At 43.1% G+C, this 521,351-nt stretch overlaps 2 protein-coding genes and 1 non-coding gene across 7 annotated transcripts; 2 read left to right on the forward strand and 1 right to left on the reverse strand.

The window, feature by feature from the left end:
- Window positions 1-11,844: 11,844 nt before the first annotated feature.
- JAZF1 (JAZF zinc finger 1) lies at window positions 11,845-359,405 on the forward strand. Of its 4 annotated transcripts, none has more exons than XM_058724745.1 (5): window positions 11,859-12,209; window positions 207,468-207,540; window positions 309,022-309,218; window positions 348,679-348,848; window positions 357,022-359,405. In XM_058724745.1, exons 1-5 carry the CDS (start codon window positions 12,095-12,097, stop codon window positions 357,196-357,198), a joined length of 732 nt encoding a protein of 243 aa, XP_058580728.1. In that variant the 5' UTR covers window positions 11,859-12,094; the 3' UTR covers window positions 357,199-359,405. The 4 variants fall into 4 exon arrangements, with proteins under 4 accessions (XP_058580731.1, XP_058580728.1, XP_058580729.1 ...); XM_058724746.1 differs by lacking the exon at window positions 11,859-12,209 and adding an exon at window positions 196,734-196,821; XM_058724747.1 differs by lacking the exon at window positions 11,859-12,209 and adding an exon at window positions 207,293-207,362.
- Window positions 359,406-359,836: 431 nt separating this feature from the next.
- On the reverse strand, window positions 359,837-449,887 carry TAX1BP1 (Tax1 binding protein 1). 2 transcript variants are annotated; one of them, XM_058724744.1, is made up of 18 exons: window positions 449,732-449,887; window positions 442,262-442,430; window positions 426,398-426,500; window positions 421,806-421,993; window positions 418,339-418,497; window positions 408,347-408,495; window positions 408,162-408,252; window positions 403,685-403,870; window positions 399,228-399,452; window positions 398,548-398,694; window positions 397,056-397,173; window positions 395,740-395,843; window positions 392,754-392,879; window positions 388,767-388,838; window positions 372,283-372,436; window positions 371,549-371,697; window positions 361,571-361,653; window positions 359,837-360,957 (listed from the first exon to the last, which is right to left on the reverse strand). In XM_058724744.1, the coding sequence occupies exons 2-18, from the start codon at window positions 442,421-442,423 to the stop codon at window positions 360,756-360,758; spliced, it is 2,418 nt and encodes an 805-aa protein (XP_058580727.1). In that variant the 5' UTR covers window positions 442,424-442,430; window positions 449,732-449,887; the 3' UTR covers window positions 359,837-360,755. The 2 variants fall into 2 exon arrangements, with proteins under 2 accessions (XP_058580727.1, XP_058580726.1); XM_058724743.1 differs by having other exon boundaries at window positions 372,253-372,436.
- Window positions 384,460-384,567, forward strand: LOC131511261 (small nucleolar RNA U13). The gene has a single exon (XR_009261454.1). It is a non-coding gene; the product is annotated as a small nucleolar RNA U13 (small nucleolar RNA).
- Window positions 449,888-521,351: the final 71,464 nt, after the last annotated feature.

A 521,351-nucleotide genomic window follows, 5' to 3' on the forward strand; every position in this document is an offset into this window, starting at 1 on the left:
GGCAAGCAGAGGAGGGGCAGAGAGAGGGGGAGAGAGAGAATCCCAAGCAGGCTCCACAGCTGTCAGTGCAGAGCCCAATGTGGGGCTCAAACCCACGAACCAGGAGATCCTGACCGGAATGAAGTCAGGAGTCGGACACTCAACCGACTGAGCCACCCAGGTGTCTCTGTAATGGAATTTTTTTTTTTTTAATTTATTTTTGGGACAGAGAGAGACAGAGCATGAACGGGGGAGGGGCAGAGAGAGAGGGAGACACAGAATCGGAAGCAGGCTCCAGGCTCCGAGCCATCAGCCCAGAGCCCGACGCGGGGCTCGAACTCACAGACCGTGAGATCGTGACCTGGCTGAAGTCGGACGCTTAACCGACTGCGCCACCCAGGCGCCCCTGTAATGGAATATTTTTAACTGTCCGCTACTTGTGTAGAAAACCACCATTCTTGCCATTTCCCCTCCCTTCACCACACACACACACACACACACACACACACATACACACGCACCACACACTCCTTCCCCGAGCCCACTATATACATTATGAAGGGAAATTCTGATGGAGGGCGGAGGTCCTCCCGTTCACAGAGAACTGTTAGAATCAGCAATTCCTTAGGCACTTGGGTTACACTTGCACTGTTTATGACTTAATTAAGATAATTGAAATGTATTTACCTTTAAATCATCACCCCAAATTGCTCTGCTACTTGAATTATTATGCTTTTGTGTGTTTCTCTCTCTCTGTGTGTGTGTGTGTGTGTGTGTGTGTGTACCTTTTTTAGTATGTCTCATTCTGGCAGCAACCTTTATATTTGCTGTTTGGAAACCGCTGTGCTCTGGTAAAATCAGAATACCTCGTTTATTAGCCTGTGGGCAGAATCAAAGTAAAAAGCTCTGAGAACTTGCACACATTGACACTGAATATGCAAACTGGTAAATCTGCTTCGGAAAATGGTGTGGCGGCATCTACTAAAAACGGAACGTGGGCATGATCACGGACCATAGTTATTCATGTCCGTCAACCTAGTGATAGCTTTATCCATATCCATATGCTAGGGCCACTCCAGCCTGCCTTCCCTTATAACAATTCAGGCCTTGTGGTTGACACCCACCCCCTCCAGCAATGTCCCTGCCATCAGCTGTTTTAGGCAGCATGCCTCAGCCCACCAGAGGCACTCTCAAAACCGGGAACCTCAGTGGGAAAGATTAGGAGACTTGGCAGCTTCTTTTCAGCAAGCTCACTGAACGCTATGTAACGGGTTTGCACTTTCTCTAGAAACCTTCAACCTCTGTGCCATTTAGGATGACTTTGCCCTCAGCATCTAGTACCATAAAGCCCCAAATAACCTGGCTTAGACAACAAGGGTGCCTCACTGGCTCATGTAATTCTTACGACTAACGTGGGCTTCAGGCACAGTTCTATCAGAGCTCCAGTTCAGTTTCTCTAAAATCTCTCAACTCTGCCTTCCTCTCTGTTGGTTTCATCCTCAGGCAGAGTCCCTCATGGGATGGAGGATGTCTGCTAGCATCACCTGGGCCACATGCTTCCTTGTTCAAATGAGAAGAGAGCTGGCCTCCATCCAGATAACCACTGAATAAAAAACCCAGAGCTTAATTCTGATGGAAACTTCTGGGCACATTGCCCTCCTCCTGAACCATTCACTTTGGCAACAAGACCCCATCCGCCTGCGGAGTTGAAGCCCCAAGCTCTAGTCAAACAAACAAAACAAACAAAAACAACTGTTGCGCTTCTCCCTGAATAATGGATGCTTACTCTTACTGTGCTTATACAAATAAAAGGATTCACTCAAATGGATCATTCCAGAACAGAGTAGGTCCGCTCCAAAGTGATTTCACGTCCTCATGATATCTTAGAAGTAGCAATATATGGCCATTTCAAATGCCAACTCCCCTCCTAAAACATAAAGTTCTGCCTCACTGCTGTACCAGACTGTAACACCCACCCCCTTCTCCAAGAAATCTAAGGACGTTTGGCGAAAAGATGACCGCGCACCATAGCATCTGCAGCACTGGATTCAGAGATAATAATGATAATGCCTCATCTTTGATTAGCATATTACAGTTTCCAGGGTGTTTTCACAGGCGGCATCTCATCCCATCTCCAGGAGCTGCGTAGGATCTGTGCTGTTACATCCAGTTTGTAGATAAAGAAATCTCAGACAGATTGAAGTAACTGTCATCGCCAAGGTCATTGGCTTGTAAGTGACAGAGCTACCGTTGGGATCTAGGTCTTTTTGATGCCGAATTTTCCTCCGATTGGTCCTTTGGACCAGAGAACTGAGTAAGAAAGACAAGAAAGATGCAAATTTGATTGCAGATCAGAGGGCTGGGAGACTGAGTGGGGGTTGCCTGAAGGGAGCATTTCTCTGCTGCAGGACTTTGAGCGAACCTGAAAGACAAAACACAGAAAGCTGTTCTCGAAGTTTGCTTCTGCCCTTTTTTTGGTTTTCTGTCCCAATTTCCTTCTTCCTGTGTTTCTTTCTTAAATTCTCTTCTCTGGTGCAACTTTCTCAAACGCCATACCAAACGACCGGGGGGTGTGGGTCATGAGGGAAGCAGGTGGAGAAAGATGGGTGTTGTGTAGGACTGGGGAGGGGGTATACGTAGGGCTGGTGGGAGAAAGAGGGAAGAGAAAGAAATTGGAGTCAGGAGTTAGCTCTGACACCAAAGATTAACTGTAGTCTAAAATGTTTGATTAAAAAAAAAAAAAAAAAACAAAAACAAAAAAATAAATAAATAAAATGTTTGATTACGCAATGTTAAAGAGAACTAACAGCTTCAAGGCAAAATGCCTTTGAACTGCAGACCCAGTTGAGGGCATTCATGGATTGGAAAGACCAAACCTACCCACTGAAAGGTTTTGTTACTTACTTTTATTTATTGTTACTACTATTATTTTTTTAAGTAAACTCTATGTCCAATGTAGGGCTCGAACTCACAACCTGGAGATCAAGGGTTGCATGCTCTACTGATTGAGCCAGTCAGATACCCCGTTCTTTATTTTTAAAGTATAGCTGGAGACTGGTCAGGCACTACAAACTATTGTCTTATCTATCTATCTATTTAAAGTAGGCTTCATACCCATGGCGGCAGGCAACACGGGGCTTGAACTCAGGGCGCTGAGATTAAGATCTGAGCTGAGGTCATGATCTGAGCTGAGATCAAGAGTCAGACGCTCAACCAGCTGAGCCACCCAGGTGCTCCTAAGTATTATCTTTATATATACAGGCCTCAATTTAGATACATTGGGACGACTCACATACTCGGCTTGTTGAAAATTAATTCTCTTAAGACTCTGATCTGCGCTGGGAAACATGAGAGGACAACGGAGAACCGAGAAGTATTCTAGCCTGGAGAAAAGCCCTTAGCAAATATTCTTCCCTTTGATACGATGACCATTACCTGGGCAGCTCTGACATCAGCTTGGAGATCTGTTTAAGGTGCAAAGGGTCCTTTTTGAAGTATTTGCACCAAGAGTTAGATTGCGTCTAATCTCATGGTGGTGAGAAATTTAGAAATAATTAATGTCAATACTCTTGGGCTAGTGGGACAATAAAAGTAATCTAAGTTTTGCACTGTGGCATGGAAGGAAAAATGGAGATTGCCAGCTAGTGGCTCAGATGTGGCCTGCAGATGGGACTTTGCCTGCCAGTGTTTTAGGAGAACAGTGCTCTCCAGGCTCCCCTTGTCCCCACCGTTCACACGATGCGTACAAGTGCACTCACACACTGCTGTCTTCTCTCATCATTTCCCCTGCCTGGCTCTTAAGGCTTCGGAGTTTGAGACTTCCAAGATCAATAAAAAGCTGAGAAATATTTGAGGTGCTATAGAGAAGGATCCTTTATGTCAGCAAAAGCATAATGAGATGAAAATTATAGAAAGGTAAATTTAATTACACAACCAAGGCAAACGGCCTTCCTGGAGGTACTCCTGGAATCTGGGTCTGTTTTCTCAAAGGCAGAAGGGGTCTCCACATGGGTCCAGCCCTAGAAAAGAAGGGCCTGAGATGCAGAGGCCTCTGAGATGACGGTCGGCAGGGCTGTTGGCTCTGCGGCTCCGGGAACTAAAACTGCAACAGGAAATATGATGATGCCAAACAATTGGCTGAAAAGCAACGTGGTTAGAGTCATGACACAGACAGGGGACGAAGACAAAGAGGATGACCAAAGCAAACAGAGTCACCTTTGCACGGGATGGGTCGTGCCTACCTTCTCCACTCCACCTCAAGATCAACGGTGGGAAGGTACACCATAAAGGGTAAGTCAGGAACCAGCCAAAGAGCAAAACAAGGGTATCTTCTCGAAGTCTTTCTTCTCTATTAAGTTCAATTTTAAAAGAAGACATCGGGGAACAGGAATGAAAGGGCATTCCAGAGGAGAAGGCAAGGGAAAAGACAAGCCAAGAGTGTCGATACCTGGTGGAGACACCAAGGCCTCTCCACCATCAATACCCCATCCTGACCCTCAGTGCCCTCTACTAAGTGCCTTTGGCAAACTGGGCCACTTTTGCCCCTCAATCTGAAACGTCTGTGATGGATGTGAGCATGGTCCTTCCTGTGGTCAAGAGGCCAGCTTCTTCGGATTCAAGGGGAGAGAAGGAAAATTACCTATAACACCCCAATTCGGGTACAGATATTATGTTAACAGCAAAGACTCTGGAGTCAGACAGACCTGGGTGCAAATTTTAGTTCTAGAACTCATTAGCTTTATGGGTCTTAGGAAGTTGCTTTAGTTTCCTGGGTCTTGTTCTTTCTTACCCATAATTGGAGCATAACATAGGGTTTAAAAACTGATCTATGTTCAAGATATCTCCTCTAATGCCTGACACAACAGTAGGCACTCAATGAATGGTGGTAATTGTTATCTAAAACAATCGTTATCATGAACTTGAACATCTGTGAAAGGAAAGGTGTCCTAGTCAGTCAAATAAAAGGAGAGCAAGTGTCAGATCTCCCGTCATGGCTCAATGCCTCCCCGCTTATCTCTGTCCAGTTGAATGGCTTTGTCTGCATCAGCAGAGACTAGGAAACCAGTGTCATCAAAACCAATGAGACAAGCATTTCATAAATGCCTGTTAGGGGTACAGTGCAGTGACACTGTGCTAGACCTAAAAAAAAAAAGTCTCGCCGAAGGTTAGGCCATGATCGTGGCAAGGTATAACAGTTGTAATCTCTCCAAGCTGAGAGATGATGGAAGACTATCTTTTCCTGATGCTACATAAGAGAAGAAGGGTAGCAAATTGTTAGAAACTGCTTCAGCACTGAAAACTGAAATCTTCATGCGTTGCCTTATCGCATGCTGAGTTATACCCCCGTACAACTTGTACCGAACACTATGTGCGGGCAGGATGAAAGATAGTCTCCTTTCTCAAGGAGACTAGGACTAGTGGCCTCCAAAGCAGAATGCATTCATCCTGGGAGGGGGACCCGACAATATACCGGGGTGTGGGATGGAGATAGTAGACTTTCCAGTTCTGTTTTTTTAAAAAGGGGCACCTACGTGGCTCAGTCAATTGAGAGTCTGACTCTTGATTTCAGCTCAGGTCATGATCCTGGGGTCATGGGATTGACCCCACATCCAACTCCACGCTGAGTGTAGAGCTTGCTTAAGATTCTCTCTCTCTCTCTCTCTCTCTCTCTCTCTCTCTCTCTCCCTCTCTCTCGCTCTTTCCCTCAGCTACTCTTCCTCACCTGAACATGTGCTCTTTCTCTAAAAAAAAAAAAAGTTACCTTCTTTTCTTAAAAAAAATGTTTATTTATTTACTTTTGAGACAGAACACAAGTGGGGGAGGGGCAGAGAGAGAGGATAATCTGAAGCAGGCTCTCGGCTCCGAGCTGTCAGCACAGAGCCCGATGTGGCCCCCAACTCAGGAACTGAGATCGTGACCTGCACCAAAAAGTTGGATGCTCAACCGACTGAACCACCTGGACACCCCCCCAAAAGTTATCTTCTTAAACTGTCTGACTTGTTTTATAATGTACATACTATATTTGAATAGGAGTGCCTTTCTGTAATTTATAAATAAGAATGTAAATATTTATGGGATCAAGGTGTCCATTTTTTGTTGTTGTTGATGGAGTTCTTGATTAAAAAGGTTTGGGAACCACCGGTCTAGAGAAGAAAGACCAGTAAGCCAACAGCTGAAAAAAAAAAAAAAAAAATCAAACGCAGGGAGAGCTTGGCTGGAGCACAGATAATAAGCATGTAGCTTAGCCAGGAAGAAAGAGGAGGCAGGATGTAGGAAAGTCTTCTTGCAGGAGGTGACCGGCTGATCTGCTGATGCGTCTTTGGTGGGGGGACAGAACACGTGCAAAGGCGAAGTGGCCTGTGCCTGTACAGTGAGTGCATTTGGAAAACTGGTTGGGACCATACTGAACTGCCGGTACATGTGAGGGAACTGCTGGAGGAAAGTTTGGAAGGCTTCTGCAGAGATCGGATTATGGACAGCATTGAGCAGAAAGCTTATTCTGATGGGGAGGCTTAATGCTAAGGGACTCTAGCAGGGGACGTGAGATCACGGAGCTGTGTTCCCAACTCGAGCCTCTGGCCCAGTCTTCTCTGACACTTGTTTGAGTTCTAGAGCAAAAGAATTGTAAAGTGGGAGCTGAGGAAACCTCAAAAAGCTAGGACAAAAAAGGTGCCGGCAGTCTTTGAAGGGATGGAAAATCTTTAACACCGAGCATTGCTGGGTAAGGATCAATAATACCTAAAGGCACATGTCAGGGCAAAAAGGCTGCGCAGTGTTTTTCAAGCAGTGGTGCCTTAGTGACTTGATTATAGTCAATGGCAACAAGAGTGATCCCCTGAGCGAGCCCAAGGTGGAAAGGAGGGAAAGGGAAAAGGAGGAAAGGGTGGCCAAGGCAACAGGCTGGTATCTTGCACAGTGGATCAGGCTACACAGAAGTACAAATCCTGGGGTCACTGTCCATGCAGGTGCCTATGTAAATAATGCCTTCTGGAGTCGTGCAGCAAAAGCCTCACATAGCTGTTCCATCAAACTATGTTAAAGGAACGAATGAAGTCATGAGCAGCTGGCGGCTCTTACGGCCATATTTAAAGCTCAGGCTGGGTGGCCAAACCCCATCAGATTTGGATTTGGAGCTACTGTCTGGAAGGCAGTGTAGCAGACTGCAGTAGGAGAGCGAACCTGGGATGCTCAATTAGAACTCCAGTCATGGGTTGAGTGTCTCATTGATTTAGTTCTGAAGAAAGCCTGCAAGGGGCTGGAAATGGAAATGCCAGAACCATGTATATAGTTAATGAGGCAGAAGCAGCCAGGTAGAGAGCTAAGGGGTAACACCTGTGAGGATTGGTCACTGGTGGCATCCAACTGGAGAACCCCCATTACTCATTCTAAGGCCAACACTTAAATCTAGGCAAAATGGGAGTTAATCACCAAAGAGCAGATAAAGCTGGCTCGTTTCTGAGCTGGAGTCAAATCGGTACAAAAAACTCGAAGACTTGTTGCATAAATGTTAAAAAAGAAAATTTGGGGGGGCGCCTGGGTGGCTCAGTCAGTTAAGCGGCTGACTTCGGCTCAGGTCATGATCTCACGGTCCGTGAGTTCGAGCCCCGCGTCGGGCTCTGTGCTGACAGCTCAGAGCCTGGAGCCTGTTTTGGATTCTGTGTCTCCCTCTCTCTCTGACCCTCCCCTGCTCATGCTCTGTCTCTCTCTGTCTCAAAAATAAATAAACGTTAAAAAAAAAAATTTAAAAAAAGAAAATTTGGAATGGACGTCCTCTTCCATGGAAGAAGGTGAAGCCTGAAGAAAACATCCTGTCAAGGCAAAGGTTGCTGTTGACAGAAGTGACAGCCTGAGTCTTCTTCAAGGGCTGCCACGCTTTTCTTTTTTTTTTTTTTAAGATTTTATTTTTAAGTAATCTCTAACCCCATGTGGGGGTTCGAACTCACAACCCTGATATCAAGAGTTGCATGCTTCACTGACTAGGCCAGCCAAGTGCCCCAAGAGCTGCCAATCTTTTTTTTAAAAAATTTTTTAATGTTCATTTATTTTTGTGTGCGTGTGCGAGAGAGAGAGAGAGAGAGAGAGGGAGAAACAGAGTGTGAGCAGAAGAAGGGCAGAGCAAGGAAGACACAGAATCCAAAGCAGGTTCCAGGCTCTGAACTGTCAGCACAGGGCCCGACGTAGGGCTTGAACTCACGAATGGCGAGATCAGACCTGAGCCGAAATCGAGAGTTGGACGCTTAACCAACAGAGCCACCGAGGCGCCCCTGCCATTTTTAGTGATCATAGACTGGCATGAGTTGAAGAAGACCTGAGCTCATGATCTGTTTAGTCTATGTAGTGGTGGCAGTAAAAGGAATGCCTCAATCCACTTATGAGCTTGTTTACATCCAGTGGACCTGAAAAGCAACTTAAAAGGGACCTGGGGAATGACCCAGAAAACCCGAGGAAGCTAGAATCGAAGGCAGTATGGAGAGTTCGATTTAAAACACAACCCAATGTTCATAGGCATCCTCTTGTCATGCTAACAGATGTCCACTCAGGGCACGGGAAGTATACGGTTTTGATCAGAATATCCCCAAATTAACTGATTCGCATATGTGGAGGCCAATTATTTGAAGCACAATTCGCTGGTGGCTTCACTTGGCTCCGTTAGACCAATGGATTGACACTTTGCTGGCAGCTGTATCAGCCCGTGGACCATGGCCGTGCTGGATTGAGGGAGTCTGCTACTGGATCCCATATCATTTGTAATACCAAGCTACGTGGCCACTAAATTCATACTTTGGGCCTATGCATTGGGGGGCACAGTGCCCTGGGGAAAAGCAAAGGGTGTGCAAGAAGAAGGACTTAAAAACCCAGGGAAGTCTTCTGGCCATAGCCACTATCCCATCCAACTCCTCAGTTCTCTCACTCTCCCTCTCCTTTGAAATATTTTTGCCACTCAAATCAGGCAGACAAATATTTTTTTGTAAATGTAGAGGTTTATCAGCCATCGCTTTGTCTTGGATATAACTAAGGTTGAAATGTTTATTCTCTATATTTTTATAGCCTAGTGTTGACTTTATCTGAGGGGACACCCTTAAAACAAACACATTTATTTTTCAAGTTAAAAAAAAAATTTTTTTTTAAAGTAAGCTCTAGGCCCAGCATGGGGCTTGAACTCGTGACCCCCCCCACCCCCAGATCAAGAGTCATATGCTTTACTGACTAAGCCAGCCAGGCACCCCCAAAATAAACACTTTTACTTATTTACTTATTTTTTTTTTTATTTAAAAAGTTTATTTATTTTGAGATATTGAAAACCAGAGAGGAAGGGGCAGAGAGAGAGGGGGACAGAGGATCTGAAGCAGTCTCAGCACTGACAGCAGAGAACCCAATGCCGGGCTCGAACTCACGAACTGTGAGATTATGACCTGGGCCAAAGTTGGATGCTTAACTAACTAAGTCACCCAGGCACCCCTAAAATAAACATTTTTAAATGTAAGTACATAATGTAAGCAAGCTACTGTAATTTTTTTAAAGTTTGCCTGTGGTCACTATATCTTTGTTCTTTTATTGTCTGTTGATGCCTTACTGAATGCACTTTGAATACAGAGAGGAAACTGTGTGAGCCTGGGGAGAACTCACTCCATGTCCTTGACCTCAATATACCATATCTATAGTATCAGTGGGTCTGAGAGACAGAGTATGTTCCCAGCTCTAATAGCTCATGATCATGTATCTAATATAAAGGCCAGAAATACCTAGAGTGCGCCGATTTAAAACAAAATTATGAGCAGAATGTCACATAAGCAGAGCTTCAGTGCATATAAAAAGAATGAATAGAGTGGACTATAAATAATATGAATAATGGCCTAAGGTAAAAAAAAAATTAAATCTTAAAAAGTAAAAATTTGATTTATGTTATTTTGGCTCATTTCATTAAAAAAAAAAAAAAAAAACCTCTATTTGTTAAGTGTGGCCTATCACTTGGTGCACTCGTGAAATGCAGCCTCCTTACTTCCTTGTCTTTTACCTGCACATTTCAGGCACTTTCCACCTCTGAACTCTCTCGCCCGGAGTTAATAATTCCACACGGAGTGTTTTTCTCCAGAGGACAGAGTCGCTACTTCTCCGAAGCTCTTGATAATTCCTAGATCCTGCATGGTGGTGGTGCCTAACACTTATCTCTAGAGGGAAGCTGGCAGCAGTTTGGGTGCCAACTTTGCATTGCGTTGCCCTCCCTGTCCTGTTACTTGATGTGGTGTGTGCCTGCCAGATATTCTGCCTGCTCTCAGCCCGAGGCCTTCCCAGACTGGGCCGCTGAATGCAAGCCACAGCCGCCAAAATTCTAATTCAAGATCTAGAATTCTAACTCCTGCTCTTTAGACCCTTGTCTGGCCCTGGCTCCGGTCTCCAGCCAACCGGGTCGCTGGCTCATTATCAGGCCCACCCAGGCCTTGCCCCCACCCGCCAATGGGCCCAGCAAACCATTCTTGGCACCAGACTGAACTTCAATGACACGACTGCCCCAGCCTCATGCAACCCAACTCTCATCTCAGCACAAGTCTGTCACCTTGTGAGCTGGACAAGAAGGAATGGGCGAGAAGAGGAGATGCCACGGATGAGGGAACCGATCGTCCCCAACTGCCATGACTGTTCGATTGTAAAACTTTTGTGGTGCCTTTACTCTAAAAACTCAATTGAAAAGTGTTAACAATCTTACTGTTAGTGATAACACTGGAGATGAATACAGTTTAGGGAGAGGGGAATACTATTTCTGTGTGTGTCTGCACCAGAGATAAGTGAAATTTTCCTAAGAAAGAAAAAGTGCTAAATTCAGTATACCTGTATTAATTTAAAAATGCACTGTTGGGTCATAGACTGCCGCTAATGTGTAATGTTCTTTAGGCACCTGGACAAATGCCATCGGAAATCACACGCTTTGCAGGTAAAAATATGAGTGCAATGGGGTGGGGTGGGGTAGGGACGAGAAAGGAACCAATTCTTAGCAAAATGCAGGTTTTCAGGGAAGCTGCCATATTCAACTTAAGTGCTTCACTGGTCAACATTATGGTTTAAATGCTCACAGGACGGTGTAATCAAGATTGATTGCAGGAGTCTTTTCTCTTTCAGATGAAGAGTAAATATGTCCCTTGACCCTGACTTTACTCCTAGCCTTAACCACCGTGCTGTTCTTTCTGCTGAAGAGTCTTGCTTCCAGGGTGACAGATGGGTCAATTCCCAGAACTGAGCTGGGACAGTGGGGTGCTGTAATTTGGGAAAATGAAATCATTTTAGTTTTTGTCTTCCCAAAAGGAGCAGGGAGTGTAACAAACGTGGTACATATGTAAAACACGGGCGATGTACTTGACAATCAAGAAATCTATTTTGAAATTTAAATAAAGCTAAGGTTTTCTTTTGGCCTAGAGGGAAATTTCATTAAAATCAATTAGTTAGTTCGTACAAACCTCCAGAGAAAATGACTTACAAAAAAAAAAAAAGGTTTAAGGAGTAAGGTGCACACAATTACCTTTCCTGGGTCCCCTGTGAATGTCAGTGTCACACCTAGACAGGTGGCCAAGTGCAAACAAATGTCCCCGAGTGGGGCCTGGGTAGCTCCCTGAGTTCTCATCGCGGGGATGCGTGTGTAATTAATAGATGTGTATATATCACGAATGTAATATACATAACCAAGGAAGCTCCAAACGGATTGCACGTATTACCAACTGCGAAGGGCAGGCCGAGAGAGATAAAGTTGGTGGCAGGAGCTCGCAGGTGAGGCCTCAGTCCAGGAACCGAGGTTGGGGCCGCACAGCTGTTGCCGCGCGCCCTGGTCCCTCCTCCCAGCTGCAGCGGCCTCACCCCCCACCCCCACCCTCCCCCCGCCGCTCCCGACGCCGCCGCCGCCGCCACCGCCTCCCCTCTGCCTCCCGGTCTCTCTACGCTCTCCTTCCATCGCCTTAGCCCCCTCTCCCTCCGTCCCGTTCTCTCCGCTCCCCTCACCCCGCCTCTCTCCCCCTCCCCCAGCCCCTCCTCTCCTCACCCCACCCTGCCTCCCTCCCTCCCTCCCTCCCTCCGCCCGCCGGCCCGGCGCTCGCAGAGCCGACACCAGGGGGGCTCTCGATGTAGCACCATGACAGGCATCGCCGCCGCCTCCTTCTTCTCCAATACCTGCCGATTCGGGGGCTGCGGACTCCACTTCCCCACCCTGGCCGACCTCATCGAGCACATCGAGGACAACCACATCGGTAAATGGCCCGGGGGTGGGCGGGGGTGCCCGGCGCGCGGAAACTCCTGCCCAGGCGAGAACCCCAGAATGGCCAGAGGTGGCCAGGAGGGAGGCAGGCGGCGGCGGGGCGGGAGGGTGTGTGCAAGCCCGGGGCGTGGGGGTGACGGGATGCGGAGGCGCGAGGTGCCTGGGTCGGGGGGGGGGAGCGAGGAGCGGGCTCGGGTGGGGGAGGGGGGCGGGCGCCCCGAGGTGCCGGGGCCGGCGGGCGGCCGGGCTGGGGGATTCCGAGGGGCGTGCGCGCCGGCGGTGAAGTGGTGGGAGTGGGGGTGCGCCGCGGCGGGGGCTGCGGGAGGAGGGACCGGGCGGCGGGGAGATGCGGCGGCGGGGCCGGGCGCCGGGGGAGGGGGCGCGGGGCGGAGGGCGCGGCGGGGCCGGGAGGCAGGCGCTGGGCTGGGGCGCGGAGTTAGTTGGCCCGGTGGTCCGGGCGGCCCGAGGCGCCGGGGGCGGCGGGGGGCGGGCGCTGCACGCCGCCCGCCGCTTCCGCCCCGGCTCGAGCTGTCAGGGCTCGGCGGCGGCTGCAGCCGCTGGGAGGTGGGAGCGGGGGGGCGGGGGTGGCTCCACCGCGGCAGCCATTCCGCTTCCTCCTCCCGCCGCCGCCGCCACTGCGTCCTGTCAGCGCGGGTTGCTAGGTGTGGTGCGTCGGGAGGGGGCGGGAGCCGGCGGCCGCGGGCGGAGGACGGCGCTCAAGCCCTCTCTCCCGGCGCCGCGGGGCTCGCTCGGCCCCGCCGGGGACGCGGGCCTGGGGGCCCTGGGCACCCGCCCCTGCCCTGGCCTGGCGCGGACGCCGGGGCGCTGCGGGCTGAGGTCCCGGGGGCGCCGGCGGGCCGCGCCCAACGCCCCAGGCCGGGCGGCCCCGGAGGCCCCTGCGGCTGTGTGTGCTGGAGAGCAATCCCCCGGGGCCGCGGCAGGGCATTTAAATGTGCCCCGGCTCTGAGATTTGCCTTTCAAATGGTGCTAGGCCCGAGGTGCGCCGGCTACGCCCGGGATCCGCGGCGGCGGCGGCCTGCGCAGCGCCCGGGGCGTGGGGGACTCGGTGGCCGCGGGGGAGGGGGCCCCCCCCCGCGGGCAGGCCGCTTCCCTTCCTGCCCAGGACCCCGGGGCCCTTCAACAAGTCCTTGAATTCGCAGAAGTCCTTGCACGCATTTCCGTACTCCTATCCGGAGTCCCTGCGAGGGGAGATGGGTCGGGCTCATCTGGCTCCGGCGGTCCAGCCACCTGCAGAAGGTGTGGCTGGCGCCCACGAATTGTCCCGTGTGGGCTGGAAGATGAGGGGACCGCGTGATGCCCCATCGGGGCTGTCTGATCCGGAGAACCTGTAAATTAACCCCAGAAAGCCCTTTCCAAATGAATGCTGTGGATTCAGCCATGTGGATGCAACTCACGTTCCTACAAAGTTGTGAGAATAAATCACGACTGCTGTGTTTATGCACGAATAAAATGAGGCCGAGCCTTATGCTCTTTTGCTTGGTATAGTGCTTTCTCTTTGCACACAGTGGTGCTTAATAAGGGTTGAATGCTAGTTTAGCATAGGAAAAGAGGGGCAGGGGCTTCCGGAATGGGGAATAATCATTGAAAATGTCTACCGAATGTCTTTAAAGAGATAATCCTGATGAGTAATTGTCCAGGTTTTGAAACTTACAAAGTTTTAAAACATCCACATGATAGTTAACGCCATTTCCTCCGATGGAGGTGTGAGATTAGGCAAGTTTTGGTAGTCTTAAAAGCAGGAGTTTAACAAATTTGCTGATTCATAGCGTGATTAAATAGTCATAACCGCAGGTACTTTAAGGATAAATCAGATTTTTCATGATGAGCAGTTCAAAATAATAGTAACACTTAAGTAATGCAAAGTTCCAATAGTAATTTTGTCAGTTAATTTACTTCCCTTGCTTTAATAATACATAGAAAACAATATACATAAGAAATATACATTATATAAATATATAAATAAATAATATTGCCCCACTTAGGGCTGTCATTGCATATCCCATTCACTTTCGCTAAGAGTTATTTCAGGATAAACTGTAATTAAGGTGAGTAATTAAATTTTTCCCACATTGCCTGCCTGCTTGGACTAGCTGGTTAAAAGAAAATATAAGTTTAAAATGTATTAAAGGCGGTTTTCCTTCTTGAGGATTTAGCTTGTAATCAATTAGAAGATGGTTTTAAATGGTTGGTAGATCAAAAAAGCTTTTTAAGTTTGCAGAAATTGTTGTTAGTATTGGGTAAACGTTTTCCCAGAGGGCTAAAAGTTCTGTAAAGTTTTCTGAAACTCAGCTTTTAAGGGCCCTCCCCAAAGGGCTAGTTCTTTTCTCTTAATGAAAATATTGAAGAATTAAATTTATAACAATAGTTATGACTTAGGCACACTGTGTGGCAAGACTACCCATGACTGTACTTTGGAATTAGTTTAAAACCAGCCAACTTTATGGAAAGTAAATGCTAAAATGAACAAACACTTGAAATTCCCTGAATGAAGAGATGAACTTCAACTGTTGGGTGCCTCTATTGAGGAGAGGCCCCTCAGGGGGCTTTCAAAAACAGCCCTATATGCGCAAGTAAGAACTGACCTCAGGAAGAATAAAAACAACCTGATTAGTAGGCAGTGTCACATAAATACACTTGATGAAGGGTCTTGAGTGCAGATATAGCAGACCAAGCATTTAGTGAAAGCTCTGTGTGTATTGTTAAGTGGTATTTATTGTTCGCGGTTTGGGCTATAAGTTTTTGGAGGCAGATGTTTATTTTTCCTGATTGACTTAGTGATTTCTCGGCCTTGTTACTGAGTGGCCACATTAAAAAGATGCTTGAAAGGACTATTAAAAGATCTATGTTAATATTATCCTTCATTTTTGCACGGAGCTTGTAGTTAGCGATCATGAGAGTACTAGAAATATGTTCAGGTAGTAGTTCCATTTTGGGGACCTTTCTGAGTTATTACTATCTAAGCACTAGTCAAAATTCTTAAGCAATAATGCAATGAAGACTCATGGGACCGTGGCGTGTTTCTCGCTTGACAGATTTTTCAAGGCCTTCAGTGCCCGAGGCCCATAGTTTTCATTAAAATTGTATTTTTTAATTCAGATTAATTAAGTGCATTAAGTTTAGAATAGCTGTCTCTGTTCTGTTACATATGTACACATAGCTCTTGTTTTTAACCATTTTCCTGTACCCATAGGAAAAAGGATTTGGGGCTATGTAGAGCCACGGGAAGTGTGATTTTTCACCGTCCTCTGTCTTAGCTCTCTTCTTCCTGGAGGAGTGCAGCACCTGTGTTCCAGAGTTTGTCCTTGCCTTTTTTTTTTTTTTTTTTAATTTTTTCAATGTTTTTATTTATTTTTGAAGGAGAGAGAGAGAGCATGAGTGGGGGAGGAGCAGAGAGAGTGGGAGACACAGAATTGGAAGCAGGCTCCAGGCTCTGAGCTGTCAGCACAGAGTCCGATGCGGGGCTCGAACCCACAAACTGTGAGATCATGACCTGAGCCGAAGCTGGATGCTCAACCGACTGAGCCACCCAGGCACCCCTGTCCTTGCCTTTCATCGCTAGGTTGGTCCTGGAGCACCTGTCTCTGTGTACAACCCCCATATCCCAGCTGAAGCCCTCCCCTCAACTTAAATTGCCTGGAAATCCCATAGCCCTGCAATTGTGAAGTGTTTCTCTATCAGCTTGCTCTCAATTCATTCATAGCCCAGCTCTGTTTCCTGGAGACGGGAAAAGCTGATCAAGATTTGTTTGCTTCTTACTGTGAGTAGGTACTTGAGTTTGTAGGAACACTCTTGACGTGCACATCCTGGATAGGTGAAGCTGAACTGGTAGCTAGGAATCTCAGAAACACCAAGGGCACTATTAGCACTGAAGGTCAATGTCACAGACTCATGAAATGCCTGCTCTGTCCATGCATCCCAGTGCAGAGAAATCTTTTGGCTTTTGGTTTCACAAAGGCAAGTATTTAATCATCCTTACTAGATTAAAAAAAAAATGTTTATTTATTTTGAGAGAGAGAGAGAGAGAGAGTGCATGCCAAGTGGGGAGAGGGGGGGCGGAAGGGCATAGAGAGAGGAGACACAGAATCCCAGCAGCACAGAGCCCTATGTGGGACTCGATGTCGCAAACTGTGAGATCATGACCTGATCCGAAATCAAGAGTTGGACGATTAACCAACTGAGCCAACTAGACGTCCCCATTCTTACTAAATTTGATTATTTGGTATATTTGTAAACGTTCCTCTGCATTTTGAATTTATTTATGTCATAATATTTAGCATCTGTTTTGTACCAGGCACAGTTCTAGGCTCTTGGTATTTTTTGGTGGCAAAGATCCTTTGGGGAGTTTATTTTCTAGTGGTGGGAGATAGTAAGCAATCAGCAGAAGAATAAGTTAAGTAGGATGTTGGAAGGTGGTTAGTAGGATGGAAAAGAGAAAGAGCAGGCTAAGGTGGATTGAGGGGAGGAATTGTTAGCATTTTTAATTGGCTGGTCAGGACAGGCTTCACTGAGAACGAGAAGCTAAGAGGTAAGCCAAAACCTTGCCAGAAGGGAGGAAGTTAGCCATGAGGACACAAGGGGAACATCAAGGTCTAGGCGGAGGGAACAGACAGTGTAAAGGCCCCGAGGCAGACCACACCTCTTAAACTGTAACAGAGAGATCTGAACCAATTCAGTTATACTTGTGATGGTACTAAACTAGCGGCTCATTTAGAACTTTCCTCAGGTGTTAGGAGCCTCAGCTTTGCTGTTGTTGACTCAGATTTTTCTGTAGAGGCCCCATTAGGAGATGAAATATTGTTGACCTAGTGACTCACTGTAGCTGTGACTTGGTGGTTCTTGACCCTGAAATGTCAGCAGGTTTCTTGTGAGTTTCTACTTGTTAGTTTCCTCATTTCCAAAACCAAGGTAAAAAAAATCCATGCTGCTTCATGTCAGATAGTAGATTTGTAAACCATCTAATTAGTAGAGATCAAAGTCCTTAGAAAGAAAAATAAGGTAGTTACTGTACTACCCGTAGTGTAGAATGGGGCTCCAATAATAGTAAGTATTTGCATTATCTTCTTAAAACAGCACCCCAGTATACTAAATAAATGGGTATGTAATCGGTTAGTAAGCCCTTATTATCCCCACTAAAGTAGCTCTGAACTCTTGAAGGGAGGATCATCTGAGGGGTAGCATAGTGAACCTGCTTGCCTGGGTTTGAATATACACCTCTGACACTTGTCAGCCATTTGACCGTGGACAAATGGCTCAGTGACACTGTGCCTCAGTTTCTGCCTCTGTTTAATGAAGACAATAACAGCACCTACCCCATGCAGTGGCTGATGAAGATTAAGTGAACTAGCCTGTGTAAAGTACTCATTTACAGCACAGTCAGCCAATTTCTTTGCATTTTGTGTATTTACTAAATGAGTATGTTTGCAATCCTACTGTGAAAGGCTACATTCGAGGTGAACAGAAGGTGGGTTGTGTCTACCTACAACCATGTGAAATCGTCAGGCCTTTCCCAGGAAAGGTTGAAAATGGGAAATGGGAAAACATCCAGTCGTCGAGATTGGGGTCGAAGGCTCTGGCCACTTTCTGTTCTTCGTGGCCAGAGGTACTTTAGATGCTGGCAAAGGCCTTTGCCACTGTGGACTGGAAAGTGGTGTCAAGGCCAGTGGCTTCCAACATGGCCTTTCCTTGTGGCCTGTTTTTATTTGGAAAAAGCCAGGACTAGAAAGAGGCACTGTGCTTGGAGCTTGTGGGCACATTCCCATGAGGACATTTCCTGTGGGGAGGAGGAATGACTGAATGACTAAATGAATGAATGCAAGGCTTGTCACTGCCTGCCCTGCTCTTTGCCTACACCTTGTGGCTTGGCGGTGTGATGCCCTGTTACTCCCTCCCATGGTTCACAAGAAGGTCCCAGGTACACAGCCAGGCAAGGTTTCAAGTGCATGCGTGTGCATGCGTGTGCATACGTATCACACGCTGTGTGGAGGAACCCTAAATCCAAAACTTCACAGAATTCTCCAAAATCGTTTTTCCATTTAGCCGGTTCTCACCTCTAAATAGTCAAATCACCCTTTATGGGACGTTGCTAGTGAACATTCTGTCTCCTAAGTTTCACAAGCTTCTGATTGTTTTCTTGTTGTAGTGTCCATGTTTTCTGATGTGTGACTGAGATGCATAGACAGAAAAACTGCCTGCAACTGATTGACTGGGTTGACAAAAGCCTCCGTATGTGGAAAATAGCTTCCTTTAGAATGTGTCTATTTTGGAGACCTCTCCCACTGTGACAATACTAGATATGTAAACTGATGGCGATGCTTCCCACTGATGACAGTGAAGAAGCCTCAAGGCTACAGCAGGCTGGTGACTCTTGATGCAGGGGGCTTTCCTCGAACTGTCTGGAAGCCAAAGGTCTTGTGTTTAAGACTGAGATCTGAGAGACAGGACAGTTACCAGACCCCTTAAAAATCTTCCCTAATTTGTAGGGGCCCCTGGGTGGCTCAGTCAGTTGAGCATCTGATTTCGGCTCGGGTCATGATCTTGCAGTCTGGGAGTTTGAGCCCCGCGTCGGGATCTGTGCTGACAGCTCAGAGCCTGGAGCCTGCTTCGGATTCTGTGTCTCCCCTTCTCTCTGCCTCTCCCCCGATTGTGCTCTCTCACTCTCTCTCTCTCAAAATAAATAAAATGTAAAAAAGTAAAAAAATAAATAAAAAATCCTCCCTTTTTTCCAGCTTTTGCTGTCAGGACAAGAACCATACCCCATAATTCTTTATATTGCCTCTCTCCCACCCCCTCCTTATCCCTGCCCTCAGACCTTGACAGTGCTGATAGGGCCTGCGTACTACTGAAGTTGCTGGATTTCAGATAATACATTTTGTTTCATGATGAGGCAATAGATTTGTTCCACGTTGACCTCGCTCAAGTGTTGAATGGCACATGTTGTTTATTTAGAATCTGAAAATCAGAAACTGCAAATGTCAGAAATTTGTTGGAAAAAAACAAGCCTTTCATTTAATGTGCTAAATCAGTTTAAAGGAAAATATATTTTCCCCTTGCACTAAGCACTGGAGTGTTGCAGTCATTTTCACCTATTATTTATTTTTTTTAAAAGGCCAGCTGCAAGCAGGGACCACATTAATGGATATTCTCTTTAAGGATGAAGGCTTCCCAGTAGCTCTCTCTCTACTTTGGCAGGAGTCAAAGTGACTCTTCTTGGGTCACTGACTACAGACTCTCTGTCCAGCATTGATAGTCTCCAAATGGCCAGAGTGGCCCTTGTCTGGTTCACCCACTGGCCTCCTAAAGGAAGCCCTGTTCATTGTCTGCCAGGCTATAATGGTGACTTTCTTCTGAGATAGATCTCTTGAAGGGACAAGATCTGGACGCCATGTCGTTAACATGGAACGACTCACTGTCTCTTTGATATTATATAGAGAATTGACGTATAGACATACTATATAGATAAATGACACATATAACATGTAAAATATATATACGTGTATAATACATATCTGAATATATTTATATGTGTGTGTGAATATCTCCACACCCACATGTGTGTACATATATATGTGTGTGCGTATATTTATATGTATGTACATAATACATATATACATTTACATTATACATATACTTGTTCTCTTTCTGACTCCGTCAAAATCACTATGTATAGTGAGGACTACCGCACACGTTTTTGAGTATTTACTATATGTTAGTACTTGAGACAGTACTTCCTGTCACCAAGGAGTTGAAATTTATTTGGAGAGACTAGATATGTACGGACTGAGATAAATAATGAGTAATAGTAAGGACCACAGAGGCAGATTTATTATGAAGCCAATGAAGGTCAAGCCCCAGGGCCCCGCGCTTGGACAACACGTGTTTTATCACGTCTGAATACATTACTAGGATCCACACAGTCCTTTCCAAGATCCTGGAGGAGCCCTAGCAGTGTGCGATCGTGGGATCATAGCTCGTAAAATTTCAACAAGTAAGATTAGCAGCAGTTGGTTAAAGTTTTTCTTTTCCACTCTGACATCCCTCCTGTCACCTATCTCCTTGGGCCCAGTGACATCGGGGTGGAGAGTCTTTTTGAGATACAGCTAGGGGGAAGTCGAATTGGGGACACACTTAGCTTGGGCGTAATGGTACATATTTTTGTGATTCATGGTCATCTCTGTGTCTAGTTAAGTTATTCCTAGCCACCTGCATATGGGAGTCACTTCCCAGGAACACTGCCCACTGTGCCAGCCCGCCTGGGGCCCTCCCCCAAAGGGGCAGGGCCGGCCGGAGGAAGTATTGCAGTATGAATGTGTACTCTGACATCTACCAGTAGGAATTAGTTTGAAATGTATGGAGCCAGAAGCTAGTCTGGAAAATTCTTGTGTTTGTTATATGTGTAAAGTTCTAAGCAGGGAGTTCGTTTCTTATCTAAGTGTGGTTAGGTGGGAAGTTCCTTTTGTTAGGAATATACTCCATGATGCAATATAATATATATGTATAATATTTATAGTATACATATATATATTGTATGTTTGTATATACTTATATATATTTATATATCATAAAATTATATATAATTATATATAATGCAATGTGAGGTATAAGTGTACATTTATAAATGCACTATGTTTTTTATGGAAATTCTGTGTTTAAGGTTTCTTGCTTTTTTTGACACAAGTGCATCTGTATCGACAACAAAGAATATTGACAACAAACTGGCTAATGAGTGTCATCAACACAGAGAATATTTGAAGTCAGTCACTGCACAACAAAACTTGAAATGCCCTGAATTCTTACGGCTCATACGAAAGGAAATAAAAGTGTTCACAAATTTGACAACGATCCAAAAAATTTCTATGGCATTACTAATAAGGAGCTGTGAGGCAGAAAGTAACTTTTCTGAATTACCAATAATTAAAAATAAGTATGGATCACCCATACTTGAGGAAAGAGTGATTTATAGAAAATACTAATGTCCTCGTAGGGAATGATATTAACATAAATCATTGTTATATGAGAAGTAATCGAAGAACATGAAGCCCAAAAGAAATATATACAGCAGCGTGTCAGGTGGTTAATTCATTACTGGTTTCTTGTTCCGGATTTTGTGATGTTTTGGTAATGGTAGCTTTAAAAATTTTGCATTGTGTTGTGATTTCTTAATCTAAATAAATGATAACTTTTGTAATAATTTTGTATTTGTAACTTTTTTTTTTTTTTCCCATAAAGAGGGTCTAAATCTACAGGCCTCACAAAGCATGGATCTATTTCTTGAACCCAATTAGGGAGTCACTACCCTGTGCCAAAGACTGTATTAACCAATTTTCGTACAATATTTATTTATTTTAATGTTTATTTATTTATTTTGAGAGAGAGAGAGAGAGAGAGAGGGCGCACACGGGAGGGGCAGAGAGAGAGAGAGAGGGAGAGAGAGAATCCCAAGCAGGCTCCACACTGTCAGTGCAGAGCCCTACGCAGGGCTTGAACTTCTGAACCTTGAGATCATGACCTGAACCAAAATCAAGAGTTGGATGCTTAACCAACTGAGCCACCCAGGCACCCCAGTTTTCATACAATATTTAATTTACCCTCACTGTAAGCCTATGAAATAAATATTACCCCATCCTAGGAGTACTTCCAATTTGGAGTTAAATATGCTACTGTATTAGTTAAATACCTTATCTAGTGAGATACGAACCAGAATGTGTATTTTGGTAAGATTATAAAACAGAAATATTTTCCTGCAGAACAGAAAGCCTCTCCCACCTCAGATAGGTGCATCGTTATAGTTGGCTCTTCCCCCTTTGTCCCGTAGTGCCTTGCCCGCCATACTCCATGGTAACCTCTTGTAACCTTTGCCTCCTGCCAAAACACAGCCCCTTCCTGGTGGATGGGCCTGCTCATCTTCCTAGGCTCTTCCTCAAGATGTGTTTTCAGAAATGAAATGCGAACAAAAATTGAGAAGTGCTTTGGACTGTGAGAAGAATAAGTTGCAGGGGTAACCTGGGGTGGTGAAAAACATCTTGGAAGCATTCATATATGAGGAATGATATATTTACGTGTTTGTAGGTATATATTTATGGGAGCCATGCAAATACCAGTTAGTCCAAGGCAGTTTATATTAAGGAAATTTGAAGAAGACTTTCTTTTTTTTTTTTTTTAATTTTTTTTTTTCAACGTTTTTTATTTATTTTTGGGACAGAGAGAGACAGAGCATGAACGGGGGAGGGGCAGAGAGAGAGGGAGACACAGAATCGGAAACAGGCTCCAGGCTCCGAGCCATCAGCCCAGAGCCTGACGCGGGGCTCGAACTCACGGACCGCGAGATCGTGACCTGGCTGAAGTCGGACGCTTAACCGACTGGGCCACCCAGGCGCCCCAACTTTCTTTTTTTTTAAGGAGATTTGGAAACAAAATCCATGTCTTTATTTTCACACTTGGGAAGTGAACTTGGTTAGGCCTGTTCCACGTTGAGACTATTAAGAAGCTTCGTTGAATTATTTCTTGCCTTACCTACAATATTTGGTTGCCTAGAACATTCTAGGGCTTCAACAATGCTAGGACAAAAGTGTACCCTGCTTCCTCTCACCTCTCTGCTAGGGCAGTTTGGTATATAAAGGGGAGGGGGGGTGGGGGGGGTGGGGAGTCGCTTGGCTTGTGAAGCTGGACAGAACTGGATTTTGAATCTTGAGTCCATCTACCTTTTAGCTTTTCCAACCGGGACAATTCTGACAGTCTTCTTTAGTAACAATATCTACTGTTTAGGAAGCACCTACTAGCGAGGCACAGGCTAATTGCTTTTAATGTGTTGCTTCAGAATGCCGCATGAGTCCCATTTGACACTAGATACAGACCGAGACATAGAGCAAATAACATAGCATGAAGCACATAGCCAGTCAAAGGCTCAGGGGAGTGTGGGGTAGGCTTTGCTCTCAGGTGTCCTCCTATTCCTTAGTACCTGCTCTATACAGCCTAAGCTGTGCTCTTGTACAAGATATTTACATTCTAGGGGAGCCCGGATGGCTCAGTCAGTTAAGTGTCCAACTCTTGGTTTTGGCTCAGGTCACGATCTCATGGTTCGTGGGGTCGAGCCCTGTGTCGGGCTCTGCACTGACAGTGCGGAGTCTACTCGGGATCCTGTCTCTCTCCCTCTCTCTCTTCGCCCCTCCCTCACTTGCACTCTCACTCTGTGTCAAAAATAAATAAATTAAAAGATACTTACATTTTGATAGAAGGCCCTTGTATACCTGAGTGCTTGATGACGTACAGAAGAAAGGTTGGATTTCCAAAGAGAGCAGTTTGGGGAGATGCTTGGATGCCTGCCTTCTGGTAGAACTAGAAATGTTTCCAGACTCCTGGAGTTTACAGTGGTTGGAAGGGTCCACGAGCATCCCATCGAGCATCCCATCGTCGCAATCATGACGGAAATAATAAGTCAGCAGTTTTAAAGTGGTTGCAATTACCGTATTGTCTGAAGGTGCTAACTGGTTTCCCCTCCCTCACGGATCCTTATTTACCTGGGGTAGGGGACTCCCGAGAAACATAATACCTAACACTGCACGCACAAACTTCTGACTCCAGATCTCCAAATCAAAGCATTGGCATTATGGTCACGTGTGTTAAAGTTGTGTTTGGACCAGTTATCACACAACGGGACCCGGTTGTAAACACTGTGAACTTAGAGCCAAAGCCCTAGTCGTCCTGGGTGTGTTTAAGAGCCCTTTCTCCCGGACACTTCCCTGGTGTCCTTTCCCGAGAGAGCGCGTTTTAGGTCATATTACTCCATCACCAGGCCTTGAACAGCTGGCACAGCAGCACATCTGGACTTACAATTGACGCACCAGTTTTTTCTTACCTAAATCATCCCGTGAAAGCCTCTCGAATGCTAATTTAGCTGCCTGATTGTCAGTACCTGGTGTAATTATCTAAGTAATGGCAGAAGCAGGGAAATCTGTAAAGACATATTTGTACAGCTTACTGTTAAGTAAACTGAACACCATGGTAATAAGCATAAATAAGCCTATATTATGCCCGTGCTTCTTCAGGTATCAAACATCAAATGAAGGAAACGGGGTTTTGGAGTTTCTTTGTAAGCTCGGTATGTGTTACAGAAAGCCTTCACCTCAGAAATTCTAGATTAACTTTCCAGGCCCCTCCTTTCCTCTGCTGTTCTCACTTCATTGAGATAATGGACAGGCTGGTGGACTGTGGACTAAAATACCTCTTCAGGAGTCAGCAGATATCACACGGGCACTTCATCGGCCCCAAGCACTCTATAGATAGTTTCAATTTCAGATCTTTACCGAGGAGATCTTTTGATAGGATATTTTTAACACTAGACATCTGGAGTCTGGCACCAACTCTTTGTTTGACAGTGTGTGCTTTAATATGTCTCAATGTTCTGCCTGAGCTGGAAACTCCCTTTTGTACGTTGGCCTCACTTCAGCACTTCCAGGGGCCCACACCAAAATATTTGTTGTTTAAAATGTGTGAACACCAGACAGGAAATTTGGCTAAGAGCTACTAAGTTATGTGCACATTTCACATTAGATGTTGGAAGAAAGAAATAACATTTTGTCAAAACCCAGAAAGTGAAGGGCATCTTACATGTCGACGTAACCTGTGTTGCAAAGTAACGAGAGTTCTTCTTATCTGTGGCTTGTGGCAATCAGTCTTATTAATTTATGAGTCCCTGTATGACAACGTGAGTTGTCCTCAGAATCACATGGGTGAACCCGGACAAAATAAGGACAGCTGGCTCCACCCCCAGAGCTTATGATGTGATTGACCTGGGGTGAGCTGGGTCTGAGCCCTTGTCAAAGTAGATTCTAATTTGTTGTCAAAGTTGGGAACCCGTTGGTTCTCACTGATGGGGTAACTAGCATTGCGAAGATTGTGGATTTTTAAAAAAAGGAATAACACTTTTAAAAAGGTGTGACCTTTTGGGGTTTCCATTCTATAGCTGCAGTTTTGAGTTTGACTGGAGGCAAGCGTTTAACGTAGAGCAGGTTTAAAAAAAAAAACAACTTTTTTTGGTGCGCCTGGGTGGCTCAGTCCGTTAAGCGGCCAACTTCGGCTCAGGTCATGATCTCGCGGTCCATGAGTTCGAGCCCCGCGTCGGGTTCTGTGCTGACAGCTCAGAGCCTGGAGCCTGTTTCAGATTCTGTGTCTCCCTCTCTCTGACCCTCCCCCGTTCATGCTCTGTCTCTCTCTGTCTCAAAAATAAATAAACGTTAAAAAAAATTAAAAAAAAAACAAACTTTTTTTTATGTTATGTTTATTTATTTTGGAGCGAGAGAGAGACAGCATGAGCAGGGGAGGGGCAGAGAGGGAGACCCAGAATCTGAAGCAGGCTCCAGACTCTAGGTTCTGACCTGTCAGCACAGAGCCCGATGTGGGGCTTGAACCCACAAACATGAGATCATGACATGAGCCGAAGTCGGATGCTTAACCGACTGAGCCACCCAGGCACCCCGAGCAGTTTTGAATATGGGATACCATCTCAGATGTGTAGTTAGAGCAGAAATGCCTAAGCTGCAAAACCTGTGTCCTCAACTTCTCGAACTTCATGCCCTCAGGACACAGTGTGTGTAAAGTGACGAAGTTCAACCTACTTGGGAGTGGTGGGGACTCTGGCCAACTAAAGAGAGCCCTTGCTTTGCTTACAAAGAGGACTACTACTCACCTCCAGCCCCGTGCTGTCACGTTGAAGTGCGGGCCATTGTTGACAGATCCTTGTTGTCCTTATTAGAGGCTAAGAACTATGATTTTTTTATACGAAATATATCTTATACTGGTTTGCAACCAGTACAGATGGTTTTAAAACACTGTGCAAGAAAACTCTTCCACCGCCGCTGATCACCGTCTTTAATAAGATACTGATGATAGGCCATGTGTTTTAATGGAATACGTATAAATGCTGAGATGCACAGTAAACTTTGAAGACCATTGTTTCCAGCAAAGAAGCTATACAGACTACCGCAGGTGTAATGGAATTGTAGCTTATGATTTTGTTTTGTTTTTTAATTGCCATTTCTTTTCAGGAAATGGTTAGCTATTTTTTTTTTAATGAAAACTTTGTGATGTCAAGTTTTCTTTGATACCAAATTCTAAAAAAAATGAGCCTTAATCCTGAAAGTATATTAGGATCCTGATTTGGGTGCATTTCCCTCCCCCGGGGGAAAAAAAGCAGGATCACTCAAATACTCTATCCTGGGTGTTTTCATCGTGGCAAAAGGATGATTTCAAGCAGATGAATTGAGCACCATGTCCCTGAGAAGCCAGAAGGAAACTTAGAGGTCGTCTAGTCCAACTAGCTAATTCCACAGATGAAGAAGCCCGGGAGGTTAAAGTCATGAGTGGGCGAGAGTGCTTGGCCAAGAGGAGTAGAGAGAATAGCAGTAGAACAGTGGTCCAGCCTGTGGTTGCTGGAAGCTACTTACCTCACTTGGGATCCTGACTTTTCCTTCAGTCAAGTACGTAACCTCTCTGTGCCTCCTTGTTTTTCCTCTCTAAAATGGGGTGCCTGGGTGGCTCGGTCGGTTAAGCAGCCAACTCTTGATTTCGGCTCGGGTCATGGTCTTAGGATTCGTGAGTTTGCGCCCCGCACCGGGCTCTGCGCTAACAGCACGCGGAACCTGCTTGGGATTCTCTCTCTCCCTTTCTCTCTGCCCCTCCCATGTGCTGGCTGTCTCTTGCTCGCTCTCAAAATCAGTAAATAAACTTAAAAAAAAAAAAAGTAAAATGGAAATAATAGTACGTATCTCAAGCTTTTGTGAGGTACCACTTCTGTTTGGTATGTTAGCTGTTGGAACTCTGGTGAATTCTGAAGAGAAGAAAGCTCTCTAGGTAGCTCCCTTCATTGCCTTCTGGAGGAAGCCATGCTGGAGGCTTTACTGGGGAGTGGGTAGGCAGGACTGCCCTGAACCCTACCAGCTATGTGACCTTGGCCAAGGATATTTAACTTGTCTGGACCTCAGCTTCTGTCCGATAAAGATAGTATTTATCTCAGAGTGCGGCTATGAGGATTAAATTAAAACATGCATACCAAGGGCAGCTAAGGAAGCATCCCGTAAATATTAACACCGATATTATCGGACCATCTTCTCGCATCCGTGATGCCTGCTGCTGGTGCCACATTCCTCAGATTCTTCTGTCCTCTTTATGTTTCCATAATATGATGGAGGAAGAATCAAAATAATGTTACACATTCCTGTTTTTTGTTAAGCGTTTTTACTTTAAGAACTTTGATTTCCCTGGTCGAGTTTTGGTTGGTATTTGTAGAAGTCATACTGAGTGGTCGTAGGAATCCACGAGCTGTTAAAACATTCCACACACAAATTCTTGCTGTTTCAAAATATACCAGCCTTAATTTAGTATTGTTTATCCAGATTTAAGTTTTTGAGACGTTAGATCACGTGATTAGAAAAATGCTTCCATATTTGATAAATACAATTTTGCAGTTAGGAGAAAAGGCATTTTAAGAGTCTAGAGAGGTTTATTAAGCTATATAAACAGAAAACATAATTTTTTCATGTTGTACCAACTAAGCAGTGGAAAAATAGGGCATGATTTTGTATGCATTGTTTGTAAAGGTTTATGTGAATCATTCGGAAGGATTTGTAGGGCTTTTATGAAGCAATCCAAGAACACGACTATAGGAATCTAACCAAATGCTGTGCTCTCCTGGTCGAGTGGCTGTGCACCTCTTGAAGAACAGTCCTTGAAATGTCACATACTCAAATGCTGGAAGCTTCTCAGGGAAGTTCTGAGATAGGCCTTGTTTTAGAAGGTCGAGGGGCAATAGTTGAGTTGTGTACTGATTGCAGAGAATATTTAACTTCTTTGTTTCTAAGTGGTACTTGACAATGATTGAAATATTTTTCAGTCCTATAGAACAGACTTACAATGGTTTTCCCCCTTAAAGAGTATACTGGGATCTGATACACTTAAGCAGCTGGTCCAGGCTTATGTGACTTCTCAGTAGTTGGATAAGAAAATGGCTTGGGGACGTCTGGGGGGCTCAGTCGATTAGGCATGGGACTCTTGATTTCAGATTGGTTGTGATCTCACAGTTCGCAGGCGTGAGCCCCACCTTCGGCTCCACGCTGAGAGTGTAGAGCCTGTTTGGGATTTCTCTCTCTCTCTCCTCTCTCTGCTCTTCCCCTGCCTGTGCATGTGTGCACGTCTCTCTCTTTCTCTCTCAAAATAAATAAACTTAAGAAAATATGGTTTCCAACTCTATTACTGAAGGTCCTTTTAGTTATTTTCCTTCTCCATCCCCATGGATTCTATGTATTGAAAGATTTTTGTCTAACAAACTGATTTAATAAGTAATTAAATGTTTTCTTTTTTTTTTTCATGCAACTTCTAAAACTCCCAGTTTATGTATTTAGTAAATATTTCTTGCGTGTGAACCCTACGGGCACTCTCCAGGAGCTGGGGCATGGTAGTGAACTACACACAGTCCACGCTCATGGGAGAAGCAAGAAAAAATACAAACACATAAGAACTTCAAAGTCATAATGCCGTGAGGAGAAAATAGAGTGAGTCGAAGAGAGAGGGTGAGAGGCCTGTTTGAGATAAGGTAGCTTGGGCTGGCCTCCGAGGGGGAGGCGTCTCCAAAGGGACCTGAATGAAGTAGGGGCATGAAGGAGCCATTTGGGTCTGTGGGGGAAGAATGTTCCAGGCAGCAGAAGGACCAGCAAAGACAAAGGGCCAGAGCAGGAGTGTCTGTATGTTTGAGCAGCAGCAAGGAGGCTGATGTGGTGGGAGGAGACGGAGAAAGGAAGACCGTGGTGGGCAATAGGGTTGGAACGATGGGCATCCACCTGTAGACCTATGTATCAGCCAGTGTCACCAAATGGAATTAAAATAATTCCAGTCACGGGGCGCCTGGCTGGCTCAATCTGTGGAGCATGCGACTCTTGATCTTGGGGTCATGAGTTCGAGCCCCACGTTAGGGAGTAAATTGTACTGAAAATTTAAAAATCTTTAAAAAAATTAATTCCGGCTCCAAATGACATCGAATGTTGTGCAGCTTCATTATGGTTATCGTTTCCGCTATGCTTTCTGTAACTTTCAAGTCACTCAAGGACCCCGTTGTTGCCTGCAAAGTGCCCTATAGAGATCTGGGAAACTGGCCTCTAGATCTCTTCACATCTCATTTGCTTGCACATCTCATTGGAATTTTTGTTCAGTCCCCAAAGTCTCATTCGTATCTCAAAACCTATATTGAAATAAAAATTTTGGGCTAATTCATTTGGCTGATGTAATTCATGTAGTGTGTGCTATTTTATCTTGAAGTGGGAGTGAAAACCAGGCTTATCAGTAATCATGATGCATGAAAAAGTCATGTTTGGTGCAGTTCCTAAACTGTGGGGACCTACAGATTTCTTTAAAAAATGTTTTTCAGGAGCTTTGTGAAATCTTGCATAGATTTTAGTGATAGGAGTGTTACCAGAATCAGGGGGTGGGGTGGGGAGGCTGTGGGGAGGAGAGACGAGACAATGGTTTTGACAATAGTAACTTAAAACATACTGACAGAAGGACAGAAGCATTACTGAGGAAGATTAGAGAGACCATGAGCCTGAAGATACTATTTTACCATCAGTACCCTTTTTATTCTGAAATTGTAGTATTTTACGTATGTCTTCTGTGAAAAATAGCTTCTGGTTTCCTACATCTGCATCGTATGGGAAGATGTTAGCATAAACATTTCACAGTCAAAATGAGCTTTTGTTTTTATTGAGGGCCTGTGAACCCATCTACGACACTCTAACCTGCCAGGATCTTCGTTCCAGTAATCGAGAAATGGCGTGTCTTGGGTGACAGGATGCCTGTGCGGTCCAAGAGAAAAATCAAAGAGCATGCGTTGCCCGGAAATCCGTAGATGTGTACCTGTAATTTAGCCTTGCCAGTTGATATAAAATGGTGATGCCATCGGTCAGCTGCGGGCACGATAATGCAGCATCACAAATGATCCCCAAACTCAGTGGCTCTCACGGTAGGCAGTTGTTCCCACGCTGTCTAGTCTGCAGAGGGATTCAGCTGAGTGGTTCTGCTTCAGGCTGCCAGTCAACTGGTCCGCTGCAGGTTGGGCACAGGTTAGCTGACGTGTTCATTTTAGAGACCAGGCTGAAGGGGCAGCAGCTCCTCGTTTCACGCTTTCCTCATGGTGGACCACAAGAGCACACGTGCCACACCAGTCATGGAAGCTTATTTAAAGACCTCTATCAAGAGAACTGGGAGGTATTAGGCTGGGTGAAATAAGTCAGTCAGAGAAGGACAGATGTCATGTGTTTTCACGCAAGTGTGGGTCTTGAGAAACTAACAGAAGACCATGGGGGAAGGGAAGGGGAAAAAAATAGTTACAAACAGAGAGGAAGGGAGGCAAACCATAAGAGACTCTTGAATACAGAGAGCAAACTGAGGGTGGATGGGGGGGGTGGGGGACAGGGGAAAATAGGTGATGGGGGCACGGAGGAGGGCACTTGATGGGATGAGCACTGGGTGTTGTATGTAAGTGATGAACCACAGGAAACTACCCCCAAATCCAAGAGCACAGTGTGCACACTGTATGTTAGCCAATTGGGCAATAAATTATATTTAAAAAAAATAAAATAAAATTATGCCATCAGAAAAAAATAAAAAAATCAAGACCTCTACCATGTTACGTCCATCGTGTTCCTTTAGCCAAATCAAGTCATGTGACCACGCACAGACTTGATAGAGCAAGGGAGGGGTAGGGATGTGAGTAAACAGTAATCCATTACCACAGAGGTCATTTATTGGAAATAGAAAAAGTCCACGGGCGCCTGGGCGGCTCCGTCAGTTAAGTGTCCAGCTCTTGTTTTCAGCTCAGGTCGTGATCTCAGGGTTCCTGAGGTTGAGCCCTGCATCAGGCTGTGCGCTCATGTAGTGCAGAGCCTGCTTGGGATTCTCGCTCTCTGCCCCTCCCCCATTTGCATGCACATTCTCTCCCTCTCTCTCTCTCTCTCTCTCTCTCTCAAGTAAGCATTTTAGAATATGCAATAAAAAAAAAAATAGGAAAAGTCCAGAAGGATTTGAAATTTACAGAGATAGAAATTTGCCCTACAGTGATTCTAATCCTATATAAACATGAGATTGCTGTCCCTACACTTTCCAGAGAATGTGAGAGCCATACATTGGGACTAATGAATAAGCATTGGGGCGCCTGAGTGGCTCGGTCGATTAGGCATCGGACTTTGGCCCAGGTCATGATCTCACCGTCCATGGGGGTCAAGCCGTGCGTTGGGCTCTCTGCTGGCAGTGCAGAGCCTGCTTCAGATCCTCTGTCTCCCTCTCTGCCCCTCCTCCACTTGCATGTGCACGTGCGAGCACGCGCTCTCTCTCTCTCAAAAATAAACATTTTTTAAAAAGAAGGCATGGATAAACATTGCACACAGGGAAATTAAGTCTTAAAGTAAAAATAGGGGTGCCTGGCTCAGTTGATAGAGCGTGTGACTCTAAATGATTTCTCCTTAGTCACAAAAAATAGAGGAATCTCCTTCTCTGGTTAGGGAGGAATCTTTTCCATTCTGAGATTACGCAAGAATCCCAAGACTTTAATTTGGGTGGCCCCATGTGCCCGTCTTGTAAGTTCCTGAGCTGTGCGGCAAGGCTGGGAAGGTTGGGGACCCTACCTATGAGGCCCTTTCCCAGCACAGAGGGCTTCAGAGAAGCTTTGGGACTACCTTCTGGCTGGATCGTGTGACCTTTCTCTCCCCCCCAGTTCTGAGCCAGTGTCCCAGGGGATGGAAAACGGCTGACCTGCCAGTTGGAAACCTCCTTTCCCTCCACTGTACATCACACCTCCTGGGGGCTCAGGGAGTGGTTCCTGGTACCAGACACCCCCCCCCCCCAGGTTCTGGTTGAGCCGCTCTGTGACTTTGGGCAACGTTTGAAAGTACAATTTTCTCATTTGCGAAATGAGAAGTGTGGCTGATGATGTAACGCTCCCTTATTATCTGGTGCGACAGGTACTACAGACAGCATTCTGGCATTGTTATTTCAGCATTTCTGTTTCTCCTCACTAGATTGTGAGCCCCCGAAAGGCATGATTCATGGCTCTGTGTTTCATCTCTGTGTCCCCATTCCGCAATAGCACTAAGTTTACGATGTAGGAACGTAAACTGATACCCCCCGAATTGTATCCAGGCAAGTTATCCTCTGCCATAAACCTTCAGCTCCAAGGACCAGATTAGATTGTTCCTAAAAACAGAATTAGTCATTCTTTTTTTTTTTTTTTTTTCACTTTCACATTTTGCCTGGAAATAAAGACTTTTGAAGCCATCGGAGTTTAAAGGTTTTGAGTTAGTTCCACGCTTTGCCTTTCATCAGACACTTTCTATACACTCAGCAAAGCGGGAGCATCTCTGTTACATCAGAGAAGTTGAAGACAATATGCAGGCTGATCTTCACGATGAGTCTACCAGACGTAAAGAACATTTTGTTCTAATATTCTAATGCCTGCCCTAACCCCTGAGTTGGCTCTCAGATTGTGGCTGTGATTTTATCATCAGCTTGCACAAAAGTATTACAAGTTTTCAGCGAAGTCATTTCTCCCAAGGAGCGGTCGCACTAGAATTACACACTCCGCTATTATGACAAACAGGCCCAACGTAACATACATCACGTGGAGTAAAGGTCCGAGAAGTTGGTTTCTCTTTCACAGAAGGATCCGGGGCGGATAGGCAGGCTCCTCAGCCGCATGCAGTCATTCAGGGCTTCAGGTTCATTCCATGTTGTTTCTCTGCTCTCTCAAAGTCTACTCCGCTTCTGTATCCTAAAGGCTGAGTTCCCTAGGGTCCTTCCCTGGGGATGAATCTTTGTATTCACCTTGGGGCGAAGGAATAGAGTGTGAAAGACTCCACATACAATGTGTTGTGGCCAAGGCTTTCAAGGGTGACCGGACATTCCACTCCTGTGGCATTGGTGAGAACCTAATTGCGTGGCCATCTGTAGCTGCAGAGGCTCCCAGGAAGGCCTAATAGTAATTTTTTTACTGTGGAGTATGGGAGGGCCTAGTTTGGGTAGATAGCTAGCAGGTCGCCCCGCCCCCACCCTGGACCAACAAGTAAGTTTGCCTGTGAGAGTTTTGTTTTTATTGAATAGCTGATATATACTCTAGTAGTTGAATGGGGAAAATGTGGGTGGCTGTTATAAATCCTATTAATAAGAATTAATAGGATTTAATAGTAATTAATAGGATTTGTAGGATTTATTTATACACTGAAGGATTTATAATTAATGATAATTATAGGATTTATAATAATTAATAGGATCCTATTAATAATAATTAAATATTAATAATAATTAATAGGATCTTATTAATAATAATTAATAGGATTTAGCTCCAACTGTAGGACTGTTGAATCCAACTATGGACTATTAAACACAATTGAATGTATTCTCTCCTTTGACTCAGGAAGGCCAAGAGAGGGGTTCTATTATTATCTATCTCTAGGTCGAGACCTTGAACCTTAAGGAGGGTAAGTAACCGTCAAGATTACATAGCCAGGCCTACTTAACTCCAAGGCCTTCACCATACCGCCCTGGGAATGGTGGAGTCCTCAGGAGTAAAAGATAGTTACATACTGCTTGTAATTCTGGCTGTTGTAGCTGGTCACTAGCAGAGGCTATCGGGAAAAGCAGTGGGTTCTCTGGAAATATTCAAGCCAGAGGCTGCATTACCTTCTGTTAGGGATTCCGTCCGGCACTTTCTGCTTTGCACTGTGGGCCATGGTGAACTTCCATGATTGTCTGTGAAGGTCAGTTGTACTGCCTTCCGCACTCTGGTCTCTGCATATCACTCGTGACCCCTCATTCCACTGACAGTGGGGAAGCCCCATTAGCACACACATTCTGCACCTGTTTGATAACAAGGAGGCACTTGGTAACATGGCACTAGAGGGGTCAATAGTTGAGACTGGAGTTCTAGCGGGACTCTGACCAGTCACGTCAACCCTGAATCTCCATTTCTTGGAGAGTAAAATATTTGTATTGACCTTTCATCGCTGGTTTTCCAAGAGTGCTTCTTGGGGCTCTAGGATTTCCATAGAACTGCATCGTAGTGTGAATCCCCTCTATCCAGGGATTTAGGGTCAACTTTTCCTTTTTTAAGTTTAAAAAAAAACTTTAAGGAATTTTTAAAATTTAATCTCTACACCCAACGGGCGGCTCGAACTCATGACCCCAAGATCAGAATCACACGCTCTTCTGACTGAGCCAGCCAGGCACCCCCAGGGTCCACTTTTCTTAGAGGAAAAGATTTTTCAAGTTGAAAAAATGTGAAGACCAAAATGCTGCTTATAGTGATACTGGCTAATATTTGTCGGGTGCCTACTGTGTACTAGGGCATTACTATGGTTCTGAGTGCTTTCCACGAGTTAATGTACCTGTAGGGTGTGCCTAGTATTATTCCCAGTTTGCAGATGAGAGAGATGAGCTTTCAAGTGGGTACATAACTTGCCTTCTGTCAGTCACTAAAAATAACCAGAGTTCAAACTTGGACTTGGAGATCCAGAGCGGCACTCCACAGCAGAAATGCATGCTTTCTGAGGGCTCCCTCAGGTCTAAAGATGCTGTGGTCCCCTGCCTGTTGCTGTACACAGACAAGCCAGGAACTTTTCTAAGAAGGACTCCTACTGACTTCAGTTCAATACCTCCCCCTCTCCACTTGATCTTAGCCAAAAGGCCGAGCAGCCATAGCACGTCCTCTCGACGGTTAGAAGCTGGGCGTGAGTCAGAAAGGTCTGTATCTTGCTGATTGTTTCAGAAATCCCGTAGGCTTGTTCATCACCCCCTGATGCAGCATGAGCTTCTGTTACACTGAAGTTTCTGATGGTGGAGCTGCTTTGATAAATACACCGAAGGCTTCCTAAAACACAGCTGGTCCTTGGGGGTGCGGATCATAAATAAGGCCACCTTCTCATGAGATGCTTTTGGTATGCAAGGAATGGCCTCCTGGGAGGGATCAGAAATGACGCTTTGTGGCTAACAATGCTATTGAGGGTGTCTTAGAATCACAGAACTTTACAGCAGGAGGAGCCTTTGAGGACACGTAAGCCAGCAGCCTACTTTTCACACAGCCAGTGTGCCTGCACTGCTCCAAGGGCTAAGGATGCAGCGGTGAACAAAGACTTGACTCTTTCCTCTCTCTCGCGAGGAGCCTACGTTCTAGACGGGGGACCCAGATAAGCAGCAGCAACAAAACGTGTCATGTTAGGTAGTGGTAAGTGCTGGAAGAAGTAAAGCAGGATGAGGGGAGAGAGAATGGTAGTGGGGATTCAGTCCCTATTATGTTTCAGATGAGGTGTTTATGTAAATCAGTGTTTCTCAGCCCTTTTTTTCATTAAGCCCCCTCCTCAGGAAGTATCTTGGGCATCGTTTCCTATTCCGCCCCCCCATCCGTGAAATTTTAATACTACAGATGTACTATACATATTTGGACTGTAGGCATCCTTGTGCTTTACTGATAAAGAGTGAGATAGATTCCACGGCCCCGCCCCAGAACCAGTTTTCACCACCTTGGGGGCAGTATCAGCCCGTCTCTGTTAAGATCTTTTTGCTATTGTATACAAAACTAAAGTAGCTGCTTTTTCTTTTTGAAGATTTTTTTAATGTTTGTTTATTTTTGAGAGAGAGAGAGAGACAGAGAATGAACCAGAGCATGAGTGGGAGAGGGGCTGAGAGGGAGACAGAGGCACAGAATCCAAAGCAGGCTCCAGGCTGTGGGCTGTCAGCACAGAGCCTGACGCGGGGCTCGAATCCACAAGCTGTGAGATCATGACCTGAGCTGAAGTCGGACGCTTAACCGACCAAGCCACCCAGGTGCCCCTTGAAGTAGCTGCTTTTAAAAAATCACAGTCTAAGCTTAAAAAACTTTAAAATTTTAAAATATTTATTTATTTTTGAGAGAGAGACAGAGAGAGAGAGAGAGAGACAGAGCATGAGCAGGGGAGGGGCAGAGAGACAGACAGACAGACAGACACAGACTCCAAGGCAGGTTCCAGGCTCTAAGCTGTCAGCACAGAGCCTGACGTGGAGCTTGAACTCACGGACCACGAGATCATGACCTGAGCTGAAGTCGGACACTCGACCGACCGAGCCACCCAGTTGCCCTAAAAGAACTTTTAAATCCCTAATTTATTATGTTTTTATGACTGCGGAATAGCAGGGCTAAAAATTGGGTAAAAATTTTTTTAAATTGCCTAGGCGTTAGGAGTGACGTTAGGAGTGACCCCGGTCTGCATGCAATATCCAGGGTAACGCCAGGAAGGGTGCCATGCAGTGAGCGGAACTGGTCTTTGGGGTTGATGAGGAGCCCGATGACTGAGACCCTCCTGCAGTGAGTGCCGCAGCCTCCTCACTGGTCTCCCTGCCTCCAGGTCACGTCCTTTTTTGTTCACCAGCCTCCCCATTCCAGCAAGAGAAAAATCCAAACACCTCGCGGTGGCGCACAAGGCTCACCACCCCCACCCCTGCCCACCACCCTTGCCTTGCTCCTTACCATTCAGGTAGCATCTGCTCAGAGGCTTCCTCTCTGCCTCAGCCAACTGAGCAGTCCGCCCTCCTTGACGCCTCTTTGAATGTGCGAGGTCACTAGGCCCAGTCCGAGGCCACGTCCTATGAATGCTCAGCTGCGGTCAGTGACAGGGCTTTCTCCACAGAGCACCAGCCGGGAGGTATAAATAGGGTCAGGGTAAACCAGGGGTGACTGCGCCCTCATGCAAAACTGGCTTCCCCAGACTCCCCTTGCAAGACATCATCTCGATCCCGTGACTGATGCTTCCTTAAGCTGAGACTCTTCTCTCTGAGTTGTGCACTGTACTGATGCAGGTATTATCTTTATTTAGTTGTGCAAATGGGATCCAGTTTGGGACCACCTGACCCAAAGTAGCTCAGGTAAAAGAATTCTGGATTTAGCTTGTTGCTCTTCGTCACTGACCCAAGGATGTTCATGCCAGCCGAGATCCCTACCCTTCTCTTCCTCCTTACGTCATGGTTCCAGAGCTCTTAGTTAAGGCTCCTGATTTCCAGGCTTAGACGAAGGACAACAGGGCTTTCTGGGAAGCCCCAGGCACCAGCTTTGCTTCCAGTACATTGGCCAACAATGGGAGGTAGCCTATTGACCTGAATGGGAAGGGAGAGGCCTGTTTACCTCCTCTTGGTCCCTCATGAGCTATGGTTTTGGGGAGGGGCCTGGACACTGTTAGGAAGTGTGTGTGTGTGTGTGTGTGTGTGTGTGTGTGTGTGTGTGTATGCACTCATATGTTCAGTGTGGCCTTCTTTCTCTTAGGTCCAGGGTCCCCACTCCCAACTAAGCTTGGGGAGGCTAAGAAGTGTAATTCTTCTGCCGGATACATTGTCCAGGGTTCTGTTCTGAAGTAATAAGGAGAGAGTAGGCATCAGGCGATCTCTGCTGCAATAACCAAGATAGATATTTATTCCTGTCAGTTTTGCTGTCTTAGAAGGTTATCAAGAAACATGGAGTTGAAGCTTACATCAGGGATTTTAAGAAAAGGACTCTTCTTCCATTTCTTTAACTTTTTGTTCATCTTGAACGGTCCTAATATCTCAGACTTATCTCCCACAAAAATGTGATTTTATATATGTAGCTGCCTGGTCTGTAGTTACACGCTAAGCTTTCTTAGCGGGCACCCTGAAACGCAATTGCTCAAAGAAGATAGAAGCTTCCTTCTGTGTTGTTAACAGAAGTAGATAGTGGTTTGGGTGGGCAGTACCTCTGTCCCATGAGGCCCTTTAAGGACAACTTCTTTCTCTACTGTTCCTCCATCATCCTCTAGGGCATGGCTGGCAAATTATGGCCCATGGGCCAAATTTGGCCTGTACTCTGTTTTTGTGTGGCTCACATACTAAGAATGGTTTTTACATTTTTAAAGGGTTGGAAAAAAGTTTTTTAACATGTGAAAATTACATGCAACTCAAATTTTATGTCCATAAATAAAGCTTTATTGGAACACAGCCATACCCATTTATTTTCATCTTGTTTGTGGTGGTTGCTTTTGTGCTACAATGGCAGGGTTGAATGGTTGCGACAGAGACCAGATGGCCCACAGAGCCAAAAAATGTGGCGTCTGGCCCTTTACAGAAGTTTGCCAACCTCTGCTTCAGAGTGTTGTCCTAGACTCTAAAGTTGAAGCTGGCTTCCTCTCGCCTTGCCTACTCTTCAGCCTAGGGCAAGAGGGACTTGTCATCATTGGGCACATATGGCTTCAGGGAGGTAGAGAAATGTAGTTTGCAAACAGGCAACCATTTGCCCAGTGAAAACTCTGGGGCTTCTCTCGTTAAAAGGAAGGAGGAGGGTATAGATGTTGGGGTACATGTAGCGAATCATCACAGTGTGTGTGTGTGTGTGTGTGTGTGTGTGTGTGTGTGCGCGCTACAGTCTTTTTTCTGTTTTTACATTTATCTATTTTTGAGAAACAGAGTGAGACAAAGCGTGAGCGGGGGAGGGGCAGAGAGAGAAGGAGACACAGAATCCGAAGCAGGCTCCAGGCTCTGAGTAGGCGGTCAGCACGGAGCCTGACGCGGGGCTCAAACCCACGAATTGTGAGATCATGACCTGAGCCGAAGTCGGAGGCTCAACCGACTGAGCCACCCAGGCGCCCCATCTGTTTTCTGTTTTTAAAATTCACTGTGGTTGGTTGAAGGATGCTGACGGCCATCTTGATTTATATATAGTGTTCAGTAGCATGGATACGAACAAAATGTGGGGAACGTGTTGACGGAAGAGGACTTACTCATGGACCTGTTTCACTCATACGTTCACTCAACAGTTACCTGACGAGAATAACTCCTTCTTTGCTTGGTAGTGTGCTCCGTCCTAGGATCTGAACTTAACTTCCGTGCGACTGGGGAGCTATTCCTACCGATGATGCAGCGGTTCTCAAAGTGTGGTCCCCACAGCAGCAGCATCGGTATCTACTGGGACTGTATTAGAAATGCAGATTCTCGGGGCGCCTGGGTGGCTTGGTCAGTTAAGCGTCCGACTTCGGCTCAGGTCATGATCTCACAGTCCGTGAGTTCGAGCCCCGCGTCGGGCTCTGTGCTGACAGCTCAGAGCCTGGAGCCTGTTTCAGATTCTGTGTCTCCCTCTCTCTCTGCCCCTCCCCTGTTCATGCTCTGTCTCTCTCTGTCTCACAGATAAATAAACGTTAAAAAAAAATTAAAAAAAAAAAAAAAAAAAGAAATGCAGATTCTCCACACTGTGTCTGCCCTCTTGCCCCAGACCTCCTAACGTAGAAACTAGGGGGGCAGGGCCCAGAAATTGGTGTTTTAGCACCTGGAAACTAAAGATACAGCCTTAATCCCGAATTATAATGAGCGAACTGCCTACCTCCCTTCCGTGAATGAGCATTTTGTGCTTTCAGGGGAATCGGCAAGCAGTTTTTCCTCTTTCTTAGATTTCTTATCAATAGTCTCTTGTACTCAGAAAATGTACACAAGTCCAAATAGACAAATCATATTTTGGCTCCAGATTTATTCCAGCAGACAGTGGCAGACTCTGCCAAAGCCACGAAGTGACTCCCCGTGAAATTGGCCAGGCGACCACCGTACCGCCGCCACACAGAGTGTTCTCAGTCTGTGATTGCCCTGTGTGAAAAGAGGCCTTGATGGCCTTGACCCAGTGACTTTCAGATTCTGAGGAAAACAGACACTTGATGCCTGGGAGAGGAAACAAGGCCAAGAGAACCTTTCACAACAAGACTCGGTTAAGGAGTGATGGCTGCGGCTGAACAATCTAGGTGATTTGGTATTCAAGCACACGGCGGCCTAGCCCTTGGCGGCCACAGAGTGCCAGTGTGCTAGCGTGATTGACGGTTTGGGTTGAATCAACCCTGTGTCTGGCCAGGGTCTATCTGTACGTGCTGGGTACTATACTTGGGACATTACCTGTATTAGCCTGTGTAACCTCCCGGCCACCTTAGGAGTTAGGTACCCGTATGGTCACTTTGCAGGGCAAAAAGCGGAGGCATTGTGAAGTTACCTTGGACAAAGTCTTCAGCCCAGGAGGTGGCGGGGTGAGAATTCGAATGCAGCTAGCTGGGTTCCAGGGATCCTATTCTTTTTTTTTTTTTTTTTTAATTGTTTTAATGTTTATTTTTGACAGAGAGAGACAGAGCATGAGCAGGGGAGGGACAGAGAGAGAGGGAGACACAGAATCCGAAACAGGCTCCAGGCTCCACCCGACGTGGGGCTCGAACTCACAGACCGGGAGACCATGACCTGAGACAAAGTCGGACGCTCAACCGACTGAGCCACCCAGGCGCCCCCAGGGACCCTATTCTTCACTGCCACATAGCACAGTCTCTAAAAGTGGTGCGTGTGTTTGTACTTCTGTGGTTACACACACGGGCACACGTGGCACACAACCCCGCATCCTAGACTGTCACACCTTGGGTGCGGTTGTTTCCTTGGTCTCCTTTGCCTGGGTCATTGCTTCGTGCGATAATTCAGAATTTGGGTGGGGCTTCTGTTTGCCACATGGCCATGAGTGGCCAGGCCCTGCTTTCTGTGTTCAGAACTTTTGCTGATTGACTCTGAAAGAGGAAGAAAGGGTTACTTAACTGCGGGCCAGAGGGCTGTAAGAGGTTCCCAAATTGCTCATTTCCCATCTGAGTTTCTCCTCTTGCCTCCAAACTAAAAGACACTTTATAGGGGACGCACGAAGACTGTGGCAGCTTATTTTGGTAATTAATGGACTTGCACCTCTCTCCGAAAAGTGATGCATTATTCCAGAGCCCTACGAGATGAGTTAAACCCAGAATGAATTACTTGGTTTGACTGATGTGTACAGTAACCGAAGACAGTTCATTGCTGGGGCGGGGTTTAATCTTCTCTCAAAATGAGTTCTCCTGGTGTGCTGCCCAACTGCGGGGTCCCTTTAATGGGCCTGAAATTGAGTAAAACGAGAAGGTGCTAAAATAGTTGAGACACGAAGTGATTCTGTTTCATCATCCATTCCAGAAAATACACAGTATATTTTTACTATAGCCTCTCTTCCGTCCCCCTCCCAGTCATTTTTATTAGTGATTGATGTGATTGCAGAGTGGTTTGGTGGGAAAAGCACTTGCAACCAAATTTAGTAAACCACAGGCCAATTTTATTTTTAGTTTTCATGAACGAGGGCAGACAGCAGTTGCAAATAGATTACTGTATCTGCTTCTAAGCTCTTTCTTTTTTGAATGTTTTGGCTCTTGCTCTCCCCAGTGTGTTTTGTCTGTTTTGAATATCATTTTCTTTGGGGAGAATAGGCCATTCTTTTCTATCACGGGAGCACCATTTTTTAATTTCAGTATGTAGGGTTCACCTTAGTGAGAAAAATGAATGTATTTGTAGTCATTGGTGTTACAGAGGTTTGGAAATCGGTAAATTCTTGAGTACCATAATTAATAAATGATAGGTAGGAATGGCAGGTCATAAATAATGGTTTAATGTTATCATCAGCACCCTAAAGTTGCTCAGTGGTAAACTAATAAGGTACAAGCAGGATAATAAAGGATGCATTTGGATAGGGGTAGTGAATGGGATTTATTTTCACCTGTATAAGAAACAACAGGCATCTGGGAGATACTCAGTAAATGTGGTTTGGGTGGTTGGTTGATTGTTGAGTGGATGTTTGAGTCCTGCACTCACTCGGGGGCACCAGAGTGTTGGAAATGAGGCTAGTTTGCACAGGGATCTTGAAGAGGCTGTGTAATTATCAAATTTTATGTACTGGAATGGTCACGAGAGCGCTCAGACTTGTCCAGCAACCCCATACACGATTTCTTCTGTAAGAATGCTGACAAATAGGCCACTGCTGTGCTTAAATATTGTGATCATCAGGGGCTCCTGGGTGGCTCAGTCGGCTGAGTGTCCGACTTCGGCTCAGGTCATGATCTCACGGTTCGTGAGTTTGAGCCCTGCATCGGGCTCTGTGCTGTCAGTTCAGAGCCTGGAACCTGCTTCGGATTCTGTGTCTCCCTCTCTCTCTGCCCCTCCCCCATTCGTGCTCTGTCTCTCTCTGTCTCAAAAATAAACAAACATTAAAAAAAAATTTAAATACTGTGATCATCGAGGGCGCATTAATTCTTTTCAGGTCCATTCTGGTCATTCTGTTGTTGGACAGCTCTGATTGTGGGATTGTAGCAAAAACTCATCTGTGCTTTGCAGATTCTCCCTTATCCAAGCTAGATATCCTCATGGGTGGAAGGAAGTCAAGCAGGGTGACAATGTCCCAAACCTTAGAAGCCTGTGGTAGGGGCTGTCATTCATATCCTTCCCTCGTCCCATTATGAAAGGACCGGATGCTCAGAATTCTCAGCATTTCCCAACCTTCTCCCTGGATTTTTCATAGTAAAATTTTGATGGGAACTTGTTTTAGATTTTCATGTTGATTGTTCCAGGGGGAATATGGGAGGGAGACAAGTGGGGGAGGGGGTGGCAAGAGAGGATCTATGCTGTGCAAAAAAAGTTCTAGGCTTTCAGTTCCTCAGAAACTCAGCCTGAGCCCACATTGTTGCAGGCCTCCAAAAGCCGACTTAATAGAGGTATTACATCCTGGCTTTGGTGAGTGGTCACCCCACCGTGGTCATTGCTAGACCACATTAATTCCAGTTGTCCCGTTTAGTGAAATAGGCCTCTAGAGAAGGGTGGTCAGGAAATGAAGGCTCTGGAAACCTTGAGTGAGGAAGAGTCATGTCGTCAAAACGCTTAGCTTGGTGAAGAGAACACAGCTCCACATAGGAGGAGGGAATAGATTTGTTCAGTATGGCTGCAGATGGTGAAGAGAGGGTCAGAATGGAGATTATGGTGGGCCAGGTTTGCCTTAGCTAGAGTTTGCTGGTATTTTCATCTGTAATTAACCAGTCTTTCTCCCCCCCCCCCATTTATTACAATTGAAAAAAAAAAAAGCTATAATCTGGATTATTAACAATGAAGATTTCCCCAACAGAAAAATTAAAGTCACTTCTTTCTTTTTTAGGTCATAACCTGAATGCAGAATTTAGGAAAAGAAACTTTTAAGAAAACATGGTTACTTTCTTTTTTCTTTCCTTTTCTTTTCTTTTCTTTTCTTTTCTTTCTTTCTTTCTTTTTTTTTTTTTTACAGCATAAGAGGGATGCTTTCAGTCTAGGCTCAATTCATTTACAGAAGAGACCAATGCTTCCATTGAATGATTTTTTTTCAGCACACACTTTCCGAGAGGCCACTCCCTGGCCAATACTGTGTTGGGAACTGTGCTCAAAGATGAGCATACCAAGATCTCTTTGGGAGTTATTGGTGGCCCCATACCGCTCACAGGGCTACGGTGGAGATGAGTGGGAGGGGCCGGGGCATGGGTGAGGGGTAGTCACTGGAAGAAGGCCAAACGTAAGGGTGACCTTTGACCAGGGTCTAGTAGGGTGGATGTTTCCACACCAACGACTGTGTGTGCATAGGAAAGGGGTGTGGGAAAACCAGGCTGCATTTAGCTTCCAGAGACTAGTGCTGTGTAGGAGTCGGTGAACATGGGAGAGGGAAGTGGAGAAGGGGAGCTAAGGTTGGCTCAGTAGGTTGGTTTTCCTTCTCTTTTGTTACACTGGGGCGGGTGGGGGTGGGACTGCTGGCCTGGCAACCCCAGGCTGTGTCCTTCAGTTGGAGACAATCCCAGGCTGTTCTCTGCCCAAGCATTTTTCGCTGTCTTTGCTTCTGAATCAAAGGGAAAATTGTCATAAACTGGAAATTGGCCTCTGGAAGTTGGAAATTAGCCATAGCTCAACACTTGTGTGATGTATAAAGGTTAAAAATTCTGCTTCGATCTACCTGTACGGCTCTGTTCCTGCAGTTGTGAAAATGCAACATGGATTTGTGCAGATTTACAAAACGTCGTCATACTCGTTCTGAAAAACTTTTTATCCCAGTCATCTTTGTATACCCATATTTGTCTGTGTATCTTTACTGTGCTTCCTCAGTGTCATTTTTCTCACGGTCTCCCCTTTTCACACCTTTGACCTTCCAAATCCTTTTCTTGTGTCGATAACCCCTTCTCCGGTCACTGCTTCCCCAACTATTGTTGTTCTTCATTAACTCGCCACAGGTACTCTTGTCATTCTTCTATTTCCTGAGTAGAATTTATCTTTATCCTCCTCTGTTGTAAAGGAAGACTTTATCAAGATTTATTTTACTTAGGTGGCCTTTGATTTTTCCCCCTCTCCCTGAGTCAGTGGGAGGTAGAGGGAACTAATACAATGTCATTCATAGAGCATTTTATAAGAATTAGCAGTGAAGCTTTGGAGAGAAAAAGATGTGCTAATAGGTAGGTAGTGGAGTGGGGTAACTGGTGGATGGCTTACCTGTGGGTCAGAGGATTAAGTTATTCTAGGGACTAGACTCAAGATTTTATGAGTAACAAAGCAAGCCATTTTGGAAGCTCATAATTTGGGGACCTTATACGAAGTATAGAACTTCTACGCATTTGGGTGAATCTTAGTAAAATTGTTGGAGAGATGTGGTCAAACGTGGGAAAATCCCACATAGAAAAGTTTTGGCAACCTTGTCATGAGTTCATCAAAGCTAATTCATATCCTTTTAAGTCCACTGATCATTAGCTGACCTGTAGCCTTTTTGTGCGTAAGGGAACATCCGATTAATCAACGGATCTGGCTAGATTTCACCTCTGTGATAAAATAATTAAGTCAAATTGAAACTCCCATTTCAGGTCAGAATGAAACTTCATACAGATGTGAACCTGCTGATTTGTTTTGGGAAATCTGTGAGTAAAATGCTAATGTGATAGATACTCTAAAATAGAAAGAAAAAGAACTAGTAAGTGTATGTCAACATGAGCCACAATTTTGTGGGTTTTTTTTTTTTTTGTTGTTTGTTTGTTTTTTTTTTACTGGTAACGAATATTGTTCCCAAACCTTTACTGAACTGTGGCAAATTTATAACAATTTCAAAGTGCAGGGTTCTTAAAAAATTAAGTTTTGACCCTCAAACTTAGACAAGTAAAAATATTTTATCCTCTGGCTTAAAAAATATTGTAGAAAATGAAGAAAATACAGAAAAATATGAACATGAATGATAGAAAATTTAGAAGACATAGAAGAAGTGCATTCATAATGTCCCCTCCCAGGGCTATTGCTGTTAACATTCGGAAGTATTTCCTTTCAGTCTTTATCTGTTTTCACGATCCGTTAAATTCTTCTGTATAAATCACAGCATGGTTTTTTTTCCATTAGCCTTACTACTTAAATTTAAACAGTTTTACTTCTAGTACAAATTCTTTGTACGTGAAATGTGTAACGGCCCCTTATATTGAATCTATGTACTGTAGTTTAAAATTGTTTGTGAGTGTGCTTCACGCACTGGCCCACTGATGGCCTGTGGTAAGAGAAGCATGTGCCCTTATGGCCATACAAGCCTCCTTGCCGACCCTACTTGGGTCCCCCCAGATCTCTCTCCACTCTGAACCTGGAGACCGCTTCCTTGCCTGATCGGAGAGGAAAAGCCCATCCTGAGCTCTGTAGTGATCTCACCCCCACGTGCAGACCTGTGCCAGCTCACGACACCCATTTCTACTGGTCTGCAGCAAAATGCGAAAAAAAGGCAGTGACCCCTTTCTCTTCAGGTTAAGTGTGCCGTTCACGTTCTTTATTCCGAGAGAGTCTTTTCTTTGGCGAGAGTCTTGTTTCTTTGATGAAAGGAAGACGATGATAGTAGATCGTGTTCTCTCTGGACGCTGCTTTGGCACGGCCCTTGCCCTTAAAGTCCGGCTTTGTGAAATGCAAGCCTGGGAGCAACTCTTTCAAGCCAACTGTGCCAAACTGTTGGCAGCTCCACAGCTGTGCCTGCCTATCTTTGCTCACCTCGCTCACTTTTCCTGGGGTGCTCACCCACCCTTTGACAGGATGGAAGTCCTGTCAGGGTCCCCGCAAACGTCACCCTCTAACGTTTGCAGACCTGCCACCTTGCCAGGTGGGGTGATCGTCTCCCCTTGGTGTGACGCTCACTCTGCTTACTCGATTCTTTGCTTTCCGGAAGAGTCCAGATGTTCCTTGAGGAAGCTGCAGACCTTTCCTGAAGGATCCAGGGGATATTCGTGGCGGGGCTCCTGGCAAAGGCACAGAGAAGGCACAGTGCTCTGACACATGGCCCTTGTGACCACGTGGGCAGTCGCTTTGCTCTGCTGTTACTGTTGAGGGTGCTACCAGAAGGTGCTTTTCCAATCAACGTTCACCTTTTACAAACAGTGTGTTTATTGCATCAGAGGAGGAACATGTGGGGAAGAGAATGAAATAAGATAATTGACCGTGGGAAGAAAACAAGATGACTACAAAGAATGACTGAATTATGTAGTTATCACTTAGCTCCTTGCCATATCAGATGCTGTAGCAAATACATTTGTTGAGGCACATTCCAGGTTTAAAGATAAGTGAACTTTTTCTTCTCTTCTCTTCTCTTCTCTTCTCTTCTCTTCTCTTCTCTTCTCTTCTCTTCTCTTCTCTTTTCTTTTCCTTTAAAAAAATATCTTATTTTAGGGATGCCTGATGGCTCAGTTGGTCCAACTCTTGATTTTGGCTCAGGTCATGATCCCAGGGTCATGGGATTGAGCCCTACACTGGGCTCCGCACTGAGTGTGGAGCCTGCTTAAGAGTCTCTCTCCCCCCCCTCTGCCCTCCTATTCTTCTCATGATCCTCTCTCTCTCTCTCTTTCTCTCTCTCTCTCTAAACAAACAAACAAATGGTTTTATTTTATTTTATTTTTTATAGGTAATCTTTACACCCAACATATGGCTTTGAACTCATGACCCCAGGAGTAAGAGTCGTGCACTCTACTGACTGAGCCAGCCAGATGCCCCTGAATTTTTTTCATTCCCGCTGACTCAAATGGAAGAAAAATGTGTTGCTTGTGTGGAAATGTATTTAAACCCGCAGGTTCAGGCTTTCCCATTACTTCTTTATTTCCACTCTTACCAATTAGCAACTTGATTCTTCTCCCTATTTCTTTCTTTTTTTAAAAAAGTATTTATTTATTTATTTAAGTAATCTCTGTACCCAGTGTGGGGCTCGAACTCATGACCCTGAGATCAAGAGTCACATGCTCCTCCAACTGAGCCAGCCAAGTGCCCCTTCTCCCTATATCTTTTTTTTTCTCTCCCTATTTCTTACACGGAAAAATTCACCAACGAGGGGGGCACGCAGTAGACCACAAGGACAGGGCCCCATATGTCCGAGGGACTTGGGTGGAGTGGGGACCTTTGAGCCTGCCCGTTCACAGATGACCTTCAGAGAAAAGAAGTAGATGAGTTAGCGAGAAGTCTTTCCCTTTCTTCTTCATGGACGTCTTTCATGACCCTGGTGACATACCTCTTTGGCACTATTTCCAGTCCGATGAGGCATTAAGGGAAAAAAAAAAAAAAAAAAAAGATTTTTCATGTATTTGTTGACAGAGCAAGAAAGGGAGTATGGTTGTCTGGTTCAGGTGGCCAAAATAGGAGAGCTTGTGCCGGGGAGGGGAGCCTGCTCAGAGGCAACACAGCCCAGCTCGTGTGTGAATGCACCCTGATATCACAAGAAGGGTCTTGAGTCCTTCGCCGCAAATGGCAGGGACGGCGATTAATGCCAGGAGAGGACGAGTTCTCATTTTTTGCTATGCATGACTTTGGATTGGGAGAAAAGATTCGGATATCACCTTTTCGTTAATGTCAGAACGAAGCCGGTGTAAGTAGGTGGGACGAGCGCACCTGTCCTTCAGGCCCGTCACCTGCCCATCTCTGACTGCGTTAGCCTAGAATTTTCCTCCCACAGACTCGGAAGCTGTATCGTCAGTACAGTGCAGCTGGACAGCAAATCCGTGACCTGCGCTTTGTTCCTTTGTTGCTCTCTGATTGTTCGAGTGCAGTGAGTTTGTCCCCACAGCCGGCTTGTGAACTTGGGGAGGGCGGGGACCACGTCTCGCTCTTTGTAACGAATACTAGAAACAACGATCTCTAACACCAAGTGGAAACTTAGTATGTTTTTCTTTTTTTTAAAAAAGAATGAATAGGTGAATGGGTGAGTTAATGAGTGAGACAGTTTCTTAGACTTCACTCTGGTGATACGAGAGTCGCTCGCAAGCCACTCAGATATGCTTTCTGAGATGAAAAGTCTGGAAGTTAGGGGGGGCACCTGGGTGGCTCAGTCAGTTAAGTGTCCAACTTTGGCTCAGGTCACGATCTCACAGCTTGTGAGTTCGAGCCCCGCGTTGGGCTCTGTGCTGACAGCTCGGAGCCTGGAGCCTGGTTCAGATTCTGTGTCTTCTTTGCTCCCTGCCCCTCCCCCACTCATTCTCTCTCCCTCCCTCTCTCTCTCTCTCTCTCTCTCTCAAAAATAAATAAAACATTAAAAGAAAAAAATTTTTTTAAGTCAGGAAGTTAGACTTTAATGCATAAAATGTTCTCTGAAGTCCATGCATGGTAGCAGGGAATTGGAAATATCCTAAATGAGTAACGAGATAGGATTGGCTCTATAGCTGGTACACTCACTTGTTCTACAATGCAGCCTGTAAAAAGTGGTGGTTACAAATTAAAGAAATACATTTGATAAGCTGTGATTATACAAGTGGCATTCCAAGTTACATAGGTCCTTCCAAATAGTTGGGGAAAACGAGTTACACAGGAAGAAAGAAAAGAAGAAAATTCACCAGATTGTGAAGGCTGTTTAAGATAGTAGATGGTGAATGATTTCTCTTCTCTATTTTTCAAATGCCTTGGAAGGTAGCCAAACTTTTTATGATATATATATATATATATATATATATACACATACATATGATATATATGTATATATACATCAAATATGATGTATATATACATATATATGTATATATACATCATATATGATGTATATATATCATATATATGTATATATACATCATATATGATGTATATATGATATATAATATATCATATATACATTATATACGATATATATATCATATACATATACATATATATATATACATATATATGTATATATATATATATTACTAGTAGAGGAAGGTAGCCAAACTTTTTATGATATATATATATACACATACATATTATATATGTATATATACATAAATATGATGTATATATACATATATATGATATATATATACATCATATACATATACACATATATATGTATATATACATCGTATACGATGTATATATACATATATATGTATATATATATATATATATATTACTAGTAGAGGAAAAATGATCTGAAAGACATGTATCAATTGTGAACAGTTCCTAAGTTGCAGGGTATTTGGATACTTACACTCTAAACCTCTGAATCATGCAAATGTGTTATGATTAATTTTCAAGGGAAAATAAGAGTAGGTTAGCAGCAAGAACATAGTATCAAGAGTGCCCAGTAATATTATTGGAAAAAGATGGGAACTTCTTTTTTTTTTTTTAATGTTTATTTGTTTTTGAGAGAAAGAGAGAGAGAGAGAGAGAGACAGAGCATGAGTGGGGGAGGGCACGGAGATAGAGACACACACAGAATCCAAAGGAAACTCCAGGCTCTGAGCTGTCTGCATAGAGCCTGAAGTGGGGCTGGAACTCATGAACCATGAGATCATGACCTGAGCCAAAGTTGGACGCTTATCCGGCTGAGCCACCCAGGTGCCCTGGCAACTTCTTTTTAAAAATGACAACTGTCAGGGTGCCTGGGTGGCTCCCGAGTTGGTTAAGTGTCTGACTCTTGGTTTTGGCTCCATGGTCTCATGGTTTGTGAGTTCGAGCCCCACGTCGGGCTCTGTGCTGACACTGTGAACCGGCTTGGGATTCTCTCTCTCTCCTCCCCTCTCTCTGCCCCTTCCATGTCTCTCTCTAAATAAATAAATGAATACACTTAAAAAAAAAAAAAAAAAAAGACAGTGGTCTTGCAGTCATTTCAAATAGGAAGACACAAGTCTGCCGAACTTGGTAACCCTTGAGAACATCTCTGTTTAAGAGCTCAGCACAGCAGTCAGACTGTATGTAATGATGATTTTGCATCATCAAGTAAACGTTTAATTATGTTCGGTAGGCTCTGTTTAATAAGGCATGGAATTAGTGCCTTTTTAGTATTTAATTAGTACTTAATGGCACTTAATAAGATAAATTTCAGTTATCTGAAAATTCACTCATGCAAAACACCTGAATATCCTGCGTCAAGTACCCTGGGGATAGCTTGGGTACCCTCACAGCGGACAGGTGGCCGTCCGTCAGGGGAGTCAGTATTCCCTACAATGGAGAAATACTGATCAATCGATAAGTAGGAGAATGGCCTTCTCTAACTTAGTGTTGGTCTAATCTTTAAGAGATAAGAGATTTCGTCAGAATGTTGACTTCTCATCTTCTGGCTACTTTTCCTCGGCTTATGTAGTCAATTCCAGCTCTTTGCTTAAATTCTTGTTGACTTGCCCACATGGCCCTCTGGAGAGGAGTCAAGTGACCGACCAAAGCCATCTTGACATTTCTTTGGAGGACAAAATCAAGGAAAGTGAAGAAATAGCTTTTGGAGTGTTAGCACAGGGTTTCTCTTGGGGCTTCTAGGAAGAATGTACGAGTGACAGGAAGAAACAGAATACTCCTCAGCAATAAAAAGGAACAGACTCCTGATCCACACTGCAGCATGCCTGCATCTCAAAACCATCAGGCCGCGTGAAAAAAGCCAGACCAGACCCGGGCTTATACTGTGTGATTCTATGTATAAAACGTTCTAGAAAAGGCAAAACTCCAGGGGCAGAAGACAGATCAGTGATTGCCTGGGGCCTGGGAGGCAGGGAGGGGGCAGGGCTTGACTACAAAATAGGCACCAGGGAGCTTTTTTGGGGCCATGCAAATGTTCTCTTTCTTTATTGTAGTCGTTGCAGAACTGTATATATTTGCCTCAAATCATCAAAGTGTATACTTAAAAATGGATGATTTTTATTTTGTACAAATTCTTTAAAAAAAAATTTTTTTTTTATGTTTATTTGAGAGAGAGAGAGAGAGAGGGAGTGTGAGCCAGGAGGGGCAGAGAGAGAGAGAGGGAGACACAGAATCCGAAGCAGGCTCCAGGCTCTGAGCTGTCAGCATGGAGCCTGACGCGGGGCTCGAACCCACGAAATGTGAGATCGTGACCTGAGCCGAAGTCAGACGCTCAACAGACTGAGCCACCCAGGTGCCCCTATTTTGTACAAATTCTCCCTCGATAAAGCTGTTTTAAAAGGTTAATATGGAGAGAGCTTCAGTTCACTTTTTGTGCTCCTCTGAAGATGAATTATTACCAAACCTTTTTCGGTATGTTTATTGGGTGTCTACAAGAACCCGCTGTGCTAAAATGGTTAAAATGCTTCATCTGACATTACTGAAGGATGAGTTTAAGTGAGTGATTAAGCTGCAGGGTCGGGATATGATTTATCCTCAGCTTTGGGTTTTCCTTGTCTCCTTCTCAACATGTGTTCCAGTGTGTGCTTTCAGTATTTTGGGAAGCGTGACCTCGTAGTGTCAGACCTTCAGCATCTGGAGAAGCAAAGACTGTGCACTTGAAGCTTGCCTCCAAGACTTTACAGTGCCATCAACATTGTCGTTACCTTTTCCTTGGTCTTTCTACTTGCTGGAAATGTGGACAAGGCTTAAAGAAGATTAACAATGGGGGCTCTCTTGTTTTGTAATGCTCTTGGTTCCTTCATTCCCCACTCAGCAGCGCAGACTCACGATGGCCGCTGTCCTTGCAGGATTGAGTGTGTTTGTGTGTTACAGTGGAAAATAATTTTTAAATCAGAAGACAGGAGGTTAGGGGCGCCTGGGTGGCTCAGTCGGTTAAGCATCCGATTTCGGCTCAGATCATGATCTCACTGCTCGTGAGTTCGAGCCCCGCGTCGGGCTCTGGGCGAGAGCTCGGAGCCTGGAGCCTGTTTCAGATACTGTGTCTCCCCCTCTCTCTGCCCCTCCCCTGCTCGTTCTCTGTCTCTCTCTGTCTCTCAATAATAAATAAATGTTTAAAAAAAACAAAAAGAAGAAGAAGACAGGAGGTTGGTCTCATTTCCCAAGCTAAATAAAAAGGAAACTGAAAAAGACCAACCAAAATTAATTTGTAGGTTTTATCAGAATTTATATTTTACTCTCCCTTCTTGGAATTGAGTAATAGCGCTGGGAAAGCAAGTGTAATTTTTTAGTAAATTTGATTTCGATTTAAAAAAAAAAACAAACCTGAAATAGATTAGAACTCTATCCATCTGTCCATTTTCCTTTATTGGGGGTGGGGGTATAGTTTAGAGTCTCATTTGTAATATAAATGAGCATATTCGCTGCTAGATGATTATACTGTGATTCAACTGTGATTATATATATTTATTTTTGATGTTATCCAACTGTTTGATTTAACGCTTTTCTTCTTTTTCTCTTTTTCTCTCTCTTTCTTTCTTCCTTTCTTTCTTTCTTTCTTTCTTTCTTTCTTTCTTTCTTTCTTTCTTTCTTTCTTTCTTTCCTTCCTTCCTTCCTTCCTTCCTTCCTTCCTTCCTTCCTTCCTTCCTTCCTTCCTTCCTTCCTTCCTTCCTTTTGAAGTAGGTGTTTTATTCTCCTCTCTCCTTCCTGTCCATCCTCTGTAAAGAGCTTGTGCAGGCCCTGGTGAGAGCGAGCCCCAGACACCCGGTGACAGAGTGGTGTCACTGCTGATTGGCAGCCTGGGCCTGAGACTCGGGAGCAAAACTGCAGCTCCCATTGTTTCCTGCAAATGTCTGCCTCTCAGGGCCGTGGAAATTGATGACTGAATAATGCAGTGCACACACACTGAGAACTTACGATTCCAGACAGAACAGTCTGTTTTTCTTTTGATGCAGTGTGCTGAGAATATGTGCAAATCGCTCTTGGTCCCATGCCTTCAGCTGTTTTATTTCCTCTAATATTTCAGCCTTTTACAAATCAGCAGTATCTTTAATCTTGTTCTTATTACCAGCTAGGGGCTAAGCATGGAACTTGAAGCTGATTTGCCGTGTGACCTTGGGTTTGGATTCCCTTATCTTAAAATTGGGAGGAGAGGACTGCCTGCATCCGAGGGGATGTGGTTTAGAAAAGCTAATTAGTGATTATAAAGCAATTTGTAAACATGCTTAGCAGTGCAGAATCTGTTCCAAGTTCTTTCCCTTCTCCTAGTCCTCCCACCCAGCAAGTTTTTCTTCAGAGGTTTATTTGTTCATGTATTTATTCATTCCTTCATTCAATAATTTTCTTTTACAGAGCACCTTCTCCAGGTACTTTTTTTTAGGTCCCAGGGGGATTCGGCAGTGAATGAAATTGACTCTGCCCTTCTGGAGCGTACATTTTAGTAGGAAAGGCAGATAATAAAATAATACGACCTGGCTTATGTTTTTAAAGGGCCACTCTGGCTTCATTGATGAGAATATACCATAGTCGTTTCCTTTTATGGACAGTATCATTTTTCTCCTTGTACTTCAAGGATCTGTCTGCAGTTCCCAAGACTGGACATAAGTCATGTTTCTCCTCCTTGATGCAGAGAGCTACTTTAGTGATTGTTAGAGGGTAGAAGAAAGAGTTCATCCGTTTATTAGTTCCTTCAATAAGTAACTAAGCATATTATACACCTAGTACTGTGTGGTCAGTGGAATATCATCACCAAAGGATGTGGTCTCTACCTGTAAAGGGGAGACAGAACACGCTGGCCAAAACTTAGAATTCAGTGAGACATTTGCTCTAAGGAAGGTGTGTGTGTTCAAGGTGGAACAGGAAGAAGCCGTACCTGAGGGAGTCAGGGAAGGCTGAGCCAGGGAGATAGACAGCCCTTGAACTGGAACTTGAAGGATATGGATGAGTTAGCAACATACACAAGTACTGGGAGGGACTTTCCAAGCAAGGAACAGCAAAGCCTGGTCTGTGTCTAATTATAATGAAGCCTCCAGTTCTTAAGGCACGCTTTGTTGAGAAAGTCTAGTTTGATCTTGGGACTGCAGATAGTATAACAACATAAAAGTTAAACAGAGTCTTGTTGGAATTAACTTGACATTACTCTAAATACAGCCTTTTTACTTAGGAAACTGGCCTGCTTTGAGTCGTGTTGGCCTCTTACCAATACCTTACAGGAATTTTCTGGCATTCCATCCCTGTGTACCTAAAGAACATAGGGTAAGTTCTTTGACTCCACCTCGGCAGCTCAGAAAGCTGAGCCTTTAAAAAATTCTTTTCTTGGGGCGCCTGGGTGGTGCAGTCGGTTAAGCGGCCGACTTCAGCCAGGTCACGATCTCGCGGTCCGTGAGTTCGAGCCCCGCGTCGGGCTCTGTGCTGACTGCTCGGAGCCTGGAGCCTGTTTCCGATTCTGTGTCTCCCTCTCTCTCTGCCCCTCCCCCGTTCATGCTCTATCTCTCTCTGTCCCAAAAATAAATAAAAAACGTTGAAAAAAAAATTAAAAAAAAAAAAAATTCTTAAAGCTTCTTTTCTGGTTGTCAGCCTATGTGGGAGCTGCTTGTTCATCTTGTGTGTTAACTTAAACTTTCTCGAAGTCACGTGTCTCCGAGTTGTGTCTGGATCAACTTTCTATTTAACATTTGGCTTGGGATTTCAGTGGAACGGGATACAGGCTGTGGCTGCATCTTCTAAGCCTGTGAATTTTTGTTCCACCTCAAATTAGAAGCTGGGATAATGTAACCTAACTGAGAGCTTCCTAAAACTACGTGCTGGGAATGGGTTTCACATGTGCTACCGCATATTCGTGGCTATAAAGTTCTTACTGTGGTAAAACATTTAATATTTCCTACAACCATTCAGAAAGTTGTAACAGTTCAAATTATATTTGAACCTCACTTGTATGGCTCCCTTTGTAAACCTCTTGAATTCAGCAGTTTCAAAAGATTGTATTTTGGAATATTTATAAAAATCCATTGTTTAATATCTTCCCTAGCATTTTATCATAATAATGTAATGTAGTAATCATAATACTGTAGGGTCTCTTATATAATCTTAAAATATAAGAATTATTCTTATCATAATAATGTAATATAAAGAAAGCAAAGGAATTTTTTCTTCCCAACATCTGGTGTTGCCAGATCACCTCTGTGTTAATTTGGCGTGTTGTAGAACTGTTATTGTTTGTGTGTACTTCCAAAAATATTGGAAGAACCAACAGAATCCATTGGGGGTTGGGTAGTGAAATCACCTGTAGAACTTTTTAAAGGCATGCATGGTCTCTCCTCCCGTCAGAGCCACACGTCAGACTCTCGCTGGCGTTTGGGGTGAGGGGAGACAGGCCTGGGTTTCCTAGGCTGCAGTAAAAATGCTGTAATAACTATTTTTATCTCTGTTAGAGTTCGTCTGTTTTGACACCTCAGCACATTGCTCTCTGTGTTTCCTGGGCGACTGGGGTTTATAGTGACCTCGTTTGGTCTTTATGGGAGCCCTTCAACTTTTCCTGGTCTTGCTACCCACCTCCTTCCCTTTCCTGGAAGAACTGTGGCCTCTGTCTCCCTCCACCACGGCCAGCACGCTCTCTCTGCCCCTCCGCGGCCACACTGAGCTCCCTGAGGGCAGGGTGCTGTCTTCATCCTTATGGCAGGGGCCTAGTCACATAGTAGGCCCTCAGCAAAGACACTGGATGAATGAATAACTGAGTGTGGGGCAACAGGAAGAGTGATCCCTAAATATTCTCTGGTCCTCTAGCAAGTGCTGGGGAAGGAGTGAGCCCTTGCTCAGAACTTCCTTTGGTCTTTTCTTTGAAAGGTTTGGCCACTTCAGGGACAGGCCGATGGCCCTTCATGTCCTCAGATGCTGACAGGGACAAGCAAAAGCGGCGTTTTGTGGCAGAAACATGAACCAGGTTGAGGTGTTGCTCTAGGTGGTCGGGAATTGGCCTCTGATAGTGAAGCAGGAGTACGAGGACCAGAGGTCCTCAGAGCTGGGCCATGGAATAGTAACTCAGCCCTTTCACTTTAGGTTTGCTGAGACCTAATTGATCAGTCATTTCACTAATGAACTAGTCAATGAACTAGCCAACTAATTAGTTATCGATTAATTGATTCACACTCGTATAGTCTTTGAGCCTCCTGCCGACTCTGGGAGGCAGTATAGGTGCCTCTCTTTTATAGATGGACAGATGGAGGGCAGAGTCACAGAGCCCCTAAGGAGTGAGCCCAGGTCTTTGGACTGCTAATTCAGTGCCCCTGTCCCTGTTCCCGACGTCCACAGTTCCCTCAGGGCCTGACGGTCTTGGCCAGTGTACCTTTGGCACAGCAGGGAGACCCAGGACCCTTTGGAGAGAACTGGAGACAAATACCCTTCGGAGGCCAAGTTCGGATCAGAGGCCTACTAGGATTTACAAATCAGATTTCCTTGTTCCCTTTGAAAAGTGTCTTTTAGTCTAATCTGAAAGCTTGTCATGCCTGTCAAAAGAAGCTGGCGACAGGTGAATGGGAAAGCATTCTGAGAATGAGAATAAAGGGGTTTTTATTAGGGAGGGAAGGCATAGCAACTTAATAATTACTGTTGAAATAGTCACAGCAATGCTGAAGCTTCTCCATAATTTAATCTAACTTAATACTAACTGCCTCCTCCCTAGTGGCAATACATAAATTAATTAATAGTAGGTTGGATTTGAAGCTCTGCTTTTATATTTAGGCCATTATGAGCTTGTTCTCTGTGCTTTTCTGAGTTGGCTGTGTCTGTTCACAGAGCTGTAGAAAAGAGAGTAGCTTCTGGCTCTGTTTCCATTGGGACTTCTTATCAGCATCGGGACTTTGAAAATGGATGCTGTTCTGTGTTTCACTCTCTCCTGTTAGTAAACACGTAAGCCCTACAGAGAGGCCACGTCTGCTTGCTCTGTGATATGAACTAGGTATGGTTCTGGAATATGGATCTCCTCTCTTTCGTTTTCCTCTTGAGAGGTGGTTGGTAGAGGATAGTTGTTAAGTCTCTGGGCTCTGCGTGAGATCACCTAGAATGGCGTCTTGGTTCCACCATTTATTTACCGTGGTGGCCTTGGGCAAGGTGTGTAACCTGCCTGTGCCTCCGTCTCCCTATCAAGAGAATGGGTGATAATTGAATCTACCCTATAGGGTTGTCATGACGATTAAATGAGTTGATACATGTAAAGTTCTTGGAAGAGTGCTCAATATGTTGTTAAGTCCCAGTAAACGTATCCTCCGGGTACTCAGTTTCTCTTCATTTCCAGAGTACCGACACAGTATTCACTTGCTTGTCACCAAGTCCCTCCCACTTGCCAGATGGTCTAAAAGGGATCCAAGGTGGCCATCCTGAGCTCCTGGCTCCACTGTAGATACCACTCATGCGATGGCTGTTGGGAAAGCGCAACGGCGGAGATGGGGAGGACACCATCCAGAAAGCATTGCCTTCTGCATCCTGGGGACACCCCAAGACGAGTTCTGCATAATTCATCTAGAGCTTACCAAGTTCAAGGGAAGAAGAAGACGTGCAAAGAAAGATTCCCGTTGCTTGTGATAAATGCTATCGAGGACCTCACAGTAGTGGGGAAAGGGATTTCTGGTTTGCTGCAGATCAGTTTCCCCAAGTAGATTTCACCGTCTTCTTTTGCAGCGCCACAGGTTTGTGGCGGGCAACTGGCAGCAGGACAGAGGAGATGCCAGTGAGGTGGAGGCGTTTGGCTGCGCAGAACGTGCTGCATCTTGGTGTCGATCGGCCTTGTGCCTCTGGCCTGCCCCTTCTCCCCTACTTTTCGTATAGCTGGGAGAGTGGTTTTCCGTCGCATCATTTCCCGGTGAGGCCCTGCAGCACAGGGTCCCGCTGTGGACTTTGGGATGGGACGTCCTGAGTTTCAGTCCCAGCCCCACTGCTTTGCTGAGCTGCTTAGTGCCAGTCACTGCCCTTTTCTGTGCCTCGGCTGCCACACTGGTAAGGTGGCATCAGGATGCTAGCTTATTAGGGCTGTCGGACAGCAAAGTGCTTTTGCACAGGGTAAGCCTGCGGCATTGGCCATTGTTATTTTCTGGCTTCTGGCCTCATCTCCTGCAGACTTGTGGGGACAGCCCGTCCAACCCTGTGGCCCTCCCGCTCTCCTGCTTCATTCTGTCAGCTCCCTCCTGGCTTATCTCATGATTTAATGCCTCAGGTGAGGCCTTCCTGGCAGTCCCTCTGACCTCCTCACCCAGAAGACCCCTGGTCCTGTACAATTCATGCATATGATCATGCTGATCATATGGTATTTTAACATTTTATTTTATTTTTTGAGAGACAGAGAGAGAGCATAAGTGAGGGAGGGGCAGAGAGAGAAGGAGACACAGAATCCCAAGCAGCCTCGTGGCCCTGAGCTGTCAGCACAGAGCCCGACGCGGGGCTCGAACCTGTGAACCGCAAGGTCGTGACCTGAGCCGAAGTCGGATGCTTAACCGACTGAGCCACCCAGGCCTCAAATTCTGACATGGGTTGACACGGCATAAGCACTGGTGGATTTCAGCTGCTCAGTCATACCACAGGTCGACTGCCTGCTTAGGGTACACAGCCTACCCTCCCTCAACCGAGGGTGTTGTCTTGATTCTGTCTTGATTCTAAACACACTACTGTTTCCAGACTCCTCCTTGCTGGAGAACACAGGTCAGATCCTTGTCTGTATCCAGATGATGTCTTTTCTTTTGGTTTTCCTTCTCAAGGGAGGCCGACTTCCCATTTAAGAGATCACAAGAACAGGAAAAAGTGTGGAATGGTGGATAAGGGCTTGGGTTTAGAGTTCGGAAAACTGGGTTTGAATCCCAGTTCCGCCATGTATTGTTAGTGGTATTACCTCAAAGTAAATCACTTAAATTTGCTGTGCCCCAGTTTCTTCACCTGTAAAGTCAGAAGATACACCTTCTTCACGGAGCTGGAAGGGTTAGGCGAGGTAATAAACGCAGGAGGCCCAGCGCGGTACCTGCCCGTAGGGAGCTTCCAACACTCGGTCCCTGACACGGTTGCGATCACTGTTGGTGTTAGGCTTTTGGATTCCATAGCAGCATTATAGGTTGGCAGTGCTACCCCAGCCATTTTGGAAAAGTGACTATTTTTCCCGAGGTGAAACCGGGAGAATGGAAAATAGGTATTTGGACAGGTGCCAATCTCAGCAGCTTGGAGAAACTTCACTGCATGGTGTTGCTTCAAATAAGAGAGGCAGTACAGGAGCGCCTGGGTGGCTCAGTTGGTTAAGCGTCCGACTTCAGCTCAGGTCACGATCTTGCAGTCCATGAGTTCGAGCCCCACGTCGGGCTCTGGGCTGACGGCTCAGAGCCTGGAGCCTGCTTCCGATTCTGTGTCTCCCTCTCTCTCTGCCCCTCCCCCGTTCATGCTCTGTCTCTCTCTGTCTCAAAAATAAATAAACGTTAAAAAAAATTTTTTTTTTTAAAAAAGAGAGGCAGTACAATAGCATAAGACGTTCATACAGGAAGAGGACTGGAGATGAATCTGTTGATAACCGACTTCTACCTAGATACGTAGATACAAACAGAGTTTTATGCCCGTGCCACCTACCTAGCCAGAATACCACCAGCTTGTTTATAATAAGTGTTTTGTTCCTGGTGTTGCTGTACACGTCACCTCGCCTCACCCCTGCCGTGAGTTTTGAAGAGGGATTTTACAGTTCCCGCTCTTCACTATTGAGCAGACTTAAAAAGCAGTTGCTTCTTTTGAAGCTCGCTTTTGCCCTCCAAAACACCTCCTCCCTGTTCTTTGGGAGCAGTGCCTCAGAATGCCGTCCCCAGATGTCCACGTGCGGGGGGCGTTTATCAGATAAGATTTTGGCAGAAAGGCCTGAGTAAAGTTATTTTGCTATAAATCCAAACCAGCCCTTATGAAAATAGCCAAAGCACATGTAGTTATGAGCACATGGCAGGGTGCTGTTTGCTCTTAGAGGCAATTAATTGACATAAGAACAATTGTAAAACTCCTAACGTGTATAGCAGCCCCTATGTCTTAAACAGTATATTTCATGCCGCACGATGCAAGCTCTGTCTCACATCTGCCTTTTAGTTAATGTTTGTGGTAGCAACCCAGTTCTGTTGTCAGGTACATAGCCTGGCGAGGAGAAAGGGCTCTCCAGTTTGAGGGAGCCCAAGCACTGGGACTAGAACTTTCCTGTTCAGTTTTCACTCGCACCTGTGTCTCTGTGTGCGTGCCATATCACATGCAGGTTTGTGTTTCAGATAGTCGGCATCTCTCAGAAGCAATCGATGATGTTACTGGATAAGGAACACATTAGTCTCCCTCTCGCCAACTTACCTGGTTTTCGCTTAGGAAAGCTGTCGCTTGCCGACAGGATAGCTCATAGTTCGCTTGCTTCATTTTCCGTAGCGGTGGGAGTATCATCCACACGTTTGTGTGATGTTTACCCAGTGCCTGTAATACAGAAGGTGCAATGCTAGGTTGAATTCTGGGTCCTGAAAGCAAGTTGCTGCTGGTAAGCAAAAAGGGGGAAATTTTTTTTCCTATTTCTTTCTTGGGTCCTCCTGGTGGATTTGAAAAAGGAAACACAATTTGCACATTGTCATCTTCTCTCTTTATCTGTATCCCTTTATCTGGGCAGCAGGTGTTTTTATGGTTCTTTAATTTTATTTCCCCACTGTGGCGCCCTTTCCCTGCTATATCCCTATAGCACTTCATTTACCAAACTTAATTTTACCTTTCTTCCCCTTTTAACCATTCCCATTCAAAACTCCCGTCTCTTCAAGGTGGCCAGTTACAGCTGGTCGTAGGAGAACAACTCTGCCTCGTGGTGCGAATAACTGATATGGTCTGGCCTGCTTATAACATCATTTGCATTTCTCAAAGGGCAAAGCCCAACGAATTTCCCATTTTACTAACTAAATGGTAAACTAAAGGTGGGTGAACCCTATGAGAGGTTTGGAGTATGGTGTTTTTTGGGCAGAGGAGACCCAGCCTTCCTTGCTTGGGAGTTGGCCTCTGTGGTTAAAGTGGGGTCTGCTTTTTATGGATTCTCCCTTTCCTCCGCTTGCAGATTCTCTCGAGGGTTCCATGTACATCTGTGAAGATTCTTGTGCAGCAGCAGCAGAAAGTTCCATATTTGGGTGTAGTGTGAAGGACCAGAGATGGGTTGGGGTTGAGGGTGGGAGAGAGTAGCGGCTCTCTGGACTTACTGTTTGTAAATTGAGTCTAAATTGAGAGCTAACTGTCTTCGGGTATTTTATTTGGAAAATTGCACCTGCAGTTGGAGGATTAAAAAAAGTGATCATGGTTGACCTTTCTTCCCCATCTATGTTTCATTTCCACACTATGTTTATGCATATGGAGGCAGGGTAATTCTGAATAATGGTAATGATGAAGGGCCATCGTTACACAGAAGATCATTCTGTGCTCCTAATTAAAATTATGGCTGGAAATTGCTTCCTTATGTGTAGCTCAAATTGCGTTTGCGATAATTTCACTTTATGACTTCTAGTTAATCCTCTGCTTACCACCCTTAAGAATCTTTCCTCGTCCTTGCAGTTGACTTCTTTGAAAGCCTTACGGACAGTCTTGGTTTCCCATAATCTAGGAGTATCCTGATCTTTGTTCCTGTAAGTGTTCCAGCTTGTAAGCAAAATGGTCTCTGCTCTCTACTCTCCCATTGCACTGTTAATGAGTTCTGGTCTGGAACACAACTGGATTTCATGTTGCGGTGAATATTATAAATTAGCTGAACCTTGCTGATTCTCTGTCTCCCTGATGAATTCGTTGCTGTCTTTCAGGCCAAGACTGCCACATACTATTTACCCTAATTAGTATTCTCTAATGGTAATCAAGTGACCAATAACTCACATGTTTTCAAAATGAGCACTTATTACATTCCATTTCATCAGTTATAGTAGGAAAATTACATATAATGATATTCTCCTTGGGATTTCCACTAAGAAATGTTTTAGCCAAGAAACGTCTGATCATGGGGCCAGTATGATCAAAGAGCTTTTTGTTTTAATCAATATTTTATGTGGTCAGTCTCTGACCCGTATGTTCCAGGTGAGACTTTTATACACGTAATTGGAAGGCTTGTGTGTTGATCTTTTTTTTTTTTTTAATCCCATTGGATTTCGAGCATCATGCAGAACAGTAGTAAACTGAGAGAGCTGTGCGTTTGCTTTTCCCACAGAAGAGGAAAAACTCTGGAGAAAGAATGCCCGTGGCAAGGCGACAGCCCAGTTTTCCAAGCCAGAGGTTAGAAAAATCAGGCAATATTTGACTCCCTAAAGGTACGGTAGTAGAACTCTAGGCAGATTGCAGGAGAGCGCTCTGGGGTAAGCTCTGCAGGTCTGTGGTTGGTGCGGAGAAAGGCTTATTTTGGTCATTTGTTGAATGAATAAAAGAATGCTGTGTCCAGAGCTTTATCAGCATGTGCAAAGAGCAGGCTGTAGGGGCCAAGTATCTGCCCCTTTTGCTTGTTAATAGGAAAAGAGATGATAATTATGATTTTGAGGATATTTAAACATTTTCTAATCTTCTAGTGTATGTTGTGAGATTATTTATGTAAGGAGAGGAGGTTGTGGTAAAATAAAAAAAATGTTTTAGAAGGAGATTGGCAATCTTTTGCTGTTTCCCTAACCTCGGGTACCAAGGGGGAAAGTTAGTTCATTGTGGACCCTCAGGTAGTCATTTAGAAATTAAAAACCAGAACAAAAAAGTTTATTTATTTACTTTTTGAGAGAGGGACAAAGAGAGCACAAGCAGGGGAGGAGCAGAGAGAGAGAGAGAGAGAGAGAGAGAGAGAGAGAGAGAATGAGTTCCAAGCAGACTCTGCACTGTCAGCATAGAACCCGACAGGGGGCTCAATCCCACGACCATGAGATCATGACCTAAGTGGAAATCAAGAGTCAGACGCTTAACTGACTGAGCCACCCAGGCGCCCCTTCAGGTAGTCATTTAGCTTGATTGGTTTTTGTTGCAGTGATGGAGTACAGTTTTGAGGGCCTTCTATCCTTGTGACCACACGAGTCACCAACATGCAGCTCAGTCATTTTGTACTTAGAGTTCCCAGGTTTATGAAAACTAATGAACGCTTTTTAATGTTAAGAATAATTGGCTTAGAAACCACTGTGATAGGTCAGGGCATCTCAGACCTTCATGTGTGGTTATATTAAAAACTCAGCCAGAATCTCTGATGAGAGGTCTGGGAGTCTTTGTTTCTAGAAAGCTCTCCGAGCAGTGGTGATGATATACCTCAGGCGGGACCATGCCCATCACTCTCAGAGAACAGTTATTCATGAAGAACATATCACTTGGATTTTTCATGATCATAGATAGTAAGGGATTGGATCTCTTCAGTTGTAAAGCAGTTCTCAGGCCAGATGGTAAGAGGTTAAATTATTCCCTGTTCTTTGGCTTAACACACGTAGATTTTGCATTCTGTCTGATCTCTTGTGTTCAAGAGATTGAGGGGTATGTTCGTAGGCTAAGAAATGGGGAGCAAGCACTGTTTCAGAGAGCTAGATCCCAACTAGACTCTGGGTAACATTGGCATACTACCTTAGAACTTCATGTGTGTTATCCCAGAAACACGCAAGAATTTACCTTTCACGATATGATGAGTGTATTCTGTGACATGCCATTTATGTTTCGACCACTTCCAGGTTGAATCAAATTAAAGTTTATGACTCTGCGGGCAAGTTAAAAATTTTTTATTTATTTATTTTTTGGATCTCAGTTTTGTTCCAGTAGAGCCTTTTTGGCTCCCTTTGAATTTAATTAGAAAAACCTTGGTCTAATAAGTTTCATTAAAGTGAATACTTCTTGTGTTAATATATTGCATATATATGTCTAGAGGCCTTTAAGTAAGCAATGTGTACACATTCATTAAAATGAGCTAAGGAGCTAATAAAAATTACTAATAAACTCTATTAATGCTAACTCACATAAATAAAAACAATAATGAGATTTTTAGCATACTTGTACAAATGACACAAATATTTGTATTTATTGTGTTCATTGTGGATATTTATGTACTGGTCACATAGATTTTTAATATCTTGATTTTTTTAAAAACTCTTAACCAATAGAGAATATTTATAGATCCTGTCATTTTATATCTAAGAGAATCAAGGAGTGGTAGAAAGATGTTGACAATGTTGTTACATGTAAAAAACATAATACAATAACTACATAAACTCTGATTTCACTGTTTTTTATTTATTTATTTTTATTTTTTTTAACGTTTATTTATTTTTCAGACAGAGGGAGATCATGAACGGGGGAGGGTCAGAGAGAGAGGGAGACACAGAATCTGAAACAGGCTCCAGGTTCTGAGCTGTCAGCACAGAGTCCGACGCGGGGCTCGAACTCACAGACCACGAGATCATGACCTGAGCTGAAGTCAGATGCTTAACCAACTGAGCCACCCAGGTGCTCCTGATTTCACTATTTTTTAAAAAAGAGAGAGAGAGAGAGACACACACACACACACAGACACACACACAGACACACACAAGAAGTGTGTGTGTGTCTGTCTGTGTGTGTGTGTAGAAAGAACCAGCAAGTTATCTGGAAGAATATAATATACCAAGGTATCTCAGAGGTGGGGTTGTGGGTATTTTTGCTTTCTCCCTTTTGCTTTTTTTATTTTATTTTTTTTACAAAGAACATGTGTAACTTTTGTAATCAGAAAAAAAAGTTGCTTATTAAAAGGTTACATTAATGGAAGATTCGTACAAACTTTTTCTCAACTACGGTTTTCTGGCATTAGCACACACACACAGAGAAAAGGAACTTGTAGTCCTTTTGTTGTAGGACTGCTTTATTTTCCTAAAAAAAAATCCCCTTCCCATTCCCCTTATTAATACCCCTTGAAAATTGGGGACGTTACCATGTGAGTAATTTAAATACAGATCCCTGCATCAAAATCACCTGGGCATGCTTAGTCAACAGGCAGAACCCTGGGCCCCAACTCACATAAATCAAGGTGTTTGGTAGTGGGTCCCAGAAGCCTCCGATTTTATCGGGCATCACAAGTGATTCTGTTGCACAATGAAATTCGAGATGCACCCTTCTGATTGTAGGTTTCCTCGTGTATATTTATCTTATATTTAAAATATCTTCTAGATTGTCTTTTCATCTGCATTATGTTTTTGATAAACGTTTGCTGCGTGACATCCCTTTTATTGCCAGGAACGCTACAAGGTTTAATATTCTCTCTAAGACGTAAAGATGAGAGGGAGTCCTCCATTCAGCAAGGACTTTTGTAGTGTTCGCAGTGAATCAGAGACCCTCCGTCCCCCCAGGGAGCTCCTGTTAGGGTGGGGAGGCCTGACTGTGAGGGAGCGGGTCCGGGAAGGGAGACAAGCATCCGATCCGAGAACTCTGTGATCCTCAAAGCTTCTCTCCAAAGGCTACACCAAACTTGACTTTCCTAAATAATAACCCTCTTTTTTTTTTTTTTTTTCCCATTCCTCTCTCAGCCGGAAAAAATTGGTTATCTTAAGAAATCAGTAAATCAGCATCTTGTGCTCCGAGTGGTGCATTCTTTGGAAAAAGTCACTGTGTCAGGAATTCACACAATTAGTGTGTTTATTTTGACTGCATGCCACGTGCCGAAGGTGCAGGGCAGCTATCCTTGGTTTCCTGTTGGTTGAAATAATTTATAGCAAGATGGTGCTATAAGTATAAAACTCAGAGACATACCTTCTTGCTGAAATGGGCTCGGAAACTGCCTTTCACATTTTGCAGGCATAGAATCACCTGGAGGGCTTGTTAGAACAGATTTCCGGGCTCACGGCCGGATTGCTAATTCAGTAAGTACGGGGCTAGGCCTGTGACTCTGCATTTCTGGCAAGTGCCCAGCCAACTGCGGAGGCTGCTTCGGGAACCAGCGGCCTAAAAGGAACATCTCAGTGGCCAGGACGACAGTCACCCGTACAATGTGTTTGATCTGTAACTCAGACCTTACTGTGCTTCCTTGAGCTGTGAGGTGATGATGCTGCATATCGAGGGCTGTCCTTCGTCTAACTGAGTGGCCGGCTCCACGTTTCTCTTTGACATTTAGTTCCACTTTGATGACACTAACCTGCTTAGCGCTGTTGTTTTCTTTTTAGACTCCGGGCCGAACGCAGTACTAGTGATGTTTCTCGTTAAGGTTTGACATGCATCGAGGCAAGACTGGTGCAGTGTGGGGTCGCGCAGACCAGCGTGTGGCCCCTCTGCAAGCCAGGCTGTCGTCACTATTCCCAAAGCAGGTCCGTGCTCCGCCAGACAGACAGATTAAGCCCCACCCCACTTCCACACATTTACCTGGGCGTCTGTGTGCCCCAAACTCAGCCCCCCCCCCCCCCCCCCCGCCCACTCCCAGGTAGACTACATCTAAGTTTCCCTTAAGGTCATTTGCATTTAATACTAACTCTTAAAGCCTTCACAGAGTCAGGCCAAAGGGTGATGTGTTCGAAGAAGAATCTGTCCAGCCCTAGGCCCCACACTCATAAGGTTGGTCTGGGGATCCTACACTTAGTATGGAACTGTCTGTGTGATCTTTGTCAACTCTCCATCTAAGCAAGCATCAGGACTTTTTGGAATATACGTCCCGAGCTTCTGACTGTTGTCTGGCATATCCTGGAGTCTTGGTTTATGGTCTGGAGTAAACTGTTTGCCTAGTCCCCAACCTTCAGAGGCTTGCACGTAGAGGGCTTCGGCCAGAAGAAATCCACCTCACTTCCTCTAAGGGAGAACCGTTCAAGATTGTACTTCCCAATTGGCGCCTCGATTTCTCAGAGGTCTGGAGAGGACTGAGACTTGACCTAGAGAGGAAAGTACCTTTAGAGTTCGGGGGAACAGGGGGAACAGGGGCACCCGGGTGGTGGCTCAGTCAGTTAAGCATCTGACTTCGGCTCAGGTCACGGTCTCCTGGGTCTTGGGTTTGAGCCCCGCATGGGGCTCTGTGCTGACAGTGGGGGGGGCCTACCTGGGGTTCTTTCTCTCTGCCATGCCCCCGCTTGCGCTCTCTTTCTGTCTCTCAAAATAAATAAATGAAATGAAAAATGGTTGGAATAGACTCCCTCCTCTTTCCTCCTGCCTATGCTTATGCTCTTTTAGTCCTGAAGTACAGCCCTCAGGTGGCATCCGTGAAATACTGTAGGGCTGGGGCTTAGGGATGCAGTCTTGTGGGAAGGTGGTCTAGGAACTCAGAGCTGTACTTTTCACATCACACACACACACACACACCTCCACTCTTCCTGCTCCTTGTCAGTAACCACGCTGACCTTCAGGGTGTTCCAGGCTCATTTCTGCCCCAGGGTGCAGGCTTGTTTTCCCCTCCTGGACCTGGGTTCTTCCTTTTCTTCTAAATCTATGCAGAAGTCATCCTTCGAGAGGCCTTCTGTGCTGTGGTCTACCCCACCCTACCCTTCCCCTTCTCCTCCTTGGGCTACTTTTTTTCCTCCTGTTTTGTTTGTTTGTTTAATCACTACCCGAAATTTTATTGTTTACACGTTTCTTGGTTTACTTGTCTCTCCCCTACGCTAAGACACGTGAAGATAGGGATTTTTTTCTTACTCACTGCTGCCTCTCCAGCACGTAGATCATCGCCTGACAAATTGTAATTATGCAGTAAATATTTGTTGCATGAATAAGCGTTAAGTGTGGCAAGCACATTGCTTTAGCTTGGAGTAGTAGTGATGTGTTATTAAGGTGGCTTTGGAGCCCGATGGGGACTATGACTGGGCTAAACACTTTCTACCCCTAAAAGCACCCTACGTATTGCCAGTGGAACCTGGCTGTTCCCAAGCAGCTCTGGAACAGCAGGACAAGGCCCGAGTATAGTTGAAGAGTGTCTCATTTGGCAGTTTTGAAGGGAATTTGACTACCTGAGCCCTGATGGAGTCCCCTCAAGGTCTGGCTTTATGTGCAAACCAAACTTGAGACCAAGCTTGATCTTGGGTGGGCAAGCCCCTTGCATCACGCAATTGAGCTGTAAGCCAAAAACATCGTGCATCCGTCATTTAGCTTTATGAAAACTCACTGCAGCGCCAGTCAGCAAGGCCCTGCCCCTTTTCGTTTTTCTTTGTCCTCTCTGATGCCGCTGCTGGTGTGAGGGCAGCGGTGAGGTACAGGTGCGGGAAGATGGTGTCCCAAGCCAGCCCCGCAGCCCTAACGAAGGGAAGATCCTCAACTCTCCTGAGCACCCAGAATGGTGTTAATCAGTATTTTTTTGGGTATCAGCATTGTCAACATTTACATTCACTTTACACATTGGATTTGCATCTGAAAAGACCAACTATAATCAACATTTAAGGGATAACGCTCATATTTGCATATGATTGAGCAGACATGTTAAGTAATTTTAGCCTGGCCGTTGCTAGGAGACCAATTAATAATGCTCTACATTTCATTAAAAACTGGGTTCTATCTTGGCTTTCATTTAACTTCACAATTTGGCTGCTTGTGCGGCATTTTTTTTTCCTTTCTCAGTAAATTGTGACAGATAAATTATCGTTTTACCAAATTTATTTCTGTGATTACAGTTGTTAGTCATATCTGTCAATACAACTTCAAAGACTTTTTTTTAGACGCTGGGTGGGGGGGAAACTGAATGTTAACTGTTAATCGTCTTTTCCTTTATAAGACGATAGGGACTTAAATCATATTTTCCTGAAGGCCTCACAAATTGTGGGTTAACAACAACAAAAAAAAATTAGAGCAATCGTCCCTGTTTTCTAATTGCACCTTCGCGGTATGGTGACTAATAATTAGAATATTAGTCACTATTCAGAAAGTGACAGACAGCTGATTAAGCATTCAGCTGCATTTTGTTTCTTTCAGTTTTCCCTTGGTTTGTGGGCTACACCAGGTTCTGTCCTTGATGCAGGGAAATTAAAATTTTCATGACTTTATTTTACATAATAGACTCCCGCTCTTAGGAAGAGAAAATACATTCTTAGCTACTGTAAGTGCCTCTTTGAACCAATCAGCTGGGCAGGTGTATTTAAATTGTAATGACATTTTGCTGTTTAGCATTTTGTAGTATTGATCTGTTCAAAATGCTCGTTGAAAAGCAAAATTAGTTCCTATTCACATCTGTTTCACAGTATTTGAATCGCTTTATTTGGGTGATGCATACAGATGCATCTGGCTCTCCAACTTAGCTGAAATGGTGATCTTGCCCGTTTTCTAAGGGCTAAACGAAGCAAATGAGAATCTGCTTTCCGATTTACTACTCCACTTTGGTCTTTTGGATCTGAAGGTCTAGTGCAAACCAGGATGTGGAGTTTGGAAGCAGATAGCCCTGGAGTCAGACTATGGCTCGGTGGCCTCTGTGACTCTGCCTCAGTGTCCTCGTTTGTCAAATAAAGAAGGAGGTACAGCAGCAGCAGGGACCTTGCACCTTGGATTGCAAAGGGCGGGGCCGGCAGTGTGTACTTGGCAAACATTCCTTTCCTTTCTGTCAAGAACTCTGCTGGAGCACTGGGCTGGGTACTCTGGCCGCCATAACAAAGTGCCACAGACTGGGTGGCTTCAACAGCAGTCAGTTATTTCCTCACGGTCCTGCAGGCCGGAGGTACCAGAGCGGGGTGTCGCAGGGCTGGTTTCCTCGGAGGCCTCTCGCCTGGGCCTGCAGCGGGCCGCCTCCCTTCTGGGTCTTCATGCGCTCTGCCCTTGTGTGTATCTGTGTCCCTGTTGCCTCTTCTGAGATAAGGACTCCAGCCACATGGGATTACAGCCCACCCTAAGGGCCTCAGTTAACACGATCACCTCTTTAAAGGCCCTGTCTCTGAATACAGTCACTCTTCTGAGGTACTGGGGGGCCAGGACTTCAGCATACAAATTTGTGGGGAGATGGGACACAATTTAGCCCTTAACCGAGAAGCTACACATGATACATTGCTGTCTCCAGCTGCCCTGTTTGTGTCCTACTCAGTGGTCAATACAGCCGGGACATCAACTGAATATGTGTGTGTGTGTGTGTGTGTGTGTGTGTGTGTGTGTGTGTATGTGTGTATATATATATATACACACACACATATATATACGTATATATATATATATACACACATATATACGTGTATATATACATATACATATACATATATATATAAGCTGAATATATATATGTATACATATATAAACTGAATATATGTATGTATACATATATAAACAATATATAAACTGAATATATATACATATATATAAACTGAATTTATATAGTATATATATATACACACACATATATATACGTATATATATATACACATATATATATACACATATATATACGTGTATATATACATATACATATACATATATATAAGCTGAATATATATACGTATACATATATAAACTGAATATATGTATGTATACATATATAAACAATATATAAACTGAATATATATACATATATATAAACTGAATTTATATATATGTGTGTGTGTGTATGTGTATATATATGTGTGTATATATATACACACACACATATATATACGTATATATATATACACATATATATACACATATATATACGTGTATATATACATATACATATACATATATATATAAGCTGAATATATATATACGTATACATATATAAACTGAATATATGTATGTATACATATATAAACAATATATAAACTGAATATATATACATATATATAAACTGAATTTATATATATATGTGTGTGTGTGTGTGTGTATATATATATATATTCCAGTGTAAGCTCTACACCCAACATGGGGCTTGAACTCACAACCCTGAGTTCAAGAGTTGCCTGCTCTACCGACTGAGCCAGCCAGGCACCCTCTTTTTGTATATGTTCTTTTTTAAAAAAACTTTTTTTTAATTTATTTATTTTGAGGGAGAGAGAGAGTGCAAGCAGGGGAGGGGGAGAGAGAATCCTAAGCAGGCTCCACACTAACAGCACAGAGCCCGATGTGGGGCTCAAACTCATGAACCATGAGATGATGACTTGAGCCAAAGTCGGACACTTAACCAGCTGAGCCACCCAGGTGCTCCCGGCTATATTCTAAGGCCCGTTTTTCATGACCTTAGTATACACGAGGATCATCAACCTTGGGGTCTGAAGATCCTGGTTTTTAGCCCCCATTGTTCCTAGATGTGGACATACAAGGTGTAGGTGATAGGGATAAATGTTCATTTCCCTGGATAAATGTCCATTTAAAGACATTGTAGAAAAGGATTTGGATCTGGGGTGGCTGACAGTGGCCAGGTTGGGACTAATACACAAACGGGGCAGTTGGAATTCAGGGACACAAGTACTACAGAGAAGGTCACTTGTTCATTCAGCTAATACTTACTATGCCTACTGTGTGCCACTGTGCTAGTCACTGGTCACAATGCTAAATGAAAATAGTCATGGTCCCTACTCATATGGAGCTTATAGTCTACTGAGGAAATAGACTTTAATCAAGTAATATCGCAGTTCTAACAGTACAGTTCCAATAAACCAAGGAAGGAAAGGCATGTGAGACCATGAGCGTGAATGGTGGGGCTCAGGGATGGCTTTCCTGGTTCAACTGAGATATGAGGGGTGGGGAGCCGTAGGGGCTGTGGTGCTGGGGTCAGTCATGAGTTGGAATATGAGCAGGAACATTTTGACACAGTAGACTGCATATGCAAAGGCCCTGAGGCAGAAAGGAACTTCACATGGAAGGCAGGAGGTGAGAAAAGGGCAGTGTAGTTTGAGGAGAGAGTAAAGGAAGGTGTGGTGGGAGATGTAGTTGGAAAGCCCTCTAAGAAGACTGGAGGAGTTGGAAAAGGCTTCCTAGGGAAATGACATCTGTATCTTTTCAGTATAAATATAGTTGAGTTCTTCTGGTAGAGAAAAGGGAGAGGTAATTTTAGATAGAGAATATCAGTAACTTGGTATGTTCAGTGTGGCTTGAATGTCACTTATATGAAGGAACCCCATCGTTCCAGTTAATGGAAGTTCCTACTTCAGTGGGTTCGTGGTAACTAGAATTTTACTAGATTTGCAATTTTGAGATGTATCTGCCTACATTTATACAGGGACTCGTTAAATAGAGAAGGAAGGAAGGAATGAACACACGAATGCTGTGTTATTGAGTGGGTGAGGGGGTGGTGGGTGGTGCGCCAGGGTTGACATGACCTTGGATACGTTAGCGTTTCGTCTGCTCAGGTCTGTGGCTAATAGAAGGCCAGCTTCCCTGACATGTCAGGCCCCCAGGCTCTGTCCCCTCCTCCTCTGCAAGACCTGGGAAGCCTCCTGAAATACTGATCGCTGGCCTAGCATCACCCCGGTTGCCTGAATCAGTCCCCGCTCAAGGCAGGGAAGACCGGGAAGAGTTCCAGTCCGCGGTCTGGGTCAGGAGTTATTGTTAGTTCGACCTGGGTCATGGTGGCCTGGTTTGGGTAAGCGAGGTTCAGATTATCACATAAGCTGAGTGGCAGAGCTTGCTCCAGACACCGGTGGGCAGTCCAAACTGGATGGAAGATGTCCTGTCTGCAAGGGAGGAGTGGGAGGGAAAGCTGCAGGGGTGGAGAAGGGAGGGGGCACGTTAGAGACCGCCCCTGGGGCAGCCAGCTGTGTCTCTGGCAGGGTGATGTCATTCGGTCTGGACTCGGGAATAAATCTTTGTTTCTTTCCCCAAAGAAGCTACAATCGGAAAATTTTGGAGCTTATGATATGTTTTTTTTTCCTGCTTTTAACAATTCATTTACTTAGATAGAAACAAACAAGGCTATTTGCTAGCTGGTGTTAGGTAGGAAGTCTGTATATTTCAAAGGTTTTCATAAATGTAAGGAATATTCTTTCATCTTGAAAACCAAGATTTTCTTCCCACCAAACTATTCTTGCAGGTTGGGATGGCCTGAGAGAGAACTATTGATGGCTTCCGAGGTTGTGGGATTCAGCTATGCCAAAAGACCATGACATCGAGGGATTATTATAAATTGAGGGCACAGATTTGCTTGTGAATAACGGAACAGCTGCCTAAAACAACATCTGAAGGGCAATTACCTCCAGTCTAATTTGATGAACGTGGGCTTCACAATCTGTGGCCAATTAAGTATTATCAGCTCTTCTTGGCCCCCCAGAGAAACATACAAACGTGAGCCACTCTTATCTACAGTGACCACATGTGCATGACTGTACTTTTGTTAAATCTGACTTTTTTCAGCTCAAGCAAAGGATAAACTGGCCCTTCACTTTTAGGAGATTTAGGACACATTACTGAGCACCCATTGCCATTTTAGTAGGTACGTGGAGTGGGATGAGAAGACCACATGTGCCTCTTTGAATTTCTTGTGACTAGTAGGGAGGAAATCACATGGAGATAGGGAAACAGAAATGGAGCTCATATTAAAAATCTTCGGGGCGCCTGGGTGGCTCAGTCGGTTAAGCGTCCGACTTCAGCTCAGGTCACGATCTCGCGGTCCGTGGGTTCGTGCCCCGCGTCGGGCTCTGGGCTGATGGCTTGGAGCCTGGAGCCTGCTTCCGATTCTGTGTGTCTCCCTCTCTCTCTGCCCCTCCTCCGTTCATGCTCTGTCTCCAAAATAAAAAAAATAAAAAAATAAAATTAAGCAATCACCTTATTTGAATGGGAGAGTTGATATAGACAGAGATACAGGCTAACGTTTGTAATGTGCTTTTAAAAAAAAAAAAAATCTTGGCATTTCTAGGAGCACCTGGGTGGCTCAGTCAGTTAAGCATCCGACTTCAGCTCAGGTCATGATCTTGCGATTCGTGGGTTCGAGCCCCGTGTCGGGCTCTGTGCTGACAGCTTAGAGCCTGGAGCTTGCTTTGGATTCTCTCTCTCTCTCTCTCTCTCTCTCTCTCTCTCTCTCTCTCTCTCTCTTCTCTCTCTGCCCCTCCCCTGCTCATGCTCTCTCTGCCTCAAAAATAAACATTAAAAACATTAAAAAAAAAAAAACACCTTGTCATTTGTATATCATGCCACACCTCCTTGCTTTGTAGATGACATCTGGTCTCTACTGGCCTGTTCCAAATTATACTTCTCACAGGGCTATTCTGATTTTGCACTTGTAGGTACTTTTAATTATGTCTCCATTAACCCCTACCTGCGTGCTCCTGTCCTTGGCAGCTGCCTCCCTCAGAAAGCTTTCTGGCTCCCAGCAGGGGCAGCTCTCTGGCCAGCATGGAAGGTAAAACACTGATATGGCAGGATAAAGGAAGCCCTGGATTTCTTGAGGGTGGAGAGGGGAGAGCAATGCAGAATCTGGACAATCTGTGGGCTTCAGTCTTCATTATTTAGCATCATTGAGATCTCCAGCAACCTGCAGGCAGTAGAAAGTTAGAGGGGCGCCTGGGTGGCTCAGTCGGTTGAGCGTCCGACTTCGGCTCGGGTCATGATCTTGAGGTCCGTGAGTTCGAGCCCCGCATTGGGCTCTGTGCTGACAGCTCAGAGCCTGGAGCCTGTTTCAGTTTCTGTGTCTCCCTCTCTCTCTGCCCCTCCCCTGCTCATGCTCTGTCTCTCTCTCTCTGTATCAGAAATAAATAAACATTAAAAAAAAATTTTAAAGAAAGTTAGAAAGAGGGCAACCGTGTAGCACCAGGCAAACCCACCAGGTTTTTCCAGGTTAGTTAGGCCTCAGCCGGGCAGTAGCTCTCAGCAAATTGTCAGACAGCTTGGCAGCATGTGCATGGATTCCAAGAAGGAAGAACTTCATACATCCGGGAATTCAGACATCTCCCTCCACCTCCAGGGACAAAGAAAAGGATGCCTGACTGCCGGCAATTAATATTTATTCTTTTTTTTTTTTTTAAGCACTTGTTACTGCACTTAGCCTCCCTATGCCTCAGCTTTCTCAAGTAGCAAGTTGGGTTTGATGAACCGGTGTCAGATATTTCCTCTGGCAGTAATGTTCTGTGATTATGGAATTCTAGAAAGTACACAGGAGAGAACAAGTATCTGGTCTTCAGAGATCTCTGTTCTAATTAGGGAGTTTCATGAAACCATGAAAAGAAAACACACACACACACACACACACACACACACACACACACACACTCCAGATGTACTTTACGAGATAAGGGATGTGACAAGAAGGACTGATGGCCCCTGCTGGGGGCATAGGTGCCCAGGAAAATCTTTAGGGAAGCTGGAGGGTTTGCACTGAGCATTTCAGGGTGGGCAGGGTTTAGAGGGTGAGGAAAGGAGAAGGCATTTTCAGAGTGGAAAGCTGAGAGGAGGCCAGAGTGGGACATGCAGAAAAGACTGCATCTGTCTTGCTCACTCCTGGTTTTTTAAGATATCATTGGATATATACTCATACTAGAATATTCTAGTATAGATTTATTTATAGGTAATATTTATGATTATCCAGGAGACAGGTAGAGTGAAGGGCTGGAAAAAAAATAAGATTAAGTAGGAGTTTTGTTGTTCAACCATGTTCCCAAATGCCTAAAACAGTGCCTGGCCAACAGGGGGGCTCAGCAAATCTTTGTTGAATGAATGAACTGATCACTGACGTGATTTCAGGCTGTCGCGTAAGTAACGGGGAACACTGGAAGTTTGGGTACCATTTAGGAAAGGTATCTGGCAACTGTTTGTAGAATCGTTTGTGAAGCGGGGAGGAAAGAAGGAAATGAGTTAACAGAACACAGAAGTAGGGGCACCTGGGTGGCTCAGTTGGTTAAGCGTCCGACTTTGGCTCAGGTCACCATCTCCCGGTTGGTGAGTTCGAGACCTTCGAGCCCCGTGTTGGGCTCTGTGCTGACAGCTCAGAGCCTGGAGCCGGCTTCGGATTCTGCGTCTCCCTCTCTCTCTGCCCCTCCCCCACTCATGCTCTGTCTCTCTCTCTCAAAAATGAATAAACATTCAAAAAATATTTTTTACAATGGAGAAACAAGATACAGCTTTGTCTGTTGGAGGGGAGGGGCCGCGGGCATAGTGGTAAGTTTTTGATACTTAGAATTGCCTTCATTAGGCATTTGCAAATTTAGAGGTCGAGACTCATCTCAGGGCCAGAGATGGGGCGTCTGCATGCTGATGTGGGAGGCAGCAGCTTGAGGGGAGGGGGGTGTGGGAGACAGGGAGGCCACCCCAGAAGTAGCGTGCGTGCAGCCTCAGCATCTGTGTTCGCAGGGCTCTGGGCTTCCACCCCAGCTGTTTGTTTTAGAAACATCACAGACGTCTTAGAAGCTATGCTTCGTTCCTGCCTGGGAGAGATCTTACTCCATAGGATTCTCCTGAGCCACTTCCCCGGCATCTCCTTTATTTCCTATATAGGATCCTTTGGCTGTGTTATCTTTCTGGTACTCTTATCCCGTGTAAAGCTTTCTGATTCGTATCTAATACATGAGCATCCAGCATCCCCTGTTAGAACTGATCCCCTTGCTAGTTTTGAAGGATACGCTGCTTATAACTCTGTGTGTGTGCGCGCGCATGTGTGTAAATCTCTTCGAAACTGAACTGTAATAACTAATCTTACAACCTCAAGTCATAGGGAAATATGTGCAGTATGCACTGATTGGATATTACAAGGTGCTGATACGCACGATATGAATCAATGTTGGAGTAGAAGGACATTTACCATAGAATACTATACCTTTCTCGTTTTTACCTTAAAAATTCCAGTTTACTGGCAGCGTTTGACTAGAAATAATTGGGAATGTTAAGCCCTTGTCAAAGAATATTATTTCTCCTGTTCGTTTTGGCAACACACAAACTAAAATTGGAACATTACAGAGGTGACGATGTGGCCCTGTGTAAAGATGACAAGCCAGTTCACGGAACATTCCATATTTGTACGTACCTTTTTGAAAACTGAAAAAAATATCACTTTTCACTTTTCTACCTGAGGTGGACCAGGTATTTTCTGAACGGCCTGTCTCTTCTCTCCTTTCCTTTTCATAAATCTTTTGAATGGCACACTGGTGATCATATAAGATGAATTTGACCAGAATTCTGTGATTGATAAGAGTTTTGCCAACCTTTTTTTTTTTTTAAGATTTTTTTAAAGTAAGCTCTATGCGCGTTGTAGGCGTCAAACTTAATTTTTTTTTAACGTTTATCTTTGAGAGAGAGACAGAGTGCAAGAGGGGGAAGGGCAGAGAGAGAAGGAGACACAGAATCCGAAGCAGGCTCCAGGCTCTGAGCTGTCAGCACAGAGTCTGACATGGGGCTTGAACCCACGAACTGTGAGATCATGACCTGAGCTGAAGTTGGTTGCCTAACTGACTGAGCCACCCAGGCACCCCTATAGGGATCAAACTTAAAACTCTGAGATCAAGATTCTCATGCTCTGCCAACTGAGCCAGCCAGGCGCCCCCAAAATCTGATGATTTCCTTTCTTTTCCTTTCTTTCCTTTCCTTTTCTTTTCTTTTCTTTTCTTTTCTTTTCTTTTCTTTTCTTTTCTTTTCTTTTCCTTTCCTTTCCTTTATTTTATTTTTTTACTAAGCTTTACACCCAACGTGGGGCTTGAACTCACAACCCTAAGATCAAGAGGCACAGAATTTTGCTAAACTTTCATTGTGGTATACTGCTTGCCTTTTAAACAAATTATTTGTGAAAAATAACTTCACAACTTTAAATGGTAAACTTCTCAATGGCAGTTTGCATCTGTATATCTCTTCAAGTCAAGCATCTGCTGAAAAGATATTGATGACTATGTGGGAGGAAGGACGGTGCTGTATGAATACAGTTTCATGACACTTGGCAGTTCCCATAAATGAACTGAATAGCATAAATTGTCTTTACCTCTGTAGTGTCTAGACTAAAGAATTAGAACCATGAGTTTATAAAAGTCCAGGTTGCTGTCTACACAAATAGAAAAGTGTTTAAAAATTATGCTTCCAATGGGATAATGATGAAATATTTAGTATGGCATTGGGCCAAGTGGGTAGGTGTCTGGAGAAAGATAAGGTTGGTTCTATATCTCATGTCATTCAAATAAACTCTACCTTGGTTAGTTCATTTTGTATGATGATCACTGATATTCAGAAGAATTATGACAAAGAAAGGAGGGAGAAATCAGGGAGGCAGTTCTAAAATGTCGGGCCTACCTCCATTGGAACAAGTGAAAAATGACTTGTAACAAACATTTCAAAACGTGATGTCGGGTCTACCTCCATTGGAACAAGTGAAAAATGATTTGTAACAAACATTTCAAAACATGAGTATATATTCATATCTGCTTAAAATCTTAAAAGGACTGGAAAAAAAACATGGGTAAATTCCTTTATAACAAAGAAGGCCTTTTTAACTGTGACTTAAAATTCAGAAACCATAAATGAAAAAGGCTGGTAAATTTGGATAAAAAATTTTACCTGGTAAAAGCCACAAAAAGTAAATTCAAAAGACAAATGACAATCAGGGGAAAAAGTATTTGTAATGGGCAAAGGGTTAATCTCTACATAAAGAGCTCCTACAAATGAATAAGAAAATGACTGGCAGACCAGTAGAAAAATGGGCAAAGGACATGTTCACAGAACATGAAATCCAGATTATCTTTATAACTCTAACGTAATAAGAGAAATGCACATTTATTTAAAAAAATTTTTTTTAACGTTTATTTATTTTTGAGACAGAGAGAGACAGAGCATGAACGGGGGAGGAGCAGAGAGAGAGGGAGACACAGAATCGGAAGCAGGCTCCAGGCTCTGAGCCATCAGCCCAGAGCCCGACGCGGGGCTCGAACTCACGCACCGTGAGATCGTGACCTGAGCTGAAGTCGGACGCTTAACCGACTGAGCCACCCAGGCGCCCCGAGAAATGCACATTTAAATCATGCTGGAGTATTACTTTTCACTTCATCAGACTGGCAAAAATTCTAAAGTGTGATGATTCTATACCGTTGACCAGATGTGGAAAAATTGTCACTGTAGTTCTTGTGAGATTACAAAATAGCACAACCCTTATGAAGGCCGGTTTGGCAATATCTATCAAGATTACAAATGCAATTACCCTTTGACCCAGCAATTTGGCTCTGGTAATTTTTCCCCGAAGGTACATCTGAATACATATAAAGTGACGTATGTAGGAGGTTTTCATTAGACCATTGTTTGTAATAGAGGAGAATGGAAACAATTCAAATATCATTCATGAGTAGAGTCTGGTGAAATAAACTGTGACCCATCCATACAATTGAATATTGTGTATTTTAAAACACATATTGTGTTTTTAAAGAAAACATGGACTCTCTATGCAGTAATATGGAAAGATCTCCAAGATATGTCATTAAATGAAAAAAGGTATAGAGCAGAATGCGTAGTATGCTACCTTTGGTGCAAAAAGAAAAGGGACAACATACGAGTCTGCATTCATATCGGCTTGTATCTACATGAAGAAATATTGAAAGGATAATAAATAAAAGAAACTCAGTAGAAAGTTAATGGGGGGTAGGGGTGGGGTGGGGAGGGGTGGGTGGACAGAAAAAGGTTGGGAGCCGTGCTGTTTGTTCGACACACGGCGATACTGTTTTTATTTGTGAAGCATGTGAATTACGGCCGATTCAAAACAAAAAGGAAGCTACAGATTTGCAAAATGGCACTCCAGTGGCAGCTTAGCATATGTCCAGGGACTGAAATATCTGCCCAGACCTTTATCATCCCTCGTCTGGACTCTCGGTTGCAGCCTCCTAAGTGGGTCTTGTATTTGGTTTATCTAGAGCTGTGCTGTCCATTATAGTCACCTCGGGCTACATCTGGCTTCTGAGCACTTGAAGTGTGGCTTCTCCAAATTCAGATATGCGGCCGAGTGTGCCAGATTTAGAAGACAAGAAAAAAAAAAAAAAAGAACGTAACTATCTCATTAATAATTAAAAAAAAATATAGTGACTGCATGTTGAATGATAATAGTTGGGATTGGGTGGTTAAAATATATCATTGAATTAGTTTCACTTGTTTTTTTCTTACCTTAGATGTGGCTACTAAAAAATTTAAAATTATATATGTGGCTTGGCTCTGTGGCATATATATATATATATAGCACAGCACTAGTGTAAACCCCTGTCTACACTGGCATTTCTGCCAGAATTACTTTCTTAAAAAACAAAACCACAACTGAATATGCCTTAAAACCCTCACTGACTCCAAGATGCCTATAGAGACCCTTTGTAATAGTGTCTGAGATGCTTCCTTTACCAGCTCCCCGCCTCCCCTCCCGTACAAACACTGCTTCTCTTCACTCCTCGGGCTGCAGGCTCCTTCATAAATGTGAGTCTTTGAACACGCTGTCCTCTCGGCTTGCAGTGTTCCTGAACCTCCATTTCGTTGCCCTGAAAATTCCCTGCTCATTTTGAAAAGCTAGTTCGTGTGGCCCTTCTTTGATGAAGTCCCCCTAGTCCCTCTGTCCCGTTTGCTTATAGCACTTGGTGTCCTCTGTGTTCTCCACTTATCACCTGATAACTGCCGTTAATCTTTTCAAGGTATTGTCTCCCTCACCAGACTGTGAGCTCCTCAAGGACGGAGCTCTCATCATCTTTGTATTCCCAGAACCTGAAACTGCCAGGAAATAAACTTCAAAACGTCTCTAGGAAAGTGAGGTTGGTCGTGTTTTGTCGAGAGCACACCATGCCCCATCTGCCTGCCTGGTGCTTCTCGTCTGGTCTGTGTATTAACAAAAGTAGGTTCAGGGGCGCCAGGGTGGCTCAGTAGGTTAGCGTCCGGCTTTGGCTCAGGTCATGATCTCGCGGTTCGTGAGTTCGAGCCCTGCGTTGGGCCCTGTGCTGACAGGTAGGAGCCTGGAGCCTGCTTCAGATTCTGTGCATCCCTCTCTGTCTCTGCCCCTCCCCTACTTACACTCTGTCTCTCTCAAAAATAAATCAACATTAAACAAAATTTGGCTCAGTTGACTTTAGCTCAGGTCATGATCTTGCTGTTGGTAAGTTCCAGCCCCGCCTTGGGCTCTGTGCTGACAGCTTAGAGCCTGTAGCCTGCTTTGGATTCTGTGTCTTCTTCTCTCTCTCTCTGCCCCCCACTGCTCCATTCATGCTTTGTCTCTCTCTCAAAAATAAATAAATGTTAAAAGAAATTTTTTTAAGTAAAAAAAGACCTTCTCTAAAAAAGAAAAAAAAAAAAAAAAGAATAGGCCTCTTTGGAATCTTCTAGCTTTAATTAAACAGGCCAGCCTCCCTATAGGCAGAAGATTACACATTGCAGAGACATCAGCAGCACCAAACCCATAGTGAGGCTGGTCTTCAGGGTTGTGTTCAGACTGGAAGCTGAGAGGTGTTCGTGTTCAGTCAGAAAGCAGAGATCTCTAGCATGGCCGCGTGCCCATGTTTCCAGAAGGTAAAGGTGGCAGGTGGTTGCCAGAAGGTGAAAGCACGTGTGGAGCCCGGCCAGCCACGAGAATGAAGTCCTTCATGGCCTTGTCCATGGGCTCTTGACTTTGGCGACTGTTTCTGTGCAAAGTCATTGCTGCTGGTTAAGATTTTCGTTGTCCTTCTGTTCTGCTTGTGGGGACTTGAGCTTTTGCTTGAAAGAGAAGAGAAGAGTGATAAATGAAATAGCTAGGGATCTGTGAAGCAAAGAGTTTTTAAAAGGAAAGAGTAGAATTTTGCAAGAAACTTCTCTCCTTAGCTAAGTAACTGAAAAGGCTCATGCTTACATCCCAATTTTAAAAGTTTACTTATCATTGTTCAGAATCTGTTACTTTATTTTTGTGTGTGTGTGTAATGTTTTTGAAGTTTGTTTTTTTTTGAGAGAGACAGAGTGCGAACTGGATAAGGGCAGAGAGAGATGAGAGAGAGAGAGAGAGAGAGAGAGAGAATTCCAAGCAGGCTCCACATGGTCAGTGCAGAGCCCTATACGGGGCTTGAACACACGAAACTGAGATCATGACCTGAGCTGAAATCAAGAGTCGGATACTTAACTGACTGAGCCATGAATGAGCCACCCCGGGCGCCCCAAAGCTGTCTCCTTCATGCATAATGATTCTTGTGCAGCTCTCATAAATCAGTTGAATGAGGAGTTCTTTCTTGTGCCAAACGTTGAGGGCTGGTCGGATAGTAGAAAGCACAGTGCCTTCAAGGGGCTAGAAGAACATGTCTGATCCCAGGATTGTCACTTACCTAGCGGTGTGAGTGTCCGCAAATTATGTCACCTGCTTTGGCTGCCTTTTCAGTAAAATGAGTTTATCAACACTTCCTGGGTTGTGAGCCTTACAAGAGGCAAATGAACGCTGGTGCTCAACGTGGGGTCTGGCCCAGAGTGGGTTTTGATAAATAGGGTTTGTAACTCCAGTATGAATATAGATTTTCTTTTGCACCTGTCTGGTGTTGAATCACCAGATGAGCACGCTCCAGGCAGAAGAGGAGCGTGTCTGTCCATCACCGTGCCGGAATGCAGTGATCCCTCCACAATAGAGGTCCTTAGTGACTGCTCCTTAGGGCCTCCTCGTCATCTCGGGGATTGAGCAGGTGCGTAGGGAGTCCCACAAAGGAGGCGTGGGTTGGAGAATGGACTTGGCCGTTAGTTGGTCCCACATGAGTTCGCTCTATGTCCTTGGGCCTGAGTCTGCTTGTTTGTGAAATGAAGGTGTTGATCTTCTCCATGTCTAACGTGTTCCAGCTCGGTCTCCGCAAGCGGGCTGCTGGTGGTCAGGCTGCATTGTTCTTACGGTAGCATTTCACTGGATTGTACTCTGGGTACTGGATTGAACCCAGAAACTACAGCAAGCTCTGTCACCTCTGAACAGCCCCACACAGGAGAGTTGTTCCCTTTTGCTTTTGGGATTACAGCCCAAGGCCAGAGTCTTCTTTCTGGGCTCCGCTCCCCACAGTCTGCTCTCACCTTCTCCCTGGATTCACCGGGCTACGGATGCTCACTTGTTTCCTGGAGATGAAATCTGTTCCACATCATTCTTCGGACAGGAGAAAGAATAATCTTGAAGAGGAAGATCATTGTCAGACTTCTTCTAAAAAGTAACTTGCACTTAGAAGACATTTTTTTAAACGTTTATTATTGAGAAACAGAGAGAGAGAGCATGAGCAGGGGAGGGGCAGAGAGAAGGGGAGACACAGAATCCGAACCAGGCTTCAGGCTCTGAGCCGTCAGCCCAGAGCCCGACGCGGGGCTCGAACTCGCGGACCGTGAGATTGTGACCTGAACCGAAGTCGGACACTTAACCGACTGAGCCACCCAGGCGCCCCAGTAAACATTTCTATGAACATTCTGCTCTTTGTTTGCCACTCGAGGTGATTGGCCTTCTCTCCTCCCTTCCCCGCTTCCCTATCTTATCTGGCTGCTCAACTCGAGGGGCCCATCCTTCGTTCTTGTTTGAGTTAGATGAACGCAGTACTTTGTATGCCTTATGACCAGATTAATTCGAGCTGGCAGTAATCAAGATTTGGGGCTGATTATCATTAAAGGGTAATTTCATTGCTGTGCATAACTGGTCTTGCTTCAACCCACGATTGCATTTCTTTTGTCACATGATTACAAAAGAAAAAAAATGCTCTTGGCAATAAACTTTTGAAAACAGGTTTTCTACATTCAGTTCTTTTTCAGACCAACTTTACAAATTTCAAGTGCGCCTTTATTGTAATGATCTGCCTGCTTTCTATTACATATTCAAAATAAAATTGAAACCGTTCATCATTGAAATGAATATTACAAAAACAGCATCTGGTTTGAATAATGAGCTTTTTGGTCCAAGTTTTGCTTCATTGGATGAAACTCATAAAACCGCCCTCGATTGTTGGGTCATTGACTTCTCTGTCACTAGCTCTTGGTTCCTTTCAGTTGTCCACTTGGAGGCCCCTAAGGTTTCTTGCAGAAAGGTCTTTCCTAGTGGTACTTGTTTTAAATCCTCTTGGTCAGGGGCGCCTGGGTGGCGCAGTCGGTTAAGCGTCCGACTTCAGCCAGGTCACGATCTCGCGGTCCGTGAGTTCGAGCCCCGTGTCAGGCTCTGGGCTGATGGCTCGGAGCCTGGAGCCTGTTTCCGATTCTGTGTCTCCCTCTCTCTCTGCCCCTCCCCCGTTCATGCTCTGTCTCTCTCTGTCCCAAAAATAAAAAAAAATAAAAAAAAAAAATAAATAAATCCTCTTGGTCAGACACTTTTCTGCCACCAGCTGGGTGGAGGGATGATACCTCATGATCACAGAACTGTAAGTGCGGGACATTTTAAGTATCTTGTCCACCAATCAAGCCTTTGGAACAAGAGCAAAGTGAAAAAAAGTGCTCTGGGATTGGAATGATTGAGAATTAGATGTTCTAGCACCATAATTTCCATATGATTCAGGGTCAGATAGGCGGTGCTACCCAACTTGTTTCTACCTTGAATTTGTTTTTAATGTTGGTTTATTTAAGAAAATTTTTCATGTTTTTTATTTTTGAGAGAGAGAGAGACAAAGTGCGAACAGGGAAGGGGAGGAGAGAGAGGAGACACAGAATCCGAAGCAGGCTCCAGGCTCCGAGCTGTCAGCAGCACAGAACCCGACGCGGGGCTCGAACCCACGAACTGGGAGATCATGACTTGAGCTGAAGTCGGACGCTCAACTGACCGAGCCACCCAGGCGCCCCTAATGTTGGTTTATTTTTGAGAGAGAGAGAGAGAAAGCACAAGCAGGGGAGGGGCAGAGAGTTTTGGGGGGGACAGAGGATCCGAAGGGGGCTTACAAGGACAGCAGAGAGCCCAATGCGCGGCCGGCTCGAACTCACAAACTGCAAGATCATGACGTTAGCTGAAGTCGGATGCCTAACTGACCGAGCCGCCCAGGCGCTCCTCAACCTTGACTTTGGATGCTTGCAGAGATACAGTGGTACTTGGTAATGATAATAGTGGAGGGCACAAAGCCACTACCAGGACCCTTGCCGATAACACACGTGCACATGCTCATAACATGCACAGATACAGTCTGTGCTCTGGAAGTCTCTGGAGGGTAAATCAATTTTTTGCTCTTAGGTTTTCTGATCCACAGGTGTCCAGGCTGAAAATATTTAGAAAGCACTTTCAGATTCATCGTTTGACTTGGCTTTCAGAAAAGCACTTTAAGACGGGTAGGGTAGATTCTCTTATCCCTCTTTTACTAATAAGGAACCTCCTCAAAGAAGTGCTGAGACTTAGTCAAAGACATATCTATAGCTGTCATATAGAAGGACAAATGATATTTTATAGAGTCCTAGTTTTACATTTAATCGCAAAGCCTGTGTTCCATCTAAGGATAATCCTGTACTACGTTCCACGTCAGTAAAAAGCTGAATGAATGAATGAATGAATGAATGAATGAATGAACAAATGAATAAATGAAAGAAAAAAAAACAAACAAAATCCTGACAAAACAAAACACTGAAAGGAAATACCTCCAGTAGTCAGAGGCTGAACACATGGAAGCAAATGAGTATTTTCTGTGTGTTAACTTCTTTGCCTGGAATCGGAGTTGGCAAGGGTGCAGGCAGGCTTATAGCAGTGGATTTGAAAGAAATTATTACTGAATTTCATTGAATTAGCAGTACTTAGCTAAATAGAGGAGTAAGAGAATATTCCTTTATCTGTGACTGTTTGGATTCCTGGATCGTTACCAAACATGAAACAGGCCGAGAGAGTGACCATTGGTCCCCTCCTTTCCTCCGCCAGGTGTAGTCGCAAATGGATGTTTGCCTTTTTCCTAATTAAGGTGTGTGGTGAGCAAGTGTTCTTTAAGAAGGACCTGCTCTGCTTTGTGATTTAGTTTCATCGGAGGCTCTTGCTTGACGACATCTTGTTGGATCCTACTCGTAAATTCACTTAGGCTATTTCAGATCCCAGGCCTCAAATCCCTGTCTCTTTTGGCTTCGCCCATTCTTCCTTCTTTCTGGCCCAGTTTGGCCCTCCGCAGATGGGGCAAGGGAAGTACTGTCCATCCTGCCTGTTTCACATGGCTGCTTCCTGAGCAGGGTTTGGCAGACTGAATAATGAATGGAAAAGGTTCTGATGTAGCAGCCGATCGACAGGGTTTGGGTCCCACGTCAGCTGCTTGCTTGCTGTATTCTCTAGGACACGTTGGTTAATTTGTGCACACCTTGGTTTCCTTGTGTGTGAAGTGAGTTAGGTAATCGCTGTTTCAACAGTGTTGTTGAGGGTTGATTGACATGACGTAGTTGGAAGCGCTTTATAAAGTGTCCCTTGCAGACACTCTTTCATGGAGAGCAATTGATACACCTAGAGAAGGTGCTTAGTTTATTACCAGATGGATCATGTAGGAAAGGCAGGATTTCCAGATTTGCCTGGAAAAGGAAAGGGATAAGGCATTCCCGATCAAGGCATCTCATGGGATGATCAGACCAATGAGATACTGAGTAGGCGAATGGTAGAGGGACAGAGAGGACTGGCAGGAACGAGGGAAGGCAAGGAACGTGAGCTGGTTTGATTATCTAGAGAGAGATGAGCTCAGAAACCAAGGGTGTGGGCTCCCTTGCCACCAAAATGTAAAAAAGGAGCATCATGGGGGAGGCTCCTAGTTTGAAAGTAGGATGCTGGTGACCTTGGAAACTGAATGTGTTTGGCATCGCTGGAAAGGTAAACATGAAGAGAGGTTGGAAAGTTAATCCAACCAAGAAATGAACTGGGCCCGGTACGACTGTGTCCACTAGAAAAAAGCAGTGCTGAGAACACAGTGCCTGGCACAGGGTAACTGCTGAGTAAATATTTGTTGAATTAGTGAACGGGCACGATTAAGATGGTGCAGAGAACCAGTTGCAGAATTGAGATGTAGTCTCGGGTTAACTATCCTTCTGGCTTCGGAAAAAGCCTGTCCCCTGAAGAAAGGAGTCCTTGCATCCCACCCAAGTGAAGCCCTGCAGCCCCGGGGAGGGCATTGTCTAACCCCTATAGAGGAGGTGTTTTCCTAGCTCAGTGAAGTGAGATGTGCTCGCGGAAGATGTGGCATAAAAGCCTTTGATCGTACGTCTCCCCGTTTTAATTTGCAGGCCGCTGCTCATTCAATAAATCATCCCTATGATATTGTTTCAGTTCTGCTTGGATCTGGAGAGTGGAGCTTTGTATGCACCGTCTGCCAGCAAACTGAGAGATGTGTGTCCTGGGCTGGGAATGGCGACTTTGTATTCTTTTCTTGGAACCACTGAAGAGTGGCCTTCTGCTCCCATGATGCTGTAACCCCTGAGGGCATTCGTTGTCCGTTATTCCTCCTCCTTGGGTTGCCCGTGTTTTACTTAATCTTCTGTCTCATCTTGTTTCTGCTGGTCTGCCCTGGTGTAGGAATCGACTCCTACCCTGTAATTTTTGGCTTGAGAAGCTAGTCGAGCTTTGGATCCCTGGAATCCTGGCTGCTTCATGCCATACGCCACGAAACACCTCCCCAGTTGAGGTTCCTCATCGATCTGGAGTGAGAAGCACCGTGACTCCGGGTGGCAAGAACACCCTCAGCCCACCACAGCCCTCTTCTTTCACCCCGGGTCACCTGGCACAAAGATGAACGCTCTTCTTGCTCGCATTCCCCGCGGGTGACGCGGCTCAGCCCCGCTACGGTTTAACCTTGGCGTAGTATGCAGGTGCCTTTTCAGATACACAGAAGCGCTTCGAGAGACTGGTTGCAGAACTCGGCACATGAGGAGAAATGCCTCAAGAGACTTCCCTCAGTAGGAGCTGGAAACTTACTCTCCTGGGAGGGAGGTTTGTGGTTTGGCCCGTGTTTGAGGGACAAATGAAAAAGCACGCCTGTAAGACGGGGAGATTCAGGTGACTGATTCAGGTGATGTTTGTTGCTCGAGTCACGGGGAACTGCCGAAGTCTAGATGCTTCTGCCGCAGCCATCCAGTTGTAGTCGCCTTTTCCTGAGACAAAGCAACTGGGGTGTAACTTAAATAGCTTTGCTCACCCGGAAACCCGCTAGAACCCTCAGATTTCTCCAGCCCCCGTCTGTGCTAGCCCAGTGGGCCTGTGTGGACCGTGGAAACACAAGCCTGTGAACCTGTGTGTCCTAAGCGAGGGATAACTTCGTGTCTCCGGCTCACATAGAGTACGGTATTTCATCATGGTATGTGCGATGTTCTGAGCTGAAAGGAGTATTTATATCGAGCCTCTCAGAGGTATGCCTGGTATGAAAACCATAAGCGATTTCGCCTCACCGGCTTGTTTCAAATTCTCCGGCATAATGCTGTACCGAGATGGTCTTTATTCACTGATTCTCCTTGACCGTGGCGGGGAAATGACCAGGTGGGACATGAAATAAATGCACCGGGGAACATTAGGTCCAGATTTCCTGACTTGGGTGTGAGGAAAATAGCAAACCCAGTGTGGAGTCAAAAGCAAGTGGAAACAAACAAACATAAATCACTGCTCTTTGGAAGAGAAACGGGTCATGCCAGCAACATGAGAGCATTTCTGTGTTTGTCGTCCTGTGGCCTGATGCACATTGATTCATTTTCTCTAGTTTCACCGTAATAAATGAAGAATTTCAAACCCTGAGGGAAACTCCAAGACCCCCTCCACAGGGAAGATTATTCTTGATATCTGCTGAAAACCTCCTCGTGTGCTTTGATTGGGTCCCAGCAGAACGGATGACGGGCTTGCCCGTGGGTCCTGGAGACAGTGTCCCATTATATCTGGTTCTTCTTGGGAAATGCATTGTTGGGCCTGGAAGAGAGCTCAGATGCAAAATAATTTGGTTTTTTTGCTCTGTGCTTAATGAAGGCAAAAAAAGCAAAAGCCGGGGTTGATGAGGATGAGAGGCTATATCCTCAATAATTAGTCACTTACATAAAGTGAGGGATGAAACCTTTTTCTGTGGAAGCTCCTTTAGTTCTTCTTGGTTGACTCTTTTCCTCCTTGTTGGGTAATGCAGTCCCAGTGTAATGATAGGAGAGGAGCAAGTCAGGCTTGACATGTTGCTGACAAGCAAAATCTTAGAGTTAATGCTGATTAAGTCTTAAATCGGTCCGTTTTTTCCAACTTTGATGGTAGGGTTTTTAATAGCATATAATTTTACAAGGCACTTCTTCCTTTTTTTTCAATTTTTTCTTTTTAATGTTTATTGCTGAGAGACAGAGAGAGACAGAGCGTGAGCATGGGAGGGGCAGAGAGAGGAGGAGAGACAGAATCAGAAGCAGGCTCCAGGCTCTGTCAGCGCAGTGCCCGACGCGGGGCTCAAACCCACAAACCGTGAGATCGTGACCTGAGCCGAAGTCGGAAGCTTAACCGACTGAGCCACCCAGGCACCCCACAGGGTGCTTCTTTCTAAAAGGGGCCTCAGGGAAGATGATGGAAGTCCTCTTCTAAAACTCAAAGGTGGAGCATGATGGGGACTGCCTCACTTCACCTCTGCCCTAACCCTAGCAGGCATATTGCTGGGCTCAGGTGTCCCAGGATGCACTTTTACCCCCTTGGGAACCCTTACGCGTTCAGCCCAATTAGATTAATTGCCTTCCTCGCCAGGATTTACAATGCTTTGCAGTTTAGCTGCAGTACCTAAATGTTAGTTTTGCAAGTAGAAGATACTATTATTGGCCTCTAAAGGGCTATGGTTTTTTCAGAACCCATGGAGAGGAGTTTTAAACAATCATTCTAGCCAAGATGGACGATAGGTTAGAAAATTTGTCTTCAAGCTGAGTTTTCTACTGGCCGTGAAACGTTTATGTTTAGAAGAGAGTTCTAACTCTGTATCATTTCTGTTTGGTGCCTCCAAGGGTAATTATGGGTAGGTTATAATGAAACATGCTATTTTCCGGTATCTCCTAGAGTTCATAGAGTATTTTGTATACTCTTGCTTTCCAGATGGAGACCATTAAGCTGAACCCAAGCTTTCGTCCATTGAGAATTTCCATAGAAACCCACCCTGGATGAGACTTGATTGTATCATCAGGGTCAAACCAAAGTCAAGGACAGGGTCCTGTTCCCCTGAGCTGCGTGGAGGTTCAGCAGTATTTCTGACACAATGAAGGGAGATTGGGCACTCTTCATACTCTTAAGTGATCATACTTAATCTTTTAATCCCCCTTTCCCTATCCTCTTAGTCTTCTCCAAGGGAAGACAAAAATCCCAATTTGTGATTAAGATCATCATTGGCAGTGTTAGACATTGAATGGGTCTCTGAACCTAATCCTTTCCCAAGTCTTAGTATTGTGGGAATTCTCAGTTACTAAGCTCTACTTGAAATAGATAAGCAAAAGGGAGGTGGGGAACCATAGTTCAAGCATGACTAATGCAGGCCATTTCTGACAGGATTGGGGCACGTCTTCAATACAAGAATGATGACAGTAATAGCACTCACATAGTTAATCGAAGTGTCACATTATTTAGTAGTCCCTTTCGCATTCCTTATTTTATGTGTTTCTTATATAACCCTGACAGAGGTAAGGACAGAATCCATTTAATCCTATGTATTTATTTAACAAGTATTTATTCAGTGCCTACTATGTGCCAGGCCCTGGGTTAGGTGCTGGGGATACAGTTAGGAGCAAAACAATTGAAAAAATTCCCACTTTTTTGGAACTTTTGCATTAGCTGTGGGGAGACCGACCATGCATAGATGACGTGGGTGAAATGTAAGTTCTGTGGGGCAGCGGAGGAAAGCAAGACAGGGAAGGGGGATCGGGAGCATGTGGGGGCAGAGGGAACTACTGAGATAGCACGGTTGGGGAATCAGCTCGGTGAGAAAACACTTGAGTAATGGCCTGAAGGAAATAAGAAGGTAGGGAGGGAGAGCTGTAGGGAGGCCAGTGGGGCCGGCGTGAGTGAAGAGGGGGAAGGGAGACGAGGTAGGGATGTCCACATGTAGGCCGGCTCGAGGATTCTGGCATTTTTTTCCCACAGGACACGGAGAGCCATTTGCCGGTTTGAGCGGAAGAATGACACGATGAATGGACACTTTTATAGCATCACTCCAACCACCGTGTTCGGAACAGACTGGAGGGGGCAAGGGTGGATGCAGAAGACTGACTGGTTAGGGGGCTACTGCAAGAACCCAGAACAGAGGTGATGGTTCTGGCCCGGGGTGGTAGCAAGGTTCTAGGTGTATTTTAGAGGTAGGGTCGACAGGTTTGGGTTTAGGGCATGAGGCAAAGAAAGAGGTCAAGGGTGATTCCAAAGTTTTTGACCTGAGCAACTAGAAGGATTTGGTTGGTGTTAACCGTGATGAGGGCGACCGGGAGGGAGGAACAGGTCTAGGGCCGGAGGCCCTAGATGACGTTGGTTTGGGCCACGCCAAGTTAGCGATGCCTACGAGATCTCTAAATGCCCACCTCCACTGGGCAGTTCTTACTACTCCAGTCTGGATTTCAGGGAGAAGGTCGGAACTAAAGGTAGACATTTAGGAGTAGTTGGGGGTATCGGTGCAACTGAAGTCAGGGAGTGAATGAGATCTCCTTGGAGGTGAGAATACATAGAAGCGAGAAGAGGTCAGGGGTTAGGAGTCCCAGGTACTGGGACGATAAGAAGCTAAGAGACTGGCTGAACCAGTAAAGGAGACAAGAGAAGGAGCTGCCAGGGAGGTGGGAAGAAAGCTAGGAGGGGACCAGCTGGACACCAAGCTACGGTGTTACAAGGAGAAGGGATGATCATCCCTGTGAGTGTTCCTGTGGGTCAGATCCGATCCCATCAATCGGTCAGTCATAAACAGAGCCCACAATAAATGACTCACCAAGGGCCATGGTGGGGAGACAGCTGGGCTAGGGCTCAAAGTCAAGTCTGCTTTCTTTTGCCAGGAGAGGCCTCTGGCCGCACCTGACCTTTGTGTGCTGATTTAGGTCATCACACGCTTCTTGCATCGTATTGTTAACTCTGGGCTCGTTTCAGCGCCCTGACCCAGGCTCTTACGAACACTTTGTTCTCCCCTATCTTTTATAGAAATACATAGTGTATGTTCATTGTGGAAAGGTTAGAAAAACAGATAAGCCAAAGGAAAAAAAGTTAAAATCAACCGTTGCACCACGCAGGGTCCAGTTTGTGACTGTGCTCATTTTTCCAGCCATAGGTGTGAGGTATGGACGTGTATATTCTTTTCAAAGGGCTGATTCAGTGCTAACTATGTTACCTTTTTTAGAACATTTGTTTGAAAGAACCTTTTTGAAACCAATAATATATCGCGAGTATCCATCATGATAAGCATATTGTGCGATTGGTTCATATTTTTTTTTTTTAATCCGTGCCTGGATATCTGTTACTTAGTTTGCCAAAGTCATGGTGTTAAGAGATGATCTAGAGACCGCCTGTGGGAATTATTCAAGCCAGAAGGAGGAAAACGGTGATAATGGGAACATTTATATTCACCGAGCCCTACCACGGGCTAGGCACTGCTATCAACCATTTTATTTGCAATGTGATATGTATTTCTCTCACTACAGTCCTACAAGGAAGATACCCTTATCTCCGTGGTTGTAGTTGAGAGCCCAAGAGAGAGAGCCTTGCTCGTGGATGGGGTGCAGCGAGGATTGGAGCTGGGATGGATTTGGGCCCCGTCTGCACAGCTCCCAGGCCTCCGGCGTCCCCCCACTGTCCCATCTCTTAGCTCTCCCTGCCTTTTCATAACTGACCCCATACTAAGCTGTGCCCTTGGCTGCCTGCCTCCCGATGATCTTCTCGGGGGAGCTGCACAGGCAAGAGGGTGGGAGGAGGCACCTGCCGGGAGGGGAGGGTGTTGGCCCCCTGCTTCCCACCCACAGCGGCACCACTGCCCACCCCAGTCACTGAGACATATTTGATGAGGTGCCAATTATCCATCTGTGGTTCATAAGACAACATGTAGAAAATTAGGATTTTATCCCTTGAGGCCTGCTGTGTTCAAAAAAAAAAGTTCTACATCTTAAAGGATCCCTGGCCTATTAATGCCCTTCAAGCTTAAAAAAAAAAAAAAAAAAAAAGGTGATATTGCAGCTCATTAGTCAGATATGCGTTTGGTTTTTTGCAGATTGCCAAATATACCAGGCACGCACTTTAAGTGGGCTTAAACTTTAAATATGTCAGTATCTTCTGTGATTTCTTTTTCACAACATCTTGTGCATCTCAGTTTTGTTAGATATTCTTATGGTGGAATAAACATATAACATGTAATATATGTGGCCACCTGGGGGGGGCTCAGTCGGTTGAGCATCCGACTTCAGCTCGGATCATGGTCTCGCAGTTCGTGAGTTCGAACCCCGTGTCGGGCTCTGTGCTAACAAACAGCTCAGAGCCTGGAACCTGCTTCAGGTTCTGTCTGTCTGTCTGTCTGTCTCTCCGCCCCCCCCCCCCCCCAATTCATGCTCTGCCTCTCTCTGTCTCTCAAAAATAAATAAATGTTAAAATTTAATGTAAGATATATAAATAAATACTGTATAAAATATGGCATATAACCCTGTGTCTGTGATACAGATGTGTTTCATATAGCATAGTTAAAATGTTGACAAGCTGCTGTGGTAGGCATAGCAGATCAGTTGTGTTTGAAATCACAGTTGTGGTATTATTTGCAAAATTTGGCATGGTGAGAAGAGAAGAGAAGGGGAACTCCTATGTTTCCAATACCCCTGTCTTTACCTGTGAAATTGGGGAAATTGACTGGTTAGTTCATTATGTCATTAAACATCGCACTTCAAAGCAATACTGAAAATGCAGAATTCCATACAAATCACTTCAGTGTTATTCTCTTTTTAAGTGCTGAGATTACATAATCTCTAAGTAACTACTACACCAGCTCTATGTTAGATTAAGTAAGAGCTTTATCTTTATCCAGAAAGTAGATATGTGCTGGTTAAGGGTTCGCTTCATTCGTTCTGTTTTTTTTTTTTTTAATAAATTTGGTTTAATATTTATTCGTTTTTGAGAGAGAGGCAGACAGAGTAAGAGGGAGGGAGGGGCAGAGAGAGAGGGAGACACAGAATCCGCAGCAGGCTCCAGGCTCCGAGCTGCCAGCGCAGAGCCCGACGCGGGGCTCGAACTCACGAACCTCGAGATCATGAGCCGAAGTTGGACGCTTAACCACCTGCACCCCATTCATTCTGGTTTTTAACCCAACACAGATCACAGTGCTTCCACACGGACGCCCCACACCCGCTTCGTGGTGGAGCCAGGATCACTTCCCACAAACTTGGTCTAGTTAGTCTCATGATTCTTCGTTTCCAGGCAGACCTCTGCTCTTCAGAATATTGGCAGGAGATTTGAGAAGCAGTGCATGTTGGTGATGATCTTGTGATCCTGTTTTCTTTTCCATTCTCCTACTCCTTTGGGTTTGTGACCAGAGAGGTCAGAGAATAAAGACACCTCTGTGGCAAGCGAAGCTAAATTGAGCTCTTTCCTAGGAAACTCGTCATGCTGCTTCTAGGACCTAACATGCTGTCTCTAAAATATAGGACAGTAAGTGAAAGTAAGCTTGTGGAGTCATCCTTCACGTGTGGGTGCTGAGACCTAACTGCCATGCCTCTGAACGTACCCGTTCCTGTCCGTAAGCTGGGAACTTCCTCATTCAGTAAGAAATATACCTTGTTAGTTACATGTACCTAAGTTCTACCTGAACAATTGGTAGTTTGAGAAAGAGAACGTGTTTCGTGTGGATTTACAGGGTTTACAGAAGTTTGGGGCAAGCCCAAAGATGCTAATCTGAAACCCACAGTTCACGCAGCGATGGTGGTTTATGGAAATGCTCTCATGTGTTGTTTTAGGAGTCCTGGCTCATGGTTTATTTTGAACTTGATTTATGAACAGAAGAATTACTCTCATTTACTAACGCTGATGGATTTCTCTCCTCATCTTCTCTTTAGAACTTGCCTTTTCTCCCTTTTAGTAAATGGGGAATATGGAACACACTGTCCATTTCTCTTCCTTCCAACATCGGATTTCAGACTAATTAACAGAAGAAAGCAAACATCTCTCAAAAATTTGACTTTAAGTATTTGGATATATGTCATCAGAACTATTAAAAAGAACGGGATGTTTAGTGTTCTTCTCCGCCTTTAGTGAGCACAGAAACTTCTCTTGGCTGCTCCCAATATTGAGGCCGGCCAAGTCGAGGTCTAAGCACCAAAATCTTGGAGACTAAGAAGCCAAACTCTTTGTAGGAAAGCGAAGACCCCTTTCTCGTTCATCAGTTCTGTTTTTGTTGCGGGGTAGCTTTTGCAAATATGTTAAAAAGCTGTTCCATCGTGCACAAATACTCCCTCTTTCTTCCTAAGCTTTGGTGAGTTTCCAAAGCTTAGAAAATTTAACCTTTCTAAACTGGAATTTATTAACTGTAAAAAAAAAATGCTTTTTAGTCTTGCTGGAAGTTGTGAATCGACAGAGAAAATTACATACAATTTTTTTTCAGCCAGTCTGAATGTAAGTTTTTTGTTTTGTTTCATTTTTTTAAGTCCCAAACCTTTTAACATTGAAATTTTAGGTGGAGGTGTGTTGGCTGACTATAGGGTAAGAGACCATATATTGGACGTTTGGACAAAGTATACTATACTCTTTGAATAGAAGTGGAGGGTTTCAGTTCCATTAATGCAAATAATCCCCACATTATTCTAAAGTCATATTGGCCAACATGTCAGCAAGAACCAAGTCAGGGGAAAGTGGGGCTGGCGGCCCTCAGTTCTGGTCCGTACTTTGCCCTGTTGCTTATTGGGCAAAGTTAGAGTAGGTCCTGGCTGCTTACCATGGTCCAGAGAGAGAGAGAGAGAGAGAGAGGGCACATTTAGTGAAGAACATTTAGCTCTGTTTGGTGAACAGTTTCAGAAGAGCAATCTGGGCACCATTAAGGGACTTTCCTTTGTGGACCTTCCAGATGCACTGGGAGTAGGAAGTACTGTCCTCAGAGTTTCCTGACGATTAGATGTAGTACCGTGTGGTATGCTTAGCATGGCGCCCGATGCGTCGTAAATGTGTAGTAAGCGTTAGGGGTTGCCATCATCATCATCATCATCATTTTTCAACATCGGTTACCATCAAATGCTGAATTGTGAATCCTAGCATTCCCTTATCCCCAGTGGGACACATTGCAAAGCATTCCCAAGTTCAAAGGAACTAGAATCTAGGTAGAATCGTGATATGCTTTCATTAAAAGGGATCCTGTGACTGAGTACAGCTTTATTACAAAAGGAATTTACATTCTATTAGAGAGGTTATGGTTAGTAGGATTTACTTATTCATGTCAGTTGGTAATTCCTGAGCACCTGTCGCAAGCCAGGCAGGCAGCTAGGTGCTGAGTATAGAAAAATGAAGAAGAGCGGACTCTTCCGGCACAGGGACAGGCTGAGCATTGACCTGTGGCGGAGTGAGTATAGCACCCTGGAGGCTTTAAAGGACCTCTTAAGGCTGGAGTATAAGGTCACGGGCAGGGGAGTGGGAGTGGAGGGAGGGCAGGAGCCTGGGAGCCTTGCTAAGGAGAAAGGAAGGGAGACAGCTGTGAGTGGCGTAGGGCCACAGTTAGGGGTGCATTTCAGAAAGATGGCTTTGGCCACCCTGTGGAGGCTGGGTTGGCAGGAGGCAAACTGGAGGCAGAGAGGCCAGTCAGAAGGGGATTTGAGTGTCTACGTGCCAGGTTGATGAGAGCCTGAGTCAGGGTGGTGATGAACGCTGACCACAACAACCTCCAGGATATCACCGGCCCTACATCACACATACTGTGCAGCCACCGCTCTGGGTGCCTCGTGTATAGTCATTCAGTTAATCCTACAAATTATCTTTGGAGGTGTGTGCTATGACTATATAAGCTATTTTGTCCCATTGGACAAGTGAGGAAACTGAGGACCAGAAACCAGCCCAGTCACATAATCGTAAATGGCAGGGAGAGGGTTTGAACCCAGGCAGACTGTTCTTGACCATCGGGCATAAGTGACTGGATTTAAGACACAGTGGGAGGAGGAATGGATGGGGCTTGATGGTCCTGACCCGAAGGGTTGGGGGCGAGCCAGAGTGATGCCTGCTCTCCAGCCTGGGCATCCAGGTGGGTGGTGGTGGCCTTGACTGAAATGGGGGATACTTGTGATTGAATGTGATGAGAGATCACGTGGATGAGTGACGTTCCGGTAGAATCCAAATGTGGATTCTGGCAACAGCATCGCGTCGGCGGGGACGTGGAAGTGTAGGTGCCGGTCAGCTCGCCCCAAGGCGGGACTCTGCACACTCAGGAGAGTAAAACCAACAGTGGGAAACCCGGGAGAAGAGGGCTCAAGGGAGACCGAGGAGGATGGCAGAGGTGAGAGGTGAAGCAGGAGAGCACGTGCACAGAAGCTGAGGGAAAATGGGGTTTCCAGAAGGGTCGACGGGCTCTCTGTGTGTTGCACTCCGCTCAGATGAGGTCGTTGGGTATCTTCCGCTACAGCCAGTTGGTGGACTTGGCACCTGAGGTTGAAAACGCGGGGGTGGTGGGGGGGGTGTGTGTGGGGAAAACCGGGTGGCATCGGTGTCCACCAGGCTCTCCAGAATCGGGGCTGGGAAGAGGAGAGATTGGGAAGGCTTTCCTCTGCCTATTTAAAGATGCGCAAGTATGGGGCGCCTGGGGGCTCCGTCGGTGGGGCGGCTGACTTCGGCTCAGGTCATGATCTCGCAGCTCGTGAGTTCGAGCCCCGCGTCGGGCTCCGTGCTGACCGCTCAGAGCCCGGAGCCTGCTTCGGATTCTGGGTCTCCCTCTCTCTCGGCCCCTCCCCCGCTCATGCTCTGTCTCTCTCTGACTCTCAAAAACAAATAAACGTTAAAAAATGTTTTCAAGACGAGCAAGTAGGCGGGTTTAAGTGCCGATGGGAAAAGATGCTGATGGGGTGAGTGAGGCCTCCGAGGAGGTGGGAGGGGATGAGCGCCTGAAGGACGGCAGGGAAGGAGACGGGCAGGGTGTAGACGCCAGAACATTGCGAGTGTAAGGCAAAGAGCCGAGGAAGTTGCCATCTAGTGGCTCCCTGTTCATCATCTGTAGGAGGCAAGGTTGTCTGCTAAAAATGAGACGAGGGGTAGCGAGGTCAAATTCTGGGGAGTGAGAGAGACTGCTAATACCTGCCTAGCATGGGAAGGAGAGGCAACCGGGAAGACGTCGAGGGATGGGGGCGGTAATATTAGCAGGAAGATTACATGGTGGTGCTGGTTTAAGGTGGAATTGATTCAAAACCCCAAGCTTCTCAGCAGCAGATAAGATGTTGTTGAACTTTACTTTCTTTTTCTTAAGTTTATTTATTTATTTTGAGAGAGAGAGAGAGAGAGAGAATCCCAAGCAGGCTTTGCTCTGTCAGTGCAGAGCCTGACATGGGGCTTGATCTCATGGCCATGAGATCATGACCTGAGCCGAAATCAAGAGTCAGATGCTTAAGCGACTGAGCTGCCCAAGCACCCCTTTCTTTGGTGTCTATTATTAAAAGCATAACACACAGGGGCGCCTGGGTGGCTCAGTCAGCTGAGCTTCCGACTCCGGCTCAGGTCATGATCTCACAGTCCGTGAGTTCGAGCCCCGCGTCAGGCTCTATGCTGACAGCTCAGAGCCTGGAGCCTGCTTCGGATTCTGGGTCTCTCTCTCTCTCTCTCTGACCCTCCCCCGTTCATGCTCTGTCTCTCTCTGTCTCAAAAATAAACATTAAAAAAATTTTTTTAAAAAAGCATAACAAACAGAAAAATACAGATTTATTAAAGACTTTTTTTTTTTTTTTTTTTTTTTTTTAACTACCAGCCCTTCCCTGGAGATCCTTAAATACTTCCATAAGAAACTTGCCTGCCATCCTCTGTTTGGTATCTATCCAAATGGTGGAGTATCACACAGTAAAAAGAAAATATTTTAGGCAGGGAACCTGGTATCCACCTGGAGAAGGAGTATATACGGAAGGAAAACTGTCTGTAGGTGTGCCCCTGAATTTTGCCCCTGTAGGGAAATTTCTTGTTTGCGTAGGTCCCCAACTCTTCACAGCTGATAACATGTCATGATTAAAAAGACCAAAAAAAAAAAAAAAAAAAAAAAAAAAAAGCTGCAGGGTGGGTTGTAACTCACTGACTTGCCTTGACCTTGGTCTTCACTCGAAAGCACTATGCCCAGACCCATTCCAGGTGGTATCCCATTTAACCACTGGCTTCCGTCTCTGCAGGATGGAATTCTAAGCTCAGAATCCCAAAGCTCTGTTCATCAGACCCCTCCCGCTCTCTCCATTCCTGGAGAATTCCACCCCCCCACCCACCCACCCCACCCCCGCCAGCTCTCTCAGTCCCTGGAGAATGTCCCTAAGGAGAGAAGTCAGAGTGGGCAACAGCCAGGTTACTTTTCATAGGTAGTGAGATTTAACTGAATCCTTTCCTAACTTGTTTGCTCATAAAACCAGTGTTTTACTTAAATGGCAGTAAAACATACTCGTTCGTGGCCTATGAATCTTGGGCAAAGGCTGTAACAAGAAAAATTAGCCTGTATTTGGCAAATAAAAATAGAGCCTAAGTAAATATGTATTCCGTCTTATTCAAAAGGGGGAAAAAAAGTACTGATTGTGACCTGCTAACGTGATTGATCCAGGATTTGAAAAACATTGCCTTACCCTCGGTTTTTAAGTGATTGGTTAAGTGACACAGTAGGAAATGTGTGTTTTCAGATTTGAAATAGAAGAAATAGGATTAGTGACCCTTCCTGTGCATGTGCAAAATCTAGGTTTGTCACCACTTTTGAAGACAGGCGTGTCGTTCATTTATTAACGTTTAGGGCCACCATGCAAGGCTTGTGCTTGTTTTTACTCAGGAATAGTTGTGTAACAGTGGAAAGAGCACAGAGCTGGTAATCAGGGGAGCTGGGTGCAAGTTCCCTCTTGATTCTGAATGAGCTGCATAGACTTGAACAAGTCAACACCCATCTGTCTGTGTTCCACATTCTTCTCTAAGATGTGCCCGGACTAGATTTTTGGTTTATATTTTTCTAGTTCTTTTTTTAAAAAAAATTTTTAAATGATTATTTATTTTTGAGAGAGTGAGACAGAGGATGAGCAGGGGAGGGGCAGAGAGAAGTTGGGGGGGGGCATAGAACCCAAAACAGGCTCCAGGCTCCAAGCTGTCAGCACAGAGCCCGACGCGGGGCTTGAACTCACGAACTGTGAGATCATGACCTGAGCCGAAGTGAGATGCTCAACTGACTGAGCCACCCAGGTGCCCCAATACATTTTGCTAGTTCTAAGATTCTTTAATTTATAAGATAGCTCAGGGATCTAAAGAAAAGTCTAGAAACCGAGCTCTGCTCAAATACAAAAATTTTTTTTCAAAATCTGAACCTCTCGGTGTTTTTTCTTTTCCAGTATTTGTTTTAAAACTTCAAATTTCAGGGGCGCCTGAGTGGCTCAGTCGGTTAAGCGTCCGGCTTCAGCTCAGGTCATGACCTCGCGGTCCGTGAGTTCGAGCCCCGTGTCAGGCTCTGTGCTGACAGCTCAGAGCCTGGAGCCTGTTTCAGATTCTGTGTCTCCCTCTCTCTCTGACCCTCCCCCATTCATGCTCTGTCTCTCCCTGTCTCAAAAATAAATAAACGTTAAAAAAAAAAAATTCAAATTTCGTATTCAACTTTCAGAAGTGAGCACATTTATTTTCCTGTGACAATATGATTTTATTTCATATTCCAGTGCCCAGTGTATTTTGTGAATTGACCACCGTGTCGTAAAAGTTTGATTTTCAGGCAGCATGCTGTTGCATTTTGCCGGTCAGTCGTCAATGAAAAATCTACAAGGTTGGGGTTTCGTCCCAACTCAGATATTAATTCAGTGTTTTATAATGTGGAGCTGGTGGGACAAGTTCATGGGACCAGGCTTCACGTCGGTTTCTTTATTTGCCCAGCCATAGGATACAATTTCTGAACAGTGTTCGCTCTAGAAAATGTTCTCTGCTCTAGGCTACCAGCCAGCCTCTCTCTCCCTGCTCAGATGTTTGTCTTTGGCTCTGGGTTTCCATCATAAAATCCATATAAAGACTTACTTCCTTCAAACTGCATATGACTTTTTGATTGCTAATCTTTTCCCACGTGTGCATTATCTGTATTCGGTTAGTATCCTTGTACCTTTGTTTGCCATTATTATCAAGTGCTTGCACACTGCGTGTATGTGGGCTTTCCCAGCAAGACCGGGTAGTGCTACTTGGTAACTGCTTTTGGAATGGATCAGGGAAGGCGTGAATGAACCCGCGGTACTGGATTGGATGCCTGCCTCCATGCAAATCCATTACTGCATGTAGGACAATGCCTTGACATATGTCAGTGGGCCAGTGATGTCATCTTTGTTTACCAAAAGCGTGACATTACTGTCATAGTCGTCCCTTGTTTTGTGGCAGTCTTTTACGATGGTTTGCTCAATGTTTCCATTTCTATCTCCTCCTGGGCACATAGTAAGAGCACACTTCCCAGCCCCTTGGCTGGGCTTGTGGCACATGATTGGTTGAATCAAGGTGGCTGGGTCCATACGATTGGTTCCAGCCAGTGAGTTTTGAGTAGGAAGTGATGTGTGGTGCATCTGGGCAAGAGAAATATAATTGCCTGTGTGAGGGTCTCTGGGGTCCCCTTGTCCCACTTGTGTGGTGACTGACAGCCCTCAGTGGTCATGTAATGTGAGCAAGAAATACGCCTTGTGGACTTGGGGATTGTTTCCTCGGCAAAACTCCTTCTATCCTGACTATACAGTATTCTTGTTTCCACTTGGAGATTAAAACATGCACTGTGTTACATGACACAGCATAGCAGTTAAGAGCCCAAACTCATAGAATGCCTGAGTTTTTGATTCCTGGCTCTGCTACTTACTAATTGCGTGAATTTGGGTAAAGCGTTAGCTTCTGTGTGCCTCAGTTTCCTCATATGTAAAATAGGGAATTTAATAATAGTGCCTGTATTATGGAATTGGCTATGGGAATTTAGTGTGTTAATATTTTGTAAAGAGGCTTGGGCTATGGTGAGATATTTCTTAAGTAAAATAAATAAATGTACCATAGAATTGTGGGAGAAATTAGGGCATTGCCTGTCTGCATGAAGGGAAGGTTTAAGCTCTCAGAGTTGGCATGTAGGGGTACCTGTCTGGCTCAGTTGGTAGAGCATGGGACTCTTGATGTCAGGGTCGTAAGTTCAAGCGTCACATTGGGCATAGAGCTTACTTATATGTGTGTGTGTGTGTGTGTATATATATGTGTGTGTGTATATATGTAAGTGTGTGTGTGTGTGTGTGTGTATATATATATATATACATATATACATGTATATATATACACATACACACACACTTACATATATACACACATACATGTATATACATGTATATACATGTATACATACACACACACATATATACACACACTTACATATATACACACACATACGTATATATATGTATGTATACATATATGTGTATATGTATGTATATGCACATGTACTCATGTATATACTTATATATATGTGTGCATATATATGCATGTATACATGCATATATGTATATATACATATATACATGCCCTATGTATATACATGCATACATATACATACACATATATGAAATATACATATATGTATACATATACACATATATGTATATATACATATGCATACATACATATATATGTATTTATACATATATATGTATACATATATATGTATATGTATATATTATTAGAGAGAGAGAGAGAGAGAGAAGGAGGGAGAAAGAAAGAGAGAGAGAGAGAGAGAGATGGCCTGTAAAGTACGTCACTAAGGCAAACTAGTGACTTGGGGTTGCCTTTGCACCTGCCTCTGGAACTCTTTGGATGCTTCTGAGGCCACGGCAGACTGGGAGCCTAGAGTCCATCATGCCTGTGCAGAAGCATATGGTACCCTGGACTTAGTTGAGGAAAGCTGCTATGTGGCCACAGGGTGTCATGCAATTTCTAAGATTTACTTCCTTCATGTCCTTGTCCTACTTCTCTGTGCTGGAGACCTCTCAGACTTGTCCCCGTGTCCCCGAGCCTTCTTCCCTTTTCATTGAGGTCCCCGGAATCCCACCTCCTTCCAGAGGCATTTCTGTGCAATTTTAAATAACTGCTTTCCTCTCGCCCGCTCGTGATGACCATCCAGCTCCAGAACTCTCCCATTTGGGTACCTCAGGACAAAATGTAGGTACACTCACTGAAGTTCGTGTACCTGTGCTATTTGTACCATTGTGTCCATCTGCATTAGCTCGTCTATTTTAGGCAGCAAACTCTGAGGCAAGGATTTGGCTTAACTCATTTCTACAGGGCTTAGTAAAATGTTCTGTGGATTAGAGACACCTAATAAATGCTTTAGACTCTTGAATGATGCTGTAATCATTTTAATGGAGGCTGATGTGTGTGTGTTTAAACAAATGGCATGTTTTCCAGCAACATTCTGGCAAATTAGCAGCTTCTAAATGAAAAAAAAAAGTCTATACTTAGAAAATGAATTTTGTAAACTGCAGTAACATGCAGTTATTTATTGCTGGGCTGACAAGCAGAGGCTGAAACGCAGCGGTGAAGCCAACATTTAATTTTTGTTTTACTCACTTTGTTTTCTGAAAAGTTGGTTGGCATGACAGGGGTAGGTAGGAAAGTGGGGCAATTTAAAGGCGTTATTGTGACTTTAATGCATATTTTAAAGAGTTGGGTTTAAAAAAAAAAAGCTTTATATTAGGTTAGCAGATGTGATTTGGCAACACCTCTTCCCGCACATGTGCCCTTTTCATTAGGAATGTGTGCCTGATGTGGTGCAGATTTAAGCCACTTAGTAATATTTTCCACAACCTGTTTTTAGTAATTAGCCTTGAATCTGCTGGTTCAAAATACTGGACTGCCTTTTGGCAACTTTGTCAACTAAGGAACTTGAAATGTGGTCAGTGTACCAGCAGAGGGCAGTGTAAGTCAGTGTTTTAGTCCCACTTCTCGGCGTTCGTGGGCGGTTCCACACTGGAGAGCTAGAATGTTCTGAGTCTGCTTGAGAGACATGATTTTAGATTTTTAAAAACAGGGGCGCCTGGGTGGCGCAGTCGGTTAAGCGTCCGACTTCAGCCAGGTCACGGTCTCGCGGTCCGTGAGTTCGAGCCCCGCGTCAGGCTCTGGGCTGATGGCTCGGAGCCTGGAGCCTGTTTCCGATTCTGTGTCTCCCTCTCTCTCTGCCCCTCCCCCGTTCATGCTCTGTCTCTCTCTGTCCCAAAAATAAATAAAAAACGTTGAAAAAAAAATTTTTAAAAACAAAGTAATTGATAATGACAGAGTTTTAAAAAGCTTTTGTTGACTGCCCACTAGTAAGACAAGAAGTTGTCCAGAGCAGATTTGAGCCGTGATTTCTTTAATTTTGTGAATTTAATACTTTCCTGATACCTCCATCATCCGGTGCAGTATGTGGGACTAGGTGGGAGGTATAGTCCTTCTAGAAATCATTTCATTAATGCGCTTGAAAAACATACTGGATTCGATGAGAGTTTTTCTTCAGCTCAGTTAGTGGAGACTGATGTTCTGCATTATTATGTCTGTGAGGGTTTCCACTGTTTGCATGACAAGGGAGTAAAGTAAAGGCCCTTTCTGGGTTTTGTGTTCCAGTCAAGTGCCCGTGGCCTTCAGAGACTAACACCAAGGACTGCCTTTTGTTATATCCTGTTGTGCTTCATAACAACACTAATTGCCTGTTTTGCATAATTTTTTTCCTCACCATAAAACCTCTCTGCAAACCCTATGCTATGGCTCTCTTATTCCCCTGATTTGGGCTTTCCCCAGTCCCAAAAGCGGACGCAGTCCCCGCCTTGTCCTCTTTCTCTTTACCGTGGACTCTGTGTATGTTCGGCTCAAACCTCTCTCTCTTTTAAAAGGTGTCTTACAAGCTCATACTCTCCCCAGCAACCAAACTGGCTGGCACGTCGATCCGGGATGTAAAGCCTCCAGAACTGTGAGAAAAATGGATTGGGGTTGCTTACACCCACCCAGCCTGCAGTATTTTGTTTTGGCGGCCTAGGGTAGCATCTCAAGGGGGATCCAAGGTTCAGAGAAGGGAACCCTCAGTGCACATTGGAAGGTGGCGGAGGCCCTGCTGGAAGGACAGGCAGCTTGAGGATCAGCAGAAAGGGAGGGGACACCTTGGGATGGGGGTCTGGCCTGGGAGGTCTGGACAGATGAGTGACTGCGTATAATGATTGGTGTGGTTGATGGTGAAGAGACGGGTGTGGATGAAAATGAAGAATCCTGGGCATGGATGTGTAGATTGGGTGAAGCCTTGAAAACCAGCCTGAGAAGTTTGGCCTTGAGTTTCTCAAGGGAGTTTCTCAACTGGGAGATGCCAAACTCTTGGGAACACAGGAGGATGTCAGGGGTATGCCAAACCACAGTCTAAGGACTGTGTGCCTCTTTGGGGTGCTAGTTTTCCTACATCGGCTTCTTTCTTGCTGGGACTTCAGATATATTTCTAGATATTCATTCTCTTCTGCCTTCCTAAGGCAATAGGAGTGGAGGGCTTTGTTAAAAGACTGTGAGCAGAAACATGAAGAAAGTGAGGGTGGATTTGGTGTCCCCGTGTGGAAGGAGAGGCTTTGGATCTGCTTGCTCCTGTTTCCTTCTTCCAGAAATTTCCATGTGCTCTGTACCGAATGATTTGTTCTTCCTACGTGACCGTTAGGTGGCCGCTTTTTAGCAGATGGTAGTCTAGAAAGAGTTTATTAACACGTGTAGGGTCACAAACAAGTTAGTTTATGCTTCTAGAACAGAAACCCAGGCCAGTCCCAGCCTCTTCGGGCCTTTCAGGCCGCACAGTGCTATCTTCATAGACAACAGGCTAAGAGACCGGGCCTGGAAAGAGCATGACCGCTGGTGTTCGGGCAGGCTGGTCCTTCACTTTCCACCCTGCCACTTAACAATTGTGGAACCCAGAGACCGACAAGTGTTGCCTTCATTCTGGGTGAATGTTAGGGATCCGTGTTAATGGAGAAAGGGAGGGATGGATAGTGAGTAGGCAGACAGCTATCTGCTGTTGGATTCCTTCTTGATAAAAAAAGAAAACTATGAACATCGATTGCGACCATAGATACAGATGAAACTTTGATTTCTCCTTCAAATGATTACATTACTGACTTTTGTATACTGTCGTATTTCCTAGTCTTACCGTATTTCGGATATTTACAGTTAGTTAAAATATAGAGTTTGAGTGAACTTTGCTGTCATATTACGTGCTCCGAAAGTGTTCTTTAAAAATTATAAGGGGGCGGGGCAGTGTTTAAAATACTTCATAGAACTGTTTTTATAAATTTCTATCTGGAAACTTCCATTTGTACAAATGTAGGAAACTTCCACTTTCACACCTCTGCAACGCGAGGACATTTATCGCTGTCTGACGTGATCTTATGTGCTTATGTGGTTATCATCTGTCTCCTGCTTCCATTGCACAAGAATGACAGTTCCATCAGGGGGCAGACCTCGGTTGGCTTCGCAGGTGTCTCCACGTTTGTGATGTGCTAGTTGTGCTGGGTACATATTCGCGAATGAATGTATGGGGATAGTGAAGGGGAAGGAGCAAGTTTTACTGTGCACTGAATTCAAGCTTTCCCCCCGATTCTGCTCCCCACCCCCTACTCTGTGGTCAGTGGCCATTCTAAAAGGTATCTGTGTTATTGGCTCATTTGTAGACATTGCCCTGGTGGGATGTGGGGGAGGGGGAGAGCTACAACATCTGAAAAGAAGGGAAGCGGCACCTGTCATTGGGGTTGTGCTCTGGGCTCAGAGAGAAGGGGAATATGTCACAGAGCTCCTTCACTTCCTTCACTTCCTTCACTTCCCTGCATGCACTGGGTCCTGCTTAGCTTAGCAGCTCACCAGCAAAACAACCCGGTGAGCTTACACCACCTGCTAGACCTGAATGGATCTTATCCTTGCGAAATGGTTATATGCCAGGAGAAATTTTTAGCAAATCGGAAAGAAGGTATCTAAGTGACGGCAGGCGAAGAATCAGGGTTTTCAAAGAATTGGGTTTGAAGTGACGTAATCAGTCCGGTTTTTGTTTGCAATGCCACCATCACTGACTCCTGACTAATGGTGGGTTGGGGTGGTAAGTCAGATAGTGAAACATCACATTGAAGAATGTTTTTGGAGAAGACGTGCCCGTCTATGTTCTTCTCCAAATACACGCGGTAACTAGAACATCCTGTAGAAATCCTTCAAGGGGGCGCCTGAGTGGCTCAGTCGGGTAAGCATCCAACTCTTGATTTCAGTTCAGGTCATGATCTCACAGTTTGTGAGTTTGAGCCCCTGCTGGGGATTCTCCCTCTCTCTCCCTCTCTCTCTACCCCCCCCCCCCCCCCACTCATGTGCGCTCGGGTGCTCGCTCTCTCTGAAAATAAATAAACGTTCAAATGAAATCCTTCAAGGGACCTGTTTTAATGAAGGGATTAAAATGATATGAATAAATATTGATTATTTGCCTACAAATGGAAGTTTCCAGATAGAAATTTATAAAAACAGTTCTATGAAGTATTTTAAACACTGCCCCGCCCCCTTATAATTTTTAAAGAACACTTTCGGAGCACGTAATATGACAGCAAAGTTCACTCAAACTCTATATTTTAACTAACTGAAAGCTAAAATCAGGAGATATCATTCTTTATACTTTAAAAACAAATACTCATTTTTGAGACAGAGTGTGAGCAGGAGAGGGTCAGAGAGAGAGGGAGGCACAGAATCTGAAGCAGGCCCCAGGCTCTGAGTGTCAGTGCAGATCCTGACATGGTACTCAGACTCACGGACCATGAGATCATAACCTGAGCCGAAGTCGGACGCTTAACTGCCTGAGGTACCCAGGCACCCTTGGGCAGTATCATTTTTGAAAAATGAGATCTTTTTATTTCCTTTTTTTTCTCCTATGGCAATAATTGGTAGACTCCACTTTCTTTTCCATAAAACGGGATACTAGAATTTAGAATATTGTTGCCAGATTTAAAAAAATAATAATAATTTGAAGCTAAAGTTGATAATTTAAATATTAACTCCTATCCACTGGGTGTCCTTTGTATATATGTAACTCAGTGTTCACTTATATACACATAGGGCCATATTTAATACTCTAAATATGCCCCCGATGACAGGACAAAATCTTACCAAAATCTTAACTTCTAACTGGAGGGTTGCGTGTTGCTATGTACTTGTATAATGAAGCCATTCTAGCAAAAAAATTTTTTCTTGGAGTAGTAACAACACTTGAACTTCATGAAATGTTATTGCTAAGCTGATTTTACAAGGTTTTTGCCTCCTGGCATGCTAGGGTAAAAGCTGGGTTTCATAAGTTCCATCAACTGGGAGTCGAGAACCCTCATAATGTAAAACAAGAGAATATTTCCCTGGTTGGGCCACACACACATAGGCAGCGATGTGGATGTTGTGGTGTATTTCTGAATTTTAAAACCCACAAGCAATAAGTAAATTTTACATTAAACGGATTTCCCTTTGATCTTATTATACATGTAGTAAATTTACAGTGAGATCTTCATTCAGGATTCATTTTTTTCAGGCTAGTATTAAGTTGATTTTAAGAGCACGCAAGAAATTAAAACTTTATTCCCTTGTCTCTAAGAGTGGACTTACTAATAAATAAAATAAATTAAAAAAATCTAAACTATTTTAAGAATGTTGCTAGTGGTAAACTTGTTATGGTAGCATATTTGGGGCAAGGGAAAAATGCCTCATGAATACCTAGTTTAACAACTGCGGTTTTTAATAATCGTGAAAAATAACATGGCTGTTAGAGGGAAACATTAAATATTCATGAAAACATGGACTTGTATTTAAGACATAATGACAACTTGAAGTTTAGGCTGATAGAATATAAAGTACAATTCTCAAAAGTCTGTAATAATTGTAATAATGTTTATTTCACCTGATAGAAAAATAGTTCGAATTATTTTTTAAAATAAAAAGCTAAAACATGCACACAAAAATCCATGGAATAAGATAAAAACAGTGACTTGAATAGGAAAAGAGGAGGACAAACGGGATGAGGAAGTAGGGTTAAAAGTTGGGTAACTTGGGGGCGCCTGGGTGGCTCAGTTGGTTGAGTGTCCGACTTCCACTCAGGTCATGACCTCGCTGTCTGTGAGTTCGAGCCCCGTGTTGGGCTCTGTGCTGACAGCTCAGAGCCTGGAGCCTGCTTCGGATTATGTGTCTCCCTCTCTCTCTGCCCCTCCCCCACTCATGCTCTGTCTCTGTCTCTGTCTCTGTCTCTCAAAAATAAATAAGCATTAAAAAAAAAAAGTTGGGAAACTTGGCTTTGGTCGGGTTCCATTACTGACTAGCCTTGTGACCGTAGGTAGGTCAAAGAGTAGGTCTTTCCCCCCTCTGTGGTAGGGGAGTAATAATACTTGTTTCAGAGGGTGTTGTGATGCTCAGACAGGGTGATTCACATTAGTTAGCTATTACCCTTCATCTACATAGAATAGAAAATGTTAAATGTTCCAGATGCATTGCAACCCTGAAATAACCTTCCTTTTGGCAAGTAAATTGGCTTCGACTTTATGTTAAGTCAACTGTAGATTCTTATGCCTTGATTTGGTAATGTTTAAAGTTTTGAACAGGAAGGGAAAGTATGGGCAAGTAAAGTACCTGCAGAAGAAATTGGGAGAAACCCCAGTATTCACATCGCATTCTGACTAGACATAGACATCTTTGGTAAGTAGGGCTCTTCGTTGTTCATCAGGAGGAAGGTGATGGGGACAGTGAAGGTTCGTTGAGCTAATAAGGTCACCACATATAGGCAGTGCCTTATTGAGTCCTCACTGCAGCCTGATGAAGGAGGTTCAATCATTGAGAGGTTGGCTTACTTGCCCACTATCCACAATGGATGTTGGAGTCAAAGCCCTGGTAGGCTGACTCTGGAGCTCTGACTCTTGATTGGCGTTGGAACCACGATGGATTTGGGGCTCCCTGTGGTTACATTCTGGGGGACCCAAATCTAAAATGGGCTTTTTGGTCTGAATAGTGTAATTCCAACATTGAGTTTTTTTGTTTCTCTTACTCTTCCTCCTCCCCCACCTCCCCCTCCTCCTCCTCTTCTTGTCCTCCCCTTCCCCCTCCTCCTCGTCTTCCTCCTCCTCCTTCCCCTCCTCCTCCTCCCCCTCCTTTTTTTCTTCTTCTTTTACAGAAGCATAGTTTTGACAAACTGGTTAGTGTGCGTGTAAGTGAGAGGCCGTAGCTGGTTAAATTTATTTTAAGCTTCCCTAAATATCAATACTATTATTGCTTTCGTCTCTGTATTATTTTCGTCTCCACTGTTGCTCGCTGGAATGTATCCAAATGGAATCTGGGTTTTGGATAGCATTTTCATTCTTGTTGAAAAAGTTTTCATTCTTGGTGGTGGTGGTTGACAACATGATGAATATATACAGTGCTAATAAATTGACCAGTTTTCTAGATCAGCGATGGTAAATGAAAATGACCTAGGAGACAGGGATTGACATGGGAATCAAGTCCCTGGATAGTTTGAGATTGTATTAACGCATATAAACGACCATCCCTGTTAACAAAAGAAACACATGCGGCAAAAGAATGCAAATAGTGATTTCGTGCAGTAATGGTGGTGTGGCAGGTGCAAATAACAGTGTTCCCGCAGAGGAGGGTCAGAAAGAAGACCGTTCCCCAGAAACGGAGACAGGCCCCCTTCCCTTTGGGGGATGGGAGGGGAGGGTTTGGAAGTAGAGGGAAGAGGAGACAGTCCTTAAACCAATCTGGCTAGACTTCATCACGCTCACCTCCAGCTTTGATCTCTGCAGCAGGCAGCACTCCTATTAAAACTGGAACCTACTGAGGTTTCCTCGTGTAATTAGGGAACAGAGAATCACGTTCCACGATGGAGCCTCCAGGTCTAATTACCTGCAACCTCGCTGTACCTTGCTGGCGAGGAGGGAGCCACCAATAGCAATTACTAACGAATTGCTGAATTTCCTTATGAGACCTAGGGAACCTGATGGGAAACTGATTCCTAACGGAGAAGTATCTCAGAATCGGCCACAACGACAACAGCAAGAAGGTTTAGCAACATGGAAGAGAGATTGGTAGAAAAATAAAGCAACTGGGCTTTAAAAGGTGATGAAACGTTGGGAACGCCAATCCGCTGAAGCTGCTCTTGGCTACGACGTGCACGATTGCCCCCCTTTCACAGCAAATGGCAGCCTCTTTTGCGCCAGACTGCACCGGATGTGTCCCGTCAGCTCTGTTAATGGGCATGTTTTGAGACACCCTTCCTGATTTTGTTTTTTTTTTAATTTTTTTTTTTTTTACATTTATTTATTTTTGAGAGACAAGGCACAAGTGGGGGAAGGGCAGAGAGAGGGAGACACGGACTCCGAAGCAGGCTCCAGGCTCTGAGCTGTCAGCACAGAGCCTGATGCGGGGCTTGAAACCATGAACTGTGAGATCATGACCTGAGCTGAAGTCGGACGCCCCACTGACGAGAGCCACCCAGGTGCCCCGACGCCCTTCCTGGTTTTCAAGGCTCTATCTGTTATCCTAGGGCATCTAACCTGTAGGAGGGGCTCTGGATGTAATTCAGTCGGTGGCAGGGCCATAGCCCCTGGGAAGCAGGCTTGCCTGGGTAACTGCTTGAGTGAAATCAAGACTCCTGTCAAAGCCATCTCTTTATCTCCCGCATTACCACCAAGGAAAACTTCAGGGAGGAGAGGGGCGCCTGGGTGGCTCAGTCGGTTGAGCATCCGACTGCCGCTCAGGTCATGATCTCGCGGTTTGTGAGTTCGAGCCCCGCGTGGGGCTCCGTGTTGACAGCTCAGAGCCTGGAGCCTGCTTCGGATTCTGTGTCTCCTTCTCTCTCTGCCCCTCCCCCACTCATGCTCTGTCTCTCAAAAATAAATTAACATTAAAACAAATTTTTAAAAAAGATTTCAAAAAAAAAATCGGGGAGGAGAAAAAGAATATACAAGAATACTGATGACTTTTAGAAGCTCTTTCATGAGAGAGTAGTAGTTGATCAAGGAAAAGGAAAGAAAGATGACAAAGACATACTTCTCATTTCTTACAAACAATTGGCCTTCCCCCTGCTGGTAAGTTTGAAAATCATATGTAAAATGATTACATTCTGCAGTGTAATATCCTAAGTAACCAAGTCCTCAGTAAAATTTTCTCTGTTAAAAAGCAAGATGGGGCGCCTGGGTGGCTCAGTCGGTTAAGCGTCCAACTTCGGCTCAGGTCACGATCTCGCGGTCCGTGAGTTCGAGCCCCGCATTGGGCTCTGTGCTGACAGCTCAGAGCCTGGAGCCTGTTTCAGATTCTGTGTCTCCCTCTCTCTCTGACCCTCCCCCATTCATGCTCTGTTTCTCTCTGTCTCAAAAATAAATAAACGTTAAATTAAAAAAAAAAAGAAACAAAAACGCAAGAGATGATTAAGTGTGTGCACAGGGTCTCAGTGTATGTGGCTTTTCCCCCAGAAAATGGGGAAACTGGTTGTTAATGCAAACTAACAATGCAATGCTGAACCCTGTTATTTTCTGAAATAGTGCCACACCACTTTTTTTTTTTAAACCTGTTCTGGTAAATATGGATTTTTCAAAAACATAAAAGCAAACGAAAAGGAAAACCCCCAAAAAGCCAAGAAAGAAAATCAGGGATCACTTTTAAAGACCGTCCTTGTTCAGATGTGATCATATCCATTTTGCCTTCTGAAATTAGATGGAACGTGATTTTTTTATTTTTAAAAGGAGGCCTTTGGACCAAGCCATCCCTCCAAGTTTGCTTCTTAGGATGGTTCTGGCTAGGCTGTTCTTGAAAATCAAAATGACACCCCGTCTCATTGTCAGTAACAGGATTTATGCAGCTTTTCGGGATCACGTTGGTCCTTGGATTAGCACAGCCGGTCACATGGTTACTTTGTCTATCTGATCGTTAACATATAGAAGTTCCATATAACTTGTTGCGAAACAAAACAAAAAACAAAACGTTGGTAAATTAGAGATTTGGTATTAGAAACTGATGTTTATTACATTCAAGTATTTTTTTAAAAAAATGAATTAATTCCAAATGACTCGTGTGAATTAGTAAAGAGAAGAAAAACATAAAAGGTTAAATGAAGGAATCCATATTTTCTGCATGCCATCCTGGCGGGCCCATTTCCCAGAGCACATCACCCCCATGCTAGTACTGTGGGTAAGTCGTTAACTCTTTAAAATTCTGCTTCTAAGGATATTTGTCATCAGCAGAGGTAACCTTTTCTTTTGCTTCAGATGTGTTAAGTCTTTACACTTATTAATTCTTTTAATGTAGTGTTTGTAGTTTGTAGAAGGAAATTGATTTTCTTGTAATGGGAAAATCATCGCTCCTATTATGACATAAAACTTTAATTTGATGTCTCCTTCACTGACCCAAGCTAATTACAACAAAAACATGTTAACAAAGTGAGTAAAGTTCTTTCTTTCATGCATCAATTTTACTACCTCGGGCTGCCCCAGAAAGTCTTAAAGGAAGGTGCTGTTCTGTTATTCTGAGACTGCCTGTGTGCGTGTGTGCGTGCGTGTGTGTATGTGTGTGTGTGTGAGTGACAGGCCGTGAAATATTGATGCTCTGGGTGGAACCTGAACTCCTCAGATCATCGGCTTCTAAGAAGCGAAGAAATATTAAAGGGAGTTATCGGTAATGGTCAGAACACAACAGCTGAAAGCATGGCCCTAGCTTCCTCTTTAATTTGGGCAGATTGGAATGCACTCCCCCAAAATCAAGCGGAAATAGTAAAATTTAAAAACTTTTATGAGTACCCAGCTCTGCTGCACCTGGCTTCCCTAATTGCCTTCAACTGAGTCATTACTGGGGAGGCAAGATGTTTAGCCACTAACAGCCCTTATTAATGTATAATAGGAATTTACTTGTAAAACAGAATTATTGGGATGGCATGATGTCATAAAGACAGAGTGCTGACATTTTAGATCGTTTTATATAGGAATGTTGAACTATAATTTAGGAGTGGACTATTCCTTTGGCAATTGATCACAATTTGGTGTGGCCTCGATGCAGGTTAGGCACATCGCTGCATGGAAATCATGATTGTGGTGGCCCTGCATTATAGGCCATGTTTGTGCAGACCCACGCCAGTCTCATGAATTATCTGTGGGAAAGAGAACTTGTCTCCGCTAGTTGGCAGATGTGCGAAAACTGACCACAGCAGGTGAAGATACAACGAAGTATCTCAGCAAGGCTGCTTCCCTGGTTTTTGTAAAAATGTCAAGGCCTTTACGATTACAAAAATGCCCGCCAATTTGCTTCTTGGTCTTGATGATGCAAGAAATGGGTCACATTAATTTTGCTGGACCTCAAGCTTAGAATCTGTCAATATGGTTCTGTGATTAATGGCTACAGACTTTTACCTGCCTCATAAATATAAAATGCCTTGATTACTGGGCTCTGTTTGCAGAGCAATAGTTAACATGATGTCAACACTTTCATTGTAAACCTGTTTTTGGAGGGGTTTATAACATGGTCATAAAAAATCACTCGGGATGACACTTTGAATATGAGGTCCTAGTCCTGAGGGACGAAGATATATAAAGGAATAGGTTTTAAGTGTTCCATTTACCTATCTGTAGGCTTATGAAGACCTAAGCTGCATGAAAAACCTCAAGTTTTATACTCTTTAAAGAGAAAGCATTTAAATAAGAAAGACGATTTCTTACTGCGCATTTTGTCCAGCTCCTTTCCTAAGGAAATAACTCTGTACTTAGGTGTTGGACCATCTATTTAAAACCAGGAGGGAATGTTATAAACATGGTTATGATACGTATCAGAAGACATTTAAAAATTATTCAGTATTAATGTCTTGCGGAGTTTATGCCAGTCAGCCACATGAAGTCCTATTTTAGGTCAAAATCAGTAAGAATTCTAGGACAAAACTTGAACTATGTGATGTGTGAGCCTTCCTTGGAAGGTACAAAATGAAGTGGGTCCCCTTGGGTAAGACGACAGACATCCCTTCTGAATCAGAACATACGTTTTCTCTTGTTTTGAACTGAGAGGAAGTTGCCGGGACTTGCTCGAAGGCCAGCCCTTTTTTGCCTCCCTGAGACATGGTGATTGCATGGTGACGCTTACCCGATATCCTGGGGAGCATGGGGAGTTGGGTCACCCTCAGGAGTTCAGGATTTCTTCTTCTTTTTTTTTTTAATATTTATTTATTTTTGAGAGAAAGAGCATGTGCGCAAGTCAGGGAGGGGCTGAGAGAGAGAGAGGGAGACACAGAACCCGAAGCAGGCTCCGGCCTCCGAGCTGTCAGCACAGAGCCCGACGCGGGGCTCGAACTCAGGAACGGTGAGACCATGACCTGAGCCAACGCCAGACGCTTAACGACTGAGCCACCCAGGCGCCCCAGGAGTTCAGGATTTCTCATGTCACATCAGGGAAGGACTGAAGGAGCCCTTATGGTTTTTAGCGTGTGGTACTTCTCTTCAAGTTGTGAGCGTAGGCCAGGAAGCCGGGATTAATTCTGTTGGAATTCGAGGGGGGTTGGACTGGAGGCTGTGGTCAGAATCCAAACTTTTGAAGTGGGCGCTCGGCTGCCACAATGTACACGACTTGTTGGATAGCTTAAGAGTTTTAATTTAAAAAGTCATCTTACACAACTTTGTGATTGGTTCCAAAGCCACTAGTTGGCCAGAGCGAAAAGGGTTTCATATGTTAATTTGTTTTGTCTTTCGAGGGGATAGAAAGGCTTGGTTGTGCCATAAAATCAGTAAAACAAGATTCTGTAAAATTCACAAGGATGGGCAAGGTTTAGGTTTCCTTCCTTCCTTCCTTCCTTCCTTCCTTCCTTCCTTCCTTCCTTCCTTCCTTCCTCTCTCTTCTTCCCTCCTTTCCTTTCTCCTTCCCTCTCTCCCTCCTTCCCTCCCTTTGGAAAACAGGATATACCCTTGAAGGCATCACTAATAAACCATTACAAGGACAAGAATGTCTTGCAGCCCCTAGCAGCAAGGGGGCTTTTCCAGAACCTTGAGCAGGCAGCAGAGAGGGTTGCAGTGTGGTGGTTACAAGACCGGAATGTATTTCAGTACTCCTTGTAGCACCCAATATACTTATCAGAATATACTCCATTGTTTTCTGCTCTCGTTCAGTCATCCTGGGGAGGAGCAAACTATTGTCCTTACATTAGATTTGCTACCGTAACATGCAAGACGCAGAAGCGACACCTACAATCCTTAGGCTGCCAGGCACGAGACTTAGCAATTTACTTGAGTGATAACGCCAGGCCCTGAGTGAATGGGCCAGGCCAACGGGCAAGCCTCATTTCTCGGAATAACCGCTCACATAAAGAAGTTCGGGGGGCGCCTGGGTGGCTCAGTCGGTTAGGCGTCCGACTTCGGCTCAGGTCACGATCTCGAGGTCCGTGAGTTCGAGCCCCGCGTCGGGCTCTGGGCTGATGGCTCAGAGCCTGGAGCCTGCTTCTGATTCTGTGTCTCCCTCTCTCTCTGCCCCTCCCCCGTTCATGCTCTGTCTCTCTCTGTCTCAAAAATAATAAAATAAACATTAAAAAAAAAAAAAAAAAGAAGTTCGGAAAGGTCCCTGATGGCCTGAAGGTGAAGGCAGCAATCGTGTTAATTGATACAGTGATAAACAAGTTTGTAGCACTGAGTTTTGGGGGGAGAAAATAATGCACTGCCCTTGGTGATTTACGTGATGTGCATTTAAATCCTCACAACAGCCCTATGGAGTGAATGGTTTGCTCTGCCCTTCCAGGTTTGGCTACTGGGCCTTAGAGGGCTTCCTTACGCTTTCTGAGATCAACTTTCTGCGACTCGAGAACTGTGGCGCTAAGACAGGAACCCAGGCCTGTCCGATTCTAAAGCCCGCGGCCTTCCCGTTTTGCACGAGGAACTCAGAGGCCAAGTACTCATGAGTAAAAATAGTAACAATTACTCGTTAATTCCTCAGGAAACATTGGTTGTGCGCCTTTCATGTGATAAACAAACCTTGTGCTGTGCTCCAGGGGCACGATGTGAAGGCAACAGGCTTAAAGAATTTAGAGCCTTGCAAGAGTTTATAAACAAGTGAGGTGGGAGTGCTAAGAAGTCAGTAGGAGATTACAGACCAGGCATAGGGCTGTGCCGAGGGAGGTGAAGAGACCCGAAGGAGGCATCTGGACTGTAGAGTTAGGGCTTCAGGCAAAACTTCCCTGCAACTAAAAAGATGCAGGAGGGGTGGGCATTGGCCAGGTGGAGGGGTTTGTTGCCAGGTCGGAGGGCAGAGGGATGGATAAGGGAAAGCATTTTAATCTGGAAATGCAGCGAATGCAAAGTGGATAAGAAAAAGTACTTAATTTGGGAGAGTGGCTGGAGCCCTCAGCGATAGTCAGCACCGGAAGGGCCTCTGAACAGAATTTAAGGAATTTCCACTTTCTTTAAGGGCTGTAGGAAGGCCTTGAGTCAGGATGAGGTGATCAGATTATCATCTGGGAAGCTGGCCCTGGCCGTCTTGTGGAGCATGGAGTAGATTTGGGAGCACTGGAGCCAGAGACCCAGTCATGGTTGTCGCGACTGGGATCTGGAATGGACACCAGTGATCCTCGGTGATCGGGGGGCTGTGAGGGGTCAGGCCCCAGGGAGGAGCCCCGAGGGGCAGCTGGGTGGATCACAGCCACCAGCCAGGTGCAGGGGAACACATGATGCCTCCAATTTTGAACCTACTGAAGCCTGGGGAGTCACCAGGTACACATATCTGAGAGGCAGTTGACGCTAGAGAAAGAGATCTGAGAGCCGTTATTGTACAGAGATTAACTAAAACCACAGGGGAGGAAAGAACGTGTGGAATGAGAGGCGCACGCAGGAAGATCCTCTAGGACAAGAATACTCGAAAGTTCCACAGAGAGGGGAGACCGCCAGAACAAAATGAATGGCCAGAGGTGGGAGAACAATGGTGTCATAGTCTGAATACTTACATCCTCCTACCCAATTCAGATGTTGAAATCCTACCCTCCAAGGTGATGGTCTTAGCAGGTAGGACCTTTGGGAGGTGATTAGGTCGTGAGGGTGGAGTTCTCTAAATGCGATTAGTAGATTAGGGCCCTTATAAAGATGCCCACAGGGCTCCCTAAACTCCCCTTTTGCCCTGCGAGGTGCTGGTTATGAACCAGGAAGCGGGCTCTCACCAGACACCAAATCTGTCGGCCCCTTGATCTTGGACTTCCCAGCCTCCAGAACTGTGAGGAGTAAATTTCTGTTGTTCGTACGTCACCCAGTATGGCATTTCGTTAGAGCAACCCCAATGGATGAGGACATATGGGAAGCCCAGAAGGGAAGACTTCAATGAGGAATGCCCAGCAGGGCAGTTGAATGGTGCAGAGAAGTCAAATGTACAAGGGCGGCCAAGGTGAGGGACGCTCGCCGCCCTCCCACACACATCCACAGGCGCCTTGTCTCAAAGGAGGCGATCCTTTGGCGTGCTTTTTCTGGAAAAATTCTGCCAAATCTCACTTTGTTTTGTCAGAGACCTAAAGAATGCTTTAGCGGTCCCTAAAGTTTTAAGTCTCCATATACTTTCCCATAATTCTCAAACATACTCTATTCTAAAATAGCATAGGGGCTTGTAAATAATAAACATACCTGCTCTCTCAAAACATACCATTTTTAGGCTGAAGGTAAGTTTTGAAGTCAACTTGTCTAGCCCCTTAATATTACCTTCAGTCATTAGTTTATTCAGTAAACATTTATTAAGGTCCATTGGCAGCCAGGTATATGTATTAATAGGAGCTTAACTGTATTAATCTTATTAAGAAAGCATAAGAGTGCAGAGTTTTGTCATTAAAAGAATGTTATATGTAAACACATAGAAATACATAGAAATAGAAAAAGCTCAATCTGCGTTAAACTTTTTTTTTTTTTACTTGGGAATAAGGAAAGAAAAAATATAGACGCATATCGAATCTTTCTCTGCGAGTACTTCACGCTCCTTGACCTTGACATTTTACTAAGTCCCTGAGTGTCACTCTTGCATCAGGTTGTCTGGCATCCCTCTCCAGACAGGGTCAGGCTCCTGACCAAGGCCATGACAGCGCTCCAGCCCCACCCCCACCCCCCAGCTTACCCCAGAGCATGGGCCCTGCGCTCTCTAAACCTCGGTCCCTTTCTTAGTCCCGAAAACCAACCGCCCTAAGCCAGTGGATATGACAGTTACTTGCCTTATCGGTGCTGGTTATGACCACACCTCGCAAGCTTCTGCTACCCCTTGATTCCCTTGAATTCTTCCCCTCATGCTCATCCTCTGCGGGTGTAGACCACTCCCCAACTCCTTCCCCAGCCTTCCTTCAAGTTGGAGCTAGACAAGGTTGCCCTGTCTTCCAGTTGTGATTACTTATCTGCATGCATTTTCCCTCATCATACAGCCATTCTCCTTGTGGGGAGCACTCTGTTCTCAGCTTACGGAGGAGTGGGGACACTCAGCTGAGTCTGAGCGAGTTTCACACTCCAGCTGTTCTCGGCAGCCTGGAGGTCAGAGGAATGCAAATCCTCCTCCAGCGCCTTGCAACGACTTCTCCCTGTGTTGTTCTCTTGGCTTTCCCCCCAATTCCCAACATACAATTTCTTCTTGATATCGTCCCCTCATTAATAGGTCATTTCTCTGATCTGTGGTGCTCACTGTGGTTTGTAAACCGATGCTGCAGTTAATAAAGGTTGTTAACAGCACACTGGGTGCCATGATGAGATTATAAGGAGCAAAGCATTTAAAACGGGGCCTGCTGCATAGTGATAACCATTCAATACTTCCTAATGAAACATTTGAGTGCTTACTCAATCCATCCACGAGCATTTATTGATTTGCTTGAGAGCTGACTGCCGTCGCTGGTGTAATTTTAGTATTTGCTAACCCACAGATGAACTCTCCAGCAATTTTTCTGGGTGTGGATTTACCGTTCACAAATTGAGGATTCTTTCCTTAAACTCTCTCCGTTCCATGTCACTGAAATTCAGGCTCTGCCATGGCATCAAGGTGAAAACAAATAAACCCAAGTAGAGTAGATCCTTTCCATTTTATATTCCATGTCAAGTGCCCCTTTCTCCACTCAACGATCAAGAGTTAGTTACATAAAAATAATCTGGCGGTAATAGAATCTTGGGTTCACGAAGTAATTTTGCTTTTTGAGTAGCACTGCAGCTCTCTCACCACAAGAGGGCAGTGCAGATGATTGAATGAAGGAAATGGCTTCTGCACGCATAATGACATTTGTATACTAGTTTCCATTTTACAAAGCGTTCTCATACGTGTGTGTGATCGTCTCGGCAGTTCTCTGTGATAGATAAAGCAGGCATGATTGTTCCCATTTTATAGATGGAGAAACAAAAGCTAGAAAGGCTTGGAGCATCCGGTTGTATAGCTAATCAATGTCATCTAGAGCAGCCACGTCTTCTTAACCTGAATCTAGGTCTCTTTCCACCACACCACTGTGCCCATAAATGGTGCATTGTCATCATTCCGGTGACCTCCCAAAGTAGAGCTGAGAGGCTGTACGAAAGCTAGAAGACCATCTGTTCTGTGGCAGCGGTTCTCAAACTTTTTCAGCTGACACAGCATCGCGTAGAGGCTTTCCAGACCCCTGTGTGTCCTCCGGTCCCAGAAAGACGGGAAAGACTGGGAATGTGTGCCTCACCAGTACCGCCTTGAACAGCCCTGAGACTGCAAGTCTCAGCTGTTTTGATCTGTGTTATAAGTGGGTCTTAGACGGATCGTAGATGGAGAGGATAACGAGAAAGGTCAAAGTGCAGGAGAAACCGGGACCCGGATGTGCGCGATCCAAATGCCGGCTCTGGTTTCCATGGTGCGCTTGGAAATTCCCTGTGGTCTCCCAGAGCTCCACCCCTTTAAGTAGTTTCAAAAGAGACAGCAGAACACAGTAAAGGCACGGGGAAGGTTAGGTCAGCACCGAACAAAACTCCCTGTTACCGAACACCCGGATGAAGATTCTTCTAAACTCCCAAATTCCAAAACCTAACACTGGAGAACCTGCAGGCAGTTACAAAAGTGGTCACTTTGCTGGGCGGCCTACATACAGAATTCATCCTAAAGGAATTTCGCCACTTTTTTTTTTTTTGTAGTGTTTTTTTTTTGTTGTTGTTTTTGTTTTTTTTTTTTTGTGGTACCTGATTCTATCAGGTAATTAATTTCAAGTGCATATATTCGTTTGTTGGAAAAAGTAAATTAAAAGGCTCAAATAGCAGCGTGTGGTTATTCTAGTGGCCTGATGCATTCAGATCTAAAACCCAGAGTAGGTATAATCAATATGTGAAAAATAGGTGCTGCCTAATTGCCTTTTTAAATCAGTCAAATAATTAAAGCCTTTAGAGTCTGGCCAATTAATGTTTGCTCATCTGTATGGTCGGTGTAATGAGGAAAATGCTTGAGAAGGATAAAACTGCAATACCAAAAGCATCTAATAGCTGAAAAACATTTCCAAGTGTAGTTGATTAATTATCCTTCTCTTTTTCTCTTAAGAGACTAAACATTTAGTAAATCCGTGTAGTTCCGGTTAAGTCAGCATTCCCATTGTAAAGTGCCAGTGCTATAATTTTTCATTCATCATTTTCTTAGGTTCCAGTATGAGTGTCATTGTTGTGTTTAGTGAGAGAGCACAAATATTTATTTCAAACATTTCTTTGAACGGATTCTTAGTGGAGGGTAGAGCTCACTAATGCTGTGCAGCTGGGTTTCGGGGCTTTAAAATTGGTTGTCGTCTGCATACCAAGTCCTCTGCAAATACTCAGCCGCGGAGAGCAAAATCCCGCTTGACAAGAAGTCTCTAGATAGGGATTTATGTAATAGGATGCAGTGTTTACTTTGGACCTGCCATGATCTACCTGGGAAATCTTTCTTATTAGACATTTATTATACATTTATTAAAAAGTTCTAAATGCATATTTGCACAGTGTTTTCTTATGGAAACATCTGTGTAAAGAATCTTTAACTTATTCATTTCCAAAAGGGAATTTTTTAAGTGGAGAAACACAGCAGTTGTGTAAGCAAATCAGAGAAAAGATACGGACATAATATATTTAGAACTAACACTTCTGGCTGAATTTCCTTTCTTTCTCACGTCGGTGCAGATAGACAATGTAATTGTTATCCTAACCAGGATTCAGAATTCCAGATTTCATTCTGAAGTCCTTAAGTTAAACCTACGATCAGCCTTGTTAGCGAAGCCTGTCGTGGGAGGAGTTGGCTATTGGCCGTTTTTTCCCTTCTTTTTCTTTCTGTTTAGCCTGCATTGAACCCTTGGCCTTACCCCAAGTGTATGGGTGGTATATGATTTAAAATTGATATATTAATGTTGAATTTTTATTGTCACAGTTTCTGTTCGTGCTCCTTTCAAACCTTTCATTTATTTGTTTCTGAACCTTGGATATCTCATAAAAATGTCACCATTGTGGTTGAACATTAAGCACCTTCCCATTTTGCCCTGGGCCGTTGAAATAAATTTGGACCAGGTGCTCCGCTCATAATGGAGCCTCTTGAAGTGCTCTGATAATGAGCCGGGAGCGGAAGCTGTCAGCCTTCAGCTGGCTTGAAGAATGCAATTAGAGCAGTTTTAATACTGCGGAGGGACCCCATCCAATCAAGGCCATTTGAGTGAAACCAAGTCTAGAATCCTAAACATGTACGCTTAAGCATGTGACCTTTGTCTCTGCACTGAGAGTGGGGAGAAGGCATGCATTCCTCCACGGTGCATCCATTTTGACTCAGAGAGAGAAAAAAAAAAACCGCCCAGAAGGCCCGCAGAAGTTCTCGATCTCTCATTCCTCCCGTTCTGTTACGTGGCCTTATTTATGGTGTGATGTCACCGCGTTCCGGATAGCTCGTGTCAGATTAAGTTTCAAATCAGTCAAGTACTTCGTGAGACCACTTAGCTCAACTTTTGTTTAATAGCAGGAAAATTGGATTCACCGAGATATCCCTGAATGTGGGGAGTGCTTTCATAAAGTATACGCACTATAGGAAGCCGTTAAAGAGGTCGATATTGTCTCTCTATATTATTGAGTAAAACCATTCATTTGTAGAACAATATGTACAGCATAATCCTGTTTTGGAGGAAAAAACCCAATCAACTGTAATACAAATTTATAGGTGCATAGAGAAGATCTAGAAGAACACATTCCAAATCAATAAGGGTAAAAATATGTGTATTTTTAAATTATTTTCTCATTCATTTAACCAATCACTTATATTCTTGGGGTAGATCAGTTCACTGTCCAGCCAATGGCTTGTTTTAAGTGAATAAATGAGCTTCTGTGGAGCAGAAGTTTCTTTTTTTTTTTATTTTTTTTAACGTTTATTTATTTTTTTTTTTTTAATTTTTTTTTCAACATTTTTAATTTATTTTTGGGACAGAGAGAGACAGAGCATGAACGGGGGAGGGGCAGAGAGAGAGGGAGACACAGAATCGGAAACAGGCTCCAGGCTCCGAGCCATCAGCCCAGAGCCTGACGCGGGGCTCGAACTCACGGACCGCGAGATCGTGACCTGGCTGAAGTCGGACGCTTAACTGACTGCGCCACCCAGGCGCCCCGAACGTTTATTTATTTTTGAGACAGAGAGAGACAGAGCATGAACAGGGGAGGATCAGAGAGAGAGGGAGACACAGAATCTGAAACAGGCTTCAGGCTCTGAGCGGTCAGCACAGAGCCCGACGCGGGGCTCGAACTCACGGACCGTGAGATCATGACCTGAGCCGAAGTCGGACGCCCAACCGACTGAGCCACCCAGGTGCCCCGGAGCAGAAGTTTCTATGAAGGAAAAGTCTCTCCTTCTGCTACCACCTGAGATGCTGGGTTATAGTAATGAGAGAAGTTATTTACCAAATGAGAGCTTGACATTTGCTCTCATTTGCTTCAGATAATCATCCCTACTCACTTGACACCTGAGGACACAGATTTGGAGAGATTCTGGGACTTGCCAGACCAAAAGTTTGAAGTGAGGTGATGGGATTTGAACCCAGATCAGCCCGGCTCCAAAGGCTATGTGCTCTAAACCATCCCTCTGACTCCCTGCCACCCCCCCCCCCCCCATCCATGCCAGCCCTGCTTGGTTTCTGAGAAGAGTTAGTTCTTTAAAAGCAGATTTTATTTCCAGAGTCACATTGTCCCTTCAAAGCCAATGTCTTTTTAGAAAATGAGGACATAATTCAGGGGTAGATGTTATTGTATGGTAATATTGTTGTTACTGGTTGACATTTCTATAGAGATTTGAACCAGTCATTAAAAAGTCATTCTGGGCCCGCGGGATTCTCAGCGGATACTCCAGTGGGTGGAAGCCTTTGTCCTAAAACGATGCCCTGTATAATAACGTGAATTCAACTGCAGCTGAAAAGTAAATAATTCCACACAGTGGGCAAGGTAGAAATAGCATGCATAATGTAAAGATTGTAGTAATTATCTAAGTATTCTTGTATATAATGTAAATTATATTGTAGTAATTAAGTATTCTTGTATAAGCTCCTGGTTGCTGGACAGTAGCTTAGTCATTTCTTCTAACATATTTATTACTTAATAAGCCATGAATCTTGTATTCCACAAATACCTGAAGCGTGTTCCATAGGATAGAAATCTCTCTTTCTTTGCATGTGTGTGTGTAGGTATATACATACATGTATTTCTATTTCTGTTTTTTTTTTTTTTTTTAAGCCCTACACATTTTTAACCCCTGCCAATTTTGGAATTATTCCTTTGAAAGAAGTAATTACTCCGAGACGGAAAGTTAGAATGATGGTTGCCAGGGGCTGGGGGAATAGGGAGTTATTGTTTAATGGGTTTAGAGTTTCAGTTTACAAGAAGAAAAGAGTCCTGGAGGTGGATGGTGGTGATGTTTGCACAACATTATGAATGTATTTCGTATCACTAAACCGTATGCTTAAAAATGGTTAAGATGATGAATTTTATGTTTTGTGTATTTTACCACAAAAAAAAAAAATGGGAAAAAAATTACTAAATTTAGCCACAAGTGAGCGTCGCCCAGTGAACTAACATTTAATGGCCCTTCTTTTGACATCATGACACGGACTTGTTAACTTATCTGGGGCAAAGTAATGTATTTAGGCCAAATAATTTAAACATCCTCTCCCAGAACCTGAAAAAACAGCCCTGCCTGGGTAAACATGAGGCACTTTGAAATTTTGCAGTGACTCCTGTATAATACCGTTACTTAACTATACTTTTTATAAGGCATAGAAAGTGATAGACTACGTGGGAGGGGATTCACCTCTGATTTTTTTAACCGAAGGAAACTATTCTTTTCGCGCATCTTTCCCAACATAAGTGATTGGGTTTATTTGGCATCTGAGTTCTTTTTTCATGAGCAATTTCTTTCCAGTTGGGATTATTTCATTCTGTTTTGCTCCTTATCAATCCCTGTGACCATGCAATCATGAGATTGCTCTTGAACCTTCTCTCCCTTGGCAGCACAGAGGAATTTGCACGTCCAGGGCCTTCTGCGCGAGCGCGCGGAAGGTCAGTTACTTTGAAACCGGCCACGGCAGAGCGGTCATCCCTCCGGGGGTCGCCAGGCAAGGAGAATGATGCAGACAGGAAGTCAGGGACATACCGCATTCAATGTGAGGAGGTGTGAGGATTCAGGGGTCCTCAAAAGGGATCAGACTTTGGTGGTTTTCAGTGCACCTTGTAAAAGTGTCCGCTGTGGAGGGGAGAACGCTTTAGGCAAAACCATTAAGAGACCAAGCCCAGCTAACCTGCTTTGATTGAAAATGAAAAGAAAGCAAAATGCAAAGATTCAGGCTCAAAGAGTCCGGTGGGGAGAATGTTCATGACTCTGATTTGCTAACCTTGGGCCTTCTGGTGTTGCTGGGTGGGCAAGGGGCAGCTGAAAGTCACTGCACCGTCTGAGGACTCACCTTCCTTCTTAGAAATGAAACAGTGTATAGGAAAGAGCCCCGCCAGCAACAGCCCCCACTGGACCCGGTGGAGTCCTGACACTGGGTCTCCAGCCAGGCTCTGGCATTACTAGCTCTGTGTACGTAATTTTTGTAGACACTGGTTGCTCGTTTAGAAACTTAGGGGACCCAGCCGATCCTCTCTAACCCCCAGAAGTGAAATCTAGAAAACAGTAGGGTTGTATTTTGGGTGAAAGAAAGATAGGGGTCACACATTCCCCTCCCCCCCCTACAGATAATGCTAATTATGAAGTTCCTATATCTTCATGGTGGGGCCACAGCTAGAGTTTTCCCTGAGGTTGGGAATGAATGGGGAACTAGGGGAGAAAGGTTGTCTTTCTGTTTTTCCTAAATGTAATTTTTTTTTTCGGTCATTCACGCAGTGTAATTGCCATTTTAGCTTTTTAAAAGTATGTCCCCAGAGAAAAGTCTGGAAGGTATGTACATCTGCCTGTAAAGTAGTTTCAAAAAATTAAAATCGCAATACATGCGTGTGATTAAAAAAAAAAAAACTTAGATAGTACAAAGAAAGGTAAGTTCATCCTTCCCTTATCCCGTAATCCAACCTTAACTTTGTGAAACAGCTGCTGTTAAGTGTTTATATCTTTACTTCCAAAACATTACCCGTAGGTTTTCTGTGGGGTGGAAGGGAATGAAGGGTGATTTATATGTTCTTTGTTTTGTTTTTCTTTATTTTCTCATTTCTCCAATTGCGTCTAGGCTTTTTTAAAAAAGTATATGCAAAAATTTGCGTGTCTGGGGCTATTTATCTCAAAGGTGAAGCACTGACAGTTTATACTGAAGACTAGATTTTAGGAGTTGTTTTATGCTGTTTAATCATGGAGCCTCATAGAGTCGTAGCCATAAGGAAATATGGTAACAATTATTTTCAATGAACTTTATTCTTCAGCTTGAACAGATTAAATTCTATAGTGGGCTCATGCCATTTCTTTAATTGCATTAATTATTTATTACACACTACCATGCATACAGTTCAGTTGGTCTGGGGGAAGTTGATTATAGCAGTTTGTTTTAAGTCAGTTTTACACCCTGGTTGACAACATTATCACACCTTCTCCCTGAAATGAACGAGCTGGGCTAGCGCTCCAGGGCGGGTCTAACAGATGCGGGGTTGAGGTACAAACTGTGTTTGAAGCGTGTCCCCCATATCTGTAGTGGGACTCAGTCTGTGCAAGCAATATGTGTTTCCTACGTGCATCTTCTCAGAAATTCTTCATTTTGGCAGATTTTAGAGCAGAAGACGTGTGTAATGCAGGTCCTGTGCGCTCTCATGTTTTCGGATTGTTCTGCCAAGGTTATAGGATCACTAATTTCTTCTTTAGCACGTTCTGTCTCTTGACGAGAAAAAAAAAGTTACCATCAGCTCCTTTTTCTTGTTGGTAGTTTTGTTCCGTATTTTTGGAATAAGAGCTACTAAGAACCTACCAAGTGTAGAATCCCTCCGGACGCCGTGCCATGTGACCATCTGGAACAGCCACCCTCTCCTTCAGAAAGCAGCAGTCAGAATGCAAATCGAAAGCAGCTTCCTCTGCAAATTTGTGCTTTTTCTGATCACAGATGTGCCCTTCCCTGCTGCCTGTTTTTGTAAACCACGCATATTTTTGTCATCACCTCCAAACCCTTTAATCAGCTGGAAGTGCTGTCACTGGATGGAAGGTCCATCTGGGGGTCTGTACGTGGGTGGCAAATTGTAAGTGAAAGGTTTGGCAGAAATCTTGGCAGGTTGGGAGCTGGGTTAAAAATACATTTATGGAAAGTATTAACATTTGTGTATTAATACATTTATTGAAAAACCAAAACCTTTCCAAATGGTCCTATTTGGAAGAAAAGAAATGAAAGTGTAATTGTAAAAGTGGGTTTGGGAGGAGGATTAAAGATATTTTATTTTCAGGACAGTCGAGGCAGGATTTTCGGGAGAATTTGAATTTAGCAGTGAAATCGTAGACTCTCCCTCCCTGTTGTGGTTGACAGAGGTATGTCGACCAAAGCTATCGTATCTTTGTCCTGGTCGTGAAAGCTGAAAAGGAGCACGCTGTGATCTGTACTCTTCTGGAAACATTTGCAGGCCCTTCCGGCCCTTGACACATGCTCCCAGTCTCTTTTGGGGTCTGGGCTTTCCTGTGGTCTCAACTCTCGGTTTTGCAGGCAGCTTGGAACCCGTTGTGTCACACTGCATTGCTTGCTGACATCGAGGACATATCACTGCATACGGGGAGACTGGGTCTTCATACGGTGGGGAAACCAACCAATTCCATCTCAGACATTTACCAGCATAGGCATTTACCAGCATGGGAATTCTCTGTTCATCTTGCTTTTTACCTGGTTGCCGATTCTAGTTAAGGTGCCTGCGGGTCATGGCCCTGTGCTCACAAAGGGTATTCGTAGCTTTAATTCTGGTCAGTCAAATTTATTGAGTGTCTGCTCTGTGCGTGCAGTAGGCTAATGCTAGATGCACGAAGATGAATAGAAACATAGGTCTGTGCCCTCGAGGACCTCATGCTTTTATGGGGGGGGGGGGGTTGGGATGACCTTAGGGCTTCAGGACACAGTGAGAAGTAAGTGTTGCACTTGTGAAATTTTAGGCTTTGTTGGTGAATGTCATGGAGAGAATCTGGCATCTTCCTTCCCCTCCACACCCCGCTCTGGCCCACCACGCTGTTAAATGCCAGAGTGTCCTTTCGGCAGGTAGGAGGAACAATGGGCTTGGAGAAAAAAGGGGCTTGTTCAAAACTGTAAGAAAGCCTAGGTGATTTGAGGCACCGTCTCCAGACCCACTGCCACTGATAGCCTGTCCGGGGGGATGGACGAGGGGCAGAATCACGCAGAGGCCTGCAGCGACGGGACGGTGGAAAATTTTGCAAAAACATCTGTTCCGTTTTGGATGGTCCAAATATTTTCAAAAACACTTGCTTAGCCAAAGCTCATATTTCATAAAACCTTTGCAAACATCTACAGTTTTTCTTCTTTTCCATGTGGACATGGAAGCAAAGGAGAGGAAAAATGTGGCCACATGGACGTTTTCAACTTCTCATTTCCAAGCATTTGGCTTTTTCAGGCACGAAAACCAGTCGGGTCATTTTCCTGAGGGGTGTGCGGTGCCTCGAGACTTTTCTCTTTCGGAGCGATAACGTGCGGTCTTCAGGAGAAAGCCCCCCCCAGATGCAGTGTAGACAGATGACCACAAGGATGCCAAGCTGTAGTTTTAATCGCTTAAAAATAAATGAAGAAAAAGGTTCACAGCTGTTGGAGGATCAATCAAGGACAGAGCAACAGAAAAGCTCTCCTTTCCTGGGATGACTGCCAGGGCTCAGCTCTCCACATCTGAGGGGACTGTTTTCAAAGTACGCTTTGCAGGGAGCAGGGAAGGAAATGCATTCAGAGAAGGTGGTGCAGGGGTGTCCGTGGGTGAGAAGCCGGAGTGCTGGCTTCACTCCAGGCCTGCGGGCCTCAAGATTAGGTGTGCAGAAACCCACAGGCCAGACAGACCGGGCCAGCAGGGACTTCTTTGGGGACTAGTGTGAGTTTGTTAACATTTGGGGTGGATGTGGTTTTCAGCAAACGGCTCCTCTCGTAGCCCCGTGAGTGCTGTGAGCCCGGCGTCGAGCCGCTGCCCAGAGAAAACAGTGCCCAAATCTAAATACTAAGGGCCTCCACACATGGTTATCAGTGAACCAGCTGGGTTGAAAATAAGTTCGTTTCCCTCTGTTTGTGGAGTTATGTACAGAAAGACAAAAGCAATGCCCAGGAAAAGACCCCAGTGACTTAAATTGGAAAATAATTGTTAGAGCATGTAGCTTTGGTTCCCCTGATTGGTTTGCGTTTAGACGTGATCCAGACGCCCAGGACTTTGGCTCCCTCGGTGGCGGCATCATCAAAGGTGGTTGGGTCATCTGCAAGGTGGGTGGAACTGTGAAGTTTACAGTCTGCATAAGCCCTGCGTCTGATGGGAGACAACGAGGCACAGTTTTATTTCCTCTGTGATTCCAGTTCGGGCATGGAGAGAAGCTTTTCAGGTATTTCAGATGTGATCCAGACACAGAAAAACAGGCCTCTCCTACAGACCGTCTCACCTTAGGGGCATGGCTCAGCCTTGGTCAACAGATCAGCTACACTGTTCCTTGGTCTTGTAACTCCAGCTGGCGGGCGGAGAGCTAGAGGGCTGGGGAGGCTGAGACGCTGGTCCTCAGGGCCATCTTTGGTGAAGTGGAAAGTGGGACGCGCCATGTTTCATGTTCCGTTAAGACAAGAAAAACTCCATGTGACACAAATATCTAATGTATGTGCGGTACTCGGGTCTCCAGATTAAAAAAGAGGGTAATCATAAAGCATGAGTCTCCTTGTGAACACATCTGAGTGGTGAGCAATTTCAGTTTTCTCTAAACCTGGAAAGATTCGGCAGGGAGAGGAGAGGAAAGGCGTTGAGCCTCAGAGCCCAGAGAGCCGGTTCTGTTCCGGGTTCCGCCATCCAGTGCGCTGTTGGTTCAGTCGCTGGGACACTGTCCCCCACGTCTGCCTTGTACGGTAGGCAGGTTGGGTGGTGTGGAAGTTCCCCCTGCTGTGAGCATCTGTGAACCGAGGACCTGATTTGCAGAGCCCCGGAAACATCTTAGAAATGGAGTAAATCCCGTGGGACTTCCCCAGTGCAGGCCTCGGTCACATTTTGTGGGACATTCATTCATGTGCGGTTGCCATGATATCAGGCAGCATTTTGGAACCATATACAGGGATGACTCAGTTAATGGCCTGGGCCATCTGTCTTTGCTATCAGAGCCAGCTTCCCTGCAATTCCAAGGGAAAATATGGGCAATTGTTAATACTCTAAAACGCTTTGTATGGTTTTAAAATTGTCAACAGATTGTTTATTGATGACTCATGTTTTCTCTCCTCTTTTTTTTTTTTTTTTTTTGGTTTAAAGTGACATTTCCTAGGCCTGTTACTTCTCTATTCTATGTTGCAGGTAGGGATAGGTATCTTGAAACCCGAAGGTTTCATCTCTACATTTTCTGTACTTATCCCGCTCGTGAGAACTGCATGTGGCCCTGGTTATAGTAGAGTTAAAGCTCATTAGTGGCATTGTAGCAATCAGACACTGGGATCTTCGGCCAGGTCTGTGGGGAAGCGTGCCTTTATGCAATTTAGGAAGGATTTTATTCGGTAGGTAAATTGTATAATTCATATGACACGGGCAATGTTTAACTTAAAGGAACCAGTTCATTTTGCGTACATTAGACAAGTTATAGGTGTTGACTGATCAATTACATGTTGGTTAGAGAGCCTTCTTTCATCTTAATGGAAAAACAGTTCCTATTGTTTACCTCCTAGCCCAGTTTCTAGCACACTTGAGAGTAATGCGGACAGTTTGTCTTAAAACTAAGAAACTCCGGAGAAACAGTGACACAGGGGAGGGGCCGCTAGACCAGGAGTCTGTGGCCACAGCAGACCGGCGGGTGAAAGTCTCTTATCCCATCTGTAAAGTTGACAGATCGGATAGAGCACCTGTAAGCCCCTTGTGGCGTTTTTCTACACTGAGATTTTTCACTACTTGAAACTGATTTCCCTACTTGATTCCAATTCATTAGGTTTTTCAAAGTACCAAAACCCAATTTCCTGTTTTGCTTTTTTTTTTTTTTTTTAATTTTGTTAAGCTAGGCAGAAAACAAGAGAAGGTGTGTCTGACCCATTCTCCATCGCCTGTCCTCTGGAGTTCCCCATGGGCGGTAATCAGATCACCTCATGCCTGGCATGGTCCATGGTATGGGCAGCCCCTGATGAGACGCTGGCCGGAGTCTCAGTGTTGAGGATTGTGGCGAGGCCGAGGTGACTCCAGAGAAAGGGCAGGAGCAGTGAAAGGATTCTTTTGGGGATGCGGGCACAGCACATCTGCTAACTGAGGGGGCGACAGACCACAAGTTCAACAACCAGTTACAGTGGCATTTGGTCCTGCTCATGCCCAGGTCACCATCCCCGGGAAGCTTCCCTCCAGACAACACTGAAGTGGCAGGGAAACATTTTTAGTGAGGACTGTCCCCATTCAATTTTGTTTGAACCCGGCCTTTTCTCCCTCTTTCTGCTGTGGGCCTAGTAAATGATAAGCTCTGCTTCGTTCACTGAAGGGGAGATTCCAGCATCGTCTCCTTTGATTTCATCGGGGTGGTTTCACAGCTGAGGATGGCTGGCAGCAGCTTGTGAGAGGCCCTCAGGGTCAAGGGTGAGGCGGGCACAAAGGAGTTAACTGGCAGAACTATCCGTCTGGAAGGCCGTCTGGAACCCTGCCAGGGTTCTGTAGGTACCCGCCGGTTCTCTTGGCTCTGGATGAGTGGAGGCATCATTTGGATGGATTCTGTAGGGGGGGTTGGTGGAGGAAAGCCTTTCTTAAAAAGGCCATTCATCTCTTCAGGTCATAAAACGGAATCACAAACTGGTTTTCCCCATTAGAGTCTTAAAACAACGAGAACAAAATCAGCAAGAGCAGCCATCCCCCGGAGAGTGTTGTGTGTGTGCTTAGATGGTAACAACTGAAGAGCACAGCGATCTTGCGGTTCTTTAGGGGAGCGATGGTCGTATGGTGTGCGGGTCGGATGGTTCCCGTCCTTTGTTGTTGATGCTTTCCTACTCCCGGCCCAGACCCAGCCTGTGTCAGAGCCTTTTCCGTGTTCTTTTGTATCCAGCAACTTTGGAAATCACCCCCGGTGAAACTCTGTAGCCTCTGAGATTTGTTTCTGTAACTGTTTGTGTTAGAATTCCACTGCATCGAAGGTGTTAACACTTAGGTAATGTGCTAAGCAAAAGACTGACTCTGCCTAGGGGTAATTTCCTCAGCATTGCTAAGCCCTTGGTTCTTGGCAGAATAAAAACAAAAACAGAGATAGAAGAACTAGCATGTTCCATGCTTATGCTAGCGGTCCTCCTGCGAACATTTAACCGTGCTCTTGGCAAGCGTGCGGTCCATCTGGTCCAGTATTTTGGTCACAAGTAAAAATTTGCTTGATGGAGCTCGACTGTTTTTTGCTTTCTGTCTTTTGTGTCAGATCTAAAAGGTACATTGTTTGGAAAGAAAGAGACAGAAAAAATAGCCCCAGGCTGTATAGCGAACGCAAAAATAAAACACGTCATTTTGTTTACTTTGCATTTCCCGAGTTACCACAGGAGGACCTATCAGAATTTCCTAGGGGAAAAAAGTCGTGAGATGTTCTGATGATTCTTCTTTTACTGTCAACCGTCACATTAAACTGTTGCAATTTTACTAACCTAGTTAACAAGATTTTAAGAATTAAAACATCTTTGGTAATCTTCTTGACATAGTTGCCACATTTTTAAGTCATCTTGCACTGACTTAACCGCATATGTTGGGACAGGATAGTGACATTTATGGTCCGCTCACTAGCGGGAGAGGGTCTGGGAAACATTGTGCAATCAACAGAGCGTGTTTCTTCCATTCCCTCATCTCGCCTTCCAGAATGCTCTCTTGAGGCACTTTCCCAGCCTCCCTCATCCATCCACACCTCTACCTGGAGCTTTCTCCACTCTGTTTACATTTGAAAGAATTCCAAATGATGTTTCTTGGTTCCATTCTGGCCCTTCCTACTAGTTAAGACCTGACCTCTCCAGAGTCTTACTCCCAGAGGATTCTGTATCAGGGAGAAAGTCATTGACTGGTTCTTTGGGCATTTTCACAAACACGACAATCGATTTGTGCATTATTACTGTCTGCCAGGCTCTGAGGTTATGGAGGTCAAGGAGATCCAGTCATTTCTCTAAAAGAAAACCTAAACGTAATTCAGATATGCTCCTTGACTCATTTCAGACCAATGATCTGTAAATGCCCGCTCAACTTCCAGATTCTTAGATATGATGCATAATGCAGTAGAACGAATCTCTGATGGGACCATTTCAGATATCCTGTTAGGCTGGTCAAGAAATTGTCAAGGCATGGTCATCTCCTGGTGCCTCTCAAGTGGCACCCTATTTCTTCCACTTGATCATAAGGTCACTAACAGCAGTTTTTAGGGAAAAAAATTTTGTTTTGTTTGGTCTTTGATTTCATAATCTGTCAAAGGAAACTGAATTAGCCGATAAGATCTCTTCCTGTTTTATCCCACATTTATGATATTTTGTTTGGCAAGCGTGAGGTATGGGGAAGTTCTGTTTAACTAGAGTGTTGCCGACAGTTTGTTTTCTCAACTGTCATTAGGTTCGTTTGAAAATTTACGGAATTTCTTTTGCAACCACTTTTTGGAATGCGTTGCTTTATTTTTTTCCACTTTAAAAAACTAGTTCTTTACTAAGTGGGTGATGAGTAGGACTGTATCTCTCTTCATCCTTTTTCTAGTTCATAATCACTTCCCAGAAATGTTGCTTTCTGCTCACGTGGTGGGATAAGAATTGAAAAAGCATTTGCTTATATAATAGGGGTTTTTTTACATAGTTTCCTTCTTAAAATTTTTTTTTCCTTCTTTTAAATTTTATGTTGGTTTCCTGCTGGCTGGTTAAGGTAGACAATGCTGCTGGTTGAAATATATTTATATTTTTGTGGGAAAGTAACCAACTAAAAATTAAAAGGTGAAAATAAGACTATATGGCCAGATTTGTCTGGTCGTCGAGGGATATTATTAGTTCTATATCTTTGGTTTTTCTTGATGCATGTAAATTTTGCTTGCCTCAGTTATTTCTATTGTTAAAAAATTATAATTTGTAATATTGTCTCTTTTAAAAAAATTGTTGGCAGTTACTTATCACTATTAGACTGGTGTGACCTTTTAAAATTATTTTGGGGGAGAAAGAATAGAACATTTCTTGCAGTCCTGTTGAAGCCCTTTATGTAGACACGGGATGCAGTTCATTACATTTGAAATTCCATTGTGATGACTTTCAGACGGTGGCATTTCTTGAGGCCTCCCTCACATGTCAAAGAGAGGCATATAGATTGGAAACTATTTACTGAGGGAATCTCAAATGTTACTGAAAATACAGTTGGAAAATGTCAAGTTATTTGCATGCTGGGCGAATTGGATGTCTTAAAAAATTTTTGTTATCCTAGATGTCTGCTTGTTTTCCTTACCAAGGAATATGGGGAAATATTGCAAATGAAACACAGAATATTCTTTTTCTTTCTATTTGTGTAAAGTAGTTTTGTTTTATTTTTTAATTTAATTCAGCTCCTTCATTTAAGACCCTGATCCCAAATGGATGTGGTATGAAACTTTTAAATTTTTACTCTTGAAGATATTTGATCCTTCCCCCCCGCCCCCAAATGTATTGGGCATTCAGTAATACTTAAGAGGTATTTAGTACTGTGTAACAGTGATTACAAGGGTGATTCTTTGGGGAAACTTTTTTTCCCTTAAGTTTATTTATTTATTTTGGCGGGAGGAGCAGGAGAGGCAGAGAGAGAGAGAGAATCTCAAGCAAGCTCTATACTATCAGCACAGAGCCCAATGCGGGGCTCAAACTCACAAACCATGTGATCATGACCTGAGCGGAAATCAAGCTGGGCACTCAACTGACTGAGCTACCCAGGTACCCCTCTCTGAGGAAACTTTTTCATTTTTTGCTGCTAAGTCTCCCTTATTTTTTGTTCTTTTTTTCACCTATGTTCTTACTTTTTAAGATTAAAAAAATTTTTTTTAAGTTTCTTTGAGAGACACCGTGTGGGGGAGGGGCAGAGAGAGGAGGAGACTCTCAAGCAGGCTCTGCACTGTCAGTGCAGGGCCCAACCCAGGGCTCGACCCCCCCAAGTGTGAGGTTATGACCTAACCCGAAATCAAGAGTTGGTCCCTTACTGACTGAGCCACCCAGGTGCCCCTACGTGTTTTATTTGTAAGTAATCCCTACACCCAATGTGGGGCTCAAACCTACAACCCTGAGATCAAGAGTCACCATCTGAGCCAGCCAGGTGCACCTTTTCACCCATGTTCTAGTTCTAGTCCACTGAGCATTCATCTTTTTATGCCATCGTACCTGGTCTAGGATCTGACTGATAATGGACCCTCAAAGAGCATTAAATAAATGGGCAAATAACCTGTTATTTTTAAATGACTTAGTATATTAGTTGCAAGCTGTTACCCAGGGAGTGATTAGGATCTGCCAATTCCTGTCAAAATAAATTGCTTTAGCATAAAGCATGGTGTGTGATCTTCTGTTTGTGATTTTGGAATGATAAACAAAAGACCATCCCTTCTTTGTGAAAGGAAGAGAGACTAGGGTTTCTGAAGAGGATAAAATCATTAATTTGACTTGATATCCTTGGGTAGGTAAGGCGCTAAGCTTGGAATTCTTTCATAGGATATAAGAAATTCCCTGTCATCATTCAAGAATTTTCAGAACATGTGAGGAGTATGGTTGGCCAACATTTTAGCTGTGACGTACATGGAATGACCATTTTTTGCATCGAAAGAGAGAGTGGTATATGATGACAAAATAATATGAATTCTATATGAATTCCGAAATGTAGAGTCAGGTACTGTATCAGTCTGGGTCAAGCCAGGAGACAGAAACCACACTATCATTCAAATAGGGAATGAGTAAAATAAAAAATTATTGGGGTGACTGGCTGGCTCCAGTTGGTGGAGCATGTGACTCTTGATCTCAGGGTCGTGAGTTTGAGCCCCACATTGGGCAAAGAGATTACGTTTAAAAAATCTAAAATCAAGAATTACTAAGCTAAGATAGGAGAGTAACCATAGGGTGTAAAGAGAACACAAAAGGCTCCTCTGGGGCTGAAGAAGAGTACCTAAGGAGGGGCAAGCTTAGGGGGCCCCTCCCCACGACTGGGGTTCAGACCTCACCGGAAAGGGTATGGACACAGCCCACTGGGATGGCAAGAGGCTTGCAGGCTATCTGGGCCACTGCCGTCCCACAGTTGCTGGACCAGCTGGAAACAACACTTGGGGCATAGACAAGCTGAGGCTGACGGGCCAACAGTGCAAAGGGAATTGGGGTACAGTGGGTGCCAGAACTGCAGTGTGCAGGTGTAACAGGGCCGTGGGGAGGTGGTTGCTGGACCCAGAACAGCCCTGCATGGTCACTGAGGGGCTGCGTGCTCTGGATTTCTGGCTGGAACACAGAGGATCACCAGATGTTCTCTTATATGTGCAGCGCTAAGGGACCAAGATGCAAAAACCGAATGCCAGAGCCACTGCAGTGTCCTTGCAGCGCCCTCTACTGGCAAAGCCTAATATTGAACTCACTGTAAAGAAGAGATGCTTCGAGTCTAGTAGCTGATTATCACAGAGCAGGTGTTAAAGGGTGAACTTGGAGGTGAGCCATGATGAACTAATAACTGGCAGGTTCCAGTTTAGCCCAAATTCCAGTTCAGCCAACGATGGTCTGTTTTGTGGTCGTTAAGAATAATGATAAATCAAAAGGAGCTGATTTCCCTTTGAGGACTCCTTCTGTGCTTTGTAACTGAAGAACCCATCAGTGCTGGCAGTGTAAATGGAGTACTCAATTAAAAATTGAGTCCATGGCAAATTGATTTGGACGCTTTATTTTTAAAATGAGCGCATACTAAAATTGAGAAATACTTGCCTTACAGAATCATCTCTCTGACTATTAGAAGATTAAAGACTGAACAGTATATGCCTTTTTACATAATTTGTACTATGTTGGCTTGTTACATCTAAACACAGCCACTCTGGGCCTGAAAACTCTTAGGCCTCTTATTTGTGTATCTCCGTCTCCTAAAACTTAGGAAGAGCCGGGGCTAATCCTATCGAACAAGCCCCAGTCCACACTCATATGAACATACTGCATAGTTGCTTACCCTTACGCCATCCATTAGACACCGTGAAATTGCTCACTGGGTTTTTTAAATGTATGCCTTTTAATTGCATTGTGCTCTCTCTTTGTCTTAAATTTCAAGAGTGGATAAGTAGAAATGTTCAGTGATGTCACTCATGATTGTATATATATCTATGTGTATTGTGTGTTTTCTTAGAAGTTTCATAAAAATGAATGCATTGGCAAAAACGTGAATGTGAAGTTACATTTTACAGACATTGATTTTATAAAATGGTAGTATAAAGGAATAATATTGCAGAGCAGAAAGTCAGATTCTGCACTGTAAGGTGTCAGTATGGCACCAGCATCTAACTTGTAATGAAAATGATAGCACCTTTTTTTTTTTTTTTTTTTGAGTGCTGGCTATGGCCGGGCATGTTCTAAGTGCTTTATATGTATTAACTCATTTAATCCTCACAAAAACCCTCATATGAGGGGCGCCTGGGTGGCTCAGTCGGTTGAGCATCTGGCTTCGGCTCAGGTCATGATCTCACGGTCCGTGAGTTTGAGCCCTGCGTCGGGCTCTGTGCTGACCGCTCAGAGCCTGGAGCCTGCTTCAGTTTCTGTGTCACCGCCTCTCTCTGCCCCTCCCCTGCTCACACTCTGTCTCTCTTTCTCTCTCTCTCTCAAAAATAAACAAACATTTAAAAAAAATTTAAAAAAAAACCCTCCTATGAGGCAAGTACTTACTACCATTTTACAGGTGGGGATACGGAGACAGAATTGAAAACACTCCCTAAGACTACCTAGTTAATAAGTACCGTGCAGGAATTTGAACCTAGGCAGTTTGATGTCAAAGCTCTCATTCTGAACCCCTATATACCATACTGTGCACAGGATTGATGGAACGGATTGTTTTTCACTACACTGCTGACCTGACAAGACAGGAAGAAACACTGAGATGTTAAAAATACCAAGTGAAATTTGGAAACCCAGAGAGTTAAGTTGAGCATAGCAGACTGATTTACCTTAAACTTGCTCTTAGGTTTTCATAACCTCCAGGGCCACAGAAGGCAAAACCCTGAACCTACCCAAGCTGACTGAAGTAATTAGCGAAAGATCCTCCCTTTATGGAGCTAGGGCCATGAAAGCTCCATTCTCTTGGTAATGGTGACCCAGGGTAACAAAAACCCAGGTTCTTCCAAGGAAACTTTTCTATCTTGAACCTGAGGACTATGTGGCAGAGCAAACATAAAATTCAGAAAATTTGTAACCTCAAGACAGTTCATGGATTTTAGCTAGAATTCATGCTAGCTGGATAGGCAGAAAAATATTACACTGATAATTAAAACGGTACTGGGTTGGTAGGCGCTCCCAGCACCTAGCAGAAGCAAAGGCAAATTCTTTGCAGAGAAACTTGCCTTAATTTGACCGTAAAGAACCCTCACAGAGTTGCTAAAATATATTAGCTCCCATTAAAAAAATCACAAAACACGAGAAAACACATCATCATGGAGTCAGCAGAATCAACCTGCAAGGACTTTAGATATTGAATTTATCAGACACAACATCTAAAATAAGTATGTTTTCGGTGTTTAAAAGTAGAAGAAGAGATTGAAAGTGTGTCCAAGGAGCAAGACTATTACCATGACAAAGAAAATTTGAGAAAGAGGCAAATATAATTTCTCTCTCTCTCTCTCTCTCTCTCTCTCTCTCTCTCTCTCTATATATATATATATATATATATATATATATATATATAACTGAAATTGAAAGCCCAAAAGGCAGTTTAATGACAGATTAGACAGAATTGAAGAGAGAATTAATAAACTGGAAAAGATGGGGCGCCTGGGTGACTCAGTCAGTTAAGCATCTGACTTCGGCTCAGGTCATGATCTTGCAGTTCGTGAGTTTGAGCCCCATATCAGGCTCTGTGCTGACAGCTCAGAGCCTGGAGCCTGCTTCAGATTCTGTGTCCCCTCTCTCTCTGACCCTCCCCTCCTCATGCTGTGTCTCTCTCTTTCTCTCAAAAAATGAATAAACATTAGAAAAATGTTTTAAACTGGAAAAGAAGATTGAATTAATGTTCAGAATAAAAACAGAGAGACGATACAAAAGAGGGGCTAAGGAGAAGAGTGAATTTTCCAGAAATGAAAGAAGATCAGTCCACAGATTCAGGACTTCCAGCGAATTCCAAGCAAAATTAAAATTTTTAAAAGAGGTTCATACCTAGATATGACATAGTAAAACTGCACAAGGCCAAGACAGTGATCTTAAGTGGTCAGAGGGCAATGATAGCTTTCAAAGGAACAGGTCAGCAATTTAACATACAGCAATGACAGAAGCGGTAAGTAGTGAAACAGTGTCTCTTCAGTATGCTCAGAGAAAATCACAGTCAGTCTGTGATTCTGTGCCCACCTCAGTTTATTTCTCAAAACAGAGGGTGAAACAAAGCAATATTTAGATCAGCGAGAAAGGATTTGTCATCATCAGATTGTCTCACAAAAGGAGCTTCTAAAGTATGAACTTTGCAAAGAAGGAAAGAACTCTCAAAAATCTCAGAATTTTAAAAAGGAACAAACAACAAAGAAAGTGGTAAATGTATGGGTAAATTGGAACCAGCATTAACTGTCTTAGGAACTTAAAAAACAAACAAAATATATGCCAACGTAGCATATCAGTCATGAAGCGATTAAACTTAACTTGTTACTTTGGAGGAAGGTAAAGAAATTGATAAGACTTGGGTTTTAAAATTTTAAGTTCTGTTTAAAATTTAGATTCGGGGCACCTGGGTGGCTCGTCGGTTGAGCGTCCGACTTCGGTTCAGGTCATGATCTCACGGTCCGTGAGTTCGAGCCCCGCGTCGGGCTCTGTGCTGACAGCTCGGAGCCTGGAGCCTGTTTCCGATTCTGTGTCTCCCTCTCTCTCTGCTCCTCCCCTGTTCGTGCTCTTTCTCTCTCTGTCTCAAAAATAAATAAACGTTAAAAAAAAATTTTTTTTTAAATTTAGATTCATTATGTAGATTTCACTATTTCTAGAATAATTGCTAAATGATTAGAAGTAAAGTGTTTAGCTTCTAAAGCAGTGGAGGAGGCAAAAAAGAAATAAAATAGTTGATCAATCCAAAGATTTTAAAAAACAGGAATAGGTAAGAGAAATAGCACAAAATAAGATGATAGAAGCAGATTCAAATATAATAGTAATTATATTAAATGTAAATGGAAAAATTATCCTAGCTAATAGATAAAGATTATTGAACTGGATTTTTAGAAATTCTAGCAATATGCTGTTTACAAGAATCAGAACTACATACGTATTAAAAGTATGTAAAATTATATGCCAGACAGAGCCCTATTAAAAGAAAGTTGTGGTATATTAATAATAGTATTTAAGGCAAAAGTATTATTAGTGATAAGAAGGTCACAACCAGTACAATTTACCAGAAACATAAAATAATTCTAAGCTTATACACTTAATACTAAGACTTCAAAATATGGAAAGTAAAAATTATTGAAATCACAAGGAAGAATAAGACCGTCTTTTATCATAGGGAGAGATTTTAACATTCTCTCTCTCTCTCTCTCTCTGTCATTCATTGGTAGATCAAGAAGCAAAAATTGAGGAATACAATGAACACAGTATTTAGCTTGATGATGCAAAAGACATATAAAGAGCCCCGTATCCAACATCTGAAGAATACATACTTTTAAAGGATACATAAAATATTTTAAGAAAATTGAACCATAAAGCAACTTGCAACAAATTTAAAGGACTGGCATCATACAAACCAAATAGTCTGCAATCAAATTAGAACTCAGTAATAGGGGTTGAGGGTGGGGGGATGGGCTAAATGGTCAAAGGGCATTAAAGGAAGATACTTGGGATGAGCACTGGGTGTTATATATAGGGGATGAATCACTGGATTCTGCTCCTGAAATCATTACTGCACTATATGCTAACTAACTTGGATGTGAATTTAAAAAAATAAATTAAAAAAAAAAAAAAAAAAAAGCAATTGTAACAGCTGATCAAAGAGAGAAAAAAGGAACAGAGTTGAACACCAGGAAGTAAAGAAAACTATCCAGGGTAAAGTCTTCAAAAATGGCCATGTCACTAATACAGATTTTCTTTTTTTTTTTCACAAGATATGGACTAAAATTTTACAACAGGGCGTTTGCATATTGTTCAGATAGCAAGGAGGATTTAAAATCAGCAATGTTTTTGCTCTTTTGGAGAAAAATTATTGTAAATTCATTTTTTAAAATTCAAAGTATTTTAAACTGTAATCATTTGTTCAATAACATTGTTGTATTCTACACTAAAAACAATAGCAACAACAACAAAAAAAAAACTCAGTAACAAAAGCTAACTGGAGAAAACCTCATGTTTGGAAACTATGAAGCATGCATCCAAACACATCACAAGACAAAGCAGCCGGTACAGAAATTATAAAACATTTAGAAATAAATAATAATGAAAACATTACATGTCAAAACTTGTGGGATGCAGCCGAATGGTACTTAGAAGTGTGTTCCCTTACATGCTTACTTAGAATTGCAAAAAGGCTGGGGCGCCTGGGTGGCGCAGTCGGTTAAACGTCCGACTTCAGCCAGGTCACGATCTCACGGTCCGTGAGTTCGAGCCCCGCGTCAGGCTCTGGGCTGATGGCTCAGAGCCTGGAGCCTGTTTCCGATTCTGTGTCTCCCTCTCTCTCTGCCCCTCCCCCGTTCATGCTCTGTCTCTCTCTGTCCCAAAAATAAATAAAAAATGTTGAAAAAAAAAAATAAAAAAAAAAAAGAATTGCAAAAAGGCTGGAAATTAATGAGATGAAAGCGTCTGTTTTATTTTGGTCTGTTGTCCCGTTGGTAAAACTGGGAACTACATTTCCCTGAATCTCCTTCCTTAGGTAGTTCCAGGTTAGTTGGCCCAAGGAAGAACTTGTACGAGACTGGGACACGGAGTGAGAGAAGCAGGGGCCTTTATTCTCCAAGGGACTTCCGCGGAGACACAGCAGTGGCCAGAGCAGGAGAGACGATGGCAGGTTCTAACTTGTCCCCCTTCTCTTCCTGTGTGCACTCACCTCTTCTAACCCTTGGCCGGCCACCCCCAGATTCTTCACTGTAGATTCACAGGGAATCCAGAGGCCTCGCCACGTATTTTTCCCACCATGTATTTCCCCACATGTGCACCTGCCACGTGTGCAGAGTGAGCCTGGCCTCTGAGTTCCCTGCCCACAGACTCGGACTGGTCCTCCTACTGTGGGGCTTTGGAAAGAGCGACCACCGTCCTCCCTTCCCTAGCACCTTTCATACTAGTAAGGTCTAATTCCTGTAATGGATTCCTTCTTAGTGGTTCTGCTTCCCTGACTGAAGCATCCAACCTAAGTTAGGAAAAGAACTACATGCTAAACTCACAGAAAATACAAGGAAGGAGATAGTGAAATAAATGCCAGGATTAAGAGGAAATTGTTAAAAAATGTACACTAGACAGGGTCAAGAAAGCCAACAGTTGGTTCTTTGAAGAGATTAATAGAGCTGACCATCCTCTCCCCAGATTGATCAAGGAAAACCAAAGGAGAAAAGCTACAAATAAACACAGTAAAGGAAAAACTGCCTTCGGGGAGTGAGGCCAGCGATTTAAATCTAATAAAAGAATATTTTGAGCAGTTTAAAAAAAAAATTTTTTTTTTTAACGTTTATTTATTTTTGAGACAGAGAGACAGAGCATGAACGGGGGAGGGTCAGAGAGAGGGAGACACAGAATCTGAAACAGGCTTCAGGCTCTGAGCTGTCAGCACAGAGCCTGACACGGGGCTCGAACTCACGGACCGCAAGATCATGACCTGAGCCGAAGTCGGACGCTCAACCGACTGAGCCACCCAGGCGCCCCTTGAGCAGTTTTTTAAATAGGCTCTCATCTTTTTTTTTTCTTAACATTTATTCATTTTTGAGAGGAAGAGAGGGACGAGCACAAGCAGGGGTGAGGCAGAGAGAGAGGGCGAAGTAGGCTCTAGGCTCTGAGCTGTCAGCACAGAGCCCGATGCGGGGCTCCAACACACGACCGCGAGATCATGACCTGAACTGAAGTCGGACGCTTCACCGACTGAGCCACCCAGGCGCCCCGAACAAATTTAAATCCAGTAAGTACATTTTATTTTATTTATTTTATTTTATTTTATTTTATTATTTTATTTTATTTTAATTTAATTTTATCTTATTTTATTCAGTCGGTACATTTGAACTCTTAAGTGAAATAGACAAATCTCTAACTTACTAAAACTGACTCTGGAAGCTACAAAAAACCTGAATAGGCTGCAGTGATTAAAAGTAGGAGTCCCAATCTTTTCATAGCAAACACACTAGGCCCAGATGTTTTTACACCTAGGATGGTTAAGGAGTAAGTGAGATAATACATATCAAATGCTTTGATAATACTTGGCACAATAGTAAATGCTTATTCGTAAATTTTAGCTGTTGTCATGGTTACTGCTTACGCTCATTCACGGGGTCCCTCTTCAGCCTCTACTGAGGTCTAAAGGTAAAGTGTAAAATCTCTAAAAACCTCATAGAGGCAGGACATAGAGGTTAAAATCATGAAAACATTTTTCTCTGATGTACTTACGTGACTCAAATCTTCTTATACTACCAATTCATTTGTTTTTACCAAGTCCTGGGTCACCAGTGAAATTCAACCTGTCCCCACCCGTGGCAAACCCCTCTCTGGTATACGGTAACCACTGGACTGTAAAGTTAACCTCAGGGCGCCTGGGTGGCTCAGTCGGTTGAGCGTTGAACTTCGGCTCAGGTCATGATCTCACTGTCCGTGGGTTCGAGTCCCGCATTGGGCTCTGTGCTGGCAGCTCAGAGCCTGGAGCCTGCTTCGGATTCTGTGCCTCCCTCTCTCTCTGATCCTCCCCCACTCGTGCTCTGTCTCCATCAGTCAAAAATGAACAAACGTTAAAAAAAAAAAATTAAAGTTAACCTCAGTGATGAGGATCACAGTGTGACGATTCATTAGGCGCTAGCTTTAATCTTACGTTCTGTTGTTGAGAAATGGAGAAAAATGGCTAAATTAGTATGATTTTTCAAGTGCTCCAGAAATGAACTTACTGACTTAACATTTTAGCATGTTCTAGAATAGCCGCTCAAACCTTTTGTCCCTTAAAGGCACAAAATATTTTGTATTTTGTATTTTTACAAATATTTCACAAAATATTTTGTATTTATTAATAGAGGGTAGGTAGCCCCCAAGTTAGAGATGGGTGTGCCCCGAAATGTCCTTTTAGGTGGGTTCCTGAGTTATGGAGGCAAGGGGTCACAGACGTGAGAAGGGGTTTCAGGAGCCGGGAGGCGAGAATGCACACGAGGACCCGTTTGGACAAGAAAGACAGAGGGGCAGTCTGCGGCCATGCTGGTGACTGCCAGATAGTAACCTGAGCTTCATCTGAGGATAAAGCAGGGGAACTTGCTGGATTTCATGAGCTGCACTGGTTTTTAGTTTAATCCACTAGTTTAGCCCTTGTGATACGGTGAACGTGGTTGTTACGGAGTAAAACGTTTGGAATGATTTCTTCTTTTGTGAAATTTCATGCCTACCTTCAGATAATACTTTCAGCCCAGCCTCAATAGTTTGTTTGTTTGGTTTTTTTTTTTCCAAAATAGTACGAGAAAATAAGCTGCCTTCAATATGCTGTTGAGGCTTGCAGTTCATTTTTATACGATATAGGCTTGCATTCCCAGGAACCCCATCTAGCACGGAGCTGTTCTCTACTGCCCTGTACACGTGGTGTGAACCACCTCCTTTGTCTAATTAACTTGCCTCCTTGTACTAATTCGTGCTCTTTTACGTATTTTGCGTGCTCCAGCTTTAAAAAAAATTTTTTTTTTTTTGAGAAGCCTCTCTAAATCAGCCTCTCTCCACCCCCTTTATCATCTGCCCTTGTGTGACTCACTAGATATTTATGGAGTCCCCAGCTTCATTGTGGAGTCCTGGGCTGGGTGCGTCCGAGGATCCTGTAAATACTGGTAAATATTCTGTCTGCTCATAAAGAATGGGAACTAGCAGGAGAGGACAGGCTGTTACCTAACTGCCATCTCAGGGAGACGTGTACCACAGTGGGAGTACCTCGTTTCCTGAGAATTTGAAGGATGAGGATATTGAATCCAGACTGCTCTGAGCTGGGAGGCCTTGGGCAAGTTCATTAACACCTCTGAACTGGAGTTTCCCCATCTAGATCGTGGGGCTTGTATCATACGTATTGCGAGGGTGTTTTCAAGAATAGAAATGATACTTGTAAAGCAGAGTGTTTGGGAAACGGGTGCTTACTCGTGAAAGTTATTATTATTAAATCAGTCAACAGTTGCTGGGCACCTACTCTGTGCCAGCCACTGTTCCAAGCCCATGGGATACACCAGTGGATAAAACGAGTCCTGACTTTGTGGAGCTTATATTCTATGTGATAAAAAGTATTAAAGCATTATTAACTAACAAACGTAAACCAACATTTGTCGCTGTTCCTGTTATCCATTTGGAGGAATCTGGAAAGAAATGGATAGGATTTTAACAGCGTGACGTGGAAATCTGGACAGGGATGGAAGCAGAGAAGGAATAACGCACTGAAGTGTGGGGTGGAGAATTGGCCGCGGATGGGCTCGGGGACAACCGTCGTGGAGTCTGTTGAGCCAGTGCGCGTGGCTGGCCCGGGGTGAGGGGTGGGCATAGGTGCCGGGCTGGGGAGTTTATAGACAGTGAGCAACTGACATCAAGACAAAACAGGGATTTTTTTTTTTTTTTTTCTTTAACCTGGAGTGTGATTTGACCAGGTCTGGACTTTAGGAAGTCTTGACATGTTAGCGCCTTATAAAGGTTATTGGAAGGGAGAGAGACTGGAATTTGGAGAGGGCAGGTCATTGAAAAAGCTTAGTGAAGAAAAAAACCCCAAAGGGAATGAATTGGTGCCACCCCTTGTTATGTATTAAGTCTATATTGGGAACTCTTGAGATGTAATTTTCAAAGCCTTGTTGACATAAAATACAGAAATCCTAAGTGGACCCCACTAATTTTTACCAACACGTATTACATGCGTACTCATGTGAATACCGTCTAGATTGAGATGTAGAACATTGTCAGCACCGATGGCAGGGACTTGCGACTCCAAATGCAGCGTGGGCACCTTTCGCTACCCGTCGCCTGTTTCAGGGAAGGACGGTGGGCAAGTCTGGGGGTAAATCCCACCTCGCGCCAGCCAGCCGTCTTTTCAGCCCTCCCGTCCATCTCCCTCCCCTTCCTTCCTGAGCAGCCAGTTGCTACATTAACCAGACAGCAGGAAGAAAGGCAGACTGTGTCTCCCAGAGTCTATACCTCTTCCTGAGTTAACTTTTTAAGTGGGATACACGAAGCACATTTACCCTAATGGCCCCAAGCATGAGAGAATCACATTTTATACCAAGCCTTGGGTTTCCCTAAAGGGAAACAGTAGAAATATTTACAAGTAGTTTTAGTGTGGCCAGAACATACTCAAACAAACCACAAATAGAGATCCTGTCAGCTAGTGCACTAGGGGGAGGGGTCCCCAGGTCTCCGGTGTGACCAGGGGGCAGGGGGCCCGCACCTCAGTACGGTTTACCATTCTGTCTCTCAAAGTGACTGTGCAGTGTTCTCTTTACACACAGGAAGGGGCCCATTTCTGTTCCATTGCTGATTACGGCATTGCTATCTTACTAGTTAAAAAGCTTTGTATCACTTATTATATAGGACCGTGGCGTTCGGTTAAATTTTCAAGGGCAGATTCTTTTAAGTTGCATTTCTTCAGCTCCTGTAACCATTGTGTGGTCAGTTTTATGCCAAGGCACATAGGGAAGGCGTTCTAGATAAATAGTATTGATTATCAAAGTAGTATTTTGTATATTTAAGTATATTTAGGAATATATACCCTGGGGCAGACAGTTTTTTGCAGCTTTTGTTTTCCCGTACGAATTGATTTATGGCACATTTACTTTCCAAAATGGACTTGGGAAGGGGCGCCTGGCTGGCTCCGTTGGTAGCACATGTGACTTTTGATCTCCGGATTTTGAGTTCGAGCTCCACATTGGGTGGAGAGATTACTTAAAAGTAAAATCTTTAAAAAAAAAAAAAAAAAATCTGAAAATGGATTTGGGAAGGCATATATGAAAAGTCAGAGAACAGATGAAGAATTATGTTGGTTCCTCCCTTAATTGAAGAAATGGAATTTTAATCCTGGGAGGAGCTCAAACAGTGATTTTCCTTTGTCCTTTTTTATTTTTGCTTGATTCAACAGGTTAAAAACAAATGAGGGAGGGTTGGGTGGGAAAGATGGGGATGGGAGGGTCCCACAAAGCCCTCAAGAGTCTTTCTAGGTGTGGATAGATCCAGCCCGTGTCTTCTCAGCCTACTCCAGTTTTTTCCACTCTGCTCTGCTCCTTTGCTTACAACTCGGTTGGTAGTGTAGTGAAAGGTAAAAAAGTGGTTCCCTTCCAAACTCTTACCTGTAGAAATCTGTCATTTAGGATTACAGCCCATTTTGGATCTTTGGGATACTTTTGCCGTTGATAGGAGATATGAAAGTACTGGGTTTTTTTTTGTTTTGTTTGTTTTTCTAATGTTTTATTTTTATGTTTGTTTGTTTTGAGAGAGACAGCGTGAGTAGGGGAGGGGCAGAGAGGGAGGGAAAGAGAATCGGAAGCAGGCCCCAGGCTCTGAGCTGTCAGCACAGAGCCCGACACGGGGCTCGAACCCACGAACCATGAGATCATGACCCGAGCCGAAGTCTGACGCTCAACCGACTGAGCCACCCAGGCGCCCCTTGAAAGTACTGTTTTATGTACTGTTCTAGTTTGCTAGCTAGCAGAATAAACTTCTTTGATTATTTCTTGACTGTACCCCCGAAAAAGCATATTTTTCCTAACTGTAATTGTCATAGTCTTAACCACATCAGTCCACTTAATTTAGAAACCTGGAGTTGAAAGCATAATGAGGATAAGATATAGTGAACTGATTCTGTCAGCAATGTGTTCTGATATCAGACAACATAATGTTTTGTAGTTTCTGGTCTACCTTTAAAAATAACTCATGTGGATTGAAGAAATAAAACCCCTAAAAGAAAACAAAGGGAAAAGCTTTAGTGCATTGGGTTTGGCAATGATGTCTTGGATATGACACCAAAGGTACAGACAACAAAAGCAAAAATAGACAAGCGGGACTCCATTAAACTTAAAAACTTCTGTACATCAAAGGAAACAATCAACAGAGTGGGATGAGAGAACGTATTTGCAAATTATGTATCTAATAAGGGGCTAACATCAAGAATATAAGGAGCTTCTACAACTGAACAACAAAAAACCAAATAACCTGTTTAAGTAATGGATAAAGGATCTGCATAGCCAGTTGTGTGTGTGTGTATATATATATATATATATATATATATATATATATATATATATATGCTCAACATCACTAATCATGAAAGAAACGGAAATCAGAACCACAATGAGACGTCACCTAACGTGCATTAGCATGGCAACTATCAGAAAAAGAAAAGAGAAAGAAAGAAAGAAACAAGCATTTGGTGAGGACGTGGAAAATTGGAACCCTTGTGCACTGTTGTTGGGAATGTAAAATGGGGCAGCCATTATGGAAAATAGTATGGAGTTTCCTCAAAAACCTGAAAGAATTACCACGTGATCCATCAATTCCATTCCTGGGTGTATACCCAAAAGAATTGAAAGCTGTTGTGGTTTTTTGTTTGTTTGTTTGTTTGTTTTTATGTTTGAGAGAGAGAGAGACAGAGTGCAAGTGGGGGAGGGGCAGAGAGAGAGAGAGAGATACAGAATTTGAAGCAGGCTCCAGGCTGCTGTCAACACAGAGCGCAATGGGAGGCTCGAACCCACGAAATGTAAGATCATGACCTCAGCCAAAGTCGGACACTTAACGGACTGAGCCACCCAGGTGCCCCTAGAGCTGGGTTTTGAAGAGGTGTTTGAACACCGCAACCCAAATGTTCGTTGACAGATGAATGGCTAAAGAAGATGTGGTTTATACATACAACAGAATCTTATTAAGCCTTTCAAAATAAGGAAGTTCTGAGACCTGCTATGACATGGATGAACCTCGAAGACATTATTACGCTGAACAAAATAAGCCAGTCACAAATGCACAGATACCGTATCGTTCAGATGAGTGTCTGAAATATTTAAAGTAACCAAAATAGTACCATCTCTTGTGCAACAATGTGAATATGCTTCACACAACTGAACAGTACGCTTGAAAATGGTTCAGATGATAAATTTAATGCTATGTATTTTTTACTACAATAAAAGCAAAATAGTCTCCACACTTCCTCTACGTTTGGGTAAAAAGGATTCCTCCTCTTTGTGAGTGTCCTTTATTCTAAGACTGGGAGTCTTAGCATGATTTTTGCAGGCTTGATTTTAACATCCTGACCGATCGGCATTTCAAGTAATCTCAAATAACACAAAGCTGCAGGTTGCTTTGCTCTCCTTGTGAAACTGGAGAGATGACCGGGTTTTTTTTTTTTTCCTTCGTTGTTTTCTTTGTTAAAATACGTCCGTAGTTCTTGCTGTGCCAAATGGTTTTATCATCTTCGAAAAAGGCTGGAGAAACGGCTTGGAGAGTAGATTACAAATCCGTGCAACACTCCCCTCTCCTCTGCACTGATATAAAGCGACAGGGTCGGTAGGGACCGCTTTCTTCCAAAAGTTTTTTATGGTAGCTCTTTATGCCTGTATTGAAATGATCAAATTATCAAATCGATTCCAGAAACTCCAGTAAAATGAAAGTGATGTAGAGACAAAACAAAAAGGTACGTGGCTTCCTTGGTGCCATTCAGCTTAGGAGAGGGAGCACCCAATTTTTAATACGAGCAGTTTACAACCACTCATGGTTAAATGGTTTATAGGATTCTCTGTAACAAAAGGTGGTCTAATTACAAGGAGGAGCGAATAATATAGCCAGGTTATTTACAATGTGTGACTTACTTAAATTATGATCCTGTTAACTACACAAAAATGACAGAAAGCAGAAACATCAGAGCAAATGAAACATTCTGGCTTTTCATTAATGATCTTGAATATAGGAGGTGTGCACAAGGTTAATTTTTTTTCCCCTTTAAACATCACATGAGGCCTGCCCTCGGAATGAACCTACAGTTTCCAGGATTCAGGGCATCAGCTCCTAAACAGGAAAAAAAAAAAAAAAAAATGACAGTTTTTCTTTTCCATTAGGCCACACCAGAGTGTTTAGTTTCTGTCACTAAATCACATGGTAGGGATTCTAAATGCCCAATTTTAGGTGTGATTTCTTTCCTTGTGATTTTTGTTTTAGTCTGAGTTACTTGTTGATTTTAATTGTCCTTATTTGTGATCTTTATTGATTGCCTGTGCCACCTATGACCCTCTTTTGTGGCACCGAACTTGGCAGGGAGTTTGCACATGAATCTCTGGACGTTTTTTTTTTTCAACAGTAGGGTGGGAGATGTGTTCCTTGTAAGTGAAACTGACGGAGAATATACAAAAGGAGCTGGGAAAAGTTGCATTCAGAAGCCAGTTTGCAGAGAAAATGGAGAACTGTACTAGATTCGTGACATTATTTATCCAAAGTGCATTATGTTTATTTAAAATATTACAGTAAGGGACGCCTGGGTGGCTCAGTCAGTTGAGTGTCCAACCTCCGCTTAGGTCATGATCTCGCGGTTTGTGAGTTCGAGGCCCGCACTGGGCTGTCTGCTGTCAGCCAAGAGCCTGCTTCAGATCCCCTATCCCTCCCACCCCGCCCCTCCCCTCCTCACTCACTCTCTCTCTCTCAAAAGTAAATAAACTTTTTTTTTTTTTAATATGACAGTAAGAATCTTAATTAAAGAGAACACGCGGATGGTTACCACAGGGGAAGTGGGTGGGGGATGGGTTAAATCGATGGTGGGGATTAAGGGCGGGCATTTGTGATGAGCGCCAGGTGATGTCTGGAAGTGTTGAATCACTATATTGTACACCTGAAACTAATACGACATTGTATGTCAATAGGAATTTAAATAGAAGCTTAATAAAATAATATATTACAGTACTTGTGAAAAAACACAGTCATAATGTCTCTCTCAGAAGTTGTCCGGAGACCCCATAACAAAAGAAAGCGTATAGAAAATGTTAGTAACTCCATTAGCTAACTTGAATAGCCAGCACAAGGAGGGCACGTCTTCTTTTCAGGCACTCCTGTGTCACAAAGATCGATTATGGACCAGGCCCCAGAGAAAATCTGTGCATGTTACAAGTTAGGTGCCATACGTAGTCCAGGTTCTTCAAATAAGATCCAGTAATACCAGATGTCAGCGATAAGGACAGTCTTAACCAGGTCTAGCAACTTTTTTAAAGTTTTAAAATGCTCCTCTTCCCCGGGGCGCCTGGGTGGCTCAGTCGGTTAAGCGTCCGACTTGGGCTCAGGTCATGATCTCACGGTCGGGGAGTTCAAGCCCCACGTCGGGCTCTGTGCTGACATGTCAGAGCCTGCTTCCGATTCTGTGTCTCTCTGTCTCCCTCTGCCCCTCCCCCACTCATTCTCTCTCCCTCTCTCTCAAAACTAAACAAACATAAAAAGATACAACTCATACCCCCTAAAATTCACCCTTTGGAAGTGTACAGTTCAGTGTTTTTTTTAGTATTTTCGCAGAATTATGCGACCATAAACACTATGTGATTTCAGGACATTTTTATCACCTCCAACAGAGTCCTGAACACACTAGTCTTCCCTTCCCACTCACTGCTGTCCCCAGCCCTTGGCAGCCATGTCCCGCCTTCTATAATATTTGCCTACTGTAGACAGTTCACATAATTGGAAGCATGGAATATGTGTCCTTTTGTATCTGGCTTCTTTCACGTAGCTTGTTTTCAGGGTTCATATATGTTGTAACACGAATCAGAATTTAATTTCTTTTCATGGCTCAGTAACATTCCATTATGTGAGTATAGTAGACTTTTTAAAGTTGATTTTGAGAAAAAGACAAAACGTTAGCAGGGAAGGGGCAGAGGGAGAGAGGGAGAGAAACCCAAGCGGGTTCCACGCTGTCAGCACAGAGCCCGACGCAGGGTTCGAAGTCATGAACCGTGACATCATGACCTGAGCCGAAATCAAGAGTCGCACACTTTTAACTACCTGAGCCACCCAGGTGCCCCTCCTTTGTGTGACTGTAACATTCATCCATTGATGTACATTTGGGTTATTTCCACCTTTTGGTTATTATGAGTAATGAAGCTGTGAATATTCATGTACGCTTTTTTGTATGAACATTTTTAAAACTCTGAGTTAAAGAATAAAATCATAATTAGAACAAAAGTCTATTTAGAAGTTACAGGGAATGAGGGGCGCCTGGGTGGCTCAGTCGGTTGAGTGTCCGACTTCGGCTCAGGTCATGATCTCATGGTTCGTGGGTTTGAGCCCCGCATCAGGCTCTGTGCTGACCTCTTGCTCAGAGCCTGGAGCCTGCTTCGGCTTCTGTGTCTCCTTCTCTCTCTGCCCCTCCCCCACTCGTGCTTTGTCTCACTCTATTTCTCAAAAATAAATAAATGTAAAATAAATAATTAAAAAAAAAAGTTACAGGGAATGAGAATACTTTATATAGAAACCCATAAGCTGTGGCCAAAGCGGCTATCCAAGTACAAACTACAGTCCAAAAATATTTGTAAGAAACTTAGAATTACTGAAAATAAAGCATTCACATCAGTATTTGACGGAAAAGAACAGATTTACCCCAAACGTCTAACAATGTAATAACTCTAAATTCAGAAATTCTAGAAAACAGGTTTAAAGCAACAAAAGCCTCACCGGTTTGATAGATAAAATTGAAAACACTTTTCTTTGAAAACATTGATAAAATAGAGACACCTTTGGGCTCTGGCAAGCTTAATGGGAGAGAGGAGGAAGATACAACCGAAGGTTCACAAGCATTTTCTATGCATCTTTCTTTTTAATAGTGAATTTGAAAATTCACGGTTATTATTAAACTATCAGAAGTGACTCGAAAGAATATATGAATAGAAAATAACCATAGGAGAAACTTACTCTTCTGTCCATCCGTCTATCCACCCTTCCTTCCATTTCTGTCCTAACCAACCATCTGAGTCCTTTATGAAAAGTAGCCAATCTCCTTCCTAAATACCAGATATAGATTTTGGTATTGGCACCTTGTTTGCCTCCAAAGCTTAGAGGGAGACAGTAAGCATCCGGGTTGACTCTCCAGATCAGCTTAAGTTCTGTTAACTAAACCAGACGAGAATATGACCAAGAAAATGTGGAGCTAGCTCACTCATCAGCAGAATACACATCATTAGCAGAATAATACACCATGATATTATACAGCTTAGAGTAGGAAGGTAAGCATAGTCCAATATTAGGAAGCTAGTGTAATTCAGTAAGTTAATAGGATAAAATGCTGAAACCTATATAATTATCTCCATGTGCGATAAATGTCAGATGCAGTCGGTTAAAAGAGAGAAATCTTCAGCTGATTTGTTTCATCATTAGAATATGAATCAACAAGGGGCGCCTGGGTAGCTCAGTCAGTTAAGCATCTGACTTCAGCTCAGGTCATGATCTCATGGTTTGTGAGTTGTAGCCCCGCGTCGGGCTCTGTGCTGACAGCTCAGAGCCTGGAGCCTGCTTAGGATTCTGTGTCTCCCTCTCTGATCCTCCCCTGCTTGTACTCTGTCTGTCTGTCTGTCTGTCTCTCTCTCTCTCTCTCTCTCTCAAAAATAAATAAACATTAAAAAAATTAAAAAGAAAGAATATGAATCAAGAAAAATAAATATTTTTCCTATATGATAGCATTCACCACATATACAGTATTATGGGAAAAAATGATACCTCTCACAACTGCATCACAATCTGTAAAACTAAGAAAGTACAGTTGACAAAAAATGTGTAGGAGACAAACTAAAACTTTACTGAAGTGTAGGCAGAGGTGTTAATAAAAGGAGATACATTCCACTTCTGGCTAGGAACTCAGTATTATAAAGCAAGTTTTCTCCAAATTAATGTAACACTTCTATGCAATTCCAATAAAGTCCCCCTAGAATTTCTTTTTAAAGCTTGACAAGTTGCTTCTAAAGTTCATATAAAAGAATAAGCAAAAATGGCACAGAAATGTATTTAAAAAGAAAGAATTGGGGGGGCATTTGCCCTACTAGATTTTATGATATGCTGCAGAGAACCTATAAATAGATCTATGTGTGCATGAGAATTTAGTATGAAGATAAAACTTTCAGATCAGTAGGAGAGGATGAACTGTTTAATATCTATAGCTGACCCTCGAGCAACAGGGGAGTTACAGTTGCCAACCTCCCATGCAGTAAAAAATCTACATGTAACTCTTGATTCCCCCTAAAACTTAGGGAGGACCACGAGAGATCAGTTTTTTACTGTGATATGCACTTTGCCAGAGAGATGAACTGCTCATGAGGAGATGATTAGTGTCACACATGTTGTTTGTGAGTTTTTTTCAAATTGTTGCAAATCCCCAAAGAATTTTCCAGGGTATTTATTAAAAAAAAAAATCTGTGTATAAGTGCATCCTGCAGTTCAAACCCCTGTTGTTCAAGGCTCAACCATAGTGTTAAGTCAACTGGCAATCTCTTTGGGAAAATATATATTTAGATCTCCGGTTCATGCCACACACTGCATTTCAAATCTATAAAATTCTAGAAGGAAATATAAAGCAATATATTTTTTATAGTTGTGGGGAAGGTCTTTAGAAGCATGACAAGGAACCCTGGAGTCTTAAACGTTTAACAAATTCAGTTTTGTGAAATTATGGCAAAAGAAACTATAAATGAAATTAAAGTATATGAAACATGTATAGTGTTGTGTTCAGAATTTATAGAGAGCTCCCACAAATCAGTAAGGAAAGACAATGGAACAGAAAAGTGTGGGCAGGATATGAACAGTCACGTAAGAAATACAGATGGCTAATAAGCATCAAAATACCTTTGCTTACGATCAAGGAAAATGACTATTGGATTCAATTTTCATCTATCAATCGCCAAAAATTAAAATGACCTGTGATGTCTGATGCTTGGGAAGGTGTGGCAAAAAGAGCCTTCTCCTACACTCTTACTGGAAGTTTAGGTTTATGTCGGCTGTTTAGGAGGGTCGTATCTATCCAAACTTAAAACATAGCTACTTTTGGGGTGCCCGGGTGGCTCAGTCAGTTGGGCGACCAACTTTGGCTCAGGCCATGATCTCACGGTTCATGGGTTCGAGCCCCGCGTCGGGCTCTGTGCTGACAGCTCAGAGCCTGGAGCCTGCTTCGGATTCTGTGTCTCCCTCTCTCTCTGCCCCACACCCCCACTCGTACTCTGTCTCTCAAAAATAAACGTTAAAAAAAAAAAAGGCATAGCGACTTTTAACATAGCAAGTCTATCTACTGCTGTGCTACAGAAATTCACCAGAGCAGAATTTATGTAGAGAAAACCTGGGGGCGGCCTAAATGCCCCTCAGTAAGAGAACAGGTTAAATAAAATTTGGAGTATTCTTTATATGTAATACCATGCAGCCATTAAAAACAAGCTAGTTTTGTATCATTTGACATAAGGTAGATGCCGTGTGTCGGCATAACGGTTAAGATCCCAGGTCTGGCGTAGGCTTGATATCTCTAAGGCTGAGTGACTTTGAGCAGTCACTTAACTTCTCTAGCATTAGTTTGCCTGTCTATAAAAATGGGGCTCGCTATAGCACTCACGTCCTTAGGGTTTTGTGCAAAGCAAACGGGTTGGATGGTCCATGCACACCAGTAAGCACTCACTCAGAAGTGGGTACAAAACGTGGCACAAGGAGCTGCGTATTTGCTTGTGTGTTGAAAAAGCTGGAGAAGGACACCTGTCACAGTGCTTGTAAGTAATTAACCAGGCCGGAGGGGAGGGGTAGCGAGTTTAATAACATGGTAAAAAAAAAAAAAAACCCAAAACCAAACCAAAAGCCCCCACGCACCTGTTATGAAGTGTTCCCGACATGAACCCCAGCACTGGCTCTCATTCTGCTTAACAATTCAAGTCTACACTGTAGTCACTACACTTACGGGTATCTCTCATTCTGGATATAATCACTTCCTGCACCCCGAGTTTGGGGTAATCCAAAATACAGGAGGAGTTTTAGAGAAATAGCTTAATCCCAGTTCAGCAGAGCTTTTCTTCACGTGTCCCTTAGAAGGTTGTTCCTTTCCTGGAGGCGCCCCTGCATCTGGCATTCAGTTTGGTTGACTTGCTGAGGAAGAAAAAGGAAGCAGCCTCTTTCTTCCTCAGTGTCAGAAGAAAACATTCTGGATTCTAGGAAGACGGCTCCGAGGCACTTAGCCATTCAGAGGCATTTCCATAGACACACTCCCGCCTCCTCCATCCCCACCCCCACCTTCTTTGAAGAAGAAAAGTCAGTTTCTTTTATGCCTCCCGAAATTTCACCTTCCTCCTTCGCCCAGCCTTTCTCCTTCCTTCCTTCCTTCCCACCCACCCCTTGGGAGAGGCACTGGTCTCCTCTCATTCACAGTTTAAGAGGCTGGTGACCCCTAGTGTCAAAATTCCATCTCCTTTGGGCGGAACGAACCCTTTCCCCCTGGCTTTTCCGGTTGTTGGGAAGAATTAAAGGAAAAGCTGAGACTGAATTCCCGAGAATCCCCAAATGGGTTTCAGATGAGGTTGGGTCAGTCCTTGGCTCAAGTGTGATTATAATGTCTCTCAATCTGTATCTCCCCCCACCCCCCCGACCTCGCCCCAACAGTTAGATGGTGTGCAGAGACCTACGAATTCTATGATGATTGTAACCTTTTTCATCGTACTGCCACACTGTTAGTATCACCAGTAAATGACATCGTTTTTCATTACTATAGCTGCCTCCAGCCATAGATTCAGAAAGGTCAATTTTAATTAAAAACCAAGGAAAAATACATTTTGTGGGTTGTTTTGTTTTGTTTTGTTTTTTTACCTTAGAAGAATAGGTTATTAGCTTCCTTTCTAACTACTGCTACCTTGTAGAACTTTCAGAGGACACGGACAGACTCTTAAAAATCTTCAGCAGATCACCTCACCGGCTAGAACAGTTGCAGACACTTTGGAGGAAGGGGGGCTCTCATGCCCTGTGCCCGCTCTCTGCTGGAGGTGTCCCCTGCATAAGCCCTACGTCATCCCAGTAAGTTGTCCTTCAGTCATTAGAGCCGAAAAATTTATAAGACGATCAGGTTTGTGCACATCCCATTTTGCAGAAGACAGTGAGGACTGCGGGGTTTGCTTGACTTTGTCCAAGGTCTCTCGCAAGCTGGGAATAAAGAAAAGGAGGCGGAGGGGGGTGTCAGAGGGTAGGAAGGAGGGAAGGACAGATGGTCATGCTCCCAGGCTAAGAAGGTTCACTTATGTGGGTCTTGAATGATTAGATTTACAAAGATGTAATGATTTTTGAAGTAAAAGTCACCATTGTCACTACTTTAAAGGGTACCCTTCATTCAGGGTAATGGGTATTAAGGAGGGCACTTGTTGTGATAAGCACTAGGTGTTGTATGTAAGTGATGAATCACTGAATTCTACTCCTGAAACTAATATTGCACTGTATGTTAACTAAAATTTCAATTAAAAAAAACAACTTCTAAAATGAAAATAAAAAATAAAGTGTACAATTCAGTGGTGTTTAGTGCCTTCACAATGTTGTACAGCTATCGGGACTTTTTTTTCCTTCCCAACTCTTTTTTTTTTTTTTTTTAAGTTTATTTTTGAGAGAGAGAGACAGAGAGAGAGAGAGCAGGAGAGGGGCAGAGAGAGAGGAAGACACAGAATCCAAAGCAGGCTCCAGGCTCCGAGCTGTCAGCACAGAGCCCGACGCGGGGCTCGAACCCACGAACCCATGAGCTCATGACCTGAGCTGAAGTCGGACGCTTAACCGACTGAGCCACCCAGGCGCCCCTAGGACTTTCTAGAATGCTTTGTCACTCCAGAAGGAGACCCCATTCCCTGTTCTTCCCTCTTCCAGCCCCTGGAAACCACCAATGTGCTTTTCTGTCTCCATCGGACTGCTTATTCTAGATATCTCATATCTGCGTGGAATCATACCGTATCTGGCCTTTTGTGACTGGTTTCTTTTACATACAATATTTTCAAGGTTCATTCATGGTGTAGCATGCATCAGTACTTCTGTTTTACATACGTTAATTTGTTAGTTTATCTTAACCAGTTCTTGGCACGCTGCAAGCCCCGAGCCTTACCCCGATCCATGCTCCAGATGCTGCCAGTGCTGTATCTAAAATGCACCTTTGATCGTGTCCACACCCCCAACTCAGAATTCGTGTGTCATCATTTCCGTCAGGGTAACGGTCACGTTCTGGCAGGACCTCGAGGGCCCTCCTTTATGGCACTGGCAACAGTGTCGTCTCTAGGCTCACTCCTGTCCTCTCCCCTCCCCTCCCCCCCCCCCCCCCGTAATCCAAGGAGGCACCTTATTCGGCCATCACCTGTCACACAGTCAACGCCGCCTTTGAAATGTCATCTCCATCTCCCAACCCTCTTAACCCAACGAACTCCTCCTAGTTCTTCAACACCCATCCTACGTGCCTTCAACCTATCCTTCCTCTTGGCTGTAACTACTTCTCTGCTCCCCCGCGAAGGCTGTCTCTTTCACGCACCCGGAACTTCATTTTCATGAGGTGACCCCGTCACCTTTGGACTACTGAGCGTGTTTGAAGGCAGCACGTCATAGGATGGTCTGGATTTTTTGAACCCGGATTGGAGAGGCTTCGTCTCCTAGAGCAACGAGAAGGGAGCCCTTCCTTGCAAGTCCAATAGTTGTTAAAATTTCTCCTTAGCAGTTTGTCAGAGAACACAGCCATCAGTAGCATTGGTCGGTATATGGGAAATAGCATTTCTGAGATGCTTATGATGGGTTTTTAGGCAGTCTCCCTTGACAGACAGCTATGTTACGGGGGAGTTCTCCCCTCTGAGGATTTGTTAATAGAGAGCAAGGCGGCCTTTTCCCAACTGTTGGCAAGGACACTCGGAATAAAAACTTTTGGCCCCTGTGTGCGTGATAGTCATAATCCTCTAAATTCAAATAATCTGAAGTATGTAGATCTTGCCCTCAGGCTGATGATTCTCAGACACAAGAATGTCTTGGACGGTAAAGAGGAACAATGCAGTGAGATTGTACTGGCTCTGGAGAGCCGAGGCTTGGGAAGTAGATGTGCTCATGGAATTCCGTGCTGCCTCATAATTTTCTACTTTAGTAAGATGTCTAGTTTCATTTTTCCCACGTCTGTGTCACCTGTTTTTTTTTTTTTTTTCTAACAGTTTACACCAAATCCACCTACATTCAAACTCGTAGAATCCCAAGTCAGGAAGTGTCATCATTTGGGACAGTCTGACTTGGAAAGGAGGTGAATTCTCCTTCCTTCCACTGTCAGCCAACAGCTCTCATCCTTGCAAACACACACACGGACGTGCTGTCACACTGACATGACCAGCCAGACGCTAGTTCTTGGCATGCGGAGCACGACTAAGTCTTTTGCCTCTAATTTCTATTACACGACTTCTGCTGCACACATTTTAATGTAAAACTTAACCCCAGGTCACTTGTCGATTTGCATTCTGGGAACGAATTTGTGTCTGTAAGAGCACACTATAGCTGTAAAATAGAAATAATCTTTGTGGTTTCTAAAAGGACTCTTTGGCATTAAATGATAGGTTTTAATGCTTATTTATTTTTGAGAGAGCGAGAGAGCGAGAGCGCAGGCAGGGGAGGCTCAGAGAGAGAGAGGGATCCGAAGCAGTCTCTGTGCTGACAGCAGTGAGCCTGATGTGGGCCTTGAACTCACGAACTGGGAGATCGTGACCTGAGCCAAAGTCTGACATAGCCAACTAAGCCACCCAGGCGCCCCTGAAAGGATTTTCTTAATGGATATTTTTTTTATGACTTACTATATTGAATTTGGGACATATTAAATTAAATATTGCTTAATTAAAATGAGTATCTAAAGCGACTCACAGAATGGAACACAGCTTATTAGAGAACCACAGTCTTCTACCCATTGTGGCCATACAAAGTGGCATCCGTTCCAAATTCTCCCTTGATCATGTAATTGCTATAAATGATTGTTTTTATTAGAACCATTCTTTTAAGTGGGCATTTAAAACTTTACATGTCCAGAATAGAACTCTTGATCCCCACTCCCCTACACATACTCTTTCTCTCTCTCTCTCTCTCTCTCTCTCTCACACACACACACACACACACACACACACTCATAAACTCATGATCTCACCCCCCTTCACACACACACACCCCTGTTCTTCCCCCAGGCTTCCCTCTCAGTAGGGGACGCTTTCCCCTGCCTGGTGGCTCAGCCACTGTGACCTTCCTACTCCTCAAGCGTGCCCAGCTCGGTCTCACCTTCCCACAGGGGCAGTAGTCATCTCTGTGTCTGAGACGTTTACCCCTAGATCCTTGTGTGGCCAACTTCTGATTTTTAAGACTTGACGTAGTGCTGCCTCTTCAAAGCGGGCTTCCTGGTCACTCTTGATCATATCACCCTTTTACTTTTTTTTTTTTTTTTTTAATGTTTATTTATTTTTAAGAGAGAGAGAGCACGAGTGAGGGAGGGGCAGACAGACAGAGGGAGACACAGAATCCGAAGCAGGCTCCAGGCTCTGGTCTGTCAGCAGAGAGCCCGACGTGGGGCCCGAACCCATGAACCGTGAGATCATGACCTGAGCCGAAGACGGACGCTTACCTAAATGAACCACCCAGGCGCCCCGTCACCCTTTTACTTTTATATTGTTCTCAGCACTCTTACATACTGTCTTGTTTATTACTTATTTGTAATTTTCCCACCTAGACAGTAAGCAGCACAAAAACAGAACCTTGCTTGTTCCACTCAGAACAACGGTACCTGCCTGGTGTGTACTTGGCCCTCAATAGACCCTTGAAGGAAGGAAGGAGGGAGGGACGGAAACTGGCATTAGATTTTTCTTCGGAGGAGTTGGAGGGGCACAGGTAGTATACAGAATGGAAACCTTCCTAAAAGTTGAATTCATTTCTCATGAAATTAAGGTTTTTCTATGATGTGTAAAGAATACCCTTTAATAATACTTTGGATTTGCATTATCTGGACTCTCAGCATTTTTTAATGTGTTCGAGGCTTCAGTTCGAGCACTCTCCGAAAGGCTAACTTTAATAACATCAGACCTGCCATTTCTACAGGGCTTAGAATAGATTCCAAAATGCCAGAGAAAATTAAATGCAAAAAAGCTCCAGTTAATTAATGCTTCAGAATAAATTAATGTTTTAGGTCTGACTTTAACTGACAAGATTGGTGAATTTCAAAGTTAAAACTGCCACCTTTATCCCGTGTCTGTATTTTGTGCGGCACTTAGTCATTCCTGTTATTTATCTCCTTGGGGAATAAAGGGAGGTGTATACTTATTGAATTTTAAGTTAAAATAAAAAACACAATCGTACTCGTTATTCTTAGGAGAAAGGGTTTTAGCATTCCTCGTAACTCTCTTTAGTTGTGCGATTATTCCTGAATGTGCAAAGTTGGGAGCAGATCCTAAATATGTTTGTTGCTGTGGTGCTGTAACATCCTGAGAGGAGGCTCGCATTTATGTGCGTGGTTTGTGCTCCAGGGGCTGGCTTGGCTTCCTACATATTTCTCAGTAAATTAATTATGGAATGCTGGTGTGTGCGTTGGCCACGGAGAAGGAGGCGCATTTTCATCTTGTCTGATTTCTTTCTTGTTTATCCTTGGCTCTTAGACCATAGGAAAAAATCGGCAAAAACCGGGGACGTTTTTTTCTGATTTTTTTTTTCTGCTTCCTCATATTCTCTTCTTCATTTTCTGAGCCTCTCTCTCTCTCCCTGTTTGCAAGATTAATTTGTCTGTCTCATAAGAATATTGTGAGGTAATGAGATGAGTGTGTGTGTGTGTGTGTGTGTGTCCAATATAGTTCTGACCCCAAACTATTTTTTAAAATATTGGGGGGCGCCTGGGTGGCGCAGTCGGTTAAGCGGCCGACTTCAGCCAGGTCACGATCTCGCGTCTGTGAGTTCGAGCCCCGCATCGGGCTCTGTGCTGACAGCTCGGAGCCTGGAGCCTGTTTCCGATTCTGTGTCTCCCTCTCTCTCTGCCCCTCCCCTGTTCATGCTCTGTGTCTCTCTGTCCCAAAAATAAATAAAAAACATTGAAAAAAAAAAAAATTTTAAAATATTGGAATGTTCGGGGACCCTGGGTGGTGCCCTCAGCTGAACGTCCAACTTCAGCTCAGGTCATGATCTCACGGTTCGTGGGTTCGAGCCCCACTCTGTGCTGACAGCTCAGCGCCTGGAGCCTGCTTCAGATTCTGTGTCTCCCTTCCTCTCTGCCCCTCCCCTGCTCACGCTCTGTCTTTCTCTGTCTCTCAAAAATAAATAAACGTAAAAAAATTTTTTTTAATATTGGAATGTTCTTGGAGGATCTCTACACTAAGGAGGGTTAGATGTAGCTCTAAGGTCTCTTTAAACCTTAAGACTCTACAGTCTTACATCCCATATACTGTACAGTCATGAGTCTTTTAAAATTGAATATATAGACCGCCTCCCACTTGACCACTGTGTATTACTTTTGTTAACACAAACATTTCACTATGAAAGTGTAATCAGTGTGCTAAGCAGTAGGGTTTTAGATATGAAAGAAGATTTATATTTTACTTTGTTTCACAAAAGGCCTTGAGGCAGAGGTAAATGTTCATCATGAACATTTGCTGTTCTTGTGTCAGACTTTAAGTGTTCCAAGTACAGACGGTTAGGCTGGATGTAAACTGACCTGTAGAATGCTCAACAAGTCTTTTGTTTTAATAGATAACATATATTTTGTAACTTCCTACTTTTTTAATGTTTATTTTATTTTTTTTAATATGAAATTTATTGTCAAATTGGTGTCCATACAACACCCAGTGTTCATCCCAACAGGTGCCCTCCTCAATGCCCAGCACCCACTTTCCCCTCCCTCCCACCCCCCATCCACCCTCAGTTTATTCTCAGTTTTTAAGAGTCTCTTGTGATTTGCCTCCTTCCCTCTCTGTCTTTTTTTTCCCCCTTCCCCTCCCCCATGGTCTTCTGTTAAGTTTCTCAGGATCCACATAAGAGTGAAAACATATGGTATCTGTCTTTCTCTGTAGGACTTATTTCACGTAGCATAACACTCTCCAGTTGCATCCACGTTGCTACAAAAGGCCAGATTTCATTCTTTCTCACTGCCAAGTAGTATTCCGTTGTGCATATAAACCACAATTTCTTTATCCATTCATCAGTTGATGGGCATTCAGGCTCTTTCCATAATTTGGCTATTGTTGAGAGTGCTGCTATAAACATTGGGGTACAAGTGCCCCTATGCATCAGTACTCCTGTATCCCTTGGGTAAATTCCTAGCAGTGCTATTGCTGGGTCATAGGGTAGGTCTATTTTTAATTTTTTGAGGAACCTCCACACTGTTTTCCAGAGTGGCCGCACCAGTTTGCATTCCCACCAACAGTGCAAGAGGGTTCCCGTCTCTCCACATCCTCTCCAGCATCTATAGTCTCCTGATTTGTTCATTTCGGCCATTCTGACTGGCGTGAGGTGGTATCTCAGTGTGGTTTTGCTTTGTATTTCCCTGATGAGGAGCGACGTTGAGCATCTTTTCACGTGCCCGTTGGCCATCTGGATGTCTTCTTTTGAGAAGTGTCAATTCATGTTTTCTGCCCATTTCTTCACTGGATTATTTGTTTTTCGGGTGTGGAGTTTGGTGAGTTCTTTAACTTCCTACTTTTTAAAATAAAATCCAGTGGCAGGACAAGCTGCAGGTAATTTGGAATTCTGTGTGGTTGGACTAAGGCTTTCAGTTATTCAAGAATTTACTGGACTTATGAGGTGTGCACATGTTTCTTTTTTGGGAATTTTAGTTGATATTTGCAAGTAATGCTTGGGAACAAGAATTTCAAACAGAGTTTCACAAGAAATAACAATATTATAAAAAGCAGATGTTAAACAGTTTTGTTTAAAAAAGGAGAGATTATCTACATTATTTATAAACGTTTGAAAGAAAATAACAAATTCAATAGTACAGTTTTTATCTTTTCCTCTTTTCCTTCCTTTGAGTCCAGTTATGCAAATAAAATTATATGAATCATTTGCTTCACAAGTTCAAATCTGCATAGATTCCTAGTGTTGGAACTATAAATCCCTGAAAAATGAGTGTTTATCTGTGAGTTACGTTAATTAATTCAAGCACATCTTGTTATCTGCTAGGCCGTGTGGAGCCAGCGTTCTTCCTTACATTGGGTCTGTTGATCTGGTGTTTAAAAGAACAGCTGCAAAGCTCCTTGGTTGAGCCTGTTTGGGGCCAGCGAAATGAAACATGGACACTGACAATATTAGAATAAGTCCGTGGAAAGAAAATCCACAACACATAAACTCGGGGGTTGGGAATGATTATGGTCTTGAATTATCTATGTGGACGGTCCCACTGCATGGAAAATTCCCATTCTCCCCACTCTGTGTGTGATGCTGACCTGGGGGATCATTGCTAGTTGGATTTTTTTCCCTCCGTTGCTTAATACAATTTGTAAGACTTAGCTGAGCTTCAGGACTTTTTCCACTGGAAGAAAAGAGTCTTTTTGTTCCCCCCATTTAAGATTGTAACATTGTGGCGTCGGAAGGTAAAATTCCCAAATCTCTCTGTTCCTAATCAAGCACTGTCAACACAGATGTGACTTGAGGAGACGAGAGGAAGGAACGGGCAGAAGTTGCAGGGAGGGATATTGTCAGAAGACATTGGTGACAATTTCGCTCTCCACAAATGGAGTGAACCAGCTGGTAAAAAAGTTGCGTGTTGCTGGAGGCATCCTGGAGATTTGAGGGTTCATTCAGAAGACTTGAATGGAGGTCACCTCTCCATCCCAGCTAACTCTGCACACTTATGATCCTCGGTAGAAGAATTTAGAAAGAGGGCTCGTTTTGACCGAGTGTGGTGAGCTGGGCTTGGTTTCTTGATGGAATCAAGGTAAAAAGAATAGACACAGACAAATAAAAAATGGAAAATTCCTTCCCTTTCTTTCAGATGAAGAAACTGAGACTCCGAGAAGTGAAGTGACCTGTGCAAAGCCACACAACCACTTACTGAATTTGGGAATGAGACTCTGATCTCCTTCTCCACTTTTATCTCAGTCTCCCCTTCTTTTCCTGAGTCATTGTCAGAATATTTTGTACGAATCCTAAAACGAGTCTGAGGTCCAAACGTGTTGAAGCCCTTGCAATCCTGCACAGGTCAGTCACTGAAGACTGCTTGAGAGTTAAATTAAAATTGGCTTCCTTCGTCCTGCCCGGAGAACTGAAAAATAAAAGTCACGGATTCCTTCTCACTAAGCGGATCCCTTAGATAGTTTCTTGAAATTCCTCAGCTTCTGTATCTTATTGTAGAGTTCACTTGCAAGAAAGCATAATATTTGTTGTATCTGAGACCATCTAGTCTGGCTGCTTTGTCTTACAGTCATAATTGTGTTTTATTTATTTATTTTTTTTTTTTTCAACGTTTTTTTTTTTTTTTTTTTTAATTTATTTTTGGGACAGAAAGAGACAGAGCATGAATGGGGGAGGGGCAGAGAGAGAGGGAGACACAGAATCGGAAACAGGCTCCAGGCTCCGAGCTATCAGCCCAGAGCCTGACGCGGGGCTCGAACTCACGGACCGCGAGATCGTGACCTGGCTGAAGTCGGACGCTTAACCGACTGCGCCACCCAGGCGCCCCCATAATTGTGTTTTAGACAGAGGGTATGCAAGGTCTGCACGTCCCCCAGTGAATCTCTCAGCAGACTGATGTTCTCTGTATACCCTACTGAGGATTTGCTCAGCTGTGTGCTCTTGTCCCACAGGTCTAGAATCTTCCCAAAGTCACTTGGGCCGCTGAACGGTGCACAGAGGCGAGTGGAAAGGAAGCTATTTGTGCCTGTTGGCTCCTGCTGTACCTAGAGAGAGTTTGTTCTGTTATGGGAGTTGCTAGGCTGTTCTCTGTCTTCCATATAGCTATGTATATTCTTTCCAGACGCTTCTCTGTATTCCTGACTATACTGCCCGTCCGTCTCCAGGAACACATCCTCACCCCCAACAGGCCACTCCCCAGAGTGCCAGAACAGAGTTAGACATCTCTAAGTGTCTAATAAAGGAGGATGGGAGCCACGGGCCTGCATTGTGAGGCAGTTTTCCTCCCCCTGTTGGGCAGGCTCTAGAATAACTTGTCGACCACATGGAAGCCAGAAGGCCCTCCAGAAATGATCCTGCTGTCTGTAAACTACAGAGCCTTTATCGAGGTGTCTTCTGAGTCCACAGCTGCCTGCAGGGGGGTAGGGGCGGGGGGGGAGGGGAGGGGAGGCATTAATTTACCACTTATATTTGCATCCTGGTTGTTCCCCAAAAATGAACCAGGACTATGATACCAGATAGGAGTGAGTAGGAAGGAGAACTTTCTGTTACTGCTATCCTTGAATACTATGAATGTCCCTGTTAACAGCATGACCCACAAGAAGATGTTTCACTTCAGAAGGTTAGATAGGTTTCCGTTTGTTACCATGTCCGTGGCCTGCTCATAAATATTTATCAAGTGGACTCCAATCTGGAGTTCATTCCGGGCTGGGCTGCTCTCCCAGCGGACTTTAGTCCATAATAGAATCGTAATTGTTGGCAGAGAGCAACATGATCAAATAACTGGTTTGGGGAAGGTTTGTTTTACTTTTATTTCCCCCCCCCCCCAGTTTTTATACACAAATGCACGGAGACAAAGAAACGTTGGAAATTCCCCGAGTGGAGTTGCAGGGGTCCTTAGCGATCATCTCACATACGTGCACTTACAAGGAGGCTGGAGGGATTCAGTCTGACTCTGTGAGCTGCATGGTTAGACGAAAAGATGATCTGCTTGCTGACTTGTTATAAATACACCTCCATCTGGTTAGAGATGCTTGGTGTGGCAGCCACATTTAATTTTCCCTTTTTTCTTTATTTTCATGTGTTTACTCTTGCGCATGCCTGTGGTCGGTTCTCAGAGTTTCAGCTGCTGTCACTTTAGAAACTGATATCGAGAATTACTCGGGACAACACTTGAATGCTTCGGTGGGGGATGAGACCCAGAAGGAGCCGTAGCATCAGGTTATATATTTTTTGACTTACCTGTTGCCGTTCTGTGTACTCTCTAATGAGCACGTGCTAACAATTTCTAAGCAGCAGGTCATAATTTCTGTCTATACTTTACCTTCCAGTTTATTCTTCCTGTTCCCTCCTTCCCAAAGAGGAAACAAGAAACAAAATCAACAATTAGGGAGAGGAACTCTAGGCCTGAATGGAGTGGCTCATTCGCTTTTAAGAGTTTAATTTCTCGGGGCGCCTGGGTGGCGCAGTCGGTTAAGCGTCCGACTTCAGCCAGGTCACGATCTCGCGGTCCGTGAGTTCGAGCCCCGCGTCAGGCTCTGGGCTGATGGCTCGGAGCCTGGAGCCTGTTTCCGGTTCTGTGTCTCCCTCTCTCTCTGCCCCTCCCCCGTTCATGCTCTGTCTCTCTCTGTCCCAAAAATAAATAAAAAATGTTGAAAAAAAAAAATTAAAAAAAAAAAAAAAGAGTTTAATTTCTCAGGAAATGCTAAGAAAGTTAGATTTGATGACGCCCTTTTTAATCTCTTAAATTTCTTTTATTTTTCCTAATTTTTTACTTTACTTGAGAGTAATGCCACCCTGATCTTTTTCAACTGCTTAACAGATAAATTGGGTCGACATGTCTATAATATGGCAATTTGAGGACAGTAATTGTTCAGCCCTCATGTTCTCTGCTTCTTGTTGCAAGTTTCCCTGTCTCACCCGCCGTGATGATGTTTCATTAATACCCAGGCTAGTGAAGAAAAAAAAAAAAAAAATCATGCTTTCTTTTTAGGAAGCCATCGCATGTTTACCTTTTATTCAGTAACAAATTCCTTTCTGAGTGAGTAGGGCAAGGATGATTTCTCTTTTGATATTTCATACAGTTCCGTGTTTCCCTTAAGGGGGGGCGATGGTGTCATTTGTGTATTGTTCTAGAAAGATCCTGGCATTTGCATTCAGAAGACCTGGGTCCAACTTGACCACACACCTGGGTGTGTGAGCATTGGCCGATCACTTTCAAGGTTTGGCCCCTGTTCTTTTCCTCTGTGAATGAAGGGAAAGAAGTTTGTCTGTTTTGTAAATCCTTTTTGGAATGGGGCAGGGTTAGGCATAATGAGAATATCTTCCCTACAAGGATGTCGTGAATATTACATGCTACATTACATAAATCACAAATCGCTGTATATATGTTAGTTACCTTCCTTCAAATTCAGTTTTCAGGGGTAACTGACCACCCTCGAAGACTGCCTACTAATATTCACAGTGACAAGCAGTGAGATATACTTATTTGGTCACGAAAGAAACTGAAAGTATTTCTTTGGGCTTCAGAACATTCCTCCCCCTGCTGTTTGTTTTAAAGGCAATGGGACGCCGTGTGTAAAGGTCTTGGCTATAGAGAGCAAAATCCCCCCCTGAACCCAGAGAACTCATCAGCATTGCTCTGGGGGGTGGACTTGGCTTTAGACGCTTTTCAGTGCAAACAGAATTACAGTTTCTCAGTTCATTGAATCAGTCACTTCACCAAGATCTATATCAACTTTGTCTGCGTGTGTGGTTTGTGTTTTGCCTTGAAGCCGTGGAGCACAAACCAATTTGAAATTTATCTTGTCATGTTTTATTTCAGACAGTCAAGTGAAAGAGAATCCTTTTATAGTGGGAGAGATATTGGTATTCTTATGCGTCAGGACGAGCTGATTTTAAAACGAATTAAAAGTCCCTGTAGAGTGCCATCATTATAAATTTAGAAATCAGGGCTATTTCAAAATCAGGAAGGAAAGAGGTAAATCATTGCAGTATGGCATTGGAAAGAATTCATTCCGTCAAGCCCTCGGGACAGCATTAACCATGTAGCTGGTGTATTCTTGACTTTGTTGGCTGGGTGGGGGGGGGGGGCTGTTCTGTGGTCACACGACAGTAATTCCCCTAATCTCAGTGTTCCAAGCCCTCGCTGCTCATTAGTAGAACATCCTCCCTTTTTGAGGGCTTCTGCCCCCTGCCAGATAACTTTGCGACTGTCTGGCAAGGCTTCTGTGTGCAGCCCAGTGTCCCCCAGGCCAAGTTCTGGGTCCCTGGCGTCTCATAAATAATCAGAACCACCGGCTGCCCCTCCTCTGCCCCAGCATCTGCTGCCGTCACCAGCCCTCTTCCCACCATCCCCTGCCACTTTGCCAGTCTCAAGTTTATATTCCACACCACACAGCAGGCTCCACATCCAGAGTCTTCAACTCTTGGGAAATGTTTTCACTCCTGTGAACTTTTGATCCCATAGCAGAAGTGCAGTCAACGTCTGAGCAGTCTCCTGATTTTCACTTCTAGTCACCTTTTTATCAACTAAGTGGCAAGTACTTTCCTATGTTGTGGGGGTAAAGATGGAAAAGGAGAGCTAGAAGCTTATCATCTAGTGTGCTTAAGTGACTGTAACATAACCCACACTTAGGTAGGTCCTGGGCTACATTCAGCGTGAAAGGTGTTGCAGTGACATCTTAAGAAAATAAAGATGGAGGGGCATCTGGGTGGCTCAGTCGGTTAATCGTCCGGCTTCGGCTCAGGTCATGATTTCACGGTTTGTGGGTTCGAGCCCCGCGTCGGGCTCTGTGCTGACTGCTCAGAGCCTGGAGCCTGCTTCGGATTCTCTCTCTCTCTCTCTCTCTCTCTCTCTCTCTCTCTCTCTCTGTCTCTCTCTCTGCCCCTCCCCTGTTCATGCTCTGTCTCTGTCTCAAAAATAAACATTAAAAATTTTTTAAAAAAGAAAAGAAAGATGGATGAGTCGAGGACCAAAAGAAATGCTGAGCCCACACCTGGTCTTAGGATGCTTAGACCGGTGGGGAGCTGATGAGAGGTGCCAGGCATGGCATAGAGACGTAGTAAGAACGTATGTTTGGGTTGCAGATAATCCAAGAATGGGTCCTTGGTGATCACGCCGCCTTCTAACCTGCTCATGACACTAGCCAGGTCATGGAGTCTCGCTATGCTCAGAATTATCCAAACTCCAGTATTTAAAGCTTCAGTCTCCTTGTGTTGGCTGTGAGACCTCACCTGCAATGCATGAAGCACAGAGGCAGTTCTGTTGCTTCGAGGGCAGCTTTACCTCATATTCTAAACATATCAGACGGATTCTCGTTAAAGTGCAGGTCGGGTTTCACTTATCACAAACACAAGAGGAAACCCGATCGGTGAATGAGGTCTTGGGCCAGGCTCTCTCAGGCTGTCGTCCACACTAGCAAAGGAAGATGTGCTGTTTACAAACACACCAAAGCAGAGAATGCTTTGAGCAGAGCACAGCCGGGCTTCATTTCTTCTTTCTCTTTCATCAGGTCCCAAACTTATACGATGTATTTATTTTCTGTGGTTCTTACAAAGAATGCCCAATAACCTTCTTTTTAAATTTTTCAAATGGCCCGTCTGTGTATTTAGTTCTCATCTAGTTCTCTCCAGGAGTACGTGTTTTCTTTCTTCGGTTTCTATCCAAAATGTGGCGACTCTTTATGGATCCTTACAGAGAACTCAGTGCCCGTGTGCAGGTTGAAGAAGAGGGAAAGGAGAAGGTGAATGAGTGTGTAAGCACACGGAGGGGCCCATGCTGTGAATAGTGTATTTCACAGGTTTTATTTTTACAAATCCAGGATGAACTTTTACATGGGCCGTACCCAGGGGCGCCTGGGTGGCTCAGTCGGTTAAGCATCCGACTTCAGCTCAGGTCACAATCTCACACTCCGTGAGTTCGAGCCCCGCGTCGGGCTCTGGGCCTGGAGCCTGCTTCCGATTCTGTGTCTCCCTCTCTCTCTGCCCCTCCCCCGTTCATGCTCTGTCTCTCTCTGTCTCAAAAATAAATAAGTGTTAAAAAAAATTTAAAAAAAAAAATTACATGGGCCGTACCCAGCGCGTACTCTTAGATATGTTGCAAAGATTAGAGAACCAGCCCCCGGTCTTCACTTCCAGGTATGGGAGGCACTCCCAAGTGTTCTTGGAGAAGCGGAGCCTCCCACGTGTGGGAAGAGCATGCGCATTCTCCTACTGCAAGTCCCCGCCGTGTGACAAAGCCGAGATGCCTGCCTCTCCCCGGAGGATCTTTGTCGGGGAAAAGAAGCAGTCTCTAAGTGGAAAAAGTCCTGCCTACACACACATACGCATACAAGTGGCCGACTCTACAGTCAGCGCTTGTGACGACAATGAGGTCTCACGGGGTCACTATTTGCCCTGCTTTCTGCTTCCCATCCTGAGAAGCTGTCGGGGGCTGAGGGGTGCGGTAGTTGGAGGGGGGTGTCTTCCCACAAAATGCCTTCTTATTGTTCTGCCCATCACCCACTCACCATCCATCCTCCCTCTCTCTGTGTTTTTTTTAAGTTTATTTATTTATTTTGAGAGAGAGAGAGAGAGAGAGACTGTGTGTGTGTGTGTGTGTGTGTGTGTGTGTGCGCGTGCGCACACGCACACGTGCAAGTGGGGAAGGGGCAGGGAGAGAGATTGAGAGAGAGAGAGAGAGAGAGAGAGAATCCCAAGTGCTTGATGAAGGTTCATATCCTCATCATGGGAACAGTTTAGGTCAGACTTGACAATCGTCTTAGTAAATGTTTACGAAATACCATTGGTCAGGACCAAAACAGAAATCAAAACTTTTCTTCTCTTCTCCCCCTACACCAAAAGAGAGGGAGACATTATTTAAAGTGTAAGTTTTAAACCAACACAAAGATCAACGAAAACTATTTTGAAGTCAAGATGGTGACTGACGACCTGTACTTTGCATTGTAAATAGCAGAAAGGTTTGTAATAACTCATGCCCTTTTTTTTTAGCACTGGAAGTCTCCAACTGACAAATTGATAATGTGAAATTTACAAGACCTTCCTCGCTTCCTTCCAAAAAAGAAGGAAAGCCAAAACTGGGACGTATTAACAGCCCTGATTTAGGCAGCGTCGTCTGTAACAAACCCACTCACCTTGGAGTTCTACCTGCACGAGGCATCGTTGCTTTTCTGAGGAAGGCACCGCTCTGTCTTGGGTGGTGTGGTAAAACCCCACAACTGCGAGAGCCAGACTGAAATTTTCCAAGTCTCTCCTTTTGGCAGTGAACCTAGCTGCAGAAACATCTTAGTTGTACGCGACATTTAAAACTGTTTATCTCTCACTCCTGTCCACATTGATTTGTTTGTACTCCATGCCTGCCTTCCACAAGCCTGTAAAATTTCGGCCACACGACGCTCGGGGCTGAGGCTGCCTTCTATATATGTATATTTAAACTGAACGCTCCTCTTCAGTTCTTTTAAAAACATTCTCTACCCTGTGCCAACCGCTCGGAGGGCTCTTTGCCTTCTTGGTTTGCTGAGATTTAAATCTAGAGATGCAAAACCCACAGCGTCCTTGTCCGTGTTCTCTGCATCTCATGCTTTTGCATCCTGTTGTAAGGCAGTCAGGCTGCATTATTGTCTTGCTGTCTTATGTGTTCGATCTTGAAAGTAAAAGTGCTTTCAACGGGAAATAACCTGAGGTCGGCGCTTCCACCAGGGAGGGCTCTGTCCCACCGCCTTTGTGGGACTTTCAAGGAATATGTGCTTTACTTAGAATCAGTCCTCCAGCTCACCCTTGTGATCTTCCCTCCACTTCGAAACGAACACCAGTCAGTGCTTAGGTAAACATACAATTCACCGCCTTTGGCAGCAAACTTGGTTCTGATTACTTCAAGTGAAACTAACAAGTGACATCACTTTGTTTCCTTTTTGCTTTTTTACAATTAAGTTGGAAAATGTTAGGAAAAAATCTGAACACAGGTTGAAAACTATGTCTCAGTTGCCTCACATTTTTAAAAAACGGTCCTCATTTCATACAGTGACTTATTTCCATGGAATTTCATAGATTTCCCCACTGTAGTCTCCCACTCTCTGCCTAGGTGTTTCCATGCTCTGCAGCCCTTTTTATCCACCAGGCGCCTGCTTAGGGTACTGAAAGTCAGCAGCTGCCTTTGTAGTAACTTCCCAGATGAGCCCAATGTGCTCTGTTGCACGTACGTGATAGGTGATTATTTAAGAGGGGATTTTTAGAGGACTTGTCTTTTCATCTGTTAGCAATTCCTAACAACAAAGAGAAGCGTCGTGAATCAGACACTCAGTCCTGATCGCACTGCCTCATCATCACCCTTTGGCCTTCGTTCTTAGAATATTTCATAAGTTTCTGCCAAAGTTTTCTGAATAAGACATGGCCATGTTATTTAACAGTCCAGCATAAAAATGAATGGTTGGTTTTATAGGAGGTAACTTTGACTTGGCAGGACCTTGCAAGTGAGAGAGTCTTATGCTGGGAAAGGGTTTTCCTCCCTGGGGCCATCCTCTAAAAGGATTCAGCAAAGTCCCTCGAATTACTCCAACCCCCACAAGTGAAAAAACGCAAGGAGGGTATTTCAGGAAAATGGATATTAACAGATGATGTTTGCATGATTTTGCTTTGAGTTATGTATATTGTTTTAAATACTTTGCAAAATAATTTTTTCTCTTAATATGTAGAAATAAAGGGGCACCTGGGTGGCTCAGTTGGTTAAGCATCTGACTTTGGCTCAGTCATGATCTCACAGTTCTTGAGTTCGAGCCCTGAGTCGGGCTCTGTGCTGACAGCTCGGAGGCTGGAGCCTGCTTCAGATTTTGTGTGTGTCTCTCTCTCTCTCTCTCTCTCTCTCTCTCTCTCTCTCTCCTCCTCCTCCTCCTCCTCCTCCTCCCCTGCTCATGCTCACGCGCTCTCTCTCTCTCAAAAAGAAAATAAACATTAAATTAAAAAAAAAAAATAAAGAAGCTTGGGGCACCTGGGTGGCTCAGTCAGTTAAGCGTCCGACTTCGGCTCAGGTCATGATCTCAGAGTTCATGGGTTCGAGCCCCGCGTCAGGCTCTGTGCTGACAGCTCAGAGCCTGGAGCCTGTTTCAGATTCTGTGACTCCCTCTCTGCCCCCTCCCCTGCTCACGCTCTGTCTCTGTCTCAAAAATAAATAAACATTAAAAATAAATTAAAAAAAAAAAAAAAAAAAGAAGCTTGACGGCCGCCTGGCTGGCTCAGTCAAAAGGGCACATTGACTCTTCATCTCAGAGTTACAAGTTTGAGCCCTGTGTTGGATGTAGAGGTTATTTAATAAATAAGCTGAATTTTTTTTTTCAATTGAGCAACTCGTGGGTGTCTGTGTACCCAGAAAACTGTCGGAAATGAAAGCTCTTGTTTTAGATGAAAATTTTCCATTTTATTTTCAAGCAGTACAGTTTTCACTGTTTGTTATCCGTCTCTTCCCAACTGGAATGAAAGGTCCATGATGGCATGGGTTTTTGTCTGTATTTTTAGTTCGCTTCTGCTTCCCCATCACCCTGAGCGATGGCTGGCATTTAATAGACACACTCTACATGTTTGTTGTATGAATGAGTGCTTGCCTAGCATTATTCACCAACACTTGATGGAGTCGTTAAGGCAAAGGAGCCATTTTCCAATTGAGATGGCAAATCCTGTCGTTATTTGTGATAATTACATGCACTGATACTATTACTCTAATATCAAATACTGTATGGACCTTAAGAATACAGCCATAATGTAATTTGTACCATTTTGGAAAGTAGCAATAACACGGTTAACGTAGATCCCCAGATAATACTCGAGTGAACTCTTTGGTCCTCGGATTTTTCAAAATCCTTCCACTTAAACTATAATAGTTCTAAGGAACAATCATTTGAGCCTACCCTAGCCTTTTTTTTCGAGAAGGCAACAAGCAATAAAATACCCAAAGGTTAGGAAAAAAAAGGGATGATGATGATTGGGGTAATTTAGATTTGGCTGAATAATGTTACTTTGCAGAGACACATCTGATACTAGGTTGTTGGTTCGTATCGAACTTGGGCCTGTTTTGATGAAGGTCATTTCCAGGGCCTTTGCAGTTCCAGAGACCAGATTTTCCAATAAACCGGCAGATACGGAGGGTAGACAAAATTCCACTGTAATGTCTTTGCGATCATCTGGATTTTATAATGCAATATGCTCAGAAATAGGCTCCCCCCCCCCACTACTCAAAGATTAATTTGCAAGCTGTATTGTGCTTGTGCAATCAAGGGCTCACACCCCTTTCTTTCACCTTCACACCCCATACTGTAGGGAAAGAAAACAGGCATTGGGACTGAATCCCAGCCTCCCACTACTTACATGGCATTACCTTGGATGAGTCTTTTGCATTGATGCCCCCTACTTAAGTCCTTCACCGTAAGAAGAAAACGCAGTATCTGCTTTGCAGAGTAGTTACCAGGATTAACTGAGATAACGTAAGTACAGAGCCTGTTGTAGAGTAGGTCCTTGAAGACATCTTTGCTGCTTCCCCTTTACAGTGTATGGTTTATGTCGCCCTGGATTGAAGTTCTGAGGGAAAAATGTTCTCCCCACCCCCTCCACCTCCATTACCATTTCCCTGTTCTTTTTTCGTTTTTAGATTTATTTATTTAACCAATCTCTACACCTAACGTAGGGCTCAAACTCCCAACCCCGAGATCAAGAGCTGTATGCCCTACCGACCGAGCCAGCCAGGCATCCTGCCATTTTCCTGTTCTTCAGGAGCCCTGGCATGGAGTCAAAGGCAGCGTTTCCTACACTTTTGCATTTCACGGGCCAGTAAAATTTTTATCAAAAAAACTTTATCAACATAGTCATGCTAACTTTCCTTGTGTCAGTAAAAGACTTTAAAAAATGATACCATCTGCTGTCACAAATCGTTTCACAAAAGATAGGATATTTTTATAACCAAACCGGAGTATGACCTGCAAATAAAGAACTGTCCTTGGGGCGCCTGGGTGGCTCGGTCGGTTAAGCGTCCGACTTCGGCTCAGGTCATGATCTCGCGGTCCGTGCGTCTGATTTCGGCTCAGGTCATGATCTCGCGGTCCGTGGGTTCGAGCCCCGCGTCGGGCTCTGTGCTGACAGCTCAGAGCCTGGAGCCTGTTTCGGATTCTGTGTCTCCCTCTCTCTCTGACCCTCCCCCGTTCATGCTCTGTCTCTCTCTGTCTCAAAAATAAATAAACGTTTAAAAAAAAAAATTAAAAAAAAAAAAAAAAAAGAACTGTCCTTGACATGTCTTGTCTCTTACTAGAGATCAGAAACAAGATAGGGACGGGCATTTAGGAACCACTTTTTTGTGGCATCCCACACAAAGAAAGAGGATTTTCTTCTTTCCCATGGAAGCAATACTACTCTCTAAGTGCGCCTTTTGTGGAACAGCCACGGAGACTGGCTTGAGGATGGGGTCCGTAGTCCTGTCCATCCATCCAGGGACAGGAGACAGTCCCCACCACACACACACACACACACACACACACACACACACACATACACGAGCCCACTCAGCTGTTACTACTTAAGGGCCTGAGTCTGTGCTGAGCCCGGGGCTTGGAGACTTTCACCAGCCCTAAATGCTCATAAATTAAAGAGTCTGTTTTGAAACATGGGTAATGGAAAAAGACACACTGGCAAATATGGGGGAAGGTGTGAAACCCATCTGGGGCAGCAAATCAAATCAGTTTCTAACCTGATGCAGTGGAAAACCGAGGTAAAGGGTGGATAGTAAGTCTTGGGGCTTCAGCCACTCTGTAGACATCTCTTTCTAACCAGTCGGCATTAAGGAGCCACTTGTCCCCCTTTCCAATGTCGGTCATTCGGGAAAAAATACTTTATTTGGTTCTGTTCAGTTGAGGGAACATTTGGTAAGTGACTACTAGGTATAGCGTTCTATGTTAAGGGCGGGATACTGGGTCTTTCAAAGCTGGCCCGTCGCCTTGAGAATTATTCTTTTGACAGACGCACAAATGGTACAGGCCACTTGTGTTTGTTTAGGCTTGGAAAAAAAAAAAAAAGCATTTGCGTGGTGCTGGCCATCATAACACTAATGATATTGACGCTGTGGGTCCGGTTCCCCTACAATGAGAGACGTTTTTCAACCTGCATCTCGTGCACGTGTTGGAGGCATTGCAGTCTCTTGAAGGGACCCGGGGCTCCAGCGGAGAAGGAGCCCACAGGGGGGCTCCAAATCAGGACTCTTGTTGGGCCACAAGTGCCACAGACTGTCAGTTTGGTGCCCTGCAGGTGAGAGGTTTTTGTGTCGGTGCCACATTCCCCTTATTTTCGTATCCCTCTCTGGCCCTGGTCCGGGACCGAGTCAGAAAACCAGGCTGCCTCTAAGGCTTAGAGCAGGTGGTTGAGGCTAGCTCCGGGCTCCAGAGAAGAATGCTTTTTGTACTGACTTCGTCCTCCCTCGGAGCCCTCTTCCTTAGCTTCCTCTTTAGAAGTACCTTGTTGCTACTGGCAACCGGATGAGATTGTTAAGCTTGGGACCAGACCCAACGAAGCCTCCTGACTGGCTGTCATCTAGACCTTAAAGCTAGAGGGTAGAAGAAATCCTCATGACCAGGGCGACAGTGAGTTCTGCTTTGTCCTGGCCCGACCCGCTGTACACATTTGGCCTGGCGTGGTTATTAATCGTGTCCCCTTTCGCTCTGAGAGGGTGTCCCGGTGGTCTGGACAACAAAGGATCTGATCACTGTACTGGTGAGTCACTGACATATAACCACCCTGCCTTCCTCGTGCCAAAGCTCGGAAGAGTCACCATGTGTATTTGGCTACAGTAACCCCCGCCCCACCCTGCCTCTCATGAACCTGTAGCCGCTGTGGAAGGCTGGTCTAGAATTGAGGGTTTCAGCAACTTGGCCGGAAAACTTCCCATTTCACACAAGTCCAACATCTGGTGGTGTGAGGGCCATCCAAGACTAAATATACCACCAAACCAGAAATGATGGTCGAGGAGCTGAGGGTATGGTTTCAAAGTAGAATCCTAAACCCCAGATTGGGCTCTCGGCCAATCTGCTCTAACAGACAGTATCCCCCAGCTTGCCAGAGCTAGTGTATTTTCAAATGACCTGTTTTTCTTTTTGAGACATTAAATGGTACAGTAGAATGAGTCGGAGTGCGGACACGCACTCAGATTAGAGCTTGAATATCCTTTTGGTTTTTGTGTTTTGTTTGTAATGTTTACGGGTTCATTTTTGAGCGAGGGAGAGACGCTCTTACTCACCTCTCTGCTCCAGGAGGGTGGGAACACCGTCCGTCTGGTTCCCTTCACCATTACCTCCGGCATCTAGCCCCCTTCCGGACTTATTAACAGTCACCCCGAAATTCTTATGAGTGTTTTCTGAGTGAATGAGTAGTTGAAGGCAGGCTAATCATTAAATTCTCTCCCCAGGGGTTAAGTTAGATCGATAAAGTGGTTCCAAACTTGAAAGTCGTACGTGTAATAGGATTGTGTCTACCCAACAAATTTTATTCTCGCTAACGTGGTGCACGTGATCTCTTGCATCGAGTATTATTTAGATACCAGGAATCCGGACCTTCGGGATTCACTTCTCATTCTTCAGGTAACTTCTTGATGTCCACTCGAAGCTCCAAGTTTCCATCATGAATAAAAACCAAATTTAAAAAGTGCTTTGAGGGGCGCCTGGGTGGCTCAGTCGTTAAGCGTCCGACTTCGGCTCAGGTCATGATCTCACAGTTCGTGGGTCCGAGCCCCGCGTCGGGCTCCGTGCTGACAGCTCAGAGCCTGGAGCCTGTTTCAGATTCTGTGTTCTCCCTCTCTCTCTGCCCCTCCCCCACTTGCACTGTCTCTCTCTGTCTCAAAAATAAATAAACATTAAAAAAAATTTTTTTTTTAATAAATAAAAAGTGCTTTGAAATTATGGCATTTTCAGAAATAGCTTTTGCAGGAGCTCGGTTGTGTCCGTGATAGCCAAGGCGTGGCAATGGGAATGATTTCAGTGAAACTATCATTCTGTATATTGGGAGAAGGAGGGGACACTAGTAGACTTATTAGCAATGCCAAGTTATCTGTAAAATCGTAGTGCTTCATGGTCGGACTCAGCTCTTCCTTCATGAAACCCTCTCAAGACCATGGTCCTCTTATCTCCCTTTTGAGCCCCTTACAGACATTTTTGTTTCTACTACTCCTTTTCGCAAGCATTAGCGTAGACCGTTATCTATTTCTCCTGTGTGTTGTCACGTATCCTCAGCTAAAGCACAGGCTTTGGGAGAACATGGGCTTCATCTCACGTGTCTTATGATACCTCTTAGTGTCGAGCTCAGCTTTGTGTACTAAATGGGTGCTCGGTAATTTTTTTTTTATGAAGAGTGAAATATTAAACAAGATCTTTCAGTTATACTACGTGGAAAGATAAAACTGACCCCATATTAAAGAATATAGCAGGGGCGCCTGGGTGGCTCGGTCGGTTAAGCGTCCGACTTCAGCTCAGGTCACAATCTCGCGGTCCGTGAGTTCGAGCCCCGCGTCGGGCTCTGGGCTGACGGCTCAGAGCCTGGAGCCTGTTTCAGGTTCTGTGTCTCCCTCTCTCTCTGACCCTCCCCTGTTCATGCTCTGTCTCTCTCTGTCTCAAAAATAAATAAACGTTAAAAAAAAATTAAAAAAAAAAAGAATATAGCAAAGTGCACAAACTTAGCTGTGCTTTGGATAGTTATGGGTTAACTTTTATTTTCTGTAATCTTCTACATTTCCCCTTTTTTCTACGGTCAAACCATCTTTTTATGATGCACGAAAAGACATGTTATTTTTTTTTTTTTAAAGAAGGTACTTTGGGGCCCTTTCTATCATTAGAGCCTTGTTAGGAAAAGATCTGGGGGCTAGATGATCTTATTGTAACATCATTTACCCATGTGTTAGGATGGTTGGGACGAGGTGGTGCTGACTTCATTATTTTGGTGGAAATTTGCAAAGGTTTAGTCTGGAAAAGCAGTTAAGGGCTGGGCCACTGCAGTGTGTTTCTGGAGCTGTGCTTTAGAACTGAGAAGTTACATAATGTGGAGAATAGGACGATAACCTAATTTTCTTAACAAATCCCTTACAACATATTTGTGTGGAGATATTGTGCAATCCTCTCTGCCTTGTCCCAGGCATTTCTTCAGGTCTTTGCGCCTGGATTTCATAGGAAGCGACAGCGAGCAGGTGGGGTTTGATAGCGATCGTCCTTCATTGAGTCTGTCTTGTGTCTCTCCACTTATTATCTCATTTAATCATCGCAGCAGCCAAAGCAGGCAGGTACTGTTCTTTACTCACATTTTACTGATGGGGAACCTGAGACCAGAAGAGCTTGATTCATTTGCCCAAAGTGACCCGTCATAGTGAGGCACCGGCATCCGCTGTGCACAGCCCTCTCTGCTGCATGCGTTGTGACGTGTGGCCCGTGCCCTCAGGTAGCCAAAATAACCTCTGGGGAGAGAGGGTACAGAGATGAAAAATCTAGGTGGTGTTGAGTCAGGCAACACCTGGGGAGCACAGAAAAGGCACGAGCTGGTCAGGTGCCTCAGCCCAGTGCTCAGTAACCTCCGTTTCCCCAGCCTAGCCCCGCCCCCCAACTCCTGTCCTTGACCATCATGCGCCCACCGTGCTGGCACACACTCCTGCTTTTGCGGCCATCTCCCTGCACCTGCTGCTCCCTCCAGCTGCTAACAACGATCATTATCATCTGTGTGTCCTTAGTGTGTGCGGAGCCATCACTTGGCACGTTACTGTGTTCTCCCCTCAGAACTATAGTATGAAAGGAGTTAGTGTCCCTGCTCTTCAGATGCGGAAAATGAGGTTTTTGAGCGCTTGGGTAACATGCTCAGATGTGTAGTTAGGAAGTAACGGGCCTAGGAATTGAGTCCTGTTGTTTCTGAATCCCCAGGCCCGTGACTTTAACCACTCTGCTGTAAATGCCTTTATGCCCGTCTTTATTTGCACCAAGCTCTCATCCGAAAACACAGACACTGCACAGAAGCCTTTCCTGGCGTCTCCCACGCCAGAACTCTCCCGGCCCATGCTGCCTTTCTCCACGTCTCCTTTGCTTTTTTGGTACCGGGACCCACATCTGCCTCCTCTTGGGCCGTGTGCTCTCTGAGAACCCCCAAGTGCTTTGAAGGCAGCTAGACACTCAATACAACGTGGGATTCTGCAGGACGGAGGGATCTGGGCATGCATCCGTGCCCGGGTTGCTCCTTGGGTATGGTTGCAAAGAGAAATTTAATTTTGAAATTCCGAAGAACCAGGTTATTTTTCTATTTCCTTCCTTCCTCTCTTAGATCTCATTGGGGAAGGGGGAGGGAGGGGGTTGGTATTTGAAAGCTCCAGCTGCCATTTTCATTTCACTTTTAAAACAACCGCTAAGTTTTAGGAACTCTCCTACCCGAAATCTCAGGTGCCAGATAAGAAGAACGGCTCAGCCAAGAGTTGCACGTGCTTGAAAACAGTGACATTTATGAGAAATACCAGCACTGACCCAGTCGGAGCCCAAATGCCAATGTCTCCAGCATACGTGTTCCTTGATACTTGAGCAGCTACCTTTCCTCACTTCTGTTTCCATGGTGTGAAAACAGCGAGCCTGTGGTTGAAACAACATTTGAAGTTTTTTAAATGCTGCAAAATTGACAGATCGTAGTAATATTAATATGCAGGTCCGTTTTGCTTTGGGGCCACCTAAGTGTCATGATATTTGCAGCCACAAGATGTCAGTATGGTATCAGTCCTGAGTGTCAGAATGCCTACTGGGCTTCCCTCAGTTTATAAATCATAACAGGAAGACACAGTCAAGGCCCTGGGATTGCCTCACCCCTTTCTTTCTGCTGCAGTATTAGCCCACATACTGCCTTTCCTATTAATTTTCCCTGTGCAATTTTCCATTGGCTCACACCTCATCAGGAGGCTTTTCTTAGCCCTCTCTCTAAATTTAAATACTTTCCTAACTCCTACTTAGGTCACAAATAAGCTCAGGAATCCCCCGCGCGCCCCCCCCCCCCCATTTCTGGTGTTCTCAGCGCTTGAAAAAATGTGCAGAGGGATGTAGGTGACAGCGTAGTTTTGTCTCTCATCCGAGGGGGGGTTTTAAGTAGTTCAGGATGGGGGAAAAAATACTGTCGCTAGCGATAGTACCGTTGGGGGTGGGTTTCTCTCTTCTCCCCTCCTTCTCTTTCCGCAAAAGCTTAACCTAGAGAGAAAAACCTTAGGAGCTTGTGTAAACGAAACAAGGGAAGCTGATGCTCAGGGAAGAACACACATGCTGAGGCCCTGGTGTGCTTCTATTAGTCTTCACCGCGAGGTAGGAGGTCTGTTCGCCCCTTTTTTTTCTGATGAGGAAAGATGGACTTCTCTTTCCCGTAGCCCGTTACCTAGTAACTCGTAAACCGGTGGCACCACCTGGATTTGGACCTGGGTCTGGTTGTCCCCAGAGCCTGTGCCCACCGACAGGCTGATAACATTACCCTTGCTCAATGGTGTGTATCCTTTAAAAAAAAAAAAAAAATCGAGGAGGAGCCTTAAGAATCCCCTGCATGCCCTGGACCGCAAATATGTGAAGTCCTGGCCACACGGAAGACACAATGTTGTGAAGAATACAAAGACCCCATTAAATCTGTTTTCTGCTCTCGAGAAGCAAATTAGGTCAAGGAAGGAGACAGGAAAGGGCATGTATACACAGGTCGATAGAAAACAATCAGAGGGGGGCGCCTGGGTGGCGCAGTCGGTTAAGCGGCCGACTTCAGCCAGGTCACGATCTCGCGGTCCGTGAGTTCGAGCCCCGCGTCGGGCTCCGGGCTGATGGCTCGGAGCCTGGAGCCTGCTTCCGCTTCTGTGTCTCCCTCTCTCTCTGCCCCTCCCCCGTTCATGCTCTGTCTCTCTCTGTCCCAAAAATAAATAAAAAACGTTGAAAAAAAAATTAAAAAAAAAATACACACACACACATACACAACATATCTTAAAAAAATTAAAAAAAAAAAAAAGAAAACAATCAGAGGGCAGTGACATTTCCTTGTCATAGTGGAGGGATGGGAAGGCAGAAGGTGAGCTCCAGTGCAGGGCGAGCTCCGGTCCAGGGCGAGCTCCAGCCCTTCCGCGGGCTCTTTATTAGCTCAGCCTTAAATAAATCTGCTAAATGAAACGAGCGTTGCTAAGGTGGCCTCTACCCTGACATTCTGTGGTTCTAAAATGGAATAGGAGAAGGGGGACATAATCCAAGCCGGTAGAGGTTGTCACCCATGCATGGCTTTGTAAACCAGACACGGTAAGATTATGCTTAATCCTCTCTTTAGGTGGTCTGGTGCAGGGAGGACAGGTGAGAGCAAGACAGGAGGGCCGGCATGGTATGGCCAGACGGGCTCCAGTTTCCCAGTCCACGGCTTAGATGTGCAGGAGAGCAGATCTGAAGCTTCTGGAAAGATTTGGTAGGGGAAATAGCAGAGCGCTTCTGGAATATAACTTTAGAAGTACTGTGTCAGTGTGAAGAGCTTGGCGAGGATAAACAGAGGAGCCACAAGGATGACTGAACATTTGAAAAATAAGACCTGAGAGGAGAGGTTAGAGAAACAGGGGTTATGTAACCTGGAGCTCCTCAGAGGTGACTTTGGCAGGCTTCTTCGAGAACAGGACTCTCAGTATCTCAGTGCAGGGAGCCGTCACTGACCCTGTTTGTCCATATCGAGTGAGGACAGACTCCGGCCAAGCCACGAAAATTTTAGATTTGATCCGCGGAAAAGTCTTCCCTGCGTGGCAGCTGGGAAACATGGACGACATCGTGGAGAGAAGTTTATAGAATTTTCTTTTCTTCCTTTCTTTAAAAAAAAAAAAAAAAAACAGAATACAGTAGGCCCTTTTTCTAATTATCTGGCTGGAGGATAGGCATAGCCTGTCTCTATAGAATATTTTGTATCTCCTACTGTGAATGTTTGGCCTAAAGGGGACTTGATTGGCCCAGAGAATATGAGGTTTCATACAGTACTGAATCGCGGGGCGCCTGGGTGGCTCAGTGGTTAAGCATCTGACTTCAGCTCAGGTCATTATCTCACAGTTGGTGAGTCTGAGCCCCGCTTCGGGTAAAACACGAGACCTGGGTGAGCCCTTCTCTCAGCCCCATGTGGTATCGATTCCCGCCCCCCTCTCTCCACCCCTTGCTCACCTGCGCCCTCTCTCTCTCAACAAAAAAATACAGATATAGATATAGATATACTGTGTATAATAATGGTTTCTGGAGAGGATGGCCATATAAATTTTTCTGATCTGCAAACACTTTGGGCAATGAAAGGGGATGCTATTAATAAAATGACATTGTCCCCAGCAAACAGTAACACATGGTCACCCCGATTCTGAGGATATCTTGTTAGAGTAATTTTCTTAACATACAAATCTCATGTTGTCTCCTGCTTCTGTGGCTTCCCATGGCACTTACGGTAAAACCCACACTGTGTTCAGTGTGCCACAAGGGCCTGTGCGAGCTGGCTCCCGCCCCTCTCTGGGCCCTGGCCCTGTGCTCAGTTCCTTGAGCACGCTTAGCACATGCCCACCTCCAGGCCTTTGCCCGTGCTGTGCCCTCCACTGGGAGCCTCGCTCTCCCTGTCCCTTTGCCTGGCCGGCTCCTTGTCATCCGTCCCCTTTCTCCAGACAACCTTTCCGACCTCTTTGCTGTCGCTCTCCTCATCCCCCAACCTGCTCCCTTCAAAGAAATGGCCACACGTTGACATTCTTCCCTATTGGTTATCTTTGGCTGTCTTCCACCAAAACGTACACACCATGAGGGCAGGAATCACATCTGGCCAATTCACTGGTGACACGTCAGTGCCGCACTCAGGCGCCCAGGCACCCAGGAAGGGGGGAGGAGTGTGCTCCATCCGTGTGGCCCCCATGACTCACCACGCGTGACCCCACCAGGACTGATTAATCTCCCGACTTTCCTTTGCAGCCAGAAGTGCTAAGGTTCGAAAATAGGTATCGGCTGCTTTATAGAAATTCTCTCATTCAGCCGAATTGGCCGCACATTTAGAGTACACAGCCCTGGGCTCACAGACGCCCCAAACAGCCCTTGTCCTTCTTGAACGTGGGGTACCTAGCTGGGGCGGCAACACAGAACCGTTAACCAGCTTAAGTAATGGTATATTTGAAGTGCCAGTTAAGAGATCAGAACCGTCCTTCCAGCTTCCCAACCTCCGTTCTAGGTTTCTTCCTGACGTTGTACACGTAGTTGTGTGTACTCCCTTATTCCCTCATTGGCGTTTTCCCTTCCCGGAATGTGGGCTCCACCCCGAAGGGATTTTCAGGACCCGGCACATAGTAGGTGTTCAATAAATATTTTGTAGCGAAAGAATGAATGGGGTGAAAGAAAGCAGAGAAACCCTGGCTGCATTTAGGACTTTAATGTGGGCCCTTTCGGGCTAGGTTGGATCTGACTCCACTGTGGGGTAGAGGGAGAACAGCTCAGAGTGGGATAATGGCACAGGTGAGGGGAAAGAGGAGCCAGTAGGTACAAGAGGCCGACTTGTGGGGTAGAGAACAAACCGGTAAGTTTTCAGTTTTATTTATTGAACTCCCAAATGATGTTCCTTGCCCTCCCCACCGCCCCCGCCCCCCCCCCCCCCATCCTCACTCAGTTGGTCTGGGCGAGGCCCAAGGCAGAGGTGTCGGGGGAAGGCTGGCCGCCACACACACATTCCTTGGTTTTGGCGCTGGAACAGCCGAGCGAAAATAGCCAGCCTCGGGAACATGTGGGCAGCCGGGAACGTCCGAGATTCCAGGGATTAGAATGCAGTGTACGGGCTCTGCCCAGGCCTCTCGGCCCCCTTTCCCCTGCATTCCCATCCTGGCGGGTTCACCACCTGTTTCTAACTCCTTCGGAGGTTGGAAAACATGAGAACCAGGAGGTTACTTAATTTCTGCAACATCAGGAGTTCTGGCCTGGCATGGAATCATTCCTCAGTTAGAGAGGCCCCTGGGGCAAGGGAAATGGGTTTTACCCCTGACCAGATGCAGTCCGGTGTGAAGCAAAGAAGCTTGGTCTGAAGGCACAGGTGGCCCTCTGCCATCACAGTGCCTTGAAATTCCACCACTCAGTCCACTCCCGTGGGCTCAGGGCTCTCCCCTGCCCTCGCTAAACTGCCACTGCTGTTGGAGGAGTAGCATCCTAAGGCAGCCCTCAGCTAATAGTTGAAGGCATCTAGCTGGACATCGGGTCCAAGAGAATGTGAGTATGACAGAATTTGGAAGAAGGGCGGTCGGTGGGAGAGGCCAGGCAGAGACTGGAGCGGGGGCAGCACCCGGGACCAAGTTCACATCCTCCACGGTTTTCCTCCAGGGATAATCCTGAGGTGTGTGGCGGGTGGTGTCCCCTCCGTGGTGACAGAGCCAGCGGTCCGCAGGGACTCAGACTGAAAGGATCCGAGGCGGCTGTCGGTGAGAGCGTGTGTTTCAGGCTTCCCGCACAGCGGTTTGTCTAAACAAACAGCAGTCCTTTTCTGGGGGAGAAGGGAGCGTGTGCACATGTAATTTGTACGGTGGCCAGTTGCAAAATATTTTAAGTTATGGAGTATTTCAAAAATATTTTAAACAAATAGAAAATAATGCAGACACCCACCTGTGTATCTTGCAAATGTCTCGCTCAGGACAGCAGCCCCTAATTTGTTTAAACAGCAACTTTTATTTTAGAATCGTTGTGGATTTTTTCTTTCTTTCTTCTTTTTTTTTTTTTTTTAAGATACAGCACACAAGAGCAGGGGAGGGGCAGAGAGAAAGAGAGAATCCAAGCACGTTCCATGCTTAGCTCAGAGCCCAACGCGGGGCTTGATCCCACAACCCTGGGATCGTGAGCTGAGCCGAAATCAAGAGTCAGACACTCAACCGACCGAGCCACCCAGGCGCCCCAGAATCGTTTTAGATTTACAGACAAATTACAGACGGTATAGAATTCTATATTCCCGCACCCAGTATTCCCATATTACTAATATGCTATGTAGTATATTGTGTCACAATGATGAGCCAAATTGATAACTAACTGAAGTGCATACTTTCTTCATTTTTGTCCCTTTTCTGTGCCAGCGTCCCACATTACGGTTGGTCACTATGTCACTTCATAGAGCCACGATGTTGCTGTGGCCGTATATACATGTAATGTTTTATAGTCATCGCGTGGGTGAGCCCTCCCTCTTTATGCTTCCTTTTGACAGAGGTCATGTTCAGAAGCCAGAGTTTCCTGTTTACTCGTGCTCTAGAACTCCTCACAGATTAACTCTTTCACAACCCACACATACTGGGTTTTCTGACCCCCAGATCCATGACCACTAGCTAGGATCCATATCTGATAACTAGATATGGAGGGAGAAGCCCTGGCGGGCTAGGGTCACAATTCCCTTTGTGTCTCTGTTCTGTGGCTCATGTGACTGGAGAGCAGTGGTAAGGGCTGGCGATAATACCTCCTTCCCATTTCTGGGAACCAGTAACCAGTGCGGTTGTGGGAAAACCTAATGCACTGGGCATTTTCTTTATTCCTTACCTTTGTCTCTTAAGAAAGAAATTTCTGAACTGAGAGTAGTTGGAGAGAGAGAGAGAGAGAGAGTGTTTTAAGTAATTCTAGTACAGCATCTATTTGGGTGGCTATTAGAAGCTTTGGATTTTAAACCACTGTATTTTTACAGCTGTAGAATCTAGTGCTTGAGTTGATTTAACAAGCAGCCGTGGGTTTGTCTCCTGGCCTAAGCCTGCCACTGGTGCTCTGGGAAAACTTGATCTTGGGCCTATTTCTAGGAAAGTGTTCTGTAATTTTTTATTTAAATGCTGATGGCTTTATATTGTTCTTACTGGCTACGCCTTGATTCTGAATGGCAGTGAGCACGTGACAGATGATTCAGATGCTTACGCCTTGAAAATTAGAGCTTGGCCGTTGAATTGGAAGTCCAGAGGGGCGGTTTCCTGGGCCCTGGCCTGTGGCTAGCCATCGGATAGGCTTACAGACCTGCGCCGTCCCTCCACTGTCCTTGGCCACACAATCAGATGCCTGCAACCCGGGTTGTCACGTGTTCCTGTGGGTCCCCGGAGGTTACTAGGCTGCTTTGGTGGTTTTCAGTGCAGTGGTTCTAGAGGTGGGATCCTGAGACCGGCAGCATCTATGCCACCTGGGAGCCCTTAGAAATGCCGATTCTCAGGCCCCAGCCCAAAGCTCCAGGATCAGAAAAGCCCTGGGAGTGGGGCCCAGCAGTCTGAGTTGTCCCAGGGCCCTCCCCTTGATCCCGACGCAGACTAAAGTGTGCGAAGTTCCGTTACTGGAGAACCCCGTGCTAAATGCCCCTCCTGTCTTGACCCCCACTTTTCTTTTCCAGTCATTGGGCAACCACCTTTTTTTTATCTAATTAATGTGCAGTGAGCAGGCTCTTCGCTGGGTGCCTGGGGTGGAGGAATCAAGGGTGAACGAGCCACAGTGCCTGTCCCTGCGGAGCTGGACCACAGGCGTGGTTCGCAGCCCTGGCTGCATATTAGAATCACCTGAGGAGCTTTTAAAAAGCCAGGTGCCTTCACTTAGTGGGTCTTTCATCCCGGATCAATTAAATCGGAAGCTCTGGGCAATAGCCAGGTGTAGACTACATTATAAAACTCCCCCAGTGAGAAACGCCGGCCCTGTGGGAGAGAAAGCCAGTCAGGCGGTTTCACGCAAGATGGTGAGTATGAGTGTGAGGGTGGTGGGCACCAGAGGGTGAAGTGGGAGCAAATGGAGGGGTCACTTTCCCCGAGGACTGAGCTGGGGGGGTGATGAGTCTGTGCAAAGCGTTTCTGAAAGTCTTCTTTAAAGGAAAGCTGAAAGAAAGGCAAAACCGTGGTTTCACTATGGATCCACGAGTGATTTCAAAACGAGTTGGTGGAGGAGAGCCTCAGGAGACAGGCTTCCTTCTACAATGTTCATCCCCCTGTATACGTCTCAGTTCTCAGTGACAGTGGACTCCAAGGGGCCTGCGAGGCCACGCCCGAGGTGGATGGCATGGCCTTTCACCCCTCATTCCTTCAGTGGAAATGCCTCTTCAGACTTGGTTTGAAGACCACCTGGACCCCTAGAGCCCACACTTGTGTTTTTAAGAGGAAGCAGCTCAGGGATACAACCCACGTCCTTCATTGGTCTTCAGTGGGCATCCTATCAACAACTCAGTTCTTCCCAAGAATTCTGGCCTTTCTTTCCGCGCTTTTGCTTGAGAGACTTTTTTTTTTTTTTTTTTTTTTAGCGAAGTAAAGGGGATGTTTGTATAATAATTCCTTATTCATGAGTCCCTCCTTTTTTGATTCAGAAGGTCAGGTGGGGAGATTTAATGTGAAATATTAGCTGTCTTTACCAATTGCTGTACCCTGTTACCATGCTGTATGCCAGAAATAGAAGCGACCTGTTTTCAATGACAGATCAAAATTTAGTGCTCTGTTGATGGTCCAGAATGAAGATTTTTTGACACAGCGAATGAAATACATACCAGCGCATTTCTGGTTGTGATTTAGCTGACCAAGTAGTTCAGTTATAATTATATTATTTTTACTCCTGGAGATCATTACTCTGAATGAAAAATGCTTCAGTGTCCAGACTATTAAGACGTGGACGGTGAACATTATTTAAAACAAAATTATTATTTTTTCTTTCTGGACTGTTAAACAGCTTTATGAGCATGTGAAGGCTGGAATATGGTTGTTAGCATTTAAAATTAAAGGAAAACCTGGAAATGTTGTTTTGGTTTCAAAATTAAACTTGATTGTCAGTTACTGTATGCTGCTTTCCAGGTCCTATCTCTTCTCATCTCTTAAGCCCCTGATAATGTAATGGGGAGACACGTCTAGTAAATATACAGTCGACATAAATCTGAGGACATGAATATTATAAAAGGGCATTGAGGAGAAGGGTTGTGGGGAACAGGCTGGAAGGCGTTTGTGTATCATTTTTTATGAGGGACAATGCTCCTTGGGATTGAAATATCTTTTAATAGTAAGTGTAGGTTTGATCTGATCTCTGGATCACTGTGTTGTTGTTTGTTGCAAATATTTCCCTGGGCTGTGATTACCAAGGTGTTAGAAGAGCTTAAAATGTCCTCTAGCCCTCAGGTTTAAAAGGCTCATTGTTTATAAGGGACAAAGATGATGTAAACACCCAACAAACTGAATAGTGTTCTCATTATGATCCTTGCCTGCCTGCCTGTCACATAAGAACACAGAGGCTGACGTTTGTTGTGTTTAGAAATCCTCGAATGAATAAACATTTTAAAGAGACCAAGTAGACGAACGCTACCTCCTCTTTAATCACACCTTTTCATGCAATAAAGTGATTAAATTATTCTGTTGGGCAGTGCATTTTAGAACCCAAAAGTTAAAACCTAGACTTCATTAGGACTCGTTGAACTAAATCTGAAATGTAAACTTTCGGGAGGCTCTAATTGAATAGATTTAACCTATATTTATGGAAAGGAGAAATCTCTGGGTGATTCTTTTTTTTTTTTTTCTCTTCAAGGACCTTTCTTAAACTCTGCAGGTCTCTTGTCTGTTGACTTGATTAATGAATATTTTGCTCACTAAAATTGGCCATTAATTATTTCCTTGGGTTGCAGCAATAATTACATCTTTCAAGTAAAATCTAATTAGCATAATAAGCAGAAACCACCCTGCCAGGTGATGGGGGATTGTGGGAGCTAGTTCGTCCCCGCTAGAGATAGCCGGTTCACCACACGGTAAGCAGTGGTCATGAGCCAGCTCCCAGAAGTTACATTTAGCAGAAATAGACTAGCGCACCCCAGAATGGGAATTTAGATGAAGTAACTCTGTAGACACCATTGTTAGAAAATACTACCTTGTGATATACAAGCGTGATGCTATTAAATAATTAATCCTGTTACCTTTCGTTCATTTGTTGATCTTTTCAGTAATCGGTTCTTGCCAGCCTCCTGGCTAAGTGCTGGGCACAAAGAGAAACAGGATGCAGGCTCTGAAGACGATCAGTCTGTGGGGAGCGTAAACATTTGAAAGTGTAATTCATCCTTTGACTAGACGTGTGTGCTGAGGCGAACTCTACCAGGTGGTTTCCCAGAATGCTTTGGAGGGAAAGTACCTTTGTGGTAGGCTTTGGGGGATGAGTCTAAGGATGACAGCAGAAGTGGGGAGGAGGTGTTTGAAGTAGAGGAGTAAGTAGGCCTGTGTTACAAAGTCTTACCAGCAGGCTCCTTCTCTCTCCTTTCACCCTCTCATCTCTTACTGGGGCTTCCCACTGGCGACCCCGACCAGAGGGCAGAGTCTGGGGGGACCAGCTCAGGGCACAGAACGGGGCAGAGAAGGGCAGGCAGTGGATCTGGAGAGGTAAACAGGGTAACCTGAACAGCAGGGGTGGGGCGTGAACAAGGTGCCTAAAGAGACTGGGCAGGAGTTGGGAGTTGCTAGAGGGTAGGGAGCATAAACTAAGGAAGAGCAGTTTGGAGCCAAATTGTGAACGATCCTCTATCTATTTTAACTAAGTCTTTTATCCCACAAGCAATACAGAGCCACGTGGAGGGGTGGGCTTAAGGCATGATATTGATTCATAATTTAGCAAGATTCACATTTTTGTAATTACCATTTGGGGCCCATCAGTGGATCCTAAAAGCAATTTAATGGATTGTCCCAACATTTTAAAAGAAGTATTATCCGTGCATTACATGTTGCGTGCAAATGCAGCGTAGTAAAGTTGCGTGATGTTTTGTGAAACTTTTGTATATTTCTGTGCGGGAGGTGTACTGATTATAATTTAAAATCTATGTCCTACTGTATGTTGCAGTGCAGCTATTGAGAAAACCCTGAGCTAGACTGTCGGCTAGAGTGTAGAGGTGGATGAAGGGGAGGAGAGAAGGAGGAACAGGCAGCGTGGCTGTAGATTTCAGCAACTAACATAGTTTAAAAAAAAAAAAAAAAAAAACCACTAGATGTTATCTTGGCATTCCTACTTAAAGCCATGCCTTTTTAAATATCTTTATGATATTGAACCCATATCCAGAGTATTAAACGTCATCTCAGATAAGCCGAGAAAATCCATCAGAGTCTTTCCCTTCCATTTTTTTTTTCTGGAGCCCAGCTGATAGTAATGTTTACCAAATCCCCAAAGTCCCCTGAGCCTCTCTGAGGAATCCGATGTCTTGCAAGTTCTTTGATAACGTCTATTTTACTTAAGTATTACAGAGTCTTGTATTTGGCTTGATGTGCGATAAAATCATTTAAATGTGTCTTGGTTTATAAACTGAAGGGCCTTTTTATCTGCAGAGCAAGTTAATTGATCACACTGTTTCTAGTTAGTCCCAATGGCTTTTAATACGCTCAGCTTGAAAGCTAGCCAGTAAGTTCTCAGTCTCTTCTGAAAAAGACCTGTGGCTCTTTGGAAAAGCAATTGGAGAATTTCCTGACTCTTCCAGGAGAAATTAACACAGGTGCCTATGCACACTCTCTGGAAGCTCCAGGGATGGCAAAGAAAGGAAAATGAAATCTAAGTTCTTTATGCAAATGACCATGGTCACTATTTTAACATATAGGTCAAGCCTTCTCTTCTCCATACAGTATTTGCCAGAGAGACCAGTAAATATGTGGCCGCACTAGGTTATTCCTGCTGGAGAAGAACTCCAGGGCCACTTTGGGTTGGCAGCTAGAGGCTGGGCCTTGGAGTTTGCGGTAATAGTTCAATTAAAATGCAGGATTCTCACCCCAAGATTGTGAGGGTGTGGTGCACTATCATTCTCTCCACTTCACAGCAAACTAAACGCTGTGGGTTAGAAATAATTCGAACTAGGACTAGAATCTGTGTCTTCTGGTTCTAAGACTGTGTTCTTTAAGGTCAGGCACCCAGAGGAGGAACTGAATAGGAGATGCGGGTGTACTAACCGCATTGACGCCTACAGGTTCCAGTTTCCATCAAAATTTGTCCCTGTGTTTCATTGCTTCCAAAGCTTGCCACTGCTTTTATGCAGAGCTTCTCGTTTCTTCTCGTTTCTTCTCGTTTCTTCTCGTTTCTTCTCGTTTCTTCTCGTTTCTTCTCGTTTCTTCTCGTTTCTTCTCGTTTCTTCTCGTTTCTTCTCGTTTCTTCTCGTTTCTTCTCGTTTCTTCTCGTTTCTTCTCGTTTCTTCTCGTTTCTTCTCGTTTCTTCTCGTTTCTTCTCGTTTCTTCTCGTTTCCTAGAGCTGCAGGCACGGTTTGCTGTGGGGTGGGGCGGCGGCGATGAGAGGGAAAGCCGCGTAGCAATTTAATTTGAGAGGACCAGGTGGTGGTCAGGGTCAATGGCATGCACTTGGAAGTCAGGCCTGAATCTGAGGCTTCATCACCTAGTTGTGGGACCGGGATCTTTTCTGAGCCTTGAATTTTCCTTTGGGAAAGGGATGGGGGAGAGATTTCCCTTGCAAAGATCTTACGAGGACTGCCCATTCCATATTGGTTCATAGTAGGTATGTGCTAACGGTTATGATACCTTTTATTATCAGTTGTTATCACTACTTAAAAACAGTCGTTCACAAATGTAGTCCACGATGTACACAGTAAATGCTTTCAGACCTGACTGCCCGAAATAATAGTAACAGCTATGATTTATTAAGTACTTAGCATGTACCAGCCACTGTGCTCTGTGCTGTGTATGACTTATCTCTTGTAATCCTTATAATAACCTCATAATGCGTAGAAACTATGAGTCCCTGTCTTCCATATCAGACAACTTAAACTTGGGCTGAGAAGCTTGCTCAGACGGCACAGTAAGCAGCAAAACTGTGCCCGTAGCTACCACATGATGGTGCCTGTCTAATGCAAGTAAATCTTAAAAAACCAACCAAACAAAAAACAGGAAGTCCACAGTTGCTTCCCAAAAGTCCCTCCACAAAAGCCAAGGAAGCCAGGAGCCATCGGCCAGGTGCCAGGGCCATGCCAGGGGCCCAGATTCACACCATCACAAGATGGATGGGAGTTACACCCCAGCACACATCCCCCATAATTATCAAGTAGAATGAAGGGGCCAAGCCTGCATAGAATGGGGAAAAATGAATCCCTGACGACTTCATCACCTTGGTGGCCCATGAGCCTGTGTGCTGCGCTCCTGGCTGCAATCTGGGCACAGAGGCTGCGGTGTGTGGGATCCCATTGCCAGCCAGCCAGCCAGGCAGAGCTCCGCCAATCAGACCAGGTCACTAGGTCCAGATCATCAGCTTTGTCTCCATGCATGCGTGTTTGTTTATTTGTTTAAGGACTGATTTAGCTTCCCTGGAGGATGAGAAGTAAAGAGGGTGATTCCTTTTGGCAAATCCTTGCCTTAACTGGCTTCCAAAATGCAAAGCTAATATGCTTGGTTGTGACCTGGGTTTGTATCTGAGGTGAATAATGACAGTGCAGGAAAACCACACTGGTCGGGCCAATCAGAATTAGGGGAAAATCTGAGCTGCAAAATACTTCAAGTGATGCAGTCTTATTAATTTTAGGACCACACTGTGAAGAAAATCAATGACCGCCCCCCCCCCCTTCCAAAAAAGGTCCTGGTCAGAAGTCTTACCACAATGCTCTTATGAATGGATGAAAATCACTCACGATTCAAGGATTATTGCTATTTGGTTGGTTGTGATTTGGTTTTAAAAATACTTGAAGATATTAACCTGTCAACAAAGTTATTAAGGCTTAACACTTTCTGTATAGAAAGTAAAAGAGGGGAGACCAGAGTCCAAGGAAGTCTGAATTTAAAAGGTTTTACTGGATGTTGGGCTTATTTATAAAACCTTTGAGTCACTTTCAATAATTCATTGCCAGTTTCACAGTTGCCTTTTGAGTTTGGGGGAAAATGCAAACTGTTTGCTTTAATGGCTTTCCCAACCAGTTCTCTATCCCTTTCCTGATTTCTAAGCCATCTCAGAGTCTATGTTAGTGATTTTCAACCCCAGTGACCTATTAGAATCTTTGGAGATGGGTCCTGGGCATCCAAATTTTTTTAAGCTACCCAGGTGATACTAACATGCAGTTCTGGCTGAGAACCATTGGTCTCTAGGTACTTGGTGATATAGAAATGAAACCAAATGATACCAACTTTTTATAGATCCATAGGCATCAGGTTTCACAACTGTGGCATGGGGGTTTCTTCTCAGCTTAGACCTTTTCAACGTTTTTTATTTATTTATTTATTTATTTATTTATTTATTTATTTATTTATTTATTTATGGGACAGAGAGAGACAGAGCATGAACTGGGGAGGGGCAGAGAGAGAGGGAGACACAGAATCGGAAACAGGCTCCAGGCTCCGAGCCATCAGCCCAGAGCCTGACGCGGGGCTCGAACTCACGGACCGCGAGATCGTGACCTGGCTGAAGTCGGACGCTTAACCGACTGCACCACCCAGGCGCCCCGAGCTTAGACCTTTTCCAACTGGCTCACCGCCGTATTCATCCCTGTCATTTCTTTAGAGCCCTTCTCCATATTTAAATCATAGAACCTACAGAAGTAGTGAGAGATTCCTACACTTAGCAGAAAAGCAAATACTTTTTATACGAGATCATTTTTATTACTGATCAAGAGAAGTGAAATCCTCACGGGTCTTGAGAACTGGGGCCCTTTTTGGGGGGGGTGGGGGGAGAGACCTTCAGTGCCCAACACCCAATACTTGCCATATATTTGGCTTCCCGTAAATACCAGCTATTTTAATCTTGATTTCCTAATTGGGACTCACTTCCTTATCAACTTTTTCTCCTGTAGAATCCAAGCTTGTCCTAAATTTACGTTTTGGTCAAGGGAGAGGGAAGGAAATTTCTTCAGGTGCAAACGGGAGAGATGTCCCCGTTGATGTAGGTTTCAGGTGAATGCAATTCATGGCGTGAGAGCTGCCCTTTAAAGAAAAAAAATTTCGGCAGGTGGCGGTGGGATGGGTTGTGGGGGGGAGGGGTGAAGAGGAACAAATGGGAACAGATCTGCATTAATAAATATTCAGACTGAGTCCCACTCTTGTGTCAGTGTTTGTAGGTGGTGTTATTACATGTGGTATTGGGTGATGGGAGTTGTGCCTACTCTCATTTTTCACTTTAATTGCTTGCCTGAAAAGATCCTGACAGCTTCAAAGGTTACTGCTGGTTGCATTGTTCATAACTCAGAAGTAATACGCATGTGCAATTTGCTTCATTATTGCCCACTAATAACCAATTCTGGAGGAAGTCCTAAAGCCACCAACGAAACTATAATTTGACATGACGGTTTCCTCCTCCTCGTTCTCCCATTCTTTATCCCAGTTAGAGAGCCACAGGTGCTGCGTTGATGCAGGTACGATTTTACTCTGATTTTCCTTCCATGAATTTAGTATGAGAAATTCTTAAAGATTTTTTTTTTTAATCCAAAAAAAAAAAAGGGGCGAGGGCAGAACAAAAAATATTTAAAGTTTCAGATTAGAACTTCGGGTCCAACGAAACAAACTAGCATTCCTGTTATTTTGTGCTCTGGTTGATTTGGGTTGGCTGCACATAGCTCACGAAAACGTTCCAACATAAATGGCTTAAGTGGAAGAGTTTACTTCTCTCACTTTCAAGAAACGTAGAGGTGGTCGGTCCAGGAGTGGTGTGGGGTTCATGGGATCAGGGCTCCAGACTCCTGCTGTGTTCCTCCGCCAGGTTCCCAGGATTCTCTCGAATCCAAAGTAGGTGCAGCAGGAGCTCCAGTTATTCTTCCAGCCAGCGGGAGGGGGAAATTACCCCCCAGAGAAGGGTGCCTGCTTTTAAGGAGGCTTCCCAGACACCTTACGTCCTCTTGGCCAGGACTCAGTCAACATGGCTGCTCCCGGAATGCTGGGATATGTGGGCCTCCACCAGGCAGCGGTGTTCCTGACCACTGTGGAGGAACCACAGAAAATGACTTGGATGGCAGCCAGCAGTTTCTGCCACAGTGTGTGTAAATGAGGAGTTCTTAGGTTTCCGAGGCATCAATCTGCCCCTGACTGTAAAATGGAGTTAATCCACAACCGTGCCGAGTTTAATTGCAAAACACTTCGTGGGCTGAAAAATTGAGTAGTCGTTACACCTAACACTGCTTATTTAATTCCCCCATTTGCGCCATAGGGCAAAAGTACTATCTTTATCAGGCTTTTACAGATGGAAGAATACTAAGAAGTGAAAGAGGTTTATACAGCTAGTATTGAACTGAGGCGGTTTGACTTGTGTGGGCTCGCGTTAGAATCCTGAGCAACACCAAGAAGGGAGAGCAGGGGTGACTGCAACGGCGAGCCTTAGAGACTCCGGTACCAGATCATGTAAAATACTGGGACTCTGGGCCCTCTGTGACTCAGCACCCCCAACTCCTGCTGTACTTCCTGTGAAAGGTACCAGTTACTTGGTTTCTGGTGCAGTACAACCTCTGGCTTTTCTTTAAACTGGAGAGGATTTCTTTATCCCTGGTAGGTCCTCCATCAAGGCTTACTGATTAGCTGGCTGAGTTCTGTGATAACCAAGTGTTTAGTCAGAGCTGGGTCTTTACTGTGTATCGTGGTTTCGAGGGACCTGCTCTGGTTCAAGTGCCTGCTGGAATGTGTGGCCGTGTGATGGGATCTTTAGCACTCCGTTTCTGTCTGGCCAGGCTTCTTGGTCCTGCAAAATGTCTCCCCACACATCAGAAGCAGACCTCCCTTTTTTTGTGTCAAACCCTTTTCACTTTCGAATTACTTCCTTGCTTTTGATAATGAGGCGCTCCGATCTATACCATAAGAAAAATTATGTCTTTCCTTTTCTACTGTCACCAGATCTTATATTTCTGTATTCTGCTTTCTCCTCCATTCTCCACCCCCTCACCCCCCACCCCCCACCGGTTATTCTTCTAAAACACAGACCGTATCGGTTTACACCTTCAGCTGCTCTCACGTTGTCCACACAATGAAGGCTGAACCCTCCGAGCATTTCAGACCTTGCAGGGTGGGGGCCACATGTGAACTGCAAGAGAGTTCCAGCCACACTGGATGTCTGGCCAGGCTCTGCTCGTGTTCATCTGCTCCAAGTGTGTTCTATTGACTCACCATTTTTGTGCCTTTTCTGCCTGGAGATTTAGTTCAAAGCTTGCGTAAAATTTTCTTTCAAGAACTTTCTCTGATTCTCAGAGAATCCTGTTTTGTTTCCGCAACAGTTGGTAGGATTCTCTACACTGGCATACGTCACAGTTTGTCTTAGGTTGTTATCAACTGTGAATTATGTCATTTTTCTTGCTCAGTTGTGAATCGACTGACTTAGGATGTCCTTTGAGCGGCTAGCATAGGGCAGGAGTTCAGCATGTATTTCTTGAAATGAATTCCATTTCTTTGTTTCCATAAAGAGCTCTTCTCCAAGTTCAAATAATCTTTGGCATCCTTCTTTTGCACCTTCTTAATAGCCTTCTGGCCTCCTGATTCAGACAACAGAAATTAACAGAAATTGTCATCCACAGGGAACAGAGGGGCCACCATTCCATTTCTTATAATATCCGTGTGGTTCTCGGCATTGACACTACTGACATTTTAGGCCAGATGATTCTTCGTTGGGGGGAGGGAGAAAAGGGGGGTGTTGTCCTATGGTGCGCATCGTGGGATGTTTGAGCAGCATCCTTGGCTTCCACCCACTAGATACCAGTAGCACCCCCCACCCCGACCCCCTTGTCTCCAGGGGAGACGTTACCAAACATCCCTGTGGTGGACAGAGCCCCTGTTCCAGAATCTCTCCGTAAATGTCCTATAACTAGTGAATAAGGCTCTTCAGCCCCGCTGCCTTTCCATAGTACCCATAGACTTCTTGCCTGTGCCTTCTGCTTCGAACTCCATGCCAATTTTATAGATCCCCTAACCTTACCCACGAATGACTCCCTCCCCTCAAAACCCAAGGCCATTCATAAGTGAGGCCTTCCCACATCAGCCCTATCGGCACTGTTCTGACTTGGCATCCCTTTGGAGCCCTCTGCATCTTGTAGGTACCGGTTTCACATTATCTGTACATACTGGCACAGGCATTTGTGTGTGTGGCTCCGTGCTCCTCTCCCGTCTGACTCTACTGGTCGAATTGTCTGAGCTGGGTGCTTCTCTTTGGGTCTTTTGTCTTCTGCGTGTCCAAGGCATGCGTTTATGTGCTCAGCGTACATCATAATGAACAGTGATTGTTTACAGAGCAGTGGGCTTAATGATGTGTGGCCTCTGAGGTCCGGTCCCCTAAGGGGAGCGTCCATTTTGATGGGAAGTTAAGCAGATTTACACGTACGTACAGTGCACCCAATGGTAGAGGTAGCATATAGGCTGACGCCTTGGAGGGTGGGTAGGGTCTCCTTGGGCAAATTTTTAAACAAAGGGAATGGAGGGGTCTGTCCATAGACAGAGTTCCCTCCCAGCCCTGAAGACAGGACTTCAGAGCCGCATTCTCCCTGCTTTTTCTTCTGTCACCTAGCCTTACCCAGCAGCAGCTGTCTTCTCTTGCAGATACCTGCTTATCAAAGGCTCCTCCATTGTCCAGGAGTGACACGGATGCTCCTTGATGGTCTTTTGTGTAGCACACTACTTGGATCCAACATGAGGCTCATTTCTGGGGAAAGTAGGCCCGTGTCTTGACGTGTGCACGCACACACGCACGGTACTCAGTTTTGGCCTTACCCCCGCTTGAAAGAATTTTATTGCGTAATCCCAGCACCTCAGTCTCCGGGGCTACTGGGTACAGAAGTATAGGTTGTGTACTCCACAGGCCTACGCGACAGCCATGATGGTCTCCGGCAGGCCCTCTTGTCACAGGTAACAAGGTGAAAGCTTGGGTAGATAGATAACCCTCTGTCACCGTCGAAGAGTACGGAATGATAGTGTCATAGATATAAGGCCTACGTGTCTCATACTTAGGGAAAACTAGCTCTGACTCTCAAGCAGTCTTCAATGACATTAGGAGTTTGATGGGTTGATAAAGAGTTAGAAAGCATCCCAGTCAGGACTGTTTCTGATAACGTGAACCCTCTGGCCATGCCAGGAGCTGGGAGGGCTGCAACATGCCATGTTTGTTTATGAATCAGCCTTCTAGAGCATTGTCTCGGTGGTTCTTGGATGAGTCATGTTTACCCACTCACTTGGAGAGGAAAACTCCAGCTACAAACGTGTACATGAATGCTTTTTTTTAATAGGTGGTATTACTGTGCTGCACAGCGGCCCTGACTTTCAGATATTTAACTCATAAAGTTTACAGCAACACTTAACTGCATCTGGATTTCACATTGAATTTAGGAAGGCAAGAATCTCACTGTAATTTCCACTGACTGCCCTGTAATGGAAATTATGGCTTAGGAAAAGTTTCAAATGACGTGTCTATAAACTGAGGAAAAGTTGATCCATTCAAAGGCAGGTTATGTGCATTGTAGGGTTGTGTGTGTGTGTGTGTGTGTGTGTGTGTGTGTGTGTGTGTGTGTTTGGGTTTTTTGAAAGGACCATTTCCAACCAGAAAGAAATATTTATTTCAGCAGCTGAAGTAAACGAGCCGTGAATTAAAAGTTGGTCTTTGTAAATTGTTGGTTCATCAAAATCGGTGCTGAAAGTGGCGCGAACGTTAAAATCGAACTGTGCTGGGCTTTTGAGAAAGCTAGAAAGATGATGGTCTGCCTGGAGTCCAGTGTTACAACTGGATAGTAGCAATGCGTTGACTTCCGAGGACGAGTGGCATTTTTGATGGTCAGAATACCCGCCTAATGGGACTCAGCACGTAGGTCTTCTGGTCCTTGCCCTGCCATTAACTGGGTCTGTGCGAGTAGGTATGTCACCTGACCTCCCAAGTCTTGCCCTTGCTCCTGTCTCCATATCTCCCCACCCCCGCTACTGTTTGGTTTGGTATCTCCCATTCATCTTCATGACTTTCCCCCAAATGTCCAATGGCCATTCCTTGACTATTCTTGGCTCCTATCTAAGACCGAGGCCATAAAAAGCTGATAAGAGGCTCTGGATGGAGACATGGATGAGGCTCACTGAGCATGGGCTTAACTGCAGGGGGGGTCATTTAATTCGGGAATTGCCGGATGTCAGCATCTGGTGGTCTCTTCTCTGAGCCCACTTAATCAGAGGACTCCACCAGCCAGCTGCTGGGGTGGTTTGGGAGCAACAGGGTAGGCCTGTTTCTACTCGCATCCCCTTTTCAGCCCTGGCCTCCCCCGTTCCCCTCTACCTCTGCTGTGCTTGATTTCCTGGTTCAGTGCCTCTGGACAATTAACCATTGAAACAAACTTCCCATTTTCTGCTCTGAACTGTCCCTTCCTTGCCTTGTGAGTCTCCAGGTGCCTCCAGGCCAGGCCCAACTCAGGGCTTCCATAGCGGGTCCACCTCCTGGCACCTGGGTCTCTCCCATGGCAGGCACTTGAGAGTGTAAGCTGCTTCTCCTCTCTGGGTCACTTTCTACTCCTGCAGGGGTTTCCCACCTTCCAGAATCCTGGCTGAAATCACTGGTCTGCTGACCTCTCCCCTTTCTTTCTTCTCTCCCTCCGGAGATTTTTTCCTATTCCTGTAGTTCTACTTTAGTGGGACCTCGGGTGATGAAAGAAACAAATGCCCGTGATCCGTCTGCCACGTTTGACCAAAATTTCTACTTTCTGGTCCTAAAACTAGTGTATCCCTCCAATAATTGTGCGTTCTCAGACTTGCCAGCCTCGGAGCTGAGCGCTGGAGAGAGAAGAGAAGAGGAGACAGGTTTTCACCTCTGAGAAGTGTGGAAGGGGGGCAGGATGTACGCGGATGACGCCTCTGTGGGTCCTGGCGAGGGAGTGGGGCACAGAAGGGATGTGGCGAATGCAGCCAGGGGTGTTGGGGAAGGCCACACTGAATAAACTAACACTCTGTGGTCTTTTAGGAGTTCAGCTGTTAGGGGAAGAGGGAGCACAGGCTACGCCCATTAATTATGACTGAGGGAGCCCAGAGAAAAGTGGTGGATCCAGCCCAGATCTTCTGAATCCTGTGTCTGACTGCGTGGGCCTATGCGTCTCCAGGGTCTTAAGCGCTGCTAGTCCCTCACTGCTTCCACACCCACGTCCTCTCAGCCTCCCACTCTTACTATAGACTCTTGGACAAGATCCTGGTTTGGGGAGAACGCCAAATGTGAAGGGGGCCCTCTCAGGGGGGCATGATACTGCCTCTTCGGCTCACTGGTGCCCCTCTCAGCCTGGAAACAGCTCATTGCTGATCGAGGCCTCGTCAGTCTTGGGGAGAGGTAGGACCGCTGGTTCCTCCCTTTCTCGAATTTGCAAGTAATTCAGGCCTATAAAAATCCTAACAGAGTATGCTAGCTAAGGCATAGCCAAGGCCCGTGAGCTTATTAATTAAGCCTCCGTTAACCCAACAAACAACCTTGATGGCTTTATTTTGGCTTGAAGATAGTGCTATAAAAGTCCCCACATAGGCCGCAAATCCACTCGGTTGCCACTGGTCCCCCACTCCAGAGACAGCGGGGCCGATGAGCATGAGCCGTACTGATTGACCACCACGGCCTTTCCTTCGTCGTGTTTTTTTTAAATTTTTTTTTTTAAATGTTTTATTTATTTTTGAGACAGGGAGAGACAGAGCATGAACAGGGGAGGGTCAGAGAGAGGGGGAGACACAGAATCTGAAACGGGCTCCAGGCTCTGAGCTGTCAGCACAGAGCCCGACGCGGGGCTCGAACTCACAGACTGCGAGATCATGACGTGAGGCGAAGTCGGCCGCTTAACCGACTGAGCCACCCAGGCGCCCCTCCTTCATCGTGTTCTAATTCCGCTTTCTATTGAGAAGGGTCTGAAAACTGTCCTTTTCCTTATTTCTGCCATCTGCCTCGCCATTTTCCTCGCCACTTGAGACGTAATGGGAGCTAGTGCCGTGACCTTGAGCCCTTCCGCCATTGAATTGAATCTATAAAGCCAGGAGTCACTATGACCCTAACGAGCTACAGAAATCTTCCACTTTGTGCGTAGTCCTTCCCTTACCCCTGAGCGTTCAAACTACTAGCCCGAGGTAGGAACCCTAGAAGAGGCACATTGCCGTCTATTTTAGAAGATGCCACGTTTCATGAAGCTGAAGGAGGCGGATAGGTTTTTATCACTTGGGTGTTTATAAACCTTTACGTTCGATTTCTCTTAGCCATCAGTCAGTGGGCATCAGGGGGTGGTATGAGGCAGAAAAGCAGAATGCCTCCGTGCTTTTTCTTGGCTCCCCTGCTGCCCTGCTGAAAACATTTGGGTTTCTCTTCTTGTCACTGCTTAGCGCCAGAAAAGTGGTAGAGTGTTGTCGTCTGTGGCCGTAGACAGCCACATTATAGAAAACGCTTGCCTTCCTGCCAGTTGCTGGCTTGTGGACCATCCTGCGGCTGTGGGGGGGGGGGGGGGGGGGGGAAGGAAAAGAAAAAATCAAGTGCCTCGATCCCACAGCCCGTTTACCGAGGTGGATTATATCTCTGGGCCGTGGTAGCCGATGTTCCAGTTTCAGGTTTTTATTGGCGCCATAAACAAACAAGCCAGCGCACTATCTGGGCGACTGTGGGCTACAGCCATTGCCATTCATATCCCATTTCTTCCTGCAGCAGCTTATGTGCAAAAAAGTTCTCCGTGGCGTGGCACATGGAATAGGGAAGTTCTTTTTATTGCCTTCAGTCCTATCCAGTGGATAGCATTGCTCTCTCCAGCCCCTTCTGACAATGGACGGTCCATGTCCCCGAGGAGCGCGTCGCCATCCCGTGTGACAATCCTCGTCTCTTTTTGCTCTAATCCTTTCCTGTAGAGAGTTTCCAGCAGCAGGCGGTTACGTTTCTGCCAGGGAGAGAGAAATAATAAAGGCAGCTATTCTACTTTTACTGAATGTGAAGGGCTCAACGGCGTAATTAAATCCATAAAACGGTGAGTCACGATCATGGCGCACCAGCCAGCCAGGAAGCGAGGGACGGAGCTGAGGTTGATTTGCGACCAGCAGCTGATCCTGTTCCTCCAGTAGCACTCGTGTAGGCCTCTTCCTGATTTCTGGGCACCAAGCGCCTCATTTCATTTTTAAGAACGCGAAGCTTTAATGAATGTTCCAAAGCTTGCCCAAGGAAACATCTAATCTGAAAAAGATGTGGTTAAGCCTGGTAGATGTCTGTCCGGAAGGTCTGCTTTCTTGTCAATTAACCAGAGTCTGCATCCGAGAAAAAGGGAATCCTGCCTGAGGTGCTTCCAGATGCCCTTTTTGTCATGGAGACGGTGGCGTTCGGAAGCTTCTGGAAGTCCATTTCGCCACTAGGTAATTTGAGGGTATGTGAGCATTAAGCCTAGCATAGGTTGTGGAAGGTAGTGAAACACCGTAAGAAAACGGTATTTCAAAACCTTGCTTTGCAACTGGCATGCAAACATTCTTGATTCTCTGTGAAAGATTATAAGGTGAAATTTGTGTTGTCAGTGGCCAACACCATTCATTTGAGCATCAGGGAACTGAAGGATTTTATATAAGGTGTTTCTTCGCCTTCTCCAAAGAGGCATCAGCATGTGACAAGGAAAAGAAGGCTATAACTGTATCTTTGTGTGTATACTTGGTCACACACTAGTAGAAGAAAAGTGAAAGCCAAGGTGTCTTAGAGAGGAGCCATGTTTAAAACAGTTTAGAACTTTTATAACTTGGAAACAAAGGAAAGCTCCGGAGGATGGTTTGTGAGAAAACAGACCAAATGTCCGATAACAAGAATGAAGGCAACAGTGGAAGATACAAAAATGTTCATTGGCCTCCTAACTCTTTTCCCCTTTCAACACACATTTTAGGGCACCTGGGTGCCTCAGTCGGTGAGCGTCTGACTTCAGCTCAGGTCATGATCTCATGGTTTCTGGGTTCGAGCCCTGCGTCGGGCTCTGTGCTGACAGCTTGGAGCCTGCTTCAGATTCTGTGTCTCCCTCTCTCTCTGCCCCTCCCCTGCTTGTGTGTGTGCGCGCTCGCGCTCTCTCTCAAAAATAAGCAAACAATTAAAAACAAAACAAAACAAAACACATATTTTAGAATGGCACTCTTCTCTTTCAAAACGATACACCTTATGAAATCCAGCACCAGATGACTCTGAAGGAATGGGTTTTAGTGAATCAAGTTCTGGCCCGCGTCTCAAAATCTCAGCACCTCTGTCATCAGGCGCTCCACGTGAGGTCAAACCGTTTTTTGCGAGCGTTTGGGAGATTTTCCACCCAGACATTTGCAATCATTGCCTTGTTCTTTCTTATCTTCCTCTTGATTTTCATGGTTTTTGTTTCCAATCTCTTGCTTCTTAACCTCGTTAAGCACCTGCAGAGACCTTGCAGGATTGGTCTGTCACTCACCATTTGCACACATAGCCTGCCCAGCATTCCAATGGACTGTTCTGGGGGATAAAACACCCTGGTGAGCATTGTTCTACTGTTCCTCTCTAGTGAACACAGGTGAGGTGCCCAGAGCATTTCTCAGAAACACAGCTATGCTTTAGGGGTCACAGCCAACTTGGATGAGTGTGAGGAGAGGTTGTATTTGAACACTAAGCTTCCCTTGAAGAGTGGTTGCCGGTATTTAGAGATCCGTGGGTCGTATCTGCGGGCTCAGTGATCTGCAACCAGCCTCAGTTGCATATGTAACCATTGTGGGAGGGAGAGGAAATGCCGAGTTATTGATCTGTTCTCACTCATGCTGCCAAAACCCGGAGACCCGACTTGATGGAGCCATTCAGAGAAGCTTTGTCTCTTGTTTCAGAATTGGGCTTCGAGGACCTGCAGTGGCAAAGACCCAGGAAGCGGGAGTTCAGAGTAGTATGTGTCTGAAATTCTTGGCGTAGGAAAAACAATGAAGTGAACATGCGATTCTTCACTTTGGCACCAAGAATAAAATTGCCACCACTTCCCCGTGCGAGCCTGGGAGTCAAAAAGCGTTGGAAGTGGATTGTTATGCTATCATTTTTGCCACCCGTGCTCTCTGCCACCACGTCTGCACCCCCACCCCCGTCACCTGTTAATGTGCTTTGGGGTTTAGTGCGTGTATCTTACATCTACCACGTGCAATAAACACTTCCTGTACGAAGGTGCTTGAAACAACATCTGTCATTACATCAAAGAAGGTGTTATTGCCCAAGTGCAGCTGGACGAGTTCTAATAACGAGATGGCTTTAAATGAGGTTATAATGAAAAAGAAATCTGTGTGAAATGCCTGGACCTTTTTCTCGTGGAAAATAAGCCGTGTTCAGTTTCCCCCCTTTTATAGTCCCCCCATACAAACGTCGCCTTTGCCTGTGTTGAGCGCAGTCTTTGTTCGACGTGAGAAGCTGGAGAATACGCTTCTGGTTGTGAAAAGTGCACTTTTTGTGCGTGCCATGTTGGAGAAGCACCATTAAAGAAGGTTGCTATGGTGTTGAATTCTCTCTTCGGCGGGGGGGGGGGGGGATGAATGTGGTATTTGTGGATTCTGAGCCAGCATGAGCATTCCTGATTGAGAGTCTAGAAAAGCTTATAATAAACTCATTATATAATTAAAAAGGACAAGAGCTACCCTCCAGAATGTGAATCCAAACCCAGAAAAGTGTTCAGTGAACAAGAACAATACTCAGTAGATTTTCAAATTGATGGAGCTTTCCAATGGCAACTAATTTGTTCCAGCATTCAAGTGAGCATAATTAACAGAGACTTTCTTTCTTAGGCCGATTACCCTCCCCAAACCATGCCAACATTGTAACTGTAAGCAGTGAAAACCAATATTTATGAGGGGGATTGTGCAAGAGTTTGTGTGACAGATGGACATTTTATCACTGTTGATGTTTGGAATTCCCTTGAAAAGTAATGTAATATCTTGTTATTTATGAATGAAAGAACAAATGATTGTGCGTTGCTGTCTGGGTTTTCTTTAAAACGAGGTATGTTAAATCTTTCTCTCTGTTGAACCTCGATTACTTTACGTTAGGTACCCTCGTATATTCTGATGCAAAAGCTGAAAAATCATAAATGTGTTTTTGTTACAGATACAGATCCACGTGTTTTAGAAAAACAAGAATTACAGCAGCCAACCTATGTTGCCCTCAGTTACATTAATAGGTAAGCCGTTTTCAGAATTTATAGCAACCTCGTATCTCCCACATGTTTATTTTTTAAATGCATCTTTTTAGCGGTAGAAAAAATTGCTTTCTCCCAGTCTTAACATATTTACTGGAGATTATTTCACATCAACCTCTATACAGCATTTTCTTGCTTCTCTGTTGCAAAGATGTAGGATTGTAGTTCTCTGTGCATATGCCTGAAAACATGACTGATTTATAAGCTCATTCTGGAAGTATTTTGTATGCAGACTTAGACTATGCTCTTTTGACTTCATAGGGCAGTTTGGGAGATTAATGGATTTATGTTTGAGTGAACCTTTTAAACCCTCCGGTGAAGGGGTACTTTATGAATTCAGAACATTGTTGGAATATCAGAATATATCTGCAGATAACAAACTGAATAATTTAATATCAGAAAGTTATTTAGTAGCAGCTCCTTTGTAGTAAAAACATTCTCAACAAGCGACCCCCATCTGTGTGGAGTAACAGGAGTTTTTCCTGAAACGGACCGTGTGAGCATGACTTTAGAGAACACTTAGAACTTGATACGAGTCTGACGGAGGACCTGGTGTTTTCAGACAACGTAAGTGATTAAGGAGACCGCGATTTCTGGAGACAACCTAAAATCGACTCATGTTAAGAAAACACACATCCCCAAAGAGAAAAAGGCAACATAAAAGCAAAACTGGTTTTTAATGAGAATGAGATACTCTGCTCGTAATTCAGTGCATGCATTTCTGTCAACTGCCCCCCCCTTTTATATATATATATATATATATATATATATATATATATATATATATATATATATATATATATATATGAGGCGAAGAGTGGTTTCAGTCTCTAGGTTCCAGAGCCGAGGTTCAGGGTCTGGAGTAGAAAATGGGGAATGAGGGCGCCTGGGTGGCGCAGTCGGTTAAGCGTCCGACTTCAGCCAGGTCACGATCTCGCGGTCCGTGAGTTCGAGCCCCGCGTCAGGCTCTGGGCTGATGGCTCGGAGCCTGGAGCCTGTTTCCGATTCTGTGTCTCCCTCTCTCTCTGCCCCTCCCCCGTTCATGCTCTGTCTCTCTCTGTCCCAAATAAATAAATAAATAAAAAATGTTGAAAAAAAAAATTAAAAAAAAAAAAAAAAAAAAAAAAAAAAAGAAAATGGGGAATGAATGATCTGTGTTGTTTCACTTCGACGCATTTTGGGGGGAAAACTTACTTAAAACTTCAGAGAGCTTTGAGTTAGAGTTGCGTGTACTCAGTTCCACTTTCTTTTGCAAAGCAGGTTTTTAAAAGGGTTCATTAACATAAACATCTATTTGCATATTGCCTTTGGATTTCTCGCTTATCAGCCTCGCCTGGAAGTGAGATAAAGTATCTACAGTTTCTTAGTGCCCATAATTTTTGAAATGTTTTAAGTAGAATACCTTCAAAATCACACCAGATACAAATACAGGTGTATATGCTTGTCTGAATTTCTCAGAAAACTGGTTTCCCAGGATTAACATGGGTCTTAAAGGCTTTAATTATACTTTAGAATTATGTGTATGTAACAGGTTAATTAGCCTACTAGTATTGGGCAGTAGGATCTATAGACTTATGGCCTGTGACATTGAATAGGATTAGTGTGGCTACTGTTTTAGGTAAAATAAGTTACCTACATTTATTCAGGTATAAATACCAAACTTTAATCCAATAAGAATGTGTGAGATTTAAAAAAAGGTTTTTTTAAAATGTTTATTAATTTTTGAGAGCGAGAGAGCGTGGGTGGGGAAGGAGCAAAGGGGGGGGGGGGGGCGGGGAGACACAGAATCTGAAGCATTGTGCTCCAGGCTCCAAGCTGTCAGCACAGGGCCCGACATGGGGCTCGAACTCACGAACCATGAGATCATGACCTGAGCCAAAGTCAGACGCTTAACAAACTGAGCCACCCAGGCGCCCCTGGAATGTATGAATTTTTTGTATTCAGTCATTCATCATGTTGTCAGACATGTAGGCTGCAGCGATGTACTCATTACAGAGGCATCATACTCACCAAAGAAATACTCTGCCAGGTGTGACCTAGGACTACAAAAAAAGACAATAGGGACAAGGGCCACACCCAAAAACCACCAGAGAATTTGAGTCAAGTATGATAGTTTAGCATAAACTGGACAGTAGGATAAGCCTGAATCCCAAAGTCTTGGCATAGGAAAAACAATGATGTGAACGTGAGATGCTTAACTCCAAATTCACCATATCCTGCCCTAGAGGACACAGAGTAGACGTACAAGGGGATTGATAGGTTTGCTGGTGATCTCTAGGTTAAGAGAAGGACTGTGCATGGACGGTTGCCCAGGTTACTAACAACCTTTCTCCCTTGAGATCCCTTTGTGCCACATTTGTAACATGGTACTTAACACCTGATAGACACTCTGGGTATTTGTAGGTGATAGATAAACACCTAGTAAATGAGAGGGCTGAGCAATGAATGAATAGCTGCAAGGAGGAAGCCAAGTCTGGCCCCAGGGAAAGATATGCTAAAAGACGCCTTAGGGCCCTTAGACATAGAAAGGAAACCTTGAAATTCACAGGAAGCCAGTACAAGAGTCAAGAAGAGAGCAACAAGGGTTAGGTAATTGGAAAGAAAGCTTGACGGCAATATCCTGAAAACAGCAGAAAAGAGCACTATTGAAAAAAAAAATAAAGTTGAACAGATAAAGATTTTTTTTTTTCCCCTCAAACCTCAGGGGAAAATAAAGTCTAATTTTGCTGAGCAGCGAAGACAAAAAAATCTCTCTGCTCATATACCTGTTTATACAACTCTAATGTACGTTTGAACATCTCAAAATTGAGATGAAACTTTCTTGGGCAAGAACATTGCTAAAGACTGAAATCTACAGAGTTTGGGGTCCTTAAAAATGGAGCTAGCTTTTTGGATTATAAAAAGAAAAGAGCTGAGTGGAAACTGGAGCCTTTATTTATACTTATTTTATTTAAAAAAAAATTTTTTTAGGGGCGCCTGGGTGGCTCAGTCAGTTAGGCGTCCGACTTCAGCTCAGGTCATGATCTCACGGTTCGCGGGTTCGAGCCCAGCGTCATGCTCTGTGCTGACAGCTCAGAGCCTGGAGCCTGCTTCGGATTCTTTGTCTCCCTCTCTCTCTCTCTCTCTGCTCCTCCCCCACCCATGCTCTGTTTCTGTCTCAAAAACAAATAAACATTAAAAAAGAATTTAAGATTTTTTTAATTGTAGGTAACTACACCTATTTCAAATATCTTTACTCTTGAACATAACCTGTCGAACAAATTTTGAATTCCTTGAAAGGCGGGTCTGTTATAACACCTGAGCAAACTGTAAAATGTCAATGGCTTAATATGAATGAGAGAGACTGAATCAATTAGTAGGGTTATGGGAACAGTTTGGGGGCGGGGGGAGCCGGATATGAGCTTTAAGGACACGAAGCTCCGTTAATTTTGTCATGTGAGGATCAACGAGAAGTCCATGCATGGGAAATTCAATTACTTAGTCTGTATAACATGCAAATGCCTGGAAAGTACAAAGGGCAATAAGAAAAGCTACAGATTTTGAATCAGAGAATAATGCAGATATAGTACTAGAAGGAACGAATGTAACACTTCTTATGCTTGGAACTCGATGCTAAGCGTTTTTTACGTTATTTGAGTCTTCTCAATAACCACTTGAAATAGGTACTGTGATGATCTCCACTGTGCAGGTGCAGAAGTGGTGACACAGAAGTTAAGTGGCTTGTCGTAGGTCCCCAGGTGGTATGCAGGGGAGTATTGTGTTCAAACCTACACTGCCAGACTCCAGAATCTGGGTTCCTCATCACTGTACCGGCTGATTTGTTGGAAAATCAGAGGGAATTTGGAAAGCTAAGGTTGGAAAAATACGGTTGGACAGCCGGGAAGAGGGGACACAGACCTAAAAATCAGAGTAATTGCCATGCTGTAGATAACCGGAGGGTCGCAGCCTAATAAAATCAAACCTTAGGAGACAGCGGGAGCCAAGCCTGCTAGGAGCGAGGTCCACCAGGGAGGCCTAAATGGTACCTCCCTACTGGGAAAGTGAGCGAGGGTGCTAGGCACATCCTAGCATAGCAGGCCTCAGCTGTGCAGGGGAGGAACACGTTCCCATCTCCAGAGGAGAGAAAGGGCGGAGCTCGTGACTTTAGGGGAAACCATCTAACACTCAGCGTGTCCCCAGTAGGCAAGTGGTGGGTGAACTGCAGGGTGAGTCTCCACAAAAGGCTGATGAGGAGCACTGGGCTGCCCCTGGGGATTTCCTTCCAGTTCTTGTGATGTAGTTCAGGTAGCCCCTTGAGGTGACAAGATAGCTTATTAGTAACTGGTCACTCCCCCGAATGGGTAACGGAGCTAACTTACAGACGCGGTAACCTACATGGGCGTGGCTGTTAGTTGCGTTATCTTTTCTACAAAACGTTCTTCTGAAGATGAAGTTTCCAAAGTTTAAAAATACGTGTATCACTTTGGCATATGCTGTAAAGGGATATCCTGCCTAGGCGCAAATTGGTACCTTCTTGCAGTCAATCCTTGTCATTTACTACCTAATAAAAGTTTGATATTTTCTTGCACCTAAACTACAGCTCTACTGAAATTCTCTTTGTAAGAGAATTGCGTGGCTGGGCACAGCAATCGTTAGGTTTGACCTCCTCTGAAAGTGGAATTTTATTTAGCTTAGTGTTTGCTATTAAATAGCAAATTCTAAAATGGGTTTCATAGAACGGCAGTTCTGAGGTGTCGTTTTGTCTGTCTGCCTCTCTCTCTCTCTCTCTCTCTCTCTCTCTCTCGCGCGCGCGCGCGCGCGCGCGCGCACACACACACACACCTCATTTACTCATAAAGAATTCTGTGGTCAGGGGCGCCTGGGTGGCGCAGTCGGTTAAGCGTCCGACTTCAGCCAGGTCACGATCTCGCGGTCCGTGGGTTCGAGCCCCGCGTCAGGCTCTGGGCTGATGGCTCGGAGCCTGGAGCCTGTTTCCGATTCTGTGTCTCCCTCTCTCTCTGCCCCTCCCCCGTTCATGCTCTGTCTCTCTCTGTCCCAAAAATAAAAAAAAAATAAAAAAAAAAAAAAAAAAAGAATTCTGTGGTCAATTAAGTTTGGTAAATTTTGAGTTAAATCTGCAGCTAAGAAAACCATTGTATTTATCAAATCTTTTCCTTCCTTTGCTGCTATACATTTTAAGTCTCTAAGAGGGATGATCTATTGTTCATAGGGACCTGATCCCAGAGCACTTTTTCTGGAAGCATCTGATGGGACTAGTTTTGCATATACCAGCAGGAGGTGGCTACAATTAGATCACTTTCGCTTACATCCTCAACTTCCCCAAGGAACCCTGAAGGCTTTATGCAGGAAAGCTTTCTTTTCTTTTTCTGATTCAAAATGCAGAATGCTATTTTCTCTTTCCTCATGGTCCACTGGGACAAAGGAAAATAAAATTGTGCCCTTCTATGGTAACTCAATCAAATTTTTTATGCCTCTTTTAATAGTGATCCCTTTCCTTCTCCTAGCCTTCCCAAACACCTAGTTGGCTTCTATTAAAATAAAACTTTGGGGTGCATGGGTGGTTCAGTTGGTTAAGCATCCAACTCTTGATTTCAGCTCAGGTCACGATCTCACGGTTCGTGGGTTCAAGCCCCGCATCAGGCTCTGAGCTGACAGTGCAGAGCCTACTTGGGATTCTCTGTCTCCTCTTTCTGCCCCTCCCCCACTTTCTCTCTCTCTCTCAAAAATAAACATTAAAAAAAATAAGATAAAATTTTTATTTTCTTACTTAGAAACCATCACTTTATTTTTCCCGTCTCCAGTATAATTCTCTTCCATCTTTGAAAGAGAGCAATGCAGTGGCTAAAAGTATGGGTAGAGTGGGGCGTCTGGCTGGCTCAGTTGGTAGAGCATATGACTCTTGATCTCAGGGTTTTAAGTTCAAGCCCCAGGTTGGATGCAGAGATTACTTAAAAATAAAATTTAAAAAAATGGGACAAGTCCGGCTACATAGAGACCTGTCTCTACTATTCATAAGCTTTGTGAGCAGGTTGACAATCTCAGCCTCTGTTTCCTCCTCTCTAATGACACTTTCTTCTTATGAGTATTAATTCGTGCATATGAAGCACATGCATCTCTGCCTGGGATGTAGTGTTACATAAGTATAGGTTTTTTAATTATTTTTTTTATATTCTCATGCTAAGTCACCCATCAAGTCAGTAATTAGAGGAACAACTGCAGAGGGGAAGCACTGCTTTGGAGTGAGACCAGAACCACTCCCACCAGGAAATAAGCTCCATGAGGGCAGGGACATTTTCTGTCTCCCACAACTGTGTCCCCGATCCACAGAATAGTGTCTGGCGTATAATAGATTCCTGATGTTTATGGAATGAGTGAATGAATGCATGTGAATATGTGTATAAGTGAAAGAGAGTGAATAAATGTCCAGGAACTTTGGGGACCCTTCTGTAAGAAACCAGGAGCCTCTGCTACCCATGTGTACTGAGAAGGCTACATGATCAGAATGGATGCTGTGCTTTTATTCAGCATTCCTATGGAATGCAGCACAAAAATATACTAAATGGTGGTTATCACAAGTTCTCCTGCCATAAGCAACTGGACAAATTTATGAGATCATGGTTTTTAGGCTCTGGATAATAGGTAGTAAAGACTGATCCCTGAGAGAGAGGAAACCTTAGACAAGCTCTCTGGTCGTTTGGCTTATTCTGAGGACAATTTCCTTATGCAGTGGAGTATGCTAGAACATAAACACAGCATAACATTCCCACTGTCCTGAAAAGAGGTCCGTCCGTGTTGGGGGCAACTAAAGCTGCTGAAATCTGTAGCACAGGGGGACTGGAGATGAGAACGAGGCTACAGAAGTCTGTATGAGGGTCTTTCTTGAGTCCATAGCTGAGAGTGGGCTGTACATGCTGTTATTTGGGGCAAGACTGAATCTTACCAAAGAGCAGCAACTACATGGGTGAGAATGAAACAGTGAGACCAGAGGTGAGATGGTGCCGGTAGGCAGGGCATTCTAGCCCAGTCAGCATGGAAATGACTGGTTAACATCCTACTCTTTTAACTGAGATATTAGAAATAAGGACTTTGTCCTGGAGTGTGGCCTGCTTTAGAGCCACTCTAACAACACCTAAAACCAAGTCTCTCCAAGATCTTGTTTGGAAATGGGTCCTGAGAAGTTAGAAGTTCTTAGGGAAACACTTTGGGCTTTGCACAGATTGGCCCTGAGAAGATATAAATCTAGGCCTATATAAGTTCAACATAATCATCCTGAAATTGAACTGCCTGCTAGAGCACAAGTCAGTAGTCTTCATAGGAATGAATCAGATATCACGATGTCTAATATGCAATAAAAAATTACCAGACATGAAGGACAGAAAAATCTTAGACACGGAAAAAAAGCAGTCAATTCAGACCCTCCCGAACATGTGATTTGGCCCAGATGCTAGTTTTAGGAAACAAAGACCTGAAAGCAGTCATTATAAATATGTTTAAGAACTCAAAGGAAAAATACACTAAAAGGTTGTTTTGAATAAAAATAAAATCAGTCTGGATACTTCTTTTAAATCCTCCTACCAGAATATAAACTGCTTAATGAAAGCTTTCTTCCTCTTTCCCACTTTTCTTCCCACTCCAAAACCTCACCTAATTCTCCCAAACCATCATTCTGGCTGTTTCAGTTGGACTCATTTTTGCCAGATTATAGTCAGTCATACCCTCATAAAAAATGCTGTAATTAGCCAAGTGTGCACTGGCCTTCTATTTTATACAAACAAGACTGAAGCACTTGATTTTTTTTTTTTTTTAATCTAAAGGCAGTAGGGTTTTTGTTCGTTTGTTTGTTTTTTTGTTTTTTTAATGAAACCACCTGTTTGTGGTCTTCTGAGAGCAGTCCGTATTCATTACAATATAAGACCTGCTTTCGTATTTCCCTCCTTGGTCCACCAGATCTGAAGTTCTGGGTGCCCCAGCCCCATACTGAAGTTTGTGGGCTAATGCATGCCATAAACATGTTGCATGCTGTTAGATCTCAAACACCAGACATTGTGCTACCATTTTCTTAACCTGTTTTTTTTACGAACATCAGTTGAAACAAAGCCGAGATGGCTGCCTGCCAGATTTTCCTTGTAATATCTCTAACCTGATTTGGCTTGCTCATTGTGTTCTGCAAAAAACCATGTACTCTCAAGGGACACTGGGAAGCTGGAAAGAGCCCTTACATGACATTTTGGCTCACTTCAGCAGAATTAGCTTGTACTGCTGGCATAAAACACATGGTGAGAGAGGTGAGTCTTGGCAGAACTTGGTGATATGATTTGCTTGTTAGGCACTGGGCCTCCTTGCATAACTAACTTCTTTGTTGTCTGCAGTTTGTTCTTAGGGCAATCAGTGTTTTAAAGCAGGATGCATATACAACTCCACATTAGGCCATGCTTTTAGTCTTTCTTGTGTCCACCCATCAGTATTTATGACTGATCTTTTTTTTTATTGTTTCAGTATAGTTAACATACAGTGTTAATATTAGTTTCCGGTGTACAATATCTTGATCCAACAATTCCATGCATTACTCTGTGCTCATCATGGTAAGTGTACTCTTAAGTCCCATAAGCCATTTAACCCATCCCTCCACCTCCTCTCCTTTGGTAAACATCAGAGCTCTGTATTTAAGTCTGGCCTCTGATTTGTCTCTTTTTTGTTTGTTTGTTTCTTAAATTCCATATATGTTGAAATCATATGGTATTTGTCTTTCTCTGACTTATTTCACTTAGCATTACACCCTCTACATCAATCCACATTCTTGCAAATGGCAAGATTTCATTCTTTCCATGGCTGAGTAATATTCGTGTGTGTGTGTGTGTGTGTGTGTGTGTGTGTGTGTGTGTACATTCATCTATTAATGCACACTTCGGCTGTTTCCTTCACTTGGCTATTGTAAATGCTGCAGTAAACATAGAGATGCATATATCTTTTCAAATTAGTGTTTCATATTTTTTGGTAAATACCCAGTAGTGGAATTACTGGGTCATATGATAATTCTATTTTAAATTTTTTGAGGAACCTGCATTATGTTTTCCACAGTATGGAAACTGGTTGCACCAGTTTGCATTCCCACCAACAGTGCACAAGTATTCCTACATCCTCATCAATACTTGCTGTTTCTCATGTTTTTTATTTTAGCCAGTCTGACAGGTGTGAGGTGATAGCTCACGGTAGTTTTGATTTGCATTTCCCTGATGATGAGTGATGTTGAATGTCTTATCATGTGTCTGTTGGCCACCTTTGTTGTCTTTGGAGAAATGTCTGTTTGTGTCTTCTTATTTTTAATTGGATTATTTGTTTTTGGCGTGTTGAGTCTTATAAGTTCTTTATATATTTTGAATAATAACCCTTTATCGGATATGTCCTCAGCAAATATTTTTTCCCATTCAGTAGGTTGTCTTTTAGTTTTGCTGATTATTTCCTTTGCTGTGCATGAGATTTTTATTTTGATGTATTCCTAATAGTTTATTTTTGCTTTTGTTTCCCTCGCCTCGGGAGACCTATCTAGAAAAATGCTGCTACAGCTGAGATCAGAAATTATTGCCTGTGTTCCCTTCAAGGATTTTTATGATTTCAAATCTGATTCACATTTAGGTCTTCAAGCCATTTTGAGTGAATTTTTGCGTATGGTGTAAGAAAATGGTCCAGTTTCATTCTTATGCATGTAGCTGTCCAGTTTTCCCAACACCATTTGATGAAGAGACTTATTCCCCTTGCATTTTTTGTCTTTGTTTTTGTTTTTGTTTTTTGTTTGTTTAATTAAGCAAGCTTTATCCCAATGTGGGGCTTGAACTCACTACCCTGAGATCAAGAGTCGCATGCTATACCAACTGAGCCAGCCAGGTGCTCCCTACCCCATTGCGTACTTTCTTCCATTGAGATGAATTAACCACATAATCATGGATTTATTTCTGGACTCGTTATTTTGTTCCATTGATCTATGTGTCTGTTTCTGTGCCAGTATCATATTGTTTTGACTACTACAGCTTTGTAATATAATTTGAAGTCTGGAACTATGATAGGATACCTCCAGTTTTCTGTGAAAAATGCTATTGATATTTTGATAGGTATTACATTGAATCTGTAGATTGCTTTGGGTCATCTTAACAATATTATGTTCCCATCCATGAGCATAGATTCCTTTGTGTCATCTTTAGTTTCTTTCATCCATGTTTTATTTAGTGTTTTCAGAGTACAGGTATTTTCCCTCCGTGGTTTAGTTTATTCCTAGGTATTTTATTATTTTTGGTGCAATTGTAAGTGGGATTATTTTATTTCTCTTTCTGCTACTTCATCATTAGTATATAGAAATGCAACAGATTTCTTAGAGGCACCTGGGGGACTCAGTTGGTTGAGCATCCAACTCTTGATTTTGACTCAGGTCATGATCCTAGGGTTGTGGCACCAAGCCCCACATGGGGCTCCATGCTGAGTGTGGAGCCTGCTTGAGATTGTCTCTCTCTCCCTACTCCCCTTTCCTCTGCTTGTGTTTTCTCTTCAAACAAAGAAAAGAAATGCAACAGTTGTATCCTGTGACCTTACTGAACTCATCTGCCCGTTCTAGTCGTTTTGGGATGGAGTCTTTAGGTCTTCTACATATAGTACTCTTATGACTGATCTTTTTTATGCATCTTTGAGTGCAGTTCAAAGCTGCATTATATTTTTTTCAAAATCTTCAAACTTACTGGAATTAGAGATTCCGTGACTTTGAAACCACCTAGGAATAGCCTTGTATTTTCTATTCTTCTCCCTTTGTAGAAACCCATTTCCTGAACTCCGTCCTAAGCAAGAGCTGCTATACTTTCAGTATTTCCAACTGTGACATTTCTGTGTTGATCAGTGTCCACTGTCGCCTCTTCAGCCTGTCCCTGGAACCACATTCACCTTGAGTCCTGTAGGGTCCGAGACCTTCCTTCCTTGCCTCCCCATTCAGGCTGGTTGCTGGACATTAACTTTGAATTTATCAATTTAGATTAATTCCCTTGTCTCATTGAGCTTGCTCACTCATTGTCTCCAATCTCTCAGTGTCCGATAAAACCAACAAGTGCCTCTCAGGCTAGCCGCTGGGAGTCACTATCGAAAAACACCTACCTGTGTCCCGCCACAGACATAGTCTCCCTGACCTTGGCTGGGCCCTCAAGGCCATCCCATAGTTCGTGTTCAGCCCACGTTAAAACCTTGCTAACCTTATCACAGTCGGTTTGAGTGTACCCATTGTACACAAGTTCCTAAAGGCATTCCCGATCCCCTTGTCAGCAGATGCTTCTCAGTTCCCGTGCTGAGAAGATAACGGCTGCTTCTGTGTCCCCACTCAGCTTCTCACTTGTCTTCTCCAAATTCATCTGGATCTTTCGTCCATGTTCTCTTCATTCTTTCTCCCTTGTTCAAAGCTGGCACCACGGCCTTTACTCCGCACCCATCTCTCATCCCTGTGGCCTTGAAACGCCTCTCCTCTGGCTTCATTTCGTAGCAGCACATAGATCCAAAGGGCTTGTCAGTCTTAAGAATTCCCTGGCCGTTTCTATTTTCTCTTCATGGATGACTATGGCATCTTCCTTGACAACTTCACCTATTTGGCCTACCTGTATTCATTCCCGTTGGCTGCTTTGTTTCTGGAACCCTTTCCTCTCTTGTGCCCGTTAACTTGTTGTGTTCTCATTCTTTTCTTCTTGATACACATGGAGGCTTCTCCCTAACTTGGGTCTTCAGTATTTTGCTTTTCCGTCTGCATTCACTCCATTCCACGAGTTTACCTATTGCCTCTGTGGAGAGGACTCCCCACCTCCTCACCCCAGGTTTCCTCTAAATCTGCATTTCTAACTGCCCACTGCTGGTTGGTACATGAATGTTCAGTATGGGCTCTACTCATCCAGTGCTGGGTCCATCATTTCACCTCTTTCTCCAAAACCGATGCTCCTTTTTGGATTTATAATGTTTAATGGTACCTACCCATTCATTACTCTAGGAAGCTTGGAGTTAATTATCTGCTAGCAATCTCTTTTCCTCCCTTTTCCAAATAACCAGGTGCCAAATTTGTAATGTCTGCACCCTAATCACCTCTTGAATGCTTCCCTTGCTTCTGTCTTTAATAGAGCCTGTTTCAGATTGTTCCAAGAACTCCCTAAACTCCCTGCCTGCTTCTGTTCTCTCCACTGAAACCCTGACTACCAGGTGCCATCTAAAGGTCTGTTCAGGGGCGCCTGGGTGGCTCAGTCGGTTGAGCGTCCGACTTCAGCTCAGGTCACGATCTCGCGGTCCGTGAGTTCGAGCCCCGCGTCGGGCTCTGGGCTGATGGCTCGGAGCCTGGAGCCTGCTTCTGATTCTGTGTCTCCCTCTCTCTCTGCCCCTCCCCTGTTCATGCTCTGTCTCTCTCTGTCTCAAAAATAAATAAACGTTAAAAAAAAAATTTTTTTTTAAAGGTCTGTTCAAAGTATCAGCCCATCAGCACCATGTACGAAAACCTTCCATGTTTTGCCTTCGGCTTGCTACGTTCTCTCTCTCTTCTGGCTATGACACTTCTGCTCTTGAAGATCAACTTTTAATGCTACCTATTTTATGAAGTTTCCCCATCTTCTGAGAATGAATTGTTTGCATCTTTGATTAAGTTACCTCCCAAATCATAGTGTTAACACACTCTGCTGTGACCATTAAATCATATAAAATTCAAATTTGTGTACATTTAAGGTCAGTAGCTTCTCGAGGTGCCTGGGTGGCTCAGTTGGTTAAGCCCCTGACTCTTGATTTCAGCTCAGGTCATGATCTCATGGTTTGAGGGATTGAGCCCCGTGTTGGGCTCTATGCTTATAGTGCTGAGCCTGCTTGGGAGTCAGTCAGTCTCTTTCTCTTTTAAAATAAATAAATAAGCTTTAGATCAGTAGCTTCTCTCTTCTTTCTCCAACTCCCCACTAAACCCCTACCCAATGTCGCCATGTTAACATCACGGTAGGTATCTCTGTCTGCATTCTTCCTCAGGTGCGGACATGTATATAGAGATTTGGTTGTAGCACTTTTATAAAAATGGGAGCCTGAAACAAACGGACCTATAAAATATATGTAATATACAAACGTATATAATACACATGCTTCTTTATTTTGTTTTTCATTTAATATCTTTCCACATCAAAGTTACACGTAGGTCTAACTCCTTTTTAATAGCTGCATACAATTCTAAGAAATGGTTGTGTAGGACTTCCACTCTCCCACTACCCATTGGACAGTCGAGTTGTTTCCAGATTTGCTTGTGTGTTTGTGTCTCTCGCCACCAATAGCAATGCTGCAAGGTACATTAATCCCTGTTTATTCTACAGGCCAGTATTTCTATGCTTGTATTTCTTTGTTAGTAGAATCTAAGTCAGATCACCCTCCCCGCCTGCCAGTGGCTTTCTGTCATACTTGGCCGTGGTCAGGAGTGTCACTTGTATTCCAACAAGGCTTCCCTGATTGGGTGGCCCCTGCCTCTCATATCCCCACCCGTCCACCCCCCAGCAAGAACCACAGTCCCTCCTCCTTGGGCGCACCCAGCCCCTCCTCCTCCCAGCTCTGGTCCCTCTGCTGGGATGCTTCCCCACCCCCCAACCCCCCATCAGAGCTTCACACAGCTCATTTCCTCCTCCCGTCAGGTGTCGGTCAGATGTTACCTGCACAGCAGGCCTTCCCTGGCCAGTTGAAATAGTTCCCTATCCACCTTTGCCCTCATTCTGCTTTCTTGTTCTCTGTGGTACTTATCGCCACCTGAAATAACCATTTCATTGTTTTTGTTCAGTACTTGTCTCCCCCATGGAGCATGTGAACTCCATGGGGGCAGGCAGTTTGTCTATCTTGATCAGCACTATATCTTCAGCTTCTGGAACGGTGCCTGTTACACATAGGTGTTCGATAAATATGTTTTGAATAAATGTGAGAATAACCATCACAGTTTTATGTGTGCGTGTATGTTGTGTTACCCTCCCATTGTGTGTTTTACTCATCTGCCTAATTCCTGCCTCTTCATACCTGACCATATATGTCAAATACTTGAAATCAAGGGACTGTTGTGCATAGTGGCAAATTTTAACATACGGGATGACCTTGGAGATTCCCCCCCACCCCCCACCATCATACACATTTACAAAATGACTCACGGCGCTATACCTCTCTTATTTCATTTGGAAATTCAGATCGCTGGCAGTAATCTACTTGATTTATCGTTTTCCCCTTATGTGCAGCACCTCGGAGTTAATTAAGAAGGCCATGAATCTTCTCTCCGTAGCTGTAGCACACTCCCATTTGCAGGATACTCTCATATTGCTGAGACTGTTGATTTGGGACTCAGGTTGAAACATTACTTAATTTTCTCACATTGAGATTCATTATGCTGAGCCTAAAGACCAGTCTTGCCTTTGAAGGCCCCTTTGCTGGCAAGCTTTAAAATAGCTCTGTGTTCCCAGTTTCTAAATAACTTGTTCTCATTTCGGCCACCATGGCCAAGACCTTGCCCGCTGGCTCAAAGTAGCGCAACGAGGTCAGCCTCATGTCCCCAGAAAGACCTCTCCCTCCTCAGCCACAGTGTGGATTTTCACCCCTGCTCTGTGCGTCGGTTGTTTCCAGCAATAGCAATGTGGACTTCGGACAGCCACACAGCCGTGTCGTCCCAAGCAGCACAAGATCATCCAGCCTGACCAATGAAAGACAGTCCAGTCATAAGAAAGCCGTGGCCTTAAATCCTTAAAAGACCAATGCTAAAGTTTGTGGAGATTGTCTTGTTAAGAATGAAGTGTGTAATTACTCAGCTTGGCTTGTCATTTTCAACACAGAGTAGCTTCTATTAGTTGAGCACCTACTATGTGTGGGGCACTGGGCAGTGCACTTTGCTATTGCTATATCATCTGAAGTCTCACAATGACCCCGTGTCACAGCTCTTCTCTCCCTTTTATATCTAATAAATTGCAAAGAAAGTTATAAGAGCTCTTAGCCTTTTTAATGCCTTGGAGCCCTTTGGAGAACTGTGTACTCTTTCTCAAAGTGTTGTTCAACTCATAAGCCAAACTACATAGGATTACAAAGTAAACGAGTTATATCAAAATGCACTTGTCAAAATATTAAAATCACAAATTTGTGATGTGGTAACATGTGCTTCTTTCTCAAGTCCTTAATTAAGAAAGCTTAGGTTCTGGGGGCACCTGGGTGGCTCAGTCGGTTGAGCGTCCGACTTCGGCTCAGGTCGTGATCTCACGGTTTGTGGGTTCGAGCCCCACGTCAGGCTCTGTGCTGACAGCTCGGGGCCTGGGGCCTGCTTCGGATTCTGTGTCTCACCTCTCTCTGCCCCTGCCCTGCTCATGCTCTGTGTCTCTCTGTCTCTCAGTAATAAATAAACGTTTAAAAAAGAAAAAAGAAAGCTTAGGTTCTGGCTCAATAGCCTCCATAATTTAAAATGAGTGATGAGTATAATTGTGTTGAGACATCTGTTACAGTCATACCATGATATCAGAATATCTGTGATTCTATGGATGCAAAGTCATAGGTACACTAGTTGTCTAGATTCGCTATTGAAAGAAATGCCACGTCTCAGAGGTTAATGAAAGTAAAGATATCAGTTATTATTTTTTTTTAATCCAAGTTCCCAGATCTCCTGAATCCTACCAATAACCTGTATGGGTCCCCAGAACCCAGATTAAGAACACCTCAGTTAGGTGTCACAGTTACTAAGGAGCTTTTAGAGGTAGGCTCAGGCCCAAATTCATGAAACTCCAAAGCCTTTGCTTTTTCTTTTTTTTAAAAAAAAAAATTTTTTTTTAACGTTTATTTATTTTTGAGGCAGAGAGAGACAGAGCATGAATGGGGGAGGGGCAGAGAGAGAGGGAGACACAGAATCAGAAGCAGGCTCCGGGCTCTGAGCCATCAGCCCAGAGCCCGACGCGGGGCTCGAACTCACGGACCGTGAGATCGTGACCTGAGCTGAAGTCGGACGCTTAACCGACTGAGCCATCCAGGCGCCCCAGCCTTTGCTTTTTCTTTTATGTCCTGATAATTTCTCATACTCTGACTCTGCTTTCCATCAGAATATCACCGTTAGGATGTCATCAGGCTACTCTGTGGAGTAGGTCATGGCGAAAACAAATAATAAAAAAAAAAAAAAAAAAATTAACATGTGCATAGCAACCCCTTTCGTTTCACAAAGAACTTTACCAGTAAACTTTTTTTTAATCCAAATTCATTTTTATGAAATCACACATTTTCTCCACTGTTCGTGGATTCTACTATACGAGATTGCCCTTACCTCATTTTGGTCGAGGATCAGAAAAATTCAGTGACTCGCCCAAGCTCACACAGCTAGTAAATGACAGACTTGGGACTTGAACTCTCAAATCTTTTTGTTCTACAGCCTTTTTCCTGGCCTTCGTCTGGAATGCCCAGATACTAAGGTAACAAGTGAGAGGATTTCTCTCAAAGTTGCATGGAATCCAGGCATGTCCAGGATGAGGGCCATGTCCCCTACTAATCTCCACCTCTGTTGTCTCTTACACGTTGCTTTTAAAAACCTACAGCTCAGGGGCGCCTGGGTGGCGCAGTCGGTTAAGCGTCCGACTTCAGCCAGGTCACGATCTCGCGGTCCGTGAGTTCGAGCCCCGCGTCAGGCTCTGGGCTGATGGCTCGGAGCCTGTTTCCGATTCTGCGTCTCCCTCTCTCTCTGCCCCTCCCCCGTTCATGCTCTGTCTCTCTCTGTCCCAAAAATAAATAAAAAACGTTGAAAAAAAAAATTTTTTTTTTTAAAAAAATTAAAAAAAATAAAAACCTACAGCTCAGGGGCGCCTGGGTGGCTCCGTCTGTTGGGCATCTGACTTCAGCTCAGGTCACGAGCTCACGGCTCGTGGGTTCAAGCCCTGCGTCAGGCTCTGTGCTGACAGCTCGGAGCCTGGAGCCTGCTGGGGATTCTGTGTCTCCCTCGCTCTGTGCCCCTCCCCCACTCACACTGTCTCTCTCTCTCAAAAATAAAGATGAATTTTTTTTTTTTTTTTTAAAAACCTACCGCTCAGAATTTACACACGTAGAATTCTTTAATCGGATATGCAGATCCTGCGGAGTGACCAGACTTGGATAATTTAAGTGCTAGCTTGTATTTTATGTCCTTGTCTTCATTTGCTGATAAAACCAAACAAGAGCGAGGAATTTTTCATTCTACCCTAAGCAGGTGGTAATTTGGTCACTGGCCGTTGCACTCATGTCATTCCCGTCCCGGGGGCTTTTTTCCCTTGCCTGGTACGAGTTAGTGCATTTTCCTTGACAATCAATTCACTCTGTACCATTGCTAAGGCCACAAACGTGATATTCGACAAGCAGAAGGATTTGCAGAGAAGCCTTCCCAGCGGCTTCCACCTTCTGTGATCACTGAAATTTCCCTGCAGGTTTCGGTGACAGCGTGGGCCCATGTAATTTACAGATGGTGGGGCTAGCATACAATCAGTTCTTGCCAACTCCCTCTCTCCTTTAAGGAGATAGGATTCAGCGTGCCGGGGCCAGAAATTGGATCTGGCTTTTGGAGTTGCCCCTGCCTTCTCAGCAGGGTCTGCGGACATCTTTTCTTGCCTGTGCCTGACTTCGCTGACACCGTCTTTGATTTCAGGATGAGAGGGTTGAGCAACAGTTAGTTGTTCTTCGTGGGAAAACACAGCATCACCTTCGCAACTTGTGTGCCTCTTTACATCAGATACTTCCCAAGTTTGCCGTCTGTCCAAACTAAGGTTAGCAGAGAAGGAGAAGTGGTGTCACGGTCCTTATACCTAGAGAAGGTGCTCCGGTATTCTGGGACAGTGTCAGCTACAGATGCCTCTGTCCTGTAGGCTTCCAGGAAAAATAGAATCCATCGTTGGTGCCAACGTGATGTATTTTTTTCATTTTCATTATTACTGGAGCAGATGAATTTGAAGCAGATACACTGCAAAGTCACTTACGCTTGTTCTCCATTGCACCCATGCGAACATTCGCTCTTTATGGCCCGCTTTGTTGTGTGCAGCACCAACCAGACTCGGTGACGGACAGTTCTCCTGGGCCATACAAGCATGATGAAAAGCTGGTTTCTATATTACATTAATCTTGGCTAGACAGCAGCCATATTTTTGAAAACTCAAAGCCAGAATGCTTTTAATAATAAATGTACATTATGCTCTTAGTTCATTACCCCTTAAAAAAAATGTTTCTTCTGGTCTTTAGCATAGATTTCTTTAGGGCTAAGATATCAAGGTTGTACTTTCTAGATTTTTAAAGGCGCATGCACATATTTGCTTATAATATCAAATCTTAGGGGCGCCTGAGTGGCTCAGTCGGTTAAGCGGCCGACTTTGGCTCAGGTCATGCATGATCTTGCGGTCCGTGAGTTCGAGCCCCGCGTCGGGCTCTGTGCTGACAGCTCAGAGCCTGGAGCCTGTTTCAGATTCTGTGTCTCCCTCTCTCTGACCCTCCCCCGTTCATGCTCTGTCTCTCTCTGTCTCAAAAATAAATAAACGTTAAAAAAATAAAAAAAAAATAATAAAAAATAATATCAAATCTTAATTCAAAGTTTAAAAATTATTGCATGCCCTTCAATTTCTAATTCCCTAGGTTACACACCACCCTGGTGACCCCTAAAAGATGTTGAATACAAAAAGACTAGGTCCTGGCTCTGGAATTCTACCTGCTATAAGCCTCTTTTTAATTCACTTCAAAAGAACAGAGCTTTTGTGGCTGTCTCTCCAATCTGTTAATAAGTTTATTATGTGAACATGAATTAAGGGACTCATTCTATTATGTATAAGATAATATTGTTCTGGCAAAGAAAATTGAGTAATTTCAGGGGATCTTTTGTTTAATTTCCACTTAATTGTCCGGTTCCTTTGGCTCAAAATGTTGGGGCTTCATCCATATTACCACATGTATCAGTACAAGTTTTGTTTTTGCTCATTACATAGTATCCTGTTGTATGACTTACCAAATTTATTTATTCGCTTGATGGTCTTTGGCTATTTTAAGTAGAGCTCATGAACATTCTTGAACCAGTCTTTTCGTGGGTGTAGCATTCAGTTTTCTTAGGTATGATATTAGAATTGCTGAAGCGTGTTAGTGCATGTATTTAGCTGTTAAAAACAGCCAGTTTTTGGGGCACCTGGGTGGCTCAGTCGGTTGAGCGGCCGGCTTCGGCTCGGGTCATGATCTCCTAGCTCATGAGTTCGAGCCCCGCGTAGCGCTCTGTGCTGACAGCTCAGAACCTGGAGCCTGCTTTGGATTCTGTGTCTCCCTCTCTCTCTGCCCATCCCCTGCCTGTGTGGTCGCTCTCTTTCAAAAATAAATAAACATTAAAAAAAATTATGATAAACTATGTAGAAATAGAAAATTTGGTCTTTTCATTTGTTTTTTTCTAGATTGCTCTGCCATAAGAGGTGGTTTTTAAAAACTCTTGCTAATGTGAATCCACAAGAATGGGTGGTGACCTCCACAGGTGTCCCTGAGCCATTCTTACCCATGCCTTGGGGAGGGATGTGACCAGACAGGGGGCCTGGAGCATCTACCCTACTGAACTCCCAGATGCCTTGGATGTATCTTTGGATCCACTCCCCAGAGCTATCCTAAGGAGGAGGCACAGCTGTGTCAGCTTTCTCTTTTCAAAAATGAGAACAGCTTTATTTTTTTGAGAATGAAAGCATTGGACCTAGGTATACATACAGATGTCATGAAAATGGAAAAAAGTGCATGGAGTGAGGAACCGCAAAACCTAGGATCGTAGTTAGCCCTGGGGACAGAGGTACCATGGGAAGGAGACAGGGCTTTACCTGTGTTATTATCATTTTAGTTCTTAAGCTAGGGGTGAGGTTACAAGCTTTTGGTTCAGTGTTATTTAGACCACTTTGAAATCTTTTTTTATTATTGTTTTGATGTTTATTTATATTTTGAGAGAGGGTGTGTGTGTGTGTGTGTGAGTGAGTGTGAGTTGAGGGAGGGCAGAGAGAAAGAATCTGAAGCAGGCTCCAGGCTCTGAGCTGTCAGCACAGAGCCCAACGCGGGGCTCGAACTCACGAGCCGCAAGATCATGACCTTGTGGTCATGAGCCCATGAGCCCATGGCTCATGATCATGAGCCAAAGTCAGACGTTCAACTGACTGAGCCACCCAGGTGCCCCCACTTGGAAATGATGTATATATAATATAATTTATAAAAGAAACAAAAATCACCTGTCCTCCTACCACCATGCACAGGAGGAAATACACTTAATATTTTGGCCTATAGTCTTCCAAGATTTTGTGTTTTATTCTCTCTCTATAGAATATATGTATTTGTTAACATAAATAGTTTCATAGTAAAATGTGTTCATACAGAAAAAACAGAATATATAATCCATAAATGGGCCATACCCTATATTCCATATTTATAATTTCCCTTTTTAACAAATTTCATTGTGGAACTATTTATGCACTAATAAATATGGCTATATTATCTTTATAATGGATACATATTAGCCTGCATATATAGGTTTACTATAAATTTAATCATCTTTTTCTTGATGAACATTTAGGGTTTTTTTTTAATTGTTTTTAATGTTTATTTTTTGAGAGAGTGACAGCACATGAGCTGGGGAGGAGCAGAGAGAGAGGGAAACACAGAATCCAAAGGGGGCTCCAGGCTCTGAGCTGTCAGCACAGAGCCTGACACAGGGCTCGAACCCACTGTGTGAGATCATGACCTGAGCCAAAGTCGGTCGCTTAACTGACTGAGCCACCCAGGAAATTGCAGAGTCTAAAGATGTGCACAACTGAACTCTTAACATATTTCACCAAAGTATCATCCAGAAACATGTTGCAGTGTAGGATGTATAGGCGTTTATTTTGCCCTTCCTTACCCACAGTGGGAATTCAGATTTTTTTTTAAGTTTACTCATTGGGGTTCTTCGGTGGTTCATTGGGTTAAGCCTCTGACTCTTGATTTCAGCCTAGGTCATGATCTCAAGGTTCATGGGTTCGAGCCCCATGTGGGGCTCTGTGCTGACAGCATGGATCCTGTTTGGGTTCTCCCTCTCCCTCTGCCCCTCCCCTACATGCATGTCCATGCTTGCTCTTTCAAAACAGTGCACACATGTGAGAGCAGGGGAGGGGCAGTGAGAGGGAGAGAGAGAATTCCAAGAGTCCCCAATGTGGGTCTCAGTCTCACAAATCATGAGATCATGACCCCAGTCAAAATCAAGAGTCGATGCTTCACCAACTGGGCCACTCACGCACCCCTAGGATTTTATTTCTTTTTAAAAGTAATCTCTACACTCAACATGGGGCTGGAATTCATGACCCCAGGATCAAGAGTCCCATGCTCTACTGACTGAACCAGCCAGGCACCCCTAGGATTCCTTTGAATCTTTCCCAACTTGAGAAACGTAATAACTAAAAAGCACATTCCACTGTTTGTAATTTTCATCCATTTGATTCACTATCTCATTAACATATTTTTCTCTTTAGAAAAGTAACATCTCAGGTGTGGAGTTTGGTGAGCTCTTTATAGATTTTGGATACTAGTCCTTTGTCCAATATGTCCTTTGCAAATATCTTTTCCTGTTCCATTGGTTGCCTTTTAGTCTTGTTGATTGTTTCCTTTGCAGTGCAGAAGCTTTTTATCTTCATGAGGTCCCAATAGTTCATTTTTGCTTTTAATTCCCTTGCCTTTGGGGATGTGTCAAGTAAGACATCGCTGCGGCTGAGGTCAGAGAGGTTTTTTCCTGCTTTCTCCTCTAGGATTTTGATGGTTCCTGTCTCATATTCAGGTCCTTTATCCATTTTGAGCTTGTTTTTGTGAATGGTGTAAGAAAGTGGTCTAATTTCAACCTTCTGCATGTTGCTGTCCAGTTCTCCCAGCACCATTTGTTAAAGAGACTGGCTTTTTTCCATTGGATATTCTTTCCTGCTTTGTCAAAGATAGTTGGCCATACGTTTGTGGGTCTAGTTCTGGGGTTTCTATTCTATTCCATTGGTCTATGTGTCTGTTTTTGTGCCAATACCATGCTGTCTTGATGATTACAGCTTTGTAGTAGAGGCTAAAGTCTGGGATTGTGACGCCTCCTGCTTTGGTCTTCTTCAAAATTACTTTGGCTATTCGGGGCCTTTTGTGGTTCCATACAAATTTTAGGATTGCTTGTTCTAAACTCCACACCTGAAAAACAAATAATCCAGTGAAGAAATGGGCAGAAAACATGAATAGACACTTCTCTTTTTTTTATCCTTTTAAAAAAAAATTTTTTTAATATATGAAATTTATTGTCAAATTGGTTTCCATACAACAGCCCGTGCTCATCCCAAAAGATGCCCTCCTCAATGCCCATCACCCACCCTCCCCTCCCTCCCACCCCCTATCAACCCTCAGTTTGTTCTCAGTTTTTAAGAGTCTCTTATGCTTTGTCTCTCTCCCCCTCTAACCTCCTTTTTTTTTTCCTTCCCCTCCCCCATGGGTTTCTGTTAAGTTTCTCAGAATCCACCTAAGAGTGAAAACATATGGTATCTGTCTTTCTCTGTATGGCTTATTTCACTTAGCATCACACTCTCCAGTTCCATCCACGTTGCTACAAAGGGCCATATTGCATTCTTTCTCATTGCCACGTAGTACTCCATTGTGTATATAAACCACAGTTTCTTTATCCATGAATAGACACTTCTCTAAAGAAGACATCCAGATGGCCAACAGGCACGTGAAAAGATGCTCAACGTCGCTCCTCCTCAGGGAAATACAAATCAAAACCACACTCAGGTATCACCTCATGCCGGTCAGAGTGGATAAAATGAACAAATCAGGAGACTATAGATGCTGGAGAGGATGTGGAGAAACGTGAACCCTCTTGCACTGTTGGTGGGAATGCAAATTGGTGCAGCCACTCTGGAAAGCAGTGTGGAGTTTCCTCAGAAAATTAAAAATAGACCTACCCTATGACCCAGCAATAGCACTGCTAGGAATTTACCCAAGGGATACAGGAATACTGATGCATAGTGCCCCGATGTTTATAGCAGCACTCTCAACAATAGCCAAATTATGGAAAGAGCCTAAATGTCCATCAACTGATGAATGGATAAAGAAATTGTGGTTTATATACACAATGGAGTACTACAGGGCAATGAGAAAGAACGAAATATGGCCCTTTGTAGCAACGTGGATGGAACTGGAGAGTGTGATGCTAAGTGAAATAAGCCATACAGAGAAAGACAGATACCATATGGTTTCACTCTTATATGGATCCTGAGAAACTTAACAGAAACCCATGGGGGAGAGGAAGGAAAAAAAAAAGTTAGAGAGGGAGAGAGCCAAACCATAAGAGACTTTTAAAAACTGAGAACAAACTGAGGGTTGATGGGGGGTGGGAGGGAGGGCAGGGTGGGTGATGGGTATTGAGGAGGGCACCTTTTGGGATGAGCACTGGGTGTTGTATGGAAACCAATTTGACAATAAATTTCATATTTAAAAGAAAAAGAAAAGTAACATTTCATCAGTGTGGAAATTTAGTAAAATAAAAATGGCGAAAGTACTTAAATTTTTCCATCCAGAGTTAATAATGGTTAACATTTGGAGCTATTTTCTTCTAGTTTTTTTTCCTTGTGCTATTTATTTATTTCCTTGTGTCCTGTTTTTTCAGAATCCTACCATACATAGAATCTTGTCATCTCCTTTTCTTAACTATTATTGTGAGCATTTTTCGCCTCTAAATATTTTTTTAAATAATCATTTGGCAGCATTAATACTTGGAACTTACTTCACCATTTCCCAACAGCCATTGGACCGTTTTCTATTTTTCACTGTTACAAAGGTTGCCAGTATTCCCTCTGACAAGTTTCTAGAATGGAGATTCAAGAGTGTGGACACTTTACCACCGATAGAGATTATCACATTATTTCCATAAAGGATGGCAGTCCTTTTTATTCTTACCAGTGGTGAATGAAGCTACTGTTTTGCTGTTTCCTTGCCGGCGTGAAGGATGACCATTTTTTAAAACTCTGCCAGTTGAATATTAAGGAAAATGTCAGTACGTGGTGTCTGTGAATGACTGGAGCAATCGGTCTCAGGGTTTTCATGGACACAGGGCCATGACCTAGAACAGGGCTAGGTCTTTTCAACACCTGAAGGAGGGCTATAATTTCTGAGCTGTCTTCTGGATTTCCTTTCAAAGGGGTAGTGAATAGGAGATCCAGATAGAAGCCAAAACGCATGCCTGAGTCCCTGCAGAACAATGATCAAATCATTCATATAAAATTAGAGAATCCCTTGTTTGAAACGGAATGACTAGATAAACATTGGTGTCATTGCCAAGGAATCAAAGATCATCTTGCCCTCAGATCTGTTCCTTCCTTTTCCCCGTTTGTGATCCGTCTGTGAAAGTCCCAAAGACCCTACAGCAGGAGGGAAGTGGATGTAAGAGGGCAGAAAAAGAGAACGCGCGTTGGCTGATCTCTGTTCCCATCTCTTTTTCGACAGCCACTCCTTCCAGCTTCCACGTCTCTCCCCTCCTCCAGAAGCCTATGGTGAGAGACTCTAATAGGAAATGGTAATTGGACCTTTTCAAATCCCTTGGCTTTTAGAGGTTGACCCTGACTGGCCCAGTTCCTTAGGCCTATGAGTTCCACACCATCTTGCAGTCAACCTGGATGTCCCTTCAGTTTTCGATCTCTCTTTTTTTTTTTTTTTATTTTTCCGGTCTGAACTTCAGCAGCTGGGAGGTTAGGCCACCGCCTCGTCTTTACGGCTCGCACTGCTTCTTTGCAAGTTACCAGATCAGAATCCCAGACCTCTAAAGGAATTAAGAACTGGAAAGAACTTTCTAAGCAGGGTACCACGGGCAGGTCACACGGGATGATCCCTTGAGAGTTTCCAAAGAATTTTGTTTATCCAAAAGGTTCAACTAATATAAAAGCATGGAAGTAAACCTGCCTCTCCCACCAGCGACATTGGGCCACCAGTGATGACTGTGGTGGACTGTGTTGTCTTCGATCTCTGTCTCTGTGTTTACAGAGGCTCAGAAGAGGCATAACGCAGTGTGTGAGCTTCATCTCATTACAGGCACGGCCGCATTCCACACACTAGCACCATCCGTGTCCTTTGCCTTCCGGTGCTCCGCCCCCTCCCCCCCCGTCCCCCCCTCCCCCACCGCCCATGTACATGACTGTGTCCAGGGTCAGCCTTGAACTATGTTTTTCTCACTTGTGACAGGAATAGAATTTTGTGTCTCACTCCCCACCTCCGTTCCTCGCCAAACCACTGCAATTCCCTCGTCCCCGCTTCAATCTGCACAAAGTGAGGTTTCATTACTGCATTTGCAATAAAAATACTATAAATCATGTAAGGCCAGGGTTAAGAAAGAGCGGGTGGGGATAAAAGAAAAACAGCGCTCTTCCCAAGTTAAACTCCAACCCCGCATCTGTGCAAGGCACCTTCTCGGAAGAACCTGGCCTTGTGTTAGCGGGAGTCTCACCTTCCTGTGTCGAGTTGCCGAATGTATTGTATAGTGTTAATGTGTTGACTACTACTTCTTTTAGCAAATCTTCTAGAACTGAAAAGTGATGCCAGTGTGCCGCTCATAAAGCATTAGCTTTTTTCTGATTACATTTCCATGTTTTGTAATAGCAGGGGAAGGAGAATCCAGATACTTGCGGTAGCTTTCCGATCGAACACTCGTGACAAAATACAGAAATATATGTATCCAAGCGACACATCACTCGATAGTATTTTTCTGTCTCCTCCTGTTTTTGTGTGTACAGTGGCCGCATCGGTCATGTGTTTTTATTTCATGTAGTCCTATCTTTATCCCCTGCTGCCTGACTTGTTCTAGGGATGGGACGAGACGAACTTCAGAAGTTAAATTCAAACAAGATGTGCGGGAATGAATTTCTTTTAGGGATAAAGGAGGAATGCCTTCTAGTTGGGAAGGATTTATGATTTTTGGCTTTGTTTTTCTCTTTCGTTTTTCATTAGTCTTGAGCACGTTAGATTTTGGTAAATCTAAAGATTTATAAAACACAGCATCTTTCATTTCTTGTCAGGACTAAAGATCAAGAAGGGTTAATCAGCACTCAACTGAATATACTGAAATAACCCCCAAAAAGATGTATCACATGGAAATATAAATTTTTTCAACAGGGAGACATTCGCCAGTCTTCATCATGTAGTCAAATTTGGAGAAATTTAAGGATGTCATGATCCATGGCCCTTACTCATCTCAAATAGTAATTTTGAGATGTCAGAAGACTTGAGTGATGGGCATGGTTGTGTGTTAAATATTAGCCATAAGGAAAATTTACTTGTGCTGTGTGAGACAATCTGACTATAACAACGAACATACTCAGATCTACGTTTTCTTAGATTTCGTATATGCAATGGCTGCATTTTTCATTAGATACCTGACTTTTTGTTGGCTTATTTGTGTTATATAAATATATATATGGAACAAAGTTATGGGTGTACAATGACTTGAAGAAAATAAGAAATGCAACATTTTGGTACTGTCTAGATATGATCTTTGTGTAGATTTCACGCTGAAGAACAATATGTACATATTTTAACCTTTGAGTCTGATATGTACTGAAATGTGCAGTGTCAGTGTCTATAAATGAAACCCTGTAGCTGTCACAGCTGTCTTGACTTCTGAAAAATCTACAGCACGTTTCTAGTCGTTCTCATGCTGATAATGTTAGAAAAAAGAAACACATGCAAACATACTCGTGCACTCAGTCACAGATACCACGATAAATTCCAGACCACAAGATATACTGGGAATGTCTCTAGCGTGTCTCTCTCTCTCTCTCTCTCTCTCTCTCTCTCTCTCTCTCTGTCTCTCTGTGATTTTGCTTGAAATTAGCTTGAGCATTTTAGCTACTATTTTAAGGACTAACAGATCCATAAGTTATCACCGTTGGCACCTGAGGTGACCCAACCAGCCAACATGAAGATTCGCAACCGCCAAAAAAAAAAAAAAAAAAAAAGATTCACAACCAGAATAGGTTGGTACCTTTTTCCCCTAGTTTCCTTAGTCATCTCCTGCTTGACTCCTTTGAATTAAACAGATAAACCAAAACCCTTTATACTGTGTGGACCACAAAATATTTTTTTAAGTTTATTTATTTAAGTAATCTCTGCACCCAGTGTAGGACTCAAACTCACAAACCCCAGATCAAAGGGTTGCATTCTCTACTGATTGAGCCAGCCAGGAAGCCCCGCAAAAAAAGTTGTTTTTCTTTTGTTTTTTTAATTAAAGAAATCCTAAGGTCTGCTTTAAAGATAGTAGACTGAGAGTGGATCATTTATATTGTACCATTTTAGCAGAATATTTTATATGTATTTTAATTTTGAGCCTTAATCTAATTTTATAGACATTTGTTTAAGGTTATACCTGGGATATATATTTACCTGTGTCATTTCTTGAGGCTTTTCCATATTGCCACATCTTCAAAATTACTATTTTTTAAAACGACCACATAATATTCCTCCCATAAGATAGAGGCCACGGAGATGTGGACTCCCATTTGGTCACAATGGCTGCTTATAAACTTTCATTATTCTATTTTTTTATTAAAAAAAATTTTTTTTTAACGTTTATTTATTTTTGAGACAGAGAGAGACAGAGCATGAACGGGGGAGGGTCAGAGAGAGGGAGACACAGCATCTGAAACAGGCTCCAGGCTCTAAGCTGTCAGCACAGAGCCCGACGCGGGGCTCGAACTCACGGACCGCGAGATCATGACCTGAGCCGAAGTCGGCCGCTTTACCGACTGAGCCACCCAGGCGCCCCGAAACTTTCATTATTCTAGATTGACTGCTGCTTGCTTCAATTTCATGTGCCCGTGGTTTTTTCCTTTGATTTTTTTTTATTATTTTTAATTTTTTTTTTTAGTTTTTTCCTCTGAGATTATTTTCATAGCACCTTTGCTCAGAAGCGGATGCTATTTACCAGTGAGTCTCCAATTTGTGCCACCATGTGAGTATTGGATGATAACGTTCATTACACATTCCTAAGGGAAGACAGATTTCTCCTAAATCCCAAAACAGGAGGAGGAGGAAAAGAGTGTGAGTGAAGTGCTAAAGAAATTCACAATCGCCATCTGTATACTACAGGTCCACAAGTAACCGGTTCATATGTTGCATCATTGTCCACCATAAGAAGTTGTGTGAGGATAAGAGAAAATACTGCTCACGTACAGCTGAGCATGAGTCCACCTTAGTTTGTTTAAAATGGAGTCATTTACAAACATTGACCTGTATGTTCTGACCGGTGCGATTTATGGCACACTGCCCAAGACCCCAGGATTCACAACCACTCCTGTGCCACCATTTTAATTCAATATGAATAACTACAGAACAGGGACAGAATTTGAAATGAAACGGTTTTCTTTTCTCTTCCAAAAAGTAGCCCTGATCCTCTTAACAGGTGGAAGTGTAGCCCAAAAGCCACACTGTTTCGAATTTAGAGTTAATGGAGCTGTGATAATGGAAGACGATTATTTTTGGACTCCTAAAATCTCACTGACTTCACAATTAGGAAATGAGTTTGCAGAATGCTATATGCCAAAGTGTACATAGTACGTATGAGAATATATTCCCCAGAAAATCTTGTCTTGTTATTTGTGTTCATCTTGATTTATAGAAAATCAGTCCTAAAGAATTCCACTTCAAAGCGCCATATACTTTGAAATTTAAATTCCCTGATAGTGAAAGCTTGCTGTGTTCAGTTTGCTTCCTTTATTAAATTAAAGGTAAATGTTAACCCTGTACAGTGATGTTTTAAAAGAAACGATGGTGGGTGGAATCATTTATGTTAACCTTTGGAGAACTTTTAGCCTGTTGATTTAAAGGAGACAAAAAAAAGATTTGCAGTTTATCCCAGACAGGCACACATAGGATCGTTCTACAACCAGGGCCAAAGTTCAAATTCCCTTCAATATCAGGGGAAATTCTCTCTTCAGCATGTTACCGTTTTAAAAACAACTGCCTGTCTTGCTGATTAAAAGTGATTTTAACTCTAGTGCTAAATACCAAAATGAAAGCAGCAGATAGGGAAGTGCTTGTATGTCTATTTGCTTTTACCCTAAGCCTGGCCATTAAAGGTAATTAATTTACGGCCTGGCAAAGCCTTTCTGCCTTTCTTCCATGGATTTGTTAGTTCTGCGTTCAGGATGGGATTCCACATATAACTCGTGGAACCATTTCTGATCCTTTCGGTGCCCCTTGTCTCTGGGAGAGTCCAGGATTAGCGTGAAAGCCTTCTGTTTTTAGAAAAGCAAATCTGGACTCTCGGGGATTGGAGAAGACAGTGAATCACCCAATCGTTAGAGCAAGTCAGATAAACTTTTCATAAGCGCTGGGTAGGTACTGTGAGCTTGGCTTTCCCAACACTTCAGACCGTGAACCTCATCGTCATTTTCCCAAACAGTTATAAGGTTATAATGATCATCCTCTTTTCTAACATAAGGCCAACAAAGTTAAGCACATCTACAATCAGAAAAGTTTAAAAAAATTTTTTTTTTTTAACGTTTATTTATTTTTGGGACAGAGAGAGACAGAGCATGAACGGGGGAGGGGCAGAGAGAGAGGGAGACACAGAATCGGAAACAGGCTCCAGGCTCTGAGCCGTCAGCCCAGAGCCTGACGCGGGGCTCGAACTCACGGACCGCGAGATCGTGACCTGAGCTGAAGTCAGACGCTTAACCGATTGAGCCACCCAGTCGCCCCTACAATAAGAAAAGTTTGAAGAGAAGTTATTTGTTACTTAAGTTATTTGTTACTTCTTGTCTACGTGCATTTCCTTTTCAGTGTAACCAGTCTTACATATGGTAAATTCTCAAGAAGTTCGGTGAAAATACCCATCTTGTGGTGAATTTTAAAGACCGTTAGGAATTCATATCAACCAAAAATTGATGTGTAAAAAGCAAGGTTTGAAATTATTACTTTTTTTTTTAGTGTGTGTTTATTTTTGACATAGAGAAAAAAAGACAAGCAGGGGAGGGGCAGAGAGAGAGAGAGAGAGAGAGAGAGAGAGAGAGAGAGACGGAATCAGAAGTAGGCTCCAGGCTCTGAGCAGTCAGCCCAGAGCCCGATGTGGGGCTTGAACTCACAAACTGTGAGATCATGACCTGAGCCGAAGTCAGACGCTTTAACCGCCCGAGCCACCCAGGTTCCCCTCTCCTGAAACTCTTTTAATGATGACGTTTCCTGGTTGGATATGAAATGTCTGGTGGACGGGTCTGTATCCTAGAGCCGATCTAAGCCAGCATTCCATTCTTGAATTGACCCAAGAACAAATTCAGGCGAGCCTCCTCTTTCCTGCCATCGGTGGCCCTCGCTGTCAGCTTTCTTTAGGGAGGATATTTTCTGAAAAATAAATGCCCTAGGGGCGCCTGGGTGGCGCAGTCGGTTAAGCGTCCGACTTCAGCCAGATCACGATCTCGCGGTCCGTGAGTTCGAGCCCCGCGTCAGGCTCTGGGCTGACGGCTCAGAGCCTGGAGCCTGTTTCCGATTCTGTGTCTCCCTCTCTCTCTGCCCCTCCCCCGTTCATGCTCTGTCTCTCTCTGTCCCAAAAATAAATTAAAAACCGTTGAAAAAAAAAAATTTTTTTAAATAAAAAAAATAAATAAATAAATGCCCTAAGCTCTTGCCCAGTGTTCCCAGGCACGTGTGTGGTGACAAACAGAAAACCACTGCCAATAAATCTCCTCTCTCCCCTTGGTAAACTGTAGTCTTGGGCAAGTTGGTTGGCCTGCCTCTGCTTCCGTTTCCCCACTGGTATATGTTGTGGTAGGTACAAAGTGTAAGGTAATACACGTAAAGCACTTAGAACAGTGCCTGGTACACAGTAGGCAGTAGGTGGCTGACAGCTTTTCTCGTCCTCTGAGTTTCTCACAGTAAGAAAGTTTAAGCAGTACATCTTCAATTGCCAGGTTTCTGTTGCAGTGAGCCTTTATATTTACCCAATTGGCTGCTCCATTGCCTTCTCACATATGTTCCCTTTTAATTTTTTTTTTTTTAATGTATTTTGAGAGAGGGAGAGAGCGTGAGGAAGGGGCAGAGAGAGAGAGAGAGAGAGAGAGGGAGGGAAGGAGAACCCCAAGCAGGATGTGGGGCTTGAACTCACAAAACTCAAGACCATGAGCAGAACCAAAATCAAGAGTTGGACGCTTAACCAACGGAGCCACCCAGGCGCCCCGCACACGTTCCTTTTTAGAGCCCCAGTGTTTCTTGGGTTATCTGTGGTCTGTCCTGCTTCCGTGTGACTTCTCGTCCTTAGCTCTGTGTGCCATCCATTCTACCCGCCTTTGGGGGCTCCCCTGTAACTCCTCCCTTGTGGTTTCTTCCTTTCCTTGTGGTTTTTCCTTCCTTCCTTGTGGTTTGCTCCCCTCGCAGCGGGCTTTGCGGCCAGGCCCCAAGCAGCAGGTCCAGTTTAAGTTGGAGAGGCGCAGGCACTGCCTCCTGGGAACTTTGTCCCTCCGGAGGTTGTCCTTCCACAGCTTCGCGCTCTCCCCGACTTCTCCAGTTCTCACTGTGCACGCGCCGACCCCACCATTGTCACCCGCAGCAGTGCTGAGGGTCCACCTCAGACCGCAGCACGACGTCCTTGTGCATCGGAGAACAGACCAGCCAAGAGAACCTGAAATTGTTAGATGCTCGTCACGTTTTTACGCCGTGTCTCTTCCACGTTCCTGGTGCCAGGTTAATTTGCCAAAAGTGAGCCCACAACGGAAGTAACCAGAAGAAACGTCCTCTGCAGGACAAGTGCCATGCCCCCAGGAAGAAAGAAATGCAAGTTGAAAACAAGCACTTCACAGAGCACCTGGGTGGCTCCCCCAGTTAATGGCTCTTGAATCAGTTCAGGTCGTGATCTCACAGTTTGTGAAGTTAGACCTCCCCTCCCCCCCCCCCCACCCGTCCCCTTCAGGCCTGCCTGGGATTCTCTCTCCCTCTCACTCTGTTCCTCCCTTCCCCACTTGTACACGATCTATCTTTCAAACGTTTAAACACACACACACACACACACACACACACACACACAATATAAACTAGCGCTTAGAAACAGGAGGCTTTTCTTCCAGACAAGTAAATTCTCACTCCTGGAATCCTTGGGTACATTCAGTCGTCTGGTTTAAACGAGACCCTTGACTTGTCACCTGTATAAAATTTTCCAGTGAAAGTCTGTTTGGCAAAAGACAGGTCTAATGAACTGGGAAGATATCGTGTCCTGAAATTTACCTTTTTCTTTTAGAAGGTTACTCACAGATGTATACCTTTTCCGAAGAGAAGAATTGGGGGAATTTAAATGCATTTTTATGCTGAGTAAAGTCATCGGTATTTCTCCCTAGCCCTACTTTGGGCCCTCCTTACCTTGTTGCACTGATTGGGCTTATCGTCAGTGAAATAAAGATAATGCATGCTTACAAGTTCCAGGTACTTTAGGAGAGACAAATATAAAATGTGGCCCCTACACCCAAGTAAGGGGATGTACCTGAAAACTTAAATAACAATGCACACTGTGTCGCAGGGTATTGGGCTGAGTTAGTAGCTCAAAGGTCAGTGCGATGACTTCAGGGGAATTGAAATAATCAGAGAAGCTTCATGGAGGAGGAAGAAGGTGATTAGGCTTTGCGGTATAAATAGGAGTTGGCTAGCCAGAGGAAAAAAGAGTGGCATCCCATGCCAAAGGAAAGGAAAAATGAATGGCTTAGAGGTGTTTCCTGAGATTTGTCTAGAGGATGCCGAGGAAGACTAGAAGGCATCGGGAACATTCTAATTAAAATGTTTAGGGGCGCCTGGGTGGCGCAGTCGGTTAAGCGTCCGACTTCAGCCAGGTCACGATCTCGCGGTCCGTGAGTTCGAGCCCCGCGTCAGGCTCTGGGCCGATGGCTCGGAGCCTGGAGCCTGTTTCTGATTCTGTGTCTCCCTCTCTCTCTGCCCCTCCCCCGTTCATGCTCTGTCTCTCTCTGTCCCAAAAATAAATAAAAAACGTTGAAAAAAAAAATTAAAAAAAAAAAAAATGTTTAGGGGTGCTTGGGTGGCTCAGTCCAGTGAGCGCCTGACTCTTGATTTCGGCTCGGGTCATGATCTCACGGTTCATGACAGAGCCTGCTTGGGATTCTCTTTCTCTCTCCCTCTCTGCCCCTCCCCTGCGCTTGTGCGCGCGCTCTCTCTCTCTCTCTCTCTCTCTCTCTCAAAAGAAGTTTTAAAAATAAAAGCTTAAGTCTATTGTTTACTCCCTGTGTGGCAGTGAGATTACCTAACCTCAGGGCCACAACTTTTTCATCAGTAAAGGGAGCGTAATAAAGAAAAATGAATAAAACAGTCTAAACAGTCTTGCACACTCCGTAGGCACTTCCCCAAGTGGTTGCCGCGTTTTCGACGTTGGTGCTACGGTCACAACTCTGCCACCACCAGTGCTGTGCTAACGTTCCCACGACTCCTCTACTCCTGTTAACAACCACCGTCACTCCTATTAGTAGTGGGCTGATTTCTATTACCAGGTCGCATCCCAGCTCTTTCCCCGATTGTCCCTACCCCACCGCCCATTGCCCACAAACCTCCATTCTCTGCTCCCAAAGTCCTTCGGAAGGAGACCTGACTGGGACACGGCAGGGCAGGTCCCGTGCAGGCCAGACCGCGAAACCAAATTCCAAGACTGGATTCAGAGGTAAAACACTTGACCTCGCTTTGCTCGTTGATGCGTTATGATGAGTAAAGACGAGTCACGTGGAACGGGACCCCCTGGTTTGTAACAAGAACGAGTCGGAGAATGTGGGCTGGGCCTCAGGTTTCCCTGGAGCCATTTTGCACTGCGTCAGGGACCCTTCAGATGAGCGGGGAAGTCTGGCTTGCAGATTGTTGGGACGGCAGCCATGTGCCTTACCACACAGGCTGGGTTGGCTGGCCGATGGGGGTTCTTACAGCTCTGTTGTCACTCTCCTTTCCCCTGGACTTGGAGGTGGTTGCATGGCATTTGAAAAAAAATGGTGTATATCTACTTGCCGTCCCTTCCCTTCGACATTTGAACTGCTCTTTAATAGAAACAAGCCTTAGTCACCTTAGTGATGTTTATTTTGAGCATTTTCCTGTAGAACCACCCTGGATATGAAGTGCATCCTTTAGGAGCAAGACAAGATGCTAAAATATACAAAATGGGTAAAACCCCACGAATCTCTTAAATATGGCTTCCTGCCACCACAGGGAGATGAGTCTGTAAAGGAAGGGGAGGAGGAAGGAATGTACGAGTACATTAATAAAGATGACCCCCCCCCTTCCTGGTACCTGCTCTCTTTGTGGTAAATAATAATTTGCAACTCTCATTCCTGAAATACGCGACTACTCGCAAGGTTTCGGTGGGATGACCTGTCCCCTCATTCCTTATTTCACTGACTGAGTTCTCCTCCTGCATAGATCTGAAGGACTTGTCTGGGGGGCTTGTTAGATTCGTGTTTTATTACTGTACCTAGAGGTCTGTGGTATTTTACATGCTATTCTTGGAATTTTCAATTAGCAAATTTTAATTAACTAATTGAGGTTTCTTACTAAGAACCTTTTATGGTTTGTCATAGTAGTCTGGCTGTGTGTGCACCCTATTCTATTAAGAAGCCATTAAATCCTTAGAAACAGCCTGTGAATTCATTAATCTTACTGGAATATTGCACTAGTCTTGAGTAGAGAGCAGGGGCATTTGTTAAGGTAGTGTCTTAAAATAGGATCTTCCAGATGATAGAATGTTGCAACAATAGAGCTGGGGCAAAGGTGGAAAATATAGTTCTCCAGATAACCTGAAGTGCCCCATTTGGATTTATTTTTGAGTCCGTTTTTATTCATTTTTTTATGCCTTTATATCTGAAGTTCTGGAAATTTATAATACTTCACGCCTGCTGCAGAATTCGAAATCCTGCAGGAATATCTTTGTAAGGCAAACCAGCCCAAGATGTCACTCTCTCTGAGCCCACCTTGAACGTGATCCCTTGTGTCACCATCTCCTAGAAAATAAAAAGCACAAAATCGGTTTATTTTATAAATCACTGAAAACCCCTTCTACAATGCCAGATGAGGCCTAATATTTAGAAAACCAAAGCTAGAAATTTCGCAAATGGATGTGGCCAAGTGTTATCAAGGGTAAGCTGGTGTCCTTGAAGGTCACAGGCGGCGTGCTTTGAGGATTGAAATACTGTTCACTTACCAGGAGAGAACCAAGGGAGATCCGTATGTCAGATCAAAACAGGCCTTTGTCACTAGAGGGGAAAGGGGGTCGGGGAATATAGAGTCAGGGCAGAATAGAACTGAAGTACCACAAACTTTCCATCAAGAAATGGCTTTATGAGTTAGCCCACTTGATTTTGAGTTTTCATAGAAAAATTAAAAATTTGCCATTATTCTTGTGCAGCTTTGACTCTGTGGGATCTCGAATACATGGACTCCTACTTCAGAAATAGCAACAGAGGGGCGCCTGGGTGGCGCAGTCGGTTAAGCGTCCGACTTCAGCCAGGTCACGATCTCGCGGTCCGTGAGTTCGAGCCCCGCGTCAGGCTCTGGGCTGATGGCTCGGAGCCTGGAGCCTGTTTCCGATTCTGTGTCTCCCTCTCTCTCTGCCCCTCCCCCGTTCATGCTCTGTCTCTCTCTGTCCCAAAAATAAATAAAAAACGTTGAAAAAAAAATTAAAAAAAAAAAAAAAAAGAAATAGCAACAGAACCCCAACAGAGTTCACTGCCCCTCTGGTCTCCAGGCCCCCAAGTGGTGGAATCTACAATTTGCAGATGTTGTCCTCACACTGGCCCTGTGTCATGGAGGCAGGTGTCGCCGACAGTCAGGCCTAGCCTTAAGCAAAATGGTGAGGTGGGTGAAGTTCGGCATGACTGCATTTTTCACCCATTCTCCTTAGCACAACTTTCCTGGTGTTGCCTGGACGTGCGCCTTTCCACACAAGGCCCCCCTCCTCCGGAAAGCAGTCTTGAGCATTTTTGTGAGGAATAACGTCGTCCCCCCTCAGGAGCTTTGGGAGGCTTGGTTGAGGGTAGAGAATGAGGTGCATAACTTACCATTCCAAGTAGAGGGCCATTAGGGCATAAAGACCTCGGCTTATAAGGTTCAAGGGCATTGGCTAATCACAGCCCCATACGTTACCCTCCCTGATAGCATTCCCGTGTTAAGATATTTCTTGAATGCCTCAGTCGGAAACCCAAAGAGCTTGACCTTTATAGGGGTCTTTGGGCACGTGGTAAAATCAGCGAGGGTAATTGAGTCAGAAGACCCCTTGTTTTATATAACTAGCGGATCATCTGCTCTCATGGGAACATGAAGGAAGGGCAGAGGGTAGATCCAAATTAAATAGGTGTTAGCCCATATATCACTTTATACTCTGCTTCATCATTGAAGCTCTCAGCGCTGAATAAAGGGTCCTGATCCTCGATCGTTAAGATCTCCTGTGCCCTCCTCAAGGACTTGGCTGGCCGTGCCACTACTTCCTCTATGTGACAGCCCCCCACCCCCATCCAAACAGAAGTTCATCTCTTCATTTCCTCCTGTGCTCTATGACTTCGGTAAATGAAGTCCACGTGTCCCAAAGTGAATTCCTCACAACATGCCATGAGACGCTCGTCAGAGGGATTCTATAGCCAATTTAAGTTTCGGGGATGCTGTGCATCGGAGATACCTGTGCCTGGTGCAAGTTTGAAAGGTTCGCGGTGCAAATTAAAGCCTCTGAGAATTTTTATTTTCACTAAGCTATCTGATTAACTTTGTTTAGCCTCGGGGTTCCCACCTGTATTTGACCATAGAAACCCTTTAGGAAGTGCTGCATGAAGTCAAGATCGTGCCTAACTGTGGCCTTCTATCTTACTACCACTGCTAGCTGACATTTGTGTGTGTGTGTAGAAACATGCCTTTTAGTGACACCCTCGCAATCAGTTGTAATATGTAAAAAGTGTGGACAAGTCGCTGAGTGGGTGTGGGGGTTGGGTGAGTGGGTGGAGAGGAACTCCTGTCCACGTGAACTCCTGGCATTTGCACCCAGTGTCACGATACAATTTGTTCTTGACCCACAGAAAGCCTGAAACTCGAAGAACATGAGTCAACTTCTTGTTCTTTTTTAGAAGCCAGGAAACTTATAGGGCTTTGGGGAGGTGATGTCCATCAGGAAAACACTCTAGAAAGCTAATTAAAAGTCTTTGCGTACTTGAAAGCGTTTCAGGGAAACAAATCATTGCAGTCCGATTGGAAAGATCTCTGTCAAAAGCAGCCAAGAGCCTTAACTTAGCACCGTTATAAATGAAATGATATAAATTACACCTCTTTTTCTAAAAACACACTGAATTCAGGGAATGCATGTTGGCCTGATTTTCACAGGAATTACAAAGGATGTTTCACTTATTACCACTTTTTTCTATTACTTCACAAATCTGGCGGCAACCGACATTGAATACGTAAAAGACTAATATATATTTTGAGAAGTATAGGTAGGCCAAACCACAGGAATTTATTGGCCAGCCTCCTTAATTGTCATGAAGTTAGGAGAAGTCCATTAAGAGAGTCCCACAAGAGCCTGAAAAGTTAAGTGTGGTGCTCAGAGAGTGATCTTACTCAGAGATTGAGCCAAGCCTGCCTTATCCTCCACATGGCCCTCAACTTTGGTGCCTTTGATTTTCACACAGTAATCACTTTCACTTATGACAGGTGGATGCCCTAAGCCACCTCTCTTTGAGTTGCTGAATTTGGCCTCCGTATCTGGGCTGACCAGTCATAGTGAAAAACCGCCAGTGTGCGAGGCTGGGCGTCTTCTTTAGGGAGTGGAGGACAGGATTGATAGTTCAGGTGGACAGGAAGGTCCCGCCAAAGCCACCGCCCCACGTCAGTGTCCCAAGACTCAGTGGTCATACTCACCCCCCACCATGTCCTGTTCCATGGTTAGCATCCCTCTACAGGTAGCCACAGGCACTGAGCTTCTCGAGGGCCATCTTGGTCAACGTTGTGTTATAATCATTGGGAGCTCACTCGCCTCCAAGCCAGGCTGGGCAGGGTAGGTGGAGAAATTTCAGTGAAGGGAAGCAGGGAAAAGAAACACTTTGGCACCTATGAACCCGTGTGTGTGCCTCCAGGAGCTATAACGTGGTGGGCTACCTGCCTACCGCAGGGCCGAAGGCTGTCTGTCCGAAGCCTCTGGAATGCCTGCTGTTAGAAGTAGCGAGAGACACGTTTTTGCCGCAGCCTGGACAGCCTGCCCAGAAGGGTCCTGCCGAGGGATGAGCAGGCCCACTTGTGGAGAGGGGCCTGGCAGGGCTCCAGTAGGGGGCAGGGGTCGGAGATCACAGCACCCAGCCCCAGGGTCTACTACCTTTGTCGCCGTGCTTGGGTGGTGGTAATATTGTTGCTGTGGCTCCTTTGGTGAAATGTTCAGTGAGGAGCCAGCTGCGTTATGGGTGTCCAGGATAAGGAGTCCATCTTTTCCCGGGGCCGTTGAAGCAACAGTGATCATTACCTCCTCTCAGACTCAGCCCCTAACTTACGACAGATATGTTTTTTTTTTTTTTTCCAGGTCTTTGGTCTGATCTGAAAGGGGTTCACACCTCATTCTCAGTCTTTGTTTTCCACTTTTGTTCAAGTTACATTGATCTTTTTTTTTTTTTTTTTATTCCTTCTCCCAACAAAAGAATGTGAGTGTATACATGTTGCCACCAGACTGGAGCTCTATTTAGAGATTCTGAGGCTCTAGATCGTTCTGATTAGGTCAGTTCTGAGCTCACACACCCCAGCCACAGCCTCTCCCTCTCAAAGCTGAGCCTGTAATAAACTGCAGGCACTTCGGCTAAGTACGATGTCCAAGGACTGGATTTGTCATTTGCCTTAGTAACTAAAACAGCCCATTTTAGATTCAGCATTAAGTCTGTAAATCCTTTTTATACACGTAAATTTTAATCTCAAATGTTACCTTCCAGATGAATGCCAGAATTGGGTTTGGACAGTTTTTACTTCTTGGCTGAAGTTAACACAAGGCCCACATCTCAAAATGTAGTTCAAGCTTAAAATTTATCCACCTGCACATTGGATTAGAGGGGCTTGAAAAATTGAGAAAGTGGAGAGTATTTTTAGGACACGGGGCCACATAGCCTTACGTGACTTAACTTTTCATATTATGTTTGCCAGCTGGAAAAACGTGAGTTTAGTAGAACTAAGGCATCATCAAATATCTGTTCCATGCTTTTCAAACAAAGTAAGCTCAGGATTGTGCTAATACTGCAACTAATATCCCATGCTACTGCCTTTAGAGCAGGAAAAAAAAAAAAAAAAAACCTGCCCCCTTTTTTCTCTAGGAAAGATGATTTTGTTTAATATATGAAGCTCTTTGTTGATCAGGCTGTGGTTCCATTTGGTAACATTTAAGGGATCAAATAGGTAAGACTTTTCATATTGAATATTGATAGCAGGTGCCTTGAAATCCCTTCCATGTTTGTACTCTCATAAGAATAAAACTATCTTAATGTATTTTTTCCTGAACATGTTTTGAACATGTTTTAAATGCATTTTTGCGTCTGTTCTTAGGAAGAGAAGAAAACAGACTAAAGTCGATAACATCTGATTTTAATGAAAGGGGAACATGCTTGTTTCGCTCTCCCAGCCCTGTGGCTGCTTACAGTTTGCTTCAGTCCCTTTTCCTCGGTGATTCATAGTCGAGAGAGACAAGTCCACTCCCAGCTAAAGCTCAGGCACTTTGGGAAGGCCTAAAGGGATTTGGTTTCTTTTAGCCAGATCTGTATTTCAGCTGTTGGTATTACTTACGAGACCCATGAAAGAATGTAAACAGAGAATCGGTGGATTAGCCTGTAATTTTGTGCTCATGGGCTGTGTCTGCATTGGCAAAGGGCCCCTGTTTGGATTGGTGACCCAGGTGAGGCATAGGAACCGTTTCACTGGGTGCCAGGATCAGTGTCCTAATCCTGTTTTCTATCTAATAAGCTCCAACTGTTTCCTCAAAACCCAACTTCTCCAAAAGGACTTCCCTGACTCCTCCTGTCCCTTACAGTTAATTACTCCTCTGTGTAGATGTGGTTGTGTTTATCTGTGTACCTGCCTTGCCTGCTGGATTACGGGCCCTTTGAAGGCAGGAGCTGTTTTTTTTGTTTTATTTATGCCCCAGGAACTGAATACCAATCCGCCGTTATGTTGAATTGAATTGCTGATAATGCAGCTCCTGGGAGCACCCACACCGCTTGCCTTATCATTAACCAGTTTTTCATTCTAAAAGCATTTACTGAGAAACTCGAGTATCCGAATTTGAATGTTTGCTGAGTGACCTAATTCGTTATGTAGGAATAGGCACCTTCAGATTCTCGTAGCTACAAAGCCAAGTGTGGTTGCCTGGGAAAGATGACCAGAATCAGAGAAGTAAGCATGCGGCTTTTGCTTTAACATCTCAAATGCATGCTTTCACTTCGTATTTGCATCTGCTGTGGTTGCAGATGCCTTAGAACCTGGCAAAAATTGCACTGTTAAATAGTCAGAGGCCTGTCAGGCTCGTAGTGGTATTCTTTTAGCTTAGCGGAATTAACATATCCAGGAATTCAGGGTAAAGACCATTTTAAAGCTATCAAAGGGTGAGTTACAGTATTATTCCTAAAGAAGTTATCAAACCCAGATTCAAATGAAAAACCATACTGAAGGAGAGGGTATGGACATCATGCTGATAATAACTGTTTCTTGGGCCTTTACTATATGACAGGCACTGAGCCAAACTTCCTGAGTAAGATGGGTAAATAAATAGAAGTAATTAAGTCCAGTGTAAGTGGTTTACAATCATAAAAATAAGGGCAAGATTATGGAACACATACAACCATTTATTTAAATGGCATTTTAAAAGGAGAATGTAACAGCCTTATTTTGCATTTGCAGAAAATTAAAGGATAAGTCCTCTTGTGTGCAATGGGAATGTCTTTTTTATGATTGAAATTCAGATCGTTTGAGCCATCAGTGCCTTTTTTTTTTTTAATTTTTTTTTTAACGTTTATTTATCCCTAAGACAGAGAGAGACAGAGCATGAACGGGGGAGGGGCAGAGAGAGAGGGAGACACAGAACCGGAAGCAGGCTCCAGGCTCTGAGCCATTGGCCCAGAGCCCGACGCGGGGCTCGAACTCACGGAGTGCGAGATCATGACCTGAGCCGAAGTCGGACGCCCAACCGAGATCAGTGCCTTTTTAATAGAAACTTATTGGACTGATTTGTAATATCGTGTCCTATGTCAGGCCTTGGAATAACCATTAATGTATGGGTACTGAGACAACTGCTTAGTGTAGTTCTGTGCGGCACATCGTAGGCTAGGTATTGGATTAAATAAAATATCTAGCTCAATGCACATAGTCCTACTGAGTAGGACAATACAGAGGTCAAGTTTTGTTAACTAAGTTTCGTTCAAAGTTAAAATGATTTCATAAGTCCCGCTCAAGGTTTGATCTTTGGTTTTTAATTACATTAGGTTGACATTATCATGAAAAGCCGATTTATTTTTAGTACAATGTAAGCCTATCTAAGAATTACTCAGAGGTCCCATGGTCATGACAGTTAGCCATTCATGGATTGTCTTCCACAGATATATTTTCATCACACTTAGAGGAGGGTCACTGGACAATCCTAGCCCTTCTTGGTAGGGACAGAGTCCAAGCAGATGCTCTAAGCATGCCTAAGAACACTGGACCATCTTGGGCGCCTGGGTGGCTCAGTCGGATAAGCATCTGACTTCGGCTCAGGTCATGATCTGATGGTTCATGAATTAGAGCCCCACTTCTGGTGAGCCCTGCTTCTCTCCCTCTCTCTCTCTCTGCATCTCTGCCCCCTTCCCCCATCCCTCATGGGATTTCCTCTCTCTCTCTCTTTCACAAAAAAACAAAAAACCCTAGACCATCTTGAAGTTAAAGCAGCTTTGCATATTTAGGCCCTCAAATGATTCACTAACCCCCATCTAGGGTGGTACCCAGGTGTCCTACTATGACTTGAGAGTATATAGACTCAACAACATTGCAAAGTAAAGAGAAGTCTTACACTGAGATCTGGGCGACCAAGTAATCACTTCTGCGGTACTTTGTAGATTACAAAACAGTTTAGTAGGTGTAATTTTATTTACTGTGTTCATGATTACACTACAAAAACTTGAACCTCAGAAATGTTAACAGATGCCTGTGAAACTCAAAAGGATACCTGTGTCTAACAGGTGTAGTGGGGGGTGTGGGGTGAGGTTATGTCAAGGGTGTCATGAAGAGCAAGGAAACCCCCAGTGGGTCTGATGCAGAGTGTCTAGTAAGTGGAAGGGACACCTGTAGTTAGAAATCGTAGGAAGTTTCTAAGATGGAGGTAGGAGGCGATGGGGGGGTAGTTTTGCCTAAATCTAAAGGTGAAACTTGAAGCTCCTGATATACATCCTATGAAGCTGGCAAAGCTGTGAGATAGAGCTTCTTGAAGACTGGCGTTGGCCAGGAGGTCAAAATTTAAATGGCCACAGAGCCCATCGAATGGGTCAGGACCCATGTGGCAAAGGTGCTCTTCATGCCCTGAGCATGGCAGCTCTTCCCTGCAGGCAATTTGGATTCTGAGATGACACCTGCAGCCTGAAAGCTGCCATTGTGGGAACCTCAGCCACACAAGAGGGAAAGGAGAAAACGCAGTGTTGGGGGGGCCCAACTACAGAGAGGATCGTGGGAGTCAGATGGTACCCCAGGGTCGGCACCATCAAACAGGGTACTTCTGTTGAGAGTTACCTTTTACCACAAAGGCTTCCTTTTCCCCCAACTCTTCTGGGCCTCCTGGAGTCCTGATAAAGAGCTGTATTGTCCTACAGAATTTTTCCGAATGACTGTTGAATCGGAGGATTCCCCCAAAAAAGCAGAGTCACTAACAATCTGGGTAGTGAGGCGAAGCATGTAACTGGTGGAGGGAGCGGCTTTTATGGGATATGTATGCAGCTGACAACAGGGCCCGCTGAGTCCAGCCTTGTGAATCTGTGGGTGCCCATTTTAGCATATGTCCTGGCCTTCCAGGTGTTCAGAAACTCGGTGTCTTCCAAGGGCAGATGGTAGTTAGTGATTTGCCAAGTTGTCTTGACCACTGGCACAATTGTGAGGTGGGTCTAGGGGAGAAAACTTCCAAAATAGAGCCCCAAAGCTCCACCACCGGCTTTGAATCCCGTAGTCCCCATTTTTTTGAATCACCAAGAAGATGGGATATAGCTTTCGCAGGAGGGACTCTAGTTTGGTGAACGTTACTGTCGCGAGAACCGATGGGTAAAGCTGAGCTGGATTTTTCCACATTTTGCAAGTTGCAGAACTGTCCACAAGCCCTTGGAGATTATCGGTTTGTACAGACCATAGCTGTGCTCCAGTTCGTCACGCCTTGGCCAAAAATACTCCTACGTGCCTGATGTTGCTCTCCAGAATACGGGGCTGTCGGGATTGTTCCAACCCCTTGAAAGGGCACGGATGTACAAAGGCGAAGTCATCCCCCGGCGACGTAATGAGAGACGATTGCTAAGGTTTCTGCTTGGGTTCTCTTTCCATAGGCATTGCAGTGTGGTGGGGGAAATTAACGTAGAAAATGAAGACTGCTTCATTAGGTAGGACCTTAAGGTCTGTAATACGTATCACCAGATTTGTTTGATTAGATGAGACTCGTGTGAGGGGCAAAAAATAAAACCACCGCCTTCCATACAAAGTTTACCAAATACTGGCAGGTAGTTTTTATTTGACCACCTTTGTGGCGATAAGCTGGAGCACCTCATACAGTTTCTATCTTTGCCCAGCTTCCCTGGGTCCATTCAGTCACCGGTGCCCCCACATCCGTGAGCTGCCTGTCACCGACCAACCGGCTGATCAGTGCAGGGCACGGTCATCGGCGCGCCGGCCTCTCCTACCCGGCCCCCTGGCCCCCAGCATCCTCTCAGGCTTTTGGGCCTCCTTGGCAGCTTCTCGGTCAAGTGAGGGAAGAGAGATCGGAGGGCAAGCGGATGCCCGGCCTGGAGGGGGCAGGCAGGGCTGGGTGTTAGTCACCACTGTCATCTCGAGGCAGCACTGGCAGCGGGCACGGTCAGCATCCAGGTGGGAATCCGTGGGCAGAGGCCTGATAAATTTTCATCAAGCGTTCCAGGGCTTTGATCCCCAGTGAGGAGTGGCTGGCGATGGCAGTTTCTTACCTTATGTCACTATGGATGTAAATAACCAAATAGAAGGGGGGGGGGGGGATAGTAAACTTGCTACATTTCGAATTCTGTAGTTTTGGCGTTGGTTTGCAGATCACCATGGATCAAAAAGAAGAAATTAAGAAATGTGGACTTGACTAAGTTGTGTGAAATGTCCAGAAATAAATGCCCTATTAAGGCAGATTCATTTGAAAGAAGCAGAAGCTTCTATGAGCCACAAATGCCAAAAACAGAAGAGTGGTGGAGTCTTAGTAAACTAATTGTTCCTATTAGATTGTTCTTTATGGACGGCTACTATTACGTAATGGTTCTAAATCCGTTAGCGGAAGTACATCCAATGATCCAATGAAATTGACTTGTCAACAGAAGACAAAGAAGACAAGACTCTTTTTTTTTTTTTTTAATCTTGGAAGCACTTGAAAGCACTTAAAACTATTTTGCAAACATAGGATGATATGAGCATCTTCAGGCTTAGTGATTAAATAATCGACCCTACTAGAACGCAAGCAAAGCATAGACTCTCGGGGCGCCTGGGTGGCGCAGTCGGTTAAGCGTCCGACTTCAACCAGGTCACGATCTCACGGTCCGTGAGTTCGAGCCCCGCGTCAGGCTCTGGGCTGATGGCTCGGAGCCTGGAGCCTGTTTCCGATTCTGTGTCTCCCTCTCTCTCTGCCCCTCCCCCGTTCATGCTCTGTCTCTCTCTGTCCCAAAATAAATTAAAAATGTTGAAAAAAAAATTTAAAAAAAAAAAAAACATAGACTCTCTGAAGGTAATCAAAATGCCAACTATCACTTGCTTTATGAGGTAACGTGACACGTGGAACAGACATGAGGCTTTTCTTCTCACCTCAGAGAGGAGAACAAATTGTTTTGTGATCCTACTCTAAAAGGACCCAGACTTCAGGCAAGTTTTACTGAAGGCAAAAAATACAGAACCATTTCAGATGAAACGCAGTGGGCATGAGATAGCATGGCTACCCAGAACACTTTGAATTCTTTTTTTCCCTCTTAGGACAGTGGCATTTGTTGGCAGCTTCATTTCTGCCTTGGGGTCTCACTGTCCTGCTAAGGGGCAGAAAAAGATTTTGGATCCTTTCACTCTGCAGGAAACCCCCTGCCTAATTTCTAGCTCTCGAAACCACACCCTTTTGGGGAATCCTGTCATCAGCTATGATTGGGCTCAATACATGTTGGAATTCAAGAACTCATCTTTGATAACGCCCACTATCTTGAAACTATCACATGTTAAAACTATCACAAGACCTTAGACTCCAGATTGGTACTTTTGAGGTACTGAACTGGGAGAGTGGGGAGGAAAGAAAGCCTTTTAAAAATCTCTCAGGACCAGAGAGAGGCTAAACACACAGCTGTTGGGCACGCTCCTTAGGGCAGTGACGCTCGTGGGTAGTCATAATCTGCCCCTGCTTACTGGAGTAAGGAGTAGACCAAGATAGTTTACTAAGCACATGGGCACCACCCATGAGACAAGTCAACAAAACCCTTCTTTGCCTTTGGATTCACAGATAAATCTATGTGATAGAAGTTAAATGGCAGCAAAACTGAAGCCGCCCTGTGGCCTAGAACAAATCGCTCCCATTTATGGCCCTTCCCCCCAAGTCACCTAAGGAGATCTTAAAGACACAAATTCCTGGCTCCAGCCTCTAGAGATTCTGGTGTAGGAGGAATGATGTGCCACCCAGGCATTTGTATTCTAATCTTCCCAGTTGTCTTTTGGAAGACACTCACAGCCCTGCGAGCACGGAGTACTCCACATTCTCAAGGAGACTTGGTTGGTTGTTAGGGGGACCATGGAGACTCTTTGACTCTTTTCTCAGTAGGATGTCAAGTAACACAGAGGCTGCTTCATCCCCAGTCCCTGTTGGCTGTGCTGAACGTGAGGCCTTGCCCGATCCCAAAGTGCCTTCCGAATTGCATATTAGAGAGTCTTTATTCTATATAATTCTGTAATTCTTCAAAAATATTTATCCCTATTTGGTATGTGTGGGAACTAGAACACTTGATTTCCCTTCCAGACTAAATAAATTTACTGCAGACTTTAGTCCTATCTCCTGGTAGATTAAGCACTCCACCAGTGAGACTGTGGCAAGTGGCTACAGTTGTGGACATTCTGAGGACTATCCCAGATTCGTAGATCACTTGTGAGCTCTGAGAAATTAGTTGTTTCCAAGAACGGTCTGTCAGTTCCAGACCAGTGCCACGTACAAATTATATAACTCTTGGGTAGAGTCCATTTCGGCCAGACGGGCAGGCCGTGCTGATGCTGCCGACCCTGAGATCCCTTGGCAAGGGTACCACGATGAACCAGACCCCTGATGTGTGTTGGTTACTGGTCTGGAGGGAATCAAATAACCATAAAAATCTGACAGGTGTAATCAGGCCTGGTGGGGGGCGGGAGGGGGTTGCTGGGAAGGTCTGACTTGTAGGGCCCCGCGAACCCTGGGACTGAGAGAGGAGGTACAGAGGGCCCTGCTGGTCGACCTCAAGGTCAGAGGTTGGAAGATGCCACACGGAAGCTCCATGGGGATAATCAGGACTGCTCGTCACAGTCCAGAAAGCTAGCGCTGGGTATGGCTCGCCATACTGGTCTTCACTGGATATTTTATGCACTAGCCCTGTCAGCGTTTTTTATAAAGCCGATACCTACACATATAATTCCGTTTGAAACAATGCCTTCTTGTTTTACTTTGGTTAGAAGTGTGTCCAGTAAGTAGCGGTGAGTTTCAACTCTGGCCTTGGAAGATTTTTCAAAGGCTTCTTCCCCCCGCTCCCCCCACCCCCACCAGGTCAGTACCCCGCAAACACCAAAGTGGATTTTCGAACACTTCCCCAAAGCTCCGAGGTGGAAGGACTGTTTTCTTGTACGTGTTGTGATAGTTTTAAGATGCCAGGGCATAGTGAGGCGGTGTCAAAGATTATTTCTTGAATTCTAACATGTGTTAAGAGTCCCATCATAGCTGATGGTAGGATTCCAAAAAGGGTGTGGTTTCGAGAACTAGAAGCTAGGCAAGGGGTGTCCTGCAGAGCGAAATGATCCAAAAGCTTTTTCTGCCCTTGGAAGGACAGTGAGGCCCCAAAATAGAAATGAAGCTCCCTAGGGCTGGCTTTACTCAGACTGCTGGAGCGCTAACTGCTGACATGTGTTTTTATGAATATTGTTGCTAATGGAAACAGCTTCGGGCAAATGACAGCACCCAAGATTCTCATGTGACCCCTGCATGATTTTTTTTGGAAAAACGTGACTTTACCAAAAACAATAAATGAAATCCCGCATCCATATGTTTAAGGCGAGTTCAAGAAGCTGTTATGTTGGCCTGAGACCAGGACTGTGAAATAAATAGCCGGCATAATTAATTTTTAAGATGTGGTCAACATTATAAAATGAAAAATTTGATACTAGCTGCTTAAATCTGGCATCCACATACAAAACAAATTATAGTCTACCACTTGGGTCCCAGTTTGTATTTCAGATTACTTAATTTTTTTTTTCAGTAGATGTATGTCGACAGGCATCTTTTTCAAAATAGGAAACCAAATGGCAAATGGTAAGATGCTCAGAAAATTAAGGGATCGGTCTGCAGGCCAGCAAAGGCCTATTAAAACCTAATGCACTCTTCCCCCCACCTATAAGCCACACTTCCTATTGAGCTGGAGTCATGCATAGAACGATTTGGAATACAGAGGCTACGAGTAGGACTCTGATAGCACACCAGACACATGTATTACATTCCTTATTACTAAAGTGTTTGGAAAGATGTAGCTCCCTTCGTAGTGTTCAGAGAGAGTTAAATGGTATCAGATCAATTGCGCCCTGCCCAGTGGGGCAGTAACTTTCATGCTAAACTTGTCTGTAGAGGATATGTTTCCATGTTTTTGCAAAACCTTATGTGGATTTTGAACGTCTGTTCAAGGACACGCCAAGGAGGGATGTGGTACCAAGTAATTTCCACATCAGCATTGCATCGTGTCGTAGGAATCAGAGGAAGTGTGAAAATCGGGAGGCCGACTTCAGCCTGCGAGGTTTCATTCCCAGCCCAAATCCGAGTTTCCCTTGACAGGGCACGGTGCGGAGAGGCCTCAGGATGCGGAAGGCTGGGCCACCACGTGTCTCTGTGGAAAGCACGGAGTCTGTGCTAACACCCTGGAGAAGGGGCTGTGTAGCTCGCCCCAAATAACAGCAGCACTCATCAAAGCAAAATGCAGGCACACCTGCTTGAGGGGGAAGCAATGAATGCGCACACAGAGGGAGGACTGGAACACCACTGGAAAGAAAATCAGCCCACACAGTGTTTATGAAACACTTGATTTACACCCTCGTGGCACTAACTTGGCATCATACGGAGGGGAAAGCCTGGCTCCCTAATTTGAGATTGCATGTGAAGGAAGTAATGAAGCAGGCCCAAGGTGTCGGGGGAAGAGAGAACACATTATTTCAGAAGGAAATGACCGCATTCCTTTCTTGCATCTCCCCGGATCTATCGCAGGAGACCTTCATCTGGGTCTCATTAGCCAGCCGGCCTCGCGGCCTCCTGCTGGTGGTGGAGGCGTCTACCCTGCCTTCCTCTCCCCTGCGTTGTTTCCCACAGCCTCGAGTCCAGCTCGCAAGCCATCTTGGGTGTGGCCACTGGGGAAACACCATTTGGCCCCCTCACTGCACAGGACGAGTTCTCTGTCCCTTCTGCGCAGACCACATGGCCCTGATGTAGAGAATGGAAACATCTGTATTTTCCTAGGGGTCCCTTCTTGGGATGGTTGTCCTTCTGGTCTGGGAAAATTCAGAACCATTTTTGAGGAGGTTGCCTCGAGTTATGCTCCAAACCGCTACGGTGCTCTGGGTTCTTGTCCGGCTGGCTCAGGGAGGGCAGGCAGGTGAGGCAAGAAGGTGGCCATGTGGCGGAATCGAACAGTGGTGAGATGTCCACGTGAAAAAGCAAGCCTCCCTGGAGTCGCAAAAGCCAGGGCAGAGGAGGTTTGTGCCCCAAAATGACCACCTAAGGCTGAAAATGCTTCAGGTCACGTGATGAACTAGCCCCCTCTTGCCTCACCCCCCAGAAAAGCCCCCGTGAAAAGATAGAGGCACGTGTTGGGGCTTGGTCCTGCCCTGCTGCTTTGTGGGTTGGTCACAGCAGAAAGCCATGTATTATTTACTGCTCCTTGTGATTAAAATGCCCCATAACAGGGTCGGGCAATATTCTCAGGCCAATGTCAACTTCTCCCAACCTTTCTACTAAAAGCATTTGTCCCAGTAAATAACATACACCGCGGGGTCCCACCTACTTAGGCCAATGGGAGCCTTGCCTTTGGCTCCCTCGGGCCTGGGCTCTGAAGCCTACCCGTTGCGGGCTGTTACGCAAGTCCTTTAGCCTCTCCTAACCTATTCCCTGGTCTCCAAAGGGAAGATGATAAGAGGGATACAGTGTGGCTTCGACAAAGGAAAGCACTCCCCATGGCGCAGGACCTGGAACGAATGCCCATTTCAGTAAAATGCGGCTCCTTTCGCTATGGCCGAGGCAGTCCGTGCAGTGCTCGCCCCAGATGATCTTTCCAAAGAGCCTCATCCTTGGTCTTGAATAGTTGAGGGCATCTGTACCTAAGACTATAGTAAATGGTCTGTAGAGGTAACTTTCAGCTCAGCTATTCTCTTACATCCTCACTGTCGTAAAGGAGGAAGAATGAGTGACAGGATACACGTGAGACCTTGTGCCGAGCACGGAGCGAGCACTTCATAAATGATACTTGTGGCTGATCCTATCTCGATCACGGGAACGGGAACACAGAGACAGCGAACGGGTGTTCACCACCCGCTGTGCGCTGGCCATGCTCCGTGTTTCTACACGTGTTACCCCTTAATCCTCACCCCAGACCCCAGGCAATGGGGTGGATGGTGTTGGCTCCATTTTTCAGTCAAAGTGATTTATTCCAAGTGACGGTAAGCAAGTGACCGAGCTGAAAGCGACCTCCCATCTGATGCCAGATGCCCTGAAGAGTCGTAGGAGTGTGCAATTTTGTGCCTCCGCCTCCCAAGTTGCCGCTTTCCAGTCGCTTCCCTCCTGTGGGCCATGCTTAAGCTGGCATAAACTTCAAAAACGGCTCATTCTTCCTGCTGGACAGGCCATAAGTAAGACGCATCATAATTAGCTATGTCTGATTGACCTCCTGTTGTCCTAAGCTGTAGCCCCTAATTGTATGGTGGTGGGGGTTTTGCTGTGGCTAGTTTTATCATTTTGACAGTTTGCTAATAAAAGGTCACCACAGGTACAGAAGCGCCCTGATTTACATATGGCAAGTAAAAGGGCATTATGGGAAGTCAGCATCTAAGGTAGGCCTGTGCATTTGTTGCTATTGACACCCATGCTGAGATTCCGTAATTGACACGAAATGCTATTATTAAGCAGGTCTGTTGAGATAATTAGCACTCAGGGTTGCATTTTTAATCGGACTTGAGTCAGATAATTTATCACAGCGGTAGCAAGCTGTCAGGGTCATACAATAAATACTCATTAGGGCTGAATAAAGATTAACTGCAAGCTGAAAGAAAATTAGGCCAAGTAGTAACACTTGATTTCAATATTTACAGTGCTAATTTGGACTGATATTGGCAAAAAGATCAGATCCCCAAATCGAGCTCATTTATGGAGGAAGAAGAGATACTGAGATGCCTGAGCGGGGATCTTTTTAAAGCTTGAAATCTTATTCCTAACCGATTGCCAAAAGTATTAATTTCGAAAGGTTCATTTGGCACGGCGGCTCCGGGAGCCTTGCTACCTCTGCATTAATAAGATGACAACTGCAAACAGAGAAATTGTGCGTCTTGAAGGCATGCCTAATTTGTTAACATTAGTCAGATCTTGCACTTTTAATTTAATGCAACTCACTTGTCTCTGGTTCGTACGTGGGCAGTTTATGGCACTTCAAGTTAATTAGAAACACCTACCATTAAAACATGCAACATCTTTAAAGGAAAAAGGAAGTCATTTCAGGCCACTATATTACCAGGCCAAGACATTTATGTACTTGCTGATAATTTACAGTATACTAAAGATAGGGAACCAAATGAGAACATTAGTATTTATGAATACAGTAAATTTTGTTGACAAAACCAGTGTAAAAGGTCAGATACAGAATCCACAGCGAATGTGCAGTTTGTTTATCAGACTGAGAGGCTTAGATTTTAATAGAAAATTAATTTCAAGGGCTGCTGCATTGGTGGAAAAACCCCGCTGACGTCCCAAGATCCACGCGGCCTCTACCGGAGCCTACCCCTACAGGGACCAAGGGTCAGTGGCTGGCGTGGACCATCCCTGGTATCTTGGTGCCATTATCGGACTTGAGGGTTTCCAGCCAAATCACTGTCATCTTCAGAGAGCTTTTGGTAAAAGCCTAGCTGTGCTTGTGGTCTTTCTCTGTAGAAAGACTGGAGGTGAACTCTGAGACGGGGCTTCTGGGGGAGCGTGTGCTGTGTGTTGGAAATGCAAGCTATAGAAAGACAATGAATTAGACCCAGGAAAGGACTCTGAGGTGGGTCTAGGGCACAGAAAGGATACCCGAGGGCACGAGGGGACCAGGCGGAGGGAGTTGTAGATCTCCCGAGGCTGTGAGCTGTCAGCAGGAGACTGATCCCAAGGGGAGAAAAAGGAGAGAGCAGTGTGAGAGGTTGGAAGTGTTTGGTGGCCACAGCAGAAGGGTCTTGCCTTTCTCACCAGCCCTTCCAGGGAACTTACCAGAAATAAACTGAAGAGGACTTTGTGGTGCCGGGGTTGATTTCCAATGGTGGTTCCTTCAGGTCTGGTACAGTGTTGGGTGGTGAGCAGGAATGAGGAGGACAGAAGACAGGTGGCAACAATTGGCTTCCTTCCCAGGAGATGGTGGCCTGCTCGCTGCCATCGCCCTGGAGGTCCCCATCCACATCGCCAGTCTGTCCGCTGCCTGCCTTTGCCCTCAGAGCCTTCCTCGTTGGCCATGGCAGCCAGAGAACAGGCTTTCAACCTTAGCTGGAAAGTGATGGGTTTAGGGGCACCTGGGTGGTTTGGTCGCTTAAGTGTCCGACTCTTGATTTCAGCTCAGGTCATGATCTCGTGGTTCGTGGGATTGAGCCCCGCGTCGGGCTCTGTGATGATAGCATGGAGCCTGCTTGGGATTCTCTCCCTCCCTCTCTTTCTGCCCCTTCCTCCATTCGTGTGTGTGTGTGTGTGTGTGCGTGCACGCACACACACACACTGTCTCTCAAAATAAATAAACTTAAAAAAAAAAATGACGGGGGAAGACATCCAGATGGCCAACCGACACATGAAAAAATGCTCCACATCACTCATCGTCAGGGAAACACACATCAAAACCACCGTGAGATACCGCCTCACACCTGTCAGAATGGCTAACATGAACAACTCAGGCAACGACAGATGTTGGCGAGGTTGTGGGAAAGAGGATCTCTTTGGCACTGCCGGTGGGAATGCAAGCTGGGGCAGCCACTCTGGAAAACAGTATGGAGGTGCCTCAAAAAACCAAAAATAGAACTACCCTACGACCCAGCAATTGCACTACTAGGTATTTATCCATGGGATACAGGTGTGCTGTTTTGAAGGGGCACATGCACCCCCACGTTTATAGCAGCACTATCGACAATGGCCAAAGTAGGGAAAGAGCCCGAATGTCCATCGATGGATGAATGGATAAAGAAGTGTGATACACACACACTAGAGTATTACTCGGCAATCAAAAAGAATGAAATCTTGCCATTTGCAACGACGTGGATGGAACTGGCGGGCATTATGCTAAGCGAAATGAGTCAGAGAAAGACAAGTATCATATGACTTCCCTCGTATGAGGACTTTAAGAGACAAACCAGATGAACATAAGGGAAGGGAAGCAAAAATAATATAAAAACAGAAGAGACTCTTATATATGGAGAACAGACAGAGGATTCCTGGAGGAGTTGTGGGAGGGGGGATGGGCTCAATGGGTCAGCGGCACTCAGGAATCTACTCCTGAAATCATTGTTGCACCATATGCTAACAACTTGAATGTAAATTAAAAAAAAAATAATAAAATGGTAAAATTAAAAAAAAAAAAAAAAAAAAAGACGGGGTTAGTTACAGACAAATAGGAAAGCAGAACCCCTGACTCCAGCTTCTTCACCTGAATCGACCGTGCGTCAGCCTGGTTGACGGGAAGCCGGGGACGAAAGCAGATCTGAACCCCGCAGACTTTCTCATGAAGCTGGGAGTCAGGCCAATAACTGTAAAACCGGGCTCCTACGCTGAGTGCCAAATGTAAGAAAAACGACACGTTAGGGTTGCTGACGGCAAAGTGACCTTTAGCCTGTGGCCTTACACGCAGGACCATCCCACTTCTAGAAGGCCACCGTGATTTCTGGCCGAAACTCGCCCAACTGCTGAAATTGCCGTAAGAGGGATGTGAAGGAGGAAATAGGACTGCGGCCGCGGGTCGCCGGCTGGCCGGCCAGGGCACAGGGCCACCCACGCTCATCCCCTTCGCTCCAGATCCAGAGTCCCATAAGCCTGACTTGCTGCTGGCCGAGTGCTGGGTGCGGAGGCAGGCCTCTGACCTACAGGCTGGAAGGCGAGGCTTTCCTTCCATCCGCTTCCCCTTCGAGACTATTTCTCGCCCTGGGTCTCAGTCCTTCCCCACCTCAAGCCATTATTTCTACCTGTTTTGACTTAGCTCCCTGTCAATTCCTCTTGGCTAAGCTGTGAGCTGGTAACAGTCTTCTTCCCAGAATCTTGATACTCGAAGCAGTGAATTTCTGATAACCAAAGAGCTCCCAAGGTCCCAAATGATGCATCTCTAACTGTAACATTTTGTTGTTGTGTTTTGGAGCGGAAAGGTCTGCTCTGTGCTCCTCGAACCACACTGCATAGCCAGCTGCTCCTTGGCTCTTAAACAGTAGGGGTATTTTAGAGACGTGGCCCAAGTGTCTGGGTTCTGGCTAAACAGTGATGGGGGAGAAAGACAGAATGCCCTTCCGGAAACCAGCGTGAGGAAGCACTCTCCACATGGGGGCAGAAATCAGAATCTTCAGGTCTTTCAAAAAGAATCCTTAAAGGCAACCACGTAACTCTTAACAACATTAGCTACTCTTTATTGACCACTTATTGCCACACCTCATCAAAGCACTTTGCACTGGGTTAATTTGTTCAGTCCTTATATCCGCATTATCCCCATTTCACAGATGAGGTGCTTGAGGCACAGCGATAATTAGTAACTTGCCAGAGGCTGCAGCACCCTTGAGGGGCGAAGCTGAGATTAATATGCTCTGGAACTCCTTGGAAATTGCCACAGGGCAAAGAACTGCTCGACAGATGCCAGGGCCAGGGCAGAGCAACAGGTTTCTAGAGGATCTGACCGCAAACACAGATGCTTTGGTGGTGGGGGGTTGGGCAGGGGGTGTTTTTATTTCAGGGAAAAGTTAATGTTGAAAAGGGAAGAACAAGACAAGCCGCGTGCCTACGTCTAGAGGTCAGGCCATGTGAAGGGGGCGCCTACACGGCTCAGTCAGTTAAGCTGCTGACTTCGGCTCAGGTCGTGATCTCACGGTTCCTGAGTTCGAGCCCTGCATTGGGCTCTGTGCTTACAGCTCAGAGCCTGGAGGCTGCTACGGATTCTGTTTCCATTTCCCTCTGCCCCTCCCCTGTTCACACTCTGTCTGTCTGTCTGTCTCTCTCTCTCTGTCTCTCTCAAAATTAAATAAAAAAACGTTAAAAAATTTTTTATTCTTAAAGAATTTGGCTGGGAAAGTGTTTGTGATAGAAAAAAACCTGAAGATAACCAAAATTCTCTTAAGTTTGAGATTGGTTCAGTAAATTGAGTGTATTCATCCTATTTAAAACCATGAGGTGGGGGCACCTGGGTGGCTCAGTCGGTTAGGCGGCCGACTTCGGCTCAGGTCATGATCTCGTGGTCCGTGAGTTCTAGCCCCGCGTCGGGCTCTGTGCTGACAGCTCAGAGCCTGGAGCCTGTTTCGGATTCTGTGTCTCCCTCTCTCTGACCCTCCCCTGTTCATGCTCTGTCTCTCCCTGTCTCAAAAAATAAATAAACGTTAAAAAAAAAAATTAAAAAAATAACAAAAAAAAAAAACCATGAGGTGGAGTCACATATAATGACCTAAAAAGATGTCCAAGAGACATTGCTATCTTTAAAAAGAAAAAGAAATATGCAAAGTGCTCCAATCTTTTATATATATCTTATAAATATATATATATATGTATATATATATGTATATATACATATATATATTTTTTTTTTTTTTTTAAAGTTGGTAAAGAGAATACATTGGAAAATGCCACCACCATTCCCCAGCCACTGACAGTGGTTGGGATGGGACTGTGAAAACTCCCTTTTTACGTTGTAGGTAATTCTATAACATTTGGATGTTTATGGTAAGATGTGCTGCTTTCTAATTCCAAAGAAACAAAGAGATAAAAAAGCCTGTGTTAACGGACAGCCCTATTCAGTCAGGTAAATGAGATTTCCTAACGGGATATAAAGCTTTTTCATAGCATATTGATTCCATTGTTATATATCCATAAAAACAAGAGAGAACACGGATTGCTTAATTTTTTTTTTTTTCTGATTTGTAAGCAGTAAACGTATTCACTGATTTTTGAGTGTTTTCAAGTCAACAATTTTTTTTTTAATTTTTTTTTTTAATGCTTTATTTTTATTTTTGAGACAGAGAGAGACAGAGCATGAACGGGGGAGGGTCAGAGAGAGAGGGAGACACAGAATCGGAAGCAGGCTCCAGGCTCTGAGCCGTCAGCCCAGAGCCCGACGCGGGGCTCGAACCCACGGACCGTGAGATCGTGACCTGAGCTGAAGTCGGACGCTCAACCGACTGAGCCACCCAGGCGCCCCTCGAGTCAACAATTTATTTTCCGTGTAGATGTGCTTTGGGAAGAGAGAGAGCATATTTTGGTTACCTCTGAGCAAACCAGGGTAAGAATACATCATAGAAGCATCCAGAAGGCAAAGTTCAACAAAAACTAGCCACTGCCTTTATTGAGTAGCTGCTACGCACTTCGTTTAATCCTTACAGCAGCCCCGTGGAGTATTGTGTTGGTTCCTGTGTCTCAGTAAAGGCAAGTAGAGGCAGAGTGAGGGCAAGTGATGTGCGCAGAGCTAGTAAGTGGTAGCCTGGGATTTCAAACTTTGTCTGTGAGTTACTCTTCCGGAGTCCTTGTTAACCATTAAGCTTAACTGCTTCCCTGTGGAGTAAATGGCCTGAGTACCAGAGCTTTCTTTCTAACGGCCAAGTCTCATCGGTCGCTAAGAGCCGTCCCCAGGAAGTAGCTGCTGGCAAGACGTCCACAACTCGAGTTGACGCGGAGTCGTAGAAGTACACGGAGGCAGCCTCACGTTGTTGGCAAAGCCTCACGGGAGGATTTAGGAATTAGGAAACTGCTTGTCTGGAGAGACAAATAGAGCAAAACTGAACGTTAAAACATTAAAGCCCAGGCCCCTATTTAACTTGCTGTGTAATGGGATCCTGAAACTTGGAGTCACCAAGCATGTCCGTGATGTCAAATATTTGGCTATGATTAAAGCAGGAAGTGGTATGAGAATGTTTAAAGCATGCAGTTCCTTCTGGAAGGGGTAATAAATAGGGAATCTTTGACAACAGCAAATAAATCAGGACATGTAAATAGAAAGGCTGGCCTTATGAGCCATTTTATGCCATCGACAGGCAGGATAGGTAATCAGGATAGACCTGGGAGAGCGTTTTAATCTTTACTACCATCATCTGTTATCAGTCGAGGTAGAAGTAAACAAATGGGCAAAATAAAGCCGAAAGCCTACCTGCTCTTTCAAGCACACTTTGTACCTGACTTTGTGCATCGGATACAAACCAAGCAACATGCAAACGGTGTGTGCTGAGCTCACCTTAGAGAGAATGCATAAATGTGCAAATAAAAAATAAAGGACTGCTCAGTAGCAATAATTCAGCGTTTTTACCGTAACAGACTAGGGCCACTGATAAGCTGTATTTTCCGTAATGGAAATCTTTATTGATGGCCCTCACAAAAAAGTTCAACCAACGGAAAAGAAGCACGTAGACACAGATGAGCGAGAGGGTTGGTGAAACACTGGTGGAGCTTCCGAAGGAAGACTGTGCTAAGTGAAATAGTTAAAAGAAGCCATGTTGTTCTTCTGGTCACCAACGAAAACACGTCCTCTTGGCAAGCATGTATTTTCTCTCACTTGGTTTTCCTTCCAAGCCCTGCCTAACCTCTCATTCTTTGGGTCATCTCTCTTTTCCCTAAAGTAAAAGGAAAGAAAAACCTTTTATTTTCTTTGTGGACATTTGTAGGGAAAAACAAATGAGGAATGACCATGGAAGCGTTAACACGAGTACTCCTGTTTAGCGATGGTCTTCTTTTGAACTTCCCAGGGGGGGGCAATGTGGAAAGAGTGTGGGTAAGAACCAAGGCCTGGCCAGGCAAGCAGGGCACTGAGAGTGATACCTCCTTAAAAGTCGTGTTCTAGACAGTCTTCCCTCACCCTAGTACCTGGCCCGCACGGACCTTGGGCAGTCCGGGTTCTGGTCCCGCTTCTGCGAACAGCTGTGTGACCTTGCCAAGTTATAATGGTTTCCTCTAGAAAGTAGTGGTCGGGGCTCAGAAAGGGCAGGTTCACAAAGGCCATGAAGATTTTATTTATTTGTTTGTTTAATAAATAAATAATACCTTCAGTTTTGCTGTTGGGTAGCAGTTGAAAACACTTTGAATCTTTTTTTTTTTTTTTTTTTTAATGTTTATTTATTTTTGAGACAGAGAGAGACAGAGCATGAAGACAGAGAGAGAGGGAGACACAGAATCGGAAGCAGGCTCCAGGCTCTGAGCTATCAGCCCAGAGCCCGACGCGGGGCTCGAACTTGAGGACCGCGAGATCGTGACCTGAGCTGAAGTCGGACGCTTAACCGACTGAGCCACCCAGGCGCCCCTCTTTGAATCTTTTTTAACAGCTTCATTGAGATACAGCTCATGTACCCTGCATTTCACCTATTTAAAGTATACACTCGGGGCGGCTGGGTGGCTTAGTTGGCTGAGCATCTGACTCGATTTCGGCTCGGTCATGATCCCAGCATGGGGAGATCAAGTCCCCCATTGGGCTCTGTGCTGAGCACGGAGCCTGCTTAAGATTCTCTCTCTGCCTCTCCTACTCCCTCCTCCCCTGCTTGTGCATGCTCTCTCACACTCTCTCTCTAAAAAGAATTTTTTTTTAAAAAAAAGTATACGCTTAAATGGCTTTAGTGCATTCAGAGTGGTGTGATCGTTGCCACAACCTAATTGTAAACTGTTGTCATCACCCTTAAAAGGAACCACATGCACTTCAGTTTCACTTCATTCCCCCCACTTTCCCAGCCCAAGGCTAGTACTGATCTACTTCTAGAATTGTCTATTCTGGATATTGTCCACAAATGGAGTAACACAGTATGTGACCTTTTGTGTCTCAGCTGCTTTCATTTAGCATAATGTTTCCAGGATTTACTCATGTTACAGCATGCATCAGTACTTTGTTTTTATTGCCAAATAACATTTCCGTGTGTGGATAGACCCTATTTTGTTTATCTGCTCATCAGTTGAGATACAGTTCCATTTTGAGGATCTCCTGAGCTATTTTCCAGAGCAACTCCACCATTTTTGAAATTTTTTTTTTTTCAACGTTTATTTATTTATTTCTGGGACAGAGAGAGACAGAGCATGAACGGGGGAGGGACAGAGAGAGAGGGAGACACAGAATCGGAAACAGGCTCCAGGCTCTGAGCCATCAGCCCAGAGCCTGACGCGGGGCTCGAACCCACAGACGGCGAGATCGTGACCTGGCTGAAGTCGGACGCTTAACCGACTGCGCCACCCAGGCGCCCCGCAACTCCACCATTTTTGTATTCCCGCCAGCAATGTAGGAGGATTCCAATTTCTCTACATCCTCTCTGACACTTATTATTTCCTCTCTGTCTGACTATAACCATCTTAGTGGGTGTGAAATGAATCTCATTGTGGTTTACTTGTGCATTTCCCTAATGACTAATGATGAACATTATTTTCATATGCTTATTGGCTATTTGTATATCTTTGCTGGAGACATGTCTATTCAAATCCTTGCTCGTTTTAAAAATCGGGCCGTAAAAATGGGGCTCAGTCCAATGAGCAAGGATTTGAATAGACATGTCTCCACCGAAGATATACAAATAGCCAATAAGCATATGAAAATTATATATATATATATATATTAATGTTTATTTATTTTTGAGAGAGAGAGGGAGACATCAAATCTGAAGCAGGTTCCAGGCTCTGAGCTGTCAGCACAGAGCCAGATAGAGGGCTCCAACTCAGGGACCACAAGATCATGACCTGAGCCGAAGTCGAATGCTAGACAGACTAAGCCACCCAGGCGCCCTGGGTTATCTTTTTATCATTGAGCCATAAGAGTTGTTTTTATATTTTGGATACAAGTCCCTTATCAGATACATGATTTGCAAATATTTCTCCTCGTATTCTGTGAGTGTCTTTTCTGATGGCGTTGTTTGCAACAGGTTTTTGTTTTAATGAAGTCCAGTTAACTGTTTTAAATGTTGTTCCTCGTGCTTTTGGTGCCCCGTCTTAGGAACCATTGTCTAACCCAAGGTCAGGAGGATTTACTCCTGTGTTTTCTTCTAGGGGTTTTATAGTTTGAGCTCCCACATTTAGGTCTGTGAACGATTTGAGTTCATTCAGCCGAGTTTGAACTTTACAGAAGGATCTGTTCTGTGGATTGGATTGATTTTTGTCCGGTTTTTCAGACAGGATGTAGGGCCAGAATATCACCACTGTGATATATCCAGAGACTGTCCCACAGTGCCCAGTCTGTCAAACCACATTTCTCATGGCAATTTTGCACCCTGTGCCTCGAGGCAAAATGAAAAGGCCTTACTGCTTTTTAACCTTTGTTTCATTCCTGTTGCTGTGAAATGCCCTTTAGGTGGTGCTGTTACATTTCCTCTTTTGTCTTCTGTTTCTGACTTTGAAAATGATGTGCATTCTGCTTTGCTAAGCCACGTAATTTACTAGAGCAAAAGCATCACACCAAAGTCGACAACGAAAACGCCGCACTTAGATGCCATTTCCCTGGTACTCCTTATCTCGCTGCAACTCTTGGAAACATTCCCCAGGGAAGACTCTTCTCCAGCTTGGTTCCTTTGAACATGTGCCTGAACTCTCAAATGAGCATACCGGCTTCTGAGGACGGGGGCGTGCAACTGGTTAAGATCTCCATGTGGCCTTAATGATGATTTCCAGCTCTTTCAACTTCCATGTGGCTAATTAAAAAGCGAAACTTTCAAGGGCGTGGCTTCCTAAAGAGGTTTGCAAAATGCCTCGTCTGTCAGGCAACCTGTGTACAGTTTTTCCATCTCATTTCCTGGGTTATCTTTCCTGGGCCAGCTCACGGTGTGGGACATTAGGACACGGTATGCCTCTTTTTTTTTTTTTTTTTAAACCACTTAAAAAATTCCCAGGAAGGTTTTTTTTTTTGTTTTGTTTTGTTTTTTTTTTTCCATTCCAACTGCCTTCCCATTATGTTCTGCAGGCTGCCAAGCCTGCCAGAACTCAGCAGGTAGCCCCCATGGTATGCGTGTCTGTGTGAGAAAGCTCCCCTGATGTGGACAAGATGTCGGCTGTAAAATGAAGCCAACATCTTGTCCGCAAGTGTGCAAAAAATACAGTGTATCCGTAAGCACCACATTAAGAATGTTCAGCCAAATGTGGCTTGCAGGAACAACTCTATTGTCGTCAATGTGACTCAGAGATCAGAGCTTCTAAAATCTAAGGAAGAGAAGTCTGTAGCCAGACTACCTGTTTCTCTCCGTACCTCTTCCTAACACAAAATGTAATATTCGTGTGTTACTTTGTAAACTAGAGAATCCCAAAGGGGCGTCCAGAAGAGATTTTACTGTGCGTTGTTTCCTACTATGGAGGCAGCGCTGCTCGTTTTCTGGAGCTTGTATTTCCGTTGCTTCTTACCTTCTCAGTGCTTGGAATATTATTTTGGAAAAATATCTGCCTGGTAGGTATCAGTCAGCTAATGATTGTCATTGGTGCCTTCTCGGTCTGAACTCCAACCCCCTATGGTACATCTCATGTCCATTTGACTATGGAGTGCGTGCTGTCTTTATTAAACCCCCAACCACCGCCTTCAGAGCATCATAAAAGGTATTTGATCCTCGCTGGCCTACTTTTACCAGAAACGCCTTGAGCCACATGTAAAGGCAAATTTAAGAGTGAGAATTTGAATATGTTTACTGAAAACAAACAGTGAAATTTCCAGAGTGGAAGTGTTGGAAGAGAGCATTTAGTAGCCTTGAGATGTTTATGTACGCCTTGAATTATATTGAGTTTTGTATGTATTTCCCCAGTCGCACGGTAAATTCCTTGAGGTGACAGGCCCAAATTTGCTTTAATATCTAACCTGTGATGACCCCAGAGCCAGCCCCAAGTAGGCACTCATTCAGTGTTTGTGGCATGGAATTGTATTCATAGCTCCTGGAACAGAAGCTGTGGCCAAGACCAGACCAGAAAGGTGGTGGATTTTCCTTTGGGCATTTTACTCAGGAGTTTGTGTGATGGAGTTTTTCGCTTTATGTCTTCTTCAAACTATGGCTCTTCTTTGGAATAGTAGCAGAAGCTTTTACAGACAGCTGCCCCCGCCCAGTCAGGTGTGATGGGAAAGAAAGAAGGTAGAGTTTTGAGAATGGAGATGATATTTTATTAACGGTGATTATTTGGTCTCTGTTCTGCTTCTGCATTCCTACTTTCTACCAAGTTAAAATGGAAGTGTGGACTTCTCTTGGCCCACACCGCGCCTTGGACTTGTTTCTTTGCCTGTGAATCCACTGACTGGCCCTGTGGCACAAAAGCTGGGGAGGAGCTCTTTGTCAGCACGTGGGACCAATACTGGGACTGATCATGGCGTGACTGTGTGGGGAGTGGTTGAGTAGCATAGCCTCAGAATGCTAAACCAATCAGAAATGGCGCCTTCTACCTCATGCCCTTCCGGTTTACAGGCAGCCCCTACCTGACCAGTGGGTTGGATTGCAAACGTCCATTTATAAATCAACTGCCAAAAAATGAAAAAGACACTTTCTGTAGAAAAAGTATTCTGCACGGTGACCAGGGCCCCAGGTTAGCCCCCACAAGCTCATCTAGCCATGATGCAGCTGGAATTTTGTACGTGTGTGATACATAAATGAAGAAAACAATTCCATGGTAATGAGTAAATGGGAACTTGAAGATAAGTAGGTGATTGTGTTGAATATTATGGTCTAGGGATATTTTAATTAGAGAAGAGAGGGAAGTAAATAGAAATACTCCTTATGTTCTAGGAGTATTAAGGAAAGGAAAAAGGAGAGAGAGTCTGAATAGTCCAACCTGGGAGGCAAGAGGGGAAAAGAGGAAAGGACCGAACAAAGATACAAATCTAAACATTAAAAAATAAAATTAAAAAAAGCCTGTCCCCGGAGAAGTCCTCTGAGCTGCAAAGAATAAGAGACCATCCAGGGAACTTTTTGAATCCTCCCCCCCAATGCTAAGTGAATAAAGGCATTTCTTTCCAGAGAGTTCAGAGGCCCCCACAGTGTTCATTGATTCTTACACCGGAATAGGTGTGGGAGCTTTTTGAAGGTTTTTGTGTGTGAAGGACATAGTGTTGTGAACTTAACAAACAAAAAACTCTACTGAAGAATTGGAGGTCTATGGCTTCTTTCTTTGGTTGGTATTCACTCACTTTAGAATTTTTCACGCTTGTAGGAGGAGGAAGTGTGGCTTACTAAACTGTGGAGTCAGGCCCCAGTTTGAACCCCAGATCACTATATATAGGACCTGGGCCACTGTGGACGTCTTGACATCCCCCAGCCCACTTTGCTTCATCGGAAGATGGAAATAATAATATCTGTATCATAAGATTGTTGAGAGTGTCCACCCTGGTAACATTCATGAAGTGCCTCCCGGCCTGCCTGGTAACATGCTCAGTGAATGACAGCCGTCGTTACCAGGTCTTATAGAGCAGATTTGCACACATCTGGCTTAGCCCGTTCATGTTGATACAGAACATATCAAAAAGATCGTCAGCATAGAGGCACCTGGCTGGCTCAGTTGGTGAAGCATGCTACTCTTGATCTCAGGGTCGTGAGTTCAAGGCCCATGTTGGACGAGAAGCCTACAGGAAAAGCAAACAGCAGCATAAAGGAGAGAAAAAACGTGTCATGTAGGTTAGTAATAAACGTCCAAGGACTTGGCAGCAAGTGGATACATATTAAGATGGTTTGGGATACACCATGTGTGACCAAAACTTTAAAGTCTCTTTCTAAAAAAAAAAAAAAAGCCTAGATTTTATCCTGGGAATTAAGTTTCCTTTAGTGTTTCAGGCTGATTTTCAGAGATGAGTAAGGGCACAACACGTGCCCTCTTTCCCACCTGCAACTGCATCATAGGTGATGGGGTCTGTGATTCTACGTAGCAGTAGTTATCAGAAAGTACTACATTATGACGTGGCCTAGCCAACACTGGGGTTTTCTCTACCGTGATTGCCCATTGAACTTCAAACAGCATTCGAGTTACCCGTGGGCCGGCACACCCCGCGCATCATGTGATCCAGGGTGACATTTGAGAACACTTGGGGGAAATGCCTTAGGTAACGAACTGCCTTGTCCCCTCCAACCCCAAATGGCCTTCCAAACCCAAGGGTTTGTTTTTCTTTTCCTTTCTCATCCTCCATACCCATGTAACTCTCCTCTGTCCTGGCCCCCTCTTCCCTAGACTTATCACTCCCTTACCTCCTTTTTAAAAAATCTCAACAGCCCATGCTTTTATTTCATCAAAGGAGTTTCTGCTCAGGACTCAGCCTGTGATGACTCAGGGAGAATTCTTCCCAAGCACATCTAGGCAAGCCACCCAAACCCCTGAGTCTCACCCTCACCTTTTTTTTGTTTTATAACTTGCTTTCAATTTATGGTAGAATATTAGGCGGAATATTTGTATTGCAGTGGTAAGGGATAAACATTTTCCTTAAAAGAATAAATATAGAATAGAAATCATATGAATATTTTCTTGGTGATAAAGATCTATATTTTGGGGTTCTTACAAAAAATAGTATCAGGAATACTATTAAATCATGGTTTTTTTGCCATGAAGATAAATTTGACATTTCCTTTTTCCTTAAATATATCTCAAAACCAAGTTATCAAAAAGTGAATGTATATATACACACACATATACACACACACAGACATATCTACACACATATACACACGTACATATTACAATATGAATATAGATTCATATTGATGCTTTTCTGTCACTACAAATGTGCCTTATTTCATTAACATCAGTGTGACCACTTGTGATGTGTTCTTTCTGGGGAAATTGGAGGATAAAGTTGGAATGATCCAGAGGCTACTCAGGAGGACAAAGGTCAGGATTACAATAACATTTTCTCATCTTGTTGTTCTTCGTAGCCATTTCTTTGTTATTTTCACGTGAGTTACAGTTTAATTATAGTAACTTCACACTCAAAAGGTAATAGGTATAAGAGTAGTAATAGTAATAGAAAATGCAGAAACTACAGGAAAAAAACACAAAGAAGGAAAAATTCCTATAATCTCACCACCCAGAGATAACCATTGTTGACATTTTGCTGTAGGTCTTTCAGAATTTTTTCCATATATGCTATATGAATTTTTAAAAATCGCTATTATCCAAAAAATCGCTGTTATCCTTTCTGAGAAAAAAATAATGCTGCCGTTTACTGAATATCTGGGTTGACTGTGTATTTTGCTAACAGCTTTATATGCCCGGTCACATTTAGTCCTTACAGCATCCCTCTGGTATGCAAGTATTACAAACCTCATTTTGAGAAACTAAGATTCAAGAGGTTAAATCCTTTACCCAAGGTCACACAGCTCACGCCTAAACTCTCAAACACTGTACTCCCCTACCTACAAACCTTTGCGTGTACTCAATAAGCTGGTGTTGGAAACTGGCAAGCTAAGGGACTTCTTTGTGGTTAACGTACTATTTAGTGAAAGTGGTTCTTCTGTAGTGCGCCCTGTAGTGAGTGTTTTCGTTGAAGATTCCAGAATGACCCTCGCTTCCTGCTACGAGCCTGGATCTCCTCCACATGGCTGCTAGAGGCCTCCCTGGCCTGCCGGCCACCCGAGTTTTCAGAGTGGCTGGCACGTCCCCGTCCCCCTGCTGGCCACTGCACACAAGATGCTGGCCATCCCACAGGCCACCAGGCAATGCCTGGCTGTCCGCTGGAGCCACCCTGCCCTAAATCACAGAGAAATACTTTAACCACTCAGTAAATCATAAAACAGAACGTAGCAGCTCCCTTATAAAGGAGTCGGCTCCTAGAAGACTGTTTTATTTGTAAGTCTTGAAGAAGAGTCCAGAGGGAGAAGGTGCTTAGAATACTTTGAGTGGCAAGGAAACTGAGCTGCCAGTTTAAATCCGACCTTGAGCAGCCCCCACCCTTGACCATGCTCAGATTTAGAACCTTCAGGTCAACACTGCCCCTGCCCTCCTGTTGCTAACTGCCCCGTGCTCTGTTTGAAAGGCTGTAACTCAGAGATGATTGAGGAGGCTAGTTGCACAATGCAGGGGAGGACATTAGCAAAGAGCAAAGGAAAGAATTAGTGTACTTTAGAGCACACTGAATTAAAAGTTAACAAAGGCAAGATTTTAACAATTGTTTTCTTCTGCGTTAGAAGGTAAATCTAAAGTCAACTGCAAAGTTTTTTAGGGAGAGTCATAAAAGGCCTTGCCTGCAACTGGCTTTCCATTGGGAAACCTAATAAAAATTTGTTAATGCATTGTGATTGAAAATTACTATGAAAGTTAAGAATAATAAAGCAGAACCTAAATAAAGTGCTCTTAACTGTGTTTATATCTGCATTAGGCTTAAGCTGTGCTGGCAATTACATGTTTTTACTTTTCATTGTTCAACAGTTTCAAATGTACCAGAAAATGCTGGCCAAAGACTCTGGCCTAACTGAAACCAGATAGGTCCAGACTTCCAAGAGCTACAAGAAGAAAATAAATCCCTCTGTTCAAAATAACCTGAACACTTTAAGTATAGCAATCACATACCATTTGACACAATTTGGCACAAGTCTGTGTTGCTTTTCAGTAAATATATGATTAAATAAATACAAACGAACTATTCAGATAACATGAAAACATGTTGACACAAAGTTATATGACGGCGTGTCGCACAAGGGCCTTGTAGATTCAATTATTATTTCACTTTATCAATAACCTGCAACATGAGAAGCTTTCATTGTAGGGTCCCTGAACACTGATTCCAGGGAAGAAACTCTTACTTCCAGAATTGGTTCTGACTGTCTTGTAGAATACTAATTAGCCTTTGGAATGATTTAGAGGGCGGTGAGGATCCCTTACGCAAATAGTGTTCCCAAATCAAGCATTATGAATTACTCCTTTTTGTAACCTTTCTCCATAGTTTTTTTTTTTTTTTTTTTTTTTTTTTTTTTTTTTTAATGCAGATACTCTTTTGAGAGTCTTATTTCAACAAGAAATCAGGATTGAAGGCTATATAGTAGACCCCATGGTCCCTGCCCTTGGCAGGCTTACAGCTGGGGAAAGAAAGAAAAAAGGCGGTACAATTTCAATACTTGTAAAAGGAGGGGTGTGGTCGTAGGATAGTTAGAATACTGTAGTACGTTTGTTGAGCGCATACGTATGTGGATATTGTGTCTATATGACAGACACTGTTCTAAGCACTTTACCTCTGTTATGTCAACTTACAACAATCCTACAAGGAAGGTACCATTGCCCCCATTTTACAAATGAAGACACTTAGGCACAGAGATGTCGAGGAATTTGCCCATGGTCACACAGAGTAGACGGTTAAGCTGGGATTCCAAACACAGCAGAGTGGTTCTGGAGCCCATGCTCCGTTTAACATGTCTCTAAAAGGACCCTTGTGGCGGTGAGAGCTTCATCGTTTGTTTCCATAGTAAATACTGTAAGTAGAGGCCTGGGGGAGGGCGCGGAGGTAGGGATTCCCCAAGGGAATTTTCAAGTGCTGCCTCTGGGAACCTTACCCTCCCAAGGAGAGGAAGCAGCCTCTGGTCTCCTGGTGCAGTCCCCGCCACTCATCACAGACCCCTACTCTTTTAGGTATTAGGGGAACAGCACATGTCAGGGTCACACTCCTAGTCATTCCCTTTGTCCTGCCTCCCTCAACTACTAGGAGCCCTTGGGGGTTCTCCGAATCAGTTTGTGGAAAAATCCATTCTATTGTTTTTTTGTTTTTTTTTTTAATGTGTATTTTTTGAGAGAGAGAGACAGAGTGTGAGCAGGGGAGGGGCAGAGAGAGAGAGGGAGACACAGAACTCGAAGCTGGCTCCAGGCTCCGCGCTGTCAGCATAGAGCCCGACATGGGGCTCGAACTCACAAACTGAGATCATGACCTGAGTCCACATCAGAAGCTTAACCGACTGAGCCACCCAGGCGCCCCTCCACTCAGTTCTTTGACCCTGGCAACACCATGGAGATGAAAGGAAAACGTATGTCCATTACAAAATGAAAATCTCCCTGGGAGACCTCTTGTTCCCCCACAACCCACAGGGTGTGGCCTAATGCCCTCAGGAAGAGGGCAAGGCTGCTGTTCCGTCGATATGAATGCTGCCGATGTCTGCCCTCTTTCGGGAAACCTACCTCTTTGTTGCCTCCTGCCACGAACCCTGGGCTCTGCCGAATCCCCAGTCTCCAGTATGGAATGACTGAGAAAAACAGCAGCCTGAGCGATCCTTGAACTTTCTTGTTCTGGCTAACTTCTGTTAGCCATTCTGTGCCTCAGTTTCCTTGTCTGTAAGCTGGGTCTTGTGACACTTTTCCGATCCATATCACTTTGTTGTGAGAATCCTAAGATCTTCATCTCTGCTGACAAATATTTGTGGAACGCCTAAAATGTACGAGGTCGCGAACAAAAGATAACAAAATAGTGACGTTGCGGTGCTGAGAGGGGGCTACACGTCAGTTTTTCCATTCAGTTGGTAGAGCACCCACGTGTTCTATTAACAGAAAGTCTGAGATTTTCTTCACATACACAGATTTTCCAAGAACCCAGTGGTTGTTCAGTCCAAAGAGGAGGCCAAGGGGAAGGTGAAAGCCAAGTTCTCAGCAGTTCTGTCCTGCCATCTTTCCTGACCGTGATGCCACAGAAGATGCATCCTGCCTATTCCAAGGGCAGATCTTTTCCTGTTAGGGCTAGCTTTCAGGTCCAGTCGTGGGACATGCCGAGGTGGAGAGCCTCCCGCAAGACTGCAGCCGTACCTCTGTTTCATAATCCTGATGTGTAGCCTTTGTTCCCCTCAAAGTTAAGTGGTGCTTCGTGGAAGCTGGATACAGAGGTGCTTGTAACAGTCACGGGCTGTTTCCAGAGCATTCCTACTCTCCATCTTGAGTCTGGGCCAGCTGTCCATACTCTGTCTGCCCTAGTGGTGACTTCTCTCTCCTTTTGGGGGACATGCACAGTGGTCCACTTCCTCCCCAGCATGCAGTTCCATATATACCTCAGGGAACTGTCCAGGCTGGTCGTGGTGAGGTTCCCAAAGTTTCTTGTATACCTTTCCTCATAACTAAACTGACATCTCATGTGTGTATGTATGTGTGAACACACGTATTAAGTTATAAAGAGTCAAGTGTCTACCCAAAAGAAAGATGCTCTATAGCTAGCTGACCTCGGTAGAGGTTCCTAGATCTAGGATAGGCTACAGTGATTTTAAAGGACTCGGGTGATGGGCCTTTTGCTTACTTTCTACCACACACATGCACCAGAATGATCCATCCAAGTGAGTATTGTCCTTTAAAGCTCATACGGGGACATGTTTGTAGGTGTATTTCAGTGAAGGTCCCATTTCTCAAAACATGAAACATGCTCGCAGCTTTTCTTTTTTTAACTTTATTTTCAGAGAGAAAGGGAGAGAGAGCAAGTGGGGGAGGGCCGACAGAGGGAGAGAGAGAATCCCAGGCAGACCCCGCACCGTCAGTACAAAGCGTGGTGTGGGGCTCGAACTCACGAACCATGAGATCATGACCTGAGCTGAAGTCTGACACTTAACCGACTGAGCCACCCGGGCGCCCGCAGCTCTCCTTTTGACATGGCCTTCAGAGGCAACTTGCAATCCACAGAAGAGGTTTAGACTCCTATCTGGCCACACCTTGTTTGCTTTGGGTGAGTTGTGCTGTGCCCGTTTTACTCTTTACTGGACTTGGGGGCTGACCCAGCCGGCTTTATTCTCCAAACTTGATTACAAATGGCCTTTGGCTCCACAGCGATAAAGAGTTCACCGCCCTCGGTGCTATTGCACAAAATTCCAGGCATTTTCCAAAGCTGTTTTCAAGAGGAGGTCTAAAATATTTTTTTTTAATTTTTTTTTTAACGTTTATTTATTTTTGAGACAGAGAGCATGAACGGGTGAGGGTCAGAGAGAGGGAGACACAGAATCTGAAGCAGGCTCCAGGCTCTGAGCTGTCAGCACAGTGCCCGACACGGGGCTTGAACCCACGGACCGCGAGATCATGACCCGAGCTGAAGTCGGCCGCTCAACCGACTGAGCCACCCAGGCGCCCCTAAAATATTTTTTGAGTAATGAAATGGCGGCATCGTGGGATACATGCCTACGGCCGCTTAAGACAGCTTGCGTGGAAGAGGAGAGCCCCATCTTTTTATATGTGTTCCAGCATTTGCCTTAAAATAGTCTGACTGCTGTAGAGTTAGGCACATCACCTTGGTAAAGTATTGTGTTCATGGTGGGTAGTGTGATGTGCCCTAAGCACTTCTAGGTTTGTGCTTCCTTAGAGCTGAACTCATTAGCTGAGCAAAACACAAATGAAAGCCGCTTCCGCGGATTTGTCGAGACAATGCACACAGTACCTTACTGGCTTCGTAAAAATAAGAAGATACTTTTAATGGCATCCGGTTTGCTAGGTGCTTTAATATGCCCGCAAATTGAAATATTAGCTGCCTTCTTGCCTTCTTCCATTATCGGAGGGCACAGTTGTCCGAACACTTATTTAAAAAAAAAAAAAAAAAATCACCCCTCTTCCTGGCTTTGCGAAAAGAAAAAGACTTTAGAAAGATGAAAATATATACTTCACAGGTGCTAATTCATTCTTTTTTCCTTCACCCAACTTTTGTGAGAGATTTAAGAAGTGTCTTTTGTTAGTGAAAAGTCCAAAAAAATGTTCAGTTTCCGAAATACCTAATTGTCAGACTGTTTGTGAATTTGGCTGCAAGCAAGTGACGGGCCGTGTGACTGAGGACCCCCTCAAGGCTGTGAGAGCCACCTGCACAGATAGCGATGGCCCAGAACAGCACACACACACACACACCCGCCCCCTCTGGCAAGAGTGAGGTCAAGGAGGCGTTTCTTGTGTCCAGGATTAAAGCCCGCTCCTAATTTGTGGGTGAATTTTGAACAACACTTTGGACCCGAACTGATGGATTTCTATTTCTTCCATGACCCCTGGACTGGCCCATCCCTGCCAGATGTCTTGCATCTTATATCTCTTTCCCCCAGTCTCCTGGTGTTCAGAAATTGGTCTAGGGCTTTTTCGGGTTTAAGTTCAGCCACTAAATCATGTCACTGTGGTGTTAATTTCCTTTCCTTTGCTGAGGATATGCAAATACGCTCGGCTTAATCCTCATCACCTGTCCTCTCCCTGTGGGCCAAGTCTGCTCACAGGCCAGGCCTTGGTGGGATGGGGGGGGGGGGGGGCATGACTGTAAGTGTCCGCGGCGCCAGGCCCGGTCGCGCTCCCCTTGCTGGCAATGCAACATCTGCTGAGAAACGAGCGGTTCAGTCAAGTCGGCCACAGCCTCCCGGTGGGAGATAAGCCCCCGGTGGAGGAGGCTGAGCCCGGCAGCCGGATTCCAGGCCTGATAGAGTAACTGGCATTCAACTCTGCGAGGTTGGGATGGCGTGTGTGGAGACGATTCCTCAAGAACTAGCAGCTGCCCTATTTTAACTTTGGCTGTTGACAGTTCACGCTGAGAGCACTTGTTTCTGACTTCAACAGAGCTGGAAACTCAGCATTTTAATTTGGGGGTTCTCGTTTGGAGGAGTCATTTTACTGGAACCCAGACGTCTGCTGACATTACCCGAGGAACATGCTGGTCTCGTCTACACCCCAGAGTGGAGGAGACAAGAAAAACCTCCACCACCAAATGCGTGTCCTTGGGAAAATCGCAGCAGTCAGATATGCCAAGCCACCCGAGAATGTGTGGTTGGCTAGTTAGACTGTCACCAGCGTCCCCAGGGAAACCGTGAGACTCCTCTAGATATTTAGTGCAAACAATTACGGCCTCGGTCCTTGCCCGAGACCACTGCCACCTCTCGACTGCCTACGGGTCTTTCAAAAGGATCCTGTTAACTGAGTAAACGTACTGAGGAAGTTTTAACATGTACGATATAAGGTTCTTTTCGATCATCGCATGACTTCCCATTTATTCCACTTACCCTGGCTTGCACATGACTACAGACCATACTGTTTTCCTGCCAGAGAGAGGAACTTTGAGAAGCCAGCCCCATCCCCTTTGAGAATTATTAGAAGGCTGTATCTCTCGGTGCCCCAGGAGCTGTAGGAGTTACATGGCACAGAATAGACTCAATAAAGAGAGATATTGTGATCAAACACTTCCTCTTTTAAATTAATACTCTCTTGACTATTCCGGAAAAAAAAATCACCCACTATTAAAAGTTGTTAGTACTTCTGCTGACTTGAAAATATTATGAAAAAAATTTCCTACTAAAAGTTGTTGGTTATTTTGCTGACTTTCAGAGTATTTTATAACCAACATAAAATGTGGTTTGCAAGGTACCGTCTAACTGAAAATGAGAGCTTTTTTTATTTTTGTTCTGCCTTCGGTACACTTTCTCGTATTTATCTTTACATGTGGATTTCTTTCAGTAATGATTTACATTTGCTCTATCCAAAAAGTTTAAAACACAATATAAAATGCCCTGTAAAAATTTACACTAAGTTCCCTAAAACACTTGAGAAGTTCACTGCATTTTGCTAGGCATACACTTCATTCACTAGAAGGAAAACTTGGCTGAGGGAATCATGGTGCTTAGCCACATAACTAACTTCTAGTTTCTTCTTCCCTGTATCCTTAGCCCCTAAAGCCCAGATGTGCTAGAAATTGCTTTTTTTTTTTTTTACATGAGCTCCTCAGAGCCCCATATCCTTCATGGATAATCTTAAGAACTACTAGGGGCGCCTGGGTGGCGCAGTCGGTTAAGCGTCCGACTTCAGCCAGGTCACGATCTCGCGGTCTGTGAGTTCGAGCCCCGCGTCGGGCTCTGGGCCGATGGCTCGGAGCCTGGAGCCTGTTTCAGATTCTGTGTCTCCCTCTCTCTCTGCCCCTCCCCCGTTCATGCTCTGTCTCTCTCTGTCCCAAAAATAAATAAAAAACGTTGGGAAAAAAAAATTTTAAAAAGAACTACTGTGGCAGTATTATTGATATTGTCCCTCATATTCTGCAGTGTGTTTTAAGGAAGAGGTCCCAGGGGCTTACAGGAACTTTCTGTGAGAGGCAGCATGAGCTGACAAAAGTGATATGTGTTAAGGGAGTCTTTTGGAAGAGCCCATGTCCCTCTGCTGTTAGGACAAACATCTTTCTGTTGAGAGCTGAAGTACGCAGTTTTGACGACTGTGATTCCCTTTTTCTTTGCAAGTCGAAGTTGTGCTGGTAAGCGCCTGCAAAACTTCTGGCCTGCAGAGGGCTCTCTAATACCATGTTTTCATAGCCCACGCTTGGAAAAAGCAAAAAAGGCGTACTTGCTGGAAGGGGGCAGGGGAAGCCCAGAGGCTTTATAGTGTCCCTGCAGTCAGTCTGGTTGCAGTCTGGTAAACAGACTAGGAATTGTGGGCAAAGGCCTTTTCCTTGAGTTTTGTACCAAGCAGGAGATCGGAGGACTCTGTCCGGACTCATTACTTTAATAGCCTAGAGCTAGTTCGCGTAGCAGCAGGCGTCCAGCGAAAAGGCATTTCATTATGGAAACCAAAACTGGTACCTTGTAACTGCCGATTAGTGGTAGTGAGGTTGGTTCTTTTTTTTTTTTTTTTTCCTCTTCAGTATTTCAAGTAATTTATAAAGCGTTTACACACATAAATAGAAAGCTTTAAATGCTGATATTCCATAAAAAGTAAATAAAATATATTTTTGTGCATTAAGACTTAATTAAGTGGCATGATTTCATGTCACAAATTTAAAACAGGCGGGTGAGACTTGCCAACATTACTGCAGCTGTGTTTTACATTAGGAAATTAATTAAAACAGTCATTTATGCTTTTTTCCACTTATAGGTATTTAGACCTCTCTGTATTACACCATATATTTTCCCTTCAATCATTATATTATGGTAATCTATCTTAGCAGGCTGTATCTTATTCCGTTAGTGTAGAACCGTGAGGGGGGACGTTAATCTAATGAAAAATTTGTCCTGTGCTACTGAAGCAGATCAGACAGGCTGAAGACACTTCCTCCTGACTGCGGGGGGGAGGGGGGGGGGCTTCGTATTTATGCACACATTCCCTCCTTTTTTCACATCTTAGCAGAATTTCATTTTACATTTTATTAGAACAGTCCCCCCCCTCCCCGGGGTGTCAGGAAGGGAAGCAGAGGAAATCAGAAAAATATTTAACATGCCATATGACACATCATCATTTAGACTCAGCTGTTATGTGAGACCTTATTTTTGAAGCAGACCTGCTTAGAGAGCTCAGTTATGGAATGTGCTAAACCTAACACAAATGAAAACACGCCCAAGTGGATAGTCGATACGTAGGTTGCGATTCAAATAAATATTGCCCCGATTGTCTGTATCGGAGCTAAATAAGGACTCCCTTGAGCTATCAAGAACCAATCGATCACTCTGTACTCCTTTACTGCAGTTATTTATGTTAACAACTGTAATAAAATTATTACTTGATGAAGTTTTAATGATGGAAGTAATTTTGCTTCCCAAGAGGCAGCGGTTGCCAAATGAGGCTGAAGTTTTGCAAACGCTAAGGACTCAGTGCACAAAACATTACTCTGACACCTTTACTTTTGGATGTCATTTACAAGAATGACATGGCCCTGGTCTAGTCTTAGGGCCACAGGCTTTTGGTTCTTCAAATACCAGAGGTACTTCCCTTAAGTTATTTATGCTGCCTTCAAGACCTCCACTTGGTTGGCTTTGAAGGGTGGCAATCAAGGAGGATTCTAACTAAGGCATAAGCAATTACTAGCCCGCAGTAAACTCAACTATTGGGATCAAGGAGTGATTTTTCCTCTACACACGTTGTCTTTAGTGGTATTTAGAACGAGAGCCTATTCCCAATTTGTGTTTCTTGAATGGATCATCTAGTTTTAATGATTTCTTTAAAGGCAGAGGTAAAATTGGGCTGAATGTTCTCAGCTCTCTGGAAGCCACATTCTTCGTGAGTGGCTCCTGTAACCAAATAGCACAAAACTGAGCCCGCTCCTTCTTTTTGTAACCTTAAGGCATTCCTCTCTTCTCAGACTTCACCCAAACCTATTGTAGCCCTTCTAGCAATTGTGGCCTTATTTTAGTTATTTTTATGTTGTTGCCCTGTTGTCATAGAATGTATCCTCATGCTTGCTCTATCCAGCACTGGCGGGTTATGTTTTTGACAACAAAATATGCTGCTTCGGTGCGTTATTGACATGTTTGCATCTTGAGTAGCCTGAGCCCGGTGGTTCTCAAACCAACAGCATCAGCATCAGCTGGGAGCGTGTTAGAAATGCACATTCAGGGGCACCTGGGTGTCTCAGTCAGTTAAGAACCGACTCTTGATTTCAGCTCAGGTCATGATCTCACAGTTTGTGAGTTTGAGTCCCACATCTGGCTCCCTGCTGTTAGTTCAGAGCCTGCTTGGGATTCTCTCTCAGCCCCTCCCCTGCTCAATCTCTCTCTCTCTTTTCTCTTCTCTCTCTCAAAATAAATAAACATTGACCAAAAAAAGAAGAAATGCACATTCTTAGGTGCTGCCCCAGACCTACTGAATCTATTTACCTTTGAAAACTTAAATGATAGATTTTTTTTTAAACTCTCATCACAGGTTTTTACATGATTGACTTATGATCTTTATATTGGTTTCTCACCCCCCAATTTCCCCTTTTTGGATCCTACTCACAACTTGGAGGGGTCCAAAATATTTCTTTCTGCTGAGAGCACACACGTTGTAATTCCGCAAAGTATAATTTAAGATCGCATCCTGATGGTACTGTCCACCCTACCTATGCTCAGTTTTTAGCATTGCCCCTTACTAGGTTCTGTTTCAATACTACCCCCATCATTTATTAAACGGGTGGGCCTCTTAACATCTGCTTTTAAGAACTCGAATATTTTCTATGGTTTGAAAGCAAAAATCTTTAGACGGCTGGGCTGCATGACTTCACAAAGTCCCAAGTCAGATGACAGATATTAACGAAACTTGTGTTAAAAAACAAAAGTTAGCTGAGTAAATTTGAAGATCTAGTTGGCTTTACTCAACAATTCACGAATCAGGCAGCGTCCTGTCCAGCAAATAGCAAGGAGCTCCGAGGAGCTGTATAAAAGGTAAGGCTTTTGGGGCGCCTGGGTGGCGCAGTCGGTTAAGCGTCCGACTTCAGCCAGGTCACGATCTCGCGGTCCGTGAGTTCGAGCCCCGCATCAGGCTCTGGGCTGATGGCTCGGAGCCTGGAGCCTGCTTCCGATTCTGTGTCTCCCTCTCTCTCTGCCCCTCCCCCGTTCATGCTCTGTCTCTCTCTGTCCCAAAAATAAATAAAAAACGTTGAAAAAAAATTTTTAAAAATAAATAAATAAAAGGTAAGGCATTTTACAGGCACCGCTGTTTCTCTTCCGCCCCTTAGTTCATTTGGGAAAGATACAGTGAACAGGCCAATATATAGTCCAATTAGTTAGTATATAGTCAATATTAGTCAATGTATAGAGTCAGAGAAATGGAGATTTCTGTAGGTGGTAAAAATTGCAGCAGTTAATGAAGTGACTGCTTGCAACCCTGCTCGCAAATGTTCAATATAACTGTACAAGCCAGACATGCTCAATAACGGCCTGATTGTGTGAAACAATGAATGGAATGGTTCAGATACTCTAAACTATTGACAGCTCCACTCTTCAGCTCGATTCTGTCTGTAAGCTGTTAATTTCCCTCCTCTGCTCAAGAGGATACAACCATGTCTGTGACATGATCCCTGCCTTCAAACGTCTCCAGTCTAATCAGTGAAGTGGCTTTATTATACACGAGCAACTAGAAAATAACCAGCTGCTGAACCTTGTGATTTTCTTGTGGAATTGGTGTCCACATGAGATAAATGTTGGCCAGAGTGATGATGAAATATGAGATGTAACTTGAGCGAGGGCTTCAAGGATAATTAGGGTTTTTTAAAGGGGGGGAGGTGTTTGAGCTAAAAGGATAAAAATAAATACAGCGTTAACATTTTATATACTTTCTATTAGATAGGATGGGCTTTCTTTTTTAAGTTTATTTATTTTTGAGAGAGAGAGAGAGAACACATGCAGGGGAGGGAGAGAGAGAGAGAGAGAGAGAGAGAGAGGGAGAGAAACAGAATCCAAAGCAGGCTCCAGGCTCTGAGCTGTCAGCACAGAGCCCGACTCGGGGCTCAAATCTATGAACCGTGAGATCATGACCTGGGCCAAAGTCGGGCACTCAACCGACTGAGCTACCCGGTTGCCCCAGGATGGGCTTGATTGTACTGTTGTAACACATAATCTCCAAAACTCAAGGACTTAACAGAGTTTACTTTTTGCCCACTGTGTATGTCCAGTGTGGCTCAGTAGGAGTGCTCTGTTCATCTTACTCAGTAACCTAGTCTGATAAACCTTGACCCGTGTGCTGTAATGACCCCAGCGAGAAGTCTCCTCCGTGTGAACCATTGTTGCCATGCATATTTCACTGGCTAAATCCAGTCACATGGCCATGCCCTGTGCTGTGCCCAGAAACTGGAGAGCCAGAGACACTTTGAGAATGACATCAATAACTGCCACATCTTCCTGTGTAATCTTTAGAAAGAAAGTAGCACTTGGTGTATCTAGTGGTTAAAACTCTTAAGCAAGATCACCATGAACTTGATAAGCTCTAGTTTACCTTCCGTGGATGTTAAGCTTGTGTGGTCTTAGCTCCCGTCTAGAAAACCGGGACTGCAAGCCGCTGGGCTTCTTCAAGCTGCCTGCTTGCACGTACCCTCACCAGTGTTGCAACAGACATCATATGATTCATAAAGAGCATGTGGAGCTCCCCCACTGTTGGTTCCCACCCCCAAACTATCCCTCTCCTTATTTGCTCGAAGAGCCCGAAGTTTGGTCAGGTGGTAAAATCTTGAAAAGTCTAAGCTTCGTGGTTCTCAAGCCAACAAGATTAGCCCCACCTGGAAACTTGTAAGAGGTGTGAATGCTTTGGTTCCTCCCCAGACCCGAATCGGAAACTTTGCCCTACACTAATGATGGCAACTTATTTTCCTTGCCACTGACGGATACACAGTTGATGTTGTGGTGCAGCTCTAGCCAATGAAACATGATGGGATGTGCACTAGATTGGAAGGTGAAGGAAGGCGCTCTGGAAAAGGTCCTCATTATTTTTAAAAAGAATGCATCTCCATGAAAATATGTGATACTGGGTTAGGACGCACCCTTCTTGCAACCAGATGAGCAACGAACATGCTAGGGATGATAAAAAAAATGGACGGAACCTGACTCCTGGGTGCTACTGCATTAATTAGCCACCCTGGAACCACCCTGTTCCAACAGTTTTGTAGGTAATAAATTCTGCATCGATGAGGTTCCTTGCAGCAGGAAACATCCTCTCTGTGGAACACATGTTCTGCTGTGTTCCCCGTCCCCCCACCCTCCCTCCCAGTGTTGTCCTTGCTTTGCCACCAGTCTCAGGAGGCGTCGTCTTCTTTGGGGACGAGAGACACCTGACTCAATGTCCGACCCCTGCTAGTCTGTTCTACAACAAGACCCCCTTTGGCTGCCCAAGTACAAGTAGCCCTGTTAGCTCATGGGTTCTTCAGCTATGTACATTTCGTATATTAAAGTTCTCCCCGTTTGCACTCTACACAGTCAGCTGGGTGTTAGGGAGAGGTTCAAAAAAGGATATTTAACAAGTTCAAATGTGTTGGCTGGGCCCCCCACTGTCTCAGTTTTGGAGCCTTGGTGGACAGGTGACTGCTGCCACCACTGCATAGGCAGGTCCTCCTTAGAACAGGCCGAAGGATAGGTCAACCAACTCAACTGTGAAACCTAGAACAAGGACAGTCATCAGCTCATACAGTGGCCCCTTTGCAGGGAGATCTGTACGAGTTATGAGAGGCAGATGAGCCCAGAAGGACTATTTAAGTCCTTCCAAAACCCATCACAGGATCTTAGCGTATCTGAAAAGAAGGCATATATCAAAGCAAGAGGCCTCTATGTCCAACTTAACCACACAAGAAAAACTCTATGCAAGTAATTAAAGTGACCTCCTCACAGCCAACATATCCCACAAATACCATCTAATATCAAGCTCTTACCACCTTATGTCTGCCCCCAACACGCTTAGGCACATGAGCAACTAACTCCCTCATGGAAGAATTTGATTTTTATTGTCCCTTGCCAGGCTTATTTTATTTTCGAGTTTATATATTTATCTTTAAGGAGAAAGAAAGAAAGAGCGCATATGGGCGAAGGAGGGGCAGAGAGAGGGAGAGACAGAATACCAAGCAGGCTCCATGCTGAGCACAGAGCTCAACGCGGGGCTCGAACTCACCAACCACGAGACCATGACCTGAGCCGAAGTCGGCCGCTTAACCGACTGAGCCACCCAGGCGCCCCTAGAGCTGCTCATTTTCTTAAGGGACCCGGACGCCTGGATTGTCCTATCAAATCTCATTTTTACGTCTGGGGTCAGCATTGCGTACACCCCCAGTTTGTGAGCTGTGGCTTTTTCAGGCTTTATTAAAATTTTCAGGCTTTACTGAATAAAGTGTGTGTTCTGGCTCGTACCGTTGAATGAAGGGCCTGTCATAAGGCAGAGTAGTCTTACACGTGAGAGAGAATTACAGTGGATGAGGAAATACGATGTAGGGTTGAATGATTAGTATAAGCCTGCGGTATAAGGTGCCGTCAGTCCTCATCATTGGCAGATTCGTTATTTGTGGATTCTCCTCCTAGCTAAAATGTCTTTGTAAACCTGAATCAAAGAATCAAAAGCTGTGACACGGGGCTCCAGTATTCACTAACTCAGTGTTTGCAGTAACTTTACAGAACATAACTACTGTGAATAAGTGAAGAATCAACTATAATTCAATTTACTGGAGCGAGGGGAAAAAACTCCATTAGTCCCCTTTACTAAGGTAAAATTCTTTACCATTAAAAGAATTTTGATGAATTCTTTTTCCTTTTCCCTGAGTCATCACCTACATGCTGTTGAGACCTTTTAGGTGTAACTAATGCCGTCTTGGTAGGTTTTATGAACTCCTTTCAAAATGACCGACGCAGTACTGATTCACCAGAGAATTCCAGCTCGGGAGGGTGCAGATTGCTATGGAAGGCTCTTCAGTCCCTCCCCTGGCCCACCTGTCTCGTGCTCGCTCACTCTCACTCAGGAGCACCCACACCCACACACACACACACACACACACACACACACACACACACACACACACTTGAAACTCTGAAGGAGCACATGAAGTATGGGGAAAAGAGGTTTGAGGTCAAACAGTTCTAAATGTGAACTGAAATTTCAGTTAAATTCCAGTCTGTTTCATGACCACATCTTCTCTTGTAAGAACCCCGGAATTTACTAGATAATATTTCACTGTTATCTTGAAAAAGTCAATAAATCAAGTCCATCATGTTTCAGATTTAATAGCTGCCTTATTAACCAAAATTGAGTATCAATAATAAAGTCAACATATTTACTGCCCTTTTCAGTGGGATGGTTTTCATTATTCATTACTCAATTACTTTTGCAGTAAAAAGAAATGAGTTATGATTTGTTTTGGATGAGCATGTTATTAAATTAATGACTTGTTTCAAATGTTTTAACCTGAATGCTGTAGTTGAAAAACATGAGTAAAACGTTGCACTTTACCTTATCCAAGACGGTCAACCTGTTCTAATCAAAACATTGAAACTCTGGTTTTAATTACTCTACGATAATGTTGTATTGTTACATGATACCCGGAATATGAAATTTTTAAAAAGTTGTAGTGATCGAATTTTGCACCTCAATTAATTAGGCAGTAACCCATGAAAGATCTATTGTTACCAGTGGGTGAAAACTAGTTTGCTACTTAATGACCCACGCTGAAGTCAGGCTGAGCTAAGCTGAAAGAAGGCACTCGTTAACCACAGGAAGGATGAATTTTGAGAATTATAATTACCATATTAAATGGAATTTGGTGGTTTATTACAACCCCCTTTTGAAATGTAGCATTATAAAGAATCCCTGCCCTCAGCAAGGCAGGAAGGTTGATATCCTCCCCAGTTTATTTTATAATTACTCAATAAAATCTAGGCGAAATTAGTCGTTACCAGTAATTAATGACCAGTTTAATAAAAAAGAAGGGAGTCTAGCAGATGGTGATTATTTTTTTAATAGGGCCTGCTTGAAGGGATCATCCTGATAGTAAACTCTTAACGGTAATTTGTAGCTAAAAATGGCTGCCGGTTGGCATCTTATTGGTTACCGAGGCGAAGTCTAATCCTTGCTTAAGAGCTGGGGCTCATTTCTTCACCAGCTAAAATTCTTCACTTAAAGTAAACGGTGCTCTGGTTACTACTACAAATAAAATGGGTTCCATTAGCACACCAGAGGGGGAGATTCTAAAAGACAGAGGAGCCCGGTGCATGTCTTGGGAAATTTCGACGCTCGTTTTCTACAGGAACGTTGAACATGAGGTGGGGTCATGGTTCGACAGACGCAGAAGGCACTAAAAGAACCCTGTATGAAAATAAAGCTAATATCGTCTAGTCTAGTCTGTCTGGGGGACTGGGTAAGAATGGCAAGGTCAACGTTGGCCACGCGCCCCTCTTCTCTTCGGTTGACCAGCAGGATTTTCCATGTTTTAGCAAGGGATGTGAGGGCTGCTTTCTGGCAGTCCTGCCTGACCACGTGAGAGTCAGAAATGCACTCTGGAAAGGAAAGGTACACAGAATTCCTACAGGAGAGACAACAGGAGTTGGGGTGACGTGCACACACAGAGTTCTTACTCTCCAGGACCCCAGCCCAGCCATACACAGCGCTCTCCCCCCTGTTGGTGACATTCTCCCCACAGGCTGCTTTCAGATCATCTGTGCTCCCCTCAGACTCCTCCTATCAGAGAGGGGACAGCCTCGGGGAGCAGGGACCCGGCTCCCTCCCCTCGGTGTCTCCCTCAGCCCAGTTACCTCCATAGGTGCTTGTTAAATGGATTCCGGCACGTGTAGTCCTGTGCTCAGTGGATGGGAATGTGGGGAGCAACCCCTTGCGTTTGTCCAGAACTTTCCCACTTGCGGGGATTTTCAGGAACATTCATTCAGTCCACGCGGTAGCTGCGTAACACTCCAGTTTGTTTCAGCCCCATTCCTGCCTCTGTGCTATGTCCCCGGCCTTGTTTTGCCTTACTTCTTCTGCCCTTATCATTCATTCTTTTTTATTGTACTTCACGTATCCTGGAAAGCCACCTTTCATTCTTCCAGAACTGGTGGAAATAAATGAGTAGGTAAAACTCCCATTTTACAGATAAGAAAACTGAGGCCCAGAGCAACTTAACATTTTGATCACAGGCATATAATTAGCACGCAGTAGAGCTGGACACAGATCTTGCCTGCAGTAAGTGCGCTGGCCACGCCCCCAGCATCCGCAGTGCCCCCCACCCAGGTTCTCTTCACAAGAGAAGTCTCCACCTGCTGTCTCTACTCTGCCTGTCCTTAGGAAAAAACACCTTCTTCTCACCCATCCTACTTGCCCAAACAGTGGGGCCTCCTTCTAGTTTTTTGTTTTTTTCTCTGCCTTAATAATGCATTGCAATGTTGTGGTGGAAAATGTAACGTAAAGAGAGATCAGAAAAAGTCAATTTGGTTACTTAAAAACAAAAATCATATAAACTATTCTGTAATGACCTCCCTTTGGTCCCATTAGGCATGATGAAGCACATTCTCGGGGACCCTCAGGAGGTGAGTTAACTCTTTCAAAGGCACTGGGGTTCCATTCAGTGAATTACCCACTAAATGGCTCCCAGGTATCCGGAAAGATATAATGCCTCCCTGCAAATTCCTCATGTTCTCCCAGGGAGTGATGCCAGCACAGAGAAAATGTGGTTAATTGCACAAATGGGGCAAGAGCCGGCTGTATGTAAATTAAGCACCATGACTACAAATACTATCTGCTACAATCAGGAGTGAGGAGGGGAGAAGGGGAGCTTAATGTTGGCATCCTCCAGTCTTCCCCCCCCCCCCCCCCCCGCCGTATTAATAGGCAGAGCTGGCCTTCTGTTTGCACACTTCACGCATTTTAACTCCCAGAATTCCTCTCTCCAGATTCTGCATTGTGCATTGTAGGGCCCCTTGCACTGTGAGTAGTCACCAAAGCCCTGTTGTAAATTATATAGGAAAAAAGTTGGAGAGGTTTTAATGGGCTTTTCAGAACTCAAAATTTCAAGGTTTTTGTTTTAACTCTAACCTAAATGTGAGGAGGCTCATTTATCACCTTGCTAATGCCTTTCTCACTATCCCCCCCCCCCCCCGCCCCCACTCTGTGTCACCCAGCTCTATTCCCCCGGGGTGGGTGAGAAACTCCCTTTTGAAGTCTGTGGGAGTTCCAGTCTCTACTATTCTGTAGGATGAAAAGTATGGAGTAAACTGGCCCAAGATTTTTCTCATCCTCTCCAAGGGAAAACAGAGTTTGTCTCATCTCAGATCTCTCCAAACTAACATTCCTCACCGCAAAGGCTTCCTGAGCCGTCTTTTCAATCCCTATAAGGAAGAGGATTAGGCTTTTTCTCTGAGTGACTTTGGTTACGCACTAAGAAATACAGGATCAGATAACTTCATGAAGAATCCCCCAGGCAACTGAAAGGAGGGGAGGGAGGCAAAAATCATTCGTAAAGTACCCTTCACAGCAGGGACCTGCGTCAGAGTTCTTATTTCAGCAGGTTTTGGGGATCTCCCGATTTAAGGAGGTTCGTGTACGTTTTGCAATTGCATTTGAACCACTTCCTGCACATTGCGTCAAAGCCACGTGAGGCAGTGTCCTGCCCTAATGTTTCACTGCACATAGTGTTCCCCGCTCTGAGCTGGAAGGTATAAATACCATGCCTTTCAAAGAGAGGACATTTTTGCACAGAACAATAGAACGAATAAGCCAATGTGTCTTTTCGTTAAAAAAAAATGCAGATCTTCAGCCTTAATATATTTGTCCCCCATCTAAAAATGTAAGAGGAGAAATTAATTATTAAGCCTGAAAAAAGTGTAAGAATTCTTTCCCTCGGTAACTCTGGGAGCTCCTCTTCCCCCTACTCTCTAAAATTGTGGGCATTTCCCCCCATACTCTCTTCTCGACCCTGGTCCCTCTTCTCCCTTACAGGCTCTCCTGCTTTCCTTCTCTGGAAGGAAATGGGTGACTCCTGATGTCAGTTGCTGAGCTATTTGCTTAAACCCCTTGGGTGTCCCGCCACCATTTCATATTCGGAACCCTATCCGCTATAGCAACACTGTCCAGTAAAACTGTCTTTGATGATGAGAATGTGCTCTTTCTGTGCTACCCAATATGGTAGCCGCTAATCACATGTAGCTATTTAAATTTAAATCAGTCAAAATCAAATAAAATTGGAAATAACAGTTGCTCAATTTCACTAACCACATTTCAAGTGTTCAGTAGCCCCGTTTGACTGTTGGCTGTTGGATTGGACATCATATCTTTAGCATTTTTGTTTATATCTTTCCTATAGCATTTTATTAGCTGTGGGTCCTTGGCAAACTACCTCATGACTCTGAGGCTCAACTTTATCATCTGTAAAATGGGACCGATATGGGTGCCTGACCGGCTCAGTCAGTAGAGCATGTGACTCTTGGTCTTGGTGTTGTGAGTTCAAGCCCCACGTTGGGCATAGAGGTTACTTAAAGAAAGAAGGAAAGAGGGAGAGGGAGAGGGAGAGGGAGAGGGAGAGGGAGAGGGAGAGGGAGAGGGAGAGGGAGAGGGAGAGGGAGAGGGAGAGGGAGAGGGAGAGGGAGAGGGAGAGGAAAGAAAGAAAGAAAGAAAGAAAGAAAGAAAGAAAGAAAGAAAGAAAGAAAGAAAGAAAGAAAGAAAGAAAGAAAGAAAGAAAGAAGGAAGGAAGGAAGGAAAGAAAGAAAGAGAAAGAAAGAAAGAAAGAAAGAAAAAGAAAGAAAAAGAAAGAAAGAAAGAAAGAAAGAAAGAAAGAAAGAAAGAAAGAGGAAGAGGACTGATAATAACCCCTGATAAGTTTGTAATGAGGGTTCAAGAATAACTAGATGCTATTACAAGGCATCTAGCATAGTATACACTGAAAAGGCTTTTATTTTGAATCATAGATCCTTCTCTCCTTTCCCCTCTCTAATATTAATTTGCAAACATCCATCTGGAGCTTAGAGAATGTGAACACTCACCAGAGCCATTTTAAGGATGGGTCAGTTTACACGTTGTAGGGAACACCTTAAAAAAAAAAAAGTATAGGTTTAAGCTGCAGGCCTTGGTTATTGGAAAAGTTCTGAGCGATTCTGTGATTCTGTGAAGAAGAGTTAATGTAAAAGTCCTCTGCAGGAACTAACAAGATTCTCCTAGGTTGCTTGGAATTATTTTAATTAGCTTTGTTTTCCAGGGCATCGCGACAGGGGAAAATGCCCCGTGAGGCTAGTATCACTGGGAGGGTGGAGAGGTGTCTCCTTAATGAAAATGCCTGTTTCTTCAGTAGACACCGTGTGGGAGCAGCTTGGTTATTTGGGGGAACCTGGTGAAGAGGCTCCCTGGGCATCAGAAATGGCCTGGGCGTTGGGTGCAGGGGCGTCCAGGGCCTTCAGGGCCTCAACAGGAAACCCTCTGGCTTGGATCAGCCTTGCACACTCAACAAGTTTAAGAAAGGGGTTTGCATGGTTTATATCCTGGCTGCAATCCATTAAAGCTTTAATTACACTAATTAGGGATTTGGGATAATCAGGTTGGCCTGCTTGAAATGGGGCCTGTAGTCTTTGTAAGAAAAGGTTTGGGAAATAAACCAGCAGGATAAACAGGATTGTGGGGGCACGCGTAGGTATTTCTGGGAACCGTCCCGGTCGATGCTAAGGATTAGTGCATGCTTTTGGCATGCAAATGAAGGCCGTTCATTGTAAATCAGCAGAAGGGCTGGGGGCCCCCCTCCAAGAAACACTTCATTAGCAGTTAAATACAGTGACATTCTTGAAAATTTTAAACACACACACAAACACACCTGAATTTTTTCCCCCAGAATAACCTGTAAATTCCCCATTTGGGGTGGAACTTGTGGAGGAAAGGTGCCTAGGGGATCTTGTAAAATACAAATTCATTTCAAAGCAATACTGAATAGTAGTTTTGTATTATTCTCTCCCCCCCCCCCCCCCCGCCACACACACACACAATTTAAGGGACACTAGAAATACCATTATGATAGTCAAAGCGGCACACTGACACTATATGATGGGGTCCCCCATAGCTGAAAGAGTTGGGAACCATTGGCTCAGAGCTTCCAAATGAGTAAACTTCCATTATGTCATTCAGTAGTATGTACTGTGTATAATATAACCACGCTCTAACTTTGCAAGCAAAATGGCTTGGGGGGGGTGGGGTGCGGGGGTGAGAGAGAGAGAGAGACCCTGCAATTATGCTGTGCTAACCATCTCATTCGATTTTTAAATCTTCAGTAGGTATTTCCCAGGGACTATGTTGAAAATTTTCTTTTTTTCCCTTTTTTTCCCCTTCTCTCTCTTCTTCCATTTTTTTGTCCCTATGTATTTCTCAAGAGATTATGTGAGCACAGAATGGTATAGAGAAGAATGATCAATAATCATTCATTGGCCTGAAAAGGGAGTAGGCGGGAGAAAGCTTAAACAAGAAGGCAAGATAGTATTAATGAGTGCTTTTGAAATGATCTCTAATAAAAAGTATAAATTACCACTATCGTTAGTCAACCCATCTTCTCTTCCCCCTGTGTTTACATACAGCTTGCAGTTTACCAAGTATCTTTAGCATCCACGAACTCATTGATTGGATTTGATTAAGCAGGAAGACGTGGGAGTTCCTATCTTTGATTTTTTTAAAAATAATTCAGTCCCCTGATGTGAGTATTTTTCTGAAGAAATCAGATGCCAGCCTCCTGGAAAACAGGGAAGATCAAATACTAGTCCAGAAGCAGCTTAACTGAGCTTTTGCCACAAAAAGAAAAAAATCACTTTGAAAAAAAAAATCAGTCCCCAAGGCCCACAAAACTTGAGGTCTGTAAGCTTGTGACACCCACAGGTGAGTACTTTGTAAAGGACAGCCCATGTGTAGAAGTGACTTTGCCTCCCAAATTATTTCACTGCCTAAATGGATTAATGCTTTTTTTTTTTTTTCAACGTTTTTTATTTATTTTTGGGACAGAGAGAGACAGAGCATGAACGGGGGAGGGGCAGAGAGAGAGGGAGACACAGAATCGGAAACAGGCTCCAGGCTCCGAGCCATCAGCCCAGAGCCTGACGCGGGGCTCGAACTCACGGACCGCGAGATCGTGACCTGGCTGAAGTCGGACGCTTAACCGACTGCGCCACCCAGGCGCCCCTGCTTTTTTTTTTTTTTAATTTTTTTTTTTAAATGTTTGTTTATTTTTGAGACAGAGACAGAGCATGAACAGGGGAGGGGCAGAGAGAGAGGGAGACACAGAATTGGAAGCAGGCTCCAGGCTCTGAGCTGTCAGCCCAGAGCCCGACGCGGGGCTCGAACTCACGGACTGCGAGATGGTGACCTGAGCTGAAGTCAGACGCTTAACCGACTGAGCCACCCAGGCGCCCCGGATTAATGCTTTTGAGTAAAGTTGCTGTTCACTCCACCGTTTCTAAACAATGCTAATCTACTGACTGCTACTCTGTGTATAAGTGAGTCACAAATATACAAAAATAAATTTCAGTGAGCAGTTGGCCTTATGATTATATTCACGAATATATGCAGTTATCCGACTGTATGCTTAACATGCGTGCCTTACTTTGGAGACAGCTCTTGTCTTGCACGTGGCTTTCTCTCTCAGATAATTTTTTTTTAGGTTTTATTTATTGAAGTAATCTCTACACCCAATGTGGGACTCAGACTTATCACCCCAAGATCAGGAGTCACATGCAGCCAGCCAGGCACCCCTCTCTTAGATATGTCTGTTGCTTGCCGTCTTTGCTCCCTGATTCCCTGAGACAGGAGACAGGGTGGTCCAAATGAATTAGGATATGCCTAGGCTGGGCTATTAGTGGAAATAGTGTTATGGAACCTGGTCTGGATCACCCGGCGCAAGAACCAAGCGGCACTCAGAGATCTTGGAAGGCAGGAGTTTTATTTCATACGCTGGGCTCAGAGGAGATCACTCTCCAAAGGCCTGAGTCCGGAGCCTAAGCAGAAGGAACAATTTATAGTCTGTTACTTCCGCATTCCCCATTAGCAGTAATTTCTTGGGCACGGCAAGCTGGGTAGGAAGAAGAACCCAGAAGGTGAATCTTGGGGCGGGACTGGAATTTCCCTATCCGTCCTGTCGGCCATCTTATAGCAGATTTTTCCCTATCAATATCCGTGTATACAGGGGAAAATGTAGAAGTCAGTTATGGCACAGACCTTCATTTTATGCATTCCCTTCATCGGTGCCTAGTGACCATGCCAGGCCTGGTAATGAAGACGTTTCTAAGGTGGAATGCAAAAACAGCACAAGGAAGAGGGCTCTGATCAATTAGCGGTGCCTCCCATGGGCAGAGTTGGTTATAAATGGCACCAGTGGCCTGGTACATGCCATCCCTGGCATAAACAAACCCTGCCCATTTGAGATCTCCTCTGACATTGAGAGTCTTCTCATATCTCCCCTTTCTCAGTCCACCATCCTTTGGTGCTGGAGTCCCTTGTTCTCAGCTAAACGTTGACTGTCACCTGCTTAGAAGAGCTCACCCAAGCGGAAGGTCATGGCAGCATCAGAGAAGTACTTCTCCTTAGAAACGGAGACTTTTGGGGCGCCTGGGTGGCTCACTCGGTTGAGCGTCCAACTTCGGCTCAGGCCATGATCTCATGGTTCGTGGGTTCGAGCCCCGCGTCTGGGGCTGTGCTGACAGCTCAGAGCCTGGAGCCTGCTTCGGATTCTGTGTCTCCTCTCTCTCTGCCCCTCCCCCGTCGCTTGCTCTGTTTCTCTCTGTCTCAAAAATAAATACGAAAGGGGCGCCTGGGTGGCTCAGTCGGTTGAGCGTCTGGCTTCGGCTCAGGTCATGATCTCGCGGTTCGTGGGTTCGAGCCCCACATCGGGCTCTGTGCTGATGGTTCAGAGCCTGGAGCCTGTTTCGGATTCTGTGTCTCCCTCGCACTCTGCCCCTCCCCTGCTCATGCCTTGTCTCTCTCTCTCTCTCTCAAAAATAAATAAACATTAAAAACTTTAAAAAAAAATAATAAAAAAATAAAAATAAAAAAAATAAATACGAACATTTTTTTTAAATTTTAAAAAAGAAAAAAAGAAATGGAGGCTTTTGATCCCAGACTTAATGTATCTATCTAAGCCCATCTGTGGACTGCATAGCTCCCCCCTGCAAAATGTCCTCTGATGCAGGGATTATCCAGTCAAAGGAGTGTTACATTTAGAAACAGTTTCTCATAATTTCTGGGTGAGAGTCCAGCACTTAGGGCCAACACCCAAGGACAAACCAAGACTCTGAGTGGCCTCTTGAGTATTATGTTTTCCATGCATATATCTAATGAGATCTCGACAGTAGTCCCCATGGGGTATGTGTTAGGGTTACCTCTGTTGTATAAATCACGATCCCCAGACTAGAGAGGGTAAGCACTTTGCTCCAGTTCGAATACCTAGTAAATCAGATTAGGAGTTTGCCTCCAAAGACCAGACTTTCAGCCACTAGGCCGTGTTCACAACTGTTAGTGATACCAGAACTATGACTCCAAAGACCCTAAATCCAGTTTTGTTCTTTAGGTTTGAAACTTCTCCCTGCTCATAGAGAGAATTATGTATCCTCTCATTAGCCGTTGATGTGGAAAACTCAAATAACTCATTTCATTTACTACCAGAAACAAAACAAAACCCTCCAAAGCTATTTGTAGTTTTGTGCCACCAAAGCTCATAAAATGCAGCTTCTTCGTTTTGCTCATTGGTTTTGACACAGATGTGAAATTAGCAATGAAAACCATGTGTAAGAAACAGCCATAGTTATTCCCAGCTCGACGAACGTAAAAGAGAAATGGAAGGGCGAGAGAAATGCTGCCAGGCGAGGGATATTCCAGTTGGCCTCCAAACCAAAGATTTGTGGATGTCGCTTTCAGAAGTGGTTTTTATTCTTGGCCTTGGCGATGAAAAAGACCATGGTTTACTCTATTCAGGCTAAAGTAAATCAAAACTAATTGCTTCACTGATAATTTATGCTGACCTGTGGCTTAAAATAGTGGTTGCTGGAACCAAGAACCAGAGCTTTCGTTAAGATAGATGGACTTTATTACTCCTTCCTTGTGAGAAAATACCCAATATTTATCGGGAAGGTACAGAGTAATGGTACGCAGGAATGGGATTTTGTGTGTTAGGCCCGTTATTCACCTTCAGTACATGAATTTCATTTGAGTGCTAAGATTCCAGAAGAGATTATTGGCGAAAAAAGAAAAAAAAAAGTAACTCCTAAGTGCTATTCACAGAACAGCTGCTAGCCTTTGAATGATGCTGTTCATGAGGATGTTTCTAGTCTTCAACATGCCAAGGGGGAGCGGGACCAGGGAGCAGGGAGCCTCCAACACCCCCACGGCCCCTCTGTGTGCCCTGACAAAGGAGGACACCCGCTCTTCTCGCCTTTCTCCCAGCCCTTGGAGAAACTACTGGGTTTGGGTCTCTTCTCTTTGGCGTCTTTCATTTTGCTCAGCAGATTGCATATGATTCCTCCCAAATGTAAGAGTTTCATTTTGTCCACATTCCTTGAAGTAGAATTTTTAGCAATGGCAGTGACAGAAGATAAAATTGGATGTTATTATTAACTTGTATCTAGAGAATAATTATAAATAATATAAATAATACATTCTAGTGTACAGATGATATGATTAGAAAATAATGATAAAACTCAATATATATTGTCTGCATGTCAAAAGTTTTTAGGCACATTTTTTCCTGTGTGCTATTGTTATCATAATCTCAGAATAAATAAACAGCCTTGCTAGGGACACCTGGGTGGCTCAGTCAGTTAAGTATCCGACTTCAGCTCAGGTCATGGTCTCGTGTTCGTGAGTTCGAGCCCCGCATAGGCTCTGTGCTGACAGCTCAGAGCCTGGAGCCTGTTTCGGATTCTCTGTCTCCTTCTCTCTCTGGACCCTCCCCTGCTTGTGCTCTGTCCCTCTCAGAATTAAATAAACATTAAAAAAAAATTCTCAAGAAAGGATGATTTTATTTGAAGATTATGTCCTCCTTCTACTTTATGTTAAAATGACCTTTTTTTTTTTCAACAAGAGGCCAAAGACGGTAGATGGTAGTTAGATAAGGCACACCACTTGGCAATATAAAAATTGGCAGACCAGTGTTAGTTATTAAATATTTTTAAAGGCTTATAATATCCGGGCTAGATGCCATAGAGAAGTAAATTAACTGTAGCTGCCTTTAAAATAACATACATACAGGGGCGCCTGGGTGGCTCAGTCGGTTGAGTGACCGACTTTGGCTCGGGTCATGATTTCACGGTTTGTGAGTTCGAGCCCCGCGTCGGGCTCCGTGCTGACAGCTCAGAGCCCGGAGCTTGCTTCACATTCTGTGTCTCCCTCTCTCTCTCTGACCCTCCCCCACTCATGCTCTGTCTCTCTCTCTGTCTCAGAAATAAGTAAACATTAAAAAAAAATGTTTTAAATAGATACATACATAAAAATAAACAAAATATGATGTCAAGAGAATAGATTTTTTTAATGTATTTATTTTTGAGTAAGTAATCCCTACACCCAATAGGGGGCTCAAACTCATGATGCCGAGATCAAGAGTCCCATGCTTTTCCCACTGAGCCAGCCAGGTATCGCAGGAGTAGATTTTTTTTTTTTTTTAATCACCTCTTTTTTATTTTTTGCCTTACTCCCCTCTCTCTTTTCCTCTCACTGTCCCCAAAAATAAAGTGAAAGTTTATAAGAAAAATGAGCTACAAGATCTGATAGGAAATTGGCTTGCCTTCAATGTTAATTTATCTTGCGCAGATTAGACCAGAGCTCCTCAAAGTCCGGGAATTATATCCTGTGTGTGTCAGATATAAAGTAAAAGGAAAAATAGAAAAGTCTTACTTAATGCAGTAAATCTGTCAGCTTGGTTTGGTCCCCAAGAACAAAATCTGATTCATTGGCTATGCACTTCACAAAGTACTCCCACCCCCATGTGAATATCAGATGAAAATCACACACAAGAAAACCCTCACAAGTTAAGTGCTAAACTGATCTGATCTGATGGTATGGGTTTTTTCCTGGTGCTGCTTTTAGTTTTATTATTTAGCACTACGTTTTTAATAGCAGCATGTTAAAAGAGGCTCCGAATTCTGGTGACATTGCAGAAATTTTAACGAAGCTTCAAAATCCACCCCATCGGCTTCAGATGATGAAGTCAAAAGTAGCTCTGGGATGAGAAGTGAAACGCTTCCTAATTTGAAACATTATTAGAAACTTTCTGAAATTAGCATTACTTGGGAGTCTAAATTCGGTCGACTTTTGTCTCCTGAAAGGAACCACATTTATTTAAGTTCTCAGTGATCACCAGAGAAGACCCCTCTGTTCGTAAAGGGGCCAAGTGGACAAGGGATTACTCCACTTGTTGCTTCCAGGTTATGTTTCACTGGCCAGCTGTGTCGAACAAGTACTCCTTCAGCCACACTGCGGCTTTAAGTTGCTGCGAAAACGTGAAGACCTGCCTCATGAATTTATTAGCAGATGTGTATTCCGAAAGCCATTGTTACTTGGAGACCTAGCGCGGCAGCCAGATCTTCTGACATGTGGGCCACACGTGATCGCAGGCTGAAATGTACCCATTATTCCCATGGTCATTTCCCACGGCCTCCTTACTGGCTCTCTGTCCGTCTTTGTCCTGGAGCGCATGTAGCAGTCAGTAGTCAGAGGAAAGAAAAGTCTTGTACAAGTTGGATTGGTAATGTACACGTTGGATTCTCCCCTGGACAGATGGATTGGGTCCTCGTCAGGTCAGAAATCCCATTGTCTGGAGCCAGATTTGGGAGTGCTTGGAATCTCGTGGTCTATCTGCCAGCTCCCAACAGCTTTCTTCAAAGGCTTCCTGGGTTTCAGAAATTTGTTTCCACTGAAAAATGGCCATGCCCAAGGGGCCATTGAAACAGCAGAACAAAGCTTGGGACTTCCAATGAGGTAGCTGGATGTGGTGCCTTGTACAGAGGCTGTGGTTGTGGACCAGTGCAACTTTATGGATCTCCCAAGGCGAGGGCAGGCTTGAGCTCCATAGAAAGATGTCTTTCTGGGGCACCCGGTGACTCAGTTAAGCGTCTGATTCTTGGTTTCGGCTCAAGTTATGCTCTCACGGTTGGTGAGTTCGAGCCTCACGCCGGGCTCCACGCTGTCAGTGCAGAGCCTCTCTCTCTCTCTCTCTCTCTCTCTCTCTCTCTCTCTCTCTCTCTGGCCCTCCCTGCTTGTACTCTCTCTCTCTCTCAAAATAAATTAATAAACTTTGAAAAAAAAAAGAGAGAGAGAGACGTCTTTGTGTTGGCTCTGTGGATGGTCTGTTTCTTGCCCGGCTGGAAAGGCCTTCTGCAGTTCATTTCTTCTTAAGAAATCAAGGCAGAAAAGTAAAGAGGAAGCGTATGGGTTTACAGATAGCTCCCTTCCCCCCGCCCCCCGCCAAAGCCTGTTGTCCCTCAGGAGAAGGACTTTCTGTTTGTATTCCAGCCACAGTAGCTACCTTCTCAAATATACCTGTGATTGCAACACTAACGTAATAAACATGTGCACCGTCCGTAAGCATAAGCGTGGCTCTTTGGTTTCAGAAGGAGCAGAATTAATGATGGCACTACTGATCCCTTTATTCAGTAATCCGGCCCAGAAGCTACCAGTTGCCGGCATAAGTGGCAGAGAGGAAAGGTTTATGAATTAGAATTTCCAGAACAAATCGTGTTCATATCCACTGTGTGCCAGGAACCTGAAATTTAGCAAGGTCAAGGTGCCAGGCCCTGTCACAAGTGCTTCAGGTGTATGAACTCACTTCGTCTTCACAACGCTGTAAAATAGGCCTTGTTATTAGATGTCACTGTTCACAGATGAGAGAACTTGGAGCACAGAGAGGTAACTTGCCCAGGGTCACACAGCAGGAGAGCATAGGGCAGAGATTAGAATCTCAATGGTCTACCTCCAAAGCCCACCACCCTCTTAACTGCCACACTAATATTTTCAAAGTTGGGGGCCCTGACCTGTTTGTGGGTCGAGAAATCAGTGTTGTGGTCATGACCAGGAGATTTTGTTAAAATGAAATAGAATAGAAAAATATCAGGGTATCTTACACAGAGTAAGGGTTGTTTCACGACATTTTTGTTTCAGACGGATTACATAAAAATTCTTTGTGTGTCCAGATATGTTTTGTAGTTTTTCTAATTTCAGAAAGGTAATACAGTGCAAGTACTGCATATTACATAACACTCCCTGAAAAGTCCGAGGCAGCCCTTGTAAATCAAATAAATACATTAACATTCGCGTAGGGAGGCGTATGAATATTCACACTAAATACCATCAATAGGGTAGTAGCTTTTAAGCAGTTCAATTCAGGGTTTGTCTCCCAATGAATTTCGCTGCCAAACTTGTAAAAACAAATTTCCCAGTTTTCAGAGCTTTGCATATTTCAAAATTGCCAATTGCAGGCCTAATTATACGTATGTGTACGGGCTCCCAATAGGAGATCTGTCTCGTATCGAGCTGTGGTAAAAACGTTTGGAAAACACTGCACCGTGCTATTGCTAAAATCATTGACTGTTGGAGCTGGGAAGGAACTTAGGGGTGATATATTACATATACCCATAACACCAGAACGCTTCAATTTTAACAAGTAGACAAACCCAGGGCCAGAACGGAGAGCATTGGGACTTCCGGAGGCCACCCGCTTCTTCGCCCCAGCACAAGCCTCCTGACGCACGACTCAGGCCTCTGGACCACACGCCCTCTCCAGAGTCTTATAATAACAGCCAAACCACACCACGCATCTCGTAGTTTGGATTCTTTTCAGGTTTTTCCGAGAGAGCCTCCAGTTTCGAGTGGTCATTTCCATCCCTCGGTTCTCCAGAGCCGGAGAAAGCCATGTGGTTTTTTTCCCCAGCAGGACACTTAGGCTCAGGTGTTTGGCCGTAGAGTGGGTGGCAGTGGGGTTTCTGTCCAGGTTCCAGTGAAATCTGTAAATTTCCTGAGTTTGTGGTTGAAACTGGTCTCCCTGGACTAGCAGTTTGACATTTTCCCCCTGTGGTGTTATATTCATGTTTCCACATTTAACATGTCAGACTGAATGAACATTGTGGTCGAAGGGTTTAAAAGATTTATAATGGAGTCTTGAAAATTTACTTAAGGAATATGTACTTCCCCAAGCAATAACAAATATTACTACAAATGACCATATTAAATTAAAGTAACTTAGGCATTTCTGATTTGTAGGAAAGTTAAAATTAATCTTACGGCAGTTTCGGTTTCAAAATGAAAACACGGCTCTGGCTGACCACAGATTTCCAGGCTGTTAGTCAACAGTGAATGAACTCTCAGGTGACCGTGTTTTTTCTTTGAGAAATATTCCGTTTTCTCTATGTGTAGAAAGGCAATACTTGGAGGAAAATACCCTCAAAAATCAACCATACTTGTATACGGAAACTTCAGAAGTTCTGGCAAGAAGCTGAGTGGTGAACCTATAGACTGTCATTTTATTATTACTCTTTAAACTGCGCATGTGGATTATGTGCACTCATTTGTGTATGTGTATGTGTATATTCCACAATTGGAAAAAAATGTCGCAAATCCGTAAAAATGTTTACATAAGTGTATTTTAACGAGATGTATTCTTATAATTTTTGAAAGGAAAGGAAGCCTTCCTTATATATATTCTTCATCCCTTCTGTGATTGGCTCCATTAGTGAGTAGGCAAGGAGCCTAGTTCAAATGCTCTTTTCTACACTAAAAAGAAAATAAATAATTACAAGGTACTCTGATAAGTTTTTTTTTCTTTATTTATTTTGAGAGAGAGAGACAGAGCACCAGCAGGGGAGGAGCAGAGAGAGGGGGAGACACAGAATCTGAAGTAGGCTCCAGGCTCCGAGCTGTCAGCACAGAGCCCGACACGGGGCTCGAACTCACGAACCATGAGATCATGACCTGAGCCGAAGTCGGATGCCCAGCCGACTGAGCCACCCAGGCGCCCCCTGATAAGTTTTTTTTTTGAAGTTTATTTATTTATTTTGAGAGAGGGGGGGAGAGAGAGAATCCCAAGCAGGCTACGCGCTGTCAGCGCAGAGCCCAATGGGGGGCTCAAACTTACAAATCGTGAGATCATGACCTGAGGTGAAATCAAGAGTTGGATGCTTAACTGACTGAGCCACCCAGGTGCCCCTCTGACAGATTTTTAATAACTGACTTTTAGAGAGGGAAAAGTCCCTGATTGGTATATTTGCCAATTTCCATGGTGTAAATACTCCCAGTATGGACAGTTTCAAGCTACCAACATGATGTCATTGAACAGAGTTGGGAAGAGGTGTATGGGAGCACCATTATCATTAGATGGAAATTATAGCAGACAGGATATTAATGTAAATGACCCCAACGACATAGATAATAGTAAAATGGAATAAAATAATTAAGAACTGATAGGCTTTGTGTATTACCTTTTAAAAATATACTTGTTTAATTATAAGCTCATATAATTTAATTTTTAATAATGGGTATGTTTCACAGCTGGCTCACAAGAATCCCTGAATGTTTAATGATCAGCTCTCACGAGTTGATGAGCTGTATGAGCCCACAATAGCACACAACTTCTACAAGATTAGAACAGTTCCCATTGCAAAGCAGAAAGAATTCAAGGAGGTGGACACGGCCAGCTTCCCCACATCACAGCTTGGTGAAGTTACAAATCGGGGGCCCCCAGGAGCCAAGGAGCCCCACACAGCAGAACGTGGCTGACATGGAGGGGTGAAGCCTTCTATTCTCCCAGCCTCCTCACTTCCAACATGGAACCCCCCAGAGGGATTCCCTCTGCATTGCCCCAAGCCCCAAGCTCTGGTTACATAATCCCTTGCAACTTTGAAGACCGAGGCTCTGAAGCAAAAACCAGAAAGCTCAGGGTTCTTTGATATGCCCATAGCAGCCTGGCAGAGTAGGAGCATTTGATTCAGCGCTGAGGCTGAATTTCTCTGCTGCTAGCTCTCTGCCCCTCGCCAGCAAAGTGACCTTAAACAGGCCGCGACACCTCCGTTCCCAGTTAATGTGAAAAATGAGGGGGTTAGACTAGGCGATCTGTCTTTTCTAGGTTACTTCCAGCTCGAAGACCCCCATGTTGGCAGCTATTACTGAAGGCTTCAGAAAAGGTGAAAAACCCAGCACGTCAAAACCCATTGAGAAAAACTCACCAGACCACAGGGTGGTATGACTTCCCAAGTTGGAATTCCCTGTCAGCAATGGGAATACAGGGGGACATTTCTAAGACAGACCACAGAAAGGTCTGGGCTGTGATCCTTCAAGGACACTTGTCAGAGTGCAGCTGCCTTCAAAGGTGGGGAGTGGATTTGTCTGGCTTTCTGGTCAAAGCCAATGAGTCTTTAGCCCCTGACTGTATTCACAGCCTTCCTCTGCCGTATCAGGTTCTTTATGAACTCGTCTCCCTGAGTGATTCCTTGCCGTTGGGAATCTGCCCATCTTTTGACAAGCGGCCATCTTGGTGGAACATTGCTTTAACACTTTAGGGTTTCATAGGTCTCAAAAAATAGGTGATGTCGTGGTTGATAAGAGAGAGGAGCAGTGCAACATTGCCAGTGAGAAACTGGTGAGTCGTAACCAATGCTCCCAAGGCGTTTGTACACCCGTGTGCGCGTGTGTGTCGTCACCGGGAATAACCCTGCAGCTGTGTATCTTAATACGGCAGGGTTGCCAGGATTTATGAGTATAGCTGCAAGCAAGTTCACAACCACCAATCTAAGGAGGGAGGGAGAAGAAGGTTGGCAGAAGTGCTTTATGGGTTTCATGTTTAATGCTTTTAACATGATGTCTCGTTCTCACTTCTAGAAAGCACTTAGCAGGTATAAGCCGAAAATAGATTGCTGTCCATAGCTGACCAAACTCACGTGGGGGTGAAGGTGGGGGGTATGTGTGTGCACCTTGTTGTGGTTTTTTATGGTTGTTGTTTCATACCTGAGCTGTAGGAGAATATTGTACAATAAAAAGCATGAGCTATTGATACTATTTAACTGGGGTGAGAGAAGACACAGAGAAGCCCGTCGCCTCTCTCCCTCCTCTCTCCCTCCCTCTTTTGACAAGAGTTTCCATCTGACTCCGTATGTGCACTCCCTGGGCTGATTCCCCATCAGCCCAGCCACAGCCCGTTCTATACATCAGGCACAAACACAAAAAGCTCAGACCTACGAACGTGCCACGCATCCGCAAGAAACTTGGGAGTTAGGTAAGATAGACCGAATATTAGCTGAAACCGTATCACAGGGTTGTATATAATGACAGTAGCTTCTGTGTTTTGAGCCACTTCCTGTATGACAGGCACTCCTAAAGTCAGCGCCATCCTGTCCGCTAGTGGGTGATTTTCTCCCATGATGAACGTTCAGACTCCCAAGACGACCGGAAGCCAGAGTGGGCACTGAGTCTCTTCAGAGGAACAGCAGGCAGGGCCACAGCTTGCCAGCAGGACAGCATCGGGCCTTCTGTGGAGTCCTCGCTGGCACACAGTGATCTGTACAGAGGCAGGGAGTCAGGATGCCCCGCGGGCAAGGGTGGGGGCCTGCCCTGGCAGAAGAGGAGCCAAAAGTCCCGTAACCCTCCACAGGCACACTCCTCAGTTCCCCGCCGGAATGGTCTAGATACAAGATCACCGCACGCAGGAAGCCCGAGCTGTGGCTTCCTGTCACGAATGAATAAATGGTTTCTCACTCCTCCCAGTCGAGAAGCGATTTACCAGTCGGGGGTCAATGTGATCACAGGGAGCGCTTGCCTACTAGCATAGTTGGCCTACCATCTGAGCTAACCAAAGATCAAAGTCTCCTGCAGAAAAGGAAGAGCTGTGTCTTAACCCTCTGCCGATGGTCCTTAGTCCCATTTTACAGAGAATAAAGCTGAGGTTTAGAGAGGTTTGTCAACCTCGCCTCAAGTCACATGGAAAGTAACACATGCAGGGGCGCCTGGGTGGCTCAGTCGGTTAAGCGGCCCACTTCGGCTCAGGTCATGACCTCACGGTGCATGAGTTCGAGTCCCGCGTCGGGCTCTGTGCTGACAGCTCAGAGCCTGGAGCGTGCTTCCGATTCTGCATCTCCCGCTCTCTCTGCCCCTCCCCTGTTCATGCTCTGTCTCTGTCTCAAAAATAAATAAAACCTTAAAAAAAAAAAATTAAAAAAAAAAAAGAAAGTAACACATGCAGCCTGGCTCCAAGTCCCACGCTCTTAACTAAGGTGCAAGATGTACATTTTACCTTCTACTCCATAGAGTCTGTCCATAGAGTCTACTTCAAAAAGTCTCTTTTCTTTTTACCATTTAAAAAACTGACCTGAAATCCCTACCTGGAGAACAATTGGTCTTTCTAGAGGAAGCAGTATGTCCGTCCCGTGGTTGTGCCCGCTCCCAGGCATACTGTGAACCCCCATTCGAGAAGCTTGGTGCTGTGCCAGTTAGTAATTCTACTTAGAATAATAGAGGAAAGCACTTGTTCTTTTTCCTTATTTTGAGTAGTTGCCATATTTTGAGAGTCCATATTTTGACTAGAGGTTTCTGAGGAGGGGGGGAAAAAAAGCAGTTTTAAGAACAATAGAGCCAACTTTGGCATCTGAAAGTAAATGAGTACCGGATACCAGGCACAAACAATTCTGGTTTGCATTGTCCTTCATTTCTTTTTAAACCATTGCCATCTCGTAGCACAAAACCAAAGAGCTCAAGGCAAAGCATTTAGCTTTATTACCGTTCAGATCATCATAAATATCTGGTTTAGTATATATCTTTATTGTATTGCAGAGGCCATTCAAGAAATGAGCCATGCATGTTCCAAGTACAAAAGTAGACATTGTAAGACGTTGTAACAATACTGTAATATTGTTTCATTGAGTGTTTAAAGCTTTTTAACCAGGCATGGGGACTATCTGTTGACTTCCAAAACTCCCTAGTGTAATGAAGGCAGATACTAAGAAATTTTGTAGACAGAATGTGAAATGTGTTGGGTAATTAACACTGTGTTTAAGTGCAATGGAATTAATTAATGATGAATTGTATTAAAATGGAACGTAATGATGGGGGTGGGGTACAGGGAGGACTTGAGAGGCATGGTTAGGTCCTCTTGGTCAAGGCAGTGGGCATAGGTGCCTATTTTCTTGCCTAAAAGCTTTCATGTGTTCTATGCACTAGGCTTTCTGCCACAATTTTATTTTATTTTATTTTATTTTATTTTATTTTATTTTATTTTATTTTATTATTTTTTTAATTTTTTAACGTTTATTTATTTTTGAGACAGAGAGAGACACAGAGCATGAACGAGGGAGGGTCAGAAAGAGGGAGACACAGAATCTGAAACAGGCTCCAGGCTCTGAGCTGTCAGCACAGAGCCCGACTTGGGGCTCGAACTCACGGTCTGCGAGATCATGACCTGAGCTGAAGTCGGCCACTTAACCGACTGAGCCACCCAGGCGCCCCTCTGCCACAATTTTAAAAAATGCAGTTGACACAGCCCCACCTGCGGGTAATACAAAAAAAAGTTTGCTGGCACCTGGCTGGCTCAGTCAGTAGAGTATGCAACTCTTAATCTCAGGGTCATGAGTTCAAGACCCACATTGGGCATGGAGCCTATACTTAAAAAAAAATGTATAATCCAAAAAATAGTTCGCTCTTTAAGCGACAGATACCATTTCGTAGATTGTTTTGAATCTCGTATTACATGAACTTATGAAATGTTATACAGTGAGAAAAGAACGAAGTTTGAATATTACTAACGTAAGAGAAAGGTTGAAGGGATAACTTTGATGTTTCCAAAGTGAAATGATCAGGAAAAGTCACCTTTCCCTTTATGAGTAATAAAATCACAATATAAACAGGTCTTCAGCTGTGATCTTCCTCCTTGTGCTGCTCTCTTCCCTTCTTCGTGAATCTGCTTGGGCAGATTTACTCACTCTTTAAATGTTGACTGAGATTGACTTGGTGGTGTGCTGGCAGCGATTTGTGGGGACGGGTGTCCTTTCCTTTCAGCTAACGGTTAGGGAGACAAGACCTTCAGTCTGCCAAGACAATTTTCAAACCCCAAATAACAGTATGAGGAACTGGAGTAAGACCAAAAAAAAAAAGAATCCATTTTCAGGGGGTCATAGATGGTAGGTGGCAGTGAAGTGCTATGAACAGTAAATTCTACCAATCTACAGATGAAGGAAGCCCTTTCCCCCTGGGCTTCTCACAGTTGGGGAACTGTGAGAATGGGTGGGCTTTCTATGAGCTGAAAGACAAGAGAGGACCTTCCAAGAGAGAGGAAGTCTTGTCACCAAAGGCACTGCCCTGAGTACAGACATAGTCTGTGTGTACACGTTTCCCACCAGGAGGGTTTGCCTCAGGAAGAAACGGGCCCCCCACCCCGTGAGGAACCTGAAGACGCTGAGCTAGAGATCATTCCGTCGTGTAGGAGAAGGGAATCTGTCGTGAGTCTCTGAGATTCGAGACCTATGAACGGGCCCCTTTCCCAGGGCGGGGCATCTGTCCAACTCCGGGTAACCGTCCTCATTCCTCACGCTCCATAAATGGTCCTGGCTGCTCACCCTCCGTTGTTGCTTCAGATTCATGACAGATGCTGCCCGCCGAGAACAGGAGTCCCTGAAGAAGAAGATTCAGCCGAAGCTCTCGCTGACCTTGTCCAGCTCGGTGTCTCGAGGGAATGTGTCCACTCCACCACGCCACAGCAGTGGAAGCCTTACCCCTCCTGTGACCCCGCCCATCACCCCCTCCTCTTCGTTCCGCAGCAGCACCCCAACGGGTGAGTGGCTTGGCCCTGCCATCTTGGGGGCGGGGTTGGAGTTACTGGGGAAGAGCATGTGGAGTGTGTGCGTGCGTGTTGAGGTCTGATATGCTGGGGGGCGGGGGGGGGGGGGCCGGGGACAGATGATGATTCAGAGCCACCCCCGTCTTTGACCCTTTACTGGTCTCTGTAGAGTTTGTTGATTTAGTCGTCTGTTTATCGCTGAAGAAATATTTATGAATTACTGGGGGTATGTAGGTGATAATGGTTCTATAGATACGTTTTCAAGCCCTTACCATTTGCGACGTATGAGGTGACACAGTGTCTTGGATTTGCTTCGGTCGGGTGGAAGAGTAAATGAGACAAGATGGCCATACGTTGATTACTGTTGGCATCGGCTGATGACTACCCAGGGGTTCGTTATACGATTCTCCCTATGCTTGCTTATTTTAAACATTTTCCATAATGAATGTAAAAAAACAAAACCAATCAGAGTGCCTTCTACGTGCCAGACACTGAGCTATAAGTAGCGAGCCAAAGGAGACCTCATCCGCGTCCTGAAGGCAGTTGGGCCCTAGTGGGAGATGTGGGCGTTGTAGGCGGTGAGGAAGCACACTCTTGTCTTCCCCTCCCAAATGTAGAAGCAACTGGAAAAGTAGAACAGGCGCCCAAGGAGAGATCAAAATCCACTTTATTAGTGAATAAAGCTAAATCGCAGGATGGAATTTGGACCCGTAACCACCAGGCTTCTGAGTGTGTCTTCCCTGACTTTAACTTCTTTCCCAGACTGCCCTTCTGCCTGGAGGCAGGGCAGACCAGAGGGCGTCCTGGGATCGCCCTGCGATATATTTCCCTCCTCCTTCTCCACAGTGGGAGTTTAGGCAGGCATTAAATAAATGGAACATTGTAACCGTGACAAGTGCTATATAGAACTCAGTGATAGGAGGGCACCCAGACAGAAATGGAGAAAACGCTTCCCCTGAAAGATAAATAGGACTCAAGTGGAACGTCCAGCCAGGGAACAACCTTTTACAGAAGTTCTATGAGGAGGAGCCTGGCAGGTCCCAGGTACTGAAATAGGCCCGCTGACCAGTGTGGGATGAGGCCGGGGCTTTGGACAGGAGCCAGGGCACCATGGGTTGATCCTAAGAGCAAAGAGAAGCCACCTGGAATCACACCGTCATCTCTGTAGCATCACCCCCTTGACTGTGGGTAAAAATGTTTATTTTCTCTCACAGTTTGTGGATTTCTCTTTCGGCCATCTCCCAGCAAGGGAGGGGACTACAGTACTATTTCTCAAAGTGTGTTTCAGAATATTGACTTTCACGAAATAGTAGCGGGAAGAAAGGCATTTCCTAACAAGATGGGGGAAGTTGATGGGTTAAACCAAAGCAGACTGATTTCTTTAATGTGGGGCTTTAATATATATTGTTCTTCTCCAAGGGAAAGATTTAGTAAGTTTCCCAAACTTAGTTGACTCTGGTCATGGGACCTCCTTTGTAAGGGCAGTTTTGGGGGGGCTCATGGCTAACAGATACCCTGTGTCCTGTCAGGATTAAGCATTTCGAAGTTAGGGCATTTGAGGCGGACCCATCAGAGTTCCTACCTGTACGTCTCCCTTTACAGATTCACTAATAATACCTAGGTATGTGTGTGTTAAATGTGAAAGCGTACGTATACACCCGGCATCCAATAAATGTTCATCTCTGTGGTCTGGAGTTTTCAACTCGTTGCTTCAGGAACAGAGTCAGGGTCACTCATATGTGTTGGGTACTTGCCCATTTCTTTAATAAGCCACCCTATTTCCGTTCTTTAGATAAGCCACCATATTTTATTCTGTGAAGATTTACTTGCCAGGATCTTTGTGCAAATCTAAGAAATGCTATGAGAGCGCAGTGTAATTCTGCGATCCTCTTTTTTGGGTGTTTCTATGAATATTTATTCATTTATAACATGAATTATGGGGGCAGTTTTATACCAGAGAGTGTTTTATACCTGACTTCATGTGGACTGATTCGTGGCCAACAGCAGATAACCATGACTGCCCCAATTAGTAACCAGTGCCGTAGGACCCCATGAAAATAGGCAGTTTAAAAGTGAGAGTTTATTATTGTTCATGTAAGAATGTTTGGAAGAAATGGAATCATTTCCTTTCCTTCAGACATAAAGAAATCTTTCTGACAGCTTGCCTATTTTAACAATTTCCCACTGAGAGAATTAATTTATGTCGTGGTAAAGATGTGTCATGTTCAGTCTGTCACAATCACTGGTAACTTATTTGCTGCTTGAAGAACATTCCGTGTAAACATCAAAAATTAGGGGAAATGGTTGCTTAAACCCCTACCCTGTACAGTTTTGAATGTGTACATTTTTCAACGTTTGAAATGTTATTTTACCTGTAGTTAGAGAGATCAGCTTATTTTGCCTGACTAATGTGGTTTCGTTCACTTTCGTGGCCAAGTTATAAATAATATTCCAAGTTTCTGCCTCCTAAATTCACTCTTCCAAGTTCCATATACATTCAAGGTGTATTCCAGGTCCAGGAGTAATAATCCCCTTGTAGAAAATCTCATTTATAAAATACTCTTTTAAATATACCGTCTTGACTGAATTAGAGCTGAGCTTCATCCTACAGTTTCAAGTATTTCTCCGGTGCTCTTGGACCTAATATTTATTTTGCAATTTCTAAATCCTAGGAAAATTTTCTTTCCTCATCTTTTTCATTTTCTCTCTATCTGTTTTGTTTTCTTTAAATATAGATGCATATTATGAAAAAGAAAGTATTCAGTTAAGGAAAGGTTAGAATGGTTTAAATCACGGGTGTAGCAAACCTTTTCTGTAAAGGACCAGATAGTAAATATTTCCTGCTTTGTAGGCCACGGGGTCTCTGTTTCAGTTACTCAGTTCTGCCATTGAGCTAGAGAACTCCATAAATGAATGGACATGGTGTGTTCCTTTAAAACTGAAAGTTTCTGTAAAACCTTCTTTATTAAAAAAACAGATGTGGCCCACAGGTCATAGTTTGCCAATCCCTGGTTTAAATCATAAAGATATATAATTTAAAGATCAACTTAATTAAATTCCCTGCAAATAAAGTGTCAACAGAATTCATCCCGTCATAGAAGAACATCTAGAGTATGATCACTAAGGGGGAAAGACAACTAACATTTATAGAGTGCTGACTGTATTATATGCTTACTATATACTTTATGCATGAGGTTGTTTTTTTACTGTTTATTTCTGAGAGAGACAGAGCACGAGTGGGGGAGGGGCAGAGAGAGAGGGAGCCACCAGCACAGAGCCCGACTCGGGCTTGAACCCACGAACAGTGAAATCATGACCTGAGCCGAAGTCAGATGCTTAACCGACTGAGACACTCAGGCGGCCCTATGAATGAGGTTTTTAATCTAACACCGCCTCTATTGAGACAACATTATCATTCCCATATACAGATTAAACACATAGAGGCATGATAAGGTTAACTTCGCAAAGCCCCATGTCCGTCTATTCAAAAAAAAGGTGGTCTTTCCAGTGTGCTAGCACTTTCCATATTAAGACCTTTTAGAGAACTCTTATTAGACCTTCAGCCATCTAGCTGCCCCAGTTACCAGCTTGACAGCTCCAAACCAAAATCTAACAGAGTGTTAAGATAACTGTAATTACAGCTCACCTTCATCCACAGAACTTCCCCTGTGCCATTCAAACAACATGTCACAACTGGAGAACTGGCCAGTTTAGTTTAGCCAGGGTTTTCTTGAAGGATGAGTTGGAGCTGATTCTAGAGAGCCAATTGTTCCATGTTCAGGGGCAAACCAGTTGGTAGAAGGACGATCTTGAAATTGGCCATGGTGGGAGTATTTACACCGATCAAATCGGCAAATGCTACCTATCAAGACCCTCCCACCCCACCCACCACCTGTTTACGTGTTATACCAATGGTTTATCCTTTCGGTAGTTATCAGGTTAATCATACTTCGTGTTGGAGGGATCATGGTCCTAATTGTGTCCGTGAATAAACCTAAAGCAAACATCAGTCACCAATAAATAATGGCCGTTTCAAACAATGGACTGCTCGGCACTCATTCACAGCAGTGTTGTGGGGGACTGTGTAATGACAAGGAAAGGTTTTCACATTATTGGATTACAAAACCATATGTGCATGGTCCCAATTTTATTTTTTTACTCCAAAAAAAACTTAACTGTGGTTACCTTAATATGACAGGAAAATGGGTGGTATTTTCTTCTTTCTTTTTTTTTTTTTTCCTATTTACTAAGTTGAGTCCGTTTTACTTTTATAACTAAAACAACTATTCAGTGCATATAACTGGAAGATCTGGACAGAATTACTGATGGCTCCTTCCCCCCTAAAAAAGAGTTTAGTGAATTTTCTTCTCTTCAAATTAATTTAATTATCTTTTCTGGGAGAAGGAGTGAGATCATCCCGTAGGAAAGGCCTGGGTTGGCTTTTGCAGATTGTATTGGTTATCAGTGTCTATAGATTAGTTAAGACAGTAATTTCTCCCCTCCCCAGCACCCCCATATTTACCCACTGAATCTCCTTTTTTTTTAGTTGAAATTGTTTGTGTTTTTTTTAATGTGTATTTATTTTTGAGAGAGAGACAGATCATGAGCAGGTAAGGGGCAGAGAGCGAGGGAGACACAGAATCTGAAGCAGACTCCAGGCTCTGAGCTGTCAGCACAGAACCCGACGTGGGGCTTGAACTCATGAACCGTGAGATCATGACTGATTGAGCCACCCAGGCACCCCTCCCACTGAATCTCTTAAAACAGTGATTCTCCATCAGGCTGAAATCAAAATCACTTGGAAGATTTTTATTTATTATTATTATTATTATTATTATTATTTTAATCTTAAATAAACTGTACACTACACATGGGGCTCAAACTCAGTACCCCAAGATCAAGGGTCCCATTATTTTACCCACTGAGCCAGCAAAGTGCCCCAACCTCAAGGATTTTTAGACCACTTTTTGCCTGGGCTCCATCCCTGAAACTCTGATTCAGTTGGTGGGTGCAGCTTGGACACTGGGCATTTTTAAAAGCTCTCCCAAACTAGATAATTCTAACCTATAGCCCAAGTTGGGAAACTACTTTTTTTTTTTTAACTTGTTTTATTTTTTATTTTTAAAATCTACATCCAAATTAGTTAGCATATAGTGCAACAATGATTTCAGGAGTAGATGCCTTAATGCCCCTCACCCATTTACCCCATCCCCCCTCCCACAACGCCTCCAGCAACCCTCTGTTTGTTCTCCATATTTAAGAGTCTCTTATGTTTTGTCCCCCTCCCTGTTTTTATATTATTTTTGTTTCCCTTCCCTTATGTTCATTTGTTTTCTCTCTTAAAGTCCTCATATGAGTGAAGTCATATGATTTTTGTCTTTCTCTGACTGACTCATTTCACGTAGCATAATACCCTCCAGTTCCATCCACGTAGTTGCAAATGGCAAGATTTCATTCTTTGTGATTGCTGAGTAATACTCCACTGTATATACGTACCACTTCTTTATCCATTCATCCATCGATGGACATTCGGGCTCTTTCCCTACTTTGGCCATTGTCGATAGTGCTGCTATAAACATGGGGGGTGCATGTGTCCCTTCGAAACAGCACACCTGTATCCCGTGGATAAATACCTAGGAGTGCAATTGCTCGGTCGTAGGGAAGTTCTATTTTTAGTTTTTTGAGGCACCTCCATACTGTTTTCCACAGTGGCTGCACCAGCCTGCATTCCCAGGGAAACTACTTTTTAAAATGTGATCTGTCTAGTTGTCAGCCGCGTGTTTTCTCGCTTGGGTTAACATATTTCCACCTTGCCTGGAGAAAGGTTACTGTAGTCTACTTGATAGAACTCCAGAGATGGGTCCAATGGGACTGAACAGATGCTCGCTTATGTCTTAATGCAGGGAGAAGCCACAGAAAGAGTTGGCTGGATTTCTGGTTATAATGGCATTGCAGTCTCTCCTGGAAAATATTTGTATATATATTTTGGCCCACTCAGGAAAGGGGAGCCAGAATGCAAATATTAAGCCAGTGAAAGGCACCCATGGAAATTAAACCCATTTTTTTTGTTTTCTTGTTTACGCTCCCTAAAATGACTGTGAAGTCACAGATTATGTGTATTAATGCATAATTTGAGTTTTTATGTTGTGTTATTTCACTTTATATTCCTGTGTCTCCTGCTGTATGGCCTTACAGTAGATCCTTAACATTCCTTTGTGGCTTTTGCAATAAGTTGGTCAAGCTATAAGATTTTTAAACTTCCAGGAGTTACTGATACACAACAGATCTTTTAAGAAAGTACTAATTTTTCTCTAAGGATGGGAATTACAACATAGACTTGTACAACTAATAAAATTTTGCTTGACATTTAGAAACTACTTAAATGGAGCTGCGGTGGGGGCGCCTGGCCGTTCAGTCAGTGGAGCATGGGATTCTTGGTCTCTGGGTTGTCGGTTCGAGCCTCATGTTGGGTGTGGAGATTCCTTACAGATAAAATCTTGAAAAAAATAAAATAAATGGCTTCGAGGTAACTCTCCCCACGCCTGCCGTTTTAGGAAGACAAACTAAACTGAAGTAGGCTTAAGAGAGACAGAAAACCTCTGAGATGACTAAGGCGAGGTCGAAACCAACATACCTCCCCCTGCCCATCCAAGGAACAGGATGAAATAGAAAGAAAAACCTCAAAGGAAGAAATCTATTCTGCTTTAATGGTGGAAAAAGAGAAAAGCAACGTGAAATATTTCAGCACGACTGAGCTTCGTGGCCTATTTATGAATTCCTGAAGCCACATTAGTGGCTTTTTCTCCTGGACAGGCTCTGCCCTAAAGAGTTGAATGTCTAGACAGTGCCTAAGAAACATTCCCCCAAGTCTTCCTATTAAGAAAATGGCCTTGGGGCACCTGGGGGGCTCAGTCGGTTAAGCCTCTGACTTCAGCTCAGGTCATGATCTCACGGTTCGTGGGTTCAAGCCCCACATCGGGCTGTGTGCTGACAGCTCAGTGTCTGGGGCCTGCTTCGGATTCTGTGTCTGCCTCTGTCTCTCTGCCCCTCCCCCACCCACACGCTGTCTCTGTCTCTCTCTCTCTCTCTCTCTCTCTCTCTCTCTCTCTCTCCCTCCCCTTCCAAAATAAATGAACCTTAAAAAAAAAATTAAAAAAAAAAAAAAGAATGGCCTTGATTTACATTTCCCTTTCATATACAAGTGCTGTCTTGTTGCTGGAGAATGACAAGATGTTGCCGTATTATCTGGCTTGCATTATGTTCAGGGTCACTAACACACCCTTTCCTGGCCCATGGCTGCTTTGCTTGTTTGTTTATATACTACTTTGGTCTAATTGTTCTCTCATCTTCTTTTCTGATTGACTTGTAAAACCTTTATCCTGCTTCCTGAGGGTCACGGCCCAATCTTACGCTAATTCTGCTTCCCTTCCCTTGTTTTGAATCTCCTCTTGCCCTTCAAAGTGTTAGCAGAGTAAGGATGGCAACAATGAAGAAGTATTTCATTTACTCTTCTAGAACTCCACAGCTCAATAAGACACCTTCCTGAACAAAACTCTTTCTTGACTGGAAGAAAACCATCGAATCAATGGTGATCTGTAATAATAATAACGGGTTATATCTTTATAGCATTTTATGGTGCACAAAAGCATTCATATTCACCATGATTAAAGGACCAATTTAAGGACAAAAGAAATTCACCCCAATTTAAGGACAAATTCCTTATAAGGAATAAAGGAATTATTCCTTAAAGGAATAAGGACAAATTCACCCCAATTTAAGGACAAAAGAAATTGAGCCTCACTTCAATGATAACTTGCCCAAGTTCAAGTGGTTCCCAAATGGCATAGCCGCTGTTTTCCGTGGCACTAGGATTGGGCATCTTTTCTTTCTTGTATTTTTTTTTTCTTTAATGTTTATTTTTGAGACAGAAAGCAAGTGGGGGAGAGAGAGAGAGCAGGACAGAGGATCCGAAGCGGGCTTCACGCTGTCAGAGAGCCCAAAGTGGGGCTCAAAGTCACGAACCACGAGATCATGACCTCAGCCGAAGTCAGACGCCTAACCAACTGAGCCACCCAGGCACCCCGTGGATTGGGCATCTTTTCATTTGACATAATTTACTAAGTATCTGGTTTTTTATAAGTGCTGTGCCAGGTATTGTGGATACAGAAAAGCATAAGCCATAGCCCTAGTGGATTAGAACTTCCATCTTTTAGTAGAAGCCAGTTATACACATGCAGGATGGACACATAATGAACATGACTTAATCGCAGATGCCCTAAATTCTCAGGAGTGACCAAGACGAGAGAAACATGTGGCGTCAGTCCCTCTGTGCTATTTTAGCACAGTTCTGAGCTGCGTGCGTAGTCACACCCATAAAATGTCTTAGATATTGTAAGTCAAATGTAAAGTCCGAAGGAGCTGGAATAAGGTGAGATCAGCGGGAAAGAGATTTGGGGCAGACAGTTTTATACTCCATGATCATTCTGGAATGTCAGCTTGGGGAATTTGTAATCAGACTTGGGTATGTTGACAAAACACATCATAGTGTATCTCGGGTTCTCTGGGTCACTTTTGAAACCTCAGGGAACGTGGAAGTAAAGGGGTGAGAGCCTCAGGCGTCAGGCGGATCTGAATTCAGATTTTGGTTCTGCTGCTCGAGACAGAATTGGCCTTAAACTTTCCCGCTTCTTCGTTTCCGGATCTGCACGTTGGAGGCAATGCCCACCTCACTGGGAAGATTAATGACACAGAGACAGGGACAGAGAGAACCACTTGTGTGAACACTCTACTTAAGCCACCGGTTTAGAAAGGACATTGGCTTTAGAAGTGCCCTCCTCGGCAGCAAGACGCTCTGCCCCGGGTAAACAAGCCCAATGTGTCCAGGAACTGTTGGCTGTCTATGGTGGGAATGGCGGACGCTGGCAGGTGGGTTAGGGCTCCTCGAAGTGGCTGCATGGCATGTTCAAAACAAAGAAAACACTTTCTGCTCTTAACTGAATCCTGCCTTCTCGGGCAGACAGTATTTCGCCGGCCCCGGCCAGGACTGCCTGTGTGTTTATTTTTGGTGTGCGCTAACCTCAGAAAAGGCTGGTTCCAGGAATGTGCATTACAGGTGGTATTTGCTAATGACCTGCTCTGGGCATGGACGCGTTTTCTCAAGGAAGGGGCGCGGGGGTCCTATCTGGAGACAAAAATGACCCGATATGGTATTAACACAGGAGCATTTGAGATAAACCATCTTATGACCAAAGATGGCAGGAGCAAAGAGTTAGCAGGTTTACAGATTTTTATATCTTATTTTGTTATTTTTTTTTCATTTTAATGTTTATTTTTGAGAGAGAGAGAGAGCGCAAGCAGGGGAGGGGCAGAGGAAGACGCAGAATCCGAAGCAGGCTCCCGGCTCCGAGCTGTCGGCACAGAGCTCAATGTGGGGCTCGAACCCACAAACCATGAGATCATGACCTGAGCCGAAGTCGGATGCTTAACCAACTAAGCCACCCAGGCACCCCTCGTTTTGTTATTTTAGTAAGTGAAGTAATAATAACCCTTTTAATTGTGGAAATTCAAAGCACTAAAAAAAAAAAATGGAATATTGGATGGTTCTAACAGATGCACACACTCATTATTGAGCTCTGTGCCTTTTCTTGTCGAACGATATGCCCGTATAGGCCCAACCACCATTGCAGCCAGAGGCAATGGGCATCCCTCAGCTGCACCCTCTTTGAGGTTCTTTTACATTTTCAGTGCCTTTTAAGATGTGGAAGGTCTAAACATTTCACTGATAAGATATGTCTAGGTCATAGGACCACATAAAGGTCATCCCAAAGCCTTTAGGACCACATGAATTTTGACAAGAGCATGTTGGAAACTCCCTGCCCTCGTTCCCATGAAGGGCAGAGAACATCCTCAAAGCTGCTCTGAAGGGAGAGAGCGTCAGATGTCACTGCCTCTCCACCGGCTGAGGAGGGCCAGACCTGCAGAGATCACAGGGCTTCTTCCGGGCTCCAGAACCAAAACGGTGTTGGCCGGGCAATCCCACTCTAGGAATTTGCCCAAGGGGAATGGAAACATGTCCACCAAAGACAAGTACAAGGATGTACAGAGCGGCTTTATTCACGGTAGCCCCAAACTTTTAATTCACTTATAGGTAGATGGATAAACAAATTGTGATCTGTGCATACAGTAGAATACCACTTAGCCATATAAAGGAACAAAGTAATGTTTCGCCAAAAAACGGGGGTGAATCTCAAAACCATGTCACCGGGTGCGAGGAGGCAGACACGAAGACGTACACAGGAAATTCAAGCACAAGCAAACCGGTTTGCGGTGACAGAAATCAGAACAGTATTTGACCCCAGGAGAGTGGAGAGAGGGGTGTACGCACAAGAGAACTTTCTGGACCTCTGGAACTTTCTGGAATCAAGACCTGTTCCGTGTCTTGATTGAGATGTTGGTTACACAGAGGCGTACGTTTATCCCACTTACCAGTTGCATGCTCGAGATCTGTGCATTGCACTGGGTGTTTGCCTCTGTTCGAGGACTTGGGGCCTGGGCAGAAATGAGGAGGCAAGACCCCACAATTTCCACCCCGCTCCTTGAGCGAGCAAATAGTAGTTTCCTGTGCTGTAAACAATCCGTTGAAGAACAAGGGAAGTGAATACATGTGGTCCTTTGAGTACGAAAATCTCTGGAATTTCCTCTCTGTTGAAGATGGACAGTAAGTGGAATCCCTTATCCTCAACCTTCTTAGGCACCGTGAGGAAGTCGATAGCGCGGTCAAATAAAACAATCTTTGCCTCTAAAGAAACCTGGTTTCTATCACGGGCAGCGACTTAATGGCCGCTGGCTTACCTTCAGATGTACTGTTCGCGGCGACAGAAGGTATCTGTAACTCACGCTCGCTAAAGAAGCCATTTTTGAGGCCTACGATTCTAGCAATGCCCTGCTGAACCCTGTCCACTTAGTTCTACATCTCAATGTCATCTCTGCTATGAACTGCGTCGTTTAATCAAACCCAATAAAAATAATATGTCCACTGTTAAGAATTCCCACAAGACATCTCAAAAGTCTTGACAGCCCTGTTTCACCTCGTGCTAGAAACCGTTCGCGGCAAGGCTTTGGCTCCCTGTCCGTGTTGCTTTTTCTTTGTCCCAGCAGGGGTCTCTGCGCCGGCCAAAAAAATATCGGGAAAGATCACAAGATAAAGTTGTTTTAAAGGGCACACATTACGACTCTGCTGCCCACCCCCCCCCCCCCCCCGCTTAGCCCCCCAGAAAGAATGCAGTCTCTTCAAGCCAAGATCCAGAGCTCACTTGTATGCCAACACCCATCAGTGCACACGTCTCAGTAATTTTCCTTTGGAAGCAAGTACCAGAACTGAAATACAAATGCTAAAGAGAGCAATGTATTGTAAGCCGGGAAAACGGTGCAGATTCCACTGGAAACACGAATAAACAAACAGACACGAGGTACGCCTCTACCGCGAAGGTGATGGGGATTTAACACCTGATGAATTTGTCGCCCGGCCAAATGCCTGCGTTTCCAAAGAACCGTTTTCTTTTCCCTCCCATCCGAAACACAGCATATGAAAATCAGAGAGGCCCTTTCATCTTCGTGGGTATCACGGCAGCAAACTTGTTTTAATGTCTTTTCCATGTGGGTCCGGTTTTTCAGACTAAAATGATCCGCAGGCACATCCAACGGCACAGCATTACAGACAGACTCGGCAGGAAAATGGGAACGCTTTAAGCTAATGTGTTCCTGCTAAAAGGACAACCGAGGTACAATATCTGTCTGCGCACGTCTTGGAAATGCACTAAGCAGGGAGTGGTATTTGACAGGAAGGGAGAAACGTCAGGCGGCTGGAGCCTCTCCAGTGCCGGGGATGGAAAGGTTTCTAGCACCTTGCCACCAGAGGTAACTTAGTTCCTCCTCGGGAACCTGGTTGCTGGTGTTAATTTATATCCATCAGAGCAGCCACGAGTTGGCTTGATCTTCTCAGGTCGCAGACATGTTTCATACTCTTAAGAAAACAAAACAAAACAAAACGACCCCCGAGAAAGTAAAGTTGGTTGGGGGACAGCTGTGTAGGAATCTGAGATTTAACAATGCCATGACGTGCTATGTCTCTATGCAGGTACCCAATTATTATTATTATTATTTTTTTTTTTTTCCCTAACGGCAAAAAAGGGCAGCCAAGGTGTTCCAGATGGTGCCAGGCCCGAGAGCAAGTCGCTCCGAAAGAACTTGCTTTTCCTCCTGTCGAATAACTTTGACTAAAATAGATAAAGTAGCTAGACAGTGGCTGCCGTTGTCTACTAGCTAAGATGTCTCTTTACAACCTGGGTCTGGGGGGAGTTTTTAGTTTCTAAATTGATACATTTTTTTTTCAGACTTACCAGAATAACAAGGAATACCAAATAATTTTTTTAAAAGCACGTGTAAAGCAGATTTCCCTTGTAACAAATAGTGAAAAAGGCGTTTTCTCTGTGAGATACGTCACAGGCTATGTAACTGCGTAGTGAAAATTTCAGTCACAAAACTTGACTGGAAAGCAGTTGCTTTGACTCTTTTTTTTTTTTTTAATTTTTTTTTTTTTAATGTTTATTTATTTTTGAGACAGAGACAGAGCATGAATGGGGGAGGGGCAGAGAGAGAGGGAGACACAGGATCGGAAACAGGCTCCAGGCTCTGAGCTGTCAGCACAGAGCCCGACGCGGGGCTCGAACTCACGAATGGTGAGATTGTGACCTGAGCTGAAGTCGGACGCTCAACCGACTGAGCCACCCAGGCACCCCTGCATTGACTCTTAAACTCAGCGGTGGAAAGGACCACAACATGCTTTTCCACTGGCTGCTGTTGGCTAGTTTCTGGCCACCAGGCAGAACCGTGTGGTGTTATTTAGGCTAACCTCAGGTGCACTAACAATGACAAAGACCACTGTCAGTCACGCAACTTTGGATGATGGTTTGGGGACACGGTTATGACCCTGTGTCTTCAACAGGCCCCCTCACCACCACCGGGGGTGGCTACTCTCTAAAATAAAGCTCTAGACCATTATTGTGTTGAAAGTCTCCCGAAAATTCAACTCAATCAAGTTCATTCTGGTAGAACACCCAGGTGCCGTGAACAGTATTTCACTGCCCTTACCAAGAAATAGTCTTTGAAAACATTGTTCAAGTAAAGCCACTTGGCTTCAGTAATATACGCGTGTGTGATTTAGAAAATGCTACGTTGCACCTAAAAGAAATTATTTTCTCGAGACTAACAAAACCTGACAAATCATTAACTGTTAAAAGCACAAAATGAAAATGTTGCACCTCAGTTGTGCGTGAACTGCCCAAGGGGCCTGGAGTTGGTTGTGACAAGCTAGATGGGTTCCTTGCACGACCTGTGGACGATGCCATCTCAGCCTAGAAGGGTTTGTGGGTTTGGGGTTTTGTTTTTTTGCTGTTTTTTTTTCCCCTGGGAGAGGAATAAGCCCCTTTGGGAAACTAAAACCATAAAATTATGAAGTAACTGCAGATACAAAAATTGGGATTTTAAAAACCGTTTCAAAAATAAACCAGAGGTTCTGGGATAGCCACGTAGGAAGTGTGCATTACGGAAGCATACGGACACCATTGGTAATTCATACGTGACACTTGGGTGAGTACGGAGCAAATTAAAAGTTAAATAAACCCAGTTAACATATTTGTAAATAATCCATAGGGCCGTGTTTCCAAGAAGGAATCAGTAACACACATTCCAAAAAAGGATTCCTTTCCCCCCCACCCCTCCCTTTTCTGCTTCCCAACAAAGAACTGTTTCCCGGCATCATCAGAAGAGGAAGGTTTGCCAGGCCTAGAAAGTTTGTCCTTTGCCGCGTGGGAGCCCTTGAGCTAAAGCTATCGATGTGGCAGACTGAGGAGCATCGTCCCTTTAGTTCTATCCAGCAAGGAGGCCAAACTGGAAAATGAATTATGCTATATATAAACTTGAAAGGAGCTTCATGTTCACGGTAGTGGTGCCTCTTAAAAATAGCATCTCACAGCCTCCCAGAATTTATCTTCGCTTTGTCTGTATTTTCTATTATATAATTGTATATTTTGGAAAGATGACAGGACTGAAAAGTGAACGGGTGTCTTCTCAGAACGTTTTGCCTCTTTTGTCGTCTTCCAGAAGATGGCAGTTTATGGCTCCTTCAGAGGGATGTGTCAAGGTCATGTCTACAAAGTGTTCTGAGTGGCCTGAATTTATTAACGTCATAAACCATATAGTTACTCAGGTGCCCAATTAATAGTTGGCGTTGGTTCTTCTCATTGACAGAGAAAGTTACGAAACGGAATCAGCTCTGCGTACTGATTCTTCACACTCTCGTAGTAAACCGCCTTCCCCTGGGTTCCTCTGGAATCCTGTGGCTTGAAGTTAGCTCCCGTGACCACAGCATGGTGTTACTGAGGTCTTGGACTTGATCGCCATGTGGGTCAGTTCACTTGGCTGCACCTGGGACCACGAACCGTGCCCTTGATTGATGCTAGCTGAATGTCAAACAGCGTGTAGTATGGTCCCTTGAAACCTGTCAAGAAAGAGATGGTGAAGTTCTGGCAAACACACAGGGGCGAATTGGGTTCTCACAGATTTGCCTTTATCCTCTGGCTTGGCCCAAGGGGATCGAGGGCAGTGGCAATGTGATTGTGAAGAAAACAACTCAAAGTGCTTGTCTCTGAAGTACTCTGAATGGCCTCAACTTATTCAGTGACAGCAAAGCAATATATTAGCCATGACACGTTCGTCTTCCATGGTCTTTCTCGTTCAGTACAAACGTGTTTGGAATATTCAGAGGAATGGGAGACTAACGAAGATGAATTGGTAAAAATAAATGTTCTCAAACTGGGGAGGCCTCAAACCATTTTGATGCTTGTTGCTGAGAAAGGACGGAGATTCTACGGCTTGGGTGGGAGGGGCTCACTTACACTACTCGCTCCCTTTGAAATGATGGTCGGGGGGCCGCCTGGCTGGCTCTGTTGGAGGATCCTGCGACTCTTGGTCTCAGGGTTGTGAAGTGGAGCCCCACGTCAGGGGTAGAGATTACTTTAAAAAAGTAAACCTTTGGGGCGCCTGGGTGGCTGAGTCCGTTAAGCGACCGACTTCGGCTCAGGTCATGATCTCGCGGTCCGTGAGTTCGAGCCCCGCGTCGGGCTCTGTGCTGACAGCTCGGAGCCTGGAGCCTGCTTCGGATTCTGTGTCTCCCTCTCTCTCCGCCCCTCCCTTGCTCATGCTCTGTCTCTGTCCCAAAAATAAATAAACATTAAGAAAAAACATTAAAAAAAAAAAAAAGTAAACTTTTTAAGAAATGTTTATTTTTGAGAGAGAGAGAGGGAGGCGGAATCTGAAGCAGGCTCCAGGCTCTGAGCTGTCAGCGCCGAGCCCGATGGGGGGCTCAAACCATGAGATCACGACCTGAGCCGAAGTCGGACGCCCAACTGACAAAGCCACCCAGGTGCCTCAAAAAATAAACTTTTAAGAATAAGCAAAGTAAAATAACATGATGGTCAGAGACTCTAGAGCAGCCCGTTCCCTCCTTCGCCCCATGGAGAGAGTTCTTGGAAGAGAGTGGCAGGTGGGTGGTGCCTTATTATGGGAGTCGGGGTTCGTTAACACCCCTGAAATTAGGAGGTATGTTACTGCTCCAAACTCCTCCCCACGACAGAGGAAAGCAAAAGAGGAAAGACCACATGGCATAAAATAGCATCAGATGTAGGAGCGATCATTTTGGCTGTTTTCTAATTGTAAGTTATCGCCAGCATTGGAAACAAAAACCAACAAAAAAAGAAATAGAAAATAGGGTAATTCACACTCAGTAACTGTAAGTATTGTCTGGGGAAACTTAGTTTCATGCTCGTGTGCGTTGTTTTCTTTCGTTGTGACATAAAATGTTATTTCTTACTGAGTCGTGGTCAGAAAATTTGAATGGCCATGGGATACAGGCTCATGCAAGTGTAGTGTCAGACTCAAGGTCATGTAGCCACACTGGGCCAAAACAGACTCCACCGTTCCCACTCTAGTGCTTTCCCTCTCCATCACACTCCAGCCACTACAAAAGACTGAGTGGGCTTTCATAGCCGGTTGTGTTCGATTTGGAGTTCTCCATTCACAAGACCTCATCAGACCGTGGCCGTGCAATTCCTTCTGGGCCTGCAGACCTCAGAGCATGCCTAGACTCCCATCCCCAGAACAAACACAAGGTTTTTTACTAGAGCTTAACCACAAAGAGGAAGAAAAATGCTTTTTCTCTATTTACCTTTTTTTTTTAATGTTTATTTTTGAGAGAGAGAGAGAGAGAGAGAGAGAGTGGGGGGGGGGGGCAAGGGAGGGGCAGAGAGAGAGAGAGGGAGGGAGGGAGGGAGGGAGACAGAGGATCCGGAGCTGGCTCTGTGATGGCTGCAGTGAGCCCGACTCCAGGCTCAAACTCGTGAACCGTGAGATCATGACCTGAGCCCAAGTCAGATGCTCAACTGACAGAGCCACGCGGGTGCCCCACTCTATTTGCCTTTGGGGGAGGGCGGGCAGAGATTTCTCCTTTGTTTTATCAGTGATCCACTTAGCATGTACTTAGCTGAGCCCTTAGCACGTAAGACCATCATTGGGTCCATCAGAATGAAACACTCATAGAAAAAGGTGCAGTCTATACCCTGAGCAACTCAGTGGGAAAGAGAAGAAACTGTCACAACAAATAAGATACTGGTGAGAAAACTGTATCCGTGCAAGGTCATAAGAGAGCAGCGAGGGGCGCAGAGGGCAGAGAGGGCCCCTGTGTGGGGCAGGCGTGGTCTGGAAGGGCTTCTGGAGAAAATGATCTACTAGAACTTGTTTGCATTTGGCTGTGACACCTGGGAGCCCAGGCCTTGATTCCCCTTCACAGGAGCCCGTGTTTCCTCCCAAAGAGTCCGTTAACCAGAGTCCGAGGCTTACTAGACAGGTGTCTTGGCTCAGTCCTCAGGGAAAAAAATAGCTGTGAGTCCCTCGGGGTTTTCACACCACGGCTCTGATATTTTGGAAGCATTTTACACCCATACGCAGTTCACAACACTGTGTCTTTACACACTCTCTTCCAAAGATCTACAGATGCAGAGAAAAGCTGACATAACTTACGGAGAAAATAGAAAGCAGAGAGAGCGTCAGCATTCCCCTGTTTCTCCAAGAAAGCTCTGCTTCCTCAGGCACAGCTATGGGCAGCCTTCGTTTGTTTTTGTTTTGTGGGGTTTTGTTTTGGTTTGGTTTGGTTTGGTTTGGGGTTTTTTTTGTCCTCCTGGTTACCTAGAGTTGATTTGTGTCACTAGGGCTCTCGTCCCCCTTTCCTGTCCTTGTTTTGACAGGGGAGAAAATAAACGTAGTCGGTGATAAAGCTGGGAGTACTGGCTTTCCAACCTCAGCCTCTGCCAAAGCCCAGCGTCCTCTCGGTAGCCTGCCCTTCGGAATGGTAATTAGTAGTATGGGAATTTTTACGGTAACCTCCCCGAGGAGCAGTTTCACCAAAGAGTAACCCGCTTGTCTAGACCGTACAAACCCATAAAGTCATCACTAGCTGGGATTTCCAAGCTGCAAAGCAGCAGTGGGAAAGACTGCCTCTAGTCTCTCAGGGCTTTCAAACATAGAGCATCCATTGTGGAGACCAGCCATCCGCACCAGTGCACGCACCTCTCTCCCGAAAGAGTAATGGAAACTCTCCCACTGACCCCCATCAACCAAGGAAAGACACCCAGCTTGTGATTTCTGCTTTATTGGTATCTACACGGCCTTGCCATCCCCTTCCGTTTTAACCCTAGTTACGCTACCTGGGATGTTATTATCACAGTTTCTTTTTGAGAATGATCCAGCTGTGCCTTTTGCTTTCTTGCTTGCCACAGCTAATTATTCATTAGTGAGATAAAAGCAGCTTAATGCTTGGTATGTTAAGAAACCGGGCTGGCAAGACTTACCCAGAGAGAGAGAAAAAGGGTTCAGACTGCTAACCCAGTGTTCCTTCCACTTTAGGTACTTAGCAAGGTTTGGGCGGGTGTAATGACAATAGTGTTCGTGACACTGGACAGCAGGAATGTGCATGCCGGAGGGAGAAGGGCACAAGGGGTAAGGTGTCCCCCGGCAGATTCTCTTCTGCGTAGAGTGGAATCAGATGACTGAATTCTACTGCCGGTAGACTTTTCTTTTCAGAAATGATGTTGTGGGTCTTTTTTTGGTGTGTGTGTGCGCGTGTGTGTGTAAGTAAACTCGACACCCAACGTGGGGCTCAAAGTCACGACCCTGAAGTCAAGAGTTGCATGCTCTACTGACGAGGCCAGCCAGGCACTCCAGAAATGATGTTAAAACAGAGATCACTAAGGAGGAAGACAAATCAGGAGATCTGACTTATGGAACAAAATAGTTATGAAAACAAGTTGAAGGAAGACCCTCTGACCCCAACCGCAGCTTGGTGAAGGACATTCGAGTTAGCCTGTGGTGTACCCACCTGGAGGACTAAAACTAACAACATTAGTCACTGTGTGGGGACACCTAGAATGTGCTGTGGCCTTTGCTAAGCATGTTTTTTCACATCCTCATTTTCTATTTGGATGGAAACTGAAAGTCGGAGATGTTAAGTAACTTGCCCAAGGGTGGATTTTAGTACGCGTAGGCACCTGGATCTTAACCCAGGTGTGCCTTTCCCCAGAGCAGCCTTCTGGTTCCTCTCCTCTGTGACTCATGGAGATGTGAAATAGGAGATGTGATGCATCTGTGTGCCCTTCAGAAATACTCAGTACATGCCCTTCCTCTAGAATAACTATTTCCCAGGAATCATTGGGAGAATTATTCTTGTTAATACACAGAAAAAAACCATGAGCGTCTACCGTGTGCCTAGTATATGCGCCAAGATAAAACCCCTAAGCCACATCCTCAAGTAGCCCGGAGGCAAGTGGGGAAGAGAGAGATGATGAGACCCACACAGGATGCTAAGTTCCTTTGATGGAGGCAAACTTGGCTTGTACCTATAAGGAGGGGACACCTAGCCCAGCCTTGAAGTGAAGAGTCATGGAGAACTTCTTGGTGGCGACATTGACTCTGAATTTTAAGAAGCAGTTCATCTTATGTTGGCAAAGATGCAGAGAAAGAGGAACCCTTTGCACTGCCGGTGGGAATGCAAACTGGTGCAGCCACTCTGGAAAACAGTATGGAGGTTCCTCAAAAAAATAAAAAATAGAACTACCTTCCGACCCAGCAATTGCATTACTTGGTATTTATTCAAAGGATACAGGTGTGCTCTTACGAAGGGGCACATGCACCCCAATGTTTATAGCAACACTATCGACAGTAGCCAAAGTATGGAAAGAGCCCAAATGTCCATTGACTGAAGAATGGGTAAGGAAGATGTGGTATCTTTTTACAATGGAGCATTACTCGGCGACCAAAATGAATGAAATCTTGCCATTTGCAACAGCGTGGATGGAACTAGAGGGTATTATGCTAAGCAAAATTAGAGAAAGACAAATATATATGAATTCACTCAGATGTGGAATTTAAGATACAAAACAGATGAACATAAGGGAAGGGTAGCAAAAATAATATCAAAAAAATATATCAAAAAAATAATATCAAAACAGAGGGGGACAAAACATAAGAGACTTTTTTGTTGTTGTTAAATTTTTTTTTTTTAATATTTTTTTTCAACGTTTTTTTTTTTTTTTTTTAATTTTTTTTTTCAACGTTTTTTATTTATTTTTGGGACAGAGAGAGACAGAGCATGAACGGGGGAGGGGCAGAGAGAGAGGGAGACACAGAATCGGAAACAGGCTCCAGGCTCTGAGCCATCAGCCCAGAGCCTGACGTGGGGCTCGAACTCACGGACCGCGAGATCGTGACCTGGCTGAAGTCGGACGCTTAACCGACTGCGCCACCCAGGCGCCCCATGTTGTTGTTAAATTTTTTTTTAATGTTTATTTATTTTTGAGACAGAGAGAGACAGAGCATGAACAGGGGAGGGTCAGAGAGAGAGGGAGACACAGAATCTGAAGCAGGCTCCAGGCTCTGAGCTGTCAGCACAGAGCCCGACGCGGGGCTCGAACCCACGAACCATGAGATCATGACCTGAGCCGCAGTCGGATGCTTAACCAACTGAGCCACCCAGTTCCTCTGAAACATAAGAGACTCTTAAATACAGAGAACAAACTGAGGGTTGCTGGAGGGGTTGTGGATGGGGGGGATGGGCTCAATGGGCAAGGGGCATTAAGGAGGACACTTGTTGGGATGGGCAGGGGGTGTTATATCTAGGGAACGAATCATTGGATTCTACCTCTGAAGTCATTATTGCGCTATATGCCAACTAACTTGGATGTAAATTAAAAAAATAATAATAATTAAAAATTTAAAAATACATCTTAGATGAAAAAGAAAGAGGAATGGGTGAGCTGGCTGGTTCAGATGGGTACCGAGGGGGAAGAATGCCCAGTTGGCCAGAGTCTGCCTTGTTTTCACAGTATGGTAGGAAACCGCTGGAGAGTTTTAAACAGGAATGTCATGGCTCGTTTTATGTTTTTTAAAAGATGATCCTGCTGATTCTGGGGGACAGGGCTAAGAATGGCTGAAGGGTGGTTGGTATCGACCGCAGCCTTCCGGGAGAGGTGGCAGTGGCAGGACCAGAGCATAGGGTGGGGGTGTGGAGGGGCTTGGAGTGCTTGGAGGTGGCGCCTTATGGGAGTTACAGGAGTGGATGGACAGGGAAAGGCAGGAGTGAGTCCTGAATTCTTCACCGGAGCAGCTGAGTGGGTGATGGTGCCATTTCTTTTTTTTTTCAACGTTTTTTTTTATTTATTTTTTTTGGGGGGACAGAGAGAGACAGAGCATGAACGGGGAAGGGGCAGAGAGAGAGGGAGACACACAGAATTGGAAACAGGCTCCAGGCTCCGAGCCATCAGCCCAGAGCCTGACGCGGGGCTCGAACTCACGGACCGCGAGATCGTGACCTGGCTGAAGTCGGACGCTTAACCGACTGCGCCACCCAGGCGCCCCAATGGTGCCATTTCTTGGGCATGGTGGGGCACAAACAGGTTTGCAGGGGCAATATACAGTCCAGGGCTCTCTTTTAGAAGCAAGGCATGATCTTAAATCATCGACTGCCTCTATCACGATATACCGTATTTCAGTAGTTCCCAAATTTTTGCCAGTGACCCGCGAGCATCTTACGAATATGGACTCCCCGGAATCCACTCTAGATTTAGTCAGATTTGAAGGGCAGAGCCAGGAATCGGGAGCTCTCGGCAGTTCCCAGGTGATCCTAGCCCCGCCAGCCCAGCGTCAGGCCACGGACATTGTGTGCGAACCACTGCTGTTTCATATTTGCGAAGGCCAGTCTTGATAACTTGGGGACTCCCTGAGCGATATTCCCACCCAGATGCAAAACCCGTGTCATGCCACACCATCTATCCTTTTTATTGTTGCAATTTTCCCAGAGAAGTCATTCTCAAATTAAAGGTTTGCTGACTGGCCTATGCTTCTTTGATGTTTTTCCCTAGATGTCAGGCGTATTCTAGTAAGTGGGGAACCTTGAAAGAATAGCCTTTTCCTAAGTGACAGGAATGTTCCCACATGCTGATGCTTTTCATAAGGACCTAAGGCTCGGATGTCTGTCCGAATGCTCTGATCCTCGTAAATCGGCGGATTGGTTCTGGAAATCCCATGAGCCTCAGCTTTCTTGAGAGATTTATGGCACTTCCTGTTCTTGTGGAGGCCAGGAATAACATCATCGCTCCCTCAGCACTTCTGGTTTTCGTTCCTGAGGGGGGCGGCAAGGGAACGGAGAAGCGTGCTGAACCAATACCGCTTCGAAAGAAAACCATCTCGACTTGTTTTCCAAAACCTCAGACAAAGCCCCATGTTCTGCTAGGAGTATGCCAGTTTTCCGCCCTCTGGTCTTCTCCCCCTGGAGATTTTCCCATCACCTTTACCCGAGTGGGTTCCGTGGTGTGGGAATGGGGCCACAACTGGCTGGAGCTTATGGACACATTCCAAGGTGGGGCCAGCCTCCTCCGGCAGGGGCCCTAGACCTTTAAGCAGGCAAGGTGTGCTGAACTTGAGAAAAGCTCATTCACGCTGTGTTTTAAGATCCTTCCAAAGCAATGTTAATCGATGGCTAACAATGAATTCCCCTCTTGGCCTGACCAAGAAAAGGGACTAATGAAGACTGCCATTCCAGTTAGAATCCATGCCTGGCCAATCTGTGTGACCAAATCACTCCTTGCGTTGGTGAAAGTGAGTATGATTGTTTCTAGTTCACACAACAGTGGATCAAGTATCTGCATCTACCTTCGCAGCAGCACATCAGACAAGAGCCAAAAAATGTTCCACCAGCTCTCTAGAAGAACGACACCCAAAGAACTGGGTCTGATGGCTGTTCCTGAAAGACCCAGTGCTGCGTGCCACAGGGAGGGGATGAAAGGTGAATAAAAGAATCATTGGCCTCTGGGAGAGGAGAATCTAGTTGCGGAGGAAGACAAGTGTACGAATCAAGCTCCTCTAAGACCCGGAAGCTAAGAGCCTAAAATTAAGTGTCGTCAAAGAAAGGGGCAGTCACTTCCACTTGGGAACAATTCAGTTACCATGTGGTTACCTGGGGAACAGTAGCATTTGGGATAGGCCTTCAAGGATGAGGACAGGTAAGGGTTATATGTATGATGGAGTGGGTGTTGTGGACTCCAAGCCCCCGAACCGTGCCCAGATAGCATGGAGACGGTGTGGGGACCTGTCACAGTTGATGCACCAGTTTGGTGGCTGTACCGGGTTCACAAAGCGTACACACAGATATAACAGCCTCAAACGCTAGGCTGGGGAATTCGTGTTTAATAGAGTTGGCAGCGGGGAGACATTTTTCATACGAGAGGTAAGTAATGCAATCAGAGAAGAATGATCTTCGGGATCGCAGTGATTTCCGAGAATGTTCATCTGGCAGAGGAAGGAGGACGGGTTTGGAGGGCGCGAGACCAGAGGCCGCTGGCGTCTCAGTTGGGAGGTTATTTCAGTAGCCATGGTGCACGTATGGAAGCACATTTGATTTTCTTGATGAAACGTCTGCGTGTCGAAGGGGAAATGACTTGGTGTGGAAGGCTTTTCGGCGCCGTCGTGTTTAACACACAAATCCCTCCAAGTTGATAGAAGCCTGCCCGGCTTGCTCAACAGAAAGAGGTAAACCTCGTAGACATTGGAATGTTTATGTTCAGTCCAAAATGGCTCTGGTTTTTTACACAGCTGTAAAGTGTATTTAACTCCCAAATATAAAACACTTCTTGACTACTGTTTCATAGCTTCATAAAACGAGCCTCGATTGCGTAGGTGCTGTCTGTTGTCATCCCCTATCTTTCCACGCAAATCTGTTTCCTGGTATTGTTCTTCCGACGGGAAGAAATGCAGCCCAGCGTAAACTACCTTTTTTACAAGCAGCCACGAGAAGAAAGCCCCAAAGACAATAAGGAGCCTCTGCATTTATATTTTTAACCCAAGATTACAGATCTAACGAGCAGGGAAGCAAAATCGCTTTAATCATGAATGTTTTTCATTGTGGTTGTGAGCGTAAGGCAGTAACAGATGTTCATTTTCCCCAGCTCAACTGTTTTTAATTCTTGCTTGTACATGGAGAGAGAAATCTTTAAACATTTGCCAAAGTTCAATTAACATCCCTGGCTGAAGGTGGAAAATGCCCTACTTTGTTTTTTCTCAGCCGTATACCTGCTTTGGCTGTCTGTGCCACAGAGCACCGGGGAAGGATTCCAGCTGGCACACGTTTTATTACTGCAAAGTTAATTTGCAGAATAAGCCTTTGGCGGGAGGGGTCTGCTGGACTTTTTATATATTTATTTATTTACTCTTTTTCAGTTATAAATAAAATGACACTGTAAAACATTGCAGCTTAATTGCAGGAAACCCGGCGCATTTTTTGGTTGTTGTTCTGCAAGTGGTTAATAGCTCGTGTTTTGTTTATACAGAAATCTTGGGTAAGAATATGTTTACAGCCAAGGCCGTGCGACTTGGGTTTATCATGTTTTTCCTGTGCTCCGTGGAACAGAGCCGGCTGTTCGTTATTGAAAAGCCCGTTTCTGTGGAGAGTGGAGTTTGGGGGTGCTGGGGGACGCATTTATGTAAGAGTGCAGAACGACCGCCAGAGACTGCGGGCACTCGAGCTATAAAGCCTCAACGGCACCTCGCGTGATGACATCGCAACAAGTTGCCTTCGCCCCTTAGAAGTAGTTCGACTGGATTTTCTGGAGGATTGCGGGACAAGGCACATGCGATAGCACCAGTCGACTTTTGTCCCCGTCTTTGATCCCGTGACCTGCGTGTGTGCGTGTCACGGGATCGCTGTTTGATAGCTCAGGTAGAACCCGCTTCCAAAAGATTGAGACCGTCACATCATTTACATTTGGGGTTTGGCTTGCTGAGCGTTGACTTTTCAGAAAACCGCAGGCCTATAAAGTATGTCTCGTGGACGGCCGAAACTTGAAAATTGTGCCCCTGAGAGAGCCCGAAATTTACAAATGCCACCCGTGCCGGTGGCGTGGGCTCCGATGATAATGCCCATTCCAGAGGTTTCCTTGCGTCTCCCCAGAGGTTTGCTGAATATCTGTCCATTCATCCTCATTGAGGCAACTGGAAAACACATCCCTTGTTGGTCTGCGACACACACATTCGCCCCTGAGGAAATCTGTGGATGACGTAGAACTTACAGGCCTTGCCAGGGGTCGTTGGGTTTGTCTTTGGATCAAGTGCATTCTCCTTACGGAGCAAAACAATGCCAGGGAGGAAGTAGGAGGCCCCCGCTGGAAAATGGGAGGTAGGCTAAGGGTTGTAATAGTCGAATTACAAATACCACAACCCCTCTGGCATGCAGGACTGGGTTTGCTTCTTCAAGGTCGACCTTTATGTCTCTGGGCCAGGGCTGATTTGAAAAACGGGCCATTTGGATTTAGTGCTGGCCACAAATCAAACACAGTGGAGGAGGAGGACGGGGCCGTGAAGTGACTCAGTGATGCGAGAACTTAGAAAGAAGAATTCTCACCTTCATTTTCCCCTCAGGACCCAACTTCTACCTTGATATTAGAGTAACCGTTTAAGAGAAGGGTTTAAACCTCTTATCCCTTGTATAGCCACGAAGCTGCCTCTGTGTGTGCAGATCATGGCTGGGGAGCGCCTGAACTCCGTCGGAGCTACCTAGGAAGCACTGTTAACGGCCGGTAGTTTTGAAAAGAACTTAATTCTTTCAGCGTCACCTTCTGAAAAGTAGATAGGCAACCTCTTTGGGCAGACATGGTATCAGAAGACTGAGTGTGTGTCCCGAGCCCATTTCTGGTCATAAGCCTTGAACAGCTTTTATGGCTCAGGATCTGTGAGGTGAGGGAGGTCTCGATCACCTGGCTTGCAAGGGCTGGGGTTCCCACTTCCTCGGCCCATGAAAGCCACTGACAAGACAGGAGACTCAGACCTACCTGGGTGGCAGACTTTCGCCCCCGTCGGGACTCGCGCTGAGTATGTGCCCAGGGACAGGTCACCTCCCCGGGCATCGATGCAGGGTGGTCCTCTGTCGGAGGGGAGGTCGGCGCAGAATATCGGAGGTCCTTTCCAGGCTTGAAATGCTATCGTTTTGTGACTCAGTGATGACATTCTCTAAAGGTCCAGCTTGGGCATTTTAAAATCAGTCGGAAAGTAGGTACTGATGGTGTACTCGGGATTTGTAAGTGTAGGAGGGAAGCATACAAGCCAAGTCCGGACTCTTCTGGAACTGAAAACAGCTGAAGGATGTACATGAAAGGGGCAGGTAGGGGCTGGAACAGGGGCAGAAGAGCGGGAGCCGAGGGAGACTGGAGGGTCAGAGGAGTGGAAAACGCCCCCTGTAAGGTCCCAGGGGAGGGGAACTAATTGGGGCAAGGGGTGCTTTTTTAAATGAGATTAGTGAGGTGGGGCCCGTTAGTGGAGGCTCTCGGAAGAGGAGACCCAGAAATTCACCATTTCTCCTTTATTTTGCACAGAGGGTCAGATCTTGCTAGAAATGCCGTTTCCCAGCTCTAAAAGAGAAGAAAATGGGCAAAAGGACCTTGGTGTTTTGTCACTGTGTTTCTGTTTTTGCTTTTTATGGGCAAAGCCTACTTCCTACCACATGTCAAAGATGGCAGGTGGGGCATCTTCCTGGCCTGCCCTCTCCTGGACAAGATTCTGGAAAAGAGGCCAGAAAGCAGCCCGCCAGCTCTCTCGGGGGATTAGCACACCAGGAAGTGACCCGAATAGAAGCCCCTGCTTTGGTTTGATAACGTATCTCGGAAGCGGGGGAGGCCGGGCGTGAAGAATGGGAGAAGCCAAGCCGATGCCACGGCGTCTGCTCCTCCATGCTGGTGCCGTCAGGACACAGATGTCTAAAGTCTCCGAAATAACGGCTTCATCTTCATCCATTGTCATACAGATAGATTCCCATCCGACCGGCCACGGGCAGTTCAGGCAGAACAGAACCGAAGCACCTGGTGATTTCGGAGTCCGGCTTGTAAATACATCACCCGTCACGTTTCCGTGTGAGGGTTTGGGCGGGATGACAGGTCCTTCCTTATGTCTGTTGCTGCTTGCCTGGGGACCGATAGATGTGGTTTATCGGGGCCAGGACTATTCCTGTTTCCAGCCTTCAGTAGATAGCTGATCATAAACCTTTAGTCTTGTTACTAAACCAGGGGGACGCCTCTTGTTTTTCGCCCCGTGGCGTTTATATGGCGTCGTTCTGTTAGACATGACTTACCGTAAACACGCTGAGGAGAGGCAGCCTGCGAGTCGGGATTTGCAGTCTAATGATGCTTGTGTCCAGAGAGACCCTGTAGTTGAAGAGGGGACAAAGATGGAGGAAAGGAAAAGAGTCCACCCACCTCTGTTCTGGGCAAGGAAGAAAGACCTCGTGCTACCAGTGCATGTGACCATCACCCTGTTTTCTGCCGGGCCCTGTGGAAAGCCTGTTCTGTGCCCTGGCCCAGTTCTTACCAGTGGGCACATAGACACTGCTGTAGTCCTCTTTTTTTTTTTTTTATATTTATTTATTTCTCAGACAGACATAGCATGAATGAGGGAGGGGCAGGGAGAGAGGGAGACACAGAATCCGAAGCAGGCTCCAGGCTCCGAGCTGTCAGCACAGAGCCGGACGCGGGGCTCGAACTCACGGACCGCGAGATCATGACCTGAGCCGGAGTCGGACGCTTAACCGACTGAGCCCCCCAGGCGCCCCATGTGGTTCTCATTTTTCACTGAGGTAACTGGGGCCTGAAAGGAGGTAAGTCGCCCAAGATCCCGCAAACAGGACGTGAATTTTGGCAGTCCGAGTCCCGGGGCCTCGCTCTTATCACCGGGCCACCTCCCGTGGCCAGAGTTGATGCTTCTGTGTCTCGGCAACAGGGAAAGCTCAAAGCCATTTCTCAAATCAGCTGTGTCCACCTTAGAGAAGAAGGTCGTCGTCCTCTGAGGAAGTAGCGTCGTGTCTTTGTCCCACAACACGTGTCATATGTCAGGGGGGTTGAGGGAGTCAGGCCGGAGCAGCCTATTCCACATGCTTGTCCAGGGTGGAAGGCTAGAGAAACCCCAATGGGGTTGACCATGAACCGCGCTCGGGGTGGATGAATCTGGAGGTGTGGTGGCCAGGTGCAGGGTTGCTGAAGCACGTCCCAGCATAGGTCAAACCCAAGCAGGCCGGAGCAAGCCAAGGGCGAGAGGCGAGAGCACGGGAGCCAGCCACGGCCATGCACGTGCCAGTGGGCAGCTTTGTTGACTTCTGCGGCTCCTGGGGTCTGTCAGTGACCCAAGATCTTCAAAAGCAGCTGAGCATCGTCCATTGGCCTGATGGACGTTTCAGTTTGCGAAGTCACATGTCCGCTCAGCCCGTGAAAACGCCAACAGCAGATAGTTGTTGCTAAATGGCGGGTGCTGGTTGAAGCACCTATGTGTGTATTAACTCATTTAGCCCCCTGCCGTGGGTGCTGTGCCCAGGAGGACCTGAGTGAATGGCCCAAGGTCACCTAGTGAGTCACTGAAGGAGCCAGTGCCGGGACGCACGCTGTCAGGCTCCATGGTGTCCTCTTGTGACCCTGTGAGATGTTGCCAAAGAAATAGAAATAAAAAGCAAAGTGCCGGGGGGGGGGGGGGGGGGGGGGGAAGGGGAGTCACTCCATGGCGCCCCGTCCCCGGGGGCGTAGGAAAAGCCTAGTAAATCAGCTTGTAGGGAGTGGGTGGAGCTATGGGCGGAGCTAGGAACAGACAAGGCCGCGTTGTCTGCTTCTCACCCGAGCCTTTATTATCATGTCCGGAGTGGAAAAAGTCTGACTCGCTTTTATAACGTGTCCAAAACGATCTCTTTGGCTGGGAAGTTCTTGCCCCTGCAGTTTCTCCCTCCTGATCGCTGTTGTCAAGGTTTGTCCCACGCGTAACGTTCCGCCGGATTTTAACGCGGCCCTGATGAGTCTGAAGCCGGCCTGATAGGGGCAGTAGGTAAAAAAAACGACATCACTGGTGCTTTCAGGAAGCTGCCTTGTTACGAAGCCAAATAGCCTTCTTAAAAATCAGAAGTACTCTCATAAAACTCGTTTTTCACGCGGCACAGGCTGTAGTTTCCACATGGGACGAAGTGTGAAACTGAGCTTTTATGGGAGATCTCGGAGATTTGTGTGAACTTTCAGTGACTCCCATGACATTATTCCCCAGAGGAATAACTTATTTTCTGTTGTGGTGCGTTTCCCTGTCATCGGCTGTGTCTGGAAAGGGACCGTTACTCCGGTGCAGTGGAAGCTGGTTCCTGCGGGCGGACCCCAATTATTTCTCAGCTCAGTGATTGCAGGCTTCTTCCTCAGTATCCGTCATCCTCTCCTTCCCAGCCCTCTTCTTCGAGCCCTCTCTCGGCACAAAAACACTCGCGCTCTGTGAACACAGCACACCATATTTCGGGGTTCGAAGGCAAGACCCCACACCGATCGTCAGCTGTCGCAGGTGCCTGTACTGCACGCAGAGGCTGTGCTGGGTTCAAGAGATCCTCCCGCCCCCTACTGTTTGCCGCGTTCGTGTTTTTATGTTTTTAATAATGTTTTTAATGTTTTTTTTTATTTTTGAGAGAGAGAAAGGGAGAAGGGGGAGGAGGGAGACAGAGTAGCTAAAGCAGGCTCAGTGCGTCTGCCGGCAGAGAGCCTGACGCAGGGCTCGAACGCACAAACCAGGAGAGCACGGCCTGAGCCGGAGTCAGACTCTTAACCAGCTGAGCCACCCAGGGACCCCCAGAGTTCATGTTTTTAGAAGCAGGTCATTTCCCCAGCAGAGGAGTCTGAGGTGTGACGACAGACCACAGGGGGTGGCCCGCATCCTCACTGCACGCCTCGAGGGCAGAGAGTCTTTGTCCTTTTCATCCCCAGGTCTCCAGTACGGTGAACCAATTAGCAAAAGTCAGTTCAGCGGTCTTATCCCAAATCAGCGTTTTATTTTTTTCCCCCCGACAGCATTAGAAATCAGTACCTCGATCCGTTGTATTGGAAATGCAAAGTACAGGTATTTTTGTCTGTGCGTTTTAGGCAGATGACTGTAACCAGGTGATTTCTTGTTAGGCTTTGTCTAGCCTATGTCATTTCTTTCAAACTGAGACTTTTTTAAAGTTTGTTTATTTTTGAGAGAGAGTATGAGCAAGCGTGAGTGGGGGAGGGGCAAAGAGAAGGTAGACACAGAATCCAAAGCAGGCTCCGGGTTCCGAGCTGTCAGCCCAGAGCCCGACGCGGGGCTCGAACCCACGGACCGTGAGATCATGACCTGAGCCGAAGCCGGACGCTTCACCGCCTGAGCCGTCCAGGCGCCCAAGTCTAGACAATTTTAGTTACTGATTAAAATAATAATTCCAGCTAGTGCTAATATATACACAACTATGTGCCAGAAATTAATCTGATCACCTTATCCACGCTGAACCGTACGGTCTTCCCGGTAGCTGTGTGAGGTCAACCCTAGTGTTTTTTTCAGTTTCAGCGACGGCGGAGCCAGAATCCTAATGCAGGCAGCCTGCTCCCAAGCCCCTGAGCCACCTGCCTTCCCACACAGCCTCTGCACAGGGTTGGGTTTGGTCTTGGAGCCGTGCTCATCAGGGTTAACTGGAGGATGTGCGTCTCGCCCATCCCCAGATCCAAGGTCGTCCCTAATGTCGTCATCACGCGTCCCTTCGTTACATCATGCACAGATGGCGTTGTGTTCTAAAGAAGCATACTCACGAAGTACAAGATGTGCACATTACGCACACAGCAAATGTTCTTCCGGTGCAGGGGTCTCTCCTGTGGATTTCGTTCATTTTACAAAGACGAGCTAAGGCGCACTGAGGCCAGGCGCTGTGCTCGGTGCTGGGGATGCTGCAGGGAATAAGGAGAGCTTCCCCTGTGACGGTGATTTCCCAGTGAGCCGATCAGGGTGATGGGGAAGGCGGATCTCCCCACTGCCCTTGGACACACTTAGGTCTCTCCTTCCTGAGTTTGGCTCCAGCTCCTTCCTGGTTCAGGGCAGTTGTGATTCTCTGGGTCTGGCCCAAAGCATTGGCTCCAGAAGGCCCACTCACCACTCATGCGAGGCCTGTGCTTGCTACCTGCCCTACTTAGCTTGGCTGATTTGAAACTCTGAGAACCCATTCTGTTCGGCAACTTGATGACAGACCGGGCAGAGTCCAGGGTACCGTGGGTGACCCTTCTTAGTTCAGCACAAGGTCTGTGAATGACTTGTGCCATTCTTTAGAACCGGATGCGCCTACTCTGAAAACAGAGATTATCCCTGAGAGCATTGACCAAGATCATGGTGGGACACAGTCATAAAGGGTACCACAATCTTTTTCGTTTTGTGACGAACTGTCTTCATACTTGGTGCCCATTGTATACACCTGTCACTTTCCTATTTCACCTGTTGGCCCCCTGTCTATGTGTGCCCTCCAGATGGTCCTGAGGTTGGCTTGCCAACAGCCCACATTCTCAGGTAGATTGTAGGTTCCTGCCAGCTGACACAATACCTTGGTGATGGTCACCAAAAATGACCTTTCTCTTCTCTTTTGACCTGTTTTACATCCTACTTAAATGTTGGTTAAAATTGTTTGGTGGTTTTCTAATCTGGATGAAATGGTTCTTTTAGTTAGAAGTTCTATAAACTGAGGGGCGCCTGGGTGGCGCAGTCAGTTAAGCGTCCGACTTCAGCCAGGTCACGATCTCGCGGTCCGTGAGTTCGAGCCCCGCGTCAGGCTCTGGGCTGATGGCTCGGAGCCTGGAGCCTGTTTCCGATTCTGTGTCTCCCTCTCTCTCTGCCCCTCCCCCGTTCATGCTCTGTCTCTCTCTGTCCCAAAAATAAAATAAAAAATGTTGAAAAAAAATTTAAAAAAAAAAAAAAAAAAAAAAGAAGTTCTATAAACTGAGATGCTCATGGTCAAAAATAGCCTTAAGCTTTTTTTAGCGTGACACATAGTTAAGAACTGTATTTTAAATTGAGATGCACACCTGAGACAAGTTTTATGAAGACTTCTTAGACTCTGACACCTTCTATTCCATTCTGTCTTTATTTTATTTCTTTAATGCCCCACCAAATTGATTGTATGACCCGTTTCTGGGTCACAGTCTGCATTTTGAAAACACTACGACTCTGCATCGGGGGTAGGTCTCCAAAGCAGCCAATTGTCACAGAAAACTTTTAGGTTAAATCTCTATGACTCTTGAGCAACCACTCGAAGGCTAAGGGAAAATAAGTCCTTTTACTCTCCCCCAAAGGTAAAAGAGTGGAATTCCTAATGGGATGCAGAAAGGCAGGGGGTGGATATTGCTGAAATCTGGGCTGTACTGAAGAGACATTGCCATTTTTTTCTTATGGTTGACACACAGTGTTATGTTAGTTTCACATGTATGAGATGTCATTTCTCGGTGCCCATTTGTCCTGAAAAATAGCCAAGAGCTGGGGACAATAAAGGAGGAAATGGTATTTTGTTTTGGGGGGCAGTTTCTTTCTCCTCCAGCCAGCATGAAGAGCTGGGAAATTGGGGACCCAGAGAAGTATGCCCAGCTGGAGCCCTCAGTTGGCAAGGGGACCCCTCCAGGGTGGGAGAAGAAGTCCTTCAGATAATAAAGTTCCAAGCAGCTATGACATGGAATAAGGTCATGATGAGGCATCGGGTTGCTCCTTGATATGGGAAGTCATTAGAGGGTTTTAAAAGGCAAGTAAGATAATATATTCACTTGAAAAAACAATTTGTTTAATGTTTTTTTTTATTTTTGAAGGAGAGAGAGAGAGAGACAGAATGTGAGTGGAGGAGGGGCAGAGAGAGAGAGACACACACAGAATCTGAAACAGGCTCCAGGTTCCCGGCCCCGAGCTGTCAGCACAGAGCCTGATGTGGGGCTCGAACTCATGAGTCTTGAGATCATGACCTGAGCCAACATCGGATGTTTAACTGAGCCACCCAGGCGCCCCTCACTTTTTCTTTTTTTAAGACTGTAGGAGGTCAAGAGCTGTGTAATATTGGGTCCCCTTCTACTAGAGCCGGAGAAGTATATTCCCTCATTAATTCATCCAACAAGCTCATGTCTTTGGCTCCTTAAGTGCAACCACAGCACTGGGCAGATTATCAAAGATAATGGCCAGGCACCTCCAAGTAAGTTAGAAAGTGTTGAGTCCTATGAGGGAAAGGTTGCTTCTGGCTTGGAGAGCCAGGACCATTTGCATAGTTAAGGAGCAGTTGGGGGAGGATGACATCCAGGAATAAGCTGAGGCCAGGAGCAAGGAGGTCAAGAACTTTCGAGGCTCGGCACATAGTCCCCAGCCATTAGCGTGTCTTCCATGGTCATCATAATGTTGCCAATTCATTTAGACGATTGTTGCTGTAGCTTCTATAAATTGGGTCAGTACCAATTAAAGCTAATTTATAATGATAAATCTATAAGGCAGGCGACTCTTTGCTAATGTATTTGCCAGAATTTGACACCCCAGGAGAGTTTTAATTTGCTGTCACTGCAGTTAGCACTTGTGCATGAATATTAATGATCTGCATTATAGGGAAAATGGGGTATGCTGGGTTTCTGGAAAAGGTTGACTTGTTTTCATCTATCTGTGTGTCAGTGTTTTATGTTTATGAATACAAGGAATGAGAACACTGTGGGTGCTCCAATGGAGAGCAGGCCATGCGCACAGGCTAAAGGGGTAAGCAAAGGACAGATGGGCAGAGGTTGGAGGGGAGTAGACAAGATTTGAAGTGGCTCCTGGGGCGAGTGACAGTGAGCTTGCCAGAGGCACTCAGCAGGGCTCCTGGGCAGTGATGTGGGTCCAGGTGGGTGAATCTGCGTGTGTGTGTGTGTGTGTGTGTGTGTGTGTGTGTGTGTGTGTGTGCAGAGGCTCTGGACCACCTCGCTTTCTCATGTGATGCATGAGAAAGGCTCTGGTTTTTACTTCCTTTGCCAACCACCGGTAGGATCTTTCTGGCAATCCTGCAGAATGGTAATTGCCTTATCACGAAACCCTCTCTGCTAGGTTGTGCTCCTCCCCAAACTGAGATGCCAAAATGGGGCTCTCGGGGTTGCCTCTCTTGGCTGCTGTCCTGCCCACCGCAGGCCCTGCGTGGGGATTGTGCAGTGTGGATGGTGACGATAGAAAAGTCAGCCCGAGGCAGACCACTGGCAGCCAGTGTTTATGTGGGCAGGGCGTGGTGAAATGACCTTTTCTTGGAGAAACTCTCACATTGACCGGTGGCATTTTAAAAGTCGTAGTATCTAAGACAAAGGAGAATCTGAAAAACCAGCTCATGTAGCTCCTCTTTGGAAGACTGGACTGTGACCACCCTGGGAGGGCAGGGTTGAAACCACTTGGTGTTCGAGCCCAGTGCTTCCCACACACTCCCGTGTGCACCCCACGAGCGGCTGTGACTCCACACGACGATGCGTCCCCTTTCCTTCCTCTCCGGTCTCTCCAGGGCCTTGTTTTGTGTGTCACGTCTTGATCCGTCACGCAGGGGATGTTCAATTTGAAAAGAAAGGAGCACGAGGGTTGGGACCAAGTACCCTCGCACCCGTCCAGTCTGCCTGTTTCTGGCCAGGTGACCTTCGGCACATCTGTCACCTCCTGAACCCCCCGCTCTCCCGTCTGTTAAATTGGGGCAATGAAGGTTGGTTACGGGACAAGCACCAGGCACACAGGAGGCACCCAAACCCTAAGCGGCAGGAGCAGCTCCCCACTCCTTCTGGTTCCAGAACGACGCATGTAAAACAAAACCTGCTCGTTCTTGCCTGCGATTCTTATTAAGAAGTCCAAGTAAACACAGAGAGGTTTAGGCATGGGGGGGAGGGGGGAAGCGCCAGAATTTGGGGAGCAAATGGCTGAAAGCAAAAGGAGGCCAACAGAAAGCAGGCATTGTTACTGTGTCATAAATGCCTCCCGAAAATCTTCTCTTGTGGCCCACCGGTGGACTGAAATGAACAGGCCGTGTTAGGACAGGCCCTCCACGCCATGGAGTGTTGTAGCCAGAGGACCTGCAAAGGCAGTGACCGTCGTAACAGAGACGTGGCTGGGCTAGCGTCCGCCAGAGTGCTCAGCAGCCCGTCTTTCGTGTCCTCCGTTCTTGGGCTCCCTTTTGAGACGCAGATCTGGGAGGGTGTACTCTCTTCTAATAGGGAACAACGGGTTCGTCACGTTTGGACACCTGATCAGGCCAACCGATGTTTGTTTCAAAATGCAGGGGAAATGTCTCCAAGAGGGTTCTCCTGCGCTGTTTCCCAGGTAGCACAACCCAGGGCTCGGGGGCGCCACGACTGGAATCCGTCAAACCCGCTGGCAGTTTTCACCTGTTCTTCTTCATTAGGGTCCGTAAGCTTTCGCTCTGTTTTGTCAGAAAGCCTTCCTCGGGGCCCTCTAAGCATGAAGTTGAGGAGGGGCTGTCCGTTCATGGCCGGTGTTTTCCTGTTTTGTGTCTGAGCACCTCGCCCTTTTCAACGGGCCCTTGCGAGGATCTGGAGCTGCCCTGTAGAAAGGAAAGAGCGAGAGTGGGGAGAAGAAAGGAAGATGAAGACGAAAAGGATAACCCTAACCTTTTGCCGCTTACGATCCTGGGCCAGGTAGCGCTGAGAAGGCAAGCCCTCCGCACAGACCGCCGTGGGCCAGCTGAGTGTGGGGTGCAGTGGCCCGTAAGTTCCAGGATTCTGATTCCATGACCCAGTGTCCCCCAGCAGAACTTGATTGACTGACTCATTGATTGAGACAGCATGAGCGGAGGAGGGACAGAGGGACACACACAGAGTCCAAAGCAGGCTCCAGGCTCTGAACTGTCAGCACAGAGCCCGACGCGGGGCTCGAACCCACGGACCGTGAGACCATGACCTGAGCCGAAGTCGGACGCCTAACCGACTGAGCCGCCCAGGCGCCCCTCTTTTATGATACATTTACTTCTTCTTTTATCCTTATCCTTTGATTTGCGTATGTTTGTACAGTAACGTGTTAGTGCACACATGCCTTTTCCAATAAATACATTCCCACACGCTCATACTCAACAAGGTTTAATTGATCGGATGTAGGACCAAACGGTCGGGCGGCCCCTGCTGGGAGAACCAGCTTTGCCACGCCCCACTTCCTGTAACGGGCGGGGCAACTCCAGCAATGGTCTGGAAGCTACCAGGAACTCATGAAGTTCGTTTTGAAAATCGCAGATGCAGCACACATGACAAATGAACCGCCCTGGGGCTTATTTTTTCTCCACGCAAAGACGCGAGGAAAGGAATACAGCACAAAAGAGAGGGGCTTGGCCCAAATGTTTTCGTAACTCCGGAGGTAACTTTAGTTTCGGGTTCGCTCTTCCTAGGGCGCAAAGATGGTCGAGAGCAGACGAAGGGCGGTGGCCGTTTGCAGATGTTTTCTGCAGGACACCCCAGGCCCTGCCGGCACGTCTTCCAGATGTCAGCACCAGGCGGGTGCTGGCACGCGCGTGCGTGTGGCCTGGGAGCAGAGCGCGCCTGTCCCCACCTGCCACAGGTCCCCTGGCTGCAGAATGAAAGACGGCCGGCAGCTGAGGACCAGGCCTTGCCTTCCAGCTGCTCACAGCTCTGTTGGACGACAGGGTGGCATTTGGGGTACAGTTAAGATAAGCAACAGAGCCCCGCCCCCCGGCACACACAGACTTCTGTGCCCTCAAGAGCGAGGGAACGGTGGGCAAAATGAGGAACCTGTTTTTATAACGTTTTACTTGTTTATGTACCAAATACTCCTTTAATGTTTATCCTGTGCCAGGCATTGTTCTCGGTGTATTGTTTTAAATTTAAAAAAAAACAACTCTTTTTTAACATTTACTTATTTTTGAGAGAGAGAGAGAGAGAGAGCACGCGAGCGCATGGGTGGGGGAGGGCCAGAGAGAGCGAGGGAAACAGAATCCAAAACAGGCTCATGGCTCTGAGCTGTCAGCACGGAGCCCGACGCGGGGCTTGAACTCACAAACTGTGAGATCGTGACCTGAGCCGAAGTCGGCCGCTTAACTGACTGAGCCACCCAGGCGCCCCGTCGGTATGTTGTTTTGAAAAACAGGAACTCAGCTATGCTTCACGCAGCCTTACGGGCTGGTTAGTAGCATTAGCCCATTTTACAGGTGAGGAGTCTAAAAGATCAGAGAGGTGACGTCACTTGCCCGGGGCCACACAGCTTGTCAGTGGCCGACCAGGGCTCACACAAGCCCCCAGACCTGGGCTCACAGACCTCCCTGTAGATGGGGAGGTGCTTAGCTCTGCCCACACTGAGAAGTCCACACAATGCGCTTGTCTTTCTGGTGGAGATTCCCATGTCTTTCAGAATTATCTTAGTTTTTGCTTGATTTCACAACAGGCCTTTCTAAACGTATCATATGCAACGTGTTCATGTAACGTTATCACCAAAAATGATGTTACGTTGTCTTCCACGTTTTTGAGCACTTACTATGTGCAGACGTTCTGTAGGCGTTAATTCTAATCCTTAAACTGCAAGGAAGAGATTTGTGTCCCTTTCACAGAAGAGAAAGCGGATGCCAGTAGCTTGTCACTCAGCTGACATGCCCAGCCAAGACGTGCACTGATGTCTGTTATAGGCTAGAATTCAGTGTAAACAGGTGCTTCTTGATCCCCTACCAAGGGAGCCGGTTAATTTCGCAAAGCACCCCAGCGGTCCCTGTGGTGAACTGGTGCCTTGCCAGGGGGTGTGGGGGGCCGGGGCGGGCAGTTAGCCAGGGACAGTGCCACTCCCTTCACGCCTGTCATCCGGGGCTGGCGTTTCCCCTCACAGGCGCCCCAGCTCGGATGATGAATTGTGTGGTCCCCCTACCTGCAGGATGCCGCGTGGTTTCCAGGCGACTGTGTCCCCAGCATCCACCCCTCAGGGGCTGGCTCCCTTTGATCCAGTGGAGTCTTGAAGTTTTCTCTTCTGCTGGGCTTCATTAAGCCCTCAGTTGGTCTGAGGTTTTTTCCCCCCAGTTGTAAATGTCGCATGGTTCTTGGTATTCAGGTTAACAAATTAGCCCAATTAGATGGGTAAATTAGTCATTCGAACTTTCCGAAAGCCTGCTGGAGGAGCTTTGTGAAATAGCATTTATAGTTTTCTAACAAGCAATTTAAAGGACACCAGCATGTGGCATTTGTTTAAGAGCAAAATGTCCTAAACAATGCCCTACTTAAAAACAGATTTCAGAATTTGCTCACAGACTCCGAAACACGGCGGAGTATATACCCCTGTGTTGTCTCGTAGAAGCATTTCCAAACGGGTCTCTTATTCCTGGGGGCTACAGCCCAATACAGCAGGGTTACCGAAACCCAGAGTTATTTCAACCCAGCTGAAAGTTGAATTCCAAACCGTTTGCCAAACTGATTTTTCTGCACCAGCCGAGTTTCTAAATAGGCCTCAAAACAGACTGCTCTGGACTCCTGAGTGGTAGATGATAAAGAACCAGCGAAAGGGAGTACAGCTGGCAGTGGAGGCCGGGAGGCACGGTGGGGAAAAAAGCAGTGTCCCTTAATAGCTCATTGAAAGCGCATAAGCTCTTGAACCTCACTGGACTCGGTTTCCTCCTGTTTTGAAAGCAACAGTCCTCTCCAGGGTTAAATGAGATAATGCATCGACCGTGCCTGAAACACAAGAGGCGCGCCATCAACCTGAAGTCCCTTCCTTCCTTCGTGGATCCTTTTAAGTGTTAGCTTCAGAGGCCGGCGTCCTTGTGCCTGGCTCAATTGGCTCTTCAAACAATCTTATTAATGCCTATTAAAATGAAACCCAATAAAAATGCCAATATTTGGTGTTGAAATAATTGATGTAGCAGAGACGGACCATGGAGCACCCAGGCAGGCCCCTGGTGCAATTTAGCCTCGCACCTGGGGGATGAATTTCACAACTGTAATTGCTACCATATAATTCTTATTAATGTTGTGCTATAATTCCTATTTATTCCACGGGGCTTGTAAATGCATTAAGACTTGTCAACATATTATTTTACACTGTTTATGATCTTTAGAATTATGTCCTTCGGGGTTGTATTGTGCAAAAGCTCAACATAAATGGCTTTGGGCCTCATTAAAAAAGAGCAAAAAGCGGCTGGTTGTTGAAGTGGTTCTCCGTCCCCACCGTCCTGAACAGAAGTCTGGGAAGCACATTTTTAATTCAATTCCGAACAGAGCTCTTAACGTCAGGAACACAAGGGAGTCCCCTCCTCCCACCCGAGCAGTCTGAGTGGGATGGGTGAGCCCGCCCTCGCAGGGAATGCCGTGAAAAGACAGGTGTAGACAGGACCCTGGGGACAGGTGTGGTAGGGAGGTGTTTGGTCCTCCATGAGCTACAACTTGTACTCGGACATGAATTGGGTTTGGAGCTTCAGGTGTTTCTGGGTCCCCCCAACCCCCCCGCTCCCTAGCTTCTGGTAACCCCCTTTTAGTTCCAGATTTCCTCGTAGTCCTCTCAGCTCGAGCTGTAAAGGAAAAGATCTGAAATTAAGTCCCACTGAAGTGTAGCTAGCTATTCAGTGTCAAGTGTAACCCCCTCCCGCAGGTGTTTGCATTTACGAGGCTAATATGCGTGAACTTCTGGGGACAGAATTCTGTGCATTGGAACGTCAGACGTAGCCGGTGTGTACGTGTTCAGGCAGGGGTGTCGGCCGTGGCTGGGTGTCTTCGGCTTGGGCCTCAGAGCCTTCCCGGCACCTTTGGAGTCACGGACTGGCCTGCCAGGACGTCACGGTCAAGTTCTTGCTCAGCTAATTGCCAGCCAGGAGTCGTTGGGCAGCTCTTAATCTGGTCTCTTAGTGGAAACTCAGGTCTCTCTGCCCCCAGGGCAGTCCCTTTGTGCCTGGAATGTTCCCCCAGGGCGGGAGGAGTGGCCCCCGTGTGGTCACCCATTCCTCCCTGAGCAAACTGGAGGGAGCCCTAGGACCGCTGCTGACGGCTCTTGCGCTTGTCTGACCCTGCAGGCAGCGAGTACGACGAGGAGGAGGTCGACTACGAGGAGTCGGACAGCGATGAGTCCTGGACCACGGAGAGCGCCATAAGCTCCGAAGCCATCCTCAGCTCGATGTGCATGAACGGAGGGGAAGAGAAGCCTTTTGCCTGCCCGGTTCCTGGATGTAAAAAGAGATACAAGGTAAACGCGGTACCACCACCCCACCAGGCATGACTGCATGGAAAAACAAGCCCCACGTCGGGCAGCAGCTCCTCCTGCCCAAGCGAGCGTGCAGCCCGGGCAGAGATGCCCCCCTCTCCCGTGCGGGCTGAGTGCCCGGTCCTCCCGGAGACATGTGCCTGGGCACACGCGGGCCCCTGGTCCCTGGCAGTTCCGTGGGGTTTCCCCTTTGCTCATCTGCGCGGGAGCTGCAGGTCGAAAGAGGGGGTGTTTTTGGTAGGAGGATCGTGTTGCCGGTGGTCTTGAAACTCATGTCCTATCAGTCAGAATATCAAGTGTGTCACCTGTTTGCCAAGCACCTGCCTCAGTGGTTGGCTGTGCAGGTGGCTCTCCAAAGGCGGCCTTGACGTCTTAAAAGTAGTGGATGTGCTAGGGTATTTAGCTTTCAGGGAGGGAGCTCTTGCCCCCTCCCGCCCCCACCAGCCCCCGCCTACTGGCAGGAAAGGCAGAAAAGGGGGCCTTGAAATCTTTCTCACCAATGGCCCACCTCAGTGCCCTCTCTATATAGATGATGTGGAACCCGTGTCTCCGAGAGCCTGGCTGGGTGTCATGAACAGCCCGGGGCACTAGATCTTCTGTTAAGAAAACTCAAAGGGACAAAACAATGAGGAACACTCACAACATTCAGGTGTCAGTCCAGAGGGCGCCTTAAAAAACAAATTTTTTTTTTTTTTAGGAAGGAAGAATATTTATTACATAAATATTAAAATCTATACATTCTTAGCTGATGATACATACTTGATTAAAAAGTCTTACTTTTCGGGGCGCCTGGGTGGCTCCGTCGGTTAAGTGTCTGACGTCAGCTCAGGTCACGATCTCACGGTTCATGAGTGCGAGCCCCACATCGGGTTCTGTGCTGACCGTGTGGAGCCTGCTTGGGATTCTGTCTCCCTCTCTCTGCCCCTCTCCCCCTCAAAACTAAATAAACAAACGCTTTAAAAAAAAAAAAAAAAATTGCAACACTTCTGCCAAGTGTCAGCAACTCTTTAAAATCCAGCTGTGAGACAGAAATATAAAAATCAGAAACATACTTGGTACATTTGATGATATGCGAATTTACCCACAGCTCAGCAGGTTGACCTTTTTTTTTAATAAAAAGGCTTAAAAGATGTGCAACAGCATAAGCAGTTCTCACATTGCTCTTAAATATGTCCCTGAACACTAAAAAAGAAAACGACTTCAGTATTTTTTGTGCCAGCCACTATATAGAAGCATGCAACACAAATGAATCACAAGACTAAGTGGCCAAGGTTTCACCTATTTTATACTGTTAGCATTTTATCATGGAAAAGTCCAGATATGCTTTGTGTAAAATGAAAACGCCAGGGTGGAGGTGTGAGAATCCCGTCAGGACAGGGGAGCTGTTGGGGTCAGAACATGACTCAGAGTTACAGACGCACATTTTCTTTCTTTCTTTCTTTTTTTAATTTTTTTTTTAACGTTTATTTATTTTTTTGAGACAGAGAGAGAGAGAGCATGAACAGGGGAGGGTCAGAGAAACAGGGGGACACAGAATCTGAAACAGGCTCCAGGCTCTGAGCTGTCAGCACAGAGCCCGACGCGGAGCTCGAACTCGCGCACCGCGAGATCATGACCTGAGCCGAAGTCGGACGCTTAACCGACTGAGCCACCCAGGCGCCCCGGGACACACATTTTCTACGTCAGAGGCATGGAAGACAGAGTAGGAAAGGCAAGGAGGCTGTTACCTCGGGAAGCCAGAAAGCCAAGGGATTGTCAGACAGGCTCATTTTTCCAGAGGGTAGCTCTTGCGTGGCAGAAAGAGAGTTTTCCTTCTCTATTTATTTCAAAGTGGACAAAGCTAGACTGAGAATTCGCTCATTGATTCCTGCCTGCTTTCCAGATGCCCCTCTCTCCAGGCTTCCCTGCCCCCTTCATTCCTTCTCCACGGCCTCCCCCTGCCTCCCCACCTCACTTGTTTTCCTACCATTATTCTTCTGCTGTAATTTTTCTCTTGGGTTTCCAGCAATTTCTCCTGTAGTTGTCTACATCTGGGTGGTTGGGGACCTGAGTGTTCTTTCTGCACGTAAGGCCAAAAGAAAATTGAGTGAAGCTTGGGCTGCGGAGGCTGCCTGACTCAGTACCGCCAGCTGACAGATGACCCCGGGTTGCAATTTGTGGTCCTGATTTCCATGAGGGAAGCGTGAGTTTCCTTTTCTGGGCCAGAAGGCCAAGTAATGATACGTGGGCCAAGAACAAACACGTAACTACTTCTAACCGAGTGCTTGAGGAAGCGTGGTCATACTCCTTTCAAGCTTCAGTTTGACTCTTTCTGCTGGGAAGTTACTGGCCGCAGGGCAGTGGTGAGCTCTGGTGTAATTCCTGCCTCTTGTTTACTGCGTGACGGTCGGATTGGGTGTTGGCTTGAGGAAGGTTTAATGAGCGGCTGTGCCGTGGCGTCAGACAGAACCCAGGAGTGGTGCCATCTTGTTGTTCATTCCCAGGGCTCCCTTCAGACTCGTCCGCTGTTGGCAGGGAGTCTCTAACCCGTTAGCCGCTTGGGCACCGACCCCAGATCAGTGCTTCTCGCCACTTCCCAGCATTTGCAGAACAGAGAGGTGACGTTCCTCACTTTCTAGACTTCATGCTGAGCTGGGCAAGGGAGAGGGGCCCAGCAGGACAGCCAGGTCTCCGGGTTGTTTCCCGGATGAATCCCTTTGCCTGGGGTGCTCCCTTTCCCTCCTCTCCCCATCAGCACTTCTCATTTGAATTCCCCTCACTTCTCAAGGCACGGCTCAAATGCCACCTCCCCTGGGGGAGGCCTTACCAAGTTTCCCGGCGCTCATTCCCCAACTGAAGTTCGATCCCCTGACCTTTCTACTCGCTCTGTTCATACCACTGGAGAGAGCACTTACTAGCTTTTCACCCCAAGGGCCCACACAGCTCATAGACCCTTCAGCATCGGTCACAGGGCTCGGACAATAGATACTCTGAGGATAAAGGAACAGAGGCAAAGTGTATGGGGAAGAAGACGACGCCCCCCCCTCCCCCCGCCCCCAGCCAAACACCAGGACCCCAGAGCAGTAACGTGATTTTGGATTTGTCCCAGATACGTTTCAGGCCTGGAATAACTGATCCCATCCACCTTGGTGCAACCCACACTCTTCTTCTGACTGCAGGCAAGAGAGAGAGGACTCCCCAAGCTTGTAACTGGGAATGGCTTTAAAAGATGGGCTGTGGTGCTTTGAGGTTTTTTTGCCTTTGATAATTTTAAATATTAGAGTTGTTAGAATCAAGGGTATTTTTAAGAAATAGGCAACAGGGGCGCCTGGGTGGCGCAGTCGGTTAAGCGTCCGACTTCAGCCAGGTCACGATCTCGCGGTCCGTGAGCTCGAGCCCCGCGTCAGGCTCTGGGCCGATGGCTCGGAGCCTGGAGCCTGTTTCCGATTCTGTGTCTCCCTCTGTCTCTGCCCCTCCCCCGTTCATGCTCTGTCTCTCTCTGTCCCAAAAAAAATAAATTAAAAAAAAAAAAAAAGAAAAAGAAATAGGCAACAGAACAAGCTGTCCCCTGCACTTTCTCTGGAAGGGTCCCTCTGCTACATGGAGAACACTGGTGGTTTCAGCATCGTGAAGAAAGTGTGAAGGCGGCCTCTAATGTCCAGATACAGCCAGGCAGGTGTGAGCTCGAGGTTTTCCAGGAAGGCCACATCAGCCCTTCTCTCCCTCAGCGGATCTAAATCTCCTTGCCTCTCCTAACTGTCCCATCAGAAGCCCTGGTGGGGGTATAACAGGCAACCTTTCCAGACAGCAACTTGGCAGTAAATAAATAATCAGAACTTCAAAAAGGAAGGAAGGAAGGAAGGAAGGAAGGAAGGAAGGAAGGAAGGAAGGAAGGAAGGAAAGAAAGAAAGAAAGAAAGAAAGAAAGAAAGAAAGAAAGAAAGAAAGAAAGAAAGAAAGAAAGAGAAAGAAAGAGAAAAAAAAAGTCCATATTCTTAGCTCCATAGTCTCCTAGAAATGCATCCCAAGCACATCGTCAGGGATGCAGAGATTGATATACAAGGATGTTCATCGCACTATGACAGCACAAATTTAGGAAACACTAAATTTCTAACAGTAGGGCAATGGAATAAAATGATGCCCTCAAAATCCTTCTTTCAAAAAAAAATACATAACGGTGGGAGACTCCAATCTCATGTGATAGATCTCTCATGGGGAAAATGCTGGAAGGAGGTAGCTCAGATGTTCAATAGTGATTAACCTGTTCTTTTTTTATGTTCCTTTGCATTGTCTACATTTGTACAATTACCTACCCTCGACACAGATTGCTTTAATAAAGGGACTTTAAAGATGTGACTCCCCACCTGACTCATCCTGGACGTTGTATGTGCGGCCATGCGGAGTCCAGTGGGGGAGTGACTTCCGTTTCAGCTCTCAGGCTGGTTGGTGTCACCACGCTGCTACAGGTGGCTTTACTTTCCACTCTTAACACCACCACCCCCTCCAACCCCAGCTCGTTTAATTTTTCTTCCTTATCAAATCCCCAAGTGATTTCATCCTCTCATTTATGTAGAGCCTCAAGGCCTGTGGGGAACTGAAAGTTAGTTTTTATATCAAGGGCACATGTCCCATATTGTATTTATTCGGGTCCGAGTCCGGACTATAAAAATCAAATACTGTCGAGGACACAGTGGCCCAGCTTGGCGTACAGACTTTAGGTTTCATGATTCGATCTGGACTGGAATTTAGAGAAGAGCGTCTGAATTGTTCGTTGTGCATTGACTGGTTCTATTCCCTCATCAGGGCAGGTAGCTCCTGATGGTAGAACCTGGCATGGAGATGAGCTGATGCCACCCTTGCCTGCCTGTGCCCCCTTGCTGCCTCCTCCCTGCCTTCCGGCACATGCCAGCCCTGTGTCAGACCACCATAGTTTACTGACCATTTTCTCCAGATGGGGTGTCCCAATCCTTCCCAGCTTGTAAAATTTTTCAAAGACCACCAGCTGGTTGTACTACATAGTAAGTACGTAGCACTTCAGGTATGTGGAATTCTGGGAGAAATGTGGACTACTCTGGAATCCGGCACCCCTGGGTTCCCATCCCAAGCCTATCATTTACCTGCTTCACTCACCTTCTCAGTGTCCATTTCATCTAAAACAGGAGTACTGGATAAGACAGGACACCTCAAATACTCAGCATGAGAAGCTCTTCATGTTACTGACCTTCCTTGCCCCCCCCCCCCCCCCCCCGCCTTTTCTTCTTTCCCTTTTTAAAGATGAACTCCCGGGGCGCCTGGGTGGCTCAGTCGGTTAAGCATCCGACTTCGGCTCAGGTCATGATCTCACGGTTCGTGGGTTCGAGCCCCGCGTCGGGCTCTGTGCTGACAGCTCGGAGCCTGGAGCCTGTTTCAGATTCTGTCTCTGCCTCTCCCTTATGCTCTCAAAAATAAATAAATGTAAAAAAAAAAAAATTCAAAGATCAACTCCCTTTCCTCTTTCTAGAGACCAGAGGATTTAAGCATTTCATTTTCAAGTCGCCTGCCATCACCTATTTTAGTTATTAATATTTCTGAAAGACCAAACTTCTTTTAGACTCTCTGCAATTATATATAAATGTCCGCGAATCTTTTTTAACCTCAAGTGTTAGAAAAGTGAAAGCTCCCATTGCTATCTGTGAATGAACAGATGGGGCAAATCTTGAATCTCATTAGAGCTTGCACTAACGTGTGCCAGGGTATCCCACAGACACTTGTGAACATTTGAAATCATGGCGACAAAGAGAGAGACGGGTAAGGTAGGTTTTCTAGGTCCTTTGGCCAACCCTGGAAGAGCCACATGTTTCCAAATGTGCAAGGGGCTTACTCATTTTTCCAAAGTAATAAAGCAAATGTATGGAGTTAGCGGCGTTTTCCTCACGGTCTCACGGCCAGACTCACACCACCATGTTTACATTCAAGCGGGGAACAGACCACAGACCTGCTGAAATCCCCTCCACCCTGGCCTTGTCCTTCTCCTGCCGAACTCTGGATCCGGTCATGTTGGACTGGCTTCTTGTGGCTTTAGCAATTTCTGGTTTGAGACTTCTCACCTAATTAGTCGTAAAAACTCAGGCCTGGATGGAGTATCTAAGCCCTGTTCCTGCTGGGAGTCGCCATGCTGTTTTGCTTGCTAGTCAAAGGTAGTTAGTTTTGGGTTCCTCTATTTTCTTGATTTTTGATGATCTATTTTACAAGTTCCCTGTGGAAACAAGGACATGAAATGTTTGAGTCACCCTTCCATCTACGGAAAAGGACCCTACTAGGTGCTCAGTGAATGTATCTGTTGAGCTTTTAGTAAATGGGATGTCAGCGAGGGACGGATGCAAACTTCTAGTCTCTGCGAGCCAGGAAACTTCCTACCGTATTGTTACTTAGAAAGCCAGTGGTGCTTTTCTAATGTTTGTAAAAACTTATTTCAAGTACCTTAAAACTGTTGTCCTTCGTGGTTCTGTGGGTTGTCTGGCACCAGCTAGGTGGTTCTTACCTGGGTGCCTCATGCGGTGGCAGAAAGATGCCAGCTCGGGCTGGGATACGCAGCTGGCTCTACTCGCATCCTTCGGCTTGTGCTGGGGTGGCTGGAATAGCAGGAGGCCGGCAGGGGCAGTCTACCCATCATCTTAATGGGCCTGATTCTGCCACTGTCACTGCTCTCCCTCTGTCCCGGCTGCAGCAGCAGGTTCTCCCCAACATGCCTCTAGAACGGGCGGGGGGGGGGGGGGGGGGTTCCCTTGTCCCGCATGGAGGGATTGATGCGGGATGGACAGAAACAAAGGTGCAGATGCCCCAGAGCCCGGGGTCCAGGGCAAAGGGTGTTTGTCCTTGTGCTTTGACTCCACGGACAACTGTCAGTCAGGCTCTGAACACAGCCAACTGATTGCTGTTTGGCACCCCTGGGTTCAACTAAGTCAAGCAGGATAACGTGCGTTATGGATCTCTAAGAGGGGAATGTAAATAGTAATCACTGAACGCATTTTAATGGCAACTCCATTCATTCCAGAATAGTGAACCACGTTCTAACAAATTCACCACTCACAGATGCTTATGGAGCATCTACTACGGGCCAGGCACTGTCCTAGATGCCCATGGAACAGCAGGCCGTCCCTGTACCTGGGAGCTCAGGAAGGGCATCTTCTGAGTAAAGTTCAAGACTGCTATGTTGGAATCCCGAGTTGGGTTTAGGACTAGGCTCAGTGGAATCAGATTCATGTAATACTTTAGGAAACAGCCCACTCTTCTGACGACCTGTTCTCCCGTCTTTGTTTCAAGCTCGCTCTTGTGTCCTCCCTTACTCCCAAATCTGGCAGTAGCAGACATGGGAGTTGAGAACCTATGCTCTAATATCACCTAATCATCTAATTTTTTTAGGCCATTTATTTTTACTTAAATCTTTCATCACTCAATGCCCGTTTTCTCACCATTTAATTGGGATTGAGCAATAGTAAATTAAGTCCGTAGAGTGATTCAAAGCATGGAGTCTTAGTAGAAATCCAGAATGTGCATGCCAGCTTGAACTTTGGAACTCTTACATTGTTGAGACTTCCATAACCTATGTTTGGAATGCAGCACATAAATGTTCAGTCTGTCCACGGGTGCTTATTTAACACAACTGTGTCACGGCATGATTTTGGGCAAGATTTGTGGCAGAGACCCTGCCTTAATGCAAAGTAGAAAATGGACGAAAATTCCAGGTAAGGTAGGTTATTCCAGCCGTCTGGAAGCAAAACACTTAGGTGAGTTTCCGCATCAGGGAGATTTATATAGATCTTGAACTCTATTGCCCTGTGTCTTCTTTCGAAAGACAGCTTTTTGGTCATCCTGAGGCTATATGACTATTTGTTGTTAACGCTCTTCCAAATGGAAAAAATGATCCAGAAAGGAAGTAAAGTTCTAGGCAGAGGAACTAACTGTGCTTCCTTCTACAGTCTCGAATACACAGTCTATGTACAATTTGTCAGAGTAAATGACCCACTCTGCACGGCCCACGATCACATCAGGCTGCTGGCACTAGAGCTCAGGCAAAGCCTACCCTGTACACGCCTGCCATCCAGGAGAGGTCCATTGTAACCCAGACCCACACCGAGGTTTTCCCCAGTCTGACGTCTTGGTTGCATCTGATCGGTGACGTTTTGTCTTCTCCACAGAATGTGAATGGCATAAAGTACCACGCTAAGAATGGTCACAGAACACAGATCCGCGTCCGCAAACCATTCAAATGTCGTTGTGGTAAGAGTTACAAGACAGCTCAGGGCCTGCGGCACCACACAATCAATTTCCACCCCCCGGTGTCGGCTGAGATTATCAGGAAGATGCAGCAATAACATGCTGGTCCCCAACTGTGCCAAGAAACCCTCACCAGCAGTTGCTGATTTTGAAAACAGCCACCTTTTTGCAGGGGAAGCATTCAGCAACCCTTTAAAGAATTAAATGCATGCTTTAAAACTTTTCTGTAATTTTGGAATGATGTATCTTTGTAGAGTTAATGATTTTGTACATTTGCACATGTCATCGTCATACCCATTTTCATTACTTTGATATAAGGTGCTAAACAGAAAAAGCTCTAGGTTCTTCAGCACATTTCCCCCAAAAGAAAATAAGATTGAGGGCATGTTGCATATTATTAGGTTGTATTGCAGTGGTATCAACTGGGGGGAGGAGGGGCTGGCACTGAGATTTTTTTTTTCCCCCAAGATTGTAATGTGATTGAAGTTTTTCAACACATCAACTCACTATGTTCAAAACCAAAATAATACCTTCATTATCAAACTGGTTACCATGCCTTACATAATGGAGTTAGTATTTGTGAGTAGAAAGACTTTAGGTAATGGAAATATAAATAAGAATGTTTAACATAATATGCTAAAAGTATTTTCATATTTAAATAACATACGTAAAAGGTGTGCTTTCTGTGTTTTATATTATCTTGCAAATCCTTCTGCCCCTTAAAAAGCTGAAAATCTTGCCATCTGACTTACCAATCATTTGTGTTCTAAATGGCATTTTTGTACAAAATAGTCTATCAGTTCACTCATTAATTTCACAACATTCATGGAGTGCCTGCTGGGTGCAAGGGATTCAGTTTATGCCTGTTGATATTTGTGGACCAAGATACCAGTTTAGTGAAATACTTTTCCCTGAAATCTGTTAGAAAACACTTTGAAATACTTAAGTGCAAATTTTGTGTGTGTGAAATTTAGTTCTATCTTCATCTTTCGGTGAAGTTTTAAAGCACTTTGTAGTTCTCTATTGCCAACAGATTTAATGTTTTATGTGTTGCCAATTCTTGCAACCACTGCCCTAACCTATGGGTTGCAAATAAGAAAATTACAAGCACGTTTCAAAGAGAACATTTTTGTTAAGATCCCCCCCACGCCACCCCCCAACTGCCTCTTCTTCACGCTCGTTGTGTTTTTAGACATTTTTTTTGAAGGCACTTTTCCCATCACATTGTAGAGGTCTGTATTCCCATTGGCAACGTCTGTTTAGCTTTATAAAACATTTTGCCGAAACATGAAATTGAGCCTTATTGACAATTAAGTGCTTCTTGTGGCAGGTGGTCAGAGTGTGACTAATATGACCCATTAGAGTGACCTACGTCTGGACCATTCCTGAAGTTTTTCTCACCAACAATACCATCATGCCTTGAGTGTTCTTTTCTCCCAAGTGCTATTCCTTAAACATGCAAGAGTTTACCAACTGCCTCATTATGCAATAAAAATTGCTCTGAGATGGCTAACTGCCCACAAAACTGGTGAAAAGCAAACTCGAACTGCTTACAAAATAACTTTCCATGTTCCCATTTGATGAAAGTCTTACAGCTGGGAAGCAGGTGTCCCTCCTCAATTCTTCACGCAGTCTGAAAGGATGACTGGCCAGATGGGTAAGCTTCTATATTCTTCAGTTGTCGATCCCTCATAATGAGGGATTTTAAAGTATTTCTAAAGACACTGCCCTCGAAAAATTTCCTCAGATCTCTGAAGGGTGGTCTTGGTCCTGAATATACAGTGTTCTAGGTTGAAAAAGGGTGATCCAGACAATGAGAAGCAACTAGTTGGTGCATAAGAAGGCCCTGCTTGGATACTTCATATCTACCTATAATTGACCAAAATTTTTTTAGGCCAGCAGTCATTATTTAGCTTTGCTCCTTCTAGTGCAAGAAATGTAGGCTGGATCAGTAGTTCAACAGCTAAACAGTCATAAAATAGTCATTGTGCATGTTAAATTTCTTTCAACTATAAAACAAATTCAATTTCTATTTACTTATTCCTTGTGACAGTATTACTAAACAGGTAAGGATGGGAATATTTTGTTATACCGTGTATAGTGAATGTATCGTACTGTGTCTGTGAAAACTGTGCTTTAAATTATATTTTCATATGTTTTGTTGGGGACAGAGCACATTAAGTTTGAAAGCAACAGAGGTTTGTTTTAGAACTGAAGGCAACTTAATCAAAATTGCTGTCAAGAAAAGCTGCTTATAAATGTAAATGAAATCATTTAAAATAAACTGCCTCTGACCCAAAACAAACAGGGCTCTGTGTTTTATCCGCACGTCCCCCTCCCAGGAAGGTGAGCCGCGTGGGGGGGGGTCCTCGGCTACTGCTGCCTTCTAGTCTGCCACAGCCCGTCTTGCCCTGCACTCACAATTCTTTTTCAAGGATTCCAACTTCGGCTTTCAGAAACCAACACAAGCAACACGATGTGAATGCAGTTCACACACAGCACACCGAAATGCCACCACGCGATTGTAAGGGTAACATCCCAGCTACCTTGCTTAAGCTTAAATATTTTGATAACTACAAAAGAAGCAAAATCACAGTAAATTCTTACCATTCATATTTTAAGAGAAACACTGTTGGGAAACTTAACAGCCCAGACCAAAAAAAAAAAAAAATGTTAATGATGTTTACACTTAATGAAAAGCTATCCTAAATAAACTTGACAATGAAATTACACATCTCCAAAAATGTGTCCTCTTTAATGTTAATGAGAATACTACATAGAGACACAATGAACACATTGATTTGCATTTATACATCACATTTTCAATCACTTACTGAGAATCTTCTTTCAAAATTCTCCTCCATCAGGAAAATGTGGAAAAGTTACGGATACACTTTCTGTGATTTTATGCCACAACCACCACTGTTTAGTAGATCCTTTCTATGAAACAGTTGTTATGAAACAACTGCACTGGTGTATTTGTTCCATTTTCCCCTTAGACAGAAATACAACTTCAAGATGGCTTAAAAATAATCACTCAAGTCATTCTAAAATGTTTTGGTCATAAAATTAGCAAAATATGCCTTCTATTCCTAAAGCAAACATTTCAAATATCAAAAAGTATTTGCTATACTGCAAGCATGTGAGCTGATTCTACATGCAGCTCCATTTTTAAAGGAAGTTAAAAAAAAATCCTTTCATGGGTTAAATTATGGAAGTTTCTGTATTCAAATAATTATTTTGCCACACTTATAAATTATTTTTATTACATAATATTTAGTAGTCATGCTCAATCAACAAGGTCAACAGAAACTTGTAAATATTATGCTAAGTCACACACTCCACATATATATTCAGTGTGGTAACATTAAAACAATCCATTTCCTTTATTCATATAGTTCTGCAAACTGGGAAATAAATAAAGATACAAACACAGAAAAAGTTTTCTTAAGCTGTAAGATTAACAGGGGTTACAATGATATTTATTGATACGCTGAAGATTGACCCTAGTAACACAAAACTCCAAAGCAGCGCTTGTTCAGAAAAGTGTGGTAGAAGGTACATGGAAGGGATACCTTGTGGTCTCCATAGTGGTCTATTGGAGGTGATTTTTTTAAATTGTTAAACTATATTGCTAACTCATAATAAAAAGTAACTAGTCAAAATTTAAAACATTCTGATCAAAATGGGTCTGCACGTGCCTTTCAAAGCCCTGCTGGTCATAGTCAGGAGGGAACTGCTCGCTGCACATTGGGCACACCTTCCAGTGACTTTCAACATGTTCTTCAAATTTGCTCTGATCATAGTTGGGAGGGAACATTAATTCACAGAGGGGACACTTCTTGTGAACATCAAAGCTTGAAGAAACAGAAAAATGAAAGAATTACTATTTCCAAAAAGTAAAATTTCTAAACAGCAATAATCTTCAGGATAGATGTTATATTTATCTACGTAAGCCGATATTTCACACTAAACTTACCTTGAAAGTCTTCACTTACTCCAGAAACCTCTGCTTCTAAACGCTTGCTATTGACAATTATGTAAACCACTGTTAAAACCTCTCGATGGAGTTTTACAATTAGACTGACAAAAACTTTTCCATTAAAAGCCCCAAAATGAAATCACATTATGTAAAATGAAGCTTAGTGACAAGAATTCCTCAATTTTTAACAGAAAATGCCTTTTGTAAAACTATAAAGATTAACAGAACTTATAATGTGCCTACAGTATTCATTCAGTTTGACCACTACGAGTATTCATGAGCACTGCTTCTTAAAGGATTGCATGCATCCGAATCACCAGGAAGGCATGTTAAAACACATACTCCTGGGACCCACACCAAGAGTTTTGGGTTAAGAAGGTCCAGGTACAGCCCCGATCATATACATTTCTAACAAGTTTCTAGGGACCATACTTTGAGAACCACTCATCTACATAATCCAAGCTCTACACAAGGAAAAGAAAAATTACCTGGAATCAAAGCAGAAGCCTGTTCCATGCCCACGTAAATGCTCACTTGGAGGATCGGGAGCAGTGGGCACATGTTCATCCTCCTAGGCAAAACATAATTTTGCAATTTTTGAGAAGAGAGAAACTGAATGTTCTTTAATTCAAGCACAGTACAAAGGAACTAAGATTATACTTTTTAAAATTTTACTTCCGTTACCAATTAGTTTTCACATAAAGGTTTAAAAAGTCAATTTTAAAAGCATTCACCATGGGGCGCCTGGGTAGCTCAGTCGGTTAAGCATCCAACTTCAGCTTAGGTTATGATCTCACAACTTAGGTCATGATCTCACAGTCTGTGGGTTCGAGCCCTGCGTCGGGCTCTGTGCTGACAGCTTGGAGCCCGTTCAGATTCTGTGTCTCTCTCTCTCTCTGCCCCTCGCCCGTGCCCGCCCCCCCCCCAAAAAAAATAAACATTAAAAGCATTCAGTATGGACTAAGTCTTCTTGAAATAGAAGCAGTATTTTGTGGAAGAATGTACCACACCTGTATATAAAGTACGGATCCATAAACTTGTTTAAACCTATTACGTGTAGGTAATCTTTTGACTTTTTATTGTTCCATACACTAGACTAGATCACCACTTTCATAAAAATTTTAAGATTGCATTGTTTCCTATTCTTCAATGAATTTGTAACCTACATCCCATCACATGATACACAGAAATTATCAAGGAAAACTAGTAAAATACGACTTTGCATGTGTATGTTCTTGGGGGCACACACACAGGCAAATCAAACTGGAAAACTATGATAAAGCAAAGAATGTACCAAACTACAGGCCTCATAACTCTGTTGTGAAAGAAGGAAATTCAGTATTAAGTGTCTGACAGATTGCCAAGGAAAATTGCTAAAAACCTATAAATCTGAGTTTGAATCAAAGCAAATGCTGGCTTGGATTTCCATGCCCACATCCCTGTGGTCACTTTTTAGAGATCTGTATGAGCTACATCAACAGCCAAATATAGACTCACGTCACATCAAAAGCCAACCACATCGCCATGAAGTGCCCATGTGCTTTCTTCCTCTGAGCAGCTGTTGACTGCTCTCATGTCATGAACAATACATAAACAGGTATACCAGGCACTGATGAAAGTCCTTATATTGCTGGGTAGTTATGCTTGTTCCAGAGTCACTACAAATGGGCTAAGCAATCAAGTCTGTCATGGGAAAAGGTACCAACAAAGTGTATAGTGTGAAATTCTAAGGAAACAAAAGACAAACTGAGTTCTTTTATCAGAAGTGGGAGGTAGGAGAGGTTACCTGGCTATCACTCTGATTATTGCTTCCTAAACAGTCCAAGAAAGGGTAAGGGAGATCTTTTTTTTTTTTTCATATTCGTCACATGAGAAAATATTTTTGTTTACATAGGATTCCCTGTTAAATACTACACTATGTACATATTTTTTCAGTGTAGTAACATTAAGATAATCCCTGTTTCCTTTATTCATAAAGTTTTCAAACTAGGAAATAGATACCAACACAGAAAAACAAGTTTTAATCTTCAGTAAGATTAAAAGAGGTTACATTTACTGATAAGCTGAAGATCGACCCTGACCCAAACTCAAAGTAGCTCTTGGTCAGAAAAGTGTGGTAGAGGGTGCATGGGAGTGATACTTTGTAGTCTCCATAGTGGCCTATTTGAGGTGATTTTTTCTTTAACTGCTAAACTGTATTACTAACTCACAATAAAAAGGAGTCAAAATTTTAAACATTCTGATCATAATGAGTCTGCACATGCTTTTCAATCCCCTGGTGGTCACAGTGAAGAGGAAACTGCTCACTGCACAAAAACAAAATAGATATAACCTAATGAGGGACTGAGAAATTGGGGAATATACTTCAAGAATATTAAGTCTTCAAGTAACTAAAATCTAGACAGCTTTTAAATCTGTAGGTACAGTAAAATGATACAGTAGTTGAATCTGCTAACCCTAGTATTTAGGACAATAAATTTTAATTCTGTGCCACATTAGCTGCCAGATTTAGGGCTTCCGGCAGCAATATTTGAACAATGAATCTGCTTAAAGAAGTACATATAAAATGATAATGAACACAATTTTCCCAATTATCTTGGAAAAAAGCATAAAACCTCATATTTTCAAATACTATCTAAGAAAATAATGGAAAAGAAAAAAGGAAAGGTCTTGAAGCTCCACTATCAAAATTCTTGATGACAGATACTTATAATAAAACTCAACTTTCTAAGGATCAAAAATATAATGGAACCAAAAATCTCATAACCTTTTTTCCCTGTTTTGGAATAACTTAGAGCCTATACCAATTTACTGCTCCCATGAACCAGCTAACAACAGAGTCTGTTGCTCAAGTGCTAGACTTAGACCGACCTAATCTGACACGTTAAACATCAGGTAGAAGGGTGCGAAGCAACGCATACTTTTTCTTACCTTTATACTTTCTAAAGCCATATGTAATTTGGCAATGATAACCCTATTATTCTGTATCTTCTAACCACCTATTACCTAATAAAAGGGGAAAGGGATTCAAGAGTAGAATTCTAGATGTTATAATGAGACATAAGAGCTCATGAACTAAGAAAAATCACCTACTCAGTAATTCAAAACCAGAAAATAGGTTAAGTTCTCTGAGTAGCCAATTCATACCAAGTCTTATGATCCTGACATGGAAAATGACATTTTCACTCACAAATGCATTTATTCTATTTTACTCATCAAGCCTGGTTAATTAGTTTCCAAAACCATACTAGATTAAATATAACAAATTAGTTTGGGAAGTAAGGCTATTCAGGCAGGCCCACTGTCAACAACAAAAAAATGGCTACCAGTAAAAAGAAAAGCAGACAACTCAAAACATCCAATAATATTTCAGTAGTGGATCACACAGCTTTAGTAACAGAACATGAAAACACTGTTTAATGTTGATGTTTCAATTAATAAACTTGAATCGTCAAGGTTAGATTAGGTATTCTTTAGGAAGGCAGAGAATCACGTATTTGAGAAAGATTCCTTCCCCAAGCTGCTAAAATAATCAACAGTTTAGTACTGAAAGTTGTCAATGCAAAAACAATTTGTGAATAGGCATTAAAATACCAGCACCTAGTCTGTTAGCTAAACTGCCAAAATAATCTTGTAAGCAAATTTTATTGGGAATACCAAACTGAGAGATATTTATGAAAAACTGCAAATAATTAAAAAGTAACATTTTTCACAGCATTTTAATCTCCAGAAACATCTAAACCACTTTACATTGTTCACCTGCCTTTAGACTCACCATGACAATACTATTTCTGTAACAAAACAAAGCAAACAAGCTACAGTAAACTGAAGCTCCATATGAAACTCAAAATCTTTTCATGAGATTCCCAACTCAAAATCTAGCCTATAAAAAAATTCTTAGTGGGGACACCTGGGTAGCTCAGTTGGCTAAGCATGCAACTCTTGATTTTAGCTCAGGTCATGATCTCACAATTATGAGATCGAGCCCCACTGCAGGCTCTGCAGAGCAAGGAGTCTGCTTGGGATTCTCTCTCTGCCCCTTCCCCATGCTCTCTCTCTAAATAAACATACATTAAAAACAACAATAAATAATAAAATAAATTCTTGGGGCACCTAGCTGGCTCGATTGGCATACAATTCTTGATTGTGGGGTCGTGAGTTCGAGCCCCGTGTTGGATGTACAGATTACTAAAACATAAAAAGTAACTCAAAACATAGAATAAAATAAAAACAGTATAATTCTTTGTTTTCTTATTAAAGTACATAACCAGCTTGAATATCTGAAATAGTATTAAGAGGGGTTAATCTCTTGGACAATAAAAGAGGACAATCATAATAAAATAAGATTAATCATACTAAATTCAAAATGCAATCATACTAAATTCAAAATTCAAATGCAAAATGATTACAAAAATAAAATTACCCTTTGATACAGCAATTCCATTTCTGGGTATACATGTACAAGAACTGGAAGGAGGAACTCAGATTTGTACACCTACGGTCATGGCAACATTATTTACATTAGCCAAAAAGTGACAACAACCCAAATGTCTTATCAATGGATAAATGGATAAACAAAATGGAGTATTATTTAGCCTCAAAAAGGAAATTCTGACACATCACAAAATGGATACATCTTGAAGATATTATGCTAAGTGAAAAAGCCAGTAATAAACCAAATTCTACATGATTCTACTTATATGAGGGATCAATAGTCAAATTCATAGAGACAACAATCCAACGAGAAGACATAAAAATGCACCCAATATAGGAGCACCCAAATACATAAAACCGTTCATAACAAACATAAAGGAACTAACTAATCAGTAATGGAATAATAGAAGACCTTAACACCTCACTTACCTCAATGGACAGATTATCCAAACAGAAAATTAACAGTGGCTTTGAATGCCACACAGGACCAGATAGATTTAACATATATAAACATAAATATTTAAATATTCAGAACATTCCATCCTGAAACAGCAGAACATACATTCTTTTCAAGTGCACACGGAATATTCTCCAGAGCAGACCACATATTAGGCCACAAAACATTGGTCTTAACAAATTAAAAAAGAACGAAATCACACCAGGCATCCTTTCTGACTACAATACACAAGAAAAGATCAAGAAAGAGAATACATAGAGGTTAAATAACCTGCTCCTAACAATGAAGGGGGCCAACCAAGAAATGAAAATGACCACAGAGCAGTTCAAAATCTTTGGGATGCAGCAAAAGTGGTCCTAACAAGGAAGTTTATAATGGGTCTGCCTCAAGAAGCAAGAAAAATCTCAACCCAACCTTACACCTAAATAAGCTAGAAAAACAAAAACCTGAAACCAGCAGAAGGAAGAAAATAATAAAGATTAGAGAGAAATAAATGATACAGAAACGAAAAAAAAAAAAAAGGAATAGATCAATGAAACCAGGAGCTGGTTCTCAAAACAACATAAAATAGGGGCGCCTGGGTGGCTCAGTCGGTTGAGCGTCCGACTTTGGCTCAGGTCATGATCTCACAGCTCATGAGTTCGAGCCCTGTGCTGACAGCTCAGAGCCTGGAGCCTGCTTCTGCTTCTGTGTTTCCCTCTCTCTCTGCCCCTAACCCACTCACACTCTGTCTCTGTCTCAAAAATAAATAAAAACATTAAAAAAAAATTTTTAAAAACCACAAAAAAAAAAACAACCTCAAAATCACAAATGAAAGAGGAGAAACCAACGTCACAGAAATACAAGCAATTCTAAGAGAATATTATGAAAAACTCCATGCCAACAAATTGGACAACCTAGAAGAAAGGGATAAATTCCTAGAAACACATAACCTACCCAAACTAAAATGAGAAAAAATAGAAACTTTGAACAGACTGATAACAGCTATAAAACTAAATCGGTAATCAAAACTACCAATAGGGGTGCCGGGGTGGCTCAGTCGGTTAAGCGTCCAACTTCGGCTCAGGTCATGGTCTCACGGTTTGGGAGTTCAAGCCCTGCATTGGGCTTTGTGCTGACTGACAGCTCAGAGCCTGGATCCTGCTTTGGATTCTATGTCTCCCTCTCTCTCTCTCTCTGCCCTCCCCTGCTTATGTTCTGTTGCTCTCTCTCTACAAAAATAAACAAACATAAAAAAATTTCTAGTAGACTCAAAAAACATTCTCTCTCCCTTTGCCTCTCTCCCCTGCTCGCACTCTGAAAAAAACAAAAACAAAAAAAACTAAAAGGCAACCTACTGAGAGATTTGCAAATGACATGTCTGAGAGAAGGGTAGTATCCAAAATATATAAAGAGCTGATACAGCCCAAAAAACAAATAATCCAAGTAAAAAACAAGCAGAAGAGGGGCACCTGGGTGGCTCAGTTGGCTGGGCATCCGACTTTGGCTTGGGTCATGATCTCACAGTTTGTGAATTCGGGCCCTATGTCAGGCTCTGTGCTGACAGCTCGGAACCTGGAGCCTGCTTCCGATTCTATGTCTCCATCTCTCTCTGCCGTCCCCTGCTCCTGCCCTGCCTCTGACTCTCTCTCTCCCAATACGGACAAACATTTCTCCAAAGAACACATTCAGGTGGCCAACAGACACATGAAAAGATGCTCAGCATCACTCATCATCAGGGAAATGCAAATCAGAAACATAATTAGCTATCACTTCCACACCTGTCAGAATGGCTAAAATCAAAAACACAAGAAACAACTAGTGTTGGTGAGGATGTGGAGAAAAAGGAATCCTCATGCACTGTTGGTAGGCATACAAACTGATGCAGCTAACTGTGGAAAACAATATGGGGGTTGCTCAAAAAATTAAAAATAGAAACACCCTATGATCCAGTAATCACACATTAGGTATTTACCCAAAAAAAGACAAATACCAACCCAGAACTCAAATGCACCATGACAGACAGGAAAGAGGCCCTGATTCTTTCAAAATGTAGTTTTAATAATTTCAGTCACAGACCCTTGTTGAGAATCACTCATCAGGAAAAAAAATGTTCACCAACAAAATTGTCTTCAGTTCAAGGATTCACAGTGAAGGAATCTAATGAAAAGCTGCAAGCAAACCACACATCAATAGAATGTGTGGGCTTTAGTCTTTCAGAGATAGAGGGAAGGAAAAGGAATAAAGGCAGTCCAAGGAGTTTAGTGAACAAAGGCATGAAAACAACTGAGAAGTAGGATGTGTGTTAAAGGAAGAAAATGTATTCCTGTCTTGAATGATGGGCTTAGGATGTTGAGACCAATGCAACTCAAACTCTACTGAGCATATGATCATGAAAGGATTTTTGTTAAATCCAGTCTGAGTCTCACTAGGTACAGAGTGAAGCTGGAGATTCTGCATCTCTACCAAACTCCCAGGAGATATCAATACTATTGGTCCACATACTGTACTTCTTAGTAGCAAGGGCTTACATGGTTCCTCTATTGCTAAGGCACCACATCAAATTCACAGAGTACTATGGGAGATTTTTAATTTTCTAAGTTAATTGTCAGATACTACATGAACAACTAGTTCAAGATAGCCCACAATTTCAACATTAGATAGTGCTACATTCCTTTCAGTGACACCTTATCTTTGAGAAGAAGGTGGGTTTTTGGCAGTTGATGAAACAAAGCATGTGCTTTGTGAAAATCCATGTGAATGAGGAAATGAAGGTGGCTTGTCCAATCTGACTCTGAGGTTTAAGCAGTTCTACAGTGGTCAACAACCACATATATCCCATTAATAACTGTGCTTATTTATTTTTTTAAAGACAGGCTTTATTATTTTTTTTAATGTTTACTTATTTTTGAGAGAGAGAGAGAGAGAGAGAGAGAGAGAGAGAGAGAGAGAGAGATGGAGAGAGATGGAGAGAGAGAGAACGAGCAGGAGAGTGGAAGAGAGAGAGGGGCAAATACAGAATCGGAAGCAGGATCCAGGCTCTGAGCTGTCAGCACAGAGCCTGATGCAGGGCTCAAACCCACGAACCGTGAGATCATGACCTGAGCCGAAGTCGGTCTCTCAACCAACTGCACCACCCAGGTGCCCCTAACTGTGCTTATTTAAAAGTGAAATAAAAATATGCATTTTTCGGGGAGACTGGGTGGTTCAGTCAGTTAAGCATCTGACTCCTGATTTTAGTTCAGGTCATGATCTCACACTTGTGAGACAGAGCCCTGCATCAGGCTCCATGCTCATAGAAGGACTCTCTCTCCCCCACCCTCTCAAAAGAAATAAATAAGCTTAAAAAATATATATGAGTTTTTCTTTCAATTCAGAATACGTTATTTTTTTCAAATAGTTACTACATTCATTAGGAAATTGTTCAGTATTTCTTTTCGCCTATATGGTGTCATGCCATGAACCTCTGGTTTAGTCTATTTGATAGGTGATTAGGACCACAGCTCTTATAGCCAAACTGATGAGGTTCAAATCCTCATCTGACTGTACCCTTAACCAGCTGTGTGATGAAGCAAGCCTGTTATTCTTTCGGTTTCCTCCATTATAAAAGAAAAGATCATAATAGTTCCTACCTCACAGGACTGCTATGAAGAATAAATGAGTTGATATATTTAAACAGCCAAGCACCATTATAATTATGATGCTATAGTTATTGCTACTACAATTATTAGGGAAAAGGGAGTCACAAAAGGCTTTTGATCTTATAGCTGACCAGTTTCTGGTACAGAAGGGAGGAGGAGATATGGCAAGTTTATGACTGAGGTAGGCTGGAGAACAGGCAAACTCAACCCTGACTCCAGGGTCCTGTGGTTGTTAATTACTCCCCGGGCAGGGAACCACAGAAAAGGAATAGGTCAACTCAAATCTGCTTTCTATATTCTAAAAATTATTCATTAAAATACTTTACTTGCAAGTGATTGTTGTAATGACAAGATTTTCTGAAAAGCCTAAATGTACATAAAAATTAGTTTCTGTCTAAAGTGAAAAATCTTCTGATTGCAAAATACAGTTACCCAAGGTGTTGCCTATTAAGAGTCCTTCCATCTCATTACCAAATCTAAGCATGTCAGCAAATGAGCACAAGACTCTAACACTGCTTCTCATGGGTTTGCAGGAGGGCAAAGCACACAGATCAGAAAGAACATTCTCCTAATTAAACTGAAGCAGATGACTATGGAAGAGAAGGGCTTGTCACATGTAACATCTGTGCCAAGAATGATCAGATTAAATATGCAAAATGTGAAGTAAAGGTGTGAAAAAGCAGTAAGATTATACTCTAGACCTTAAATAGGCTACAAAAGTTCTGACAGTTTTCCTAATTATTCCCAGTAATGGACATAGAAGGCCAAAAGGCAGGCGGGAGAAATACATTTTTCTCCATTATGGGTGTTGAGCACTAGGGCTAAAATCATGCCTGTCTGAACACTGATCAGTTTCTGCAAAGGTTAATAGCAATTAAATGCAGCAAACTAGATTAAATGAGAAACAGGTCATGATACTGCTGTACTTGCAAAGAGCACAATAAAGCATTTCTTTTAAATTCATCTTAATGCACAGGAAATCCAAAAAGAGCTGCTATGAGGAAAAGAATTTATTATTAAATAGTGAAGAAATCTCTTCAATGAAGTAAAAGTAAAAATGACATGCTACACAAACTAATTCAATAATCAGTATTGGGTTGCTAAAAAATTAAATACTGATGATGTCTAAAAGAATTATTTCTCAGAAGGAGAAAATTGTGATATAATTATATATATATGTGTATATATATATATATACATATATATGTGTGTGTATATATATATGTTTTTTTAAATGTATACTTAAAATATTTTAAATATTTTAATATATATAAAATACTTTAAATATTTTATATATATAAAGATTGCTCTTTTTCTAGCTATATATAGTCCATCTTAAAATTTAAAATGGGGCATAAATGTTAAAATTAAAGGACACATACTGAAGCATAATATTGTCATTAACACTGCTTCTTCCAACCTAGTACATCTACATTCAAAAGAATAAATTACTTAGTAAGTGATAGTTAAGATTAACCTATCTGTGATTATAGCTAATAATAATGTATCATACATCTGAAAGCCGCCAAGAGCACATCTTAAAGGCTTTCATCACAAAAGGGAAAACAATTTGTAACTATGTGTGATAATGAAAGTTAACTAGACTTGTAGTGATCATTTAGCAATATATACAAATATGGAATCATGTTGTATACTTGAACTAATGTTATATGTTAATTATATCTCAAAAACATTTTTTAAAGATTAAACTGATAGCTATGATATTCTGAGGCCATTCTCTGAACTTAATCTTTTACTTTAGTATAAATCCTAAAGTGTAAGTCTGACGCATATTGATGGTTGATTTTTCAAATTTAAATAAGAGCAGATTTTTCCAAAAATTAAGTAAGCAATCACATGTATACACAAGCACACACACTCCCTTCTTCCACAAACCTCTCTACAGGAAACAAAAAATAAAAGGGACAGGCTCAGAAAATGGAAATTCAATTTACTTTACTATCCTCAGGGTCTTCTAAACCATCCGGCCGACTAAGGTTTCGAGCAGGCTGGCTGCAGACAACATTATCTTCCACTCCCCAAGAAGGTACTCTTACAGGTGGCCTCTGGATTTCATCGGGGTAAAAAGCACCATCTGCTCCATCTGAAATAAAATTTTGGAAGAGTAGAATGAAGCTTGGTACTAAAATGAGAATCTTTGTGTATAGCTATGATGAACAGGATATAAGAACCATTTTAGGGCATCACAAAAATGTCTTTTAACCCAAGTGATTTTTTAAAATAAGAACTACATGTAATAAGCAAAAAGACTACTCATTCATGCTGCAGCACTCCTAGATGAACCCTAGTTAAACATTAAAACTACTGGTTATAAGATAATGTTTCTGGGGCGCCTGGGTGGCTCAGATCATGATCTTGCGGTTCCTGAGTTCGAGCCCCACGTTGGACTCTGTGCTGACAGCTCAGAGCCTAGAGCCTGCTTCATACTCTGTGTCTCCTTCTCTGTCCCTCTCAAAAATAAATAAACTTTAAAAGAATCTCGGTCTAGAGATAGCTTTAAAATGAATAAATAAACAGATAGATAAATAAATAAGATTTCTATTACAGCTAACTGTACTAATAGTTCTCTAATCTCAGGAAGATACAAACCAAAAAACTTCATATTCAGTTAACCCAAAGCCAAAAATATTTCAATAACCTCTGGTTTCCTGTGTTGCATAAGGATTACCATATTGCAGAACTGGCTGTACATTTGGCACTGCAGCAACATGACCATTTTGCTCTGAGCATGTACTGAGACGCTGTGAGATCTTCCGAGGACTCTGAGAATTCGGACCTTCTGTTTTCCTTTCTGCTTGATTTTCTAGACTCATTTTAAGTTCCTAAAATTAACAAAACCAAAGGTGAATAAGCAATGAAATATTTTAGGGGCAGCATTAAACATTTGGTCAAAATAAAATAAAATAATTTCCCCATCATGTTCAAAGAATACAGGTGGCTCTCAACTACGCATAATTGTCCCTTCCAACATCAGAAGGCAGAATAAAAAAGCCCAATGCATTTTCAAATTTGTTCCACGATGATACTCTTTTTATTGAGCTAAGAGGAAACTGGGCAGCTCTTACAAGTTAGCTGTCAATAAAAGTCAGAAAACAAAAAACAAACCAGGCTGCTTCTCTAGTAAACTCTATCAAACATTTAAGAAACTTATTTTTAAAAAATACCAAACCCATATAAATTCTTTCAAAAAACACTTCTGAACTTACTTTATAAGGCCAGCACTATTCTAATACCAAAGCCAAACAATGACATTAAGGAAAACTGCAGACCCCATCCCTCATAAATACTGATGCAAAAATCTTCATTAAAATATCAAACATGGGGTGCCTGGGTGGCTCAGTTGATTAAACATCTGACTCTTGATTTCAGCTTAGGTCATTATCTCACAGTCATTAGATCGAGCCCCACGTCAGGCTCGAGATTAAGATTCTCTTTCTCTCCCCCTCTGTCCCTCCCCTGCTCATGTGCGTGCACAACTTTCTCAAAACAAAAAATCAAATATGGTATTTAAAAATAACATGACCAAGTGGGTTTTATCACAAGAAAACAAAGTTCGCTTAACATCCAAAAATCAATGTAAAACTAATGGGGAAAAAAAAACCCGTATGATCATTTCAATAGATGTAAAAAAAAAACATTTTACAAAACTCAACAGTCTCACATATATATATTTTAAATCTCAGCAAACCAGAAATAAAGAGGAACTTCCTTAATATGAAAAAAGACATTTCAAATAGCCAGACTGAACAACAAAGTGCCTACAGTGAACCTTAATGGTGAAAAACTAAATAATTCCACCTGCTCTTACCACTTCTACTCCACATCATACTAGAGATACTAAACAGTGGATTCAGGCAAGATTGAGATTAAAGCAGACTGGAATGGAAGAAGTAAAATCATCTTTATTCATAGGAGATATGATTACATATGTAGAAAATCCTAAGGAATCTACTAAAACTAGGAGAATGAGTGGATTTAGCAAGATTGCAGTATACAAGGTCAATACATAAAATCAACTGTATTTCTATATATAAGCAACACACAGTTGAAAAATGAAGTTTTTAAAGATACCATTTATAGTAGCATCAATAGATAATATTAAAATATTCCGATATAAATTAATAAAAAAATGTGCAAGGCCTATACACTAACACAAACTTACTGAGAGATACTAAAGAAAGCCTCAACAGAAAGAAATATACCACATTCATGGACTGGAAAACAGCATTTTTATGCTATTAACTCCTCCCAAATTGATCTATACATTCAATACAATCCCAACAAAATCTCAGCAGGCTTTTGTATAAATTGACAAGCTGATTCGAAAATAAAGACTGAAATACAAAGGTGCTAAAATAGCCCATTAAAAAAAAACAAAACAAAGACTTGTGCCTGATTTCAAGATTTATGATATAAGAAGCTATAAAATCAGGAGACTACAATGTTGGCATATGACTAAACATACAGATTAGGGGCTGGCAAATTTTTCCCATAAAGGGCCTGATAGACATTTTCAGCTTTGTAAGAAACAGTCTGTCACAACTACTCAAATATGCCTTTACCGTTGCAGCTAGAGGTAATACCTAAGTGAATGGGCATGGCCATATGCTAATAAAACTTTATTTATAAAATAGGCCATGGGCCATATTTGGCTTGTTAGTTTGCTGACCCCTGATATAAATCAATAAAGGACAGAGCCCCCCAAATACCCATATTCATAGTCCGTTCAATTTCAACAAAGATGCAGAAGTAATTCAATGAAGGACAGGGATGGGCTTTTTTAAGCATAAGCTTAAAAGAACTGGAATGGACAAATTCTGATTATATACCATACCATACAAAACAATTAACTTTAAATAGATCATAAATCTAAACATAAGAGCTAATGCTATAAATCTAGTAGAAGAAAATAAAAGAAAATTCTTTGTAACCTTGAATGAGGCAAAAATGTGTTAGGACACAAATAGCATGAACCATTAAGAAAAATACTGCTAAATTAAACTATTTTCAAAATTAGAAGATTTAGCTCTTCAAAGACATATATTTTTCTTAAATGCTTAGTTGGGGGGGGGGGGGGGTAGGGAGGGGCAGATGGGGGCAGGGCAAGGTACCCAAGATCTGAAGTGGGCTCTGCTAACAGCAGAGATCCTGATGCAAGGCTCCAACTCACAGACCATGAGATCATGACTTGAGCCAAAGTCTGACACCTAACTGACTGAGCCACTGAGAAGCCCCTCAAGGATAGTATTTTTAAAAGTGAAAAAGAAAGCTACATATTGGGAGAAAATATTTCCAAAATATATGACAAAGGAATTGTACATACAATACATAAAGAACTCTTAAAACTAAATACAACCAATAAAGATAACTCAATAGAAAAAATAGGTAAAAGATATGAACACTTTACAAAAGAATCAAGAGACGCCTGGGTGACTCAGTTGGTTAAGCGTCTGGCTCTGGCCCAGGTCATGATCTCATGGTTTGAGAGTTCAAGTCCTGCATTGGGCTCTTTGCTATCAGCACAGAGCCCACGTTGATCCTCTGTCCCCCACCCCCAACCCTCTTGTCTCTGCCCCTTCCCCACTCATGCTCTTGCTCAAAAAAAAAAAAAAAAAAAAAGTATATATGAATAGCCTATAAGCACATGAAAAGATACCCATCACCACTAATCATCAGGGAAATTAAAACTTAAACCATAATGAGTTAATACTACATACCCACCAGAAAAGATTACAATTAAAATCTGATAATACCAAGTACTAAGAGCCTACAGAGCAACTGAAATGCTCACACACTGCCAGTGGGAATGCAAAATGGTACAGCCACTCTGAAAAACAATTTGGCTGTTTCTTAAAAAAATTTTTTTTAATGTTTGTTTATTCTGGGGAGACAGGGAGACAGACAGAGGGCAAGAGGGGAGGGACAGAGGGCAAGAAGGGAGGGGTGGAAAAAGAGGGAGACACAGAATCCGAAGCAGGCTCCAGGCTCAGAGCTATCAGCACAGAGCCTGACACGGGCCTGAGCTCATGAAGCACGGGATCATGACTTGGGCCGAAGTCAGACATTCAATTGACTGAGCCACCCAGGCGCCCCACAGTTTGGCTGTTTCTTAAAAACAAATCCATCATACAAGAGAGCAATTCATTTGTAGGCATCTACCCAAGAAAAATGAAAACACATGCCCACAGAGAGATGAGAATGTTCACAGCACCATTATTCACAGCAAAACATTAGAAATAATCCATATGTCCATCAGCTGGTAAAAGGATTAATGTCTAACTAGTGAATGGATAAATTCTGCATGATTGCATTTACATGAAATGCTAGAAAAGGTAAAACTATACAGTAGCAGAAGACAGATCAGTGACAGTCTGGGACTGGGGATAACTGAAGGAGCTCACTAAAAATGAGCATGAAGGAAGTCTGTACAATAATGGAAACATTCTATAGTTTGAATACAGTGGTAATTACAAGACTATATATATTTACCAAAATTCATCAAGTTACACTTAAAATAGGTGGGTTTCATTAAACTGTACATCAATAGAGTCATTTAAAAAATCAACCAGAAATTTTAACATAGAATATAAGAGTGGAAAAGTTTATCTGTGAAGCAAAACTCAGCTGGTTTTGCTAAATGTCATCTATGAGAAAACAGATAAGACTCTTAAAACAAAGTAAGTCACTATCATAGAAAGAAAAACTGGTAAACATGAAAAATTCAAGTCAATTTAGGAGATACAGCAGAGAAGAGATGAGAAGAGATACAGCAATTACAAGTTCTCCTAAGCCTGTGAAAAGAGCATAGGGGTGTCTGGGTGGCTCAGTCGACTGAGCATCTGACTTCGGATCAGGTCATGATCTCGCAGTTCATGAGTTCGAGCCCCGTGTCAGGCTCGGTGCTGATAGCTCAGAGCCTGGAGCCTGCTTTGGATTCTGTGTCTACTCCTCTCTGCTCTTCCCATGCTCAGCTCATGCTCTGTCTCTCAATAATAAATAAATGTTAAAAAAATTTTTTTTAAAGTATAGAAGATACATGAAATAATAAGCATATTGCAGGATTGGTTAAGTGAACGATGTGGCTAGCGCACAGGTTGCATGTTAAGAGCAAGAAATATGTAGCTAAAAAGTCAAGTGAAGGCCAGATGTGCCAAATCTTTGTCATACAGTTTATTACAATGGGTCTAACTGTTCTTGAACAGTAATAACATGGTAAAATGGTCCTTACTAAGGTTATTCTAGCAAAGCTATTCTGGGCATACTTGAAATTAGAAATAAATAAGCAGAAATTAGAAACAAATAATATGGCAGACTGGAGTCAGACTTCTCCAGCACTAATAAACCCTGAAGAATCTATCTTTTCCAGCCCCAGGACTACTGAGAAATGAGTAGAGTGTTTAGAACACAGCAGGACCTCAACAGAGGTTCCCTCATCTCCTGCCATGAATCAAAAAACCCCAGACGCGCTGCCACCGTAATTCAGTATTGTGAAAGTGCAATGTGAGTAGAGAAAAAGTGAGAGTAAATTAAAAAAAAATTTTTTTTTTAAATTTTTTGAGAGCGAGAACGCACCTATGCATGCGTGTGAAGGCGAGCACACCAAGCTGTGAAGAGCAGAGAGCTGGGGTGGGGGGAGAGGGAGAGAGGGGGGTGGAGGGGGGAGACGTGGGGGAGAAGGAGGGAGGGATTGAGATTCAAGGCTCTGAGCTGTCAGTGCAGAACCTGACGCGGGGCTCTAACTCACAAACAATGAAAGCATGACCATGGCTGAAATAAAGAGTCAGATGCTTAACCGACTGAGCCGCCCAGGCACCCCCAAAAATTTTTTCCAAAAGGATTCAAGAAATGAGGAAAAGGACAGGAAAGAGTAAAAGGTTTAGACAGGGTCAACTGCTACAAAAGTTTAAGCAAATTATATGGAGTCAAGGGTTTCAACAAGAGATTTATGCATTCATTGGTATAGTCAAGCAACTTCAGAGATTCCAACACAATAAAGAGTTCACTCTTAAGTTAATACCCCTCTCCTCTACCATCAGAGATGCAATAAATCCCCTGCAAATAGGATGCAGGGTAAGAAAAGGTCCAGTAACAAGCAGCTTTGATTCCTCATGAGGGAAACTGGAGGTGGGGTGAAGAGAACACAGGGACATGAACAAGACAGTTATAGGTAGGCTGTTTGGTAAATTGGAAGACTGAACTCTTGACTTAGAGAAGATTCTTAAATTTGCATTTACAACACCCCCCAAAGGGTCCACGTTTAGAATTCAGGAGATAAATCAATTTAGATGGGGAAAATAAATGTGTATCTTTTCACTAACTTCTAACTGAAATTTAGCATTTTCTTCGATTATGAAGGCCAAAAAACCACAGTAGCGAACGGTTCCAATACCTTTGTCACCTACAGAATCAAAGATATGTTCACTTCATATTACAGTCACTGCAGCCATCTCAAAACAGCCTTTATATTTCACTTCTTTGAAATTAGTAATTACTAGACATGCTAAATCTTAACATTTTGAAATAAGCACATATACTACCTGTCACATAGATCATAAACTGAAAATTTTGATAACTTTCTTAGAATTTGATTCCTTTGTGATTCTGTATATTTTGCTTTAATCACTTAAAACTATTTCTGAAAACAGACTTCGCCAGACTATATCAAAAGGCCCTCAGAACAAAAATGGTCAAGGGGCACCTGGGTGGCTCAGTTGGTTAAGTGTCTTTCGGTTTCAGCTCAGGTCACGCTGTCACGGTTCGGGAGTTTGAGACCCATGTCGGGCTCTGTGTTGACAGTGCAGAGCCCGTTTGGAATTCTCTCTCTCTCCCTCTCCCTCAAAAATAAAGAAGTACAAAAAAAAAAAAAGAAAAATGGCCAAAAACTCAGAACTCCTCCAAGACCTCCTCTACCTTCAAAGACATGCATGACAGGATACAGCTATGTCACCTGGGCAAAACTGTTAATGACTGACTTAGAATCCTCCTAAAATAAAAGCCTCCACAATTTAACGAATAGATTTTGTTAGGAATCCTCTCTTATAGTTCTAAGGCACAAAAGTGTGGTTAGCTGGTTTGCCTCTGCTAGAATGCCTACATCTTTTTTTCTTCTTCAAGGCCCCAAAATGGCTCACAGTAGCCTTGGTTTTACAAATTACCCAATGAATTAAGGAGGTCTCTGGTACTCCCAACTGTTAAACAGGAGGAGTAATATATTTCCCTTATATGCCACATGTCGACCCAATCAAAGAGGAAGAAAGACATTAAATGTTCAGAATTACAACTCTGAACAAGTTGTTCAAGGTATTATATAATTCTCATAACCTCCTTTTATCACTCCTAGATAGCCGCTAAGTTATAGCTAAAAAGGGAAACATGGTAGTCTACGACTTTTCTAGGACCAGTTGTGTGGGGTCATGATTATTTAATCGTGCTATTATTATAACATTTCATTACAGCTATCTCCCGTTAAGTATATATGCTACTCTTCCACTGTCAGGTAGGAAGCAAACCGTCTGGAAACACAAAATGATTCAGAAAAAATAAATAGGTATCTGATGTTAACAACTATTCTGAAATGGTTTTTAATTTAAAAAATTTTTATTTGTATTTCCCACAATCTTTCTTTTAAATCATTATTTGCCATTTTGCTTTTGCTTATTATTTTCTTTACTCTCCCCCTTTATGTTTCTACTAAGGCATTTATGCAGAATATTTGAAATAGTATGAAAATATGAAAATGATAATTCTATTAAATAGTTTTTGAATGACATGAAAAGATATTTTAAGCTATTAAGTTCCTAAATGAAGTTAAACTGGTAGGGATTTATTTATGTGTTTATTTATTTATAGTAGACTCCACACCCAATGTGGGGCTTGAACTCACGACCCTGAGATCAAGAGTCACATGCTCTAGCGATTGAGCCAGTCAGGCATCCCTAAATTGGTAGGGTTTTTAATCTTAAGAGAGCTATTACTTCATACTGTTAGTTCTTTTATTCACACACATGTTCAATAAATATTTAGGGAGTATTATGTGGTAGGCACTAGGGATTCTGGAATAACCAAAACAGACAAAAATTCCCGCTCATATGGAGTTTATACTCTAGGGCAAAGAAGAACTACAATACACAAAATATGTAAAATAAATAGTTAGATGGTGGTAAGCACTTTTCATTTATCCACTCAACAATCACTTGGTTCATTCTAGGTACTATGTGTGGATCTAGGTTTTAGTGATACACAAAAGGGACTTAGTCCTAACCTTGTGCCCTACTAGGGTAGGGGTTCTGATGGTTCTGATAACACTGGGGAGATAAACATTAAATAAGCTGTTAAAATAGGAAACAGAAATTCTTATAAATACAGACTTTTTAAGTAACATAAAACTACAGTGTCACCAGCAAGAAAATCAGGAGTAACTCAGGGAGACCAGAAGCAGAAAACAAACTGTCCTTTTTTTTTTTTTTTTTTTAACGTTTTTACTTATTTTTGAGACAGGGAGAGACAGAGCATGAACAGGGAAGGGTCAGAGGGAGGGAGACACAGAATCTGAAACCGGCTCCAGGCTCTGAGCTGTCAGCACAGAGCCCGACGCGGGGCTCGAACTCACGGACCGCGAGATCATGACCTGAGCTGAAGCCGGCCGCTTAACTGACTGAGCCACCCAGGCGCCCCCAAACTGTCCTAGTTCTATTGCACCCTGACAGGGCAGGGTACTTACTGACAATAAAATTGCTGATTCCAGTACATTTCTTTCACCAAATGTTTTTATAAGCAAAAGCTATAAATTATGTTTGCCCCATTAATTTATTAATTCAACTACTACTTAACTTCAAGTATCAGGCACTGTACTAGGAGCTACAAATGCTGAATAAAATGGACATTTCCTATCTTCATGTATCTTACAATTAAGCAGAGGCAGAAATAAACATTAATTACAAATTATGTTAAATGCTACGAAATAAAAGTAACAGGTCCCAGGTGTGAATTCAATAAAGGTATGTACTTCAGAGTGGGAGGTCAAAGAAGGCCTCACTGAGGAAGAGTCAGTTAATCTGGGACTTGAAGGATGAATCAAGAAAAGAATATTTAAATATTTAGAGGGAAGTAATATGAATTCTGGAATATAGTTGAAAAAAAATCACTGGGGAAGAAGGAAGGTAATTATGGTTGCATAGATAAGACAGCCATAAAATAACAATTACTGATGTTGGGTGAGGAGTACAACAGTTCATTCTATTATTCTCTCTATTCTCATATATTTAAACTTTTTTTTTTTTTTTTTTTTGGTATTTATTTTTGAGAGAGTGAGAAAGTGCAAGTGGGGGAGGGAGGGAGAGAGAATGAATGAGAATCCCAAGCAGGCTCCATACTGTCAGTGTGGAGCTCAATGCAGGGCTCGAACCCATGAACCATGAGATCATGACCTGAGCCAAAACTGGATGCTTAATCGACTGACCCACCCAGGCACCCCTAAACTCTTTTTTTAAAAAGTTTACTTATTTATCCTGAGAGAGAAAGTGTGAGTGGGGGAGGAACAGAGGGAGAGAGGAAAGAGCCAGGACGCAAAGCAGGCTCCACACTCTCAGCACGAAGCCCAATGCAGGGCTTGAACTCGCAAACCAAACCATGAGATCATGACCGGAGCTGAAGCTGGATGCTTAACTGACTGAGCCACCCAAGGGCCCCTCTTAGATTTAAACTTAAAAAAAAAAAAAAAGTCTAACAAAATAATAAGGAATTGTAGGCAAGAATATTCCTGACAAAGGACATGAATGCGGGCCCTGAGAAAACAAGGCAATTGGTGAATTGTACAGACTGAGTGACTAGAACAGTTCTCAAAGTGTGGTGCCCAGAGCAGCAGCACCAGGAACTTAGAAACACAAATCTCAAGCCCCACTACAAACCTACTGAATTAGAAACTTTGGGAATGGAACCCAGGAATCTAGGGTCTAACAGGCACTACGGGGGATTCTGACGCAAGCTCAAGTTTGAGAACTACTGAGAGAGACTCTGCAATGGAGGATAGTGAAACAGGACATTGTGGCTTAAGATGGGAAGAGAGAGAGAAATGGAGGCCAGTCATACAAAATATCACATGTTAAGGTTTAATCTTAAGTGCACAACAGGCCCATTAAGGAGCTTTAAGCGAGGAAGTGATCAGCTTTACATTTTTAAAGGTTACCCTGTGTTTTGAGTACCCTTTCACCTGAGTCAAGAGTACAGGAGAGGAGTGACCGCATGCAAGATGGCAGCAGAGGAAGTGTGTCTGCCCTTGGACTAATAACCACCAAGGAACTGAATCCTGACATCACCTGAGTGGGCTTGGAAACAAATCTACGTCCATGAGATGACTGAGCCCTCTGACAACCTAACTGCAGGCTTGTGAGAGGTCTAAAGCCAGAAGACGCAGTTAAGTCACACCCGAACTCCTCACTCACAGAAGCTGTGAAATAACAACTGCTTTGAGCCATTAAGTTTGGGGAAAATTTGTTAGTGCGGTATATTACAGTTACAATGCTATTTTATGTGATTTCAGCCATTTATATCATAATAAAACATACAAGCAGTTATAATCATTCAGGACTATATCCTATATAAAACTTCAAACACATTTTATTTATTTATTTTAATTTTTTTTTTAACGTTTATTCATTTTTGAGAGAGAGAGAGACGGCATGAGCAGGGAAGGGGCAGAGAGAGGGAGATACAGAATCTGAAACAGGCTCCAGGCTCTGAGCTCTCAGCACAGAGCCCGATGCGGGGTTCAAACTTACGGACTGTTGAGATCACAACCTGAGCTGAAGTCGGATGCTTAACCGACTGAGCCACCCAGGTGCCCCTCAAACACATTTTAATGTAGAAATATTAATTGTCAGGTAGGTAATATAACCATTTTATAAATTCTAAACAATTTTATGTATGTATCATATATAAATATTTCATATAAAAATGTCTTTTTATACTTGTAAAATATATAAAGTATCTTGACTGCTTCTCTCTAGCATTAGCAAATATCTCTAAGCACAATACACACTTAGAGCTGGGTTTCTTATTCACAATACTGAAAGTAAATCTGTATCTCAAAGTTGTCTGAAGCATTTGTAATATATATACATCTCTTCCCAACTTCCTGTCAGCTCTGATTACAGCATCACTGATTTTTTATCTTACTGAAAGAGAGTGAGCAGGGGGAGGAGTAGAGGGAGAGGTGGGGGAGGGAGAGAGAAGGAGGGAGAGGGGAAGAGAGAGAGGGAGGGGGGAGAGGGGGGAGGGGGGAGAGGAGGGGAGGGGGGAGAGAGGGAAGAAGAGAGAGAGAGAGAGACAGAGAGGGAGAGAGAGAGGAAGGGAGGGAGGGGGGAGAAGGGAGGGAGGGGGGAGAAAGGGGAAGGGAGAAAGGGAGAGGGGGGTGGAGGGAGAGGGGAGAGAGAACGAACCCCAGGCAGACTCCACATTCAGTAAGGAGCTGGACCCGGGGCTCAATTCCACAACCCTAGGATCATGACCAGAGCAGAAATCAAGAGTCAGACACTCAACTGACTGAGCCACCCAGGTGCCCCATGATTAGAGCATCATTGTTTTAACTTTGCAATACACTTGACCAAAACTCATACCAGAAATTAAAAAAAAAAATCATTTTCTCACTCTTCATGTGTGCTATTGTTTTAATTATCTTTAATTGTTTACTTGCAGCAATCTTTTTTATTTTTTTTTTAGAGAAAGCGAGCACTAGCACATGGAAATGGAGGAGGGGCAGAGAGTGGAAGGGAGAGAATCCCAAGCAGGCTCCATGCTCCCTCCCACAAACAGTGAGATCATGACCTGAGCCCAAATCAGGAGCCAACGCTAAGTCACCCAGGTGTCCCTTTGCAGGAATCTTTATAACCCACTTTTCATTTTGTGTTCCCACACACTAAAAGCAAAGAGGAAGGGGAGAGAGGAGGAAGAAGAAAAAACTATTTCAACATAATACTCTAAAGTGTTAAGAGGCAGGAAAAACAACTTCAATCTCAAATTCTTTTTTTTTTTCCCCTAGGTTTATTTATTTTGCGGGAGGAGAGAGAGCGCTCGCGAGCAGGGTAAGGGCAGAGAGAGGCCCAAGCAGGCTCCCCAGGGTCAGCGCAGAGCCCAATGTGGGGCTTGAACTCACAAAACTGTTGAGATCATGACCTGAATCAAAAAAGAGTTGGACGTTTAACTAACTGAGCCACCAGATGCCCCTCAAATTCTATTCTTACTTAATAGGTTTCTGTCTCATAGTAATATTTGTGGATTATTGGGTTTGGCAAATGCATACAAGTGTTGGTATTGTTGGACACCAGAATTCTCACGGTAGACGGGACATAGAAATAGGAAATGAGGAAGGCAAGGAGAAGAACTGTGTGGAGTTGGACCACAATTCATGATATCTAAAATAACATTTCTTAGTTCTGTCCACTGAAAAGATCTAGAGGCAATGAGCACCAGGAATCATGGACACACCGAGGGCCCATATTTTGGTTTCTAAATACCATCTCTAATAATAAGCCAAAAACTCTGTTCTTATTATAAAAAAAAAAAAAAAAAAAAAAAAGGACAATTCCAGGGGTGCCTGGGTGGGTCAGCAGTTAAGTGTCCAACTCTTGATTTCAGCTCAGGTGATCATCTCACAGTTTCGTGGGTTTGAGCCCCATGTCGGGCTCTGCACTGGCAGCATGAGCCTGCTTGGGATTCTCTCTCTCCCTCTTACTGCCCCTCCCCACTCATGCTATCTCTGTCTCTCTCAAAACAAATTAAATAAACTTTAAAAAAGAACAAACACAACAACGGACAAACCAAAGATGAGTTAAGAAGGGTACACGATGAGATCCTTTTGTAGTTCAAAAGCGTGATGACTGGGTGTTTGTTCCCATTGTTGTATGACATGTGCCTCCCTCAAACCTTGTTACAACCTCCGCAAGGCAGGAGGAAGAAGGGTACAAGATAAGCCAGAATATCTTGCAATGCTGGAAAGATATTAAGTACTCAAAAAAATCAACAACACCCTTTTGATACAGGTGAGTATCAGGAAACCAGTTTCAAAGTGCTTCCATTGACCAAATCTAGAACTGTAGAAACATCAAATTAAGAACAGTTATAAATTCTAGGGGTCCCCGGGGCACCTGGGTAGCTCAGTCGGTTAAGCTTCCGACTTCGGCTCAGGTCATGATCTCGTGGTTTGTGAGTTCAAGTCCCGCGTCGGGTTCTGTGTTGACAGCTTGGAGCCTGGAGCCTGCTTCAGATTCTATGTTTCACTCTCTCTCTCTGCCCCTCCCCTACTCACACTCTGTCTCTCTCTCTCAAAAATAAACAAACATTAAAAAAAAAAAAAAAAATTCTAGGGGTGCCAGGGTGGCTCAGTCCATTAAGCATCCAACTCTTGATTTCAGCTCAGGTCATGATCTCAACTCACGCTGGGCTCCACACTGAGTGTGGAGCCTGCCCGAGGTTGTCTCTCCCTCTTCCTCTGCACACTCACCTCAAAATACACAAATATTTAAAACAAAACCAAAGAGCAACAAATTCCAATCCACTGACTAAAGAGTTCATACTCATGACTGTCAGGAAGATAGACAGATGGACACAAGACACCTAAATATAAATTAAAAATATATTCATACACATACACAGATACAAAAATGTACTTTGCCTTTGTCCCTGGTTCCTAGCAAAGATCTCCTAAAACTCTTAGAATTTCCTGAATAGCAACAATGTCTTCTGTCATTCATAGTAAGTCCCTTTAGACTAATATAATTTATGCTAACAAGGTGACTCCTGGGAAGCCCTCAGTTCCACCAGAAGGACCAAGCACGTGACTACAGAGAGTTAGAAATTTTACTAACAGCCCCCCTCTACATCAGGGATAGGAGGGAAGATGGAGACTGAGTTAAATCACCTGACCAATGATTTAATTAACCATGCTATTATATTCAAACCCCAGATTTAAAATTCTTAAACAATTCCAATTGGTGAACACACCAATGTGCTAAGACAGTGCCATGCCTGGAGAGGGTAGGGAAGCTCTGTGACACCCCGAAGGTTCTTCTTCTTCCTTATAGAATGCTAAGGGACAAACAGAAAATGATGGATTTGAAAAATCAGAATTCAGGGAGCCTGGGTGGCTCAGTTGGCTATGCATCCGACTCTTGATTTTAACTCAGGTCATGATCTCAGAGTTCATGGGATCAAGCCACGTGCTGGGCTCTGTGCGGACAGTACAGAACCTGCTTGGGATTCTCTCTCTCCCTCTGCCCCTCCTCCCACTTACACACACACACACACACACACACACACTAAATAAATAAATAAACAAACTTTAAAAACAACAAAAAAAAGATAAGTCAGAATTCTGCAACTGTCACACAGCAACGCCACTCAACCCTAAGATCTGAATGGCCTCCTTATCATGGGTGATTTTGTAGTATCATCATTGGTCATTTGGGAAACTTGATTGGTTCACTGAGTCATGTAGATCTTCCAAATGCTGGCCAATTTAAACACTTTTTAAAAATCAGTCTTAATATTACTGCCCATCTTATCAGAAAAGTGTGTAAGCACTGGGAATTATCAAGCTCACGGTAGCAGATACAAGTTACCCAAAGTTCTAGTTTTTGCTTAAAAGCCTGAATTTTATCACTGACAATAAATACTATCATTTGTTTTTTCCTTAAAGGTCACTTCTTTTCAAGAAAACACCTACCAAATACCTTACCTTTAAAATAACTATATATCTTGTCTACTAGTCATTTTTTTTATATATATATTTTAGAGTCCACAAGAGCGCATAAGCAGGGGAGAGGGACGAGGAGGGGGGGAGAGGGGCAAGGAGTTGGGGGGGGGGGGGGAGAGGGAGAGGGTGGGGATATCTTAAGCAGACTCCACGCTCAGCATGAAACCCGATGCAGGGCTCATTCCCACGAAACTGGGATCATGACCTGAGCCAAAATCAAGAGTCAGACAACCAACTGAGTCACCCGTATTAGTCATTCTTTAATACAGAAACGATATGCTAGGAAAAAAGCAGCTAGTTCAGCTCACAACCCAAACAACTGCACAGGTACTTCACTTTAAGATAACCATCATACTTCAGGCAGAAGCACTTCGGGGGTACTTCCCATTTCATCACATAGAATATTAAAAAGACATGCACCCTGAGATCAAGCTTCGATTAAGATTACTATTTTACTGTTTCAGGGCACCTGGGTGGCCGAGTCGGTTGAGCATCTGACTTCAGCTCAGGTCATGATCTTGCAGTTCATGAGTTCGAGCCCCGCATCGGGCTCTGTGCTGACAGCTCAGAGCCTGGAGCCTGCTTCGGATTCTGTGTCTCCTGCTCTCTCTACCCTTCCTCTGGTCACACTGTGTGTCTCTCTCTCAAAAACAAAGATTAAAAAAACGTTTGAAAATAAAAGATTACTATTTTACTGTTTCATCATCAGGCTTTTTGTTTTTAACCTTTACTGCAATGGTTAAGATGAACGGTTAACATGTTTTTTGCCACCTTACAAAGCTTTATTATGGCGACTTGACAGAGCCGACTCACACGGACCACAAGCCAAGACACACCAGCTAAAACACAACTTCAAGTTTAACCCAGGATCCAGAGCAGAGGTGCCAAGTCTGCGGCTAGTGCCATTCCCGTGGGAATGGCCGCGCCACATGGCCTCCCACGCGAGCCCCAGCGCCCTCACACTACAGAGGCGCCCCTGCTGGAGGCTGCAAGGCAGGGAGCCCTCAGAGACCCTCTTGGGACTCAGGGCACAGCGGCTCCTCTCTGGGGTTGCCAAGTCCCGGCACAGGAGGGGAGGGGGACAACCGACTGACCTCCCTTAGTGCCCAAGTGTGTGTGGTTGGGGGGAGGGGGGAGGGACCAACAGGAGTCCATTTTTATTTTGGGGGCAGCAGGGCAGGATCATCATGCGACAATTACCTTTCGTCATGCAACAATTACCAGGTGTGCTTCGAGGACCATCTTTCTAAAGCTCTGCCCGTGCCACAGAAGCAACCCGGCTCTTCACAGCCTGGCTTCCCTCATGACACGTAGCCCTTCCGCTGGACTGGAGAGCTGTCCAACAGCAAGAATGGCAAGCAAATTTTCTCCAGACTTTTGGGCCGCCGGCGGCTGGGAAATCTGTTTTGGCCCCAGGAGAAGCCCAGCAGCCACTGGCGTTGCCCAGATGCTGCTGCGGGGCAGAGATAACAGGCACAGGAAAGGTGGGGTGGCAGGGTCCTCCCATGTATGGTAACTACACTAACGGAGTTTGGTGTAACTGCCTTGATTCAAAAACTAACACACCAGCAGTTTTAACACCACTGCTTACATACCAGCATGTTTAAATGTAACACAGTGTGTGGGGGGGGGGGGGGGGCGCAAATAACACTCTAGTATTATGAAAATAGTTTGTAACTTTGTAGACCTCTAAAAGGGGATAGGGGCCCCCAAAAGACCTCAAACAATACTTTGTGAAATGCTGCACTGTAGCATTTTTTACATTATAAATGTACATTCTGTTTCACTGGTAAGTTACACTATAAATCATTAAATAACTTCTAAAAATGTTTCCTTCACGAAAGAAAACCAGATAAAGACAATATCATGTATAACTTTTAAATTTTTTACTCTTTCTAAATTTAAACATCCTAAAATTTCTTTATTATTAAATACAATATATGTAACAAAGAGCAAGCTAAACTTAAACACTTCAGCCTTTTCCCCATAAAGTAAAATATTTTAAAAATATTATTTAACTAAAAAGATTCTGGACCTAAGCATACTAAGATCTGCTTCAGTCTTTTCTTTATCCTAATTTTTTTTTTTTTTTTTTTTTTTGACAGAGAGAGAGAAAGAGAGAGCACAAGCGCGCACGCATGCAGAAGCAGGGGAGAGGGGCAGAGGGACAGAGAGGATCCTAAGCATGCTCCATGCTCAGCGAGGAGCTCAGCAGGGCTCGGGCCCATGACCCTAGCATCATGACCCAGCCAAAATCAAGAGTCGAACGCTCAACCCACTGAGCCACCCAGGCGCCCTTAACTTTTTTTAGCCACCCTCACGTGATTATAAAATATGTGACTTCATAAAGCTGTAGTATCATTCATTGTCTCATGAAAGATGTTAAAAAGTACACCATTCGATACCTTCTCCCCGGAGAGTTTTTCCAAATGTGTCGTCAGTCCATTTATTTCTTTGTCTTTCTCTGCCAACTGAAGCTGAAAAAAGAAATCATCATTTTTTTCATTATCCACTCTCTCCCTACACATCAAGAGCTAGTTTATACCATTCTATCAAAATACTTACTATTACCATAACCCATGTATTTCCTTGGGTCTTATTCTTTGACATCTCTGGATATTATCCCCCCCCCCCCCCAAAATTTGTTTAAATTTGAGTGTTATCGAAGTTTCTTCTTTGGCTTCTTCTCTCTATATTCCCCCTGAAAACTTCCTTTTTTCTACGCCTTCAACTATGATCCCCATGGGAAAAATCACAACTATTAACAAATGTGGCACACCTCTTTCTTCCCCAAGTTCCAAATCTTTTTTATAGATACAGTACTTTTCTTTTTTAAGTGTTTATTTACTTTTGAGAGAGAGAGAGACAGACAGAGAGAGAGAGAGAGAGAGAGCAAGCAGGGGAGGGGCAGACAGAGGGGGAGACACAGAATCTGAGCTGTCAACACAGAGCCCCAACACAGGGCCCAAAATGGTGAACCACAAGATCATGACTGAGCCGAAGCTGGATGTTTAACCGACTGAGCGACCCAGGTGCCTCTCTTTTTAAGTTTATTGACTTATTTTGGGGCAGGAGGGGGTGGGTGGGGAGGAGAGCGGGAAAGAGAAGGACGGTCACATTCAAGTGGTGGTGGGGAAGCAGAGAGGGAAGGAGAGAGAATCCAAAGCAGACTCTGCACTGTCAGCACAGAGTCCGATGTGGGCTGTGAGATCATGACCTGAGCCAAAATCAAGAGTCAGACACTTAACTGACTGAACTACCGTAGGCACCCTCAAATCTGTCTTTTCAATTGACGGATGACATGTTTTCATTATTGTCTTTCTGCATTTTGAGGGCAAAGGGTCCCAAACCTACTTTTCTAACTTTTGCTAACAGATATTACCAATCTCAGAGCCCAGTGTGACTGAAGCTAGGAAGCTGTTACACTTGCTACTCCTCTTCCCAACATCGTCAGTCTAAGTCATTCATTCGTTTAACCACCGCCCATTTGCATTATAAGCATTATGGATACAAACACAAAACTATCCTTCAAATAATTTTTCCCTGAGGATGCCTTTCAAAGATTTCCTTGACAGACTCATGTCCTATTCAAGAGTAAGTGATCAAGGACGGTCCCCAAAGGGGTGGCCTTTATCAAGTAATTCTCTAAGAATATCTCTATCTGATTTTCTCACCTTCAAAAACTCTTTCCACCTATAAATCCCCTCAGTGTTACCAAATTACTTCACAAAGACCCACTATAGTTGAGTCCCTTTCTTTACTCCTAGAAAATTCTTAACAACAAATAGCACTAAAATTCCATTTTAGGCCCCCAAAAACGTGGCTTCAATTTATCAAGTCCAATCTACTCCATTACAGACATTGAAGTCTTATTACTCAAGATTGCTCATAATCTCCAGACTATGCTCTGCACTTTTCACCCCCAAACCTGTATATTAATGCTTTTCTATCTGCTTAGAATGCCGCTTCTTTCTTTCCCGAGCTCTGCTTCTCCTCCCCTCCAGTTTTCTCTTTCAAGGGTCTGTTTTCTCCATGTTTAACTCCTAAATATTCCCCTGAAAACAGCTCTAAGGTACTTCTTAGACTTATCATTCACGTAGAACTTCATCCCATTTTGCTTTGTCCAACGAGTATCTGTTTAGTGAGTACTATCTCAACAGTACAAAAGAAGTCAAAGGGCATTAAACAAAAAGCCAAGCACCTTTACCAGCAGCATAATCTAGAACATTAGTTTTGAGGCTCACTTTGATCATTAATGAACTAAAAACATTATTTAACTTCCCATGAATCTGACAGATGATTAGCTGGGTCATGAATATCAAGGAGTTGTGAGCATCACCATGATACCACTAGCAATCTCTAGTAGACTGTAAACTCCTTAAGCATAGATAGCATTGTGCCATACCTGTGTGATCACCCAGATAAAAGCTAACACAGTGCTCTCTCTATATAGTAGGCTTTAATTTTACTAAATGAGTTTTTTTCTAGTCAATATGCAAAGATAAAGTTCACATAAATTCAGTATTCACACTTTATAATAAGCAAAGTTGCCAGTCATTGAAAACAATATCCACAGCTATCCCAGAAACAATAATCTCATTAATTAAAAGTCTGAAAATTTCATTCTGACAATAGATCAAAATTGAAAAAAAGACCACCAGTAAAATTACCTTAGTATATAATGTGCACCCTCTCCAGCCCCCAGGGAGAAACCTAATCTTTGGTGTCTTTAAGAACATTTAAAAATTGTAAGTAGAATTAGCTACACTATAGCAAAGTTAAATCATTCAAAACTTCCTGATCTTTAGTCACACAAAATATGCAAATTACATGTACATATAGATACCAAAATATGTAAGATTATATTTTATTCCTTAGAATAAAAATATCTTCCTACTTATTAATTAGCTAAACAGCCTATTTTTTTCTGTAACACTCTTACAAATATAATTTACTATTTAAGCTTGTTTGCTGCCTATTATTACACTGGCAAAAACAATTTTAATTAAGATTGTATCACTGGGGTGCCTGGGTGACTCAGTCAAACATCCGACTCTTGATTTCGGCTCAGGTCGTGATCTCTCAGCTCATGTGATCAAGCCCCAGGTCAGGCTCTGCACTGACAGTTCGGAGCCTGTTTGGAATTCTCTCTCTCCTCTCCCTCTGCCCTCTCTTCTGTGCACACGCTCGCTCTCTCTCAAAATAAACTTAAGAAAAATAATAAACATGTGGCCTCCTAATGACATAATTAAAAAAAGATTACATCACTCTGCAGTACTTTTTAGGATCACAGGTAACACATTTTGGTGATTCATTTAATAACATTCATATAAATCTTAAAATTACTAATCATATTATTATATCCCCACAAAAATGTCAAGGCCCTAAAATTATTTTTTCAATATATTTGAGAGAGATTGAGAGGGAGACAGAGACAGAATGAGAATCCCATGCAGGCCTCACACTGTCAGCGTGGAGCCGAATGCAGGGCTCGAATCCACATACGATGAGATCATGACCTAAGCTGAAACCAAGAGTCAGACACTCAACAAACTGAGCCACCCAGGAGCCCTGAGGCCCTAAAATAATTTTACATACACTCATGTTTGCTTCTAAATGAATAAATAGGGGGGTGCCTGGGTGACCCAGTCAGTTAAGCATCGGCTCAGGTCATGATCTTGCAGTCTGTGGGTTAGAAACCCACGTCGGGCTCTGTGCTGACAGCTCAGACCCTGAAGCCTGCTTTGGATTCTGTGTCTCCCCCTCTTTCTCTGCCCTTCCCCCACTTGCACTCTGTGTCTCTCTCAAAAATAAATAAACATTAAAAAACTTATTAATGAACAAATATGATACTGAAATGATCACTTTTCATCTTAGAAATGAAGCAAAATTAAAAGATATCATTTTAATTAGCCATCAAAATGAACAGATTTAAAGCCACAATGGTAATATGTATGGGTATTCATTTTCTCAGTTCATAGTTAATTAACTATACTCCACTAAAAATGTAGTACATTTTTACTTAAATTTAAAAAAATTTTTTTTTCAATGTTTTTTATTTATTTTTGGGACAGAGAGAGACAGAGCATGAACGGGGGAGGGGCAGAGAGAGAGGGAGACACAGAATCGGAAGCAGGCTCCAGGCTCCGAGCCATCAGCCCAGAGCCTGACGCGGGGCTCGAACTCACGGACCGCGAGATCGTGACCTGGCTGAAGTCGGACGCTCAACCGACTGCGCCACCCAGGCGCCCCAGTACATTTTTACTTATACACAAAAATACTATCCCAATTATCTATGTTAAAACTGCACATCAGATTGATAAAAATTATAGCTAACACATCTGCAAAAGTACCAGGTGCACCTGCCTCACGTTATACAAATACTGACTTACTTTGTAATTATCCTCTACTTCAGCTAGTGCTAGTTTTATATTTTCAGCAATCTCCACTTGTTCTTTCCATTTCAGTTCCATTTTTGCAAGTTCATCGGCATATTTATTGCATTTTGTTTTCTCATCCTAAATGAAATTAGAATTACCAAAGACTTTTAAAAACACAGATACAGCCATTATCTTTATGAACATATTTAGATATGTACTGAATGTTTCATTTTAACACTAACAATAGAAAAACTGAAATAATGTCAGTAGACAATGGGGAAAATCATTTTAAGTCCATACAATGAAATAGTATATATTTAACAGAACAAAGTAGATCTACACATTAACAAGGAACAAGATACATTAATTTAAAATAGCAAGTTGCAAAAACAAAATATACAGTATAATCTTATTTTTGTTTTAAAAGTTAACACAATCTTCTATGACTCTATATCATGTTGTGTAGAAAAATATAAACAAAATATGAATAGCTCTCATCACTTGGAATCAGGATCATGATGGTACCTTTTACCATTTTTACTCTTTATTTCTATAATGCCTAAGATTTCACAATAAGCATATACAACTTTTGCAAAGAGAGGTAAGAAAAAAGAAAAAAGAATCGTATGATTATAATGACGCTGCTTCCAGATGTAGACAAATAATACTCTGGGATTTCCTAACCAAGATATTATCTAGGTTGACTTCTTATACAATGCTCTTCTCTACAACCAAGAATATTAAAAGAAAGGAGTTACAAACCACGACCAAAGGGTAAATTGGCAATTTCATTTTGAATGTCTTATATTCAAGGTAAAAGTTTAAAAACATGCTCTAAGCAACTTTTTAACAATTAATCCTAGATCAACTTACTATCCATTACCATACCTCACACCACACACAAAAATAAACTTAAAATTGTTAACAGGCCTAAATTTAGTGAAACCTAGGACTATAAAACTTATGGAAGAAAAAATCTTTACAAGTTGGATTATAGGTGTGTGTTTCTTAGAACATAAAAAGCAGAGGGGTGCGTGGGTGGCTCAGTCAGTTGAGCATCTGACTCTTGATTTCAGTTCAGGTCATGATCTCACAGCTCTTGAGTTCAAGCCCCATCAGGCCCTGCACTGACAGCACAGAGCCTACTTGAGATTCTGTCTGCCTCTTTCTGCCCCTTCCCCGCTTGCTATCTCTCAAAATAAGTAAACTTAAAAAAAAAAACATAAAAAGCACAAAACATTAAAGAGCAAATTGATAAATCTGTACTTAATCAAAAGTTTTTCTAAAAACACTGTTAAGGAAATGAAAAGGCAAGTTACAGACTGGGAGAAAATATTTCCCAAACATGTTTCAAAAGACTTCTACCCACAATAAAGCTTACAATTCAGTAATAAAATGAACTCAATGTTTAAAACAGCAAAGATCTGAACTCTCCCAATAAAAAGGAAAATGAACCACCAATAAAAGCAACAACATGGATAAATTTCAAAATAATTATGCTGAAAGAGGACAGGAAAAAAAAAAGAGTATATACCATATGACTGCATTTATACAAACTGTATAAAAGGTAGGCTACAGTGGCAGAAAGCAAGCCAACAGTTTCCTGGGGATGGCAATAGAGGGAGGAATGAGTTCCAAATAGAACTGCTCATTTCAGCAGCACATATACCAAATGGGTACATAAAAACTTTGGCAAGTAATAGAAATGTTATCTTGGCACTATAATATTTTCACAACTGTATATATGGCAAAACTGATCAAACTGCAGATTTTATACAGCTCAAGGCGCCTGGGTGGCTCAGTTGATTAAGTGTCCAACTTCAGCTCAGGTCATGATCTCAGGGTTTGTGGGTTTGAGCCCGCATCAGGCTCTGTGCTAACAGCTCAGAGCCTGGAGCCTGCTTGGGACTCTATGTTTCCCTCTCTCTCTCTGCCCCTCCCCCACTTGAGCTCTGTCTCTCTCAAAAATAAACATTAAAAAACATTTTTTTAAACGAATATAAGCAGTTCATTGGATTTCAACAAATATATGCAGTTTACTGCACCTCAACACAACTTGGAAAATATATGTACCTTGAGGAAGTTTTTGGCTTAGGAACATTCTATCATCCTTTCAGTAATACTGTATGATGACATTTTAAAAAACAGGCATCCTGAATTGTTTCAGACTTGATGAAAAAAGTTTAGTCCCTCATAAACAACTACTTTAACTCAAGGGTAAAACTATTCTCATCGATCCTTCTACAGAAGAAAGGAACAACAACTTTCAGTTTAAAGTTTAAAAGATTAAGTACTATTTAGAAGGCAGTAACAAAATATTTTAATTACTACAGTAACATTGAACTAATGTATGAACATTATTCTATAGTTCTAAATATCTCTTTCCTCTCTACATGCACAGAAAAATACACACACTCACAAAAAATTAAAAAATCACAAACACAAAACGCCTTTGCCTCCCTTCTCCAAATCAGGTATAAATGAGAAGCATTTTCCCTCTGTCCTTGAAATACTCCAGGAGTGAATGCTACCAAGACAGTTGTAAAACTGAAATGTATGAAGAATACAGTTTTAAAATAGTCACAATAAGTAACACCATAAAAGCAATAGCTCATTTGGTTAACATTCTCTTTTCCCACTTTATAATTCTGGTCAATTTAAGATGTGGTAAAATTCTTTGCTATTAATACAGGGAATATAAAAAGAGCACTTCCCTTTATCAAGTTCTATACAGCCTCAGTTAATCACTTGCCCATTATCAAGAAAGGACACTAATGATGTTAGGATAATTTTACATACAGGCCTATGTGTGCAGGTACACAGAACAACCCCTCTCATCATCTCAAAAGTGAAACTCAATACCAGTATATGGATACGAAAAAGAAACCCCAAGATTTATAAATAAATATAAATATAAATGTAAATATAAATATAAATATTAGGTAAGCTAAGCCATTATATCTGATAAATCTCACACTTAACAAGAGAGCCAGCTTACCTGCAAGAGTTGTTTACATTTATTGTATTTTTCTGTTTTGTCAGCAATTTCTTTGGTCATTTCACAGACTTGTCCCTTTGTTACAATGTCAGAATCTGTCTCAGCTATTACAAGACAGAAAATAATATTAAAAATTATCTTGCCCCCATATTGTCTTCCTGTTCAAAATAACTTAAAGGTCAGTATACTGTGAGATACAATAAATGGAACAATGAAGGAGAGAAATATCTACTTAAAAACATCTAATCATACACTAAATAAAGATAGTATAAACTCTACATGAGATTTTTTAAAATGTCAGTCCGGCCAGAAACAAGATCACATTCAGTAATGAAAAGTGATTTTTTTAATCAGCTAAAAATAGTTCTTAAATGGCATGCTTGTTCTCTTCATGTAACTGAATACACAGGATAAACAGAAAGCCATACTCTGAGAAAGCACTTTAAATTATTTTTCTAGTCCTTCATTACTATTCAGTGAGTATTAAGTAACTTACACAACACCACTCTACATACTACAAAAAGTGTAAATAAATGGAAGTCAGGATCCTGTTATATAGTGGCTGAACCTGATTAAATATTTAATAGCATGGGAAATTTACAATACATTTAAAAAATCTAAAACAGCAATTACCCCAAACACTACATTAGGAAATGTATTTTTATATACTTGAGTGCTGACTTCCATTATCGTCAATCTTTAACATAAAGTGAAAAAAAGAAATTAGGACAAGTGAAAACCTAGACTTAATTCAAACTGTCATGTTAATACATTCACCAGATCTTCCTAATCTATTCTAGAAGTTAATAAACTAATAAAAATTTAACTTGCCCACCAATAGGTATACTAACCACATAGTACCCGGGTCAAAAAAAATTAAATAAAAAAAAAAAAGGGAGAGAAACATAAATAGAACAGGAGATTAATCCCCACTCCACCCCCTGCAACAGAACTATACAACTGAATTACCATAAATGCCTCGAGATTCCACAGATTTAGTGGAATATTAATTAAAAATTCAATTATTGGCTTCTATCCTATAGCCTAACTGCTATAACCATTTAAGCTTACAAACTCCAGCTCATTTAATACTTATGAATATTCTCATGAAGATAAATACTAGTTCACACTCATTTTATGTATTTCACATGTAAGACTTTCTTACTATTAAGCCCCTTACTTTATCTTTGCCTTAATCCTCTCATAAGAATTTTCAGAAGCTCCCTAAGACTCACACACTTGGAATAAGGCAGTATAAATAAGCATCAATACTCATCGAGGCAGGACACTACACAAAATGGCTAAAAGATTTTTACCTGTAGAAGGCTTTACATCTATATTAGAGGCAGTAGTAGCTGGGTCTGTGTTTATTGAAGCATCATTCACTTTTTGCTGATTTCCGATTTTCTTTGTTAAGACACTGGTGCTATTGGCCTATTCAAAATGTAACAACAAACTGTTATATGAGTTATATTTCCTTCCTTCAGTAATTGTCACATAAAGAAAATCTGAGAAGTCTACAAAGCTGCTATTGTGTCTTAAAGACCAGCAAAGACTAAAGGTAACACCCATCACTTTACTAACTGACCTAAAAGTTACAACAGACAAAAACTTTATTTTGGTTTTCCTTGCCAAATGATCAAACTACTACCAAAGCAAGCCAATCACAGAAATCTCATAAGTCATCTACTACAAAGTCATAATAGACTTACAGGCCTCAACCAAAACCCATACATGTGGGTCATACTTAAAGTATATTTTTTCACAAAAGCATTCCTAGCTTACCACATGCATTTCTGGGTAAATATCATCTGTATCAATACAGTATACAAATAAAAGTCTTTATAGCAAATTTTGTTTGCAGAGAGAACTTGGTATCATTTTCAACCGCAGGTTTTAAATGTGTTTCTTTACTTCCAGCATTCCATTACATAGCAAACCTTATATTTAAGTACAATTTAAGGACCCACATTAAAACACACACCAAGGGGCACCTGGATGGCTCAGTTAAGCATCCAACTCTTAAATCAGCCTTGGGTCACGATCCCAAGGTCATGGGATTGAGCCCCACAGCAGGCTCTGCACGAAGCGTGGCACCTGCTTGAGATAGTCTGTCTCTCTCCTCCATCCCCACCAATGGCACATGCAGCATGCCCTCTCAAATAAATAAATCACACACCAAAACAGAAACAATTTCTTTGTTTTCATTAAATCTGCTTACCCTCTCAGATGGAATACAAAATAATTAGCTACATTAACTCTTCCTAATCTAGTGGCTATGAGTAGGATGGAAGAACCCAATAATGACAACGAGAAACCATCTTTGACTCTGAGGATAACCAACAGTGAACCCCACTGAGGACAGGCATCAGTCACAGGAGGGATTCAATATGTACAGAGCTTTTAAGCGAAGACATTTAACAAGAACTTAGAGGGAAACGGTCAAGAAAGAGGGCCTTCCCTCCCTGTTTTCCCCTGCTGCTGCCCTTGCTTCCTTTCTTGGGTTTCCAGCACATAAAAATTTCAAATTTAAACATATATCATTACAAACATTAGGCCAATCACTTCAATTCATGCAGAGATAAATTATATTCAAAAGGTTGATATTTAGAGTATTATAAATTTGGGGGTGCCAGGCTGGGTCAGTCAGAAGAGTACACAACTCTTGACGTTGAGGTTGTTGAGTTTGAGCCCCGTGTGGGGTGTAGACGTTAGTTAAATAAATAAAACTTTAGACTACTATAAATTTGATTTGTAAACAAAAATACTGATAAAGGAACTATTCGGTAAGAATTCAATTGTCCTTACTGATTGGTCTGAAAGTTTGTTTATTTGTTTTTGGAGCCTCTGGCATTCCTTGAATTTTTCTTTATAATGATCTGCTGCCATTTGAAGACGAAGTTTCAAATCTTCAACTTCTCTTCTCAGTTCGTGTTCTAGTGTATCAGACTTTTCCTATGAGAAAAATAAAAGATAAAAATCTCCTATCTCACATGTAATAGTAAATCCCAACTTCCTTTTCACTTTTTTCTTTCTGGCTTCTAGTTTTTATTTGTTTTGGAGTTTGGGCAACAGAGCCACATTAGCTCCTAATAAATCTAGCTTTATATTCTTAGGACTAAGGTTCATTAAAAAAACTAAAGAAGAACAATTCCCCTCCTGAGGAATAAGTATTACCCTGTTAAATAACCATAATACCACTTTATGAAGCTAATAAATAAAAAATTCCAAACAAAGCAATATATACCTGACATCAGAAAGTTTAATAACAGAGCAGTTCTTACTAACCACTAAGCATTTGCCTACTTAAGTTTTTCTTAAAGTTTACATTAATTTCAACCCAGGAAGTTACAATGACTAAACAAAATGAATGGAAATTTAAATTTCTGTGATCAGGAATCTGACCTTATTCTGACATAACCCAATCTATTTTGTAAGTTCTAGTGAGCTTTTGATCAAAATGGAAATTCAAAATTAGCCCACTTTACCTGGTCTTTTTTCACAGCATTTAGTTTAAGTTCTGCCACTGCATCAGCTAACTGCTTTTTTACTTTCTCATTTTCCAAGCGTGCAGTATGCAGATCTGCCATTGTTTTATCTCTCACATTTACAGCATCACTAAGTTCTTTAGCCAGAAAGACAATTTCCTGCCGAGTTGCCTGAACCTGTTCCTCTGCTTTACGAAGTTGCTCCTTTAAAAGAAAAGTATCTTCCTGAAGAAAAGCAGATAAATACGTTAGCAACGAAACCATTAAAGTAAAAACAGTAGCAGAAACAAGTTTTACTCATATTTCAACAGATCAAAGTTTTAAACTAAACACTGGTTTTCTACTCATGACTTAAATAAAATACAGAAGTCTATTAAAAAAACTTATGATAGGACTTTGTGTTAGAATCCCCAGATAACAATCCAATGCACTCAGTATCTCTACCACATTAAACACATGTAAACTTAAGTTGATAAGTCAAGCAACATGCCCAATATTTAAATTCCTGGTTAAAAAGAAATTTGAATGAAAGTTCCTGTCCCCCAAAATCTCTAACAGCTAGAACTACTTACTGACTCACACTTTTTATGATTACCAATAAAAATAATTTCAAAAACTTCTCTGTAATTACAAAAATTTTGGTTAAGTTTCCTATTAACTAACAGAAAACATATCCGATATAATATTCATATACCATATCGTTATGAAACCACAGGGCAGATTTAAAACTTAGTTCTAAAAATAAAACATTTGATACACAAATATCAAAGTTGAGACAATGGGAAGATAAAAAAGTAATCAGCCCCTCTTACCTAACCTAAAAGTATCTTAAAAAGTTAAAATTACTGTTAAGAAAAAAAAAAAAAAAAAAGAAAAAAAGTTTAAATTGCCATAATAAAATTATTTCCTTTAATATTATGAGCCCACCACATCTAGTTTATTCAAGTTTCCTATTTTTTATCTTTGTACTACAAATAATATGAACTGAGAAAAAGTGCAATCCATTCTTGGTTTTTAAATTGTTAGCTCCTGGGGCGCATGGGTGGTTCAGTTCGTTAACCATTCAACTTCGGTTCAGGTCATGATCTCCCAGTTCGTGAATTCGAGCCCTGCATCAGGGTCTCTGCTGTCAGCACAGAGCCGACTTCAGATCCTCTGTCTCCCTCTCACTCTGCCCCTACCACACTCACATGTGCGCGCGCGCGCGCTCTCTCTCTCTCTCTCAAAATAAATAAACATTTTTAAAAAACTGTTAGCTCCTTAGAAGGAAATATAAAGGATTATGTACACTGAGGTGAAGAAAATATTTGTAGATACAACATTAACAGATCTAACTATGTAAATATCATCAGCAAAAGAGCAACAATAAAACTAGAAGAAAATGTTTGGAATATAAAATTATTTTCTAATCAGCATTTTTTTCAAATCAAAAAACTCTAATCACAAAAAAACCCAAAAAATTGGAGAAAGGCATAACCATGAAATTTTTAAAAATTGTTTATTTTTGAGAGACAGAGCATGAGCAGGAGAGGGGCAGAGAGGGAGACACAGAATGGGAAGCAGGCTCTGAGCTGGGAGCACAGGGCCCGACGCAGGGCTCAAACACATGACCATGAAGACAACGACCTGAGCTGAAGTCAGACACCTAACTAAGCCATCCAGGCACCCCTACCGTGAAATTTTTTTTAAAAGACAGAAATGGCCATTATGCATACAAAAAAAAAAAAAAAAATACTCCACTCATCAACAATCAAATAAAGAAGTTAAAACAAACATCAATTTCTTTCAATTAACAAAGATTAAAAAACAGGAATACTCCAATATTCAGATGACTTTAGGGAAATTAGCAAATTCATGAACGGTTAGGCTTATGTACATGTAGCTGGTGTAGTTTTTCACCAGATTTTTATAACATTCATCAACACCTTGAAAAAGCACACAGGTTTTGATCTAGCAATTTTATTTTTATGAGTTTCCAAGAAAATTAATAAAAGGTATGGACATTAAATTTAGCTTTACAGGGATTCGGTACAATATTAAAATAATGAAAAATTATTTAAAACTGAGACTATCTGAGAATTTATTATAAATTCTATTATATATCCTTCACACGATGGAAGTCTGTGCTACCATCACAAACACTAGTAAATACAAATGCTGGGGTATTAATTTTTTTGAAAAGCAATTTGAAAATAACTAATTTTTTTTGATATATACACGTGCCTAGATATTTGTACAAGGATGATGTTTGCATAAGCGGCATGCTTATAAAAGCTAAGGACTGTACACAACTAAAAAACAATTACATACACAGCTATTAAACGAGGAATACTATACAGCTATTATAGTGAATGAGAAAGATCTATATGCGTACTCATACAAGATGTCCAGATTTTCCATTAAAAAAAATTTTTTAAGAGGTTTTGGAACACTGTTATAAATATTCTAATTTTTTATAAAATGTAAATTTTAGGGGTGCCTGGGTGGCTCATTCGGTTAAGCGGCCAACTTCAGCTCAGGTCATGATCTCATGGTTCATGAGAAATAAATATAAAGCTCTTTATATATCCAAAAAAAAAAAAAAAAGTAAATCAATGATTAATTAGGACTGGGGGGAGGGGGAGAAGCAAATGAGAATATGGAGTAACTGCTAATGGGTACAGTTTCTTTGGGGGGGGTAATAAAAATATTCCTAAATTTACTGCAGTATTAGTTGTATAACTCTGTGAATACACTGAAAACCATTAAACTACACATTTTAAATGACAAAAAAACTGCAAAAAAGTACGTATATAGCATGGCACCTATTTTTTTTTTAAGAGTGTGTATGTATGCACATGCTTATTTTTGCAAAAAGAGAAGGATAAACTAAAAACTAATGGGAAATCTTTACATATGTGTATATGTAAAAAAAAAAAAGGTTTTTTTAGGGAAGAGACAGTAAATATTTTTGTAATTATTTTCACTTTTGAATGATGCAACTATTTAACATATTCAAAACACAAGACTCAATCAAAAGATTTAAAGAATAGGGGCGCCTGGGTGGCTCTGTCAGCTAGGCATCTGACTTCAGCTCAGGTCATGATCTCTGGTCTGTTGAGTTTGAGGCCCACGTTGGGCTCTGTGCTGACAGCATGGGGCTTGGAGCCTGCTTCCGATTCTGCGTGTCCCTTTCTCTCTGCCCCTCCCCAGCTCTGCTTACTCTCTCTCTCAAAAATAAACATTAAAAAAAAAAAACTATTTAAGAAAGAATACCTACTATTAAGTGTAAAAGAAAAATTTTTAAGTGACCATTTTGTAATCATTAATTTAATAATAACTGATGTAGGTGAGGATCATTAAGGGATCAAAAATACTGGGTGAAAAGCTATTGGCATTACAGGATGTTACCTTAATCTCAAAGTATTACCCTACATATTACTCAATAATCACAAAGAGGGGGAAAGCACCCATATAATGAATTCAGGCAGACACAACTTTAAACAAATGATTAATATTACATCAACATTATGTGACATTTGGTATTGCTGCAAAATCATGTACAAGACATCATCTATTTAGGCTTTTTCTTGCCAAAAATGTATGACCTAAATCTAGCTTTGAGGAAACAATAAATAAATCTAGATTACAAACCATCTTCTCAGACAAGCCTGAATTCTTCAAAAATATCAGTATCATAAAAGGTGTATAGGGACCCTATTCTAGATTAGAGCAAAGAACACAACAATAATCAAATGAATGTGTGGATCTTTACCACCAGGTCAAGAAATTGTAAAGGTTATATATAAATATATGGGGGGGGGGGAGGGGAGTGGCGGCGGCCCCTGGGTGGCTCAGTCAGTTAAGCATCTGACTCTCAGTTTTGGCTCAGGTCATGATCTCATGGTTTCTTGAGTTCTAGCCCTATGTCAGGCTCTGTGCTGACAGTGCGGAATCTGCTTGGGATTCTCTCTCTCCCCTCTCCCTGTCCTCCTCTCTCTGCCTCTCCCCTACTCATGCTCTCTGTGTCTCTGTTACAAGTTTTAAATAAACGCTTTATAAAAAATATATACTTGGGATAATTTGATTATACTAAAACTGTATTATGAATGAGTATTATCAACGTTAAATTTCTTAGGTATGATCATGGTTTTATGGTTATACAGAATAATGAACCACAACTGTAGATAGGGAATACATGCTAAAATATCTAGGGTGTGATATCATAATGCCTGCAACTGACTTCAAATGACTCAGAGGGAAAAAAAGGTCATACAAATGGGGAGATAAAGATGGCAAAATATTTGAGGATACATGTTTTCGTTGTTCTGTTCTTCCAACTTCTCTGTAAAACTGAACTTTTTCAAAAGAAAAGGTTGGGAAAAGGGAAGATTAAAAATAAAAAAACAAAGAATATTGCATACATTTAATAGACACAGGTTTTACAATCTTCAAACACGTATCACAAAAATACTTACCTTACTTGAAGTTGTAAGCAAGAATGTCCTTTGCAGATTTTCCTTTTCAGCCAAACAGAACTGCAGCCTGCCAATCTCTTCTTTAAAATGAGTAATCATGCTTTCTTTATTCCCATCTAAATTCTTTAGAGTCTGGACCTCTGACACAAGCTTGGTATTTTCTATTTCGGTATTCTTCAAATGTACCTGTTAACAGTGCTTGAAAATGTCAAGAATATCCTAACTCCATAACCTAAATTACTCAAATTTCAAAATACCACTGTTTAGCCCAAATATGATCAAGTGATGGGAAGACCTACTAGACCAGGAGTCAGGAGACCCAAGTTGTACCAAATAACTAGCTAATATGTGGGAACAGAACATAACCTTTCTAAGATTTTTTGTTGTTGTAAATTTTCCATAGAGATTATATCTAAGGTCTAACAATATTACCTCATCTCTGAAGTTTTCTCCTTTGATTAATGTTTTGGTTTTTTTTTCCGATTCATGCTTTTTTTTTTTTTTTTTAAAGATTTTTAAGTTCTCTTTAAAAATGCAAATCAATTTGGTTGCTGTTGGGGGAACAAATTATTGTTATATAGTCAGATACAAAGGTATGGCGAGATTCTGGAAAACTAAAGGGGTACATTCAAGAACATCTTAAGCAATTCAATTTCTGACTGGTGAGAAGTACTGTCATTTACTTCCTGTGTGCCTAAAAATATATTTGATTCATTAACTCAACTATATTAATTTTCCCAGGAACTTTGGCAGCAGTTTGCCCATTAACAGATGCACAAGTCAAATTCCATAACTGAAATTATAAAGAGTATATAGATATCTAGTTTTCACTATAAAGAGTATCTTGCTTTGGTTAAGAGTACCAGAGAGAAATGAATTGACATACTTTTCACACTTGACTCTAAATGTGTGACTAATGAAACACTAATTCCTGCTCACAAGGATGGAAAAAACTCCAGGGGTCTCTGGGTGGCTCAGTCAGTTGAGTGTCCAACTCTTGGTTTTGGCTCAGGTCACGATCTCGCTCACAGTTCATGGGACCAACCTCCACATCGGGTTCTGTGCTGACAGCACAGAGCCTGCTTGGGATGTTCTGTCTCTCTCTGCCCCTCCCCACTGCTCTCTCTCAAAGTAAATAAACGTTAAAAAAATAATAAAAATAGCAAAGAATTCCAGATTCTCTGAAGATGTCACCAGCCAAGACCTTTGCAGCATCACTTTAGAAACACTATCTAATTTTCGTAATTACCAGCTCAAGTGTTTTATCAATTCCTCTAAATTCTGATAGGACAGGGATGGGTCATATGATCTAATGGGGGCTGAGGAGAGAGACAAAAGTAATCTCTCTGGTTATTTTTATAAACAATATGGAAAGGAAAGCATGTTTCTGAGGTTAAAAGTAGAACACGATGTCTTATCACACTAAATGGAGACTCCTTTCCATAAAAAAGAAAAATCACAAAACAAAAGTCTCTAAGGAAGAGTTTTACTTCCAGTTTTGGGGAAACACACAAATGAAATACTGTTTGGAATGCTGGGAGGTTGGGGCAGAGTGTATTCAAATGAAGAGTTCAAAGTCACTTTGATCCCTACTGATAATGCTTACAGAAAACTGGAGATATTATCACACTATAAAAGAATAAATCCCCAAAACACCTCATTCTTTCTCTTCCTTCCAGATACGAAGTCTTTTAGCAAAGGACTTGTCATTCAGGTGTAAAACAGACACAGAAAGTGAAAAAAAGCACAAGACCTAAGGGAGAAATAATTTAGAGCTGTAAAGGAAAAATAAATTTTGGATTTGCCCTAAAATGTGCTTACCAATCCTCTACAAACACCACAAGTCCTATTCTAATAACAGAAAGAAAAGAAAGGCAGTGTGAAAAATGACCATTTTAAGGATAGGTCTTTTCTCTTTCCAATAACTTGTCCTGGTTATTATTCACTACACCTCTTCACCATCACTGGTTTACTTAGGATCTTCCCAAACCCTTCCCAATACTAACTAGTCTGCCTTCAGAATTCATTTTATTACTGAACTGAAGTGACTGAAGACATAGACATTGTATTTCTCTTATTATCTCCCACTGTGCTAACAAGAAAACGACACGGAAAGCACTTTATCCACAGAGAAATAATGCTCAGGTCTTTTCCTGGCAAAAAACCTGAAATCCTCTCAGTGAAATTCACAGTGACATTGAGTAAAAAATTATGAGATGCCAGATTTTCACTTTGTTAAAAAATGCTTTGTAACTTTAAAAGTTTAAGCTGCATTTTTGGAGAGTGTTTGCAAAAACACTACGTCAACAGTAACCCAACTACATCAATTTCTCTAGGTATCTGTATTTCCCTTTTTCACAAAATCTTGTTCAAAAAGCAAACATTACTTTGAGATATATATTCTTAAAGGGTCAAATCATAAAACCACCTACAAGTGAATCATCACTATTTTTCTTCCTGTTTTGAGAGTGACACACATGCACACACACACGCTCTGGGGATAAGCTATTCAAGAAATAAAATGAGTATAATCCATGGCATGTAAAACGTCCCCATCCATGCTCTCTGCTCTAAGTTGCATGGTGGATTCAATATTTTTTTTTATTTTTATCTTCCTAAAAAAAAAAAACAAACAAAAAAAACCCAACAACAAACCACCACCACCACCACAAATAAAAAGGAAAAAACCACTGGCAATACAAATCATATTCCAGTTTCTACGTGCAAATTGTAGGTCTCAAATACTAAATATATACGCACAGGTGTAGGGTTTTCTCTAATCAAATATATACCACAATACATAAGCAAGCCCTTTTCTAATCTAATCAAGAGACTGAATCTCTCCAAATAATACTGACTTAACTCAAAAAGTTCTTGAAATTCCTCATCTGGAACTGCCTTCAAGAACTGCTGAGCACCTGGGTGGCTCAGTCGGTTGAGCTGACTTCAGCTAAGGTCATGATCTCGAGGCTCGTGAATTCGAGCCCTCCGTCGGGCTCTGGGCTGATAGCTCAGAGCCTGGAGTCTGCTTGTTCTTCTGTGTCTCCCTCTCTCTCTACCCCAACCCAGTCGCATTCTGTCTCTCTCTCAAAAATAAGCAAACATTAAAAAAAAAAAAAAAAAAAAAACTGCTAAGATAAGAACACTTAAGATAAACATGTCTCAATTTACATCCACAACATTATTGGTATTTAGGCTAACCATTCTATTTCAGAATCATTTAAAAATGAACAATTTCAAAAGGTAATGATCTGTCAGATTTCTTAAATTATTTTTTAACGTTTATTTATTTTTTTTTTTTTAATTTTTTTTTTTAACGTTTATTTATTTTTGAGACAGAGAGAGACAGAGCATGAACGGGGGAGGGGCAGAGAGAGAGGGAGACACAGAATCTGAAACAGGCTCCAGGCTCTGAGCTGTCAGCACAGAGCCCGATGCGGGGCTCGAACCAACGGACCGTGAGATCATGACCTGAGCCGAAGTCGGACGCTTAACCGACCGAGCCACCCAGGCGCCCCAAACGTTTATTTATTTTTGAGATGGAGACTGACAGATCATGAGCGGGGGAGGGGCAGAGAGAGGGAGACACAGAATCCAAAACAGGTTTCAGGCTCCAAGCTGTCATCACAGAGCCTGATGTGGGGCTCAAACTCACAGACCACACGATCATGACTGAGTGGAAGTCGGACACTTAACTGAGCCACTCAGGCACCCCAGAAAGATTATTTTTTAAAATGACATTCTCTGAAGATTATTCTAAAAGTCAAACTCTGAAACATAATGATCATCACAGAAATAAGTTAATGTTCTAAGATTTATATGTTCTTAAAGGGGAAAACAATTAGGTTTTATAAATTCTAATAAATAAGTATCTTGTTATAGTATTAAATCTCTGACTTATCATGTATTACCTGCTAAGCAACTAAAATACCAGCAAATTCCCTGAAAACTTTTAGGGACTATACACCATGGGGTAGTCTTTAAAGGTCCCCAAATCCTTTGATACTTCCTCTCTGCAAGAAGTGGAACTTAACTCCCTTCTCCTTGAGTGTTGACTGTACCAAGTGACTTGTCTTTAATGAATAAGACAAAGTAGAAGCACCAACATACAACTTCACTGGCTACGTCACCAGTGCACTGGGACCTCCTCCTTGCTCTCTCTTGGATAGATCACTCCAAGGGAAACGGACTGCCATGTTGTGAAAACATTCAAGCAGCCACTGAGGAGGCCACACAGCAAGAAACTGAAGGACATCCTGCGAAAAGTCATTTGCATGAGCCACCCTGACAGATCCTCTGGTTCCAATCAAGCCTTTAAGCTGACTGCAGCCCTTACCAACATCCTAACTGCAACTGACCAGGAGACCCTGAGCCAGAACCACGTAGCTAAGCTGCTACCAAATCCCTAACCACTAAGTTTTGGGATCACTTGTTACACAGCAAGAGATAATGAATAGAAATGGAAAGAATAAACTACCTTATAAAGTTCCTTCTCATCCTTTTCGGTCTTCAATTGACATTCCAGTTGTTCTCTTTCATACTGTGTCTTCCTGAGTTTATCCTTTAAACTGAATTAAAGTTAACATTAATACAGACCCAAAAAAAACCTTCTTTAAAACATTTTTGGAACATAAAGTTATTTTTTAAAACCATCAGAAATACCTGTCTAATTCAGTTTCTTTTTCGATCGCTTTATGTGTCACTGACACAATATCTTCCTCAAGCTGGAGAGCTTTGGACGTAGCATCATTGTATCTCTTCTTAAACTCTTCATTTTCCGTTCTTAAACTTTGTGATACTTCAACAAGACCCTTAGAAACAACAAGGAGTATTTTGGGAAACGTAATTTCTATGACAAATTTGCAAATCTTTAAGAAATCTGTGTATTCTTAAATTGTTAATCCCACATTTGTCCCCTCTAAAGTTTATAAACTAGATTAAAAACTAAACCTGAAACTGAAATATACATTCAACTTTTTATACACCAAATGAAACAATTATTAATTTCCTTTCCAGACTTCTCAACCACCAATTGTTGATTTCACAAACTTCTCCACCAGAGGGCAGGCAACAAAAAATGAGAGAAAACATTTTAAACTGGTCACTTTCATTTTTGACATCCTGCTTTTCAATGCTACTCCAGTGACACATCAGGTTTCAAATGATACTACCAAGGTTAACAACTTATTACAGCACAGATCGCTAAGTGCCACTGATAATTATACCAAAGCACTAAGTTAAGATACATGTCTAAAGCAAGGTTCCTAATGATCCTGACACTGTGGCTCAGAGGCCTGAACAAACACTCAAAGAAACTGAAATACAAAAGTAGTAAATGCAATTAAAAAAAAAAAAAAATACTTCTATTTAAAATAGAATATTCCACTTTGGACAAATAATTTAAAAGTTTAAAAAAATTTTAACACATCAAGACATTTAACTTATAAGAACTTGGTCAAGCTCCTCGCTAAGCCCAATTTATGTCTGTAAAATGAAGATAATAAAGCCTTTTCTCCCTCACTCTATAAAATCATGAGAATCAAATGTATCAGTGCATTTGAAAGTACTGTTATGGAAAACTATACCTCAAAGAACTGATAAATTAAAACAAACTGGTTTTGTTAAAAAACACTTTTAAAACTTTCCACATATAAAAGTACCACCCATCTAGGCAACAGCAGAAGCTAAAGGAAAGCACCAGTCTTACAATTTAAATGTAACAAATGTTATACAGTATTTACAAACAACTTTTTCATAAAGTCAGCCAAATTTTTTTACTTATAAGGGAAATACCACTTTAAATATATCACTAAAATATAAAAATTGCTCCAGCCCCATACTGGGTGTAGAGATTACTTAAGAATATGAAAATTGCTATGTTGCATCTTCATTAAAAAGCTCATCACAATAATGGTCAGATACACTCTCTTGGTTTTATTTTTGCTCAAAGCAAATGTTTGTTTACTGAATCTGCAACATTAACTAAAGACTGTCATACAAAAAAAACTAAATGCTTGTCTGATTCCAATGACCACAGAAAGCAAATAATATTTATTCCCTCTGCTGTAAACTGCTGTCAATATCCAAGGATTCTTGCAAAATCTGACACATTTTTCATTTATTTGTCTTGCTCATTTATAAAGATAGCCAGAGAGGTTTCTAATAGCTGTGTTTTGTTTTCTTTTTTTTAATTTTGTATTGCTGGTTTTACCAAATGCTCTTTTTGCACAGTAAATAGCTTACAGATTTAATCTAGGTATTTCTTCCTAAAACAAGGATTAGATTGCCTAGAAGCAAAAACTAGTTTCTGAATCTGTAACTAATGAAGTTCTATATCAGGTAAACAGCATTCTAAAAAATGTATGGGCCAAGAATCAGAAGATTCATAAGCAACTAAATGCAAAATATTAACTAACTGCTTTACCTATGAGCTAAGTTAAGTCTACAGTGAGTCACAAATTAATTCTAATGTAACTTGAAGAGTCTTAGCGTCTTTCTCCAGTACCCATTAAAGCACCTAATAGCTTCTCAGCATCCATACGGATTTTCTAATGGCATGAAAATGCTTGAGATTCTTTTTCAGGCCTCTAGTTCCCATGTCTGAGTGAAGCACATAGCATCTCAATATGGCTAGGTCCTTCTTAGCATGAAAATGACATTAAAGTCTGTGGTAGTACACACAAACTAAAACTCCTGCTTTCTTTCAAAAACCAACTTTTTAAAAAAGAATTTAGAACACAATCTTTGAAAAGCACTTGAAATTTAAGATAAATATTCAGTCAATATTTGCAAATCATGCCCCAAAACATAATTCTAATATTAAAGTAAAACTTAAACAGATTAAGTCTGCTACACTGTGTACCAAGATAAGAACAATTACAACAATGGAGGCAAAAGGAGATTAAGGGATTTGGACATTTCAAATTCATGTAGCCGACTTCATCCCCTCCTCTGAGATTAAAGAATCTCTGCTACCACGAACCACTATTAGCAATTCCTTCAAGTCAACTCTCAAATACGAACCAGATAAAAATAAATAAATAAGTAAGCCAGCCACTTAGGTGGCTAAGCACGCACTAAAAAAATCTGAAGCAACAGAACATACTTATTCTCATGTTTAAAAAAACACCAAATTCTGATTACAAATGAATACAATCTGAAAAAAAACAGATATAATATTAGGACAACTGGGGTGCCTGGGTAGCTCAGTGGGTTGAGCAACCGACTCTTAATTTTGGCTCGGGTCATGATCTCACCATCATGGGATCGAGTCCAACATAAGTCTCCAGACTGAGCTTGGGGCCTGCTTGGGATTCTCGCTCCCTCTCTGCCTCTCTTCCCCCCTCAAAATAAATAAATATTACCCTGGACAACTATTTCGAAAAAGTATTCTGGATTCAAATGTATACAGTGGTAAAATTTAGTAAATTAGTACCTGAATGCTCTAAACAGCAAATTATTGGCAAATGGATTATGTTATTGGGGCCCTTGGGTGGCTCAGTTGGTTAAGCATCTGACTTCAGCTCAGGTGTTGATCTCAAGGTTCATGAGTTTGAGCCCCACATCAGGCTCTGCAAGGACAGCAGGCAGCCTGCTTTGGATTCTCTTTTCTCTTTCTCTCTCTCACCCTTCCCCCACTTATGCTCTCTCTCTCAAAAATAAACATTTTAAAGGATTATGTTTTTTATGGAAATTGTTAGATTTTAAAATGAACCTTACTCATCTGACTTAATCTGGCTTTTCTCAAACACTCTGCTTCCTGAAATCAACTAAAACACTGAGCTATATACAGTTATCTACATAGAATATAAGTGCATCTTCTCTGGTTTCTAGAAACATACCAAAGATATAATTAACAATGTTCAATAACATCTTCACGGCATTAAAATGACAGGATAAAAGGCAAAATAAATAATAATTAGGCAATTCCTCTTTCATTAACACTGCCCCCATAAATACAACCTGTTCAGGTTACAGTTGGGTTATTTGTTTTTGTAAACTAATCTGAAATAAGTTATTTTAGCATGTTTATTTCAGTTTATTTTTTATTTTTGTTTTAGAGAGAGTGCTAGCAGGGGAGAAGGGCAGAGGAGAGAGAGAATCTTAAGCAGGCTCCATGCTAAGCTCAGAGCCCAACAGAGGGCTCAATCCCATGACCCTGGGATCATGACCTGAGCCAAAATCAAGAGTCAATGCCCAACCGACTGAGCCACCTAGGCGCCCTTCAGTTTATTTTAGATCTCTGAATTAAAATATCTTTAAAAGTTAAAAATTCATATAATCTCTTCAGTAACAAATTTATCTTGAGAAAAACTTATACTTTATTTGAGCAGCAACAACAAATTCACTTAAAAAAATCTGCATCAAGAATAACTATTCTTCTTTTCCAAGAAGACTACTTCTGTCGAAAATCTGCTAAGAGCAAATACACTTATATTCTACCTTTATAATACCAGCTTCAAAGGATTAAATTTTTTGGTTAGAGCTAAAAGGGAAGCTAGCCTACAAATAAATTTATTGTTTAAGTTATTTCCTGAACACGTATACATTCCACAGACAAGTAATTTTTAATTTTTTTAACATTTTTTGAGAGACAATATTTTATTTTTTGAGAGCTCAAAATTTTTTGAGCAGGGGAGCGGCAGAGAGAGAGGGACACACAGAATCTGAAGCAGGCCCCAGGCTCTGAGCTGTCAGCACAGAGCCCAATGCGGGGCCTAAACCCACAAACGCAAGATCATAACCTAAGCCGAACTCAGACACTCAACTGACTGAGCCAACCGGGCACCCCATCCACAGATGGGGTGTAATTAGATTTTTAAATTAGATTTCATGTGTATTTATTAATAAGGGAATATGAAAAAAAAAAATAGGACAGTATAATTTTACTTACAGTGTCTTTTAACGAAACTGAATGATTTCTGTGTATTCCATTATAATGCTTGTTACACATGGATATGTAACATATTTACACACAGATCAACGGAACAGAATCAAGAAAAGAGAAATAAACCAATGCATATATGGTCAATTAATTCACGGAAAAGGAGCCAAGAATATACAACAGGGAAAAAACAATCTCTTCTCTAAATGGTGTTGGGAAAAGTGGACAGCTACATGCTAAAGAATGAAACTGAACTACTACCTTACACCACATACAACAAATCAACTCAAAGACTTAAGACCTGAAACCACCATGAAACTCCGAGAAAGAAGCTCCTTGACACTGGTCTTAGAATTTTATGAATTTGACACCAAAAGTGAAAAATAAAGAAGTGGACTACAGCAAACTAAAAGGCTTCTGCACAACAAATCAAATTATCAAAATGAAAGCGACTCCCAGGGCGCCTGGGTGGCTCAGTCGGTTGAGCGTCCAACTCCGGCTCAGGTCGTGATCTCGCCGTCTGTGAGTTCGAGCCCCACGTCGGGCTCTGTGCTGACAGCTCAGAGCCTGGAGCCTGTTTCGGATTCTGTGTCTCCCTCTCTCTCTGACCCTCCCCCGTTCATGCTGTCTCAAAAATAAACAAACATTTAAAAAAAAATTAAAAAAAATAAATAAGCAAGAAGTGACTTCCAAAATGGGAGAAAATATTTGCAAATCAACCATGTGGTAAGGGGTTACTATCCACAATTATTTTAAAAATCATACCAAAAAATACACTGAAGTACATCTTATTATTATCAACATTCAAGTTAAGAATATATTTTATGGTGGGGTGCCTGGGTGACTCAGTCAATTAAGTGTTCGACTTCAGCTCAGGTCATGATCTCACAGTTCATGGGTTCGAGCCCCGCATGGCTCTGTGCTGACAGTTCAGGGCCTAGAGCCTGCTTCAGATTCTGTGTCTTCCTCTCTCTCTTTCAAAAATAAACATTAAAAAAAAAAAAAATGTATCTTATTAAAAAAACTCAATTCATAGTTTAGGCTCCAAAAGAAAACTACAAAACTTAAAGCCATAGTTTGTTTTAGTCCTATTTGAAAAACAAGACTCGTTATTATCATTTGGTTTCCTGAGTCTCAGTTTTTCATCTTCTAATTTTCAAATACACAATGAATATACCTACAAACTATTCATTTTTTTAATTTTTTAAAATGTTTTTTCATTTATTTGTGAGAGAAAGAGCACATACATGCATAAGCAGGGGAGGGGCCAAGAAAGAAAGAGACTCTGAGGCAGACTCCAGGCTCTGAGCTTTCAGCACAGAGCCCGACACAGGGCTTGAACTTGTGAACCACCAGATCATGACCTCAGCCAAAGTCGGCTGCTTAACTGACTGAGCCACCCAGGCGTCCCAAAACTGCTCATTTTTATGTAAGTCTAAAAAATGTAAAGTTAGGGTAAAAAAAGACTAATCAATACGATGGAATATTACTTGACAATAAAATGAAATAAAGTACTGATAATTATTATACTATGGATGGGCCTTGAAAACATTATGCTAAGTGAAAGAAACCAGTCACAAAAGGCCACACATGATTCCATTTGTATGCAATGCCCAAAATACACAAATCCACAGAAAAAGAAATTTAGTTTAGTGGTTGCCTGGGACTGAGGGGAAAGGAAATAGAGAATGACCACCAACAGGTACAGGTTTCTTCTGGGGTGATGAAAGTGTGCTAAAATTAGGTTATGGAAATGACTGCATAATTCTATACATGTAATAAAAACCACTGAACTGTCTATTGTAAAGTGTTGGACTTTATGGTATGCCAGTTATAAATCACATTTCAATAAAGCTGTTTTTAAAAAAAGATCAATTAGATAAGCTCAAATCTTTAGTCCTTTCAGGCAAAAGTATAGACCGTCATTAAGAGTACTAGAAGGAGCCACACAGCCTGCCTCTACCACTTTACAAACTGTTCAATCTTAGGCAGGTTAAGTAACACCTCTGTGCTATCTTTGTAAAGTTCCTACGTAACAATGCCCACCTTATAGGATTAAATGAGTTAACATAAGTAAACACTCGGAACTGCACCTGGCTTGCATTAAATATGACTTATTTTTATTAATTAGCCTATTATAGGAGAGAAAAATCTACACTTAGAGGTGAATTAGAAATGAATGTCAAAATTATCCTTAATTATGGAAATAATTACTTTTTAAATCTAGGGTACCCATGAATGACAGAACATATACAGATCACATTAAAATACAGGTGAAATATAATATGTATTTTATAATTATTTATAGATGTTAGTTGGTTTCAGTTTTAATCTACTTTGTAATCCTAATTTATTCCTTTAAGCAGCCAATTACACAAAATCATCTAAAACATAATGAAACATAACATTTAAGCCAATCTGTTTTTGATAACCTTAACACATCCAATTCTTTTAATTTACAAAATAGGAGTGTTTCTATTGGCATTTTACAATGAAAAAAGGCAATATTTATAAAAGATGAAAGTTTTTACTTTATAAACATTTAACTCAGTATTTGTCAGGTACTGAATGGCTAACAAGCTAATCTTATTTTATAAAACAAGGAAAACAATTTTTTCTATCATGAAGAAACTGAAGGGTACTACAGATCATTCTGTTCCATACTGTCCATTCTAAAATTTTAAGTGAAATTGTAGATGATACATCATAACAGCCCTTCAGATACTCAGCAGTACATACACCCAGGACCTCAAAGAGAAAACATTTAGAAGACAATTCTTAACAAGCATCAAGATTGTTTTTTAGAATTCACACCACAAAAGAGATTTAAAACAAGTGCCAAGAAATGTCATGGATTTTATAAGCCACCCAACTAAGGCAAGCGACTTCTAGCTGCCCAGCAGGCCTGCCTGATTAGAGGAAGACTGATTCCGGAGGTGAAAAAAAAAAAAAATTCATTAAAAAGCCCCGTGATTAGAAAAGAAAAGGAACTATTTTTCCCTGCAAGCCCATTATTTCATCCCCAGAAATAAACAGGCAATTGCCAACATATGACTAAGAAATTTTTTTCAACATTATATAAGTATCATTTCTAGAATCTGAGGAAAATGGCATGGATTTCATATTTAGATTTTATTCACATTTTGGTTCTTTCCCTAGATCATTATGAAAACTAGTAAAATAATAGCTACATGTAGTGAGAATCTATTTATGTAACAAACACTGTTCTAGGTCCTTTTTTTAATTACCATTTTCATAGTATAGAATACCATTAAAAAAATATATATATCACTTCTACCTGTTTCATCTTCCCAGAGTACAATGCCAACACAAGAATAGTAGCAGGGAAGAAGTCCCCTCCAAGATTAGTGTCTGTCATCAAGACTTATGAGTTGCCATAAAAACTTCTGAAGACCTCTTCTGGATACAAGAGCCACAATCTCCTACAAATTTTATTTTGCTTCATTAATCCCCTGCCCTCAATCTACCACTTTCTCAATCTAAGTATGTCAGAATAAGCTCTCTTACAATAGTCTTATCTGTAGCGCTTAACCCTCGTCATGTGGACAGCATTAACTCTCAGCTAATACTCCACTGGACCAGAGGCACGACCTGATGCACATGAGTAATCTCACACAATTGAAAGCCTACCATTCCACCATTCCTATTCTTCCAATCATCCATTCTTCCCTTGGATTTCAAGTTGATCAGATTTGAAACCTCAAAGGCCACATTTCAGGGCATTTTTGATCTTATGGGCCAAGTACATGCTGTGATGGGCCATTTTCATGAATATCATCTTCTATCTCACTTCCACCCCTCTAATTTGTTGTAATTGAGTGAAAGAAAAAAAGATTGGCATTCCACTTTGGAAAACCGACAAACCCAGGCACGAACGAAATAAACATGTAAAGAATAGAGAGAAAAGAATAAGAACTATACAAAGCAGCCAGGGAGTTAAAATAACTGAATACATAATTGAGCTGAAATGTCCTAACAATCAAGGTAGGCACATTTGGTATTTTATCATATTTTAATTCGGTATACCTGCTTTTACTGCAAGATACTAATAGTAAAATTAGGGGAATAACTGCTTATTTTAAACTAAAAAGGCAAATGGTAATAACAGAGACATTACAAATGTCTAAAGGAAGAGTTAGAATTGTACACATTGTTTGATAGGTCACCCTCTAACTCAAAAGAATACTCTTCAAACAACTACAAGTCAAGAGAAAGTTTTTCAGAATTTAAGCCCTATTTCTGTATCATCTCTGTTCAGGTGTGCAATTTACAACTACTCTACTGGAGTATAAAAATTATTGAAAATCATTGTACCGGTGGTTCAAGTAATAATTAACTGCTCTAGGCCTTGTTGGACAAGAGAATGGAACACATCCCATCTTTAGGGTCAATCATGTCAAAAGACATAAGAATATCCAACTAGTTGTGAGATTGTGATATGTATCATCGCAATCTGTGTTTGAAAAACTAACCAATTACTTTTCTTATGAAAATAACAGGTCAATGACCAGGTGATTGCTTTTTATTTTCAACTATTAAGTTATATCATTTTTTTTTAATGTTTATTTTGAGAAACAGAAAGACAAAGAGTGAGCAGAGAGGGGAGAGAGAGAATTCCAAGCAGGCTCCACACTGTCAGCACAGAGCCCGATGTGAGGCTCGAACTCACGAACCTTGAGATCGTGACCTGAGCTGAAATCAAGAGTCAGATGCTCAGCTGAGCACAACTGAGTCACCCTAAATTAAATCCATTTGCATCTCTAATGAAACTACACTGTTTTATACTTCTTTTTCTTACCTCAAGATATTGTGCCAATTTTAATTATGTGGGTTTTTTTTGTTTTTTTTTTTAGGATAATTTATAGCATTGCTCACATCAAAAGATTTCAAAATTTTGCCGAATACTACATTTTATTTCATTGAATTCCACTTTTTGGAAAAGTAACTTTAACTATTTTGTTCTATTCTCCCCTTAATCAGCATTTATCACTCCTAATTATATTTCCAACCACCCTCCCCCCCCCAAATACTGACCAATTATTTTACAATTAGATATAAATCATATAGAAACAGTTGTCAGTTGGGGCACCTGGGTGGCTCAGTTGGTTAAGCATCCAACTCTTGATCTCAGTTCAGGTTGCAACCCCATGCAGGTGGGACTGAACCCCACGTCAAGCTCTACACTGAGCCTGGGGATTCTCTCTCCCCCTCTCCCTACTCACATGCTCTCTTTCTCTGTCAAAATAAACATTAAAAAAAACCCAAAAAACACAGTGGGGTGCCTGGGTCGCTCAGTCGGTAACCAACTGCAGCTCAGGTCATGATGTCAAGTTCATGAGTTTGAGCCCCACATGGGCACTCTGTGCTGACAGCTCAGATCCCGGAGCCTGCTTCAGATTCTGTGTCTCCCTCTCTCTCTCTGTCCCTTCCCTGCTTGTGTGCTCTCTCAGAAATAATAAATGAATAAACTTAAAAAACAAAAAAACAGTTGTCAGGAACCACCTCATCAAGTCTGGTACCAAAAAAAGCTAACAGTATTTTAAACATTTATAACATAAAAGAAGCTGTGGAAGAAAACTGACAGGAACAGACCTATTCTCCTCTAAGTATGTATCTAAATGCTGGGTTTTTTGTTTTTTTTTTTTAAACAGGTAGTTTTTATTCACTTTAACTGGTTTAAGTTCTTGAAAAAGTGGAGTTTCAAGCAATATACTATCAACTCCAAACAGTGACATAAAACACAACTAACCTTATGCTCTGCTTGCAGCTGGTCACATCTCTCTTTCTCATGGTTAAGCTCTCTTTCCATTCTTCCAACTTGTTCTCGAAGCTGTGTTGTATCTTTTTCCAGGACAGCAATTAACTTTAATAGTTCTTCTTTTTCTTTCATGGTTTTCTCAATTTTCAACTATAAAACAAAAAACTCACATTGATTTTTTTATAATCCTAAAATGTGATTCGTTTTCCATCTCAAAAAAATAGTAAAGAAATGCACAAAAAGAACTTTTACATACGATTTACTTCATGAATCATACATGTAAATAAAAACTCAAATCAAATTTAAACCTTCTTTGGGCAAAAAAGGAAACATTAAAAGGTATAAAATCAATAAACTTTATTATGAAGTTGCCTGCTAATCAATTTTCAAATTAGTACCAAAAATAGGGCATATTAAGTTTTCCAAGTGACTTAATTCTGGGTTTTTCTTGAGTATTTATCAAGAAGAAAATGTATACCACTTTTTTTTTATTTAAATTCAAGTTAGTTAACATACAGTACAGTCTTAGCTTTAGTAGAACCCAGTGATTCATCTCTTATATATGACACACAGTGCTCATCCCCCAAAAGGTGCCCTCCTTAATGCCCATCACCCATTTAACCCACCCACCCCCCTAACCAGCAACCCTCAGTTTGTTCTCTGTATTTAAGTGTCTCTTTATGGTTTACCTCCCTCTGTTTTTATCTTATTTTTCCTTCCCTTCCTCTATGTTCATCTGTTGAGTTTCTCAAATTCTACATGAGTGAAATCATATATATTTCATAACTCTTCTTAAATGTAAAGCTAGGAGAGATCTTTGAATGTACTAAGAACTCCCTTGTGTGTTATAGAAGACCATCACCTATGGCATTACTCTTAAAACTTTTGGTACTAAGGAATAACAGCTGCTCTATTTAGCTAAATTAAAGCAAACTTTAAAAAACTGCAAATTTTAGGACAAAAATGCAGATTGTAACAATAAATTACATAACTGATTTTGGGGAGCACACTAACAGTAACTCAATTCAGCAAAACCTCCAATATTCTAAAATTACTAATTAAAGGACCTAAAATAGTAGTAAATAAAATAGTTAACTTTTCTCTTACAACAGTCTTTGATTCAAATGGGAATAATGAAGACTCAGAGGGAAAATTTTTAGCTAAAATAAAGTTTTCTCCTGGTACACTAAATTGTTTCTCCAGGGTCACGGAATCAAACTGATTAAACTCTAAAATGGGTCTTGTGAAAGTTGGAAGAGCAGCAAATTTTTAGAATGACCCTTCTACCTCTTCCATCAGACCAAATGAAAATAACAGCAATCAAATGCCCTCAAAAAAGAAAAGTTTATTTATTCACTAAACTTCCTTTATACCTTATATTCTGAAAACCAATTTTTGGCTGTAAATTTTTTGGCAGCTTAAAAGTGAAAACATATCTTGACATGGTGCAACAGAAACATTATGAAAGAACCAATTTTCCCAGTGATACACTTAACTGGCATATACTTTTTGAAGAGTTTACTGAATGTTAAATAGAAATTTTAAAAAGGAATTCAAATTAGATAAAAATGTATACAAGTCTAATTCCTGCCTCCAATTTTGTATCTGAAATCTTCCAAACACACAAAATAGTGAAAATTTTATAACTGACACCCATCACCTAAATTCACTGATTATTAATATTTCACCATGTTTAACTCCATCTCCCTTTATCACTTGCTTATGTTTTTGTTTTTTGTTACAACCATTTGAAATTGCAGACATTTCACCCCTAAGTACTCAGAGCAAGCATCTCCTAAAGACAGTCTCCTTTTCAACTACCACTATCATAAATAAGAAAATTAATAATTTTATTACATCCAATAGATAGATATTTTGGGAATAATGGAAGATATATAACTATGACCTATTTTTTAAAAAAATCGAAAATTCAATCAAGGTTCACCTGTTAAATTAACACAAGACATAACCCTTCAATGTCAACAGTGCCACAAATAATATCTCATATATGTGTACTATTTTTGTGTAGTTTTAGATAAAACCATTAAAGATTTTGATGAATGTGGAAATTTAAAATATTTATCAAAAAAATTGGGTCAGATATAAAAATATTTTATCTCAGCATTTAAGAAACATAAATTTCAATTTTCTTTATCAAGTACCCCTTATGAGTAGGAAGAAGTGGAATAAATTGTGCAACATCCCAATTAACTTAGAGAAGGAACATAAGAGAGACACCGATGCCTGAATGTCTGTTTTTCTGCTGGACATCCTGAAATCAGGGTGGTCTAACAAGTATTCAAAAAGCTGCAATATAAACACTAACTGCATTCTTTTTAAGAGCTGGGCTTGTTTCAGCATCTTTGACTAGCATTCAAATATCAGGCTAAAAACCTTGATCATCAGGCAGCTGTCACCACAAAATGTTTCAGTCACCCTATAAAAGTTACATTTCTTTATTTAAGATAAGAAAGGAATTTCTGGAAGGGAAAGGGAAGATATGAAGAATTCACAATAAAAAATGGTTCCTTCAGTTTGACTCTCTAATGAAAGTATTGTATCTATGACCTGTTGTTTTTTCTCTAGCCTCAATTTTTGAAGATAAGGATATAAAATCAATAAAATAAAATCAAAGGCATAAAATATTTACATATAAAAAATATCCATCTGGGGCACTCGGGTGGCTCAGTTGGTTAAGCGACTGACTCTTGGTTTCAGTTCAGCTCATGATCTCACGATTTGTGGGTTCAAGCCCCATGTCAGACTCTGCGCTGACAGTTCAGAGCCTGCTTCAGATTCTCTTTCTTCCCCCTCCCTCATGTGGTCTTTCTCTCTCAAAATAAATAAACTTTAAAAATCCACCTGACTATAAAGAAAAAGCAATGACCTGCTGGATGAAACATGAATGTAAATTAACCAAAAATACATAGCGAACCAACTAAATAAGCCGTTTTTCAGAAATTCAAATGTAACATTCTAGTTTTTTAGATTTTAAAGATACTGAAAAATATCTTAAAATAAGAATGTTGTTCTATTTTCTCCTTCAATAATTACTAAAATTTAAGACGTAAGACATTAGACCATCTGCACAGTAAATTTCTATTAGAGCCAATGCGATGACTCCCAAATAGTCAATTAAAAGAATGTAAGAAGGCTTTCACCTTCTCTCTTTAAATTATGGTTAATCCAGGCTATTTACTTGATAAAATGAACACGGAAATCATTCTAAAAATGCTCAACCTAAACTAAGAGACAGGGATATTTCCTGATTCACCCTTCCACAGTGAAATCAATAGCTGACAGGAAGATTTTTAAAGTATTCCAAAAACAACACCCTAAGTTTATTATTTTAGTTAAAAACCATTTGATTTTCAGGTATTCTTTTAAATTCTTTAAATGCCAACATAAGCCCTTTTCTTAAATTATCTATAAATCACTAGCTCACTGTTGGTACTAACCTCAAGAAGACCAGCTTTTGTGGTCACCACCAACATGTCAGAATTTCCTTCATCTTCCATAGTAAGTAACTCTTCAACTGGAGACGAAGCCCGAAACTGGAAAGGTGTACTTGCTCCACGAATTTCACCCTTATGGGTAACATAACAGAACTGATAAAATTCTCCATCATCATTTGGAAGGTAATATCCTAAAAGAAAATTAATAAAAAAATTGATTAACTTTCCTATTATGAAATTAACGGGGTTTTTTCCCCCCATTTAACACACCTTGCCATCTCTGCTCATTCCTGACCCTGTTTAGGTTGCGGGTGGGAATATATCACATAAAGAAATGTTCCCTCAAATTTGACATTCATTCCATGAAAAGAAAGATATTGAACGGAAGGAATGTGCTGTACATGAATTGTATAAAAGAAAGGAAGATGAAGTCCACTTTTGCAGAATAAAAAATAACCTTTGGAATCACACAGCTTTATTCAGCTGTACTACTAGCCATTGTAACTCAACCTCCCTGAGCCCCAGTTTCTTATCTGTAAAACAGCTATGAAGCCATCTACCTCAGAATTACAATCTATAACATATTTACACCATCTAGCCCATTATCTGATGAATATGTTTGATATTTGTTCCTTCTTCCTTCGTCTCAACTGTTACCCCCTTTTAAGATTTGCTGGATTATCCCTGCTCAAAATTAAACTTCACCTCTTCTTCTCCAAAGCTCCCAGTATTTTTTACAGTTAAAATACATACATACCTACCACACTCCATAGTACTTTCAATTACCTTGCTTTATATCCTATCAAGAACTCAGAAATACTGAGGGCAAATATATAATATATATAAAAATTCTAGCATCCCCCACAATGACTTTATAAGAAGGAAGCATTCAGTGGTGGTGAAATGACTACACAAAGATCAATACATTCACCTTATCTTGAATATTCATAACTACCCAGAAATTTGTAACCACTACATCTATTCTTTCATAACTTGAAATTTTCAACTTCATTATTATATCTACTTCACTTGATTTCCTTCTTTAAAAAATATTTAACTTTCTTCCTAAGCAAAAAGAGAGAGGATCAGAGAAAATACAAGAAAAGCCTGGGACAACTTGTGGTGCTTGCAAGAAAGAAGTTCCCAAAAAAGAATTCAAAGTGGCAGGGGGTGGAGGGAATGTCAAAAAACACAGGAGCCCACCTGATGGGAGCTCCCAATGGCCAAAGAAAGCTAGAATAATTTGCACAACAAAAAAGGATAGTATTAGATTTTATTCCATAGAAAAAAATAAATACCTATGAGCTTATGGGGAAAGAGACAACTACTCAACATAGTAATTCCAACTAGTAAATGTCCAAGGAATGAGCATAGAAAAGCACCATTAGTGAAACACAACAATAAAAATTGTTGCAAGCTAGTGACTCCTGGGTGGCTCAGTTGGTTAAGTGCCAGACTCTTGGTTCCAGCTCATGTCATGGTCTCACGGTTTGTGGGTTCGAGCCCTGCATCCGGCTGTCTCAGCTGACAGCGCAGAGTCTGCTTGAAAATTCTCTCTCTGCCCCTCCCCTGCTTGAACACACTCACTCTCACTCTCTCTCTCTCTCAAAAACATAAACGCACATAAAAAAAAAATTTTTTTTAATTGTTATAGGCAAGATCTTACTGATAGATACTAAAATTAGAGGGTGAAAATTTGAGGAAAAACAAGGTATTTCCTTAGTCTCAAACTAACTCCCCCATAGTATTCATTAATTACAAAAGGAAAAATACTAACTATACAGTAGAGAAACCCAGCAGATACCAAGTGATCAAGATTAACAACACCAGGGCCACCTGGGTGGCTCAGTCAGTTAATCATCCAACTTCAGCTCATGATCTCAAGGCTCGTGAGTTTGAGTCCCGCATCAGGCTGTGTGCTGACAGCTCAGAGCCTGGAGCCTGCTTCAGATTCTGAGTCTCCCTCTCTCTCTCTCTCTAAAATGAATAAACGTTTTTAAAAAAAAATTCTTTTTTTTTTTTTTTAATTAAAAAAAAGATTAACATCACCAGGAATGAGAGAGGAACATCAAGTACTCCCTGATACAACGCACTGAAGAGTGACTATAAAACAGCACTTGTACGATATGCTTCCTAAAAATGTATACCATTAATCTAATCATGAAAAAACACCACCACACAGAAGTGCCTGGGTGGCTCCGTCAGTTCAGTGTCCTACTCTTGATTTTAGCTCAGGTCAGGATCTCACGGTTCATGAGTTCCAGCTCCACATTAGGCTCTGCACTGACAGTGCGGAGCTTACTTGGGATTCTCTCTCTCCCCTCCCCCACTTGTGCACACTATCTCAAAATAAATTTTAAAAAACTTAAAAAATGTGGGGCGCCTGGGTGGCTCAGTCGGTTAAGTGTCCGACTTCGGCTCAGGGCATGATCTCGTGGTCCGTGAGTTCAAGCTCCGCATCGGGCTCTGTGCTGACAGCTCAGAGCCTGGAGCCTGTTTCAGATTTTGTGTCTCCCTCTCTCTGACCCTCCCCCATTCATGCTCTGTCTCTGTCTCAAAAATAAATAAACGTTTAAAAAAAATTTTTTTTCTTAAAAAAAAAAGTTTTAATAAAATAAAAAATAAGATTGTAAAAGTCACGAAAGAGGACAGAATGAGGAACTGTCACAGATTGGAGGAGATAAGAAGATAGGACAATTAAATATAATGTGGAATTTTGGATCGGATCCAGGAACAGAAAAAAGAACACTACTGGAAACAATAAAATTTAAATAAGGTTTATACTTTAGTCACTAGCAGTGCACCAATGTTAAATTCCTAATTTTTTAAATAAATGTACTATGTAAGATGTTAACATTAACGGAAGCTGGACAATGGGTATACAGAAATTCTGTGTACTATTTTTGCAACTTTACATCCAAAATTATTTCAAAATATATAGTTTAAAAAAGAGTAATATAAGGGTAGCTCTAGCAATATATTTTTAAAAGCTTTTAAAAACCCCACCCTCCTAGTATATACAACCAAATTTATTAAGCCATGGCTGAGTAACTTTGCAAATGGCCAAGAGACTTACATAAAAAGTTTAAATAGAAAAAATATATATAGTCTGACTAATCGGCTCTAGTATCGTGACATTAGAAATTCTATCAACCAGAGGCACCTAGATGGCTCAGTCGGTTAGGTGTCCGACTCTCGGTTTTGGCTCAGGTCATGATCTCATGGTTCGAATGATCAAGCTCCACATCAGGCTCTCTGCTGGCAACATGGAGCCTGCTTGGAATTCTCTCTCTCCCTGTCTCTGCCCCTTCCCCCACTTGTGCACATGTGCGTGCACATACTGTCTCTCTCTCTCTCAAAATAAACGTAAAAAAAAAGGCATGGACCTGTTCAAAGTTTTCTCTCCCTCTCCACCACCCACGCTGTGTCTCTCTCAAAATAAATAAACTTAAATATTCTACAAACTAGATACTCAAGGTCTGATAAATCACACAAAAGTAATCCACTAAGAAATGGTTCAAATGTTGTTTGAGATACCAGATGTAGTTATTCAGAGCTGCAATTTAAAGCTATCTAGAAAAATCTCTCATTAGGTTAATAACATTGAAAAGAAAATAGGAAAGCAATCAGTTGAATTACAACAAGAGTTCATTTGGGCAAAGAATTACATTTATATATTTGTGTTAGTTGTTTTGAGTTTTGCATTTCAAGATTCTCATGACTCATTCACAAAATGAGCAAGGTCATTTTGGATTGTGCTTAAAATCTCTTCTAGCTCTAATACTCTATGACTAAGTTTTTCATGACTATCTTGACTTTATATAACAAATGAGTTTTAGGCAGGCAGAAGCTTTTATTTCTGAATTTCAAAGTAATATTTCACCTGATGAATTTTTAAAAGCTTGGAAAACAACTGCATTTATGCTTCGCTCCCATGAAAATGCTCTTAACTAACTGGATACTTTTCTCTTTATTTACTGCCTTTTAACTTCATGGTAAACTACCAGTGAAATCATTAGTCACTGTAAATAATTCATTAAGTTAACTGAAGAAAATTAATCACATTAAAAATGACTGAACTTTGAGCATTCAACTCTTGTTTTCGGCTCAGGTCATGATCTCAGTTTGTGAGATCGAGCCCCACATTGGGCTCTGGAAAGAAACTCACTCTTCAATGAAAAATAAGCAAAAAAACTTTAAAAACAAATGTTTATATTTGAGAGAGCACAAGCAGGAGCGGCAGAGAGAGGGGCACACAGGATCCGAAGCAGGCTCTGCACTGACAGCAGCGAGCCCAATGTGCAGTACAAACTACAAGATCAAGACCTGAGCCGAAGTCTGACACTTAACCGACTGAGCCACCCAGGTGCCCCAAGCAAAAATAAAAATCCTTTTAAATGCCTAGATAAAATATGTATCCTACACTCATATTTATATTCTTATGACTTTTGCTAAACAAAGACACTAATTAATTCAACTTTGGTATGTTGGACATGCCTAAGTAGACCATTACAATGGAGAACAACATTTTTAATGGCATAAAAATTAAATTAAAACATTTAATTTCATCAAGTTCTGCAGTTTTCAGTTCTTACCTTGAAATGCTAATACACAATTAACTGTTGATCCTTCTATGTAATGTTCAGGCATAGGAGACCATAAAAATGTGTAATAATCACGAGCAGTACTCCATCCAACCTAAAGGAAAATAATAAGAACACAGAGATTATAAGTAGTTTAATACTAGAGTGATATAGCATATTGTCTTTTACTGCATCCTAAAATTAAAACATGGGTTGCTATGTTTACAAATTATTGGGTATTTTAACAAGCCTGTCAAATTTTTATGATTTTTATTAAGCTATAACATAGTGTTATAAAGATCTATATAAATGGAACAGTCCAGTTTCTATTATGTATTAAAAATACAATTTGATACCCAATTTCTCAAGGAAAATCTTAGTATGCACATGATCAAATGTAACAACTCATGTTTCTCTCTATAACTTCACTATACATTAAGTTTTTAAAACTTACTATTTTAGATCTCAAATTTCAGTGTGTTTAGATTTCCTTCTCCCCATTAACGTGGTAACTAAAACTTCACTAATCTCTCATATCAAGTCTTACCTGCAGCCAATTGGTAAATTTTGTAAAAAGGCATGTATTGCCCAGACATTAATATACACATATAGAAAACCTATGTCCCACCTGTATCTAAAACATCTTCAACTTACAAAATGTCTATGTTACATGTATCAGTCTATATTTTCTAGACAAACTGTACAGTGTTAAATACTGAGTATTAGAGATGTTTAAAACAAGTACACACATAATTCAATCTACTGTGCTTCACAAATACTACATTTGGGTTTTTTTGTTGTAGCTGTTGTTTTTACAAAGTGAAGGTTTGGGATAACTGAATCAAACAAGTCTATCAGCACCATCTTTCCAACAGCATTTGTCGCTTCATAACTATCACATTTTTGGTAATTCTCACAATATTTCAAACTTTTTCATTACTACTGTATTTATTATGGTGATCTGTAAGCAGTGGTCTTCAATGTTATAATTATTTTGGAGTGTCATGAACCACACCCATATAAAATAATGAACTTAATATGTATGTTCTGACTGCTCCACTAACTGGCCCATTACTCTCTCCCTCTCCTCAGACTTCCCTATTCCCTGAGACACGATATTGAAATCAGGCCATTTAATAAACCTACAGTGGCCTTTAAGTGTTCAAGTGAAAGTAAAAGTTGCATATCTCGGGGCGCCTGGGTGGCGCAGTCGGTTAAGCGTCCGACTTCAGCCAGGTCACGATCTCACGGTCCGTGAGTTCGAGCCCCGCGTCAGGCTCTGGGCTGATGGCTCAGAGCCTGGAGCCTGTTTCCGATTCTGTGTCTCCCTCTCTCTCTGTCCCTCCCCCGTTCATGCTCTGTCTCTCTCTGTCCCAAAAATAAATAAACGTTGAAAAAAAAAAAATTTAAAAAAAAAAAAAAAAAAAAAAGTTGCATATCTCACTCTTAAAATCAAAGAAGTGATTCAGCTTAGCAAGGAAGTATGTCAAAAGCCAAGACAAGCCAAAAGCTATGTGTCTTGCACCAAAGAGCCCAATTAGGAATGCAAAGGAGAAGTGGCTGGGTGGCTCAATGCATTGAGAGTCCAACGCAGTCGTGATCTGAGGGTTCGTGAGTTCAAGCCCTGCATCGGGCTCACTGCTATCAGTACAGAGCCCACTTTGACCCTCTGTCTCCCTGTCTCCCTCCCTCCCTCCCTCCCTCTCTCTCTCTCTCTCTGCCCCTCCCCTGCTCATGCTTGCTCTCTCTCAAAAATAAAACATTAAAAAAAAAAAAAAAAAAAAGGAATGCAAAGGAAAGTTCTTGAAGGACATAAAACTACTACTCCAGGGGCACCTGGGTGGCTCAGTCAGTTGAACATCCAACTTCAGCTCAGGTCATGATCTCCCACTCCTTGAGTTTGAGCCCCCGTGGGGCCCTGTGCTGACAGCTCGGAGCCTGAAGCCTGCTTTGGATTCTGTCTCCCTCTCTCTCTGCCCCTCCCCCACTCATATGCGCGCGCGCGCGCTCTCTCTCGCTCTCTCTCTCTCAAAAATGAATGTTAAAAAAAAAAAAAAAAAAAGTACTACTCCAGTGAACACATGAATGGTAAGAAAGCCAAACAGCCTAATTGCTCATATGGAGAAAGTTTTAGTGGTCTGGAAAGAAGATCAAACACCACCACAACACTATCTCAAGCCAAAGCCTAATCTAGAGCAAGGCCCTATCCTATCTTCAATTCCATTAAGGCTGAGAGAAGTAAGGAAAGTGCAGGAAAAAACTAGCAAAAGTTGGGTCAGGAGATTTAAGGAAAGAAATGTCTCCATAATATAAAGCACAAAGCAAAGCAGCAAATGTTAATGTAGAAGCTATAATAAGTTATCCAGAAGACATAGCTAAGATATTTAATGAAGGTGGCTACACTAAACAACAGATTTTCAATGTAGATGAAACAACCTTTATATTGAAAGAAGGAGCCATCTAGGGCTTCAGAGCTAGAGAGAAAAGTCAATGCCTGGCTTCAAAGCTTCAAAGGACAGGCCAATTTTCTTGTTAAGGGCCGATGCAGCTGGTAATTTAAGTTGAAGCCAATTCTCATTTACCGTCTCAAAATTTCTAGAATTATGCTAAATCTACTCTGCTTATGCTTTATAAATGGAGCAAAGCCTGTACGATGGCACATCTGTCCGTAACATGGTTTACTAAATAATTTTAAGCCCACTATTGAGACCTACTGCTCAGAAAAAAAGATGCCTTTCAAAATCTTACTGTTCATTCACAAAGCAGCTGTTCACTCAAGAGCTCTGATGAAGATATACAAGGTTAATGTTGTTTTCATGCCTGCTAACACAACATCCATTCTACAGCCCATGGATCAAGAGGAATTTCAACTTTCAAGTCTCATTACTCAAGAAATACATTCTGTAAGGCTATAGCTGCCATAGCGATTCCTCTGATGGATCTGGAAAACCTTCTAGAAAGAATTCACGATTCTAAAACGTTATTCATGGGAACAGCTCAAAACATCAACAGGAGCTTGAAGAAGCTGATTCCAACCCTCACGGCTGACTTGGAGGGTTCAAGACTTCAGTGGAAACAGTAACTACAGATGTGGCAGAAACAGGAAAAGAACTAGATGTAAAGTATGAAGATGTGACTGAACTGCTGCAATCTCATGATAAAACTTGAGTGGATGAGGATTTGCGTCTTATGGAGGAGCAAAGAATGTGTTCTTGAGATGGTGCAGACTGCTGAAATGACAACAAAGGATTTAGAATATTATAGGAACTTAGTTTATAAAACAGCAGTAGGGTTTGAGAGGATTGACTCCAGTTCTGGAAAAACGTCCTACTGTGGGTAAAATGCTACCAAACAGCATTCACTGCATGCTACACAAAAACTGTGAAAGGAAGAGTCAATGCATGTGACCAACTTCACTGTTTTTTTTTGTTTTTTTTGTTTTTTTAAGCAAACTCCACTCCCCAGTATGGGGCTCAAACTCACAACCCCAAGATCAAGAGTCACATGCTTCACCAACTGAGCCATCCACGTGCCCCTTTTGTTGTCTTATTTTAAGAAATTGCCACAGCCAGCCCAACCTTCAGCAACCATCACCCTGACCAGTCAGCAGCCATGAATCATCAAGGCATAACCAGCAAAAATATTATAAATCACTGAAAGCTCAGATGATGGCTAACATTTTAGCAATAAAGTATTTTTTAGTTAAGATATACATCATTTTTTTTTTTAGACATAATGCTATTACGCACTTAACAGACTACAATACAGTGTAAACATAACTTTATATGCACTGGGAAACCAAAGAAAATCATGACTTACTTCATTGTAGTGACCTGGAACCCAACCAAGCTATGCCTATACTAGATATCTATTTGCAGGTAATATAAGAAATTATGCCTCATCCACAGGGTTAGATTATACATATGTTCTATAATTCTGATAAACCTAGGATTATAGATTACAGAACACTGAAACTAGAAGAATATTAGCAATCTTTAGTCTCTCAAGGAATGTTTTCAAACTGTAGGTCACAATCCAGTAAGAAGTGGTAATATCAATTTAGTGGTTCACAGCCCTATTTATTTTTTAATTATACAGAATTAGAAGTATGAGTGCATGAAGGCTAAATTACACTTCCTGAAAATTTATTTCCGGTGTATTTGCGTACAACTTTTTGCTAGGTCAAATCACATTTCTTTCTTTCTGTATGTCACAGTCAAGAAAACCATTTGAAAACATTTGAAAGATGCTATTCGTCTCTATAGATGAGAAGTTTGAGTAATCCATGATGATCTACTTCACTTAAAGGCTGCTATTTTTTCCTCTCAGAACTGTTAGAAGAATGAGATTAGATGATGAACATAAAAGCAACACCCAACTGAGTGCCTGACCCACGGTAAGCACTCCATAAACGGTAGTTTTTGCAAGCACAGTATATTACAGTGACTAAGACCACAGGAAGTTAAGGTCAGATTGCCAGAAAGAGCACTTACTAGCTATATGACTTCAGACAAGTTATTCTGTTCCCTCCTCTTTAAAATGGAGATGATGGTAACAATCTCAAAGGGTTGTGTATTAAATAATTCCCATAAAGCAATCAGCACAGAGCTGAGCACACTGGTATTCATTAAATGTTACCATTCATTAATACCCAAGGACACAGAGCCTATTAGGGACAGTGATCTTGATTTTATGATGCTCTCTCCCCTCACTTTAGATCCCCCAATGCTTCACCATCTCCTAAAAAAGAGCCCATCTGAAGTTCTTCCCCCAACAGATACACCTGGTACAAATCAAAGCTTGTATTCTTTGTCTCTGTCCATTTACTGATCTTGAAAGAAACACTTATCTAGAGCCACATCTTTCTTGGAAGAAGGAAAGAAGGAAAGAAGGAAAGAAAGAAAGAAAGAAGGAAAGAAGGAAAGAAGGAAAGAAAGAAAGAAGGAAAGAAGAAAGAAGGAAAGAAGTAAGAAAGAAGGAAAGAAAGAAGGAAAGAAGGAAAGAAGGAAAGAAAGAAAGAAAGACAGACAGACATCTCCCTAAGTGAACAGGCTCTACCTGGACCAGGTAGTCAAGAGAAGGAAAAACGGAGTGTGCCATTTAACTTCTGAATGACTGACACACAAAACTGCAAACATCACAATTACAGGTATCTGATTCAAGTGGCACTGGGAATAGCAGTTAACAGAGACTTACTGAATGTTTGTTTTGTAGTAAGTATTATCATCTTACAAACTAAGAAACTAGTGGAAGGCTAGGAAATAGCAGAGTTAGGATTTGAACGTAAAGTTTAAACTCTTAACCACCAGGACACTACTCACTCCTTTCCTGGCAAGATATGTAATACTTTCATACCTTCTGAAATTCCACCACTTTCAACACTGAGTCGGTAACTACATAATTCTTAAAAGAAGTGCAGTTGACAAAAGAGAAACAGCAAAGAGCGAAAGCTCTGTTTGTAGCTAAGAAAAACAAAATGGGAGAAATGAGATCCGTTATCATATAAGAAAAATATGTGTAACAAAAGAGATGTTGAGTGGTTTGGTCTTTGCTGTGTTTTCTCCAAGTGAATCACAATAGCTCAGGCTATTCCTTATTGGTTGCCTACACTGGTAACTTAGAAAGTCTATCTAACATTTTGCTTTCCTTTACTGCCTCTATGTCTGGCCAACTCTTCTCAAGAGAAGTATTGTTTTTTTTTTTGTTTGTTTGTTTGTTTTTTAATTTTTTTTTCAACATTTTTAATTTATTTTGGGACAGAGAGAGACAGAGCATGAACGGGGGAGGGGCAGAGAGAGAGGGAGACACAGAATCGGAAACAGGCTCCAGGTTCCGAGCCATCAGCCCAGAGCCTGACGCGGGGCTCGAACTCACGGACCGTGAGATCGTGACCTGGTTGAAGTCGGACGCTTAACCGACTGCGCCACCCAGGCGCCCCAAGAGAAGTATTGTTGACGGTGCTACGAGATGTCAAAGGTATCCCCAGCTGAGACCACTGAGGAGACGGTCAAGATGCAACCCAGAGTATAAAGTATAAAACTGTGCTTTAAACTCCTTTTGAGTAAGAAACACTGAACAATGGATCTTAGGTCACTCTGGAAGGGCCATGTCAGGCATACATAAAAAAATAAGTGTAGGGGCGCCTGGGTGGCTCAGTCGGTTAAGCAACTGACCTCAGCTCAGGTCATGATCTCGTGGTTTGTGGGTTCAAGCCCCGCGTCTGGCTCTGTGCTGACAGCTAAGAGCCTGGAGCCTGCTTCGGATGCTGTGTCTCCCTTTCTCTCTGCTCTGCCCCTGCTTGTTCTGTCTCTCAAAAATAAATAAAAGTTAAAAAAAAAAATTTTTTTTTAATAATAAATAAATAAATGTAAAAGTCTATCTGGAAAGATACAAAGTACAGGCTCCTTTAGGATAGGTATGGCTTGCACCTAAACTCACATGAAAATACAGCAGAGCAGGTCATAATGGAAAAAACACAGTACACCTCTGGAAATTATGTACAAGTGCATAAGAACAGTAAATATCTAATTAAAAAAGCCACACAACAAAGTGTCCAAGTCACAGCTTGTTTTTATTTTCCTGGTCACGTGGTTAAAACATGATTGGAATTCAGATTTCAGAACTCAGACTACAGATTTCAATCCCTTAAAATGCAAGGGAATTTGCCTTTTAGTCTACTAGCGGCAAATGGAAAGAAAATACATTTAGAATTGATAACAGCAATTTTAAAACAATGAAAAATGACAAGAATAACAACTTAGAACAAAGGAACAGAGTTCCCATGACTGCCAAAACACTTCGCTTCTAAGAGCTGCACTTGAATCAAGTTAAGAGGGCATATCTATACTAAGGAAGGAACCAAAGCAACCGTTATTGCACATAGTTTAGTTTGAGGAATTACCAAAGTACTAGGCATAATTTTTCTACTAATGCAATAGCAAAACAAAAGCATAAAAAGGAAAGGAAACAAGGATAACATGGAAGAAAAAAAAACCACAAATGTTTTCCCTTTATTCTTTTTAAACTGATTTATTTATTTTGAGAGAGACAGAGCAAGCAGGGGAGGGGCAGAGAAAGAGGGAGAGAATCCCAAGCAAGCTCTGCACTGTCAGCACCGAGCCAGATGCAGGGCTCGAACTCAAGAAACCGTGAGATCATGACTTGAGCCGAAACCAAGAGTGGGCACTTAACCGACTGAGTCACCCAGGTGCCCATGTTTTCCCTTTAAATAGGATTAACATTTCAGAAAAATATGTTGGATGAGAAGCACGGACAATAAAGGAAATTCTGAGACGGAACGTAAAGATCAGAAGGACATCAAGATTACCTAGTAAAACTAAGATATTAATAAATTCTGGAGAAACCTTAACAGAACAAAAGACAAACATTAGGGACAGCATACAAAGAGCACTTGTAAAGTGAGAAACAGACTCAGAGGGACTGATTTTAGGGGAGAGGTAAAGGAAGACAGACTTAAGAGCTGGGAGTAAGAAAGGCACTGAAAATAAATGTTAGTTATATATGGATAAATATATAATCTACAAAATAGTATAAAATGAGCCTATGGGTGTTTAAAAGCTAGAAAAATATACACCAAACTTAACAACAGGTATTTCTGGGGAAGGTGGGGGTACAATGGATAAGGGCATGCATTTTCTTTCTTTTGTATATTCTGTAGTTTCCCAAAATCACTTATAAGAATAAAGATCCGGGGCGCCTGGGTGGCGCAGTCGGTTAAGCGTCCGACTTCAGCCAGGTCGCGATCTCACGGTCCGTGAGTTCGAGCCCCGCGTCAGGCTCTGGGCTGATGGCTCAGAGCCTGGAGCCTGTTTCCGCTTCTGTGCCTCCCTCTCTCTCTGCCCCTCCCCTGTTCATGCTCTGTCTCTCTCTGTCCCAAAAATAAATAAAAAACGTTGAAAAAAAAAATTTTTTTTAAAAAAATAAAAAAAAGAATAAAGATCCTCCCTTTTTAAAAGAAAAAGAACTCCAAAAATGCCTAAATATACATGAGGAGAAAGTAATGCTGATTGTAAAATAGAAGTATCAACCAGTATAAACGTCCCTCCATAAGACAAAACGTTACAAAGCTACTTATATTAAGAAAGTGACAGGGGCACCCGGGTGGCTCAGTTGGTTCAGCTCAGGTCATGATTAGGATTTGTGACTTTGAGCCCCGCATCAGGCTCTGTGCTGATGGCTCGGAACCTAGAATCTGCTTCAGATTCTGTGTCTCCCTCTCTCTCTGCCCCTCTCCTACTTACACTGTCTCCCAAAAATAAATAAAAACATTTTAAAAATTTAAAAAAACAAGAAGAAAAAGATAAAGAAAGGGACTATCAGGGTGCCTGTCTGGTGTGGTTGGTGGAGTATGCAACTCTTTACTCAGGACTGGGTTTGAACCCCCTGCTGGATATAGATTAAACTCTTAAAAAATCTTTCAAAAAATCTTGTAAAGAAGTGATTATAATCCTAAGTGAAAAAATTCAGGGCATAAAAAAGGGCATGCAATATTATTCAAACTACTTTCAAAATATATGCAATAGAAAAAGTGAAAGTCTTCCTTTAATTAAAAAAAGATTGGAAGGAAATACTTAAAAATTAATAGTATTAGCCACTGTTACTAGATAGCAATATAGTTGGGCAAGAAGACTGCTGATCATCTTAATTTTTTTAATACTTTATTCCAAGTTTTCTAACATTATGATTATTTTACAATTATTTTATTTTTAGGAGAATACTTTTTAAAAACAAAATGAGACAAGGTTCAAGGGAGACCAAGGCAGAAAAGCAGAAAAAGCAAAAAGAAGAGAATATGAAAAGGAAATATGAGAAGGAAAGGAGAAACAAGGAAAAACAAACATAAGCTTGAAACAAGATATTCATGCATAAAATCACTGCTCAGTTTCACTGTCCACACCAGGAAATTAAGGTGTTTTTTTTTTTAACCTGGTTGGCGGTGTGATGTGTGAAAACAGTATCTTACTGGGAAGCATGGTCTGCCTAAAAAGACTTTGGAAACATGACGATCACTGCACTCCCAATTTCCTCACCTAGAAAAGTATCTGAAACATGAGAACTGTTAAGTCTCCTTCTCAAGTCTTAAAAAAAAAACCCAAAAATCTCATGGACCTTTAGTTTATTAAATATTATTTTAATTATAAGGTAATTTAATTTGTACTAAGCATAAATCTAAATGTAAATTCCTTGTGCTTATATATTTGTACAACTAAAACCAAATCAAATTCATAACAACTAGGGGCACCTGGGTAGCTCAGTCGGTTGAGCATCCAACTCTTGATTCTGGCTCAGGTCACAACTCCAGGGTCATGGATCGAGCCCCATACTGGGCCCCCCACTGAGCATGGAGCCTGCTTAAGATTCTCTCCCCGCCCCCTTGCCCCCATCTCCCCTACTCACATGCTCGAAAATAAATTTAAAAATTAAAACAAACAACACAAACATAAATAAAACAAAAATAAAACTCAAACATAATGTGATATATTTTACTGCAATTAATGTTGCATTTACAATAAAAATACAGCATGAGGTATAATTCTAAATCTTTTCCTCTATTTTTACTTCAACTCTATCACTCATAAAATGCATGTTGAACTTACTAGGAACTCTGTTGCTAATTTTAGATAACCAGATCTCTCAAACTGCCAGAGAACATTTTTTTTTTAAGTTTATTATTTTAAGAGAGTGGGAGGGGGTGAGGGCGAATCCCAAACAGGCTCCACACTGTCAGCCCAGAGCCCAATACAAGGCCGAACTCATGAAACTGTGAGATCATGACCTGAGCTGAAACCAAGAGTCAGCTGCTTAACCAAATGAGCCACCCAGGCGCCCCCAGAAAACAATTCTTGAATGCCAGTTTACATGAGGTTCAAGATTCAGCTCCAAAGTTTAATGAATAACTGTAAGTCACTTCTCTCTGGACCTCCATTCCATTATCTGTAAAATGGGAACTATAATGTTCTGATGAAAAATCTTTGCAATGTATAAACCAGTGTTACGTGTTTATTTTAGTTATAATCAAAAACAGTCCATACAGAGGAGAGGGAAACTACAAGGAAAAAATAAAAATCTCCAACCCAGTCTACATCCCTTGACTAGCTTCATTCATTTCCCTACCCAACTTCATAATCAGTTAATCATATCAACAGAGCACCTAAATCCACCCTAGTATCCTTTGTCTTCTTGAATTCCCTTCCCATTCTCTCCCCCACCTTTACCTCTCCAAATCGCAATCTCAATGATTACCACCTTGGAATTCTTCACTCATAATTCTGGGTGCTAAACCTTTCTGGATAAAATCCTAAAACTGATGCTCAGCAATCTCCAATTCCCTATGACATTCTTCCACAGTAGCAGAACCAAATCTTCTGCATACTCAAGTCCCCTCAACTCATATTTAACACATAACTTTGTTCCTCCTTACTGAATATACCGAAGCCATGAATGAGTTCCACTCCAAATTCATTCAACTAATTGCTGACAAACCCCCATGGATTCTACTTAGGGATTATTACCTACAACTGACTCCCTTTTCTACCATAGGCCTTCATTATCCCACCTAGGAAATTAGGATAGTCTAAACATTTTCCCTGCCTCCATTCTCTTCTAATTCCAATTACTCTCACTCAACCCTCCAAAATAAAAATTCACCTCTAAACTTTATTCCTCAGCCAGATATTAAATCCATAACGTAATCCAAACCAACCATTCATCTTTTTTTAATGTTTATTTATTTTGAGAGAGAGCATGCACACAAGCACAAGCAGGGGAGAGGGGGAGAGGGGCAGAGGGAAAGAAAAAGAATCCCAAGCAGGCTCCAAGCTGTCAGTACAGAGACCGAAGCAGGATTCAATCTCAAACTGTGAGATCATGACCTGAGCTAAAATCAAGAGTTGGACACTTAACTGAGCCACCAGATGTCCTCCCCATTTATCTTCTAAAACTGTTACCTGTCCCAGGCAAATCAAATTCCTTAACACTTTCTCAAAACATACCACACACACCTTCCTTTCATTCCTTCTCCCTTAGAGCTACCATCTGGGCACTTTCTCCCTGCTTGCCTGTCAATATCATATCTATCAAAATCATCCTAGAGGGCAATTTGCAGTATGCATAAAGTGTTTAAAACATGCAATAAACATGGCAATTCCACTTTATTAAACATGATTTCTTGAGTCTTCCCATAGATTCTGAAATTTTTACTGTATGCCTGAAATTACTATGGACTTTTAAAGTATTATCTAGGGAATTCTATAATCCAAGGGCATTCTACACAATTGTATTCACTTATATATTTATTTCTTGAAGAAAAGTTATAGTCCCTGGAGTACACAAGAGATAGTTTAGCATTACCAAAGCAAAAAATATAAAGCAGGCAATGACAAAAAAAATAAAGTTTTCAATCAAATCATATAAAGAAGCCTTATAAGGCACAGTGGTAAAGTTATTTAATGTTGGCATTATTCCATAGATGATAAAGAACCACTTAAGAGTTTAAAACCAAAGGAAGATATGCTCAGATTTTCATTTTATGTTATAGTTTTTATAGAGTAGTTTGAAGAATAGATGGGGGGGGGGGGGCAAGAATGAAAGCAGAGAAAACAAGTAACCTATTACAATAGTCCTGTAAAGAGATAAGGAGGCATAAGTCTACAGCAGTGATATTACAAATAAAGAAATAAATAGGCAGTAAAATGGATGGAACTGGTGTTTGACTAAATATGAAGGGAAAGTCATAAGCTTGTGGCTTAGGCAACAGGCCATTAACTGAACATTTTTAAAATTAAAAATCAGAATAAGCAGTCTGAAGGAAAAAAGGGAAAGATTCATCTTCTTGAAATACAATTTATCATACACCAGCCTAAATACCTACATATACAAAGACATACAACTACCCATAACAAACCTACAAACAGTTTAGACTAACACTGAAGGTCCTCCATTAACAGACTAAAGCTTAATTCCACACTTATCTCTCTCCACTTCCCTAAATGAAACATATGTTCCAGTCAAACTAACCTGTACTCATAACATTCTCAACTTAATGCCTTTGCTTATACCACTTTCCTGTCAGAAATGCCCCTCCCTTCCTTTAAAAAAATTTTTTTAGGGGTGCCCGGGTGGCTCAGTCAGTTGAACATCCGACTTCGGCTCAGGTCATGATCTCACGGTTGGTGAGTTCGAGCCCCGCGTTGAGCTCTGTGCTGACAGCTCAGAGCCTGGAGCCTGCTTTGGATTCTGTGTCTCCCCCTCTCTCTGCCCCATCCCCACTCATGCTGTCTTAAAAATAAATAAAACATTAAAATTTTTTTTTAACATTTATTTTTGAGAGACATAGTGAGACAGAGCACAAGTGGGAGAGGGGCAGAGAGAGAGAGCAGGGACACAGAATCTGAAGCAGGCTCCAGGCTCTGAGCTGTGAGCACAGAGCCCGACGAAGGGCGGGGCTTGAACTAGAAGACTGCAAGATCAAGACCTGAGCCCAAGGTGCAGGCCCAACCAACTGAGCCACCCAGGCGCCCCTCCCTTCCTTTAATCTTATTTCCCTACTGTATTCTTCCCTGACCCATTCTTGCACAAAACACCAATTCTCACTCAGTTTAACTTGATACTCTTAGCTCACATAAAATCAAAACAGGTACTGATTTCATAAAATGCTTACAATGAGTGTGTCTCCATTTTGGAATTTGACTTAAGAAACAAAACAAAAAAATAGTAAATGACTCCTCTATCAGGCAAAATCAAGGAAGGAGGGATTCAAAATGAAACTGAAAGGGCAACTGGGTGGCTCAGTCAGCTGAGCATCCAATGCTTGATTTCGGCTCAGGTCATCATCCCAAGGTCACTGATCAAGCCCTGCGGGCTCCACACCAAATGGGGAGCCTGCTTAAGATTCTCTCTCCCTCTAGCCAACTAATCTTTGACAAAGCAGGAAAGAATATCCAATGGAATAAAGACAGTCTCTTCAGCAAGTGGTGCTGGGAAAACTGGACAGCGACATGCAGAAGAATGAACCTGGACCCCTTTCTTACACCATACACAAAAATAAACTCAAAATGGATGAAAGTTCTCAATGTAAGACAGGAAGCCATCAAAATCCTTGAGGAGAAAGCAGGCAAAAACCTCTTTGACCTTGGCTGCAGCAACTTCTTACTCAACACGTCTCCGGAGGCAAGGGAAAGAAAAGCAAAAATGAACTACTGGGACCTCATCAAAATAAAAAGCTTCTGCACAGCAAAGGAAACAATCGGCAAAACTAAAAGGCAAGTGACAGAATGGGAGAAGATATTTGCAAATGACATATCAGATAAAGGGTTAGTATCCAAAATCTATAAAGAACTTATCAAGCTCAACACCCAGAAAACAAATAATCCAGTGAAGAAATGGGCAAAAGACACGAACAGATGCTTCTCCAAAGACGACATCCAGATGGCCAACCATCACATGAAAAAATGCTCCACATCACTCACAATCAGGGAAATACAAATCAAAACCACAATGAGATACCACCCTCACAGCTGTCAGAATGGCTAACATTAACAACTGAGGCAACGACAGATGTTAGTGAGGACGTGGAGAAAGAGGATCTCTTTTGCACTGCTGGTGGGAATGCAAGCTGGCACAGCCACTCTGGGAAACAGTATGGAGGCTGCTCAAAACATTAAAAATAGAACTACCTTGGGGCGCCTGGGTGGCGCAGTCGGTTAAGCGTCCGACTTCAGCCAGGTCACGATCTCGCGGTCCGTGAGTTCGAGCCCCGCGTCAGGCTCTGGGCTGATGGCTCGGAGCCTGGAGCCTGTTTCCGATTCTGTGTCTCCCTCTCTCTCTGCCCCTCCCCCGTTCATGCTATGTCTCTCTCTGTCCCAAAAATAAATAAAAAACGTTGAAAAAATAAAAATAGAACTACCTTATGACCCAGCAACTGCACTGCTAGGCATTTATCCAAGGGATACAGGGATGCTGTTTTGTAGGGGCACATGCACCCCCATGTTTATAGCAGCACTATCGACAATAGCCAAAGTATGGAAAGAGCCCAAATGCCCATTGATGGATGAATGGATAAAGAAGAGGTGGGGTGGGTGGGTGTGTGTGTGTGTGTCTCTACACACAAATGGAGTATTACTTGGCAATCAAAAAGAATGAAATCTTGCCATATGCAACTACATGGATGGAACTAGAGGATGTTATGCTAAGCGAATTAGTCAGAGAACGACAAACATATGACTTCACTCATATGAGGACTTTAAGATACAAAACATGAACATAAGGGAAGCAAAAATAATATAAAAACAGGGAGGGGGACAAAACATAAAAGATTCTTAAATATAGAGAACACACACAAGGTTCCTGGAGGGGTTGTTGGGGGGGGGGGGGGGGGGAATGGACTAAGTGGGTAAGGGGCATTAAGGAATCTATTCCTGAAATCATTGTTGCACTGTATGCTAACTTGATGTAAATTTTAAAAATTAATAAATTATTTAAAAAATAATAAAAGATTCTCTCTCCTTCTCCCCTATGCACATGCTAATAAAATAATAAAAGGAAATGTCATTGCATGCCAAACTTTAAAAAAAAAAAATTCAACAAAATAATGTTTATTTTTGAGAGAGAGGGAGAGGGAGAGGGAGAGGGAGAGGGAGAGGGAGAGGGAGAGGGAGAGGGAGAGGGAGAGGGAGAGGGAGAGGGAGAGGGAGAGGGAGAGGGAGAGGGAGAGGGAGAGGGAGAGGGAGAGGGAGAGGGAGAGGGACAGAGTATGAGCAGGAGACGGGTAGAGAGAAAGGGAGACACAGGATCACTAGCAGGCTCCAAGCTGTCAGCACAGAGCCCGATGCAGGGCTCAAAGTCGCTTAACCAACTGAGCTACCCAGGTGCCCCTTGTTCAATAGTTTTTCTGCCCTCCTCACTCTGTACAGCCATTTTTCACTTCTAGATACCCTCAATGTCCCTAATTCTAGCAGCAACTCTTCTAGTTTGCTGCTTAACTTATACACACCAATCAAAATTTCAGAACCATTAAAATCAGATCTAAAATAAATTTATTCTGAGGGAGAATCTAGAGGAACCCAGTAGGAAAGTTTTACTGTTGACATTTATGACATTTTGAATATTCAAATGACTTAAAATTTTATTTAAGTAATCTCTACATTCAAAGTGGGGCTTGAACTCGACTCCAAGATCAAGAGTCACATGCTCTTCCAACTAAGCCAGCCAGGCACCCCAAAGAGATTCTCTTGTTTTAGTTCTCTACTACATTGTAAAGAGTTGAAATTGCCAGAAAATCTGTAGCACAGTAAAGCACCACCATAATGATCACCTCAATGTAATTCACAAATATTATAAAAAATGGCAAAATTTAAGGACTAGGATACCTGCCATCATAGAGTTTACTATTTAGTCATGTAAAACAGAAAACTCTTATAAAAGCATAAGACAATATGAGCAATATTTAAGTAGAATAGCAGAGTAACATGGCTATAGAATTGTATAATTAACACTAATTACAAATGACTGGAAGAGACAGTAAATGATATAACAACTCAAAGGAAAAGATCTTTTTTCAGGTAAGGAATGGAGAAAACAGAAGAAAAAAAAAAGGATTCTGAAAAGTTTTCACAAGACCTGGAGTGACACTGAACCTTTTGATCAAAGAGAGGTGAGTCTGGCAAATTCAAGTTCCCAGTATTTGTTGTATACTACTCTGTACTGTTAAATATTTCATGTTTACAAAACGTTTAAGTTTACAATTGTAAGAAAGGCCCTCAATGCAGAGTTAAGACGAGGCTTATATAAGCTACGTATCAACCTGCTTAAAAAGAAAACAGAATACCTAAGTGGAAGAAATACACAGAAAGTTCTTACCTTGAATATACCAACCCAATCTTTTGGATGTGGATGGATATATGGAGTTAAGGTGTAATGACATTCCAGGTGTGCATTAGGAAGATAACTCTTGGCCACATTTTGAAAGATGACATGGGCAAAGTTGGAAGTCTGCAAGGGGACTTCTTGAAAGGATGTCATTGTGAATCTGTAACAAGTAAATCATGTAAGTTGAATGAAACCAACTAAAAACAAAACAAAACAAAAAAAACCTTACACCTTCAGAAAATGCTTAACATTGAATGCAAATTACATGAGAATTTGCATGCCATAATTATTGACAAGATATATACTTAGAACTCGTCTTTAAAAATGTGGTTAAATTTTTTTAAATGTGCTTAAATATAAAAACACAACCAGGAAATAACAAGTTATAAGATGACTCAGAAAGTTACATAAGGATTAAAAAAACAAAACCAAAATCAAAAACTCTCAACTCTCTTGGAAAGCCTAGCCCACTGTTTCGTTTGCAAGCAAAAGCAAATGAACCAGAAGTGTTTCTATGCTGAACCCTGGAATTTAGTAATTTTCTTCCTCAATCTGACCCATCCTCCTCTAGGTCTTAGGCTCCTATTAATTGATGTTAACCTCTCTGTGTCTGCATTCCTGACCCATGTTCGTGATCCCTTAGACCAGCATTCTCAACCTGAGCTACATATTAAAATCATTAGGGGGTCTCCAAAAAGGGGGGTTGGGTGGCATCTGGCTGGCTCAGTCGGTACGTAGAGCATGTGACTCCTGATCTCAAGGTTGTGAGTTAGAGACCCACAATGGTTACAGAAGTTACTTAAAAATAAAATCTTTAGGGGTGTCTGGTGGCTCAGTCAGCTAAGCAGCCGACTTCAGCTCAGGTCATGATCTCACAGTTCATGAGCTGGGAGCCCAACATCAGGCTCCCTGCTGTTAGCACAGTCTGCTTTGGATACTCTGTCCCCCTCTCTCTGCCCCCACCCATACACGCTCTCTCAAAGAACATTATAAAAAATAATAATAAAGAACTTAAAAAAAAATGAAAAGATGACAATGACTTTCTGAAGGCAGGATCTGGGTAAGTATGGGTGTGTGCATGCATTTTTTTTTCTTTAAAAAATAAAGATTACTTGGGGAGACGTTTTAAGATTTTTTAAATAACCTCTACAAGAGGCTTGAACTCACAAACCCAGAGATCAAGCGTCTCATGCTGTACCAACTAAGCCACCAAGGCACCCCTCCCCAAGTAATCTTAAGTATTCATTACCACCTCTCACTCATTTCCACAAATGCCCAGACCCAGCCTGTCTTCATTCAGGACTTCTGGTACACGCTTGTTCAGATATCTCAAATCACATAAAATCTCAGCTGGTCTACTTGACACAACTCAGCTTATCTGTTCCTTTCAGCCTATACTGATTTTATACCCTTTCATTCTGGGTTTAATAATCCTACCTTGGCTTCCAGTGTTCATGTGCTCTTTCCATAGATTTACTGATTTAAAAATAAGTTCTTTTTTATGGGCACCCAGGTGGCTCAGTCGTCAAGTATCTGGCTTCAGCTCAGATCATGATCTCACAGTTCAGGAGTTCAAGTTCCACATTGGGTGAGCTCGAGCTCCACTTTGAGTAAAACACTAGCCCCACTTTCTCTCAGTCCCACCCCTTCCTCCCTCTCTCTCAGCTCCTCATAGGATTCTCTCTCTCTGCCCCTTGCTCAACTGCGCCCTCTCTCTCAAAAACTAAGTTGTTGTGGTTTTTTTTTTTTAACGTATAGTGCCAATGAAATACATAGCTGTTGAAAATCTATTACAGATTCAGTGAATGTTCACTGGCTTAGTGAACACCAAGCACAAGAGAGATGGTGAAAATGAACTATAAAAATCTGCAAGACACAAATATTTTCCATATTTTGTACTCTACTTTTTGAGAAAAAGGATACAACTGAGAATTTACTCATAAAAGCCATCTATACGTGTGTCACAGACTCAGTGCAATTATTATTGATTCTACAGTACACATAAATTATGACAACATCCCTATGGTACTTGCTTCTTAGTCATCACAACAGAAATCTCCGTGATGGGGGAGAAAAGAGGCAAGATTTTTGCCAACCAAATTAATCTCATTTACTTCACAAATCAATAAAGTCTCTATAGGGCAAACACAGCGTTAGTCTATACTCATTTTAACTATTAAAAAAGTCTTGGGGCACCTGGGTGGCTCAGTCGGTAAGCATCTGAGTTGAGCTCAAGTCATGGTTTGTGAGTTCGAGCCCCATGTTGGGCTCTGTGCTGACAGCTCGGAGCCTGGAGCCTGCTTTGGATTCTATGTCTCCCGCTCTCTCTGTCCCTCCCATGCTCATGCTCTGTCTCTGTCTCTCAAAAATAAAGGTTAAAAAAGTCTTTATTGCTAAGAAGATCTCAGACAACATGTTTTTACAATATGTTTCTTTTGCTGACCTATTTGAAATACTAGCAAATTTTTGAAGTTTCAAAATAATAACACTTCAGAAAATATCCACTTTTCTTCTTGTGTCTGCTCAACTTCTATTCAAGTACTGCTTTACTGAAACAATATACTGGACATCTCATAAAGAGAATGTCAATGGTGAACCTAGAGGCCACTGCTAGAATACAGTCTGGTTGACTGTTAGCTAGGTGTGAGCTCTGCCAGGATTCCAAGGTAAGGAGAGCACATTCAGTAGCAATCCTTCTAGGTAAGATCTCTGCACTAACAAAAAGGCTTTATGACCAGCAGCCCTATTTCACAGAAGGACTTAACTAGTATTCCCCAGCTGGTATGCCAAAGCCTTCAGTAAAATGAAAAAAGGTAGCACTTACTTACAAATATTGGGAACTCTGCATAAAATAAATGAAGTGTTATTTACTTTGCTGCTTTGAATTGTCTGACCTAATTTGGGCTCAGGGGGATGTCATGGTGCTAATAAAGTCACTAATGATAATCTCTTTTCAAGTCAATGGCTTCATAAAGAAGGAAAAAATAACCCATCAATTCCAGTTTTGAAATATTGTTCAGTACTGGTTATATCAGTAAGAGAAGCTATAGCTAAATCAATGAAACCAACCTCTAGCAGACTCAACTACCAAAACTGAGACAAGTGAATCAGTAATATTTTTCTACAAAGAAAATGAATACTTCGGTTTCTTTGAGGAGGGTATTTATTAAGGAGAAAATAAGGCTAGATTAGAATGAGTTGCCATGTTTTTAATTAAAAGCAGTTTAAGAATGAAACTTTTTCTTAAAATTTATCATGTTTCCTAAAGTAAACTAAATTAACAAAGCTGTGATTATGTTATAAAACAAGGCAGTGAAGTTTAAACTTTTGTTTAACCTCAACTACAACAGTGTCTTAAAAATCCATAATCAATCTTACACTTTTACTTCACTGAAAAGATGAAAAATAGCAAGAAGGTACAGATCTATGTATTTATGTATGTTTGTTTATATGCTTATAAATTGATCAAAAAGGACTCAAAAAGTACACACAACAGTCTTTACTCAAGAGGAATCTGTGTGAAGACAACTTTTAATTGATATTTTACTAGTATAGATAAATGCATTGTTTTCACTGTTTTAAATAAACATATTAACATAAAGCTGCATTTTTAAACCTTCCCCCCAAAATTCAAGTTTTTAACAGAAAACCCTAAATCAGACTTTAAATATATTCATGATTATAAATCTTAAGATAATTTGTGATCCTAATAACCTTAATCTCTCTCCAACACTCCTTCCTCCCTTTTTAAAAATTTCAATGCAATTATAACTACAGAAATGTTTTACAAGTCATTCCACTCTCATTACTAGTTTTTCAAACTTTAAAAATTAAATTCCAATGTATTTCCTAGTCATAAAAACTTAACAGGGGTAAATGTAATCTGAATGTAATTACCACATGAATGAATCCATTTCCAATAGTAAAATAAAAATTTCCCATAGAAGTCCTGTTTCACTCCTTACTCAGATAAAGAAATGAAAAGATGGGCAAGCTTTAAAAAATGCTGAAATTCACTGAGAATGTCAATGTATCAAGATGATTCACAGGCAGATTTATACAATATCCATGCACACCCGCTCACACACACACAAACAGGCAGAGACACAAAGCCTAGTGGAGAGGTTAATGTGCAAAGTCACTGCATCACCTTGTGGTAATGCTTGGGAAGTGTAGCTTCACTAACATCCTGAGGAAAAGAACAAACTGCACCTCAGCTGGAGAGGAAATATAGCCCCCCCCCCCCACACACACACAAAGAGAAATGGAAGCAGCGGGACTAGACCAAATTTTACTTCCCATTCTCTAAAGTACATCTCCAGAAACGTGAGTACGCTAAGATGGAAACGAAGGCTAAGCAAAAATTTTTGACTCAAGAATTAAAGAACCAAACACATTCAGCTGGGAAACCAAGTCTGAAATGCATACACTTGCTGCCTGCAGTGACCTCTTCCATGTTTCCTACTATATTCCCGAACATCTCTAGAGTCGCTTTGTATGAATTATGCTGTAAACTTTATACTATTAAGTCTTTGGTCTAAAATCCAATTGTGTTATTCTGCGGATTCATCAATATCTAAGGAAAAGACAAATAACGTGCAGTGGGCACTCAGTTAAGTAGCTAAAATAAATTGGGGGGGGGGGGTAGGGAAGAGGTGGAAGCACTTCAATGTTGTATTTCTTCCTGCTGGAACTTTTTCAAGCCCAAAACAAATCTGTCTTTTGTGGTAGTATTTTTCCAGTGGCTTCTGCTACTTATTTTATTTTGCTGGACAAGTCCAAAATGTAAGCCTCAGCCAAGCGAACTAGAAAATATACTCTGAATTTTGTTCTGTGTGATAGGATTGTGGTAATCGTGGGGTTTTTTTTTTTCCCAAAGCCCTTATCAAGTTAAAGACACTAAACTAATTATAAGTGAAATATCCTGATGTCCAGGATTTATTTGCTTTTAAAACTCCAGGGGGAAAAATGTTTTGGAGGAGATAAAACAAGATTAGCAAAATGGTCGTTCCTTCCACCGTTTGTTCTCCTTTTGCATATGTTTGTAAGTAAAGATCAGTAATAAAAACTCCATGTATGACCTGCAATAGAACACCTTATATATAGTGAATGACAAACTCAGCAAAAAAAAAAGTCTTTAAAATCTTCAGTTAAAAATATATGAACTTTTAAAATTATCTCCAAACCTCAGTCCCATAGGACACACAAATATCTGAAGGAAAAGCTGTTTAACATTCTAATAGTTTCCAATTACTCATACTTTAGCTCAAAGATTATCAGCTGGTTTATAGAGCAGAAAAATGTTGTCTGAAATCTTTTTGGAAGGCAGAAGCAAAGCCAACAATCTGTTAATTTGCACTCTTACAACCAGCATCCCTATCTCTAGAATTCTTTACAGCTGAGTACCACTACACTCTGCCCAGGTGTCACTCATACCACTTTTATTTACTCCGTAGATTGTTTTTAAAGGTGGCTTCTAAAAAACTCTATCTTGGGGCACCTGAGTGGCTCAGTCAGTTAAGCGTCCAACTCTTGATGTCGCTCAGGTCCTGATCTCAAGATTGGTGAGTTCCAGTCCCGCGACTAGCTCTGCACTGTCAGCACCGCTCTGTGTGGTGTTCTCTCGCTCCTGCGCCCCTCCCTCTGCTCACGCTCTCTCAAAATAAACTTACTTAAATATTTTATTTTTATTTTTGAGGGGGGTGGGTGGAAGAAGCTGGCTCTGCAGTGAGAGCAGAAAGGCCAATGCGGGGCTGGAACCCACGAACTGTGAGATCATGACCTGAGCTGAAGTCTGATGGCTAACCGACTGAGCCACCCAGGCGCCCCTCAAAATAAACTTTATTTAAAAAAGAGAGAGAGAGAGAGAAAATAAAAAGCTATGATCTTGGCCCATATAAAGAGAATTTTTATCTTTCTGTAAGGATTTGAGCCAAAATAAACTTTAAAAGCCAGAAGAGCATACAGCCAAAATTTTACTTAGTAATATCCAAAATCCAAAAAACTAAAATCCAATGAACCTCACATGTGTATTCCCCCAAAGTACATGAGCATCGTTAGAATGTTTCATATTTAACATTAAAATGGCTACAGCATTAACTGTAAACAGGTATACAACTCAATGTGACTACAAGAAAAAACAACAGGATGTTGTTTGAAGTTGCAAAAAATAAATTAAAAAGACCTAATAAGTCATTTCTAACGTAATCAATACTTCGAGAAACCAAGTTTAAGAACAAAACAAAGGCCTGGCCTCAGGCCCTTCTCTCTACCTGCATGGGACTTTGAGGGGCAATCGTCCCACTTTTAGATTAACATGTTATTGAATTCATCTCTTTAAATGATTTGGAACGGAGCACGAAAATCGTAATTAGTGCCACAGTTCGCGCTGTTTGTAGAACTTTTATAATGAGTGTAATGCAGACTTGGGTAAGATTTCCCGTCTAAATCCTTGTCCTAAGCAACGTTTGAAGCCTTAAAACCTATTATACAGAAAGTCAAATGCCACCGTGTTTTCAAATAAACCTATTATTAAAAAGGGAACTAAATGTATCAACAGTCACAGACACACACACACACACACACACACACACACAAAAACCTCACCCACACCCAATTCAAACAAAGATTGCCCCAGGCGAGGAGACCGGTCGGGACCAGACCACAACTTGCGAGCCTGCAGGGTGTTGGGTGGAGGAAAGGGAGAGTTGTGAAATCAAGAAAAGTTGCCTAAGCAAAAGAAGACGTGTGGCTCTCTTAAGACTTTTTTTTTTTCTTTTTTTGAGATCCCTCGGAACGTTAAGCGTAGGAGCCACCCATAAACAGACGAAAGAAACGTTTACCAGACCTGTAGCCCAGGTGAAGGCTGCGATCCGGCCCCAACAGCTAACTCCGCCCCCCGCCCGCAAACGGAGGCGGCGCAGTGAGTCTCCGCCTCCTTCTCCAACGGCGACACAAACCAAAACACCTGGGTTTCACCCCACCCGAGCAAACCCGAGCCTCGGACTCGACCTGTTTTCCCAAGCTCGCCTACGCCGGCAGCACACATACTGCCCTCAGAGCACACCCTAGAATGGGCCTCGGGCAAGACAGGTTCTTCTTCGGGGGTCCCCCGTGTCACTCGCCCCCGCCACAGTGCCCACGTCCCCCAGGGCTCCCCCCCAAATCGCGAAGGCCTATCCCGGGGCCTCCCCGCCGTGTGGGGCGGCCACCCGTCGTTTTTCCCAGCCCCACTGCTAACCGAAGTTGCCCACACCCCCGTTACAACCGTAGTCCAGAAGGAAAAGTTTGTCCTGGGGAAGGAAAGCATCGTCATTTGGCTGCATCGTCACCACGGCGATCATTCCCGAGACTGGCCAGGCCCCTAGACTCTTATGAGCTGAGGAGCGTACCGCGAGCCCCCAAAGAGCTCCAGCTGGGGCCCCGCACAAGTCGCTGGAGCCGGTCGGGGAAGGCACTTACCCTGCGAGGAGCCCCACGACAGAGGGAGCGTTAGAGAGGCTTCCGAGCCGGTGCCGCCATCAGCCGCCGAACCTCTTCCGCCACCACTACCTCTCTCCCCCGACCGGCTACACCTCCCCTCAGTGCCAAAAAGCCGGCGGTACGTCACTTCCGGCTGTGGGCCCGCCCCTTCCGCCACCGCCGCGCTTGGTGGGCCGGGCCATTCAGCTGAAATGAAGTCTCTGCAAACGTGACCTTTCACCAGCTCTGAGGGCGGATCCAAACTCCAGACCGGCCTTTTACCTACTCCTCCTCTTTCTTCGGCCTCCCAGGAATCGCTCGCAGACCTAGTCAAACAGGGTCCGTTTGGATTTGCGTTTTTCATTTAATTATTACTTTGACCGGAAAGTTAGGTAACTTACCAGTTAGGTTGAAAGGGTAGTCCAAAGTTACATGGACTATTACCATGGCATTGCCCGGCTCTTAAAAATCCTGTCTAAATGAATCCGTTTATTTTATAGATGACAAAGTAGGGAAACGAGAGAAGTGAAGGAGCGGACCACAGGGCTAGGACTGCAACCCCTAACTCGAAGGCTCTAGCCCAACTCCTGGTCCAGTCCTGTGCTTGCTTGACTGAGATTTTGTTCATTGGAAGACCTCGGTTCTAGACGCGATACAGTTCCAATGCTCTAGGATTTCCTTTTGTCCCAGCAGTGGTCTCTTTCTGCCCGCACTTCTATGAGTGGTTACCTGCTTTTATTATCTGTGTTATTTTGCTTTTATTATCTGTTATTCTGTGTGTGTGTGTGTGTGTGTGTAAATTTTGTCCTGTGTTTTCTGTTCAATTATATTTTCTTTTTTTTTTTTTTTAAGTTTTTTTATTTATTTTTGGGACAGAGAGAGACAGAGCATGAACGGGGGAGGGGCAGAGAGAGAGGGAGACACAGAATCGGAAACAGGCTCCAGGCTCCGAGCCATCAGCCCAGAGCCTGACGCGGGGCTCGAACTCACGGACCGCAAGATCGTGACCTGGCTGAAGTCGGACGCCCAACCGGCTGCGCCACCCAGGCGCCCCTATATTTTCTAAAATCACTTTTGACTGTGATGTCTCTTACCTTCCTGTAGCAGGCATTCAGTTTGAATCCAAACTCCACGGAAGCAAGTGTTTCTGTTCTATTTCATCATATTCCTCTGCTGCTATAAAACCCTTTTAAGGGGCGCCTGGGTGGCTCGGTTGGTTAAGCGTCTGACTTTGGCTCAGGTCATGATCTCACGGTCTGTGAGTTCGAGCCCCGCGTCAGGCTCTGTGCTGACAGCTCAGAGCCTGGAGCCTGTTTCAGATTCTGTGTCTCCCTCTCTCTCTGCCCCCTCCCCTGTTCATGCTCTGTCTCTCTCTGTCTCAAAAATAAATAAACGTTAAAAAAAAATTTTTTTAAAAAAACCTTTTAAAATCATCAATATCTCCAGTAAAGAAAGGATAATTACCTCACATTAAATGCTCTAAATACAGAACATACAGAATCTTGTCATAGTCTTTCATTTTTTTTCTTCCACATGCTTAAGATTACAATACCTTCAGGGGCACCTGGGTGGCTCAGTCGGTTGAGTGTCTGACTTGGGCTCAGGCCATGATCTCAAGGCCCGGCCTCCTGCTCTGTGCCAACAGCTCAGAGCCTGGATGGAGCCTGCTTTGGATTCTGTGTCTCCCTCTCTCTCTACCCCTCCTCCACTTGCACTCTGTCTCTCAAAAATAAACATTAAAAATTAAAAAAAGATTACAATACCTTCAATAATACAGGTTCTTAATGTTTGCTCAATTGCTTCCTATAAAAACCTTTGAACTTGGTTCTGCTGTATATCATACTTGATGGTAGAATTTCAGAAGAACTTTATAGGTCATTTAGTACCAACCTCCTTATTTTACAGATGATGATATTGGTGGGATAATATCACTGATCACTAGTGTTACTATTAGCAGTCTTCTAGTAGTGGAAATAACTGCATCCCTTAAGAAATGAAAATATAGTAGGGGCGCCTGGGTGGCTCAGTCTGTTGAGCTTCCTACTTAGGCTCAGGTCATGATCTCAAGGTTGGTGGGTTCGAGCCCACGTTGGCCTCTGTGCTGACAGCTGGGAGCCTGGAGCCTGCTTCTGATTCCCTGCCTCCGTCTCTCTCTGCCCCTCGCCCACTCAAACTCTGTCTCTCTTCCTCACTAAAAAATAAATAAACACTACAGAAAATTTTTGGGGGGCGCCTGGGTGGTTCAGTCAGTTAAGCATCTGACTTCGGCTCAGGTCATGATCTCTCGGTTGGTGAGTTCAAGCTCCACGTCAGGCTCTGTGCTGACAGCTGGATTCTAGAGCCTGCTTCAGATTCTGTGTCTCCCCCTCTCTCTGCCCCTCTCATGCTCTCATGCTCTGCCTCACAATGATAAACATCAAAAAAAATTTTTTTAATAAAAAAATCTTTTTAAAGAAATGTAAAGATAGTAGTAAATTTTATAAGCACAATTTTTCAGAGGTGTCACTCTTTTTTAACCACGTTACTTGTTTATATGTAATTTCTAATTGTCACCAATTTTCAGTTAATGAAATCAGAAAAACAGTGTGCTTAAGAAAAGCCATAATTGGAAAGCATTTTTATGCAAGTCTTTTTACTTTATTTTGTTATTTTTGATAATTTCTTGAATTTTTAGACCTTATTTTCCCCATGAAGGTATTTGCTTAGGAACTATAACTTGCTTTAATCCAGTTAATAATGGCCCCTTGAATTTTTAGACCATGTTTCTCCCAGTAAGCTAAATATATATCCTTTTGGTATTTAATTGAATTGTTAAAAATTAGCCTATTGTAGATATAGCAGTGTACTTGGGCCATAAGGGATATGGATCCACACATGAAGCCTTTGGGCCAGGTGGGTTTCAGAATTCAGAATTTTTTAGACTTCCGAAAAATGTATTTGCTTAATGTTCCATGACATTGCACAAGGTCTGCAACAGCACATCATAATCAAGTTAACATTTTTTGAGGAAAAATTATGACTACCACACTACAAAGTAGGATAAAGCACACAGTCTTCAATACAGATCAGGTTTTTCAGATCAAGCTTTGCCACTCTGCTATGATGCATTCAGGTGAGTTCAGGTCAAGACAGGTTTTGCCACAAAACGTGAAGAGAACATTTTACCTTCAAAACAGTGAATAAGGGATTGTAGACCTGTTCCAAGAATTATTGGAAAGTAAACCCCTTAGGATCTCATAATATTTCTGGAGCAATTATAATTTCAGGTAGTTTCTAGATGGTTCTCCTAATCTATCACCTACCATCTGTCCTGTGTTTAGATTGAGCAAATATCTAAAAGACACCGTTCCTCTGGGGCACCTGGGTGGCTCAGTTGGTTAAGCATCTGACTTCAACTCAGGTCACGATCTCGCGGTCCGTGAGTTCGAGCCCCGCGTCGGGCTCTGGGCTGATGGCTCAGAGCCTGGAGCCTGCTTCCAATTCTGTCTCTCCCTCTCTCTCTGCCCCTCCCCCGTTCATGCTCTCTCTCTGTCTCAAAAATAAATAAACGTTAAAAAATAAAAAAAAATAAAAATAAAAAAAAATAAAAGACACCGTTCCTCTGTTAGAAGGATTCATGATAACAAAGGGAAGAAAATAAAATGAATCTATGAAAATGTGGGTGACTCTAAAATATGACAATAAAATGGGTATAAAAGATATTCAGAGATGAGAGAACTCAGTGTAGTCTTGCGTGAGCAGTATACTTTTCTTGGAGGAGGTAGACCGCTGGTAAAGCATTTTGATGAAGGCATGGAAGGAAGAAGACCAAGTCAGAATATAAGAGCTTGGGCACAGGAGTCAGGCAGGAAGAAGATCGTTAACAAAAAACAATCGCCATCTGTTTAGTACACAGTGCTGGCCAGCCACTCTGCCAGATATTTCGGATGCCTCCACTCGTCACAGCAATCCTATACGGTATCACCCCAACATGCCGGGAAATGTAGCTTCGGAAAAGTTAAATAGCTTGCCCATGATCATGAAAAGGGCAAACCAGACTTGCACTCAAATCTGTAACTCTCAAAGTTCATCCATTTTCCCCCGTACCATGCTGTTTCTTTTTCTTTCTTTCTTTCTTTCTTTCTTTCTTTCTTTCTTTCTTTCTTTCTTTCTTTCTTTCTTTCTTTCTTTTTGTTATGCTGTTTCTTGATAAATGCTTTTTGGTCATATAGAATGTGAGCTGGGTTTTGCCAGGTGCTCTGGGAAGACAGAATAAAGCATGGTAAGAAATGGACCTTGAGAAGTAAAGGAGAAAGAAGGCACGATACAAAATACTTAATTTTGAATTAGCAAGACTCTGTTAAACTGAACCAGGCCTTGAAAGATGAACAGGATCTGAGAAGGCAGACAAAGGGCTTATTGGAAAGAATAATTAAAAGGCACAAATTTGACAAATAGGTGGGACAACATGGTTTGAAAATTGGAAAAATTAAGTTCCAATAGACATGTTATAGAAATATTACGAGTTTTGAAAGCCAGGCAAAATAAATCGTTTTCATCTTTCGGAATGGTGATTTTCCTCAGAGTTTATATTAAAGATTCCCTTTGCTGGCACAAAAACAGACACATAGACCAATGGAATAGAATAGAAACCCCAGAACTAGACCCACAAACGTATGGCCAACTAATCTTTGACAAAGCAGGAAAGAACATCCAATGGAAAAAAGACAGTCTCTTTAACAAATGTTGCTGGGAGAACTGGACAGCAACATGCAGAAGGTTGAAACTAGACCACTTTCTCACACCATTCACAAAAATAAACTCAAAATGGATAAAGGACCTGAATGTGAGACAGGAAACCATCAAAACCCTACAGGAGAAAGCAGGAAAAGACCACTCTGACCTCAGCCATAGCAATCTCTTACTCGACACATCCCCAAAGGCAAGGGAATTAAAAGCAAAAATGAATTACTGGGACCTTATGAAGATAAAAAGCTTCTGCACAGCAAAGGAAACAACCAACAAAACTAAAAGGCAACCAATGGAATGGGAAAAGATATGTGCAAATGTCATATCGGACAAAGGGCTAGTATCCAAAATCTATAAAGAGCTCACCAAACTCCACACCCGAAAAACAAATAACCCAGTGAAGAAATGGGCAGAAAACATGAATAGACACTTCTCTAAAGAAGACATCCGGATGGCCAACAGGCACATGAAAAGATGTTCAATGTCGCTCCTTATCAGGGAAATACAAATCAAAACCACACTCAGATACCACCTCATGCCAGTCAGAGTGGCCAAAATGAACAAATCAGGAGACTATAGATGCTGGTGAGGATGTGGAGAAACGGGAACCCTCTTGCACTGTTGGTGGGAATGCAAATTGGTGCAGCCACTCTGGAAAGCAGTGTGGAGGTTCCTCAGAAAATTAAAAATAGACCTACCCTATGACCCAGCAATAGCACTGCTAGGAATTTACCCAAGGGATACAGGAGTACTGATGCATAGGGGCACTTGTACCCCAATGTTTATAGCAGCACTCTCAACAATAGCCAAATTATGGAAAGAGCCTAAATGTCCATCAACTGATGAATGGATAAAGAAATGGTGGTTTATATACACAATGGAGTACTACGTGGCAATGAGAAAGAATGAAATATGGCCCTTTGTAGCAACGTGGATGGAACTGGAGAGTGTGATGCTAAGTGAAATAAGCCATACAGAGAAAGACAGATACCGTATGTTTTCACTCTTACGTGGATCCTGAGAAACTTAACAGAAACCCATGAAGGAGGGGAAGGAAAAAAAAAAAAAAAAAAAGAGGTTAGAGTGGGAGAGAGCCAAAGCATAAGAGACTCTTAAAAACTGAAAACAAACTGAGGGTTGATGGGGGGTGGGAGGGAGGGGAAGGTGGGTGATGGGTATTGAGGAGGGCACCTTTTGGGATGACCACTGGGTGTTGTATGGAAACCAACTTGACAATAAATTTCATATATTGAAAAAAAAAAGATTCCCTTTGCTAGAAATGATTCTTTCCTTAAAAATCAATACAACTGTTTGGGGTGCCTGTGTGGCTCAGTCGGTTGAGCATCCAACTTCGGCTCATGTCATGATCTCACAGCTTGTGAGTTCAAGCCCCGCGTCGAGCTCTGTGCTGACAGCTCAGAGCCTGAAGCCTGCTTCAGATTCTGTGTCTCCCTCTCTCTGCCCCTAACCCACTCGCATTCTGTCTCTGTCTCTCTCAAAACGAAATAAACATTAAAAACAAAAATTTTTTTAATCAATACATCTGTAAACCTTTGTTTTAAAAAGAGGGCTTTTTAAGATAGGATATGAATAATGATGGGTTCTGGATAGAGAAAGAGAGGATTCCAACATGTAAATAGGGTTATCTTCTCTTACTCTGTTAGGAGATGGTCTTGATGTACTTATTCCTTACCCACATTGCCTCTCCTCTGCTACTCTCCCAATTGTTTATAAAAAACTTTGCTCCTTTGGGGTGCATGCCAATGAGCTATTACCCTCTCTTCTGTCCTTCTTTCTGTCATCTGCTGATCTCCAAGTCACTCTTCCTCATTCAGTGAAGAATATCACCTCGTGCAGTCTTCCTCTCCGTTTGGTGTCTCCTTGGATGAGATCAAAATTAGAAGGCCAACAGGCTGGGCTTTTAATTTCTTCTTTTTTTTTTTAATTTTTTTTTTTACATTTATTTATTTTTGAGAGGCAGAGAGAGACAGAGCACAAGTGGGGGAGGGGCAGAGAGAGAAGGAGACACAGAATCTGAGGCAGGCTCCAGACTCTGAGAGGTCAACGCAGAGCCCGACGCAGGGCTCAATCTCACAAACCGTGAGATCATGACCTGAGCCAAAGTAGGATGCTTAACCAACTGAGCCACCGAGGCGCCCCTGGGCTTTTAATTTCTTGAACCCCTTCATCTCCAATAACCTCCACACCACTCCAGATACCTATTTCCATGCTCATACCTTGGACCTTGTCCCCACCTGTAACTCCTTAACCTTCAAAATTAAGCATCTTGCTCTTTGACAACAACCTTGAGGGCTTGAACTCAGGACCCTGAGATCAAGACCTGAGCTGCAATCAAGAGTCAGATGCTTAACTGACTGAGCCACCCCAACGCCCCAGCCTTTTATTCTTCTAACTTGCTTATTCAAATATGCCCACTCTATTTCTCAAACTCATCGAGATCTCTAATCCATTCAGCTTTCTCCTTTTAATACTTCCCTTCTTATCCAACTCCAAGTCCATGGATTCTCATTTTGTTAACATATGTTCAATATCCTATCCAATATTTTGATTTTCTATCTTACAAATGAAGTGCAATTTCCCATAACAAATGTGTTTATAGACTCTGGAATCGTCATATGCTTTACCACAAAAGTTATGTCTGAGCGTACTAAGCAAAAACTTTGGTGTTAAAATTGAATGTTTTGGGACCCAGGTATCAACTGATAAATGAATGGATAAGGAAGATGTGATGTATACACACGGTGGAATACTATTCAACCATCGAAAAGGATGAGATCTTGCCACTTGTGACAACATGCATGGACCTAGAGGATATTATGCCAGGTGAAATAAGTCAGAGTAAAAACAAGTAATATATGATGTCACTTATAGAAGGAATCTAAAAAACAACAGTTTGGGGCACTGGGTGGCTCAGTCAGTTGAGCATCCCACTTTGGCTCAGGTCATGATCTCATGATTCGTGAGTTCAAGCCCCACGTCGAGTTTGCTGCTATCAGCTCAGCGCCCACTTTGGATCCTATGTCTCCCCCTCTCTCTGCCCCTCCCCTACTTCCTCTCTCTCTCTTTCAAAAATGAATTAACGCTAAAAAAATAAAAAACAACAAAAATGAATAAATGAACAAAAAGAAATACATAAATACAGAGAACCAACTGATGGTTGCCAGAGGGGTTTGGGGTGGGAGGATGAACAAAATGGGTGAAAGGAAGTGGGAGATACAATTATGGAATGAATAAGTTACCCGGATGAAAGGTATAGCATAGGGAATACAGTCAATGGTAATATAATAGTATTGTATGGTAACAGATAGTAGCTATGCTTGTGAGCATAGTATGATCTATAAGCTTGTTTTTTTGTTTTTTTTTTAATGTTTATTTATTTTTGAGACAGAGAGAGACAGCATGAATGGGGGGAGGGACAGAGAGAGAGGGAGACACAGAATCGGAAGCAGGCTCCAGGCTCTGAGCTGTCAGCACAGAGCCCAACACGGGGCTCGAACCCACGGACCGCGACATCGTGACCTGAGCTGAAGTCGGACGCTTAACCGACTGAGCCACCCAGATGCCCCTATAAGCTTGCTAAATCACTATGTTGTACCTCTGAAATTAATGTAACATTGTATGTCAACTATACTTCAACAAATATGTACACACACACATACATACATAATTTAAAAAAAAAACAAAAAACTTTAAAAATTAAACTAGGGCACCTAAAACCACCTTAGCAGTCTTTAGGTAGAGCATTGTATCCTTTATACCATTTTCATTCTCAAACTTTCTTGACAATTATTTTGTAACTGATTATACTTAGAATTTATTTTCTAGAAATATATAGTCTTGGGGCACCTGGGTGGCTCAGTCAATTAAGAGTCCAACTTCGGCTCAGGTCATGATCTCACGGTCATAGGTTTGAGCCCCATGTCAGGTTCTGTGCTGACAGCTCAGAGCCTGCTTTGGATTCTGTGTCTCCCTCACTCTCTGTCACACCTCACTCCCACTCTGTCTCTCTCTTCCTCTCAAAATAAATAAAGATTAAAAAAATAAGAAAAAAAAGAAATATAGAGTCTTTAGAGTTTCTATGTAGCCTAAGCAACACTTAAAGATAACTTTATTAAAGTTTCAAATAAAATTATATACGATGTAGAACATACAAATTGTCTTTCAACTAATAAAAGAAAAGCATTTATCATAAAAACATTAAAAATTAACAAGTTAAAGGAATAAAATGAGTGCCTTGGGAAGTTTCTTGCACTATAAAGAGAGAAACTATGTAATTCATGATATTAATAAACACAGCCTGGGGAGCCTGGGTGGCTCAGTCAGTGAAGCGTCTGACTCTTGAAATCAGCTCAGGTCATGATCTCGCCATTACGGGATGGAGCCCCTCATCCAGCTGTGTGCTGAGCTTGGGGCCCACTTGGGATTCTCTCTCTCTCCCTCTCTCTAACCCTCCTTTGGTCACGTGTGCGCATGCACCCACACAAGCTCTTCCTCTCTCTCAAAATAAATAAATAAACCTTAGAAAGAAAAGAACAGAAAAGAAAAGAAACAGAGCCTGTAGAGATTTATACTTGAGTAAGACATTTGCCCCACCCGGTTCCTAACAGTGCTCTCTGATCCTTACGAAACTGGAGGTCGCTGGAAGTAAATATTCTCCTCTCTTCCTTACTGAGAGGAGAATTCTTTGAATTCTTAAGATACCATGTGAAGAAGATTCTTTCCTCTCAGTGTTTTAAATTACACACCTTTATTTTTTGGGCTCGCTTGCATATCAGTGGTAATGAAAGTTAATAAAGGTACTTTTTTAAAGGTAATCTCTAACCCCTAATGTGGGGCTGGAACTCACGACCCCGAGATCGAATCACATGCTCTACTAACTGAGCCAGCCAGGTGCCCAAACAAACAAATAAAAGTTATTTTAAGAAAATGTTGGGGCACCTGGGTGGCTCAGTTGGTAAGCTCCCGACTTCAGCTTGGTCATGATCTCAGGGTTCATGGGTTCGAGCCCCACATCCAGCTCTGCATTGACAGTGTGGATCCTGCTTGGGATTCTCTCTCTCTCTCTCTCTCTCTCTCTCTCTCTCTCTCTCAAAATAAGTAAATAAACCTTTTTTCAAAAAAGTAAAAGAAAAAAATGTTATTAATATAATCTCCTGAACTTCTAAATTTTAACAAAAGCTGAATCAAAATTTTAGGTTGAAATATGTTTTTACTTCAGATTTCATCTCCTCCCGCCTTCTCAGGAACTCTGTATTTTCTCTCTTATATTCAAGCCCTCTGCCTCCACGAGGTCCTTCCCATTGTCTCTTCTATTTAATTTTTTTTTAATGTTTATTTATTTTTGAGAGAGAGAGAGACAGAGTGTGAGCCAAGAAGGGGCAGAGAGAGAGAAGGAGACAAAGAATCTGAAGCAGGCTCCAGGCTCTAGCTGTCAGCACAGAGCCCATCGCGGGGTCGAACCCACGAACCGTGAGGTCATGACCTGAGCCGAAGTCTGGCACTTAACCAACTGAGCCACCCAGCCATGCCTCTTCTATTTAATTTTTTAAATATTTCCTGATTCCAGGGGAGCCTGGCTGGCTTGGTCAATGGAGCGTGCAACTCTTAGTCTTGGGATGGTGAGTTCAGGCTCCATGTTGGGTGTAGACATTATTTGAATAAAATCTTAAATGAAATAAAATAAAATCTTAAAAAACAAAATTTCCTCCTTATTTTCCTTCAACTGCTATTGCCTCTTGCCTTCACCTTCACAACCAAACTTCTCACTTTTGAAAAGAATTGTCAATATTCTTCCTCACCATTCCCCACTCTTTCTTACCACCCTTCATTCTGCATGCTGCCCCCATCACATCAAAACAGGTTCCATTAATACCAGAATGTACATAATGTGCTCTAGACAGGCGAATCTATCTTAATATCCATTCACATCCCACGGGTGCTAACCTGGTTTCTGACCACATCTCATGATTTGCCAGGAACTCAAGAGATCCATGAAAAGGAATTTAAATTGTATCTGTATTGGAGAATTTGGTCATTCCCCTGATTGATACCCATCCTAGTCATAGAACAAAACATTTTTGATGGGCTTAAAATTAGGAGTAAGAGGAAAGAAGTTGTGGGTTATTGCCACGTCAATTACCAGTTTGTTGCTTGTCCATTTTACATTCACCCTTTTTCCCTGCTTTGTGAAAGTGCACCTAAGTCCTTTAATTTTTTTTTTTTTTTCTTTGCCAGCTGGCTTAATACAAAGCTTTGTCAGTAGAAAGTGCTGGAGAGACATTGCAGTAGACAAGAATTCTGGTTCCTCATTCCTGTCCTGAAATACTTCATGAACATTTTTCTCTACAACCCTAGAGGGCAGATTTCCAGCAAGTTCTACATAGTGGCTGTCCAGCAGGTTCCAAAAGGTGGATTTCTGGCTAGTTCCAGAGAGTGAGTTTCCAGCAAGTTCCACCAGCTCAGTAATACAGCTACTTCTTTGTGAAACTTCTTCCTTCAATGACTCATATCCATGCCCTCTCCATGAGATCTCCTGATCTCTGCCCCAGAGGTGCTCTTGCTTGGGCATGTGTCTCAGCCATGGGGATAGTGTCTGTTCCTTTTATATTTTTTATCACGATCCTTTGAGTTCCCTTTACACCTTATTAGCCTGGTTAATTCAATCTCTTGTTAGAGTTAAGAATTCTGTTTTTTTTTTTTTTTTAATGTTTATGTTTTTGAGACAGACAGACAGAACGTGAGCAGGGGAGGGACAGAGAGAGAGGGAGACACAGAACCCAAAGCAGGATCCAGACTCTGAGCTGTCAGCACAGAGTCCAACACCGGGCTCAAACTCACAAACCACAAGATCGTGACCTAGATCAGAGTTGGACACTTAACCGACTGAGCCACCCAGGCACCCCCAAGAATTCTTTCTATTTAAGTTTCCCTGTTCAAATCACTGTGTAGTTTCCCTCTATTGATTGGACCCAGACTGATATAACCACTATGCCCATTACTTTAGCTTCATAGGTAGAAACTGTCTTGATTATTTTTTCTTCTTCCCCTTAAGTAATTGCTCAGTGAGTTAATTTATTTCTGACCAGTTAGGGTTATTGCCACGTAGCTCTTTGTTGTGCTGCAATCTTGTACTACTATTTGATGTTAATTATGATGCATAGGGGCTAGAATTTCTTCTGCAACATATAGTTTAGGTTGTAGAATTCAATGAACAATGATTTATTGCCATTTCGCATTGGTTTTCCTTGATGAAAGAAATGCCTTTATTCCCAGATGAGGCCACGGCTATGCTGATCCTGCCATGAGGACAAAGGGAAAAATGAAATTATTACTAAGTACCTATGTTGAGTATGTTTAGAAAGTGATTTGTAGTACACTTTATTGGTTAATTGTGAAAATTGACTTTTGAGTTTGGTTAGTATATAATACAGCAAGTTCTAAGAAGCTGAGAGTAGATAAAATTCTCCTTCTAGAATCCTTCCTTCTCTACACTTCTTCCTCCTCTTCAGGAACTCTTTCCCAGGCTCAACAACCCCTAACCCTCAGGCAGCAAGCAGTCTTGTACAGGGAAAGAAAAGAAGCTTAAGTTCAATATTAATCTCTGTGACTATGAGGGACTTAATGCAAGTATGGGGATCTCAAAATAAGACTCGAGCATGGGGCGCCCGGGTGACTCAGGTCATGAACTCACAGTCCGTGAATTTGAGCCCTGCATCAGGCTCGCTGCTGTCAGTGCAGACCCCCCCTTCAGACCTTCTGTCCCCTTCTAACTCTGCTCCTCGCAGCTCATGCTCTTTCTGTCAAAAATAAACATTAAAAAAAAGAAAAAAGAAATAAAAAGACTTGTGAGCTTGAACAAATGAAACTGTCATTGTAGATTTCCATACAGCCATGGGGAAATCTCCGTAGAGAAGGGACCCTTCTTGTACTTTTTAAAATCACAATTGCTGTCATTCCAGAAGAACCTTTTTTTTTATCCCATATCCAACTATCATGCTATTTTTCTTCTTCCCTTCCCAACTTAAGTTCTTTAAATAGCAATCTAGGGCACCTAGGTGGCTCAGTTCGTTAAGCATCTGACTTCTGCTCAGGTCACGATCTTTGTGAGTTCGAGCCTCATGTTGGGCCCTGTGCTGACAGCTCAGAGCCTGGATCCTGCTTCAGATTCTGTGTCTCCCTCTCTCTCTCCCTCTCTCTCTCTTTCTCTCTCTCTCTGCCCCTCCCCCACTCATGCTCTGTCTCTCTCAAAAATAAACATTAAAAATTTTTTTAAAAATAGCAATCTATATGACAAAATATATTTGAAATATTAACCTTCTTCTTCTTCTTCTTCTTCTTCTTTTTTTTTTTTTTTTTTTGGTGCCTCCCCCTTCTATATCTTGCCACCTTCCCAAATGTTGCCCACTATCAAACCCATAGGTTTGTTGCCACGGGGCAGAGATATAGAAGGAAAATCTTTCTGGCATTTGTTTCCAAGATCTCAAACCCCAAAACAGGGAGAGGATTTAGGATATAGAGAAAATAGCTTGAAAAGAAGGCAGGAATCGGGGAATAAACGTTCGAGTGAGAACAGACAGCATCCTTTTCCCCAACTCTGGAAATGGATTTCCCTGGGTCTGGGGAAAAGTAAAAGGGTACCTGTCAGTGGACAAAACCACCCAACCTGTCTAACCTTGTCGGGTCTCCAAATATCCCTGCCCCATCTTAGTACTGAGTAATATTCCAAAATCTTAATAAAACTGGGCTTGAGGAACCCAAAATAGAAATTGAAATGGTGGACTAGATCAATGAATTATTAGCTTTTTTGACAGACTTGAGCCATGGACTAATATTCATACTCTACATGTTCATTATTTTATTTTATTTATTAGAGTGAGAGACAGAGAGAGTGGAGGAGGGACAGAGAGAGAGGGAGAGAGAATCCCGGGTGGGTTCTGTGCTGTCAGCCCAGACCCCAATGCAGGGCTCAATCCCACGACACTGGGATCATGACCTGAGCCGAAATCAAGAGTTGGGCACTTAACCGACAGAGCCACCCAGGCATCCCTTGATATTCTACGTGTTCATTAACCTTGTGCCCCCATTTCTTCACTCACCATTCTTTCCTCACTTCACACAATGTGCTCACCCACACAGGTCCACTGCAAAGTCCCATGATAAGGTCATCAATAACCCTCAGATTTCCCAACCTGATTTTCAATTCTCAGACCTCACCCCAGATACTTTTCAACGGACAGGAAAATGTTGTTGATATTATTGTCCACGCCTTCCTTCCTGAAACTGTTTCCTACCACCCCTCCGTGATCCAATTGCATCCCAGTCATTCTTCTGTTTCTCTGAACACTCGTCCTCAGTTTCACTTGCACGCTTCTGACTTTGCAAATGCCTCCCTGAATACTGATCTTCTCAGAGTCCAGCTGGCTGTACCTTCAGCTTTCAATTCTCTATTATTATTACCTATGTTCAACTGCCAAATATACTAATACTTGTGTTAATAACCACCAGATCTCCAGCCCAGACTTTCCTGCTGACATCAACCCCATGTACACATTGCCACTCGTACGTCATCGTAAACTCAACACAAACATCATAAACTCAAAGTCCCGCAGGAAACAGATAATACACTAAAGAAGTCATTGAAGGGAGTGTAGTAAAGAGTTTGAGAGATTCCATAAGGATTCTCTAGCAACAGAGGGAAGCAGTTATCCCCCATCAGGCCTAAAGGTGCTGGGGAAGGAGATGTTACCTGCAGGTGGAGAAAGGGCTTCCAGACAGAAGCCGTGGCCACACCCATGACCACTCTGTCTGTCTTCATGATCTCTTACTGATACCCATTGGCCAAACCCAACCTGAAACCAAAGGTCAAAGGAGCACAGGTGACCATGTCCACAGAGGTCAGCTCCCTGGGCCACAAAGCAGTGGGGTAAAGGGTGGAGAAGAGCTCTGGTGGGGCAAACGGAGACTTATTAGCACATCGCTGCCGTGAATGGCATCACCAGTTACCCAGTCTTTCCAGCCAAGAATCTGAGAGTTTTCCTCACCTCCTCTGTCTCACTTCCTCCACTATATCCAATCAGTCACCAAATCATGTGCATGTTACTTTCTGAGTGTTTCTCACATTCATCCTCTCCTTGCATCCCCACCAGTGCCCCAGCTCTTCTCATCTTGATAAATTTGTGGATCTCTTATTTAGTCTTTCAGCTTCTAGCTTCAATCATTCCTTCACCATCCCATCGCAGGGCTATTGAAGCTATCTTTTTTTTTTTTTTAATGTTTATTTAATTATTTTAAGAGAGAGAGCCCATGCGTGTACATGGGGGAGGGGCAGAGAGAGAGGAGAGTGAGAATCCCAAGCAGGCTCCCGCTGTCAGCCCAGTGGAGCACAGAGGAGCCCAGTGCTCATGAGATCATGAGCTGAGCCGAAATCAAGAGCCAAGTAGCTTAACTGACTGAGCCAGCCAGGTGCACCACTATTGAAGTTATCTTTCTAAAAGGCTAAGCTCTAAGTTTGAAGCACTTTAAGGGCAGGACAGTGCTTTTATTCTCAGGTTTTAATTTTTTTTTTTTAATTTTAAGGGGCGCCTGGGTAGCTTAGTCAATTGAGCGTTCAACTTTTGCTGAGGTCATGATCTTACAGTTCATGAGTTCAAGCCCAGCCTTAGGCTAGCTGCTGACAGTGCAGAGCCTGCTTTGGATACCTCTGTCCCCCTCGCTCTCTCCCCCTCCCCTGCTCACATGCATGCTCTCTGTCTCTCAAAAATAAAAAAATAAACATTAAAAAAATTTTTAGGGGCGCCTGGGTGGCTCAGTCAGTTGAGTGTCCGACTTTGGCTCAGGTCATGATCTCATGATTCGTGAGTTCAAGCCCCACATCAGGCTCTGTACTGACAGCTCAAATTCAAATTCTGTGTCTCCCTCTCTCTCTGCCCCTCCCCTACTCACACTCTGTCTCTCTCTCTCAAAAATAAATAATAAAACATCTTTTAAAAATTTTTAATGAATTACAAAATTACATAATTATAATCAAATAAATTATGAAAATCACACACAGTAATTCCAAGGAAAGCAAGAAGTATTGATGTGTTAAATAAAATCTTCTAAAGAAGTAATTATTAACAATTTGTTTTATTTGTAATTGTTAATAATCTTGTTTTGTTTTTCCAGAGAGGGCTTTGTTTTGTTTTTTTGTTTTGTTTTGTTACTGAGATATGATTGACATATTTTTTTTTTACTTTTTATTTTGAATTAATTATAGACTTAGATGAAGTTGCAAACAATGGTACAGAGACCCAGTAGTTCGCCCAGTGTTGTGGGTTGAATTGTGCCCCTCACCAAATATGAGTTCAAATCCTAGGATCCGGGGTGCCAATGAATGCAACCTTATTTGAAAATGGGGTCTTATTAGGTATAATCAAGTTAAAATGAAGTCATACTGGACTAGGGTGGGCCCTAGTCCAATAATTGGTGTCCTTAGAAAAAGAGGGAGACTTGAACACAGACACAGAATACTATATGACAACAAAGGCAGACCTTAGAACGATATCTGTACAAGCCCAGGAAAGAGAATTACTGGCAAGTCCCGGAAGCTGGGAAGAGGCTAAGAAACATCCTCCTCTACCGTCTTCAGAGAGAGCAGCCCTACCAACACCTTGATTTCATGTTTGTAGCCTCCAGAAATGTGAGAATAAATTTCTGTGGCTTTTTTTTTTAAATGTTTATTCATTTTCGAGATTGAGAGGGAGAGAGGGAGCGTGTGCGTGCTTGAGTGCACAAGTGAGAGAAGACAGAGAGGGGGGCAACAGAGGATCCAAAATGATGCCAGGCTTGAACTTATGAACTGTGAGATCATGACCTGAGCCAAAGTCTGACGCTTGAACATACGGAGCCACCCAGGCACCCCCAAAATTTCTGTTGTTTTAAGTCACCCAGTTTGCGTTAATTTATTACAGCAGCCTTAGCAGACTAAAACACTCAGCTTTCCCCAATGGTAATATTTAATTTACTAGATAGCACAATATTAGAGGAAGGGAATTGACATTGGCATGATACTATTACCTAGACTACAGGCCTTGTTCAGATTATACCCTAGATTGATTTTTTTAATCACAGAGAAGTATGCACGCTCGTGTGCGTGCACGTGCACGCACACACACACACACACACACAGCATTTCCACTGCTCTCTACGTTCCTAGGGTCTTAGTTTAGACAAAGGTCTGATCGTTGGTAGCATACACGTCAAAGGATTTTTATATGAAGTGCACCCTCAAATCAAGAAAAAAACTAACCAATGGAGAAAATGAGTTAAAAGATATAAACAGGCAATCCAGATAAATATAAATATGGCTGGGGCTCCTGGGTGGCTCAGTCGGTTAAGCGTCCGACTTCAGCTCACGTCACGGTCTCACGGTCCGTGAGTTCGAGCCCCGCGTCGGGCTCTGGGCTGATGGCTCAGAGCCTGGAGCCTGCTTCCGATTCTGTGTCTCCCTCTCTCTCTGCCCCTCCCTGTTCATGATCTGTCTCTCTCTGTCTCAAAAATAAATAAACTTAAAAAAATATATATCAATATGGCTGATGAACACATGAAAAGATACCGAGCTTTGCTAATGGCCAGGGAAATAGAAATTAAAATCTCAGTAAAATACTTTTTGCCATTAAATAGTCAGAAATGTAGAGACTGATAAGAGAAAGAGATACTCATGTTAGAGAGGTGGGATGTACATTAGTACAAAATTTTTAGGAAGACAATTTGACAGTATCTATAAAATTTTAGATGCTTGTACGATTTGACCCAGCAATGCATTTCTAGGATTCGTGGAAATACTTACACATAAGCGCAAAGATAATGTGCACAAAAACATTTACTGAAATATTGTTTGAATAGGGAAAAATCAGGACAACCTAAATGTTGATCAATAAAGGAATACTTACATCCATTTTGATATGCCCATATTATGCAGCCTTTAAAAGAATGAAGTAGACAAGCAATGATATATTGATATATGAATCAAAAAAACACTACAATAGTAGGTATCAGAGAGGCCATATTTAAAAATTTTTTTGGGGGGCGCCTGGGTGGCGCAGTCGGTTAAGCGTCCAACTTCAGCCAGGTCACAATCTCGCGGTCCGTGAGTTCGAGCCCCGCGTCGGGCTCTGGGCTGATGGCTGGGAGCCTGGAGCCTGTTTCCGATTCTGTGTCTCTCTCTCTCTCTGCCCCTCCCCCGTTCATGCTCTGTCTCTCTCTGTCCCAAAAATAAATAAAAAACGTTGGAAAAAAAAAATTAAAAAAAAAAATTTTTTTTTTGATCTTTATTTATTTTGAGAGAGAGACAGAGTGTGAGCAGGGGAGGAGCAGAGAGAGAGGGAGACACAGAATCCCAAGTAGGCTCCAGGCCCTGAGCTGTCAGCACAGAGCCCGACTCAGGGCTTGAACCCGTGAACCGTTGAGATCATGACCTGAGCTGAAGACTGACGCTTAACCCACTGGGCCACCCAGGTGCCCTTCTAGACTTCTTTTTTTTGTTTTGTTTTGTTTTGTTTTTAATATTTTTTAACGTTTATTTATTTTTGAGACAGAGAGAGACAGAGCATGAACGGGGGAAGGGCAGAGAGAGAGGGACACAGAATCGGAAGCAGGCTCTAGGCTCCGAGCCATCAGCCCAGAGCCCGACACGGGGCTCGAACTCACAAACGGTGAGATCATGACCTGAGCCGAGGTCGGACACTCAACCGACTGAGCCACCCAGGCACCCCCAGAGAGGCCATATTTAAAGAGCATAGGCTCGGGGCGCCTGGGTGGCGCAGTCGGTTAAGCGTCCGACTTCAGCCAGGTCACGATCTCGCGGTCCGTGAGTTCGAGCCCCGCGTCAGGCTCTGGGCTGATGGCTCGGAGCCTGGAGCCTGTTTCCGATTCTGTGTCTCCCTCTCTCTCTGCCCCTCCCCCGTTCATGCTCTGTCTCTCTCTGTCCCAAAAATAAATAAAAAACGTTGAAAAAAAAAATAAATAAATAAAATTTAAAAAAAAAAAAAATAAAGAGCATAGGCTCTATTTGGATTCATAAACCTGGCTTCATCACGTACTAGCTCTGGGAACATTGATAATTTGAATATTTACTTAACCTTTGGAACTTGAGTTTTATTTTTATCTATCCAATAGAGTCGTTATGAGCATTAAATTAGTTAATTCATTTATGTGTACATTAAAATGGTATCTGGTACACAGCAATTGTTCTGTAAATGTTAGCTACTACCATTATTATTGTTTATGTTAAAAATCTATATATGTTATCAATACTTCAGATAGATACATACATACATGTATGCCTGCATATCAAATTGTGACTTCCTCTGAGTAGTATAACTTCCACTTTTAATAGTATAGACTTCTTTTTTTTTTTTTTAATTCTTTTAATGTTAATTTATTTTTGAGAGAGAGAGAGAGACAGAGCATGAGCGGCAGAGGGGCAGAGAGAGGGGGAGACACAGAATCCCAAGCAGTTTCCAGGCTCTGAGTTGTCAGCACAGAGCCCGACTCAGGGCTTGAACCCATGAACCGTTGAGATCATGACCTGAGCTGAAGTCTGACGCTTAACTGACTGGGTCACCCAGGTGCCCCTCTAGACTTCTTTATCAGTTGCAGAAACAGTTGACTTTTGTGATTGTCCTTGGCCCATCCACATCTGAACCACCTGCTCTTTCTGGAGAATCCCCCACCTTATGAAGTAGGCCAAGCATCCACTCTAGAAACTGAAATGCAAGCTACATGCTTTCCCCTGCTTCCTTGCGGTCAGGGCACGTGCTACACCAGCCAGATACTTCCAGAATCCATTCGGGCCCAGGAGAGGCAGCAGCTTGGTGGCAGCGACATTCTATTTCTAGAGGAAGAGTGGCAGTAATTGTAGCATCAGAGGGTTAGCAGAACCAGCTGTGAGGTTGGCAGGGGCAGGATGAGGAGGTCTTCACAGGGCAAGCCGGCCTACGACTTTCAAACCTTCCCAAAGGATCTGTGAGCTACTCACTGTCTTTTAAATAAAAACCTTTCCCTAAATTAGCCAGAGTTAGTTTCCTTCTAGGAGCCAAGAACCCCGACTGATGGGGTATATTTTTGAAATTAACAATTTTCCTAACTTTTTACTTAGGAACAATTTCAAACATACAGAAAAATTAAAAGAATAGTAAAGGTAAGTATTTGCATACCCTCCAACCAGATTCAACAATTCATGATGGTCTCACGAATTGTCTTTACCTGTGTGTGTGTATATGTGTGTATATTCTTTGCTGAACATTTGAAAGTTAGTTTCAGGCACCTAAGAAAATGAGTAATGAGTCCATTATATCCTCATATATCTGGACTGTATTCAAATCTCCCAAATGTCTCAGAAATGCCTTTCTGCACCTATTTTTTTTTTCAAACCAATACAATACATTGTATTTGGTTATGTCTACTCAGTGTCCTTTTGTAATTTAAAAAAATGTAATTAAAAAAAGGGAAATATATGGGCTCTGGTTTTTCTTTTAATGATTTCTACCAAGTGATCGACGAGATAACTATCAGAACAGTTATTGGGGCGCCTGGGTGGCTCAGTCGGTTGGGTGGCCGACTTCGGCTCAGGTCATGATCTCGTGGTCCATGAGTTTGAGCCCCGCGTCGGGCTCTGTGCTGACAGCTCAGAGCCTGGAGCCTGTTTCGGATTCTGTGTCTCCCTCTCTCTGACCCTCCCCCATTCATGCTCTGTCTCTCTCTATCTCAAAAATAAATAAACGTTAAAAAAATTAAAAAAAAAAAAAGAACAGTTATTAAGCACTAATCACATGCCAACCTTCGTGCAAGACTGAATGAATAAGACAAGGTCCCTGAACTCAATGATACAAGCTCTCTGTGTTGCTCCAAACACATGCAATTTGTTGTTCTCGCCTTTGACCAGCTCAAGGAATGGACAGACACGGGGAATATAAGTTAGTCATTTCGGTGGCTCAGGTCTACATCACGGAACGGAAGAGTTGAGTGAGGCTGAGTGACAGACATCTAATAATTTATCTTCTGGGACTTTGTGAATCCTATATAGAACATCTCAGCACAGCAATCAAGGATGTCACTGCCTGATTCCAATCTAACTTTCCATTCTCAACCCTTACCACTTCCTCTTGCAAACTCAAACTGGACCCACACTTTCTGGAATATGTTTCATGTGTTCCCCTCTGTACATTCCACCTAACATGCTCTTTCCTCTACGTCTATCTTCAAATTCTGAAAGGCCCAAAGTGTATGCCTCACATTTAGTAAAAATGTTCTAGAGTATTTTTTAAAATATAGTTTCATGGGGACGCCTGGGTGACTCAGTAGGTTGAGCATCTGACTTCTGGCTCAGGTCATGATCTCACGGTTTGTGGTTCAAGCCCCGCTGTTGGGCTCTGTTCTGGCAGCTTAGAGCCTGGAGCCTGCTTCGGATTCTGTGTCTCCCTCTCTCTCTGCTCCTCCCCCGCTCATGCTCTGTCTGTCTCTCTCTCAAAAATACAATAAACATTTTAAATAATATATATTTTTTCATTTTTTATGTGTATGCATATGTGATATATGTAATACACACACGAAACTTCTTCATTTGTTTTGTTAAAAGCTGTTATTAAGTTTGTAAGAAAACTGCCTTGTAGCCTGAATCAGTGATTGGCACTATGTCTAATCTGAAAAAATTAAGGTCAAGATTTAGCAATTATCTGCTCATGTGATAAAGACACACAAGTGAAAACATAAAGAAATAGAAGTGTCTAAATTACGAGCTTATTCACATTAATCATATCTTCAGGGTGACTTATAAATCTTCATTTTCATTACAAGGAGAGTAAGCATACTTACAGACTTTTTAAATTTTTTTAGTTTATTTTACTTTTAGTTTATTTATTTTTAGTTTAGTTTTACTTTTTTACATTTATTTATTTTTGAGAGAGAGAGAGAGAGAGAGAGGAAGCAGGGGAGGGGCAGAGAGAGAGAGACACAGAATCTGAAGCAGGCTCCAGACTCTGTGCTGTCAGCACAGAGCCCGATACGGGGCTTGAACTCATGAACCACCATGAGATCATGACCTGAGCCGAAGTTGGACACTTAACTGACTGGGCCGCCCAGGCGCCCCAGTTAACAGACTCTTTAAATTCAGTTTGCTTAAACTAAAAAACAAAACAGTTCACCCATTTCTCCTATCTACTTAAAACTTATTAAAAATAATGAAGAAATTCCCTTTTCAGAGCACTTTTAATACTCTCCAAAACAGTCCCACACCTTAGACTGCAATACAAATACGGTCTTTGTCACACAGCTAAGGTCACATGTTGTTAAAATTCCTCATTAAGGAAAAGCCTCTCTGTGTGTTTTTGATTTTCATTTCTGACCTTTAATTAGAATTAATGACGTTACCCCAATTACAGATTGCAAGACTCCTAAAATTACTAGAAAGAGTGATGAAATCTGTGACTTTCCTATAATGATACTTCATGTGTAGTTGAGAATTTGTGTGCCTCCCTATCTATGTGGGAGAGGCTACATGAATCTAAAGCGTGATCTTTTCAGCTTTATGCAGCACAATGACATGAAGGAAAATGTTTATTAAAGAATCCATTCCAGGGGCACCTGGGTGGCTCATTCAGTTAAGAGTCCGACTTCAGCTCAGGTCATGATCTTACGGCGTGTGAGTTCGAGCCCCACATCGGGCTCCACGCTGACTGTGTGGAGCCTGCTTGGGATTTTCTCTCTCTCTCCCTCTCTGCTGTTCCCCCACTTGCACTCTCTCGGTCTCCCAAAATAAATGAATCAACGTAAAAAAAAAAAAAAAGTACATTCCAATCCCTGGTATCTCTTGGCAGGATCACTACACTGTCGAACAGTAAGGGAATGCTTACATACAAATAAATAATGCTCTCCTTGAATGAAGTCTGCTCTCTGGTGTGTAATTACTGGATATGTACTTGGGAGTTCCAAGTTTGAGTGAGTGTCATTTCTCACTTAAGGGATTCAGCTCACCTCTTGGCACCCATGATGCAGTAAACAACAGCTTCCAGATGCCAGAGGTACACTCCTGCCAGCATCCAGCAGATGGCTGTACAGATGACAGACACGAGCCCTAAGACACAGCTCCATCCTGAAGTGGCTTGTTTATTTAATTATTTGACATCTGATACATACAATGGAAGTCACATAATTTATATCTGAGCCTTGAAGCATCATAGTAAAGCATGAACACACCACACAAAATTAAGGAGAACCAGAACGTTATCCGTTTTTTGCCTCTACCTGCCTTATTCCTCTGCCTCCTCTTTAGAAGGAACCACAATCTTGAACCGTGTTTATATTTCTTACTTAAAAAAAAAAAAGGATTTGGCACATATGTATAGACCTTTCAACTTTGTATTGTTTCATTTTCCTTGTTTTGTGCTTTATAAAAATGATACCGGGGTGCCTGGGTGGCTCAGTCGGTTAAACGTCTGACTTCGGCTCAGGTCATGATCTCACGGTTCATGGGTTTGAGCCCCCCCCCCCCCCCCATCGGACTTACTGCTGTCAGCGAGGAGCCTGCTTCAGATCTGTCCCCCCTCTCTCTACCCCTCCCCTGCTGGTTCTTTCTCTCTCAAGGGGTCTCTAGGAATGAGACCCTATTTCGCAAGTTAGTGCCCACGATTTTCAAAGTAATTCTATCACACTCCCACCAGTGGTATGCAAGAATTCCTGTTAACCCACAGTCTCATCAATGCTTGATGTTATCGAGACCTAGGAGGTAAAAATAGTATCTCACATGGGAGCAATCCTGAGCTCTCTTCGCCTTGTGCAACCCTGACAACATTCCAGGCCATCCCAGAGCTGTGGATCCAGAAGGCATTGAAGGAGGTAGAGAAGGATGGCAAGTTTCATGTTGAACCATGAAGACACTGAAATTTGTAGAATTGACCCCTGTGAGACCCACGGTTATGTAACATACACATCACCCATTGAATTAACGTTTTTAGTCTCACCTGTGTGCCAGACACTTTCCTGGGCCCAGGAAAATGACAATCAGTGGCAGACAAGGTCCTTGCCTCTTTGAGCTTACATTCTCACCAGGGAGGAAACAGACAACAAACAGATGAACATTTGACGTAATATCGGAAAGTTAAGATCAGCTTTGGGGCCACAGAGGCCAGCACTCAAGTCCATTCTCCTGACCTCTCTGAGCCTCAGTTTCACTTTTTAAAAAATAATTATTTTTGAGAGAGAGAGAGAGACGGAGCACAAGTGAGGGAGGGGCAGAGAGAGAGAGGGAGACACAGAATCTGAAGCAGGCTCCAGGTTCTGAGCTGTCAGCACGGAGCCCGTTGTGGGGCTCCAACCCACAAACGGCGATATCATGACCTCAGCCAAAGTCAGATGCTCAACTGACTGAGCCATCCAGGCTCCCCTCTTTTTCTTTCTTTTTTTTTTTTTTTTTAATGTTTATTTCTTTTTTGAGAGAGACAGAGTGAGCGGGGGAGGGGGCGGAGAGAGAGGGAGACAGAGGATCCAAATCGGCCTCTGTGCTGACAGCAGAAAGCCTGATGCGAGGCTCGAACTCTGAAATCACGAGATCATGACCTCGGCCGAAGTCAGAAGCTCAACCAACTGAGCCACCCAGGCTCCCCTAGTTGCATTTCTTATAAATAACAATTATTATCTTGCAGGGTTATTGTGAGAATTAAGTTTAGTGCTGAACAGAAAGGGCATTGTCTCCTGTTTGGCCACTTTGAAAAGGTTCTCAGCGCAAGGAATTTAAGGACCTCAAGGGTGGGGCAATCTCATCCCCTAGTGTCCTGGAGGTAGGCCCACAGGGCGACACTCCTCCTAAAGAGAAATAAAAGCCTGCTCCTTTTATCTGCTTGACCACTGATCGCCTTCTCTCACTTACTTGAACTGATGTTCTGATTCTGATTGTGCTTTTGTCGCCCTTTGTGAGGTATTGAATTCTGTTTTTTCCAGCCACACAATCTTCCTTGCTGTTTCTCCGACACCTTTGATAACTTTATTTAAAAATTGATTTTAGGGGCGCCTGGGTGGCTCAGTCAGTTGAGCATCCGACTTCGGCTCAGGTCACGATCTCGCGGTCCGTGAGTTTGAGCCCCGCGTCGGGCTCTGTGCTGACAGCTCGGAGCCTGGAGCCTGCTTCTGCTTCTGTGTCTCCCTCTCTCTCTGCCCCTTCCCCGCTCGTGCTCTGTCTCTCTCTCTCTTAAAAATAAACATTAAAAAAAAAATTCTTTTTAATTGATTTTAACAAGCCAACTAGAAAAAAAATATATATGAACGAATCTGGAAAAGGTTGAATACTAGAGAATATTAGACGATATTAATGAATTATTGATAAATTTTTACGTATGATTGTGGTATTGTGGCATGTCAAAGAAGAGTGTTCTTACGCTGGAAATACATACTCAGTATTTATATGATGGCTTGAATTTGCTTTCAAATAACCCAATATTGGGGGGGGGGGCGGGGGCGGAGTCTGGTCAATTGGTTGGAAGCAGAGTAATGGATACTTGGAGTTCATTGGACAATTCTCTGTCCTTTTGCATATGTTTAAAATTTTCTATAACAGAAAGTAATATACGTACATATACTTCTGCTTCAGAATATGCTTTGCGTGTGCTGTTACCTCTGCCTGGAATGTTATTCCCTCAGACAGCCACATAGCATACTTCCTTGTTTTATTCTAGCCTCTGCTCAAATGTCACCACCGTAGAGGGATTTTCTCTTACTACCTTAGGCAAAACAGATCCCTCTTCCCCTGATTTCCTTTTCTAGCTCTTTATCCTGCTTTGGTTTTCTTTTTATCACTTCTCACTTGCCACAATATGCCATATTTTCATTTGTAAAAACGTAGGCTGCATGAGGATAGGGACTTTGTTTCATTTATTGCAACGTTTCCATGCCTTCCACAGTGCCTGGCACATGAGGGAAACTCAAATAATATTAATGAAATAAATGAATGTATATGTTATTCAGCTTAGAGTCCCCATCAAAGCCAGATCAGAACTTCTGTATTGAGTACCTTTACCTACCCAGATTGATTCTCTGCCCAGAGTTCTCTCATACACTTAAGGACAGGAGAAAGTTGTAAATGCTAAGGTGCTATATAGGTTTGTTATTATCACTCCCAATCCAGTTTGGAGCACTAAAAAAAAAAAATTATCAGATTACTACTCCGAGGTCACCAGGTCTGCAATGTCTTAGAAAAGCTTCCATTTTAAAATCAGCTCCTTTCAAAGCCATTGCCTACAAGCAAATGTACTCTGGCTAATTTAACCCTTAGAAACATGAACCATTATGATATTTCAGAATTGAACACTAGGGTCTCCTTTTCCTGGGATAATGTAACCACCCTATCCTTCAAAGAACATAGTTTTGGATTGCTTTTCCAACAGAAGTGAATTTACTCTGGGCTCCACAGCTATAGATTGGTCCTTCTCCTCCCCACTTTTGTAGATTAGCAAAAACTGACCAGGCCTTGGCCCATGGAACCAAGAAAACCAGGGTCCTGGTTTTGTTCACCAAAACCAGAGCCTTGTAGGACCCATGACCCTAGTTCTCTTTCCACCTGTTTAGTATTTTTTTAAATGTCTATTTTTTAAAATGTTTACTTTTGAGAGAAAGAGAGACAGAGACAGAGTGTGAGCTGGGGAAGGGTCAGAGAGAGGGAGACACAGAATCCGAAGCAGGCTCCAGGCTCCGAGCTGTCAGCACAGAGCCCGACGCAGGATGCGGGACTCAACTCATGAACGGTGAGATCGTGACCTGAGCTGAAGTCAGACGCTTTACTAACTGAGCCACCCAGCCACCCCTTTTTAGTGTCTATTTTTTGAGAGAGAGAGAGAAAGACAGAGCACAAGTTGGGATGGGGGATTGGGGCAGAGAGAGAGGGAGACAGAATCCAAAGCAGGCTCCAGGTTCCATGAGCCATCAGCACAGAGCCTGATGCGATGCTCCAACCATGAGATCATGACCTAAGCTGAAGTCAGATGCTTAACTGACTGAGTCACCCAGGTGCCCCTCCTTTACCCTGTTTAATGTGACAACAGAGATTTCTAGATACTCTTACCAGACTTTGACTTCCTCTTTTTCCTTGTTTTGGGTCCTGCTATTATTCCCAATACCTCTTTTGGGGTGGATTCATAGCAGAGACAGCTACTGAGCCAGAAGGCCTTAGAGCTGTCCATTCCCCCAAATACCAGCCCATAAGCAGAGGATAAACATCACCAACACAACCTAGTTGTCCTCTTTATTAAATAACAAATTTTAGAAATCGTAAGTTTATTTGAGGATTTCAAATGTAGCATATTTTACTTTAGAGAAATAAATATACGTCTCCAAGATTCTAAGAACAATCACACTGCAAACATACATAACGTGTGTACATGATATCCAAGAGGTTTCTTATCTGCACTACCCTTATAACAGAATGTCACATAATTACTGGGATAGTATCTAAAAGGCGAGCAAAATGTTAATATGAGAAACTGTTTAATATACTAAAGTTTATGTAAACAGTGTTAAATAAGCATTTTCATAATGTTTGCTTAACATTTGCTTTCAAGAAGATTTTTCTGCAGACAAAGTAGGCCAATGATCAGATTCCCACATCTTGTGAAGCTGACGGATGGGACTCTGGCTCCTTTGCATACAAATGTTTATGGAAAAAAGCCTGAGATTCTGGGAAAGGCCACTCCCCTGTAATAATGGTGCCTCATTTTCAATGGCAGAGAGCATGACCAACTTCTGCAGCACACAAAGGTAAGGCTAGGAGGAGCTGTGCAAGAGCAGACTGTTGGGGGGAGAAGTGTGATGGGGGCAGAAATGTGATAGCAGCGGCTTTGGAGCAGACCAGGAGTTTCTACTGTCCTTTCAATCTTCCTCAGGATAAAATGTCACACTTCACATTCCAAACATAATTCTTTTCCACAGATGCTTCCCTTTGTCTCCCAAGTAACCCCTACAAAGAATTCAGAGCCTGGAGGGCATTCAATGATCAAGAAACATTGAAGGACACAAAACAAAATGAAACAAACATTGTAGGACACACTAAGCAAATCCTTGGAAGGATGGCTGAATAGCAAATAGTTCATCAGTATCAAGATATTTGACACAGGAAGTCTATGTTGTGCTTCTCTTGCCCTAGCCTGGATGAGTTCGTGCAAATCATACAAATATTTATCATGAAATATTTTAGACATTGAAAAAACGTAAAGAAGGGGCGCCTGGGTGGCGCAGTCGGTTAAGCGTCCGACTTCAGCCAGGTCACGATCTCGCGGTCTGTGAGTTCGAGCCCCGCGTCAGGCTCTGGGCTGATGGCTCGGAGCCTGGAGCCTGTTTCCGGTTCTGTGTCTCCCTCTCTCTCTGCCCCTCCCCCGTTCATGCTATGTCTCTCTCTGTCCCAAAAATAAATAAAAAAACGTTGAAAAAAAAAATTTAAGAAAAAACGTAAAGAATTATAAATATCCATGTACCCTTAATCCAGTTTAAAGGATAGAATTTTATCGGTGCAATTGTCAGCCCCTATACGTTCCTCAGAGATTGCGTTCCCCTCCCTGCAGAGAGAACTCGTATTCTGAATTGAGCGTTTATCATCCCATGCATTTCTTGAAAATTATATTTCATGCCAACCCCGTGGAAATTATGAACATACTCTTTCAATTCCAAAGCCCTAGGGCACTTTTTAAATTGTGCTAAAAATATCGCTCTTATTGCTCTAATAAGTTAATACTAAAAATATTTTTAGCATCACATGAAGCTTTCTACGGTGTATTACTTTAAATGAGTCAATTAATTGGCAGTAAATATCTCACGGTAACAATAAATTCAAGTAGTCCGGGGACTCTGTGGATGAATAGTTTTTACTCTACCTTTTTTAGAACTTAAAAAGAAGAAAAACATGGCCATTCAAAAGCAGAAGGCATCCTTGATTGCCTGGAGCTTGGCCAAGGTCCGGGGCATTTATTATCAACGGACAGTAGCCAGAACGTAACACTTTAAAGGGACTGGTAACTAAGAGGTGTGCTCTATCCCCTTTAAGGTTGGCCAAATTCCCAACGAACTCAGCCTTGTGCCTGACACTCCCTGGTAATAATTAGGCATGTTTCAGAGTTGTATGAATGTTAACCAGCAAGGCACCATTTTGCTGAATCTCTGCACCATGACAGTCATCTGAGAGGTATGTCTACCAGACAGCAAATACTTGTGCCAGAATGGCAGAACAGCTGCTGCACTTAGAAAGGGCATTGTTTTAGGCTAGTTCAGTAAAATATGAATGGGTCAAGTGAAAACAGTTTATTTTGTGAAGGGCCAGATTAATGAAGCATTGTTGGGAATCAGCAGCGAGGATAAGCTATAGTCCAGTGTTTTGGCTTGTTGGTTTCTAGTTCCCGGAACAATGACCTGGTATGATTAATTCAAACCCACGGTCCTTTATCTAAAACTGAAATCTGAGGAACTCTGGAAGCTGACAACTTGTTCAAAACTCGGGAGACGCCAAAACCATGTACTAGTCTGAACTCATTTAAGGGCGCATCGTCGCTTGAACTGACATCAGGCTATTTAAAGTCTTTATTTAACCAGTTCTTGTGATGATTTCTACGTTTCGTTGCAGAGACATTAATGTATTTGATGAGAGGGTTTTGCTCCAGACCCCTCTGGAATAGCCACACGATATATACAAGTACCGTTTTAAAATCCCTAAACGTCTGAATTCTAGAACGTAGCTGGCCCTACGGGTTTTAAATTAGAGATTGTCAAACGGTAATGGCTCCCACTGGTTTCACAGCTACTGTGGGCTAGAGTTGTCATCGCCTTTACTACTCCATGGTCCATCAGCTCTACGATTGAGATAAGCACATCTCTGCATCTTTACTGTGGCTTTAACACATACTGGAACGTTGAAGAAGATTCTTCCTGTCACCTCTGATTGCTGAGTAAGATTTTTCTTGTTGCTTCTGATTGCCCCAAAGGTGAGAACATCAGGTGCCAGAATCGAGGACAAGAGGCGATTGCACTTCCTGCCTTCAGATGTGTGCCCTTGGAACTTGCTGAAAGCAAAGCTGGACTTGCTATGCCAGCTAGCACCCCAAACACCCAGCAGCTTATACACGAAAACCAAAATTCTGGGAGATATACTAGGCTTATGAGTTCCCTCCTTCCACCGTGCTTTTTCCCCCTGCTTCTTCCTTTCCCACCCTCCACCCGGACCAAGTGAAGGGGACACTAACAGGACCACTGGTAGGTTCATAAATTTGGGGAGTGCCTGGAAGAAGAGAGCCATTTTCCGGCTGAAGTCAGGATCATGCCCCGGAATTGCGTACCTACCCTCTATGCCTGTCTGAGCAGAGGGAAAAAGAATTGGAGAGTGATGACAAGGAGGAGAGAAGGGACATTCGAAGAGCGAAGAGCGGCCTGCCCCTTTGCTAAAGAATGGCTAAAGAATGCTAAAGAATGCCCTCAGAGAGGGCACTATTGTAGGCTTAGCTAGTAAAGCACAATGCGTCCATTAAAGTGCATTTGTTGTTGTTTTAATTAGTCAGATTCTCAACAGGTATGGCAAGGACGTGGGAATTTCTCTGGTCAAGTGTGCAATCACAAAGATAGGCAGGCTGGAGCTATCTCACGGGTACCCCACTCAAGAGAAACTGCCTGTGGGGCAAGAGCAGCGTCAAGGGGGTCAGAAGGGTTATATGGCGGAGAGAAGAAGGGGTTGATGGGCTTGAAAATGCATCAGGCTGGTTTATCCCAAATCAGAGAAACAGTGGAGACCCCTCCTATACGGTGCCCCAAAGAACGTCTACACACGCTCCACTGGATGCCTGTTTGACGGAGGGAATCTACAGTCAAGAGGGAGCACAGTACAAATTAAGCAACATGGTATTTGCCCCTTTGCAATGCCTTCCCCTTTGGCACAATACCGGAGAAAAGGAGCCAGGAGTGTCTGTGCATGTGGGTCTCCCTTTTGGGCTTCTCTCCCTTTGATGTCCATGGTTAACCCCCTACCACCTTCCATCCTATTCCAACCTTTCCTCCAACCCTGACAGAGAAATTGTTGTTCCTGACTCTCTGGCTCAAGCATGAACAAAAAGCACGTTGTTTCTGTCAGCCCAGCAAAGCAGGCTGGAATTTTCCAAAGGAAACTGAAGACAAAGAAACACAAGCAAGGAAAACACAAAGTTCATAGTTAGAGTCAAGCTAACAGAGTACATATTTCCAACCCTACAGGAGCCAAACCGTGCCAAGCTCTCAACTGCCCTGTCCCACACCCTCTCTCAGAGTCCCGTCCAGAGAAACTCTGTATCATATCTTCCACAGACCTTCTCTCCACACCTTTATTTCCAATGCCTTCTTGGAGGAGGGTGTGAAAGACCTGTGGTGGAACCATGGGTGATACGTACATAGATGAAGAAATGTCACACTTTCTAAGCTTTTGAGTCGGACAGGCATGACTGGCTTTAGGAGAATGTTTTACCTCTTCCAACCCTATTTTTTCTATCTATATGGCAGGGACTGGGTAGAGTTGCAAAGTGCTCGTGTAAATGCTTGCATGTGGTAAGTACTCAAAAAGTATTTGCCAACAGAGAGAATACAGTGAATGATATTGTAGTAGTGTCGTATGGTGACAGATGATGGCTACATCTCTGGTGAGCATAGCATGTTGTATAGACTTGTGGACCTAAATGGGCCACCTGAAACTGTAACATGGTATGCCAGCTCTAATTCAATTTAAAAAATGTTTGCTGGAATGCCTGGGGGGCTCAGTGGGTTAAACATCTGACTCTGGCTCAGGTCATGGTTTCACAGTTTGTGGGTTCAAGCCCTGTGTTGGGTTGACAGCTCAGAGCCTGGAGCCTGTTTCGGATTCTATGTCTCCTTCTCTCTCTCTGCCCTTCCCCTGCTTGTGCCCTCTCTCTCTCAAAAACAAATACATAAACACTTAAAAAATAAAAAATACACGGGGCGCCTGGGTGGCTCAGTCCATTAAGCGGCTGACCTCAGCTCAGGTCATGATCTCGCGGTTCGTGAGTTCGAGCCCCACGTCAGTCTCTGTGCTGACAGCTCGAGCCTGGAGCCTGCCTCAGATTTGGTCTCCCTCTCTCTCTTCCCCACCACCTCTCACACTCTGTGTCGTCTCTCAAAATAAATAAATGTTAAAAAAAAAAAATTGAAAATAAATAAATAATAAAAATAAAAAGTGTTTGTTATTATCATCATTATTCAGTATAGGAAGACAAAGCTGGATGGTTTCAAAACCACCTCGTATTGTCTTCCTTCTTCTCCCTGTGTATTATGTTTCCATCTCCCCATTCTTTTTTACATTCCTCCTACCCTCATGGGTAGGTAAAGTTCATTTTTTCATACCTGGATATATCCAACAGGTTGCCCTATCGATGTGAACAAACCATATTATAGGTTTATGAGAATAAATCATATAAAACTCATCAATCCACACATAGGAGAAGCTTAGCTGCTTCTTCTTCTTCTTCTTCTTTTAAGTTTATTTATTTATTTTTGAGAGAGAGAGCGTGCAAGCAAGGGAGGGGCAAAGAGAGAGAGTGAAACAGAGAGTCCCAAGCAGGCTCCATGCTGCCAGTGCAGAACTCCATGCGGGGCTCAAGCTCACTAACTGTGCGATCATGACCTGAGCTGAGATCATGACCTGAGCCAAAATCAAGAGCCAGTCACTTAAACTGACTGAGCCACCCAGGTGCCCCAAAGCTTAGCTGGCATCTGGACCAAAGAACCTTCATACCATGGCACATTATTACATCCCAGGACTAGCTGGACATTTCTGTTTCTTCTCTGAAGGACATCTTCGTTTCTAAAACCTAGAGGGTGAACCTCAAGGTCGACCACTGGTCATCACATTTTCCCCAACTCCTAAGGTTCCTGTTTGAGCAGGTGAACCACAGGCAGAACCACAGGCAAAACCACAGGCCCCATCCAGGCATCAAACAGACCCAGGCTCAAACCTTGGCTCAGTATTAAATTACTGACATTAAGTGCTTAATCTTTCTAAGCTTCAGTTCACTCTTTGTGGGATTGTGTTTAGAATATCTTCCTAACAGAGCCTTTGAAGATGAAATGAGAAAATGAATGTCAGGCACTTAAGGCCCAATAAATGGCGGCTGACATCATCACTACGTGTTTACCATATTACAATTACATTATATGAACAATTAAGCGGACAATTTATATCCAAAGATTTAAAAAGGACTTTCTTTTATACAATCTCTCATTCACATAGAACTTAGTAAACCAGTGGTTCTCAACGCTGAGGTTCATAAGCATCACCTGTTTATCTCTGACCCTTGATAAATGTCCTATTCACTTTAGACAGAAGTAGAAATAATACATTTATGGACCTGGATACTATTGATTTTCTATTTAGGGGCATTCGTTATTGCCAACTCCAATCACATGATTAAACAAAATTTCCCTACGTTTATTGTTCTCGGAAGCTTGTCAATTGCGGTAAAGAATTTGACTACTAAAATGTTTACATTTCACACTCATGGTTACTATCAGGACCTGTGTCCCTAGTCTTTGCTTCTGTCCAAAGTCCCTCCTACAAAATACAGCCATTTCTTCTCCATAGTAGGAGGTAAAAAAAATTTTTTTATGTGTGTTAAATAAGTAAATCCACAGGTAAAAGATGGCTAAATGGCCCTCATGTTGCCATCTTATCTGAACAATGAGTGGATCATGGATTCCAGACACAGAATACCTTTTTTTTTTTTTTTTTGCAAATATGCCAGTGAGAGACAGAGCTATGCTGCTGAGTCAGACACACTTGGACTGGAGGTTTGGCTCAATGTGACTCTGGGAAGGTAAGTTTATCTCTTTGAGCCTCTTAAAGACGGAGATAACGAGGGGCACCTGAGTGGCTCAGTCATTCAAGGGTCAGACTTTGGCTCGGGTCATGATCTCACAGTTCGTGAGTTCAACCCCCACGTCAGGCTCTGTGCTGACAGCTCAGAGCCTTGAGCTGCTTCCAATTCTGTATCTCCTTCTCTCCTGCTCACACTCTCTCTCTCTCAAAACTAAATAAAGATTAAAAAAAATTTTTTTTAAGATGGAGATAATGAGAGCACCTACCTCCTAAATTGTTGGGAGGATTAAATGAGTTAATTTAATAAAGTTTATAGCTTTTACTAGATAGTCTCCTGGGTGTGGACCTCACGTCTATCCATGAGGTTGCCCCAGCTTTTCTTATTTTTGTTCACCTCTTTGACCAGGATTAGAAATCTGGCATGTGAAAAATGGACTTTTAGACATTAGATGAAAACTAAAGGAAATGAAAAAAGTGTGGACTTTAGTTAATAATATCGGTTCATTTTCTATGACAAATGTACCTTAGTAAATGTTAATAACAGAAAAGTGAGGTATGGGATAAATGGAAACTCTATAATATTACTGTAACTTTCTTATCCATCTAAAAGTATCCTAAAGTAAAAAGTGTATGAGCTATGAAAATATCTATTAATATCAAAACTATAAGAAGTCAAAAGTTATACATACGTTTACAATTTATTCCTATCTGTACATAATATTTCTCTGTGCACAGAATATCAGAAGAAAAATGAAAGGAATTTTTTTTTAATTTTATTTTTAAAGTTTATTTAATTATCTTGGGAGAGAGAGAGGGAGAATGCAGGACGGGCAGAGAGAGAGGATCCCAAGCAGGGTCTGTATTGTTAACACCGAGCCGGATGCGGGGCTCAAACTGACAGTGAGATCATGACCTGGGCCAAAACCAAGTCGGACGCTTAACCAACTGAGCCACCCAGGTGCCCCAGAAAGGAATTTTTTTTTTTTAATTTTTTTTAAATTTTTTTTTCAACGTTTTTAATTTATTTTTGGGACAGAGAGAGACAGAGCATGAACGGGGGAGGGGCAGAGAGAGAGGGAGACACAGAATCGGAAACAGGCTCCAGGCTCCGAGCCATCAGCCCAGAGCCTGACGCGGGGCTCGAACTCACGGACCGCGAGATCGTGACCTGGCTGAAGTCGGACGCTTAACCGACTGCGCCACCCAGGCGCCCCAGAAAGGAATTTTTTAAATGGACTTCAGCCAGGAAGAAGGAACACTTTGGTGAGTTGATAACATTGATTACTTTCTTCAAAAACATGCAGGCCTCTTGGGTGGAAGACAAGATATATGCTGTATAGTGGCCGAGGCAGAAATAAAGAGCAGAAATTACAGATGATGCAGTTTCAGCTCAGATAATGATTAAAACTGTCCACACGCACACACAAGTATATGGCCTCTTTCAAAGTAGTTCATAGAGGGGGCAGATGACCACCCGTCAGGGGATGTTGCAATCAGTGAGTATCAAGTCGCCCTTGATAAAATGTTGTATATTTTATGACCATCTCCTTATCCTTATGTCCGATTGTTCTACCTTGCCCTTTTCCACCTTTATGCTTTTTCCCCCTTTCTTTATGATTTTGGTACATTAAGTTTTAGATTTGGAAGACCATCTAGTTCTTATCTGGTGTGTGGATTTTTGACTGTCTTCTTGGTCTCTGGTGTTATATGTAAACACATCGCCAAGAATCCCACTTGTTCACCTTAAGCTTTATTCCTTATTCTCTCTTTTATTGGCTTAAGATCCTCATCCCAGGCCTTCCTCCTTTTGGCAACCTGTCCGGACACCTCTCTCTGTCTCTGATATCAGAATGCTCACAGACCTGTTCCTGCCCTCCTGCCACACACGAAGCCATGGCTGACCTGCTACCAGGAAAGACCCAGGGACTTGCTAGATAATGAGGAACAGAAAACGTTTATCACTGTTTGGCCCCGAGGCTGACACCCAATGTCAGTAATTACTTTCATGCGACATTTGTAATCAGGCCATGGCCTTTCATGTCCTGTACATTTGCACGAATAGGTCCTAAGATGACACTGAAATGTGACTTGAAAAATGCATCATGATCACAAAACTCTACTGTGCTAACCCGTATATGCTAAACATGCCACACACACTCTCTAAGATTGAACTGATTGAACCCCAGCTCCTTCTGATTCACATCTTCTAAGTGAGACCAGAGATCAACAATGAATTTGGCTCAGGTACTCTATCAGTGAGACCACTGGCTCTTTCAACAGCTCGCCTCATTTACAAATTCTCACCAAATTCTGCCCAGACCACACTTATCAGCTGCCACCTAAGTAAGACCCATCTGATGAAAAATGGCAACTTCTAAGTAAGCAACCTTCCTTAACTCCTACCTTTTGAGATGCCCTAATGGTGGTACTGTGACTCGCTCACTATGTGTAGACCCAGTTTTGGACGATCAGCAGGTTCCCCTGGTGATCTTTGATTAGGGAGTTTAACAATTCTTTTCCTGGTCGTGCCCATTTTCTTCTTGTTTGCCTACCACACGCCTTCTTATGTTTCAAGAATCCATCTATCACTACAACTCTTTCCCAATTCCTTCTTCACCTCAGTCCTCAGCACCATTTGTTACCCCATCCCATGTGTTCCCCATTCACTGGGCTCAGACGTTCATTAGCTTTTCTTTCACCATATGTACTGTATTTGTATTCTTTTATGTATGTCTCCCCAGTCTCTCCACCTGTCCTTAGGGGCACGATCACTTTTATGCCTCTTTGGATGTCCAGTGTCTACCCTGGTCCTGGCACAGAATAGACATTGAATAGCGGCCCCTGGGTGGCTCAGTCGGTTAAGCATCCGACTTTGGCTCAGATCATGATCTCACTGTTTGTGGGTTCAAGCCCCACGTCAGGCTCTGTGCTGGCAGCTCAGAGCTTGGAGCCTGCTTCAGATTCTGTGTCTCCCTCTCTCTTTGCCCTTCCCCCACTCGCACTCTGTCTCGCTCTCTCAACAATAAATAAACATTAAAAAAAAATAAAAAAAAGAGAATAGACATTGAATACATAACTGTTATTTAAACCATGATTATTCTCAACAAACCTGCAAACAGAGCCTTAAGAGAGAGAGAGAGATGTGTTAATTATTCTTTCTCAGCCAACATCTATGTATGCAGGAGCCTCGTGTAGAACAAATCTCTACAATGCCCACTCCTTTGTGATGAAAAGAGTCTACATATCCATGCACTAGATGGCCAGGGTCATCTAGTGACTGATGAATGTAGGATTATAGGGACTCAGGTAATGGGCATGACAAATAAACTGCTAGCAATCAATCACATTAAAATTTTTCATTTTAAAAAATCTTTCAATTATTAAAACCATAAATTATATATACACTATAGATAAAGCTAAAATCCTCTTAGAACATTACTTCCATCCTGATGCCAGCCCTACTTCCCCGGAGGTGTTCATTGTTATCAGATAAGCATGTATCCTTCCAGATTTTTCTATGCATTTATATACATAGGGAAAATATAGTCCTATTTTGTGTATGTTTCATATAAATTTAATCATCAGTGTCTTTAGAGCTTCATAAACACTAAGTTTTACATGTGAGTTACCAATGGCATAAAAATGAATAAAAGACATTCATTTACTTGTCTCTGTTACTTATCCTGTGTTTAAGTAAAAATGTGAAGAATTAAGCATACTCAGAGTAAATGTGTATTTTACATGTAACATATATATTTATATTAATAAATATAAATACATGTTACATTAACATTGTGTTCCCCCCAAACTATGACTGATTCCCAGTTTTGCTCTGGGTAGTATTATGAAGATTAACAAGATAATTCATAAAACCATTTCAGTTATTAAAAAAAATATTTCAGCTGTTTAGAATGCAAAAGTTAAAAATAAAGCGGTAAGCTTTAAGTGATCAAAAACACCTAAATGCACAAAAGACATCTATTATAGTTAGTGGGAAATTAATTATTACTTTATAATCTAAAGGCCTGCATATAGTCACAAAATACATATTTCATAGTAGAGAAATAATAAATGAAGATATCACTTCTTTCTCTTCCACATAAAACTCTAGTTTGCCTGTATAAGTGAGTCATCATTACATGTATAATTTTGTATTTTATAATAGGAAAATCACATTCATGCTCAATAATTTTATTTTAGCACCAACATGAAGTTTTTCCAACCAAACACTGAGAATGCCATTCTAAAATGTGTGATGAAAAAGTGTCAAGGAATGATGAATTGACACATTCACAGTTGGAAGTAGTTAGTATTTGTGGCTGTGGACTGTATTTGCTAATAAATTGTGTTTTAAAATCTGCAGAAAACTTTTTTTTTTTTTTTTTTTTTTAAATTTTTTTTCAACGTTTTTTTAATTTATTTTTGGGACAGAGAGAGAGCATGAACGGGGGAGGGGCAGAGAGAGAGGGAGACACAGAATCGGAAACAGGCTCCAGGCTCCGAGCCATCAGCCCAGAGCCTGACGCGGGGCTCGAACTCACGGACCGCGAGATCGTGACCTGGCTGAAGTCGGACGCTTAACCGACTGCGCCACCCAGGCGCCCCTGCAGAAAACTTTTAGAAATGCAATTAATATGCATATTCATAAGCATTCCAGGAAATCACCAGCTTAATATTGAAAAGTAGTATGAATAAAACATATAGTTAATATAATACTTTACTTATATTACCCCTACTTTATGTGTGAAGGCATTGTCTGTCCTCAACAAGGCTGGAATAGGCAAGGCACAGTTATACCCAGCTAAAAGTTCATTCTTTCCCTATTTAACCATCCTAACAGAGGCTCATTATAACCGATATTCTTGGTATTGGGTCATTATCTTGTGATATCAAATACAGTGATTTTTTTTCTTCTTTAAAAATGTTCATTTAATTTATTTTTTTAGTTTACATCCAAGTTAGTTAGCATATAGTGCAACAATGATTTCAGGAGTAGATTCCTTAATACCCCTTACCCATTTAGCCCATCCCCCCTCCCACAACCCCTCCAGGAACCCTGTTTGCTCTCCATATTTAAGAGTCTCTTCTGTTTTGTCCTCCTCCCTGTTTTTATATTATTTTTGCTTCTCTTCCCTTATGTTCATCTGTTTTGTCTCTTAAAGTCCTCATATGAGTGAAGTCATATGATTTTTGTCTTTCTCTGACTAATTTCATTTAGCATAATACCCTCCAGTTCCATCCATGTAGTTGCAAATAGCAAGATTTCATTCTTTTTGATTGCCGAGTAATACTCCATTGTGTGTGTGTGTGTGTGTGTGTGTGTGTGTGTGTATCACATTTTCTTTATCCATTTATCCATCGATGGACATTTAGGCTCTTTCCATACTTTGGCTATTGTTGATAGTGCTGCTATAAACATGGGGGTGCATGGGTCCCTTCGAAACAGCACACCTGTATCCCGTGGGTAAATGCCTAGTAGTGCAATTGCTGGGTCGTAGGGTAGTTCTATTTTTATTTTTTTGAGGAACTTCCATACTGTTTTCCAGAGTGGCTGCACCAGCTTGCATTCCCACCAGCAGTGCAAAAGAGATTCTCTTTCTCTGGATTCTCGCCAACATCTGTTGTTGCCTGAGTTGTTAATGTTAGCCATTCTGACAGGTATAAGGTGGTATCTCATTGTGGTTTTGATTTGTGTTTCCCTGATGATGATTGATGTTGAGCATTTTTTTTCATGTGTCAGTTGGCCATCTGGATGTTCAAATACAGTGATGTTTTAATGACACATCTCAAGAGGGGTCATTTTTTTTTTAAGTTTATTTTTTGAGAGAGAGAGAGAGAGAGAACAAGTGGGAGACGGGCAGAGAGAGGGAGACACAGAATCCGAAGCAGGCTCCAGGCTCTGAGGGGTCAGCTCAGAGCCTGATGTGGGGCTCGAGCTCGTGAACCATGAGATCATGACCTGAGCTGAAGTCGAATGCTTAACTGACTGAGTCACCCAGGCACCACAGAAAACAAAATTTTGAGACTGCTGGAAAAAGTTTAGTACACACACATGCACACACAACAGAGAGAGAAAAGGATTTATCTTAAGAAATTGGCTCAAGTAATTATGGAGACTGGCAAGTTCAAAATCTGCAATTCAAGTCCAAAGATCGTCGGAGTGATTGCCCAGGAAAGGCTTGATGTTGTAGTTCAAATCCAAAGTCCCTCTGCAGCCAGAATTCCCTTTTGCCTGGAGGAGGTTAGTCTTTTGTTCTATTCAGGCCTTTAACTAATTAAATGAGGCCCACCCACATAATGGAAGGCAATCTCTTATGCAAAATATACCAGTTTAAATGCTAATCTCATCCCAAACACCCTCACAGAAACATCTAGAATGTTTGATCACATATCTGAGCACCATGGCCCAGCCAAGGTGACATAAAATTAACTGTCACAGAGAACTTGACCACTCTGGCAGAAAAAGTTCTGGGCCTCCCAGAAAGAAAGAAACAAGAGCACCTGGTGCTGACGAGTCAGCAGCCCATTGCAGATAATTTTGAGATCAATAGAACCAATTAGTTTTGCTTTCAACATGAAGTGCTGATCCTTAGAAGCTCTTCTAAGTGCAGCTCCAGTCCTGGACTATTTTATTTTGTTTTATTTTATTTTTTTTTAATTATTTTTTATTTTTTTATTTTTTATTTTTCTTACTTTACTTATTTTCTATTTTTCGGTGGACTCGTCTTTTATTTTTTTATTTTTATTTTTTTTAAGTTTATTTACTTTTTTTAGTAACCTCTACATCCAATGTGGAGCTTGAACTCATGACCCTGAGATCGAGAGTCCCATGCCCCTCCAGCTGAGCCAGCTAGATGCCCCTGGTGGACTCTTCTTTTCAAATCATCTTCCAGGGGCACCTGGGCGTCTCACTTGGTTAAGCATCCAACTTCAGTTCAAGTCATGATCTCATGGCTTGTGGGTTCAAGCTCCGCGTAGGGCTCTGTGCTGATAGCTTGGAGCTTGATGCCTGCTTAGGATGCTGTCTCCCTCTCTCTACCCCTCCCCCACTTGCACCCTGTCTGTCTCTCTCTCTAATATAAGTAAATATTTTAAAAAATCATTTTCCAGCAGATATGTTATAAAAACTCCCACTTATTATCTCATTTAATCGGTACCATAATTTTGCCGGGCACATTTTATTCTTCCCATTTATTCAAGAGAAAATTAGGCCAACGGTTGAGCCTAATCCTTAGTGATATAACCCCATATGCTGCTGGGGGGTTCACTCAAATTTTCCAAGCTCACAGGGAGATTCACGTGCTGTCAATAATATCTACTGCAGGGCACCTAGGTGGCTCAGTCGGTAGATTACCGCGACTTTTTCCACATGACTTCAGCGATGACCTCAGGAGACAGAGCTCTGACTCTGAAGCTGATTCCCAAACACATTCAATATCCTTTCCATATTTTATTCTTCTGACTAAGCAAATAATTGTGATGCTTATGGGAGACAGTAGGTTTTGCCAAATTTCCTAGCTGAAAATAGATGCAAAGATTTCTTTTGCTAACATTCCTAAGGTGACCACAAAACTCCAGGTTTAAAAACTGATTTTTTTTATTGTAATTTGTGATTATATGAGAATGAGTCGCGTGAACAAAATACGGACATCAATTTTGGTTTTTCTTTTTGAATTTCTATCACTATCTGTAGCTCTTGGGAGCTATGATTCTCATCTTTTCCATTTTACATCCCACGAGCTATTTTACCCACAATGATAAAAAAAATACATCTTTTCTGAGAAACATTTTTATGTCCACGGGCATTCTGCCTTATATGTACAGAAGTATCAAAGACAAAGAAATATCAAATTTGACTTAGTGTTGGGGCACCTGGGTGGCTCAGTCGGTTAAGCGTCCGACTTCAGCCAGGTCACGATCTCGCGGTCCGTGAGTTCGAGCCCCGCGTCAGGCTCAGGGCTGATGGCTCGGAGCCTGGAGCCTGTTTCCGATTCTGTGTCTCCCTCTCTCTCTGCCCCTCCCCCGTTCATGCTCTGTCTCTCTCTGTCCCAAAAATAAATAAAAAACGTTGAAAAAAAAAATTTGACTTAGTGTTGGGGTGAGTGAATTTTGTCATGAAGGATAAGCCATTGTTTCACAGACCATTGTTCCATTCAGATTTTACTTAAAGCTCAATAAACGGCATTGTATACCTTTGGTCGAAGACTGTTTTTCTATAGCATCAAAGAAACTAGATTGAGAAATAACCAAGTAGATACCATGAACTGTCTGAAAGGCAATTCGAATCATCACAGAATCTGTTCACGTTGGCAAGCTATATTGATATTAAGAATAAATATTAGGGGCACCTGGCTGGCTCAGTCAGTGAAGCCAGTGACTCTTGATCTCGGGTCATGAGTTCAAGCACCAGGTTGGGTATAGAGTTTACTTAAATATAAAATAAAATTTAAATTAAAAAAAAATAGTAAAAAGAAATTAGTAAAGGTGCTTTTGGGTGGAAGTAAAATAATAAATAAAAATTAAAGTGGCTTTAAACACAACTTATTTTTAGGGGCAGCTGGGTGGATCAGTCGGCTGAGTGTCTGACTTTGGCTCAGGTTATGATCTCACGGTTGGTGGATGCAAGCCCCGAGTCAGGCTCTGTGCTGACAGCTCAGAGTCTGGAGCCTGCTTTGGGTTTTGTGTCTCCTTCGCTCTCTGCCCCTCCCCTACTCGTGCTCCCTCTGTCTCTCTCTTAAAAATAAAATAAACATTAAAAAATAACTTATTTTTGTCACAAAACAGAAGTTCAAAGAGCTCTAAGCTGGCTTTTCTGCATTTCTTTTTTTTTTTTAATTAAAAAAAATTTTTTTTAATATATACATTTTTAAATTTCTACTTTGAGAAAAAGAGCACAATGGGGAAGGGTCAGAGAGGGAGGGGGAGAGAGAATCCCAGGCAGGCTCCGCCCCACCAGCACAAAGCCTGATGTGGGGCTTGAACTCACAAACAGCAAGATCATGACCTAAGCTGAAGTCAGACACTTAGCTGACTGAGCCACCCAGGTACCCGTGCAATTTCTTGACCACTGTCACAAGATGGTCCTCTGACATTCAAGCTTCACCCCTTCTATGCAATCACAGCAAAACCAGAAAGACTGGGGAGGGAAGTATGGAGAAACTTCTTTCTTTTCTTTCCCAGAAATTCCCAACAGACTTGCCCTTATGTCACAGGCCAGGACTAAGGTCACAAGAGAGGCTGAGAATGCAACTACTCGGCATTGTCTGCCCCTACTGTGGGAGGCGGTCCTGCCAGCGAGGAAGGCGGGAGAGGAGGTATGACCTTGGGAAAGCAGCCAACAGTATCTGCCACAGGGGCCTTGTAGCTATGGTCACTGAATGTGCCTTGCTGGTTTCTTATGGCCAAGGAGCTAAAATATGGAGTGTGCGCTGTCACATGGGGTAGGAGGAAGATTAGAGAGTGGAAAACAAGTGGCTGGTATAGAAAAGCAGTCTGATGAATCAGTAACCTGCAAGAGTCAGAAAAGCTGCAAACTCTCCCTAATTCACAAAGCTACTCAAGTCAGCAGGACAAAACTGCCCGGTTAGTCAGCTGAAGACTGAATGTCAGCTGCTCAGCGAAATCTTCTCTGGATCTTTTTCCAGCCCTCTGAAACCTCATGCATATTGAAAGTGATCTTTCTGTTGGGGTTTCCCCTCCTACTGGTTTGACTGGAAATTGACTTTGCATTTGTTTGTTCACCTTGTTATTCAGGAGTTCTGTCGCACTGTCCTAGCAGGCAGTTAGGAATTCACACTTACAAATCCAGAGGGGCACCTAAGTGGCTCAGCCAGCTGGGCTGTCCGACTTCAGCTCAGGTCATGATCTCACAGCTTGTGAGTTCGAGCCCCACATTGAGCCTCTCTTGTGACCTCATGCTGTCAGCATGGAGTCCGCCTCATATCTTCTGTCCTCCTCTCTACTTCCCCTTCCCTGCTTGCCCTCTCTCTCTCAAAAATAAATAAATCTTAAAAAAAAAAGAAAAAGAAAAAAAGAAATCCAGAAGCCAAAGGGCAGAGTATTATTGAATCCACTTATTAAAGAGAATATGATCTCTCATTTGCATTTATTAATGAGGACACCCTCCTTACAGAATCCAAAGAATGGTGCCATGCCAGATTTTCGTTCCATTCAGGAGAATCCCACCTTCCCAATAGCCTTAGAAAGAGCTATTCTCATTAGAGCTATTTTCATTAGAACAAAATAGGTAATGCATAGCATAACAAGGGGGGTGGGTAGTTGACTGGTCATTGTGTATTGTAAAGTATGGACAAACATCTTTTGTTTCGTTGCTGTTGTTAAAAACATGATAATAAACATCCTGATCAAATCGAAAAGGCAGGCATTTGAATATTTTTAATTAGAAGGACTAGCGTATAGTGCCACAGTTAGTCAAATCTAGAGTTCCCATTTCAGACTTAGATCATAAATGTGGGCATTATTGCCTTTTACAATACACCATTGATAGAACACCAACTTTAAAGCCAATTAAAGGTTGGCAATCTTCCTACCATTGGCAAAGTAACACTTGTTAACAGTTCCCCTTGTGACACGTTTCAGCATAATCACCGATTTCTGGAAACCTTATTTAGCACTTACGGATATTTTGAAATCTCTAATGAATTTCTTTTTATAGCCATTTTTTACATTTTACTCTAATTTTTTAAAGGTGTTCGGGTAGTTTAATTTTATACACTCAGATGGTGCATGTACCCAGATATTTATATGTAAAGGACAAAATGTTAGAGTATGTAGAACCATACTCTATAAATAATAGTTTGCTCATAATACTCAGATTTTAATGGTTCCATTTCTGAAACCTAATTGTACCCAAATTCATTCAGGAAAACTTCACATTAGGATCTGAATATGCAGAGGCCATTCTGTTTTAATATATTACAAGTTCTTGTTATTTAAGAATTGGTTAAAAAGTAGAATAAGTAAATTCTTTCATAGTTATTTACTTCAAATAAAAGTGTTTTGGAGGCCAAAAAAATCTTTTTCATTTCATCTGGAAATCATTTGATAAGCTTGGCAAAGATGTGACAAACAAATGAGCTAAGAACTTTCAAGTTATTTTAGTCTTGAGTTACCAGCACGGAACAAAAAAAAAAAAAAAAACACAAAAAAACGAGTTTTCACCAATGAAAGAACAGCCTGATTATATGCTATGCTAATGCTAATGTGAAAATGAGTAACAGCGCCTTCTCACTTAGGTTTGGTATTCTGGTGTGCTTCAAGCAGATAACATTAAAGCAAGATGACACTACACAATCACGTACTCAATATTAGAAATTAGGTAACATTAAAAAAAGATGGTAGAAAGCATCCTGATGTTCAATATTGGAGATAGATATTAACGATAGTGTTAGCATAAAGATGATACAACGAATCCAGATATTGACAGCAGATTGATTCAGGTAGCAGTAAGTGTTCTCCAAAAAGATCAGCAACCTTCAGGACCTGCTTATATCATTTTTGCTTTGTGTCATCTAGACATTCATAAATTAAAAAAAATTTTTTTTAACGTTTATTTATTTTTGAGACAGAGACAGAACATGAACGGGGGAGGGTCAGAGAGAGAGGGAGACACAGAATCCAAAGCAAGCTCCAGGCTCTGAGCGGTCAGCACAGAGCCCGACGCGGGGCTCGAACTCACGGACCGGACTGCAAGATCATGACCTGAGCGAAGTCAGATGCTTAACTGACTGAGCCACCCAGGCGCCCCTAGACATTCATAAATTAATGATTCTGTGCAGGATTAGAGGATCATAAAAGCCACATCATTTAACGTGTCTATCTTTTCCTAAAAAAAATATTTATTTACTTTTGAGAGAGAGAGGGAGCATGCACACACACACAAGCGGGGGAGGGGCAGAGAGAGGAGACACAGAATCCCAAGCAGGCTCCAGGCTCCAAGCTGTCAGCACGCTTAACCAAGTGAGCCACCCAAGGGCTCCCACATCTTTATCTTTAGCTGGCTATTCCTTGCTACATGCAGTGTTTATGTCAGGACAAATATCAATATAAACGTTTAATTGTTCCTTTTTGTGTGTTAAAAAAAAAACAAAAAAAACAAACCCGAACCTGCTCTTGTTACCATTGCAAGTTTAATTAAGTACATATTGTTCAGTTCGATTTAATAACGGGAAGGTTCTTCCAAAGAAATGTGCTAGCTATCTAGGAATGAGTTTAAATTTAGAGTAATATACAATTTTAAAGCTTGTAAATGACGTTGATCATGGTGAAAAATCAGAAACGATCCCCATAAATAAAAACTAAGCTTGATGAAATAAATTACGTCTTTATGGTGGCATGGCAGAGACAATTAGTAGCTTATCCATATCAGTTAATCTTTATTTTTTAGTAATAGCCTGATTTCATTCAGGGTGGTGGAGTATCCAACAGAAAGACTCCATTTTCCAGCAGCCCTTAGAGTTAGCATAGCCTCAGGACTAGGCTCTGGCTAAAAAAAGACAAGCAGAGCTGGGCTTCTGAGAAGGTCCCTTAAGGGCATTGATTCAGCCTGGAGAGTTGGCTTTTTGCAGTTCTCCCTTTCTCTTTTCTGCCCATGCTGAACTCCAGCGGACTACTCAGGTCATGAGATGACCTTGAGGGTGGAAACCCTACACACACAGAGCCTTAAGGAGGAAAAGGGTAAAAGGAGTCCGCGTCCTTGAAGACTTGGCTGAACATGCCACCTTCATGGGCATGAAAGGAGCCCAGCTTAGAAGACCTCAAGCTTAGCTTAATGCTCTATTGTCCCTATCTTAAAATTCTTAATAATTCTGTTTTTGAAGTTGTGTTTTCTTTCTTTATCTTTTTAAAAAAAATTTTTGTTTAACGGTTATTTATTTTTGAGACAGAGAGAGAGCATGAACGGGGGAGGGTCAGAGAGAGAGAGGGAGACACAGAATCTGAAATCTAACAATCTTTCACCTGACGCGGGGCTCGAACTCACGGACCGCGAGATCGTGACCTGAGCCGAAGTTGGACACTTAACCGACTGAGCCACCCAGGCACCCCTCTTTATCTCTTTTTAAATTTTTTAACATTTATTTATTTATTTAACACGCATTTATTTATTTATTTAAATGGAGTGATGGTCTACTGAGATTCTCTTTTTTATTTTTAAAGTTTATTTATATTGAGAGAGAGAGAGAGAGAGAGAGACAGCGCAGGTGGGGGAGGGGCAGAGAGAGGGAGAGAGAGAGAATCCGAAGCAGCCTCTGTGCTGCCAGCGCCGAGCCTGACGCGAGGCTTGAACCCACAAAGCTGCAAGATCATGACCTGAGCTGAAACCAAGCATCGGAGGCTTAACCGACTGAGCCACCCAGGTGCCCCAAATATTTACTTTTCAGAGAGAGAGAGAGACATCGCATGTGCGCAAGTGGGGAAGGAGCAAGGAGAGGGACACCGAGAATCCGAAGCAGGCTGTGGGCACAGAGCCTGACAAGGTTCAGACTCATGAACCATGCAGTCATGACCTGAGCCGAAATCAAGAGTTGGGCGCTTAACTGACCGAGGCACCCAGGCATCCCTGAAGTTGTGTTTTTTAACTGATGTCTGAGAGAGCAACGGAGCGTGTGCGTGGCGAGAAGATGGTGGGTGCCATATGCTTGTTTCCTGTTCCTTGTTGCACTGTTTGCATACAGCCCCAAGAGCTCAGAATTCCTGTGGTCCCACAATGAGCCAGGAGTTCACCAAGACTCAGTGAGTTGAAGGAAAGATTGTTACATCTAGAACTGATTAAGCTGGGTCTCAGACATCCCTGAGAGGCTACACTTTCATTTGAACCAGAACTTTCCTATGCGGAAAGACGACAATGGCATTCCTAGAGACATGACAATCAAGGAATGCTGCTATATCATTTCTGACTCTTATTACTTCCCTGCAGTGGTAAACAACTTCCCCTGGAAATGATGACAGAAAAGGAAAAGGAAGACAGATGGGCAACCCATAGTTCCTTTTCCTTTCAGTCCTTCTTACTCATCAGTGAGTTGAAGGTAGAAAGTGTTGGTAGGAGGTGTGTGTTTCAAGAAGTGAAAGAAAACCAGTTGATTTGATTTTGTGCAATGTTGTCACTGTCCTGGTAAGAACAAAGTACAAATACTTGCACAGATTATGATATATGCATTATGTGATTTCGGTGATTCCACATACAACTTAAGTGTTCTTATGTTTGCATTTAAAACTGGCATTGCTCGGGGCGCCTGGGTGGCTCAGTAGGTCGGGCATCCGACTTCGGCTCAGGCCATGATCTTGCAGTTCATGAGTTCGAGCCCCGCATCCGGCTGTGTGCTGACAGCTCGGAGCCTGGAACCTGCTTTGGATTCTGTCTCTCTCTCTCTGCTCCTCCCCCCACTCATGCTCTGTCTCTCTCTCTCTCAGAAATAAATAAACATTAAAAAAAAAAATTAAAACTGGCATTGCTCAATATAAAGACGAAAGGTAAAATTCATACAAGCAATTTAAATTTTTCTCTATTTTGTTACTCAGAATGCCATTATGTAGAAAATTAAAAAACACCATAACAAGTCAAGAGGGAGTTTTCAGAAGTAAATAAGAATCTTTTTAAAAAAATTTTTTAGTGTTTATTTTTGTGAGACAGAAACAGAGGATGAGTGGGCCAGGAGCAGAGAGAAAGGGAGACAGAGAATCTGAAGGAGGCTCCAGGCTCTGAGCTGTCAGCACAGGGCCCAACGTGGGGCTCGAACCCACAAACCATGAGATCATGACCTGAGCTGAAGTCGGACGCCCAGCCGACTAAGCCACCCAGGCACCCCAAGAATCTTGTTTTTGAAAAAAGCTTTTTATTTTTATTTTTTTCTAAAATAATCTCTATGCCCAATGTGGGGCTTGAACTCACAACCCGAGATCAAGAGTTGCATGCTTCCTTGACTGAGCCAGTCAGGTGCCCTAAAAAAGAAAAAGAAGAATCTTTGTATTTTAGTCTTTTTTTTTTTTTTTTTTTAATTTTTTTAATGTTTTTTATTTATTTTTGGGACAGAGAGAGACAGAGCATGAACGGGGGAGGGGCAGAGAGAGAGGGAGACACAGAATCGGAAACAGGCTCCAGGCTCCGAGCCATCAGCCCAGAGCCTGACGCGGGGCTCGAACTCACGGACCGCGAGATCGTGACCTGGCTGAAGTCGGACGCTTAACCGACTGCGCCACCCAGGCGCCCCTGTATTTTAGTCTTTTTAATGGAACCTCTAGTTTTTAAACCAGAGGATCCACATCTTCATTTTGCACCAGCCCTTGCAATTATGTAGCCAGTTTTGACTTCTTGGAGCCAGTCCACATCTGTGATCTGCCTACTTTTGTGTTTATTTATTTATTTTTAAAGATTTTATTTTTAAGTAATCCCCACCCAACATGGGGGTCTAATTTACATCCCCAACATCAAGGGTTGCATGCTTTACCAACTGAGACAGCCAGGTGCCCCCCCCCCCCACTTTTGTGTTTAAGTCACTGTTATTTTGGGGGCGCCTGGGGGGCTCAGTCAGTTAAGAATCTGACTCTTGGTTTCAGCTCAGGTCACGATCTCATGATTTGTGGGTTCGAGCCTTGCATTGGCCTCTGCACTGATGGTGTGGGAAGTGCTTGGGATCCTCTCTCTCTGCTCGTGCTCTCTTGCTCTCTCTCTCTCTCTCTCTCTCTAAATAAATAGATAAATAAACTTAAAAAATTTTTTAAAAACCTGGGTTATGACAAACAAACAGGAGAAAAGCGTACACATTTAAAAATCAATCAATCAGGGGCGCCTGGGTGGCTCAGTCAGTTAAGCGTCCGACTTCAGCTCAGGTCACGATCTCGCGGTCCATGAGTTAGAGCCCCGTGTCGGGCTCTGGGCTGATGGCTCAGAGCCTGAAGCCTGCTTCCGATTCTGTGTCTCTCTCTCTCTCTGCCCCTCCCCGTTCATGCTCTGTCTCTCTCTGTCTCAAAAATAAATAAAAACATTAAAAAAAAATTAAAAATCAATCATTTTGTTATAGTTGAATCTAGTCCTAAGCGACACTTGTAGTATATTGTGGCCACTAAATCACTGCTAAAGGATTTGATTATTGGGAAAACGTACTTTTGTTAGGTTTCTAAAAGGTGGGTCATGCACAGTATGCAACTTTAAAAAAAATACACAAACACATAGACACACATAGAAAAAAAAGACCAACAATAATTATGTAAAAGTATTCATAATGTTTATGTTTAGGGTTTGGGATTATTGATGAGATTTATCCTCTGTTTGTGTGTGTGATTTTCTATATTTTTCAGACTTCCTAAAATGAATATCGATTACTTTTGTAATTAGAAAATTTACAAATGAATCCTGAACTAGGAACTATGTAAAACGGAGCCTGTGTAATTTTCTACCGTTTCCTTAGTTTGGAGGTCTCCAAATTATACAAATGATACAGGCTGGTTGTAACAACTGAAAGAATACAATGTTTTATAAAGAAAAAACTGATTTCACCTGCTGTTCCATCCCTGCTATCTGTCTAGGGTAAACATGTTAGAAGAGTGACAAGTATCTTTCTGCAAATTACATACTACAGTCAAACCTGTGCAATTTGTTCATCACACACACACACACACGCAGAAAAGGAAAAGAGAAATTGACTGATTTTTAAGTTTACCTGCTTTCTGTGAAATTGAATCCTATTACACACGTTACTCCATAAATTGTTTTTTACTTAACATACCGTGAACCTCCCTCGACACAAAACATATAAATTTAACTTTACCATTTTTCTTATTTCTCTACACTTACATAGAGGCACACCATTTTATATTTTGTATTCCATTTTACCCATCTCATTTTGGTGCTTGGTGGTGACTTTTCAGCAGAATTTGCTAGACATTCTATCATGTTGTGGAGGGCAGGAAGTGGTTTGTACGGAGGAGATGTTCCTTCTGAGCAAACTCACTCGGCCAATCTTGATCAGAAGTTCATCAAAGGAAATGCTTTGAATTTGTGTTCCAAACAAGATCTATTCCCCAGACATTCGTTTTCTTTTGCCTCTACTTTCTTATTCCACATTTCCTCTTATATCGTACTAAAGTGGCTCGTCAGTTCTGTGGGTTTGCAATTTGCTTTTTGGTGCGTTATCCTCTCATTCTTTAAAAGGAAACTGGATTTGGTACCTTGAAGAAGTAAGTCAGAATATAATTCAATATTTATTAGTTTAACCTTAAAAGTCTAGGGAAAACAGAAGCTTTTAATAGTAACTGCAGTACCAACAGCAGTGCCTATGGAGGAATTGAGGGAATCTTTTTAGGGCCGCAGAGGAGTCACAAAATAGACCATGCCGATATTTAAAAATGAAGGTTATTCCTTCGTGATACTGAAAACAGATTTGCAAGTCGTTGTCTCAAAACGGACCAGTTTGAGGCTTTGTGTAGACAAAGTCTCAGCGAGTTCTCAGTGACCTCCGTGTTCTTATTCGTATGAGATTGTTAAAAGATTCTGTCTACTCTCAAGTGAACGTGCAGGCACTTAACTGCGCTTAAATCTTCATTTAATCTGAGCTGGCGAAGCGTTACTCGACAAACCAGTGGTTCTCTTATCATTTTAAAACATATCACATGAATAATTAAGTTGTTTCTTCTCCATAACAAGTTCACCATCTCCTCATCTACTGATAATGAATCCACACCTTCTTAACGTTGCTTATTTATGGCTTTGTCATCATTGGCAATTATTCACTGTGCTCTTCAGTCTCTGCTGATGAGACTAGAAAATGTTCCTGTCACCACAGGAAACACGTAATTACCCTTTGGGGATTCTTTTCTTTTCTTTCTTTCTTTTTTTTTTTTTTTTAACGTTTATTTATTTTTTGAGAGAGAGAGAGAGAGACAGAGCGTGAACAGGGGAGGAGCAGCGAGAGAGGGAGACACAGAATCCGAAGCAGGCTCCAGGCTCCGAGCTGTCAGCACAGAGCCTGACCCGGGGCTGGAACTCACCAGCCGTGAGATCGTGACTTGAGCCAGAGCGGGACGCTCAACTGACTGAGCCACCCAGGCGCCCCTCTGTGTGTTCTTTTAAAGTCATTTTGTTTCATTCTGTTTTGTTGTTGTTGATTTTAAATTCATTTCATGAGATCATGACTTGAGCCGCAGTCGGATGCTTAATCGACTGAGCCACCCAGGTGCCCCTGGGGATTATTTTCTTGAAAAAAAAAAAAAAAACACAAAAAAAACTTGATGGAGTTTTTATTCCCCAAATAAGTGGACAGGAAAATCTTTACAGGATGCAATTGCAAAATGTAGATGAAACAGCCATAACATTGAATGTATTGTGAAACCAGGAGAAAACCCCTCAAATCCTATAACGACAGTATCTTTCTGAAAGCTGGATCTTTGTACCCAGAGATACAGTTGGGCCCATTTATTACTCTTTTAAGGGCTCTGCCTACAATGCAGCTAGAAAACAAAAATTAAACAAAGAAAAATAAAATGAAAGGAAACCTTCAGCTCCAAATGCATATTAAGAAATGACTATTTCTCCCCAAACCAAGGTTACACCAGGCTAAATGTGGTGACTAAAGAAGGCCTTGTCCTCCAGGACTGGCCAGGCCAGAGGCAAGCTTGGGCAATAAGAAGCGTGTCCCTGGAACACTCACTCTGTCTCCAAACAGCTCCCTTTGCCCTTTGTAACCGCCTCGCCTCCTCTCTCTCTCCTGCTCTCAGGGATCTCTCTGTCCTTGGCTAAATTTTGCTCTCACTTGGCAGCTAATTAATGGGTAAGAGGGTACATTTGTAGAGAAAACTGTGCTGCTAAGGATTTACAATGTCTTCGTGTGTTTCAACGTCTTTCAGTTATTAGAAACAGAGAGGAAAATTCGAGTTCGTAGAAAAACCAGTTTGGCTCTGGGTCAGTAAACCCATCTGGCAATTTAATAGAATCAAACCTCAGTAATTAATTTTGCATCGTGTTGTGTTAAACGACCCTAAGGATATCTAAGCCACAGAGATAGGAGAGGGAAGGTAAAAGTTAGCAGCGCTCTTGGAATTTTCTTTTCCATAGGGTCAAAAAAGGCATGGGATCTACCAGAGTCTGGAAAAATTGCTATTTTCTCTTTTGATATTTAGTGTGTGGGGAGGACCACCACCAGGAGAACTGTAATTGGAAAGTTTTGGTCTTGTGGGGGTTCAAATATAGGCTTCATAGGCTTAAACATCAGGAAAATAGAGTTTAAGCACTAGTCACTTCCCACCTAGCATAAACAAACAGGCTGAAAGATGGTGGACGGAAAGCTTTAGTATGTCCTCTGGCCAAATTCTATATTTAACAGGGTGAAACCCACATTTGATTAGACTCAAGAGTAAAAAAAATTAAGTCAACATAAGAAAAATGTTAGCTTAGTTAAGTATGAATTTTTACTAAGATGTTAATTCTTTTACATCCTTCTTTAAACAGGACATTTTTCATAGTTAATTATAGCTATAAGTTATATGGTTATATTTTCCTAATGAAGAGTTTAAATTGCTGAGGTAGTTTCCTGGTGCTTTAGACCACAGATCTTCAAAATTCTTTGCATATGTAAGCCTGAAAGAATTTTGAAAAATATAGGGTCCCTTCAACATTTTACATTGATATCTAAACATATTTACCTTAAGTTTAAGTCACGGTGAAGAATGTACTTCCTGGTGTGTTGTAATTTGAATATACACTTTTACTTTTTATCATGTCGTTGGAACTGTCGGTTTCACTCGTTCAGTTTATGAAATGTCATTTTCTATATTTATTTGTGTATATATTTTATTTCTTTATATATTTATTATATATATATTCCTATATTTATTTACATATATATAATTTTTGAGGATAAGTCATAGATACATATCACTTTTTTTAAGTTTATTTCTTTTTGAGAGAGAGAGAGAGAGAGACAGTGTGAGCAGGGGAGGGACAGAGAGAGAGGGAGAGAGAATCCCAAGCAGGCTCTGTGCTGGCAGCTCGAACTCACAAAACCGTGAGATCATGACCTGAGCAGAACCAAGAGCTGGACGCTCAACCAACTAAGCTACCCAGGGGCCACTATGTATCGCTTTTGAAGCCAGTCTTTGTGGTCAAACCAATCGGCTAAACCAGACTTACTGTCTATCATTATAATATTTAAATGATTGGGAAAATATCATTTTGAATCTTAATTTCACTGTGACAGAGACAGAGGAGAGATAGAGAAGGCGTGGAGACTTGCCAAGAGTTTGTTGCCTAGATAAAGTAAGACTTTAGGGCTTTTTCCTGGGAGGTTGCCCCCTCAGAGGCAGTACAAGTTTTGTTATCCACTTGGAGGTTCCTCCCAGAGTTTTTAGAGCCCAGAGTAATGTGCCAAGATAAGACTCAAGTTGGAAGAGAACTATGTCTTCTGTGAGGTGGGAAATGGGTGAATTGAACATGGAAAGATCTGGCAGGCCTCTGGAGGAGGTCTGTTGAGGAAAGAGACAAGTGGAAGGTGAGAATCTGGAAATTGCATTAAAACAATCTAAGCGCCATCTTTTTAAAGTTTATTTATTTTGAGACAGAAAGGGAGAGAGCACGGGGAGGGGCAAAAGGAGAGGGAGAGAGAAAATCTTAATTAAGCAAGGCTCCATGCCCAGTGCCCAGCTCAGAGCTCCACGCAGGACTCTTGGTGGATCTCACAACCATGAGATCATGACCTGAGCCAAAATCAGGAGCCAGATGCTTAACTGTCTGAGCCACCCAGGTGCCCCACGCCATGTGTGTATGGGTGTTTTTTTAAAGTTTTTTTTTATTTTTGAAAGAAACAGAGACAGGGAAAGTGGAGGAAGGGTAGAGGGAGAGGGAGACCGAGGATCCCAAACAGGCTCTGTGCTGTCAGCAGAGAGCCCCACATGGGGCCCGAACCCATGAAATCGCGAGATCATGACCTGAGCCAAACCCAAGAGTCTGACTCTCAACAACTGAGCCACTCAGGCACCCGGCCATGTGTTTTTAACCTTTATTTATTTTTGAGACAGAGAGAGACAGAGCATGAACGGGGGAGGGGCAGAGAGAGAGGGAGACACAGAATCGGAAGCAGGCTCCAGGCTCTGAGCCATCAGCCCAGAGCCCGAAGCGGGGCTCGAACTCACGGACCGCAAGATCGTGACCTGAGCTGAAGTCGGACGCTTAACCGACTGAGCCACCCAGGCGCCCCCGGCCATGTGTTTTTAAAAGGAGACTCTTCATCTATGCCAGGAGTATGAGTACCCAGCGCGCAGTCTGTTTTGGAAGAGAAGTGTCTGTGCTACAAAGATACAACCTACAAGGTAGCCTTCCAGTGGTGAGACACTCAAACAGCCGTAGGTATTCCACAAACTCAGTAGGTCAAAGGGAACTATTTTAATGCTTCCCATTATCGGAATAGTTCGCATTCCAAGGACTAAGTCTCATATTTGGACACAGAATTTCTAGAGATGAAAAAGCCTATGAGACACAACATTATAAAGCTAGAATAGTGGCAGCGAGGAAACAGCAATGAGATTATTTAATTATTATTTTTTGCCTCTGCCTAAGCAGCACGAGTCATCTTCTGATTTGGTGTTTCCACTGAAGGTTCTAAGTTATCCTATCACGTTAAGCAAAAACTTAAAGTACTGCCACAGGTCAGAGGGGTTGAAAGCATGCAAAAATTGTGCCCGACTTAGAGAATGCCAAGTGTACGAAAATTTAAGCTTCATAAAAGAAAAGCTAATATGTCAAAGGAATGCTTCGAAGGACATCCTTCGGGATTCCTCTATGTTAAGTAAGTTTCCATTTTACAATTCTTTCCCACAGAGTGTAACTTTCCCTGTTATTCTCCAGGAATTGTAAAAACATCCAAAAAGAAAGAACCAGTCCAGAGGAAGGGCCGGGTCTCTACTGGTAGTAGATGTTTGCTGCTTTTGTTTTTCTCGGCACTGCTGTCTTTCCTCTTCGGGTACTATTTCCCCATTTCCTCTGGAGGAAATTTCCATTTCCCTCACTTCTCACAGTTTGGGTGGCCACTTACACTCCTCCATCATAGAAGTTGGCATGTGGTATAGGTCTAGTTGGTTATACTATCCCATCCTCCTGACCATACACTGGTCCATGGTAGGCATATGCCCATGGCCAGCCAATTCATATAAATTGGGATCACTTCGATGACGTTGCCCAAATACAAAAGTCCTCAGTTTTGTTCAATTTCTTCTGGAAGATGATAAAGAGTGGAGTTTTTCCACTGGGGTCTAATATAGACCAGAACCTAGCAGCCTACGTGGATATACAGTGGACAGTGAAAGGTAGAAAGACACAAGTAAGGACATATAAATTATAAAAAGGGCACGAGCTTTCCCAGGCCCTGGACTGGTATTCAAATATTTACTTACATCACAGGTAAATCTGAGACAGGGAGGCTCCCCGTGACATATAGATGACAGGGTCTAAGAACCAGTGGTCAACAAGTAGAAGTGGCTGGGATGGATGAAACAGGAAAGGCCTGTTATGTCACTTTTAGGCAGGCAGCATGCCAACAGGCTTGCTCTTTCTCGCATGGATGGAATTTCCTGTGCTGAAGGGAAGTATGTCTGCAAGGGGAGAGGGATGCTAGGTTTTTAGAGGAGATGTAGGCTGGTTCACTGTCAAGTTTTGCAAGGCTGGGAGCAAGCTGGGGGATGGGATGGGTGTATGGAGGGGTACTGAGGCAGCTGTGATACCTGTGTTTCAATAGTGCCACCATGTGGCTGTGATACCAGCAACAGCCTAGCCTGAGCCCAATATGCCACCTTGATCAACCATCTGAATTTCTAGTTTTCTCTTCTGGAGGTCTCTAGGTAGGGCTAACCATCCAGTCCCCGAAGTATGGATTTCTTGTGGTAGGAGATGGAGAATGGTTAGAGAGCAGGCATTACGGAGAAGAAAGATATTTTCACAATATTCCAGAAGTATTATTTGGATAACAAATGTAGATGGGTCCTCATTTTGATCCCTAGGTCAGAGAAGTGGAGGTCATAGGGAGTGGTGTACTGGAGTTGACTTCTGCCAATTTGCAAGAGCTGATTGTTACATTTGCAATAATTCTGCAAGTCAGTTGTTAAGCAAAGCTGTAATGAACAATTGATGACATGGGTCAGATCTAATGACAATAGATTTATTAGGAAAAGAGCAGATTGAGATGCAACTCCATTTGCCAAATCATAGTCCAACCGTAACCATAGGTTGGCTGCAGATACAAAAATTTAGCAAAACTCAACAAAAGCATTCTCTATGAACCCATTGGCTGTGTGGAAGTTACAATAAAAGTTTTTGTTATTTATGATTTTATTGTTATTTATAAATTGTATGCCATGCATCCTTTATATTATACACATTTATAATAAACATATTTATACGTACTTTTTTTTACCCCTGAAGAGTTGGCTGTTAAATATTTACTAGCACACCACTGCTCATAGGTTATATGTTTATAATGGATTGCTAATAATAACAAAATATAAATAATGCATCATTTCATTCCACTCGCCCACTTAGTTCCAGACTAATATGACTTCATCCCGAATCATACACTATCAATGCTACAAAAAGGTCAGGCTGTTACTAATGCTTAAAAGGAGTACTCATTCAGTTATTTCCTTGAATGTTTTGATAGTAAATAGGCAAGTAGATTCCTATAACGTCTATGGTAATACTTTATTTATTTTTTTAAGTTTATTTATTTGTGTTTTTTTTGTTTTTTTTTTTTAATTATTTATTTTTGGGACAGAGAGAGACAGAGCATGAACGGGGGAGGGGCAGAGAGAGAGGGAGACACAGAATCGGAAACAGGCTCCAGGCTCCGAGCCATCAGCCCTGAGCCTGACGCGGGGCTCGAACTCACAGACCGCGAGATCGTGACCTGGCTGAAGTCGGACGTTTAACCGACTGTGCCACCCAGGCGCCCCTATTTATTTGTTTTGAGAGAGAAAGACAGAGAGTGAGAGAGCAGGGAAAGGGCAGAGAGAAAGGGAGACAGAGAGAATCCCAAGCAGGCTCTGCACTGTCAGTGCAGACCCCGCCGGGGGGCTCAAACTCACAAACCACGAGATCGTGACCTGAGCCACAGTTGGACACTTAACCGACTGAACCACCCAGGTGCTCCTGTGGTAATACTTTAAAACAATTGTGAAATGCTAAGTGCTTAATATTTCCAAAAGATGACATTTTATTCCCACCCATATAGTTCAATTTTACATGACCACACAAGTGGTTAGATCTCACCACTGGCTACTTTCTTGTGGAAAAAGTAGACAGGTGAATCCTTGTCCATGATAACAACCAACACAATTATTTTGAGGCTCTAAAAAAATCAGAAGGGTTAGGGAGCAGCTTCCCATTTGAATGGCAAACTGCACTATTTGATCTGGATGCAATTCATATGATAGTAAAGGAATAAAAATCAAAAAAGGAAATAAAATCACAAGAATGAAGAGAGTAGGATGAGACTCACCAACGGATGACAGTTTTGTTTTGTTTTGTTTTGTTAATTTATGGAAGTCAGAAAAGAGATGGAACAATGTGATGGATTAAACAGAGGGAGGGAAGCCACAAACCAGATACAATCAGTGGCAGGAGGAGTAAATCTGTCTAGTGGAATCTCAGAGACGTTCTGGAGTTCGAAACTTGGAGTCAAACTGTCAAGTGAGCAATAAAACAAGATAGAGATATTCAAGGACTCAGAGCTCCCTTTCATGAGAAGTTACTCATTGTACCTGAGAAAAAACAAAGAGGGAAATCAGAAAGAAAATGACCTGGAATACAGAAAACATGGAACTACCCAGTCTTTAGTCAACAGAAATCCCAAATGACTGCTAATGCTGCACGTCTAGAAATAAGTTTTTCCAAATTAGAGCAACTATTCAGTGGAAACTAAAAAAAATATATATTAAAAAATGTAACTAAAAAGGAATAAATTCTATGCTACACATAGAATAAATAAGGTGTTGGAAGATATTTGGATGTGGTGAAGAAGGCATGGCCCATTTCACAAAGGAAAAAAAAAATAGAAAGCAAGGCAATTAGAAACTCCAGGAAAACAAACAAAACTCACATAAAGCCGCAGTCTGTTAATCAATCTAAAATATAGTATAATTTTGAGCAACTGGAGTGGTATAAGGAAAAAAAATCTATTTGACTATGATATAAAAAATGCATGCATTTTTTATTTTAATGGAAGAGGATAAGGAAAAACAATCCATTTGACTATGATGTTTAAAAAGTGTATGCATCCTATCAACGATAGCCGAAGTATGAAAAGAGCCCAAATGTCCATTGGCTAATGAATGGGTAAAGAAGATGTGGTATACATATATACAATGGAATATTACATGGTGATCAAAAAGAACGAAATCTTGCCATTTGCAACAATGTGGATGGAACCAGAGTAAATTATGCCAAGTGAAATAAGGCAGTCAGAGAAAGACAAATATCATATGACTTCACGCATATGTGGAATTTAAGAAACAAAACAGATGAATATAGGGGAAGGGAAACAAAAAATAATATAAAAACAGAGAGGGAGACAAACCCTCAGAGACTCTTAAATACAGAGAACAAACTGAAGGTTGCTGGTGGGGTGTTGGGTGGGGAGACGGGCTAAATGGGCGTGGGGCATTAAGGAGGGCACTGTTGGGAAGAGCTCTGGGTATTACATGTAAGTGATGAATCACTAAATTCTATTCCTGAAATCATTATTACACGATATGTTAACTAACTCGAATTTATATATGTATCTGGCTCAGTGGAGTGGATCTGTGCTGTGTTGGGCACATGGTGCCCACTCTCATGTCCAGAGCTGAGTCCTAGGTGGGGACAACATATCAACTGCCAAGCAACCTGCTGACATTGGCTACAAGATCTTTACCTCCATGATGCTCTTCGCTGTACATGGGGACTACTTCTGCAGTGCCCAAGCCTACCACTATCCCCGGTGGCACCGCTCCCAATGCCAGGCTGCAGAAGAACAGAAGACCTCAGGAGTCCTGTAGAACTGGGGGGCTACTTTCCTTGAGCAGAGGGGCCTGAGGCATGCTGTGGAATGATCTCACCTGCAATCATTTCCAAGTCAAGAGAACCAGGGCCTTAATATTGCTGAGAAAAAGTGCCCATGTTTTCTCTGGTACTGCCAGTTTGGGGAGGCTGTTGAATCACAACAAGAATGGGAGGATGAGGCACATCTACAGACATTAAATATTCTACCATGTAAAAAACAAGTGTATGCATCTTTTATTTTAATGGCTACTGCCAAAGCCCTTGTAAAGGGGTTCTACCAATTTGACAATAACCATTAAATTCTAAAATGTATATACTTTCTGACCCACTTATTATATTTCTAGAAATTTATCCTCACATGTGTACTCACATCTTTTTCAAATATGTCAATTTAAAGATGTTCATCTCACCATTATTCACAGTGGCAAAAAATTAGAATTAGTTAAATGAATTGTGGTGCATCCATACAATAGAATATCATGCAGCCTTTAAAAAGAATGAGATAGGGGCACCTGGGTGGCTCAGTCGGTTGGGCGTCCAACTTTGGCTCAGGTCGTGATCTCACAGCTTGAGGGTTGGAGCCCTACTTTGGGCTCTGTGCTGACGGCTCAGAGCCTGGAGCCTGCTTCAGATTCTGTGTGTATGTCTCTCTCTGCCACTCCCCTGCTCACATTCTGTCTGTCTGTCTCTCAAAATAAATAAACATTTAAAAAAATTTTTAAAGAATGAGATAAATCTGTACATGTGATTTGAAATGATCTCCGTGAAATGTACCCAAAGTACAAAAAGCAAGATGTTAGAACAATGTGTATATTGAGCTTGTGTTTGAATAGAAACAAGAACATATACATATACATTTGTGAAATGAGTCCATGGTTGACTCTAGAGAGGTGGACGATACCTGAAATGAGATGGACATTCGCTTTGATTGTCCTTTCATGCTGCTTGAATTTTACCACATGCTTGTAAAAATTTTTGTAAAGCTTCAAAATACTTTTAAAGTGAGTGGTGCCACCTCTATTAAGAAGATGGCCTATTTTTTAAAATTCTTTTTTTCTTTTTATTAATTTTTTTAAATGTTTATTTGTTTTTGAGAGAGAGAGAGAGACAGAGAGAGACAGAGTGTGAGGGGGGGGGAGGGACAGAGAGAGGGGGGGGACACAGAATCTGAAGCAGGCTCCAGGCTCTTGAGCTGTCAGCACAGAGCCCGACGCAGGGCTCAAAGTCATGAAACGAGAGATCGTGACCTGAGCCAAAGTCAAACGCTTAACCGACTGAGCCATCCAGGCGCCCCAAGAAGATGGCCTATTAAAAAAAAGAAGAAGATGGCCGAAATCTGAAATATTCTAGCACTTGGTTCATGGATCCTTGGTCATCGGTGTAGGGTAGGGGGAAATCGACTTGGACCTGGATTTAAAATGCCTTACAAGTATGAGCTACAAGTATAAGGGCTCTGTAGGAAAGGAAACCATTTGGTGGTCTATGCTATTTCACCATATTTTGCAGGTACATGGTTCAGGTGCATCTTGCAGGTGCATGGTTGAGTGTTGAGTGCCAAGCATGAGCGGGAACAGATGACGGATAAATTATCTTTATCAGCAGCCCCATCACGCCTGAGATAGGCCCACAGAAAAAAAGATGGTTTATGATTAAATTGTATGACACTATCCCTAGCAGGCTTAGGGGACAGGAAAAGGAATAAGAGCTCCCTGGGAATCACTGACTTATCTTTTGGTCAAGAGTATCCTTTATTTGTCTGACTAATGAAAGAAGTTATGTTGCATATGGGACTATTAGATTCCCTAATGAGTCAAATTAGTTCTCTTGAAAGGGTCCCAGTGGCCCTCTCAGTCTGCATCCTGGCACAGCAGAAAGGCCTGGATCCAAGCTTTGTCTGCTGGGACATATAACTGGCTAGAGTTGTATGGGAGGACTTCCTTTCTCCCAGATCACACTGCTGTCAGAGTTTTTCCAGAGCTTTGCCAAGCACGGACAGATGTAGGAACAGTTGGCTATATGTTATGGGAATACTGTCCACAGAAGTCAGCCTCTGTGATATTCAGAACGGTTGCTTAGATATGTGTCAAACACTGTAGAGACTTTAGACTCTGCCTGGTACCAAAGAAGCTGGAACAGTGGAAAGGGCGAGGCCCCCAAAACTGGCATGACCCTGGCTTTTTAAGACAATACTCACCTCAGTGACCAGCCTCAGGCTTTCTTCCCTGATGTGTCTTTGCCATGGTGTGGGGCATCTGGAGAGCATTTGCCAGACTTGACTCTGTAGTTTTAAGCAGTTGATTCAGCTGTGCACCAGGAGGGGTACCCTGGGCACACAGCGGCATTTGGGACCAATCGCCTCTGATCAAAACCATCAGTGGGCTTTAATTCAATCAGGTTCCTGCTTGCTTTCCCATCTTTGGTTTTCTTTCTCATTCACTGTCTGGCTGCAGAACCTTTGGACTTGACAATATATCTGGGGGCTGCAGATTCAGACTCTTGGCTCTCCCTCAAGGACTTTGCCTTAAACGTGTTCTACCAGATCTCCTTTATTTGTGCTTCCTTAGGTATTCAAAAAAGAGTTAATTCCGCAGACCAAATGCTATCCTTTGAAAAGTATCCTTACAAGGTTAGCCCTTGGTGAGTGCCTGGGATCTTGGATTTGGGAAGGGTTCCCACCATCCTGACTAATAAGAATGGCTCACTGAACCTAAAGTGCTTGTACTGATGATGTGGTTAATGCTGAACACCTGCTTTCCTTCTGGAGTCTAGAATTTTGTCCTAGGTAGTGGATGCCTATGTGACCAGCCTCCAGTAAAAACTTTGGGAACTGAATCTCTAATGAGCTTCCCTGGTAGACAACATTTTACATATGTAATCAGAACTCATTGTTGGGGAATTAAGTGTATCCCGCGTGACTCTGTTGGGGGATGATTCTTAGAAGCTTGCATGTGGTTTCCCCTGGATTTTGCCCATGTACCTTTTACCTTCACTGCTTTTGCTTTGTATCTTTTTGCTGTAATGGATGTCTTAAGAAATACCATTTTTTGAAGTTTATTTATTTGAGAGAGATAGACAGCATGAGTGGGGGAGGGCCAAAGAGAGAGGGAAAGAGATAATCGTAAGCAAGCTCTGAGCTGCCAGCGCAAAGCCTGATGAGGGGCTCAAAGTCACAGAACTGCAAGATCATGACTTGAGCCGAAACCAAGAATTGGACGCTTAACTGACGGGTTTAATTTGTTAATGCGAAGGTGACCTGATTTTTTTGACAGAAAATGAGCATGGACTTTAAAATCAGATTGCTTGGTTTTGAGTCCAGTGTGATCTTAGACAAATTAATGACCTCTTTATGCTCTGATCATCTCATCTTAAAATGTAAATAATAATTATAATTACTTCCTAGGGTTGTTGAAAGGAAAACCTGAATTAATCCATGTAAAGAACTTACAGTGCCTGGCATATGGTACACATTCAAAAAATTACAGATGTTATTATTACTGTTATAAGATATAATTACTGTTTTCTTAAGAAGTGAATTCATGGGATGTTCTACATACTTCAGGGCTATCATGATATGCCCTGATAACTAGTAAAGGAGATAAAATTAAAAAATCCAGGAGTTTAGCTATAAAACAAACAAACCTGAAGGATAGCTTGAAGGCTCACAAAACTGCGGTGTAACCAGTTTGAAGTTATTATCACATCTTAAGAATGTGTCAGTCAATGGGGCGCTTGGGTGGCTCCATCGGTTACCAATGATCTCATGGTCTGTGAGTTTAAGCCCTGCATCGGGCTCTGTGACGACAGCTCAGGGCCTGGAGCCTGGAGCCTGCTTCAGATTGTGTCTCCCTCTCTCTCTGCCCCTTCCCCACTTGCATACTGTCTCTCTTTCTCTAAAAAAAAAAAAAAAAAAAAAAAAACAAAAAAAAAAACAAAGAAAGAAAGAAAGAAAGAAAGAAAAAAGGAAAGGAAAAAAAACGTAAAAAATAAAAAGAAAAAAAGAATGTGTCAGTTGTTCATCTGTGGGAGGATATAGGGTTAGGGTCAGGAAAAGGAAGCCTTACCTTCTGCCTTTGACCTATTTTTGCTCCCAGCTGCAACGCCATTTCAGATGTGAAGATAAAGATAAGAGATTTGGGGGTTTTATTTTACTCCTGCCACTCCAGTTTCCAAGGTAAAGGGATCATCGCTATACATTTACCTCACCTGTTTCCTCTTGTTTTGATTTTATGCTCATGAAGCCATCTTCTAGATTCTCCTCAGGTCTCCCTCGGTGGGGAGAACGAGTTTACCACATGAACTTTACAATTTTCTGGCAAGTCCCTGAAACAACTTCTGATGAATTAGCTTTCCGTGTAGCTTGGTTGTAGGGGGAAGGAATGTGCTAATTATGCCTGCATGGGTGTTGCTGTTTTAATTTACCTAGTAAATTAATCAATTTGCATTCTGGTGTCAGCTTTGGTCTCTTGTGGTTTTTAGCCAACTTGTCCCAGGGTGTCAGGGCCTGGAACTCCTAGGAAGTGAGAAAGTGACATTTCTAAGGCGTGGAAGCAGCTGCTCTTTTCCATGATAATACCACACGTGCACTGTTCCGTTTTCAGAGTCATGCCTTATTTACAGATGTTTCCAAGGAACATATAAAGAAGGACAATGGCTTTATTAATCAAGGGACAACTTCCTGCTGCAAAAAAAGATTTCAGGGTATAGGCACTTAAATGTATAGTCTAGGTAAGAGGTTCAGGGCTATCCATGTAATCCTGGTCCATAAGAACAGAGGCCCAGGTTCCATTAGAGATGCAGGTTTTTTTCCATCACTCCCTGAGTATTATCTTCAACCACATGGTTCAAACTCAATACATGGGGGAATTAGAAAGAAAATGTCCAGGGCAAGGAGGTCCAACTTAATGAAATATTTAGAAGTGGCACACAGCACTTCAGCTCATAGCCTGTTAGCCCAAATTTAGTCACATAGCCATATTTAGTTGCAAACGAGACTGGGAAGTTCTGTTCATTGTCATGCTCTGTGACCAAGAATATATAAAACACCTTGATTTCTTTGAATAATTTGTCTGAACCTGTAAATGATCCCCATGAAGTGTGTCCTAACCTTAACAAATGTACATTCTCAGGCACACTAGGGATATGTGCTTAGTTTTTAAAAATTAGCTCCAATGGGGCACCTGGGTGGCTCAGTTGGTTGAGCATCTGACTCTTGGTTTCGGCTCAGGTCATGATCTCACGGCTTCGTGGGTTCGAGCCCCGTGTCGGGCTCTGTGCTGGCAGCAGAGTCTGCTTGGGATTCTCTCCCTCTCCCTCTGCCCCTTTCCCACTCTCACTGTCTTTATTTCTCTCAAAATAAAAGAAATTAAAAAAAAAATTAGCTCCAAGTTGTTCCTTTTATAGAACTCTTTTAAATTATAAAATATACCCACAAGAGTGTATGATATATACATGTTTAATAATGACATTATTATTATTTTTAATGTTTATTTATTTTTTTTTTGAGAGAGAGATACAGAGTGTGAGTGGGGGAGGGGCAGAGAGAGAGAGGGAGACAGAGAATCTGAAGCAGGCTTCAGGCTCTTGAGCTGTCAGCACAGAGCCCAACGCGGGGCTTGAATTCACAAGCTGTGAGATCATGACCTGAGCCGAAGTCAGATGCTTAACTGACTGAGCCACCCAGGTGCCCCAATGACATTATTATTTAAAGAAGAATAAAACGATTGCGCGTATCTATCACAAGCTTAAGAAACAGAACTTCACTGAGGCACCTGGGTGGTTCAGTCGACGAAACGTCCAGCTTTGGCTCAGGTCATGATCTCGCGGTTGCTGGGTTCAAGTCCCAAGTCAGGCTATGTGTTGACAGTGGACAGCTCCTGACTTGTTCTTTCTCTCTCTCTCAAAATAAATAAATAAACTTAAAAAAAAGAGACAGAATTTTGCTAATAGCTTTGTAGGTTCCCATGTGCCTCTTCCCAATCATCCTGCCTCCCCTTCCTCCTGTTCAGAGGTAACCTCTACACCAAAATTGGTGTTAATCAGTCTCTTACTTTAACATTGTTTTACTACATGTGTATATAATCATACAAAGAAATATTTTTTGTTCTGCCTGTTCTGAGCTCTATTTTTTCTATCGGGGTGCCTGGGTGGCTCAGTCGGTTAAGTGTTGGACTCTTGATCTCAGCTCAGGTCTTGATCTCAGGGTTATGAGTTCAAACCCTGCATTGGGATTCACACTGGGCATGAAGCCTACCTAAAAAAAAAAAAAAAAAGGTATTTTTTCTTTTGCAACTCACTCGACATTGTTTTTGAGGGTCATGCATGTTAGAACAGTGATTTGCATTCATTCTCACTGCTAAAATGACATTCCTTTTTATGCATATACCTCTATGTATTTCCCTGTTCTGTTGGATATTTGGATTGTTTCCAGTTTTTTGCCACTGGAACAATAATATTTTTCCTGCACAGGACTCCTGATGAACATATAGATGCATTTCACTAAACTGAATATTTAAGAGAGGAATTACTGAGTTTAGGCAACTTTACTGGGTAATGCCAAAGAATTTTCCAATGTTGTTGACCTAATTTACACTCCTTCTACCCGTGGTAAGAAAGTTCCAGTTCCTCCACCTCTTCATTGTGATTTTAATACACATCTCATGATTATTAATAAGATGCCTGTTTTTATCTTTTACTTCTTTTTCTATTGGTTGTTTATGTGTTTCATGTTGATTTGTAGGATTTAAAAAATTTATTGTGGTGGGGTACCTGGCTTGGCTCAGTTGGTGTTGCATGTGACTCTTGATCTTGGGTCTGTGAGTTTGAGCCCCACATTGGGTGTGGAGATTACTTAAAAATAAAAACTTTAAAAAATATATTTATATTTTGGATACTGATCCTTTGATCGTTTTATGTGTTGCAAACATCTTTTCCCAGTGGCTTGTTTATTTTTTGCTATATTTTGATGAGCAGATGTTCTTAATTATAATGCTATTGAATGTATTAATACATTTTTTATTGTTTGTGTTTTTGTGACTTGTTAAAAAAATTCCTCCTGTGGTGCCTGGGTGGTTCAGTTGGTTGAACATCGGACTTTGGCTAGGTCATGATCTCGTGGTTCATGAGCTTGAGCCCTGCATCAGGCTTGATGCTGTCAGTGCAGAGCCCGTTTTGGATCCTCTGCCCCCACCCCCCAACCCGCCGCCCCTTCCCTGTTCGTGCTCTCTCTCTCTTTAAAAAAAAAGTAAACATTTGAAAAAAGAGAAAAAAAAATTTCCTTATTCCAAAGATACTCTTCCATATTTTCTTCAAATAGCTTTAAAGTTTTTCTTTCCATACATAACTCTTTTATTCGTCTGGAATTGATTTTTGTGGATGGTGAGTTTGGGAAGGTAAAGAAAATCAGAGAGAAGAAAAAAACATCCTTAATCCTACTTTTTTCCTATGCATATATGTATATACTTAATATAATACAAAATTGCAAAACATTGCAAGAACAGTTTTGAATCTTGATTTTTTTTCACTTAACATTATATAAGGGGAATTTTCCTGTACTACTAAACATTTTTAGGAAACAATATTTTAAATGTTTTCATAGGGGTGCCTCGGTGTTTCAGTCAGTTAAATGTCCAGGTCATGATCTCGCGGTTTGTGGGTTTGAGCCTCATGTCAGGCTCTGTGCTGACAGTGGGGAGCCTGCTTGGAATTCTCTGTCACCTTCTCTCTCTGCCCCTCCCCTGCTCGCACTCTCTCAAAAATAAATAAGCATTTAAAGAAATAAATACATAAATAAATGTTTTCATAAACGTGTATGTATCTATAAGTTAGCAATTGATTTGTCTGTGAGTGACCCAAACCACAAAATAACAATGAGTTAACAAGACAGAAGTTAAATTCTCTTGGTTTCTACTATGCTTATGTCCCAATGGCCAGAACTTAGTTATATTGCGAAACCTACCTGCAACAGACGCTGGGAAATTCAGTTTTTATGCTAGTTAGCCACGTCTCCAGCTAGAAATTCTATTATCCTGCAGGAAAGGAAGAACAGATATTAGGGGAGAGGGCTCTACAGTCTATAGGTAACAGAATATGTTTAGTCTAGTCCTTCCTTTTTGTATACTTTTATTGTCCCTCCTTTTATAAATAACACTTCTATGAACATATCCTTCTATGATTATTTCTTTCTGGTAGATTTCTAGCGTTACAACCTATGGATCAGAAAGCATGCTTTTTTTAAGTGCTTCTTAAAAAAAATTGGAACAATGGATAAATATAGTCTCAATATATGCTTGACCAAAAGTTATACTTTTGATCTGAATGGGCACCCAGAATGTTACCTATGTCAAGATTCATTTCCCTAAGGGATGAGTACTTAGGGCAGAAAGTCATTGAGTAGACTGGGGCTTCTGCTCAACCCATGGTCATTTTCGTATCATCAGGTAATAGAAAACAGGAACCACAAGCAAACAAGAATCGGCAACTAGTTTGTCCCTCTGATTAGAACTGTAATCAATTCTTTTTTTATATAAAAATTTTTTAAATTTAATGTTTATTGATTTTGAGAGAGAGAGAGAGAGACAGACAGACAGACAGAGTGTGAGCAGGGGAGGGACAGAAAGGGAGGGAGACACAGAATCCGAAGCAGGCTCCAGGCTCTGAGCTGTCAGCACACAGCCCGACGCGGGGCTCGAACCCACCAACCGTGAGATCGTGACCCGAGCTGAAGCTGGACACTCAACCGACTGAGCCACCCAGGTACCCCTTGACCTATATTTTTAAAAGTTATTAGGGTACCTGGATGGCTCAGTCAGTTAAGTGTCTGACGTTGGCTTAGGTCATGATACTGCAGTCTGTGAGTTCGAGCCCCGCTCGTGCTCTGTCTCTCTCTCTCTCTCAAAAATAAATAAACATTAAAAAAAAAGTTATTATACCTCACTATACTATGTTTGTAGGATTGTTCTGGAAAGAAAATCCACAGCTTTATTAACTGAGGCTTTCTACATGCTTTCTTTTGACTAGAGGTCTCACATAGAAACTAAATGAGAAAGAATTTTTTTTTTTTTTAATTGAAGAGGAAGAATCCTGGGGATTATTCAGTGATAACCCCCAAACTATTATCTACCGGCATCCCCTCCTTCAACTCAGTCTCCTTACTTCTTCCTCTTAGCATTTAAACATACTCAGATGTCTTTCCCCTTTCAAATGAAAACACATAAATAAAAGCCTCTGTTTGAATTTACTTCCCTCTCATTTCTTCCTTCCTTCACGGGCCAAGTTTCTTGAAAAAGTGGACAGTAATCACTGCCTTGATTTCTCCATTTTGCCATGTGTCATTCTCTTCTTGACGTACTATGATCTGGCTCCATGGTTTCACTATATCTGCTCTCCCTTACTAGAGCCAACACTAACTCTTGGTTGCAAAAGCCTACAAAGACTTATCTTTGCACTTATCTTACCACTTATTTGATAATAACTGCCCCCTGTGAAATACTCCCCCCTTGAACTTTTTTCCTGCCTTGGACTTTTCTCTGATGCTGCTCCCTGTTTTTCTCCTCCTCTGGCCCCTCCCTCTGTTTTCACAAACTCTAATTCTTCCTTAGGGTGTTCTCTGGAGTTTTATCATCAACCGGGTTCCTTTATTGTTTTTTTTTTTTAATATTAAAAAAAAATTTTTTTTAAGTTAACTCTACCCATAACATGGGGCTCAAATTCATGACCCAGAGATCAAGAGTTGCTTGCTCTAATGACTGAGCCAGGCAGACGCCCCAACCATGTTCCTTTAAAACTCTCATAATGAAAATATAAAAAATAAAATGTTCATAATGATGCCATCTATACTCATGACCTACATTACCATCTATTAGCCCGTAATTTCCTTTTTTTTTAATATATGAAATTTATTGTCAAATTGGTTTCCATACAACACCCAGTGCTCATCCCAAAAGGTGCCCTCCTCAATACCCATCACCCACCCTCCCTGCCCTCCCACCCCCCCATCAACCCTCAGTTTGTTCTCAGTTTTTAAGAGTCTCTTATGCTTTGGCTCTCTCCCACTCTAACCTCTTTTTTTCTTTTTCCTTCCCCTCCCCCATGGGTTTCTGTTAAGTTTCTCAGAATCCACCTAAGAGTGAAAACATATGGTATCTGTCTTTCTCTGTATGGCTTATTTCACTTAGCATCACACTCTCCAGTTCCATCCACGTTGCTACAAAGGGCCATATTTCATTCTTTCTCATTGCCACGTAGTACTCCATTGTGTATATAAACCACCATTTCTTTATCCATTCATCAGCTGATGGACATTTAGGCTCTTTCCATAATTTGGCCATTGTTGAGAGTGCTGCTATAAACATTGGGGTACAAGTGCCCGTATGCCCCTATGCATCCCTTGGGTAAATTCCTAGCAGTGCTATTGCTGGGTCATAGGGTAGGTCTATTTTTAATTTTTTGAGGAACCTCCACACTGTTTTCCAGAGTGGCTGCACCAATTTGCATTCCCACCAACAGTGCAAGAGGGTTCCCGTTTCTCCACATCCTCTCCAGCATCTATAGTCTCCTGATTTGTTCATTTTTAGCCCGTAATTTCCAAATATGTATTTCTAACTTGGATTCTTCAACTGGCCAATTGCCCCTGGACATATCTATCTCAAACTCAACATGACCCAGTTCCCTACATGGGGCAATGACACTTTCATTTATTCAGTCACCCAAGCCAAAAACCTAGGGCTCTACCTAGAATATTTTTCTTTCAAGCGTGCTTCAACTTCCGGAAGTAATTGGCAATAACAGTTTGCCTCCCAGGTATATTTCATACTTGTCTTTTTTTCCTCTATGCCCACTGTCACTGCCAGCATGATTAGTTCCTAAGCATCTTTTATGGCTTTCATTTTACTATGGCTATGGCTCTCAGTATTCACTGTGCAGCAGAATCATTTGAAGAAATTAAAAACAAATTCAAATGCTCTATGACTTACTCCAGAAAATACTTGTGGACAAGAACTGAGCTTTGGTATTCTGAAGACAGTTTAACATGCATTTGGGATTGCAAACCACTGATTTATACTCTTTACAGGTGAACTGGGCCAGATGTAGAAATCATCTGAACGGGAAATATCAGAGTGATTGAAGGCTACCAAAATTATGTCATGGGCCTCTCTGGTAATTATATCTTTAAACAGAAACCAAACAAACAAAGCAGAGCCAAAAATCTCTATTATGATTTTTGTTATAACTGGTATATGGCATAATGACATCTTTCTTTTTTTTTTTTTTAATTCGGTTTGAGGTATTCCTAGTTCTTGGTATGATGAATGAATTTCAGCTGAAATATGGATATTTGGTATTATTATACTTTGGATCTTATTTAAACCACCTGTTTTAGCTGGCTTCCCCTGACACTTCCCTGGCAAAGGAATAGAGGGTGCATGGTCTTTGTCAATGCCAGGGAAGGTCAGAAGTGTAGGTTCCCTCTTCTGCCCATGTAGACATTGAGGGAGTAGGGGTGGGGGTCCTCCTTATTGGTGGGCTAGGCTCCCACTAGGAGCTACAACACCCCACTAGGCTTCCACTGATACTTCCTTAGCTGGGAGGGGTAAGAGGGCCTCATTACTGCTCCCTATGTGGCCTCCACTGGTGTTATAGTGGGTATGCTTGGCCTCATTACAGGAGACAGTGGTGAAAGTCCTCTTTTTTTTTTTATTTATTAAAAAAAAATTTTTTTAACGTTTATTTCATTTTTGAGACAGAGAGAGACAGAGCATGAATGGGGGAGGGTCAGAGAGAGGGAGACACAGAATCTGAAACAGGCTCCGGGCTCTGAGCTCTGAGCTGTCAGCACAGGGGACCGATGCGGGGCTCGAACTCACGGACCGCGAGATCGTGACCTGAGCCGAAGTCGGCGCTCAACCGACTGAGCCACCCAGGCGCCCCAGAAAGTCCTGACCCTTGACTCTCAGTTAGGTTTCTCCTCTGACTGCATCTCAACAGGGAGGAGG

This window comes from Neofelis nebulosa, chromosome 4 (genome assembly GCF_028018385.1).
Source record: "Neofelis nebulosa isolate mNeoNeb1 chromosome 4, mNeoNeb1.pri, whole genome shotgun sequence".
In the NCBI taxonomy this organism is placed as follows: Eukaryota; Metazoa; Chordata; class Mammalia; order Carnivora; family Felidae; genus Neofelis; species Neofelis nebulosa.

Bases quoted from the DNA above. Each gene is read 5' to 3' on its own strand.
- JAZF1 (XM_058724745.1), top strand. From the start codon at position 12,095: ATGACAGGCATCGCCGCCGCCTCCTTCTTCTCCAATACCTGCCGATTC. The intron at 12,210-207,467 runs GTAAATGGCCCG...TTTTTGTTACAG, and splicing joins CATCGAGGACAACCACATCG to ATACAGATCCACGTGTTTTA. The intron at 309,219-348,678 runs GTGAGTGGCTTG...CTGACCCTGCAG, and splicing joins CCGCAGCAGCACCCCAACGG to GCAGCGAGTACGACGAGGAG.
- TAX1BP1 (XM_058724743.1), bottom strand. From the start codon at position 442,423: ATGACATCCTTTCAAGAAGTCCCCTTGCAGACTTCCAACTTTGCCCAT. The intron at 421,994-426,397 runs GTAAGAACTGAA...ATTTTCTTTTAG, and splicing joins TTGTGTATTAGCATTTCAAG to GATATTACCTTCCAAATGAT. The intron at 360,958-361,570 runs GTAATTTTTCTT...TGTTTCTTCAAG, and splicing joins GGCTTCTGCTTTGATTCCAG to CTTTGATGTTCACAAGAAGT.